Genomic DNA, 576,716 nt, shown 5'->3' on the forward strand with positions numbered 1-576,716 from the left:
TAAGATTAAAAAACAACAACAAACAAAAAAAAACCGACTGAGAAGAAAAAGTAAACACCAAAGGCAGAAAGTAACAATGGAGTACTCTCCAGGAAAAGCAATACGGTTTACCAGAGATAGGACTGGGGGAGGGGAATTCTAGACGACGCACGACGTTACAAGAGGAAGTCACGCTAAAAAACCAAAGCGAGATTCCACGGGAGGCGGGGCCAACTACGATGCGCGTGCGCAACCAGGCTCAGGTGGCCGCCGCCGCTGCGGAAGCAAAGCTACCTAGAGACGCCGCGCCGCTTGGGTGCTGGTGCGCGTGCGCGGGCGCGGGCGGAGCGGCGCCGGAGTCGTCTTCTTTACCGCCGCTGCCGCCGCCGCCACGGCCGTCTCTCCTGGATTTGAGTCTCGCGCTTTCTTCGTTCGCTCGCCGGCGGGTTCGCTCCCCTCTCGAGCCCCCGGGCAGCGAGGCTTGGGAAGGGGTTGGAGGGGGCTGCTGATAGCCGCCTTTAAGTTGTGCTCGGGGCGGCCATGTCGGCCGGCGAGGTTGAGCGCCTAGTGTCGGAGCTGAGCGGCGGGACCGGAGGGGATGAGGAGGAAGAGTGGCTCTATGGCGGTACGGAACTTCCTGTCCCTTCTCTCTCTCCCGGGTTCTCTCAGGCCTCTCCTCCGGGTCTGCCGACGGCTGGCGTCCCGGGCCCCTGACGCCGCCGCCCGGGGCCTCTCGCACAGAGCCTCGTCCGGCCTGACTCAGGCCGAGTGCGGCGTGCGCGTCCCCCGCCCCCCTCGGCCTCTGGACGCCCAGCCCACACCCCCTACGCGCTCCCACCCCGCGGCGGCCGCTCGGGGCTGGTCCGGGGGCGCGGGTCCTGGCCCGCGGTCTCTCCCTCCTACTCACTCGGGCTTCTCGGACGCCTCGCCTCCGCGCTCTTCGTCTGTTTTTTAATATCGCCTCTAAGCTGTGTTGGTGCGGCTCCTCTTGCCCCTTGACTGTAGGATGCCCTTCCTGTTGCCAGAAACAGTCATTCTGTAATAATAGCTAAATAAAGTTGATGCTGTAAAACTAACGTCTTGTTTCTTGATGGTCAGTTTGTATGGAATGCACCTGCAAGGGTACCTCCTTGTCTGAAAGTCGTGCTTTAAAATAATAATTAAGAGAGAGAGAAAGAGATGGAATACATTATGGCCCATAAAGAAAACTCTGAATGTCTCCTGTATTAAGGTGAAATTTTTCTTTTTTAAGAGACTACTCTTAACCCACATCATTGAAGTATCTCATGTCCCTAGGCTTATAGTTTTCAGTGTCATCTCATGCATATTTTTTTCACAAATAAGTTCACTACATCTTTTATGGCCCCTTTGAAAGGGACTTGTGTGACACTGATTTTTAACTTCCATCAAGTTACGGTCCCTTCTTGTTTGTTACTGATACTAATTTTGAAAGTTAATGTTTTTTCCTTGCCTAAAATGCATATTGATTCTCTTGAGAATAGTGTAGTAAAAGACCACGTTTAGGCACCGTGCAGCTCCTGGTGATGTGATTAACAAACTTTGATTTTGATAAACTTGTAAAAGACATCTTTTTTTTGGTGGCAAAATTTAGCATTAGTAATACTCTGAATTGTAAATGTTGAGGGTTTCTTTTACACAGATCTAGAAATCTTTAGTACCTTTTAAATTAAGCTTACTTTTATAGAAGTAAAGTCTGATTTTTTTTTTTTATTTTTTTATTTTTCGTAAAAGACATATCTTGTTAAGTTATTATAAGGTGATCTAACTTTGGATGTGCTTATAGGCCCATGGGACGTGCATGTGCACAGTGATTTGGCAAAGGACCTAGGTTAGTGCTTGTGATGATCACTTCAGATTTTCATAATATTGGTTTCTTAAAGAGTTTTGTTTGTTAATTTTATTTATTTATTTATGTATTTTTTTTGGTAGATGAAAATGAAGTTGAAAGGCCAGAAGAAGAAAATGCCAGGTTAGTGAAATTTCTTGTTGATGCTTATATAGATTGTGTGGTACAGTGATTTTGTAGCAGATTGTCAGAAGTATTTCATTATGATCATTGGCTCAATTACATTTTGACTCAAGGTGGGAAGACATTGAGTTCTTTTTTTTACTATTTCAGGACCTAATCTTATACCAATTTCATTTATTTGTTAATAGCCTAGGAGACAAAGTTTTTTAAGGGTTTGAAAATTTTTCACTATTAAGGAACATTGTTTTCATAAGTGATCTCGATAGTGGAATACACGGTATAACCATTTGACTACTAAGAAAATTTTTAAATAATTTTTTATATCTAGTCACTTATGATGGAGCATGATAATGTGAGAAAAACAATGTATACATGTATGTGTGACTGGGTCACCTTGCTGTACAGTAGAAAAGTGACAGAACACTGGAAACCAGCTATAAGGAAAAATAAAAATCTTTATAAAAAATTCTTTGGGTAGCTACTTTGACAATTTCTTTCTTTTTTTTTTTTTTGGTCTTTTTTTTTGTCTTTTCTAGGGCTGAACCCATGGCATATGGAGGTCCCAGGCTAGGGGTCAAATTGGAGCTACAGCTGCTGACCTACACCACAGCCACAGCAACACCAGATCCAAGCTGCATCTGCAACCTACACCACAGCTCATGGCAATGCGAGATCCTTAACCCACTGAGCAAGGCCAGGGATTGAACCCACAACTTCATGGTTCCTATTCGGATTCATTAACCACTGAGCCACGACAGGAACTCCTGCTTTTACAACTTCTTAATATTTTGGATAGAGTAATGCACTTTGGTTATTATTTCAAGGTTTGGATTTATTCAGAAGTCAGTGTGGAATTAATGAATTAAGATTGATTGCCTTTTTTAGAGTACTAGAAAAGTATGAGTATCACTTACAGAACATATATGGGGAGCCAACAACTTACTCAAAATTTCACAACAACTCATGCATACAAGTATGTCGATATGCTGACATTATTCTGACCAGATGCCTTAGTGTCTTAGAGTAGGGGAGAGGTGATTACAGAAAGAGCTTTTAAAGAATATTTGCGTTTAAAAATAGGAGGAAACACCACCTCACACTGACTAGGAATGTCTGTAATCAAAAAGACAGTAATAGGTGTTGGTGAAGATAATGGGGAAATCAGAACCCTTATATAGCACTAATGGTGGGATTGGAAAACGGTGCAGCTGTGGATAATGGTCTGAGAGTTCTTCAAAAGGTTAAATGTAGAGCTACCAGATGATCCAGGAATTTTCCTAGATATATTCTTTAGAGAAATGAGACTTGTATGTGAATGTTCATAGCAGCATCATAATAGCCAAGAAATGGAAAGATCCCAAGTGTCTATCAAATGATGAATGCACAGGTTTAAAAAAGTGGTTTATCTATGCAGTGAAATACTGTTTGGCAGTAAAAAGACACGAATGAAGTACTGATATGTGTTAGTTAGAATATGAATGAACCACGAAAACATGCTAAAACCAGTCAAAAAAGACTACATGTTGTATTTCTAATTGTACTAGATGTACAGACTAAGTAAACCCATAGAAACAGAAGCTAGTGAGTGCTGAGACTGGGCATGGCAAAATGGAGAGTGACTATATATATATAGCAGATTTCTTTTGGAGGTGATGAACATGTTCTAGAGTTATATGGTGTGATGTTTGCACTATTCTGTAAACATATTAAAAACCATTCAATTGTACACTTCAAATGAATGGATTGTGAGATATATAAATTATATCTGAACACTGTTGTCAAAGAGTGAATGGAGGAATTTCCGTTGTGGCTCAGATGGTTAAGATCCATGAGGATGTGGATTCGATCCCTGGCCTCCATCAGTGAGTTAAGGATTTGGCGTTGCTGCAAGGTGTGGTGTAGGTTGCAGACGTGCCTGGACATTGATCTGGACATTGCTGTAGCTGTGGTGTAGGTCAGCAGCTGCAGCTCCAATGCAACCCCTAGCCTGGGAAATTCCATATGCCTTGGGTGCAGCCCTTAAAAAAAAAAAAAAAAAGTGAATGGTGGGAAGAAGTAAGAAGTAGAAATTTGAAATTATTTCTTCCTTGCTTAAAAATATCTCCTATATTGGAAGATTTTTTTTTTTAACCCTTTGATATATCATCTGAAATCTTGTCACTTAGTTTTGAAGTGTATATATCCAACCCAGTTCCTAACCCTAATCTCAATTAACCACAAAGTTGGGATTTATGTAGTTTATCATTAATGAATGTAGTTAAATATTTCTTCATACCCGTTTTTCATTTGGTCAGGAAATTAATGAAAATAATCAGACACATTTTTGTGAACTAGTTTTTATTCTCTTTTCTTAGTACTAGTTCTTGGCTACTGTTGTCAAATCTTATTTTCTGGTTAAACATTCTTTAATTTTAATTCCTCAGTACACAGCTTGGTTAAATTGATTGGAGAGGAAGGCTGCACTGTTAAAATGTCTTTATATTCCTTAGTAACACTTTATTTTGAAAGCTATTAAGTTTATTTCATCCAAAGGAAAAGATCTGCCCTTAAAGTTTTGTTTTTCTTCAAAAAGCTTATAATTTTATCTTGTTTTTAGCATTTTAATGGTGATAGAGAATGAGAACTTTTAAAAGTCTCTGGGGGAAGAGAGCTCTGCTAAAGCTGTGTTCTAGTATCCAGTATGGTACATACACACTGCATTACCCTGAGTCAAGTCCTTGTCCTCAGAGGTTTCCCCACTTTCTTTGTGACTGGGCCCTCATTGAAACTGTTCTTAACCATTGCATTGTACTGTCACCAATTATCTTGTTTTATGTATCCACGTTTTGGGTAAACATACTGTTTTGTGACATAAAAAGCAAACTCAGCTTGTTTCTGAGAAATGTACTAAAGAATTATGGCTGCATATTTTTTTCCTTGGGTCAAGTAGTAGAATAGTGAAAATGGAAGAGATAAGTTTTTGGTTTTATTTGAAGATAGAAGATTATAAAATACCACTATGAGATTAAATTGATTTATATGGAAACTGCTTAATTAGCAGAAATTCAATGAAAAGAGCTTTGACCTGTATCAACATCTGGACATTTTCCCTAGAAATGCTACAAAATAATTGTGAGTTGCCTTATACTTCAGTTTATCTATAAAATGAGGTTAATGGTTAATTCCTACTATCAAAACTATAATTATTAGAAATATAAGAAAGCAATTACAGTATAGTACTATTAAGTTTTATCTCATGGTGAATGGACATATGCTTGAGTCTTAAGAGAATTAGTGTTATATATCAATTTTCTTGTAACAAGACCAATTCAAATTTTAACTGGCCTTAAAATAATTCAAAAAAATTTTAATGATTTTTATTTTTTCCATTATAGTTGGTTTACAGTGTTCTGTCATTTTTCTACTGTACAGCAAAGTGACCCAGTCACACACATCTACATTCTTTTTCTCACATTATCCTCCATCATGCTCCATCACAAGTGACTAGATACAGTTCCCAGTGCTGTACAGCAGGATCTTAGTGCTTATCCGTTCCAAAGGCAGTAGTTTGCATCTATGAACCCCAGAGTCCCAGTCCATCCCTCTCCCCCTTTGGCAGCCACAAGTGTGTTCTCCAAGTCCCTGAGTTTCTTTTCTGTGGAAAGTTTCATTTATGCTGTATATTAGATTCCATATAATATCATATCATATTTGTCTTTTCTTTTGGACTTATCTCACTTAGTATGAGAGTCTCTAGTTCCATCCATGTTGCTTCGAATGGCATTATTTTGTTCTTTTTTATGGCTGAATAGTAATCTATTGTGTATATATACCAGATCTTCTTAATCGATTCATCTCTAACAGACACTTAGGTTGTTTCCATGTCTTGTCTGTTGTGAATAGTGCTGCAGTGAACATATGTGTGCATGTGTCTTTTTCTTTTCTCTTCTTTTTTTTTTTTAGTGCCGAAAGAACTTTCTTTACTTTTGTTTTGTTTTTGAAAACAAGCTTCTTTTGTTGAGGGAAAAGAATGACATAATGGAGAAAAGTTGGTCCAGAGAGGATTTACGTTGTACATGTGTCTTTTTCAAGGAAAGTTTTGTCTGGATATATGCCCAAGAGTGGGATTGCTGGGTCATATATGTAGTTCTGTAGTTTTCTGAGGTACCTCCATACTGTTTTCCATAGTGGTTGTACCAATTTACATTCCCACCAATAGTGTAGGAGGGTTCCCTTTGTTCCACACCCCCTCCAGTATTTGTTATTTGTGGACTTTTTAATAACGGCCATTCTGACTGTTGTGAGGTGGTACCTCATAGTAGTTTTGATTTGCTTTTCTCTAATAATCAGTGATGTTGAGCATTTTTTCATGTGCTTATTGGCCATCTGTATATCTTCTTTGGAGAAATGTCTGTTCAGGCCTTTTGCCTATTTTTTAATTGCGTTGTTAGTTTTTTTGCTGTTGAGTTGTGTAAGTTGTTTGTATATTTTAGAGATTAAGCTGTTGCCAGTTGCATCCTTTGAAATTATTTTCTCCCATTCTATAGGTTGTCTTTTTTTTTTATGGTTTCCTTTGCTGTGCGAAAGCCTTGTCAGTTTAAGTCCCATTGGTTTATTTTTGCTTTTATCCCTTTTGCCTTGGGAAACAAAAAAAATTTTTTTTTTTTTGGAGTTCTCATCATGGCACAGTGGGTTAAGAATCTGACTGCATTGGCTCAGGTTACTGTGGAGGCATAGATTCATTTCACAGCCAGTGCAGTGGATTAAAAGGATCTGATGCTGCCACAACTGTGGTGTTGGTTGCAGCTGTGGCTCAGATTCAGTGCCAGGCCTGGAAACTTCCATATGCTGTGGTGCAAAAAATAAGAAAAAAAAAAGTAATTTTTATTAATGCTTCAAAATTAGTTCTGGCACTCCTTTGGGTCAAATTGGAAGCCAGTCATACATGAAGGTAAAACTTTTTATCTTACTTATTTTTTATTCAACAAAGAACATATATCCAGTAAGACTGATGAAACAGAGAACCAAGAGCATGTGTGTTTACTAGATACTGAAAGAGTTAATGTGATCAAATCACAGATCTGAGTTCCTTGGGCACCAGGTAAAAGAGGAAACTGTGTTACATAGTCCTTGGCAATTACTTTTTTTTTTCCTGTCTTTTGTCTTTTTAGTGCTGCAGCTGCGGAATATGGAGGTTCCCAGGCTAGGGGTCTAATCCAAGATGTAACTGCTGGCCTACACCACAGCCACAGCAATGCAAGATCTGAGCCGTGTCTGCATCCTACACCACAGCTCATAGCAACACTGGATCCTCAACCCACTGAGCAAGGCCAGGGATTGAACCCGCAACCTCTTGGTTCCTAGTCGGATTTGTTTCTGCTGCGCCACGACAGGAACTCCTTTTTAAAATTTTTATTTATTTACTTATTTTTTTTGTCCTTGGCATTTACTAGAGTACTTTGATATTGAATATAATTTTAGGATAAATTAGAAACAGATTATAAATTATAAACTTATTAAGGGAGTTCCCTGGTGGCTCAGTGGGTTAAGGATCTAACATTGTCACTGCTGTGGCTTGGGTCACTGCAGTGGTGTGGGTTTGTTCCCTGGCCAGGGAACTTCTACATGCTGTGGACATGGCCAAAAAAAATGTAAAAAACTCGGAGTTCCCATCGTGGCTCAGTGGTTAATGAATCTGACTAGGAACCATGAGGTTGTGGGTTCGATCCCTAGCCTTGCTCAGTGGGTTAAGGATCTGGCGTTGCTGTGAGCTGTGGTGTAGGTCACAGACTTGGCTCGGATCCCAAGTTGCTGTGACTGTGGCATAGGCTGGCGGCTGCAGCTACAATTAGATCCCTAGTCTGGGAACCTCCATATGCTGCAGGAGCAGCCCTAGAAAAGGCAAAAAGACAAAAAAAAAAAAACAAAACCCTCAAATTATATCTTATCATCAGATTGTAAATTTGCCATCATTAACATTGTGGAGGCAGTTCCATACTACTTCCAGTGTTGAATGTTCATGTTCTTTGTGAGGTGTTAGGCCCAGACAGGCAGTTTTTACCATGTCTTTGCATATCCAGTGCACAGTAACTTCAGGAAACTTCAGACATAGCTTAAAAACACTAGTATGCTCTGTACTTCAGAAAAGTAATACCAGACATGTACTTGTTTTTGTTGTTTGTAGTGCTAATCCTCCATCTGGAATTGAAGATGAAACTGCTGAAAATGGTGTACCTAAACCGGTAACAAGGCTTTGGGATCTGGTTACTTCTCTGTTTAAAATCTTTATCAGTAGTTTCCCATTCACTTGGGAAGAAAACCAAAATTTAACATGACTGGGGTATTTTGCATGATCGGGCCCCCCTCTTATAATTTCCTTTGTCATCTGGTAATATCAAAAAGGGTAACCGTGAGAAGAAGTAGTGGAAGGGGATTGCAGAGGAAATGGAGCATGTGCAAGAGCTTGATGTTAATTGCTTTCAAGGAATTGAGTGATCCTAGATCAACTAACTAGATCACAGAGAGCCTGGTTTTCAAAGCATACATTGAATCTCTCAACCCAAGTTTGTCAAGTTCTTTAGCGAATTGTTATTTTATGTAAGTGACAGTCTGACCACATGCCCGTTAAAAGTGATTTTTTTGGGGGGGGGTTAAACAAATCTTGGTCCCATGAATATTTTAATCCTGTAAAACAGAGGAGGTTGTTATTCTGCAAGCCTAACAACTTGAACTTGTATACAAAAAAGCATTTAGCCTAGTTGATCTACTTTTTGAATTTACTATTATGTGACTAGGCACAAAGCAGCCTCAAAAAAAATAAAACTTTCATAAATGGCCCCACTGGGAGTTCCCATCGTGGCGCAGTGGTTAACGAATCTGACTAGGAACCATGAGGTTTTGGGTTCGTTCCCTGCCCTTGCTCAGTGGGTTAAGGATCCGGTGTTGCCGTGAGCTGTGGTGTAGGTCACAGATGCGGCTCGGATCCCGAGTTGCTGTGGCTCTGTTGCTGTGGCTCAGGCATAGGCTGGTGGCTACAGCTCCGATTAGACCCCTACACCTAGCCTGGGAACCTCCATATGCCATGGAAGCGGTTCAAGAAAAGGCAAAAAAAAAAAAAAAAAAAAAAAAATGGCCCTACTTTTATTCATAGGAAAAAAGTGTACCCTCATTCATTTGCTTGTAGGGCCTCTTTTACGTGTAAATGATGCTGGGAATAGGTGAGCTGCTTCTTAACTATTTGGTGCTTTTAATCATGACTCGTGATTGTTTTCCTCTTTCATATTCTTTTTGTTAAAAATTCCTCAAATACTTTTAAAAAATAATTTTATTTTCTTGATATTTTAGTATACTGTCTTAGATTTTTTTGCAAGAGGGGCAGTTATAAAAGTAGCAAAAAATACATGAGGTGTTATTTACCAAAAGAATGTTGAGAAAAGGTGTTACTTCATCTTCTTAACTCTTTATCATGTAAATCATCAAAGTTGTAATTGAGTTGAAGTAGGTATTATTTTTCCCCTGTAATTAACTCAAAAAAATGCAAAACCATTAACCTTTTCAGCGATTCATATTTGTCATTGAAGTGGATTGTTGACTGTATTTTATGATTGTTTATGTTGATATAGAAAGTGACTGAGACTGAAGACGACAGTGACAGCGACAGTGATGATGATGAGGATGATGTTCATGTCACTATAGGAGACATTAAAACGGGTGCACCACAGTATGGGTAAGTTCTTTTTTTGGTCTTTTTAGGGCCTCATCTGTGGCATATGGAAGTTCTCAGGCTAGGAGTCAAATTGGAGCTGTAGCTGCTGGCCTATACCACAGCTACAGCAACATGGGATCTGAGCCACATCTGTGACCTACACCACAGCTTATAGCAACACCAATTCCTTAACCTACTGAGTGAAGCCAGGGATTGAACCTGCATCCTCATGGATACTAGTCGGGCTTGTTATTGCCAAGCCAGGACGGGAACTCTGGGGTAAGTTCTTAAGTAACAACTGTGTGCTTAAATTAAAGGTAGAGTGCCTGTATCAGACAATTAGTGATTGATTTAATTGTTCTTACACTTTTCCATCTTACCATGATATGAAAGAACTTTTGTTAAAATTTCACCAAATGAATTGCTAAGAGAGGAGGTAAAAATTCTTGTCACCAAAAAAAAATTTGTAACTGTGTGGTAGTAGCTATTAATTGAAGTTATTGTAATCACTTTGCGGTTTATACATATGTCAAATCATTATGTTGTACACTTAAAATTAACTTAGTGTTATATGTGAATTATGTTTCATGATGAAAAGGGATTTCACTATGAAAATACTTTTTTCCTGAAAATAATTAATTAGGTAAAGTTATGTAAAAGCAGCAATTTTTGATTTCTAAAATTGAAATATCTTTATAAATGAATTGAGATTCTTTAAATAGAATTAGAAAACCTTGAATTGCTGTTTACATCTACATTGTTCTTACGTTTTACTTATCCAGATCTGAGTTTAGATTTTTAATTTTTTTGTCCAATAAAAACAATATCAAAAGTATTTCTGTAGTTCCTGTCGTGGCGCAGTGGAAAAGAATACGACTAGGAACCATGACCCCTGGCCTCATTCAGTCGGTTAAGGATCCGGTGTTGCCATGAACTGTGGTGTAGGTTGCACACACGGCTGGAATCTGCTGTTGCTGTGGCTGTGGTGTAGGCCCGCAGCTGTAGCTTGGATTAGACCCCTGGCCTGGGAACCTCCATACGCTGTGGGTGCAGCCCTAAAAAGCATTAAAAAAAAAAAAAGAAAGAAAAAAGTGTGTATTTTTGCTTTTCATAGTGTATTTTTCAAGTGGTTAATTTGCCTGTAGGCTCTTTAGGCTGATAAGTTGTCTCAAGGATTATAGTCTGTAAAGCTGGATCAAGTGAATGGACTATCATGGATGCACAGAGCACATAGAAAGAATTTTACAGGAAGATCCGAAGGGAATAAAGTATAGGTTTAGATTTTGTTATGGTGGTAGATCTTTTCTATTGACGTCTTTTCTGTTTTTCAGAATGGATATATATTGTGGTGCTTGTGCATTGGAAACATAAAATTTTGTTAATTGCACTATAGTTCATTAAGTAGCTTTATTGGGAATGAAGCTGTATAAAGGAATAAGTTGCTAAAAGTCTGTAGGTGTTGAAGAGAAGATCCTAGATGTGGTATTATTTGAACTTGTGTGAATAATTCTTGAGACAAAAGGACAGATAAATTAGATGGGTGATACTATGTATATGTAGTGGAAGCATGGCTTAGAGGATCTTAAGACTAGAGGATAAGGTAGATGAGAAAGGATGCTTGAAACCACTGAAGAGATGGGAGTTAGCATGTTGTCATCATCATGGAACCTTTAAAAGGTTTATAGGCAAGTCACCACTATTTGAAAATATAAACTCTAGCAGTGGTAATTGAAATGGACTAGATAGAAATGAAGTTAACAGCTATGAAGTAATTGTCCACATGGGATGATAATCCAAACTAAGCCAGCAACAGTAATATAGGGATAGATGGAAAAATTAGATATATTTGAGTGAATAATAAGTGGATATAACATGGGTAACAGATTGGTTATAGATGGAGGGGTAGATAAAAGGTGCAGTGGTTTAGAGGTTTTTGGACAGTTCATTGTGTATATAACATTGTATTACCATGTGTAGGTAATGTGGGAGGAGTAGATTAAATTTTTTTCCCTCTCTCCTACCAGCCTATTTTTTATATATTTTTATTTAAAACATTTTTTAATTTAAAAATTTTTTTGGCTGTGCTTGCAGCATACAGAAGTTCCTGGGCCAGGGATTGACCTCGGACCATAGCAGTGAGAACACCAGATCCTTAACCACTAGCCACTAGGGAACTCCAAAAATAAATATTTTGATGTTTTTTTTTTTTTTTTTTTTTTTTTTGACTACAGTGTGCAGTGGTTTGATGTGGGGTCTCAGTTACCAGCCCAGGGTTTGAACCCTGGCCGTAGCAGGAAAAGCGCTGAATCCTAACCACTAGAGCACCAGGGAACTCCCCTTGATAAATTTATTTTGACGTTCTCTTTAGACATTAAAGTATATAGGATATAGCCCCTAGAGAAGCCTGAGACTTCATGGGGGGTTATTGGATGGTATCAGATTTACTTAAGAATGGTTTTTGATGTAGCTAAGCTTCTTTATACACAGCGAGTATGAATGTTTGGTGTCATTTAAAAAATGTTTTAAAAGGCAGAATGGGAAAGGGAAAGTAGAGACATTCATGTAATGAAGTATGATAAACCTTTTATAATATGGTTTTGATTTATCTTTTAGCAGTTCTGTAAGAGAACCATTTAAAAATAATCCTTAGTTTTTTACTTTGACTTTCAAACATCTAGGACTTTTATACATCATGTATAGATATCCCAAAGAGCTTTTGCTGTGCTAAATTTAGATTTTTTTTTTTAATTTAGATTGTTGAAATGTAAGCATTGTGGGGGAGGAACCATGTTTGTCTAGCTGCTCATTCTCTCTTTAGCTTAGCATTATATATGATGTAATGTGGATGCTCGAGCAGTTACTAAATGAATTAATTAGCCAATGAGATGAGTAAACATTTTAAGTAGAAGTAGTGCTTGACAGTAACAGTTTATTTGGGGCTACTTCATACTTCCTGTGTTTATAGCAGTGGAGCTTTATACAAGTATTTGAATATTTTGTTGAATTTATCCTTATATCTTTAAGCAGAATTACCTAGGTTTCAAATTTAATACACTGGAGACAAAAGATGAAAATTATTAGGCAGGTGAAAAGCAGTGCATTTTCACAAGTCCATTTGAATGAGTAGGAGATGAGATGAAAACAAAGCATTTAAACTGTTCTTTCACAGTCAAATTTCTGGGAAGTTTATTACAGTGGGAAATTGAGTTAGTAGCAAGTAGGTTTTTGAGTTGGAAAATTAGACTTTTAAAAAAATACTTGTTTTTATCTTTTTTTAAGCAAGGAACAGACCCTTAAAATTAGTTTAAAACATTTTCTAAAATGTTTGAACTAGTTTCAGTTTATTCAGTTAATGTTTGGGTGTATAATTTATGTTACATACAGAATATATTGCTGTTTTTACTTTAAGTTTCTCAGGATAATTTTTATTATTTTACTTTTAGGAGTTACGGCACAGCACCTGTAAATCTTAACATCAAGACAGGAGGAAGAGTTTATGGGACTACAGGTAAAATTTGTATTTGCAGTTGCATCCATAGGAATATATATCTGAATAGGTCATGAATAGGTTGTAAGCTGTTACAGCTCATTTTTAAAAAGCAGTTTTTGACCATTTTTCATGTAGTGGAGATACTTTCTGTAAAGGGCTAGGTAATCAATATTTTAGGTTGTGTGGGTCACATAGGGTTTCTGTCACGTATGTGTGGTTTTTTTGTTTGTCCTATAACCTTTGAAGAAGTAAAAAATCTTTCTTAGCTCACAGACTACAGTGATTTAGAACATGGAAGTTAGCAACTTCCTTTTGGTATAGGAATCCCTTATTGTGAGCAACAAGTCCCTAATTTCTCTATCCGTTTTAACTTACAGCTATACCATACATTTTGACCTTACTGTTTATTTATGGTAAACCTTGCCGTTTTGTTTAGGATTTTGCCGTATTTTATGCTAACAGTAGTAAAAAGGTGTCAGTGTTTTCTGTTTGTCTGTAGTATCAGCTTCTTTCCAATGTGGTTCCTTCACCATTTTGTACTTTTCTAAAGTAGGAACGAAAGTCAAAGGAGTGGATCTTGACGCACCTGGAAGCATTAATGGAGTTCCACTCTTGGAGGTTGATTTGGATTCTTTTGAAGATAAACCATGGCGAAAACCTGGTAAGATTATTATGGATTATGTCAGTTTAAAAAGATTTTTATTATAAACAGTTATTAGAAAAGTTTTTTTCAGCATCAGTTTAGAATATTATTTTTTAAATGTAATTTTTGTTGTCTTATGAATATCATAATAATGACCTGTATTAATAAATCTTACAGCCTAGCATTACGTAAGAGTAGACTTTGCACATTGTTTTATTAATGCCATTTCTAAAGGAAATAATTCTTTTTTTTTTTTTTTTTTTTTGTCTTTTTGCCTTTTCTAGGGCCGCTCCCGCGGCATATGGAAGTTCCCAGACTAGGAGGTGAATCAGAGCTGTAGTCTCTGGCCTATGCCAGAGCCACAGCAATGCAGGATCCAAGCCGCATCTGTGACCTACACCACAGCTCACGGCAATGCCGGATCCTTAACCCACTGAGCAAGGCCAAGGATCGAAGCCGAATCCTTATGGATCCTAGTCGGTTTCATTAACCGCTGAGCCACGAAGGGAACGCCCTCCATTTTTATTCTTACAGTTTAATATATATTATATGCTGCATAAAAATAGAATTGAAATATTTGCACACTAAAAGTGTGTCTTATCTTTAGGTGCTGATCTTTCTGATTATTTTAATTATGGGTTTAATGAAGATACCTGGAAAGCTTACTGTGAAAAACAAAAGAGGATACGAATGGGACTTGAAGTTATACCAGTTACCTCTACTACTAATAAAATTACGGTAATTAGTAAATATTCCAAAATACCCCAGCCTTTTCTACTGTCCCAGTTTTATTCCCTAAGTAAATCAGTTGTTCCCTATAAAGGTGGTTAAATGCTATGTGATAGTTTAAAAATTCCATTTTACCATGTTTGTTTTTTTCCCTTCCTTCCCTTTCAGAGTTTCATATTAATGATTATCTGATGTTTTTAGTTTCAAGTCACAAACTAGCCACAGCTAGTTTGTCTTTATATGGCCTACAATTAAAATTTATGTGGTATCTTAATGGGGAATATGTTATTTAACTTAGGCCGAAGACTGTACTATGGAAGTTACACCAGGTGCAGAGATCCAAGATGGCAGATTCAATCTTTTTAAGGTGAATTTTAGTAAATTATCCTTGGTTGCTCTCATTTTTTTGTTCTTGAGTCTGCTCCCATACCACTACTCAAGGGATGAGATTAAAGTGGAAATAGCTACCTTTTTTCCAATCCTTTAGCTTCCTGGTGACTTACAAATTTGCTGATTGTTGTTTTATCTCCACTTTGCAAGCATGTGAATTGTAGCCTATTATACTAACAATGCCAAGTAAAACTGTTCTTGCTATATGTTGTGATTTTTATTTTGAGTCATAATGTATGTTTGTTTGTAGGATATAAAAGTTTATGCCAACAGACTAAGCACTCATTGTAGGTCCTGCTATAATCTTTATCAGAATTCGAGACTTATTTTTCCTGATTTTCTGTTAAAAAATAGTAAGGCAGATGGCATACTGCATATTATTTGTATGACACTGAAGTCATTGGTGTAGTGTTTCTTGTAGTTTAAGATGTTTAAGAATCTTAGACATTCTTTGCGAGTCACTGTGAAAGACTCAACAGAATAGGATAAAGCTGTTGATTTTTTAAATTAATACTTAAAAGGAGTAGGTTTAGTAAGAGACTTGCAGGTTGATAAAATTACTTGGGTATCAAGTCTGACTTCTGGCTTCTCCATTCCATGTGATTACAGACTCAGTCTGAAGAATAGTAATATATTTTCATACCTGTGCAGTATACAGCAACCTACAGACTTTTCTCAAAATGTGATTGTATATTCTTCTTCTTTACCTTAATTCTTAATTCTTATATTGAGAGACACTGGGATGAAGACTGGGAGTGGCTTTTAGATTGGGTTATATACTCAGGGAACTTTTGTGGGCAGGAACTTTTCTGTGTCCCATTTGGGGCTACAGCCCTGTCCACCAAAATACTGCCTTATGCAATGCATGTGCTATATCCGCAGATGTAGCCGCTCTGCTGGACACAGTTCTGTATAGAGAATTTAATTTTAATTTACATCCTACTTTGGGTAAGTATTTGGTTCTTGTTCTGCTGTAAATATTTTGAAAGTGTGTGATGTCTTATTTTAAATGGTCATCAGGTTCTTCTTGGTGATAGCTACCTATTTAGACATTGAATATGTTGTTTTTTATGATTGCAGTGAATAGATAGGAAGTTACCTTGATTATGAAATAGTTCGTTTGCAGTGGTGCTTTTTATTTTCTTCTAACAGGAAGGAGAACTGCCTTTTTAAACGGCCAGTTTCTCTGTATTTTATCTTTTTGCAGTAAACTTCTGAAAGTAAAGAATAAAAAGAAACTCCTAGGGCCTGGTCTCGTATTGAAGGTAGCCATCATGAATGAGTTTTTTATGTACATATGGTCTATCAAAAATTATTTGGAAGTGTCTTTGATTATGTGAGAGGAGGTTGTTGTTCCATTTTGATTTATTTGATTCCGAATGAATAGGGACTTGAATTTGATGAGTATTCTCTTTTTTCTTTTTCTTTTTTTTTTTTGCCTTAATGTGCTTAAATATTGTCTGTTGGAAATACTGATTTGGGATAGGGTGTGTATGGCTCATGCTTTTTCTTTATGCGTATCGTGGTCTGTAAGCTATATTTTGTTGCTAGTGCTCAAAATCTGCCACTAATAGTATGTGGTGGTAGTGTTTGGTATTTTCAAGTTGCAGTTTGATTTACATTGAATTTCAGTTTACGACTATCCTACCCTGAACTTGCCCGATCTCATCTGATTTACACTGAGTTTCAGAAATATTTCTGTCACCTTAAATAAATTTCTGAAATATCCTTGTTCAGATTTCTGTGAGATTATTGTTTTCAAAGAACTCTGCAACTCTGGAGAATACCAAAAACATTACAAAGATGTAATTAGTTCCCAAATAAGTAAATTTAGTAGGTATTATTAAGTGCTAAAATGTATACTTTAAACAAAATGCTGTGGAAATTGGAGATATGAGAGAGTTAATTAGAAACTACTTTGGGATTAGAAATTACGTTGGATGCTATATATAGGTCCTTTCTACTTCCTTTTTTTTAAGTTAAAAGTGGGATGCAATAGTAGAGAAAAGCATATTACCATTTTAATGGAAACCTTGAGAGCATAGAGAAGCGAAATTGAAAAATATTACAGATTTAGGAAAGATTTGCCCTTTGGCTTGGACAAAGAAATTTAAGTCTTAATTGAGTAGAAGTAAATAAAAGGATTATTTCAGAAATCAGCCTTAGTGGATCAGAGAATTCTTTCTGGAGAAGAATATGTAGGGTGTGATTTAGCTTTAGACAGCCTAGGAACCAGGAGGAAGAATTGCAGGGATTACCGCCTATTAGTGATCAGGAGAGTGACACTGGCAGTAGTGTGTGGTGTGGTTGGATAAAATCCAAGGTCTTGTCCACTTAACTGCCATTTGAACCATCATTATTAGGCTTGGTGAGAAAGAAGGAAAAAAAAATATATCTGAACCAGCACTATGCTGGATGCTATGTAAAACAGAGTCTTTGTATTCAGGAAGCTCATGATCTGAGTGATGTGTACATGTGAACTAATAATCCTGGTATACTGTGACAGGTGTTATGTGGTGTATTGACAGAATGCAGTAGGGAGTTCAGAGGTGAGCATGGGTTATCCTACGTCACAGAGCCTAGAAGGATTCAAATGGGATGTAATAAATGAAAAATGGTTGAGAAGTTCTTATGTTGTGCAGCGGGTTGAGAATCCAGCGTTGTCACTGCAGCAGCTTGGGCTGCTGCTGTGGCATGTGTTTGATCCCTGGCTGGGGAATTTCCTCATGCCATAGGCGGGGCAGAAGAAAAAAGCACACACACACAAAAGAAAGACAGTTGAGTTTTCATTAGTAGGAGAGAGATGATGTATAGAACATTGTAGGCAGAGAGAGCAATGTGAACAAAACCAGATAGTGTGAAAGGTGGGTGAGAGACAGAGGAGAGAAGCCTGGAAATGGTAGAAATGGGACCATTATGAGAAAGACCTTAATCTTAAATTAGCCTGCAGACAGTAGGAGGCCATTTGAAAGTTCTTGGGTAGGAGAATAGCATGAGCAAATCTGGTTTTTAGAAAAAGAACTGGAACTGGGGTGAGCTGAAGAATGAATGTAAGACAGAAAGGGAGTCAGGGTATAAAATGAATAAGGATCCAAACTAGTACTGGTGATGGACAGAGGAATAGATTCAAGTTTAAGTTATTTTCGTATCTATTGCGAAGATGATTTTTTCATCCTTAGTCTGTTGAGAGACAAGCAACCCAACTGCATCTTTAAAATAATTTATTTTACTTTTTATTCAGTAAATTTCCAAACATATTAACAAGTAGATAGAATAATACAAATGAACCCCTGTGTGTTTATTATAGTGCCTCAGTGATTTATCAACATTTTGACATTCTTGAAATCTTTTCTTTTTGTTTTTTGTTTTTTTAGGGCCGCAGCCAGGGCATATGGAAGTTCCCAGGATAGGAGTTGAATCAGAGCCGTAGCTCCAGCCTATGCCACCAGCCACAGCAATGCAGGATCTGAACCATTCTGCCTGTGACCTACACCACAGTTCATGGTAATGCCAGATCCTTAACCCACTAAGCGAGGCCAGGACCTGAACCCGCATCCTCATGGATACCAGTTGGGTTTGTTACTGCTGAGCCACAATGGGAACTCTCTAAATAAAGGTTTTTAATTTTTTTTTTTAACAAAATGAAAGATGAGATACAATAGGTATAAAAATAAGGTCACTTGGGTGCAACAACAACCAGGTGTATGATTATATCATTTGGGGTGAGGGCAAGAGAGGAGTGACTGGTGAGACTAGGTGATATGTATGTAAGAAAAATTAACCACAACCTTCTCTCAAAATACTATGTGTGTGCACACATATATATTTTTTTTTTGTTTCCCGTATCTGTAGATGTATGTATGAGCTTAGTCACCAGTATTGTGGATTTCATAAGCATGTGTCTTGGTCTATTATCATCCATTGTACCAAGCATTCATTTGTACCTTCTTAATCTGGAACTATGTATCCTTCATCTCTGGGATATTTTCCTCTATTATTTTTTTGCTTTTTTTCTCTGCTTTCTTCTGTCTTTTGGACCTCTTATTCAAAAATTGGACCTCATGCTGGTCCTTTAATTTTCTTAGTTTTTCTTATTTCCTTTCTCTTTGTTTTCCATTATCTGTGAGATTTCTTTAACCTTAGAGTGCTCCTGTTCTCTTTTTCATTTCTGCTGTTATATTTTTGCATATCCAAGAAGATTTTTCTTCAGTATTTCTCTTACAGCATCCTGCTTCTGTTCATGCATGCAGCGATGGCAGTATTTTTTTCTCCCTCTGTCTCTAAAAAGGTCTTGATATTAATGATAGGTTGCTTCTGTGAGGTTTTCTTTTGGTGCATAGGCTGTTTTCTCCAAGTTGATTTTTTAAGTTTGTTGTTTTGGGCTTTTTGACTTTCCTCAAATATTTGTTGATCCTTAGCCATTATTAACTCACAAGAAAGTGGACCACTGAAAAGGTGAAGATGATCTGTGCATGTGGGTAGGGCTTGGCTGATTGTAGGCTTTACTGTAGGGCTAAGCTTTTTTCACAGTCTCTGATGTCAGTATCTAGGTTGTTTTGCTTTTTGTTTTTTATTTTTGTTTTTGTAATAATCTAAGTTTTCAGAGAAGATACTCTAGTATCCTGCCTAGAGGGTTTATATTTTTTACTTGGCTGATTGAAATGCTCTGGGAGCTAGAGTTGTCAATTCCTGAATCTTGCTGTGGAAATTAATATGTCTTTGATTTCTCCTTTCTGATTTAGGATTCAGATTCTTTGGTCAGCTCAGTTACTATTTTTTCATCTGCTTGCTCAGTCCTAAATTTTGTTGCCTTCACAGTCTTTATTCTTGTGGGTTGAAACAAATAATTTATGCAGTTATCTACTTTTTCTTTTTCCATCTTAACATGTGATGAATGTTTTCCTAGGTTATTAAGGTTTTTTTTGATAATTAACACTTTAAAATAGCTACATAATCCATTATTTGGGTGTTTGACAATAATTTTTTGGATATTATTTTGTAATATTAAGCTTTTTTTTTTTTTTTGTCTTTTTGCTATTTCTTGGGCCGCTCCCGCAGCATATGGAGGTTCCTAGGCTAGGGGTCGAATTGGAGCTGTAGCCGCTGACCTATGCCACTGCCACAGCAATGCAGGATCCGAGCTGTGTCTGCAACCTACACCACAGCTCACGGCACCACCGGATTGTTAACCCACTGAGCAAGGGCAGGGACCGAACCCGCAACCTCATGGTTCCTAGTCAGATTCGTTAACCACTGCGCCACGACGGGAACTCCTGTAATATTAAGCTTTTATAAGCAATGCTGTGAAGGGCAGTCGTAGGAAATTTTACAGAATGAAGGTTGGCATAATTTGTGTAAATACTTAATTTCTTAAGATTATAGACTTCAGTCAGCTTTTCTTTGCATATGTAAGATCTGAGATGAATTTGTTTTTTACATAATCAGTCACGATGGTGTTCCCTGGTGGCCTATCAATTAAGGATCTGGCATTGTTGCTGCCATGGCACGGATTTGATCTCTGGCCCAGAAACTTCGGCATGCCACATGACCCCCCCCCCCCAAAAATAGCTGTGATGTCTTACAGTCATTTCTTAAAATATTAGATCATGTGAAAAAATAATCTCATTATGTTTTGATTAAACAAATTTTGAATCTGTAATGCTGAATGCAACATCGGAAGACAAGGTGATAATGTATTAATAGGAGGGTTGCTCAAATGATGAAGTTCAGAATTGTTTAATATAATGCCTATGTTAAGAAGAAATTCAGAAAATGAACTTAGGAAACATAAGGAATTTTTACATGTTTAAAAGTGTACTGTGTCTTCCTGATACCTTTTTTTACTTTTTCCCCTTTTGTAAATACTTTTTAATTTATGCTGTCTTCTCACCCCTCCCCTTCCACTTTTCCCCACCCTTCTTTGTCCCTTCTCCCCAGTTTTTAACTGAGCGTTGGCTGTGTCAGGAAGTGTTTTAGGTTTGGGTGGAGAGTAGAGGTAACCATTATAGACCTAGACTTTGTGGTCTTAGAATTTATATGACTTAATGGAAAAGATAGGTATAACTGGATATCATGCCAAGAATTATAGTTATTAATTACCTGTCCTATGAAAGACTTCAAGAAGTGACATTTAAGCTGAGTCCCAAAGCCAATCAAATAGCAAATATATTTGAGCATTCATTGCATGCCTGGTGATGTTTTTGGGCACCTAGGATACAGATTTGGACTGGATGTCATCCTTGTCTTCAGGGATCCTATGTTATAGTGGCAGCAGACAGATAATAAACGTAAAATAAATAAGAGGACTTAAGATAATGACAGTAGTGAGAAATTCCATGAAGAAAACACAAAATGATAATATGGTAGAGATTGTAATGACTGTTTCGAGGAGACTTGTAAAGTGAAAGGAACAGCTAGTGCAAAAGCCCTCATAAAGGGGGAACTAAGAAGAAAAGAAAGGTCATAGTGACTGGGCATAGTTAAGTTGGGCAGGAATAGAGGAAAACCAAAGTTGGAGAGGTAGTCAGGGCCCATACTCTGTAAATGCTTGTAGGCCATGGTAAGTGTAGGTTTTATTCTGTTGGTATTAGAAAGCTATTGGGGAATGTTGAGCAGGGGAGAGACATGAGTTGATTTACACTTGAAACACTGCTTTGGCTGTGTACAGAAGATGGATTTTAGTGATGTAAAGTCAAAGCAGAAAGACAAGTTAATTTAGTGGAACAGTTGAGGTGTGGTTGTGGGTTTGACCTGGATTTTAGGAATGGGCATGATGATAAGTGGTTGAACTTAGTATTTATTGTCTAGATGAAGTTGACATAGAATGTTCCTATGCATTGAATAATTACTAGGTGTTTTTGTTTTCTCGAGAAACTTGGTAGATGATAGGGCCATTTACTTATATGAGGAAGACTTGGAGAGGATCAGATTGTCGGGTAGAGGGAAATCAGTAGCTTTGTTTTGGACATGCTAAGTTTGAGATGCTTATTAAACATGTGAAAAATTGGATGTAAATTATTGGTGCTCAGGGGAACAGTTGAGACCATAGTGTCAGCTCTTGAGTATTCCTGACATTCCTGGGAAGAGGAGTGCGTTTTTTTCTTCTGTGTTTTCTAATAGCATCTTTTATCCCAGCGATATTTTTTTTTCATCACACTTACTGTATTGCTCTGGTGGTTTGTGTGCCTGTCTTTTCCACAGTCTGGGATTTTGTTGTATTTCTCTCTATGGTCTCAGTTTCTGGTACATAATAGATATTTAATAAATGATGATTAAATCATATTAATTTTCCCTGCCACCATATTTTTTCAGTTTTAACTGTCAAATGTCTATCACATCTAGTTCTTGCTTTCTGTTCTCATTGTCTTAGTGCTGATCCTCATCATCCCTTATATATTTAGCACTTAAACATTAATATTTTATTTAAAATAAGTTGCACATGATTATTTGAGAGGTAGATGGTTTTTGAAATTGAATCAGTAGTTTATATACATAAGAGTCATGGTGTCTGAATTATCTTGGCTTTTGCCTCACGGGAAAGGCAATGATGCTGAATTTAGATTGAAAAGGGACAGTAGAATTTATATAGGGCGTAAGATAATAGTGATGTTATTCAAGTATAGAGCAACTTGAACTATATAAATTTATTAAATTAATGTTGATTTTAAGATAGGAGGGTGAGTATAAAAGCAAGAGTGTAAAGAATATTTTCACCAGTCTTATGGCTAGACCATATTCAAAGGATCTAATAGGAGCAGAAAAGATGAGCAAATTTGGGAGAAATTATGAAGCAGATAACTGGTTTGAAAGTGATTATAAAGAATGAGAAGAGGTACTAAAGCTTCGAGGTGTACTGAACTGGCAGGATGGTGGATCTGTTGATGGTGATGGGGAAATGGGGAAAGGTTATGGAAGTGCAGGAGCAGATTATTAATACAGCAAATCAGTCAGAATAGAAAATGGTCAAAATGTCTGAAATGGCCATTTTTCTTAGATAAGGATAGTAAACATAGAAGAGAATGAGAAAATTCCTCAGGGCCTCTCTTTAACTATGAAACACAGAGTCTTAACTAAGTATCTTGGACTGTTTATGTTGATCTGAGGAAATTTATGGAAGTCTTTAAGAGTTATAGTTTATCAGACTTTTAAGTGACATTAATGTGAACTTGTTAATAGTTGGGAACATTTTGATCCCATAATCCATCTTTGATGCCTTTCACCTAATGCTATTCTAGAATAGGTTTAATTTTATTATATGCTCAGCAATGAAACATTCTTCATATTTAATTTTGAATCAGATGTTATGGTTTTAACATTTTTACTGTATTATGTGGAGTGTTCCATTAAATTAAACAAGCTAATAACCCCTTTTTTTAAGGTACAGCAGGGAAGAACTGGAAATTCAGAGAAGGAAGCAGCACTTCCATCTACAAAAGCTGAGTTTACTTCTCCTCCTTCCTTGTTCAAGACTGGCCTCCCACCAAGCAGGTTAGTGAGACATTGATGATTCAGTTGATTGAAGGAATTGGTGTCTTTACCTCGTATTAGTGCCATATGAGGTAGAAAGGCTCTGAATGACATAACAAAAAACTGGAACATTCTACTTGGTTTTAGTACAAAATGAATTCTTTGTGAAAAACTCTTCTGGGTGTTATTTCATCTGAAAAAATTTAGGTAAGCAAGAAATGAAGGCTGATATATAATTACATGTGTGTATAAAGAGACAGCAATCTCACATTAAAGAGAGGTGTTGACAATAATGGTTTTGCTGTTTTCTATGCTTATTATTCTTCTATAAAGAATTATTGAATTCCCTAAGTCTAGATGTGCTGGCCTCAAGATGTTTTACTGATTTTAGTGAAAGAGTCATAGAAATTTCAGCCTGAGAAATGTTTGCAATTAAAACCACTTTCTTTCCTTTCTCTGGTTTGTTGTGATAATACCTAACTTTGAGTTCTACAAGATATTAATTGTAAGAGGCAAATGTGTTGGTAAATGTCTTTAACTTAAACATGACAAGTAGTTAGCCTATTACTAGGAAAATGGTAAAGGATAAGCCAGGAGTAGGGAATTTTGATGTTAGCAGTTGCATCTTGAATTAGATAAAGATGCCTTAAATCAGTTATTTTTCTGGGCGTGAAATAAGTTAATAATCTGACTATTACTAGTTCTTAGCCAGATCACTGTTCTCAGCCAGATCATTTATCTTTTATTTTAGTTAAATTTATTTTGCGTAGTTTCCTGGTTTTGTTCTGGTATTTCATACTGTATGATTGCGGGGAAACCAAACATGTAGCCTTAAGATAATGACTTTTGAAACTTTGATCTAGAATTAAATGTCATAAAGTCATCTCAGATTTTGACTGTCTCTTCTCATCTTAACAATTACTTATGGACATTTTCAAAACCAGACTTTTGCGGTTCAAATCCTGGCTTAATGTATTTACTTACTAGCTATGTGTCCTCGGGCACATTCCCTAATCTTTTTGTTCTTTCACCTCTTAATCTATAAAATACAGTAATAATGCTACATAATACCACAGGGTAGTTCTGTACATTAAATGAATTAATTTGTAGAAGGAGTTACATAATAAATATTTGATAGGTTTTTGTTATCATAATTAAAATAAATGAACTTTTAAAAATCAATAGCAGTTTTTCTGTACTTTGCCTGCTCACTTCCAACACCCCCAGCCGTCCCAGTAGGGCATTGTGCCATTTATAGCAATTTTGGCTTTTCCTGTAAGTAAAACATATGGGGAGTCACCATCAGATTTTGGGCAGAAGAATGAAATAATCTGATTTAGGTTTTTAAAGTCTCAATTTAACTACTTTATTAAGCTCAGGTTGCAGAGGGGTTGAGGGCAGTAATTGGAGACTAGTAAGTAGGAGGCTGTAACAATTATCTTGACGAGAGATAATGGTAACTTGGACCAAAGTGGTAGTGGTGCCCATGGTGAGACACCATCAGATACTGGGTACATTTCTAAAGATACATTTCTGCTCTTTTTATATGCGAGGTGGAAAAAACTATAGGAAGAATGATTTTTGAAGGGAGGAAACCAAGAGTTCCGTTTAGGGCATAATAAAATGGAGATGCTTGTTAAACATAAAAATAGAAAATGTGTATGGGGAAGTGGGTGTATGGATCTGGAGTAGAGGGGAAAGGTCCTAGCTGCAGGTGCGAATTTGGGAGTGATCAGTGTTTAGTATTTAAGTAAATCTATGAAACTAAATTAGGTTGTAAATGAAGTAAGTATTAATAGAGAAGTGGTAAGAGGACAGTCTTGGGCCACTTACTTGGAGGTCAGAAAAATAAGGGTGGACCAGTAAGACAAGACTGGTAGAGAAGAATGATGAGTGAGGTAGGAAGAAAATCCAATGTATATCCTCAAAAGAATGTGTCTCAAAGTAGGCAGAAGTTTAACTATCAAATAATACTGATTGTCCAAGAAGGAGAGGATTGAGAATGACTTTGAATCTTAAAATGGAAAGATCTTTTGGTGATTCTAAGCAGGATCATTTTCGGTGGTATAAAGTGAAGATTGAAAAAAAGACTTTCTGGAGTGGATTCAAGAGAGAATAGGGAGAGAAGAATTAGAATGAGACAATTAGAATGACCAGTTTTTTGAGTTTTTTCTTTTGAGGTGGCAGAGAAATGGGAGGGAAATGTGGGGTCAGAAGGCGGTCCCCCCTCCAATGAAAGAAATTACCGCATGTTTGTATACTTATGAGAATGAGTTACTAGAGGGAAAAATTGATGATAAGAGATGAGAAGGGTCCGTTGTTACAGCAGTGTCCTTGAGAAGCTCAGAGGGGGTGGGATTTAATAGGCAAGTGGAGGACTTAGCCTTAAGGGGGAACATGGGCAATTTACTCGTTGTAACAGGAGGGAGGCAGGATCTCATAAAGGTAGGTGAGTAGGTAAATGGTGATGGGAACAACTGAAAGTTCTCTTTCTGATTGCTTCAGTTTTTCCCAGCAACCTAGGATGTAGATTTACATGGTGAAAGCAAAGATATTGAAAGGGGTGTTGAGTGTGTGAGAGGCGAGGTGAAATTCTGAAATAATTATCTAGAGGTCATGAATGAACTAGGGAAAAGGAGCAGGATTGCTAGGCAGTTACCTGGAGGGAAGTGGGTCAAGAGAGGGTTATTTTTCAAAGTGGGAGAAATCACAGCATTTTATACGCTAATAGGAAAGAATTAGCAGAGTGAAAAATGGATAACACAGGGAGAGAGACTGTATTTCCAACTTTTTTCGAGATTAATGAGACAAGTCAGCTTGTTTGGGTTTGTTTCTCTTCCCCTTGTTGGGTGTTCATGTGTTCATGAAGAGTAGCTGGAGTTGGATTTAACTGGGATTGAAGTTACACCAGCAAATATAACAAAGGGCTAGAGGAGCAAGAAAGGTGAGAGTGTACTGGAGAGAGCGATTATAGTGATGGGTCATAGATCTAAGGAGAGATGAAAGAGAGATGGATAAGGAGTGATGAGGGGGCACTGGTAGATAAGGCTCAGTAACCAGAAGGTAAAGAAATGATTGAAAAATTAGCAGATTTATCACTACTACTAAAAAGATTGGGTAATTACCACCACAGCTTATAGATGCAGACCTAACATGTCAGTACTGTCACTTTTGCATATGGAGAATAGTACTCATTGCTCATTGGAAAAGTTTGATTTCTGGATTCATCTTCCCTTGATCAAAAAGATAATTTTTGATCACTGTGAAGTATTTCCAGAAATAAATATTTGTGTTTTATTCTTTTGTGTGTGTGTGTTTTATTCTTTATAAAGCATTTCTGTTTTAGCCTCTATATTTATGGAAAGTTGATATTTTTGAAAGTGGAATTTTATTGACTTTAGGGAGAAGATGCTAATGTCATTTAAGTCGTAATAGAGACTGCCAGCAAATATTTAGCAGTATGAGGTGTGCTATTGACTTAATCACTATTTCTATTGTTTAAAATCTTAGATTGCCTTATTAATATATAGATGGTTGTTAGTATGTTTGCACAAAACTTTTTTTTTTTGTAATTCTTTGTACCTGTAAGAATGCTGGATTTCTAAGTTTCTGTACTGCCCAGCAAATTGGTGTACTTAAGTAAAATGTTAATATTTAATATATCAGGATATTTTGTTTAATCTTTACAAGTTTTCATATAGATCAGTAAGCAGGATATTATCATTAGTACCAGAAGCTTCTGTTGTGCCACCTCTATTTATTTTTATTCTTTAATGTTTTTGACAGAAATTTGAACTTAAGAGTTGCAAGGAAAATATTAAATAAGTCTATACACTGTTTACCCAGATTCACCAATTAATAATATTTTGCCACATTTGCTTTATAGTTTCTCAAAAATGTTTTTTTTCCTGAACCATTTCAATGCTAATTGTAGACATTGTGCCCTTTTACTCTAAATACTTGAGCATATATTTCTTAAGAGCAAAGACAATTTTGCCAATTATTTGAATAATATCTTTTATGACAATTCTTTCCTCCTTGAGTTAGGATTCATTCTGGTATTATTCATTAAAATTAACTCTTATTTCTTTATTCTTCTTTTATCTGGGACAACTTCTCAAACATTTGTTGACATTGAATTTTTCAAGAGTACAGACATTGAATTTTTCAAGAGTACAATCTGGTTATTTTAAATATCATTCTTCAATCTGGGTTTTTCTGATGTTTCTGTGTTATTAGATTCAGGCTTTGCTTTGGGGGCAGGAATACTATGTAAGTAATGTTGTGTTTTTCATAGTGAATCAGCCTGTAGGTACATGATATTAGTTTGTCCCATTATTAGTAATGACAACTTTAATCACTTAGTTGTGGTGGTGTCCTTTGGGTTTCTGAAAAATTACTGTGTAAATAAGTAATCTGTGAAGAGACTGTGTAAACATCCTGTTTGAACTTACCAAGAATGTTACATCCATTGATGATTTTTGATTTAATCAGTTATTACTGTAATGACTGCAGAACAGTCGTTGTCTAACTGTTATTTCTCTTACATTTATTAGTTGGCATTCTACTTTAAAAATTAGTTTTTCCACCTCCCTCACTTATTTATGATTAGGCTCATTAATTTTGTTTGTGAGAGTGTGTGTTTGTGTGTTGCTTATAAATATGGCTTATTTGTGTATGTCATATGTAAACTATATATGTATATACATATGTATGTATATATATGTGTGTGGATGTATGTGTGTGTTACATATATATTGTAATTCATATTGATTCTTAAATTTTCCACATTTGGTCGTAGGAGCCTCTTTAACTGGTTCCTGTAACCTTTTGATATGTCCATATCTTTTTTTTTTTTTTTTTTTGAGGATTTCTTTATTTTCTGGCATTACCAGATGTTTCAGTCTTGTCTTAGATTTTTCCTGCCCCTTCTCTAGAAGCAACCATTTCTTGAAGGGACCCTGATGCTTTTAGTGGGAAATGATAACTAGAAACCATGATCTTTTCAGTAGTTATGTTCATTGCTGTGAGGTGTCACTATTTCTAGGCCTCCTCAGCTCCCAATGCTAGGAAGAAGCAAGCAATTTCAATATTTTTATAAAATTTTAATCATGCAGTCATGTTGCTTTTACTTGCAGTTTGACACCACAGGTTTTATTTACTACTTTTCCTGTTCCATATTGCATCTTCCTTTTCCTGAAGTGAGAAACTAGTTCACTTTTCATTTGCTTAATCCTGAAATATACATAAATTGATTAGAATTTTGCACTTATCATTACAAAAACCAAACCTTTTAAATAGAGTTCAAGATTTCTTTGTAATTATTCTTTTTTTTAGATTGATGATAAATAGGAAAAATATATTCAAAATTTCCTTCAGAGGAGTTCTATTGATCCTTTAAAGTGCAATTCGATCTATTGTTTTTCTTTGTATTTAGTGTTAGCATTTCTTTTCCTCTGTGCTTATTGATTTGTTTTCTGCTTATGTAGAACATTTAACATAGTTCCAAAGTCAGGGCTATCCAAAAATATACTCAGATTATTAGTCATTCTTTCCCCAGTTTTTTCACTCATGTAAGTAAAAAATTTTATTTCATCTAGTTTCTGGTTTATTCTTCCAATTTTTTTTTTTTACATGAATAAGGAGATACATAAAATATATATTATTCCTATTTCTTTGAAAGAGTGTCTCATAAGTTCTTTAAAGGATTGGCAAGAGTGTAAATAGCTGAATACCAGGGATAAAATTAACATTCTTTAGAATTTTACTTTGAACGACTTTAATTATTTTGAAATTGAATTTTTTTATGCAATATGTATTTGGTATAGGCTTTTATAAAACACATCAGAGAGTTGCTGTTAACTGGTTACACTAACAATACTTATTCCTGTTATTGAAGAATTAAGGAAACAAATAGCAAAGTTTCAAATAAGATTTTGTGAAACTGCAGAAATTAATCTTATTAATTCATAAAAGCACAGAAATTTATTTTTTAATAATATGTGTAACCTTTGGTTCTTTTTTCACTTCTGCATTTTGACGTCATACTGTCATGTTGAAAAATATTTATGAAAATATTCTAGACTTAATAAAATGTTGATAACAAACACATCTGTATTTGAATAGCAGTAGCAGTCTTAGTACCATAGCAAGTATTTCATGTGACTTGAAGATACTATAGGAACATCCTAAAGGACTTTAGAAAAAGCATGTCCAGGAAAAAAGAAACAGAACAAGGGGGGTCAGAGACAACAGTATGTAAGAAAAAACATAGAAAATTTATCTCACCAGAAACAGCACATCTTCTCAGTCTCAGACAAGTACTGCCTCCAGAAAAGCCAATTCAAGCGTTGGGAAGTGGCAGGATCGATATGGGAGGGCCGAATCACCTGATCTAAGGTAAGGCTGTTTTTAAACATTGGATACTCCTGATGTTTAGATCATCAGTGCTTTGTTTTTTTAGACAGATAATAAATTTTGAGTAGGCTATACCATATTTTTCCCCCAAGTGATACTTTTTCAGTATGGAATTGAGGATTTTTATGAATACCTTATGACTTAGGCCTTATCAACCTAATCTCTTGCCCTCATCTCTCTGGCCTTTTATAATATATTATAAATTGCATGGAAGCATGCTAATGGTTCCTTAATAAATGTTTTCCTTTCCCCTATTGCAGGTTTAATTTTCCTTTCTTACATAACCTATTCAAAAACCCCTGGGTGCTTTTTACTCTCTGTGAAATAAAATTTTAATCCTCTGAGCTAGTCTTAGGGCCTGTAAGATTGGACACCACTGAATCGTTCCAATCTTTATATCCCAACCACAGTGCGTAAACCTGCCATTCTGTTAAGTGGGTCTACCTGCAGTCCTAGGAAGTACTGTCTCCCTTATCATTGCTATGCTTTTTACTCATAATCTACTCTCCATAGAATTTTGTTTTGTGTTTTAAATCTTAACTTTGCAAACCGTATGACCTTGGATGGGTATTGTAAACTCTCTGAGCCTGTAAAATGGGAATAGTAATTTCTGACCTAAAGGATGTAATGAGAAGCAAATATGTTAGGATATGAAAATGCGTTGCCAACAGTGATCAATCTAAGAAGTTACACTTTTATTTGATTTAGAAATACAGACCAAGATACCTTGTTAATTTATCATTTGAAGTTTTAAACAAGGTGTGGAATATGGTAGTGTATTTTGTTTTTGTCATTAAAGGATTTTAAGCTTCCTTCCTGGGTAGCTCAATGCTGAATTGATGTGCTTTTAATTATTTTCACGTACAAACTTTTAAATATTTAAATTATTATCAGTTGTCTTTGATCATAGCACCTAAAAGAAAAACAAAAGGAGGAAACACGTCAACTTAGATTTTCTTTTCTTTGAGGTCTCCATTATATATCCCTAGGAGTAGTAAGATTTGTAGTCAGCTTGCTTTGATAGGATTTCTTGTTAGGAGAGAATAAGCTTATTCTCAAAAGTGGGTATTTATCTCAAAGTGAAAAATATTACTAATGTTTATGAATATCCAGATGATAAGTATAGTAATTGATGCAGATAAAATATTTGTTCTTAGGATAGTGTCAGTCGCATGTATTGTTTTAACAGGTTATAGAATGAAAATATGCATATATTACTATTATCTTAAAAGTATTCATTAACATTTTTCCATATGTATCATACAATATTGATAGATCTTATTTTTTAAAACTAAAATTCTCCTTGAAGAACTAATAGAAAATAGAGTTACTTAAATAAGGAAAGTTAGGAGTTCCCACCGTGGCGCAGCAGAAACAAATCCAGCTAGGAACCATGAGGTTGAGGGTTCGATCCCTGGCCTTGCTCAGTGGTTTAAGGATCCAGCGTTACTGTGAGCTGTGGTGCAGGTTGCAGACGTGGCTCGGATCTGGTGTTGCTGTGGCTCTGGCATAGGCCGGCAGCAACAGCTCTGATTCAACCCCTAGCCTGGGAACCTCCATATGCTACGGGTTTGGCCCTTAAAAAGGACAAAAGATAAGAAAATAAGATAAATAAGGAAAGTTAGATCTAACAAGTGTAGTGTGGAGTCTATGAGTCTATCAATGTTTAATATTTCTGTGGAACCCCAAAGTTTAATAGCTGTGCTAATGCTACTTCTGTGTAATAATTGACTTGGTAGTTATGGCACATGGTGCATAGTGTGAAGCACTTGGACTGATATTTAACTGGCCAGCAACATGGACAGACTGTTTACGGATCCCAAAAGGACCAGACAGTAGAGCTTTTATTTTCATCATGCTACTATTGATGATGAATCAGTAGCCATTTTTTGTATGAAAAGAATAACCACTTTCTTAAACTTAACAGCAGTTTCATGGCATGAGTATTGTATTTGGACATTAGGTTTGATTTTGCACTTATGTGAATTTAGTGCAAATTTCCCTAAAATTTCTAGGCCTCTGTTTCCACATTTGTAAACTGATGGGTTTGGACTGTGTTATTTGGAAGGCACTTTTAATCCTGAAATTATTTTCTGGTTAGTCCCTGGTTTACACGGAAAAGGAGATTTGAGAAATTATAGAGAACTGGCTCAAATTCATGGCTAAGTAAGAGGCAAAGCCAGGGCAAGAATCCTTGGTTTTTCTCCTTTAAATACTGCAGTTCAGGCAAGTTGACTTTCATGTGCAAAGTCATAGAAATATTTAAAATCTGTTACTTTAATGTAATTTTAAATTTTATATTTGTTTCTTTTGCTACTGTTATTTTAACATTTGAAATTCCTGCAGTTTATTTTTTTTGAAATGATATCTCATTTTTTATGGTTTTTTAAAATTATTTTTAAAGTATAGTTGGTTTATAATGTGCCTGAAATTCATTTTACTTATAATTTTTTAACTTAAAACAGTTATGCTTTTTATATGTAATAACTAAAATAGTTGATGCTAAATATAAGGAAAATACTAGTTCTTAAATGGAAAGTGATGCATCTCAATATGCCGACTTGTGTAACTCTCCCTACACTAGCACTTCTCCACTACCACCACCAAAAAAATATGTTTTGGTAACTCAGAAAACTCCCTATTCTGATTTTGTGATTAGTCTCAAGGAATGTAGGTAGTAGGAAATTTGACACTGTACTGTCAGTGTGTATCTTGTACTTTTGAAAATAAAAAAAAAAATCTATGAAAGTTACATTATCTTAACAGCATAAGCTAGAAAATGAAATTCCAACTCTTGTAATTAATATAACTGAGAAATGGAGAGTTTTTTTTTTTTTTTTTTTTTTTGAAGCATTCCGTAAGTCTCTTTGTAAAGAACAATTAAAAAACACTGGTTGAGATCTTTTTCATAAGTTACTATATTTGGAGACCCAGACTTGTTTTCTCACCTTGTTAATTTTATATGATACGGTGTTTTTTAACTCTTCAAGGTAACTATATGTATATAACAATAATATTTTATTGGTTCAGGTTTGTTTTGTACATTCGTGTTTGTAACTCCTGTAAAACCAGTTAGAAAAATGAAGTAGTTTTAATGAATACATAAAATCGAAATTGGCAATATGGTTGATTGCTATAATCCTATCCTAATGTCCAGTATATTTCTATATTTTGTTTTGATTTTATAATCTCAAATTATGCGCCTTTTAGGTGATTAGTTGCAAATACTAGGCAGTTTCGTTAAGCTTGTTTTCCACTATCCGAATACTTTTTAAGTCAGACTCCTGAAAGAGGAATAGTATAAATTTTACAGAGTCAAATCACTTTAAAATATTTACACTTGCTTGGATTTCTTATAATAAACACGAAACTTATAATATAACTGAATGTTAAGTGAACATTAATCTAAGATTAACTTCCTCATTTGTTCTTGCGCTACTTACTCTTAGGTCTTGATGAAATCATAAAATGAACAAATGTACCTGTACCTTTATAACATTTGAGCACTCCGAATGTGTGTTGCTGAACTGTGTAGCTTGTAAGATTTTATGTGATTGGATGTATGAAGACCTTTTCTTTTTAAAAATTATCTTTAGACACATCTTTTCCAAAAATCAATGATATATTTTTAAAATGTAGGAATTCCTGTCGTGACTCACTGATTAACGAACCTCACTAGTATCCATGAGGATGCAGGTTCGATCCCTGGCCTTGCTCAGTGGGTTAAGGGTCTGGCATCCTGGTGAGCTGCGGTATAGGTCACAGACAGGGCTCAGATTCCTCATTGCTGTGGCTGTGGTGTAGGCCGGCAACTACAGCGCTGATTCGATACCTAGCCTGGAAATTTCCATATACCATGGGTGTGGCCCTAAAGAGAAAAAAAAAAAAAAATGAAAAAAGTAAAAAATGCAGCTTAGCGTAAATATAGCGGGTAAAGCTTTATTCAATCCCTACACAAAAGTGAGTAAACTTGGCTGCCCTAATGAACACATTTGTGTCCTCCAGTGAGTCAAAATTTAGCATATTTCACCCTAAAGCTTTCAGGGTTTTTTCATTTGTTTCTAACATAGCTGAAAAAGTAATGTAACATTTAAAAAATTTACAACCCAGAAAATTAGCATGGAAAACATTGTTGAAGTGGAGAGGTTTTGGATCTGTTCATCCCTGAGCCTGAATATTGGTGTTGGCACTCTACTTCACAAAAGAGCCTCTTTGTGAAGCACATTTGTGAAAATGAAAATAATTGGACTTACTTTGTTATGCTTATGTACTTATGGATAAAATAATGTGTAAGCTGGGGAAGGCGCTACTACCAGGTCCCCTCTAAAGTGTGTTCTCTTTGGGTTTTTTTTTTCTTTTTTTGGTAAATATATAGTCTACCTGCATGAGCCTAGGTCTGCAAATCCTTATATAAGCCATTGGAAAGCCTTGATACAGAGGTGGAAGTTGCCTTTTGTGTGTGTGTGTGTGTGTGTGTGTGTGTGTCCGCACCCATGGCATATGGAGGTTCCCAGGCTAGGGGTGAGTCGGAGCTCTAGCTGCTGGCCTGTGCCACAACACAACCACAGCAACGTGGGATCCGAGCCTCATCTGCGACCTACACCACAACTCACAGCAACACCGGATCCTTAACCCACTGAGCAAGACTAGGGCTCGAACCTGGGTCCTCATGGATGCTAGTCAGATTCATTTCTGCTGAGCCACGATGGGAACTCCTGTTATTCTCTTTGGAGCTCTGCTCCCATTTTAGGTCTCTTTAAATGTAGTATTTTAGGAGACATTACATGTCCTGAAGACAGTTTTAAATTGTATGATTTTTATTTTGGACATAAAACATTCTACTTTTCAGGCGACAACTTCTTAATAAAAAATTCTATCCAGAAAAGTGATATATTTTCTTTTAAAACTATGTATATACTATAGGGAATATTATTCTTGTGCCTTGTGAAAGTAAAAATAAAAAGCAGGTATAGAAGCAATACTGTCAGTCCACAGAACTCATAAGATAAATGTGAAAATATGTATGTAATGAAATCCTTATCATATTTGTGAGATTTTGATAGATAAGACTTGATTGAGTAATGAGGAATTAAATATTAATTTTCATTACTTTAAATTCCTTCTAGAAGAGTATGAATATATGCAATATAAATTTCTTTGGGCTCCCGATTAGTTATAGTTCACGACTTTGGCTTTGTGTTGGAATACATGAGGAGTTACAAAAATTAATGATGTTTAGGCCTGAGAGGCTCTGATTTAAATATTTGGTCTGCACTCTGGGTATTAAAAAGCCCTCTAGGTGATTCTGATGTGTAGGTAGAATTGAGAACAACTGATTTAGAGACTGGATTCTGGCTTGGCATAAATATTAAAATCAGATGTTAACTGAGCACCTTGGAATTTGAAGTAACATGATAGATTTAGCTTTAATGAGAACTGATATTTGCATAACATTTTATAGCCTCACGGAGCTCTTTCCTATGTGTAATTCTCCCTTAATTTATATTCTCTGCCTCTTTGAAAGTCTCTTTGTTGATAACCATTTTCAAAGGTGCAAACAGATTGGTAGGTAGTATATTTGCTAAATTGGAATCTTGCACGTAATTTCCCCACTCATGTTCTTCTCTCCATCTAAAATGTTCTCCCTTGGGAGTTCCTATTGTGGCTCAGAGGGTTAAGGACCTGATGTAGTCTCTGTGAGGATGTGGATTTGATTCCTGGCCTTGCTCAGTGGGTTAAGGATATGGTGTTGCTGCAAGCTGTAGTGCAGGTCACAGATGTGACTTGGAACTGGTGTTGCTGTGGCTATGGCTTAGACCTGCAGCTGCAACTCCGATTCAGTCCCTAGCCTGGGAATTTCCACAGGCCTCAAGTGCAGCCATAAAAAGAAAAAATAAAATATCCTCCCTTCTATCCTGCATGTCTAAATCCATTCTATATGTATTTCAAGGCTCATCTCTCTCCTAAAGTAACTTAAGAGGTGTTATACCAGTTTCTGTGTACAGTTGTTATAGCCATCTATTCATCTATATGGCCTGAGTAGGATAATCATACCAAGTGTATCTGTCTTTAAGTTGAATGCGAAATAGTCACATATTAGGTTTTTTCCTAGAGATTGACCCTTGAACTATCTGCTTCTCCGTTCTTATTAGAAGCTCTGTTGTAAGAAAACTACACTCATAGATTTCAGCAAGCATGTTTTATTTTTTTAAGGATAGTGGTTTTGAACTTTCTTCGAAGCATTAAGCCCTTTGAAAATTTGCTGCAAACTATGTACTCTTGCCTGAAAAATACATGTATACACATGCATATACAGTTTAGGTTCAGGGACTTCGTGATCTCTCTGTATTGCATATATGCTAGTTAAGAACTCTTGCTCACAATCAAAAAAACAACAAACTTTCCAAAAGAATTAAATTCTTAGATTAAGCCTGACCATCAAAAGGGCAGTGTTCTCAAACCATACTATTTTGCTCCCCCGATTAAATTATTTTTATTGAATTATACACTGTTATCCAATATTAAGGAACATTTGAGGAACAAATGCACTTTTGAGGAACAAATGCACTTTTGTTTTCATTGTAGTAATATTGGAGACTTTGTTTCTATTTCAGTGTTTTTCAGTGCATGAGATTGCAGTCCATGAGTGTAATGTGAAATCAACTTGGTGATCTTAACCACTAAATATTTCTTGGTTTTATTTCTTTATTTTTCCTGTTACATTTAAATATTAATAAAATTATATTTGATTTTAATGTTTCCCTTTTTCCTTTATAGTCAGTGTAGGTTTATGTTTTGTGAAACTTTTTGTTTTTTATATTATGTACTACTGAATTGTGGTACAAAATGTATTTCTTTAAATAACTTTTATGGTTTAAAAATTTAAAAACTACTTTATCAATCTTAAGATGGACTCAAAGGATAAGTTTTTCTTTTTATTTTCATCTGTAAAATAGGAATAATAATAGTTCCTACCTCTTAGGGTTATTATGAGAGGTAAGTGTATAAAGTGCTTAGAATGGTGATTTCCTAGCACTGTAATAAGTACTTGATTAATACTATTGTAATTGCCAGAGCTAGTGCTTTGTTTTTATCTTATTACACATTAAAGACTTTTTAATTAGTTAGGGATAGTCTTTATTTTGGCTGTTAAAAAATAAGCTCAGAGATAAATTTGTGACGAAAGATTAATAACTGTCTGTCTTCCCTTTGTCCTGATTTTGTCACCATTAAGGTTTCTGTTGTATCTGTATAAGCAGCTGTCATACCCTTTCTGGAACATCAGAATCATCAAAATAAGTCATTTTAATATAATTCTATTAAAATTTCAGAGATGTTTTCATATTCATCTGTGCTAGGAGGGAAGGTAGAGGTTCTTATGAATATTCACTGCCTGTCTTAAACTGTAGATTAATGAAACTGTGGTTAGTTGCTGTCTCTTTCAGTTTTTTACTATATGATTGAGTCCAACATAGAGAAGAGAATATTGATAGCTGCATTAGCTGTCTGCCTTACCGAATAAATTTTTAAGCCCAGTTAAACCTGTGCTGTGTAGAAATTCAGGTTATAGTAGATCCTCATGGTGAAGTTGTGCTAAGTTTTTATATGTATTGAAGTAAAAAGTGGTACATCAAAAACTTTAATAATATGGTTCAGTATTGTTTTCCATAATGTGGCATCAGAATTGATGTTTTAATTATTCACCTCCATTAGCTATTAAGTGCTTTTTGTTACTTTGGTATATATGTATCTATTATAAAATATTTCTAAAAAATGATAACTTCACACTTCTGATTAAATCGATTTACATGGTAAAAATGCTTGGGCAAAAAGGTGTTACTGTTGTGGAAATAAAAGGAATTACAATTTTCTAGACTATAGCAATATACATTTGTTAAGGCTAATTTCTCATTTGTATGTTTGGCTTTAGAAACAGTATTTTGCCATTTTAAATCTTTAGTGATAGAGTAATCCATTTAAAACTGAAAAGGGTAGTCAGCCTTCTTTGACCATATTGAAGATGAACTTTAATAAATGAGTGCTCCCATGTGTCCCAGAATTTTTGAAAGCAGAAATCCTTAGAAATCCATAGTCAAAGGTTATAGAATCTTTCCCCTTTTGCTACTTTAGCAATTCAAGGAGTTTGCGATTACAAATCCAGACAAATTTGTGAGAATTTGTTGTTGACGGAAATGTTTAAGAAGATGAACAGGCGAGAATCCAGCTATTGAGATATAAAAGAATGGAAAAGAAAATAGTGGAGTAAAAATAAGGATTTTTACAATGAAGTCTAGGTAGCAAAAAATGATGAGGGAAATTCTGGACTTCGAATATACAACTTAATCTGTTGGGATATTGGAATTTGAGTTGTATGTATTTATGGGAGAGCTGATGCCATGTGCTTTGATAGGAAATTGTAGTGGTTATAGCTTTGTAATTATTTTAAGGTTTAGGAAAAAATTGGCACAGCATTTGTTTCTTGTCAAAAGTATTTGAGTTTTCTGGGAGTTCCCGTCGTGGCGCAGTGGTTAACGAATCCGACTAGGCACCATGAGGTTGTGGGTTTGATCCCTGGCCTTGCTCGGTGGGTTAAGGATCCGGCGTTGCCGTGAACTGTGGTGTAGATTGCAGACGCAGCTCGGATCCCGCGTTGCTATGGCTCTGGCATAGACAGGCGGCTACAGCTCTGATTTGACCCCTAGCCTGGGAACCTCCATATGCTGCAGGAGCGGCCCAAGAAATGGCAAAAAGACAAAAAAAAAAGGCATTTGAGTTTTTCTAATGTATGAATGTTGGGATAGTTTGCCAGCTGTACTGAAGAGTACAAAATAAGTAAAATTGCTTTTGACCTTTGAAATCATGAGGAACGTGGATCGGTGACCTAGGTATAAAATCACAAAGGCTTGAACATTTAAAAAATGTTTTAAAATTGAAGAGAACAAAAATCTTAAGTGGGAAAGATGGTAAGTAGTAATTAACTATGTAGTTGAAGACATTTCAGATGCTATTAGACTTTGTAGGGCTCTCTTTTTCATTTTTGCAAGCATAAAATTGTTTATGGGGCTTTTCAAGGTTTCCTTGAGAGAAACTGACTAATTCTTAATTCCCAAAAGTCTCAAATTTTTCAAAGGCCACTTACTTACTGGAAGGCAGCATGGCTCAAGGGAAGGAGTCTGAGGCTTTGGAATCAGAAGGACTCAGGTGGGACAGTGTTGCCATTTAATCATTACTGAGTCAGTTGGCATCACTCTGGGCTCTAGCTTATCTGTAACGAGTATATGTTAATTTTATTAAGTTAAGGGTTATTGTGGGCTTTAGGTATAAAATGTTGTCATTCAACAAATGGTAGCTACTGTTAGTAGTCATTTTAAGGAACCTAGTGGTGGTGACTGTGGAGGGATCTGTGGTACTTTAATTATTTTACTTTTTAAAGTTTTTTCTCGTTTTTTTTTGGCCGTGCTTGTGGGGCATGTAGAAGTTCCCAGACCAGGGATCAAACCTGTGTCACAGCAGCAATCCAAGCTCTTGTAGTGACAACACTAGATCCTTAACCTGTTGCACCACAGGAGAACTCTTACTTCTGTAAAGTTTTAAAGGCAAAATTGTTCAGAACTAAAATATAAATAAAGAGAAATTCATCTAATTTGCTTTCATTTTTGATTGCCTATTCCTACAAGTGATTCTGTGTCTTATTATGCATATAATATTTTTATAAAGTCCTCAACTACACTAAATGGCTTTTTTTTTTTTGGTCTTTTCTAGGGCTGCACCTGAGGCATATGGAGGTTCCCAGGCTAGGGGTCTAATCAGAACTGTAGCTGTCGGCCTACACCAGAGCCATAGCAGCACCAGCTCCGGGACACATCTGCGACCTACACCACAGCTCATAGCAGCATCAGATCCTTAACCCACTGAGCGAGGCCAGGTATCGAACCTGCAACCTCATGGTTCCTACTCGGATTCATTAACCACTGAGCCATGATGGGAACTCTCTAAATGGCTTTTAATGTTTTATTTTTAGAAATGTGACTTGATAAGAGACTTCTATTAAAGTTGCAACAGTATTTTGTGATAGACTATTTTTCCATCTACTCACAAACTTTAATTGGAAGTAGGGCTGGAAGTTCCCATTGTGGCGCAGAGGAAACGAATTCGACTAGGAACCATGAGTTTGCGGGGATCGATCCCTTGCCTCACCCAGTGGGTTGAGGATCTGGCATTGCTGTGAGCTGTGATGTAGGTCACAGACGCGGCTTGAATCCTGAGTTGCTGTGGTGTAGGTCAGCATTTGTAGCTCCGAGTTGACCCCTAGCCTGGGAAGGTCCATATGCTTCAGGTGCTGCCCTAAAAAGCAGAAAAAAAAAAAAAAAAAAAAGACAAGCAGGGCTGGCATTTAAATATTTGAATTTTTCTATCTAAAAGCAAGTTATCAGAGCTAGAAAACTGGTCCTCTTTTTATTCTGTCTAATGCTCAGAATAAATCACTAAGGAGAATACATGTTACAATTATAGTGAACAAAATTTTTTATTTCCATTTGTTTTCCATTTGCTGCCTGATTCTGTTCCACAAAGATAAATTCAATTAGAGACTATTAAAAAAAAATAGTACATTTTGGGAGTTTCCTTGTGGCTCAATGTAATAAAGATCCATTGTGGTCACTCCTGTGGCACATATTGCATTTCTGGCCCAGCAACTTCCACATACTGCCAGAGCAACCAAAAAAGAAAAATTGGATTTAAAACAATAGTACATTTTGGGAGTTCCCGTCGTGGCGCAGTGGTTAACGAATCCGACTAGGAACCATGAGGTTGCGGGTTCAGTCCCTGCCCTTGCTCAGTGGGTTAACGATCCGGCGTTGCCGTGAGCTGTGGTGTAGGTTGCAGACGCGGCTTGGATCCCGAGTTGCTGTGGCTCTGGCGTAGGCCAGTCGCTACAGCTCCAAATAGACCCCTAGCCTGGGAACCTCCATATGCCGCGGGAGCGGCCCAAAGAAACAGCAAAAAGACAAACAAAAAAACAAAACAAAACAAAACAAAAACAATAGTACATTTTGAAGAAAACCTACATAAAGACTTAAATTTTTGCATTGTGACCATTGTTTGGTGTTTTGGCCTAGCATTTTTTATTTTTTTTGGCCATGCCCATGGTGTGCGTAAGTTCTGGGTCCAGGGATCCAACCCACGCTACAGCATTGACAACACCAGATCCTTAACCTGCTTAGCCACCAGGGAACTCTGGTCCTAGCTTATTAATAAACGTCATTTTAATGATGGTGCAAAGTAAGGAAGTCTGAAGGTTTTCAATGTGTGTTGAGATCTGATTCTATTTTAAATTATTTTGTAAAGTGTTCTAGGCTTTATTTCTCACCTAATATTTGTATTCTTTTCCAAACATCTAATTAGGTAAAACTGAAGTGATTCAATTTTTATGTTACAGGAGATTACCTGGGGCAATTGATGTTATTGGTCAGACTATAACTATCAGCCGAGTAGAAGGAAGGCGACGGGCAAATGAAAACAGCAACATACAGGTTTAGTATTTTAAGTTATTACTATTTTTTAACTGAAGGATTATCTCTGTGCTCTAATTTATTCAATATACATTCATAGCACTATGCTATGTGTTAGGTGCTTTAGATACTACAAAGGGATTTAAAATATAAAATCAGTCACCATGTTGTTACAAAAGCTGTTCCATTTGGAATATGTAATAACCTTTAGATCTTTTTCAGTAATATTTCTTTTCCTTGCTATACATGTGATATATGGCCTCCTTGGACAAAAAAATATGGGAAAAGTTTAAAGAAGAAAATAAAACTTTTGATAATTCTGCCATCTAAGGAAAAGTATTCTTAACATTTGGTACATCTCTTCCTTGTCACTGAGCAAGATTGGGATTATATTTTTGTATATCTTTTTTTCCTCTCCACTTAGAATTATCATTTGCATTTTCCCATATTCTTAAAATATCAGGATAGATTTATTGTATGGCTGTGCTGTAATTTATTTTTTATTTATTTTTTGGTCTTTTTGCCTTTGCTAGGGCCGCACCTGTGGCATATGGAGGTTCCCAGGCTAGGGGTCAAATTGGAGCTGTAGCCGCCTGTCTACACCAGAGCCACAGCAACGCCAGATCCGAGCGGCCTCTGCGACCTACACCACAGCTCACGGCAATGCTGGATCCTTAACCCACTGAGCAAGGTCAGGGATCGAACCCACAACCTCATGGTTCCTTGTTGGATTCGTTAACCACTGAGGCACAATGGGAACTCCCCATAATTTATTTAATGTGACATTTCTGGGGGAAGTAGATCTCCTGTTTTTCAAGTAAAATAATGAAAGAATATGAAATATTAGTAGCTGAGATAATTCAAGTTGAACTTGAATAACTGAGACTTTGAACTATTAGCTTGACCACAGTTTTTTTCATTTTTATTTTCTTTCTTTGAAGGCTTTAAAAAATGTCCAGAGTGTTTTGATTCTTACTACCTTTAATAAATTAATCATGTAAAATGTTCTTTTTAGCATCTTTAAAGGTACATTATTTTTCAAGTGGAAGATAATCCTTTTTCTTTCCCCCACCATTATAATATCATGACTTTTAAAATCCATTTTCTATTTCAAAATATAGTTTATCAGCATAAGTCTTACAAAAATTACTGTACTAAATTTGTAGGAAAAGTTAATGAAAGGAGGGATCATATATTTAAATGATATGCTGTAGCCAGCACGGACTTGAATCTATAACATTATGCTACCTGTTTCTGTTATTTTTCCTAAACATGTTTGCACATGTTTGCTCCCTTAGGGAGCTTGTCAATTTGGGTTTCTAGGTGCCACTCTCCTGTAGGTTTGGTGCTATCCCTTTACCTGTTCTCACAGATCAGTGTTTTGTAAACACTGGTACTTTTTCAGTATAAACCCTTGATCTTAAAGTTACAAGTCTCACATGAAGAAGTTATTTATCTATTTGGCTGCCAGTTCCTGGCACCCTATTGATAACATGCCTTACAGTCGCTTACTTTGCAACCTGGTCATGACAGGCGTGGTATAATCAATATCTGTTTATGTCACCATGTTAATTTCTTAATGCTAATATCTGTGCCTGATTATTATATTGTCTTAATTTGAATGCTTTAATTTTGGGTAACAGATAATACATTTAATTTATGAAGTACTTAATTGTCTCTTTAACTTTGGGTAACAGATAATTACATTTAATTTATGAAGTACTTAATTGTCTCTTGTTTAGAATGTTTTAAAACTAATGTTAAGAATTTTATTGGTAATGATTCAGTTTTTCCTAGGCTTTTTCTTTTTTGGCCACTCTGCAACATATGGAGTTCCAGGGTCAGGGATCAGACCTGAGCTGCAGTTGCAACCTTAGCTGCAGCCGTGGCAATGCAGAATCCTTCATCCACTGTGCCAGGCCTGGGATCAAACCTGCATCCCAGCGCTCCCAAGACACTGTCAATCCCGCTGGGCCGCAGTGGGAATTCCAGTTTTTCCTAGGCTTTGAATATGAACATTTATAACAATGTGTGTGAGAGTGTATACTCGCATCAATACATATACACACATATCACACGTTACTGCTGCCCCCTCAAAGTGTGTGTATGTGAATAAAACTTACTTCTTAGATTAAATGAGATTAATTTACTGAGTTTAATCTTAGAACATTTATTCATCTTTTTAATTAACTGTGTTTTAATTTTAGGTCCTTTCTGAAAGATCTGCTACTGAAGTAGACAACAATTTTAGCAAACCACCTCCATTTTTCCCTCCAGGAGCTCCTCCCACCCACCTTCCACCTCCTCCATTTCTTCCACCTCCTCCCACTGTCAGCACTGCTCCACCTCTGATTCCACCTCCAGGTAAATAGTAAATAAGACATTTGAGTTTAAAGGAAAAATAACCCATGAATATTTTTTAAATTTTATACTTAACTATTAAAGTATATATTTGCAAATAGCATCTTCATTGACTGCACTGCATTAAAAGTAATAGAATATGAAATTTATTATTAAATCTTCAGTAGATTTACACTGAAACAGATGTGTACCGTGTCTTACTATTTCAGCGAAGAGACAATGTACTGAAATAGGGAAGAGTGGACAGATATTCAAAACTGTGATCCAAAAATAGGATAGTGATCCCCATATTAAAGTTGCTAATTGTATATACGTACATTCATATTGAATTGTAAACCATATTACTTTGTTTTGAAAAAAACTAAATATTCTTTACAATTGTGTAGGTCAAAAAAAATTACATCCCATGAAGAGATTGAAATGAAAATCTCAGTCTGGTCCTCTTCTTTCTTTTTATTCTGGTTTCCTTTTAGGAGACTGTTGCTGGGTGCCAGGTACCTGGTGTTTACTTTTATTATACAAGACAGAAAATTTTCAATTTTTATCATATTCTTAACCACTTTGGATTATTTATTCAAAACTAGGTCAGTGGCAGCAGAAAAAAATTCACAAATAGTCCCCAAATTTTATACCTTCAACCTTTTATCCCATGGCCTTTGTTATTTTATTCCCAATAAACTTTCAGTATTTATATCCCTTAACCAGTTTTTAGTGACTAATGGGATTGATTGAGATAATAATTTCTTCTTCCTGGGGAGGATGCTGGTAGTAAATGTTAAAAATTAGCTACTGGTGGTAGCCAGAACTACATGTGCTACATATATTAAAATTTGCTTTCTGTTAATAAATCAGTTTATACTTAAGAGCCATGTCCACTCACTCACTTTGCAAGAGAGCTTTGTTTTGAGAGGTGGTGGTTGTGGCTACAGTACAGAGGCAAAGAAAAAAGATCTGCATAATCCTGCCCTATAATAGTCATCCTTGGCTTCCAAAATCCAGCTGTTGCATCACCCCACAAACACAGCGCCTTTGATTTCCTTCCAAAATCTCTGCTTTCAAAAAGGTTAAGAATATTGTGAAAAGTGATTAAGACTTTAGGGAACTTGTTGTCTCAAAATTAAAGAGAAGATTGGATAAGTTCAAGTTGCTTAATCTTGAGGACATTATTTTTAAAGTTCGGTGACTTTCTTGTTTCAGTAATAAACTGCTTGTTCAAAGCACAAACCATTCAGAAGTTGTGATTGGATCTGTGATTCTTAGATTTTTAATGTGAGAATTAAATGAAAAGGGAAAGTAATGAGGACTTAGTGATTCATAAATGAGTCCCTTGTCTTATTAAAAAGATAAAATGTAGGAATAGTTAATTTTGAGCATATTTGATTTATTGAGACTAAATGATTGTGATAATAATCTTTACAATGGATTGCTTTGTAATCTTATTTAAACTTTACTGGCTTTAAAGGTGATTTAAAAGAATTTTTAAAATTTTCCAGATAGTATCATATAGCCCCAGATGGTTAATTAATACTGTATAGGAGTTCCCATTGTGGCGTAGTGGTTAACGGATCTGACTAGGAACCATGAAGTTGCAGGTTCGATCCCTGACCTTGCTCAGTGGGTTAAAGGAACCGCGTTGCTGTGGCTCTGGTGTAGGCCAGTGGCTACAGCTCCGATTAGATCCCTAGTCTGGGAACCTCCATATGCCATGGGAGCAGCTCTAGAAAAGGCAGAAGTATGACGTAATGATAAAAGAATAAATACCTCACTAGTGTAAAAATATTTAGAAGCTCTGTAGGATATTGATAGGCAATGGCATTATCTGGATGTGTGCTTTTTTTTCAAAAGGGTAAAATTAGTCCACTTCTTTGCCATGTAACTTCTGTTTGTAAGCATGATTTTTTAATGTTTAGATTACCTGTGGCATTATACTGTAGAATACCACTGGTTATTTTTCTGTTGCATGAGCTATTTGTTTAATGTTAATTTTCAACTTTTTATATTTTATTTTATTTTTTTTTAATTTTTTTTTTTTTTTTGGTCTTTTTGCTATTTCTTGGGCCGCTCCTGGCAGCATATGGAGGTTCCTAGGCTAGGGATTGAATCCAAGCAGCAGCTCTGACAACACCAGATGGTTTAACTACTGAGGCAGACCAGGGATGGAACCTGCACCTCCTCGGCAACTCAAGCGGCTGCAGTCAGATTCTTAACACACTGCGCCACAGTGGGAACTCCCCAAATTCAGATGAATTCTAATGCTGGTTTACTCAGTACCTAACTGTGTTATGTTTGCTGGGAATGGTGGTAGGGAAGCTACCAATTCATATTAAAACCAAATATTTGTATATTGAGCCTATCTGGTTTATTCCTTATTTTTACCAGGTTGTGAGCTGTTGAAGGTAGCATAGGCTGTGTATTTCCATCTGTTTCCCCACAATGCTAATCACAGATGTCATGTGTATACTTGACATTCCCTAAATATGTTAGCTAGTTGTGTTAACAACATATTTAAGTATCCATAACACTAAAGGGATTTTCACATTGGCAGTTGGTATAGTCACATGGGCACTTACTAGTCAGAATGGGCACTGGCTTCAGACAAAAGTGTGGCTGCTGTATATTAGATAAATATAAGCCTTGATTAAAGCCATGTTTTCAGTTACCATTTGCCACAGAATCACAGGATTACAGTATGTTCTGTAGAGATGGCTGTAATTTAGATCACCTCAAGAATCATAAATAACTAATGAAAGAAAGCTGCGGCTCAGTAGTCTTTTTATAAGTATTAACTTAAAAAGTCTTTGCCTTATAGAAACCTTGGGTTTCTGTTTTGTTTTCTTGAGAAATACTAAAAGGAAAATGAACACAGTATTTGGAAGATGAGTTTAAACATTTTAATGTTGCCTTTGTTAATGTTAGCTTTCAGATGCTAAAGTTTTTAAGTCTTTATGTGATAGAACAAATATAGTAATGATGTATTATACCCTTACTTTGGAGTGCTATCCAGATTTGCCTGAAACAGTCTTTTTATACCTTTTGTCTATCTTAATCATTATAATTCACTCTCAAAAATGCCCTTGCATGGAAGATAAAATTTATGGTCAGCTCTTAGAGGCTTAAAGATGTGGCACACTTCTTAAGTAGGCGGTTACTCCTTATCAATGATGTATTGATAGAGACAGCTTCATTCAAGGGATTTTTCCTGACGAAGAGTTAATAGAAAAGAAGAGAGGAGTTGCTCCCTCTCTCTCAAATACACATCTACAACATACATGAAACTTTGTCAGTAACAAAGAGGACAAAGTCCCATTTCTGGCCACAATAGGTTTGTATGAAGGGCGGGACAGGTTTTGTATTGGAGAGAACAGCAAACATATAAGGGACCTTTGGTCCTAAATTAATGTTGTGACTTTTGGGTTAGCTTTTTTAAATGGAAAAGTATTTACTGTAGCCTTTTGCCACCATGCTAACAGTAGCTTGAAAACAGACACCACTTATTCAAGATTTCCCACATTTTCAGAAGATCTGTTATCATTTTCTAGTGAACCAGAGAATAGTTTCTATTGTATTATTATTATTATTTTTTTTTTTCAGAAATGTGTTGGTGTGGTTTCATGCTTTCCCTAGAGGTAATAGAAATAATAGCTAATACTTACTGAATGCTAACTATTGAAGGCACTGTTCGGAACCCATTTCATGTATTAACTCAATTTGATTCTTGACAACATCTGAAGTAGATGTTATTCTCATTTTTCAGTTGAGGAAACAGAGGCTTAAGGAGTTTAAGTAATAGCTAGTAATAGAACCAGAATTCTAACCTAAGCAGTTTTACTCAAATGCCTATTTTATTAGCTATATTGAATTGAAGAAGTGAATTGTTATTTATGTCAAGAAAGCTGTATTATTGGGTTTATGTATGTTCACTCTAGTTGGCTTAAAAGCTTTTTTTTTCTTTTTTTAAATTTGCATACATGTTTGTGGTTAAGGAAGTTAGGGAGATTGTTAAAATAGGAATCAGATTTTTAAAAAAAAATCAGGTTAACTGAGGTTTTGCTCTTTGGCTAATTTGTGTTAAGAAGTTATGTTTACTGATTAAACCAATTGTGAAATACTTGTATATTGGAGGAAAAAATTGTAGAATTAGAAGGATTGCTATTATAGAGTAGTTGAGTGTGTGTGTGTTTTGTGGTAAGATATACATAATATTGAGCATTTTTACCACCATAAGTATACAGGGCAGTGGCATTAAATACATTCATGATGTTGTGTAAACATTACCACTATCTATATACCTAAAACTTTTTCATATTCATAATAAAAACTGCACTCATTAAACACGATACCTTTCTTCCTACCCCAGCATCTTTTGGCCTCTTTTTTTCCTCTGTCTCTGTAAATTTGCTTATTCCAGGAGCTTCATATAGTAGAGTCATGTGATATTTGTCCTTTCGTATCTGGTTTATATTTTTTTAATCAAATAATTTAATAATTGTAAATAAGCTATTTTTTAAACTATAGTCAAACTGTATTACATTTTATGGTAGATTTTAATTTAGATTTTTAAATGTTAATTTACTTTAATGTCAGGATTTCCCTTATGGTGCTGTGGGTTAATTAATTAAGGATCCGGCGTTGTCACTGCGGTGGTGTGGGTTTGATTCCTGGTCTGGAAGCTTCCATATGCCTCGAGCATGCCAAAAAATAATTTAGTGTCATATTTTATTGTCTTTTTTTTAAATAATGCAGTTTATTGAACAAGAGAAGTGAGATTCAACTTAATTCATGTTACTTTAAATCAATATTAAGGCTCATGTGATTATGTTAAGCCTTGGAAACAACTGAAATCTAGCTCATGGGTAGAATTCTACTAAGTTGAATAAGACTCTTTGCTTTACTGAAATGTAGCCTAATTAGATCACAGATGAGTTATCTCCCTACTTTTAAAGTTGGAAATAGGGTTTAGCTGTTTATCTAGATTTCAAAATATGATAAAAATTCTGCATCATTTTAGCAGAAAGTTTATCTTTCCCTAAAAGACTCTTGATAGGTACATTAGTGTCTTACTAGTTAACCATCTAATACTGTAAATTATATGAACTTAAAATTCTTGTTCATTCCTTAAATATCTTAATTTTGACTTAGTGATGCTACGTGGGGTTAGGGAGAAACACAGCTCACATCTGGAGTCTTTCTGCATTGTGCACCTCCGAGGTCAGCATTGTCTTTAGATTATTTTCCTGTTAGCTCTCTGGTTTCTAGCATAGCGACTATCAGACGTTTTAGTCACAGGATCCCTTTACTCTTAAAAATTATTGCAGACCCCCAAAAGCTTTTATTTATATGTGTTACATCTGTTTTTATTAGAAATTAAAATTGTTAAAGTAGAATAATCATTATATTTAAATTATTTTGGGGGTACATATAATAAGCCCATTACATATTAATATTAAAACAACATTTTTGTGAAAATAACTTTATTTTTCCAGAATGACAAAAAGCATTTAGTGCCAAGAGTGACCTTGTTTTACACTTTTGTAGATCTCTTTACTGTATGGCTAAGTAGAAAAAAACTGGATTCTCCTATTTGCTTCTTCATAAAATCTATTGTGATTTCATGTCATGTAGCTTCTGGAAAACTTCATTGTATGCTTGTAGAAGAATGAGCATGAAAATGGCAAATAACATCCTAGTACTTTTTATGGAAGGAGTTTTGATGTTGCAAATTCCTAGACAGGCCTTAGGGACCCTCAGGAAGCTCCAGAAACACTTTGAGAACTGCTGCTTTGGCAAAAGCTTGTCCTGTATTGGATGGATATTATCTGCACCGTTCAGGAAGTACAGTTTTATCCCTTTATTTGAGATGCAATTTTGTGACTATAGCATTTAGTAAGCTGATTTTATAGTTCCATGAAGGTTTTTGGTTTTACACAGCACATCTGCATATTAACTGATGATGCTATTTGCCGGAAAGTATGCATTTTAAAAATGTGTATTTTCCAAAAGTAATAACTTATTGAAAACTATTTCTTGAAAAATAGAACCGTCTCCATCTTTTTTCTTTTTTTTTGGGTCTTTTCTAGGGCCGCACCCGCAGCATGTGGAGGTTCCCAGGCTAGGAGACTAATCGGAACTGTAGCCACTGGCCTACACCACAGCCATAGCAACACCAGCTCTGTGATCTACACCACAGCCCACAGCAATGCTGGACCCTTAACCCACTGATCGAGGCCAGGGATCAAATCCGCAACTTCATGTTCCTAGCTGGGTTCGTTAACCACTGAGCCACAACAGGAACTCCTAACCGTCCCCATCTTCTATTTTATTGTCTTCCTATGTAAAAAACCCTAGTAGTCTATCAAATTTCCAGTAACTCAAAGTAGAGTGATGCTGATCATCTGTAATAAGCAGTATTTTTTGTATTTTTTGGCACGATTAAACAATTTAAATAAAAATTTAATAGAAATTAGGTCTTCTTTAGGATCTTTAATTTTGAATGTCTTTTTTACCCATGAATGCTTCCTTTATAACAGTTATATTTTTAATATACCATAGATACTATATTTTGTAGAATTTAGTAATGGCTTAATATTTAAATTAGTGTTTAATTAATTAAATTAAACATATTTAAATAAACATTTGTTAAATATTTAAATGTTTACTTAAATTAATATTTAATGATGAAATTAAATTAATATTTGATGATTAATGATGGTTTAATATTTGTGCTAGTCTTCCATTTTGCCATTGGATGTGAGCTTATAGAGATTAATTCCTTAAGTTATTTGTAAAAATAATTGGTATTTCTATCAGAAATTTTTTATTTGTCTAACGTAGAATTTTTGTTTTCTGTATGTTTTTAGATTATAAGAGGATTAAGAGACCGTAGTAAAAGAATAGTTTACCTATTTTATAGTTAGCATAAAATTATCTTTTTTGTCTTTTAGGTATGGAGTATGCTGATAACCATTTTTTGTTGCTTTATGTTTTGTGACTGTAGCACTTTTTAACACATTTTTCTTTGAAATTATTTCCATCCCTTTTTGCACCTTTGTAATTAGTTATTTTATTAAGAAATGAATTAACAGTAATTTATGTCATATGCTTTTTTCTTTAAAAGATAGATGGTAAATAATGTGTGTTTGTATCATATTAAAAATTTTGATACTTGGAAAAGCTATGCGATGGAAGGTCATATTTAAAGTCATTTATAAGCCTTGACATTCTGTATTCATTTTTGTGTGTGTGCAGAATTGCACAAAATTATGAGCTTGATGGCTTTAAAGTAGAAATTGTTGAGATTTAAGGGAAGTTATCAGGCTTATCTATTCCTAACATAATAGTGTTGATGAACTTTGGAATTTCCAAGTGAGAAGTAGGAAGCTTAGTTCACGTAGTTCTCCTGTGCTTTTTTCTTTCATTTGAACTTAGTAAAGATACGTAGTTATCATATGTATTAATTGGCTCTTGCTCCATAGCAAATTACTGTGGAATGCATTGGCATAAAACAACATATGTTTATCATTGAACAGTTTTTGTGGGTTAGCAATTTTGGGACAGCTTAGGTGGTCTCCTCCTTCAAGGTCTCACAGACTTTGTGATTGTTATCTCAAAAACTTGACTAAGAAAAGATTCCTGTTCATGCTCACTGATCTCTGTTGAAAAGATTCACTTCCTGTCCAAATGGCAGCTGGCTTCATCAGAGCATGAATGCTGAGTAGAGGAAACTGGCAAAATAGGAGTCACTCTTTTTTTATAACCTAGTTATGAAAGTGCCATCCCATTATTTTCGCTGTATTTTGTTTGTTAGAACTGTCCTTGTATCTAGCCCATCCTCAAGGGGAGGATATAAATACCAGAGGTATAAAAAGTTATGAATACTAGGCGGTGGGGGTCATTGGAAGCCACATCAGACTGCCTACCACATAATGCATTTTATGCAATAGGAATACATTGAAGTGAATTCATAGGCACTTTTTATTGTTTTTTTGTTTTTTTGTTTTTAATTGAGTGCAGAGCCTCTATTTTGTTTTTGCTTTTTTGCTTTTTAGGGCTGCACCTGCACCATATGGAAGTTCCCAGGCTAGGGGTTGAATTGGAGCTGCAGCTGCCGACTTACACGACAGCTACAGGAATAACTCCAGATCCGAGCTGTATCTGCGACCTATACCACAGCTCACAGCAACACCAGGTCCTTAACCCACTGAGCGAGGCCAGGGATTGAACCTGCAACCTCATGGACACTAGTTGGGTTTGTTACCATTGAGCCACAATGGGATTTCTGAGCCTCTGTTAATTTTGTGAGAATTTAAAAAATACAGTTGAATTCATTTTGCTGGTCTGTTCCTTTCTATTTTTTTGCCTCAGTTCCTTCAGTCCCTTAATAGGACTTCAGATTGCTCTCCACCCCCATGCTGTTTGTTTTACTTCAAAGTGTCACATGCTTTGTTTGTTTCAAAAAATTTGAGATGAAATTTATCTGTTTTGAATATTGAGGTACTCACCAGTGAGTGCAATTAGTGTAGAAGTTTGAATCTAATCCAGTGATTGTTAAATACGTTCTCTGGTCAGCAACATCATCATCTCCTTGTTAGGAATGCAAATTCTCTGCCTCACTCCAGACTTACTGAATCAGAAATTCTAGGGGAGGGGCCCGTCATTCTGTTGTAACAGATTGTCCAGTTCTGATGGTGGCTGAAGTTTCAAAACCTCTAATCTGTTCAGTCCCTTTAGAATTCAAATATTACTTTGCTTAAAGCTTCTGGCCAGTAGTAGAAATCTTACTTTTACTCCTATATGCAAAGCTTTCCTGTATGCAAAACAAACTTTTTTTTTCCTACTCATTTTACAGATAAAAGATACAGAAAAGAAGCACAGTACATGTCTTGTGTATTTCAGGTCTGTTGGCTGGGCAGCACTTGTGTTGGCCAGGGAAGTTGGGAGTGTTGAGAAGACAGGGAATTTTAAGATGAATTTTCTCTTCTACTATACTGTTTCTCTTTTGTTAGCAAAAGTCAAATATTAAATATTGATTTCTTTTTTAGATGAGAATTGTGATGTCTAACATTATATCACATATTAAACTTTCCTAGTTGCATTTTAAAAATACATTTGCTAATCAGAGTCAAAGAGTGGATTGTAGGGTATCATCAACTTTAAAGTTCTGTTTCAGTGAACATTTACCAATAAAGATTTACATTGAATTATTTTAGATGAAATGAGGTCTCTCACAAGAAGGGCCCTTTCTAGTTCTCATGCTAACTTTCTGGTATGTAGATATTTTAAGTGACATCTGTATCTGTCTATTTATGTATCATAATTTTTCTTTGCGTTCTTAATTCCTTGCAGTTGATTTTTAAAAAATCTGTCCTATGATACTACTGTGGCAAGATTAAAATTAAAAGCAGAATGTAATTTTACCTACCTCCAAAGCATACTTGATAGTTCAGTTGTATTTTTTTATTTTTTTGAGAAAGTTTGATAACCTAAAGTTTTTGAGGACTACATTTTGAGAGGGCCAACTAGTATTTTCTTAGTTATTTTACATGAATTCACATTGTAATTAACTGAAATGCTGTATGTTGCTCATATATTTATTTAGGTAAAGTTGCTAGGATTATAGAGTGGGTTGCGAAATTTGGTATAGTTCTTTATCACACACCCAAGAAAATAGTCATTTATTTAAATGTGAATACTAGATCATAGGTAAAGTTTAGTGGTGCTCTAAAAAAAATCTATACTCTTCTAAATAAAATCAGGTAGTAACAGATATTAAGAACATTTGATAATGCTCTGCCCTCCTTAATTTCCTGTACAGCTTGGTGTCTGAGACTGCTTGTTTGTATTGTTTGCTGGATTCTTCTAGTTTAGTAATGTAGGAAGCAGCAAGGGACTTGAGGATGGATGGGGATTACCATGAAGGGTAGCTTATTTTTGTGGATTTGTAGAGGCCTAATGATTTTTGAAACAGGATGGTGGCCTTAATATCTTTTTCAGTCTTACTGATTTTGTAAATTTAGCATATCCTTTTATTGCACGGGTGGTTAAATAAGGTGCTTGCTTCATTCTCCATTTTAAGGCTCCTTACTGAAGACCTTTTTGTGTAAATCTCTTATTCTCATAAAACATCACAAAAAATTTTAAATAAATTATTAGCATATGTTTCCATTTATAGACAAACATTTGAAAGCAATTTTTATCATTACTTTTTCCTGTGCATTTAGTTAATGAATTAGATTACTTTTCTTTTTGGGGAATAATTTTGATGTACTTTTTAAGGTCAGATTTAGTAAACCATTCTGACTTTATTGAAGTTATTTAAGATATACATTGTTTCATGAAATTTTTTTTAGCTTTTAAAATTTTCCTACTGAGAAATATCATTTTTCTTCAAATAAATAGTTATAACTTGCATGACATATAAAGTTTAAATTAGGATTTAAGGGCACATTTAGCTAATGTAAATTGAGGATTCTATACATAGTTTGTTTCTTACAGTTTACATGTGTGCACATGAGTGAAAATCACTCAAATTAGTATTTACTGACTTCTGTAGAAATAAACCACCCACATTATCTTAGTGTGCCTTGGGGTGTGTGTGTGTGTGTGTGTGTGAGAATTGGCTATCTCCCCTCTCTTCTCCAAGTTGAGGGAAATAATAACTCTTCCACACTCCTGTCAACAATAGTAAAACAACTCAAATCAACACTGGAATGTCCCTCGTAGCTTTAGTAAAGTGAGTATCCATCATCTTCAGAGTTACCTTGCATTACCTGCAGTATTTAAGAGCCCATCGATCACTTTCCTATTAAACTGTTAAAATAACACGATGATATTTTGATTATCAAACTTAGTGTTAATTTTATTGAGTTTGATATTTGTGTATGCACAAATGTGCTTTTTTTTAACTGATGTCTCACTTCGTTTGTGATTACACTAGTGTGGGAGACCTTGTTATCAAGTTGTTAGACTGGGTTATCATCAGGAAGTCTGATGTTACACTTGAATTGTTGATCCTCTGCAAGAAAAAAGAATGCTTCTTTGGAGTGAATAAGCTAGGACAATGAGGCGAAGGGTTTTATTTCAAAGTTTTCTTTGGTGATGGCATAAATACATAACAGGTTATGAAATCCAATTACTATATTAAATTTCATCACTTGTTTTTTAGGTATTCCAATAACTGTACCACCTCCAGGTAAAACTTTTTTCATGTTTTCTCCATCATTGTTAATAAACATGAAATTTCAAGCTTATAGTTAAAGGAGGGACAGTGTTGATGTGGTTAGAATATGGAGTAGGCTATTGGGATTTCAAGGTCCTATTTTCAGCTCTGCCTTTGCTTCATTCCAGTTTCGATTGAGATATTTAGTTTTTTCATACCTGTCTTACCCATTTCTGTAGAAATAGAGATTCTGAGAAAATTCTTACCATATCAAGTTATTGGAGAAAATAGAGTATAGGATATAAAATACAATTTTTATTAAAATTGTTATTTCAGACCACTGAATTTTTTTATATGATAAAGTGACTGCAAGAGAAGAAAAAGATCATGTATCTTGACTTTACCGTGGTTTCTGATTTTTTAACCCTGTTGGCATAACTCAATATCATGAGAAAATATGTTCTGTACCACACAGGTTCACAACTGGTCAGATGGTTGTTCTTAGAGCGCTGATTAAATTGTTCATTGTTGCGATAATATGATCAATAGGAGTTTTTATGTGGCCCAGTGTTGTTTTTTACATTTTTTCCAGTTTTTTTTTTTTTTTTTTTGTAGTGTGATACAGATATGATAGTGAGTGTGTTTACTGAGTTCATTATTAAAAGTCAAGAAGTATAAAGAGCATGAGAGGCGATGATGCTTGGAAGGGTGGGTCTAAAATAAAAATGAGCTTGATAAACAGAAGTAGTAGAGTTCAGATAGCATGGCATAGTACACATAGATGTGGGCTAGAGTGTCACTGATTATGTATGAATGTGGCTGAAAAAGACTTATCAGGAAAGGTCATAAAGGAATCGTTGGTGTGTCTTCATAGGTTAAAAAGAAATGTGGTTGTAAGGCTGTGTAAAATAGGATTATGGACTCTAGAACTAATGTGATAAATTGCTAAGTTTTACAATGCTAAGATGTTTAATAGAGGAGTTATGGAACCTAAAACTGGACGCAATGAAGATGAGCACGGTGAATTTAAAACAGCTTGAAGCAGGGCCAAAAATTGATTTAAATGGACTTTTGAGAAGGTTTAGGAAAACTGGGATTTATTTTGACATAGAATACTAAAAAGGAGGCTTAGTGAAAGTGTTTTGAAATACGTATTTCGATGAATTGCTTCTTGTCCTCATGCAGATCAGCGTGTGTGAATGTAGTGCGAGAGATTTACATTATATAATTTAATGCACTTCCTAATAGAGAGGGTCGTTAAAGCCTGGCAGGAAGTGGTGTCATAAGGAATTGGTATGATAAGTTGTAGAATCTTCAAGTCTTGTTGGGATGCTTTATTGCCTATCTGAATTTGAAAGTGCAGAGTAGATTAACTTTTAAGGTCCCTTGTAGCCATACTCTGTGGTATTTCATTTAGGTATTGTGAATTACTGAGAATGCAGACCTCATGATATAAAGGTGCAAATTATTTTCTCTCCAAACTAATTCAAAAACTACCCGATGTACTTTTCTTTGTAAAATAGTTCTTTAGGGCTGTGCAATTTAAAACATATTTTATGATGGATGTTCTCAGCCTTAAGCATTTATATATTTACTGTGAGATTTTATTTATAAATTACACATTTTAAGGAAATTTCTATACATCTAAAACTCAAAATACTTTTAAAAGAGGTAAATGCTATTTTATTTTCTTTTCTTCTAAAATACTTAAAGTATAACATCTCTGGTGGCAACACTACTACTGTTTTATATATGGAAAAGGTAAGGCATTGAGATTAACTTTCTCATTACTCATAAAAATGGGCTGTGTGTGGTGCTGAAAATAAGACCGGGTGTCCTGACTCCCAGTTTGTTCTCTGTGTATTAGACCAGACTGTTCATTTAAAGTTACATTGCTCCAGAAATCTGTTCATAAACTTAAGCTTCATTTTTTTTCTGTCCATTATAACATAGAGAAGCACGTCATGTCCCCAGAGAAATTTAGTGACACACAGCAACTTTGTTAAACTCTTGACATATAAATGTACATTCTGTTAACTTTTTTTTATCTTACGATTGAATGTTTCAGGTTTTCCTCCTCCACCAGGTGCTCCACCTCCATCTCTTATACCAACAATAGAAAGGTAAATCAGTATGAATACTGTAAAAATTTTTTTATCATTTATAGGCTTTTGACTGAAGAATCATGTATCTTGGTAATATTTTTAAGGATTTAATTTTATGAACAATAGTACCTGCCTTTTAATTCATAAGTCTTGATCTATATTAGTTACTTTTATGTAAGATGTTAGACCTATAGCCAGATAACAAAAACAGGACAAAGAAAACTAAATGATAGTATTTTGAGGAGTTCCCATTGTGGCTCAACAGTAACGAACCCAACTAGTATCCATTAGGATGTGGGTTTGGTCTCTGGCCTCCTTCAGTAGTTTAAGGATCCGCTGAGTGGCTTAAGGATTAAAGATGCGATGTTGCCGTCAACTGTGGTGTAGGTCACAGATACAGGCTCAAATCCCACATTGCTGCTGCTGTGGTACAGGCCAGCAGCTGCAGTTCTGATCTGACCCCTAGCCCAGGAATTTCCATGTGCTGCAGGTGCGACCCTTAAAAAGACAAAAAATAAAAAAATAATAGTATTTTGAAATATCTTGCTTTGATTTATGACACTCTTATTAAAGAAACCCCTAGCTCGAGGTTTTTTAAAAATTTGGCTATAGTCAATTTTGTGGGCCATATGAACAGATGATTAGTAATCATGAATAATGCATGTCTGTTTTAGGAATAAGTAAGGACAACTTTTATCAGGAACCACAGTAAAGAAAAGCTACCTTATTTTTTGCTACCCAGTGCAACACAGCTTCCACAAAGGAAGGTTGAATCCTTTCTGCATGGCAATAGCCTTATTTTTTGTACCTTGCATTTATGGTTTATCTTATTTGGAATGCTCTGGTAAAGAATATTTACCTCATGGATGGCAATACCATGTTTAACAACATAGGCTTTGGAATCACATGAACCTGTTTCACATTTTGACTTCAAAATTTCTCAGCTTTGTGTTTCTAGGCAAGGTTCATAACCACTCATTGAGACTTAGATTCCTTTTACTAAATGGGGTTGATAGAGTTGTGAAGATTAAAACAGCTAGTGAAAATAATATATTTTTGGCAGATAGAAGTAACTAATAAATGGTAGCTATTATTTCCTTTTAAGTGGCAAATAAACTATAAAAATATTTTTGAAAAAGTGGTTGAAAATATTTAAAAAAATTAGTGAGAATTTTATATCATTAACATCCAACCATGCCTATGATTTTCAAAAGAAATGATAAATCACAGCGAAGTGTGAATTGTGAGACCATAGGGATTTAATTTTAAGACCGTGTTTTCTTAATCAAAATGTTAAAAAGTAGTTATTTGTTGACTGTCAGTAGAGCTGAGTTTCTGGTTTTTAATCATTTAGTTCAGTTTTTTTTTTTTTTTTTTTTTTTTTTTGCTTGTTAGGGCTGTACTTGCAGCATATGGAGGTTCCAGGCTAGGGGTCGGATTGGAGCTACAGCTGCTGGTCTACACCACAGCCTCAGCAACCCTGGATCGAGCCTTGTCTGATCTACACCACAGCTCATGGCAACACTGGATCCCCAAGCCACTGAGCGAGGCCAGGGATCAAACCTGCATCCTCAAGGATACTGGGCAAATTGGTTTCCACTGCGCCAAAATGGGAACTCCAAACTCAGGTTTTTAAGTATAAATTTTAACTAAGTCTGAAATACTGTTCTTCTCAAAGTTGCTGTTATCTTGTGAGTCAGGCTGAATTGATTGGATTATTGATTGGATTATTATATGCCAACAAGCTGTCTTTTCTTTACAGGTAGATGTTTTAGTAGCTTGAGGTTAAAAAGCCTATTTCTTGAAATTAAAAAATAAAATTACTTAATTATAGCTACGGAATTATATGGTGGTTAAATAAAAGTCGTAATTCTGCCTTATAGTTTTCATTGGCACCAAACTTAAAAATTAGACTTTACTTGCAACACGTAAAAATACATTTTTCTTCTACAGTGGACATTCCTCTGGTTATGATAGTCGTTCTGCACGTGCTTTTCCATATGGCAATGGTAAGTGTCATTTTTTAATTGCCAGATTCAGTTTTAATCAGTAAAGTACTTAAATATAAAACCTCTTAAAACAAAAGAAATGTACTTGCACGGTTTAAAATACTATCTTATAGAACAATTAAAAAATATTAACTAACTACAGGAATAACTAGGTGTTACTTATATTCCAAGTTACTTAACAGAATACTTGTTATTCCTTTTATCAACTGTACGTTTAAAAACCAGGGATATTTGTACCTTGACTTTTCCTTATAAGGATTTGGGATTTGTTACTTTATTGTCCATTATCTTTCTGTTTATGACTTACAACATTCAGTTAACCTCCTCATCTTTTCCCCCTTACTGGCTTATTTTTTCTTCTAGATCATTTGGCCAAGTCATCTTTCATGTTCACTCGTGACAACTTTATCCATTCTAAGGGCTTCTGACACCACTTTCTGCTTAGACCTTTTGATATATTCATTTATTTTAAAAAAGTGCAATGCATTGAACTGGTTTCAGAGATATAGTAAATTAGGCATAGGTTTGCTTACCTTCAACAAATGTATAAGCTTCTGTCAACCAGGTGACAGAAGAGGTGTGTGTCATGGGAGCATGGTGGAGATTCTCCCACTCCAGAGGAGTGGGGTCTAGACCTGGGATTCAAATCATGTTCAAACACACGGAATGAGAGAGAGTGTGGTAGACTTTATGACCTGAAAGAAGTGTGGTGTGGCTGGATGATAGAGAATGCATGATGAACATCTAGAGATGAGACAAGAAATGGTGCAGGGTATTAGAGCCTTGCTATAGTGTTTAGACCTTATTGATAGGGCTGTGAGGAGCCCTTTAATTTTATGATGATTTGTATAATTGCTTGATTTACATTTGAAAAGGGTCTGATCTTGCTAGTTACTGTGAGGAAATTGTAGATTTGTAGGGTGGGTAGAAAGGTGGGAATGACTGAGATGCTTACCTGATTGGGAGAACCAGAGCTGTTGGGGTAATCCAGATGAAGAAATTTGTGGTCCTGTATTCAGCTGTTACTATGGAAGGTGGAGAAAATGAGTGGTTTCAAAGGCATTTGTGCAATAGAACTTACAAGTCTTGGTGAGAGATGAGATCATAAACTTTAGTTACCTTCTTCTAGGTATTTGTATCAGGGTGTTGTACTGTCTTTCAGAACCACCTTGTTCAAAGCCACACCATTCATTCGCATAAAGAGGTAGTTTTTGTTATTTGTTTCAGTGGTTATGCTACTTTTTTTTCCCCTCCCCCTCACCCCCCACCCCATGGGCTCCTAGGAAGTCATAGTCTTTGGGTTGGAATCTTGCTTCCTCCTCTCTTTTATTTGTGTGATTTTATAGGTCTTCAACCATTAAATGGAGAGCATAGTTCTTCCTCTTGGGGTGAAGTTCAGTGAGAATTCATTGAAGTATCTTCGTTCTGCCATTTAATAAATACTCAAATATTCACTCTTTAGTTTTGTGATTATCCCTACCATCTCCAACAAACTCTTTTAAGTTCCTTCCCTTTTCTGCACTGTGAGGCAATGTAGATAATTTTTAATGCATAGGCCTTGTGATTAGACAGCCTGAGTTTGGGTCCTGGGTCCATCTTCTCTTAGTAATAACTTTGGGTAAGTTAAACAACCTGAATTATTTTTCTCATCCATTAAATAAATTTTTAATATAAAATGCTCAGCACAGTGCTATGTTCTCAGTAAGCATTGTTTATTAAATTGATTAAATTTTATTTTTGCCTCTTTTGTGGCACTTGTCACTTTCTGCTTTGTCATGAAATTCCTTGTGATTCGTTTCAGTACAGATGAACATGAGGAATACCCCAGAAAGAATAAGACTTAATTCTTGAGATTACATGTACAACTTCCTTGTGGAAGATTTCATTTTAAAAAACTAGCTCTGAGAGTTCCCATCATGGCTCAGTGGAAACAAATCCAACTAGGAACCATGAGGTTGCGGGTTCAATCCTTGGCCCTTGCTCATGGCTCAGTGGAAATGAATCCAACTAGGAACCGTGAGGATGTGGGTTCAACCCCTGGCCCTTGCTCAGTGGGTTAAGGATCCAGCGTTCCCGTGAGCTGTGGTGTAGGTCGAAGATGCCACTTGGATCTGGCGTTGCTGTGACTCCGGCATAAGCTGGCAGCAACAGCTCCGATTGGACCCCAGCCTCGGAACCTCCGTATGTCGCAGGTGCGGCCCTAAAAAAGGACAAAAGACAAAAAATAAGAAACTAGCTCGTCAGTCATTTAACATTTTCGAAAAGTAATTTATGCACATTTTTAATTAAAAAGCAATAGTTTTTTGCTCACTCCTTACCATGCCCTTGGAGATCAACCTCCCCCTCTTTAATGAAAGACATTTTAAGTACTAACAATGATAAGGCATAGTGCAAGAATTAGGTAGGTAGAGGAGAGTTCTTTATCCTGGTCAAACAGAACCTTGGAAAGAAGATAAGTATAGCCTCCTCTTTGTTAGTAATTCTGTTTTACCTTTGTTTATTTTAGAATTTCGTGATTCATTCTCGAACACTGCTAAGGAACTATAGATGGAAATACTGATTTTTCCTGATGTGCATGTTAAGACTGTGCTTTATAAAGTAATACCTAGGTAATCATTGCAGGAATACTAAAGAACTTACAGGATATACTAACTAAAGAACTTTGCAGAAGTACTAAAGAACTTTTCAGTGGTTTTAGTTCTTCTCATGGTCTGCATGGCATTTCTACATAGGCTTATCAACCCACTTCTTGATTATGTAACTTTTAGATACTGTCTGTTATCTTCCTAGTATGATAGATGTATATGTTGCTCACTTGCCACCACTGCTCCTCTCCTTACCCCCGTGATGATATTATATAGGGATAATTATACTCAAGCCCCTCAAAGAAAAATGTTTCTGGCAAAAACATTGTCATTTTTTTCTTATACCTCATCAGCTGTGCAAAGTCATATCACATTTTAATTGGTTTGAAGCATGACTTTCTCTACCTCAAGAATATAAAGATACTCTTCAATTCATTTTTTTCCCCAAAAAGTTTTCAAATTTTGTTTTTCAAGTATGAGTTCTTAAACCATGTGGAATTTTTGCCTATGTTGTGAAGATGCAGTTGTCCCAGTGTTATTTGTTAAGAAGTTTACCCGTCCTTAAGGATCTCCGTTCCTCTGTATCAAGTTTCCCTGTATGTCTGGATCCATTTCTTAGCTTTCTAGAGACTATTCATTCAGCTAATTTAACTACCCCTGTGCTAATAATGCCACACTGTCTTAATTTTGAGTTTTATAGTAAATCTGATATCTGGTTTAGCAAGATCTACCTCATTCTGCTTCAAAAGTATTCTTGGTCCATTGCTCTTATGTATCTATTTTATTCTATTTCATTTTATTTTTTTCTTTTTCAGCCGCATCTGCCGCATATGGAAGTTCTGGGCTAGGGACTGAATCAGAACTGCAGCTGTGACCTACACCACAGCTGTGGCAATGCCAGATCCTTAACCTGCTGCTCAGCAGTGGGAATTCCATTGTATAACTATTTTAGAATCAACTCTTTTTTATTATGAAAAACTGTATAGAGGTTTTTAATTATCAACCAAGTTTTATTATGCTTACCATATGACAAAAACTGTTAATTCATGTAATCCTGATATCCTAATAAAGCAGACATGCTGTTATGATCCTCATTTTATGGACTAGAGAATTGAAGAACAGCCAGATTTAAATAATTTTCCTAATGTCAGACACAGTAAGTGGCAGAGTCAGGATTTGAAACCATTGCAATCTAGCTTCAGAGTCTTTTCTCTTACTGTACCATATTGTTATTACATTGATACTGTAGGTCATTTCATAAGAGTTACCCTCTCCATTTATGGAGATATTCTTTAATGTATTTCAGTTGAGTGCCGTAATTTTCTCCATAAACCCCTTGTACATTTTTAGATTTAATTAAAGGTACCTAATGTTTTTGTTGTTCTTATGAATGGTATGGTATATTCCTTTAACCTCCATGTTCTGTTTGCATTTGCTTGTATTTAAGAATAGAATTGGTTCGTGTGCTATTTATAGTAGATAAATATATTGATCAATATATGTTGACCTTGTAGCCACTTACCTCTTGAACTCTCACTGTCATTTGTCCATTAATTCTCTTCGGACAGTATCATCTGCAATTCCTTCCTTTTCAGATTCTTATTCTTCACCCACCCCCTTCGGTTTTGTTCTGGCTGGGATTTCTGTGTAATGTTGAACTACTGAAAGTGAAGTTCTTGTCTGAGGTCCCCTCTCTACCCCCCCCCTTTAAAGGAAGTGCTTTTGTAGTTATACGACTAGGTTTTTACTCCTAGGATTTTTATAAAACCCTATGTCTGAAAAAGGAAAGTCTTTTCTAGTTGTCCAGGGGCTTTTAAATTGTGAATGGATATTATGTTGAGTTTTATTAAATGCTTTCTGAGTTGATCATACTGTTTTTCTTCTCTCTTAATGTGGCAGATTTCTAAATTTTTCTAATATTAAGCCACTGTTTATTTGCTGAAATAAACCTAACTTGGTCATGATTGATTAACCTTTTTTATTTTTTAAAATAAACACTGACTTCTTTAGGATTTTGACATCTAAGTTCATAGGTAGGATTGGTCTGAAATTTTCCTTTATTTGTACAGTCCTTAACTGGTTTTGGAATTAAGACTACATAAACCACATGGGATAAGTTAGGAAACAGTCTTTTTTTCCCCATCCTCTTGAAGTTTATGTTAATATTAGAGTGGTCTGTATCATAAAAGTTAGTAAAACTCACCTGTAAAAGCCGTCTGGTCTTGTGGAAAAGTTTTAAGTTACTGATTTAATGTCTTTAATAATTATGGGACCATTCAAGATTTCTTTTTTTTTTTTTTTTTGTCTTTTTTTGTCTTTTTAGAGCCGCACCCACGGCATATGGAGTTCCAAGGCTAGGGGTCCATTTGGAGCTGTAGCCTCTGACCTACCCCACAGCCACAACAACTTGGGATCTGAGCTGAGTCTGCAGCCTATACCACAGCTCACAGAAACAGCCAGCAACCCACTGAACAATGCCAGGAGTTGAACCCGCATCCTCATAGATGCTAGTCGGGTTCATTAACTGCTGAGCCACAATGGGAACTCCTTTTTATTTTTGATTTACTTTTGTTTGGTAAATTATTTATTTTTTAAGGAATTACTCTATTTCAGCTAACTTTTTTAATGTATTGGTTTCAAGTATATAATATTCTCTACATTGTTTAATCTCTGCAACATCTGTAGTTGTATGCAGTCCCTTATTGGTTCTGCTATTTTTTATGAAGTCTCTTTTCTTCTTAATCTTGTGAGAAGATTATCATGTTTTACTAGGTCTAGCCTTTGAAAACCATCTTTTGGCTTTGTGTATTGGATGGTAGTTTTCTATTTACTTGGTTTCTAGTTTTACCTTTATTGTTCCTTTCTCTTGGATTATCTGTTTTTTTTCCATAAGTTCTTAAGTTAGAAGCTTAATTCATTCACTTTCTGTATTTTTTAATGTAGTGTTGTGGGATTCTTTGTTTTTTTTTGCCCACACCTGCGGCATATAGAAGTCTCTGGGCCAGAAATCGAATCTGAGCCACAACCTTGATCTACACCACAGCTGTGGCAACACTGGATTCTTAACCCACTGTGCTGGCTGGGGATCAAACTCAACGCCTCAGTAGTGACTCAAGCCACTGCAGAGACAATGCCAGGTCCTTAACGGCGTAGCACTTTGCCATGCAGAAACTCCGAATGTAGTGTTTTTTAACATTAATTTCCTTTCAGAGCAGTTTTTATCTCTAGATTTTCAGTAATATTACATTTTTGTTTATTTATGTTCCTTTTTTTATGTTCCGCTTTTAAATGATTTTAAATTTGTGATTTTTTTTGACTCCTGAGTATCAGAAATGTGTTTTTTAATTTGAAATATATGGAGATTATTTTCTCATAACTTTAAATTTTTACTTGTAATTTAAGTTGTATGCTGGTCAGAGAACATGATGTCTCTCATTATCCTTTGAAAGTGTGTAGTATTATTTATTTATTTATTGCTTTCTAGGGCCACACCCACAGCATATGGAGGTTCCCAGGCTAGGGGTCCAATCCGAGCTACAACTGCTGGCCTACACCACAGCCACAGCAACACAGATCCAAGCTGTGTCTGCAACCTATAGCACACCTCACGGCAACACCAGATCCTTAATCCACTGAGCAAGGCCAGGGATTGAACTTGCATCCTCATGGTTACTAGTCAGATTCCTTTCCACCGAGTCACAAGAGGAACTCCTGAAAATGTGTAGTATATTTTTATAAATGTTTTATATGGGTGAGAAGAATGAGTGTTCTCTACCTGCTCTGGGCAGTGTTCTGTTATGCCCATTAAATCAACTTTGTTAGAAGCTCAGTTCTCATATATCTGTAGTTATTTTTATTTTTGTCTGCTCAAAGTGTCAGTAATTGAGAAAGTATATTAATCTCTCATGATCATGGTGGATTTTTCTGTTTCTCCCTGTTTTAATGTACTAATTTTTACTCTCTAAAAAGGAAGGCTGCGTTGTTGAATATTTGGCATTTTAATTTGTTCTGTCTTCCTGGTCAGTTGCATCCTCTGTCTTCATTCAGATATTCATCCTTTCTTCCCTAGGGAATCCTTCCCTGGCTAATCCTTTTTGTATGACTGCTTTGTCATGAATATGTCTATTCCTAGGGAAATTGGGGGATAGTAGTAGTTTTTTTCCCTCCCAGCCTTTTACTTCAGCCGTTTTGTATCTGTTCATTTCCCTTATGTTCAGAATACAGATAGACTTTATGAATTCACTCCGTTTTATAGTCTTACGACTTTTTTGAGCTATTCAGACTTGTCTCCCTTACCCCCTTTCTTTCCAAGTCTGTTTTGAATTGACTGAGTATTTCAGGTAATATTTAAAACCTTTTCCCTGTATTGTTTGGATATAATACATTTGTGTCTAATTTTTTAGTGGTTTCTATTGAAATGTATTATTCTTATATCTGATAGAAGTTTTTTGATGAACTCTTGTTTACTACTTTTGCTTATTTTTTTGGTTATGAATGCTCTTGTTTTATTCTTATGCTTGAAATAAAATCTTAAGTACACATTTCTAGATTGGTCATTACTTTCAGCCCTTCGAAGATGTCCTAATATATGCTGGTTTACATTTTTTGAGATATTGGGAAGTTGGTGCTGTATCTAATTCTGGTTTCTGTTCACCTTGCAAAATGAAGAGTCTTTATGTGTTAGGTTTGTTTCTGGGCATTTCCTCAAACTGTGGGGAAATGTTGTTTCTCTTTTCTATTTGTTACTATATGTTATTTCTCTTTTCTATTTATGAAATAATTTTTAATCTAATGGAGTATTTTTTTGTGGAATATTTACTTTTTTTGGTCTTTTTTGTTTTTTCAGTATCCAAACTTTTGTTTTTAATTATTTTTTCTTCAGTTGCCTTTCCCCATCTTCCTGGATCTGCTCCTTCATGGCCAAGTCTTGTGGACACCAGCAAGCAGTGGGACTATTATGCAAGAAGAGAGAAAGACCGAGATAGAGACAGAGACCGAGACCGAGAACGAGATCGTGATCGGGACAGAGAGAGAGAACGCACTAGAGAGAGAGAGAGGGAGCGTGATCACAGTCCCACGCCGAGTGTTTTCAACAGGTTTGTTCATTGTGCAGGAATTTGTACACGTGTATTGATTTTAATTATTTGATACTAATACCAATTTAATATTGAAGTATAGTTAATTTACAATATTGTGTTAGTTTCAGGCTACAGCATTATGATCTGGAAGGAATATTCACTCCTTTTCAGATGCTTTCCCCATATAGGTCGCTACAGAGTACTGAGTAGATTTCCTTACACCATACAGTAGGTCTTGTTACTCTCCATTCCCTGTGTAGTGGTGTGTACACATGTATGTTATATGTACTTTGGAATTTATATTCAATGCCAGGCTGGAAAATCCAGTTCAAGTTAGGAAAATCCAGTTCAGTTAGGAGGAGTTGTTAGGTTAGCCATTTAAAAAGCATCAAGACTGTTTAATTCATAAGGACTTCCCAGTCTTCAAATTTGTTTGTTCATTTCTTCCTTTAAAGAATTTTGAAAATGTCATAACCCTTCATATATTTTTATCTTGCCATCTGAAAGTTTTCATCTTTAAACAGTTAGTAATATAGATAGAATTTCCAGTCTATTATAAATATCACAATTTAAAAATAAAATTATCATTACTTTTTTAAATATATCCAATGGATTAATAAGACTGGTTTACTAAAACCTCATTGTCTATTTTTTTTAAAAAATGAACAAACTCTCTAACATTTGGAAATTTTACATTTCTTTTTGTACTTGAATTCTTATTTCTGAGCCACTTCCCTTAAAGAATTTTATTCTAAAGTAAAATATTTTTATTCTTTTTTTTTTTTTTTTTTTTGTCTTTTTACCATTTCTCGGGCTGCTCCTGTGGCATGAGGAGGTTCCCAGGCTAGGGGTCCAATCGGAGCTGTAGCCACCGGCCTAAGCCAGAGCCACAGCAACATAGGGATCCGAGCCGCATGTGTGACCTATACTACAGCTCACTGCAACGCCGGATCCTCAACCCACTGAGCAAGGCCAGGGATTGAACCCTCAACCTCATGGTTCCTAGTTGGATTCGTTAACCACTGAGCCACGACGGGAACTCCAAAATATTTTTATTCTTGAAATATTTTATTTTATTTAAATGGCTGCACCTGCAGCATATGGAAGTTCCCAGGCTAGGGGCTGTATCAGAGCTGCAGCTGCTGGCCTACTCCACAGCCACAGTGACATTGGATCAGAGCTGCATCTGCCACCTCAGCAGCAGCTTATGGCAATGTCATTAACCCACCGAGTGAGGCCAGGGATCAAACCCACATCCTTGGGGAGAAAATATTGGGTTCCTAACCTGCTGAGCTGCAATGGGAATTCCTGAAAAAGTCTTTATAATTGATCATCCTATCAGTCTTTCCTGCATCATATCTATGTAAGTTAAAAAGTATAAAAAAACATATATATATATATATATATATATATATAAAATTCCCAGTTCTTAGAAGAGTACCAGTCACTGGATTAGGGTGCAACCAAATCCAGTTGACCTCATCTTGATGATTATAGCAGCAAAGACTCTGTTTCCAAAGTCTTTAGTTTCCTCAGTTTCTTGAACGAACACCCAGAGGGGGCTTTGCCACCATTTATCAAAGGACTGCCAGTTATATTTAACACTCTTTATTTTAATAGAGATAACTTGTCAACCTAATATGCACAGAAAGGGTTAGGGAAATTGAAATGCTATTAATTTTAATACATCTTATCCAGAATGTCTTTAAAAAATGAAACTCCTTTATGTGTGTTTGGTATTTATTCTCATGCAAACCCTGGAGCTGCAATTTTTCCCCATTCTATTTATGGAAAATAGCTACCAAATAACTTAGCTGGTAAAAGATAGCTCCTATTATTGTCAAGCCAGCCAGCCACACCCAGTATATGTGGGGGAAAAAGTCTCACTTCAGGAGTTCCTGCTGTGGCACAATGGGTTAAGAAACCAACTTCAGCAGCTCTGGTTGCTGTGGAGAGGCCTGGGTTCAGTCTCTGGCCTGTGCAGTGGGTTAGAGGGTCTAGCTTTGACACAGCTGCAGTATAGGTCATAGCCATGGCTCAGATTCCATTCAGTCCCTGGCCCAGGAACTTCCATATACCAAGGGTGCAGTAGTTTTAAAAAAAAAGTCTGACTTCATTTTTCTGTTTAGTTAAATGAGTTAATCTGTATTCCCTATCTAAGATAATATAGTCACAGAATTCACAGTAATGTGCTACCTTCCCAGTGCTGTTTTGCTTTCCCCAGAAAGACATTTTGTTTTTGTTTTTTCATTAGTTTGGGGCTAATTGTAATGACTCCCACCACACCACTCTACAGTATATCTGAAGTTAGAACATTCCAGGACACAGGCCAGAATACTCCATTTCTTACTTCATACTTTGTAACAGAAAGAGGTTTAAGAGAGAAAAACCTAATACGCTGTATAGAAGCTTTATGGTTCCTTGAATAAAATAGGTCTTAGCACCAGTATTTTAAATTAGATCTTTTTGATGCCATAATGGTTTTCAAACCCTAAGCCAATAATGAACTATAGTAAAATTAGTGAAAAGAATGTAATTCTTTTGTAAAAGTCAGGTATGTGATGGAGAAGAGGTTAGCTGGAGAAGTGGCATGTTTTACTTGCAGGTCTATCATTAGGCAGTTTAGATTTGGGAAAGAATAAATATGGAAGTTAGGGGTCTGGAAAATTGATTCCCTAAAACCTTCTGTATCATTGAAAAGAATTCATATACTGCTGGCCTATAGAATAAATTCAAAATTCTTTTTATGATCCGCAAGTCCAAAAAACCTTTTCTATTTTGACCCCAGCTCTCTCCCAAGCCGATAATACTGCATGCTGCTGCTACACTGAACTAGTTGCTCCTCTGGAAATCCCTCATAGTTTAACACGAGTTTTCTTCATGTTATTCCTCTCTTCTCTGCCTCACAAACTTTTACTCAAAGGTCCAGCTCACATTTGTCTTTGTGAGCCCTTCTGAACCTAAAGGAAAGAATTAATTATTCCTTCACATGCTCCCTAAATACTTTATGTAATTCCTTCAAAGCATGTCCTCCTTAGTAAGAGTCTTTCAGGGCATTGACTAACATCTTTGATTTCTGTAGCCTCAGCACTTCTTATAGTAATTCCTGACACATAATGAATGTGTCCGTGAATGAAATAACTTATATATAATGGAAGAAGGTGAAGACAATAGAAAACAGCCTTGAAAACTCTTGGTGAAACTACGTTAGATAGGTTTTGAAATGGATAAAAATCAACTGTTATTACTATCAAAGTATTAATTTGGGCTTTCTAATTAACATCAGTCTAGGTATTTTCACAGTGTGTAATGAAATAAGTTAGAAATAACTTTCTTAATATCATCTGTTTTTATGGATGAGGTACACAGTTTGAAGATTTTGCTGGATGAGGTGAGCAGTTCAAGATGTGAGCATATGCTTGGTTCAGATAGCGTTTGTTTTGTTAGATGTGGTTATGTGATCATAGGCATTAATAATCCAAAAAGGTCCTTAGGGATAATCCAGTCTAAATTTGGATTTGTCAGATGAGGAAATGGAAGCATAGAGAAATTAAGGCAATAGTAGAGCCATACTATCTACTGGAAATATGGTTGAGATAGTACTCAAAATCCTTCCTAGTCTTGAAAAATTCTGTTTCCTTCCATTTTCCATATTACTCTCTCTGAACTTGAGCTTTTTTTTTCTTTCTTCTTTTGAGGGTAGTGAGGAATCACATTCATCCTTTCATTCATGCATCCGATGTTTTTTGAATCCCTATTATGTACAAAGCAGAGCTGTGTACTGAGGATACAGAATTATTCATACACTCTCATTTCAGATTTAACCATATAATAATTTTCAAGGTAATTAGAATTGGTTAGATGTTTAAAACATTTCATAAAAAGAAGTGCAAGAAGAAACTCAGTAGGATTTATTAATCTTCTCCTTCCTGTAGCTCCTAATAATATGACTTATACATTGTAGGCACCTGGTAAAAAAATTTTTTTACCAAATAAGGTATGGTACACACATACAAGTGCGTGTGTGTGTGCATATAAGTGTTTGTTTCGTGTTTGTGTGGGTAGGATATGTGCTGTTAATAACTTCAGTCATATAAGTATGTGAATTCTGTTATGTTCAAGGAAATTACTTTCCAAAAAGTTGAATTGTTTCTTTATGTGGTTAAAACTAATATATTTGAGATAGTACTGGTGTCTCTGGAATGTACATGTTCACAAGGTAAGGAGCTTAATGGAAAACTTGATAGGAAAAAGACTAAAATGAATTGCTTTGCTACAGCTCACAAGTTATATTGCATAATACATTTATGAAATTCTTTGAATTCCTCCATTTCAAACACACAAATACTGCTTAATTTTTACTGAAGCTAAAAATGTTAATGTTTAAACTGCATTTGATTTTCGGGTTGCTAGCTATAGGGCATCAGGAGTAATGTTTACCTAAATCTGAGTAAAAGTTCAAGGCCAGAGAGGAGAAAAAAAGGTGAAAGAATTTTGTGTTGTTCTGAATTATCCTAGGAATAAAGTGTTCTCTGAAAAATCCAAATGAAGTGTAGGTAAAGGCCATTTTATTCTCCATACTGACATTCTAGCAATATGATATGTGTTATATGTGTTGTATTACAAATTACAGGGTCTTTGTTTTGGAAATTACAGGCCAGTTTCAACATCTGTTTTTCAGGCTGCTTAATTGTGGGCCAGAAAGAAGGCTGGTCATTCTAGGGTGTTTGAAATGAGCTCTAATGATTTCCAGGCCCAAAGAAACCTTGGTGCAGCTGCTTAACAGAGAAAGGGTCTTTATATTTCATGTATGAGACCAAATCTTCCACTATCTGTAGTAAGGATTCTATCCGATGGCTGCCCTCAGAATTTTGAAGGCCTCTAAGATAACAAGAATTGGTGTTGTGGTGAGAGGAAAAAGAGAGGGTTATAAATGAAAAATGACGTCATTGCCGTTAGTTATTTTTATGTACTAACGGCAATGAGAATCATTAAAAACAGAAGCTCATTTTCAAAGAGGGTAGTATTAATATTCATTTGTCGTGGTAGGCGCTAGTTTATTCTGCTTTAGAAACATTATCACCGAGCCAGTCACCTTTTACCAAAAGAGTTATGCCTCTGAAAAATTTAGCATTAATTTAATGCAGACAGCAAGCATGCATGTTAGCAGCTATTTATTGAATGCCTACTCTTGTTCCAAACACTTTATAAATGTTATCACCACTTCTACAACAACCCTGAAAAAGATTGTTCCCAGGTTTACAGGTGAGAAACCGAGTGCTTAGAGAGGCTAAGTAACTTAGCCTGGGTCATACACTTGTAAGTAGTGGAATCGGGATGTGCTCCTGTGCCTGCTCTGCCCGTAGTCTTCCTGCTGCTCCACACTGCCTGTCTTGGTGCATTACCTTCCACTTTTCCAATACCAAGTATATATTTATTTTTTTTAATTTTTAAATTTTTTTCTTTGCTCTTTGTAGGGCCACATCTGCAGCATATGAAGGTTCCAGGCTAGGGGTCGAAATCGGAGCGTAGCTGCCGGCCTACCCCACAGTCACATCAACTTGGGATCCAAGCTGCCTCTGTGGACTACACCACAGCTCACAGCAGTGCTGGATCCTTAACCCACTGAGCAAGATCAGGAATCGAACCTGCATCCTCATGGATGCTAGTCAGATTCATTTCCCCAAGTATATATTTATGATTCAAAAAAAATTGTGTATGTGTACACATTGCCATACATGTATTTGTGTGTGTCCATATCATATACGTATAGGAATATATTTTTAGTAATGCATTTTTGAAAATGTGTCACAAGCAGTAATAAATTGGTCGGCAGTTGACTTGGCCTTAGGTAGCCCTAGTGAATCATTGCTTTTGCTTAGAGACCACAGCCTGATTTATTTTTATTTGGTTTATACTATCATCTGATTCTGTCTCCTGCTAGTTACTCTCAGATTCCTTAACAGCTTTGTACAAATTACTGATAATTTGTATTATAGCATACATTTCTCAAAAGCAAAGCTCTTTAGCACACAGTGCTCTAAAAGATACTTGTATTCATTCTAAGAGAGTTTATTGACATTAGAATGTAGAAAATACTTCTATGCTGAGCAACAACAAAAAAGACTCAAAGGATTAAGAGAAAAATAGAATGTTTATTTTCCTGAAAGGACATGAAAGATCTAAGGAGGTGACAACTACCCTCTACGTCTAGCTATCGGTCCTAGTTTCACCGGTTCATTCTCTCTAGAATCAGAAAATGGAAGTGCAGCTTAATATGCATTTCAAATTGTTTTCACCCTACCCCTCCTCCCCACAGAAAGTATTGGGTTTTTGGGACCTCAGAATTCAAGTTTGTCCATAGGCATTTTCTGCCCCCATTTTGTGGGGGTATTGTTGAAGTTGCTTTGGTGTCGCTCTGTTCTTAATGTTCACACCTCTTCATTGGATAAAAATATATGATTGAAAAACTTAAGAATGTTCATCTAGTTTCCACTGTGTAGCCATTGTGAGCCAAATATTTTTACTCTGTTTTTAGAATCTTAACTGTGTGCCTAAAGGTTTTACAAATAATAAGAATTTTGGCTGAGGAGTTCTTGCTGTGATGTGGTGAGTTGAGAATCCAACTGCAGTGGCTTGGGTCACTGTGGAGGTGCGGGTTCTGTCCCTGGCCTGGCCCAGTGGATTAAAGGATCTGGTGTTGCTGCAGTTGCAGCTTGGATTTAGTCCCTGGAACTTCCATATGCCATGAGTGCGACCATTAAAAACAAAATTTGGTTGGAAATCTGAGATATACAAACATACTTTTAATTTTATAAAGTAAAAGAAAATGAAGCTTCTGATTAAAATTTAAATTAGTTACTGTTCCCAATTTTTGAAGAGAGATAGCATCGTTATATAAAATTTCTAATCTGTAACAACTGTGAAAGCAAAGAACAAACTTGGTCCTTTAACGTAAGTGTAATTATATATTTTGTATTACATTAGATCTAGTATTAATTTGGGACAGCATTGTTTTCCTCTCAGTTCCACAAATATTTACTTTGCTCCTATTCTGTATAAGGTGATAACAGTAGGGCTTCTGGTTTGGACTCAAATCACATGTTTTGTAGTTTGAAGTCATTCAGAATCAACAGTCCAGTCAGTAGTCAAGAAAAGTTGTTTCTATTCCAATTTCAGTGATGAAGAACGATACAGATACAGGGAGTATGCAGAAAGAGGCTATGAGCGCCACAGAGCAAGCCGGGAGAAAGAAGAACGACACAGAGAAAGACGACACAGAGAGAAAGAGGAGACCAGACACAAGTCCTCTCGAAGGTTTGCTCTTTGATAAAATAGTAGATCACTCTGAAGCCAAGAGAGAAATTGATTTGACTTCAGGAAGTAAAAGCAAACATTTCTAAATAACCATTAGAGCATATGTGTTGCTTAGTTGGAAGATATCTGTTGAAACAGTTGGTTCCTTATAGGTTTCAACAAAGATTTTGAAATCTAACAGGACTACGTTTAAAACACATAAGCCAAAATTAGCATGAAATGAAAAATAAAAGAGAATTAGATTCACTACCTTCCCTCTCTCGACACTGGGCTGGGGGATTGTATGAATCAATTTTCAATAGTCATTATTAAACAAATCAATGTTCAGTTTAATCAAAAAAAATTCAGGGCCTTGTAGTCTCAAAAAAAAATCAGTATTTTAATAGCTATTGTTTGTCTAAAATAGTTCCTGTTCTTACTTCATGCTTCAGTTTCTACTTTGTAATTAGTCTCTTAGAATAATGTATGTGGGCCTAGCAGCCCTCTTAGAGGTGCGGTGAGTAGTGTGTCAGTCTCATAATCTAAAGTACATGGGCCTTGGGGTTCTAGAATAAAGTCAGTGAAGGTGAACCTAAAATGTGAATATATAATCTCAGCTTAAAAAGTCACATAAAAAAGTTACTTCCCAAAATGTGTTTGAGAAAAAGAAGGTATTTAAAGCTCATTGTTACGCTGAGAATTTACCTAAAGAGGGTTGATTTCTGACACTACTTGTGTACTTAAACATTTTTAAGAATACACCTTCCTTTTCTCTTTAGTAATAGTAGACGTCGCCATGAAAGTGAAGAAGGAGACAGTCATAGAAGACACAAGCACAAAAAATCTAAAAGAAGCAAAGAAGGAAAAGAAGCTGGTAGTGAGCCTGCCCCTGAACAGGAAAGCACCGAAGCTACACCTGCAGAGTAAGGCAGGTCATGGCCTCTTGTGTATAGTAGTGCCAGAAATAGATACTCTAAATCTTGTTATTTTTCTGGATAATGTTTAAGAAATTTGCCTTTACTCTTGTTCTGTTAGTATGAAAAGTTAACTTTTTTCTTCCAAAATAAAAGAGTGAATTTTTCATGTTAAGTTAAAAATCTTTGTCTTGTAATATTTAAAAAACGAAAAGTAACGACTTTTGTATTGAAGAAAGTAATGTGAATGGGGCGCTCAGCAGGAAATTGAAAGCCCTGGGTTTAGCTGTGTACATACACACACACAGTCTCTGAGAAGGGTCAAGGTTCCCTCCTGGCCAGTTTTCTTGAGTTTATCCAACACCAGTCTCTTAAGAGGTTGCACTGCAAAAATGCATCAAAAGGCACCTCTCAGTCTTAAGATTAAAACTAGTCCCTCATCATCGCTGCTATGGCGCTGCTGCCGAGCATATTTGAAGAACTCATATACAGTTTTGATATCACAGCTTTTTGATAGGTTCTTAAACTGTTCTAAATTTGGGTTCATGGTGAAACTAAAAGGAGAACTTTTATATCCAAAGTAAGAGAATCTAATAGTATTTGGGTGGCCTCTGAACTAACTTGCCCCAAGTGTAGTTTCTGGCAGGCACCCGGACACAAATTTGAATTGCCTCAAGGCCATCTTTTGTGAGCAAGGGTCAAGCTGGTTTGGCCTTTCTTGACGCTTTTTCCAGGGCTCATTAGTTCAGTGTCATGTAGAGTTTTATATAGTTACTAGCTATATTGTGAATTAAAACAAATGACAAGAGCTTTAGATAAGTCATTTCCTAGTAAATCTAAGAAAATATAGTTTATATAATTCTGTGAACATTTTTAGGGATAACCCATTGGAGGTATTTGTCAGTGATGGTAACAACATGGTTTTGAAAGAATGAATACTAGGAACTTTAAGTAGTGATAACAGAAATGACCTTAGTATCACATACTAAAGACAGCTATATAATTTTTGAAAAATATTTATTTCTCATTTCATGAACATTTTCCAGCAATGCACTTTAAAAATCCTCTGTCCAGAAATTGTTTTTAAAATGTCCAGATTGTACCTTTTGCAGAGACCTTAGCATATACCAGATTGTTAATTTAACTGGGGGGATTTGAATTCAGTGGGGTCATACAGACCACATCAGCTGTTTGAGAGCTTTTTATTGAATAGAAAAATATAAACTTAAAAGTTGTAGAGTAATGAGAAATTCTCTACAGTGAATAGAAATTATTAGTAATGTTTTGTCTTGAGAATTAATATTTTCTCAAGATGTAACTGGCTTTCATTAGATCATACTTTTCCTGACATTAAAATTCACATTTTTACAATATAGCCTTCAAATACAAAAATTGACAAGATAAATACAGTGTTTCAACTTAGCTTATTTGTGATTTCCTGTTTTTCTGTGATCCATCATTGATTCTATAAAAAAGTGCCAGGCCAAGAAACAATAGTGAGAGTAATTTTTCCTTTAAGTTCTTTCAGCATCCTTGCCAAGCAAGCATGTATCATTCCTGATGTACTTCTACCATTTACAGCAAGAAGAATATCCCCACATCTAAAAAAAATAAAACAAGGTGTATGATTAACATTTTGAGCCATAGCAAAAATAATGCAGGGGTTTTTTTGGTGGTGCTAAAAGTTTTTGCTACCTGTATTTTAATTTTGTTACTTCTAATTAAGCTCCCTCCCCAACACACACACAGATTTGTCAAATTCTATCTGTTCAGCTTGTTTTAGAAAAAATGCTAAAAGAATAGAAAGTTGCTCTATGGGACCAAGAGTAACTAGTCATTTTAGAGTTCTTAGAAATTGAATGACACCATAAATGTTTTTAATTTCTTACCAAAAAAAGAAGATATAATAAATACCTGCCTTATTTCAAGTGGTACCAAGGTTTTGCACATATAAAACACAATCTTAGAATATAAGTTTTTTTTAAGTAGTCATTATTATTACCTAATTCTTCCATCATTGTATGCTGGTGTTCCTTCCACAATGGATTTGATGAAGAAAGGTTTGTTCCCATTGTATTCTTCGTAACCTCCTACAATGCAGAAGCCCAGACTTCCAGCTGTGTTTCTTCGTAATACAACATCTTTACAGTTATACAGGTACCTGAAATAGAACGTCGTAATCAATGTAAATGCAGTTAATTTAAACTTAGTAACTACTGTGATTCATCTCCCATTCCCTTTATTGGCATAGTTTTTTAAGGCTTAATAGCACTGGATAGGTCTCACTCAAAATTGTGTCATACCCTAGTCACCTTTGTGCCATTAGCTGGCTTTTTCTAATTGAACTTCTTTTTTCCTTAGCTAAACACCCTTTGAAAAGGGCAGTGGGTTCCTACTGTACAGCACAGGGAACTGTGTGCGATTGGGTTACTTTGCTGTACAATAGAAATTGAAGTAACATTGTAAATCAACTGTAATAAAAAAAATTTTTTTTAAACTATCTGAAAAAAAAATGATAGCACCTGTTCTATTTATATGTCTTTGGGAAAGAATCATTTTTGGCTTAAAGAAGATTTAATCTCAATTTATGTTAAAAAGTTGGATATGCCTAAATCTTTACTGATAAACACATTCAAGCATACTACAGATGTCATTTTTATTTACTTATGGATGTAAATAATTTTCAATGAAGACAAAAATGATTTGAATTTAATCTCAAAATTTAAACATAACCCTAATTAGTGCATTGGCTGAAGTTTTAGACTTATGAAAAATATCAGTTTATAGGTAGTTCTGTGTGTTTGATAGCATGTGGGCAGGCATAGTGAATGGAGATTGAGGTATATTTAAATATTACAAGGGTGATTCATATTGAAGGTGAAAAAACTGGCAGTAAACTGAATAGCAAGTTACAACAGGAATGGGAGAAAGACCACAGGTCTTCTATAAATAGGTAGAACCTGCTAAAATAGAAAATTAGATTGAAAAAGCTGTTCCTTTTACTATTCAGTGACAGTTGGGTCAGTGTTAACATAGGTGCAGGCTAAGTATAAAACTGTCTTTCAGTTATGACAGAGGTGTTTCAGGAGCTGAATTGGACTCGAAAATCCCCCAGTCCAGGAACTGATGTGGAAGAAAATCAGCATTTTCATGTTGGTAAAAATTAAGATAACGATTGTTTTGTTTATAAACTGTACCTTAAAATATTAACTGCTTTTTGAGAAACCAATAAAAAGTTTCTTGTGAAATGTTTTGTTAAGTGATGAGGTTGGTCATTACGTCTGTTACCCACCGTGCCAATCACTAACAGGACTTTTTTTTCCATGGCATTCCAACTCCCATTTGAAGTAAAACAAGTTGTGTGTTTGTTTGGTGGGTAACTTTAAAATGTAGTGCTAAAATTCAACTCAATTTTGTTTTGAATCTCTTGTCATAGGTCATTTATAATAATTGCTTTCACTGAAATGACAGCTGAAAAACGGTTTTCATCTAGCTGGAAGAAAATCAAAATAGGAGAGGAGGAATAGCATTGATTTTCACAATCATGCTGCATAACAAACCGGCTTGATTGTGGCAATCGTTGATACTCCTCCTCCTCTCCTATTTTGGTTATATCCTCCAGCCAGATGAAACATATTGCCACTCATGCCAATGTCTTTTCTAGGTTCCCAAAGCACCCTGTGCCTACAAAAACAATATTTTTTAATTATTAATATTAATTATAACCTATACTTCATAACTTTTAATCATTTACTATGACATGCTGTTGCTTAGAAGTGTGAGGGCTATTCCTATTGCATAGCATGTTATTTCATTCAACAGCTGCCTGCCAAGCAGGGCCATTTAAAGACCTACAGAGACACTAGATATTCTTTTGTTGCGGTGCCACTGATTTATTATAACAAACACATTCAAGTGCACTCATATCCCACATTACCTATAGGTGAGCTTGGGGCAGCTATAAAAAAGACTGTAATTTTGCTATTGAAATGACTTCACCATGAGTTACTCCTTGGATTCCCAATTTAACTCTGCCTTGTTAGCAGTCATACAGGGAGAATAATAGGGAAGGAATGGCAAACAATCCGGGGCCAGAGGTTAAGCAATGAAGAAAAATACATACTATGCTGTTGGCTACAAGGCATACCCACTGAATGACAAAAGTCAAGTCATTCACATTGCTGCAGAACTTGCTTTAGGGGAGAGAGAAAGCCCATGGTAAAACTCAAATCATAAAAGCTAAATACAGGCTTCACATCTTCTTAAGGATGGTCACCACAACTTAACTGCAGAATGATTTAAGATCCCTAAACAGACAGCCTGGTTCAAATCCCAGTCCTGCATATTAACTACCATATAACCTTGGGCAAATCAACCACTGTGCTTCAGTTTCCTGTCTTTAAAGTAGGGGTAATATTAGTACCTAGACCATAGGGTAACTTTGAGTTTTAAATGAGTGAAAAATTCTAAGCATAAAGCATAAATTCTAAGTATAAAGTTCTTAGCAGAATACCTGGCACAGAGAAAAGGTTATGTAAGTGTGAGCTACTGCTATTTTATTTCCAGATTTGAATGTGCTTGGTAGTGTCCCTTATAGTTACAATGTAAAAGTTTCTGCCTTAAAAATCCATGCTCATCTGCCTCCATTCTCTTCCTCTCCTAAATCAGAATGCTTTTAAGAATTTCAGGAAGATAAATGGTTAAATTCTTAGGCAAGAGGAGGAATGAGTTAATGTGTGTTGCTATCATACTAGTCTGGATGAGAGCATGTTTGGAAAGACTTCCAGATGTGGAGTGTGGGCCCTGAGAGCCAAGAGTGACTAAAGCAGGTCTTCAGTGTTTTCTGAATCCCCTCCAATTAAATGGCTCCTGATTATTTGTATAGCTTAGAGACCATGTCTGGATCTACTGCCCAGAGGTCACATGGGGCACCCCTGAAAGGGCTGAGGCATAGCTGCATTATCCTTAATAACCTACTTTTACTCTCTGCTACTGTTTCTTATATCTGACACCCGCTGGTCAGCACACTACTGGTACCCCCTTCATATACATTCATTCTACGTGTTGGACTGTACTTGACATCACAGTGTCCTAGAAAAGAGATTGTTTCTAGACCTGCTGCTGTTATAATTTTTCTTCATTAGTAGAGAATCTTAGGTAACTGGCTGGATTGTACTTCAGAGCAAATAGTTTTCCTCAAAATCTCTTAACCAAAAGGGAAAAAGGTTTGACAGAGCAAATATATGACTTGGAGGGAAATGTCGTCTTTGAATTAAATCTATTTGTAGCCTAAATTTCTAGCGGTTCCAGCAGGCAAGTAACTTTTGCTGAGGTATGCCAAATGGCTAGAAGCATTTAAGCCAGTGGTATTGCATCAGTCAGGGAGAACCTGGGGTCTTTGAGGTTCTATGAAGTTTGGATCAGAAATGTGAGTGGACCTCTGACCCATGAAAATGGAAGCAGGGTTATGACTGGGGAATCACATCCTGAGACTATTTGGTGGCCTGTGTCAATTGCATGATGATTAAGGACTTTGAAAAATGGCAAGGTGGCCATACTTCTAGTTTGCAAACGTCAGAGTGAACATTGTGTTTCTCCTGCTTTTAATATGACTATAAAGGCAAGTAGGAGACTTGTAAACAGGAATGCAAACTCCATATAAAAACTGAAAGCTGCCAAAGTCAAAGAGGGAAGGTGGAAGAGAGGCTGCCCGCCTGTGGACCAAGCCTGCAGGTCTTAGAGCTGCGAGGAGGACTGCTACTGTAGGTTGACGTAGGCAGGCTGGCTGTTGGCAGAACTTCCCTGGACCCAGCTAGGCAGAGAAGACAGCCATGAGTGAAGTGACAAAAGCCCAAACAGGGAGTTCCCGTTGTGGCTCAGCAGAAAAGAACCTGACTAGCATCCATGAGGACGCAGGTTCGATCCCTGGCCTTGCTCAGTGGATTAAGGATCTGGTGTTGCCATGAGCTGTGGCATAGGTTGCAGATGCGGCTGGGATCTGACATTGCTGTGGCTCTGGCTGCCAGCTGCAGCTCTGATTTGACCCTTAGCCTGGGGACCTACATATGCCACAGGTGTGGCCCTAAAAACAACAACAACAAAACACTCAAACGGGTAATCCATAGAGGAAGCATGCCTGGCAGTGCAGGAAGTAGCAGCCTCTCAGGATGGTAGGTTGGAGAAAACGTGTGCTGTGAGTGGCCTTGCAAGGCTGATCTTTGTTGGTTTGGGAGAAGCAGAGAAACATACAACCCTGTGCCATAAGGAGAAGTTTTTACCCTCTGGAAGATGGGCCCAGTTCCTTTTTTTTTTTTTAATTATAAACCTCCAGCAGATAGCCACTCCAGGAAAAATTTACCTACCGCAAAGATTAAAAGATGAACCAGCAAAGATGCATTATAAAAGGAGGAAAGTAACAGAAAAAATTAACAGAAAAATCACTTGCCAGAAAAATGCTGCCACAGAAATGAAATGCTGCTGTAGAAAAGGAAATGTATAACCAACCATATTACAGTGAATTTAAAATAGTTCTGAAACAACTGCTCTACAAAAGAGATCAAGGCAGAAATGTAAGGTTTTATTTTTTAAGAAAGACGGAAAGAGGAGACGAAGTGGAAGAGAAAAACAAATGAAACTACTAAGGAAAAGGCATACTACCAAAACCAGGAATGTGAAGGGTAGATGGAAACCAGCAAAGAACACAAAACGTTAGAAATAAACAGCTGAAAAGGATTCAAGAAAAAATAAGAGATGGGAAACAAAAAGATATCAAATAAATCCATATCTGAACTCCATGAAAAGAACCCAAATAACAGAGCATTTATCTTGACTATTGGAAAGACCAGGCCACACAGAAGGAAAGAAATGAGACAGGACCCACTTCCCCACACCACCACTCAGTGCTGGCCAGCAGGGATTCGATGCCCGCAGGGTCCCCAAAGAGGCACTTTGGTAGTTTTATAACCAGGTAACCTGCCACAGGATTGTACAGAAGGACCATGATTTCTTTAACCAGTTTCTACTAGTACTATCACTGTACCTTCCTATGAATTCTTCCTGCAGCATCGTTTGTGACAGCTGAGATGAAAGCAACCTCAGTGTCCCCTACCAACAGGACTGCTTGAATCAATTGTGGTGCCTCTCCACAGAAGAATGCTATCAGCCATAAAAAAGGATGAGGCAGCTGGATGCATACTGATAGGAAATGATACCCAAAGTATGTTGTTAGATTTAAAAAAATTATGGTACATCATCGTGTGTATGTTACCATTGTATGTGTGTGTACATATATATACATAGACTGGGGGTCAGCAAACACAGCCCGGCCCAACACCCAATTTTGTAAATATACAGCCATGCCCTTTTCTTGCTGTCCTTGGCCAAATGTGCTCCTGCATCCCTTTGTGTTTAGCCAGGGCCACCTGAAAGCAGGAGAGGTGAAACCACAGAAGGGCTTCTTTTTACCTCCCTGCAAGTTCTAAGGGCTGCCACTAGCCAACTAGGAAAAGGAGCCTTTCCTCTGCTCCAGGGTATGTGGACACAGGTTGGAATACAGCCCCCTCTCCCTGTCAGCTGAGCCTCCTGCTGCATGTACAACCCACACAACTGTGCATGGCAGCCCTACGAGCTCCTCAACACGAATGCTTAACAGTGTTTCCACATCCAGGCTTTTGACCCTGCTGAGGATTACTGTGTACATTTTCAGTTACAAAAGGGAAGAGAGAATTATTTCCAATGGGCCCACAACCAAGCCTGGGTCTCATTAAGATGCTAGTGCTGTGAATCAGCCCAAGAGAGTGAAACAGTGGTCTAAGAACTATAATTGTTTCCGCCCACACCTCCCCAAGGATGTCACATTGGGACTCACTGTGGTAATTCCAGCCACATGACCCAGGAGGGGGACCAGTCGCCGGGTGGGGCTGTGTTGTTGTGGTTGGAGTCCAGGGCTGCTGGGTTGCTGCAGTCTTCCTGGGGCTCATATTCTTTGACTTCCAAAGCCTTAAGTACCACCGAGGAGGATGTGCTTTTCAATAAAGCAACTGCCTCGCTCCGGCTGACCTCTGTTAGTTCAATCCCGTTCACATTCAACAGAATGTCACCTAGTGGCCAGAGAAACAGAAGCCGTCCTTACTTAATGAGAGTGCAAATGGGAACATTAGCTGGATAAGCAAAGGGGCAGGGACTGGCTGGGATGCTGGGATGTGGTGGGGAGAGGGGCATCTCCTTAGCCTTGTGTCCACCGGGTTCTCATATAGCAAACAGCAGTGTTCAGGTTCCAAGTCATTGGTAAATCATGTATGGGGGTTTCTAAAGCATTTCTATTGGTATTTGGCTCTTGCCTTTACATAAAAAAAAAGGGGAGGGGGGAGAAGGAAGGAAGATAAAATAGCCACATTCACTATTTAATCAAAGAAAACCTATTCCCGCCCCCCCCCCTCATTTTTAGCACCAAGGCATAGATAGCATGTGGCAAAAGCTCCCAGCACCAACACAGAGCCTGGCATTAGCAGACACCCAATAAATACGCACTGAATGAATAAACAAGAAATTCCCCATGGTGTCTGGCAGATGAGTCTGCAGCAGTTAAGAAAAATGGATCCTGGAGTTCCTGTAGTGGCTCAGCGGTCAATGAACCTATCTAGTATCCATGAGGACATGGGTTCAACTGGCATCATTCAGTGGGTTGGGGATCTGGCATTGGCATGAGCTGTGGTGTAGGTTGCAGATGCAGCTCCGATCCCACGTTGCTGTGGGTATGGTGTGGGCTGGCAGCTGCAGCTCTGATTGGAACCCTAGCCTGGGAACTTCCATATGCTGTGGGTGTGGCCCTAAGAAGACAAAAAAAAAAAAAAAAAAAAAAAAAAAGAAAAATGGGCCTGGAACTGTGTTTCTAAAGAGGTGGAAAGGTGAGGTCACATCTTTATTCATTGCAAAGGTGATGACTGCTACCATTGGTTACATCCCTACCACATGGGGACGATCATACTGTATAACCCTCTGCTGACCTTGGTTGACCTCCTTGTCATCCACCCAGGTGCTCAGGTAAAAAAGAAAAGAGAAAGTAAAATACATACCTCCCCTACATTTAATTTTTCTTTCTTTTTTCTTTTTTTCTTTTCAGTCTCTTTGTCTTTTTTTTTTTTTTTTTTGTCTTTTGTCTTTTGTTGTTGTTGTTGTTGCTATTTCTTGGGCCGCTCCCTCGGCATATGGAGGTTCCCAGGCTAGGGGTTGAATCGGAGCTGTAGCTACCGGCCTATGCCAGAGCCACAGCAACGTGGGATCCGAGCCGTGTCTGCAACCTACACCACAGCTCACGGCAACGCCGGATCGTTAACCCAATGAGCAAGGGCAGGGACCGAACCCGCAACCTCATGGTTCCCAGTCGGATTCGTTAACCACTGCGCCACGACGGGAACTCCTCAGTCTCTTTGTCTTTTTAGGGCTGCACCCACGGCATATGGAGGTTCCCAGGCTAGGGGTCCAATCGGAGCTGTAGCCACCAGCCTACACCAGAGCCACAGCAACAGCAACGTGGGATCCGAGCCATATCTGTGACCTATACCACAGCTCACGGCAACACCGGAACCTTAATCCACTGAGGGAGGCCAGGGATCAAAGACGCAACCTCCCGGTTACCAGTCGGATTCGTAACCACTGAGCAATGACAGGAACTTTTAATTTCTATTCTTTTAGCTCCCTCCTATTTTTCTGCCTCCTTTAAATATCTTTTTCACACAGAATAACCATTAGCAAGAGTGAAAGGACAGGGGGAGAAAGATGGGAAAGGCCTCATGTTTACCCAGACCCTAAAGAAGCACACAAACCCCTTAACATGCCATCCCCCCTGCTCCCTGGGCAGAGCATCTGGACTTCAGAAACTCCACACTTGAATATAGATGCTGGAAGGGCAGAACTGTCCAGCTAGCCACCCCTTCATGAGAACTGACAATAACATTAAAGATCCAAACTGAACATCTCTCCTCCCCTCGAAGTAGCTCAAGTCGCATAAGATTAAAGTGGTGAAACACTTTTCGCCAACGGGAAAGTTCCTAGCTTGATATTTTCACTTAAGGAATATACATTGACTCAAACTCTATCAAAATTATGTCTCCTATACAACCCATAAAATAAACAAGTCACGAACAGTTCATGAACAGTTTCATCACTGAATCAACTGACTGAAGAATCACTTAGAATGAATGGAATCAACTCATGCTCACCACTGTAGCAGTTTCCTACTAATTCTTGGCATAGTTTGAAGGTACACATTTTACCAGCAAGCAAGGTGGCTCATGTCAACCCAGATGAACTAAGAGGAGAGAAACCCAGTCCAGCAACTATACTCAAACCAATCAAGGTCAGTGGGTAACAAGAGTCCTGGCCAGGTCACCCTCACCTTCTCTTGTTCATTCTGAAAAGAGTTCCCTAACCCAGCAAGCTGCTAATTCCTTTTAAAACTCTGCCAGCCCAGTGCTTTGTGTCTCTTTACTCATTACCTGTTTTTATTCTTCCATCTCTGCTTATGACTCCTCCGGGCTCAACACTGATGACATAGATTGGCAAATCCCACTCCCTGTGCGATGCTCCCCCTGCGACGGTCATGCCGAGGGATTCGCTGGGTTCTTTTCGGACACTTACCACCTTCTCGTGACAAGTGACCCCAGGATGGAGGGGCTGAGGGCACAGACAGAAAAACAAACATAGCGCATTTGCTCACAAGCAGGTTTGCATTTCCTACGTACAAAAATTACCAAGATTGCATAAATATATGATGGTGGTTCTCAGTCTCATGGGGGGAAGAGATGCACAGAGAATCCTTATGTGGTCCCCACCCTCAAGAGTTACACTGTCCCAAATTCCATGGGCTGACTGAGAGAAAATTCACATTTCAAATGGGACCAGTCAGAAGCAGAAAGAGGAAGGGGTTGGAGACCACTGGAGAAATATCTAAGTGACTCATTTATTCCCGATAGAGTGAGTCAACATTTCATAAAATTCTTGTCATTCATGAATACCAGGATTTTTTCCTAAGTTTAAAAAAAAATTTCAATGAAGTAGTTTAACATAGGGAGGTAATCAATTATAGAAGTCCTTAAAGAAAAATAATGTATTTCATAGATACTATACACTAAAAACTCAACCAAGATCTTGGTTTTTCCCTAATTGGAACTTGACTCTTACTTCAGCAGTTCTAAATCATGTGCAAGTTATAGCCTTTCATTTTACTACATAAAAACATCATATATACGCTGTAGAGTACACATCATGGACCAACTTTTGAAGAGCAAATTAAGAGGATTGTGAGTATGATTCAACCACACCAGACTAAAAACATCAAAACCACCTGCAACATTATCTTGAAGCAATTAAAGTAGATCAAGGGTATTGCTTATCAATGAATACATAGCAATACATATTTTTCTAAAAAGTTATTCTCCTTCCCGCTTGGGCAATGACTTATGAGGCTAAGTGGGCATGTGCACTGCAAATAAATATGTGTAACACTTGATCAAACCTCAAAGAAGTCTAGGGCTCAATATATAACTTCAGGGTTTTTGTTTTTGTTTTGCTTTTTTAGGGCCGCACCCATGGCATATGGAGGTTCCCAGGCTAGGGGTCGAATCAGAGCTGCAGCTGCAGGCCTACATCACAGCTGCAGCAATGCAGGATCTGAGCCACATCTTCGACCTACACCACAGCTCATGGCAACGCTGGATCCTTAACCCACTGAGCAAGGCCAGGGATCAAAGCTGCATCCTCATGGATGCTAGTTGGATTCATTACTGCTGAGCTACAATGGGAACTCCAAATATAGCTTCAGTTCTATCTAGAGAAAGAACATTAAAAAAAAATCTGACACAAAAATAATCAAGCTACAGAACAAAGTATAAGTATACTTCCTTTTGTATGAAAAAGGGAGGGAAATAAGAATTTGTATTAGTATTTACATTTTCATAAAGACACTATGAAAAAAAGGTGGTTTCATGGGGGTGAAGGTAGAAGTTGAATAGCTGAGGGATGGGTAAGAGACTCAGGCTATACTTTCCACTTTTTGAACCCTGTGAATATATTATCTATTCAGCAAATTGAATTAATTATAATTAAACTTCTGTAAATTTGATGGCTGACATCATATAGAACTAATACTTGCATGCACAGATTCACTTTCTTTTCTTTTCTTTTTTCGCCTCTTATGTCCACATCCACACATATGGAGGTTCCCAGGCTAGGGGTTCGAGTTGGAGCTACAGCTGCTGGCCTATACCACAGCCACAGCAACGTAGGATCCAAGCTGTGTCTGCAACCTACACCACAGCTCATGGCAACCCTGGATCCTTAACCCACTGAGCGAGGCCAGGGGTGGAACCCTCGTCCTCGTGGCTCCTAGTTAGTCTGTTAACCACTGAGCCATGAAGGGAACCCCCAGATTCGATTTTTTTTTGTGGCCACACCCATGGCATGCAGAAGTTCCTGGGCCAGGGATCAAACCTAAAGCCACAGCAACGACAATACCAAATCCTTAACCACTAGGCCACCAGGGAACTCCCAAAATCAATTTTTTTTTTTTGTCTTTTTTGTGGCATATGGAGGTTTCCAGGCTAAGGGTTGAATCAGAGCTACTACAGCTGCCAGCCTATGCCACAGCCACAGCAACATGGGATCTGAGCTGCGTCTGCGACCTACACCACAGCTCACGGCAATGCCAGGTTCTTAACCCACTGAGTGAGGCCAGGGATCGAACCCGTGTCCTCATGGATACTAGTCGGGATTGTTAACCATTGAGCCATGATGGGAACTCCCAGAATCAATTTTTAATGCTTATATTATGAACTAAGATAAGCCTAGGATTTTTATGCATTTGTTATTTTGTGGTTTCCTATGGACTTAAATAACCTGTATCTGTTTTAAAGGCATTGTTATAGACAGTAACGTCCTATGACTGTACCCTTAGCCCTGAACATAGCATTTAACACACTGAGGATGGTAAGTACTTGTTTGTCAAATAAAACGGATGGAGAAATTGTAAATTGCCACATACTGTTTTGATAGTAACAGAATAATAACTCGGAAATTAAGAATAATTATAGCAAGGTATATGTTACAATCAGTACTTTTGAGATCTGAGTTGTGTTTACATAAGCCTTAGAAATTTGTACTGAGTTTTTGGGAGATTTTGCTATTTTGTTTTGTTTTATTTTGTTGGCCATACTTATGGCATATGGATGTTCCTGGGCCAGGGATGGAATCTGAACCACAGCTATGACCCACGCCATGCTGTGGCAATGCCAGATCCTTTTAACCCACTGTGCCAGGCTGGGTTTGAACCCTTGCTGCCACAGAGACAATGTCAGATCTTGACCTGCTCCACCACAGTGGGAATTCCTAAAACTTAGAACTGTGAAGTGCTCTGTAGAGACTGGTTATCAGAGGAAGGTTGGGGCTTTCTTCAGGGGAAAGTTTCAAGGCAAGACAAAGAAGTAACAGAATGGACAGAGTTGTGTTGGTGTTCTAGCTGAGGCCAAGGAGCAGATTTGGAGCAGATCTCAAGACCCCCCCTTAGTATGTGACTTGTCCTTTCTAAAAAGCAGGATGGATCTAGATTCAGGATGTCTCTCCCTTTAACCACAAATAACTCTCACAAGATCCCACCTTAGAAATACAAGCAATTCTGTAATTGCTTGGCAAAACTCTTAACCCAGAAACTCCTACGGGCTGCTGGGCTGCCCTGCTGCTTCAGCTCACTCCTGGGGATATTCATAAAGCATTTACTCCTGGTCCTCACAAAGAATGGCTTAACTCCATTATTTCCAGGTATTGTAGGGGTAGGTGGTCAATCTCTCATGGTGATGTCTTAAACACAGTATGGAATGTTCTGGAAAACAAGGTCATCTTTTTCATATAAACACACCCACACCCACATGCTTTATCTCTTCTTGAATAGTTGCCTAGTACGTCATCATATGAATATGTCATATCCACCATTAATGACCATTTGAGTTTTTTAGTCTTTTGCAAAATTAAACAGTGTCACTGTGAACATCCTTAGACACACATAGCTTATGCACTTGTGCAAATATTTCTTTAGCTCAATGTCCCAGAAGTATAGCTGCTAAACCAAGAGCTTTTGATAGACATTGATAAATTACCTTTAAAACAGCTCCATCGTTGATAATTTCACCAACTCATTGTGGAAATGCTCATTTCCCACAATTCTGCCAATCCTGGGTTTAACTATAATGTTTATCCAGGTGAAAAAATTCCAATAATTTAATTGCCTTTCTAGTAGAAAGTTTGGACATCGTTTATCATTATTTGGGTTTCTAATAGTAATGAGTACATGAAATTTTTAAACACTGCAATCACTCAAGCTCCTTCTGACTTCATCTATGAAATGGGTAAGAATGCCCACATTCTACAAACCTCTGGCTTAAAAAAAGTGCATTTAAATGGAAGATATGACTTTTATCTGTGAATAATTTGGTTAAAAATATGTTACCAAATTCAGAGTTCCCGTCATGGTGCAGTGGTTAACGAACCCGACTAGCATCCATGAGGATGTGGGTTTGATCCCTGGCCTTGGTCAGTGGGTTAAGGATCCAAGTTGCTGTGAGCTGTGGTGTAGGTCGCAGACGTGGCTTGGATGCTCTCGTGTAGGCTGGTGACTACAGCTCCGAATGGACCCCAAGCTGGGAACCTTCATATGCCACAGGTGCAGCCCTAAAAAGACAAAAAGACAAAAATAATATGTTACCAAATTCATTTGAAAATAGCAAAATTACATAGCTTGTGAAATATTCCAGAAGTTACACTGGCTTCTCTCCTGCCACTCCCGTTAATAGGAATTACTGGTGAGGCTTTAATATTTTGTTATGAATAAATATTGCTTGAATAATTAATCAACCATATACTCCTTTAGGAAAAGGACAGAAATTATTTGTTTTCTACCTCAGTGTAACAAGCCAGGCAAACCAAGGCTCATCATTAAAAAAAAAAAATCTGATTGGAGTTCCCATTGTGGCTCAGCAGGTTAAGAACCCAATTAGTATCCATGAAGATATGTGTGGGTTCTATCCCTGGCCTCACTCAGTGGCTTGGGAATCTGTCATTGCCATGAGCTGTGGTGTAGGTCACAGATGTGGCTCAGATCCTATGTTGCTGTGACCGCAGTGTAGGCTGGCAGCTACAGCTCCCATTTGGCCCCTAGACTGGAAACTTCCATAAGCCACAGGTGCAGCCCTAAAAATAAAAAAAAATATGTATTATGGAATATCTGCTTCGGATTTTATTTTTTTTCTTTTTACAGCCACACCTATGGCATACAGAAGTTCCCAGCTAGGGGTTGAATCGGAGCTGCCGCTGCTGGCCTACACCACAGCCACAGCAACGCCAGATCTGAGCTGCAGCCATGACCTATGCCACAGTTTGTAGCAATGCTGGATCTCTAACCCAGTGAGCAAAGCCAGGGAAGGCACCTGTGTCCTTAGGGACACTACGTCGGGTTCTTAACCTGGTGAGCCACAACAGGAATTCCTGCTTTGGATTTTTAAAATAAAACATTTTAGACAGATGATAAAAGCATAAAGATGAGGACAATGGCCTACTGTGAACCTTGGAACCCAGCATCAGAAATATATGTTCTTGGAGTTCCCGTAGTGGCGCAGTGGTTAACAAATCCGACTAGGAACCATGAGGTTGCCAGTTCAATCCCTGGCCTTGCTCAGTGGGTCAGGGATCCAGCATTGCCGTGAGCTGTGGTGTAGGTCGCAGATGCGGCTCAGATCCTACATTGCTGTGGCTGTGGTGTTGGCCAGCGGCTACAGCTCCAATTGGACCCCTAGCCTGGGAACCTCCATATGCCACAGGAGCGGCCCTAGAAAAGGCAAAAAGACAAAAAAAAGAAAAAGAAAAAGAAAAAGAAACATATGTTCTTTGTGGAGCTGTGGTCCCTCTACAACCTTCATCTGGTCATGTTCCCTTTCCTCTCCACAGAGGTAACCACACTCCTATATTTGATGTATCATTCTTGACCTCTCCAACTGGCTTAAAAATGTCTCTGTCTCACAAATCTTGGTTTGCCCTCTTTAGTATTTCTTTGACTCATTTAAGCTCCTAGTTTCAAAAAGTCATGTTTCCTAAATAAAACAAAACTTTCATAGAAAACAAGAAAACAAAATAAGCAAATGTCTACATGTCTTAGTTGAATTTTAAATATGCCACTGCATGTATGTTTGTGAGGGCATTTCAGAAGGAAGCTAGAATTATAAATTAAAATGAAAATAATTACAATTTCCCAATAGGCCACTCTGTTATATATGTTTTCCCAGGAACTGGACGCAGGCCAGAAGGTTGCAGCAAAAATTCGATCAGCTCACCCTGGCTGTTTCCATGATTCATGATGGTTAGGTCATGATTATAAAACCACGGTGCTGATGGAAGCTGCATTCTTTGTGGTTTAATGAACCAGAATATAATATGGTGTAGTTAATTCAACTCTAATTAGATTAAAACTTTAATTAATGAAATAAGCTAATTTTCCATCAATAAATATCATTAGTTTAATTTAAACACTCTAATGGTATTTATTAGCAAAAAGACACCAGGGAGTCCTTATCCATAAAAGGTTTTACCAGGAGGTACTTGGTTTATCTAGATTGCTGATTGTAAATAAATCAGGAATTTATGGATTTATGGGGCATGGCTGGCTGGAGAAAGGAGAGGGGGTGTAGCCTTGCAGCTGTGTAGTTAACAGCATATAAAACAGAGATAGTTCAAAATAAAAATACTTAGTACTATTTCTGCTTACTTTGCTGGAAAACTCAAACTCGTGAGTTATTCCAAATAAACATAGCCTGATGGGGAATGTAGGCATTCCTTAATCTGTGTTACAGGAAGAATGGGCTGTCTCTAAGAGTTTGGTTACAAGGAATTTAATGACACCAGGTCCTAGTAGAAATGACAGCTAGAAACTCACTGCCATTATAATAGGATGCCAAGCCCAGGATGTAGGACTCTGAATTTAGACTAAGCAAAGCTTGTGTTGCTTAGATACCATCTAAATGGAAAAATCATAGTATTGCCTCTAATAAAAGCCATAGACAGAAGTACATATTGAGCTGAGTCACCTCATTTAAAGACAGGCTACAGACACGGAAACAACCTAAATGTCCATCGACAGAGGCATGGATAAAGAAGATGTGGTACATATACACAATGGAATATTACTCAGCCATTAAAAGGAAAGAAATAACGACATTTGCAGCAACATGAATGGACCTAGAAATTATCATGCTAAGTGAAGTTAGTCAGACAGTGAGACACCAACATCATATGCTATCACTTACAAGTGGAATCATAAAAAAGGACACAATGAACTTTGCAGGACAGATATTGACTCACAAACTGAAAAACTTATGGTTTCCAAAGGAGACAGGTCGGGGGAGCGGGGGGAATGGGCTGGGGGTTTGGGATGGAAATGCTATAAAATTGGGTTGTGATGATTGTTGTACACCTATAAATGGGATAAAATTCATTGAGTAATTTTAAAAAAAGATGGGCTACATGTTGCTGGTCTGAAGGAGGCATTTCACCTAGAGATGCATTCAGCTTCATCATCTTTGGTGTTTTAAGATTTTTCTGGAATTTAATGCCATAAGGACATGTGCTCCCCGGTTTGTCCCAATCGCCACCACTCCCTAATGTTACATGAACTTCATGTGTTTTTATTATCTTCCTGGGTCCCTCTTGTAAAAATAACACACTGAAATAGCTGGAGAAGCATTACTATAATTTTCAAGCAGACTGGGAACTTCAAAAGCCAGAAAGCAAGCAAGCCCCTTGTTTCATTTCCAAATGAATGGAAACAGTCCTTAAACAAAATGACTGTTTGGAAAAACACGACATCCATTTGGCTTAGACTAGAAACGAGGTCCCCATATGAGGTCTGGTTTCAAGATCAGGTTTCAAAACTCTCCCGCACCTTCCTCTCTCCTGTTAGGATAGGAGACACCTGTTATCTCACCAGGTCTCAAAGATGGGATTTGGGGCTTTTCGTTTCACAAGACAAGTCAAAGGGTGTTTAGGTGATGAAGTCCAGAGATGACACTTAGAAAGGTTCAAGTGTACAGCCTTCCCACAAAACGGCTCCCTACAGGAGCGATGGAAACACGCTGGCTGGGCCTCACCTTGGGAGTGTTGCTCCTGTCCCCCGGCCCTGGGGACTGGCTGCCGTTGCTGCTCCAGCTCGCCTCCTGAAAGATGTCAGGACCCTGCTGCTGAGCCTGGCGGGACACGACGAGATGAACGCGCCTTTCACTGGCCTGAGTGACAAGACACAGGCGTTAGCCTCTCTGCGCTTCCACCCCAATCATCCAAAACCAGGGACTTACCATGATGTGAGTTTGGTTCTACCCTTTTTATGGGGAAAGAAAAAATGATTTCTAGAATTTTTTTCATGGGTGAGCCCACTGTAAAAACATGTTTTTAGCCAGGCTGGTGGCACGTGGAAGCTCCTAGGCCAAGGATCAAATCCATACCATAGCAGCGACCACAGCGCTGCACTGACAATGCTGGATCCCTCACTGCACCACAAGAGACTCCGCCACTCAGTAATCTGGCAAGAACTTGAGTTATTTCCTTTATCCTTGAATCAGGTAATGAACATCGCTTCAAGGGGAACACTAGGGGAGGTTTGAGTTGGTCAACACTCAAGGCGCTGCTGGACATTGTTAACTGGGATTAAATGAATGGCTCTATTGCACGCGAGCCATGTCTAAAGACTTTCCAGCTAGAACAGAGCGTACCGTGTCGAGTAGCAGCCCAATCCAAATCCCAGACCAAAGGTCAACAATGGGAACAAGAAATGGACTTGGTGGCAGCAGCACCACCACTGCAGGAACAGGAATCCTGTTCCTGTTCAAACGTTCAGGCATTGGAAAGGACGAGCACTTTGGAAATCTGAGGATGACGGCAGGTTACAATGCAGCCTGATTAAAGGTCTTTGCCTTGATCCTTTTTTCCTTTTTTCATGTGACAATCACTAACTCTTTTTTCTTCTCTCTTTTTAGGACCACATATGGAAGTTCCCAGGCCAGGGGTTGAATTGGAACTGCAGCTGCCAGTCTATACCACAGCCACAGCAACGCGGGATCTGAGCCGTGCCTGCGACCTACACCACAGCTCATGGCAACACTGGATTCTTAACCCACTGAGTGAGGTCAGGGATTGAACCTGCATCCTCGTGGATACTAGTTGGGTTCTTAACCACTAAGCCACGACAGGTACTCCAACAATCACTAATTCCGATGACGAGTGCTCTTTGTGATGCACCCTAACACGTGGACAGAGCACTTCAAATAGCAAATGCATTTTTATTAGGAAGGGTCATTTTCACACTGTAACTTTACCAATTGCTTTTCTGCCGCACATGAGTTGTGCTTGTGTCTGAGAGTGTGGGTCATTATTTCAGAACGGCTGACTCCTGAGATTCCAGATCTGCGGTCCAGATCATCTAGACCTTGGACCTTTGAAACATATACAACAAGACCCTGCAATGGCCCAGGCTGAAGTGGCCCGCTGACTTCCCTGTCACCTTAATACAAGCTGACTGTGGCTGAGACATGGCTAGATTTGATTAGATGTCAGGAAAAACTAGACATGGGGCAAGGAATAAGGTCTAAGTGGTCTCTTCCACCGCCTGTCCTCTGACCACTCAGCACCACAGCACAAAGGGACAGCAGCCTGCCTGCCCTCCTCCCGCAGGGGCCTGGTGATCAGACAGTGGACAAGTCAGGTCATCAGAGGGGGCCACGGACGGTTCCGCTGAGCTCAGACAATGGAGTGGTGATATTCACTTCCTGCCTCTTTGCAGCTTCCTTCCCACCTAACTTACTCCCAACACCTAGGAACTGGGACCTTGTTTTAAAACCTTAAGCAGTGAGAACCCCATCAATGATATCAGATCCGCTCAGCTATTCAACTCCAACCTTCATGACTTTCCATGCTCAGGCTAATAAACAGCTCTCCTCAGGGCTCTCCTACTTAGCGGTCTTTGGCTGAGTGGTTGTGAATTAGATGAACGCTGAAAAACAGCCGCTAAGGTGAAGGATCTAGTGTAATTACCACGGTGGATGGTGCGCCAGGAGAGTCGACCCATTTCGCGTACATGTAGAAAACCCTACAAAGAAAGCTCAAGTCCTTCACTCGCTCTCCTTCCCTAAAGCCTGGTCATCATGTCTGCTACCCAGTCATCACTGATCATCCTCTGTCCATCTGCCTCTCCTAGATTCTCCAGTGGTTCCCATCCTACATAAAGCCTGTGTCAGAACAAGATAAGACTAACAAGCCCAGGAAACAATGAAGTCAGCTGACATGAAGAGCAAAGCGAGTAGCCAACAAAACTCCATTCTTGGAAGAGGATTTTGTAATAATGCTTTCTTTCTACTGTAAGCCTCATGTATCCAAATGAGGTTATCTCTGGGAACTTTCTGAAGCAAAAAATGACTAAAAGATAAGAAGTGGCAAGCATTCAAGCCAAAACGTCAATTGCTGAGCCCAACTGGGCTCCTTATCTTCAGGGAAACTCCGACGTTTCAAAGGATCTCACTGGCGGGTGTGTGTCCAGATCTGTGTGCCGTACCACGTTCATCTTGGACCAGCTGCAGCCACAGGCCTAAGCACCTCATAAGAACTACGAACATCTGAGACTTACATATTGAATCAACTTGCTAGGCAAAACCCCAAATGCCAAAGAGGAGCCTGTCAAAGTTATTGAATTCACATTTTCTAGCACGAATTTCTCACTGGATTTTCAAATGCCGACTTTGGCAGGAATAACACTCCCAATAAATAATCCCGGTATCAATTTACTTGGAAAGAAATTCCCTGCAAGGCTGGATCCCTGGCTCTTACCAGTCACCTTATAAACTGCTCTCAGGGAGACTCTTTATTTGATGCTTTTCCTCTCCTAGTGTTTGAAGTAGAAGGTGGAAAATAAGCTAATGTGCTTATTCTGGCTCGAACTCTCAGGACCAGCTGGGTTCAGTGTCGAGAAACAGCCCTTAGCACCGGATAGCCTTTCTTTCCACCGGTGTGAATCTGGTGTGAATGTGGAGTGAGGGTGAGCAGGGGGCTAGGGGTGGGGCTGTCACAGAAAGACTGAATGAAGGAGAAAACGGCAGACTTTTTTAGTCCATACCCACATGATCTGTACCAGGAAGTTGGGGCAGCAGATCTGTTATTTAAATAACACTCAAAGAAGAAGGTAACACAGCCTCTCTCTTGCATCTCTTGGGATGTTATGAATTGGGCCAAGGGATGGTTGAACAATTGGACTCAAGCAGCAAACCGGGCTAGAGGTTGATCATTTTTACTTGCCGTTTCCTTTCCTCTCTTCTCTTTTCTCCCTTAAACATCATAATTTTTTTTTTCCTTTTTCTTTTTTGCTTTTTAGGCCACACTTGTGGCATATGGACGTTCTCAGGCTAGAAGTCAATCAGAGCCGCAGCTGCCAGCCTATGCCACAGTCAGAGCACCTCAGGATCCAAGGAGCATCCGTGACCTACACCATAGCTCGCAGTAATGCCAGATCCTTAACCTGCTGAGTGAGGCCAGGGATCAAACCCACATCCCTCCTGGACGCTAGCTGAGTTCGTAACCTGCTGAACCACAATGGGAACTCCCCTACATCCTAAATTTTGATCCGAGCAAATTCTGGACATGGTGGTCACAAGTTGCATAGCCTGATTGCTGTATCGTATGCTTTCTCGTCCAAGAGCCCAAGTGTTACCTCTTCCCCCTCCTTTCTTGGGTTAAGGGGAAGGGATTCTGATGGCCTCTATGTTCTCCCCTGTGGATCTTCGCTTACTGGAAGGCTTCTCCACAAACATTCTATCCCCGTGGCTGACAGGTGCCTGCTCCGGACCAGCCACTTCACTAAGAGCCTTAGGGACATGGTTCTGCCCGCATGAAGCTTGTCCATCAGGGACAGTCAGAAGCAAGTGCCAGAAAATAGATATGGGTAACACACAGAAGACTCTCCTGAGGTGGGACCAATTACTTCTAGCTGAAAAAATAGGAAAAACCTAATATTCAGAGAAAATCAGAAGGTTAAAACTGAGTAGCATGGAAAAGCTTGTTTTTGTTTTGTTTTGTTTTTGTCTTTTGAGCGCTGCAGTCAGATTTGTTTCCGCTGAGCCACAATGGGAACTCCTGATTTTCTTTTGTTTAGTGACTTTTTCTCTACTCTTTTGAGATGTGACTCAAAACTGCAAATAATGTTTATATGATGGGAGTAAGCAGAGGCCTCAGAAGGGAACTATAGTCTGGCAGCCTCATTTTGAGTTAGCCCGTTTTAAAATACACAAAATCTGTAAATTGCTTTGGGTAGTACTGCCATTTTAACAACACAGTGGACTACTACTCAGCCATAAAAAGAACAAAACAATGCCAGTTGCAGCAACATGGATGTAACTAGAAATTATCATACTAAATGAAGTAAGTCAGAAAGAGAAAGATAAATACCATATGATGTCACTTATATGTGGAATATAAACTATGGCACAAATGAACCTATTTACAAAACAGAAACAGACTCACAAAGAGAGCAGACTTGTGGTTGCCAAGGGTTGGGGAGAGGGAATGGGATGGACGAGGAAATCAGGGTTAGCAGATGCAAACTTTTACATTCAGAAGGGAGAAACAACAATCTCCTGGGATAGATCATGATGGAAAATAATATAAAAAAGAATGCATATGTGTGTGTGTGAATCACTTTGCTGTACAGCGGAAATTGGCACATTGTAAGTCAATTATAATAAATTGGACTGCAATAAAAAACTAATACAATCCCATCTCTTATGCCTGGAAGGAGGAATCCGCAAGTACCCTGCTGTGATGTCTCATGGAGCCAGCATCTTCCAGCGTGTTCAGCTTGGAGACGGCTCTTTTCTCTATAAAAATCCATTGTAGTTGATAAGAACTGCTTGTATTGTCAGGATACAACATGGACTAGAAACTTCCCAGAGCAGAGAGATGGAAATCAAAGATGCCAAGGGGCCAGAAGAGGCATTTTACACAGCTGTGCCTTGGAGCAGAGGGGGTTTTTGTATTAACTAAGCATTGCAGGGGTCCACACAGTGGCTGGTTGGCCAGTGATAACTAGGGTAGAGAAAGCGTGGCTAAGTACCTATACTTCGAGGTATGACCTTGTCAAAGGCTGCACCTATTCATTTGCAAAGGAAGACTGGAGTTGAACCAAATACATTCTAGCATTTACTGCTTTTAGCGTGTATGCTTAAATAAAACATTTGGTAAAACTGTAATTCATGTGACTTCAGTGAGTCATTGCATTGCTCATATGAGCTTCATAAAGTTTCAAGTTAAGAGTTACCACACTGTGCCCCCTGAATGCTGCTTCTACACAAACACCTAAAACAAATGACTCCAACCTGACGGCTGCAGCTGCCCAGAGCAGGCAGACTATGCACACACCCCATTTATGACACAGTATAGCCCCATTTGACTGAGGGGCCCCTCTCATTACAGAGATAAGAACTGTAGTTGGATTTATAATAATATAAGCTGTTTATAGAATTTGTCTCTACTAAGCAAAAAAAAAAAAAAAAAAAAAAAAAAAGAAAAAGGAGTTCCTGTTGTGATGCAGTGAAAACGAATCTGACTAGGAACCATGAGGTTGCAGGTTCAATCCCTGGCCTCGCTCAGTGGGTTAAGGATCTGGCATTGCTGTGAGCTATGGTGTAGGCCGGCAGCTGTAGCTCTGATTCGACTCCTAGCCTGGGACCCTCCATATGTTGAGGGTGAGGGCCTTAAAAAAAAAGAATTTGTCTCTAATTAGCACTCTACCCATTTATCATTTATATAAGAGGTCTTTATGTCTTTTCTTTTTTTTATAATGATTTTTATTTTTTCTACTATAGCTGGTTTACAGTGCTCTGTCATTCTGTCATTTTACTACTGTACAGCAAAGTGACCCAATCACACATATATTCACATTCTTTTTCTCACATTATCCTCCATCATACTCGATCATAAGTGACTATACAGTAGGATCTCATCGCTTATCCATTCCAAGTGCAATAGTTTGCATCTATTAACCCCAGATTCCCAGTCCATCCCACTCCCTCCCCCTTGGCAACCACCTTTTTTTCCTCCCGCCCCCCTCTGTTTAGGGCCACACCCTTGACATATGGAAGCTCTCAGGCTAGGGATTCAAATCAGAGCTGCAGGCTGCCGGCGTACACCACAGCCACAGCAACACGGGATTCAAGTCATATCTGCAAACTACGTTTGCCAGATCCTTAACCCACTGAGTGAGGCAAGGGGTTGAACCTGAGTCCTCAGGGATAATAAGTGAGGTTCTTAACCTGCTGAGCCACATGGGACTCCTTGACAATTTCTTTTAAAAACTCATCCTGCATCTAAATTCCCTGCTGTTTTCTTTCCCAAGGATCCCAGAGTGAGGCAGTCTAGTTCTTACTATGGGGATGGTTCTTCCCGCACTTTGGGGGTTGCCCAAAGTGCTTCCCTTCCAGCTGTGGCTCAAGGGTCATTTTCAGTTTGCCCACCTCGTGCTCACCAAGTCTGGGAACTGGAGTATAGCTAGGAAGTCACAGATAAGGAAGAGAGGCTGGCTACCATCTACTCCCTCATTGCCTCTTAGCCCATGTTTCAATCCCCTCCCCCCAAATCCTTGCCATATTGTCACCCAGCTCATGCTTCAGTGCCCCCAGTGACAGTGAACTCACTGTGTCCCAAGGCAGGGCAGGCCATTTCTCAACAGCACTAATTAGCCAGTCTGTCCTTAAGCTGAGTTTCAATTTGCCTTTCTCTCACTGTGCCCCTTGGTTCTAACCATGCCCTCTCAGGCAACCCCAAATCAATTTCCACGTGACAACCCTACTTAAAAATAACTCTCATTGTCCTCCTTAGCTTGTCTCCTTTCCAGGTCAAATATTCCTAGTTTCTTCAATATTTAATGGGTTCACGTCACCTCAAAAACTTGAATTCTGGATTTGCTCTAATAAAGTTGAGTAAGCCATGCATATGAGAATTGAACCTGGAAGACAAATCCTGGTCTAACCAACAGAGAAGTTTGGATGTTCCAACTGTACCCATGACCTCACAATGGAGTTCCCGTTTTGCCATTTCACATGGGCAGAGGATCTGTCTCTGCTACAGAGCCGAGAACTCCATGGATGTCTGTCTTCACGACGGATGATTAATTGAAGATGACAGGGAGGGTCCCAAGACACCACTGTGGAAACACATCACAGCAGTGCCACCCAGCTCCGAGATCACGTGTGCCACAGACCCCCATGTGACAATACAGACAATGGGAGGCATCAGAGCCAGGTTACAGGCTGATATGAGAGAAAAAGAACAGAGTCAGCAGGCATTCCTGTCGTCATGGCAACACACTTGTACAGAGAGGCACAGAATCAAAGCCCCTGCCTAAAACTCCTCCCAGTGAGCAAGAGAAATTCCGAGAACCAGAAATAGCTCTCACTGAGCAATAAACTGGGAGCTGCTCTTCCCTAGAAAAGGAGCTTGGTGAAAGAAACCTGGTGTGTGTCGATTTGATCGCCACTGAAACTTCAGTACTTGCATACATATGCCTGGCACAATAGAAAAGAATCATGAATATCTTCTGCTGGAGAGGCAGCAGCTACTTTAGTGAGCTAAGGGCAACCAGAGTCTGGCCAAGGAAAAAGCAAATTAAGGCGGCTTTGAGGAGAAACGGTGAATAGGGCGCTAGAATCGAAACACGTAGGTAAGATTAGAGACTGCAATTTGATCCTTTTTTCCTCTAGACAATAGCTCCATGTACATCTTTAGGTTCCCAGAAGCAGATCTTTTAAGTGCTAAGAAATGAACAATGATAGTCTGACTTATGCAGGGTTATACAGACAACAGGGACCAAGGTCAAAATAAGAACTCTAAATTCTTAGAGTTCCCGTTGTGGCTCAGTGGTAATGAACCCAGCTAGCATCCATGAAAACGTGGGTTCCATCCCTAGCCTCACTCATTGGGTTAAGGATCTGGTGTTGCGGTGAGTTGGGATGTAGGTTGCAGACACGGCTTGGATCCCGAGTGGCTGTGGCTCTGATGTAGGCTGGCAGCTACAGTTCCAATTGGACCCCTAGCCTGGGAACCTCCATATGCTGCAGGTGCGGCCCGAAAAAGAAAAAACAAACAAACAAAAGAATTTAGTTCTTAAGTCAGCAGAATAACCTAAGTCCTCAAATACCATTTTTTCATGGTACCTGAAAGTTACTTGGATTGATTCTGTTCCATGGTAAAAAAAACAAAACAAAACAAGACAAAATCATATGGGGGGGGGAATGCATGTGGGATATACAAGTTGAAAAAGGGTAGTGAAGTTTCAAGATCCCTGATATTTGCAGTGTAGCTGCTAATGAGACTGACTCATAAAACTCCCAAGTTGACAAAACTGAAGTTTTGCAAGTCATACTTTAATCCTGAAAGCATGGAATTTGGAGCCCTATAGGAAAGTCATTTGGACTCTAAGGATTCAGCTCAAGAAGAATGGCTTAAAGTCTATGTATTGTTTGGTCTTAACATGCCTTAAATTTACTACAATACCACATTAGGAAAATTTGCTTAAATAAGGATTTGACTTTATATTCGTGGTGCTGATGTAAGAAAACCGCATCGAACTGTCAGGTCTTATTTCATTGGCAATTCTTACTGGCTCCAGGGGATGAGAGTCCTACCCCAGATCTCCTGAGCTGGAATTAGGTATTTAGAACAAATGTAGGTAACGTAACTAGTCCATCATTTAATTTTTGGCTCTGTCTAAAGGTCTATCGCATTCTTTTTAGAAGTCCGAAGAACCTAGCTGTCAGTTGTTCTTTGGTGAAATAACTTCTCATTTAAAGATTAACTCGTGTGAGAGGAAAAAAAAATTACCCTGGCCGATATTAAAGAAAACCCATTTTATCACGACCTCTGCAAAAGGCTTTGAATTATTTCAACTTCTGCATCAAGTCTGGGAAGCTGGCTACCAAAAAAAAAAAAAAAAAAAAAAAAAGCACGAGAGATGCTCAATTTTGAAATCCATCACTACGTTCATTTATTAACTGTATATAGTTGAACTCCTAAATATGAATTCAATGATCCCAGAATTGCAGGTAGAAAAGATTATCTCAAAATAGGCATGAGTCTCAGCAGAAATCATTCTCATACTGAACACTGGGTAGCTACATGCTGAACCTAAGGGTTTGGGATATTGAGATGTCTTTTTCCCTCCAAGCTCTCAAATTTTTCGCCCAGTATTTCTTTTCTCTTTTTTGCTGTGTGTGGGTGGGTGGGTGGGTGGGTACAGCATGGCACATGGAGTTCCAAGGCCAAGGATCAGATCTGAGCCACAGCTGCAACCCATGCTACAGCTGCAGCAATGCCGAACCAAGCCAGGGATTGAACCTGCGTCCTAGCACCCCAGAGACGCCTTCGATCCCCTTGTGCCACAGCGGAAACTCCTGGCCCATATTTCTATGTCCTATTATTTTAGGTATGACACCAGCAAAGTCCAACACAGCTGTCTCTTTCACACAGAGATTCTAGTTATGGTGATCAAAAAACTTAAATCGATGATTGAGAAAAATAAAGTTGTACTAAGTTGCTAAATAAGGCAACTGCCCCATATTTGAGATGTCTGTCTCTTCTTAGGGTTCCTCTCTGAGGACAACTCTCCAATTGTCTAACTCAGAGGTCTGGCCACTTAGGGCTGCTGCTGAGTAAGCCAAGGTTAGGGCTCCACTTATGTAAAGTTGGTCAAATTTAAAACGGTTGTGGCTTCTCTATAATAACTTTTCCCTGAAGTAATGTAGCAAAAGGCAGAATGCGTGGTACTGTGGGAGAAAACAGGACCGAAAGGGCACGTTGTCTGGGAATTTCTTCGTAAGGCAAATATGATTCATGGAGTGGACACCAAGGCCAGAGCCGGCAAGGACTGGTTGGAAATTTGAGTCTCAACCTTTGAGAGGTATTTCGTTTAATCCCCCCAGCCTGGTGTGTGTTACAAGTATCTCATAAATAAAATCCACGCTTGAAGTTGCCTCACTGAGGTTCCGCAGCCTTCCACTTTTTCCATTTCTTTCCCAATCAGCTTTGCCCAAGCTCCCCCCACCACCCCGCCACCTCCAGGCCTCCTCCTCCTCCCCTGCCTATAAAGCCTATTGGCTTTGTTGGGTAAGCAGAAGAATCTTCCAGGAAATCCCGCTGTTAGGCAAGATTTTATTTCCTAAATTAACTTTCTCAGGGAAAACATTTTTTCCTCTTCTGTTCCTAATCTATAAACTTAGAATGCTGTGTGTAATCAAAACCCACATGTAATCAAAATTTTTCCAAATGACATTGAGTAAGGGAGTTTTTCTTTTGCCTGTGTTGAAGGATGGTTGGCGGATTGTCTCTAGAAAGTGAGCTGCTCTGACTGACCTGCAGAGGGAGCTGACGAGTGTACTGTGGGAGGAAAAAAAGCAATGGTCTCCTAAAAGTCTGGTTTTTAGAGAGAAAAGTCATGCTTAGAGTACTGTTCCTTCCTGAAGAAAAAAAGATTCTTCATTTTCCATGGGTTAATGTTTTCATAAACATCATCTCTTTCTTAGTCCATTGGCACACACAGACGAGCCCACTTGCTCAATGCTCATGTGACTGTACCTGGGAGAGATGGGGCTGGATACCAAGCTCTACAAGGCCAGGGCTGTGTCACTCTTGTTCACTAGTGTACTTCATACCTCCTGGCACATAGAAGGACCAATACCTGGACAACTCAAGGGGACAACAAAGTAGAGGTTCTATCTTGGGGACTAATAACGGAAAAGTAGATTTGGTGCTAATTTTTGGTAAATGGCTTGACACTGAGGGGAATGGATGAAGAAGAGGTGGTACATATATACAATGGAATATTACTCAGCCGTAAAAAAGAAGGAAATAATGCCATTTGCAGCAACATAAATGGACTTAGAAATTATCATACTAAGTGAAGTTAGACAGACAAAGATAAACATCAGAAGATATCACTTATATGTGGAATAAAAAAAAAGATACAAATGAACCTACTTTCAGAACAGAAACATTCTCACAAACTTTGAAAATCTTATGGTCACCAAAGGGGCCAGGTGGGGGAGGGGAGGGATGGACTGGGATTGGTATATGCTCACTGAGGTGTGTGGGATGATTGGCCAAAGGGGACCTGGTGTATAACACAGAACACTCTACCCAATATTCTGTGATCATCTATGTGGCAAAAGAATCTGAAAGAGAATGGATGTGTGTACATGTATAACTGAATGATCTCATTGCACAGCAGAAATGATCACATTATAAATCTACATGTATAACTGAATCACTTTTTTATGCCTTAAGAATTCATTTTTTATTTTTTTATAATGATTTTTATTTTTTCCATTATAGCTGGTTTACAGTGTTCTGTCAATTTTCTACTGCACAGCAAGGTGATCCAGTTACACATACATATACACATTATCATGCTCCATCATAAATCACCATAGTTCCCAAATTACTTTTTTTGGACAGCAGAAATTATTACTGCATTGTAAATCAACTGTACTTCAATAAAACTTTAAAAATGAAAAAAAAAGAGATTAAAAAATTCCTGAGATGGAATTAATGTGTGAATTATATGTTACACATAATTATATATTACAATCTATAAATATATATTTTGTAGTCTATAAACCAGTATATATTATATATAACCACATTTTAAATAATTTGACTCCATTCAAATATTTATTATTTGTGTATTATTGCTAGGTATTTCACTCACTGCTTGAGATGCAATATTCTACTATACTATCTTATGTTAGTTAGACTGGCAGATAATAATAACTTGTTGGTAGAAGAAAAATAAAGATTAGAAGATATGGAGTTGCTGGTGGAAGATACTACTTTAAGTGGGATTGTCAGTGAAGGTGTCTCTGAGAAGGTGGCATTTGAGAGGAGACCTGAGTAAAGTGTGGCAGTGATGCAGACATTCGGAAGAGTCTTCCCATCAGAGGGACAGCGAGAACATCAGCCTTGAGTTGAGAAAATTCTTAAAATGTTTGAGCAGTAGCAAGAAGGTAGTGGGACTGAGCCTGGTTAAGCGAGGGAGAGAATATCAGAAATTCTCCCCTTTGCTTAAGACATGAGGTTGGAAGGAGAACCAAAGACCAGATTAGCATTGCTTGGCAGGCCCTGTAAGGACTTGGGATTTTTTTTTTTTTTGGTTTTTTGAGGGCCACACCCACGGCATATGGAAATTCCTAGGCTAGGAGTCCAATCCGAGCTGTAGCCACTGGCCTATGTCACAGCCACAGCCACTGTGGATCCGAGCCGCATCTGCAACCTACACTGCAGCTCACGGCAATGCTGGATCCTTACCCTCCTTACCCACGGAGCAAGGCCAGGGATGGAACCTGTGTCCTCGTGGATCCTAGTCAAGTTCATTACCACTGAGACAAGTCGGGAACTCCAAGGACTTGGAATTGTAACCTGAGTGTCTTGGGAAGACTTGGAGGGCTGAGAGCAAGAAGGTGAGATGGTGGGACTGACATTGCTGTGTGGCGAGCAGAGTGGGGATCGAGTGTGGAAGCAGGGAGTCCAGTTAAGAGGCTCTTGCTGTGGCCCAGACCAAAGCTGATGGAAGTCAGGGAGGGGATGTGGAAGCGAGTTGAAGACTCTTTTTGGTCCAAGTAATGGTGCCATTTCCAGAGATGGGGAAAGACTGAGGGAAGAGCAGATCTGCCAAGGGATGGAGTGGGGAGAAGCCAAGGGTTCACTTTTGGACATTAAATCTGAGATGCCTTTTAGACATCTGCATGGGGATACCAAGTGAGCAGTTGGATATATAAGTGTGGCAATCAGAGAAGCTGGGCCCGCGCATGTGAACTTGGAAATAGATGGCATAAACTCCAGAAAGGAAATGCCTCTTCTAACTCTGGTTCTGTTCTTCACCTGCTCCACAAGGCATGACCTCAGGCCTCATAAGGCAGATGGATGTTCATCAGGTTGAGAATCACCTTGGAACTGAGATACCATCAAAAGCCTCAGCTCAGGGGCCAAAGCACCATGTGTGCTTCCCATCCTGGCAGGTGGAAGCAGCAAGGTAAGTCCTTTTGCACCCTCTGTCTCAGGCTTCCCACATCTAAAATAACAGTACTTTCATTCGCTACTTGGTTCCCCTCAAAAAAAGACAGATAAGACACTACACACAGGAGTTTCCATTGCGGCGCAGCGGAAACGAATCCGACTAGGAACCATGAGGTTGCAGGTTCAATCCCTGGCCTTGCTCAGTGGGCTAAGGATCCAGCACTGCCGTGAGCTGTGGTGTAGGTCAAAGATGTGGCTCGGATCTGGCCTTGCTGTGCCTGTGGTGTTGGTCGGCAGCTATAACTCTGATTAGACCCCTAGCCTGAGAACCTCCATATGCCATGGGTGAGGCCCTAAAAAAACAAATAAAAAGCAAAAAATAAAAATAAAAAAAGATACTACACACGATGGTGAAAAGAGTTGCCAATACCTGGAAGAACATCATGACTGGGACCCAAGTGTAGAGAGATATTTTTGTACTTAGCTCATCAAGTCCTTGATGGCAGCCTCTGTCTTCTAACATCCTTCACTGAACTTGGTACAAAGTCCAGTCAACCACTGCTACTGACGCTTGGTCTATACTTGAAATATTAATACTTTCATCACTAAGTAGAAGCTGACATGATGTGCCGGATAAGTGCGAACGCATCTTAAGACAAGGCCTCTAACCTTACCCCTCTCCTATCAGCTCTCCACTGCCTCTAGAGAGATCTTTCTAGAAAATCATGTCACTTTCTTTCAAACACTTCCAATAATACCTCATGGCCTTGGGGATAAAGTCTGAGCTCCTTAGCCTGGCTTATAAAACTCCACATGATGTGGGCGTCTCCTACCACTCCTGCCTTATCTATTGCCACTTCTAAAGACAATGGTGCCATTTGCAGGAACATGGATGGACCTAGAGATTCTCTTACTAAGTGAAGTAAATTAGACAGAGAAAGACAAATACCATATAATATCACTTACAGGTGGCATCTAACATATGACACAAATGAACTTATCTATGAAACAGAAACAGACTCATAGTGAACAGACTCGTGCTGCTGTATGGCACTGGGAACTATGTCTGGTCACTTATGATGGAGCATGATGATCTGAGAAAAAAATATACAATGTATGTGTGACGGGATCACCTCGCTGTTCAGTAGAAAATTGACAGGAGTTCCTGTGGTGGAGCAGCGGAAACGAATCTGACTAGGAACCATGCAGTTGCGGGTTTGATTCCTGGCCTTGCTCAGTGGGTTAAGCATCCAGTGTTGCTGTGAGCTGTGGTATAGGTCGAAGACACGGCTCAGATCCTGTGGCTGTGGCTGTGGTGGCTCTGGTTAGACTCTTAGCTTGGGAACCTCCATATGCTGCAGGTGCAGTCCTAAAAAGACCAAAAAAAAAAAAAAAGACCAAAAAAGAAAAATTGACATAAACTGTAAATCAGCTATAATGGAAAAAATTAAAAATCATTATGAAAAATAAAATAAAGTTAAAAAAAAAAAGAGAACACACTTATGGTTGCCAAGGGGGGTGGGGTGGGGAAAGATGGATTGGGAATTTGGGATCAGCAGATGCAAAATATTATATATATAGACTGGAAAACAACAAGGTCCTAGTATATAGCACAGGGAACTATATTCAACATCCTGAGATAAACCATAACAGAAAAGAGTATATGAATCACACATATATATAAATGAATGAATCACATTGCTATACTGCACAAATTAACACATTGTAAATCAACTATATTTCAATAATAAAATAAAATGTAGCCCAACTGGAATTTTGGGGAAATATTTTTCTGTGTTGTATCTCCTTAGAATGACCCTCTCCACATTATCCACCTAGAGAACTTCTGACCTCTCAACATCCCTGTTGAAGATTTTTCTCCTCTGTGAATGATTTTTAGACCCCCACCCAAGGAAAAAAAAAATCTCTCCTTTGTCTGCACCAGCGCTATACTTAATTTCTCCATCACGCATCATCACGCCACACAGCAGTTATTTAGAAAAAGTCACCTCTTCTACTAGATGGTGGGCTCCTTTGGGAGAGCAGCCTAAGAGGTTATCACCCCTCTGTTCTCTGCACTTAACCCAGGGCTAGGCAAGCAGCAAAAACAGAATACATTTTGGCTAAATGAAGTGGATAAATGGAACAGAATATAAGAGTCCAGGACAAAGCCTGTCCCTCTAGGGATAAAACTGGCAGCTCAGTGAATGTTAGACAACCTCATGGTGACCCAGTCAGAGTCAACAAGATGCATGCTGGCACTTGGTAGCAATCACATCCATCAGGAGAGTGAATTAATTTGAACCAAGTTCAGGTTATTGTGAACTTGCCTGAGTAATAATCATTTGTAATGCCTCTTTTATGGCGGGCTTCTCTAGCTTCATATTTGAGTTCCCTTGGGCTTTCCAAGGGGTCTGGGCTTAGCCATGAAGATGAGGCTCAGGCTTGGCCAACCTTAGTCCACAAGATGCCTGGAGGGTGCCACCACACAGCTTCTTATGGGAATTAGTACAACTAGATGCCTTGGATGTGTCCAGAATGTGTCTGAGTGACCCCTGGGTCTGCGACTACCATACTGGGTACAAGGATGACACAACCCGGCCAGCCTTGAGTGATCTTAACCTGGTGAGCTTGCAACACAGAGCCCAGTGTATTTACCTGCAGTCAGACTGGATGTCTGGCAACACCAATGTAATAATGGCCATGACCCTGAGAGACCCATTTGCTGGAGTAATGTTCTTACCTGACCCTTCACCCTTGACTCCTTGAAAGGGAGTCACCCTATGTCACATGGGGCAGTAACCAGGTAGATGGGGCAGGGTGATGAGCATTCCTGCTCATGCTGGCAGTTTCCCACCGGGACTTTGGAACCCCGAGGAACCCACCTGAATCAGATGCGCGGCGCTTTCCGGGCTGCCGTACCGAAGATCATGTCCATTGATGGCCAATACCCGATCGTTCTCCTCCAGCTGACCGTGGCGGTCCGCTACACCACCATCCAGCACGTTGAAAATGAACACCCCAGGCTCATCCACCCTGCGCACCAGTTTTATGCCAAGCTGCTCGTCGGGGCTGCTTTTGTTGAGGATCACATGGAAACTGTCATCCCGGGGCCCGTAGGTGTCCAGGGGCGGCGTGTCATTCCTACTCCGGAACTTCTGCTCCCGCAGCACTGTCAGGCGCAGCACATGGCACGGCTGCCGCAGGAGGCGCAGGGCGTAGCTGTGACGCACGTTGCTGATGTCCATCCCATTGACCTGCCGGAAGGGGCCCTCAGAATCTGGAGTGACCGAGCCATCAGCACCACCCCCTGCAACCCTGCCTAAAAGGCCAGCCCACAGATCACCAGGGCCCTTCCTGAAGGACCGCTCTGCTGTCACCTTAACCTCTGTCCAAACGTCCAGATAACCCCCATCATCCCACAGGGTTCCTAACTCCGTTTTCCTTGGGTGTTACCTGCACACCTTTTCAAATCTCTCAGTAGACACCATCTTTCTTCAGCCCTGTCCCTACACAGGCCCTCACATTTATTTATACAGTCCTAACTCTCATTTCTGGTGCTGGCTAAACTGACGTTTTCATCTAGAGGGGGCAAGAAAAAGGAAAAAGTGGGAAAAGGCAAAAGAAGGAAAGAAAAAGTCCCATTGACCTCCAATAATTATATTAAACTTGCTGTTCAATTCCAACTGAGTTGACATTTTTTTTTTCCAAATATCTCCAAAGGACTTTTTCCTCCCTGGGTCACGCGTACTGGAACTTCGCCACCCCGCTACTCTGTGTGTGTGTGTGTGTGTGTGTGTGTGTGTGTATTGGAGGGTGGATGTGTGTGTACATGAATACATTTGTATTGGCAAGTGTGTGAATGTGTATGAAAGGTCGTAATCTGTGTGTGTGTGTATGTGTGTGTGTGCGTGTGTGCACGCCCATGGGGGGGATGTGTGTGTACATGTATTGGCAAACGTGCAATGAGTGTGAAAAGGTGTGACTGTGTGCATGTGCCTGTGTGAAGTCTCAAAGTACTCGCCTCCAAGGTCTTTTGCTCATGTTCTCGACAGAAGAAAACAGCTCTGCGCTATTTCAAACACTGATGTGAATGGAAACTTCTAGACTCTTTTACTGAAAGTCTGGATCACACTCTCTTAAGCTACTTAAATGTCCGTCAGCTTGGCCCTCTCAGTTGTCCTTCACTAAGGACCTGCAGGGCTGATGCTGCGAGAGGCTTTCGGGTTTGAATTACTCCAAGCAGGCTCAGCCTGAGGGCTTCAGCTCCCAGTGGTGGTTGAGGCTTGGGGAGAAAATTTCCCAGCAGCACTGCACTCTGTGCTTACGGGAGGAGGCCCTACAGAAGAGAAACAACCTTCTTGGATTTCTGTGGTTTGGTAAGATTTCTTGTCCTTGCGGCCAACTGAGCCTTGGAGGGGGATTTTCATGGGCCATCCTGCTGCTGCATCTCCAGGGCTGGAGGGAGGCTCCCGTGCGCACAGACAAAGCTCCCCCCTTTGTCCAGGCACAGGTGAGCTCTCCTCCCCTTCCTCCTGTGTCTGGCTTGTTTCCCCCCTCACACTCAGACCACGAGAAAATCAGGGTCGCCTGCAAAACCGTCCTGGCTGCTCTTTTGCCGGCAAGCGCCAGTGGAAGGCCATAGGGATCACGATGTTTTCATTATGCGAGCCTCCCCCACAGCAGAGTTTCCATAGAACTGGGAGGAAGCCATGCAGAGTGTCGCTGCTTGAACGCTGACGGTCCCTTGTGGTGAATGGGCCCTGCCTCGAACTCCACCTCGGAGGCCAGCGGGACTATCAGTGTTTCTCCAACGACCACTTGAAATTCTTTCTCCTCTTAGTCCAAAGAATAAGAATTGCTTTGCCAGAGGAACAGCTCATGCTGTGTCAGGAGCTGGCCCCTCAGTAACCCTGAAGGGATGGATGAAACTGTCATCTGAGTATCAGACAGGAAATATATGACCAAGTGAGGGGGATTTCTTATCACTCTTGGCACACATTGGACTTCTGTCTGATAAACAGCTCTTCCTCTATCCTTTCTCTTCTTCTGAAAATTCCTCCTTCACATCCTCCCCTCCACCAAGTCTCAGGGAATAGTAAGGCGTTCTGTTCCCCCCTCCACCTGTCTCCTCTGGAAGGTCTGTGGGTTGGCAGGGATCGCTTGGGGTCTTGGGTTTTTTTTGTGTTTTTTTTTTGTTTTGTTTTGTTTTCATAAAGAGACATCAAGTTATAGGAAATTTATTTTAGAAGGGTGTGTGAATGTGAGGGATTAGATAAAATGCAAAATGTTCCATTAATATGCCCTAAAAAATTTTTTTTTGTCTTTTTCGGGCTGTACCCATGGCACATGGAGCTGTAGCCGCCAGCTTATGCCACAGCCACAGCAATATCAGATCCGAGCCATATCTGCAACCGACATCACAGCTCATGGCCACACCAGATCCTTGACCCACTGAGTGAGGCCAGGATTTGAACCCACGTCCTCGTGGATCCTGGTCGGGTTTGTTTCCTCTGAGCCATGATGCGAACTCCCCTAAAAACAACTGAAGAAGATCTATGCTCCAGTTTTATATTGTTTTATGTTGTTGCTACTTAAAGTAGGAGGAAGTGGTGGGGGGAAGAGGAGGAGGAGGAGACGAAGGAAGAGATAAGGAGGGGGAGGAGAGATAAGGGAGGGGAGACAGGAGAAGGGAGATGGAGGAAGACAGACAAAATGATACAGAGACAGTACTTATACAGAGAGAGAAGGAGAGAGCAAAAGAACAAGAAGGACAGAAGGGCAAAGACTGATCTCAAATCACAAATCTTGTAAGAAGAGTCATATAACATAATAACTATGGAAAGTGACGGTTCCACATTTAATGAGTGTGTTACCCATCCATCCATTCAACCATCCATTCAACCATCCGTCCGTCCATCCATCCATCCATCTTCTCTAAAGTGACTTTTATTAAGAAGGCTCCAAAGCCATGGTCTCTACCTTTAGGATGATGTCTCCTGGCAGTAGCCGGCCGTCTCTGGCAATCACCCCATCACGATAAATGTGCTGGATAATGATATGGACCAGGGGGGTTTCGCTGCCTCCCACCAGCCTAATGGAGAGGTTTTCATTGGGATCCACGCGATTGATCTTGATGCTGGTAATTTCACCATCTGGAATCAGGTGATACAACCTTGGAAAGACTAAAATGGACAGAGACAGTGTTTATTTAAGACACCCACCCAACGGACATTTCCAGCCACTCTTCTCCTTGCCAAGCTTTGGTTGCAGCCAAACTAAACTATTCTTCGTTCCTCGTACATGTTTTCCATCTTCCTGCCTCTGTGCCAGCATAAGTTTCTCTGCCTGGAATGTTTTCCATTCTAGGCCTCAACCCAATTTTTCCTTCAAGGCCTGCATGAAATGATCCCTTCCAGTTAAACTCTACCCAGATCCCTCTTTTCCCTATTCTCTCTAAATGCCCCAGTTCCCATAAAGCTTTCTCTCTATTTCCCATGGCACCGAGCCTCTGTTATTATTCACACTCATTTCCCATACCCCCTCCTCACTGGACTCCAAGATCCTTAAGGACATAATTCCTTAAGGACATAGTTCCCGGGCCAGGAGTTGAATCAGAGCTGCAGCTGCTGGCCTACACCACAGCAACACCAGATCCAAGCCATGTCTGTGACCTCCATCATGACTCACGGCAATGCTGGGTCCTTAACCCATTGAGTGAGGCCAGGGATTGAACCCTCATCCTCATGGATACCAGTTGGGTTCCCAACCCCATGAGCTGTGACGGGGACCCCATTAAGGACATAATTTTGGTTCTGTGGTTCTATGCACAGACCTCTGTGTACAGGAGACTTCAGTGGATATTCACTGAGTGAAGAGGAATGACTGAATGGTCATACATTCATTATGGAATGGACCACAGTTTGATCACTTTCTTATCAAGGGGGCAAACAGAACAAGCCTGTACTTCTGCTCTCTTGGGGTCATTTTGAAGATTTCCTTCTAGGAGGCCCTACTTTTCAGGTCTAGGGCATCTCCAGTCCTCCCTCCTTGCTGGACCCTGTTGTTGGCACAGGGAAGTCATGATCAAGGTAAGAGGGACATGCCTAGTTGGTGTCATCAAGAGGTTTGTCCCTGACTCACCTGCATCACTGAATCCAGAGGCAAAGGGAGATTCAGATCTGGGCTGGTGCTTTCAAACTTCACCTGTTCTCTGAGGACTCATCTTTCTCCATAAAATCTTTCAAGGCCTGCCTGCCCGCATCCCATTAGGCTTTTCTAGCTGTGCCATTTGACAGTGACAGTAAACCCTTTATTTCACAAGTGAGGATGTGTGAAATCAGAGAGGGGAAGTGACACGACCGGCTGGCTGCAGATAGGTGGTCCTCAGAGCCAGGTCAGAACCCAGGGCTCTGAGGACCCCCTACCCGGGTACTCTCCCTCAGATTCCCTGGGAGGCAGGAATTCAGAGCTAGCAACAGTCCCACAGGGGGCCTGCCCTATAGACCCAGAAGCCAGCAGCACCCACTGGCACCATTGTCCACCTTGGCTGGAATAGAATGTACTGAGGGGACACCAGGAAATGCAGGCCAGCTCCTCCCCAGTTGCTTGAGGCTCGTGTTTGGATGCTGAGGGCAGAGACGGGTCTGTCACCAGGAGCTGCTGACAGCTGCCTTTGCCCTAAGATTCTCCCGTAATTATGTCATCTGGAAAGATCACATAACTGCGGGCCTGGTTCTACAGAAAACACTCTTTGTGACTATTTTCAAAACCCATGACCCTGGTTCCATTTTCCCTAATGAACCATGAGTTCATTAACAAGCACTCAACTCTCTAGGAACAACACAGAATTAAAATAATTTCAATTATGCTGTACAGTGGAAAATTGACAGAACCCTGTAAACCAGCTATCATGGAAAAAAAATCATTATATGTGTAAAAAAAATCAGTCAATCAATCAATCAAATTATTTCGAAGTATGGTAGAACATGATAAACAAAGGAATTTAGCAGCCAAAGGAGGCCTGAGACCTTGTAAATGTGGGTCCTTCACCCCCACTGGGATTCAATTTCATGTAAGCAATTGGGCTTTGCTGTAAGGCTGTGGGCAGCCACCTTCATCTGTGAGCTCCTGGTGCTAATAGCAGCTTGGCTGATCGAGTTCAATTAACATTTAAACTGCTTTGATTACATTAAGTAAGCTCTATCCACAAGTATTTGTTGGAGCAGGAATGGTAACAAGGGAATGGAAATTCTTTAAAAAAATCATTCTGAGCAAGGAACGATTTGGAAATAATCATCAAAGCTGATTGTCTGGCTCTCCTCCCCCTACTCCCGCCACTACTCTTTCTTCCTATAGATTTACCAAAACCATGCTGCCAAATCTAAACCCATCAAGGATGTTTGATTTGATTTTGCTAAGGACATACCCAGTCACATGTGGAAATGTTAATTAGCCACACCAATGAGACCACAGTGACCTTGGAGAGTTAAAGTAATTTTTAATCTGCCAACCTGGGGCTGGTCTGGAAAGAGAGTTGTTCAATACTGTGTTCTTACCTAAGGACTAAGGGATATAATATTATTAGCCACTGAGTGTTTATTATAGGCTGACCACTGAACTAAGAAATTTTTTTGGCCACGCCCACAGCACAGGGACATTCCTGAGCCAGAGACCAAACCCGAGCCACAGCACCAACCCAAGCCGCTGCAGTGACAACACCAGATCCTTAACCCACCGTGCCATAAGAGAACTCCTAGCTAAGCAATCCGAATGTGTAGTTTTGTTGAGTCTTCACAACAACTCTTTGAACTAGAGTTGTTTATTATCCCTGTATGTTTAGACAATGAAATACTAAAGCTTAGAGAAGTAGTAGAGTAACCCGGCCAGGTCACACAGCTGATAAGGAGTGAAGGCAGTCTCTTTACCAATATGAAAAGAATGGTAAACCATGCCACGGGAGTTCACCAGACTAACTGCAAGGTTACTAAGCGATAAGACCCTAAGTCTATTTCTGAAATATTTGTTGTCTCACAAATCCTATAAAAACATTATTACCAGCATCACTAAGTCTTAACACCTCACCCTGTTGTGGAATAATAGCTTCTTGGAGCACCCACGGAGACCCAGTCTCTTCCACTCGAAGCCCCCTGCACACATAATATGGCTTCCATCTTCATCTTGATGCAGCATAGCTTCAATCCTGCTATAACTCTAAGCAAAGGCTCTCAGGTGTATTTACTGCCCCCAGTCAAGACTCCTAACTGGCATCCAGGACCCTGTTAATCTGGCTTGCGCCTCATCTCCCACTACTTTCCAACACACAGTTGGACATCGCAATGCCCATCTAGATCATAAACCGATCCTTAAACACAGATAACACTGTCTTGCTGGGAAGTGATGTTCCTCTCTCTATGGCTGCCACTGTCATTTATTTATATCTTATTCTTGGTATTTTATTTACTTTTAGTCTTGAACAAACCCCTTGAAGTCAGTAACTAGTTTTTATAATCATTGTATAAAAGTACAGAGCCTAAATATATAAACAGCGCAAACAACTCAATATCAAAAAAACCCCAAACCACCTGATCAGAAAATGGGTAGAAGACATGAATAGGTGTTTTTCCAAAGAAGATATACAGATGGCCAACAGGTACATGAAAAGATGCTCAACATTGCTAATCACCTCATACCTGTCAGAATGGTTATTGTTAAAAAGTCTTCAAATAACAAATGTTGGTGAGGATGTGGCAAAAAGGGAAGACTGGTACACATTTTATGGGCATAGAAATTGATGCAGCCACTACAGAAAACAGATTCTTCAAATAACTAAAAATAGAACTACCATGTGATCCAGCAATTCTGCTCTTGGGTATATATCCTTAGAAAATGAAAACGTTCATATGAAAAGATACACACACCCCAATGTTCATTGCAGCACTATTTACCAAGATAGCTAAATTATGGAAGCAACCTAAGTATCTATCAGCAGACGGAAGGATAAAGATGTGGTATGTACATATAAAATGGAATACTACTCAGCCATAAAAAGAATGAAATTCTGCCATTTGCCACAATGTAGATGGACCTGAAATAAGTCACACAGAAAAAGACAAATACTGTTATGTTATCACTTACATGTGGAATCTAAAAAACACAACAAACAAAACAGAAGCAGTTTCACAGATACAGAGATCAAAGTAGTGGTTATCAGTGGGGAGAGGGAAAGGGGAGAGACACACAGAGGAAGAGAATTAAGAGGTATAAATATTATGTAGGAAATAAATAAGCTATAAGAATATATTACATGGCACAAGGACCATAGCCCTTATTTTATAATAACTTTAAATGGAGTATAATCTATAAAAAAATTGAATCACTTTGTTGTACATCTGAAACTAATATAATATTGTAAATCAATTATACTTCAATTAAAAAAGGTGTAACATCTAGGTCAATGCCCAATACATAGTAATCAATATTATTTTATTTTTTTGGACAGCCCACAGCATATGGCGTTCCTGGGCCAGGGATCAGATACAAGCCACAGTTGTGACCTGAGCTGCAGCTGTGGCAACACCAGATCCTTAACCCACTATCCTGGGCTGGAGACTGAACCTGCATCCCAGCACTCCCAACACAACTGCCAGTCCTGCTGCACCACAGTGGGAACTCCAGTAATCTTTTATTTTAAAAGTTTCTGCAATAAACATGCAAATCCATCTTATTCAGACTGGAGAAAACTTTATATAGACTGGAACTAAGGAGCCTTTAATAAGAGGGGAAGACTGGCAGAGAGGAAATTATAATCCTTTTCTTCATTGCAGAAACATTCAGGGAAAACTATAGTGTGCCAGATATTGTGCTTGACATTGAGAATACAAAGACACGGATTAAGAATCCCTGCCCTGATTGATCACAGTTGCAGTGAAGGTGACACTGCTATGACAGACATATAGGCACTTTGAGAACATAATGGAAAGGGGACTAAGTCAGGGAGGGCTTCCAGGAGGAGGCAAATATGCTAAGCTAGGAGAGAGGAATTAGGATGCCAGCTGAAGGAGAGTGGAGTACAAGATGGATAACAACATGGAAGTAAGAGAAAGACACTGTACTTATAAGATCAGAATAAATTCAGAGTAGTTAGAGCATATGGGGTGTGTGTACCGGGTGAGAAAGGATAAGCAGGGGTCTTACAAGACTGCCCACGATTCTCTGAGGGTACGACCAAGACAGTGGTTTGGGATGTACTTCCCAAGCTTGAAGGAGAGGAGGGCACTTAATCCAGTGGATAAATGTGTGGGCTCTGAAGCCAGAGAACCCAAGTGAAATCCTATTTTACCAGCCATTTTCTAGCTGGGTTACTTTGGGCTAGTTACCCAATCTCTCTCAGTCTCAGTTTCTTCTTCTGTAAAATGAGAATCATGAAACCTATCCCTCAGCATTGTGACTTCTACATGACTTAGAATTGAGCTTTCCTGCATGCCAGGTAGTGCTTTTTTGGTTTTGTTTTGTTTTTTAGGGCAGTATCTGAAAGTTCCCAGGCTAGGGGTTGAATTGGAGCTACAGCTGCCAGCCACAGCCACAGCAACATAGGATCCCAGCTGCACCTGCGACCTACACCACAGCTCATGACAAAGCCACATCCTTAACCCACTGAGCAAGACCAAGGGACTGAACCTGCATCCTCATGGATCTTGGGTTTGCCACCACTGAGCCACGATGGGAACTCATTTTTTTTTTTTTTTTTTTTTAGCTTTTATTCTTACTGCAGTTAAATTCTAATACAAGATGAAAAGAAAGGACAAGACTGGTATTTTTTCAGCTCCATTTATATTAGGGAAAACACATAAGATCGAAGATCCAATGACTTCCTTTCATGGTCTCTAGAGCCACATCACCTGGATTCCAAGTTTAGAAAGGCAATTTGGACAAGCTAAGTAACCTCCTGGTGCCTCAGCTTCCTCATCTGTGAAACAGGGATAATAATAGTAGCTACCTCACAGGGTTGTTGTGAGGATTAAACGAGCTAATGCATGGAAAACACTCAGAACCACACACACACATGATTGTAATAAGAATAAATACTTATAGGAGTTCCCGTCGTGGCACAGCGGAAATGAATCCGACTAGGAACCATGAGGTGGCAGGTTTGATCCCTGCCCTTGCTCAGTGGGTTAAGGATCTGGCATTGCCATGAGCCATGATGTAGGTCACAGACGTGGCTCAGATCCCGCGTTGCTGTGGCTCCGGCGTAGGCTGGCAGCTACAGCTCCAATTATACCCTTAGCCTGGGAAACTCCATATGCCGCGGGTGCCACCCTAAAAAAAAGGCAAAAGACAAAATAAATAAGTAAATACTTATATAGCATTTACTATGTGCCAGGTACTGTTCTAATGCTTTTTGCTCAACTATATTACTCTTTTACGTGCACTAAACTAGCATGAGGATTCCAGAAACTTTTCCCTTGATCTATGTAAAAAGAGATCAATAATTTCTGTCTTATGCAAAAAGTAGGATCAATCAAAGCAAACAATATTTATGCCCTCGGGAAGAGAGGTGTCATAGGGAGCACATGGTGGTCTGATTGCCACAATTCAGCCCGAGGTCACTCTGGAAGCCCAGCCCAGCCCACCCCCGCCCCGCCTCTCTGGGAGGCCACTTACTGTCAGGGGCGGTGGTGTTTTCAGAATCCTCTCTGCCCTGGTCGGATTGGTTGGCAACTGTACTTCCACTCTTTGTCCTTCGAAGAACACTCAAAGCTCGGTTTATTTTTTTAAAAGATCTGCTTCTGATGGTGGATCGCTCAAAGGGCCGTGCTGAGGATGGGACAGAGAAGGGAGGGAGAGAAGCTATGCGTTCCTAGAAGCCCTCTTTTAGTGGCTGGTGAGACACATACAATAGAACGCGAACAGCAACTACTTCTAGGTGGTGGATGATAGACTTGGCTTATCTGTATCTTCTCTGTTTTCTACAGTGAAATACAGATGCCTGGTGTAAAAACCTTGTCTTTTTTCCCCAGGCTGCTTGGACCTGTAAGGGCACTTTTCTCTGCATGGACGGGAAGGTACGACACCGACACTGCAGGAGTGATGAATCATGAGGTCTAGCTTCAGCCCCTTTCACCACGTCAGATTACACACATTTTTAATGATCTGAGATCCTCGCGGTTTCATTTCACTTTGGAGAATTGGACGTGGGGTTGCTGCCAAAACTACCAGAATGCTTTCCCCTTAAAAAAACATTTCTAGAACTTTCCACAGTGACTATTCCCCAGGGGGCAATCCTGAGGTAAAGGAGTCCATTCCCGGACAATCACCCCTTTGACTCACCCCGCGTTCGGTTGCTCCGGCCAGAGTCCAGGGGCCCCGTGGCTGGCTGACCGTCCTCCGCTGTGGACACGTAGGCAGGGTTGTCTAGGCCAGGCTCGTCTGTCATTAAGGAGATGGTGGCAGCTGCAGAAGCCTCTGGGGAGAGCGCTGTGGCCGTGAGGCTGGCACAGCCGTCGGGACAGCCATCCTGGGAGCGCCTCTTCCTGTCTTTGGTGAGGCCGTAGTGGGAGGCACCTTTACAGCTGTCACAAAACCAGCAGGAGGTCAGAGGCGGCTTTGCGCATGGTTCAACCAGGGCTCCTCAAGAACATATGCTTGAATGACCCTTGGAAATGGATTTGCTCACCCCCGACCCCCTCCCTTTTCACATGGGGGTAAGTCAATGTACACTTGCCAACCAAATGAATGAAAAACTTGAGAACAGTTTTAAAACTGTTGCATGCTCTTCAAGTCCCCTCTACACTGGCCCCCCGGAATGCAAATTATGAGAGTTGTCCTGGGGTCTACAAGACTAGGGCTAGAAGCTGGAAGTCTTCAACTATTTGGCCATGGTACTCCTTCTTGCTGGTGTTTATTTTGACCATGAAAGTCCTTAGTCACCCTTTTCAGTCCTTTCTTTTGGACTTACTTCCCTAACCACTGAACATAAATACAAAAACTCCACCAGATTCCATATTTAACTGTCCACAGAAAAGGAAGTGCCCTCACTGCAAAGCCACAGGAGTCTGCTCAGCATTGCATTCTCTAGAGGCAGCCTTCCTGGGCTCCATTCTCTCCCTCTGGGCTGGTCTCAGAGTGGCCAGGACCAAAGACCACATGTGGTCCCCATGCATGAAAAAATGGTCATGTCTTCTAACATTGGAAGTAAAACACTACTTATGGTCTTTAAAAAAAAAGATTGTCTATATCCATTCATCATCCACCATAAAGAGTAAGCCTATTGACCATCCACTGTAAAGAGTAAGCCTAAGTGTCTGAGCTGATCTAGGTCCATATTTTGCTAGGAATTCACTTCCGTTGCCGCTGGGCAAATGGTCTCAGCTCTTAGGTAGTGTTTTGATCAGAAAATGGCGAGGACTTAACCCTCTCATTGCATTGTGGGGAGGAAGTAGCCACAGACGGCCACTCCAGCTTCCCAGTGGTTAGCATCCGCCCAGCCGGCTGACATCAAGTGGGTGAGTCCCTCTACGAAGTGGCCACTTGCACATAATGGACGCTAAGTTATAAATTATTTTTATCATCTCATTACAGAAAACTTTATACGGTTGCGATATTTTATATAACCCCTTGAGAGACTATTTGGAGTGATAAAATAAATGGAACCCATTATAAATGGAACCAAAGATTCAGATTTCAATGCAATCTGAAATTGGTACACACGTGATTTATATGTGGCCCACAGAACCATAGAGCTGCTGGATAGAAGGACCTCTTATCTGGATGGTAACACTTGTTCTGCAATTTGCCTAGTTGTGTATTCTGGGACAATTTTTTTGGCTTTTTTTTGGGGGGTGGTGAACACCTATGGCATATGGAAGTTCTCAGGCTAGGGGTCGAATCAGAGCTGCAGATTTTGGTGCACACCACAGTCACAGCAACACAGGATCCAAGCTGCATCTGCAACCTATGCTACAGTTCACGGCAACACCAGATCCTTAACCCACTGAGGGAGGCCAGGGGTTGAACCTGTGTCTTCATGAATACTAGTCAGGTTCTTAACCTGCTGAGCTACAATAGGAACTCACATCTGAGACAACTTTTTAACCTGGTTCAGCTTTCTTGCTACCTTTTTTTTTTTTTAAATTTATTTATTTCCCCAATACAGTTTTTTTTCTACTGTACAGCATGGTGACCCAGTTACACATACATGTACACATTCTATTTTCTCACAGTATCGTGCTCCATCATAAGTGATTAGACATAGTTCCCAGCGCTACATAGCAGGATCTCATTGCTAATCCATTCCAAAGGCAGGAGTTTGCATCTAGTTACCCAAGCTCCCCATCCACCCTACTCCCTCCCTCTCGGCAACCACAGTCTATTCTCCAAGTCCATGATTTTCTTTTCTGTGGAAAGGTTCATTTGTGCTGTGTATTAGATTCCAGATATGTGATATCATATGGTATTTGTCTTTCTCTTTCTGACTTACTTCACTCAGTATGAGAGTCTCTAGTCCCATTCATGTTGCTGCAAATGGCATTATTTTGTTCTTTTTATGGCTGAGTAGTATTTCATTGTGTATATATACCACATCTTCATAATCCAATCATCTGTATATGGACATTTGGGTTGTTTCCATGTCTTGGCTGTTGTGAATAGGGCTGTCTTGCCTTCTTTTATTATTATTAATTTTTTCTTTTTTGGTTACCCCATGACATATGGAGTTCCCAGGCCAGGGATGGATCTGAGCCTCTGTTTCGACTCATGTTTTGGCTGTAGCAATGCCAGATCCTTTAACTCACTGTGCCAGGCCGGGGATCAAACCTGTGTGCTGGCGATGCAGAGACACTGCCAACCCCATTGTGCCAAAGCAGAAACTCCCTAGTTCACCTTTCTAATCTGCGCATACCTCTTGGGTTGCTGTGAAGTCTGGTGGTTGTTAAGTCATATCAGGGGCTAGTACTGTGCCAAGTAAGTTCCTAACAGGCTGTAGCTACTTCCGTAATTCAGATGTTCTAAGATGCCTGTTTTTTCACATTTTAACATCTGAAATTAAGATGCATGGGTGATTGATGGAGTCTTCAGGCTTCAGTTGCCAAGCTGCTGTCATGACACAGATGCCACTGTCTGAGAGTGGCAAACATGGTCACAGATGTCCATCTTGTCCCTTCCACTGAGTCGTGTCCACTCTTGATACTATGCCATTGAGTTTAATTGCTGTTAAATGTCTTAGAAAAGACTACATCACGATTTGGCCTTGGAATGAAAAGTTACTGTATATATAGCAAGTCTCGGAAACAGAGCAACAGCATGTAAATTTGATTTCGGTGATGTAAATATTTGTCATTAGAAGGAGAACAGCCATTTCCTATTTTCTTGCAGAGAGACAAGCAAATGTTTTATTTGTGTAGAAAGAAAGATACCCCCGAGGAGATGAAAAGTGGTGTCACATCTTGTTATAGAGATCATTAGAAAGAGTTGGCCTCTTTCATGCCAAACAACACAACTAGAGGGCAGGAGAGGTCACCAAATTTATCTGAACCGATTTCAAAGTCTGATCTGACACCCATCCAGACATCACAGGAACAGCTTTAAAGGTGTTTGGGGATGGTTTAACCAATAGCAGTTTTTAAAAATTATCTTTTGCTGGCACATAAAATATGATGCTTCTGGTAATGAACGGTGCCTTGGATTTGATGAAATGTGGTTTTAATATTAGTAGTAAAGGACTCTGATTATACAGCCTTAATATCCTTCTCTTATAGAAGATGAAACAGGCCTCCAGCTTCTAACGCTAGTCTTTCCTTCCCCGAAAAAGTACAAGCTCCCTGCTTGACTTGGTGAGCTATTACTGTTCTGATTAGCTACTTTGGCTTTGAATTGTTCTGCTTAAAAAGAGTAAAGTGGTTGATATGAGAAACACAAAAATTGGAAGAAACACTGTGTAATGGAAAGAAATAAAAGCCAGTGTGTATTTGAGTGGCTCCAAAGTCATAAATACATGAGTGGAACACTTCTATGTAAGCCAGGGGTATCAGGTTCGCCATTCATGGGAAGGGAAGTTCCTAGACTATTCACTGGACTGGGACCAGTCTTTCATTTCTTGTGGCAGCAAGGCCCTTGACCCTGTACCCTGCCAGAGCAGGAAATGAATTTTCCAATTGGACGAATGGCTGGCCAAGGCACAAGCCATGGCTTTCTATGGGGACATAGCATATCCCAGTGGAAAAAAGTAGCATCTTATTCAGCTGCCACATCTGTGAGAAGTTATAAGATAGCTGAACATCTCCAAATCCCAAAACTTTACCATTGCTGTTTCACGTCCTCGGGCTTCCAAAGTCATATTTCAGTTCAGGAAAGGAAAAACCTCATAAAATGGATAAGTAGCCTGCTCTTTGGCCTCATGTCACAGATTTCCATAAAATAGCTGGATATGAGAGTAGAGAGTCTAGATTTAAATATTCAGACTCATAAGCCTTTGGTAAAGAAGGCTCTACTAACTCATGCTTGTGCAATGCTTCTTGTTTCAGCTTTTTGGCTTAGCTTGAACTGAGGTATAGGGTGATCTATGAAGGTAGCAGCTTGTACTCACTAATTATCTCTTTTGTGTTGACTAATACTGGGGCCTCTTGATTTACAGACACAACATGGGGGAGAAATGGAAAAGAGCTGATTAGCCTTGGCCAGGACAGCAACATACACTGAACCCTGGGTTGTGTTCAAAGCAAGCAGGATTTATTCTCCCTTTAGTTATCCTGAGCACTAAGTACTCTCAGGTGGTGATGGGTGACGGCCATGAACTTGAAGGATGAACACAAGGAACGTGGAAAACCATTTTTCAACCACTTTGGATATGCCATCTGTTCCAAGCATCTCTGAAAAACGGTTTTTTTAATAACAGAGTCGAGATCCCAAGCTTCTATATCAAAGTGAGCAGAGGCAAATCTGTCTTAATATAAGAATGCTGACACTGGGTACGCCATGGAATTTTTGTCTTTTTGAAAGAAAGAGGGAGAAAGTAAATGAACCTCCTTCTTGCAGAATTCCTGAGTTCATGAGTTCACGACTAAGGGGGTTGACCTGAAGCAGGAAGGACCACAAGCATACTTTACAGAGGCTCTGACAGGATATTTCTCTGCTGAGCTCAGCCAACTGGGTGGCACAACCTGGTTTGCAGGGGAGAGCTCCCTTCTGATGATAGAAAGATAAAAGTTGTCCATGAGAAGTCAAGCATCAATACCCTCATAATAACAGTCTGGGTAACTACACAAGCTGCCTTTGATCCTTCTAACTTCCCTCACATTCTTTCTTTCGTGGTTCACTTCTGAATTAGGTAAACATTGAGTCTGCTCTCATATTGAGTTCATTAATTGCCCAGTCTGCTCTTACTTGAAACCAGGGCTTGCAAACTCATATGCTAATCAGGCTGAGTGGGGGTGGTAATGAGCAGTGCTGGTCCATTTTAAGGCTGCAGCAACTCTTACAGAACTTTGCAGATTGTTGCCTCAAGAAGACCAGCCCAAGAGCAATTAGTCAAGAAATAAAAGTTGTCCATATTGGAGAGGAGAACTAGAACTGCTACTCTTTGCAATGACATGATAACACATAGAGAAAACTTCAAAGGTTCCACACACACACACAAATCTGTTAGAACTAATAAATTCAGAAAAGTTGCAAGATACAAAAATCAATACATAAATATTTGTTGCATTTCTATACACTAATAAAGAATTACCAGAAAGAGAAATTAATAATCCCATTCACAATTGCATGAAAAAGAATAAAATACCCAGGGATAAATTTAATCAAGGAAATGAAAGATCTGTAAGCTAAAAACTATAAGACATTGATGAAAGAAATTGATCATGATGTAAATAAATGGAAAAATACTGTGTGCTCATGGATTGAAAAAATACTGGTAAAATGTCCATACTACCCAAAGCTATCTACAGGGTCAGTGTAATCTCTATCAAAGTTCCATTAGCATTTTTTCACAGAAATAGAACAAAACAATCCTAAAATCTGTATGGAGCCACAAAAGACTCCAAATAGACAAAGCAATATTAAGAAAAGAAGAACAAAGCTGCATCATGCTCCTTAGCTTCAATCTATATTACAAAGTTACACTCATCAAAACAGTACGGTACTGGTGAATGAACAAGATATAGATAGGTGGAAACAATAGGGAGTTGAGAAATAGACCTACGCATATGTGGTCAATTAACTTATGATAAAGGAGCCAATAATACACAATTGGAAAAGGACAGTCTCTTCAATACATGGTGCTGAGAAAACTGGACAAACAGATGCAAAAGAATGAAACTGGACCACTATCTTACATTACACACAAAACAATGAAACTGGACTGCTAATCTTACGTTAAACACAAAAATCCTTAATCAAATAGATTAAAGACTTGAAATGTATAACCTGAAACCACATATCTCCTAAAAGAAAACAGCTCCTTGACATTTGCTTTTGGTGTCAAATTCAAACAATCATCACCAAAACCAAAAAAGACAAAGTAAACAAATGGCACTACATCAAACTAAAAATCTTCTGCGCAGTAAAGAAAACCATCAACAAAATGAAAAGGCAACCTACTGAATGGGAGAAAATATTTGCAAATCATATACCTGATGGGGGTTAATATCCAAGATATATGAAGAATCGTAAGTCTTTTCACACAAATTTTATAATTACGTATGATAACAGATGTTAACTAGATTTATTTTAGTGATCATTTTGCAATACATAAAAATTACAACTCAAACTATAAACTTGAAACTAGTGTGATGCCAATTATATCTCAATGAAAAAAAATAACTGATTTGTGGTTACCAGAGGTAGGGAATAGGAGGAAAGGGAAAGAAGGCAATCAGAAAGTATACTTTTTTTTTGGCTTTTTTAGGGTCACACCCATGAAATATGGAAGTTCCCAGGCTAGCAGTTGAATTGGAACTACAGCCACAGCAATGCCAGATCTGAGCTGGGTCTGCAACCTACACCACAGCTCACCACAATGCTGATTCCTAACTCACTGAGCGAGGCCTAGGATTGAACCCACATCCTCATGGATCCTAGTCGAGTTTGCTATCCCTGAGCCAGGATGGGAACTCCCCATGCTTCTCGTTATAAGATAACTAAGTACAAGAGATGTAATGTACATCATGGTAAATACAATCAACACTGCTGTGTACATACTGCTGTATGGTATACAGCAGAAGTTTTTAAGAGCAAATCCTAAGAATTCTCAACCTAAGAAAAAAACCTACTTTTCTAGTTCTTTAATTTTGTATCTATATGAGCTGATGGGTACTTGCTAAATTTTCTGTGGTCATCATTTCATGATGTATGTTCAATTGTTATACCGTACACCTTAAACTAATAAAGAACCTTATGTCAACTGAATTTCAATGAAGCTTAGGGGGAAAAAAAAAATAAGAGGGGTCCAGTGTTTTAGAATGAGCAATCTGGAAGCTGAAATACAGTTTTTACTGTGAAATTACTTGATTTTAAAAGTTGGCAACAAATTCAAAACGTTTAAGACCATTGCGTGGGCCAAACAAAACACATCTGTGGGCCAGATCCATCTCAAGGGATGACAAATTTCGGCCTTTGGGAATGAAAAAAACCTTGTCAGTGTGGGTAGTTCAGACCCATTTCTCTTTTCAGTCCTCTGGAAGCAATACTACGCTCCTCCCACTCTCCCACCAAGCTCCCTCCCTCCCCACGGGGTGCATAGCTGGGGAGGGGGAAGATAGCACGTGCCTACGCAGGGGAGACGGCCCCAAACCAGGCTCCCCTTCCAAAATTTGCCGAAGCTTCATTTCTGATGAAGAAATGCGTCCGAGAAGGAGAGAGCATCCCAACTGTACGTCACACACTGGAGAGCCCATCACTTGCAGGAAAAGATTATATAACAGGAAAGGGGAGCCAGTCAACCCAAACGGGTGCATTCACTCTTTCAGGCATCACAGAATTGATTTACATGATTCAGAGAATCAAGACCGGGGCTCTGAAGGAAAGTGCATTTCCCTGCTAGCTGGGTCTTAGGCTTCATTTGCTCCCCTAAATAGGATAAGGGACTCTGAAACTTTGCTCAAAGGAAGTTCCCTGGGGCCAAGCTGGGAGCCCAGTCTCTGCTGGAGATCGGCAGGCTCTCCATCCTTGACCTCAGACAGGGCAACTGGGAGACAGGTCATTGGGAGCTCAGGAGCCCACAGTTTTCTCCAACTCAGAGAAAGTCTATGCCAGGGTGCTGGCGACCCTGGAGCCTGTTGGGTGAGTCTCGGTCACGTGTGCCTGGCTCCCGACTCCATCTCCGGGGGCCCCCACCCTGGCCCTCCTGACATCACACCTGCCAGGGCTTTGCAAACACACACTAGCCCATCTCCCGGCTCCCTGTCTTTCAACTGCTCCTTCCCATTCAATTCGCCCTAACCACAACCACACCAACACAATTTCTTTTTGCTCAAAAAATTCCCATGGAAATATTTCCCACTGCTTACAAGGTCAAGTCCCAACTCCCCAGGCTAGCATCCCAGGTCATCCCTGAGCCATATCCATCATGGCCCCAGCACAGGGTCTGACAATTAGAAGGGGGCTGAGAAGAGGCCAGCTTACATCTGCTGACATATTATGTACTGTGCCTTATGCTTTACACAAGTGGGTTTCTTGTGGTTCCAGCTGCCATGTCATTTAAACCACCTTTTGTAGGCAAGTGTATGGAAACAAAGCTTTCTTCCCTTTCTAGCTGTCAGAGTGAAACTGGGATCTGAATCCAGGCTGTGGGGTTCCATGGTCTCTCATTTCCCATTGCCTGGACTCCAGTCCGGAGCCCCCTCGGCACTCCAGACTCCTGGATCAAGCTGCTCACCCCACATCTTCATTCCCAAGTCCAACAGGCATCTCAGACCTGACACATCCAAACACCCCAACCCTCCTGCCAAATCAGCTCTTCCCACCTCTTCCTTGATTTATTAAATAGCACCTTACAACCTTCCTGTTGTTCATCCCCGATTCCTTTCTGTCTCTCAACACTTCCAATCCAAGCAAGCAAGACATATCCAGAATCCAGCTACCTGTCTCATTTCCATGGCCACCGCCCTGGTCCAAGCCACCACCATCAAAACCTGGCTTATTACAACAGCCTCCTGAGAGGTTTTCCTGCCTCTCACTCATGCCCCCTTCCCTATTCTTAACACAGCAGCATCATGATCCTTTTTTTTAGGGCTGTACCTGCTGCATATACAGGTTCCCAGGCTAGGGGTTGAATTGGAGCTGCAGCTGCTGGCCTACACCACAGCCACAGCAATGCCAGATCCAAGCCGCATCTGTGACCTACACCAAAACTCATGGCAACGCCAGATCCTTAACCCATTGATCGAGGCCAAGGACCGAACCTGCATCCTCATGGATCCTAGTGGGGTTCATTAACTGCTAAGCCATGAAGGGAACTCCAGCATGATCGTATAAAAATGGCTCTCCATATTACTAAGACCCAAGTTTCTCCCAATGGCCCGCCAGGTCCTGTATCCTGTCCCCATGACTCTGCCTTCATCTTCATCCTTTGCTTATCTGGCCTCCGGCTGTCCTCACATGTGTCCAGTACACTCCTGTTTTGGGGGCCTTGCGTTCTTCTTTTGCTCCCGTCTGAACACTGGCTCCAGATCCTCACACCTGGTCTGTGCCCTCATCTCCATCAAGTCTGCGATTAAAGCCCACCTTCCCTGAGCACTCTCTTTAAACCACAGCTTTTTTCTTGGCCGTGCATCCCCCCCACCTTCTGCTTATGTTTTCTCTATAGAGTGTAAGCTCCAAAGTGTGTATATGTGGTGGGTGGGTGGGGGAGTCTAGTTCCATAGTTAAGCCAATAGAACCAAACATTGAAAGGTTTATCCCTTTTGGATCAAAAGGGCTTCATCATATCGGTGCTTGAGAAAGAGTGAGCTCATGGGTTCCTCCTGGCCAACTGTCAAGACACATGTCAAGCTCTGCCTCATCTGCCTGCTTGGCTCTGGGCACGCTTGCTCTGTGGGGCTAGAAGGGAGTGGGGCAAAGGGACAAAGTCTAGTCCACCCAGTGCCATTCAGAGGGTCCATATTCCATCTAGATTTCCTAGGGCAGGCACTCCGCAAACATTCTAAATGAATTGAACTGAGCAGAAATCCCCCTCTGGGGGTTCTGTCTATTGAAATTATTTAACAGGGAATTGACAATTCACCCACACAGTCCCGTGAACTTGTAACTGTGGTTGGTTGTGATACTGATGTCAGGCTCCCTTTCCCCCTCAGCAAGCTCATGGCTTCCCCGCACTTGGACTTGAGTTGAGAAAAATGAGAAGAAAGAGGGGAAAGCGACCTTTTTTTTTTTGTCTTTTTGTCTTTTTGCTATTTTTTGGGCTGCTCCCACGGCATATGGAGGTTCCCAGGCTAGGTGTCAAATCGGAGCTGTAGCTGCCAGCCTGCGCCATAGCCACAGCAACGCCAGATCCGAGCCGCATCTGCGACCTACACCACAGCTCACAGCAACGCCAGATCCTTAACCCACTGAGCAAGGGCGGGGAGCGAACCCGCAACCTCATGGTTCCTAGTTGGATTCGTTAACCACTGTGCCACGACGGGAACTCCTTTTTTCCCCAAAGACTTCTTTCCCTTTCACGTACTTCTCTGAGAACTTTACTTGGATTTTATTGAATCTAGATTTTAAAACTCTTAGGTATATAGAAGGAATCAAGAGTTAACACATACTGGAGCTCCTGTCATGGCTCAGTGGTTAACGAATCTGACTAGGAACCATGAGGTTGCGGGTTCGGTCCCTGGCCTTGCTCAGTGGGTTAAGGATCCGGCGTTGCTGTGAGCTGTGGTATGGGTCACAGACACGGCTTGGATCCTGTGTTGTTGTGGCTCTGGCGTAGAATGGCGGCTATAGCTCCGATTTGACCCCTAGCCTGGGAACCTCCATATGCAGCAGGTGCAGCCCTAGAGAAAGGCAAAAAGACCAAACAAACAAACAAACAAACAAACAAAAAAAGGAGTTACCACATACCTTCTTTTGATGGCTACAACAGGGTGGGTGATTTTTTTTTTTTTTTTTTTAGTCTTTTTTAGGGTTGTACCTGAGGCATATGGAAGTTCCCAGGGTAGGGGTCAAATCCGAGCTGTGGCTGCCAGGCTACACCACAGCCAGAGCAATGCCAGATCCTTAACCCACTGAATGAGGCCAGGGATCGAACCTGCATCCTCATGGATACTATGTCAAATTCTTAACCTGCTGAGCCACAGCGGGAACTCCTACTTGCTTCCCTTTTAAATCCTATCAAAAGGATTTAGTTTTGATAAATCCTTTTCAAAAGGATGTAGTTTCCATGAGAGTAAAACTCCAGTGTGTCTTGCTCACCACTAAATCCTCAGTGCTGCAAACAGCACTCACAGACACGGCATCAGCCATGTATCAGAGCAGCCGGAGAGATGCTGGGAGCAGTTATGTTTCTTCCCCACTCCTTTGATTAGATGCTTTCTGTTTATACTCTTAATTGTTCTGGGCGAGATATATTTTCATTGTTACAGGCTGCCTTCATTCAGACTGTGCTTTTTAAATCTGTGATAATATTTCATGACCATTTAAAAAATTATCCTTTTTGTTATTATTATTTTTAAATAGTTATTTCCCCAATACAGTTTTTTTTCCTCCTGTACAGCATGGTGAGCCAGTTACACATACATGTATGTACACATTCTATTTTTGCACATTATCATGCTCCATCATAAGTGACTAGACATAGTTCCCTGTGCTACACAGCAGGATCTCATTGCTAATCCATTCCAAAGGCAATAGTTTGTATCTATTAACTCCAAGCTCCCAATCTATCCCACTCCCTCCCCTTCCCTCTTGGCAACCACAAGTCTATTCTCCAAGTCCATGATTTTCTTTTCTGTGGAAAGGTTCATTGGTGCCTTATATTAGATTCCAGATATAAGTGATATCTGTTCGTTGCAGCTCTATTCACAGTAGCCAAGACATGGAAACAACCCAAATGTCCATCGACAAATGATTGGATTAGGAAGATGCGGTATATATACACAATGGAATACTCCTCAGCCATAAAAACAATGAAATAATGCCATTGGCAGCAACATGGAGACTCTCATACTGAGTGAAGTAAGTCAGAAAGACAAATTCATGACTATTTTAATGTAAAACACAGAACTCTTCATTATGCTTAAGATAAAAATAAATGCATCAGTCACCATCTTCCAAAACAGTCCCATCTGAGCTCCCTGAGCCCACTGTCAAGAGGCACACACCCTTGCTACTTAAGTCTGATCATTTTTCTTGGGAAAGACTCAAATAACAGTAATACAACTTCTACTAATACTCCTCCTTTCAAGCAGCCCGGTCCTAAGCAAGGAAACTCTTTTGGGAATTTTCTGAGTTCAGATTGGTTAATTATAGTCTCTATTTCACTCACTATGTCTGCAGTTTCTTACCTAATCTCCCTTTGGCTTAAGAATATTAGCTATAGAGTTCCCATTGTGGATCAGTGGTAATGAACCTAACTAGTATCCATGAGGATGTGGGTTTGATCCCTGGCCCCACTCAGTGGGTTAAGGATCTGGTGTTGCTATGAGCTGTGGTGTAGGCCAGTAGTGGCAGTTCTGATTCGACCCCTAGACTGGAAACTTCCATATGCCTCAGGTGCCCCCCCAAAAAAAAAAGACAAAAAAGAAGAATATTAGGTAAAGTCATTCTTCCTGTTTGGATTACTTTTTCTCCTTTAAGTTAAAATCCATGTTCCCTGGGATCAGCTCACATGGCTACTCACAAAGCTTCCAGAAGCCATACATGGAAAAAAGTCATTAGCACTTCTGTGTCCTCTCATGGGTGAAGCAAATGTTAATAAGTAAAAGAGGTCACCAGCTGGGCAGGCGCCCTCGACTTGGAGTTGGCTGAGACCCTGACTCTGAACGTGAACCTGAAAGGCCCTCACTCATCAGAACCAAGGGACTTCTTGCACCATCACCAACCTCGCGCTCCTTCCTCTCATTAGCCCTTTTTTCTGCCTCCAAGCCCCAGCAACTCCAACCGCCCCTGCCTCCCTTGTTAATGAATCCCAGAAAAGAAAATTAAAAACAAACTGGAAAGCGACATGCAAATGTAGGCCAAACTTTGGGCATCCGGCATGCCAGTCTCTTGGGAGGGGGCAAGGTGCTCTTATGGTGGAAACTTGTCTGCACACAAATGGTGCAGTGATAACGAAGCCAGCACATGTGACACGATTTATCAAAGATGCTGATGTGCTCCTTTGAGATTGATGACCCTGTGCCGTCCAAGCATGAGAAATAGCTAGCCAGCACCTGCACAGCAGGAAAAGGAGATACTCTTTTCCCTAATGTTAATAGCTCTCCTTTTCTATTTTTTTCTGTTAGTTTGCAGAGTTACGTCTGTCAGACAACCTGTGGCTTCATCTTTTTATCCTTCAAATCTTGGCTCACATGTTAATAATAACTAATAATTACAGCCAACTCTTAAAGTACATTAACTGTGGACCAGGCACTATTCTATGTGCTTTATGAGTATTAATTCATTTCAGTTCTCACATCACCCCAGTGAGGAAGATCCGTGTCACTACTGCTGATAAGCAATTGAGGCACAGAAAGATTGAGTAACTTTCCCAAGGTCACACAGCTGGTAGGGGTGGAGATTTGAACCCAAAGCTGACATTTAGTTGAGGCGTGTCCCTCAGGACTGTAACATACCAGGCACTCTGGTGGCTGATGATTTGTTATTTTTTTTTCTGGCTGTGCACATGGTATGCGGAAGTTCCTAGGCGAGGGATCGCACCCACGCACAACAGCGATCTGAGCCATTGAAGTGACAGCACTAGATCCTTAAACCACTGGACCACAGGAGAACTCCCTGATGGCTGATGGTTTGGAGGTGATCACAAGATAGGAGGTAGGGAAAAGGCAAGGAAAATTAGAAGATTATTTATAATGATATGCTTTTAACTACAGCTATTGTTCGCACCTGAGTGGCTGCTATGAGAAATACAGGCAGCATGAGCTAGCAAGTGTGGCCTGTTCTAATCAAGTTGGCATCTTCAGGTCTGCAGTTGACAGGCATGAGCTTCAAGCTGCCTGTGCCTTGGCTTCTGCCCTGTCAACAGGGCCATTTGTCAGCAGAGCATGCTTCGTGGGTCAGTGGTGGAAGGAGGCAGCTGCAGCGTTCCCCATGTGCCCTCAGGCTTGCTCTCTCCCTTCCAGTTTTCCTCTCCAAACATAACCTAATGATCTCTGAGAATGGCTGTGGCCCCAAGCATCCTAAGAAGTGGATGTTTAAAATAATTGCTGTCTGTGGGTGGGTGGGTAACTTCTTGTGATTTACTTATTCCTCCTCTAGAGGGAGCTCTTTAGTCCAGGCATTCCGATACACAGCATTTGTGATGGAAACAATTTATCAGAAGAGGCAGGTGTCTCCATCCCATGCCAGCTAGGAATACATCATCTTCTGTCCAGTTTGATGACAAGTCATAACAGTAACCACCTGAGCTGCTATTTGTTCCATGTTTGGTCTTTATCACCAGGCAGAGTAGCAGGGCTTTGCCAATCAAACTGCTCCAACTGGGTTGTATTATCCCCATTTTATAGATGGGGAAGATGAGGCCCAGAGAGATTAAGTCGTTTACCCAAGATGACACAGCACTCAGACAAAGGAGCTAAAAGGGAAACAGAACTCTGTCTGAAACTTTGTTGCTGATTTAAATTGCTGTGTTTAAGGGTTATTTTAGTCCTTAACATGGGTCAGGCAGTTCTAAGCATGTAATTATCATGCCCACTTTGCAGATGTGAAAACAGAACACAAAGGTTCACTTGCCCAGGGTCATACAGCACCTAGGGTGACTGGCCATCCCAGCTTATCATGCATGGACTGGGCTCTTGACATGTGCGACTTTTCAGTTTTAAACCCAGGTCAGTCCCAGGCAGACTAGGACAAGCTAGTCACCTTAGAAGGGGCAGAAACAGGGTTTAAAGTCAAAGATTTGGGGCGTTCCCGTCGTGGCGCAGTGGTTAACGAATCCGACTAGGAACCATGAGGTTGAGGGTTCAATCCCTGGCCTTGCTCAGTGGGTTAAGGATCCAGCATTGCCATGAGCTGTGGTGTAGGTCACAGACGTAGCTTGGATCCCGAGTTGCTGTGGCTGTGGCGTAGGCTGGCGGCTACAGCTCCAATTAGACCCCTAGCCTGGGAACCTCCATAGGCCATGGGAAGCGGCCCTAGAAAAAGGCAAAAAGACAAAATAAAGTCAAAGTCTTTACTTCAGATATATGCTCTTCACGTGGTCTTCTGTGACATCTTTTTCCTTTTCATACATTTTGTCCAAAGAGTTAACAGAAACAAAAGTGAGTGAGGTGGGAGCTTTTGGGGTTTCAGGTGCCTCCCGTGCACGCCCACGTGATCCCCTCTCAGCAGGGCCTCCACAGGCCACCCTCCAAACTGCTGCTTCAGCTCAGCCTTGCAGCAGCCCTGGCGGACCCAGAACACAGGCAACTGCGGGGCTCCTCGGCCACTAGAAGACTCCGTTGTTCAGTTAGGAAGACCCATGCTGATAGCCAGGACTGCCTGACAAATACCAGGGCTGCTCCCTGGGGGGACGCTGAGAATTCCAAAGCCCAAACCAGATGTGAAGTTGACAGTGGTTAATGATGGTCGAGGGCTCGGCCATAGTCCACATGCCAGGTCAGTTCCTCACGGAGATGTCACAGTAGTTTATCCATCCTGAGGGTCTCTGGCATCTTTGGGGTCACGGGGTTGTTTTCCTGGACGCTTTGAGGGAGGGAGAGCAGAGAATTCCCATGCCACAGATGACTGGAGGTTTCTGTTGACTGTCCATGGATTGGGGTGTGTGTGTGTGTGTGTGTGTGTGTGTATGTGTGTGTGTGTGTGTTAGGGAGGAGATCCTCTTTCTTTTTGGCTTACATTTGTGGTCCTGGCAATTCTTGGTTCCATTCAGAATTACCATCTTCATTTTTATTTTTTCTATTATAGTTGATTTACAATGTTCTATCACTTTCTGTTGTACAGCAAAGTGACCCAGTCATACACACACACATATATACACACATTCTTACTCTCCTATACACACATTCTTTTTTTTTTTTTTGGTCTTTTTGTCATTTCTAGGGCTGCTCCTGTGGCATATGGAGGTTCCCAGGCTAGGAGTCTAATTAGAGCTGAAGCCGTTGGTCTACGCCACAGCTACAGCAATGCCAGATCCGAGCCGCATCTGCAACCTACACCATAGCTCTCGGCAATGCCAGATCCTTAACCCACTGAGCAAGGCCAGGGATTGAACCTGAAACCTCATGGTTCCTAGTCGGATTCGTTTACCACTGAGCCATGATGGGAACTCCTATATACATATTCTTACTCTCACATTATACTCCATCATATACCATCATAGTCATACACACATGTATATATATTCTTACTCTCTCTATATACACACACTTTTTTTTTTTTGGTCTTTTTGCTATTTCTTTGGGCTGCTCCCGTGGCATATGGAGGTTCCCAGGCGAGGAGTCCAATCGGAGCTGTAGCCACTGGCCTACGCCAGAGCCACAGCAACGTGGGATCCGAGCGCGTCTGCAACCTACACCACAGCTCACGGCAATGCCGGATCCTTAACCCACTGAGCAAGAGCAGGGACCGAACCTGCAACCTCGTGGTTCCTAGTCGGATTCATCAACCACTGTGCCACGACGGGAACTCCCCTACACACACATTCTTACTCTCACATTATGCCATCACAAGTGACTAGATATAATTCCCTGTGCTCTACAGCTGGCATCTTAACTTTTAAAACATTTAGAAATGACCATTGTCCAGCTTCTCATTCTCGGGAACCTGGGCTGTGGACAGGATTGACTAGGAAAGGTTTTGAGGGGAGTGGGAAAGGGTGGGTGTCAGGGCGGGGAGGGTTCCTGAATATCTAAACTGGGTGCCCGGTGAGGTCTTCCAACCGCAATGAAGGCAGCCTAGGTTCCCAGCCACCTAGGATAGGTCTCTGTGGGTCTCGGATTTCTGTGATGTCTGCCCGACCCCGGGGGGCTGTTCAGAGGTGACAGCTTGGCATGGAGATGGGGGCAGGGTGGGAAAAGGTAGCAGGCAATTTGAGTGGAAATCATTCCCAGATGACATTTTAGGGCATTTTCTTCTTTCCTCTGAGCGCCCTCCATTCCAGTCCTTGGGATACCTATGAAATATTCCAGTTTTTCCAAGTGCTTTCTGGGCTGGGGGTCCAGAGCCGACTCGATTACTGAGAACGTGTGTTCTTCCTCCCTCTGTGTTTGTGAATGTGTCAGGAGAAGATACTTAGCTCTTTTGTGCCAAATCTTTTGGCACGAAACAAACCAAAATCCTATTTTCCCAGCCAGCTTCTATCTGCTGCTGCTGCTATACTGAAACAACCTTATTCCTGTGAGTCGTATTTCACTGCCCCCAAATGCTGCTATGCACACACGGGAGGAAGCAGAGGCAAGAAATGCTGGCTCTCTTATTTACCTGTCCAATAAATGAACTCCTCTCTCTCCCTCTCTCTGGCCAGGCCCACCTTTGATTGCTTTGGCAGGGGGCAGTCTCTGTAGGTGACCAGGTTTTCACAGTCGAGCACGTTTTGCAAACTGTCCCTTGTCACACACACTGACCCACCTCCACCACAGGCCTGTTCCCTGGATTTGTTTGAACAGGGGCCACTCCAACTCGTTTTATCCAAGGTCTGCCTCTCATCTCACTTGCTCCACTGAAGCATCACAGGAATCTCTCTCCTCTCCCAACTCATCCCTTCCTTCCACAAATATCTGAGTGGCCACCGAATGGAGGCCCAAGGCTAGATGCTCCTAAGATTCTGTCTTCTGGTCATTAACCATCTGGCACAGAAACAAGACAGGCAGACGAACCAACACAGTCTGAACCACACCTGCTTACCCCCAGGACTCATTATGTGCTGATAGACCTTAGTTACGTCTCTTTGATTAGACTGAAAACCCTCTGAGACCAAGTCTTTTGTAGCCTCCACCAAACATACATGGTTGAGGGCATGATGGGTATTCATGATATACTTCTTTTTTTGTTCCTTTCATGGAAGCTCCTGGGCCAGGGGTCAAATCGGAACTGCAGCCCCAGGCCTACACCACAGTCACAGCAACACCAGATCCACCTAAGACCTATGCTGCACCTTGTGGCAACACCAGATCCTTAACCCACTAAGCAAGGCCAGGGATCAAACTGACTGCCTGGGTTCTTAACCCTCTGAGCCACAATGGGAAGTCCCTTCATGAATACTTCTTAGTCTTATTAGACACATAAAATTTTTTTGTGTGTCTTTTTTTATCTTTTTCTAGGGCTGCAGCTGCGGCATGTGGAGGTTCCCAGGCTAGGGGTCTAACTGGAGGTGTAGCCATTGGCCTACACCACAGCCACAGCAACTGGGGATCCGAGCCGTGTCTGTGACCTACACCACAGCTCACGGCAACGCCAGATCCTTAACCCACTGAGCAGGGCCAGGGATCGAACCTAAAAACTCATGGTTACTAGTCAGATTTGTTAACCACTGAGCCATGATGGGAACTCCAAATTTTTATTTTATCTTTAAAATTTCAAAAGCAATAGAGATTCAGGGAAGAAATTTATGAAAATATAGAAAAAGAAAATAAAAATCCATAACTCTACCCCCCCCCAAATTCCTGCTGATCTCTTAGTGTTGATACTTCTAATCTCTTTTAATGCATGGACCCACATAGACATATAGGTTTGTGTTTTTTCATAAGTGAACTTAGTGAAATGCACATTTTTAAGGCATTTGAGATATACTAGTAAATAACTCTGTTATCGGTGTATCAACATGTTTGTTCCTCAATCCAGTGGTTCTTAACCTTGGCTAAACAATAGAATCACCGGGAAAGATTTTAAAAATCCAGCCTGTAAGGTACTTGAGACCAATTAAATGAGAATCTCTGGGGGTGGATCTCCCAAACATCAGTGTTTTTGTAAAGCTCCCCAGGTGATCTCAATGGGTAGTCACGGTTGAGAACCACTAGCCCAGTCCTTTCCGTCTCACCGATTATGCTAATTGATTGAGTTACAGAATCTGTTTAGAACTGACTGCCCACCAGACATCTCTTGCTGTGTGAATTCTTGAACTCATTCATTATCATGGTTGGTGTCTGAGTGACCAGCTGTCCTGGCTTCCAAGGGTACTGCCGAATTACTCCCTCACTCCTCGCTGAAGGCTGTGCTGGGAACCATCTCTGGAGGTAAAGTCTGGGGTAGTAGGGACTGGGGGAGAAGCTCCTGCAGGGAAAGAGCTGGCATAGGGTTTCTTTCCCTGCTACAGAATCATTTGGATTTGGAAAATGAGAGGATTAGGTCTCACTGCCATCTCCTTCCTGGAGACTGTCCACTTAGCATTGACCTTCCATAGTATGTGTGTGTGTGTGGGGGGGGGGGTGGTTGAGGGCAGATGACAACGTGCTGCACAAATTAGTGTTTCAGCTGAAATGCAATTATTTGGATATATATATATGTGTATATATATATATATAATTTTTTTAAAGGGTTGCATGTGTGACATATGGAGATTTCTAGGCTAGGGGTCAAATCAGAGTTGCATTGCTGGCCTATGCCACAGCAATGCCATCCGAGCCACGTCTGCAACCTGCACCACAGCTCATGGCAACGCTGGATCCTTAACCCACTGAGTGAGGCCAGGGATCGAACCTGCATTCTCATGGATATTAATTGGGTTCTTAACCTTCTGGATTCTTATAGTTCTTTTTCTGCACAATTAGATGATATAGTCAAGCAAATAACCCATCAAGGGATGGCCAATATCATCACAAAATAGTCCCCAGATTCACATATAGCTCAAAGGGTAAATTGAAGGGCCACCTCAATAAACATGGTGATGGAGTTTTATGGCTTAAAATAAGCCACACTCATTTTTTCCCCATTATCCTAATTGCTTAAAACCTTTTAATTGAACTATTGCATTCTCTTTCGGCTCTTTTTTTTTTTTTTTTTTTTTTTTTTTTTTTTTTTTTTTTGGCTATGCCCATAGCATGTGGGCCAGGGATTGAACCTGAACCACAACAGCAACCCAAGCAACAGCAGTGACAATGCCAGGTCCTTAACCCACTAAGCCACCAGGAAACTCCCAGCTCTAACTTGTGTAAGGCTAAAGTAATAAATCCCTGCTAGGTACGATCCTGAATGCTTGCTATACAGTAGGCTCTCAATAAATGACTGTTAAGTGATAAGGCAGGAATATTTTAATAATTCGAGTCTTGATTCCAAAGACCTATGCAAGAATATCACCCGATTCCTGGTTTGATACTCTCATTTAAGAACTGAAATAACTAATGATCCCCCAACCTGTTCATTATTCATTTATTTCCACACCTTCTCTTTAAAAAATCTTCTCAGGTGATTCTATGGTTCATCCAAGGTTAAGAAATACACACACAGCTTACAAAACTGAGGTGGGTGGGTCAATGTCTTAAGGTCCTACTTACCCTCCATGTGTTCTCTCTTTTTTTTTTTTTTTCTGTCTTTTGTCCTTTTAGGGCCACACCCGCTCACATGGAGATTCCCAGGCTAGGGGTGGAATTGGAGCTGTTGCTGCCAGCCTACGCCAGTGTCACAGCAATGCCAGATCTGAGCCGCATCTGCAAGCTACACCACAGCTCATGGCAATACTGGGTTCTTAACCCACTGAGCGAGGCCAGGGAATCAAACCCACAACCTCACGGTTCCTAGTCGGATTTGTTTCCACTGAGCCATGACAGGAACTCTGCCCACTATGTGTTCTTAATGATTTTCGATAAGCAGAGTTTAGGGTTTGCATTGTGTTAAAAGCTCTGCCTGTACCACCACCCTTCAACACTTCAGTATCTAGTTTTGACCCCGATGGCCCTGACCGAATCCTAGACACAGCTTTAGCCGTGACTTTCTATCACTTGTGGGCTCTGAGGTTGCCTTTTTGGTTCAAATCCATTTGATTCACTTTCCTTTTACTTCTCTAGGAATTCAACATTCCCTAGGGAAGGGAGAACAATGAGAGGGAACAGAAAAAAAAAAACCAAAGCAAAACCTAAATTTTGGCCGCTTGCCAACCATCTAATTTATCACTCGACCTGTTCATGACGAAAATCTATCATCGGAGAACTTTGCTAAAATCAATGGGGGTCAAACATTTTAATCTGTCCACTTACTCCAGAGGGAGCAAACAGAGTCCCCAGATTTATTAAGGCAACGTGGATTGCCAATTGAGCTTTCACCCATCAGTCAACACTGGGAACCGGAGACGGAAAAGGAAGGCTGAAAAGGATTATCACAGACCACAGGGACTCAGGTCTCTCTGTGATGGAATTTGGTGCCCACAGCCTTGGGCTCTGAACTCTGAGATATTTTAAACCTTTATTACGAGGTAAGGCATTTCGTCTGTTATGAGTTGTTTATCACAACGGAAATGAGCAGATCTCCAGCTAGATTAAGCAATAGTACCATACAGAAATCTTTCAAGACCAACCTTATGGTTCCAAGGCCATTAAGACCATTCTTATGTTCCTAAGAATAAGGAAGAAGAATAAGGAAGACTCAGTAAAGGATTGCTATAGTGAAAGAATATGATATTTTGATCTTTGAAAATCATTCTCTTAAGCTGTATAATGAGATTTCAAATATGAATATGCACAGCTCATGTAAAATCAGAAGGTGGAAGGAAACCATGGATTTTCTGATTCCTGGGTGAATTGGAAGTACAGTTTTGGTCTCTTCAAATGAGGACAGTCCTAGATACACTGCAGAAATCACTCTGGATTCAGATAGTTTCAAACCCGAAGTAATTAGCAGCTCTCAGTACTTGGCCAATTGTCCTGAAATACCCTCCGAGGACTCCATGTCTTCTGTTCCCCCGTCCACCTGCCAGCCTGTCAGTGACTCAGGATTTGCGTAATTACAGTAGAAGATTTAATTACAATATTGAAAACTGATTTTCAGAAGATAATTTTTTCTATTAACTTAATTGTCATCTGGCTGGTCAGCCTATTCTTAAATTGACCATCAATTGGATTACATAAAACTGACACTTTTGGAAAGGGTTTTTGTTCTCCCAGAAAACCAGATTTGGCTCACTAATGCCTGCTCTCTTAATGTGAGTAGTCTTGAGGTGTTTGGGGACGATAGAGTTTGATAAGAAACATTTCAATGGTTTAAATTAAAGTGAATTCTTCCCCACAGCCATGTTTGAAAATTATAAAAGTAAGAGGAGTTCCTGTTGTGGCTCAGTGGTTAACGAATCTGACTAGGAATGATGAGGTTGCGGGTTCGATCCCTGGCTTCGCTCAGTGGGTTAAGGATCTGGCGTTGCCGTAAGCTGTGGTGTAGGTTGCAGGCACGGCTCGGATATGGCGTTGCTGTGGCTCTGGCATAGGCAGGCAGCTCTGGTGTAGGCAGGCAGCTATGGTTCCGATTGGACCCCCTAGCCTGGGAACCTCCATATGCTGTGGGGGTGCGGCCCTAGAAAAAGACAAAAAGACAAAAACAAAAAGAAAAGTATAGTCAAGAAGCATTTCATTGGACCTTGATAGGACTCTGGTCATTATCCTTTTGAAACTGTGGTGATTTGAAGAGGTAGTGATAGAGAGTGAGGATGCGTGTCCCAGGGGTAACCAAAGAACAGATTGGAGGTAGCAGCGGAGGTAGCATTTGGGGCGGGCATTTATTGAGTCTTGTGCTACTCTTTCATACGTGTGGTATCTTTCACATATACTGCTCACCGCCCAATCTGGGGACGGACCTACATATTCTTGCTTTTCCATTTTACAGATGGGGAAACAGATTCAGAAACCCTATGTCATTCACCCAAGATCACATAAGATTATCCAGATGATTTTCCTGGAAGCCATTCAGTTCCAACACCACTGGTCAATGGCAGACCGAGAAATGAAGAACAAGTCCCTATGTGATTTCAAGCCCGTATCTTTCTACCAGTAAACGTTACCTCCCAAGACTAATCCAATTCCTATAAAGTTCATTGTACTTCTGAGGCGACTACAAGGTTTAGGGGAAACTAACATAGTTGGCAGTTCGGACCCTGTGCTTAAGTGCCAAATGAGGGCTCAAGGGGCCAGTACCCAGTGAGTTGCTACACTTGCCAAGCCAAGTGCCAACAGAGGTTCATCTGCCAAGAGGAAGGGACCCTTTCCTTGCAATAAAACAAAACAAAATGCTCTGTCCATTTGCCTGGGGGTGGTGTGGTGGGGGAGTGGGTTCTTTATCTAATTCACACTGATTTGAAAGAGTCTCATGTGGAGGGAATCTTACAGTGTACAGGTGGGAATTTGCGCTTGACTTGGGAGCTTCCAGAAAGCTCTCACGTGTAGCGCAGACAGCAGGCATCTACATTTTCTAGGCCTCTGCAGCCATAGTGATTTCACATACTTCATATGCTCTCAAGATTCCCAGAGATGCTCAGTGTGAGCTCTGAGCCGCCTTTGCTACAGATTAAAATAAATAAATAAATAAAAGTGCTGCCATTTGCCCAAAATCATAGAGCTGGTAAATCAGGAGGATTCAAAACATTGTTCTTAACTCCTTACTTCTATTTTTTTTTTTCTTTCAGTTCTATGCTTTCAGCCTAGCTTACCTAGCGAACCACTCACAAAGATGCTTGGTTTCCTGCCTGCAACTCCAGCTCTATTTTTTTTTTTTTTTTTGGTCTTTTTCTAGGGCTGCACCCTCAGCATATGGAAGTTCCTAGGCTAGGGGTCTAATTGGAGCTGTAGCTGCTGGCCTACACCACAGCCACAGCAATGCCAGATCCAAGCCGCATCTGTGACCTATACCATAGTTCACGGCAACGTCAGATCCTTAACCTGCTGAGCGAGGCCAGGGATGGAACCTGCAACCACATGGTTCCTAGTCGGATTCGTTAACCACTGAGCCAGACAGGAACTCTCTCCAGCTCTATTTTGATCTCAGCAAATCTCAGAAATATGTTTTCCCCTCAGTCCACAAAGTCGACCAGTTATCACCAGCCAAAAAAAAGACAGAACTGTCAGTCAGTCTGGGGACTGGAAATAGCCTGTGCTTAAGATTTCCTTTCTTTTTCCCCTTTTTATAGCCACACTCATGGCATAGAGAAGTTCTCCAGCCATGGATGGAATTTGAGCCACATCTATGACCTATGCCACAGCTGCGTCAATGCTGGATCCTTAACCCAATGTGCCACAGCGGGAACTCCACCAAATGTTTAAGGTAGAGACTCCATCGATCACAGAAGGTTCTTGGATCAAGTAGGTGGTAGTCAATGCTATTAATCTGTGGCTGAAACAGCGCCTCCCTTTCAGGGAGAGTATTCTGAAGTCCAGGAACGGGGTGTGCCTGGGGGAATAAGCTGGCAAGCTGGACTGATTGTTAAAATAATGAGGCTCTTTGTTAGCTCAGTCACATTTTTAGGAAATACCACCTGATCAGTGCTAGCTGGTACCCTGTTATTTAATAAAATGGGCTAAGGAGCAATTTGCAAATTGGACTTTGCAAATTGCCAATATCTATCTAACTACTGTTTAATCAAAATAATCTCTTGGTTATAGGTATTCAATTTTTAAGAACACAGGGCCATTTGTGTGGAAGCTGCCTAATAGAAAAACATTAGAGCATGTTTTGATACTTTTTAGAAAAGAAAAACAATGTAATAAAGGTTCCAGGATAATTTAAGTCACATCCAACAAGACATCCCTTCCATGAGGATGATATGAACAAACAAAAAAACTTAATTACTGGACACGTTCCTAAGTGTCCATCCCCATTTATATTGAAAACTCATTTGGGGAATTTATAACTTGATGTAAAATGATGTAAAATGATGAAGACTGGTTACTATGTAAGTGAGACCGAATAGCTACTTCCAAACTTTCCCCATATTGCTGAATTCTCATGTCTGAATTACCAACCAAACAGCCCACCAATGCCTGGCATCAAGTGGGGAAATCAACAAGGGTAACTTCATATCACAATGACAATTTTTGGAAGAAGAAATCGAAAAGCCTAATGAAGACTGTTGGCCAAGCTGCTGGTAAAGATACAGGACAAATTAATGCACAACCTTTCATGGTCTCAGTGATGGGAGGCTCTCCCTCCAGCAGCCGAACAGCCACAATCTTGATGCCTTTCCATCTTCTCTAGTGTCTGCTTACTTAGCCTCTCCTAGGCTTTCTCAGGGTAAAATGTTTCTCTTTTCTTTTGAAACTCTGTAGCATCTGGCACTTGACAGCTGTGAATTCATCAGTTTCTTCAGTTAAATCGAATCTTAATGGCAGAGTGTCTTTAAAATCTTTATATCCTCAGCAGCTGGTTCCATGGCAGGCTCAATGTTTGTAGAATGAATTAAAATACAGAGCAAATCCCTTTTTGTAAAGTAATAGAAAATGAAGCCTAAATGAGGGGTAGTAGATGCATGGATTAGAATCCAAATACATGCTGGGTCAAATAAAGTTTCGGACCCCCCCACAAAAAAACCCCCCAAGAAAAACAAAAATAAAAAAACCAACCCAAACTTGTGTTTATAGACATTAGTTGCAACTAAAATATATTGCTAGGAATTTAGAAATTCAGCTCAATAGTCTCAGCACCAAGGTCAGCTTCACCACTGCATCTTTATAAACTGAAATAAAACCATATCCATTCACCCAAATTATATTTCTACATATTCAATGAAGTAGCTGATTTCCAGGTTCACCAAACAAATAAGCTATTTTTCTAAGTCATGGGCTGTTTAATTATCCATTGTAACTAACTCATCTGTTTTAGGGATTTACTCAACGTAAGTGTTTTTCTAATTTGATGGGGTACTCACAAGGGCTTTAAAATCCTTGAAAGGGGTTCTCCACGACTCCCTGCACCTAGAATCAGGGACCAGTATCACACCCAGTCTGGGTCCTCAGCCCTAGGGCATCCTCTGGCTGCATGTTGCAGGCACACACCCCTCCAGGCCCCCTTGGACCCTATCCTTGTGCCTAGAATATGCTTTGCCACCTCTGTACATTCCCAGTGCCTTTCTCTTCTTCCTCTCTGTCGCCATCACTCACTCAGGCTTGAATTCTGACTCCTCATTGGATCAATGGTAATACCAACACCCACAGATCCACAGGAGAGGGTATCTGGGGTAGCAGCGAAAGGGGTTGCAGCAGGGAAGGGGGACCCTGGAGCTGTGGATTCTGAAGACAAAGACTCTGTGAAAGCTTCCCCTCAATGACAGATTCAGATCTTAAGCGAGGGAGTTTAATCCCATTACGCGGACAAGTTGCCGCCAGTGGTTAGAGGATGATGGTCTAATAGAGCCTATTTTCTCTTTCATTCATTTATTCATCCCTTAAAACTATTAGGTTTGCTCCTACTATGTGCTAGTTCCTTTGAATAAAGTTTTATGCCTTCCAGGCTTACCTAAACTTAGTACCCATGGTCAACTGTCTTTTTAATGTCTTCTAAAATGCCTTGTAACAATGCAAAAGTTGTTGTCTCTCCCTTTGTGTTTTCCCCTTGTGTCCTTGTTTCCCCTTAGAGAATGGCTCCTCCATTTGAAGGGACGTCAATCAATCAGGTAGGTTTACTTAGGGATGATATTCAAAATATTTAAAAAGCTAGTGTGAAGCTCACTTCCTCCCATAGACACACTGAAACCACAGCTACAATGTGGAACAATTTCCTATGGAAAAAAGACTGAGAACTAGCTGAGTGACTCAGGCACATGCAGCAAGGGAGCAGGAAACCACACTACAGCAGGAAAGAGAGGCTGACACACAAACTCTCCATAAACCCTATCCTTGGCACAGGAGGGAACTCAAAACCTGCAGCTTCTCCCTGAAAACCCTACATTAGGCATCCCATCTTTTTTTTTTCTTTTTAGGGCCACACCTATGGCATATGGAAGTTCCCAGGCTAGGGGTAGAATCGGAGTGACAGCTGCCAGCCTATGCTATAGCCACAACAATGCCACATCCAAGCTGTGTCTGCAATCTACGCTGCAGCTTGTGGCAACACCAGATCCTCAGCCCGCAGAGCGAGGCCAGGGATCAATCCTGCATCTTCATGGATACTAGTTGGGTTCTTAACCTGCTGAGCCACCACGGGAACTCCAGGCACCCCATCTTTTAAGACCTGCATCTGAAAGATGAGCTCTCCAAACACTAAGCTTTGAAAACCAGCAGGAAGCATGTGCCTGAGACCCACGAGGCTGTGGCAAACTGAGAATGACTCTAAGAGGGCTCTCAGGCTTGGAATCACTCACCCCAGGGCACCACACAGAAGCAGCCTTTGGAAAAGTACCCAGACTTTCTAGGAAAGATGTTCATTTTCTAACCTTTAAGTTCAGCCTGAAGGGCAGAGGCTCGCTGGGATACCCTCCAGGGATGGATACTGGAGGGTGTCATCCTCACGCAGTTCCACCACCTTGCTAAAGGCTGTAGGTTCCATCATTTTCTGCTGGGTACCATCATTAGGCTCCTCTTTGCCACACTCAAGAGTACTGGTATCACCTGGAGGGGAGCTTCTATATATGCAGCTGGTGCCTGGGTTTCCATGGCTTCTGCTCAGGGGACATCCCTTGACTGGCTGGCTCTGAAGGTCAGGAGAACTTGCCTTCCTGAGTCTCACGGGATTGTAGCAATTGGATGGACAGTTCTTGGCAGGCCACCACCCCAAGGCACTGTACAGACCACAGGCTGAAACACACCTTCAGTCTTTCTGAGAAAGAAGCCTATTCGCTTGCTCAGGAACTTTGGTTGAGGTACAACACACGTCTAGGAGTTACATAGGTGCACTCAGGAGATGGAAGCCAGAGGATGTGGTGTTTGCACTTTCCATCTTCCTTGCCAGTTCGCCAATATCCCCTGGAGAGGAGCTTATTCTCTGGTCTAGTACCCTGATTTGGGGGGCAGCTACCAGGGCACACTTCCACATGGTCTGGCTCTGGTGGCCCACAAGGCTTATGCTTGCAGGTCCCATAGAACGGTAGCCAATGGAGAAAAAGTTCTTAAACAGATACCACCCTCAGGGCGCAGCAAGAGCCACAGACCCAGGGGTTCATTCTTTCCTGAGAGAGGACTATAATCATCCTAGCTGCAGCCTGAGGGGCAGACATCTAATTAAACACATATCTTAGGCTGAAACCTGGGAGGACAAGCACTGTCTCCATGCTCTCCCTCCCCCAGGGCACTGCACAGACAGCAGACTAAAACACAGCCCCAGCCTTTCTGTGAAAGACGCATATTTGCCAGTCCTGGAGCTTTAGTCTGAGGGGCAGGCTTCAGGTTTGGCATATACCTAGGAGCCTCTGGAGGTGCTCTTAGGGAAATTAGGCTGAGGGAATGCATTTTTGCATTCTGCTTCTGTCTTGCCATAGCTCGCTGGCATCTCCCAGGAGCTTATACACTCATTTGGAGTCTAGCTTTTTGCAACTGCACCTAGGGGACCCCTCCAGGTCATTTGGCTTTGGTGGTCAGGAAGTGTATACACTTGCATATGTGTATATTTGTATATGCGTATATATATATTTTAAAATATATTTTTATGTATAATTTTTTTTTCTTTTTGGCCACATCTGCAGCATATGGAAGTTCCCAGGACAGGGATCAAATCCAAGTCACAGCTATGGCAATGCCAGATCCTTAACCCACTCCACCAGGCTGGGGATCAAACATTCACTGCTGCAGACACAGCACCAGATCCTTGACCTCCTGTGCCATAGTGGGAACTCCCAGGACTGTATACATTTGCCTACTTTGACAGCATACCTTAATAGCTGCTGCCTGAGATCTGGCATCCAATCAGGCTGAATCAAAGTGCTGACTAAGATCCTTCTCTTTGAAACACTGACATTTCTTGGCACACCCTCAACAACTGGGAGCTATCAAAAATAAAATAAGCTGCTTGGACAATCACAAAGGTTTGAGAGATAACCAAGAGCTAGGGCAAGATTGAATGAGAAGGTTCATCTCCTACAGGAGGCCACTCCTTCAAGACTGGGAGAGGTGGCTGTTTCAGCTAATCTTAGAAACCAGCATAGAGTCAAACAAAAAGAAGAAACAAAGGACTATGTTCCAAATGAAAGAACAAGATAAAATCTCAGAAAAAACTTTAATGGAGATTAATAAATTTACCTGATAGAGAATTCAAATTCATGGTCATATAGATGCTCACTGAATTTGGGAGAAGAATGGATGAAAACAGTGAGAATTTCAACAAAGAGAGAGATAATATAAGAAAGTACTAAACAGACATCACAGAGCAGAAGAGTATAACTAAACTAAAAAACTAAAACCAAAATAAAAAACCCAGTACTAGAGGGTTTCCACAGTAGACTAGATAGAACAAAAGAAAGAATCAGTGAACCTAAAGACAAGCAGTGGAACAAACCCAATAAGAGCAGCAAAAAGGAAAAAGAGTGACGAAAAGAAGATAGATTAGGGACTTATGCGACAATATCAAGCAGACTAACGGAAGGAGAAGAGAGCGAGAAAGAGGAAGAAACATATTTGAAGAGATAATGAGATAATGGCTGAAAACTTCCCTAATCTTGGGAAGGAAAGAGACATCCATATCCAGGAAGCCCAGGGAGTTCCAAATAAGACCTATACCAAGGCGACTTATAATTAAAATGCCAAAAGTTAAAGATAAGGAGAGAGTCTTAACAGTAGTAAGAGAAAAACCTACTGTTATATACAAGGAAATCCTCATTAAGACCATCAGGAGATGTTTTAGCAGAAATATTTAATGAAGGGAGTAGCACAATATATTCAAATTGCTAAAAGAAAAAAAAAATCAAAGAATAGTCTATCCAGTAAGGTTATCATTCAGAATTAAAAAAGTGATGAGGAGTTTTCCAGACAAGCAAAAGCTAAAGGAGTTATTAAAGTTCATTGCTATAAAAGCCTTACAGGAAATATTAAGAGGATTTATCTAAATTAAAAAGGAAATGTGTTAATTAATAACAGAAATATATGAAATTATAAATCTCACTGATAAAGGTAAATATGCAGTATGGATAGATTAATCACTTGAAAACTAGTATAAAGGTTAACACAAAAAAGTAGTAAAATAATTATAGGTACCAGTATTAGTTAAGGAATATACAAGATAAAAAGATATTAACCCATCAAAAACTTAAAGAGTGAGGGGAAGGGGAAGAGTAAAATGTAGAACTCTAGAATGTGTTCAAACTTCAGTTGTTATCAACTTAAAATAGATTGTTATAAATATAGGCTGTTATATGTAAGTCTCATGGTAACCATAAAGCAAAAACATGTAGTAGATACTCAAAAGATAATGAGAAAGAAATCTAAGCTTTCCACTAAAGAAAGTCCTCAAACCACAAATGAAGAGAGTAAGAGAAAAAAAGGGGAGTTAACTATAAAACAGCTAGAAAACAATTAACAAAAGGGCAATAAGTACGTACCTATCAATAATTACTCTAAATGTAAAGGGATCCAGTACTCCAATCAAAAGACAGAGTGGTTGAATGGATAAAAAACTAAGACTCATCTACATTTTCTTATAAGAGACCCATGTCAAATGTAAGGACACACAGAGACTGAAAGTGAAAGGATGGAAACAAATTTTCCAAGCAAATGGAAACCAATAGAAAGCCGGGGTAGCTATACTTAAATCAGACAAAATAGACAATAAAACAAATACTGCATAAATGACAAGAAGGGTATTACATAATGATAAAGGCGTCAATCCAACAAAGGGATATAATGTTTGTAAATATCTAAGCACCCAAATTGAGCACCTAAATACATAAAGCAAACAGTAATAAACCTAAAGGAAGCAATGCAATATACAGTAGGAAACTTTGGTACCACACTAAGATCAATGGAGGACTCATCTAGACAGAAAATAAATAAGGAAAAATTGCCCTTATACAACATGTTAGACCAGATAAGTTTAGATATATACAGAACTTTCCATCCAAAAGCAATAGAATACACATTCTTCTCAAGCGCACATGGAACATTCTTCATGAGAAGTCATTTACTAGGGTCACAAAACAAGTCTTAGTAAATTTAAGATTGGATACATATTAAGCACCTTTTCTGACCACAATGGTATGAAATTACAAATCAATTATGGGAAGGAAACTGAATGTGTGGATATTCAAATTCACAAATATGTGGCAATTAAACAACATGCCACTGAACAACCACTGGATCAAAGAAGAAAGCAAAAGAGAACTAAAAAATTACTTTGAAACAAATGAAAATGGAAGTACAGCATACCACAACTTATGTAATGCAGCAAAAGTAGTTTTGTGAGGGAAGTTCATAGCAATCAATACCTACCCTCAAAAAACAAAAAAATCTCATGGAGTTCCCACTGTGGCTCAGTGGTAAGGAATTCAACTAGTATCCATAAGGATGTGGGTTCAATCCCTGGCCTCACTCAGTGGGTTAAGGATCCAATATTTCTTGCTGTGAGCTGTGGTGTAGAGTCTTGCATCCTGGGTTGCTAGGGCTGTGGCGTAGGCTGGCAGCTGAAGCTCTGATTCAACCCCTGGCCTGGGAACTTCCATATGCTGGATGTGCTGCTCCCCCACAAAAAGCAAAACAAATCTCAAACAAACAACTTCTGTCAAGGAACCAAAAAAAAAAAAAAAAAAAAAATGAAGCCAAAATTAGTAGAAGGAAGGAAATAGTAAAGATCATAGTGGAAATAAGTCAAAAGAGACTAAAAAGATAATAGAAAAGATGAAACTAAGAGCTGGTTCTTTGCAAAGATAAAAAAATTGACAAATTTTTAGCCAGACTCAACAACAACAACAAAAAAAGAGGTGACATTAAACTGACACTGCAGAAATACAAAGGGTCATAAGACTACTATAGATAATTATATGGCAATGAACTGGACAATCTAGAAGAAATGGATAAATTTCCAGAAACATAAACCTAATAAGACTGAATCGATAATAAATTAAAAGTCTGAGTAGACCAATTAATAGTAAGGAGATAAAATCAGTAATCAAAAATCTTCCCCCAAAATAAAGTCCAGGACTAGATAGCCTCACTAGTGAATTCTACCAAACATTCAAGAATGAACAGTATTTCTTCTCAAACTCTTCCCAAAAGTAGAAGAGGAGGGAATACTTCAAACCTCACTTTACAAACCCAACATTACTCTGAAACCAAAATCAGACAAGGATACCACAAAGTAAGAAAGTTACAGGCCAATATCCCCGATGAACATAAATGCAAAAATCCTTAATGTATTAGCAAACTGAATTCAATAATACATTAAAATAATTATTTACTATGATCAATTGGGATAGATCAACCAAAGATGAAAGGGTGGTTCAGCACCTGCAAGTCAATGTGACACACCACATTAACAAAGTGATGGATAAAAATCACATGATCATCTCAAAAGATGCGGAGAAAGCATTTGACAAAATTCAACATCCATTTATGATTAAAAAAAAAAATCTCTCAACAAAAGTGGGTATAGAGGGAATATACCTCAACATAGTAAAAGGGCACATATGACAAACTCACAGCTGACTTTATACTCAATGATTAAAAGCTGAAAGTTTTTCCTTTAAGATCAGGAACATACATGCAAGGATGCACACTCTCACCACTTTCATTCAGCACAGTACTGCAAGTCCTAACCAGATCAAGTAGACAGGAAAAATAAAGGAAATCCAAATCAGAAGAAGTAAAACTATGGCTATCTGAAGATGATGTGATATATATATCACACCCTAAAGACTACCAAATAAACTCATTAGAACAAATTAGGATACAGAATAAAAATAAAAAGCCAATATACAAAAATTGTTGCTTTGTGGCACAGTGGAAACGAATCTGACTAGGAACCATGAGGTTGCAGGTTCCATCCCTGGCCTCCCTCAGTGGGTTAAGGATCCAGCATTGCCATGAGCTGTGGCATAGGCTGGCAGTTGTAGCTCTGATTAGACCCCTAGCCTGGGAACATCCATATGCTGTGGGTGCAGCCCTAAAAAAACAAAAACAAAACAAAACAACAACAAAAACCCCATCATGCTAAGTAAAAGAAGCCAGTCAAAAAGACTACATATTGTATTTCTAATTGTATTAGATGTACAGACTAAGTAAACCCATAGAAACAGAAGCTAGTGAGTGGCTGCTGAGACTGGGGATGGCAAAATGGAGAGTGACTATATATATACCAGATTTCTTTTGGAGGTGATGAAAATGTTCTGGAATTAGATAGTCATGATAGTTGCACTATCCTGTGAACAGTAAAAACCATTCAGTTGTACACTTCGAATGAGTGGATTGTGAGATATATGAATTATATCTGAACACTGTTGTCAGAGTGAATGGAAGAATTTCTGTCATGGCTCAGAGGGTAAGACATGACTAGTATCCATAAGGATGTGAGTTTGATCCCTGCTCTTGCTCAGTGGGTTGAGGATCTGGTGTTGCTGTGGACTGTGCTGTAGGTTGCAGATACGGCTCAGATCGTGCGTTGCTATGGCTATGGCGTAGGCTGGCATCTGTAGCTCAGATAGGACCCCTAGCCTGGGAACCTCCATGTGCCACTGGTGTGGCCCTAAACAAACAAACAAACAAACAAACCCAAAAAACAAACAAAGCAAAACAAAAAACCAGCAAAACTTAGGCAATGAACTGACACTATCTAGGAAATAGGGGTGGATTGTGTCAGCTCCTGAAACAGAACAGAATCTGCCCAGGGTTGGGGAGGAAGAAACACTTATTTCTTCCAAGCTTCTATCTTCTCCCTGGTCCAGAGATACAGAGAGGTTATCCCAACTGAAAAATGGATAATTTGGGCTCTGATTTTTGAGGCAAGCAAGTTACTGGAATCACATTCACACATTTCCACATTCCTAGAGGGATTGGGATTCCCAGGAAACAAGAGAACAGAGAGCAAAGGGAGAAGGACGACTTGTGCGGAGCCAATGAAACAGAACAAAACATTGTTCACTTGCATTTGTAATTAGAGAAACAACACTGAGATAGTATTTTCATGCATCAGATTGGCCTTGATAATATCCAATGCACATCAAAGTGTTTAAAGTGAAGCTCTTTGATACAAGATTAGAATAGGAGTGTAAGTTTTTAGAAAGCAACCTAGCATATCTATTGTATCTTAAAAAAAAAATCTACTCTAAATAAGTAATTCTGCATCCAAGACTTCCATCTAAAAAATTAGGGATTTATATTAAAGAATGTGCATCACAGATTACATAAGATAGTTAAAATTTGAAGATTTAAGTATATGTCTAAGCAAATGTCCCTAAAGAATAGTTCAATTACGACATGCCAAAAGAGTCCCAGGCAGCCAGTGAAAAACGTTTAGTTGAGGTATTTCTGGATAAAAGTACATAATGTGTGGAATTTATTTTAAAGTATTACAGCAAAAAAAGAGGGGACAAGGGATGAAATAAAATGACAAAATGTCAATAATTGTTAAAACGGAGAGATGTATACATAGAGGTTCACTATACTATTCTCCCTACTTTTGCATATGTTTGAGAAACTCTACCCTACAAAGTTGAAATCATAGCTGTAAAGAATAGAAAATGAAACAGAAACATGATTCAATTATGAATGTGAAATATTATGAATTATGTAACATTAAATAAATGTAAGAAAATTGCATAAACACCTATATACACATATTCATAGATTCTAACCTTTTATTTATTTTATTTTTTATTTTTTATTTTTTTTTGCTATTTCTTGGGCCGCTCCTGCGGCATATGGAGGTTCCCAGGCTAGGGGTCTAATCGGAGCCATAGCCACCAGCCTACACCAGAGCCACAGCGACGCAGGATCCGAGCCGCGTCTGCAACCTACACCACAGCTCACGGCAACGCCGGATCGTTAACCCACTGAGCAAGGGCAGGGACCGAACCCGCAACCTCATGGTTCCTAGTCGGATTCGTTAACCACTGTGCCACAATGGGAACTCCGATTCTAACCTTTTAAAATGTATATAAATATAATACAGTATATATATTTTAAAAGGTTAGAAACTATGTGAATATATATATTTAAAAATACACAGTATAAGCTTAATTTCAGTCAAGTCTTTTTTTTTTTTTTTCTTTCCTCTATGCATAGTTTAGAGCATAGGCTGACCGGTAGAAAATTATAATGGAACCACATAGGGGAGTTCCTGTCGTGGTGCAGTGGAAACGAATCTGACTAGGAACCATGAGGTTGCAGGTTCCATCCCTGGCCTCACTCAGGGGGTTAAGGATCCGGCGTTGCTGTGAGCTGTGGTGTAGGTCACAGACGCAGCTTGGATCCGCTGTGGCTGTGGCATAGGCTGGCAGCTGTAGCTCCTATTCAACCCTTAGCCTGGGAACTCCCATATGCCTTGGGTGCAGCCCTAAAAAAAGAAAAAAGAAAAAAAGAAAAATGGGTAATTTAAAATTTTCTAGTCACCATATTATATAAAGCAAAATTTAAAAAATCAAGTAAAATTTTAATACTTTAAGCCAGTATACAATGATTAATTTCAACATCTAATGAATAGAAGAATTATGAGATATTCACAAATTTTTTATATGAAATCCTTGAAATCAACTGTTTTGTGTTCACCACTTATCTGGACTCGGAAGGGCCACATTTTGAGTGCCTGGTTGCCGTGGGAGGCTCGTGGCTCCTGTAAGAGCAGTACAGAGCCAGACCTCTTATTACCCTCTCCCTTCATACTGGACTCCTGGGCAGTGTACCTGCACATCACCAAAATCAGCTAGAACAATGATGCTCTGACCCCTAGCCGATACTCTTCAAGTACACCTGCCCTATCAGACAAGGACGTGGAGTCCTGCGGGCCCATGTATTTGGCCAGGCAGAAGCCCAGCTTCCCTTCCTCTCTCATTTCTTAGTCTTTCTCCCTCAATCTCCTGCCAGAATCCTGGCATGAAATGATTATCCAAGGCCTCTAAGGAATCTCTTGTTCATGTTCTTACTTTCTGTCTCTGTTACTCTTTCTCTCTTTTGCACAAAAACATGCATATGCATGTGTGCCATATGGACTGAGTTGCATCCCCCAGATTCATGTTTAAGTCCTAACCCCCAGTACCTCAATATGACTATTGGGAGACAGTCCTTTATGTTTCTTTTTAGGGCTGCACCTGTGGCAGATGGAAGTTCCTGGGCGAAGGGTTGAATCGGAGCTGCAGCTGCTGGCCTATACCACAGCCACAGCAACATGGGATCTGGGCTGCATCTGCAACTTACACCACAGCTCATGGCAATACCAGATCTTTAACCCACTGGGTGAGGCCGGGGATCAAACATGCATCCTTGGAGATAGGTCTTTAGTGAGGAAATTGAGGTGAAATGAGGTCATTAGAGTGGGCTCTAATTTGGCTGGTGTCCTCAGGGACAGTCAGGACCCAGAAAGCTGGAAAGGAGGACCATGGGAAGCCAATGGAGGAGGTGGCATCTACGAGCCAAGGAGAGAAGCCTAGAGCAGATCCTTTTCTCCTGGACTTCAGAGGAAACCCACCCTGCCGACCCCCTCATCACAGACTCCTGCCCTCCGATTTGTGAGCAACTCAAACTGCTGTAGTTTCAGCCCCACAGCCTGTGACACGCTGTTACAGTAGCACAAGCAACCTAATACACGCTACATACAACTTCAGCCTTCTCTTTCTTCTCATCGGTTAAGTTTAACTGGCATTGGCTAAGAACTTTTCTCTACTTTTGTCTAGTGAGGAAGTGCTGTGGACATGAGGTAGGGAATGAATGCTTTATGGGCAACAGAATTCTGAGATTTGCAGGAGATGGGGTCAGCAGTTAAGAGATGCCACCTGTTCTTCTTCTGCACCCGCTTGCTGTGTTCTCCTAAGCAAACCGCTTGATTTTCCAGGGTCTCTGTCTTCTCATCTGTGAAGACCTGAATTGGATCATCTCGATTGCCCCAAATAATCTTAACATTCTGCAGCTCAGCCTGGCTCAGACACAAGTCCGTCTCCTACTCTACACCCACAGCTTCCTGGATGAGGCACACAGAAACAGACAGTGGTTAGGACAATATTTGGTTTTCAAAAATGTGTTTAGTATAAATTATTTTAGCTTGAAGCCGGTTGTTTGCTTTTGCCTGCTCTGACGCTTCCCTGCCTTGTAAACATATAAGCTTGGGGAGAGGGTAAAGGGAGGTGAATGAACTTGCCATCCCTGTGTAAACTGCGAATGAGGATTAAACACGAGAGGGAGATGCCCCGGATTTGTGATCCGTTTAAACACGATTTGTGCACTTCATGTTTCTTGACGTGAGACCACAATGAAGGCTTGGCGTTCTGAGAGGGATCTTAGGGTAAGACCTTCCAGATGAGGGTGGTGTTGCTTTTTGTCTTGTCACATCGTCATCCCGGTGATGCATTTATTTCTGTGCCTAGAGGGATGCTGAGGGATGCGGTGGTCTCTTTGAGGACTGGGAACCACCCTCTGCCTCCGTTACTCTGTTTGCTGGAAAGGAGTTAAAGGCCTCTGGTGTTATTATCAGAAATATCCAAGCCATGAGCCTGACCCCCAAGCACCTATTCTGGTCTTCCAGGGAGAAGCACATAAGGCAACGTTAGTTCTAAATATAACTGCAGTGGCTTACATTCTTCAAAAAGGCTGGCCCAAGGACACACACACCATCGGTATATTCAGTCTCCTATGTGAGAAAGCACCTGTTGACCCAAGCCTACCACAGCCACAAGCTTCAAGGAAACCCACAGACTAGAAACCCTTGTGCTGTCAAATTGCAACCAGGCTTATTTTAAACAAAACGTTCACTTTGGGTAAGGATCTTTGCACAAAGCCTTTCCCTGGGTTTTTTGGGGTTTTTTTTTTTGTTTTGTTTTTTTTGGCTGCCCCGTGGCATATGGAGTTCCCTGGCCAGGGATCAGATCCGAGCTGCAGTTGTGACCTAAGTCGCAGGTGCAGCAATGCAGGATCCTTAACCCACTGTGCTGGGCTGGGGATCAAACCTGCATTGCAGCTCTCTAGAGACACCACCGATCCCATTGTGCTACGGTGGGAACTCTAAGCTTTCCCTGTTGAATGGATTAGCTCTCCCAAGAGCACGGCACTTAGATAGTCCCCAGAGGAAATGCTTCTCGTGCCAGTTGGAAAACAACATCCCCAATATGACTGTTTGGAGAGGAAGTTCCAACCACGGGAGACAGACTAAACAATGGAATTCCTGAAAGCATCCAAGCCATTCACCCTAGACCAAGGCGTCACATTCAACTTTGCTGATGCCCAGCTCATGCTGGACCGCAGGCCGATGGGGCTCCGCACAGGCTGCCTCACCTGTCCAGGAATTCTGGTCCAGCCTCCCCTCAGGGAAGGCTCCAGGCTGCTTCCAGGGGTTGCTATTAAGCATCATCTGCTCTAAATATTCCCCCTGCCTGGAAGCCAGCCACCCTGATTCCCCTTTCTCCCTTTTGGGCTTAAAGATTCCATCAGGGGAGCTTGTTAGTGTTTTCCTGGGTTATACCTCAATGGCAGGGACTTTCCTTCCAAAAGGGCACTGTTATGAAGCACATAGGCGCCCTGGATACAGAGGGGTCCCCTCACTAGCACAGGGGGCCACTCGCTAGCACAGGGCAGAATACTGTTTATTCAGTTAATTGCCTTCCGGGCAGCACAGTTGGCCTGGCCTGCAAAGGGAGGAACTGGGCTTTACTTTTAAGACATGGTAATTCTCTAGGTGACCAAGGAAGCAAGGGCTGGAGGACATGGGCTGCTCAAAGGGATGAAGAGGTCTAATAAGGTGCACACAGCAATGGGATAAGCTTGTTAAACAGAGAATTCCCTTAGGAATTAGACTCCCTAAGACAATAGCTTTTTTTGTTTGTTTTTTTCCCTTTTTTAGGGCCGCTTCCTGCAGCATATGGAGGTTCCCAGGCTAGGAGTCAAATTGGAGCTGTAGCCACGGCCTACAGCTGAGCAAGGCCAGGGCTTGAACCCTCAACCTCAGGGTTCCTAGTCGGATTCATTAACTACTGCGCCATGATGGGAACTCACCAATAGTTTTTTTTTTTTTTTAAGGGCTGCACCCGAGGCATGTGAAAGTTCCCAGGCTAGGGATCGAATTGGAGCTGTAGCTGCCGGCACACACCATAGCCACAGTGACGTGGGATCCGAGCCACATCTGTGACCCACACCACAGCTCATGGCAACACTGGATCCTTAACCCACTGACCAGGGATCAAACCTGCATTCTCAGATCCATGGAGGGCTTTTAATAGGACTTATGGGACCATGGGCATAAGTGAGCTTAAGGTCCACCAACCCCACACAAAAAAGCAAGGGCCTTTCAGCCCCACTGCCAATTTATTTTCCCATTGTTACAGTTTTCTTGGCTTAATTGATTCTTCTGGGGAGTTTGCAGGACCTCTTCTCTGGTGCACTATGCTTCTGGGGAAGGCCTTATTTTCAACTGCAGGTCGTAAGTGGATCATTGGGAGTTCCCATTGTGGTGCAGTGGAAATGAATCTTGACTAGTATCCATGAGGACACAGGTTTGATCCCTGGCCTTGCTCAGCGGGTTAAGGATCTGGCGTTGCCATGAGCTGTGGTGTAGATTGCAGACATGGCTTGGATCCCATGTTGCTGTGGCTGTGGTATAGGCCGGCAGCTGCAGCTCCAATTGTCCAGTGTCCTAGCTGGGAACTTCCATGTGCCCTAAAAACAAGAACAAAAACAAACAAACAAAAAAGTGGATCATGGAAGAACATGCGTTATTTCCGGGCCTTGCATTTTGGTTACTTGATGTGCCACAGAAGGCTAAGGATGAGAAGACTTCTGTGAGAAGCCTAAGATGAGAAGAAACATCTCAACTGTTTTCCAGTGCTCAAGAGTACCATATCGCGGGGAGTTCCTGTCGTGGCGCAGTGGTTAACGAATCTGACTAGGAACCATGAGGTTGCGGGTTCGGTCCCTGCCTTGCTCAGTGGGTTAACGATCCGGCGTTGCTGTGAGCTGTGGTGTAGGTTGCAGACGTGGCTCGGATCCAGCGTTGCTGTGGCTCTGGCATAGGCTGGTGGCTAGAGCTCCAATTCGACCCCTAGCCTGGGAACCTCCATATGCCGCGGGAGCGGCCCAAGATATAGCAAAAAGACAAAAAAAAAAAAAAAAAGTACCATATCAGGAGTCAAATGATCTGTGTTCTACTTTTTCCTCTCTCATCTCAGCAGCCAAGCTGCTATCTCTGTGGGCCCTGGTGTTCTTGCCCATGGCAATGCTGGACCTGACTTGCTGCACTGCTGTAAGGATCATTGAGGGAATGTCTGAGACAGGAGTTTTTAAAAAATTAAAGTGGAAAGACGTCATCGTGCTTGCAGGTGGAAGAAAAGAAACCAGTAGCGTTAACCTGTTGAGCACAGAAATGTTTTTTTATAAAGTCAGGGAGCTGATGGAAGATGTTGATCGTTTTCGTGGATAATTATGACTCCTCATAGCTATAAAGAATCAGAAGAGAAACAGAAGCAGGATTTTCTTTCTACATCATAATTTAAATGTTCAGACACTTAAAAAAAGGAACACAAAAGATATATTCAAAGTCATAGGAGACCCATTAATATTGCCACTTCCATCACACACTATTAGGCTCTGTAGACCCCATAAACAATGGAAACCAGGCTTTGCTGTTTTGATTGCTTAAGGCATGATGCTTTCTCTCCTTTCTGCAAATTCAACTGCAATTGTTGTCTTTCTCCTAAAAGTGTTATTATTTCCATGACATAAGACCTGCGTCTCCATGTGGCCACAAGTGGAATCTCTCCCCTCCCTATAGAAGAGCAAACCATTTTCCTCTGTGTATCCCTAGGGGCACATGGAAGATCAATCCAATAAAACAAACTGGCTCATGACATGGTAATGACTGAATGTTGTTATTCGTTTTACCCATTCTATTCTATGAGCGAACACTTTCAAATAGCATCTTGTGTGGGGGAGGGATAACCTAGGAGTTTGGGATTAAAATATACACTCTGCTATCTATAAAACAGATAACCAACAAAAACCTGCTGTATAGCACAGGGAACTATGCTCAACATCTTGCAATAACCTGTAATGGAAAGGAATCTAAAAGAAAAAATATATATATTCATATACATACATATTTATAAAGAGAACAAATATTATTATATATAAAACTGAATCACTTTGCTGTACACCCGAAACACAATATTGTAAATCAACTGTATTTCAATAAAAATTTAAAAAATACAGCACGTTAATGTTCTCAAAGGTAAACATTATCGACTGTAAAAAAACATGTTCTCTTGATATCGATTAGAATGCAATGAGGGAAGCCAGGGGCATAGATAGGAGTTGGCTCAATGGTCAGCCCACATCCCTGAGTCGGCTCCCCTATCCGAGGACTGTATGGACACCAAGTACGTCTCAGTCAATCCCCCCTTCAGCCACATCTCTCCTCTTTCATTTCCTGTTTCTCATTCATCTATTGGCTCTGCTCAGGAGCATGTGGGACTGGGAGTCTCTTTATTCTACATTTGGTGTAGCACCTGGTAACTGTTGATAAAATCACCATCATTCCCATTTTGCAGAAAGGGGAACCTCAAATATTGGAGTAGTAGACTTAGTCAAGGCCAATGCTTCTGAGAGGTTTTCAGGGATGGCAGTAGTGTAAGTTGGGTGGGTCAATCACTTAACCCTGAACTGAAGTCTTTCCACTTGCTTTTAGTAAGCATTTAATACCCTAGAACTATCTTACTATAGTTTTATTAGTTACTCCACATAACAGGGTAGCATGGCTTTCCTAATTTTTTTTTTTTTTTGGGCTATCCCAATTGAACCAAGAGGAAATATGTAGAGAATAACCAAGGCCATTTCTACACAAACACAATGCCATCTGTTTGTGAATATACCTCCTATTGTCTCACATTCACGTCAAACTCTCATGAGAATCTCATGGGAACTGCAGTTAAACTGAAGCCACCCATCACCCAGTGAAGATGAAGAGATTCTCACTGCACTTCTCAGGAAATTTTGTAAGATGATTCTAACAAAAGAGATCCAGCCCCTGAGGGTGTCCCCCGGGAGGCTCTTGCGTTGGTAGACAAGGACCAAATGGCCACTGTAAAGCATCTAGAAATGTTCCTGAATAGAGTATTTCCTAGACCACAAGCAAGTCTTGACCTAAAACCATTTCCACCTTTTCTTCCACCTTTGTCCTAGAACACAGACTGTTCTGTAATCGTGCCTTATAAAAACTCGTTTAGCAGTCCTGATTTACCAGCTCCGGATTAGATCTCAGGCCACAACAAACATGCCTGGTCCAGTGCTTCTGTTCCCACGTCACTTCTTTACAGAAAATTTTAGATACTGATGCGACACAGCTTCCTTGAATGAATGTTTTAAATGCCTCTCAAGAGCCCTTGATTGCACTGAGGAAGAACAAAATGTTCATGAGAAATCACTCCCTTGTTTTTCTATAATTAGCTGGTTCTCTTCCTCTTCCTTGATTCCCCGCCTAATGATGCATTGGCTTGGCTGAACACCACCACTGAAGATGGGGGAGATTACATGTATTACACTATGATGCAAATATTAGTATCAGGGTGGAATTTCTGCTCCAACACCAGCATCGTGATTTTCACTGCTGGTAGTAAATTTTAAGTATTGCTGACATGATTTGAGCAGCATTCACTTCCTAATTATTTAGGAAAATCTACTTTTTTATTTATTGCTTTATTTCTAGGCTGAGTCAGGCATTGACACACTGCTAGTGAAAAGACTCACCTCTAGGTCTGTTCTCTTTGCATTTTAGGGTAGTAGTTGGAAAGGTACACCAGCTTTCCTATTAAAATGGATTTGCCTTAAACCATGTGAAAAAGATACACATTTAAAGGCAGCCAACTTGCGTGAACCCTTGGCACTTTTTATGCAAACACCCAGCAAATTAAAAAGGAATTATGAGCATGCCTATAAATGTTTCAAAATGGTAAACAACACCCTTGAAGTCCTGTGTGTACAATAGCCTTAGCTCCACCCTTCCTTAATTGAATGCATTTTTTTAATCTGAGGGCCAATTTCTAACCCTACGTGCAGTCTGGGTTCCTGGGTGGAGAAGGGAGGGAGGCCGTAGTGTCGCTATCAGTGGGTAGCCAGATGCTGCTGGCTCTTTGGACAGCATTGATTAGTTTTATTCCTTTTATAGCTGTGCACGTGCACACACAGTGAGAAGTTACAAAGGACTGGGATAGAGCCACATCTCAGGCTCCATCAGTATCCTCTCACACTCTGTCTCCCCATTAACTCAATTTTTTTTTGGTCTTTTGTCTTTTTAGGGCTGCACCCATGGCATATGGAGGTTCCCAAGCCAGCGGTCGAATTGGAGGTATAGCTGCTGGCCTATGTCACAGCCAGAGCAACGTGAGATCCGAGCTGTGTCTGTGACCTACACCACAGCTCACGGCAATGCCGGATCTTTAACCCATTGATCGAGGCCAGGGATTGAATCCACATCCTCACAGTGGATAATAGTCGGGTTTGTTAACCACTGATCCATGGTAAAACTCCTCAAAGTCAATTCTGTACCCAACACCAAGCTCTGCCATCAGACTCACGAGACTCAGTGATGCCTGAGCCCCTCAGAGGTGGGAAGTCCCTAGAACTTTCCTTTGCACTGCTTGCCTATCTGCTAAGAGTCCTACCAAACCACACTCTGTCACACAGCCAAGGAAGAGAAGGTCCTTGTAACTGAAAATGGAAAGAGCTTTCAATGAGTAGCATTCCTTCCTTATAAAAATACCCAATCTGGTCCATCTAGTTCCTTCTTTTCAGGTGATGATATGGGGAAGTCAGTGACACAGGTGATCCGAGACACCTGAAAAGAAGTAGTATCCATGAGGACGTGGGTTCAATCTGTGGCCTTGCCCAGCAGGTTAAGGATCTGGTATTGCTGTGACTGTGGTGTAGGTGGCAGACATGGCTGGGATCTGACATTGTGGCTGTGGTGTAGGCTGGCAGCTGCAGATCTGATTCAACCCCTAGCCTGGGAACCTCCATATGCTACAGGTGTGGCCCTAAAAAAAGACAAAAAAATCTAAAAATAGAGCTATCATATGTCCAGCAATTCCATCCTGGGCATATATCCAGAGAAAACTATAATTCAAAAAGATACATGCACCCCTATGTTCATACTATTGTGAACAGTGCTGCTAAAACATGAAAAAAACCTAAATGTCCATCAACAGATGAATGGATAAAGAAAATGTGGTAGGTATATACAATGGAATACTATGCAGCCATAAAAAGAATTAAACAAGGCCATTATTACATCATTTATAGCAACATGGATGGACTTTGAGACAATCATACTAAGTGAGACAAGTCAGACAGAGACAAATATCACATATCTCTTATACGTAGAATCTAAAATATGACACAAGTGAACTTATTTGTAAAACAAAGAGACTTACAGACATAAAGAGCAGAATTGCGGTTGCCAAGGGGGAAGGATGGATTGGGAGTTTGGGGATTAGCAGATGCAAACTATTATATACAGAATGGATAAACAACGAGGTACTATTGTATAGCACAGGGAATTACATTCAATATCCTGTGATAGACGGGAATGGAAAAGATTACAAAAAAAGAGTGTATATATGTGTGTGTGTGTCTGTGTAACTGAATCACTTTGCTGTACAGCAGAAACTAACATAATATTTCAAATCAACTATACATCAATAAAAAAACCAAACCCACAATCACAAAAACACACTCACAAGCCCAGCGCCCAGAACAGAGAGGAAGGGAGAGTGAGGAATACACAGGGGCCTCAGGATGGGTGTCTAATGGCTCCTGGGACTGGGACACTATGCTATCAGCTGTATCTGCACCATTTTCTCCTCGACTGGCCACAAATCCCCTATGTTGGGTGGGACCTCATCTTCAAGCCAAAGAGCCAGGATTGGCAGTGACAGAAAAATACCTTGGGCAGCACTGTCTTTTGCTACAAGGAACAGCGCCTCCTTAAGTTCTGCTGCACTGGGGCTCCTACCAACCCCAGGTAAAATGCCAGGGAGAGACACATAATTGGAGATGCGGTATGAGATCACAACCCCTGTGCTTCCTTTCCGAATAGATCAGGGTTCATCTCTGGAGACCCACCAAATGGCAGTTCAGGTCCAGTTAATCTGAGTAGGTCTTACATTTTATTTATTTTTTTGCTTTTTTAGGGCCACATCTGTAGCATATGGAAGTTCCCAGGCTAGGGGTCGAATCAGAGCTGCAGCTGCCGGCCTACATCACAGCCCCAGCAACGTGGGATGTGAGTCATGTCTGTGACGCACACCGCAAGCTCATGGCAGCACCAGACCCCCAACCCGCTGAACGAGGCCAGGGATTGAACCTGTACCTTCATGGATACTAGTCAGATTCATTTCCTTTGCGCCACCACAGAAACTCTAAGTCTGACATTTTAGAAAAGTCAGTCCACTGGCTTGCTCTGCCGGATAGCTTACGCCTAGTATCATGGCATGTGTTTGGTTAAAGGTTCGTCCCCATGCAGCCTGCGTCTTTCTTGATTCATCTGTGATTCAAAAACTGTGATTGAAAGAGCTTTCAAACTTGCAGGTGTGCAGCTCCCTGGGGACACGACCCACAAGTTCACAAAGCAGGCATCATTAGCATCTAGCCCATGATTTTCACATGTCCAGGAACGGCAGAACATGAACACATTGGAAGAAGGGCCCTTTTGGGGTAGAAAGGGAGAGAGAGGGAAAAAAAAAGGCAACTGCAGACCCTCAGCAGGGACAACGTGTTCTGCAACTTCTGGAACTAATCAGAGGGAGTAAAGCCAAACAGCCCATTGACACTCGTGCAGTGTCATCTGGCCAAGTCCCACAGAGCTGCTTGGTTGAAGGAGATCCAGAAAGACGACGAAATCAACTTGGTCCCACTGAAAGTGGAGTCAGTTCCAAGGGCTTAATCTGTTTCAATTTTTTTCTACTCTAAATATGGTAGATTTCCTGACTATAATCAGATCAGCCATGTAGCCATCCTGCTCCATCAAAGGAGCTCTGGTGCTTTACAGAAACCGCACAGTTAAGGGCTCCCTCTGGTATGGATGGGGCCACAGGGGCTCTGTGCCAAGCGAAGCTGCCTGAGGCTAGATCTGGATGAGGGAGTTGTCCACTGTCTCCTTCCCAGAAGGTCCCCAGCTATATTTCCTACCCTTCTGGTCATCAAGCAGAGTCTGAAGAAGTGGGGACATTATCTTACCTCCTGTCCATAAAAAGATGGATATAGATATTTTACCCATTGAGTTATGTCTGGGCTGATAAAATGCTTTTGTTCCCTAGTTCGTCCCTTTTTTAAAAAAAATTTTTTATCTTTTTGTATTTTCCAGGGCTGCACCTGTGGCAAATGGAGGTTCCCAGGCTAGGAGTCTAATCAGAACTGTAGCCACTGGCCTATGCCAGAGCCATAGCTATGCAGGATCTGAGCCACGTCTGTGACCTGTACCACAGGTCATGGCAATGCTGGATCCTTAACCCACTGATCGTGGCCAGGGATCGAACCTGCAACCTCATGGTTCCTAGTCCAATTTATTAACCACTGAGCCACGACAGAAACTCCTAGTTCCTCCTTTTAAAATCGCCTGTTGGAGTTCTCCTTGTGGTTCAGTGGTGATGAACCTGACTAGTATCCATAAAGATGTGGGTTCAATCCCTGGCCTCTGTCAGTGGGTTGAGGATCTGGAGTTGCTGCGAGCTAAGGTATAGGTCACAGACTCAGCTCAGATCCCCATTGCTGTGGCTGTGGTGCAGGCTGGTAGCTGCAGCTCTAATTCCACCCCCAGCCTGGGAACTTCCATATGCCATGAGTGAGGGCCTAAAAAGACAAAAAAATAAAGAAAAATGACTTGTTTACTATTATATATAGGAATGGATAATAAACAAGTTCCTACTGTATAGCACAGGGAACTGTATTCAATATCTTGAGATAAGTCATAACGGAAAAGAATATATATGTCTAACTGAGACACTTGGCTACACAGCAGAAATTAACACAACATTGTTAATCAACTACAAAAAAATTTTTGAAAAATGCCTTTAAGCATGAGATTTTAGAACTTGAGTAGTATTTTAGAACTTTTGACCTTTTTCGTCGAGCAGCAGGAGCATAATCGGTGTAAGCATTCTCATATTTGCAGAGAATGAGTCAGCTCAAACTTGTTTGGTTTAACCCCTGCTCTGATCCCTTTGGAGTGTATGTGTACATAAGCCTTTAAATACCAGGACTTCAGATACCTGAAACCAATGTTATCAAAGACTGTGTTTGCTGCCTGGCTTAAGATTAAATGTGCATTCAGAGAATGATGACAACAGCTTCTCGTAAGCTGCAGGGGAGTCCACCACAGCGAGGCTGCGCGCTCTTTTTCTATCAGCTCTAGTGAGTGTTAATTTCTTCTGTCCTCCCATGGGTCATCCATGACACAGGTTGAGTTGGCCGTGTGGTTAAGATGAGAAATCTAGTATCTTGAGTTACTCTAGTTCTTTTTGCTGTCTACCAATCAGTACCAAATCCAATGCCATTGAAGAAAATAAAACGACCCTGCAACTCTACTGTTCTCACAGCTCTAAGTGCCCACGGGGCTTCACTTAAAGGTACTCTGATACCAACCACCAAGTCAAGGGCCTCACCAGCTTGTAAATCTTGTGAGGAAGAAGGGTTATTGCATCAGAAACAGAGCTTTTCTGTTGGAGTCGTCACTGGCAAAGAGAAGTTACAGATTTAAGTGTCCTCGTTTATTGGGGTCAAACATTTGTCTTGAGTGATATAAGGGCATTGGAGTAGATTCTAAAAATAACTGGCAGGAATGCGTTCTATGACTTCAGGATTCTCCAGTGGGTGGGTGGAGGTAACAACTGAGTCAGGACACAGAATAAACTTTGAGCAAAATATTCTCTAAAATCCTGTTGACTTGGCAAAGTCACATTCAAAAATAGAGGTTGGGTTGACTAAAATGATTTCTCTGAGGAAAAGAGTGAAAAATGTGTGCCAAACTATTCGCCTAGTGGAAACTTCTCTACACTTTGGGAAATGAAACTGAAGTGGTTTCTAAGAAGCTGATCAGCATATTCCATTTTTAAAAAATGTATACTTCATAATTCTTTAATTCCAGTCTCTAACCATTTATATCAAATGGAACAAGCATACATCTATTCAGAAATATCAGAAAGATGTTAGAAACTCTTAAGATCACCAAACAGTCCTGAATACTTAAGAACAACACGATGCCCAGACAGTGGACGTTGTTAAGCCCAACAGAGAAAAATACACATGAGTTGAAACAGAAGGACTTAGCAATAGTTTTAAAAATCTGTAAGCTCACCCCGAGTCATAAACACATAGGCCAAGAGGCCTGAAGGAACGCAGAGTTAAGTTTTTAAAAGAAGCAAACACTGAAATAAAAATGTTAACACATGAAATGCTAAACTCCCTTTAAAAAAAACTTTCTAAGTATACATGAAAATTGGAAGAATTAAGCTCATGCAGATAGGTTTGGACAAGAAAAAAAAATAGGTACAGGAATATTTGGCAAACACACACACACATAAATCAGCTGCTCCAGGTGACAGACACCCCTGGGGAATAAAAGAATTTGACTAATATGCTTACTGAACAATGGTGCCGTAAAGATGGATAATTATTTCTGAAAAATTACCTTGCACACAGGGGGAATGTCAGAAGATTGGAAAAAGACCAACAGCATGTGATGGTGATAGAGAAAGAAAACAGAAGGAAGGTGTAGTGAAAAGTTAGTGGATGATATATGCCATTGTTGGTTTTAAAACATCATAGTATTAATATTAGGGAAGCAAAAGTTAAAAGGTTCAGAACACCAGGATTGAATGAACAAAGGACAATCCGTATTTATATGACAGTAGAGGAGTTTATCTCGAGAACTTAAACGCACTTCTTGTTAGAGTTAAGAATGGGAAGGGATGGGAGGCAGGACAGTGAGCAGAACATGTCATGTCTTGGGAAAGATGTTATTTTCACTACTCATCTGAAGATTCGAAGCGGGGCTGAAAAGAGCCAGAAATCTCAAACAAACATGGTACTAAGCTCAGGCATGGGGAGGTGTTTCAGAAGGTATTTTAGCCATCTCCCATCACATCACTCTCAATTAATACCCTGATGGATGACCCACGGACAGGGTGTCACAAGATTGATGGATGACACTCGGGGGGCAGAGCCATGGAAGATGTGAGAGACAGGAGGAAGAAAAAATAAATAAAATAGGATAGACGCAGACATATCTGCAATCAGAGAGAGAATCCACTGCAAACCTAGGTATGAAAAGACTGGAGAAATTTAGGAAATGACACAATCGAGGGATGAGGAGATTAAACATGAATTCACACCAAGCAAGAAGTGGGGGTGATATGGCGAGGGAGGTCATGGGTGTTTTGAGATTCCACTGAAAACTATGTTCAGAACACGTGACCCAGAGTGAGGTTCAGCAAAGCAGAAATCCTTTCCTACTGTCCCCACCAAGCCCCGCCTCCTGGTCCTGTTAAGGAATAATCCAGCAAAGGGGAAAGCGGAAGTTGCAGGAAGCTGCATTCACCCAGCCTGCCCAGTTGCTGGCTCCTTTTCCGAGGGTCTTTCTGACTCCTGCCAGGAACCCTGTGCTGTAGGACTCATCATTCCCATTTCACAGATGAGACAACAGAGGCCAAAAAAGGCCACATAAGAGACTGAGTGCTAGAAGGTACCAGGTCTAGGGTTTGCAAACAGCACAGTTTGCAAAGTCCATGCTCATCTCAGCACCAGACACCCTCACGGCTCCCTCTCACTACCTTCTGGTTGTTGATCAAATGCCACTTTCTTTATATAAGAGAGGTCTTCTTACATCAATAAGGCAGGGTAAGAAGATGCTGTTTTATTTCCATTTGATATACTAGGTCTTTGCTTGCTTACTGCATTCTCCCTGGAATATGTTTATTGTAGAATCTTCAGAGACTAGAACATCTGGACTAGACATTTCATAGGTCCTCAAATATTTGTTACCAATTATGCTCTTATAAGAATGAACACTGTATTTTTGTAACCTAAATTCACACTAATTCATTTCCCAATGGCTGCCTAGTTTGAATTTTTTTTTTTTTTAAATCACACTTAACAAAGCAAAACGCTGAACAGAGAATACAAACATCTGAGAAGTTGGGAAAGATCTTGATGGATTTTTCCAGAATATGAATTTATATCTACAGGACAAAGCAGTCCTTTTCTGTAAAGTGCTGTTTTTATGAATAGAAACTCTCTGCCTTTGTTAAATGCTAAAGAATTTGAAGGAGAATTGAATCACTAGACTCCTTTGAGGTCCCCATGTTTGATCCAGCTTCGTCAACCATGCCAGGAAAGTAAGAGGAGATGGATGCATGTGTAAAGAAACCAAGTGAAAAGTGGAAAAGAAAAAAAAAATCAGTTCATTGCCTTGATATATATATTTTTTTAATTTAAAATTTTGCTTTTTATGGCTGTACCCACGGCATATGAAGTTTCCAGGCTAGGGGTCGAATTAGAGCTAGAGCTGGCAGCCTACACCACAGCCACAGCAACAAGGGATCCAAGGCATGTCTGTGACCCTCACCACAGCTTGCAGCAATGCCAGATCCTTGACCCACTGAGTGAGGCCAGGGATCGAACCTTCATCCTCATGGATACTAGTCAGGTTCATTTCCGCTTCTCGGCATAACAGGAAGTTCCCTTCAATGCTTTCTTTACTGATACCAAGTAACCCAGTGGGGGATTTAAAAGACCATAAAGAATAGCAACAACAACAACAAAAAAAACCCAAACTGACCACTCTTCCCACAGAATAACCTAAGTTGTCTAGTTCTTTTGTAGTTAAAGAAACAATGCCTCAGTTACAGAGAACACTTTTCTTTAGCCTCCTCTAGCCTTCCCGGTCCTGTATTTGTGCCCTGGACACCATTCCTGTCTAGTTGCCATTTGGACTTAGAAATTCTCTGAAACTGACTATAAGTGTTCGGGGGCTTTTCATGGAGAATTGGCACCTCTCGGGGCTCTAGTTATTCTTTTGTGATATTAAAAGGAATTATAATTTCTGAATCTGAGGCGATCAAAAGAGGGGTACCTCCTCAGAAGCGCCTTCCGTTATCAGACATCGACACCATCACATGGGTATCTTTTTAAGGAGAAAAATAAGCAAGGAGTGAAGAAAAGATGATGGCTGGCAGAGTAGCAAATATGGAAGCATAAAAAGCCCTAACATTGGTCATGAATGCCCAGGGGCCAGGCAGGGTACCCGGGTGGCATTTGCTCTCAGTCCTGGCTCGCTCCATGAGGCTGATCTTGGAAGTTGGAGCAGCTGCCCCCAAGACCTCGTAAGGGGTAGGTCCAGGGTCTGTCTGGCTCTCTGGAGCTCACACTTATGACCATAAAGGGACACAGTCTGCATGTCCCTGATGTCACTTCAGACCTTCCAGGGTTTGTCTCATGGGGCAATGAGGGAGGAGGGGGCTGCTACTTTTGATGGTGTCCAGATGTTTTCCTACAAAAACTGCAGCGGCATCTTAGAGGGAAGGGCTGCTCCAGATGTATTGGGAACTGAAAGCCTTTGATCCTCTTTAATCTATCATCAATTAGCTCTTGAAGCCAAAAAACATTTTTGGCTGACCACTTGAAAGAATATCTTTGGGACCACTTGTGGTCTGCCCTCTTATGCCTAATTCAATGGAAAAAATAGATGTAGAGGCTAGAAAGCTCTGTCTTTGGCATAATTTTAACTGGCCAGGAAAATCTACCCAAATATTTCACCGAGAAAAAGTTTCACCTATACAAGTCTACTTTTCGGGTTTGGAATTCATCTCAGTCCCTCAACCTGGCTCTAGTGAATCATAAAGGTCTGGAACACCCTGAGACACAGCCCAGCAATACCATCTCCATGGCAACAAAGGGAAGTGCACTGGAAAAAAAAAAGTCCTCATCCTAGAATCAGGATGCCTGCACGGCAGGCTGGCTGGATCATCCAGGGGAGTGTCTTTAACCTCAATGAAGCTGAGTGTTCTCATCAGATGGGGATTCACTGCAGTTCTATGAGGTTCAAATGAGATCGTTTTTCTCTCACCACCATGGCTAATGTTTATACCGTGCTTATAGTGTTCTAAGTGCTTCATGGGTGTATTTAATTCTTACCCCATGAGGTAGGTACTATCATTAAGAACTGATTCAAGGATGAGGAACTTGAGGTCCAGCTGAGATGAATTAATCATCCAAGGTTACACAACTGGGTAAGTGATACACCAGAACTTGAACTCAGATCTGCGTGACTTCAGAGGCCATGGTTTTAATCACTACAAGCTGAAGCTTATTGCTGCTTCATGATTAGGCTCTGCCCTGCCTCTTGGCTGCCATCCTTTGCATATGAAATCCCTGGAATTATATGAAAATCCTTGGAATGCCATTTTCCAATATAAAGCTTTATTATTGTCAAATGGCCCCACGTTGCACTGGTAGAAAATTGATCAAGGAGGCCCCCTGATAGCCTTCTCTGAGCATGCCCAGATGTGTCGTATACCCTCAGAGGGCACTCACTTCCTTAAAGATGATGTGTGTGTGGTCACCTGCATCATCGTATCACATCTATGCCACTGCTTTGCCCACAGCTATTAGTATATAACTTCAACAACTCCAGTTATATTGTTTCCTGAGGACACACTGAAATAATGATTGCATTGGCATCATTGCTCCCCAAACATCATGACTTGTTCTGGGTCATGTAGCTTGTTACCAGCAGGACAGGGTCATTGGGGTGAATTACTCTGCCTCAGTTTTTTCTCCAATCAAATGGGCCAATTGGGCTGCATCATCTCCACTGACCCCTTTGGCTCTAAGAAGCAATGGTCTTGGACCACAGATTCCACCAGCCAAGAAACATGATGGATCTGCAAATTAGGGAAGGGGGAGGTGGGTAGGAAAGAGGAAAAAGAGAAAGGACATAGGAGCTGCACTGTCGAGGTAACAAGACAAGGAGCTGAGTGGTAAGGAATGGCTCCAGGGAGGAAACATGGGAAGCAGCCTGAAGAGAAGAACTTACACGTGGAAGTGGAATTGTGTGGGAGGTGGAGCCTCGACCACGACAGGTGGCATAGCTCCAGGTTTCACTTGGGAATGCCAGTCAGCCCTTTCTCAGCTCAGGTAAGTCACTTACCTACCTCCTCAGTGAGGGAGGAAGAAACGAGGAAAGGTATGGTTTCAACAACTCCATTTTCTTGATCTCAGCCCATCCCCGTTCACCATGGATAGACTTCAGTTATTATCAAGTTTCTTTAAATCAAAGGCTCCACTCATTGTAAATGCACCACTATTTTATAGGAGTTAGAAAAAAAGGCACTGCCCATTATCTTTGTACAGTGCCATTAATAAGAGGCAACCTACTCTCATATTAAGAGATATCTTAAAAGTGATGCAATGTTCTTACAACTACTTCTATTACAAGTAAAAAAATTCATAATTTAAGAGTTTGCTACATATAGGAGAACTGTATTAAAGGCTTTGTATAGTTGCATTAATACTCACAACAATCTGTGATATAGGTGTTACTATATCCACATTTATAGGTTAGAAAAGCTCAGAGGCGCTAAGTAACTTGCCCAAGGTTGCCCAGCTGGCAGAGACTGAACAAGAACCTGAGTCAACCTGACTCTAGAGTGTGTGCCTTCAATCACCAGGTTGTCTTACTTCCAACCTTCCGGGGGTGGGCCACTTGATTACCGGCCTCAGGTGGACAAAGGGACTTATTCATGGTCCCTGTCTCTCCCTCTCTTCCTCTTCCAGGTAGAACTGCTGTGAAGAAGTGGGGGTGGGAGGAGCTACAGATACTCCCTGGGTTTAAGGGCTTCAGGAATACTGAAGCCCGTAGCTCTGGATATGCATGAGTTAAACACAGAGGCAGGCTTTGGAAGGGCCCTAAGAGTTCCCAGAGCCGCTCCTATAGGGAAATAAAAGAGAATGAGAATGGCAAGGCGGGGGGCACACAGACACACAGCTGGTACTTCAGTGCTCATGCAGGAAGGGAGGTAACTGCAAGACTGATGTTTTACTTCAAGGTATGCGTGAGCCTTTCCAAGATCCTCAGCAGGGACCTAGCAAGTATGAATTCATGATTGTGTCTTTTCAAAAAAAAAAAAAAAAAAAAAAAAAAAGGACTCTTCAAATTCTGAATGCTTCAGGTTTCACCACTCTTGACCCCCACTGGACCCACTCTTGATGGGGGTAGAAGAACTGAACAAAGTGGAACCCACATGGGGCATGAAAAGGAAGGGATGATGGTCAAAAAAGGGGAAAATAACTAAGAGAAGAGATGCCTTGTTCTTTGGTCCGCAAGTTTTTTTTGGCTTGTACGAATGGGCCATTTCCTGCCTGATTCCTTCCAAGGCCAATCCCATGGACTGGCATTGGGAAATTTCTTCTGTTTAATGATGGGGTTGTGCTCTGATGCCAAGCAGCCCCAAGAGCCTGTTCCCCCATGGTGGTCTCCAAAGTGATGACACCCTGAGGAACGTGGGAGACTGTACTTGAACTCTCATGTAGAATGTCCTGATCCTTTAACAACATTTGCGTATGTCTGACAATGGATATAATGTAGTGATAGACATGTATAATGTATAATAGATAATTATGCATATGACAGGCATATGAACAAGTCTATGGATGTAGGTCTGTGATGGAAAAAGTCAAGAGAAAAAAATTAAGATTATCACCTTTCGGAGAAGATATTTATCCATTCTATTTAAGTTTTCCCCCTTAAAGCTTCTGGGTGACAAGGTCCTCAAAAAACACCCACTTTGGTTAAACTTGGTTATATGCACCTGATGGTTTAGTGTTTGGGATCTTGCCTTCTTTACATTTCCCTTGACTGGATTATTATATAATTATTATATAATTGCTGTGTTTTTCCTTTTCAGCTACTAACCCAGAGTTTGGAATTTGCTAAAGCTGTATTCCCCAGAATTTGCCTCAAGAACCCCTTTGTTTCAATGGAGTATGGAGAGGGGTTGGGGTGGGTCTGGTAGTGAACTTGAGGTAGGGCAGCCAGTGGCAATGCGTAAACTTTATTTTGCTCTTGATTCAAACAAACTATAAAAGTTAGGAGGACACGGAAAATCTGAACTGACTGGATACTTGACACTAAAGGATTATGGTTGTTTTGGATGTGATCTTTAGTGTTAATGGTTACATTTCTTAAGAGTCTTTATCCTTTAGAGATAAATACTAAAGCATTTGCAGAGGAAGTATAAGGTTTGAGATTTGCCTCAAAACAATTCAAGAAGGATATAGATGAAAAAAGAGATGCTGAATCATTAATTATTGGAGACGGGTACTAGGGTACATGGAGGTTCCTTATACTCTTGCATTAAGATTTTCATTACAAAAAGAAAAGAAAAATCAACAAAATATGAAACAATTAATGAGGCCTGATGTAAAACAAAAAAAATAACCACTTTGCTTTTCATCTTGACATAGTCAGGTGACCCAAAGACAGACAGACACAATTTGCCAAGCATTGAAGTGGTACCTTGAAGCCCCCAGGCTTTGCATTTTAGACCAGAAAGCAAATGGTTTGGGACGAGAGTTGCTTTTATGCTGGCAAAAGAGAACTTGCTAATTCCAAGGAGAAAAAAAGAAGAAAAGACAAGACCATTAAATAGGATCACTGTGCTCTTTGCACAAAGAGTCATTACAAAGCCCCATTTTGATGAGTTAAGTATAATGAATCAGGAACATGCGGCTTCAATTTCCTTCCAGATACACAAAGTTTGTAGATTTAAGGGAAAATGCCCTATTAGATATGTGCTGAGCTGCAGTGCTTCAAAAGACATTGAGAGTCACTGAACCCAGATGGACCCTGGCTTTTCTCCCCCAAACTGGACCTTATTCCTCTCCACGGGAATAGGATTTCTCCAGCTCACACCCCTTCCTCTGTAAACTCTACCTCTTTCAGTCTACATCCTAATCTGAACTCAACTTCAGATTCTCAAAACATAGGGCAAGAGAAATCCAAAGATCAGAAGATTTTTTTTTTCCCCTTTTCAATTCTGATGAAAAGGAAACAATTTCTTTGAGACTCAACTTGGAAAGCGTTTCCTGGCAAACCCATAGAGGTCACCCTGTTGGTTTAAACTTGAAGAGTGTTGGAGTAGTTAACACAGTGCAAATGGAGTGAGGAAGAAAAGGAGGCTGAGGTAAGCCCACTGTACTCCTGTCCCTCAATCGTCTTCCTCCTCATTCATCCCAGGAAGGGCCCAACAGCAACAATCTAGACACGTCTTGTGTGGATCTCCATTTAGTCCAAAGCCTTTGAAAAAGATGCTCCCCTAGGCTGTGTAGTTCATGGCCAAGTCTGGCTAAAGCCAGCAGGGAAAGGGCTGGTCTGCTTCGTGACCTTCCTCTAGCTGGAGAAGTTGGACCAGAGCCTCACGCAAAACCAAGGCAACCCATCTTCTCACTTGAAAGCCCAAGGTGCCCAGCTAGGTGTGATTGAAAGCCCTTTGGCCTGTGAACCCCAGTGAAAACAGTGGGGTTTGTCAGAGGTTTGCAGCTTGATTTAAGGAAGTTCTGCTAGGGAAGTGGTGGGTGGTTGGGTTCCTTGGACTTGAGACACGTGGTGGGTGTTCTTGTGTGTCTGACTCTGAGCCTGACCCCGCTTCCCAGAAGGATGCACACAGGGCTGCCTTATAACTCCTGCTGCTCTTGGCACTTTCTAGAGACATCCCTCCACAGCCTTAAATGATTCAAGTTGCGAAACTGCAGTTGCTCATTTTAATTTCCCAAGCATAAAACTCCAGGGGGAATAAACTCTGGGTTGGAGCTACTATCTCTACAGGGGTCAGAGAAGAGAGGGTAATTTTCCTCTCCAGATACTGGCATGGATATGGTTCCTAGTGATGCCAGTTCCAAACCAAGAGTATTGGAGTGTAAGCTAGAAAGAGAGCCAGCATCTCCTGACTTCCTGAGAATCCACACAGCTATAGCAGTAGCACTATTTTAGGGACTGTCATCCTCCAGTGACCCTTAAGACATCAAATGATATCTTATTGATAACTGCATCTCTACAACGAAGGACTATTATCTACTTTGAAGAGTAGGGCTCAAACTTACTGTACACCTACTCAAAACGCATTCAGACTTTACGCCATGGGCGTGAAAACAGCATCCACTGGAATATAACACAAAATGAGAAGTATTTTTAGGAACTAGAAATTTGAAAGTTTGGGGGAAATATGACAAAACCTTCAATTATCTGTAAATGGCTTTTGAGAGTTGGGGGTGTAATATAAAAATGCATCTCACCACCCCACCAAACCCTCAGGATTTTCCCTGGGATTCTTGCTAAACGAACTGTTTAAAGAAATGTACAAAAGCTGCAGGAGATCACTGCCCAGAGCAGCGACCAGCTCAGTTATTCATGCCCGGTGCTGCTTTCTGCAAAAGCTTGCATCCTCATGAGCAGAGTCACATTTGCTTCCACAGGAACCAAACCAGGCGCTTCTTGATCACACTTCACGAGGTTTAGAATTACCCAAGACAGGAGGTGCATGCATTACATTTAGTTCAACGTAACCCCGTGCTGTGCAGAAGCCCGGTATACAGAAATAAACCTCTCTCAAAAAGCTCTGCCTAAGGACTTACCAGGCAGAAGAGATGAACAAGAAAGCTGCTGCCAACAACACACAGCAGAGGAGACCAGGAGTGGAGGGATGCTTTCCCACAGTGGAAGTCAGGTGTCGACAAGTGAGCTGGAGCTAAGGGCTCTTAAATAGTAGTGCCCATGAACTCCCAGCATCACTTGGGGAGCTTGTTAAGCATTAAAAGAGGATGGGCCCCATAAGAATCACCTGAGAAACTTGTTAAGAATGAAACTAGTTTGAGCCCTGGCCCAGGAACTTCTGCACGCCATGGGCATGGCCAAAAAAAAAAAAAAAAAAAAAAAGAATGAAAACAGGATGGGCTCCATAGGAATCACCTGGGGAACTTAAGACTGAAAATGAGGCCCCCCGCCCAAGATTTGTGTTTTAGTGAATGAATTTAGAGTCCATGCATCCGAATTTTCAAAAATCCAGTCCTTGGGTCTTACATGGGTGGTCCTCGGAACCCATGATACTCCAAGGACTTTATCTATTTAGTCTTGTCACGCCTGGTGCTATAAAGAAGTCCAGAAAGATGAGAAAGCTGGATACGTGCTCATGCCTGTGGGACTCAGAGTCTATTTTCTAAATTTGCTTTGGGGTCTAGGAAATTCAGAAAGTGAGTTTGTGGGAGTCCGGGGGTGAGGGCTTCTAAAGAAAGCATTGCCCTTGATCCTTTTGGCATGCTCTGTGTAGACCCCAAGACTTACCCATCCCCTAACCTACGGGTTGGGATACTGTTATACCAAATATTCCAGATTTTAGGCTTCTTCTGTGGAATTCACTCTCTTCTGGGTCATGGCAACTGGTGCCAATGGAAATGTTTAAAGAAGAAACTGCCCAGGGTCATAAACTGTTGGCCTTCAAGGCAACACCAGGCAGGCAGAAGTGCTCTGCTGAACTGGACAAGGTGTTTTTGTTTTATTTTAGGTTAAACTGAATTTAGACATTATACACACATATGTACGCATATTTTCTCAGTAGTTGGCCAGAGGCTCCATCTCTTCCTGTGGTCTTATACCAGAATGATTTACCTATTTATTTATTTACTTTATTTTTTATTTTTTTTAAATTTTTTTGTCTTTTTAGGGCTGCACCTGAGACATGTGGAGGTTCCCAGGCTAGGGGTCTAATCAGAGCTGTTGCTGCCGGCTTACGCCATAGCCACAACAACGCCAGATCCGAGCCATGTCTGCAACCTACACCACAGGGCACAGCAACTAGTTTTCCAGTCCAATATCCAGTTTTCCAGCTTGGCCCTGAAGGAACAGGATCCAGACTGAGAGAAACCTTGGATTGGAAAGGGAAATCCAGGAGGACTTCCATGGCTGGAAGCTCAGGGACACAGGGCAAGCATCACCCAATGTGGGGACTCCAAAGCTCAAAGGTAGTAGGAGGAATCCTGGCTTCCCAGGGCTTTACAGTGAGTCCACGGGTCCTTCGAGATCCCAGCAGCCCATGGAAGCAAGAGAAGGGACTTCATCTCACACCCCAGGGCCCTGCTCCCAAGAATGCTGAGCAGACCCATCAGTGCCATTCACTGCTCTCAACTGTCTTCCAAAGCTCTGCTGACAACCACAGCCACTTCCCAACCTTCATGCCAGTGCCACCACCCCTGCCTTGAAAGGCTTCTTCTGTTCATCTCTGATTCTGCCTAAATTCCTCCCTATTCAAGATCCAGCTCAAATCCCCAACTTCTCCAGAAGCTTTCCTGATCAGTTTCACCAGAAGGCACAATCTCTGCCTCCTTGCAACTGATCACTTGCTTTACTGTTTAAAGACCTGCCCCTTATACCTTGGATGACTGTTTATATTTCTTATCTGTATTAATTTTATCTTCTCAATTAGATCCTCGCCTTAAGAGTGGGTGCTGTGATTAATTTGTAACTGCCCGTATTTCTTCCAGCACCTGCTATAGTACCTGAAATGTGTCATTAATTCTCTGATTAGTCCATTATCACCAGCAGCATCAGGTAAGAGGTAATCAGGTAATTATAAGGTCCCGCTCTTATAAAGCATCCCCAGCAATTGGAATATTTCCAGAAAGTTCTGTCAAGTCAGTATGGGAACAGTGTCCCAGCAATTCCCTGGCATCATGCTTCCTGGATTGCTTCACATTTGGGATAGAATGGCCTGCTTGTGTTCACTCAGTTCTTCAACAGACAAGTTGCCTGGAAGAGTAACTTCCAGCTGGAAGTCAGCATGAAGAGCATTCCTTCAATTAGGGAATAAAATGGAAAGTCACTCAATGGAAAGGCCCCTCATTAGCCTCTGTCATGAATGGTGGACCCCAAAAGGCATGTCACTCAGAGCCTGTGAATGTGACCCTATTAGGATAAAGAGTCTTACAGATGCAATTAAGCTAAGGACCTCAAGATGAGATCATCCAGATTATCCAGGTGGGCCCTTAATCCCATGACAAGTGTCCTTGTAAGAAGAAGAAAAGGCATAGAATTGGAGAGCATATGTAGGGGGACGCCATGTGAAGACAGGCAGGGATGGCGTGATGTGGCCCCAAGCCAAGGAATGCCCGGAGCCACCAGAAGCTGGAAGAGACAAGGAAGGATTCTCCTTGAGAGACTTCACGGAGCATGGCCCTGTTAACCCTTTGATTTCAAGCTTCTAGCCTCCAGAACCCTGAGAGAATACATTTGTGTTGTTTTAAGCCACCAAATATATGTAATTTGTTACAGCAGTCCTGGGAAACTAATAGCAACAAAAAAGCTAGTGGGGGTAGAGGGGGGCGGCCAGGGACAGAAGCTTTGGCACTAGATTTCAGAGATACCAACTTCAGCATCCATCAAGAGAGGAAGGGGTCTTTTCACAAGTCCAATTAATTCTGTTGTTGTATATGTTTCTAGAAAAGCTTCCCCAATGTCATTATCACCACAGAGATGCTCCCTATGCAGACTTAAGCCAGATACTTTCTCTATGGACCTTCTCATTCAACGTGGACTGGGGTTACACTCCAATGAGGTAGGACCAGGAAGTCCTGAAATGAACAACCTGCCTCCAAGGACCCAGTGATTCGTTCTTTTCTCTACTTCTTGAGCATTTATTGAGCATCTACTGTGCTGGACAAATTGGTTAGCCTGGCTAACTCTAATAGATGGTTATCACCACTGATCTGAACACATGGGGATCTCTATCTAAATCTGAGCAACCAAGCTTTTCTTGCCTGTGCTCTTTGGACTCTATTTGTTTGAGTCCCTCTTTTCATTTGCCCCCTGACTCTAATTTACACAGAAACCAACTCTTGCTATTTTTACCTGTCTGGTAAGTAAGGAGAACTAGATTTTTGTAAACACTCCAAAAACAACGGAGGCCCCACACAGCAGCACTTTTCTTCTGATTGCTAGAAGCTGTTCACATCAGTCTGCAATCTTCTTTCACAGCTTACTAACCAAAAGAGCCGGAAAAACCTCCCTGGAAAGGTTGGTAACATGAGCCGTTTGCTCTTATAAAATGGACGTAGGTCATGGAGGAAAATGTCTTTTTTTTCTAGAGATGCATAGTGAGATATTGAGAGGTGAAACATTATGAGGACTCTGATTTACTCCAAACCTCTTCTGTAAAAATTAAAATAAATGAGGCAAAGTGGCAGAATGTTAGTCATTAAATCTAGTTGATAGGAATCTGGGTGTTCATGGCGCGGTTCTTTCTGCATTCGTGTATAAAAATTATCAAAAATAAAAACACAATGATGGATGTATATTTTTTACACATAGGGTCATCTTGCCCCTGTACTAAGATGCTCTGTGTTTTCAGGTATGAACACTGATTGTCTCAAAAAGGGAGGCTATCTGCTCATAATTAGAAACACCAGCTAGAGATGGCACATCTATGCATGCAGCCTCTGTTCTGAACTATTCTTGGGTTCTATTTATGGAAGGAAGAGAAGACACATCTATTGAAAAAAAGCAGAGTACCAAAAAAAGAGAAAGCAGTGTTGGCACAGAAGCAGGGGGAAAAAAATGCCTTGTTGGGAAAGCACTGCCTCAGTAAGACGGTGTTTTTTTGTTAAGTCACAGGCAGCTGAGCACACTGCTCGAAATTGCTGGCAGGGTGTTTTGTCCAAGTGCATCTAGTGTGTGTGGAATTTATTCCTCTAAACAGACAAACCAGCCAAGGAGGGCACTCAGGTCCCACCCCCCAACATACCGGACACACAGACACAGGCAGGCATGAGGACAGGGGGACTCACAGTTCTGAGTACAGGAAGTGCAAGTTGCCCACATTTTCAATGTAGCTGGCAGGGCTGAGCCAAGGCAGGACCAGCAACAGAAGCGCCTTCATTTTCCGATCAGGGTGCAGCTTTTTTCCCCCGGCCACCTTCTCTCTGTCAGCTGCAGGGACCCAGCCCAGCCCACCCCTTTAAACAACCCTTGCCATGTCCCTGCAATTCCGTAGATCATAGAGAATCAGACTGAGAGCCCGTAGCTGGACCCAGGCTGATAAATCATGGGCTGGTGAGAGGTTTGTGCGCTCTGATTCTCAGAGGAGGAGATGGGAGCATGGAAGGAGCCACCATGGTTGGCGAGAGGGCTTAGGCTGAGAGCGAGCAGGAGGCTGATGCCTGGGGAAGGGACCTGCCCCTCCTGCAGGATGCCGACTGGTTCGCGGGAAGCAGCTGGTACGTTTACATCACTGGCCGGGAGCAGATGGGCTGGAAGCTAATCTGCGTTGGAAGAGGGCAGGAACATGGCACGTTCGGAGCCCACCTTGTAAATAAGCAACGACTCAGAAGCTGTCCCCCAGCCTGCTGGAGGAAGACAGGTGAAATTAGCATCTTTGGAACACAGCCTGAGGAGCTGAGCTCACAGTGAGTCTGCAGGTATTGCAACACAGGAATGTTAATAAAAATCAACTCCACCTCTTACGTGTATATTTTAAATATGCACTTAAGATATTTCACCTGTCACCGTCCCGACTGCACTGACAGAGGGAAGGGAAGTGATGGCTTCCTCGCTCATTCTGAAAACTGTCCGTTTATGAGAATAGGCTGTGTCATTCTGAGACCAACAAAGAGTCTTGAGAGACAGACATAACGTTCTGTCCAAACAGTGTCTAGAGGCTCCTGATCAGTAAGGACAAAAGTCACTCCCTCCTTTCAGCTCCCCTGGGTAACTGGATGTGGCTCTGACACTAGCGGTATGGTTCTGGGCATTTCATTGAAGTCTCAGTCATCTCATCTTTGAAATGGATCTAATAATGCCTTATTTGCCTAGTTCCGCAGAGGTTGGACCCCATCACCTCTTCTGGCTTTGAGATCTATGATTCTAGACTGTGCTACCTAAGGTAACACTAGGATGTCTTTCCATGCGTAAACTCTGGGATGCCATGGAAGTCCCAGGAATCCTCTCCTTCTAGCTCAGATTTAAGACGATTAAAATCCATTTTGCTAACCAAAGGCCTAAGTCTTAATAGAAAGGGCGGAAATTACGTTAATGACCACCAAGCAATTACAGCAAACTCTACGTCACAGGAAGAAGACCAGAGATAAATCTGCAGGATGACACCAACTGCCATAAACCCTGCAGTGAGTAGGAAATTGTCAGCAGAGTTTTGCATGCACCTGAGGCAGGGTGCAAAAGACTTTAACTCACAGTAGACCCCAAGGATACATAGATTTAACTTGCACATTTAAGATCTGAGATAAGCAACCTAAGCAACCAAGATAAAACATGGCCTCTATTAATTTATAATTTTTGAGCCCTAATTTGAATTCCATTCCCTTTAAGTCTAGTATGCAAGCGTGAGTCAGAGCTGGTGAAGAAGCTCTTCCTTTTCAATAAAGGAAGTTGGATTTGGAATTCAGGTGGGCATTTCATTGAACCCTAGCTCTGCCATGAATGAGCTGTGTGCCACTGGGCAGGTTGCTTAACCTCTCTGAACTTCCACATCCTCTTCTGTTAAGGAAAGACAATAATGGTATACTTAACTCAATGTTGTTATGAAGGTGGAATGAGATAATTTCTGTAAGAACAAAGGACTCAATGAGTGTTAACTATTGCTATAAACGTTGTTACTGATAGCCACTAATAATAGCGGATGAGCCTAGCTGGCAACTCAGCATCTATCTCTAAGAGGCTTTGCTATTCTTATCCTGGCCTTTCTTTCCTCCTTCACTATTACGGTTACAGTCTTTTCCTGAATAATGAAGTTTCACAGAGTCCTGGGACATACTCTTCCTGAAAGTCCAGGATCTACTGTACAGAGCATAACTCACAAGCAACACTGTATAACATAGAGGCTGTGGGCTTCAGGGGGTGCTGGGTTGTATTTCTCATAATCTTGGGCATGTCAGATTGCTTCTCCAAGTCTCTAGGAAAAAGAAAGGATGTCTGCCTTTCACCTCCTTGCATTTCAAAAGGATAAGATGCATCAGTGGATATGAATGCAATATAAAAATGAAGGTATTTTTGTTGTTGTTGCTTATGTGGCTCTTACAAAGACTGCTGGTCTCCTACCTGATATCTAATCTCCTCTCCTTCCTTTTAACAGCACCCAGGTTTTGTTCATGGTGGTGATGCACTTTGCCTCTCCCACCCCACAGGTGGGCAGCCAAGTAACACAATCCTGGCCAATGAGGTATAAGAAGAAACTACTGGGGGAGGCAGCCCAGAAAGCTCTTTAAAGGGAAGAGTCTTTGTTTGCATGTTGTATTTTACCCTTCCTGCTTGGTTCTTTCTGCCTGGAATTTGGATATGATGCTGGAGTTTGAACAGCCATCTTGAAGCCATGAGGTTATCAACTTGAGGATAAATGCTAATCTGAAGAGCAGAAGAAGCCTGGATTCCTGATGGCATCATGGTGACATCATAGGGTTGTGAATTTTCTTCCCCCAGACTTTGTGTTGAATGAGAAAGAGAAAACTTCTACATAGTTAAACCAATATAACTTGAATTTTCTATTACCTGCCACCAGATGTAATCCTAACTAACGCAATCCTTCGGGGATAAAAATCCTGACTTCAAATGGTCCCAGATTGCTGTGTAGCTTCCTTGCCAGTAAACAGCCCTAACTCTGATCCTTGCCCCGGGTTCTCCCTGTCTGAGTCTTATTTATCCTTAAATATCATCTCAGATATAACCAATCATCTCCTGTTTTCTTGTCTCTTTTCTCTTCACTCAATAGGGAACTCCTTGAGAGCAGGAGTTCTACTCATCTTGTTCTTCACTATATCCTTACCACAGTGCCTGGAACACAGCAGATGCTCAATAAATATTAGGGTTTGTTTTTTTGTGTGTGTACATTTTTTTTTTGGTCTTTTTGGGACTGTACCTGTGGTTTATGGAGGTTCCCAGGCTAAGGATTGAATTGGAGCTGAAGCTGCGAGCTTACGCCACAGCCACAGCAATGTGGGATCTGAGCCGAGCCTGCAACCTACACCACAGCCCATGGCAATGCCTGATCCTTAACGCACTGAGTAAGGCCAGTGATGGAACCCAAGTCCTCATGGATACTAGTCAGGTTCATTAACCACTGAACCATGATGGGAATTCCCAATATTTGTTGAATGAAGGAGAATTCAACTCAGGCAAAGAGTCCATTTCGGGGACCAAACTTTCTTGATCTGAGGCAGATTAGCCAAAAAGGACTTCATACTTTATGAGAGTGATGTCAGGGGTCGAGGAGGTATACAGATGGATAACAAATGTTCAGGAAGAAAGAGAAAAGGATGATTTCTGGGAATGGGTGCCCAGGAGAATGTGCTTTCTTTAAAGGATCGCTTGGAACATAAACTGATGGACACGCAATGGTTCTCTCAAAAAGTAATGCAGAAATATTGCCTCATCTCTTCCATGCCTGGGAGTGCTAAAAGGATAGTTCTCAGCAAGGTAGGGCCAGGAGAAAGCTGGGTTCAGGGCTGGAAAGTCACACAGAGGACTGTGTCAAGAAGTTAGAGTGCAGATGCGGAATGAGGCTGAAATGACCAAAAAAGACTTGTCACCTACCCACCTTTCCATAGGATAATGCTCCCATAGACCTTCATTCTGGCAATAAAATCTTCCCTGCTCTGTAGACAGCTAGCTGAGCCTGTGTTGCATGGAATACATTACAGAAAAGGGCCCCAGAGAGAGGAAAACTTCCAGGACATTGGGTTTAAAGTTCATCAAGACAATAACCCTAGAGAGAGCCTTCAGTCAGGTGTGCCAATGGCATCACATTTTCTTTCAGGGTCGTTTTCAAAACCCTGAACAATGATCTCTTTATTCCTGCTAGTAAACACAGAAGGAGGGTCAGCTGTATTTTCTCCCGTTTTTATTCTCTTCCATGAGAGAATAAAACTCAACAGCAAAGCGGCTTGTCCCATGAAACACCTCCGTGTGTCTGTGTGTGTGTTGTCAACGTCTCTCTTTCACCTTTAAAAGGTCACTTCCTCAGAGGCAGAAATCATGACCTGTACAGATTTTTTTCTTTCATTCTGAGCCTGACCTGTGGTGGATCCTTGATACATATTTTACATACAGATGATGATATTGCAAAATGAAGATGTAGTTGCCCTTATTTTATTTATTTATTTTTTAAGGGTGGCACCCGTAGCATATGGAAATTTCCAGGCTAGGGATTGAGTTGGAGTCGCAGCTGCTGGCCTTCGCCACAGCCACAGCAATGCCAGATCCAAGCCTCACCTGTGACCTATGCTACAGCTCATGGCAATGTCAGATCCTTAACCCACTGAGCAAGGCCAGGGATTGAACCTACATCCTCATGGATACTTGTCAGGTTCTTAACCAGCTGAACCACAATGGGAACTCCCAAGGTGCAATCTTGAGACTAAGCTAATTCCCACTCAGGATCAAGGAAGGAAAAACTTGAACTCCACACTGCTCCAGCTTCAACTCTCTCACTGCTGGCCTGGGTCAAGAGGGATGCATCGAATTGGCCTTCTGCTACACCTGCCCCCCATGCCCACTGGCAACATTCCTTGCTCAGGAAGGCTGTCATTCCCATTCAACGAGCCCATCACACTTGGGGGGGGGCCATTTTGACAGTAGATGCTTGTGACAGAAGTCCACAGCATCTAAGACGGCAGAAGTCAACCGAATTACCCAAAAGATTCCAAACAGTAGCTCACATGCTCAGACTTATTCCCACAGAAGAACTCTCTAGTCTGAAGTTGGAAATAGTCATCCAAGTTGCTGCTGGTCCAGCCAGTCACACACACCCATGGTTGGGCCTAAATGTTTTATTTAAGGATTTACATTCAACCCAGGGTCTGAAGTAGTCAGATAACAATGTTTACAAATGACACAGATTCTGCAGAAAACAAGCAACATCCCTGACTCAAGTCTACTGTTATTATCAGCCTAATCCTATGGACACCATGAAGTGCGACCTAGAAAGTATTTCTGGAACACATGTTCTTTGCTAAAGGAACAATGGGAGCACCCTAAATATGATTCATTTCTGCACAAGCTTAGGATTCAAGGAACCAACTGCAATAAATTCCCAATGTGTTGGTGGAGATACCTACAATCCAAGTTTCCTATCAAGCCCAGGACTGTTGGCTCTCTGGGACCTTCTGGAAAGGAGTTGGGGGTGTTCAGTCCACATGAATCTCATGGTGGTTCTGAATCAGCATTACAGCTAAGTTCTCTATCTAGATAGGTTCTAGCCCGACTAGTTTCATTAAAGTGCCATCAGCCGAAGAATACTTTTTAACATATTCCATTAAAAATACTGAAACCAAGGAGCTCCCCTCATGGCTCAGTGGTAATGAACCCGGCTAGTATCCATGAGGATGTGGGTTCCATCCCTGGCCTCACTCAGTGGGTTAAGGATCTGGTGTTGCCGTGAGCTGTGGTGTAGGTCACAAACAAGGCTCGGATCTGGTGGTGCTGTGGCTGTGGTACAGACTGGTAGCTGCAGCTCCGATTCTACCCTTAGCCTGGGAACTTCCATATGCCACAGGTATGACCCTAAATAAATAAATAAATAAATAAAATACTGAAACCAAGCATGCAAAATTTATAAATAAATCTATCTTCTAGTACAAATGTATGACAATACTCCCACACAAAGCAGCCACCAACCTGGAGGCCTCATACAGGAATGTAAGGAAAACACTTGCCTCCTGGAAATCTCTGAGTTTTCCTAGTTTAAGAGACTCCAAAAGTAGTAACTTCTTCCTCTTAACATTTGTTCTTTTTTTTTTTTTTTTTCTTAGGGACTTAAAGGCATATGGATGTTCCCAGGCTAGGGGTCAAATGGGAGTTGCAGCTGCTGGCCTACACCACAGTCACAGCAATGGGGGGGATCCGAGCCTCGTCTGCGACCAATGCCAGATTCTAGATCCACTGAGCGAGGCCAGGGATCAAACGACCCACATCCTCATGCATACTAGTTGGGTCCATAACCTGCTGAGCCACAACGGAAACTCCTAACATCTCTTCTAAGGGGAGGAAGAGGCAGTTCGTCTATGGGCCCAGTCACAGGCCCATGGCCCAAGAGGGCTCTGGAGTCAGGTTCTTAATCCTGGCCAGTAAAATGCCCAGGGGGTGGGAGGAAGGGAAGTGTATATTAAGCATTTGATGACTAACAAATACAACCTATTTTTGGAAATGTTGGTTTCAACCTACTTAGGAAGCTGAGGTGTGGAGAGAGTCAGAGCAGGTGAGGAGGCCCAGCACCTCTGCACAGGGGGCTGCGCTGGCGCCTGTGAAGGACTGAGGCCGCAGCTCACAGAGGTGATTTCAATTAGCTTTGGGCTCCTTCCTCACCACTGTCTTCAAAGGTGCATCTTGTTATCAGCTGATTGTTCATCAGGCTTTTTCCCCAGGCTTCCAGGAGGTGTGTGGGTCACCCAGCCTGCGTGGGCAGGGAAATGAAATTCCCACTTTGGTCAGCTGAGGTGCCCTTGTGTCATCTCTCTTCTAGAGACCCCAAAGCCCCCTACTACCTCTTCCTGGACCTTCCCGGTACCACTTCTCTTCCCACCTTACTCTCAGACCTACATGCTTGTGTGTGTGTGTGTGTGTGAGAGAGAGAGAGAGAGTGAGAGTGGTGTGTCTACACCTACAGCATGGAGGAGTTCCCAGGCCAGGGATCAAATGCATGTCACAGCAGTGACAACCGCTGGGTCCTTAACCCACTGAGCCACCAGTAAACTCCCATGTGCTATCTTATCCCAATGTTTAGGGTTATGCTTGGCTCCCAATGGGTTCCTGATGAGGGGATGAGGAGGCACTTCTGTGTTTTCACTTTCTCTCCAGAGAGTGCTTCTATGGCTTTCCTGGGCTCTGTCCTCTCTAGCCTTCCCTGCAAGTCCCAGGGGTGGGCAGAACAATGACCTTCCCCCTTCAAAGATAGCCACCTCCTAATCCTCAGAATCTGTGACTACACTGCCTCACACGGAAAAAGGGATTTTGCAGATGTGACTCAGTTAAATCTCAAGATGAGGAAAGGAGGCTGAATTATCCAGGTGGATGCACGGAGTGGATCCCGATGTAATCTCAAATGTCCTTCTATGAGAAAGGCCAGAGGGCTAGAGCCATAGAAAGAGGTGTGATGATGAAAGGAGAGGAGAGAGAAGAAGGAAGGAAGGGAAAGGAGAGAGTCTGGGCTGTTGGCTTTGAAGATGGAGAAAGAGGCCATAAGCCAAGGAAGGTGGGGGACCCCTGGAAGCTGGAACAGTAAGGAAAGGGATTCTCCCCTGGAACCAAAAGGAACTAGCCTCCCAACACCTTGATGTTAGCAAGACCTGTGCTGGACTTTGTACCCTCAGAACTGTAAGGTTACACACTTGCGTTGTCTTGAGCCTCTAAGTTTGTGATCATATGTGACAGCAGCAAGAGGAAATGAACACAGCTCCCAAGCACAGATGTACTGATGCCAAACTCTGGGCACATGGGAATGTGGCGGGTGGGGTGGCCAGGGCCTCTCCTCCTCCATGTGCTCCTCCGCTACCTACCCAGGGTGGCCCCAGACTTGGCCCTGGCTCCCTCAAGCACCTGTCAGCATCTACCTCACCTCTGACCCTAGACCAACTCCCCTCCAGACGACGCCTCTCCTGCCTGGTTAAACTTGCAGCAAAGGTCACAGAGGGACTCCCTTATCCCTTCTCCTCTGGCCACACTTCCTCCTGGGCAATCGGAGAGAAGGCGCGTCCAAGAAGGCGCGTCCCAGTTTACAATGCCAACAATAACAGAAGGTCAGAGGCAGCCCACAAACCTGATTAGATGCATTTAGCCCAACATCTTGGGGAGAAAAATGAGTTCACTGATGAAATTATCATGGAAAACATGTGCAAAGCATTACCCCAGGCCACTGCTTCGGATGCAAACTTCCATGTTAGAGAATCTACATGTCCCAAAAGACAAAGACTCAAATTCATGGCTTAAGGAATGTGACCTTTAGAAAAAGCACCTGTACCCGCCTCTGGCCCTCACCATGACAGAAAGCAAGATAAACACCAACTTCCAAATTTCCTCTTACAAAATAACGGTATTACCATTCATGCTTTATTAAACACATTAAATGCTCTAAGACAGTACCTCCCGTGCCCAAGACCCAGGCTGCCTCAGAGGCCATCCACGCAAGGAATGCTTGGGAACTTGACAATGTGAGTGGACACAACAGGAGGTGGACAGGCGGGATGGGTGATGTTAGGCACCAACAGGAGTGGTCAGACTTGTTCTGCTATCAGTGTGTAGATGCTGGCTGAAAAATCTGCAGAACGAATTGCTTGAAGGAAAATGTTTTCTAAATAGTTTCTCCCTTTTATTTTATTATTATTATTGCTTTTTTTAGGGCCACAGGTGCAGCATATGGAAGTTCCCAGGCTAGGGGTCGAATCAGAGCTGTAGCCAAAGGTCTACAGCACAGCCACAGCAATGCTGGATCCAAGCCCTGTCTTTGACCTACACCACAGCTCAGGGCAACGCTGGATCCTTAACCCACTGAGCGAGGCCAGGAATCGAGTCCGCATCCTCCTGGATACTAGGATCGTCACCACTGAGCCACAAAAGGGACTTCCTAAATTTCTCCCTTTTAAAACTTAGTTGAAAATACCATACCTCAAAGGATGGTTGGGCTTTTCCCAAAGGTTTCCTGTGCAGAGGCAATTCTAACAATCATGGGCCAAATTAGGAGACATGCTTTTCTTACATAAAAAGACAGGCAATGCCTACTAGGAAATCTTTTAGGGGACTGTAAGCCCCAGAGAAAGCTTCTTGTCATTTTTTTCAGTATCTTTCACAATTTGAATGCACACAAAGGAAATAAGCTAGTCACAAAGGACAGACACCAGCAATGTTTCTTATATGAGGTTTGTAGAGCAATCAAATTCATAGAGACAGAAAGTAGAATGGTGGTTATCAGTGCTGGAGAGGAGGGAATGGAAAGTTATGCATTTTGCTGTTGTTTTTCTACTTAGGGCTACACCTGCAAGCAAATGGAGGTTCCCCGGCCAGGGGTTGAGTCAGAGCTGTAGCTGCTGGCTTACACCACAGCCACAGCAACCCCACATCCTATCTGCATCTGACTTACACCACAGCTCATGGCAATGCTGGATCCTTAACCCACTGAGGGAGGCCAGGGTTGGAATCCGCATCCTCATGGATACTATTTGGGTTCATAACCTGCTGTGCCACAGTGGGAACTCATTTTTTTTTTTAATGGATGTGAAGTTTTAGTTCTGAAAAATGAAAAAAGTTCTGGAGATGGATGCTAGTGATGGATGCACAACAAAATGAATGTACTCAATGTCATTGAACTGTACACTTAAAATTCTAACATGGTAAATTTTATGTTATGTCTATTTTATAGAAAAAACCAGCCTATAAGCACAAGCGTACACTCACATCCCACAATTTTACCACGTGCTCTTTCCTCATATGGAACCACAGCCGTGAACACCTAAAACGTTTCTTATTTTGAATGAATACTGTCTCTGGTTGCAAAGCAGAAGGCAGAGAAAGGACCATCTCTGAGCGCACCTGGGCCTCGGAAGGCCCCGCCCTTTCAGCCACCATGAGGGCGGGGCTTCTCAGGATTGGCCGAGGAGGAGCCCCTCCCTACCTTGTTTGAAAGTGATGCTCCAGGTCACAGCGCTGCAGCACCTCCTCACAGTGCTCGGTGAATGGGCAGGTCACCAGCAGCTTGTTGAGGAGCTTGTTGACCAGGATGCTGGATTTCTTGCAGTGCTGCAAGACCACAGGCTTGCGGTCCACGGGGCAGAAGTCCTTCTCCACCAGGAAGTTGGTGAGGCAGACTGTGCAGTACGTGTGTCCACAGGGAGTGTCCAGAGGGTCCAGCAGTGCCTGCAGGCAGATGTGGCAAATGAGGTCATCGTCCACCTCTTCTGGGTAAGTGTAGAAGTGGTTTTCCTCGGGGGAGTGGGCTTGGCCACACACCACACATAGGGGTGCAGGGCTGAGGTCCGGTTCATCAGCGGGGTCTGACAGGTTCATGGTCAGCTGGGCAGCAGGGCAGGGCAGGAGCACAGGAAACCAACCCCGGGGATACAGTATTTCCTCTGGAGCAAATCAAGATCTTCTTGGTGCCATCCACAAACCTGAAAGAGAGCAAGACTGCTCACTGAAGATGCTATCATGGACGTGAGGCAATGCGGCTAGTGGACAGAACTGAGCTGAGCTGTGCCCCAGGTAGGCCAGGGTGAGTGCCCATGAGCTGTGCCCCAGGGAGGCCAGGGTGAGTGCCCACGAGGGTGACTGAGGTGACCTGGGGCCAGCGGCTTTGCCTCCTTAGGCCTCAGTTTAACCACCTATTCCAGTGGGAATAATATTTACCATTAACATCCTCCTGTTGGTGCGATGAAAATCATTTGGGTAAAATCTGCGATGTGCCCAGAAATCTGCCTTCTGAAATGTAAATTGTTAATCCAATAGACCAATGATCTATAAAATTCTCTGTCAGGAGTTCCCATCATGGAGCAGCAGAAATGCATCTGACTGGGAACCACGAGGTTGAGGTTTTGATCCCTGGTCTTGCTCAGTGGGTTAAGGATCCAGTGTTGCCGTGAACTATGGTGTAGGTTGCAGATGTGGCTCGAATCTGGTGTTGCTGTGGCTGTGGTGCAGGCCAACATCTGTAGCTGCGATTGGACCCCTGGCCTGGAAACCTCCATATGCCATGGGTGCGGCCCTAAAAAGCAAAAAAAAAAAAAAAAAAAAATATATATATATATATACACACACATATATATATATACACATACACACACACATATATGCACACACATACATATATACATAAATGTACATACATATATATATATATAAAATACACACACACACATATATATAATATGTTCTTTGTCAGATCAGGACAAGAAGAAGAAACAGTAAATGCTCTGATGGCTTTCTCTGATTCTTGCCCCAACTTTTCTCCAAAACTCAGAAAATATGGGACCTCAGAATCTTCAACTAAATCATCTGAGGAACTAGGAGCAGTTGAGGCTGTTGTAATTTATGGTGATGAAAGCACTGTTTTCTGCTGTGTGCCTTGCATTTATTCTAGTCATTAGTGATGAAGTAGGTTCTGGAGCCACATGGCCTGGGCCATTCCTACCACCACTGTGGGCCAATGATTGAGGCCTTTGTTTCCATAGCTAAAATGAGGGTAATAATAGTGACCTCATGGGGTTGTTGTGAGTATTAAATGAGATATGAGACATAAAGCTTTTATAATTATGCCTGGAATATAGTAAGGGCTTTCTAACTATTAACTATTCTTACATGCATTGGCCACTGAAGTCATTCTATCTCCAGTCAAGCTTAATTGGCCTGTAAACTGAAAGTTATAATTCTTATAAGGAGTCTTTTTGCTTCGTTCTAATAGTATTCTTTTTTTTTTTTTTTTTTTTTTTTTCCTAGGGCCACACCATGGCATATGGAAGTTTCCAAGCTAGGGGTCAAATCAGAGCTACAGCTGCTGACCTACGCCACAGCCACAGCAACATGGGATCCAAGCTGCACCTGGGACCTACACCACAGCTTGTGGCAATGCTGGATCCCCGACCCACTAAGTAAGGCTAGGGATCAAACCCGAATCCTCATGGATCCCAGTCGGATTCATTTCCACTGAGCCACAGTGGGAACTCTTAGTAGGCTTCTTTCATTCAATTATACGTATGTTTATTCAAACTGGTAAAATTCTATCACACTGTGTACCTCCCTTTGGTATAGGAGTTTAAGATGGAGTTTTTAACATGCCCAGTTAACATGTAGGAAGTCTTCTGGATGATCAATCAATAAACATTTTTTTTGGCCTTCAGTTGTTTTTCTTAATGAGCTGCAGGAGAGTGAAGTTAGAAAAAATGATAATCATAAACTTTGTTTTCAATAAACATTTTCTGAGCACCAACAATGAGTGAGGAAGTGAGCTGACTGTGGAGGAGCCCTTGAAGAGAGCTTAAAAGGACATGTCTGCCCTCTTGGAGTTCCCAGTCTAGGGGAAGTAGACATGAACTCAATAATGAGAAGCCCAGGTAAGCTGTGCAAACAGAGGTCAGCCCTAGGAGACTCTGGGTCAACACTTATGACAATTAAGAATTCTGAAGTAGGAGTTCCCATTGTGACTCAGCGGTAATGAACTCGACCAATATCCATGAGGATGTGGGTTCAATCCCTAGCTTTGCTCAGTGGGTTAAGCATCTGACGTTGCTGTGGTTGTGGTGTAAGCTGGCAGCTGCAGCTCTGATTCATCCCCTAGCCTTGGAACTCCATATGCTGCAGGTGCGACCCTAAAAATAAAAATAAAATAAAATGAAAAAATAAAATAAAATAAAATAAAATAATTCCCCAGTACCCCAGCTCCCAACTCAACTGTCTTCTTTTCTGAAAGTAAATAAATGAAAAACCTAACAGGAAACTAGCCACGTTTGGAAAGAACACAGCAGTCATAAACTGCGTTACAGTTTTTTCTTTTCCAAATAATGTCCGAGGTTGTTTGTACAAACATAGCTTTATCTCAAAAAGAAAATACATTGGCTTCAAACTTTCACTGAGTCAGCTTCGTGTTTACATTTCTGTACTGCACTAATATGCCTGGAAGAACGCTCTAGTCAAGAGGTTGAAGTAAAAAGCCCCGAATGTGAAAACATTTAGAAATCACAGCATTTTATTTAGCTTCAAAAGAGACCACAGGAGGCTAAGGTAGAGCGTGCAGAAGTGGGTGAAGTTGTTTCTAGTCACATTTCAGGGAAACCTACACGGCCAGTGGGTATTTATCTTCGAAGCTGATAGAAGGTACTGGAACTACACAGGAAATGCTTTTAAGTGGCATGAAGACCAGTTCAAAAATAAAGATACAAATGGAATTGGGCCACCCAAAAAATTATCATCTACCATAGGAAAATAAGTTCACAAGTGCACCTAGTTTGAACTAAAGCTCTAGAGCTGTAGAATTCTAAAAGTTGCGTCAAAGTCTCCCCTATATTTTGGTCCTGTCTATTCTCGTTGTGCTGCTTGGAGATGAATAAGAATGCAGGTGATAACTCTGGTTGGACGACTGAAAAAATGATGTCACATTTCTGGGCCATTCCCTTATTGGTGAAAAGGTGATGTTGGACCAAATTTTTGGTTTTCACACTGTGCTCTGGAAGGTGTATCAGATGCCTCAGGCTCATCCAGGGAAAGGGGTGAGGGCTAGTGGGGTGTGTCCACTTTTCCACCCCATGTGGACCCAGCTCCACCTTTATCTCATACATCAGCCTCCGCATCATATTCTGTTCAAAGAGCTGTGGCTTAAGGGGAAAAGAAAAAAAAAAAAAAAGCAAACCACCAAACTAGATGCTGTAAGGTGCCTTTCAGAAATAAAGTCCTATGGTTCTATGCTGATAAAGTGGAGGTGTTTTATTTTGGGGTGATTGGCTTTGGGAAAAGTTTTTTTTTTTTTTTTTTTTTTTTTTTTTTTTCCCTAACAGCTCTTTGCGCATTTACCATGTGCCAGGCACTATGCTGGGGTCTTAACAGATGTTACTGAATCCTTACAAATCCCCAGGGATTTCGCTTTGGCTTTTTAATTAACAGATGAGGAAACTGAAGTACAGCAGGTAACTCACCAGCTGCATTAGAAAAAGAAACAAATCAAAGAATTAAAACAAAAAAAAATGAAAAAAAAAAAAGAAAAGAAAAAGAAACAAATCAGCAGAGGCCCATGTCTTACTGCTTTTTACCATTTTGCTACTTTTCTCCCGGTATCTTTCTTGATGATGACCAGTCCGAATCCCAATATAAAATAACCAAATATAAGAGCCCCAGGAAATTAGAATTAGAATTAAAAATCTCTTTAGGCACCACTGCAAGTGGGTTTTCCCAAAATCTCTGAATAAAAAGATTCTTTAGGAGTTCCCGTCATGACTCAGTGGTTAACAAATCCAACTAGGAACCATGAGGTTGTGGGTTCGATCCCTGGCCTTGCTCAGTGGGTTGAGGATCTGGCATTGCCATGAGCTGTGGTGTAGGTCTCAGACGTGGCTTGGATCCCAAGTTGTTGTAGCTCTGGCGTAGGCTGGCGGCTACAGCTCCAATTAGACCCCTAGCCTGGGAACCTCCATATGCCTCAGGTGCGGCCCTGGAAAAGGCAAAAAAAAAAAAAAAAAAAAAAAAAAAGATTCTTTAAATTTACTGAGTATAAAATGCCCAAGACAAGATGAGCGGGTTGGGGCAAGCAGAAATGGCAAGTTTTTAAGAAGCTTCAATGCCAATTTGTTTTCCTTTTCATTCTTTTTATCTGAGAGCAACTTGAATTCCCTGGCACTTACCCATGTGAGTAAACCAGATTCTTCATATACTATTCATGTTAAACACTGCTGTATGTATTTCCCAACCTGGCTTTAGGCTGAATAAATCCTATATAAATAGACATAGATTATGAGAGAATTAGCTGAAAAGGCAGTTGGGGATGTAAAAAGAGAACTAGGTAGACTGTAAAAAATATGATTAATGTTATTTACCTGACATTTCTTTTCTTTTCTTTCTTTCTTTCTTTTCTTTCTTTCTTTCTTTCTTTCTTTCTTTCTTTCTTTCTTTCTTTCTTTCTTTCTTTCTTTCTTTCTTTCTTCCTTCCTTCCTTCCTTCCTTCCTTCCTTCCTTCCTTCCTTCCTTCCTTTCTTTCTTTCTTATTTATTTTTTTTAGGGTGGCATATGGAAGTTCCCAGCCTAGGGGTTGAATTGGCGCTGCAGCTGCTGGCCCACATCACAGCCATAGCAACACCAGATCTGAGCTGCATCTGCAACAGGCAACATTGGATCCTTAACCCACTGAGTGAGGCCAGGGATCGAACCCTCATCCTCATGGATACTAGTCAGGTTCTTAATCCACTGAGCCACAACAGCAACTCCTACCTGACGTTTCTTATTTCCAGTTTACATCTTATAAACATGTATGATGTATTGTGTGTTCAGACATGTGTGTGCGTTGCTGATGAACTGAGAAGAAACGATCAAAAAAATCATTAAGGCTTAAAAGGTAAACTCGTTTCTCCCTTAAAGGTGAGTGAGAGGGCCTGGCAGCTTTGAGTCCATCCGCATTCCTCAGCATGTGAGCCATCGTCAGCACTGTGGCCTGACTCGGGGAAGGAGAAGCAGCAGGATGGCTTTTTGGCAGTTTGGAGGGAGAAGGAGCAGGAAGTAGATTCCCTCCCTGGGTGTGCAGGGAGGGTGTGGGTGGAAGCCTCGCTCTTCCTTGATACAAGGCTACTGCTGCTTGGGAAACCATCCTTCTTCCTTCTTCTCTGAGTTGGGAGGTGGGGGGGGGGGAGCAGAGAAGCCAAAAGAGATTTTGAGAGAGATGCATAGTCCACCAGTGTCATGCCAGGAGGTGCCAGGAAAAATAAGTCTCCATCTCTTTTTGTCCTCTATCCCTGCTACCTTTCCCACTAGTTTCTCTTGCTTAAAATCTGTCCTGAGACAGATCCTTTTTTTTTTTTTTTGTCTTTTCAGGGCCACTCCTGGGGCATATGGAGGTTCCCAGGCTAGGGGTCCAATCTGAGATGTAGCCGCTAGCCTACGGCAGAGCCACAGCAATGCTGGATCCAAGCCCCATCTTCGACCTACACCACAACTCACGGCAACATGGGATCCTTAATCCACTGAGCAAGGCCAGGGATCGAACCTGCCACCTCATGGTTCCTAGTGGGATTCGTTTCTGCTGAGCCACAACGGGAACTCCTGAGACAGATTCTTTTTGTCTTTTTTTGGGGGGGGCTGCATCTGCAGCATATGGAGCTTCCCACGCTAGGGGTCGAATCAGAGCCGCTGCTGCCGGCCTACACCACAGCCACAGCAACACCAGATCCGAGCTGTGTTGTGACCTACACTATAGCTCATGGCAATGCCAGATCCTTAACCCACTGAGTGAAGCCAGGGATCGAACTCACATCTTCATGGATACTGGTTGGGTTTGTTACCACTGAGCTATGACAAGTTCTTCCAGAATCTAACTTTAGAGCTCTAAATATTCACGGCTGACCACAAAGATACATTTCTGAGCAAAACTGAGTCGCGCTATCTGCAACCTAGAGGGTCATTAGAGGTTCTATGTACAGTGTTACCTGCACTGGAAAATTCAATAGACTGAAGACTTAATACCCTTAAGAACTGCCCTCGGGAGGGAGATTAAGAGATACAAACTTCCAGCTACAAAACGAATGAGTCGGGAAGAAATGGACAGTGTGGGAAATATAGTCAATAATGTAATATCTTCATGTGGTAATGTAACTAGATTTGTCATAGTGATCATTTTGTATAGAAATATCAGGTTACTCTGTAGTGCAACAGGAACTAACATGGTATTGAAGGTCAATTATACATCAACAAACAAACTCATAGAAAAATAGGTCTGATGTGTGGTTACTAGAGTGGGGGAGGGGAACTGGTAAAAGTGGTCAAAAGACATAAACTTACAGTTATAAAGATAAATAAGTACTAGGGATTTAATGTATACAATGGATAATATAATCAACACTGCTGTATGTTATATGAAAATTTAGGGATAATTCCTAAGGGTTCTCATCACAAGGAAAAAATCCTTTTTTCTTTTATTTTGTATCTCTATGAGATGATGGATGGTCACTAAACTTACTGCGGTAATCATTTCATGATGTGTGTCAAATTATTATGCTGTATACCTGAAACTTATACAGTGCTGTATGTCAATTGTATCTCAATAAAAAATGAAAAAAGCACACCCTAAAAAAGAGCAGCCTTAGGGATATAGGCTATTTGGAAGGAGAAAAAAGTTTCCATGAGATAACCTGCCAGAACAATGGGGTCTCTGATGGCTATTTTCCCACTAATTTTCTTTTAAATGCACATTGGTGTTACAAAAAATGGTTATCTAATATAGTGAAAATAACCCACATACTACACTGGACAGGTGATGGATCAACATATCCCCTGGCATGTTACACTGATAATTTCATATTTTCCTCCTACTGAAAAGACAAGACGTGGCTCTAAAGCATCTCTTGAATGAGTTGCATGAGTCATAGTTTTCCAACAATAGGAATGGGACCTCATAATATTAAAAAGAATCTATTCTTGAAGTCAAATGGTGCCGTAATCTTGACAAACATGAAACATGGTAGCCATAGACCCTTTGGGTTGAAAGGAAGACTTGAGATATGGTCCTTAAGTGAAAAAGGACTTTACTACTTTATAAAATCATTCTGCTTTTGGATAGCTCTAACCTATTAGTGAGGGAATGTCAATATATTGACCAAAAATTTGTCTCCCTAGAACTCACCCACCCTCTCCATGGGTGCCATTTTGAATGTGTCAAATTCCTTAAATCCTTCAATTATTTAAAAACAGTTCCCAAGTCCTCTCCTAGGTTCAGCAGCTTTTGGTGCATCCAACATTCCTTCAGGTTTCCAAACTCCAAGAGCCTGACCAGGCTCTTCTGCAAACTTCCCAATTTATCAGTGTCCTTCCTAAAATATATGGATAGCATAAAGTTCAGGTCTCCGGGACAGAGCCAAGTGGGAGTAACCAATTTCTTCCAGATTCAAATATTGCATCTTTTCTTTTCTTCTCTTCTTTTCTTTTCTTTTTTCTTTCTTTCATTCGTTCTACCCTCCCTCCCTCCTTCGTGGTCTCAGTAGCAACTACTCTGCAGCTGCAGCAACACTGGATCCTTTAATCCATTGTGCTGGGCTAGGAGTCGAACCTCCACAGAGAACTGAGCCACTGCAGTCAGACTCCTAACCCACTGTGCCACAGTGGGAACTCCTGCATCTGCTTCCTTGGTAGCAATACACACCTCAGCTATTACTGCAGTCCTGCCAAGGCTGAGCAGGGTTCACTGCCCTGAGGCCTGGAGGAAGCTATTAGCAATTCTTGGCCACAGAGTGGAAAAAAAAATACCAAGGGTAATAAAGTAAAGTAGGGGCTTTTAAAAGTAAGGGCTGGGAACACAGTTTAGAAAATGCAAAGATTTTTAGTGGCAATAGGCATACTTATATAAATAGAAAGAAGTCTTCAATGACTAAACAGTTCCAGCACTGGAATTTTTAGTGCTGAATATGGTCCTGAGAACGAATGGTATTTGAGGAATTTGGGGGCTCTCCCCATTGTTGTTTGTAAGCATTCCTTTTTTTAGGGCCACACCCGAGGCATATGGAGGTTGCCAGGCTAGGGGTCAAATTAGAGCTGCAGCTGCCGGCCTATGCCTCAGCCACAACAACTTGGGATCCAAGCCTCGTCTGTGACCTACACCACAGCTCACGAAAACACTGGATCCTTAACCCACTGAGCGAGGCCAGGGATCGAACCCACATCCTCATGGATACTAGTTGGGTTCATTTCTGCTGCGCACAATGGGAACTCCTGTAAGCATTCCTTTATTGTGATGACTCTTGTTCTAAAATGTCCGGACATACATAACTCAAGAGAAAGAGACACCATTCAAACAAATGGTAAATCTGAGATCATTTTTCCCATCCAGAGCGTAAACATTGGTGAGCTGTCATTGGAAGCCACTGATAAATGGAAAAATTAAAAGTGTGACAGGCCAAGGTCAGCTGATGGAGGGGAGGGCAATGGGATAAACAAGGAGTCCTGCAGCTCCAGGTCCTCTTCACCCACTTCCTGCCCACCTGTTTAAAAAATAAATAAATAAAAGCTGCACAAGCCCTTGAGAAGGAAAATGCATGAGGAGGTTTTTACCAGTCAGTCACCTTGAACCACTAGGATTCCCCTCTCATCTGCCTGAAAGCATGGCTTATGGAAAATTCCTACGTAGCCTACGACAATCACAGTCAGAAAAAATCCACTGAAAACATTCCTAAATAACAGAAACAGTATCCCACCAGTGCTGTGTTGCAGCCTAAGGCAAAAGGAAATGTGAGACCTGACATACATGTATTTTTTAATGGTCAGTTTTCCCTCCAGGTTATTAAGGTAGTTGAAAAAAAAATGTGGGAAATGTGAAAAATATGTACATGAAATGTGCAACATTACTTTAAGTGTAAATATTTGATAATATTTAAGTTTAAATATTTTACTTATAGTAAAAACAGGTTTTTTTTTTCTTCCTAGTTTCCCTTTCCTGACTTGAAAGGAAGCAAACCCAACAATACTGTTTTAAAAGCTACCTCTTTGGTTGCCTGATTCTCAACTGAGGAAATTACCATGTTTGACAATTTCATTTGACTAAGTGATAATCTTAAACAATTTTTTTTTGGCGTTTTGGGGACTGTACCTGCAACATATGGAAGTTCCCAGGCTAGGGGTCAAATTAGAGCTGTAGCTGCCAGTCTACACCACAGCCATAGCAACGCCAGGTCTGAGCCACATCTGTGACCTACACCGCATCTTGTGGCAACGCTGGGGCCTTAACCCACTGAGTGAGGCCAGGAATCGAACCTGAATCCTCATGGATAGTAGCTGGGTTGGTTACCACTGAGCCACAACAGGAACTCCCATTAAATGATTTTTAAATTTTAAATAACTTTAGTTACTGATTCTATCTTTATTTAAATTCTGGTCTTTTGTTCATCATGGATTTTTTTACCTTAATTTTAAAAAAATAATACATTAAAATATTACTATCATGATTACTAAGGTTTTTTGGTGCCCCCTTAAAGTGTGTACCCAAAGGCAAGGACCTTGTTTGCCTCACCTGCTCATGGCTTTGTCACTGTTATTTTTAGAAGCCCAGGAAGAGAGGGCGGAGTATCAGGCTTATGGTTAGGAGCCTGCTCTGTTCCCAACCACCTCTGTGGATCTCAGCCTTTTCCTTGCACCTGCCCTGGTCCCCAGCCAAGTGCAACAGCAAAAGCGAAGAATTACACAGGTGCACCACTAAATTTTAACCAAGGTCTAAATTGACTGTTGCTCTAGCTGATCATTATACATGATAGAGGCACCAGATCTGCAGAAGGGTTCATGAGGTAAGAGGAAGAACTTGCTTCCAATGAGAGGGAAAGAGTGTAAAGCCGTGTCCCTCACATGATCACAACGTGATTGGATCCTGAAAGGGCTTTGTTTTGTACAAACAAAGGAGAGCCCCGACAAGTGATTTAAACAGTTCTTTTTAGTAAGGACACTGAGTGGAGTGTGGCTATACAAACAGCATGAGGCTCTGCTTGAGTGTAGTCAGCTTGCTTCGTAATTTTTGCTGACATTTAATATTTGAGATCTTTTCATCCCTTCATCGAAGCTTCGTGGTTTACAGTGTATCTCAAACATATATAAAGACTAAGAGTTGCTTCGTCTTTTACCTTCAAGAAACTGACCTTAAGGTTTTTCGGTTGCTAATGATGCTTTGAAATTTGGATATAGCTACATACAGCAGAATTTGGATATAGCTACATAGGGCTGCAGAGACGGTTTCAAACTGGCCACTGAGGCCATGCTTCAGTGCAGAGATCAGTCAGACTCAGGACCATCCTCCAGAACCATGAAGGCCAGAAATACACCCACAGAGGAATAGGTTGGAGCAGTGTCAATAAATTTTTCACACCAGCGGCCTCATCTCTTTAAAATGATTATCCCATGGGTATGTTTGTCTAATCATCCTGGCTCTGGCTTCACCTCCTAAATTAGATCACTGGAGGAAAAGTAACTGCCAAAGTTGGGACAAACTCTATCTTCCTTTATTAAACAAAGTACATTTATGATTACATTTTAAATTACAGATAAATTGGAGGTATCAAAGTGCCATCAGGATTTCCCGTAGTGACCTAGTGGTAATGAACCCTACGAGTATCCATGAGCACGTGGGTTAGATCCCTGGCCTCGCTCTGTGCGTTAAGGATCTGGTATTTCTGTGAGCTGTGGTGTAGGTTGCAGATGCAGCTCAGATCTTGTATTGCTGTGGTGGTGGTGTAGCTCTGATCAACCCCTAAGCTGGGAACTTCCATATGCCATGGGTGCAGCCCTAAAAAGATGCCCCCCCACCAAATGTGCCATCAATTTTTGACAAATACTAACTGTGAACAAGGTACACGAGAGGACAGACAAATGTTCTATGGGCTATTCCTTAGCTTATAGACACATATATAATAGGGAGAAATTAATTTCTCTAGTGACCTGAGTGCAAATAGTCACACATGGGATAAAACTTGTCTTCAAACCAAGAGCCTTGGCTAGAAGTGGAGGCAGAGGTGCCATATGCCTTACAGAGGAAAGGGAGAGGGCACAGAGGGAGGGCAGGTGTTCATGGGCTGCTGCAAAGGTCAGGGTTAGCTCTGCTCCTACTCAATTTCTAAATCAATGGTCTCCAAAAGGGCATAAGCAATTCATTCATGAAGTCTGTGAATGACAATAGCCTGCATGATGTTGCCAGCACTAGAAAAGACAAAAAAAGGTATAAATGGTCTTTAAAGAGGTCAAAGTATGGTCAGGAAGTTAAAGGAGAATTGAACTAAAAGGAGACAATGTAATACATGGAGAATTAATAACTGAGAACATAGATATTTAGAGAGTGGGAAAAACAAGGGAAGTGTTAAGTGAAAAAATTTCTAAGTGCCAAGCCAATTGAATGCAAGTTTTAGACATCAGCGATGGTCTTTCACAAGCCTGTTCAAGAGGTGAAAGATTTTATTGCCCTTCCCCTGGGGTGTCACGGCACCATTTTCAAACTTGGGTTTGTTTGTAAGAACTCTGGCCCAGAAAAGATGTCCTTCTGTTTCCTGGTCTACCAACACAGTGAAATGGAGCTGAACCCCTGCCAACAACAAAAATGAAGCACATGCACCAGTATGTTCATTGCAGCACTATTCACAATAGCCAAAACATGGAAACAACCTAAATGTCCATTGACAGATGAACGGATCAAGAAGAGGTGGTATATATACCCAATGGAATACTACTCAGCCATAATAGAGAACAAAATAATGCCATTTGCAGCAACATGGATGGAATAAGAGACTCTCATACTAAGTGAAGTAAGTCAGAAAGAGAAAGACAAATACCATATGATATCACTTATATCTGGAATCTAATATACAGCACAAATGAACCTTTCCCCAGAAAAGAAAATCATGAACATGGAGAAGAGACTTGTGAATGCCAAGGCGGTGGGGAGGGAATGGACAGGGAGTTTGGGGTTGGTAGATGCAAACTATTGGAGGAAAAGGAGCAAGAGAGCAGTGTAATGAGGCCCACAACAGCCAAGGGAAGTTCATGGAACAGATGGTCCTTGGAGAGGATCATGAAAGATAAATGGGATCTGGACAAGTGGGAAGAAACCAGGTGGGAGGAAGAACCTGAGCAAACACATCCATCAAGGAAGAAGAAAACATCCACCGGTGTCAGGTGGTCCCATATGGATGACCTGCATTTGAGGTTTAAAAATTACTTAAAAGTCATAGGATTTTGAGTTAGGTAAGAATCTTAGATTTTCACCAACTGAAGGAATCCTCTTTGCAGCAACCTGGAGAGATGACCCACCAGCTCTGGCTGGAAACACCTTCAGTGACGGGGAGCGCATCAAGTTGCTAAGAGCTGAATGCTTCCCTCTAGTTAGTATGGCCTTTAGCCCTTGCTCTGCCCTTCAGTGTAACAGAAATCACATTCATGCCCTCAAAACATGACAGCTCTCCTCCACCCCCTGGCATAAAGACTGGGTTGTGGTTTTTAGATTATCTTTCCATCTCTGGTTCTTCCAGTTGCCTTCCTGGCAGTCCAGGTGGTGCCAAAGGGTCCACCCAGGATGGCCTCCAGCTGTTTAGGTTCCTTTGAAAACATGGCATCTATGGAGCTCCCATCATGGTGCAGCAGAAGTGAATCCGACTAGGAACCATGATATGGCAGGTTCGATCCCTGGCCTTGCTCAGTGGGTGAGCTGTGATGTAGGTCTCAGATTCGGCTCGGATCTGGCATTGCTGTGGCTGTGGTGTAGGCCAGAAGCTGTAGCTCTGATTTGACCTCTAGCCTGGGGACTTTCATATGCTGGGGTGAGGCCTAAAAAGTAGGAAAGAAAAGAAAATATGGCACCTGGAAAGAAAACTTATCCAGTTGTGGTCTGGGCTCAGGGTTCAGTGGACGAATCACTTCCTTAAACAGGATACAACTTGCCTATTGAAGTGACTCCAAATGACCTTTCCTGATTTGCTTTTGTAGGTAAATCACGCTATTGACTGAAAAAACTCAGTAGGTCTTTAGAATAGAAAACATGTAACTGGAGTTCCCGTTGGGGCTCAGTGGGTTGAGAACCTAACTAGTACACATGAGGATGCGTGTTTGATCCCTGGCCTCGCTCAGTGGGTTAAGGATCTGGTGTTGCCATGAGCTGTGGTATAGGTCACAGACTGGCTTGGATCCTTTGTTGCTGTGGCTGTGGTGTAGGCCAGAAGCTATAATTCCTATTCGACCTCTAGCCTGAGACCTTCCCTATGCCACAGGTGTGGCCTTAAAACAATAAAACCAAAAAAGCAAAAAATCCTGTAACTATTGTACTTTGAACATGGGAATAAATCATGGTAGTGGTGAAGGCTGCCAATTCTAATTCTCCTTGCCTGTATTTTGCCCAATATTTCAGCTTCCAAGAGGACTAGGAATTTCCCTATAAGCAGTGGGAGGGGCCTATGTGTAGGAATATCCCCTCAAAAGATAGGGCCACTCCCAGAACCTGTGAACATGACCTTTTCAGAAAAATGGTCTTTGATGATGTGAGTTAAAGATCTTGAGATGTAATCATCTTGGATTATCTGATTTACCCTAAATCCAATGACAAGGGTCCTATTAAGAGACAGAAGAAGGAGTTCCTGTCATGGCGCAGTGGTTAATGAATCTGACTAGGAACCATGAGGTTTCGAGTTCGATCCCTGGCCTTGCTCAGTGGGTTAACGATCTGGTGTTGCTGTGAGCTGTGGTGTAGGTTGCAGATGCGGCTCGGATCCTGCATTGCCGTGGCTCTGGTGTAGGCCGGCAGCAACAGTTCCGATTGGACCCCTAGCCTGGGAACCTCCATATGCCGCAGGAGCAGCTCTAGAAAAGGCAAAAAGACAAAAAAAAAAAAAAAAAAAAAAAAAAAAAAGACAGAAGAAGACACAGATACAGAGTTGGTGATGTGAAGACAGAAACAGATTGGAGTGATTGATGCAGCCATGAGCCTGGAGCGCCTGGAGGCTCTAGAAGCTGGAAGAGGCAAAAGAGGATTCTTTCCTGGAGCCTCCAAAGGAAGCCAGGCTCTGCCAACACCCTGGTTTCAAACTTTTGGCCCACAGAACTGTGAGGGAAGAAGTGTGTGTTGTTTTAGGCTGCCAGGTTGTTGGTAATTTGTTAGAGCAGCACCAGGAAATGAATAGAGAGGCTCTGTATTGCCAGGCACATCCCCCCAGGAATGGGCTACACATTGGCCATGACTCACTTCAACGCGTCTCAACATGGTGTAGGGACAATAGGTTGAGTGGCAACCACTTAGATGGCTACATACTTAGGGACAGCAGTTCTGCCCTAGTATAAAAGCATCATAATTTTCTTTTAATCCATTGCTAAGTTAGAACACAGATGTCTTCAGAGATGATGCTTAAACCAAATTTCCTAGGGCCCCCGGGGCGGGGAAAGACTACAGGTAGAATCACTGAGTTCATGTGTGTTGGAGAAGACATAAAACAAACATAATGATCATACTTAATGAGGAGTTTGAAAATATAGGTGACTCATGAATTAAGGTGAGGAGGCCAGAGCCTAAACATGCAGCAAACTAGTCAAAGAAGGCCATGTGACTGACAGAAGCAGTCATAAGCAAGTTATGTAAATCCTCTCGGCAGATAGCAATGACATATTTAGACCTCCCCATCACGTGTGTGCTGCTGCCACGCACTGTACCAAGAGGCTATTAAAGAAAATTCTTGGAGGGTTTCCACTCTGCTATTGGGGAAGTCTTTTATGTCCTTGTGACGAATGCATCAAACACAAGAAGCAACGAAGAGTCACTGGAGAATAATGGTGGAAGTTAAGTCCACACGTTTCAAGTCACCTATTAGTGACGCAAAGAAATGTTCCTGCTTAATTGGGACAGGGCCTGACCACTGTCAGAAGTATATTGTCAATCCACCAGGTCAAGGAGCGAGGCTGCCTACAATAGGAGGAAAAATTCTGTTAGAAGGGCAGATACCGAAGGGCAGGGGCGAAGCGAACAGGAATAAAACGATGATCACAGAAACCACAAATCTCAAAGTTGGAGATTTGGTCTCCCCTCTGCCTGAATTTCAGGAATCCCTTCTATTTCTTCCTTTTTAGAATATAATATAAAACAGGATAAATTATTACTATTTAATGAGTGGTTCACTAAGTACAAGATAGTATGCTGGGTACGTTATGTTTATTTTCTCATTTCATCTTTAGAATGATCCTTAGAGATAGGTGATATAATCTTTATTTTGCAGATGAGCAGTACATGTTGAGAAGTACACAAGTCTTCTCATTCATTCATTCGTTCATCATTCAGTCAGTCAGTCAGTCAATCAGCAAACATGTACCAGGGATTAAATTTACCAGAAAATATCACCTTCAATGACAGGGAACTCAGTGCCCCAAATGACAACCTATTGGATTTTTGGAAAACTCTAGTTCTTAGAAAGTTCTTCCTAATACTGATCTGAAATCTGTCTCTGGGTAACCAAGCCATAGGTCACTGTGGTGTCCCCATGTCCCCTTAGAACAAAATGAGATAGAGTCAATGGTGAATGTAAGAAGTTTACAGGGAGAAACCAACATTTTCTGCTTCTGATTTCAGCTTAGGGCAGTTTTAGCGCTTTGCAATTTATATGGCCTTCCTGTAAACCTCCATTCTTTGGAGATAATAGATGGTTAAATCCTCTGAACCCAGAAAGAGGGAGGTAGCCTTCCTTCCAAAGGGTTTTGAAAAGCTCTCAATACTTTGGAGGCCCTATCAGAGGACCATAAATTTGCCACCCACATAAAAGCGAGTCTGTGTGATGCCAGCGCACACACATCAGGAGTTGCTATGTACCATCAGGAAGTCCTTGGATGCTGAGGCAGTGAGGAGGCCACATTTCAGAGCCTCCCTCATAGGTGGCCTCTTGTAGCATCTTACAGAATGGTTTTTTAAGTAGTCAGAATCCTTGCAGGCCCAAGTTTCTTCACTTGAAGGGAAGAATTCAAATTTAAAAAGGAGACCCTGGGAGCCAGGAAGCCAGGAATCACTCCTCAGGGAAAACCCACTGTTTATTTACATCACAGAATCCTACCGCCCACAGTTCTGCAAAGGACCAGGCCTTTCCACTGGCAGCTCCTCTACCCTGGAACTCCAAGATAAACAAGATATTAGGGTGAGGGAGGGCTGGGCTGGGAGTTTGGGGTCAGTTGATGCAAAGTATTACACATAGGATGCATAAACAACAAGGTCCCACTGTACAGCCCAGGGAACTATATTCAATATTCTGAGATAAACCATAACAGAAAAGAATATCAAAAAGAAAGTATATTTATATATGTATAACTGAATTACTTAGCTGTACAGCAGAAATTAACACATTATAAATCAACTGTTTCAATTTAAAAAAATACACCAAGTCAAAATAAAATGCCACAAGATGATTTTTGTTACCAAGTTTTCCTTCTAAGCTTTTGGGAGCCTTTTAGGAAATCTGATTTTTTTTTTTTCCTTTCTTTTTTTAGGGCTGCACCCACAGCATATGGAAGTTCCCAGGGTCTGGGTTGAATTGGAGCTGCATCTGTTGGCCTATACCTCAGCCACAGCAATGTGGGATCTGAACCACGTCTGCGAACTACACTGCAGCTCACGGCAATGCTGGATCCTTAACCCACTGAGCAAGACCAGGGATTGAACCTGTGTCCTCATGGATACTAGTCTGATTTGTTTCTGCTGCACCACAATGGGAACTCCAGGAAATCTGTTTTGCTCGGAGAGTTTTTGGTCAACTCATACTATTTCTGCCATTATTATATCCAAACTGTAGCCTAATCTAAGAAGTCTAGCTGCATCCGATAATCATTGTTTCCTATAATAATACTTGATTTAACATTTATTGAGCACTTACTATATACCAGGCACTATACATGAAACCATTTCAGTTATTCCTCACAGCGGCACTGGGTTTGGTAAGTTTTCTGTTTTCCAGATGATGAAACTGAGGCAAAAGAGATGTTATGTTACTTATGTAGCTAAATAATTACGTGGCAGAACTGGGTCTCAAACCCAGGTCTGACAGATTCTACCCCCTATGCCTTCTTCTCAAGAAAATTATACTAATAAAAGCTGATGTTGTACCAGGGACTCTCCTAAGCACTGTACACATTTCAACTCCTTTCAGCTTCATCATAAGCCTATTTTACAGCCGAGGTAGAGTCAGGTTAAATAATCCATCCCAGGTCATGTGGCTGGTATAAGGTGGAGCTGGGATTTTTATTTGTTTGTTTGTTTGTTTTTCTTTTTAGGGCCACACCTGCAGCATATGGAAGTTCCCAGGCTAGGGGTTCAATCAGAGCTGCAGCTGCTGGCCTACACCACAGCCACAGCAATGCCAGATCCAAGCCAAATGTGTGCCCTACGCCACAGCTTGTGGCAATGCCAGCTCCTTAACCCACTGAGCAAGGCCAGGGATCCAAACTGCATTCTCATAGACACTGTGTTGGGTTCTTCACCTGCTGAGCCATAATAGGAAGCCCCTGAAGCTGGGTTTTGAACCCGGGGAGTCTTGTGCAGAGATCAGACCACTGTTCTCACACTGTCACGTTGTACTACCTTTAGTGCAATAACTAAGGCTAATATTTCCTAGTGAAGCATTGCCTACTTCCCTGCAGTCAACCTGCACTACTCACCTAGGGGTGCAGCCCACCCCGCCTCTGTTAAGGGGCCCTGGGGGTAAGAAATACACCATGTTAGCATCCCCTTTGGGGGGAAAGCTAAACATAGAAATAGGTGGGGAAGTTGAGGTGCTTCCCCAGGCTCCCCTAAGCAACACATCAGTTGCTTTAAGATTATGAGCCCCTGGCCTCCATCCACTAGGCTGTTACCTTGCTCTTGAATGATGAAAAGGTGCTTTAATCTTTTCGGGATGGGGTGAGATCTGAAGAAGATGCCAGGGTCCTGGGAACATGCCTGCTCTCAGAACGTGCCTGGTTCAAGGTCATTGTAGGGCATAGGAGAGTCCATTAGGGACAATCACAGCCAAAAGACCCACGAACGTGCCTGCTCTCAGACAATGGCTCAAGGTCATCATAGGGCATAGGACAGCCCATCAGGGGACAATCACAGCCAAAGGACCCATGAGTCCCCCTTCCTTAGGCCAGGGCCAGCTCTAAGCCACCTGCTTCCTCCTCCTTCTGGGGCCATGGCCCTGCAGCGTAGCAGTGAAGGCTGGAGGAGACCAAGGAGACAGCACAGCTGAAAGCAGAGTGGGCCGCCCACCAAGTTAGATTACAGCAAATGACAAGAGGACTTCCCCCAAAGGCCTGCAGAGGACCGCCTTTTGTGGGTCTGTTGTGAGATGAGAGCCTTGAGAAGGGGGAGGGCAGGAGTAACAGCAGTGGCCAGATGCTCCTAAATCCAGACCCATCTGTCCGGCCCATTCAGAGACATAGGTTAAGCCTTCTCCTGCCTCCTGCTGGTTTCCTTTCTCTGAACTGTGGACATTGGTGTTAATTACTTACCATTAATAACCGGAACTAGAACTCATAGGGTTCCTAATAATTGCAACCACATAAGACCTTTTTTTTTCTTTTTCTTCTTCTTTTTTTTTTTTTGTCTTTTTGTCTTTTTACCATTTTTTTGGGCCGCTCCCACGGCATATGGAGGTTCCCAGGCTAGGGGTGGAATCGGAGCTGGAGCGGCCAGCCTATGCCAGAGCCACAACAACGCGGGATCCGAACCACATCTGCAACCTACATACACCCCAGCTCACGGCAATGCTGGATTCTTAACCCACTGAGCAAGGCCAGGGATCGAACCTGCAACCTTGTGGTTCCTAGTCAGATTCGTTAACCACTGCACCACGACGGGAACTCCAAGAACTTTTGTCTTGATAGGGTCAGACCACTACCTCCTCCAAGCAATCCAGGAAAATGCATTCAAGAAGGATGAATCTAGCTCTGATTTGTACTCACTGAGCACCAGGCACTGGTCACTCAACTCTCTCTACATGCTGCCTCATGTACTTTTCAGGACCAATTTACATTGTTGGGATTATTATCACCTATTTTACGGATGAAGAAAACAGAGGGTCAGAGAAGTAACGCAAGGAAGGATGTAAAAAAATGGAAGAGACTATAATCTTCCATTTTTGTAAAATTTGTAATCAGACTTTTTTGCCACCCAACCAAGGCATGGAGTTATTACAACAGGAAGGAAACCGCTATGGGTAATTTAACCCCTTTGGACAAAACTTGTGTACCCATTATCCAAGAGATCAACTGCATTCCGGGTTCCCTGACTCTGAATTCCAGTCTGTAATTTTTCCCCTTTCTTACATTCTTCATTACATAATGTCCACAGCTTTGTTCCTTTAATAACCAGGGACCCTGATATATAGTGATGAAATAATTTTTTAAAAAAAATTGAAGTGTAGTTGATTTACAATGTTGTATTAGGTTCAAGTATACAGCAAAGTGATTCATATATATATATATAAATAATTCAGATATATATAAATAATTTTTAAGATTCATTTCCCTTATAGTATATTACAAAGTACTGAGTATAGTTCCCTGTGCTCTAAGTAGGTCCTAGTTGATTACCTATTTTATGTATAGTAGCGTGCATGTGTTAATCCCGAACTCCTCATTAATCCCTCCACCTTTCCCTTTTGGTAACAATGTTTTTTTTCTTTTTTTTTTTAGGGCTGCACCTGCAGCATATAGAACAGGTTGGGGTCGAACTGGAGCTACAGCTGCCAGCCTATGCCACAGCCACAGCAATGCCAGATCTGAGCCACATCTGCGACCTACACCACAGCCCACGGCAACGTTGGATCCTTAACCCCCTGAGCAGGGCGAGGGATTAAACCCGCGTCCTCATGGATACTAGTTGTGTTTGTTACTGCTGAGCCATGACAGGAACTCCCCGTAGGTTTGATTTCTATGTCTATGAGTCTATTTCTGTTTTGTAAAGAAGTTCATTTGTACCATGAAATGATTGGTTTCCCTATCCATTAACTACTCTGCAAAGAACTAATGAACCATGGTCGGACCCGAGGGAAAGCAGTCTTGTGGAGAAGCTGGTGACTTTAAAGACATAATTTTATCCAAAAGACTCAGGAGTTGAGAGATGTTTTTCTCTTCCCCTGCTGACAAGGCTCTGAATCCAGTGAGCACAGCAGTGAGGGACAAGCAGCAGCCACCACTTAAACAGAGGGCTCAAGGGACAAGGACAGACTCAAAGGTCATTTCAAGAGCAACGTCAGCCTCTGAGGAGGAGGAGAAACCAGCAGCAAGTGCAGGGCAGAGGCTGAGGGAGAAGGAACAGTCTGAGAGCTCGTTTCAATGTATGCTTTTGGAGAACGGATGAGTACTTTGAATTTCTGGGTGGATAAAGATGAATATTCATGGGAATAGGAATAGTCCTAACAGATGACCCCCTGGCTCACTGAAATCTCAGAAAAATAGTCCACGAAGGAATCCAGAATGAAATGCCACCCCCTATTTTGACTTTTTTTTTTAAATTTTTCTCCCCCCATTTTCCAGCTCATCCCAGTAGGGAAAAAGAGGTTTGGAGATGGTTTCATTTCTTCTAACGACCCTATTGAGTGCAGAGTGGGGCACTGCGCTGTCAAGAACAGAAGCAGGAACAGGCTGTATGGTCAGGATTATGAAAACGAAAATGGTTCCTAGAGCTAAAATTACTTGAAAAAGAAACGTCTTGGCAAAGCAATGGCCTTGGCATATTTGCTGTGAAAAGAAATAGAAAGAGGAAAAAAATGGAAGCCTTCAGAAAAACTACACATCAGCCCTGAACTTATATTCTTGTCAACATTGAGGAAAGAATCTTTAACCGAAGGGCAGCAGGCAGTCAAGCCGGGTCTGAATGTAAACAATTCTAATCCAGACTGCAAAGTGGTTTGACAAAGAGTGTTTGACCAAGAGTCTTCAACAAAGAACAAAGGAAACGGTAGACTTTTTTATGGAAGAAAGAGGGAGGAATGCTGGAGTGGAAGGCTTCTCAGGAAGGGCCACAGAATTTACCGGTTGGAGCAACTGATTTTTCAGGAAAAAAAAAAAAGAATTTAAGGTTGTCTCACAGATTTAGATCAAAATTGCCTGTGGCGAGACAAAGGCAGAAAGTAAGGCAAAATAAAGCAAATAAGCACCTCTGAATTCAGGTGGCCTCCCAACCCCTGTTACACCCGGGCTGAACAGGTTTTAAGTTGCTTCCAAAAAAAGTCTCCCCTCCACTTCATTTCAGGGGTTAAAACAGTAATAATCAGTTCAACTTCCCAGACAAGCAGAGGCTGGATTAATGATTAAAAGAAACAAAAAAGGACTCAATATCTGGCTTAGGAGAAATTTCCTGGGCAACCAAATGTCAAAGGCATCTCCTTCTTCTCAAAAGGGCTTTTCTCTCTGGGACAAACACCCCAGGCTTGTATTTTTTCACTCAAATCCCTAGTTCAGATCTGTCAGGGGCCAGTGGTCTAAAGGCCCACAGAGAAAAATGGAGGGTTTCAGCTCACCTTTTTAAGTGTTGCCTACGGCTCTCAAAGCAGCACCAGCCCTGCAGTTCTCACACCTTGTGGGTGAATCCAGCAGCTCCCTGGGCCAACCGAGCAGTGATCAGCGTCCACCTCAGAGTACAGGTGCCTAGAGGAAGGAGGAGGGCATTGGTCGGTGGAGAGCAGGAAATGTGTGACATCACGGGAGCCTCCGCAGGTAAAACATTGCTGGGACCTTAGCTATTGAGACAGTCAGTTGGTCCCGCCCACCTGTCATTTACCTGAATACCTGCGAGCAGGTAGGTGGCGTCTCCGCAGGGACAAATGAATCAGTTAGAGCAATTTGCCCAGTGGAATTTACTTTCTTTGCTGAGCACAGCACGTGTCCAGCCCTGTGGACCGATCTGAATTTACATCCCTGGTTGCTTCCCCAGCCCCCTCCTCCCACCCCCTCCTATTAGCTGCCTACAAGTGAGTTAAAAAGAAAGTTTATTTTTTTTCATTTTAAAACTTTATTTTAAAATTGAAGGGTTTTATTAATTTCAGGTGTACAACAGGTGGTTCAATATTTTTATAGATTATGTTCCGTTTAAAGTTATTACAAAATAATGGCTGTATTTCCCTGTGCTTCCCCCCTCCCCCCTTTTTTTTACTGCACCTGTGACAGGTAGAGGTTCCCGGGCCAGGGATCCAATCCAAGCCACAGCTGTGGCAATGCCAGATTCTTAGTTCACTGCATCACGGCAGGGACTCCTGTACAATGTATCTTTGTTTCTTATTTATTTAAAAAAATTTTTTTTTGTCTTTTTGCCTTTTCTAGGGCCACTCCCGCAGCATATGGAGGTTCCCAGGCTAGGGATCTAATCAGAGCTGTAGCCACCGGCCTACGCCACAGTCACAGCAACAGGATCCAAGCTGTGTCTGTGACCTAGACCACAGCTCATGGCAATGCCGGATTCTTAACCCACTGAACAAGGCCAGGGATTGAACCCTCAACCTCATGGTCTCTAGTCGGATTCATTAACCACTGAGCCACAATGGGAACTCCTGTTGCTTATTTATTATATCCATAGTTGTTTGTATCTCTTAGGCCCTTATCCCTATCTTGCCCCTCCCGCCTTCCCTCTCCCCACTGGTAACCACTAGTTTGTTTTCTATGAGTCTGTTTCTGTTTTGTTACATTCATTTATTTTTTAGATTCCATAGACGTGATAACATAGGAAGTTTAAATACAAAGGCACAGTCATTTAACGAGCATAAAGAGGAAGTATGTGAAGATTGACTGGAAAATATTTGGGATTAATCCCCAAGTGCCTCTCTGATGGCATCCGTTTGAATTCCAGGGGTTGTTTCAATACAATAAATGAGAGGTGACATTTCAAATTCATTTAAAAAAAATCTAAATCGGATGCTTGTCAGTAGTTTCAGAGACAAATTTTCAAATATGTTTCCCCACCCCCTCCCAGCGTTTCATCTCATATTCAGGAGTCTGAAACTTCAGTCACTTCTGGCTCGCTGGCCAGGCAGTTAGAGTCACATGGCAGTTACAGCTCACTGTCGGCCTGCAATTAGGAGCAATTTAAATGATTCAGATTTGGATGATAGTACAGTAATAAGGTGGCATTGTTGGCTGGTTAGAGCCAGGAAGGAGGAGTCAGCCTTATTTCTGTCCCAAGCGTGGTGTGTGACCCTGGATAGGTCATTGTGTTGCTTCAGCTCTTCCAGCAGGAAAAGACTGCAACGCTACAACTCAGCCAGCAACGCAGCGGCAGCTGGGAGCGATTACAACTGACTGTTAAACCCTTTGGCATCTTTCAGAGGATTGTAAACAGCTCCCATCATGGTATGTAAATGCCATGTATATTTCTGTGGCCCTGGTCCAGCATCTCTGTACAATTTATTCAGTCTTTGGAATGGGCTACCTGGGGAAGTTGTGGGTTCTGCCTCCCAGGAGGATGGCCTGCTTGCCCAGAGAGATAGACTCTAGTTTTCTCCCTTGAAGAAAGAAAAAATGTTGACATTCTGATTTTTCCCCCAGTCTGTCTCCCTCTTCTCTTGATACTGGAAATACTATGGAGCCACACATTCTAACACTATTCTTCTTCAGAGGCATTTGGATTGGCTGGTTGGTTGGCGTTTTTTTTTGGCTGGGGGGGAGGGGTGGTGGAAGAAGGATAACAGGAAGGGGGAGGGGAGGAGGAGGAGGAGAGGAAGGTGTGGATTCCTTTTTCTTGGCCTTGACATTGACTGGGTGCCCGGCGTCATTGGATACCTTGTAAAACAACCAGGGAAGGAAGGACGAGAAATTCTAGTCAAGGGCTTGGGTGCAGAGCAAGCTCTGGAAACTTCACTTACAAAAGAGCTGGCTCTTCTTCTCAGTGCTTCCAGACTAGATGGCCTTCCCCACTTGGGAACAGGGTGCACTTTATTGAGAACTGGAAACTTAAAAAAATTCCTTAGGCATTCCCATTGTGGCCGAGCAGGCTAAAAATCTGACTAGTATCCATGAACATGCTAGTTCGATCCCTGGCCTTGCTCAGTGGGTTAAGGATCCAGCATTGCCATGAGCTGTGGTATAGGTCGTAGATGTGGCTCAGATCTGGCGTTGCTGTGGCTCTGGCGTAGGCCTCAGCTGCAGCTCCAATCTGACCCCTAGCCTGGAAACTTCCAGATGCCACAGGTGCAGCCCTAAAAGGAAAAAAAATTCTCCATTCACATTTTTATTATTATTTTTGTCTGATAGAAACTATGGTAGGCATTACCCCTGTGGCACAGTGGGTTAAGAATCCGACTCGGAGGCTCAGGCTCAGGTCGCTGCGGAGGGGCAGGTTCCATCCCAGGACTGGTCCGGTGGGTTGGGTGGTAGGGGTGGCTTCTCATTTACTCTCAGACCAAAAAAGACAAAGGCAGCAAAACCTTTTCCTCGCCTGTGTTTCAGGAATAAGTACCACCCACCAGTTTGATATGCAATTGAGAAACATCTGCTAAACAAAGGCTTCTCTGGGGCTGGACTGGGTGTCTCCTGGGACAGGAGGAGGGGCCAGACTGGGTGTCCCCTGGGACAGGAGGAGGGGCCAAGTGAGCCGCCAGCCCGCTGAATCATCTAGAAGACCTGCCTACATTTGTCCTGGCAGCCTGCCTTCTGTGTGTGCCAGTCAACTCTGAAGGGCACCTGGTCCCACCTGGCAGGAGGATCACAGACTTAGGGAGGGTGGAGGGGGAACACGGTTTCTGGGAAAAGAACTCACAAGAAATGACAGTGCAGAAAGTGTTATCGAAAGCCCTTGAGGTTATGGGGCTTCACTTGATATGTTCACTGCCACACAGCCTTCTGCTCCTGTGGTTGGATGAATAAAAACTGAGAACAAAAATTGAACCAGGAATGGAGCTCACTCCCAGGAATACAGTGTAACAGAACAGAAAAAACTAGATGTGTTCCACACAATAGGCCATTTGACTTGATACTCCTGGATTTAGAATAATCTTTACAAGTTTAAAAGATCAATATGGGCTTCATTATTCCACTAAGGTTGTTGCATTATTATGGAAACAGTATTTCTAAAGGACTGGTGAAAAGATATATGTAATACCCATAAAAACTACCATTGAATAAGTGCTTAGCTGGTATTACCTAGGGTTATAAGGCCCTTTTTTTTTCTTTAGGGCCACACCCTTGGCATAGGTAAGTTCCCAGCCTAGGGGGCAAATCAGAGCTGTAGCTTCTAGCCTACACCACAGCCATAGCCACAGCAACTCAGGATCCTTAACTCACCGAGTGAGGCCAGGGATCGAACCTGAGTCCTCATGGATAATAGTCAGGTTCATTACTGCTGAGCCACAAGGGGAGCTCCTATAAGCACTTTTGACCCCAACCCTGTAAGCTGTTACTCTTTTTGCATATATGGCTGGAAAACCAAGCTCAGAAAGACTGAGTACTTACACGAAGATAGCACAGCCAGCAGGTGGTGGGGTCAGAGCAGTTTCAACAACTGGGAAAAAAAGGGGAAAAGCTTCTGATTTCATGCTCTTTGGGCAACTTCCTGGATTCTAATCAAACGTCTTACCTATCCTCTTTTCAGAAGGAAGTGCCTCGGAGAAGAAGCCCTGGGAAGTGTAGCTTCTGGGAAGGACTGTCTCCAATTGCAAATGAATTTGTAATCTGGTTTATGTACTGAGTATGTAGTTAAGTTACGAATACATATGGATGCATTTATACATACATTTGAGAAAATACACCAGGAAATCCATCATCCCTGGATGCATCCTTGAAATCATCTTTTGGGGATCTGTCAAACCAACCACAAGAAGGGAAGGCCAAAGTGATCAGTTGTAGCTCGGTATGACATCTTTAATGGCTATTTCTCTCTTTAACTTTAACAGTCTATCCCTATAAAATCTGCAGAGTTTATCCAATGGGCCATAAGAACAGATCCACATGCAACTGGATAATGAGATAATGTAAAATTAAATTCCAGTACAACCATTGCCGAGTTAGATGGTTTAGACCACGGTTGGCAAATATTAGACCCACACTACTCTGTTCCCTCCTCCTATATCGCTCTCACTGTCATTGCTAGAAGGCCGTGGCACCCTTGAGCTCAGAGATAACCTTGGAATCTTCAAGATACAAGTCCAAGCACAATAGCAATTTCTATCTCTGGTTTGCGGGTAAGAGGGAGGGATAATCAGGAAAGGAAATGATGGGTGTTAGGTGGTGTCATAAGGCAAGATTTCATGGAGAATGGAACATGAATTGGACCTTGAAGCATTTGGAGAGGGAGTTGAGAAGGGCTGACAAATCCAGGCAGGACAGCAGGTGGAGGCAGGGATGATCACAGCGCATGTGTGTGTTGGAGAGAAACTGTGTAGTGGAGGAGGAGGGGAAAGACAAGGTAATGAAATGTTCATCCTGCTGGGGTGAAGAGGACCCACCCTCTGCTCCATTTAGATGGGTAAGGAGGCAATAGACTGTAGAAAGCCTCAAGGGCTGACTTCTCAGGTCCTCACTTACTGCGGGCTACTTCTGCCATGATGATCGAACAGTGGGAGGAAGGAAGGAAGAAAAGGAGGGAAAGAAAGAGGGAGGGAAGGAAGGAAGAAAGGAAAGGAGGGAAAGAAAAATGGAGGGAGGAAGGAAGAAAAAGAAGAAAGAGGGAAAAAAGGAAGGAAGAAGATAAGAAAGAAGAGAAAAGAAAGAACTGAAGAAAAAAGAGAGGAAGAAAGAAAAGAAAGAAAAAAGGAAAGAAAAATGAGAGAGGGAAAGAGGGAGGGTGGGAGTGAGAGAGGAAGAAAGAGAAAGAAATTCGGCATCTTTGGCATGAGCAATTTATTAAGAGTGACAAAATTTTCAGTGTTGGGCTAAACTTCCAGGATATGTCATTTCAGCTACCATGTGATCATCTTACTCTTTGGAAGCAAGCCTCCTTTGCAGTCAGCATATCCTGTAAACTTTGTTCTTTGTGACAGGTGGAACACATTAGAAAGCTCTCTGAACTCAAGGTTGGTCCTATCCTAGTTAGCCAGCCAGTTCACTTGGGCTTTTTGATTCGTCTGGATTCTTTTATGTTTCTTGACAGGGAAATCTATGGGAGGAAAGGAGGCCTGTTGTCAAAGCTCTTTCCTTCTAGATCGCCACAGTGAAGGCTGGCATTCTCAAGGATTCTTCTTGGCAATGAACTGCGGCTAAGACTGTATACCTCAAGATTCATCAGAATTGCTTTGACCCTGTGTGCTTCCTCTTTTTTTTTTAATTGCATATTTGTAGCGTTGTCTAAGATGACTGAATGCCACAACAAAAGGGAACATAGTCTATCTGATTTTAATAAAAGGCCTCTCTCTGGATGACATGGTTTTGCCTTGTGAGAGGGAATTGCCATACACGTGCCATTGTGTTGGCCTCAGTTGCTTTTTTTTTAAAGTAGCTTAGCTCCAAATCTTTTATTTGGTAATTATAAGTACTTAGCATGATGCAAGTAAGCAGCACCCAGAGGGCAATTATGGAAAAGAACAGTAATATTCAGCTGATGGGATAGATACCACGTGGTCTGTGTATGTGGAAGATATTGCTCTCTCTCACAGGGTTACAACTATTGTGTTGTCTGCTTTGCAGATGAGCTTCTGGGATGGACCTGTGGTTTGGGAACAGACACTTCTCTGCTCCCAAACACTTCTCTGTCCTGATAGACAGTACATCTATCATTGACAATGACATACGTTTTGGGAAGGTTTCCTATGCAGATCTGTGGCCAGCACACTTCTCTTTGACAGAAAAAAAACACAGACTTCACAGATGCCATCTCTGTAACTGTCACAAGACCTATATTCCACAGCTGTGAATATCTTCATGTTTCTATGACTCCATCTTTGGATGAACCAGGTGGGTTATTCAATTTTTTTGGTCATGGTTGTTGCCATTTTGAAGGTTGTCATCTCTTTGTTTCTTTCTTGGTTCCATCATCTATAGTTACTCGAATTGAGCCAATACCATAAGTCAAAGGTGTAAAAATGTCTCTTCTCCTGTTAACTTGTGGGGATCCCTCCACGTCCTTGACCTTCTCAAGTCTAAGGACATTTACCTCCACTCCTCTTAAGCTGCCCATTCTCAGGGCCACCCCTTGGACCTTCTTATCATCCAAAAACTTTCCACGCCATAAAAAGCTGAGGGAGTTCCCTCGTGGCTCAGTGGTTAACGAACCCACCTAGGATCCATGAGGATGCGGGTGGGTTCGATCCCTGGCCTTGCTCAGTGAGTTAAGAATCCGGCGTTGCTGTGACTGTGGTGTAGGTCACAGACATGGCTCAGGTCCCTCATTGCTGTGGCTGTGGTGTAGGCCAGCAACTACAGCTCTGATTTGACCCCTAACCTGGGAACCTCCATATGCCATGGGTGTGGCCCTAATAAGAAAAAAGAAAAGAAGAAAAAAAAAATCTGAGAAGGCTACTCTGTTCTATGTCTTTTAACCATTCAGATTTTTCACTCTCCTACTCAAAGTATGCCTTCTTCTCTGAATGGACTGTGAACCCTGGTTCTTGACCCCTAGAGGCTGCCCGAGAATATTGCTCCCTAGAGTTTTCATTTCAAGCCTATCAGGCCCAGATCCCACTTCCTTACCCACATCTTCAACTTCCTAATGGTCTGGAGGATCCAGAGCACCAGCCTCCTCCCTTCCTATAAGCACGAGGGTTGGTGCTGCCATCTCTGTTAAGCTCTGCAGTGCCAGCTGCCTCTGTCACTCTCCTCGGCAATGGCAACCCTGGTCCATGCCTCTCCTTTCCACGACCATCCCACCTTCAGTTCCTTTGCTTTGCTGTGCACGCCAGGCCTTTCATGATTGGCCTCTGCCTGCCCAGCAAACCTCATCAACATCTCCGCATCCTTTTCCTCCACAGAATATCAGCACCCCCCCCCAAGTCCCTATGCCCTAGTAACACCGTGTTAGAGGGGACAGTTTCCCCACACCCCAATTTCCATGGGAAAGTGGTTTCCAAAGAAAACTCTGATTGTCTTCAGCCCTCACACACTCTGCCCCTGCAAGTCCCTCCCTGGAAAAATGATAAAGAACAAGGGGCAAGCTCGGCTTTGTTCTTCCCCTGTCTTGGAAGTGAGCCCCAGTTTTCCTCTGCTGCTCCATGTGCTGAGCGACCCCAGGCGGACTTCTTCTTCTTCTTCTTCTTTTTTTTTTTTTTTTTTTTTTGTCTTTTTGCCTTTTCTTGAGCTGCTCCCGCGGCATGTGGAGGTTCCCAGGCTAGGGGTCTAATCAGAGATGTAGCCGCTGGCCTACACCACAGTCACAGTAACGTGGAATCCAAGCCGTGTCTGCAACCTATACCACGGCTCATGGCAACGCTGGATCCTGAACCCACTGAGCAAGGCCAGGGATCGAACCCGAAACCTCATGGTTCCTAGTCGGATTCGTTAACCACTGAGCCACGACAGGAACTCCCCCAGGAGGACTTCTGTTTGAAAAGTTGCCATGTCTAGATCTGCCTGAGCTGGGTGCCTTCAAGCTTTGTTTTCCCTTGTTCTAGGTCTGGTCCTCCAAATTAGCTATTACCATCTTTTTTTCTTTTTGTTTTTTAGGGCCGCGCCCGTGCACAGGGAAGTTCCCAGGCTAGGGGTTAAATCGGAGCTACAGCTGCTGGCCTACACCACAGCCACAGCAATGCCAGATCCAAGTTGCATCTTCGACCTACACCACAGCTCATGGCAACCCTGGATCCTCAACCCACTGAGCGAGGCCAGGGATCGAATTCATATCCTCATGGATGCTAGTTGGGTTTGTTACCACTGAACCACGATGGAAACTCCTAGCTACTACCATTTAAAGAGTGATATTCTGGCTTCCATAATTACCCTTTTGAATTTTTCTCCAATCATCCCCAACTCAGGTGGGAAAGACAGGCACTGTTTATTCCTCTTGGATACTCAATAGAAAACCTGGCTGTGGTCCCCATAATGACCTGTCTCTCCCTGCTAGGCTCCTACCCATCTGGCACCATTCTATTGACCATCGCCAAGATTGACGTCATGCCCCTTTATATATTCTCTTACAGAGTCCTGGTAGGAACCCCATGAGCTCACAGATAAGGAAACCGAGTCTCTGAGCGAGAAACTTGTGCAACATGTCCAGTGGGTTACAGGCATCCCTGAGACTAAGATATTTCCCTCCCTCAGCCTAGGAAACTCTTACTCCACCTTCGAGGCTCAGCTCAAATGCCACTTCCTTTACAGAACCTCCCCCGACTTCCCCAAGCAGTGCTGCTTACACTCCCTATCCCAGCAGTTAGGTATTGACTGTGATTTTTTTTTTTTTTTCCAGGGTCACACCCACGGCATATGGAAGTTCCCAGGCTAGGGGCTGACTTAGAGCTACAGCTGCTGGCCTACGCCAGAGCCACAGCAACACTGGATCCCAGCCACGTCTTCGACTCACAGCTCACCGCAATGTCAGATCCTTAACCCACCGAGCAAGGCCAGGGATTGAACCGGCATCCTTGTGGATCCTAGTCAGGTTCGTTAACCGCTGAGCCACGAAGGGAACTCCTTGACTGTGAGTTTTTAAAAGACAGTCCGCTCTCTAGACAGCCAGCTAGGGAAATCGACTTTTCATAGACCTTCAGGAGTCAGCCCAGTGACTTCAGTAAACATTAGTTCAGGGAATTAAGATGACAATAAGATAAAGGGAGAAGGAAGGAAGGGGGAATTCCACTGTTAGGTTCAATTTGGAAATATCTCTTCCTATTCCCAGGAGTCTAGGCATATAGATGTGGAGAAGGGAACTAACTTTATTACATTTAATTTTCACAGCAGTGCTACAATCCAGACATTCATTATTCTTTTGCTCACTTATTCCAAAAATGTATGAAATACTGTTAATGTGCTAGTCATTGTCAAGGCTAAGAATCTATTTTCAGGAACTCATCATCCATGGACAAGCAGAGTTAAAGACCAGGGATTAAAGCACAAGGTAGAAATTGCCAGGTACTCACGGAGATGCAGGAAAAAGGAAGGTTTGCTCATTTCATCTCATTTAAAGCCTTCAAGTTGTTAAAACGTCCTGCTTTTGTTGGCCCAGCTAGTAGATGACAGAGCTAATACTGTGGGGCAGGTCCACTTACTTTAGAGCCCGTTAATCGTCCCAGGCTCCACATGACCTGGCCTTGGTCCTTGGCTAAGAAGGGGGCCTTCAGGAATAGGGACCCACGGGATTCTAGATGCTGTGTGTGTCACCCCAGACAACCTGAGGCCCCTTACACCTTTACAACTTTCTACTCACTGCAGACGTGGTCTCAGAGTTTCATGCCCCCAATCAGGATTGGCTGGTACCTGGGAGGAACTGGAAAGAGAACTGTGTTCTCAAGGGACAGTAACATCTATCTACATCTATATCTATCTATATATAAATTCATTGAAGTACAGTTGGTTTACAATGCTCTGTTAATTTCTGCCGTGACATATGTATATATACACACACACATGTATTTATATTCTTTCCCACTATGGTTTTTTACAGGATATTGAACAGAGTTCCTTGTGCTATACAATAGAGCCATCCTATACATACTGGCTTGAATCTGCTAATCCCAAATTCCCAGCCCCTCCCTTCCTCGAGCCCCTCCCCTTCAGCAACCACAAGTCTGTTCTTGATGTCTATGAGCTGTTTGTTTTGTAGATGTTGATTTGTGTCATATTTTAGATTCCACATATAAGTGATATCATGTCATATATGTCTTCCTCTGGTTTACTTCACTTAGTATGAGAATCTCCAAGTTCCTCCATGTTGCTGCAAATGGCGTTATTTCATTCTATTTTATGGCTGAGCAATAGTCCGTTGTATAGATGTACCACATCTTCCTTCTTCCTCTGTTGATGGACATTCCTCCCCCCAAACACCTTATGCTTTTTTAGTGTTGTATAATTTAAATCCCATTTAATTCTATTTTTTGTATATTCAGTTCTTGGTGCAAATGACCAAGTGACTGCTTCCTTCACAAACCCTCCATATGCCCGCTGTCTTGAAAGAGGTCTAATAGGGTACTCTGTCTTGGCCTAAGAGTCCAACTTCAGATTTTTCCCCAAGAAAGCTGAAAATTCATAATAACTAGTAACACAGTAACTTGTGGACACACACAGACAAGTGTCCCACTAAGGCATGGAGTGGAAAAGGCAAAAGCAGGAGGGGAATTGGGTTTCTGGTCCCCTCGGGGGTAATAAGCACAGAAGAAGCCAACTTTCTAGGTGGGGAAGTGTTTTCCTTCCCAATGAACTTTTGCTTCCATCCAAGTAAAGGCAGGTCCTCAAAAACAGGGATCATTGCCAAGAAGCCCATAACTTCCATTCTCCTAAGTCAAAGAATATAAGAAAGTGGATACAGATACCAGGTAAACCACTCACCATTAATGTGGAGATAGCTCTTGGTCTGATTCTAACAGTCTCAGCAAAAGGAATTCCGTTTGGTTTCTCTGGAATCATTAGCAGACGAAGATGCTTCTTCTCACCCTGGTCAGTGAACCTGGATGGCTGCCTCTCTTTTTAGCCTCCCTCAGAGCTGAATTCCTCTAGGTACCTGCCACTGATCCACCATGAGGTGCCTGGAGTAAACAAGAGTGCTTCCCAGTGGCTGTGGAGCCACAACCTGGTGGGAGCAGTGGATATGGGCTCTGGGGATGGGGAAGAAGGCATTGCCATGACCAGTCCTGGTAACTCTGGTCCTAGGAGCAGCCTGCTCCTCCCAGTGTCAGCCTGAAAGCTGCACTTCTAGTCGAAGTTAGATTGGCACAGAGTAATGACTACTTTCCCCTCCCACTCTCCTTCACCAGTTATGAGAACGTGGGGCTATCACCATCATGAATCTTTCCCAGAGCCCTCCATTACTGATGGCTCAGCTAATCCTGTACCAGAAATGTTGACTTCAGCTGAAGCCACGGGGCCAAAGTACAGGTGGGACAGCAGGAACTCATTCTTGTTGCGGTCTGAGAAGATGCCTGCATTTTATTACCAAATCCATTCAGCTCAGTTCAATGAACATTGATGGAGAGTCAAGAGCCAGGAGCAGTGTAATTAACCAGCCCGGGTAATTGAGGCCCCAGACTTCCAAGTTTCCAGTTTGCTCTGTCTTAATTTGAGGCACTGTCACTATCCGTGCTGGCCATCAGCCTCAGGTGGCTGGGCTGGTCCTTCCAGTTCAGCCTGTCCCCCTGAAGTGGCGTGGTCCAGGTGGCAAGGGAGAGGCTGCCCTACCAGTCCTCTCTCCTACTTTCTCTAAGTTGCCCCAGGACATGGATGGGAAGTGCAGCTTTGACAGGTCGTGCTGCACGTGTACACCCACTGCCACGTTGGGTGACTCTCACTAAAGTGTCTCCCCAGGGTGGCCAGTCCTTCTAGATGATTTGGCTGCACCTGGATCAACACTGATCATGTTCCATCCACCCACCCATACACTCGCAGCTGTGACTGTGGAGTGTGTGTGTGGCAACAAGCCAGGGCTACCGCTGGATACCTATCCTTCAATGTCACGTAGCTATTGGGTTTTGGCATCAGGGACAGCAGTTGCGCTGGGCACGTCCCCCTCATCTCTGCCCCTAGGGGATGCTGCACACACCAACTCCTTTGAACGTGAAGTTGGGAGAAGATCTGTGAGGTTCATGGTCTACCCTCCCCACCCACCCCCGTCTTAAGGTGGCATCTTTTCTGGAATAAAGGAACCAGGACCCACAGGCCAGGGGTCACCAACAGGACAGTTCCAGGTGACAGTCACCTCAAAGCCAAATGCTCAAATCTGATTGCCATTATTTGTAAGAGATTTCCCTCTTACAAATCTCCCCATGTGGTAGAATCTGTGTACCACCCACTCTCCTCACCCCTGCTTAAGTGGCTGATGTCCTTAGCACCGTCCTCCCCTGGAAGTGAGCACATGACACTTCATAAGAAAGCAAACATGGATCCCCCCTGGAAAGCCTTAGAATTCTGCTGGTGTGATGGAAAGAAGCACGGAATGAGAAAGAGTAACCAGGGTCCGACAGTGCGTGTGCCCAAAGAAACAGAAATGAAGTTACCCTCTGTGGGGACACAAGGATGATCTGAATATAACATGTGGGCTCTGCTGTCTGTGATGGGGGGTGCGTCATGGGGGGGGGGTCTGGATCTTGTGAAAAACAGATGCCAGGATGAGATCAAACACATAAGTACTGGGAGTTCCTGTTGTATCTCAGTGGGTTACGAACCCAACTAGTATCTACGGGGATGAAGGTTCGATCCTTGGCCTCGCTCAGTGGTTAAGGTCCTGGCATTGCCATGAGCTGTAGTGTAGGTCGAAGACATGGCTCGGATCTGGCCTTGCCGTGACTGTGGTATAGGGCAGCAGCTGCAGTTCTGATTCGACCCCTAGCCTGGGAACCTCCATATGCCATGGGTGCAGCCCTAAAAAAGCAATTGAAACAACAACAACAGCAAAAATCTAAACCATGTAAGGACTTAATTAGGAAGAGAGCTGTGTGAGCAGCAGTGGGACAGGAACTGAGAAAGGTTGGGAAAGCACATGGAAAAGCTTCATCTTGTCTTTGTTGAATGAATGAATGAATGAACAAAGTATAGTTTAGAAAAGGAAGGAGAAAAGGAACATTTGGGTACAAAATGATGTTAATCAGTAGACTTGCTCTTATGTTATAGGCAGATGAGATGTTCTCCTGGAATCCACCATGGGGCTGTACTGGGTGTTTACGCCTGACATCTGAGTGCTCAGGTCTATTCTGATTGATTGATGCCTGTGCAGTACTGATTGTTAAATATTCTGAAAATCATCCCTAGATACACGGATTAACAAATTGCCTGGAATATTTGGTGATGGTTTCACAAATGCAAAATAATTTATTTCTGATGGCCATTCCATGGTAATACATACATTAACATCATATATATTAACAATTCTTATTGTGGTGGAGACGAAACAAGGGGAGCCGCCCAAACCCATCTGTTGTTCTGTGAATCTGATGGAAGATGATGCATTAAATTGAAGCGATGTCCCTGCCAAGTTTCTAATGAGCTGTTGATTTTTTCTCTACTCTCCCTAAGAAAGAATGTATGCTACTCACCCCCACCCCCACTACCCCACTGAAAATGTACCAGTAACTAATGCGGGTGGACTTCTTCCTGTTCTCTGTCACAAGCACAGGACGTCATCCTTAAATCAGAAACTGCTTGAAGAAAAAATAAACTGAGACCGAATGAAATGTGACTTTTCATTAAAGTTTTTATCCTCACAACATGCTGAAGGAATGGAGATATCTGGGGCAAATGGATGAAATGTCTAGACTTAAAAGTCAGGTGGACTGGAAGCAGAACTGGCAGAGCCCATTGGGAGGTGGGAGCATGGCGACAGGGAGAAGCAAAAGAAAGGAACTCAAGAAGCCCCAGAGATGGTACTAAGGACTTGGAACTCATGGTGGTGGTGGTGGTATTGAGGTTCAAATCTAATTATATCTCCAAAGGGGGTGTAAGGGGTGATATCCGGTATCTGGGGTGTACTTAGACTAGCTGGATTTTTTTTTTTTTTTGCTGGTTTTTTTTTTGTTTGTTTTTTTTTCGTCTTTTTAGGGCTGCACCCATGGTATATGGGAGTTTCCAGGCTAGTGGTCAAATCGGAGCTGCAGCTGCCAGCCTACACCACAGCCACAGCAACTCGGGGTCCGAGCCCCATCTACAACCTACACACAGCTCATGGCAATGCTGGATCCTTAACCCACTGAGCAAGGCCAGGACTCAAACCCATGTCCTCATGGATACTAGTCAGGTTCATTACCACTGAACCATGATGGGAACTCCTGGATTCGTTGTTTCTTATAACCAGAAATGAATTTTGAATATCAGTCCAAAGTCAGAGATCAATGCCTCTGTCTTTCCATATACTCCCAAGACTGAAAATCTGTGCTCATGTCTGGGATGGGACTGAACCTCTTGGATGGGGATGAGAGGTCACAGGTCACCTCTTCCAAGAAAAGAGAGATTCAGGAGCAGGAAACTGGGAAAGATGATGCTCTGGATGTATGGAGTTCTGAGCGAAGTGACATGCTTTCTAATGTGCATTAAACTCCCCTTCTTGATTAATGGAGCAGCTCCTCTTCTGGCATAGGGCACAACCTCTCTTTCTCTCAGGGTTCTAGTCGTTGCTTCTCTCCTGCATGGCAATGGCTTCAGCCACCCACTGGAACACACACTGTCACCAACCCTGAGTCTGCACTGTCTCTCTGCTCACCTTTGGGAATGGCCTCTTTTTGCAAACTGTTTTCAATGACCGGATTTGACAATGGCAGCTGTTTCCTGCCCAGACTGATACAGTTGCCCGAAGTCACATATAGCTCTCTTCTTTCCTTTGTATAATGTCTGCAGAAAAAAAAAAAATAGCTAAAAATCCCTGCCTTCTTTTGTGGTAGGCAAAGACAGAAATGAGCTTAGGGCTGGGCAGCTGAAAACTCAAGGAATTTAGACTGGGGCTACCCCTCCTCAGAGATTGATTGAAATTGTGAAAATTAGGAAAAAGAAAAAGTGTAAAAAATAAATCAAACTAATCATAAAAAAATTGGAGTGAAGAAATAGAATTAAATATATCCACAATCATACTAAATGAAGCACAATGGCAGTTCTTCTACACTCCATCAAAATGGTGCACCCTCACCCAAGTCACCAATGACGCCCTGTTGCCAGATCTATGATGATTGTCAGTCCTAATCTACTACTTTCCCTTTTACTCCATTCCAGCCACTCTGGCTTCTTTGTTTTTCCACACACACAGAAAGCATACCTCCACCCTACAACTTGGTGTTGGCTGTTCTTCCTGCTTGAATATGCTTCCTTCGTATATCCACATGGCTGGCTCCCTCCCTCCTTTGACTCAAAGTCACCTTCTCAACAGAGCCTATCCTGACCACTCTGTTTATAACTGCAACCTCCCTGCTCTTGTACTCCCAACCCTATATACTCCGCTCAACTTTCACTGTTTTCCACATCATTTATCATTTCTAATATTTTATGTTAATTGCTTATTTATTATGTGTACTATTTATTGTCTGTCTCCTCCCATAAAATTTCTCGAGATCAGGGATCTTCATTTTATACACCAATTGCTCAAAATACGATCCAAGACATAGTAGGTGCTCAATAAATATTTGCTGAATAGATAAATAGCAGAGACTTTCAAACACAAAATTTAACTAAATGCTGTCAATGCAATGAAACAAGGGCAGGAAAAGAGACAAGTGCAAAAATATAAAGTAGAATTCTGAAGTAGAATTTGAATATCAGCAAAGGTAACATTTAAGTTTAAAATCATTAAACAGGATTTTTTTTTAAAAAAGAATATTCTATTATAAGAGACCTTTATTTAATAAGGAAAAGATAACAGTCATAATCCACTTTGCTTCAAACACACCAAAGTATGCATCAAACATTAAACATCTAACTATAAACCAAACACTTTTAGAAATATAACAACAACTTGATTTTTACAAAATACAATCCTGGTGGATAACTTTGGGATGTCATTAGAATGACCTTGGAAATGTGCACACAAAATCAGACAAGACAGAAGAGACAAGCAAAATTAATGGGAGGTAATTTAATGATCTCTAAGAGTTGTCAAAAGGATCTAAAAATAATTGAGAATAGAATCAAATAATAAAAAAATGAATAGACTGTAAACAAGTGCTAAAACAACTTCTCTCTCTTAACAACTCCTGGTTGGTTGGCATACTCATCAGAGAATTAAGGGAAAATCCAGGCTCACTGTAAGACTTGGAGTTCCCAGTAGCTTTGCATAGCGAAATTTTCCAGGCTAGCTAATGGGCTGTGACTAGAACTTGTAAAGCATAACTTCTCCCATATTCTAGTAGGAAAGAGTCAGAGACCACCCAGATACAAAGGGATGGAAGAGTAGCTTCTACCTCATCATGGGATGTGTCAAATTCATACGGAAGAGCAGATAGGATGAGAATTGTGGTGTGGTTGCCATTTTGGAAAGTACAATCTACTACATCAGATACTTGGAACACTTCAAAAGAAATTTTAATATGTTATCTTTATAATTTACAGTGCAGTTAAACATGTTTAATTAAATACATTAAATTATAAAACTATCCTAAGAAGGGACTTTTTTTTTTTTTTTTTTTTTTTTGTCTTTTTAGCTGTTTCTTGGGCCGCTCCCGCAGCATATGGAGGTTCCCAGGCTAGGGGTCCAATCGGAGGTGTAGCCACTGGCCTACGCCAGAGCAGAGCCACAGCAACGCGGGATCCGAGCCGCATCTGCAACCTACACCACGGCTCACGGCAAAGCCGGATCGTTAACCCACTGAGCAAGGGCAGGGACCAAACCTGCAACCTTATGGTTCCTAGTCGGATTTGTTAACCACTGCGCCACGACAGGAACTCCAAGAAGGGACTATTTTTTGCTAGGTTTATAAGTGAAATAATAATGTTTGTAAGTTAAACTTAAAATTTAGGTAAGTGGCTTCCTCTTAGAATATTAAAAAATCAGAGAGAACATCACTCACACCCTAAGAAAAAGTAGAATGATCTATACAATCATAACTCTTCTGGCATCCATTAGAGAGTAGAGGTTGTAGGGCAACCAACTAGCCTGAAATCGAAGAGAAAATAGGAACCTCCAAGGGAAAAATAGGAGTTCTAGCTAATTTGAAGTAGAGCAGGGGAAGAAGACAGATCCACCATAAAAGCAGCTAAGAAAAATTCCTCTAAATTTCTAAAGTCAAGTTTGAATATCATGAGAGTATAGAAATGCTAGAAGTCACAGAAAAAAGTGCTCTTACCCACTCACAGGCTCTTTTCCACAGACCTCATGAAAAATACTGGGCAGAGTAGAAGGTGGGAGAAAGCCTTCCTCATGGTTCAGGCCTATGGAAGGAAGATAGGAAAGATCAGACTGACTTCTCATCAGAAACTAACAAAGCCTGTCTATGGAGGGACATCTTTAAGGTGCTGGAAGGGAAAAACTGTCAACCCCAAATTCAATACCCAGTGGCAGAGTCTTTCAAATATGAAGGGAAATTGAGACTTTTCAGATAAACAAAGAACGAGATCATTTATTACTAATAGATATGAACTACAGGAAATCTTTTTCTTTTTCTTTTTCTTTTTGGTCTTTTTAGGGCTTCACCCTCAGCATATGGAAGTTCCCAGGCTAGTGGTTGAATCAGAGCTGCAGTCACTGGCTTACACCACAGCCACAGCAATGCCAGATTTGAGGCATGTCTGTAAACTACACTGCTGCTCATGGCAATGCCAGATCCTTAATCCACTGAGCAAGGCCAGGGATCGAACATGCATCCTCATGGATACTAGTTGGGTTCTTCACTGCTGAGCCACAGTGAAAACTCCTGAACTACAGGAAATCTTAAACGGATTTCTTTAGGCAGAAGGAATATGATATGAAAGAGAAACTAAGATTTACACAAAAATTGTAAAAATGAATAGACTGTGGAACTCAGAACACTAAACATTATTTTGGGAGCACATCTATAATCCAGTCTGATTACACAGGCTACTTAATTTACCTGAACTTCCCTGAAGGAAATCTAGCCTTCTAAAGTATAATAAGAATGGTGATTTATATACTATTTTGGGGGAAAAGTTAACTTAGGAAGAAAGAGATTGAGACGTTTATTAAAGGGCAAGTAAATTTTAATTTGTGTGGTCAAAAGTAAAAAATAAGTAATGAAGATAAGACAAATTCAAGGAAGTAAAATAAACACTGAAAAATCTAAAGAGTAAAAGGATTACATTTTAAAATCTATCATGTTAAAAATTTAAAACTTAAAAGAAAATAGTTCCAAATATTCATGAGATGAGGGTTTGATCCCTGGCCTCGCTCAGTGGGTTAAGGATCTAGCGATGCTGTGAGCTGTGGTGTAGGTCACAGATGTGGTCAGATCCCACATTGCTGTGGCTGTGGTGTACGCTGGCGGCTACAGCTTCAATTTGACCCCTAGCCTGTACTTCCACATGACACAGGTGTGGCCCTAAAAAAAGAAAGAAAGAAAGAAAGAAAGAAAATGGTTCCAGGAGCTCTCTGTGGCACAGTGGGTTAGGATCTGGTGTTGTCACTGCAGTGGCTCAGGTTGCTGCTGTGGCATGGGTTTGATCCCCGGGCCAGGAAATTCCACATGCTCTGGGGATGGCCAAAAGAAGAAAAAAGGAAAGGAAAATGGTTCCAGGATAATATTTTGACACAAAAGCCATCCTCAAAAACACCAAAAAACATATATTAACCCAAGATATCTCTTTGGACTGTATTTGACCATTCTGTAGAAAGAAAGACAAGGACATAGATGAACTGACTAATTCTTTTTTTTATGTAACTATTAATTATATTTGGTATGTGCTGATTTTTCTTCTAAGTACTTTATGAATATTTAAAAATTTAATCCTCACAAGGACCCTATGAGGTAGATACTATTATTACTTACTTACAAATGTGGTCAAGGTCACGTGGTAAATTCAAGTTTTGAAAAGAGACAAATTTTCCCTGAAGTCTTTGCTTTTAACCTCTGTGCCACTCTACTTCCCAACACAATAACTGAAAAAAACCTACATTTCAGATATAGAGAATTTTCATTACTTTTATATATCTGAAGAACATTTATAAAGACTGATTATGTAGCTGTCTACAAAGAAAATGTTAGCAAATTCAAAAAATAAATATTTTGTAGGTTATATAATCTGATCCTAATGCAATGAATAAGAAAAAAAATTAAAAGATGACCAAAAATTGTCTGCTTGAAAATTAAGAAAAACTTAGAAAATATTTGGCTCAAAGGAGAAATCAAAAGGGAAGTTACTGTGTGAGAGATGCAAATGGGCAGGCAAGGAGGTTCTGTCACTTGATTTTTGTTTGTTTGTTTTGGATACATCAGCAGTACGTGAAAGTTCCTGGGCCGGGGATCAAACCCACACCAACACCACAACACCAGATCCTTACCTGTTGTGTCACAAGGGAACTCATTATTATTATTTTTCTTGAAAGCTATAAAAAGGAAAACTTTATAACATTCCGTAAGACACTGTGAAATCGCACCAGAAAAATATTATAGCCAAAAGACCTTTCTTGTGAAAGAATGAAGATGAGAAGAAACCAAATCTACATTAAGAAGTTAGAAAAAGAACAATAAAGAGGAGTTCCCATTGTGGCTCAGCAGAAATGAATCTGACTAGGAATCATGAGGTTGAGGGCTAGATCCCTGGCCTCACTCAGTGGGTTAAGGATCCTGCATTGCTGGGAGCTGTGGTGTAGGTCACAGATGTGGCTTGGATCTGGCATTGCTGTGGCTGTGGTGTAGGCCAGCAGCTGTAGCTTTGATTAGACGCCTAGCCTGGGAACCTCCATATGCAGCGGATGCTGCCCTGAAAAGACAAAAGACAAAAAAAAAAAAAGAAAGAAAGAAAGAAAGAAAGAACAATAAAGTGATAAAATAAAAGCTTAACAATGAAATAGAAAGGAAAAAAGTAGAATAGATAAATAAATTTTAAATATTGTTATATTAAAATCTATACATTTGATAGACAATTTTTGAAAAGGATAAAAAGAAAAATTATGAAAGATCCAGAAGTAGGAAGAACAGATATTAAAATGACTAAAAGTAGTAAAAAAGAATATAATATTAAACTTTATGGCAACAAATTTAAAAACTGGAAAAAACATTGGAAAACAAGAGGAAAAATGATCAATTTTTGCAGATGATATGAGTGTAAACCTAGAAAGCCCAAAGGAATCTGGTAAAAATCTCCTAGAATTAAGAAGAGAATTTTAAAGTAGATGAATCCAAAAATATGCACACACAAAAAATCATTATCTTTTCTTTACTCTAGCAATAAGAATAGGAATGGAAAAAAATCATTTAAAATAATGAAGAGGAAACCTCTATGGAATATTTTGAAATAGATATAACAAAAAGGAAATAAGAAAATCATCCTAAAATATGTAAAAGTAGAAATGAAGAAGTGGAAAGACATGCCATATACTTGGATGAGAAGACTCAATGCCATAAAAATATTAAGCTCCCTCAAATCGTGTATATATTTCACTAAAACTCACAACAAGGTGGGTATTTTGGTGTGTTTGCTTTTGGCAATTGGATAAAGTGATCTTAAAATTTCTAGAAATAAACCAAACAATGAAGAAAAGGTAAGTAATTTTAGAAAAATAAAGATGAGGCAGACTTCCTCATCCATTATTAGAATGCTCTATAAAGCCATTATATGCAAATAAGTACCTTATTTTATCCCTATTTTATTGCACAAGGATATAGTACAAATATATGAGTAAAAAATAAGGATAAAGCAAAACTCTTGCCAGAAAATCTCATAGATTAAATGTACTATATTGTGCAGGAAAACTTTCCCGATCAAAACTGAGAAGTCAAAAGCTATTAGAGAAAAGATAGGCATATTTAACTATAACAATTATCTCCTTAAAGACAAACATAACACAAAAATATCATTGTCATAGTAGGTTTTCAGAAATATATCTATAACATATGTAACATTTAATTTTTATAATATGTGAATATTTATTATAAATTTACAAAAGAAACAAGAACAAACCAGTAGGAAAATGGGCAAAGTATATCAATGGGTAGTTTATAGAAAAACAATCCAAGTGACCAAGAAATATGGAGAGATCCTCAAATTCACCAAAAGTGGGGGGAAGGCAAATTAACAATGAGATGTAATTTTACACATGCTAGATTATCTAAAATTTAAAAGATCTGTAACACCTCTTGTTGGCAGCGTTATAGGAAAGGGATCACTTTCATGGATGGAATTAGAAATGCTACAGCCTCTTGGGGAAGCAGTACAATGATAGTCACTAAAATTTAAAATACACTCTTCAGGCCAGCAATCTTTTTCCTGGGAAACTGTCCAATAGAAATAAAGTCACCAGAACATAAGGATTCATATAAAGTGTTTTTTTGGAAGGAGGGAGTTGTTCTGAGGTTCTCTTGCAAATTGTCTGTGAAAGCTACGATGTGTTTCCAGTAATAGGGGAGCGGCTGAATAAACTACGGCGTAGACATAGGATGTAGTGACACAGCCGTTAAGGGGAATGGCATAGAGCTGGCGAATTGACAGGAAGAATTTCAAGAGGCGTTATTGATGGAGTAAAGCACAAGCAGAAAAAAAGAAAGGGGGGTGGGTATGTGGTTCTATTTTTGGAGAACAAACGATGATCAGAAAGCACCTGTGTGTGTGTTGTGTGCATCTTTATATGATTATATAGCCATGAGTAAAAATAGGAAAGATACCTATTAGATTATTAATATGGGTTATCTGGGTAGGTTGGGTAGGTTGGGAATTGATATGTTTGTAAGAGAAGAGGAGGCACCATGTCTATAAAAGGAACACCATTCAAAATGGCTATCATTAACAAGTCAACAAATAATAAATGTTGGAAAGGCTGTGGAGAAAAGAGTACTCTCCTCCAGTGTTGGTGGGAATGTAAACTGGTACAACCACTATGGAAAAAAGTATGGAGGTACCTCAGAAACTTAAATATAGAACCACCATACGACCCGGCAATCCCATTCCTGGGCATGTATCCAGACAAAACTTTCCCTGAAAGATACATACACCCTTATGTTCATTACAGCACTATTCACAATAGCCAAGACATGGAAACAACCTAAATGTCCATCAACAGATGAATGGATTAATGGATTAACAAGATGGGGTACATATACACAATGGAATATTACTCAGCCATTAAAATAATGCCATTTGAAGCATCATGGATGGAACTAGAGACTCTCATACTACGTGAAGTAAGTCAGAAAGAGAAAGACAAATACCATATGATATTACTTATATCTGGAATTTAATATATGGCACAAATGAACCTATCTACAGACAAGAAACAAAGTCATGGACATAGAGAACAGACTTGTGGTTGCTGAGGGGGATGGGGAGGGAGTAGGATGAACTGGAAGTTTGGGGTTAGTAGATGCAAACTATTGCATTTGGAGTGGATAAGCAATGAGATTCTGCTGTATAGCACAGGGAACTCTGTCTTGTCACTTGTGATGCAACATGATGGAGGATAATATGAGAAAAAGAATGTATGTATATACAAAATATATAAAGACTGCACTGAAAAAAAAAGAATGTGTGTATATGTGTATGACTGGGACAATTTGCTGTACAGCAGAAATTAATAGAATATTGTAAATCAATCATAATTTTTAAAAGGAAAAAAAAGGAAGCAAACAAAAAGACAGCCCACAAAGGACCACACAGGTACCTATATTTAAATCAATTACATACAGGAATTTTTGAAAATGGATGAATGTGTATTGCTCAGGCACATTGGTCAATTTAAGGGAAACCGTCTCCCAGATAACATCTTCCTTTCTAGGGAAATGTGCTATTTTCAGGCGTACCCCCGCACTAACACATTCTCTAGGAAAGAATTTGTGATTGTGGGAGTCCCATTCTTAATTCTAAGACTTCCTCTTCCATGGCATAGTGTTTCAAGTGTTTTATTGCAGAAATAGCACTCAGAAAGGCTTTGGCATCCTTTGGGGTTTCGACCTCTGTTCCTTCTTGTCCATCCTTCCTTCCGTGAAATGACTCCCTGGTTAACCTTTCTAAGTAAAGCAAATCACCCCATTTTGGGCAGATCTCTAGGTGTGTGGGGCCAACGTTTTTCCCTCCCCACACCCCACAACAGGGAAGCCAGAAGGTGAAGGTACCTGGAGAATGCCCAATTGCTCTTTAGATCATAGGTCTTAGAACTTTAAAGTTGTCTAAATTGTGAACTTCAGGATCAAACAGGAGGTAAAAGACACAGAAGCCAAGAAAACTAACTCAAGATACCATTAGTCAGCCCATGCTGTTGACTGCCCCCTCAGTGTTTACAGAATGTTTACTGGTTTTACATTCCATGTTCACATCTGTCTGCCTCCCTCCGCCTCCTCATGGTGGAGCAATTTCCTTCACTTCAAAGGATGCTCCAGGTGCAGGGAGGACCCTAGGGGTGTGGTCCCACCTCAGAATCTGGCTCCTCTTCTTAAGGAACCATGTCTTCTCTTCCTCTCATCCCAAGTTGACTTTGGGAGCTATTCCTAAATTTGTTCATCTGCTTTGGAACCCAGAGAGTGAGAAGGAAATGTAGATTTTTTTTTCCTCAAGCCATTGACCCTAACTTTGTCATGACACTTTGAACTGATTAATGGCAAAAATGAGGTGGGGGGGGAGGTTAAGCATACATGTCACTGAGGAGAAAATGACACAATTTAAAGGGAGGGAGGTGAATAGGCTGTGGGAGATTAGTTCTAAGCCATTAACTTTTGGTTTGGTGTGTTATAGAGAAGTAGTTAATGATGCCATGTCCAATGCATCTTGCCACGTTATATGCTTCTCCCAACAAGAATTAGGGACTATTTCTCCTCCTCTGTGGATCTGCCTGCACTGGCTTTGGGTTAGGGTGGGAGTTCCAGAGCCAAGGCATCGAGAGGCCTTGCGGTTTCTACTCTTACCCTCCTGGAGTCCCGAGCTGGCCATGCTGTAAAGAAGCTCAGGCTGGCCTGCTGGTGAATGAGAGGCTTTCGGGAGAGAACCGAGGCTCTTAGCAGACATGGGAGTGGGGCCATCTTGGATTTCCAGCTGAAGGCAGCCTTACAAGTGATCTCAGGCAAAACCCACAGATAAATAGCTCAGCCAACCCCCAGAATTATGAGAAATACCAATAAATGGTTTTTGGTATAGTCACTGAGTTTTGAGGTGGGTTCCTCCTACAGCCATAGCTAATTAATACAGAGGCTTGGGCATTTGAGAATCTATCTTTTTTCTTTTCTAGTGTTTCAAGCATAATGAGGTTCCACTTAAATTTTTTTTCCCTCGAAATCTGGGAAAACACAATCTCTACATGGACACAAATAATTCCTAAGTACCATGTGCTTAAAAGTTCCTAGCAAAAGATAGAAGATTGCAAAGGTAGACACTACATTTTCTGTCTTCTCTTCAGTATCCTATACCCAGGACAGCACCGTATGGCTGGTGGGAGGTCAGCATATGTTGACCAAATTGTCTCTGGGGACACCTGTTGCTGCTTTCATCTCATTTTCTCAGTCCTCGCATGTGTCACAAAACAAATGGGAACTTGTAGTTGTTTGGGCTCTTACCTCGTGTTCCCTTCTTGCCTCACTTGAGCACATAGAAAGCTCTCAAAGATCCCAGCCTGGAAGAAGAGAATCTCTCTCCAGTTGGTGAAGGAACTGCTCATCATTGGTCAGGTGCACCGATTCGAGTAATATTAATGGCAGGAGCAGCAGCTAATGTATACTGATCCCTTATCAATATGCCAGTTAGCACACTATTCACTTTACCTGATTTAACTCATTCAGTTAATTGGTTATTTATCATTTCCATAAGGCAATTAAGGCACAGATGGGCTAATTTGCCTGCCCAAGCTAGCACGGTTCCAAGGCAGAGTCTTAGCTCTGAGCAAATGCTCTGGCTCTTTGTGGCTAATTGTATAGTTACAACTGAAAGTTTTAAACAAAGGGACATGAAGCGCAGTCATTATAAAAGTTAACTCACAAGAGATCACCTATAAATTATAATCTCGCAAGCTTTTAATTATCACTGTACTTCTTATTAGTCAAGAAACAAGTATTACTGAGAGGGTAACATGTTTTTGCCTATATACAGAATGCCACAAAGCATGTAGACGAATACAAAAAAATAACAACACAATATAAGAGTTCTGGCTCTAAAGCTATTTACACTATTTCGAAGAGATCAGACTTATATGATGCAATGGCCAAAGAAGAAGACAAGATACAATTAAAAAAACAGCAAAAGATTTGAGAGACCTCACCTCTTACAGAGAAGAATCTGAGTCATATTTCAAATCTCTCTTTCTCCTCGAAGCCAAACCACAGCTTTCCTTTTGGGATGTCACAGCACTAAAAGATGGTTCGATAGGCCAGACTAACCTGTGTAGCAACTAGAATAATCTCCAGAAAAAAAATTTACTTTGGGATTTAAGATGATCAAAACTGATTACTTTTCAAGAGGCTTAGAAACCCAAAGCTGTAAACACAGCTGGAGAAACACTTGAATGTGGGTCCATAAAAACTCCAGTGAATAATCCATCCTTCTGCCTCATGACGTGGACACTACACTGCATACATGAGCCTATGGGGAAGCAGTAAATATTTTTATTCAACCTTGTTGGTGGAGAGAAAGGAAAAATGTATAGAGACATGCCCACCCACATCTTTGATGTAATGTAAATATCTTTCTTGTTTTATTGAAGTACAGGCTAAAGGATTACATTCCGCCCAGCCACTAAATTGTAACCCAGGGACATTATAACCAAGCTTGCAAACATTGGGTTTATCATCATACCAATAGAACTATTTTTATTGCATGAAAAATAGCTGTTCTGCTATTTTTTTTTTTTTTTGAACCATGGTTAATAGAACTGGGGCCAATTTTTACTGTATAGAGTAATTTTGATTTATCAAGACCTTCTGCCCCTGGAAAGATAGACATCTATGTATTAACAATGATTTTCTCTGACAGTACAATTAGGGGTGTTGGTTATTTACCTCTTTCTGCTTTTTGTTGTTTTTGAAATTTTTCAAAACAGCGTGTGTCATTTATATGAAAGACATTATGATTCTTAAAATGCAATCAACTTACTTAACTTCCTTATGGAAAGACATTCCTATACCATTTAAATAATTTGCCCTTAACTACTTGCCTGCCAAATACATCCTTGTCTTCAGCTCATTTGAAAATGATTTTCTCTTCCAAGCAAAGTTTTATAATCAATTTTCACTGATACCTAGAAATTTACTTTTATCAAGGCTAAGAAAACTTTGACCCAGGATTAAGCCTTGGAAAGAAATCACTGTGAGGAGGAAAGAAATTATGCCTTAAAAATTTCTTTTTCAGATGACTGGCTGTGTAGTTCATTAGCAAGAGACACAAAAAGTACTTTCTAAAATAATAATGCTCCAGAACCTTGTTCTTTGAGATAACAAGGCTCTGTTTTTGCAGGTGGCCTTCTACTCAAAGAACAAAAACTGGAAGCATCCATTGAATTGCCCTGTTTACATGTGTTGAGTCATGCTAATGGGACAGAGCTAATCAAGCTTTGGGTACAAAGCCCTTTATGTGAGGGAAAAGGACCTGTTTCAGATTCACTAACCCCAGATGCAAACACTTTCATGAGTCTCTACAAAGACTTGAACCTTCTGAGGAAGATCTCAGAGGGACAGAATAGAAGGATCATGTGAGCCACCTACAGAATTATAGATTTTCTAGTGGCCACATTTTTTTAAAGTAAAAGTAAACAGATAAGTTAATTTTAACATTATGTTCCACTTAACTAAATATATCCAAAAGAATATCATTTCAATATTAAAAATGTATTCAGATAATGTATATTCTTTTTTTTTCTTTTTGGGGTTGCACTTGTGGCATGTGGAAGTTCCCAGGCTATGGGTTGAATTGGAGCTACAGCTGTCAACCTACACCACAGCCACAGCAGTGTTGGATCTTTAACCCACTGTGCGACGCCAGGAATCGAACCCACATTCTCATGGATACCATCCAGGTTCGTTTCCACTGAACCACAACAGGAACTCTCAGATAATGCACATTCTTTTTTTATCGGTCTTTGATTCCAGTGTGTATTTTACGCTTACAGCACAGCTCACTGGCCACATTTAGATGGCTCAAGAGTCACATGTGGCTAGTGGCTAAGCTATGGGACAGGGCAACACTAAGATAAACATGTTATTCTCACCAAGTAGAATTATAAGGTCTACATTTTTTTTTTACATTGAGATATAATTCACACACTGAAATCCATCCTTTGAAGCATACAATTCAGTGGTTTTGAGTATCTTCACAAGACTATGCATTACCATTAATTCCAGAACATTTTCATCATCCCCTAAAGAAATCCCATACCATTATCCATCACTCCCACTCCCTTCCTCCCCAAGCCCTGACAACCACTAATCTGTGTTCTGTCTCTATGGACATTTATATATAAATGGACTCCTACAATATGGGGCTTTTTGTATCAGACTTCTTATACTTAGCATAATGGTTTCAAGTTTTATCCATGTGGCAGCATGTAATCTGTATGTCACCCCTTTTCAGAGTTGAATGCTATTCCACTATTAAACTATTCATCACCCGATGGGACTTGGGGTTCTTTTCACATTTTGGCTACTATGAGCAATGTGGTTATGAACATATATGTGAGGATACATACTTTTAATTCTCTTGGGTAGATACCTAGCAATAGAATTGCTGGGTCAAATGGTATCCCTCTGTTTAACTTTTTTTTTTCCCAGCTGCATCCGTAGCATGTGGAAGTTACTGGTCCAGGCATCAAACCTGAGCCGTAGCAGAAACAATGCCACATTCTTAACCATCAGGCCACCAGGGAACTCCTCTATGTTTAACTTCTTAAGCAACTGCCAAACTGTTTTCCAAAATGATTGCACCGTCTTATCTACCCACCAGCAATGTCTGAAGGTTCCCATTTCTCCAACACTGGTTACTGTCTGTCTTTTTTATTATAGCCATTCCAGGGGGTGTGACGTGTAAATCTCTTTAACAAATGTGGGGTCAGCTGGAGTTTCACAGGTTAAAAAATATAAACTGTGCTTACAAAAGTGCAGCAAGGGCTATGATATTCCTAATGATTTCAAAGAGTATAGATTAAGGTCCCATTTGCAGCTTTGTCAAAAAGCTGCTTTATTTTCTCTATGCCATCCGCGAGGTGAGTTCCTTTAGCAATAGTAACTAATGCTTTTCTGCATTTCCCCAGTGTTTTTCTCTTATTGTGTTTGTTTGTTTGTTTTGGCTGTGCCTGCGGCATGCAGAAGTTCTGGGGCCGGGGACTGAACCCACACCATAGCAGCAACCCCATTGACAGCAGCGACAATACAGGATCCTCAACCCACCGAGCCACTGGGGAACACTCCAAGTGTTTTATGTGTATTAGCTCTTTGAACCCTCAGATTGGCCCTAGGTGCTATAATTACCATCTTCATTTTATGGATGAGCACTCTGAGGTCTGGCAAGGTTAAGTAATTTGCCCAAGATCCTGCAGCTTAGGGTTCATGCTTTTAAGCCCTCAACATACTTTATCTTATTTGTTAACACTGCTTAGCAGGTAGTACTCAGTGGTCTCCCCTAGACCAGTGGTTCTCAAAGTGTGCTCCCAAGACCAGCCACATCTGTGAGCACATTAGAAGTGCAAGCTCTCAGGCTCTACCCAGACTGACTGCATCGCAAATTCTGAGGGTGGGATCCAGCAACTTCTGTCCTAACAAGCCCTCCATCACTCTGATGCATGCCAGTATTTGTATTTGTTTTATTTTATTTTACTTGATTTTATTTTTTGTCTTTTGTAGGGCCACACTTATGGCATATGGAAGTTCCCAGGCCAGGGGTCAAATTGGAGCTGCAGCTGCCAGCCGACACCACACCCAGAGCAATGCCAGATCCAAGCCTTGTCTGCGACCTACACCACAGCTCATGGCAATGCCAGATCCTCAACTTACTGAGCGAGGCCAGGGATTGAACCCACGTCCTCATGGATATTAGTCTGATTCGTTACCACAGAGCCACAGTGGGAACTCCCAGCATGCCAGTATTTGAAAACCACACATCTAGAGCAAGAACATCCTAGGATCACAGTTTATGGACAAACCCCTATGGGAAAGATACAGTGGGAGGTGCATCCAGTCTGAGGATTCAGTGCTGAAAAGGACATGATGTCCTCCCAGTGCTTAAAGTCAAGTGAATTTGATGAATGGGTGACTCGCCATTACCTTATAGTACAACTGGCTCTAAAGTAACGCATGCACATGATGCTCCCCCTAGGGAAGGATGGGAAAGCATCCTGGAGGAAAAGCCTTCTGGCTTCCAATAAACTTAAAAAGCCAACATCATTTTCAGGTTATTCCAGTGTATTTGTTACTCCTGTTACTTTCTAAGGAGAATCCAAATTCTATAGCATGGACTTCAAAACACTTTATGAACTGGCTCCTATCTCTATCCTCACCTCTTCTCCCCTGCAGCTCCTTCTACTCAAAGTGGGGCCCACAGGGCATGCCCTCATCACCGAGGACCTCTGAAAGGCAGAATATCACACCTCATTCCTGACCTACCGAATCGGAATCTGCACTTGAGCAGGAACCTCAGGGGGTTTGCCTGCATATTGAAGTTTCCCCAGGGAAGGAGCTAGCCATTCTCCCAAACTGCTAGATTATATCCCCTATGTGGTACCCTTTGCCCGGATCGCCCTCCCCCACCACTGGCTCCTCTGACCCCCAGAGAAGTTGGACATCCTTTCATAACAGCACCCAGACAGCAGACTGTTCATTTACCCAATTTGTCCTCAGTACTGGATTGTGAGCTTCTCAAGGGCAGGGAAATCGGCTTATTTTTCTCTGTAATTTGCAGGGATTTGGGACCGACTTGCCTCCTTGCTCAGTCACCGCTCATTTGGTGAACAACGTGGGAATAAAGACAATGTGCAAAATACCCAATGCAGACGCCACATCCTGGGTGCACTTTACCTCAGGACTTAGCCTCCCCTCTGTCACAGTCACCCAGTTCTGGTCATTTGTCTGGTTCATTGGCGCCAGAGAGAACCAGACAGAAAGTTAGGACAGCGGGAGATCGGGAAGTGGCTCGGGGTTAGTAAAAAGAAAGTCTTGGGAGTTCCTGTTATGGCTCAGTGGTTAATGAACCCATCTATGAGGATGCAGGTTCGATTCCTGGCCTCACTCAGTGGGTTAAGGGTCCACTATTGCTGTGGCTGTAGCATAGGCCAGCAGCAATAGCTCTGATTTGACCCCTAACCTGGGAACTTCCACATGCTGCAGGTGCAGCCCTAAAAAGACAAAAAACAAAAAATAGCAACAACAACAACAACAACAAAAAAGTCTAGTTTCTACTTTAGAAAAGATTGCACTATGACTTTTTATTGTATTTTGATTTTCCAAATCCCAACATCAAAAGATGGAGGAGGGGACCTGACAGAAGGCAAGCATGGGGTTGAGAGTGGGGTTCTGCATACAGAGCCCATTTGGGGTAATTTCATCCTTTCATTTCACATCCTTGGGTTTGTCCCCCACCCCACCCTGGATCAAACACTAAAATTCTAATATTGGACAGATGTTAATGTAATCTAAGGTAGGCAACTTTGGGAAATTAAGGTTTTATTTGAACAGACCTCTGAATCAGTTTCCGAAAGCTCTTTTGGAAACAAGTGACACGAAGTTCTATGCTTCCTCTGTTTCCCTGGACATTTTTACAAACATGGTTTATTGTATTTTTATTTTTTTATGAGAAGGAAACCCTTGAATGGAACCGGCTTCAGAAAGATGTGGACACGTCGTACAGCAGGAAGAGCAGGTTCTGAGCAGGAAGGCTGGTATTTGCAATTAATCCAACTTTGTTCTGAGTGATTCAGTTCTTTAGAAAACCCACTGAGGTCTCAATGAGTGCGTCGATTGGAAAATCCTGACAATTTCCAAGATGCTAGCTTTGCATGTTAATGCCCCGGTGTCGCGAGAGGGAACAGTGAAGCACTGTTGGCCCACAGTGGGCAGCTCTCACACATGGGGACCGTCAACCTGGCCAGCTTGGAGAGACGAGAGCTCCCCTTGTGTCTCCATCACTCCCCCACTCGAGGGCTGGCAAGGGACCATTATCTCTATCCTGACATCTGAAGAGGGAATCTGAATGCCAGGAAGGAAGTTTTCCAAATCGGTATAAAAACAAAATCCTCTTATTACCACAGGATACAGTAAAGAAAACAAAGACGGAAGCTCATGAGAGGGAAAAGGTTTTTAAGCATAAATGAGCAATTTCTGAGAAAACCAGATACCCCTCATGCAGCGCAGTGACTTGTATTTGCTGGGAAAAACCAGCATGGGGGAGAGAGGAGAGGATGAGGGGAGGATACATATGTGGCCAGAAGGATAGCTCACTGTTGTCTGTGTCACAGGACTTTAAAATCTTAGGTAACTGGAAGTCAGTGGCAGTTCCTTCACCACCATGTTATTTCTGTTAGAACTAAGGTGATTCTTCTTCTTTTTTTTTTTTAACTTTTTAGTGCCATATCCGTGGCATATGGAAGTTTCCAGGCTAGAGGTCCCATCGGAGCCACAGCTGCCGGCATACACTACAGCCACAGCAATGCCAGATCTGAACTTCATCTGCAACCTACACCACAGTTCATGGCAACATCAGGGCCTCAACCCACTGAGTGAGGCCAGGGATCAAACCTGCACCCTCATGGATCCTAGTCAGATTTGTTTCCACTGCGCCACAGTGGGAACCCCCAGTAATTGTTCTCTGGGAGGGGAATTTTCATGAGTTTTGCCCAGAAGTGAATATGGTTGTAGAAGAAAGGGGGAAGCAGCTTGTCCTGTCAGTGCTCAGAGATGAAGGAAACACTGTGTGGTGGCATTTCATCATTTTAATAACATATCCTAGCTCGGGGCTTTCCAAGAGATTTCCACATGGTGTCCTGATGTCAATTCAGGATCCTTCATCCCAGACCGAGCCTGTGATGCTGCACACCTTGGGTGGCTAGAACACATCTGAGTTGGCCACTGTGATTTCTCGGTGGAAGTGAGGGTTATCTTCACCTCAGGTACACCAGAGGATGGGAGGGGAAGGAAGATCTGACTCCTTATAACATGAATGGAGATGACTCCAGGGCCACTCTTCTCCAAACTGTATGTGTTTCTCAGGTATGTGTCAAGAGTACTGTGACTAGGAGTTCCCGTCATGGCTCAGTGGTTAATGAACCCAACTAGCATCCATGAAGACAAGGGTTTGATCCCTGGCCCTGCTCAGTGGGTTAAGGATCCGGCGTTGCCATGAACTGTGGTGTAGGTTGCAGACGTGGCTCGGATCCCGCATTGCTGTGGCTGTGGTGTAGTCTGGCATCCGTAGCTCTGATTTGACCCCTAGCCTGGGGGAACCTCCATATGCCGCAGGTGCAGCCCTAAAAAGACAAAAAGACCAAAAAAAAAAAAGTGACTAAATCGTAGGAAGAGGGTTATGCTGGAATCAAATATCATGTCAACCCACTGAATTCTCAACTGAAGGAACCCAGATGTGTTTTATTTCTGCTAGAGCTACAGAGAATGTGTAACTATCCAGAGATTTATGTGTAGACCTCCTGCAGTCCTTACACAAACAGCCCCATGAGTAGGTCTGCTACTGTTCCCATTTTACAAGAGAGGGAACTGAAGCTTAGAAGAGTTTAACAACTTGCCCAAGGTGGCTTGGCTAATGAGGGGCAGAACCAGCATCTAGAGCCAGGTCTGTTTGCACCGGAACTTCAAGTTCTAGGTTTTTAACTTTTAGGTTAAATGGAAATCTGGCATTGAAAGATCTAGCTATAGGTAGTTACTCCACAAAGGAATATAGGTTTTCTTGATTTCCAGGTTACTTGTGTTCTTAAAGCTGGCCTTTCTACCTGCCTTTGAGAATTGTGCTCTCAATTTCTCCCTTTCTTGAGCATATCAGGCCCTTCTTCTTCTTTTTTTTTTTTTTTTTTTTTGCTTTTTAGGGCTGAATCTGTGGCATATGGAGGTTCCTAGGCTAGGGGTCTAATCAGAGCTGCAGCTGTCAGCCTACACCATAGCCACAGCAACACCAGATACAAGCCTCGTCTTCGACCTACACCACAGCTCACAGAAACACCAGATCCTTAACCCACTGAGCAAGGCAAGGGATTAAACATGCATCCTCATGGATGCTAGTTGAGTTCATTACTACTGAGCCATGACGGGAACTCCCAGGCCCTCCTTCTTACTGACTGTTTCTTTTCAACACAGTCATGCTCTGGTTTCTTTTATGTTCATTGTTCTTTACTTGACTCTTTTGTATCTTTCAATAAACACCCTATCCCTCTCCTCTCCTAAACAAGAAGGCTCCTCTGATTCGACTCTATGGCCCTCACCGGTCTCCCTTTCACTCTGCTGAAGTTGCATCTTCATGGTCCTTTGTGATCTCTAACTGCTGATCCCAAAGGTCTTTCCTGGTTGCCCTTCACCTTGACCTTTCTGCAGCGTTTGGCCCTGCCAACGCCCACTGCTTGGAATGCTGCATGGGCACATTAGACACACAAAAATTTATTATTTATTTATTTTTAATTTTTTTTATTTCCCCAATACATTATTTTCTTTCTACTGTTCAGCATGGTGACCCAGTTACACACACATGTTTACATTCTTTTTTCTCACATTATCATGCTTCATCATAAGTGACTAGACATAGTTCCCAGTGCTATACAGCAGGATCTCATTGCTAACCCATTCCAAAGGCAATAGTGTGCATCTATTAACCCCAAGCTTCCCATCCATCCCACCCCCTTCCCCTCCCCCTCCCCCTTGGCAACCACAAGTCTGTCCATATGACCCAGCAATCCCTTTCTTGGGCATATATCCAGACAAATCTTTCCTTAAAAAAGACACATGCACTTGCATGTTCATTGCAGCACTATTCATAATATCCAAGACATGGAAACAACCCAAATGTCCATTGACAGATGCCTGGATTAGGAAGATGTGGTAAATATACACAATGGAACACTACTCAGCCATAAAAAAGAACAAAATAATGCCATTTGCAGCAACATGGATAGAACTAGAGACTAACATACTGAGCAAAGTAAGTCAAAAAGAGAAAGACAAATACTATACAGTGTCACATATCTGGAATCTAATATATGGCACACATGAACCTTTCCACGAAAAGAAAATCATGGACTTGGAGAATAGGCAAAAATTTATTAAGTGATTCATTAAATAAAATATTCAAATGTTTTCTATAAATATAATGGACATATGGCTAAAGATCAGAAAACAAATTTTACATATAAACAGCCTTCTGCATTTTAAAAGAATTCATAAGGAAATGATTCTCATTAAGGTAACTGCCTAAGATTGAAGTGACAGACATCTTTTGCAAAGTAAGGAATACATTCAGTTGTTTTTAAAAAGATTTATAGGAGTTCCTGTCATGGCTCAGTGGTTAATGAATCCGACTAGGAACCATGAAGTTGCAGGTTCAATCCCTGGCCTTTCTGAGTGGGTTGGGGATCCAGCATTGCCTTGAGCTGTGGTGTAGGTTGCAGACGTGGCTTGGATCCCGCATTGCTGTGGCTCTGGCTTAGGCCGGAGGCTATAGCTCTGATTAGACCCCAAGCCTGGGAACCTCCATATGCCGAGGGTATCACTTATATCTGGTATCTACTATACAGCACAAATGAACCTTTCCACAGAAGAAAATCATGGACTTGGAGAATAGACTTGTGGTTGCCTGGGGGGAGGGGGAGGGAGTGGGATGGATTGGGAGTTTGGGGTTAATGGATGCCAACTATTGGATTAATAATGAGATCCTTCTGTGTAGCACTGAGAACTATGTCTAGATTCTTACAACAAAGCATGATAATGGGAGAAAAAAGTGTATATACATATATGTGTAACTGGGTCCCCATGCTGTACAGAGGGAAAAAAAAAATGTGTTGGGGAAATAATGATTAAAAAAAAAAAAGAATGTAGAGTCCCTAGAAATGGAAATGTTTACGTGGAGGCAAAATCTTCAAGATATTAATCATGTATGGCTTTACATAAAGAAATAATATCATGGTCTGAGTAAATAATGTCGAAATAAAAAAAATAAATGATATTATATGCTAAAAATAAAATGTAGTAATAATGTAAAAAAAGATTTATATATTTCTGGTTAATATATTTTTAAGTTGTAGGCATATGTTACATAAAACTCAAAATGGACCATTTGCATGGTGACTGGAGTTAACAATACTGTGTTGTATATTTGAAAGTTGCTAAGAGAGTAGATCTTAAAAGTTCTCATCATGAGAAAAATAATTCTGTAAATATGTGGTAATCATTTTGCAGTATATACACATTTCAAATCATGTTGTACACCTAAAACTAATACAGTGTTATATGTCAATTACATCTTATTTTTTAGAAAGAATAATTGACTTAAATGCAAGAGCAAAAGCTAAAACTCTTAGAAGAAAACATGAGTCAGTCTTCACAAATCAAAGATTGAATTAGGCAATTGTTTGTTAGATATAACACATAAGAAAAAACAACAAAAGAATACATAAATTGGTCTTCATAAAAATTAAAACTTTTTGTACTTCAAAGGGTACCATCAAGAAAGTAAAAAGAGGAGTTCCTGTCGTGGCTCAGCGGAAACAAATCTGACTAGCATCCATGAGGACGCAGGTTCAATCCCTGGCCTCAATCACTGGGTTAAGGATCTGGCATTGCTGTGAGCTGTGGTGTAGGTTGCAGACTCGACTTGGATCTCTGTTGCTGTGGCTCTGGTGTAGGCTGGCAGTTACAGCTCCAATTCGACCCCTACCTGGGAACCTCCATATGCTGCAGGTATGACCCTAAAAAGACAAAAGACAAAAAGAGAAAAGTGAAAAGAGAACGCACAGAATGTGGGAAACTATTTGAAAATCATATATCATATAAAAAACCTGTCTTTGGAATATATAAAGAACTCTCCAGGCTCACCTCAAGTTCTGTGTTTGAGCAATAAAGTAGAAACAACAAAAAAGTATATAAAGAACTCTTACAACTCAACAACAAAAAGACAAAGGAGCCAGTTAAGAAATGGGCAAATGATCTGAATAGATATTTCTCCAAAGAAGATATACAAATAGTCAGTAAATCCATGAAAAGAAACTCAACATCCTGAGTTATTAGGAAACTACAAATCAGAAACATGAGATACCACTTCACACACATTGGCATGACTAAAATAAAAAAAGACAACAGAGACCTGCTATAGAGCACAGGGAACTCTGCCCAATATTCTGTGATAATCTATATGGGAAAAGAATTTGAAAAAAAATGGATGTGCATACACGTATAACTGAATGACTTTGCTGTACAGCAGAAATTATTACAACATTGTAAATCAACTACACTTTAATAAAACTTTTTAAAAAAGGAAAAAAAAGACAATACAAATGTTGACCTACAATGAGGTATCATTTACACCCATGAGGATGGTTATTATGTTAAAAAAAAGAAAAAGAAAATAATGACAGGCCAGGATGTGTAAAAATTAGAACTCTTGTGCATTGCTGATGAGACTGTCAAACTGTGAAGCTATTGTGGAAAATAGTAGTTCCTCAGAACAAACAAACAAATATAGATTAAACATTGGGGAGTTCCTGTTGTGGCTCAGCAGGAACAAGCCTGGCCAGTAACCATGAGGATGTGGGTTCAATCCCTGGACTCGCTCAGTGGGCTAAGGATCCGGCATTGCCCTGAGGTGAGGTGTAGGTCACAGACGTGGCTAGGATCCCATGTTGCTGTGGCTGTGGTGTTAGGCCAGCAACTGTAGCTCCCATTCGACCCCTAGCTTGGGAACGTCTATGTGTCCAACCTGCTGCCCTAAAAAGCCAAAAAAAAAAAAAAAAAAAAACCCAAAAAACCTCAACTATCATATGATCCAGCAATTTCATTTCTGGCTATGTATCCAAAAGAATTGAAAGAAAGGACTCAAACAGATATTTGCAAACCCACATTTAGAGCAGCAACAGCCAAAAGGTTGAAGCAACCTGAGTATCCATCAACAGATGAATGGATAAACAAAACAGGGTATATACATGAGATGGACTATTATACAGCCTTAAAAAGGAAGGACTTTTTTTTGTCTTTTGTCTTTTTAGGGCCGTACCTTCGGCATATGGAGATTCCCAGGCTAGGGGTCTAATCAGAGCTGTTGCTACCAACTTACACCAGAGCCACAGCAACACCAGATCTGAGCCTGTCTGTGACCTACACCACAGCTCACGGCAACGCTGGATCCTTAATCCACTGAGGGAGGCCAGGGATCTAACCTGCAACCTCATGGTTCTTAGTTGGATTCATTTCTGCTGTGCCACAAAGGAAATTCCACGAAGGATATTTTGACATAGGCTATGACGTAGATAAACCTTGAAGACATATTGCTAAGTGAAATAAGCCAGGCATCTAAAAACTACAACAAACTACTGAATATAAAAAGAAGCCAATTCACAGATAACAGAGAACAAACTAGTGGTTACCAGGGTGGTAGGGGGGCGCATGGGGGTTGGGGGAGTGGGAGGTACAAACTATTGTGTGTAAGATACGCTCTGAGGATGTATTTACAACATGGGGGTTATAGCCAATATCTTATCATAACTGCAAGTGGAAAAGTGACCTTTAAAAATTGTATGAAATATAAATTTGTTAAAAAATTTAAGAATAAAAAATTAAAATATTAAAAAAAAATTCAGTGCTCTTAGCTGACCCAGAACCTCCTTTTTTTTTTTTTTTTTGGTCTTTTTAGGGCCGCACCTGCAGTGTATGGAGGTTCCCAAGCTAGGGGTCTAATTGGCGCTGCAGCCACTGGCCTATGCCAGAGCCATAGCAACACCAGATCCGAGCCACATCTGCGACCCACACCACAGCTTATGGCAGCACTGGATCCTTAACCCACTGAGCGAGGTCAGGGATTGAACCCTCAACCTCATGGTTCCTAGTCGGATTCATTTTCGATGCACCACAACAGGAACTCCTTACCCAGAACCTCTTAAAGCCTCCACTGCCATTGCTGCCTCTCTGAAGGGTCTGGAAGTGTCTTTAAGGAGTCTGCACCCATCCACTCCTGCCCCAGTAGCCAGTCCTCCTGCTCTTGCCTTGGAAGGATTCCAGCACGGCGGCTCAATGGGAGAGCTCAGCTCTGGGTCAAGAGGACCTGGTATTTACCTAATTCTGACTTCACGGGGCTCTCAGGGAAACTGCATTTAGGAAGCAACCAAAATAAGACCATCGGTGTCAGTTCACGACCCTCCAACTTGAAGATGTTTTTCTTTAGTGCCCCGTCACCGTTTCAAGATGGAGTGATAATTAACTTACTAGGAACAGAAGCATCTCCAGGATTTCCATTAGGCAAAACTTGGAGGCAGCCTAGTGGTTGGACGATGAGGCAGGTACAGACTTCTTGAAGCTAAGTCCACATGGCAAGCATGCAGGTTTAGACTGTTGGTTTGGGTGGATGAGGGGCCTCCATGAGATGGGAGGGGAGGGGTGGTCCCCTCCTCCTTGCCTCCAGACACCCACACACAAAACAGGACTGGAAGCTACAAGACTTCCAGAATAATGGCTATAAGGTTCTCGCCACCAAGGAACAGACCGAGCTCATGCTGCCTCGAGTAAAGGAGCAGAGTTTTGGTGCTAAGACCTCTGGCTCCTTCTGGCCTGTGTTGGCCCATCATTTCAGGTACCAAAGTGTGGCTTCACTCCCAACCTGGAAAGGCAGAGTTGTAATAGATGCAGTGTGCCTTCCAGACGGCTTATCTGCACACAGACCAAAGCCCAGCCCAAGCGTGCAAACCAGAAGCAAAGCCCTTTGCAACAGAACTCCATCGGAGGTCACGGACAGGTTCAGACCTGGGAGATGGGAAAAAAGACACCTGCTCTCCAAGTCTGACCAATCTTCAGGGTGATCAGGGTGGTTGTGGTTCGTCTGTACCTCCTCCCAGCAGATCTCAGCTGGTCAACACTCAGGCCAACACCTCTGGCTGGCTGGACTCTTGTTTTGTTTTCCATTACACACACACACTTTGGTCTAGTTTGTTTGTTTGTTTTGCTTTTTAGAGGCATGAATGGCATACGGAAATTCCTAGGCTAGGGGTCTAATCAGAGCTGTAGTGGCTGGCTTGCACCACAGCCACAGCAATGCAAGATCTGAGCTGCAACCTATACCACAGGTCACGGCAACGCCAGATACTACACACACTGAGCCAGGATGCTCGAATCTGCCTCCTTATGGATATTAATCCAATTCGTTTCTGCTGTGCCACAACGGGAACTCTCTGGTCTGGTTTTTTAAATGAATGATACCATTTTGAAAAAAGATTAAAAAAAAGAATCCTCTCTGTGTATTCACAAGAAAGCCTACAAAGCTATTTTTCTCATTATTACAAAACACTGTTCCAGTGAAAAGCCAAAATCTGCACAATGTACCAATACTGATATTTTTCCTACTATGTTTCATTGGTTGAGGGGGAACACACCTTCAATAATCTTTGGAAATATGAATCTTTTCCCATAAAAAATAATTCCTTGGTTAGAAAAAGAAGGATAATAACACTGTGTGGGTTTTCTCTTTACCTGAGCTCGATCATTTTGCAAGCGCTCTTGCTTAAAACACAGGCTTTTAAATTAATAGCAAGGTATCAAAACATCTTGTCACTCAGGACAGGATGCTCACACAATTGATCCTCATTATTTGTGGATTCTTCTTGTTTTTATAATCCCAACACAGCCATTCATCCATGGACACACTCAGACACCGCTGCTTCTTTCATCTGCTCTCATACTGTAAACAAGTGTTCTTTTCATGTTCTATTTCATGACACTTTTTTTTGTTTTTTGGCATTTTTGTGCTTTTCACTGGTGATTGCAAACTACTCAATATGGTCCCAAGCAGAGTGCCGAAGCACACTCTTAAGTACAACGGGCTGTGATGTGCCTTGCAGAGGACATAGGTGTGTTAGATAAGCTTTGTTCAGGCTTGAGTTATGGTGCCGTTGGTTATGAGTTCCATGTTAATGAATCAATAATACACACAGAATAAGGTATCTGTAGGAGTTCCTGTCATGGTGCAGCAGAAACGAATCTGACTAGGAACCATGAGATTGCGGGTTCGACCCCTGGCCTCACTCAGTGGGTGAAGGATCTGGTGTTGCCGTGAGCTGTGGTGTAGGTCGAAGATGTGGCTTGGATCCAACAGCTCCAGTTAGACCCCTAGCCTGGGAACCTCCATATGCCTCGGGTGCAGCCCTAAAAAGACAAAAAAAAAAAAAGGTGTCTGTAAACAGAAATACACATAAAACAAATTGATATATTGATTGATTGCTGAGAATGTGTTCAGAAGCTTGCAGGAAGCTAAATCTATTTCTCCTAGGAGCAGGGTTCAGTATTTGCTAATTCAGTGTTCGAAGTGACTTCATTTTTTTTCCTTTTGAGACTGCACCTGCAATATATGGAAATTCCTGGGCCAGGGATTGAATCAGAGCTGAGACTGAGGCCTACACCACAGCCATGGCAACACCAGATCTGTACCGCATCTGTAACGTATGCCGCAACCTGAGGCAATGCTGGATCCATAATCCACTGAGCAAGGTCAGGTCTTGAACATACATCCTCACAGAGACAACATCGGGTCTTTAACCCTCTGAGCCACAATGGGAACTCCTGCAGTGACGTTAAAGATTAGAGCTACTGGGAATACAGAGAATCAACTGTGTCAGCTTTTAGAAGTGTGAAATGTGAATCAGGACAGGGCATGAGCCCACAGGGGCGGGTCAGGGCCCACCTGGCTGCAGAGGGCAGTTCGAGCAAGCCCGTCCAGGTGAGCCAATGAGGGAAACTAAATGAGAACTTTTCAGGAGGGCCGTTTGAACTAGATGCATAGAGCGTACCCTAGGGATTGGGTCAAAGTGGAGGGTGTGTGTGTGTGTGTGTGTGTGTGTGTGTGTGTGTGTGTGTGTGTGAGATGGGGAAAGAGTGTGGGCAGAGAGCCCTGAATACGAGGGATGCAGCCACTTCAGAAGAATTTCTGTACCCAATGGCTGTTTTTTTATAGGATCTGTATACCCAGTGGGGATGAAGGCTCAGGAGTCAGATGAGATAATACAGGAGTCTGAACTGTCTTAATTGGGTAAATTAACTCTGGGTTTAATCTCAGGTATAATAATTCCCTTCTCCTCCTGCATTTTTGGGAAGCTCCTCCTTTCAGACCTCCAAGAGAAAACACTAATAGAAATTCCTGCTGTGGCTCAGTGGAAACGAATCTGACTAGTAGCCATGAGGATGCAGGTTCAATCCCTGGCCTTGCTGAATGGGTTAAGGATCCAGTGTTGCCGTGAGCTGTGGTGTAGGTAGCAGACACGGCTTGGATTCCATGTTGCTGTGACTGTGGTGTAGGCCGGCAGCTGTAGCTCCAGTTTGACCCCTAGACTGGGAACCTCCATATGCCAAGGGTGTGGCCCTAACAAACAAACAAACAAACAACAAAAAACACCAACAGAGGAGTTACCGCTGGTGTCTGGGGAGTGCTGGATTCAGGTTTGATCCTGGGCCTGGCACCGTGGGTTAAGAATATGGCATTGCCACAGCTGCAGCTTAGGTCACAACTGCAGCTCAGATCTGATCCCTGGCCTGGGAACTCCATGTGCTGCAGGGTGGCCAAAAAAGAAAAAGAAGAAAAACATTAGCAGAAAGCTTTCCAACAGGAAGACCTGAAGAAACACAAAGATCTGTGAAAATCTAGTTTTACTTTAGACTTGATAGGAAATGTTATCAAAACGGGCTGTTAGCTGCCAAAATGAAAGTGAAGGCTTTTCTTTCACCTCTGCTGCTACTGTCCACAAAGACCTCTTTTCTTTTCATTAGACCTCTGATGCCAACACGGTGCCAAACCTCCCCGTTCTGGCATGCTTCCTCATGCCACAATTCAAACCCCGCCCTGATGCATCTGGTGAGCTTTAAAAACCCCTGATGTTGGACCCCCCACTTCAAACCAATCAAATCAGAACTTCTGGGAGAAGGGACCAGAGTGTGGGTATATTTTCGATGCCCCAGTGATTTTCTATATGGGCCCCAAGTGACCGAGGTAGGCCTGGGACAGTGATTTGCAATCCTGGCTGCAATGAAATCGCTCTGGGACTTAAATCTTAGGTGAATTGATTCAGAACTCCTTGGAGGTAGAGAAAGCCTGGGCATTGGTATATATATTTTTTAAAATCCTTGAGATGCCTTGGCTATGTGAGATGCTACAGTTATCCTGTATTTGACATTTTAAAATAAAATCTGCTGGAGAAAAGCAAGGAAGGAAGAGTGGAGAAAGAGTTGATGCTAAATAGGAAAGTGGAAAAATAATTGAGACTGGCCATTGGGTATCTTCAAAGATCCTAGTTCTTTTTTTTGGGGGGGGGGTGTTTTTAGTACTGCACCTGTGGCATGTGGAAGTTCCCAGCTAGGGACTGAATTGCTGAATTGGAACTACAGCTGCTGGCCTATGCCACAGGCACAGCCATGCAGGATCTGAGCCACAAATGGGACCTGCACCACAGCTCTTGGCAACGACAGATCCTTAACCCACTAAGCAAGGCCAGGGATGGAACCCACATCCTCATGGATACTAGTTGGTTTCGTAACCCGCTGAGCCGTAATAGGAACTCCAAATCCATTGAGTCTTGACCTGGGAAGGGAGGCGGGTGGACCACTGAGGGAAGCAGGTAGTTTGGGGGGCAGATCTGGGGTTACATTATCACAGATGAGGTGCCCTGGTGAGGTCTGCTACTGGCAGTTTGGCTGCTGCAGTGGCCAGATCTTTGGGACTGATATCAGGACTCAGAGCAGGTCTTCAGTGACCACTGACACAGTGGTTCCTCTTCTTCAGGGCCCCCGTCTCTCAAACAGTAAGAGGTGGTAGCAGAGTGCAGAGTGGATGCTTGCTCGTGTCTTGCACAGATCGCCTTTACTGGGCTGGTGCATTGATCCTCTAGTTGCTAAGAGCTGGCTGCTAGTGGCTTACAGATGCCTCCTTTTCCCAGAGAGCTGCCTTCTGCTAAATAGTCACTCCCCTGAGATGTCACACCCCCATTTCTCTCCATCCTGGCCAGGAGAGACAGCCCACAGACAATGACTGAGTAGCAGGGGAGCTGAAGTCTGACTCCCTTGCCTCAGGATGGGACCAATTGCAGGGCAATCTGTGTGCTCTGTCACATCAAGGTAAAGCTAGAGTAATTGCAGCCAAATCCTTGCTTACAATTCTCCTGCCCTCACTCATCTGACTTCCCTCACTCCCCTTCTTCTTCTTCCTTAAGAAATCCTTTGCACAAGAATCCTTGTCTCGGGCTCTGCTTCTAGATAACCCATCTTAAGCAGTGATCAGAAAGTATGAGTGATGGTGAGGGTGGGGCAGGAAGAATAGGAACTTGGGAGTCAGAGAGGTCCAGGTTCAGCCCCAATGCCATCACTTTTTTTTTTCCTTTATCTTTTTAGGGCCACACCAGAGGCATATGGAGGTTCCCAGGCTAGGGGTTGAATGGGAGCTGTAGTGGCTGGCCCACACCACAGCCACAGCAATGCAGGATCCAAGCCACATCTGTGATCTACACCACAGTTCACGGCAACGTCGGATCCTCAACCCACTGAGAGAGGCCAGGGATGGAACCCATGTCCTCATGGATGCTAGTCAGGCTCGTTAACCACTGAGCCATGATGGAAATGCCCCCAATGTCATCACTTCTTAGTTGCATGAGTCCATCAAGTTCCTTGGATGCTGTGATCCTCTGTTTCCTTCTCTGTGCAATGCAGGAGGGCCCCACATCGCTTGAAAGGGTGTTGTGATGATGACATTAAAAGCAACAAGAGGATGAATGTGAATGTGCGCGCGCATAGCAGGGATCTGGTTATGTCAGCTTCCCTTGCCTCCTGAGACTTCCCTGCCACCTCCCTCCAAACCTAGTTCTCTGCTATTCTCTTTGGTCCCCCTACCCTCTGGGGACCAAAGATTGTCTTAGTCTTTCCATTCTCTTTCTTCTCTTTTACATATTCCTTTTACTATTTCCATTTCCCAGGGTTTCTCATCTCTCTCTCTCTCTCTCTTTTTTTTTTTAGGGCTGCACTCGAAGCATCTGGAAGTTCTCAGGCTAGGGGTTGAATTGGAGCTGTAGCTGCCAGCCTACACCATGGCCACACCAACGCCGGATCCAAGCCACATCTGTGACTTACACCACAGCTCACGGTAACACTGGATCCTTAACCCACTGAGCGAGGCCAGGGCTCGAACCTGCATCCTCATGGATACTAATCAGGTTCGTTACCACTGAGCCATGACAGGAATGCCCTCATCTCATTTTTGTAGTGCTTTTTATTTCCTCCAGCCATGGTAAACTAAGAAAGACACATAGTAATACCCAGAAATACAAATCCTCATTCTTTGGGCCATGACCAGAGAAGCCGCAATGAGCTTATCAGTTTTTGCCAGTCGAGCAGAATTAGGTTGGATTTGGTTTTATAAACAGGACTCAGAGGGCTGGTTTGTGGCTTTTTTCTGAGGCAGTGTTTTTCCGGGTTTTTTTTGTTTGTTTGTTTGTTTGTTTGTTTTGTCTTTTGTCTTTTTAGGGCTACATCCACGGCATATGGAGGTTCCCAGGCTAAGAGTCGAATTGGAGCTATAGCTGCTGGCCTACACCACAGCCACAGCAACACCAGATCTGAGCCGTGTCTGTGACCTGCACACACAGCACGGCAATACCGGATCCTTAACCCACTGAGCAAGGCCAGGGATTGAACCCGCAACCTCATGGTTCCTAGTCGGATTCGTTAACCACTGTGCCATGACGGGAACTCCTGATCATGGTGTCTTATTGTCCAAGCAACTCACCCCACCCCCGCAGGAAGGGTGGGCATGTGCCCCAGCCTCGGCTAACCATAGTCCACTTCCCTCTGGTCAGAGGCATTGATCCGAGGGGTGGCTGGTTCATCAAGTCAATCAGAATCCTTCTCCAGCATTTTAGAATGAGAGGGAGAAGGGTGGTACCCTCCACTTTTTGGAAGACAAGTAATGAGATGAGGTCTGCCATCCATCTTCCTGCCACAGGTGTGGGGGTGGATAGGATGCTACCAGTACTCTCAGAGGCAGAAGAGATGTGGGAGGCCAGATATGGAGAGAGAAGCGAATGCTGACATCATTGGAGCCAGATCCCCTGCTCTGGACCTCTTAGTTTTGGAGCCAGTGAAATGTCTCTTTCTTTCCATTGACTTGAGGTTATGTCACATAACTCATGACACAGCTGACAAGAATCGAAGTTACAAAATATAACTTCCATTTAGATAGATGTTCTCCTTTCTCAAGTGTCTTATATTTGAAAATACATGTGATTAGAACAGAATGAGTCCATTCCATGTTAACACACTGCAATTGCAACTGACCCTGGAAGAACACGAGTTTGAACAGTGTGGCTCCACTTTCATGCCATTTTCGTCAATAGTAAATACAGTGCTACCCAACCAGACATTGGTTGACTCTGTGAAGGTGCATTGAATATAAGGAGGAACTGTGGATACTGAGGCTGACTATAAGTTATATGTGGATCTTCAACTTCAGTTAGGATCAGTGCCCCAACCCCTACATTTTGAAGGGTCAACTGTATTTCAATACTGTTATAAAGAATTAGAACCAATATCTTAGTGTAAGTGATATATGATTTAATGTAAAAAAAGTCTATTGGGAAGTAGGGACACAATTTGATCAATATTCTAAAACCCAGCCATCTTTTTTTTTTTTTTTGTCGTTTTGCCTTTTTCTGGGGCTGCTCCCATGGCATATGGAGATTCCCAGGCTAGGGGTCTAATTGGAGCCGTAGCCACCAGCCTACGCCAGAGCCACAGCAACGAGGGATCTGAGCCGCGTCTGCAACCAACACCACAGCTCACAGCAACGCCAGATCCTTAACCCACTGAGCAAGGCCAGGGATTGAACCCGCAACTTCATGGTTCCCAGTTGGATTCGTTAACCACTGCGCCATGATGGGAACACCCCCGGCCATCTTATAATGGGAATTTTGTACGTATTCCAACATAGAATGTTTTAGGGCATCATGAGCTTGGGAAGATTGTAACACAGTGAACCCTTGCCTTATCCTTTTTCACTGCTGCATGTCTAGGTGGGTGCAGATTTTAGGGCTCCTAGCCAGAGGTGTACTCTGTTCTGAACAAAGAACAATCGAGAGATGGAAAAAGACGCAGTCATCGTTTTGAATCTTGGGTCTCCTGTGTTCCAGCCTCGTATTTTTACCATTGGGAGTGTTGTGTCTATTGAATTCAAGTTTACATTTCTCACATCTGTTTTGCAAGCACATGCACGTATATAAAAGCACATCTAGTCCTAACTGCGAGGGGGAAGATATTTAAGGCTGTAAATATTTACGGTGTGTACATAAAACAGCAGTGTGGGCTGATGTGGCCAATGAAAGGGAATTAGAACACTGGGCCCCACTTCTGGCTCCACTGCTAATTCCTGTGTGACCCTGGGAAGGTCAATTAAAATCTGTGTTCTTGCACTGCATTTAAGAAAAGGGGATGCTAATCTTTGAGCCAGTTCTCCAAAAGTATTAAGCTTGGAGGATAATACCTGCTATTCAGAATGGAAATCTTGCCCTTTTGTTTTAAGGGCAAGAATGGGGGACAAAAGGGATGTATCCTTGCCAGGCTTGAGGGAAAACAAAATTGTCTCAAAACAATTAGCAAGCACCTGCTTCTATGCATCACTGTGGTAAGAAGACGTGAATGAAATAGCCAGGTCTGCAATTCCCCTCAAAGAAGGTGGTAGGAAAGTGGATGGCAGAGCAAAGGTAACCACATCTTGGGGACACTGGTCGGCTGTTTTGCCCTTTAGAATAGAATAAGCAGGGCTTTGAGACAGGACTTGGGTGTTAAGATGAATTTTTTTTTCTGCTTTTTAGGGCCATACCTGCAGCATATGGATGTTCCCAGGCTAGGGGTTGAGTGGGAGCTGCAGCTGCTGGGCTACACTGCAGCCATAGCAACATGGGATCCAAGTTGCATCTTCGACCTGCACCCCAGCTCACACCAACACTGGATCCTTAACCCACTGAGCAAGGCCAGGGATCGAACCTGCATCCTCACAGATACTAGTTGAGTTTGTAATCTGTTGAACCAGAATGGGAACTCCTGATTCTGTTCTTTACTCTTTTGACCTCCACAAATCATTTCCCCTTCGAGTGCCAGATTTTGATAATGGAAACATGGAAAGGCTGATGCTCACATTCAAGTGTGTTGAACAGTTATACACAAACTCCTAACAAAACAGCCTTTAAAAATGGCTCAATGTGGAATTCCCGTCATGGCGCAGCGGAAATGAATCCGACTAGGAACCATGAGGTTGCAGGTTGATCCCTGGCCTCACTCAGTGGGCTAAGGAACCGGCGTTGCCGTGAGCTGTGGTGTAGGTCGGCAGCAACAGCTCCAATTTGACCCCTAGCCTGGGAACCTCCATATGCCGCCGGTGTGGCCCTAAAAAGACAAAAGACAAAAAAAATAAAAATAAAAATAAATAAAAATGGCTCAGTGAATCCTGGTTTTCTACTCTCTTCCATTTATATTCACTTTGGTAGTAATTGGCAATAGGACAGAAGACACAGCAACCTCCATATTTTGCTCACAGGGAGCAAACCCTCAGCAGGCATTCAGCCCTATACACGCAATTAGCCGATCCTACCATATGTCCCTATTTAGACAATCCAGAGAAATGTCTTGGATTTATATTGTTTCTTTATATCAAGGAACAAACAAACATGTATAAGGAAACATGGCCAAGCTCTGTAGTTTAAAACATCTGTTTGATGTGAAGGTGTTCTTTCTTCCTTTTTGCTTTTTTTTTTTTTAAGGTGTGGCACATGGAAGGTCCCAGGCTAGGGACTGAATCGGAGCTGTATCCTCTGGCTTACACCACAGCAACACCATATCCGAGCTCCGTCTGCTACCTACACCACAGCTCACTGCAATGCTGGATCCTTAACTCACTGAGCGAGGCCAGGGATAGAACCTGCATCCTTGTGGATACTAGTCAGGTTCATTACCACTGAGCCACAATGGGAACTCCCACATGAAGGTGTTCTAAACTTTTTCTTATACCCAGGCGATAGGTAACCTTCCCCCTGCCTCCAATAGAGCAATTAAAATAATACTCTGGATGACCTATGTGGAAGTACCTTGGGTTGTATTAACAATTTAGGATGAAATTATTTCCTCAACTGTTTCACATTCTTTTTACTACAGAGACAACAGAACATATGCAAAAGCAGTTTTATGAGAAGAAATCCAATTTCCCTAGCAAAGAATCTCACAGTTCGAGTCAGAGAATCCCAGTCATCATCAGGTCACATGCGGCCTCACAGTTCATTGTCATAGGAACAGAAGAAGGACCACTTTGGCCCCCAAGGAACTTGTGTTTTGCTTTTTCCAAAGCCGTAGTCCTAACTCTTTTGGGACTCTATTTCCAATGATGAAAACACTTCCTGACCCTCTAAACTAATCTGTTTTACTAACCATTGCATGAAAAATATAGAGTCATAGGGAACCGTGGTGCAACTTTCATGAACTCTCCCAGGAAACTGCAAAAGTAAAAGACTGATCGTTTCAGGGGCAAGAAAATACTCCCAGTTATGATAATAATTCCTTAATTTGCAAGTGCTTTGCACCGTACTGGTCCTTTCACACACTATTTATCTTTTCACAACAACCATGAAACTGTAGCCTTGCCCAGTCTCAAGATTCCACGAGGTAGGTACCATTATTCCTGTATTTCATTATTTCCAAGATGCCAAAGTGTGGAATATGCACCTTTATTTTATATACCACCCAGAGAGAAAGCAGCACGCTGCCAGTGAAAACACAACACACTATCAACTGTAAAACAAAAAGACCACACAGTTTCAAATATGTTAAAATGGGAGAGAATGAGTGTCTTCGAATGGAAGAATTCTGGACCTCCCCTTTCACAGATGAGGAAATGTGTGCCTTCAAGGTCAGGCTGCTGCTGGAGACAGAAGCCTGGAGCATCACTCAGATCCAGACCTTCTGACCTCCAACCAAGCAGACTCCACTCAAACAGACCTACACTTTTGAAGATGATCTTAAAGGCAAGATAGAGGGTTCCCACCAACTTTTCCTGAAACCACTACTTCAGAAGCAAATGATTTGTCATGATGGGAGGCAGCCATCATGGTAGCATTTTAGCGAAAAGCAACAAATGATTTTCAAAGGGAAATACGAATGGCCACCCAGGAGTTCCCATCGTGGCTTAGTGGACATGAATCTGACTGGCATCCACAAGGATGCAGGTTCGATCCCTGGCCTCGATCAGTGGGTTCAGGATCCGGCATTGCTCTGAGCTGTGGTGCAGCTTGCAGACTCAAGTCAGGTCTCTCGTTGCTGTGGCTGTGCTGTAGGCCAGCAGCTATAGCTCCAGTTTGACCCCTAGCCTGGGAACGTCCATATGCCACGGTGCGGCCTTAAAAGACAAAAAAAAAAAAAAAAAAAAAAAAAAAAAAGGCCACACAACTCCTGTCTTCACAATATACTGTCTTAACACAACAGTCAATCCTTATTACTCATGGATCCCATATTTGTAAATTTTCTTACTCAGTAAAATTTGTCACCCCAAATCTATACTCATGGCACTTTCACAGTCATTTGCAGAGCAGGGAAATATTGGGGCTGCCTGATACACATGTTCCCAGCTGAGGTCACACAAGGCAAATACCTTCTTGCTTCAGCTCTCATACTCTGAACAAGTATCCCTTTCACGGTGTATTTAGTGCCATATTCTTTTTTTGGCATTATTTTTGTGCATTTTTTTCTTTTCTTTGTATTTTTAGGGCTGCACCCGAGGTATATGAAGGTTCCCAGGCTAGGGGTTGAATCAGAGCTGTAGCTGCTGACCTACACCACAGCTCACAGCAATGCCAGATGGTTAACCCACTGAGCGAGGCCAGGGAATGAACCTGTGTCCTCATGGATGCTAGTTAGATTTGTTTCCGCTGAGCCACGATGGGAACTCCTATTTGTGCATTCTTTACATTTTGTGCTTGTTGGTGGTGACTTTACTGTTTAAAATAGCTCTCAAATGTGGTGCTGCCTAGTGGTTCTCTGTGAAAGAAGCCTGTGACATGCTTTAGAGAGAAAATGGATGTTAGACAAATTCATCCAGACACAGGTGACTGTGCTGCTGACTCTGAGTTCAATGTTAATAAATAAACAATACATATTAAATAAAGGGTCTCTATACAGAAACACATAAAACAAGGTTATGCTTCATCAGTTGATAAAACTGCTGTAACTAGAGGCACACTGGAACCTAACTCTATTTCTCTTGGGAGTATTCATTATTCAGTAATGAGAATGGATGGGTTTGGAATTTTACTTAATTAATTAATTTGTCTTTTTAGGGCCGCACCTGTAGCACATGTAAGTTTCCAGGCTAGTGGCTGAATTGGAGCTACAGCTGCTGGCCAACGCCACAGCAAAACCAGATCCAAGCCACATCTACGACTATACTGCAGCTCACAGCAACGCTGGATCCTTAACCCACTGAGCAAGGCTAGGGATAGAACCCACATCCTCAAGGATACCAGTTGGTGTGCGAACCTGCTGGGCCCCAGCAGAACTCCTGGTTTTGGATTTTAAAATGTCAAAAGGACTATGCTAACTTACCAGTTATTTCATATCTTGCAGAGAAGTCTAGTCAAAGGAATAATAATAATGACAATAATAATATATGAATGTGTACACATACATAGATTAAATAGACCAAAAAAAAAAAATGTTTGCCCAGTGACAAGATCTAGAAGGAAACACAGAGCCACAGTATGACAGTGGTGATGGGAATATAGTTTCTAACATTCTTTTGTTAATGTATCTAGTTTTTGGTACTCCATTGGAGGTTTAGGAATTAGAAAACAAGCCAGGCTATTGGGAAACGGAGGAAGGAGCCCCTGATAGAGGGCAGCAGCCGTGGCAAAACAGCCCAGAGAGTCCACCAACCCACCGGGAAATGGCTCTTCTGCAGAGGTGTCTCCTCTGGGATGCCTCTTTGGCTGTAGAACAAGCCGACTTGATTACAAAGTAAGCACAGAGCTTTGCATAAGCTTCTGCACCCACCTTTTTAGCCATCTCTTGAAAAAGTCAGTACAAGAAACATGAGGAGCTCCCACTGTGGTGCAGTGGGTTAAGCACCCGAGTGGTGCACCCTGGGTTGCTGTGGAGGCTCAGGTTTGATTCCTGGCCCAGCCCAGTGAGTGGCCATAAAATTAAAAAAAAAAAAAAAAAAAAGAAATATGAAAAGGGTGTCTGTGGTCTGAGTGTGTTTCTGCTGAGGATAGACCATTAGGAAGCACATTAAACACACGCTTATTTGCTAACAATAAGGGGCATGAATGATTTGTTTTAAGCCTTGATGTGACATTGATGACAAAGAGCCACCAGTTACAGAGGGAGCAGCCTGCATCCCTAACCCTGAAAAACAAGTCAGCTCAGGAGGAACTGCTCTCAGCGGGGGAACAACTGAGGAGGTGGTGGCATTATAGAAACACTGCGCTTCGCTGGTTTGCAAAAGAAAGCTCCCCGCACAACAGAGGAAATGGAGGGACTCAGAGGCGGTTTGTTTCCTTGTGGCCAGTGACTGCTTTTCCACAAAATGTGCATTGGTTAATTCTCACAGGAGTATTTCCAATGAAGGGAGGGTTTCAGGTTGGACTCACATGAGCTGCTTTTATTTGGACAGGCTTTGTTTCCTCTAGTCTGGTCGGCATTTCTTCCGGGACTTTCCTCAATCCCTGGCGGGGGCTGAGGCCCAGCCCTTGTTCGAGGATGAAAAGGTATTGGAAGGCTGGCTGCTTTAATTGGAGCTTGCACCTGCAGACCCCAGCCCCGGAGGCGGCTCGGCTCTGCGGCTGCTGCTCTGTGTGTGTGTGTGTGTGTGTGTGTGTGTGTGTGCATCTGATTTCCTCAATGAACACTGGGACATTGCACAGTGTTTTTGGCCTGAACTTGCTGGAGGGGATCCAAGCCACACAGCCACTTTCTCTGCTCTGGTGGGGAGAGACCCTCTTTTCTAAGAAAGAGGGATTTTTAGCCCTGCAAGTCTATCCAGTGTATTGTGATCTAATCTCTTCTGGCCCCAAGAGGACTTACCCGGATAAAAGATGCCCTTCGGGGAGCACGAGAAGGTGTCACAGCAGGGGCTTTCATGCACCCAGAAGCTGCTGCATCTTTTATGAGTTTCTCACACTTGACTCCAGTAACACGATCCAGGCAGCACTCAAGAGCGATAGCTACGGCCTCTGTGGGGGAAATGGAGAGACAGCCTGAGTGGATTTAGTCAATGACTAGGCCTCCAAACCTCTCCCAGTGCCATCCTACTGCACATATTTAAAGTGTACCATCTGGGAGGTCTCGTCGTGGCTCAGGAGTTAAAGAACTTGACTAGTATCCATGAGGACGCAGGTTCGATCCCTGGCCTTGCTCAGTGGATTAAGGATCTGGTGTTGCCATGAGCTGTGGTGTAGGTTGCAGATGCAACTCAGATCCTGAATGGCTATGGCTGTGGTATAGGCCAGCAGCTATAGCTCCGATTTGACCCCTAGCCTAGGAACCTCCATATGCCCTGGGTACGACCTTAAAAAGACAAAAAGAAAAAAAATAAATAAAGTCTGCCATCTGATTGATTTTGGCTTCCAGATATGCCCGCGAAATCATTACCACTGTCAACAGAAAAAAAAGGCACAACCTAAAAACTGAGAATTGTTTTATACAGTAGACAAAACAGAGGATTTAAGGTAGGAAGATGGCCTCTCCAATAGCTCTGAAGAGGTAAGGGAGAAGCTGGAATATATAGGAGTTTTGCAACAAAAACCAGGTAGTTGGAACATCAAAAGATTACTGTTAATGTGGTGCTTGGGGTTAATATATGCAGACTATTGCCTTTGGAATGGAGTAGCAATGAGCTCCTGCTGTGTAGCACTGAGAACTCTGTCTAGATACTTACTCAGAGCATGATAATGTGAGAAAAAAGTATGTATACATGTATGTGTAACTGGGTCACCATGCTGTACAGTGGAAAATTGACAGAACACTGCAAACCAGCTGTAATGGAAAAAAATAAAAATCGTTATTAAAAAAAAGAAAGAAAGAAAGAAAACCTGACCCCTCAAGTTAAGGAATTGAGCGCTTTTCTTTGGGAAGATGCTGGGGTCTGGATTCATTGAAATCATTCCTTTGATATGCACCTTAGCTGCCTGGGGCCAGTATCCTGCTCTTCTCCATCCTGAGTTCCCTCCGGGTGCAGGGTTGAGGGCTGCTGCAGTGGCTGCTGGCTCCAGGGCCACGACATCCTTTGCTTACTGATATGGCAGGTGACACTCTTCTCCACACCATGATCGAGATAATTAACACATCCATCACCAAAATTTCCTTCTGTCCCTTGGCAATCCCTCTGCTTACTCCTCCCTCCACCCCCGTATGCCCAGGCAGCCACCACTCTGCTTTCTATAACCACTGATCTTGCATTTTCTTCTTCTTTTTTTTTTTTGTCTTTTGTCCTTTTAGGGCCGTACCCACCGCATATGGAGGTTCCCAGGCTAGGGGTCTAATCAGAGCTATAGCTGCCGGCCAATGCCACAGCCACAGCAATGCCAGATCCCGGCCGTGTCTGTGACCTACACCTCAGCTCTTGGCAATGCCGGATCCTTAAGCCACTGAGCAAGGCCAGGGATCAAACCCGCAACCTCATGGTTCCTAGTCCTACTCGTTTCCGCTGCGCCATGATGGGAACTCCTGCTCTTGCATTTTCTAGACTCCTACATTAATGGAATCAGACATCATGTTCTTTTTCATTTGGCTTTGTTCACTCAGCGTCATACTTTTGAGACTCATTCATATTGTATGTACTGAGAGTTTGTTCCTTTTTACTGAGCAGTATTCCCTTGTATGGAGGTACCATGGGTTGTCTATTCATCCACCTGTTGGTGACCATTTGGGTTGTTTCTAGTTGTGGTGATGACACATAAAGCTGTTATGAATGTACGTGTTCAAGTCTTTGTATGGATATAAGCTTTCATTTCTTGGTAAATACTGAAGAGGGCAGTGGCTGGGTCCTATGGCAGGTATATGTTCAACTTTTTATGAAGCTGCCACACTGTTGTCCAAAGCGGTTGTACCATCTTTTTTTTTTTTTTTCTACCATCAATTCCATTTCCAACATTTGGTGTGGTCCTTCTTTTTAGGTTTAGCCATTCTAATACGTATGTAATGATGTCTCTCCTGCTGGCTTTAATTTGCTTTTCCTTAATGACTAATGACGTTGAACAGCTTTTCCATGTGTTTATTTGTTGTCTGTATGTTTTCTTTTGGAAAAGTGACTGTCCAAATCTTTTGGTCACTTCTTAAGTTGGATTGCCTTTTTTCTCATGATGGAGTTTTGAGAGGTCATTATATATTCTCCCAGGGATATTTTTAATTTTAAGAATTATACGGGAATGAAGACATTGCATATGTCGTTTCCATGGAATTTTCAGCACTGATCTGAGCAGGTGGGGGACAATTTGGGGGACCAGGGCCTTCTAGCTCCTAGAGATCATTTTCCCTACATGCCTTGCTCTGCCTTATAAGGATGAAAGCAGGCCATGCTGGAAGTCAAGAGAGGTCTGGGCCATGCCCACTTTTTGAGTTTTTTTTTGAGATATTAAAAACAAAAGGGATTCTAAAAATAGACATATGCAAAGTGTGATATATTTTAAATGATATATGTATTGAACAAAGCAGTGCTTTTGACCATATGCAAAAATACAGCATGTAAGAAACATTGTCATGAGAGCAATTTTTTTTTTTTTTTGGCCACCCCGCAGCACATGGAGTTCCCAGGGCCACAGATCAGATCTGAGCCACAGTTGCCACCTATGCACAGCTATATCAACGCCCACCGTGTCGGGTTAGGGATCGAATCTACATCTTGGCGTTGCAGAGACACTGCTGATCCCATTCTGCCACAGCAGGAACTCCAATGATAGCAAATGTTTAAATTTGAGGTCCAGTGTGAGGCCTGAGACAGGGCCCAGGTCCACTGGCCACCTTGGGAAAAGCCATGAGAGACCAGTGCCATCTTGGACACTTCTCATACCCTGTACAGCCCAAATCACATCTGGTATGATTACTCTTTAGCCAATTATGTCTGGGGTCAAATGAATGCCACAGAGATAGCTATGGAAGAAACAACCATTTCCTATAGAGACACAGATTTCCTCTCAGGGGGACAGTGGGAAGGTTAATCAGGGCCTTTTGGAGGAACCCTTTGCTCCACCCCCTGCAAGCCTATGGGACCCTAGACTTCCTTTGGGTGGTCAGAGTCTTGGCCTTTTCCATTTAGTTTGAGATCAGAATGTACAGTGACCATAAGAGGGGTTGCTTCGCCTGAAGTATTCCTGGAGGTCTCCCAGCCACACCCACGGAAGCTCCCGCCCTCTGGGCAACTTCACCATCACCTCTGTGTATCTTTGCTCTCCTTTCACCTCCCATTGCAGCCAGTGCAGTGGTTCTGTATGGGGCCAGGGCTTTTGGCAAAGACACTATTGATTGTCAAAACTTGGGAGATGTTACTGGTACTTGGTGGGCAGACACCATGGGTACCGATAAATATCCTACAAGACAGCACCCACGACCAAGAATCATCCAGCCCTATATGCCAGTGTTGGCGAAGTTGGGAAACCTTGATCTTGCTGATTCAATCAGCAGTCAATCAGAAGCAACACAGAATATGACTGATACAGATTTTGACATAGCAGTTCTTTGTCCATCAAGCAGGCAAGTGCTACAGTGAGGACGAAAAGAGTTGCTCAGGGAGCTTGAGGGGTTGTGAAGGATGGGCTGCCCAAGACCTCTTGACCTCTCACCACCTTCCTCTTACCCTTCCTATTAAGAGCTTGGCCATGTAACAGACATAATTTCTTTCTTTTTAAATGATTTTTATTTTTTTCCGTTATATCTGGTTTATAGCATTCTGTCAATTTTCCACTGTACGGCAAAGTGATGCAGTCACACACACATATATACATTCTTTTTCTCACACTATCCTCCATCATGCTCCATCATAAATGACTAGATATAAACACAAAATCAATATAAGAGATCTATGGGATAATACAAAGTGGGCCAATCCACCCATAATAGGAATTCCAGTAGGAGAAGAAAAAGAAAAGGGGATTCAAAATATATTTGAAGAAATGATGTCTAAAAGTGTTCCAAATCTAAAGAAAACAGATGTCAAGATACAGGAAGCACAGAGGGCCCCAAACAAGTTGAACTCAAACAGGCCCACACCAAGACATATCATAATAAAAATGGCAAAAGTTAAAGACCCACTTTCAAACCCAGTCCTGCTGCTTGGTGACTTTGGGCAAGTGACCTAACCTCTTTAAAATTCAGTTTTTCCACCTTAGAAATGGGAAATGACCATTATACTTTTCAGAATCATGAGAACTAAACAAGGTAAGCCAAGTCACAGAGTTTGAGGGTATCTGGCACAGGAGAAGAACTTAGTGACTGACTATTACTCCATGAATTGAGCACCTACTGAATACAAAGCACCTTTCCAGGAGTTTCCTAGCCACTCAGTGCCAGTTGATAACAAATTTTTATTATCTACAAAGTGTTTACTTTAAAAGTCTTAATAATGATAACCCTTGCTCTTCAAAGCCTAATGGGTGTGTTGAATGCACTGTTTTGAACCTGACTTTAGTGAGAGGAGAAATGAATGAAAAGTGACTTAAGACAATGCAGTCTACACTGAGGCATTTAGGCATGTGTAGATATAAATGTATATATTTGTTTACAGTCCGTGGAAAGCAATTTCCACAATGAAGTCTCTCAGAAAACACAGCACTAGCTGCGACTCTGGTAGCAAATCCTTGGGAAGTCTTGGGCTGTCCCATTCCAGGATGGAGCGGGATCCCATGTCAAGTGACTCAGATAACATCTCAGTTGGGGTCAGTTACTTGGGCACCAGAAGGGCCTCACTGCCAGATGGCCAAGCGGAGACTGTGAGGCTCATGCCAGACTGAGCTCAAGGTGTTTCTGTAAGGTCATTGTTGCAAACCCAGAGAACCAGTTCTGTGAGGTTGGTGCAAAGGGGATATTTAGTCAGAGGAACAGAGAGGTGTGGTAATGGAGTGGAAGAGGTCTGGGGGAGGATTACAACCAGCACAGTCCAAATGCTCTTCTCAGTTTTCAAAAGAGCGAGGAAGAAGTAAGGTTTGGCCCTGGCCCTCAGACAATGCCTCAGTTCTTGCCAAGTACAGGAGAGTGAGCCCACAAAATCACCAGTGAGCCGAGAGATAATCTAGGTGACAAGGACCCAGCCAGGCAGCACCCCCGCCAAAAAATTAGGGCAGAACATTTTGTTTAACTATATTTCTCCCTGTTTTCTCATGGGGCAGGAGATACATTTAAAAACATAGAGGAGTTCTCATTGTGGCTCAGTGGTAATGAACCCAACTAGTACCCATGAGGATCCAGGTTTGATTCCTGGCTTTGCTCAGTAGGTTAAAGATCCTGCATTCCTGTGAGCTGTAGTGTAGGTTGCAGACGTGACTTGGATCTAGCATTGCTATGGCTGTGGTGTTGGCAGGCAGCTGCAGCTCCCATTCAACCTCTAGCCTGGAAACTTCTATATGCTGCAGGTGCAGCCCTAAAAAGACACACAAAAAACATAGATATGCTCTGTACTTGGTTACACCATGGAGCTCACACAAAGTTAGAATCCTGTGGGCTCCTTCAGCAAGGGCACTCGTAGAAAGCTTTGGGCACTGGAGCCAGGAGACCACTCCCTAGGAACATTCTAGAAGACAGGCTAGATTTCCCAGCATTTGGTCACCAGCCTAAGAGCATGGCAGAGTCTTTTTGGGCAAGGGGTGAAGGAATAGATTTCCTTCCTTCAGATAGTCTGTTCTCAGCATTAAGGAGTCAATGTGTGTAACCACTGGTGTTTCCCCACTGGGCTAGTCCAGAAAAGGAAAGATATTTACTCACTTAAAGTAAAAGGGCCACAAGAATTGCCTTTTTGTTGTGAGCCACATAGGAGAATAGTATGGAGCTACCTTAGAAAACTATACATAGAACTACCATATGACCCAGCAATCCCACTCTTGGGCATATATCTGGACAAAACTTTCCTTAAAAAAAGACACATGCACCCACATGTTCATTGTAGCACTATTCACAATAGCCAAGACATGGAAACAACTCAAATGTCCATCAACAGATGATTGGATTAGGAAGATGTGGTATATATACACAATGGAATACTACTCAGCCATAAAAAGGAACGACATAATGCCATTTGCAGCAACATGGATGGAACTAGACTCTCATACTGAATGAAGTAAATCAGAAAGAAAAAGACAAATACTGTACAGTATCACTTATATCTGGAATCTAATATATAGCACAAACGAAACTTTCCACAGAAAAGAAAATCATGGACTTGGAGAAAATAAACTTGTGGTTGCCCTGGAGGGAGAGGGAGTGGGATGGATTGGCAGCTTGGGGTTAATAGATGCAAACTATTTGGAATGGATTAGCCATGAGATCCTGCTGTGTAGCACTAGGAACTATGTCTAGTCACTTATGATGGAGCATGATAATGTGTGAAAATAGAATGTGTACATGTATGTGTAACTGGGTCACCTTGCTGTACAGTAGAAAACAAATTATATTGGGGAAATAACAATTTAAAAAAAAAGAATTGCCTTTTTGTAACAGAAGTGTCACAAAGAACTCTAAATGCTAATCTTCACTTTCCCTCTGTCTCAGGAGTCAAGGAAAGATAGATTTGTACAAGGCAGAGAGTGTGATTAAGAGGTATTCTGTCCAATCTCACCCTCTATGAATTGAGATCAGCAGGAGTGTGGCATGATCTTGACTATCATAAAACAGCTTTCACCGAGTTCAGATTAGAAGAGGCATACCCTCACCCCTTGTCTATGGACACTAGAAAAAAGAAAAGAAAAGATATGCACACTGTAGTAGGTGGAATGACTGGCCAATGGGGACGGGCTGTATAGCACAGGGAACTCTACCTGATATTCTGTGATCACCTATGTGGGAAAAGACTCTGAAAGAGAATGGATGTGTGTACATGTATAACTGAATCACCACATTGTACAGCAGAAATGATCACATTATAAATCAACTATACTTCAATTAAAACTTAAAAAAAAAGGTGGGGTTCCCATTGTGGCTCAGTGGGATGAGAACCTGACCAGTATCCATGAGTACGTGGGTTTGATCCCTGGCCTCACTCAGTGGGTTAAGGATCCAGCATTGCCATGAGCTGTGGTGTAGGTCTCATGTATGGCTCGGATCTGGTGGTGCTGTGGCTGTGGCTCAGGCCAGTAACTGCAGCTCTGATTCAACACCTAGCCTGGGAACCTCCATATGCTGCAGATGTGGCCGTAAAACAAAACAAAACAAAAAACAGGCAATTTTGCATTGCCTGTGCTTATGTTAGTTCTCAATAAAGGGGTTTTGAGTAACATGACTGAATCAGTGGGAAACACCATACTTCTCTCATGTGTTGATGTGGATGTTGATCACTGCATCAGAGTTCCCTTATAAAGCCTGATATGGTCAATGTGTACTCCAAGTTTAGGCAAGGAAAGCTTTATACCTATGAAGGAATGGCTTTCTTTAGTCCTTTCTGAAAATGAGAATAATGTCATTGGCTATATCTCCCTTTTGCTCTGGTTGCCAGGAAGCTCAGGGTTAAATCTTATGCCCAACTGTATCAATGAGGAAGGCTCTTGTGACATCTATATTTGATTTTTACTTCCTCTGGTCTTGTCATATTATCATTATTATTATTATTTTAGGACCACATTTGTCGCATATGGAAGTTCCCAGGCTAGGGGCTGAATCTGAGCTCTAGCTGCCGGCCTACACCACAGCCACAGCAATGCCAGATCATTAACCCACTGAGAGAGGTCAGGGATTGAACCTGCAACTTCATGGTTCCTAGTTGGATTAATTTCCGCTGCTCCACAACAGGAACTCCCCTAATCTTATTTACATTCCCCTGTGCCTTTTTTCCCTCTATTTCTTCTCCACTTTATTCCATCATTTTAGTTTGTGAGGAGGACCCTGTTCCTATGTAAAGTCTTGATTATATTTCCCATCATTGTATTGCAAAGTTTACAACCTGAGATGCCTTTAATTTTTTTTTGTCTTTTTAGGGCCTCACCTGCAGCATATGGAGGTTCCCAGGCTAGGGGTTGAATTGGAGATGGCGGTGCATGCCTACACCACAGCCACAGCAACGCCAGATCTGAGCCACACTGCGACCTACACCACAGCTTATAGCAACGCTGGGTCCTTAACCCACTGAGCGAGGCCAGGGTTAGAACCTGCATCCTCATGGATGCTAGTCAGATTCGTTTCCACTGAGCCACGAGATGGGAACTCCTGAGATGCCTTTAAATGCCAGGCAGATAGCTGTAAATGACTGACGTGAGTGGGGTAATAGGGCACGGTGTAGACTGTGGCAAAGGGAAAGAGGTCTTTCCTGGCCATTCATTTCAAATAGCATCATTGCCGTCCCCCCTGTGAATCTCTATCCTCTAACCCTCTTATTCATAGCATTTATCATTTTCTGTAAGTATCTTTTTATCTGTTTACTCTCTTTCACCTCTACTCTATCCCCAGCACCCAGAACAGTGCCTCGCACAGAACTGTCACCCAATCCACATCTGCTGAGTGGGTGAATTAATGAATGAATGTAGGACCAGTGTGGCCAGATTTTCTTATATTTTAACCAAATTTGAAATTTTGATTTTATATGAAATCTTCTGATTTATTTATTTATTTATTTTCTCTTTAGGGCTGCACCTGGGGCATAAGGAACTTCCTAGGCTAGGAGTCAAATTGGAGCTGCAGCTGCCAGCCACAGCTACCCCAGATCCAAGCTGCATCTGTGACCTATGCTGCAGTTTGTGGCAATGCCAGATTATCAACCCACTGAGAGAGGCCGGGGATGGAACCCGTATCCTAATGGACATTGTTTCGGGTTCTTAACCCTCTGAGCCACAATGGGACTCCTGAAATACCCTGATTTCTAGATGTTGATAGTAAATACAAAAAAAAAAAAAAAATTAAAAACTACGCGTTGGCCAGAAATAGGCCCTGTTAGTGTGTGACCACTGTTCAATTTTGTATTTTCAGGTGTAGCCACCACGGTTTCTTGTGGAACGAAGGAGAAGATAAAGAATTTTATTTTATTTTATTTTTGGTCTTTTTGCCATTTCTAGGGCTGCTCCCGCTGCATATATAGGTTCCCAGGCTAGGGGTCTAATTGGAGCTATAGCTGCTGGCCTACACCAGAGCCATAGCAACGCGGGATCCAAGCCGCATCTGCAACCTACACTACAGCTCGTAGCAATGCCGGATCCTTAACCCACTGAGCAAGGCCAGGGGTCAAACCCGCAACCTCATGGTTCCTAGTCGGATTCGTTAACCACTGCACCACGACGGGAGCTCCCAAAATAAATAATTTTAAACCTTCATCTGTTTTATGGTTTATAAAGTACCATCACTGTTCTAGTATTTTGTTATTGTTCTAAATTCGCACATGAGGAAATTCAAGCTCCGATGAGATGAAGTGAACCTGTGAGCTTAGACGTGGAGGAAGCTGTGACAGGCGGGGCCACCCTGGGGTCAGGTCGGAGCCAGCCTCCTGGTCAGGTATTCAGGAAGAAAGGAGGAAGAGCCCTTCTTGCTCCAGTTCCTCTCCTCTTCCTGTCCCAGAACCAGGGGTTCAGTGGATGTGGCCTGAAGTTCAGAGTCAGGCTCATGATGGGTCTGTTTCTCCACCTACTAGGGCAGGAGACCATTAGTGTGGACATCTCTCAACATCCTCTTATGCATATACGTATAGCTTGGCTCTCCTGCCACTTAAAAACCACAAGCTTGGAGTTCCCGTCGTGGTGCAGTGGTTAACGAATCCGACTAGGAACCATGAGGTTGCGGGTTCGATCCCTGCCTTTGCTCAGTGGGTTAAGGATCCGGCGTTGCCGTGAGCTGTGGTGTAAGTCGCAGATGCGGCTAGGATCCCGAGTTGCTGTGGCTCTGGCGTAGGCTGGCAGCTACAGCTCCGATTAGACCCCTAGCCTGGGAACCTCCATATGCCACGGGAGCGGCCCAAGAAATGGCAAAAAGACCAAAAAAAAAAAAAAAAAAAAAATGCAAGTTTAGGAGTTCCTGTTGTGGCTCAGCTGAAACGAATCCAACTAGGAACCATGAGGTTGTGGGTTTGATCCCTGGCCTCGTTCAGCGGGTTAAAGATCCAGCATTGCCAGGAGCTGTGGTGTAGATTGCAGATGTGCCTCGGATCTGGCATTGCTGTGGCTCTGGTGTAGGCCGGCAGCTGTAGCTCCAATTAGACCCCTAGCCTGGGAACCTCCATATGTTGCGGGTGTGGCCCTAAAAAAGCAAAAAGAAAAGCAAGGAAAAGAAAGAAAGAAAAGTATCTTTTAAGACACTTCCATGCCTGACTGTCCTGTCTAAAATCTCATGTTCTGAGCAGAAACAAAAGGGCTCCATGCCTGTAAACCAGTTATAATGGAAAAAATTAAAAAAAAAAAAAAAGAACTGCAAACTGAAAATAAAACACAACTGAATAACCACACATCTGGCACAGTGCCTCTTTCACATCTATATCTTTGATATCATACTGATCTTATTGGTTTTAGGAGGCAATCGCCTATGTCACTGGTAGGGTTGTAGGGTCTCAATGATTTAGCAGAGAATACCTTATCTAGTTCTCAAGAGCTTGCCCAAGTTCTGACCAAGACTTGTTTTCTTATGTATTTACTTTTTCAGAGAAGACTTCTATAATGAAATTTTGGTATTGAAATTTAGGTCTCCAATTTTTTTTTTTTTTTTTTTTGTCTTTTTAGAGTTGCACATGCAGCATATGGAAGTTCTGGGGCTAGGGGTTGAATCGGAGCTGTAGCTGCTGCCCTACACCACAGCCACAGCAACTCGGGATCCAAGCCATGACCATGACCTGCAACACAGCTCATGGCCATGCTGGATCCTTAAGCCACTGAGCAAGGCTGGGGATTGAACCTGCATCCTCATGGATACCAGTTGGGTTCTGAACCTGCTGAGCCACAAAAGGAACTCCTATATCACCCATTTTAAAATTAGGTTGTTTTCACTGTTGAGTTGTAGAAGTGCTTTATATATTCTGCGCATTAACCCTTTATAGGAGATACGGTTTGCAAATATTTTTTTCATTCCATGCCTTGTCACTCTGTTGATTGTGTCTTTTGATTCACAGACTTTTTTTTTTTTTTTTTTTTTTTTAGGGCTGCACCTGTGGCATAAGGAGGTTCCCAGACTAGGGGTCAAATCAGAGCTACAGTTGCCAGCCTACGCCACAGCCACAGCAACGCCAGATCCCAGCTGTGTCTGTGACCTACACCACAGCTCATGGCAACACCAGATCCTTAACCCACTGAACAAGGCCAGGGATTGAACCCACAACCTCATGGTTCCTAGTCAGATTCGTTTCCACCGCGCCATTGACGGGAACTCCTGATTCACAGAAGTTTTTGGTTATGATGCACCACTGGCATTTCTGACCTTCCAGTTTTGGTCCCCTGGCTCTCAGAGGGTGTGGACCATAGAGCAGGGAGGACTGCCTCATGACTCCATCGACAATGGGCTGACAGGCCACTGCTGACCGGCTGCCAGCTCCTGTTCAAGCACTTTTAGGACAGTTTCAAAAACCTCCTCACTCTCCACCCTTCCACCTCCCCAACACACTCAGGGTGTAGAATTACTTCAGCAATAATTGAATTTCAAGATGGTCGTCCTTCAGCTCTGGGGTGACCTTGGTTGGCACTGGATTTGTCAGAGCAATCGTGACATGGCTATTGGCCTGGACCTGCGTGAGTGTGGACAGTGGCCGGTCCGAACACGTCTCAGTGAAAGAGAAACAGAGAGAAGAGAGGCGGTCTCCATAGCATGTCTCCTCTGTGACATTGGGACCGTGAGAGGTCGGAACAATGAAAACATCATGTAGCCTCCCAACCCCCCGATATGTTAAAAGAAAAGCAACAATAAGCCATAAAGTGAGCCTACAGAAGGGCAACAAAGTTCTGATTTTTCTCCAAATAACAGCTTCAGAATTGCTTTGGAAATTCCAGATCTATTCTTTAAAATGTATTTTTTACAATTTTACAGTGATTTTTATTTTTTCCATTATATTATTCGCTGGTTTACAGTGTTCGGTCAATTTTTTTTTTTTAATTTTTGAATTGTTAGGTAAAACAACTAATTTAATCACTGTTATTAACTCCACAACGTAAGTACACTTATAACCTCCAGTTTCATCATTAAGGAAATGAAGGCCCAGAGCTGTCACTTGCCTGCGATCACATAACTAGTGAGTGGCAGAGACAGGATTTGAACTCAGAAAGCTAGGTTTCAGAGTCTCTTGTCCTAAAGTCTAAAATCCAGCCATTTGAGCCTGGCACCTGTGACCCACCTCTGCCAGCCTGCACCTGCCTTTCAGCCCCTCCCCTTGCCTTGGGCCCTTCCACTCACCTCTCCCTTTGCCCACCTTCCGTCCTGGCTCATTCATCTGCCCCCCGAACAGTGTTCCCCTCGGGCATCTCCCCTCCACCCACCCAGTCTGGATGAGGCGCCCTTCCATGGCAGGCTGTTCGGACAGCTCATGCTGCACTTTGTGGCACAGAATCCTAAGTATCTGACTCTTGCCTGCCTCTCACCATAAACTGAGACTTCCCTGAGGATAGAGACCAAGGTTTTAAATCTCTCTGTCCCAGAGTTCCCATTGTGGCTCAGTGGTTAATGAATCCAAGTAGGAACCATGAGGTTGCCGGTTCGATCCCTGGCCTTGCTCAGTGGGTTACGGATCCGGCGTTGCTGTGAGCTGTGGCGTAGGTCAGAGACATGGCTTGGATCCCAAGTGGCTGTGGTACAGGCCAGTGGCTAGAGCTCTGATTCGACCCCTAGCCTGGGTACCTCCATATTCTTCAGGTGCAGCCCTAGAAAAAGACTAAATAAATAAATAATAAATAAATCTCTCTGTCCCAACCTAGCCAAGTCCCTGGTTCGTAGTCAGTGCTCAGTACCTGGTTTTGAGTAAACAAATGAGGCGGAGCCCAGACTAGACCTTAGACTAGAAAGAGCAGCAGTGATTGCCCAAATGGTAGTTTCCACCCTGGAAAGGCTGGTGGTACCCGGGGCGGACAGGGAGCAGCCCCCGTCCATAGAGACTGAACCAGTGGTGAATGGAATGCATTCAGGGTGTGAACCTGACACCTTCAGGCATGGTCCTGGGTACATGTGCCTGATTCATAAGGAAGAGTCTGCTCCCACAAATCAAAGGCAGTGACAACACTTGTACACCCCCAAATGGTTGTCATCGGTCACAGAGTGACTGTTGGGTTTTTCAAAAATGTCAAAATCAAAATCCTATGAAATTAGATTGTTATGATCATTATACAACTACAGATGTGATAAATTTATATGAGCAAGGAAAAAAAGTCAAAATTGAATGAATGGGTTTTTTTTTTTTACCTTCTCTTCTTTTCCTAAATAATTTAGTCCTTTGATCCATTATATGGGGCCAGGTAAGGTAGCCATGTGGGGGATGGAAGCAGTATGGTGGCCCAGATCAAATCAGGAGATGAATGGCCTAGAAAGGACGGCTGCCTGGCACAGGACCAGAGCCTGGATGGGCAAAGGAAGGGATTCCTCTGAGGGGCAGCCTGGGTTTAGCTGAATCCATGTGGGCTGAGGAGGTGCCTGTGTAGGGAAGGGGGCAGTGGTCATGATAGCAGCTGGTCACATTCAGGGGATTGATCAGATAAGCAGGTGTGTTAAGGCTGATGGGAACCAGGCTCCACAAGTGTTAGAGAAGGAGCTTACAATATGGAGAGGGAGAAAGTGAGGATGCACCCTGTGGGGTTGGACTGGAACTGGCAGCACCAGAGTGAACTGATGGTTTTAAATAAAACTGATCATCTACAGAAATAAATATAAATGAATACACACACACACACACACACACACACACACCCTAGCTCTGCCCACTGAGAGAGTCAGGGAACAGCAATACCTGAAGTAGCAGTCTGAATTTGGATTCTAAATAATTCCCCACTAAATAGAATCAGAGCTCCTTGATTTTTTGGGGGAGGGGGGGTACACCTGCAGTATATGGAAGTTCCCAGGCTAGGGGTGGAATTGGAGCTGCAGCTGCCAACCTACATCACAGCCACAGCAATACCAGGTCCGAGCCGCGGCTGTGACCTACACCATAGCTCATGGCAACACCTGATCCTTAATCCACTGAGAGAGCCAGGCATCAAACCCGCATCTTCATGGATCCTACTTGGTTTATTACTGCTGAGCCACAGCGGGAACTCCAGAGATCCTTGATTTCTAAGGCTGGAACCTCACATTGTACCAGGAAGTAAGGAAGTGCTTCAACAATGATGACATCATGCCCAAAGGGCACATTGACAGTTTCATTGAGAATGAGATATTTCTATAATTTCAAGGTCCTTCTCTCTAGGACACTTGTTAATGAAAAAGAAAAGGAAGAAGAGTAACTTCCCAATGGAGAACCCTGGAGGGGTTTTATTTAATCATTTATTTAATGATCAGTTTTATTTAATCAAGTGATCTCAGCGGAATTTAAAATCGTCTGTCGCCTGATAGGATGTACTAAGTAGAACACAGCATCACTTCTGTGATATTCTTGCCTAAGTTGTAGAAATGGAATCTAAGTGTAAGGAAATGCAGACAAACCAAAGTGAGGAACCTTCTGCAGAACAGCTAAGCCTCTAATTTTAACAAGTGTCCGGGTCATGAGGGTGGAGGAAGTATGGAGGGAGGGCACCATACTGGAGCAAAGACATGTGACCACGAAAAGCAATGCCTGATGCTACAACGCTCTTTTGCTAAAAGGCAACTTGCAAAAACCTGAACTGGTCTGAGGCGCCAGTGACAACAGATGCAAACTTTCTGGGGTCGGAGGATTAGATAATAGCAACATAGCAACATTAACTTCCTGATTTTGTGGTTGTGTTAGAGGATGTCCTTGTTTATGGGAGATGCACACTGAAGTACTTGGGGAAAAGGAGGAACTTTTTTGACAGCTCATTCTCAAAGGGATCAGGAAAAAGACAATACAGAATTCTTTGCCCAGGACTGTACATGCAACTTTTCTATAAGTTTGAGATAAATATATCTTCGTCTATTCTATATCCATATCTGTATCTACATCTACATTTGGGTGGATAAAGCGGGAGTGGTTGCCTAGGGGCAAAGTCAGGGTATATCTGCCATATGTCAGTTCTCGGCTAAAGTGCTAGAAATGTGCATTCTCACTCCACTCATTTAGTAAAGAATGGACAGTTTCCCAAAAAACTAGAAAGAGAGAACACAGTATCTCTAGGGCTGGTCATGCCAGCCACTTGGCTTATCTGATAATGGGCTCATCTGCCAGAACTAAGAAAGTGGGGACATGGAGGCCCCTTTGTCCTCCCAGGAAGTCTGTGGGATAACTAAGGGCCAGTTCGTCTATTCATCTGGCACATGATTTGTGTTGAGGATCCTATGTTCCTTGGAAGCTTGGTCTAAAGTTCTAGTAACAACCACCATTGCCTATGGGGTACCTTCTAAAGGTCCAAAACTGGCTGGGAGAGGTGTTTCATGTGTTCTTTTTTTTTTCTTCTTTTTTTGCTTTTTTTAGGGCTGCACCTGTGGCATATGGAGGTTCCCAGGCTAGGGGTTGAATTGGAGCTACAGCTGCCAGCCTACACCACAGCCAAAGCAATGCGGGATCCGAGCCACATCTGCGACCTACATCACAGCTCATGGCAAAGCCAGGACCTTAACCCACCGAGCAAGGCCAGGGATCAAACCCACAGCCTCATGGTTCCTAGTCAGATTCATTACCACTGAGCCACAATGGGAAGGAACTCCATGTCTTTTTTTTGTGATGATCACAGTGGGTCTCCATGTTAAGTACTGTCCATGTCAAGTACTGTCCCCATCTTCTAGTTGAGTGAAAAGGCTTGGAAAGGCTTAGAAACAAACTCATTGTTATGGGCTGGATGATGTCCCTTCAAGTTTATATTCTAAAGCCCCACTGTATCTCAAAAAGTGGCTGGATTTGGAGATGAGGCATTGAAAGTGGTGAGTAAATCAAAAAGGGGTCCCTAGGGTGAACCCTAATCCAACCTGATTGATGCCCTTCCCAGAAGAAATTTGGACATGCAGAGAGACACCAGGGTGCAGGTGCAAAGAGGGATGACCACGTGAGACACAGTAAGAAGGGGGCCCTCTGCAAGCCCGGCAGAGTGGCCTAACCCTGATGTTGGACTTAGAGCCTCCAGAACTTTAGAAAGTACATTTCTGTTGGTGAAGCCACCCAGGCTGTGGTCCTTTGTTATGCAGCCTGGCAGACTAACACAGTCATACCACGCATCTGGTGGGGCTGAAGTTGCTATTCAAAATCAAGTCAGTATATTATAGGAAATTAAACATTTATATAAATACTCAGAAATATATTTTAAAAAAATCAAATCAGTATAGCTTTGATGCAAGCCACCTTACTACAACAGGGCTTCTGCCATGAAACCTCTCCTCCGACCCTCTCCCTTCAACAGACCGCCCAGGACACTCAACCAAGTATCCTTAACCGATCCCTCCTCTGTGACCTCACAGCACTTAGCACACTGCCTATAGTGGGTTACACACAACTAACCCATAATATTGTGGTCCAGTTGAGGGTAGGGCTCCTCTCCCATGGAGCCAGGTACATGGCAGTTAAATAGTTAGTATGAACTGAGCACTTGGGTGCCAGCAAAGATTTCACATGCATCATCGCATTGACATCTTAAGACAACCCCATGAAATAGGCATCACCACTGTTCCCACTTTACGTGTCAGAAGACTGAGGTCACAGGGGTTATCTGAGTCACCCCAGGACACAGCTACTAGGCGGTAGAACCAAGAGTCATATCCAGATGGTCTACCTTCCCAGTCTGCTCAGTACCCCCTCTGCTCCTCCGCTGCCAGTCTTGCTGTAAATGCTCACTCCCTCCCTACCTGGGGCGGCCAGGGGACAGGGGGAGGGGTGCGCTGATCTGCATTGCTCTCCCTCAATATAAGTCTGCACGTCACGCTAAGCCTGGTGTAAGGCTCCCCTCCCATGGAAAGCCTTCTCATAAACAAACTCCTCTCCCAGCTCCCACTCCTTCAGCACCACCTGGGCATCCAGTCTGCCCTGCGCCCTGACACGTGACCCAGAGTTGGGCACATGGGCCAGCGCTGATCAACATCTGTTGAACTGGAGTCAATGCCTATGGAGAGAAGCAGACAGGGATATACAATGCGGTGGCGTATTGGACTAGACCCCGTGACTCTCTGTTTCTGGATTGTCCAGGGGAGTTCCTTGCTCCGGTTCCATCCTCTCATCAGATCGTGTGCTGGGAATGTGGCAGAGAATGGAGCCTGGTATTTGGTTTAGAGAGGAGAGTCACTAGTCTGCTGAAAAGAGGCGGAGCGGCAATGAGATGGACTGTCTCACCTCCTACCTGCTGCTGGGCAAGTCCACTGCTCTGGGCCTCAGTTGCTCTGTAGGTGAAAGTGCAGTGATGATGCCTATTTCTACTGCCGAAATGGGATAAAATGCGTGAATGTATTTTGAGTATTGATGACGAATAATGTCACAGAAACCCAATCATTATTAGTGGGATTACTTATGATTTACTGACTTGCTTGGCCAGTAAAAAAAAAAAATTTACATATGTATATATGTAGTTTTTATTTTTGAAAATAAAAGAAGAGGTGTCGTGAAGAATGCAGAAAAAAAATAAATCAAGCCTAAAGAGAGCAAATATCCTGAGGCCTTTCTAGAGTGTTTTGGAAAAGACAGACCTAGATATCTCTAGGTTCTCAACATCTTGGGTGTGTGTGTGTCTGTGTGTGTGTATGCATGTGTTTGCGTGCAGTGCAGTGGGGGTGAGGGTGGAGGCTGGGCTGGGATAGTCTGGGGCAAAGTTTTCTCCAATTGTCTGATGCCACCCTCTGGAGGAAGAAGGCCTCTTACCTTTGCTGTGCTGTGAATCAGTTTCCAGCCAGGTAAGACCTCTTGGTACAGTCCATTTGGGAGCTAAGTTTTTCTGACTCAGCAGTAGCCCAGAAAAATACTCTTCCTCTTTCCTGTGGCCTGTCTTCCAGACACGCATGAGAACCACCCCGCTTTGCAGTTCATCAGCTCATCCCAGGCCCCGTCTGCAGGCTTTGCACAGAGCTGATCCATCAACCAGGGGAGAGAGGCCCCCGCAGAACAGCCACCCAGGAGCATCGGTAACAAGTCTGCTCTGGTTTGCATGGGGCCGAGGCCCCCTCCAACTTCCTCCTGCTCTCGCCAAAGCCAGGATCCTTTTGTTCACCTTTAGAGCTGCCAAATCAGACCTACCGCACCCCTGGATGTTGTTTTCCTGCAGGCAATGGGAAAATGAGCTTGGAACCAGGGAAGGGAAATCAACAAGGAAATAAACACAGGGTCACTGCCCCTCCAGGTCAGCACCAGGCTGGGACATCATCATGCTAGGACCACTTCCTGAACAGGCGGGAGCTGGCCACTGCCTGGACGGGTCTCAGAATCCTGGGCATCTTTTCATTTTTAAGTCTGCGAAGAAGCGTGCCTCTAGCTCAGAAGCATGAAATCTATCTCAGACAAATCAAGCAGTCCTGACTCGCTCCGATGCCTTGCCAAATCTTTCAAAGATTTTCCATAGGCAGCATCTCTCGTAACGGAACACTGGCAAATGTTTTTAGACAAAGAAAAAGAGGGAGCGAGTTCATGGCTGACACTAGCTAAGACTTTTAACGATATAGATAAGACATTTAAAGATACCCTCTAAAGATACAGGATTATCGTTTCAATAAGGATTTCTTCTACCTACTCTTCCAGGTCACGGTCATCAGCAGCGGCACTGTCTTTGCTTGCTTACTTCACTTATGGAGACTTTACTGTCAGCTGGGTCCTGGGCTAACGACCTCCCCTGCATTATTTCATTTAATCCTTGACATAAGCGTATAGTTCTCATCCCCATTTTGTGGATGAAGAAACTGAGGATTAGCAAGATTAAGTCACTCCTGCCAAGTCACCCAGCTGGTTAAAAATGTAGAAATTGCCTTTCTGGAAGGGTGTTCTTCTAAGCCCTGTTTTTCCCGCCTGTTGGCTTAGGTACTTCTGTGGTCTGACAGCTCCGGTGGTGGCCAAAGAAACTCTTCGATCTGGGAATGGAATTCTAAACAGAACCACAGATCATCAGCTAGCTAAGCGGTCTTGCCCTGGAGTTATGAATCGGTGCTACCTTTCGGTAACTTGCACACAGAACACACCTAGCCCAGGGACCCCTGCCTCTTGCTAATCCACGGGGGCACTGCTGGCTGCTGTCACCTGGCTGTCCACCGTGATTCTTTTTTTTTTTGTCTTTTTGCCATTTCTAGGACTGCTCCTATGGCATATGGAGGTTCCCAGGCTAGGGGTCTAATCGGAGCTATAGCCTCTGGCCTACACCACAGCCACAGCAACATAGGATCTGAGCCGTGTCTGCAACCTACACCACAGCTCATGGCAACGCCGGATCCTTAACCCACTGAGTGAGGCCAGGGATAGAACCCGCAACCTTGAGGTTCCTAGTCGGATTCATTAACCACTGAGCCACGATGGGAACTCCTCCACTCTGATTCTGATCTACCTGTAAGGAAGTGCCCTATAAATTTCGTGGCTTTCGTGTGTGCTTCAGCCTGATCACAAGTTCATCTTTTTAACTTAGAAGCCTAACAGTTAGGAGCTTCTTTTCATAAGTCATCCATAAGCTGAGCGATTCTATCTCAGCCTGGAAACGTCTGCTGGATGCAAAGAAATCGGCAAGTGTATTTTCAGTCTCAGGTCTACTGCAGCTTTTTTTTTTTTTTTTTTTTTTTTTTTTTTTTTTTTTTTTAAGTATGAGCACTGGCCTCCTCTTTACTTCCAATTGTTAGCATGGAGCTCCTGTGCAGTTACCCAGGCAGCTGGCCTCTGGGGTCAAAAGAAAGTAAAACCTGTATTTATTTATTTATATTTATTTATTTATTATTAGGGCTGCACGTGTGGCATATGGAAATTCCCAGCGTAGAGGTTGAATTGGAGTGACGGCTGCCAGCCTACAACACAGCCACAGCAACACAGGATCCGAGCCATGTCTGAGACCTACACCACAGCTCACGGCAATGCCGGATCCTTAACCCACTGCATGAGGCCAGGGATCAAACACGCATCCTCATGGATACTAGTCAGGTTCCTTACCACTGAGCCACAAAGGGCACTGTGTAAAACCTTTAATTAGGAGACAAGGAGATGCCTCCCCGCGAGGTCCAAGTTGTCCTTCTCTGCAAATACAAGACTTCTGACATCAGGGCAGCTGCTAGGCCTTGGGACGCTTGCATTTAGTTGGTGGAGTTGTGGGTCCTTTGCTCCGGGGCCACATAAGCCTTTAACCTTGAGGTTGGTCAGCTCTTCTTTCTCAACAGAGATGAAAGATTTATTTACCAGATTTATGGCAATTAAAAAAAAAAAAAAGGTTGGCGCGAGGTCGGGGATTTCGTTTGGATGTCATTTCATTTTTCTTTCTCAGGGGTTTACAATGAAACACAGTGTCCAGAGATGTTTATAGACACTGGTCTAGGAGTTCTTTGATGAGGAATGGCAATTTATAACCACCAAATGGGCCTTTCAACCTTATCATATGAAACAAAAACCAAAATGTTGGAAAGGAGAGGATGTCATGAAGGCTTTCGGGTTCCTCATCTGCTTCACAGCTTGGCACCGCCAGGGCCTAAAGACCGCTGCTTTGGGGACTGTCAAAAGCCTTTGGAGGTTTCCATTCGGTAAGGTAAGAAAGGTGAGGAATGGATTTTGTCTCCTTCCTCTCCTTTGAGCATCTGGATCCGTACCGATTGCATCGGTTCCAAGAGCTGAGTCCACATGCTGGGACTGACAAGAAACACACAAACCTCCCCAATTTTTTTTTTTTTTTTCTGCATGGTCATGTAACCAAGGCAGCTGACTGTTTAAAAGTGGAAACAGAGAGAAGTCATGGATGACAAACAGGACGTATTCATTTAGTTTTACAAATGTGCCCTTTCCAAAGCCAGAATTACTCACTCCCTGGCAGCTCATGGTGGCGGGGGGAGGACCTGGGTCAGCTCAAACGCCATGGCTTTAGGATGTCCTTTCCACGTGGGGGTGGGATGTTCCAGATAAGGCAGAAATGTCAGATGCAATGAAAATCCTTATGGATTTTAATCATCACGGGAAAGCAAACAACTTCGACAGGCGAGGAAAAGTGGCCCGTTTTTAGAGTGTCCCAGAAAAGTCCTCCCAGGCCTAGCTATATATGCAGCGACAAATGTCCTCATTTTGGGTGTATTGTGAAGGAGGGATATGAAATCTGAGCTATGTCACATGCCAGAGGAGCTATTTCAGCCTTCTGTAATAAAGCAATCAGAACCTGAGCTAGCTTTCGTTCCAGCTCGTTTTGACTCTTATAGGATGCAAAGGGTGAACATGGGTTTATCAAAATAGGAGGTAGAAAATGATGGCCTTTGACCATGATGGATGGGTGGCTTTCCTTTTTTCTCCTCTAAGCACACAGTTGATAGTGTGCCCACAAACGGGAGAGTCAGTGGGAAGTCCAGAGTTCCACGCTGAGGCTTTTTTTTTTTTTCTTTTTTCTTTTCTTTTTTTTGGCTTTTTTGTCTTTTTTGCTTTTTCTAGGGCTGCTCCCTCAGCATATGGAGGTTCCCAGGCTAGGGGTCGAATCGGAGCTGTAGCCACCAGCCTATGCCAGAGCCACAGCAACGCGGGATCTGAGCCGCATCTGCAACCTACACCACAGCTCACAGCAACGCTGAATCCTTAACCCACTGAACAAGGCCAGGGATTGAACCCACAACCTTGAGGTTCCTGGTCGGATTCATTAACCACTGCACCATGACAGGAACTCCTATTTTTTTTCTTTTTAAGGCCACACCTGCAGCATAGGGAAGTTCCCAGGCTAGGGATCCAATTGGAGCTACAACTGCCTGGCAACCTGAGATCCCAGCCGCATCTGCAACCTACTTCGCAGATTATGGCAACCCCGGATTCTTAACCCACTGAGCGAGGCCAGGGATCAAACCTGCATCCTCATGGATACTGGCTGGGTTCTTAACTTACTGAGCCACAACAGGAACCCCATGAGGCTTTAAATACCATCTCTGTGCCAGCAGTTTCCATATTTGTCTCTGGTTCCAACTTCTCTTCTGAGACTCTGACCACATTCTCAGAGTCTCACCACCATCTCCAACTCTGCCCACCACAGCCAACTGGTCCCCTCTTCCTACCCCTCTTCCTGTTTCCCTCTCAGCCAATGGTCCTTTCGGCTACCCAAGTGCTCCAGCTTGACCCTCTTGTCCCACGTCCAATCCATGACAACTCCTGTCAACTCCACCTCCAACATATATATCAACTGCAACCACTGCTTCTGTTTCCACTACCACCACAGCCCACCCCTCCAACAGCTCCACCTGGATGACCAAGTCATCGCCTAAATTGTTTCCAGCTGCCCTTCTTGCCCCGAGTCCTGCTACCAAATCTGTCCTTTGCATCCCATCCAGACTAGACTTTTTATTTTATTTTATCTTGACCAAGCCTGTGGCACCTGGAGGTTCCTGGGCCAGGGGTTGAACCTGTGCCACAGCAGCCACCTAAGCCACTGCAGTCACAATGCCAGATCCTTAACAGGCTGTGTCACAAGGGAACTCCCAGACTAGATTTTTTATTTTATTTTTTAAAGTTTTATTGCAGTATAATGGATTTACCAAGTTTCTGCTGTACCACACAAAGCATGCTATTCAGTTACACATGTACATACATCCATTCTTTTTTCAGAGTCTTTTCCCACATAGATTATCACAGCATATTGGGTAGAGGTCCCTGTGCTATGCAGCAGGTCCCCATTGGCCAGTCGTCCCACATACCCCAATGTGCATATACCAATCCTAGACCCCCAGGCCATCCCTGCCCCCCTTGTCCCCTTTGGTGACCATAAGTATGCTCTCAAACCAGACTCGACTTTTAAAAAAATTAATTCAGGAGTTCCCGTCATGGCTCAGTGGTTAGCAAACCCAACTACCACCCATGAAGACGAGAGTTCAATCCCTGGCCTTGCTCAGTGGGTTAAGGATGCATTGTTGCCGTGAGCTGTGGTGTAGGTCGCAGATTCGGCTCGGATCCTGCATTGCTGTGGCTGTGGCATAGACCGGTGGCTACAGCTCCAATTGGACCCCTAGCCTGGGAACCTCCATACACCGCGAGTGCATCCCTAAAAAGACAAAAAGACCAAAAAAACAAAATAAATTAATTTAAAAAATTAAAAATAAATTTAAAAAAATTAAAAATAAAAAAAGTAATTCCGATTATGCCATGAGCCTCCCTAAAAGCCTCAAGCTTTCCAGGGCAATAAGGAGGAAATATAAAATCCCTGACTTGGCCTGTAAGGCTTTGGCATAATTTGATTCCTGTTCACCTCTCCAACGTTACCTCGGCGACCCTCGCTTTCTGTCAGTTTCTCAAACACTCAAAGCTTTTCTCCATCTCATGGTTTTGCTATTCCTGGACTGGCTTGTCCTGACCTCCATCCACCCGCCCCCACCCCCATCCTCATTCACCTTCCCTGCCAAAAGCAGCACACAATCTCCCTCTTCCCTGCCTAACTCTCATCTTCCAGGTCTCAGTTCAAATGGTATTTCCTAGAGACACATCCCCTCCACACCCATTTCCTCTGTTCGTTCGTTCTTTCTTTCTTTTTCTTTCTCTTTCTCTCTTTCTCTCTTTTTCTTTCTTTCTTTCTTTCTCTCTTTCTCTCTTTCTCTCTTTCTCTCTTTCTCTTTCTTTCTTTCTTTCTTTCTTTCTTTCTTTCTTTCTTTCTTCCTTCTTTCTTTTTTTCTTTCTGTCTTTTTAGGGCCCACGGCATATGGACGTTCCCAGGCTAGGGGTCTGCTGGTCTACACCACAGTTATGGCAGCTGCTGGTCTACACCACAGTCACGGCAACGTGGGATCCTTAACCCACTGAGCGAGGCCAGGGGTTTGAACCCACATCCTCACGGACACTAGTCAGGGCTACAACAGAAACTCCTTCTTTGTAGTACCTGATGAGACTGTAAGTATATTATTTATTTGCCTATGTGCTTCATATATAATGTACATAGTTTACCCTCCTATACCTACCCCTCCGTCTAGAATTAGGTTTCATTCCATGAAAGCAGGACCCGTGTCTATTGTCTTCACAATTACACGTCTAGAGCCTGGTACCTAACAGGTTCCATTTTTTTTTTTTCCAGCCAAATAAAGCACGAGTAATTGAAGGAGAATTTTTTTTCCGCTCTCAATTCAGCTCACTTAAGGAAGAGTTTCTTCAATAGCTGTTGAAAGGGGCTTACTTGTTCTTGTTCAGACGCAGATATAGTTTTCCCTGTGGAGATGTAGAGAATTAGCAAATAACTGTGGTCTTCCAGAATCTGGCTAAATTCTCCCTCCAAGGAATTGCTTGCTATTGCTTCAGGGCTGATGTCCCACAGTCCAGGGAAAGGTGGGGTAGGGGTGTGGTAAGAAGCAGGGGCAGATGGGTGCAGACCCAGGACGAATGTATTCGTGACTTTCCCTGTTAGGTGCATTTTGTTTTGTTTTAAGATTTGCTTATTCTGGACATTTCTTTTATTTATTTATTTATTTATTTTTGTCTTTTTAGGGCCACACCGTGGCATATGCAAGTTCCCACAGCTGCCAGCCTACACCACAGCCACAGCAACGCCAGATCCAAGCTGTATCTGCAACCTATACCACAGCTCATGGCAACGGTGGATCCTTAACCCACTGAGCAAGGCCAGGAATTGAACCCGCATCCTCATGAATACTAGCTGGATTCGTTTACTGCTGCACCACAACAGGAACTCCTGCCTGTTAGGTTTTGTAATTTGTTCCCCATGAAAACAACAGGGCAGAGCAGAAACTGTACTGTTACAAAAAAAAAAAAAAAACAACAACAAAAAAAAACTGGGGGGCCAGCTTTGGAAAACCAAACACCACTTAGATTTGCAATATCAGTTTATGGAGAAAAATGTGTTCCAAATTCCAACAACCAACATCCCCCCCAGCCCCAAAATGAAGAAACAAACCTCTCAGAACAAAAATTCTTCCTAAGTGGGAATGGCCCACATTGTGTTTCATATGAGTTTTCAAATATAGACACACCCTCTCCGGCCTCTCATCTTACATCCCATCCCAGTGAGGATGGTGTTGGGAAGGGCCAGGAGATGGTTGATTTACACAGGGCTTGTACTAGTTGTGATGAGGCGATGAGGAAAAGATTTATTTTCCTGTTTGTATTTCAGAAGGAACGTCCATCTCATTCCCCAGGAAGGAGCAATCTGGAACCGCACACTGCCGACTACCACCCCTGCTCCCCTCTTGCTGCTCCCAAGAAGACGGGTAATGACCAATCTGATTGGTAAGACAGAGATCAGGTCCTTCCCTGGGCCCTGAGTTCTGGGCTGCTGCATTAAAAAGCAATGGACCTGGGAGTTCCCGTCGTGGCTCAGCAGCAGCAAATTCTAATAGTATCCATGAGGACGCGGGTTCAATCCCTGGCCTTGCTCAGTGGGTTGAGGATCTAATGTTGTGTGGGTCCCAGATGCATCTCGGATCTGGCATTGCTATGGCTGTGGTGTAGGCCAGAGGCTGCAGCTCTGATTCGAACCCTAGCCTGGAAACATCCATATGCCAAGGGTGCGGCGCTAAGAAGACAAAAAAAAAAAAAAAAAAAAAAAAAAAAGCATTGGCCTTTTTCCCTTTGCCTCTTTTTTTTCCTTTAAAAGCATTTTTTAAAACTGAAGTATAGTTGATGTACAACATTTCAGGTTATACAACAAAATGATTCAGTTATATATATACACACACACGTATATGTATATGCATATATACATACATATACTTATATGGGGTGTGTGTATTCTTTTTCAGATCCTTTTCCATTATAGGTTATTACATGATATCGACTCTAGTTCCCTGTCCCTTTGTCTCTTGGATTTTGTCTGGCGAGCTCAGATAAAGGGAGGGCAGGCCTATGAAGCCTGTCTCCCTGTTACAGGCAGGCCGTGTGGGGACGGTGGGCCAGCTGACACAGGCCTCTGCTTTCTTGCTTCCACTTTCGTCCCTCTCACTGGCTGGAGGAATCAGACTTTTGTGGGTCTCATAGTTCAGGGAAGACGACGGCAGGAAGCTCTGCATCGCTGTCAATCTAGCTCCTCCGAAGGCAGATGCTATATTAAGATCCCCCTTGCTCAGCCAGAAGGTTGAGCAACCCTTCCCGCTAACCTCAGTAACTCATGTTTTAACTTGTTTCTTTTATAAACAACTTTTCTCTACTTATGTATAAAAGGCACGTGAAAATAAATCTCACACTGGAATTAGAAAGTGTGTAAATCAGGTGTTTGCCTTGTCTCTAAAACCAGCGTCAAAATGAAATCTTTCTACATCCTAGATTTTTCAACAAAACCCAGGAAAGCTCCTTTTTGAATTTTATATTAAGCAGCTTTGCTCTTGAGTCAGCCCAAACAAAGGCACACAGCCATGCATTCTATCTCTGTACCTAGGATTTCTTTTCTTTCTTTCTTTTTCTTTTTTTTCTTTTTTTCTTTTTTTTATTTTTTTTTTGTCTTTTTAGGGCCACACCTGCGGCATATGGAGGTTCCCAGGCTAGGGGTCCAATTGGAGCTACAGTTGCCAGCCTATACCACAGCCACAGCAACATGGGATTCTAGCCACGTCTGCGACCTACACCACAGCTCACAGCAATGCTGGATCCTTAACCCCCTGATCCCACTGAGGCCAGGGGTTGAACCTGCATCCTCATGGATACCAGTTGGGTTTGTTATCACTGAGCCACGACAGGAACTCCGTAGGATTTCTGCTCTACACTTTTGTCATCCGTGTAATAATAGTTTTGCAATGCTTTGCTCACAACGAAGTATCATATTGTTGAAGGGAACAGGCCTAGAAGGATATAGGGGCTTGCTCAAAACCACAGTGAGCCCTGGAGCTGGGCCTGTGAGTCGGATATCCAGCTCTCAAACCTGCATACTGGAAATTCCAAATTACTTGGCAGTGGCTTCTAATTGGTCCTTGGCAAAATGATTTGAAATCCCTGGGAAAAGGCTGTCTTTTTCATATTTATACCCATTAGGTGCCCTGGATCACTATCTTGAAGGGGATTTGGGGAAAGAGTGTGGCCAAGAGGGTACATAAGAGGAGCTTTTAACATCAAGAAAAAACCTAATTTTCTTTGCAATGTCTCTTATGTTTTCAATCGGAGTAGAAAGAATACATAGACTTAAACTCTTCCACTAAGTCACAAATATTAGAAATTCTGAGCAATCTGGTTATGACCCCCAGGGGTCAGGAAGATGTCATCTTTACACATATATTTCTTCAGTCCATGCTTTTATGAAAGTTAGGGATATTTCTCTTTGAGGTGAAACTGTGTCTTTCAGGGCTCTGTGAAATCCTCTAAGACTAAATACTGAACATTCTGGAACCATCATAGAGAAGGGGACTGAACTTGAATCTCTTAGGCAAAGACATATAGTCTCCTCTAGAACTGTGAGTCTAGCCCTGAGCATACTTGTCAATACTTGATAAATAATTAATAAACAGCAATAATAAATGCTACGAATGAAAATAACAATGTGAGGGCCACTCAGATTTCTTGCAACCCAGAAAGGAACTGGTGGAGTGATTTCAGACTGCAGAAAAAAAATCCCAAGATCCCATGACACTTGTCTCTATTTTCAGGGGACAAAAGGCTTTAGATTCCTCATTCTGATTAATTGACCGGGTCGGTTGATTTTTGAAACCACACTGCAATGAAAAAGCCATTGGAAAACACAGAGGAGCATTCTGTCTTACATGTGGAGTTCTCTAAACTGGTTCAGACAGCTGGACCCCATTTTGTGTTTGGTTTTTTTTTTTCAAACAGACTCTCAGTGTCCTAAACTCGATCCAGCTGTAGGTGCTAACTGCCTCTCAGTGACGAGGTTGGGAAAGTCTCATTCAAAAGGGAACCGGATGCTGAAATTTCATTGCAGTTGCCTTATTTCTGTAGCTTCAACGCTGTCCTCGATCGCAAAGTTCATCTCGGCACACTGAGCCTGTGCTCACATTCTAGGGGCATGTGTTACAGTTACTAGAGCTGAAATTCCAAGGCATTTGTACCAGATGGCCTCTACAGACACGTCAACGGATTTGGACTTTCTTCTCCAGCCAGGTTGCTCATATCCATGTGTACATACAAATGCTTTGAAATATCAAATTATTTTTTAATTCTTTTTTTTAAATGTCCACACTGGTGGCATATGGAAGTTCCCCGGCTGGGGGTCCAATTAGAGCTGCAGCTGCAGGCCTATGCCATGGCCATGGCAACACCAGTTCCAAGCTGCATCTGCGACCTATGCTGCAGGTTGCAGCAACACTGGATCCTTAATCCACTGAGGGAGGCCACGAATCGAACCTGCATCCTCACAGAGACAATGTCAGGTCCTTAACCCATGGAGCCACAAAGGGAACTCCTTGAATTATTTTTTCAGTAAAGAATTATAGAAGTAAAACATTCTTAGTAAAAAACCATAAGCAAATATGAAGAAAAAAGAGGCTTCAACTAAAAAGTATGTTTGCCTGCCCCTTAGTGCCCAATAACAAGAACGATAACCAGAACAATAACACACACATACATACACACCCTTATTTCCAGTCTCTAGGGAAATCATTAGGTGGATAGACAGACAATATTTATTTGTGTGTATACACACACTTATACAGGTCACAAATTATTTGCATCTTTTACTCATTGTCTAATATTGTATAACAAATCACTAAATTTTAGTGGCTTAAAATAACACTAACCTGTGTGTGCATAAGTGAATCACTTTGCTGTAGAGCAAAAATGATCACAACATGGTAAATAAACTATACTTCAGTAAGACTTTAAAAAAATAGGAAAAAAAAAACTACTTTCTATCTCTCAGTTTCTATGGACCAGGAATTAGGGAATGGCTTGGCTGAGTGGTTCTGGGGGCCTGGGGGACCCTCACGAGGCTGTAGGCCCATGCTGGCTGGGGCTGAAGTCATTTGAAGATGTGACTGGGATGGAGGATCTGCCAGCATGGTGGCTCACTCCCACTGCTGACATATTAGTGCCAGCTGCTCACAGGAGGCCTCATTTCCTCTTCATGTGGGCCTCTTTGGGCTGCTTAAATTTCCACATGAAATGCATCTGACTTCCCCCGTTGGGAGAGGTCCAAGAAAACAAGGTGGAAGGTGCAAGACTTGGCATGCTCTAGCCTCAGAAGTGCAACGGCTGTGGATCACGCAGTTGGTCCAGGTTCAGTAAGGGAGGGACTCTACAAGGGCATGGATCCCAGGAAGTGAGGACGATTGGGGACATTTTGGATGATGGCTCTGAGACAGAAACTCCCATGAAGAGGCAGCATCTATTTCTCTACTCTTTGGTTCTGGTCTAGCCTAGCAACTTGCTTTGACCGATAGAAATTGGGAGAAAGAAAATTGTTTCCTGAGACAAGCTACCAGGTTTCTTTTTTGCAGTCTCACCCTCTATGTGAGCAGCCTGGACAGCCTCCTTGAGGATGAGAGAAAGGCCAGGTAGAGGGACCAATCTCAGTCTTTTCTGCCAAGGCCTCAGATATCTGCGTGAGCCCAGTCAGCACCACATACGGCAAAGACAAGCTGTCTGAGCTGAGCCCAACTCAAATCACCAGATCACAGAATCATCAATAAATAGTGCTGTTTGAAGGCACTAAAGCCTTTAGGATGGTTTGTTTCACAACAGTAGAAAATGAACACAATATGACAAACGATGGGCTATATTTTGAGATTTTTAAACTCAACAATATATTGAGGCATCCTTTCATGTCAATCCAAAAAGATCTTGGTCATGTCTTAAGAAAAGTTCCAGGGAGTTCCCGTTGTGGCTCAGTGGTAAAGAGCCCAACTAGTATCCATGAGGATGCGAGTTCAATCCCTGGCCTCCCTCAGTGGGTTAAGGATCTGGCATTGCTGTGAGCTGCAGTGTAGGTCACAGACATAGCTTGGATCTGGTGTTGCTGTGGCTGTGGCGTAGGCTGGCAGCTACAGCTCTGACTCAACCCCTAGCCGGGGAACTGCCATATGCCACAGCTACATCCCTAATAAATAAATAAATAAATAAATGAATAAATAAATAAATAAAGTTCCAATATGGAAATCTCACACTATGCAAATGCCGTAGTTATTTAACATATTTACAATTAACAGACATTTAGGTTGCTAAAATTTTTTTTTGCTAATGAAAGCAATGCTTTATGAGCTTTATTTCTTGCTTATATTCATAGAAGTGGAATTGCTAGGTCAAGGGAATTGTGCACTTAAATATTTGATGCGTCAGATTGCATTGCAGAAACGTTGTGCCAATTTCCATCCCACTTAACAGTGGATCAAATTTTAAAGGAAAATCCTAATAGCTACTTTATGTCCTCTTCCTGAATTTGTCCTTGTTTGAAGCCAGGGGATTGGGAAACAGAGCTAAAATGAGGTTTAGGACTGTGTGAAACTAGAACTAGCTTTCAGCTGTAGCAAGAACAGACCAAGGAGTCAGACATAAAAGCAATGGGAAAGAGGAAGAGATGGAATCTTGGAGAAGGTTGGCACCTCCCATAAAACCCAAAGACACTTTTCCTACCTCTGAGAGCTTTTTTGGAAATAAGTATAATAGACAAGGCTGCCAACTAAAACCTTTTAAAAATACATGACAATATTAAGCATTAAATCTGAGGAATTATAGATAGCCATTGTGGTTAGAGTCCTATAAAAATTTAACATTACAGCAACTTCAATCCAGCTTGTCAGTCAAATTTGCAGCCAGAGCATTTAGATAAAGCCCAGGCCCCAGGAGACCCACTGTCATTCTAGATATGATAATAAGCATGATGCCTAAGAGATAGCATGTGGCAAGTACTATAAAGGGCTTTAAATGTATCATTGAATTTACTTTACATAGCAGAGGAAGAAACTATGGCACAGAGTAAAGGAGGAACTTGCTCACATTAACAGTAGAGCAGTTGGCATTCTCATTAATTTGAGCCCAGAGGCTCTGATCAATTTCTGGGTGGTTGACTTGTTGGCTGCCATTCTTCTTTCCTGCAAGAGGCTAGAAGTGCATTTGCTTTCTAGCCTCCCTTGTGGTTAGAACACACGACCCAGTCTTGCTCGGCCAACGGGACCTTAGAGGAAGTGGCTAGGGGACGGACTTCTGGGGAAGGACTTCCTCCTAATAAAAGAATGTCTGGAAAGAAATCTCTGTCTCAATGGCCAAAAAGCACACAGAAAAATGCTCAACATCACTAATTATTAGAGAAATGCAAATCAAAACTACTATGAGATATCACCTCACACCAGTCAAAATGGACATCATCAAAAATTCTACAAACAATAAATGCTAGAGGGGATATGGAGAAAAAAAACCCCTCCTACAAATTGGTGCAACTGCTATGGAGAATATTATGGAGGTTCCTTAAAACACTAAATATAGAAACTACCATACGTCCTAGCAATCCTACTCCTGGGCATATATGCAGAGAGACCATAATTTGAAAAAATACAGGTACTCCATATATGCAGCACTGTTTACAATAGCCAAGACATGGAAGCAACCTAAATGTCCACTGATAGAGGAATGGATAAAGAAGATATTATGGCTGGAATATTACTCAGCCATAAAAAAGAAGGATATAAGGCCATTTGCAGCAATGGACCTAGAGATTATCACACTGAATGAAGTCAGAGAAAGACAAACATCATATTAGATTATTTTGAGTGCAATCTAATAAGAAATGATACCAAAAAAACTTATTTACAAAACAGAAACTGACTCACAGATTTCAAAATCAAACTTATGATTACCAACCAAAGGGGAAACTGGTGCATAGTGGGATGGGGGAATAAACTGGGAGGATGGAATTAACACATACACACTATTATATATACAATAGATAACTAACAAGGCCCTACTGTATAGCACAGGGAGGTCTATTCAATGTTCTGTAATAACCTACATGGGGAAAAAAAGAATGAATATATACATATATGTATAACTGATTCACTAAGCTGTACACCTGAAACTAATACAACATTGTAAATCAACTACACTCCAATAAAATAAAAAAAAAAGAAATCTCTGTCTCTGTCTTTCTCATCTCTCTCTCTCCCTTCTAGATGTTGTGGGGTATAAATGTGTTACCTAGAATGTGGCAGCCTTTTTGCATCTATCCTGCCAATCTTGAAAATGGCAGACTGGAGATAGGAAAAGAGTTTCTATATTTAATGATGCTGCTGATCTGCTGTCCTTGCCTGCCTACCTCTCAAATTCATTTTTGTGAGGTTAATAAATTCCTTTCTGTTGAAAACTACTTTTAATAGAAGTATTCTGTTGCTTGTTGCTGAAAGCCACCTAACTAAAACATGACTACATTTTGCTGCCTCCCAGAAAATTTAATAATTGTACCCTAGGTATTTTGAAATTGCATTTTATTTTATATTTTCGGAATTTTTTTAAGAGTTGGTTTACAATGTTATGTCAATTTCTGCTGTACAGCATAGTGACCCAGTCATACGTGTACATACATTCTTTTGCCCATACTATCGTCCATCATGTTCTAAGATTGGATATAGTTCCCTGTACTGTAGAGTAGAACCCCAATGCTTATCCATTCTAAATGTAATAGTTTGCATCTACCAACCTCAAACTCCCCATCTATTCCACTCTTCTCCCCTGCCCTCCCCTTGAAATTGTATTTTAAACTGAACTAAGACATCTTGAAAGGAGAATCCAGAGAACAAATTCCATAAGCAATCATGAAACTCCTACTTGATTCTACTCTTTGCTATAAACATAGGGAAGGTTATCAATGACAAGTTTCAACATATTAAAAGGACTCTTATTAGAGACAAGTACAAAGGGAAAAAGCAAATTCATTTTTCAAAAATTAAAAAATATTTTTTCCTTCTTATGGCCGCACCTGTGGCATATGGAAGTTCCCGGGGCGAGGAGTCAAATCAGAGCTGCAGCTGCTGTCCTATGCCACAGCCACAGCAACGCCAGATCCGAGCCATGTCTGTGACCTATGCTGCAGCTCACAGCAATGCCGGATCCTTAACCCACTGAGTGAGGCCCGGGATCAAACCAACATTCTCACGGACACGATGTCAGGTTCTTAACTCACTGAGCCACAATGGGAACTCCTCAGATTCATTTTAAAGTGATGGAAACCCTGGTTTTAAAAAGCACCTTCCAACATAACTGGCTGTGCAAAGGCCTGGTACTAATTGTTAAAGTAAGAGGGAATCAGAAATATTAATTGGAACGGTCCCCACTATGGACCAGGAAAATTGTATTCTGCCCTGTCTTTACCACGACTGGTTTTCAAAATTGTATAAAATTATTCAGCAAAAAAATGGGCATCTACAGTTTGAAAGTTTCAAAATTCAAAATGGCTCCAGTTTCTACTAGTCTCCCCTGGAGAATGGAATCCTCATCCTCTGATGTTCCAAGCCAGGATATCCTTTAAGGAAATGAAATCGTAAAAGCATTTTTGAAGAACAAAAAAGGTTTTGCTTCAGATAATACTGCCTTCCATGGTCACCTTACTGCAGGTCCATCAGTGTAAGAGTAGTACTGGCACATTGCATACCATTTGGCAAGTCGCCAATACCTGACCCAGGGATTGTTGAGGTGGAGTGGGGTTTAGAATGGATAGTGATGTGTAACTTGGTGCCCTGAGTCTTATTGCAGCCACAGGGCTGTGGTTTTGTCCTGCTAACCTCTGAGCTCTCAGTATCTCCTTAGGAAGAGAGGCCAATGGGAAATACAGAGCAGATGTTTCTTGAACCAGTGTGGTGAGGTGGAGCTCGGAGGTATATGGGGTGGACTGTGGTGGCCATGGAGGTGCAGATGCCTGGTGTCCACTGGCTCTCTCCAGTTCAAGTGTTGAAGTCCTACACCCTAGTAAGTCAGGATGTGACCATCTTTAGAGATAGGGTCTTTGCAGTGGTAACTGAGTTAAAATGAGGTCATTATCCAATATGGGCCCTCCTTCAATGACTAGAGTCCTTATTAAAAGGGAAACGTGGACACAGAAACACACAGAGGGAGACCACGTGAAGGCACAGGGTGACAATGGCCACTATAAGCCAAGGAGAGGGGCCAACCACAGACCCTCCCCTCGTGGCTCTCAGAGGAAATCAACAATGATGACACCTTGATCTGGGATGTCCAGCCTTTAGAACCAGGAGGATATAAATCTCTGTTGTGTCAATTTTTTAAAAAAGCTTCTTGGGGAGACGGGATTAAGATGGTGGAATAGAAGGACTGGAGCTCAACTTCTCTCCTAAAAACAACAAAATTCACAACTAAAGACTGAGCAATGTCCACCCAAATGGACTGGAAACCATAAAAAAGATACCCTACTCCTGAAGAAAAAGAGGAGGCCACATCAAGAGGTAAGAGGGGCGATTTCATGATATAAACAACCCCATACCTCCTGGGTGGGAAGCTCCACAGACTGGAAACTAACTGGTTCACAGAGACTCACCTACAGGAGTGAGAGTTCTGAGCCACACATAAAACCCTCACGTGTGGGGATCTGGCACAGGGAGAAAGAGCCCCGGAGCATCTGGCATTGAAGGCCAGTGGGGCTTGTGCGCAAGAGCTCTAAGGGACTGGGGGAAACGGAGACCCCATTCTTAAAAGGCGCACACAGACTTTCACGTGCACTGAGTCCCAGGGCAAAGCAAAGTCTCCAAGGGAATCTGGGTCAAACCTGACCGTAGTTCTAGGAGGACATCCTGGGAAAACAGGGGTGAATGTGGCTTGTTGTGAGGGAAGGACATTGAAAGCAAAGCTCTCGGGAATATTCAGCAGCATGCCTTTCTCTGGAGGTGGCCATTTTGGGAAAATGGCCACCCGCTGAGAATCCCCAGGGCAAACAACAACCCAGGTGGGATCACAGCCCCACCCCTCAGTAAACAGGCTACCTAAAGACCACTCAGGCACACAGCTGCCTCTAATCCCATCCAGAGACTAAGCCCCACCCACCAGAGGGATTAGAATTGGCTCCTCCTACCAGGGGGCAGGCATCAGCCCCTCCCATCAGGAAGCCTACAGCAAGCCCCCATACTGACTTCACCCACAGGGGGGCAGACATCAGAAGTAAGAGAGGCTACAACTCCATTATCTGTAAGAAGGTCACCACACCAAAAACCTATAAAAATGAAAAGACAGAGAACTATAACTCAGATGAGGGAGAAAGAAAAAAACCCCAGAAAAACAGCTAAGCCATGAGGAGATTCTCAGCCTCCAGGAAAAAGACTTTAGACTGTTGATGCTGGAAGATGCAAGACATTGGAAATAAACTGGAGGCAAAGATGGACAACTTACAGGAAACACTGACCAAAGAGATATAAAACTTAAGCAAGAAGAGATGCAAAATACAATAACTGAAATAAAAAAATTCACTAGAAGCAGCTAACAGCAGAATACAGGAGGCAGAAGAACAAATAAGTGAGGTGGAGGACAGATTAGTGGAAATGACGGATGCAGAACAAAAAAGAGAAAAAAGATTGGAAACAAATGAAGAGAGTCTCAAAGAACTCTGAGACAATGTGAAACCACCAACATCCGTGTTATAGGGGTGCCAGAAGGAGAAGAGTGAGCGAAGGAGACTGAAAAAATATTCCAAGAGATAACAGCCGAAAACTTCCCTAACATGGGGAAGGAATCACTCACTCAAATCCAGGAAGCACAACGAGTACCATACAAAATAAACCCAAGGAGGAATGCCCCGAGACACATACTAATCAAAATGACCAAAATTAAAGACAAAGAGAAAATCTTGAAAGCAGCTAGGGAAAAGAAACAAATAACATACAAGGGAATCCTGATAAGGCTATCGGCAGATTTCTCAACAGAAACTCTGCAGGCCAGAAGGGAGTGGCATGATATACTCAACGTGATGAAAGGAAAAAAACCTCCAACCAAGATTACTCTACCCAGCAAGGCTCTCGTTCAGATTTGAAGGAGAAATCAAAACCTTCTCAGATAAGCAAAAGCTGAGAGAATTCAGCAACACTAAACCAGCCTTACAACAAATACTAAAGGAACTTCTATAGGCAGAAAAGAACAAGAGAAGAAGGAAAGGAAAAAGAGCAGCAAAAACAAATCCAAAGTAATTAATAAAATGGCAATAAGAACATACATATCAATAATTGCCTTAAACGTGAATGGACTAAACACCCCAACCAAAAGACACAGACTGGCTGAATGGATACAAAAACAAGACCCATATATATGCTGTCTTCAAGAGACCCACTTCACTTCTAGGGACACATACAAATTGAAAGTGAGAGGATGGAAGAAAATATTTCATGCAAACAGGGAATCAAAAGAAAGCTGGAGTAGCAATACTCATATCAGACAAAATAGACTTTAAAATGAAGAATATTTTCAGGGACAAAGAAGGATATTACATAATGATCAAAGGATCAATCCAAGAAGATGTTATAACAATTTTAAATATCTATGCACCCAACACAGGTTCACCACAATATATAAGGCAACTGCTAACAACCTTAAAAGGAGAAATCGACAATAACACAATCATAGTGGGGGACTTTAACACCCCACTTACAGCAATGGACAGATCAACCAGACAGAAAATCAACAAGGAAACACAGGCTCTGAATGAAGCATTAAACCAGATGGACTTAATAGATATTTATAGGACATTTCATCCAAAAGCAACAGAATAAACATTCTTCTTAAGTGCACATGGAACGTTCTCTAAGATTGACCATATCCTGGGCTACAAATCGAACCTCAGTAACTTTAAGAAAACTGAAATCATATCAAGCATCTTTTCCGACCACAATGCTATACAACTGGAAATCAACAAGAAAAAAACTGCAAAAAACACAAACACGTGGAGACTCAACAACATGCTACTAAATAACCAATGGATCACTGAAGAAATCAAAGAGGAAATTAAAAAATACCTAGCAGCAAATGACAACGAAGATATGACACTCCAAAACCTATGGGATGCAGCAAAAGCCGTTCTAAGAGGAAAGTTTATAGCAATACAAGCCCACCTCAGGAAACAAGAAAAAGACCAAATAAACAAGCTGACTTTACATCTAAAGCAGCTTGAGAGAGAACAGACAAGACCTAAAGGTAGTACAAGGAAAGAAATCATAAAGATCAGAGCAGAAATCAATGAAATAGAAACAAAGAAAACCATAGAAAAGATCAATGAAACGAAAAGCTCATTCTTTGAAAAGATCAACAAAATTGATAAACCCCTAGCCAGACTTATCAAGCAAAAAAGAGAGAGGACTCAAATCAATAAAATTAGAAATGAAAAAGGATAAGTAACAACAGACACCACAGAAATACAAAGGATCATAAGAGACTACTATATGCAACTATATGCCAATAAAATGGAAAACCTAGAAGAAATGGACAAATTCTTAGAAAAGTACAATCTTCCACGACTAAACCAAGATGAAATAGAAAAGATTAATGGACCCATCACAAGAACTGAAATTGAAACTGTGATTAAAAAACTTCCAACAAACAAAAGTCCAGGACCAGGTAGCTGCACAGGCGAATTCCATCAAACATTTAGAGAAGAACTAACACATATCCTTCTGAAACTATTTCAAAAAATTGCAGAGGAAGGGATACTCCCAAACTCATTCTATGAGGCTACCGTCACCCTGGTACCAAAACCAGACAAAGACTCCACAAAAAAAAGAAAACTACAGGCCAATATCACTGATGAACATCGATGCAAAAATCCTCAACAAAATACTAGCAAACCGCATCCAACAATACATTAAAAGGATTGTACATCATGATCAAGTGGGATTTATCCCAGGGATGCAAGTGTTCTGCAATATCCGCAAATCCATCAGTGTGATACACCACATTAACAAACTGAAGAATAAAAACCATATGATCCTCTCAATAGATGAAGAAAAAGCCTTTGACAAAATCCAACACCCATTTCTGATAAAAACCCTTCAGAAAGTGGGCATAACGGGAGCCTACCTCAACATGATAAAGGCCATATATGACAAAACCACAGCAAACATCATTCTCAATGGTGAAAAGCTGAAAGAATTCCCGCTGAGATCAGGAATAAGACAAGGAGGTCCGCTCTCACCACTACTCTTCAACATAGTTCTGGAAGTCCTAGCTACAGCAATCAGAGAAGTAAAAGAAATAAAAGGAATCCAATTGGAAAGGAAGAAGTAAAACTATCGCTATTTGCAGATGACATGATACTATACCTAGAGAATCCTAAAGACTCTACCAGAAAACTGTTAGAGCTTATCCATGAATTTGGCAAAGTTGCAGGATACAAAATCAATACCCAGAAATCGATAGCGTTTCTATATACTAACAATGAAAAAGCAGAAAAGGAAATTAGGGAAGCAATCCCGCTTACCATCGCATCCAAAAGAATAAAATACCTAGGAGTAAACCTACCTAAAGAAACAAAAAGATCTGTACTCTGAAAACTACAAGCCACTGATGAAAGAAATCAAAGATGACACAAATAGATGGAAAGATATACCTTGCTTGTGGATTGGAAGAGTTAATATTATCAAAATGACTATACTACCTAAGGCAATCTACAGATTCAATGCAATCCCTATCAAATGACCAAGGACATTTTTCACAGAACTTGAACAAAATATTTTAAAGTTGGTTTGAAAGCACAAAAGACCCAGAAGAGCCAAAGACATCCTGAAAAAGAAAAATGGAGCTGGAGGAATCAGGCTCCCAGACTTCAGACTATACTACAAAGCAACAGTCGTCAAAACTGCATGGTACTGGCACAAAGACAGACATATAGATCAGTGGAACAGGATAGAAAGCCCAGAATTAAACCCATGCACTTACAGACAACTAATCTATGACAAAGGAAGCAAGACTATACAATGGAGAAAGGACAGCTTGTTCAATAAGTGGTGCTGGGAAAACTGGACAGCCACAACCACACGGAAAAGAATGAAATTAGAACACTCCCTAACACCTTACACAAAAATAAACTCCAAATGGATTAAAGACCTAGATATAAGACCAGACACTATCAAACTCCTAGAGGAAAACATAGGCCAAACACTCTCTGACATAAACGACAGCAACATCTTCTCAGATCCACCTATCACATATTGACAATAAAAAGAAAAATAAACAAATGGGACCTACTCAAACTTCAAAGTTTCTGCACAGCAAAGGAAACCCTAAACAACACAAAAAGACAACCCACAGAATGGGAGAAAATCTTTGCAAGTGAATCAACTGACAAGGGATTAATCTCCAAAATTTATAAACAACTTCTGCAGCTCCATACCAAAAAAACAAACAACCCCATCCAAAAATGGGCAGAAGATCTAAACAGACAATTCCAAAGAAGACATACAGATGGCCAAGAAACACATGAAAAGATGTTCAACATCACTCATTATTAGAGAAATGCAAATCAAAACCACTCTGAGGTACCACCTTACACCAGCCAGAATGGCCATCATCCAAAAGTCTACAAACAATAAGTGCTGGAGAGGGTGTGGAGAAAAAGGAACCCTCATACACTGTTGGTGGGATTTTAAATTGGTGCAACCACGTGGAAAGCAGTATGGAGATTCCTCGGAAAACAAAACATAGAACTCCCATTTGATCCAGCAATCCCACTCCTGGGCATCTATCCAGAGAAAAACCACGACTCGCAAAGACACATGTACTCCAATGTTCATTGCGGCACTCTTTTCAATAGCCAAGAGGTGGAAACAACGTAAATGTTCACTGACAGAGGAATGGATCAAGAAGATGTGGTACATATACACAATGGAATATTACTCAGCCATTAAAAGGAATGAAATACCAGCATTTTTAGCAATACAGATGGACCTAGAAATTATCATGCTAAGTGAAGTCAGCCATACAATGAGACACCACCATCAAATGCTTTCACTGACATGTGGAATCTGAAAAAAGGACAGACTGAACTTCTTTGCAGAACAGATGCTGACTCACAGACATTGAAAAACTTATGGTCTCTGGAGGAGGCAGTTTGGGGGTGGGGGGATGTGCTTGGGCTGTGGGATCGAAATCCTGTGAAATCAGATTGTTATGATAATTATACAACTACAGATGTGATAAATTCATTTGAGTAATAAAAAAATGAAAAAAAAATAAAAAAGCTTCTTGTTGAGGAATTGTACAATAAACAATATTATTTTAGCAAAAAAAAAAAAAAAAATCTCTGTTGTGTCAGCCCCTGGGCCATGCTATTTGTTACAGTAGCCATAGTAGACTGATACAAGGTGCCAGCCAGATGTCCATCAAGAGAACCTGCCATGGGGAAGCAAGGCTCCCCACTGTCAGATCCATGACTGCATTCACTCCTCAGCCATGCTGCCCCCTGCTACTTCCTGCTGATGACCAAGAAGGAGGGCATTGGAGCTGGGCTTTCCTGCTCCTCAAATGGGCTGCCTTTGCTCAAGGACCCTCATCAGACTGGCAGAGACTTTCTCAGAGCTGTGCTGTAGGCTAAATCTCTTCTTTCCAACCCTCCTTCCATGTAGCTCTTCTTTCACAGGTTTCACACTTTACTTGTGCTGTCTAAGGCTCTTTTTACCTTCTCCAGAAACCTCCCCATTTACTCTTCATTGATTATATACACATAGTACATATAGAGAGACATATTTTACATACATAAAGATATATCATAGAACTATATCCTGTCTGGCTATCTATCATCTGTCTATCTATTTTCAATCATCTCAAGTCTATTTACAGTTAAATAAGTTTAAAGTTTTTCTTTCCTGCTGTATAACACAGAGAACTATATCCAATCACTTGTGATGGACCATGATGGAGGATAATGTGAGAAAAAGAATGTATGTATATGTGTCACAGGGTCATTTTGCTGTACAGCAGAAATTGACAAAACATTGTAAATCAACTACCATATACGTTTTTACGGAAAGAAAAAAAGTTTCCCGACTAAGTATACATGGAACATGGTAATTCATTAAAAGCCAAATGCAAACAGAAGTGGACACATACTCGAGAAAACATGTCAGAATATCATTTTCTGAGCTTTGTAACTCCATGGATTTCCTTTAAATAAGAAAAGGAAGTGGATAGCTTGACCATGAGAATGGTAAAACCTATGAGCCTGTTGGTAGAAGTCGGTATTAGGAACTCAGAGGCAAGAGAATGGGCCGGCGAAACCTTTCAGGGTGGAATATTTCCATTTCTATTTAACCAGATTGACAAGGAGCAAATTCAGCATCTCTGTGAATATAAACCTTAAATAAGACACCCCTAAACAATTACCCTAAATAAGCCTTGAATGCAAGTTAGGATTTATCAAGAACTCAAATCTCTGCTCATAGAGCATTCAGGGTGATGGAGCCTTATGCTAATTTTAGAACTGCAGAGCCCAGGACACCAAGCCAACCACAGTCACGCAGGAATCCTGGGTAAACAATGCCAAGCCAGCTACTTTGGGCCAAGCCAAATGTACCACAGGCGAAAACAAACAAGATTTCCTCCCAAACATTTGTTTATTATCATTTACAATCTCTGTCCTTAGAGAAGAAAAATGAGATCGGCTAGAATTTTGGATCCATGTGTTGGCATATTCATTTTTATGTCTCTTTATTAGTTTTCTCACATTAAAAGCTGAAGCATCCTTATGGAAGAAAAAGATCTCAATGACCCAGAGGTAGATGAAGGAACAAGTAAAAGTCCCTCAGCATCTCCTCTCCCCACCTCCCTTCATTCTCTTTTTATTCCGTGGTCCTCTTGTCCCATTTGTAGAGGAGCAGCCCCAACTCTGAGTCCCCCTGTTTGTTACTGGTGTGCCCTCTCCTAAACATTTTCCTGTGCACGTGAAAAGAAAATATTTGAGAAGAAAAATTCATTGCTTGTTTTTTTGAGGTAAGCGCTACTTTTTGTTACCACCCTGGTCCATTTCAGAAAGATGAAAGGCCGGAGAAGGTCAAGTTCAGGAACTTCCTGTTTTGTGTTGCATTCTCTGAAGGAGACTCCCATACCTAACCTAATTAACATAAATTTACATAGCCACCTGGGGCGGGTGGCTACTAGTGGCATGCACAGGTCTGAGAAAGTAATCTTCTTTCTCAGATTCTTCAAAAATGGAAAGAATGTGACCCCAGCCTCCTGCTCCCTCTACCTGGGTCTCCGTTTCAGGGAGCCAGCCCTGGTCCATTATAAAACTTGGACTCGGATGACAACAACCTTAGATACAGATGATGAATTAAAAGCACCACACTCATTGGAGGTCAGGATAGAGAGAATGGGGTTGGTCCATAGTTGCTGTTTCCTTTTGAGATATAAAGTAAAATAGGACCTGTCTATAACCATGGATTAGGAAATCGATGGAGTCTGTTTCAGTGTCTTTATGAGGACAAGCACATAAGCAAATCCTGTTAGATGTTCACATGTTTTTTGCTAAGAGGCCTGTGAAGAAGAAAATCCCCAGCGAGACCTAGTTCCCCAGGCCAAGATTTAATTGGCCTCACTCTCAAATATTCAGGGGGATTTTGATTCTTGTCTACTTTGATTCTGGTCTATTTCCTGGTACTCACTGTGGAGGAGGCATCACCTCTCTTTTTGAATTCCGATTTAGGAAAAGCTCGCTCATTTTCCCTCTTTGTTTTGTGCCTAATCATGCCGCTTAATCATAATTGGCTGTAAAGTGCTTCCTTTGCCCTAAGGCTCAGTGAGAAAAGAGCTGGAAAGTTTGAAAGTGAAGCTACATGAGGTCAAGAAATATCAGACAGCCTATTCTCTGCACCAGAAAGGGTATGATGTGAGATTGGAATAACACAGACCGAAACTCAAACTCAAAACTGGGTATGTACCTTATTTTCTTCTATCTCTTCTCAAAGTGTTTGTGTGACCAGAGGATATTATTTATTTTATTTTATTTTACTTTGCTTTTTTAGGGCCACACACACAGCATATGGAGGTTCCCAGGCCAGGGGCTGAATCAGAGCTACAGCTGTCGGCCTACGCCAGAGCCACAGCAACGCCAGATCTGAGCTGGATCCTCAATCCACTGAGCGAGGCCAGGAATAGGACCCGCAACCTCATGGTTCCTAGTGGGATTTGTTTCTGCTGCTCCACGACAGGAACTGCAATTTTATTTATTTTTTCTTTTTTGCTCTCCCCTGAGGCATATGGAAATTCCCAGGCCAGGGATCGAACCTGCACCACCACAGAGAAAACTCAAGATCCTTAACCCACTGCACCACAGCAGGAATGCCTGGATGATGTTATTTTACACACAGGGTCATTCTGAACCGTCCAAGCATTCTTGAGGCAGCAACCACATTGGACGCTATTGGCTGCATGTAGTGGTTTCATTGTTTCCCAAATGATGGTGAAATATGAAAGGGAAAAAAAATCTTTTTTCTGATTAAAAAATAATTCTGGCTCATTATTTTTTTATTGTTATTTCCTCAACACAATTTTTTTCCCACTGTACAGCATGGGGACCCAGTTACACATACATGTATACATACTTTTTTCTCCCATTATCATGCTCCATTGTAAGAATCTAGACATAGTTCCCAGTGCTACAGAGCAGGATCTCATTGTAAATCCATTCCAAAAGCAATAGTTGGCATCCGTTAACCCCAAGCTCCCAATCCATCCCACTCCCTCCCCCTTCCCCTGGGCAACCACAAGTCTATTCTCCAAGTCCATGATTTTCTTTTCTGTGGAAAGGTTCATTTGTGCTGTATATTAGATTCCAGATATAAGTGCTATCCTATGGTATTTGTCTTTCTCTTTCTGACTTACTTTATTTTTAAAAGTACAGAAAGTAGAAAGAAGAAATTAAAAAGCACCAAGTCTTTCCACTCTTATTACAATAAAAAATATATATTTTTTACTTTTTTTTTTTTTTTTTTTTTTTTTTTTTTTTTTTTTAGGGCTGCACTTGCAGCATATTGGAAGGGTCCAGGCCAGTGGTCGAATTGGAGCTGTAGCTGCCGGGCTACACCACAGCCACAGCAACACATGATCCGAGCTACATCTATGACTTAACACTACAGCTCACGGCAACTCAGGATCCTTAATCCACTGAGCAAGGTCAGGGATTGAACCATATCCTCATGGGTTTGTTAACCACTGAGCCCTGAAGGGAACTCCCATATTTTTTTATGAATATGATTTTGGACATTTTTTTCTGCATGTACGCATAAAGTTATAACTCCATTCTCAGGCCTGTAATATCAGGAAAGTTATGAAGGCAGCAATCAGATGGGTCGAGAAGATGGTTTGAAATGTTTCCTTTCCCCTGGAACCCATTTCAAGCCAGAGCCATCCCAGGTGGGAACCTGGCCCGAGCATCTCATCTGGTCAACCTTTCCCTTCTCCCCATTCCCACATAATTCCCACAGTCTTTTCTCACCCTGGCTTATTCCCCAGAGGCCAGGGGCTTACCCTGCCTCATCCTGAGAGAGCTCCTCTTCCTGTGCAGGAAGGGACATGAGCCTTTGATCTGCCTGGAGAGATCTGCTGTGCAGGCCAGCACTCAACATCAAGTTCATCTTGATGGCCAAAGCCCCTGTCCACCTGAGTGCCTCCACCCCATGCTCTTGCACCATTCTTTGCTGGAAAGCTGTACCAAGAAGAGGGGAGTGTGACTTATTCTAGCACTTAAGGATAAGAAGGGACATCAATCAATTTGCATTCCATCGCAATCTTTTGGCAACTAGGCCAGATTCCCGCCCAGGAATTCCCCTCATTAAGCCTGGACGTTTTTATCTGTAAAATGGGGACAGGAATATTCCCTTCACAGGGCTGTTGGCAAGATAGAATGAGACACATGGAGCAATTTAAATAAGGCCAACAGTCAGACAGACCCCTAGCTATCTGGCTCATTGCTCTCCAAGAATCCCTACAAAGTATCAGTGCCCTGATAGTTCAGGATTTGGACCTTAGCTCTGCATGTTCAGAATTTGGATTTTTAGTTCATCTAGATAGGGGCCTTGGGTGGGAGAGGCTATTTGCATAACTTTTTTTTTTTTTTTTCCTTTTTGGCCTCCCCATGGCATGTGGCGTTCCTGGGCCAGGGATTAGATCTGAGCTGCAGTTGTGACCTATGCTGCAGCAATGTGGGATGCTTTAATCCACTGTGCTTGGCTGGGGATCAAACCTGTATCCTGGTGTTGCAGAGATGTTGCCAATCCTAAACACTGGGTTTGGTGTTTTTTTGTTTGTTTCGTTTCTTTTCTTTTCTTTCTTTTTTGTTTTTTCAGTCAAATTCTCACAGAGTAATCTAAGTTCTTTGGGAGATGATGCAATTTACATGACATACTGAAAAGTGAAGCTTGGCTTTAAAAAGGTGCCATAATGTTCCATATGCTTTCTTTCATCTTCCCAATCAAAGCATTAATCCCAATGAGATTAGGAAATGGGAAAACTCAGCAGGTTATTTTTCTAAACAGCTTCATGACCCTGGAGGCAAGTTGTTTATTCTTTGGCCCTCTGTTTCCTCTTTTGGAAAGTGAGCAGGCATCTCCAAGGTGCTTTCCAGACCTCAGAAAGCAGGTCTATATGTCTCGATACTACAGGCTCTGGAACGGCATTGGTGCAAAGACTGCACTCAATAAATACTTGTTGATTGAAATGGGGCCAAAGTGACAGAATGCCCTTTGAGAAAGCTCTTCCATGAGTGCCAGGACAAAGTGTTCCCACAAAAGCCTGGAAGAGTAAAAGACCCATGGAGGCTTTCGGGAAAACTTATAGCAACACAGGAGAGTCCCCTAAAGCAGCACTTGGCCTGATGACCGTAGGAGAAATAGCAGGAAATTGCACAATTTTGGAGGAACCAGATTAAAAATGCTAACGGAAGGAGACATTCCACTTTGAAGAGACCTGAGGCAGGAGGCCAGAGGGTTTTCTTGCTCAGAGTGAAACAATGTAGAAAGTCAATTGGCTCTAAATGTCTTTTCCCCCCACAAAAGTTCTGTTCTTATTGGAGACATTTAAAAATAGGACAAAGGGTTATCACTCCCACCAACAGATAAAGTGCACTAATGTTTCCATCTCAGTTCCTTGACCCTCCGTTGTCCCCTAATGACCCTCACATTGCTAATTGCGTCATCTCCCGTAATTTATCTCCTCCTCCTCAAAGGGAAAGAGGGCTTTGGGTGTGATAATGCTTCCAAGCCTCCAGTGGATATTTGTAAAAAGTCCTCCGTTCTAAGGACGCACCAGGCTCCTCCCGGGTTGTACTGAGTGGAACCAACACTCTGGAGGGGAAACAGAGGGCTACAGAAGGAAATAGAGAGAGAAGGGATAAAAATGGAGATAGCTGTATAGTTATACCAGACCACAAAGCCTTTCCAACTATGGCTAAGACTGCTGGTCGCCCCCATTCTGAATAGAAATTTAAGCCAGGCTTACATTTAGGTCTTTAATTGATTTTGAGTTTATTTGTGTATGGTGTTAGAGAATTTTTTTTTTTTTTTATCCTCTGTCTTTTTAGGGCCACACTTGAGGCACATGGAGGTTCTAATCGGAGCTGTTGCTGCCAGCCTACACCAGAGCCACAGCAACGCCAGACCCAGGGCGTGTCTGCAACCTACACCACAGCTCACAGCAATGAGGGATCCTTAACCCACTGGGCAAGGCCAGGGATCGAACCCGCAACCTATGGTTCCTAGTCAGATTCATTTCTGTTGTGCCATGACAGGAACTCCAGAATGTTCTAATTTCATTCTTTTACATGTAGCTGTCCAGTTTTCCCAGCAGCACTTGCTGAGGAGAGTATCTTTCCTTCACTGCATGTTTTTGCCTTCTTTGTTACAGATTAGTTGACAATAGGTGCTTGGGTTTATGTCTGAGCTTTTATCCTGTTCCACTGATGTATGTGTCTGTTTCTGTGCCAGTACCGTACTGCTAATAGCTTTGTAGTATAGTCTGAAATCAGGAAGACTGATTCCTTGAGTTCCATTATTCTTTTTCAATATTGCTTTGGCTATTCAGGGTCCTTTGTGTTTCCATACAAATTTTAAAATATGATCCAGCAATCCTACTCCTGAGCAGATATCCAGACAAAACATTCATTCAAAAAGACATGCACCCCTATGTTCATTGCAGCACTATTCACAATAGCCAAGACATGGAAAGAACCTAAATATCCATTGATAGATGAATGGATTAATATGAGGTACATATTTGCAATGGAATACCACTCAGCCATAAAAAGGAATAAAATAATACATTTGCAGCAACATGGATGCAACTGGAGATTCTCATACTAACTGAAGTAAGTCAGAAAGAGAAAAACAAATACTACATGATATCACTTACATGTGGAATCTAAAATATGGCCCAAATGATCCTATCTATAAAACAGAAACAGATCATGGACATGGAGAACAGACTTGTGGTTACCAGTGGGGAAGAGGGAGGGAATGGACAGGGAATTTGGGGTTGGTAGATGCAAACTATTGCTTTAGAATGGATAAACAATGAAGTCCTACTGTAGAGCACAGGGAACTATATCCAATCTCTTGGGTTAAAACATGATGTAAGATTGTATGAAAAAAGAATGTGTGTATATATATATGTGTGTGTGTGTGTGTATGTATGTATGTATGTATGTATGTATGTATGTATGGGTCACTTTGCTATAGAGCAGAAATTGAAGGATCATTGTAAATCAACCATAATAAAATTTTTTTTAAAAAAGAAATCTAAGCCAGGCACATGGACATGCCACTAAAGAATCTATTTCCCGCCCTGCATTGCAGTTAAGTGTGATCATGTGATTAGGATCTGGCCAGTGGAATTGGAGTGGAAGTGATGTGTTTAAATTTCTCTCTATGCCCTTAAAGGGAGGACTTGTGCCCTTTCTTTTTTTTCTTCTCTGCTTTCTGGTTGGGATGAGGCTTTTGCGGTAGGAGCTAGAGCAACTATTTTGGGCCATGTTATGGATGAATTGTATCCCCCCCAAATTCATATGTTGAAGCCCTAATGTGACTGTATTTGAAGAAAAGGCTTTCAAGGAGGTAACTGAGGTTAAATTACCTCAATTTAACCATAGGATCATAGGGATGGAACCCTAATCCAATAGGGCTAGTGCCCTTATAAGAAAAGGAGTATGCATACACAGACACAGAGAAAAAAATATTCATGTGAGGACACAGAGAAAAGGTGGTAATTGTCCATTTCTTGTTCTTAGGGAATAAGCTTCAGCTTCCATGACCTTCTCTGAGTTTCCTTGGGACAGAGTCCTGGTTCTTTCTCAAGGAATACACATAACAGTATCTTAGAGCTTTTCTATAGAACTAAAACCCCCAACAACTGGAAGAACTACTTGATGAAGCAATCTTCATTCAGAGAAGAAGGAGGACCACCAGAACAAGTCCTGGGGCCACTAAACACCAGCTTTGAAAGACGATACAAGTTATCCTCTACCCTGATCCTTATCTAGGGCCCAATTTTTCACTCCTCAAAGTATAAAACAACCTTTTTTTTTTTTTTTTTTTTTTGGTCCTTTTAGGGCTGAATCCACAGCATATGGCGTTTCCCAGGCTAGGGGTCAAATCAGAGCTATAGCCTCCAGCTTATGCCACAGCCACAGCAAAGCCAGATGTGAGCTTCATCTGTGACCTATACCACAACTCACGGCAGTGCCGGATACTTAACTTACTGAGTGAGGCCAGGGATTGAACCTGCGTCCTCATGGATAGTAGCTTTGTTTCTGCTGAGCCATGACAGGAACTACGAAAACCACCTCCTAATCTCTTCCATAGGGGGCACAGTCTTTAAGGCATTAGCCTTCTGTGGCCTCCTTTGCCTGGCAAAGCAATAAAGCTATATTTTTCTCTTTCATGCTCTCCACCCCCCAAAAAAGGTGGTAAATGGCAAGTAAGAAAGAGAGGCCTCAGCAGAAACCAACCCAACCAGCACCTTGATCTTGGACTTCCAGCCCCCAGAACTGTGAGAAAATAAATTCAGTTGTTTGAGCCCCCAGACTATGGTATTTTGTTATGGCAGCCCAAACAGACTAATATAGGCCATGAAACAAAAGTCATGTGCTGAGGATGACAAGACAGAAAGATTAGGAAAAGCCTAGGTTCATGGTAGTTGTGAAGCTGCCATACCAGCCCTGGATCACCTTTCTGATTTTCTATGTAGGAAAATACAAACCTCTGTGAAAGCACTGTTATTTGGGGGCCTTTACTAAAACATCAAAGCCTGTATCCAAACCACTATAGCAACCCTCCCAGGTAAAGAAGGATTAGTGGTCAAAGTGAAACATTCCTATGCTCTATGTTTGTAGTTAGTTATACTGTTTACATTAACTGTATGGTAATGTCAGTTAATAATTCATCCACAGTAAAGAAATCATTTCAAACATATCTTTTTGGTTCTCTTGTTGTTGTTTTTTTGTGTCTTGCAACCTGATTAAGATCCCTAATTGAATACAGGCAGAAAACAAGTACTGAACCAAGATGATCTCAACTAAATATATGTTCTCCAAACTGCTATACTATAGATGTTCTGATGCATTTTTTTTTGAGAGTTAGGTTTTATTTGGGGCTAAATTAGGACTTATGCCCGGGAGACACATCTCAGGTAGCCCTGAGAAAATTGCTCTCTTCTGGTGCATTTTTGTAGCTACCCTATTCTGCCATTTTCCATTAGATAGAAAAGAAGATGGCACCAAGGATTAAGAATGGCCCCAGGAAAAGAGACATGTACCCACAGTGTCTGTGATACCTAAACATATGTGATAACTCTGACTTGTAGGCTTGTAGGCACCCTCAAGAAATGAAGCAGAAGTGAAAATAATGATCTAAAACTGTTATCACCAGAAATATCACAAAAAGAATTTATTATTATGGAAGGGATTTATATGGAGACCCTAAATTCATTATACTGGTTGGTTATCATTGTTTAAAAAAAAAATCTCAGAGTTTAAATCAATTCCTCTCTTTGCTTAGACTACATAGACATGGGCTCTAAAAGTATCCCCTAAACTCTCTTAAAAGCAACAAAGTTAGTAGTTAGTAATAACTTTGCAGAGTTGATAGAAGGGATATGTTGAGATAATTTGTTTTGGTGTATGGAAACCTCTCCTATATCATGATTCTGAAGAACAGCTTGGCGGCCTGTGACATATTTATAGAGTGCACATGTGTGTATATACAATACACTTACAGACTCTGTACGCTATTTGTCTTCCACCTCTCAAAAGTCCTCTTCGGAACTGAGGCTACCTCTGCGTTTGCTTATTTCCTGTGACATTTGCTATTTCTCTGCATCTGGCCTAGTCTTTTTCCTCTTAGTTTACAATAACCATCCCACCCGTTAAGGATATATGGACAGCCACCCCCCAACCCCCCACCAAATGTTAATACTGCTCTTCAAGGGTATGACATGGTTTTTATGCTGAGTATTTTAAAGATTCACAAAACCAAGTATAAACTTTTAACTTGTCAATCTTACAGTGTGAGAACTTGACCTCTGATATATGGGCTGTCTCTGATCCTTCCATCTACAATAAGTTCCATCTCTTTAGCTTTTAAAAAAACATACGGTTATTAAGCATCCATTAAGTGCCAGATGTCACATTACCTTCTTTTGCGTACAGCCTCAGTGATGCTCATAGAGAAGACTCTGTTGATATTGTCTGTCTTGATGTCACGTGCTCCCTTCTTGCTTGCTTACAGAACCTAGATGCTGTTTGCAGAGGAAATGGACCTCCCAGATAAATACTTGCTTTCCCACTTTCCTTGCTGCTAATGGTGACCATGTGACTAGTTGGCCAATGCATGTAAATAGAAGTATACTGATGGAGAGGGGTGGTAATGGCATCTGCCTTCCTGATTAAGGGAACAAAGACAGCTGGGGACAAAGACAGCTGGCACTACCCCAACTTCTTCTGTCTTCTTCCTTCCTGAAATTTATATGCAATGGCTGGAGCTGTAGCAACCGTCTTGCAATGGTGAAGATGTCAACACTAACATCACTGAGCTACTGAACCTATGTTAGCAACTGTCCTCTTCTAGAGTTCATATTATGTGAGAAAAAAAACTGAAAAACTCCTTGTTTAAGCCACTGTATCCAAATTTTCAGTTATTTGTAGTAATGTAATTCTGATCAATACAACTCACAATGATACTGAGGTTGGTTTTAATTCTGTTCAGTCTGGGGTTTTCTCCTTCTTTTCTTCACTTTTATTGCAGTGTCAGTCCATTTGTTTCTCCTCTCACCTCTGTTTATCCAGATCTCTTTCCCGTCCAAGGCTTCTGCTTGATTTCATTTCTTTTTTGAGTTTTTACCTCCATGTCTGTGTATTCCTGGAGTCTCCTGAGGCTTGTTCTTCTATTGTATGATGAGCCCTGACTCGGTCCAGGGAAAACAGTGAGGTGACTTTGGTGTCATTGTGGTCATCCCTTCTTACATTACCCTAAGGTTATGGAAGATAACAACATAGTTTGCCTTAGATATTTGAAAACTATCTTGTAAAGAATAGTGATTTCCTTGCCCTATAATTGTTCTGGCAAAGTTGCTGCTGGTTGCCTACATCATAATCATATCTTCATTCTTCTTTGCCAGCAGAGCCTTGATATTTTTCAGTTTACTGAAGAACTGTTCATGCCTACAGAATGAAGCCCCACGCCCACTCACAGGAATGACCTCTAAATAGTCAAAGAATCATCCTACTCTCACTATTCCTTGCTTGTGAATACTCAATTCCTTATCTGTTCATGCATGCAGTTCAACTTTTTTTTTTTTACTAATTCCTTTATCATAGTTATCATAGTTATTTTATAGACACTGTGTAATAATTCCAGCATCTATGAGTTGGTTCTGTTGGTTTTTTTCTCTCTTAACACTGTGTCTCATAGCAATGGAGAACAGACTGGTGGTTGCCAGAAGCAGGGGGTATAATTCGGGAAGGGGGAAGGCGGCCAAAAGGTACAAAGTTTCAAATGGAAGATTAATAATTCCTGGGTATGTAATATACAGCCTGGTGACTACAGTTAATAATACTCTACTGTATATTGGAAAGTTGTTGAGAGAGATCTTAGAGGTTCTCATCACACACACCCAAAATTGTGAGGTAATAGATGATAACTAAATTTATGGTGGTAAACATTTTATAATATATATACATATCAAATCATTATGTCCTATACCTTAAATTTATACAGTGTTATGTGTCAATCATATCTCAATAAAGCTAAGGAAAATAAAACTAAAAAAATCCACAATAAGTCTTTTTCTCCTTTGTTTTTCTTCCTGCCTGCCTGCCTTCCTTCATTTTTTAGGGCTGCACTCGCAGCATAGGGAAGTTGCCAGGCTAAGGGTTGAATCAGAGCGCAGCTGCAGGCCTACACCACAGCCATGGCAACACTGGGTCTGAGCTGCATCTGTGACCTACACCGCAGCTTGAGGCAACGCCAGATCCTTAACCCACTGAGTGAGGCTAGGAATTGAACCTGCATCCTCATGGACACTATGTTGGGTTCTTAACACACTGAGCCACAACAGGAATTCCTCCCCCTTTAATATAGATAGATATAGATAGAGATAGAGATAGAGATAGAGATAGAGATAGAGATAGAGATAGAGATAGATATCAATCGATATCAATCGATATTGATTGATATCTATCTACCTCATTTTTCATTAACTGCCAGGCAGTGTGTTTGAAGAACAGTGGTAATAAACGATATTCACTCTCAGAAATGGGCATGCCTCTTCTTCTGTGAGGCCATTAGTGTGGGGGAGCTGAGCTACATTGGGGTGTTCCTGGTGTCGTCAGTACCTGCAGGGCAGCAGACATTTCAAATTCCTCTTGTGACACTGTCTACCCTTCTGCTCATGAGAGGCCTCAGACACCAGGGTCACTTTTTCTGCGTGTCTGCTCCACCCTCAGGTTTCAGCAGTCCCTGTACACAGTGACCATAGAGGGTTCTCCTTCCCTCTTCCTACCTCTCTTCCTACAATGGATCACTGGTGCTTCCTGCTAGGCTCCTGATCAGAGGGCAGGAGGGGTTTCTCAATTCTCTTGGTCCAGCCTCAATTTTGGGCAGGGAATATGCATTTGGCCTTGCAGGTAGGGCCTCCCTGAACTTCTGCTCCTCCCCTACCCACCCTCATGGTAGCAAAACTGTCCCATATTTGTGTGCACTCCTGGACAGGAGGGTCAGTCCTGTCCCTGCCCCAGCAGGAGCAGGCCTCTGCTTTGTATTGGTGCAAGATCTGGGAACCAGGTTTTCTTGTCCCTTCTGTAGGGAAGATGGTTTTTGCTTTCATCCTTTCCCTGGAAACAGTGCATCTTTGCCTGCCTGCTTCCTGGTGGGCAGGTAGGAGGCTTTTATGTCCCTCACCCAAAGCTTTTCCCTCTACCCCTCTCCAAGGAGCTCTGGAGGTGAGATGTTTGTCTTTCCCTTAGCGGCATAAGGCTTTTGCTTCGAATGATGGAAAAGTTGGGGAAGCATGCCATGGTTTCTACCTACTTCCAATGGTGTTTAATCATCTCCTACACGCCTGGGATACCAAGAGGTGCTAACTCTGGTCCTCTGCCCTGTCCCCCCATCCTTGTGAACAACTGTTGGAGGCTCACAGAGAAGAGCTTTGAAGTGAAAACTCCTCTTGTATGTACAGCTCTCAGTTTTCCTACTATTGGTACACTACCCATGTGAGGGCTTTAGGAATTTGCTAAAATTCTAGCTTGTTTCTTCTGATTCACTTCCATGGCAGCCACCACTTCTCTCTGTGTTCTGCCAAAAGTGGATCAGGCCATGTGTCTCATTTCTCCTAGGAGAATCTTGGCACTTTTAAAAATTCCATTTCTTTGGGTGCCTTGAGACCTCAGCTCTCTGATGGACTTGAAAAGTTATGATTTTATACATGATTCAGATTTTTCTCATTGTTATTATGGAAGCAGTGTACTCTTGAGGTTTTCTACATTCTAAGTAGAAACGGAACTTTGAGAAATTTTATCAGTTTTAAATTTCAAATCTATCCCAAATCTGACCATGTTTCCCCATCTTTTTCCCCCCTATTTATTTATTTATTTTACCTTTTTGGGGCCACAGCTATGGCATATGGATGTTCCCAGGCTAGGGGTCAAATTGGAGCTGCAGCCACAGGCACAGCAATGTGGGATCTGAGCCATATCTGTGACTACACCACAGCTCACAGCAACGCTGGATCCTTAACCCACCAAGCAAGGCCAGAGATCAAACTTAAGTCCTCATGTGTGCTAGTCACATTCATTTCCACTGAGCCACGACAGGAACTCCTCCCCATCTTTTTATTTTATTTTACATTTTTAGGGCCACATTTGAGGCATATGGGAGTTCCCATGCTAGGGGTTGAATCAGAGCTGTGGCTGCCAGCCTACACCACAAACACAACAATGCTGATCGGAGCAGCCTCTGTGACCTACACCACAGCTCACAGCAATGTCAGACCCCCAACTCACTGAGTGAGGCCAGGGATCGAACCTGCATTCTCGTGAATACTAGTCAGATTCACTTCTACTGCACCATGATGGGCGCTCCCCTTTCCCATCTTTGCTGCTTCCATTCTGGCCTTGATTTTTACCATCTCTTGCTCATATTATTACAAAAGCCTTCTAACAGGAATCCCTGCTTTTACTCTTGTTTTTCATGCAGTCTTTTCTCAACATGTCAGCCGGAGTGATCCTTTAAAAACACAAATCAGATCATGACACTTTCCTGCTCAATACTCTCCAAAGGTTCCCCACCTAAATCAAAATCAAAGTCCTTTAAATGCCCTCCAAGGCTTCACATGGTCTATCCTCATTTCCTAATGCTCACTCTGCTCCAGTCACTCTGCTCCAGTCACTTTGCCTGCTTGCTGTATCCTGAACATGTCAGGCATGTTCTAACATTAAGACTTTGCAATGGTTGTTCCTGCTTCCTAGATCTCCCTTCCCCTAGATCTCTTCGTGATCATGCCTTCATCTCCTACAAGTCTATGTTTGAATGACTACCCTGAAAAACTATTTCAATTGCTGCCCACCCCCTCCCCAATACATCACTTATTTTACTCTAATTTACAGGTTTTTTCCATATCATATTTACCACTTTCTATCATACTCTGTAATTTACTTGTTTATTGTCTTTTTATTTATTTTCTCTCTCAGCTGGATTGTAAACTCCAAAAGTAAAGAATTTTTTTATCTTTTTTGGTTTTTGATGCATCCTAGAACCATGCTTGAAACATAGTAGATGCTCACTGAAATATCTGTTGAATAAACGGATTTGTAGCAGGCTTTTTTGTGGATTGAATTATTGGAGGCAATCACCACATGGACACGTAGACTGCTTCCAATAGATGGATATCTAAGCAGATGACTAACTGTTGATGTTGCATATCACAAGATCTAGAACACAATACAGTGTGCAAAAACAAAATGCATATGCACAAGAGTACATTATTGATTTTGCAAATGCAATGTAAACACAAAGACACACACATATTAAACATGTTAGAGTGGGTGGCAATGTGGAAGGGAGATAAAAGGTAAGAAGTAAAGAAGAGAGAAAAATGAAAAGGAAAATAATGAAAGGGACGTCCCAAGGACCGATTATAATAATGCAATGACGAATGTCAATTAATTTAACCCTAGAAATATGAGGCTAAAAAAAAAAAAAAAAAAGGCACGAGAGCACTTTTGCTAACTCAAATTGCTCTTCCTCTCCATGAATTAGAGGGAAGAGACAGGGTTTACTGTGATCTCACTCTTCAAGTGGAGAACATGCAGTTTAGGTTGGGTAAATGATACAGGAGTTTAGCCTGAGAAGACCTTAGTCTCCAGTGCTCTGTGCTGAATTCAGGGGTGTGATGCCTCTTGCCTGTAAGGGACTGACAGTACAGCAAACGTGCAGCTGATTCAGTCAGCTCTGGAACTGGGTTCCTCACATTCTTTAGCTTTACCCAAGACTGATAGGTTTTCTGTCCCTAGCATTCACTATTTCTCTCCTTCTTATACCTCCTACCAATAAAATGTTTCCAGTTCAAAGACATATTCTCATCTAAATTTCTTTTTGCTGCTTACAAACAATAATAGGGTTTGAGGAGTTCCCGTCGTGGCGCAGTGGTTAATGAATCTGACTAGGAACGATGAGGTTGCGGGTTCAATCCCTGCCCTTGCTCAGTGGGTTAAGGATTCGGCATTGCTGAGAGCTGTGGTGTAGGTTGCAGACGTGGCCCTGATCCCGCGTTGCTGTGGCTCTGGCATAGGCTGGTGGCTACAGCTACGATTCGGCCCCTAGCCTGGGAATCTCCATATGCCACAGGAGTGGCCCAAGAAATAGCAAAAAAAAAAAGACAAAAAAAAAAAAAATAGGGTTTGAGAGTTTTGAAGGTCCCTACCTACATAAAACAATGAACAACTGAGTAAAACGAATCCCAAAGAGGCCAGTCATAAAAGGCATGCAACGGAAAGGGCTCAGTCCCGTGTGGTTCATATAATCTGGAGTTTTCCTGGAACAGAGTTTCACATTTCTCTGAACAGGAGACACATAAGCATTTATTATGAAACTCTCCCCTTCTGACCTTTGTTTCAAATAACACCAAGCAAGTTCTTATCTTGTCCAACTCTTCGGGATGTTGGTATTTTGCATTATTATTTTTTTTAAATATCTGCAAGTCTAGAGGAAATCATCTACCCCCTTCCATGAAGAGATACACTGAGGAGAGGTGGTTAGAGAAATAAAGCAAACCTCTGCTGTTTAGGAAATGACAGCATGGCTGGGGCTGTATCATCTTTGTGTCAGGGTCATTCAAGGCAGGCTCAGTGGGAGATGGGTCTGTGCTCTGACAAAGAAACAACCAGAAAGATCGCAAGTGAGCTCTGAGAAGAGATTGGAAAACAGGTTAGGATTGAATCAAAGGCCTTTGCCCGTGAAGCTGGCCAAGGGAAATGCAACCCATTTGCAGAGAACGAATTGAAAGGTCTCCAACATTTCTTCTCCCTCGTGTGGTGCTTACAAAGCAAGTCTTCCTGAGGTTTTCAGAATAAATGAGCCAGGAACATATGGATTGTATTTTCATAGAAACTCAGATGTCTTCCACAACGAAGTGGAAAACTGCTCTGAAAATACACACCAGAGGTTACCCTCGGTCTGTCAACCGTCCAAACGTATTTTAAGCTATTTCGCTGATCTTAAAAATCAAGGAAATTTATAGAGAGGACTATGTTCTGAACTCTAACAATAAATAATAATAAATGGTAGGTTGTCAACCCTCCTAGGTGATTTTCCGGGACTGAGCACGGCTGGCCAAGGCTGGAGCCCGGCACTGGGAAGGATTTCTAGGAAATGTAGGTTATTGCTGCTTCTTCCTGCTCTCGTGACCCTACTCCCTTCTCTTGTTCTCCAGAAAGGGTGAAGGGGTGCAATTTACAACAGAGGAAGGGTTCCTGAAGAAAGGACAGGTCACTGGTTCACTTAAAACTCTTTCTTCGTGAATTGATTTATCCATACAAGTATTTATTGAACACTTGGTATGTACCAAGCACTTCTCCCAGTGCTGGTCGAGCCCCCGTTCTCTGTGCTATGAGCTGTGTTGGTTTTCTAGGTCTGGCATAACACAGTACCACAGACTGGGTGATTGATTGATTGATTGACTGATTGATTGATTGATTGTCTTTTTGCCTTTTTCTAGGGCTGCTCCCCGCAGCATGTGGAGATTCCCAGGCTAGAGGTCTAATCAGAGCTGTAGCCACCGGCCTAGGCCAGAGCCACAGCAACACAGGATCCGAGCCGCGTCTGTAACCTACACCACAGCTCACGGCAACGCCAGATCCTTAACCCACTGAGCAAGGCCAGGGATGGAACTCGCACCCTCATTGTTCCTAGTCGGATTCGTTAACCACTGAGTCACAAGGGGAACTCAAGACTGGGTGATTTAAATGACAAAATGAATTGTCTCAGGGTTCTGGAAGCTACAAGTCCGAGATCAAGGTGTTGGCAAGGTCGGCTCCTTCTGCGGGCTGAGAGAACCTGTTCCTTGTGTCTCACCTGGCTCCTCATGGTTTTCTGGTGATCTTTGATGTTCTTTGATTTATGAACATTACCCTGATGGCTTCATCTTTTTAAAAATTGTTATGTTTGTATCTTATTTTTTATTGAAGTATAGTTGATTTATAATATTTCACATGTACCACAAAGTGACTCAGCTTATATGTGTGTGTGTGTGTGTAAATATATATATTCTTTTTCAGATCCTTTTCCATTATAGGTTATTACAAGATACTGAGTAGTTCCCTGTGCTATACAGTAGGTCCTTGATGTTTATCTATCTCACACATAGTATTAATACATGTATTAATCCCAAATTCCTAATTTATCCCTCCCCCTTCTTTCCTCTTTGGTAACCATAAGTTTGTTTTCTATGTCTGTGAGTCTATTTCTGTTTTGTAAATAAGTTCATTTGTATAATTTTCTGAGATTCTACAAATAAGTGATATCATAAAATATTTGTCTTTGACTTATTTCACTTAGTATGATCATCTCTGGGTACATTCATGCTGCTGCAAATGGCTGAATAATATTCCATTACACACACATCTCTTTTATCCATTCATCTTTTGATGGACATTTTAGCCAGTCTGACATTATTTAGTCCATGTCTTGGCTATTGTGAAGAGTGCTGCTATGAACACTGGGGTACATGTATCTTTTCTTGATCCTTCCTTCATCTCTAAATGCCATTCTCCCTGCATGTATGTCTGTCTCCAAATCTCCCCTTTTTATAAGGACATCAGTGGGTTAGAGTCCATTTTTATGGCTTCATTTTAAACTTGATTACCTCAAATTGACAAGCTTTTGCACAGCAAAGGAAACCAAAAAGAAAACAAAAAGACAATTTACAGAATGGGAGAAAATACTTCCAAATGATGCAACTGACAAGGGCTTCATCTCTAAACTATACAAACAGCTTATACAACTCAACAGCAAAAAAGCCAACAACCCAAAGGAAAAATGGGCAAAAGACTTGAATAGACATTTCTCTAAAGAAGATAAACAGATGGCCAACAAGAGCAGGAAAAAATGCTCAACATCCCTGATTATTAAAGAAATGCAAATCAAAACTATTATGAGATACCACCTCACACAAGTCAGAATGGCCATCATTAATAAGTCCACAAATAACAAATGCCAGAGGGGTGTGGAATAAAAGGAACCTTCCTACACTGTTGGTGGGAATGTAAGTTGGTACAACCACTATGGAGGTACCTTAGAAAACTATGCATAGAACTACCATATGACCCAGCAATCCCACTCTTGGGTATATATCCAGACAAAACTTTCCTTAAAAAAGACACATGCATCCGCATGTTCATTACAGCTCTATTCATAATAGCCAAGACATGGAAACACCCCAAATGTCCATTAACAGATGACTGGATTAGGAAGATGAGGTATAACTACACAATGGAATACTCCTCAGCCATAAAAAGAACAAAATAATGCCATTTGCAGCAACAGAGATGGAACTAGAGACTCTCATACTGAGTGAAGTTAGTCAGAAAGAGAAAGACAAATACCATATGATATTACTTATATCTGGAATCTAATATATGGCACAAATGAACCTTTTCACAGAAAAGAAAATCATGGACTTGGAGAATAGACTTGTGGTTGCCAAGGGGGAAGGGGAGGTAGCAGGATGGATTGGGAACTTGGGGTTAAAAGATGCAGACTATTGCCTTTGGAATGGATTCAAAATGAGATCTGCATTGGGAACCATACCTAGTCACTTTTGAAAAAAGAATGTATACATGTATGTGTAACTGGGTTACCTTGCTGTACAGTAGAAAATTGACAGAACCCTGTAAACCAGCTATAATGGAAAAAATAAAAGTCACTATAAATGAAAAAAATAAATTTAAATTAAATTAAACTTAATTTAAAAAATAAACTTGACTACTTCTCTAAAGACCCTTTCTGCAACTCAGGTCACATTCTGACGTACTGGAGGTTAGAACCGCAATCTATGAATGCAGTTTGGATGGGGGACAATTTAATCTTTAACATGGACTAATATCAGACTGACTGCCTGTATCTCTTTTATCCATACTCCCTTCTGGCTACAGAGGTATAACTCCTTTGCGCACCCTGCTCTCCCAAAACTTGGATCAAGACAGGAAGTAAAAAATCTCTCTAGGAGGTGCATTTGGACCTAGCAATCAATTTAATAGTTTCCTCAAAAGATGATGATGAAGAATTTTCCTCCCAATTTGATTCAGGAAACTAATGGGTTATATGGAATGCCCATTTCTGTTCTAAGACAGGAGGCAGAAGCACACAGCTGGGCGGCAGTATTGCCTCAAAGTCTTGGGCTAACATCATTATTTTGCATTAAGTAAAATATGATTTGAATGTCATTCTCTTTGTCTCTAATCATAAATCATTATAAATCAGTTTGGGCAGTGACTTTAAAAATACTATTATGTTACCTAAGGGAAAGAAAACTATTCTAAACTATTATTTTTAGATTTCTTCAGCCAGGATTAAGCATTTATACTATACTCATAGATTCAGGAATTTTGAGTTGATGTCTTTAGAAATCAACTCATTCAACCTTTACATTGAACTAAGGAATCTAACGTTTTAGTAAGGAGAGAAGTTTATTCAAGGTCACGGCCATGCTAACATTTGCCATGTGCCCGTTGTGTGCTAAGCATCTTCCACGGACATCTGGTTTCTTCTCCTGGCATGGATGCGGTGGAGCTGAGCTGAGGAGTAGACTTCAGAGCCAGACTTGTAACCGCTGCACGATTATTGCTTAGTGGCAGAGCTGGGGTTTGCAGCCAGGCCTCCTGAAAGCAGTCTAGTGTTTTTCCACCATCGGCCCCACTTCCTCTGCTGCCTTGCTCTATCACACTCTGCATGCAACTGCTAGAACAATCTCTGAAAAGTGCAACCCTAATCATAACATTTTTTCTTCTACTTACATCTCTGCATCCTCTTGCCTACCAAGAGGTGGCATAAATTCCTCACCTGTATATTGAAAGCCTGTGACAAACATTTTCAGTCTTGTTTCTTAGTTCCCTTGTGGGCACTACTAAAGTCTTCAAACCAAACTTGGCTATAGAGACGCTTCTCGAAAAGACGCCTGACTCTCCTGTCCCTGACTGGGCTGTTTGTTTGCCTGGACTGCCCCTCCCGTCTTGTCTTGCATTAGAGTAGTCTAACATCTACGTACTTTTTCTTGTTCTTCTAACAAACATCACTTCCTGGATCTGAGATTGCTGGCTGCCTGTCAGTATCCATTCCCCCTTCTTCTTTTAGAAAGAGAGGTTCTGGGATTTAACTATGTGCCTATTCTAGGCATGTAGATCTGTGGTAGGAAGGCCAGCCCTAGCTTCGCTCATGACTGTGTGGCCACATGATTAGTTTTGGCCAAGGGTCTGTGAGCAGAAGCCAGTGTGCCATGATGGTCACACTTGAGAGGACATGGGGACTTCCTTCTCCTTCTCTCTTACTGCGTGAAACACAGATCCAGTAGATGTGGGTGGGGCATGATGCCATCTTCAATGGTGCAGGAAAGGCAACGTCACAGTGATGCCATAGCCAAGAATCTAAAGGGTAGGGGGTATAAATTAGGAGTCTGGGGTTAACATATACACACTCCTGAATATAAAATAGATAACCAACAAAGAACCCACTGTATAGCACAGGGAACTATACCCAGTATCTTGTAATAACCTATAAAGGAAAAGAATCTGAAAAAGAATACACACACACATACCCACACATGTATATATAATTGGATCACCTTGCTACACACCTGAAACAAACGCAACATTGAAAATTAACTATTCTTCAATTTAAAAATATTAAATAAATAAAAGGAGCCACAATGTAGCTAGCATATCAGTCTATGGTTGCCTATGCTCAAACCACTATGTGAGAGAGAAAAATATTGCCATCTTGTTTAAACCACTGTTTGTTTTTTGGTTTTTTAAAGATTTTTAAATTTTTTCCATTATACTTGTTTTGCAGTGTTTTATCAATTTTCTACTGTAGGGCAAAGTGACCCAATCACACACATATATATGTTCTTTTTTTTTTTTTTCACTTTATCCTCCATCACGTTCCATCACAAGTGACTAGATGTAGTTCTCTGTGCTTTACAGCAGGATCCCACTGCTTATCTACTCCAAATAAAACAGTTTGCATCTATTTTTTGTAATTCTTGGTTCTTTGTTATAGCAGACCCACCTATATCTTGATGAAGGCCATTCTTTTTTTTTTTTTCTTCTTCTTTTTAGGGCTGTACCCGGGGCCTATGGAAGTTCAGGGTCGAATTAGAGCAGCTTCTGCTAGCCTACACCATAGCCACAGCAATGCTGGATCCTTAACCCACTGAGTGAAATCATGGATCAAACCCACATCCTCATGGATACTAATCATGTTCTTATTCTGCTGAGCCACAATAGGAACTCCCTGATGAAAGCATTCTTGCTTCTTCCTCCAGCAGCCCTTGGTGTTCTTCCTAGGACATTTCCTCCATTTACCACTAGCAGAGAAAACATGGGGTTTTAAGGTAGATAACTCCAGCTTTGAATTCTATCTAGCTCCATCACTTAGCTGGGTGACTCAGGGTTAGTGACTTAGCCTCTCTGAGCATCAGTCTCTTTACGTGTAAATCTGGAGGCAGTGATACATGGAGTAACTTTCCACTATTCTGAGCTGCCTCTCCAGGGAGATTTTCATCAGGCTGTGAGGACCCTGTGAGTCACTCTTCTCCACTATAAGAAAACACCAACCACAGAAACCAAAACGTTCACATCTGCTCCCCAGGCACCCTCTCCCACAAAGTACACTGGAAACGCTGACATGTTCTCCAGCTCTCCCTTGGTTACCAGCTGGGCAGAGTATCACCCTTCTGTTGTAGACATAAGGCTATGATTCAACCCTTCCTCTGTCCAGCTCTTTGCATAAAGAGATTGTTATAATTCCAAGTTCACAGTTCATTGTTCACACACCCACTGATGCTTAGAGTTATAAGGCACTTGAAGGTCACATGGTCGAGTCTTCTCCATGAAATCAACAGGGTCCCGTGAGGACCACACTCCTCCACGGACAGTCGCACCAATGGTCATCTTGCCTCTGCCGAATGATCTCCCCTTGCCCTGTGGCAGCTTGCTCTGTTTCTCAACAGCACACTCCTAATAAAGCTTTTTTCAGTATGTGTATCCTCTCCCATTTCTGAAAGGCTCATCATTTAGGAATTTTTACTCCTCACACAGGATGGTATCATTCAGCAGACATGCCCCCTAGAAAGCTAATCTAATTCCTTATATGCATCCTCAACCGTGTCCATTTGGAAGACACTTAACTACAATTCTTCTTCCTCTACTATCTCGCATATGGCTAGAGTTTTCCAAATGTTTTTGATCAAGCACTTCTGTCAGTAAGTAATGTTTGAGCATGCATCTCCCACAATATATTTATTTCTTACACAATAAGATATATACTACTGTGTTATCATACTATAAGTAAGACACAAACACAGATATTAAAGAAGATAAGACACATATAACTGGAAGTTAAAAATTTTCAACCTGCATACCAAAGGACCACCTTATACATCCCTAGGCTCTACCTCTCTCCCTTTGGAAACTTTAAACTATACATGATGATTTTCCTCTCAGCATACGAGTTCTGTATGAGGGCAGGGATTCTGTCTCTTGTTGGCTGCTCTATCCCAGGGTTTTGAACAGCATCTGGCGCATAGGACACACTCAGTAAATGGCTGCTGAATCAGCAAGTGATTCCAAAACCTTTATTTAGTGCATCAACACCTCATTCCCAACTGTCTACCTGGCAGTTTTACCTGCATTTCCATAGGTATTGTGTGTGTGTGTGTGTGTGTGTGTGTTTAGGGCTGCACCCAAGGCATATGGAGGTTCCAAGGCTAGGGGTCAAATCAGAGCTACAGCTGCTGGCCTACACCACAGCACCTGTGACCTCCACCACAGCTCATGGCAATGCCAGATCCTTAACCCACTGAGCAAGGCCAGGGATTGAACCTGCGTCCTCATGGAGGCTAGTCAGATTCATTTCCTCTGAGCTATGACAGGAACTCCCATCCATAGGCATTTTAAACCCAACACATGCCAAGCTGAGCTCTTCATCTTCCTAACACATAACATCTCCCTCCACCAAAGCATCATCTTTTTTATTTCCTTCCTACTTCATACCTGCTGGAGTTGAACACAACCAGCCCGACTGACCTCACTTTATCATGAGACCGTATTATCTGGCCCCAAGAAAATAGGAAATTCTGACATTTGTGAGGACATGGATGGATCTTGCAGGCATGAGGCTAACTGAAATAAATTAGAGAAGGAAAATACTATATGATCTCACATATATGTGGAATCCAAAGAAAGCCAAACTCAGAGAGTAGAGCTATAGAGAAACAGGGGTGGCAAGACTATTAAAACTTGTGATTATCTCCTGGCTCCTAATTTTGTACTCTCAGCAACGTGTGGAAGCTGATCAGAAATGGAAAAAGAATGGGAAGATACACAGAGCTATGTGACCATGGAATAACACTCTCATCTTTCTTTTTGAAAAAGGGAAACCAAAATATATCCATTTTAAGCTGCTCTTCCTCATAGTTGTCTTATTGCATTATCCACTTAATTTATCATCCATGCTGACGATAAAAGCTTTTGGAAGTAATTTGGAGCTGCCCGATTTGCATGTCACATCATAAAAAGTTTCATTTAAAAAAAAAAATAAGAGACGGGGGGTGGGGGAGGGAGAGAAAGGGAGAGGTGGCTGGGAATGGGGAGGATGGGGAGATGTTGGTCAAAGGATACAAACTCATAAGGTGCACACTTTCTGGGGATCTTCCTGTAGCACAGTGGTTACAGTCAACAACTCTGTATTATATGCTTGAAAGTTGCTAAGAGAGTAGCTCTTAAATGCTCTTGCCACAAACAACAAATGGTAATGATGTATCATGATGGAGGTGTTAACTAAGTCTACTACTGTGGTAATCATTTCACAAGTGTATCAAATCAACACGTTGTACACCTTAAGCTTATACGATGTTATGTCAGTTAAATTTTAGTAAGGCTAGAAAAAAACTGAGGGACCCTATATCTCTTAGGTGAGTATGGACCACTGCCTGGGAATCCTGATTATTGCTACCTAGCTTGTTTTCCTGATACTGTGGCTACTCTTCATACTTCCCCACCCCATCACCTGCTTCTCCAAATTCTACCAGCCCTTCTACTGCCTCACTCTCAGTTGAATATTTTCCTGAGAAAGTAAGACCAACTGGAGCAGACTCCTCCTAGTAGGACCAAGTACCTGTCCCTCCATGTCCCACAGCTCCTCCTTTCACAACAGGCGGGGTCATACCTTTTCCAAAGACCAACCCTTCCACCGCGCACTGCATCCCATTCTCCTGCTTAGTCAAGGGTTTGACTCCTATGATTCACTCCTTTCTTCTGTATCACCAGATTTCTCTTCTCTATTGGCTAATCCCCATCTGTATGTAAACACACTGTGAAAACAAGACAGGATAAAGTCCCCTTGACCTCTTGTCCCATCCAGCTCTCACGTCATCTCTCTATCCTCTTTTAAAGCAAAAGATTTTGAACAGGTCATTGATGTGCCTGCTTTCTTTCTTCCTTCCTTCCTCCCTTCCTCCCTTCCTCTCTCCCTCTCCCCCTTCCTCTCCCTTCCCTCCCTTTCTCCCCTCCCTTCCCCTCCTCCTCCCTCCCTTTCTCTCTCTCTCTTTCTTTCTTCCTTTGATTTTTAGGGCTGCAGATGTGGCATATGGAAATTCCCAGGCTAGGGGTCTAATCAGAGCTGCAGCCACCAGCCTGCACCACAGCCACAACAACGTGGGATCCAAACCGTGTCTTCGACCTACCCCACAGCTCACAGCAACTCCATATCCTTAACCCACTGAGCAAGACCAAGGATGGAACCCACATCCTCATGGATACTGAGGATTCACTTCCACTGCGCCACAACGGGAACTCCCTCTTCACTTTCTCACCTCCCAGTCTTCTTGTGTTTTATGACCACCACCTTGCCAAAACAGCTCTTGTCAAGGTTAACAATCATCTCCATATTGTCACATCCAGTGGTCAATTCTCAGGTCTCATGTTACTAGACTTCTAAGCAGCATCTGGCATAAAAGTTCACTCCTTCCTTCTGGAAACAATTTCTTTGCTTGACATTTGGGACACGACCCGCTCAAATTTCTTTCACCAGCATCTCCTTCTCTGTCTCTTTGACTGCTCCTCCTTCTGCACTCAACTACTATTATCTTGAGTGAAAAAGACTCAGTCCTGGACCACCTTCTCTTTCCTATCTGTGTTCCGCTCCCTGGTGATCTCATTCAATCTCATGACAGCAAACTCCTTCATGTTTTTATCTCTACCCAAACCTTCCCTAAGAGCTCTGGACTTGTCTAGCTGTCTTCCCCTATTTCCTCTTAGATGCTTAATAGGATTTACAAGTGGAATACATCTGAAGCAAAACCTTTGATTCCCTCCTCCATTGCTTTAAAACCCATTCCTCCTCAACACTCCTCAAACTTGGTAAAGAACACCAACCGTCACCTGTTTTCTTGGTGAAGAACCTAGGAGTGATTCTTAATGCCTGTTTTCCCCACACTCAATCCATCAGCAAGTCCTGATTTTTCTATCCTCAAAAAGATAAAAAATCAGTCTACTTCTCAACACTCTCACTGCTACCACCCAAGTCTCAGCTGCCATTTTCATTTGCATGGACTACTGCTTTCATTCTTGCATCTTTGAAATTAATTCTCCACTCCACAACCAGAATGTTTTAAAAACAACAACAAAAACATAAATCAAATGATGTCTCTCCCTTGCTCAAACCCAACCAGTGCCTCCTCATACATGTTCAATATAATCTGCACTCACTGACACAGTGGACAAAGCTACAAGAATTCAGCCCCTGCTTAACCTCCATTACCCTGTGACTTAACTTACTGAGCTCTGGCCATACTGACCTTCTCATTTTTGATCCACTAAGTCCCTCCTTTGCTTTAGTCACATGTTTTTTATGCCCACTATTCCCCCTGCCTGTCTGTCTTTCCCTCCAGATCTTCACATGGCTTTCCTGTGCTCTAGTATCACCTCCTCAGAGAATCATTCCTTGACTTCTACAAAAAATAAACACTATGCTCCATCTTTTTTTGTGTGTGGGGGAAGGGAATGTATATTCTTTTAAAAAATTTTTATTATAGTTGATTTACAATGTTCTGTCAATTTCTGCTGAACAGCAAAGTGACCCAGTCATACATATACATACATTCTTTTTTCATATTATCCTCCAACATGTTCCATCACAAGTGATTAGACACAGTTCCCTGTGCTATATATATAGCAGGATCTCATTACTTATCTGCTTCAAATGCATCCACTAACCCCAAACTCCCAGTGCATCCTACTCCCTCCCTCTCCCCCTGGGCAACCACAGGTCTATTCCCATGTCCATGAATTTGTTTCTTTTCTGTAGATAGGCTCATTTGTGCCATGTATTAGATTCCAGATATAAGTGATATCATATGGTATTTGTCTTTCTCTTTCTGACTTACTTCACTTAGTGTGAAAGAATAAACACTGTGCTCCATCTTTTTACCATGCTTTGTTTTTTGTCATAAGGTTTATCACAATCTGAAATTCTATCATCTTTGTATATTTATTTATAGCATCTTCTACATGAGCTTTTTTCTGTTTTGTTTAGAGTCCTATTCCTACTGCCTAGATTATTTCCTGATACATAGTAGGTTCTTAGTTAATATTTGTTGGGTAAATTTACATATTTACCTCAATTATCCAAAATACACTTGAGAGTAGTCATTCTGGCCTTTTTATGCTCAAACCAGTCCCCTCTCCATCCCTCATCATGGGATCATCAAGTCCTTTAGAGTCTGCTACCCAATATTTCTTAAATTCCTCCTCTTTGGACACCCAGTCACTCTGCAGAGCTTTGCCATTTTTGCCATCTTCCTGCTGAAGCAAACCCTGAAGCTGGTCTTTCTAGCTTCCCCCTTCCCCAATTCTTTCCCTACAGAACTTTGTAGAGAGGTCTTCTTAAAACAGAAATCCCATCATGTCCCTCTTCTATTTCACAGCCTTCAATAGCTCCCCATCACCTGAAGAAGGAAGTCAAAACTCCTTGGCTGGGCACGGGATGGAGTTGGTGCACATTTCCAACTCCATTTCATGCATCCCATGCTCCTATTGTACTCAAATTCTTTGCAGTTCCCAAACAGGCACATTCTTCCTCTTACTCCATTCTCTCTCCTTGAGTACTTTTTCCTTTTTCTTTACCTAGCTGCTTGCTACTTATCCTTTCATATTAAGCCCAAAGTCACCTCTTTGTGTCAGCCTTCCTAGTGTCTTTTTTTTTTTTTTGACTTTTTAGGGCCTCACCTGTGGCATATGGAAGCTCCCAGGTTACAGGTAAAATCAGAGCTGCAGCTGCCGGCCTATGCTACGGCCACAGCCAAGCCAGATCTGAGACGCATCTGCAACCTACACTGTAGCTCACAGCAATGCCAGATCTTTAACCCACTGAGCAAGGGCAGGGACTGAACCTGAATTCTCATGGATACTACCCAGGCTCATTACTGCTGAGCCACAACGGGAACTCCCATCCTTTTTTGTTTCTATAAGCAGATAGGTTTTTCCCTCTGTGCTCTAAAAGAACCATACCTGTGTATAATTTTATGCTTCTTTTACATCATTGTCTCATTTAGCCACTTATTTATTCAAATAATCAATTCTGATTGAGCAATCAAATTGAGAATTTATTTTTTTGAATAAATAAGTGGCTAAATGAGCATATGCTAAGCATATGCTAAGCACTATGCTAGCCACTAGAGATACAGTCAGGTATAAAATAGACAAAAATATTTACTCTCAAGAAGTAGAGGGAGACAATGAAAGGAAATAAGTAAAAACCACTAAAATATATACACTAAAATAGAGAAGATGGTAAACACAACAGAATAAAGTCATCCCAGGAGGAGGCACGTGGAGGCTCAGAGGGGGAGCCGCAGTATTGAGTAGAGCACTCAGGGAAGCATCATGGAAGTGACATTTGAGTAAAGACCTGAAGAAGGTGAGGGTGAGCCAGGTGGACCTGGGTGGACGAGCATCCTTGACCTCCGGGGTAGCAAGCGGACAGCCATGAATGTAGGCATGAGCTTGGCCTGCTTTAGAAAGTTCAGAATTCAGGGAGTTCCTATCATGGCACAGTGGAAATGAATCCGACTGGGAACCATGAGGTTGCAGGTTCAATCCCTGGCCTTGCTCAGTGGGTTAAGGATCTTGCATTGCCGTGAGATGTGATGTAGGTCGCAGACGTGATTGGACCCCTGGCCTAGGAACCTCCAAATGCCATGGGTGTGGCCCCCCCCCAAAAAGGACAAAAGACAAAAAAAAAAGGAAAGAAAGAAAGAAGGAAAGAAAGAAAGTTAGTTCAGAATTCTTTGGAGCACAGCCAGTAATGGGAACAGAAGCAGGAGAATAGGAGCGCCCAGCAGTAGAGGAATCAAGTGACATGTGTTTGGACAGGATCTCTCTGTCTCATGCATGGAGAGCAGAGGACAAGGGCGGATGCAAAAAGACCACTTAGGAGGCTTCTGCAACCCTCCAAGCAAAATGCTATAGTGTCTGAGGCCAGGATGGTTGTTCCCATTAGCCTGCGAGTGACTTGAGAGCCGGGATGAAATCCCACCTAGGTTTGAATCCCCAGCTGCCAGCGCAGAGCCCAACACTGACCACAGCAGTCACCCAAGGGCATTGAATAAACAAATGAACCAAATTGTCCAATCAGGAAAGCAGAGCAGCCCTGTTTGTTTTTCTAGGGCCAGATTTTGCAGGATTTTGTTTCCAGTGGGTAGGCTTTGTTTTCTCTTTTTCCTGATTGAATGGCCTGTGGGCCACATTCTGAGGACAGCGTGGGTGTTTGCATGGGGGCCGACATGACCGAAATCTGATTGTGAAATTGTTTTTTAAATTACCTTTGGACATAAATATGCTTTTAAAAAAAGTTAAAACTGCACGTTCTTCCAAGGCAGGCAGCCTAAGGTAATCCAGCACCCCGCCCCCAAGACCCCAGGTGCATCTTAGAATACAGTTCAGACTTGTCAGGCCTCTGACTGTCAAAACTAAATCTTCCTGGTTCTTACTTAAAGATCTAAAAGACATGCTGTTGTTGTTGTTTGTCTTTTTTAGGGCCTCAACCGTGGCATATGGAGCTTCCCAGGCTAGGGGTCCAATTGGAGCTATAGCCATGAGCCTACACCACAGTCACAGCAACTTGGGATCGGAGCTGCATCTGTGACCTATACCACAGCTCATAGCAATGTCAGATCCTTAACCCACTGAGAGAGGCCAGGGATTGAACCTGCGTCCTCATAGATACAAGGTGGATTTATTAACCACTGAGGCATGATGAGAACTGCTAAAATGCATTTAAAAAAAAGACTCCAAAACAGCATTTGGATAAAATAAGTTAGAAGAATTAGTAAATATGTGAATTAATTTTTTGAAGGAAAGGAAATACCCAGGGGAGATATGTGAGGGACTAGTAGTAGGTAGCTCACTAAACTCACCGTCAAATTGGGGAGTTAGATGGCTTCCCGGGATGCTAAGGCTTTAAGGAGATAATGTACCAAAGATGCCCTGCACCAGGCTGATCACAGAACCTGTCCCCATACAGACCAAAGGTACAGAATAGAGAACGCAGAAATAAACCCTGACACCTATGGTCAATTAATCTTTGACAGGGAGGCCAGAACATAAAATGGGAAAAAGACAGTCTATTCAACAAGAATTTCTGGGAAACCTGGACAGCTGCATGCAAATCAATGAAACTAGAACACACCCTCACACCATGCACAATGGCTTAAAGACTTAAATATAAGACAAGACACCATCAAACTCCTGGAAGAGAACACAGACAAAACATTCTCTGACATCAATCTCATGAATATTTTCTCAGGTCAGTCTCCCAAAGCAACAGAAATAAAAGCGAAAAGAAACCAAATGGGCCCTAATCAAACTGACAAGCTTTTGCACAGAAACCAAAAAGAAAACAAAAAGACAACTTTCAGAATGGGAGAAAATACTTCCAAATGATGCAACTAACAAGGGCTTCATCTCTAGAATATACAAGCAACTTATACAACTCAATAGCAAAAAAGCCAACAACCTAAAGGAAAAATGGGCAAAAGACCTGAATAGACATTTCTCCAAGGAAGATATACAGATGGCCAACAAGAACAGGAAAAAATGCTCAACATCCCTGATTATTAAAGAAATGCAAATCAAAACTACCATGAGATACCACCTCACACCAGTCAGAATGGCCGTCATTAATAAGTCCACAAATAACAAATGCCAGAGGGGGTGTGGAGTAAAGGGAACCCTCCTGCACTGTTGGTGGGAATGTAAGTTGGTACAACCACTATGGAGAACAGTATGGAGGTACCTTAGAAAACTATGCATAGAACTACCATATGACCCAGCAATCCCACTCTTGGGTATATACCCAGACAAAACTTTCCTTAAAAAATACACATGCACCTGCTTGTTTATTGCAGCAATATTCACAATAGCCAAGACATGGAAACAACCCAAATGTCCATCAACAGATGATTGGATTAAGAAGATGTGGTATATATACGCAATGGAATACTCCTCAGCCATAAAAAGAACAAAATAATGCCATTTGCAGCAACATGGATAGAACTAGAGACTCTCATACTAAGTGAAGTAAGTCAGAAAGAGAAAGACAAATACCGTACGATATCACTCATATCTGGTATCTCATATACAGCACAGATGAACATTTTCACATAAAGGAAAATCATGGACTTGGAGAATCGACTTGTGGGGGGAGGGGGAGGGAGTGGGAGGGATCCAGAGCTTGAGGTTAACTTAATGGATGCAAACTGTTGCTCTTGGAATGGATTAACAATGAGATCCTGCTGTGCAGCACTGAGAACTACGTCTAGTACAACGTAGCACGACAATGGGAGAAAAAAGTATGTATACATGAATGTGTAACTGGGTCCCCATGCTGTACAGCCGGGGGTGGGGGGGGAAGTGTGTTGGGGAAATAACAATAAAAAAAAAAAAAAAGAACATCTGTCCCACCCTGCCTGTTCCTTTAACATTGCCCCTGCTGTTGGGGGCAGAAAGTTCCATCCACCAGACCTCCATAAACCACAAGATCCCTTTTCTGATCTGACAACAAGCAGGCCTCCCATATTCTGTGGGCTCCTTCTTCAATATGATATCAAAATTAAAAATGATTTTTCCTTGCTCAGTGGGTTAAGGATCTGGTATTGCTGTGGCTGTGGTGTAGGCCAGTGGCTATTACTCCTATTTGACCCCTAGCCAGGGAACCTCCATATGCTGAGAGTGCGGCCCTAAAAAGACAAAAAAAAAAAAAATATTTTTGATAGAGCTTTAAATGGTGTAACATTTTATTTTTCATTTCAAGCAAGATGGGATCGATATTTATTTAGGTTTGTTTTTGTTTTTTGTCTTTTTGCCTTTTCCAGGGCCGCTTCCTGACGCTCTCTCCCTAAGGATGCGGATTTGATTCCTGGCCTTATTCATTGTGGGTTAAGTTTGGCATAGGTTGTAGGTGGGGCTTGGATCCCATGTTGCAGTGACTGTGGTGTAGGCTGGCAGCTGCAGTTCCGATTGGACCCCTGGCCTGGGAACTACCATATGCCATAGGTACAGCCATAAAAAGAGAAAAAAACAAAACCCTTTTTCACCCCAAATGTTAATTTCTTTCCTTCCATTTTAAAAGAAATGAAAACCTTTTTGTGAGCCTTAAAAGCATCGTGGGCCCCTCAGGTGTGCCTCTGGGTGAGTGGCTGAGAGAGAGGGAGCGGGGGCAGGGGGTGGCCTGCAGCTGCTAATCAAGGGGTCCCCAGCGCCTGACCCACCCATCCCCTCTAGAAGGCTGGCAGGGGGAGGGACAACAGGAGATTTGTCCCCTGAAACCAAAGGAAAATAAAGAGGCAGCCTGAGCCTGTGTCAGTAGGCGTTAGTTAGTTAATGTGAACCAGAGCCGAGGCTTGTCTAATGAGGAAGTGAACTTGGGGCTCACATACCCAGGCCTGGTGTAAGCCCTGCCTCAGGGGGTCAGGAATGAATGCCTGCAGCCCTTCCAGACCGCCTAGGAAGCCACCCACCCCCTTCCCAACCTTGGGGGCCTCAGGTCACAGCTCCTGAGGGCCAACTGCAATGATGGGCAAAGCAAACCCAAAAGCTGAGACTGCCTTTGGGGACAGGTGATTCCTGGACCACTGGGGAATAGTGAAAAGAGGTGAACTGACCACTAGACCGTCTAAAGCTGCTTTCCTGCAGGATCGGGCTTCTCCCAGCATCTCTAGGGACCTTCATGAATTAGCACTCCAGTGGGGGACAATATGGACAGAAGCTTCTGGAACTGGCTAACTAACCTTCCTTTCAACATCCCTCCCCAAAGGTCTCTAGGTGTCTCTTCTTTCCCTGGAGGATAAGTCCTGGTGACTCGTTAACATTCTTCTTAACCAGATTCTTTTCCCAGTAGCCAGGGGATAGAATAGTGAGGAAATACTGAAAGTAGGTTGTTCTACTAACACCTCATCTTGCCTTATAATTTCCATTCCTTCATTTATTATCCATTTATTTTGTCTTTTTTTTTTTTCTTAGGGCTGCACCCGTAACATATGGAGGTTCCCAGGCTAGGGGTCCAATCAGAGCTGTAGCTGCTGGCCTACACCACAGCCACAGCAATGCCATATATGAGTTGCGTCTGCAACCTACACCATAGCTCACAGCAATGCTGGATCCTTGGATCCTTAACACACTGAGTGAGGTCAGGGATCAAACCTACCTCCTCATGGATACTAGTCAGATTCATTTCTGCTGAGCCACGATGGAAACTCCTCTTATCAGTTTACAAACAGCAGGCATGACCCCCATCCATTCAGTCATGCAACAAATATTTATTGAGGCTCTACTACGTACCAGGCACTGTCTAGGCACTTGAAATGTATCAGGGAACAAAATAAAGACCCCTACCCTTGTGGAGCTGATATTCTAGAAGGGGAAAACAGAAACAATTGCATAACACTGAACTTTATCATCTCTAAGACGGCAATGATACGAGCTGTACCATTATTCTACGTGCCATGAAAAAAAGAAAGAACACTAATAACTGCTGTCAATTATAAAAAGAAAATCCTGATTTCATGTATGTTAAAGTGCAGAAGAAAAACTGCAACTTAGAATTGAGCATATGGTAGATAAATTATATAGTGTATTCACTGATTATGAGGAACGAAAGAGGAGCAGGCAAAGGGAGTTTGGGAGGAAGAGTGGTGACATTGAACAGACTTGAAGGAGATAGGGCTGTTAAATTTTTTATATGACTTTATTTTTTATAGCCCTTTTAGGCTTACAATAAAATTGAGAGAAAGGTACAGAAATGTCCCATATGCCCCTGCTGCCCCCACATACACATAGGCTCCCCCACTGTCAACATCATTCATCAGAGTGGTCCCTGTGTCCCCGGATGAACCTGCAGCAAGACATCGTAATCACCCAGAGTCCACTGTTGTCCTCAGGGATCACTCTTAGTGCTGTATTGTCTATAGGTTTGGACAATTATGTAATGATGAGTATTATTTATCATTATAATATCATACAGAGTGATTTCATGGCTCTAAAAGTCCCCTGTGCTCTGCCTATTCTTTCCTTCTTTCCATCCCACCCCCCACAACCACTGGTCTACTGTCTCCAAGGTGCCTTCTCCAGAGTGTTATATAGTTGGAATCAGAGAAGATGTAGCCTTTTCAGGTGGTATTCTTTCACTTAGTAGCATGCATTTAAGCTTGCATCCTGTCTTTTCCTGGTTTGTCAGCTCATTTCCTTTCTTCCTTCCTTTCTTCCTTCCTTCCTTCCTTCTTTCTTTCCTTCTTTCTTTGCTTTTTAGGGCTGCACGCATGGCATATGGAGGTTCCCAGGCTAGGTATTGAATCAGAGCAGCAGCTGCCTGCCTACACCACAGCCACAGCAACACTGGCAACACCGGATCCGAGCCATGTCTGCGACCTACACCACAGCTCACGGCAACACCAGATTCTTAACCCACTGAGCGAAGCCAGGGATCGAACCGCATCCACATGGATTCTAGTTGGATTCATTTCTAATGCACCACGAAGGGAACTCCCAGCTCATTTCTTTTTAATGCTGAATAATAACCCATAGACTTTCCTTTTAAACAGCTTTGTTGAGGTATAATTTACATACCATAAAATTAAATGATTTTAGTAAATTAACCGTTAGGCAAATATTACCATAATCCAGATTTAGAATGTTTCTTTTTCTTTCCTTTTTTGTTGGGATAGGAGCACTTCACAGAAGAGCTACCCCCTTAATAGTTTTCATATGTGCACAGCAGATCTCTAGAATTGAAACTTTATACCGGTTGAACAGCAATTTCCAATTTCCACCTCTCCTCAGCCCCTGGAAACCACCATTGTAATTTCTGTTTCTGTGAATGGAATCATGCAGGATTTGTCCTTCTGTGACTGGTTTATTTCACTTAGCCTAGTATCCTCCAGGTTTATCCATTCTGTTGCACATTGTAGGACTGACTTATTTTTTGAGGCTGAATAGTATTCCATTGTAGGTATATACCACATTTTCTTTACCCATTCATCCATCAATGGACATTAAGGTTGTTTTCACATTTTGGCTATTGTCAACATGCTGAAATGAACATGGGAATGCAAATACCTCTTCTAGAGCTTGACTGAAATTCTTTTGGATAAATAAATACCTAGAAATGGGATTGCTAGATCATACGGTAGTTTTACTTTTATTTTTTTCGGGACCCTCCATACTTCCTCCGTAGCAGCTGCACTATTTTCCATTCCCACCAACAGGAATTCCAATTTCTCCACATTCTTACAAACACTTTACTTTTTAAAAATAGATCATCATGGAACTAGACGTGAGAAGATATCTCATTATGATTTTGATGTGCGCTTCCCTGATGATGAGTGATGTTGAGCATCTTTTTAGGTGCCAGTTGGCATAGCGACTATTTACTGAACAACCATGAGCTCCATGAAGGTAGAGGTCTTTGTGTTTACCTCTCTGTCCTCACTGTTAAAGAGTCTGACACATGGTAGGTACTCAACATATATTTTTTGAATGAATAAAGTACCATGTGCCAAGGACATTGCAGATATTGTTTCCAAATTCTTATCAAATCAGAATCAGCCACCCCTATTTGATGAATAAGAAAGCTAAGATTTGGAAGAAGTTACTAATTGTTCAAGATCACATACATAGCTGGGCAGAGGGAAGATGTAGGACCCCAAACCCGGGTATCTCTGATGTCAATGCACAGGCCCTTCCTCTATACGTCACTGGCTTCTTGGCTTCGAGCCATTTTAATATCCTTCTAGTACAAAAAACCAACGGCAAACTGGAACTCAGGCAAGCAAGACCTCTGGATAAAAACCAGACTCACAGAAACCAGAATGAATCTCCGAGAATAGGATACCCTGAGAAATACTGTGATTTGAGGAGTTCTAAGCTGATGGGCTTGCCATCTTAGATCTTGAGTCCTAGCTGCCTTCGCTTTAAAATAATTGTTTGATTGAGTGAATTAAAAGCCTCCATCTCAAAAAAGATGATTATTATAAAAACTCTTTCTCCTCTTAAACGGTTTAGCCCAAACTGATGGGACAAGTGTTAAAAATAAACTTACTTTGATACTTTACAAAGCGAGAGACCAAATGATGATGGGTGTAGAATCTACCACTATTTTTCTCAGACTTAGTAAGATATCCAAGGTACAGGAAAACATCTTGGGTGAAACCTGTTAAGCTAATGTTGGCTTAATTCAAAATTACACCTAATTTGCTTTTTCCTTGGGCCACTGGGTACCCTATTGTTCTTTGTAAAAACAACAGAAAGTTCAAATTCAAAGTCAGTTTCTCCCCTAAGAAAACCATCACATTAACAAGGCTCTTCTTTTTTGTTGTTGTTTTTTTCTTTTTTTTTTTTTTTTGTTTTTTTCTTTTTTTCTTTTTGAGGGCCGCACCCAAGGCATATGGAGATTCCCAGGCTAGGGGTCTAATCAGAGCTGTTGCCACTGGCCTACACCACAGCCATTGCAATGACAGATCCTAGCTGTGTCTGCGACCTACACCACAGCTCATGGCAACGCCAGATCCTTAACCCACTGAGTGAGGCCAGGGATTGAACCTGCAACCTCATGGTTCCTAGTCAGATTTTTTTCTGCTGTGCCATGACGGGAACTCCAACGAGGCTCTTCTAAAAACCCCTTGTGCTATGAGCAGGGGTCTCCATCAATTCAGAGTGGGAAGATTGTCAGTGGTTAGGCAAGGTCCCCAAAGACTTGAAATTTTGCTTTCAATGGGAGGGGCTAGTTAAACTTGATCTGAATGAACCAGCCTTTGGAGCAGTGGAGGCAGGGGTGAGAATGCCAAGCTTTAAAGGTCTTTGTCATTTTGTTCATGGGAATACCCAGAATGGATCCTGTGTACAAGTAACCATTCTTGTTTCTTGCAGCAGCGTATACCATTGCATGACTTTACTTGTGCAATGTTTATCTATCCATTTTTGTGCCGATGGATGAGTCGCTTTCAGATTTGAAGCATTATAAGTGATGTAGTAGCTATTGCCAGGGACCAGAGGAAGAGCAAGTGGAGTTAATGTTAAAGACTGACCTGTGTTCACCCAAGTTCATATGTTAAAGCCCTCGCCTCCAAAATGACTATATTTGGAGACAGAGCCTTTATACAATTAAGGTTACATGAGTTCATAAGTGTGGGGCCCCAATCTGATAGGATTAGTGTACTTATTAAGAGAGACACCAGAGAGCTCTCCCTTTTTCTCTCTCCCTCTTCCCCTCTCTCCTGGTGCACAAAAAGGTTGTATGAACGCATGATGAGGAGGTGGCCATCTGCCAGCCAGGAAAAGAGCCCCCTCCATAACCCAACCATGCTGGCACCCTATCTCAGACTTCTAGGCTCCAGAACTGTGAGAGATTGGTTCTCTGTTGTTTACACTGTGCAGTCTGTACTATTTTGTTATGGCAGCTACAGCGGACTAAGATGGGGAGATTGGGCATGAGCAAGGTACTGACCAGACAAAGGAAATTTTCAGTGAGTGAAGGAAATATTCTGTATCTTGATCTGACTAGCAGTTACGTGGGTAGATACAGAGCTAAACAGATTTTGCAAACTGTCCATTTAAGATGTGCATATTTTTATGGATGTACATTTTACTTAAACTTAAAAAAGTCTTTCTGGAGTTCCCATTGTGGCACAGTGGAAACAAAGCCAACTAGTGACCATGAGGTTGTGGGTTTGATCCCCGGCCTCACTCAGTGGGAGAGTTAAGGATCTGGTGCTGCCATGAGCTACGGTGTAGTTTGAAGATGAGGCTCGGATCCCTAGTTGCTGTGGCTCTGGCAGAGGCCGGCGGCTATAGCTCCAATTTGACCCCTAGCCTGGGAACCTCTATATGCTGCAGGTGCGGTCCCTAAAAAAGCAAATAAATAAATATATGTCTTTCTTACTCCTACCCTTCCCAATTGCTGTATTCAGGCTGCTGTAACAAAACACCTTAGACCTGGTGGCTAATAAACAACAGGCAGTTATTTCTCACAGTTCTGGAGGCTGGAAGTCTGAGATCATAGAATTAGTATAAATGTTCTGGGTTGCAGATCTCTTGAGTGGAATCCTCATGTGGTGAAGGGAGGGATCTCTCTGGAGTCCCTCTATCAGGGCACTAATCCCATTCACGAGCGCTTCACCCCCATGATGTCATCACCTTCCAAAGGCCCCACCTCCTAAATACCATCTCTTTGGGAGTCAGGATTTCCACATATGAATTTTAGAGGGACACAAACCTTTAGATCTCAGCACCAAGGGGATCTGTGTTTCAAAAAGATACGAAAATAGTCCTAGTGCTTTGGAGCAAGGCTGGTGGGAGGGAAATTGACATGTATTATTTATGTCTGATGGATTTATATGCATTTTTGCATGTAATAAATAACTGAGGGGATTATGCAACTTGCCCTAGATGGCGGCAGTACCAAATGGCAGAGCTGGATTTGGGCCCAGGCTGGGTTGCCCTGGGCCCTACCCCTTTCCCTCAGCACCAGCTCTGAGAGTGAACATGTTCAGCCAAGTTCATGTGCAGGAAGGATACCCTGAAGCATCTGAGGCTACAGAGTGGGCAGAAGCCTGGGGTCAGGAGGCCGACTATGGGGCATGGAGCCTGAGTCCCCCCACTTCCCCACCACCCCTCGGCCGAGGGACACCCAGCCTGCGCTACCCTGAAGAAAGGGAGCTGAGCAAGGGTGACAGGAAAGAGCAAGCAGTGCAGACCAGCAGCTCCAGGAGGGGAGCTGCACCACCCTCTGGGCAGCCGGGCCAAGAACAACAGGAAGCTCCTGCCACACCCCTGCTCGCTGCAGCCCTGGCCTGGAAACTGGGGTCATTTTTCTCCAAAGGGCCTTCTGCAGATGTTACATAAACAAAACCTCCATTGACTCCAGCCTGGGCCTGGCCTAAAATAGCTCACGGGCTGTCCCCCGACCCTGCAGTTTCTCTACCATCCCTCAAGATCCCCCGTGAGGGTGAGCTGCCTTCCCCATGACCTCATGTGCGGACTTCACCCTAAAGCATCCCCTAGAGGGTTCCCAGGGCAGCAAAAGGAGGGGTCCTTCTGTTTCCCCTGGCCAGCCTCCCCCAGTGCTCTAAGGTCATGGATGACGACTGGGCCAAGAACACATCTCTCTCCCCAGCGAGGCAGGAAGCAAGTTCCAAGAGACAGCTGGGTTGGGTGGCTGCACATTGGCCCGGTCTCTCTCTGTCTCTCTCTCCCGCCTTTGTAGGATGGAGTTTGAGTGAGATCCCAAGAGCAGTACTCCAGATAAGAGCGTGAGGTTTCTGACAGAGAAACGCAAATATAAGTAAGATAACTTATATGTGGAATGTAATTTAAAATGATACAAAAGAACTTATTTACAAAATAGAAAGAGACTCACAGGCTTTGAAATCAAATTTATGGTTACCAAAGGGAAAACATGAGGGGATTATAAATTATGAAGTTGGACTTAACATAGATACACTATTGTATATAAAATAGATAACTAACAAGGACCTGCTGTATAGCACAGGGAACTGCACTCAATCCTCTGTAATAACCTATATGGGAAAAGAATCTGAAGAGAGTGGATATATGTATATGTATGGCTGATTCACTTTGCTGTACACCCAAAACTAACATAATATTGTAAGTTAACTATCCTCCAGTACAATTAAAACAAACAAACAAACAAAAAAAAGAGCATGAGGTTTCCTTGCCAGGGTTTCCTTTTTTTTTTTTTTTTTTTTTTTTTTTCCAACAACATATGGGAGTTCCCAGGCTAGGGGTAGGATTGGAGCTACAGCTACCAGTCTACACCACAGCCACAGCAACACCAGATTGAGCGTGTCTGTGATCTACACCACAGCCCACGGCAACACCTGATCCTTAACCCAATAAGCGGAGCCAGGCATTGAACTGAGTCCTCATGGATACTCGTCGGGTTCATTACCACTGAGCCACTACGGGAACTCCTTCTTGTCAGGGATTCATCTTGAGCTTGCTTTAGTGACTGACCCCTCTGCTCCTAACTCTTTCTCTGAGCTCCTGTAAGCTCCCTGACCCTGTTTACTCTTCTTCCTTTTGCAGCAAACCCTTCCATCGGTGCACATCTGGGGATTCCCGGGGCTGTGACACAGCGTGGGGTCACCCTCAGCTTCACCACCCCAGCACAGGCCCCTGAGTACATATTACGATCTTGTCCCCCAGCCACCTGCGCTGGCCTAGAATCCTAACTCATAAAGAAAACAAAACGACATATGCGATTTTTAAAAGTATCTGTTAAATACTTAAGGTGTGCCTGATACTAGGCTAAGCATTTTATGCTCTTTTATTTTATTTCTGATTGAACAGTCCTACAAAACAGGCTCAGTGATCATCTCTAGATTACACCCAGCATAAACAGCAGTTTAGAAATATTATAGGACCTGTCAAAGATGTGGCAGAAGTGGAATATGGACACAAGCCTGTTGGGTTAGTCTTCATGTCTTACCCGCTGCCCCACACATCCCAGAAAACAGTAGGAGTTTATAGCATCTCTTTTCTACAGTCTTCCTCATTCAACATTCAAGCTACTGTACCTATTATCGTTATAATTAAACATATTACATGGATCAGTTAAGTACCCAACCAGTATTTATTGAGTATGTTACCTTCTCTGGGCAAGACACTATCTGAGTCTATACAGGCCAAAAAAAAAAAAAGTGTGATGTATAGTATTTGAATATTTAGCTTACAGTTTACTAACAGTTGTACTCAGGTTGGGAGCGGGTCTTGCGTTTCCCAGATTGGAGATACCCCAAACAGGTCTCTGCCAGCCAGGAACCCCAGATCTCTGGCCAGGAACCCCAGGTCTGCCAGCCTGGAGGAAGGAGATCCAGGAGGGAACCCCACAGGATCTACAGGAAAAGTCCACACTCAGGCCAAAGGGCCAGGGCCACACCAGGAAGATCAAGCCAGGGGCTGATGCAACCTGGGAAACCCTGGCATTCCAAAGAATTTCAGATTCAGATGCTCCTTACTCTGGCATCCTCTGGGAATCTGGCTGGTCCCAGGGTTTCTCTAGGATAACCCCCTGGCCAGAAGCCACTGTGCCCTTATACTGAGTCAAAGCCTTAGTTTATATCTAGAAAAAAGCCCTACCTCTCTGGGTTCCCAGTTTTGTTCTTTATTCATGTTATTCATCCTTCCTGCCATCCATCCCAGAAATGTTTCTTGAGCATCTACTATGTTCTAGTCCCAGGGAGACAGAGATGCACTTAAAAAGTGATGCATATGACATAACCAATAGAATTAACATCACTGTACGATATACACAACATTTGTTAAGAGAGTAAATCCTAAGAGTACTCATCACAAGAAAACAGTTCTTTCTTTTTCTTCTTTTTTGTATCTATATGAGATGATAGATGTTCACTAAACCTGTGGTAATCATTTCATGACATATGGAAGTCAAATCATTATGCTGTATACCTTAAACTTACACAGTGCTCTATGTCAATTAAATATCAACAAAACTATAAGAAAAAAAGGAAGAAGAAACAAAATATCATCAGCTGCTGAACCCAATAACAAATTCTGGTATGTCCATACAAAGGAATATTACTCAGTAAGCAAAAGGAATTCAATATTCATATATACAATAATATGGATGAACCTTAAAAACCAGCTAAATCTCACCCCAAGGAGAAAATATCTTTCTCCTTCCTTTGTATTGCATTATATGAGATGGCTAATGTTATCTAAACCTAGCATAGCGATCATTTCACCATCCATGTCATTTACATCCATGATGTAAGGTACGTCATGCTCTGTACCTTAAATGTATGCAATGATAGCCACCAATTATTTCTCAATAAAACTGGAAGCAGGAGTTCCCATTGTGGCACAGTGGAAATTAATCTGACTAGGAACCATGAGGTTGGAGGTTCGATCCCTGGCCTTGCTCAGTGGGTTCAGGATCCAGTGCTGCCGTGAGCTGTGTAGGTTGCAGACACACCTCGGATCTGGATCTGGTGTTGCTGTGGCTGTTGGCGTAGACCAGTGGCTACAACTCTGATTGGACCCCTAGCCTGGGAACCTCCATATGCCATGGGTGCAGCCCAAAAAGACAAAAAAACAAACACACAAAAAAATAATGCAGGGCAACCTTGCCTTCCAGGAGCTCAAGCTCTGATGCAGGAGGTAGAAAAGAGAAAAAGGGGTGTGTAGAATACAAAGAGCAGCAGAGGATGTCATCACAGGCCACGAAATCTCAGGGTGGACCTCTGACCTGGTCTTCATGGGGGGGTGGGGTGCTGGCGGTGTGTATGAGTGCCCCCACCTGTACCCTCAAGGGGGAGGGGAGGACATACAGGGGCTTCCAAAGGAGACTGTTGGGCACACTTACTTCCTTCTCTGGATGCTTCCCTCCCTGTGGACACCTCCACTAGAGCACCACTCCTGGCCTCCTGCCACCCTTTGTGCATCTCCCCAGGGAGGGGTGGGGGAGGGATGATTTGTCTAATCAGTGAGTCCTGGGAGAGGGAACTGAGAGTAATGCAGGCATCTCCCTGGTGGGAATCATTCCTTCTGCTCCCTAGTGCTGTAAACTTTTTAGAGGCAGGCTTTTGCCAGGAAGGTACCACTCTTAACCATCCCAGCAAAGGTCTGAGAAGTATATTCAGCACAGGAGGAAAGACTGGGGAGTCGTGTGGAGAATACAAATATATTGTATATTATATATATTATATGTTATATAATATATGTTATATATATAGTGTATATGTGTATATATATATACATTGTGTATATATTGTATATAGGTAAATATTGTATATATGTTTATATATGTATATATTATATATACATATATATAGTGTGTGTGTGTGTGTGTGTGTGTGTGTGTGTGTGTGTGTATATATATATATATATATATATATTATATTGCTTTTATATTGCTTTTTAGGGCTTCACCTATGGCATATGGAAATTCCCAGGCTAGGGGCTGAATCCGAGCTAAAGCTGCTGGCCTACACCAGAGCCACAGCAACATCAAGTCCTTAACCTGCTCAAGCCCAGGGGTCCAACCCACATCCTCATGGAACCTGCTGAGCCACAACGGGAACTCCCGGATACTATATTTGAAGCCACACTCACCAACCCAGCTTTTATCAGCACTGTCATTTTGATCTCCGTGTGCCTCACTGGGCTCCCCCAAGCCCCCATGTACGAGATGCTGACCTGGAGTCTGGGCAGCCGTGCAGACTGGCAGCTGGGGTGGCACACCCCTCTGGCTGGACAGAGGGTGATCCTCCCTTTGCATGCACTGAGCCCTGCAGAGACAGGAGACACATGGTCAGGGACTTTGCCGCATGCCCTGCTTAAGAGCTTCCTGTTACAGGATGAAAGAAGCAAATCTGGACTGTCTTTTTTTAAGAGCTTGTAGCAGTTGGACAAAGGTCACGAACAGCCTTTGGTCCAAGCCTGGAACTCCCACTGAGGTCCCACATCAGACTCTTGGGGGAGCAGCCTACCTTCCTCTCGGTCTGCCTTTATTTTGAAAGGGCCCCTGGTGCTCATGTGCTCTGGCTCGCTTTTCTGGAACACCTTTGCCCTGTTGTTTCTTGTGCTTGTTGACTTCCTGTGGAGCTAAATGTGGGATCATATTTGTTCCTAGAAGAAAATGCCGTAACCATATTAACCCGTACTTCTTGCAAGGCCCATTGGGATGACTGCCCCCTTTTGTCAGATGACATTTTACTGAGATGCAAAGGGGGACCCAAGGTGGCAGATTGCCCAAAAAAGCACTGGCAAAACTCCAGCGGGTCCCGCTTATACAGCTTTTCGTGTTCTCACATCAGACAATGCCCTTTCCTCCTTGATTCCATCAGCTGGTTCCTCATCTGGTACAAGTTGGTTCCTTCCTCTCAGGTTTTGACACCAAAAGCTTCCGAGTGACTAACAGGCCAGTAGAGGGAGCTGTGTTAAACAGTTTCCCTAAGTTGAATGTAAAATACTTGAAATTAGCCAAACAGGTGGGCCCGTGTATTCTTTGCAAGCTCCATTTATCAGCGGGTGGTTACCTAGTCAAAAGCTCCAAATCAGGGAAACACTTTGGCAAGCTGTTATCTTGGGGTTTGTGGGCTGCCCTAGATTGTGCATCTTGCTTCCATCAGCAAAGCTTGGTTTTGGCTCAAAACGAGAGTTGCCACAATTCCACAGGCTTGTAGATCCCAGAGGTAGAGCCTGGCTCCAGGGAAGTGAGAGAGATGGGCGATTCTGCTGACCTTGCATACCGGACAGGGCTGCTCATGTCTCCAGAGATAGATTCTGTGCCAGGGGAACCTATGACTTAGGGGGTTGGTTAGCGACTGGCTTTGAGGGCAGTGGCTGGGAAGGAGATGCAGTAATAGGAGAATCTTGGAGAAACATTTGGAACCAGTGCTCACCTAACCCATGAGCTCTTGTGGGGCCTCAGACTGGGCTAAATTCAAGTCCTGGGCAGGCCTTGGTAAAGAATTTTATTGAAGAGGAGTTCCTGTCATGGCACAGTGGAAACAAACCCGACTAGGAACCATGAGCTTGCAGGTTCAATCCCTGGCCTCACTCAACGGGTTAAAGATCCAGTGTTGCCGTGAGTTGTGGTATAGGTTGCAGACACGGCTCGGATCTGGCATTGCTGTGGCTGTGGTGTAGGCCAGCAGCTACAGCTCCGATTAGACCCCTAGCCTGGGAACCTCCATATGCCACAGGTGCAGCCCTAAAAAAGACAGAAAAATGCAACAAAAAAAATTATTGAAGAAACCTCTGTGACCAAGACCATGATGAAATTGGAAAATATCAAGCAAAAGCAACGGGTGTGTATATGATATAAGAACAGGAATTACCAAAATTGATTGCAGGGCATGAAAGATGACAACGGCAGAGACAGAAAAGCTGGCAAAACTAACACCTTTCAAGACCCACCATTGCTCTTTTTTTTTTTTTCTTTTTTTCTTTTTTAGGGCTGCACTTGCGGCATATGGAGGTTCCTAGGCTAGGGGTCTAATTGGAGCTATAGCTGCCGGCCTATGTCACAGCCACAGGAACGCAGGATCTGAGGCACATCTGCAACCTATACCACAGCTCATGGCATTGCTGGATCCTTAACCCACTGAGCATGGCCAGGCATCAAACACACAACCTCAGGGTTCCTAGTCAGATTTGTTTCCACTGTGCCGCGATGAGAACTCTGCTCCCAGTATTTTTAACAAGCAAACCTTTTGGGAAATAGGAGGAAATAAGATGATACATGGGGAGACGCGACCTTGTGGATCAGTTTGCTAGGGCTGTTGTAACAAAATCCCACAGAGTGAGCGGTTTAAAAAAAACCAGAATGTATTTATTGCCTCCAGATCTGGAGCCTGGAAGTCTAAGATTAAGGAGCTGGCAGGCTGGGTCTCCTCTGAGGCCTCTCAACTCGGCTTACAGGTGGTCACCCTCCAGCTGCCTCTCCCTACAGTTATGCACTGGCACCCTGGTCTACTTCTCTTCTCATAAGGACACCAGTCATGTTGGATTAGGACATACTAACACACTAATTTTTTTTTTTTTTGGCTTTTTAGGGCCACATGCATGGCATATGGAAGTTCCCAGGCTAGGGGTCAAATCAGAGCTGCAGCTGCCAGCCTACACCACAGCCACAGCAACTTGGGATCCAAGCTGCATCTGCAACCTACACCACAGCGCAAGGTAACACCAGATCCTTAACCCACTGAGAGAGGCCAGGAATCAAACTCATGTCCTCATGGATACTAGTCAGGTGTGTTACCACTGAGCCATGATGGGAACTCCAACACCCTCATTTAAACTAATTGCCTCTTTAAAGAACTTACAATGACATTCTGAGATACTGGGGGGTTGGGACTTCAAGGCATGAATTTTAGGGTGGAACACAGTTTAGTCCCTATAAACATGAGTGTCTATGACAAAGAAATTGTACTGATTAATATAAGCAATGTTAGGTTTATTTTATTGGAGTGTAGTTGATTTACAATGTTGTAATTTCTGCTGAACAGCAAATGATTCAGTTATACATATGTATATATACACACACATTCTTTTTATATTTTTTCCATTATGGTTTATCATGGGATATTGAATAGAGTTCCCTGAGCTATGCAGAGGGAACTTGTTGCTTATCCTGTCTAAATATAATAGTTTGCATCTGCTAACCCCAACTCCCAATCCATCCTTCCTCAATCCTCCCCTCCCGCCCCCCACCCCCACCCCCACCCCAGCAACCACAAATCTGTCCTCTTCTCTTTATCTGTGACACTATTTCTGTTTTGTCAATATGTTCATTTGTGTCATATTTTAGATTCCACATATAAGTGACATCATACAATATTTGAATCTCTCTTTCTGACTTACTACACTTAGTGTGAAAATCTCTAGGTCCATCCACGTTGTTGCCAATGGTATTTTTTATGGCTGAATTTGGATTTATGTGATTTATTCCATTGTGCATATGTACCACATCTTTTTTATCTATTCATGTATCAATGAACATTTAGGTTGCTTCTATGCCTCAGTTACTATAAATAGTGATGCTATGAGCATTGAGGGACATGTATCTTTTTAAATTATAGTTTTGTCTGGATATATGCCCAGGAGTAGAATTGCTAGATCATATGGCAACTCTATTTTTAGTTTTCTGTGGAACCTCTGTATTATTTTCCATAGTGGCTACACCAACTACTAAATAATGCTAGTTGTTAAAACATATAAATCCTAAAATTTTAGAGTGTAACACATTAAAAAATTGTTTTCAGTCACATAAAAGTCTGTTTTAGTCAGTCAGATGCTGTGGGGTGGCTGGACAAAAGCCAGCCATTTAGGGAGCTAGCAACCTCCTTCAACCTATGCAAAGGACACTTTGGATGAAGATAGATGGAAAGTATGGAGAAGATACACAGTTCTCAGTGGCCTGGACCCAGAAGTGACATGTCACTTCCATTCCACCGGTAGGAGCTAGCCTTACATGCCCACCTGGGGTTGAAAGGGCCTGGGAAATGTGGTTTGTGTTTAAGCCCAGGACAGGAAGCGGGTTGCGTGACCATCCAGTCAGCCTTTGCCACAGGAATGAAGCAAGCCAGACTCAAGTGTAAAGATGGGCCAATTGTTTTAAGGACTGGTGACCAGGTACTAGCAAGAGAGTTCCAGCAAGCATACTGAGGATAAAGGCAGGAAGGGATCCCTGAGGGTCCCAAAGCCAAGATGAACCTTGGCCTTGAGGGGTGCTTCCCAACCTTACTCATATCCTGGCACACAGAGAAAATGATCATTTTTATACTGCATGTGAGATGATGAGCAAGGCTATTCAAGGCCAGAGGTGAGAGTTCAAGAGGCTCTACCAGCTCCAGGGGGCCACCTGGCCACTGCGAAGGCTGAGGACCAAATACTGGTAATCTGTCTACAACGTAGTCACATGCTACAGCTCAGGGGGAAAGTTGTGGTCTAGAGAACAAAGCAAGAGACAGACCAGATGTGTACTCTGTGAAGACCAAAATCTACTGCAGCCATCAGGGGCTAAAACCCACAAGAGGGGAATCAGGGCTGTAAAAACCTGGGGAGGCAGAATTACCCTGAAGGTTCTACAGGATGATGAAGTGCTAGGACCACTGACTCTCCCTGCATCTGGAAGCCACATTCAAGGTGGGAGAGTCCCTCCTGGTGAGCGGGACTATCAGTTATATTTGTAGCAACTTTTCCTCCTCTCTCCTGAAGTAATGAACTGGATGAAGGAGAATAACAAAAGAAACCCAGACATGAATAGTAATACCCACCAGAAAATACAATGAGGACTATGGAACAGAATAAAGCCTAGAAATAAGTCCAAACATATATGGTCAATTAATTTATAACAAAAGAGCCTAGAATATATAATAGAAAAAGGATAGTCTCCTCCTTAAATGTTGTTGGATAGACTGGACAGCCACATGCAAAATAATGAAACTGGACTTCTAATTTATACCATACACAAAACTCAACTCAAAAAAGATTAAAGAGTTGGAACATAAGACCTGAAACCATAAAACTCCTAGAAAAAAACATAGAGGGTAAGTCTTTGACATCTGTTTGGCAATGACTTTTTGGATTTGACACCAAAAACAAAGGAAACAAAAGTAAAAATAAACAAGTGGGATGACATCAAACAAAACACTTGTGCATAGCAAAGGAAACCATCAACAGAGTGAAAAGGCAACTATTGAATGGGAGAAAATGTTTGCAAATCATCTGTCTGATAAGGGGTTAATATCCAAAATATGTAAAGAACTCCAACAACCAATAGCATAAAAACAATCCAATTTTAAAATAGTCAGAGGGGAGTTCCTATATGGCTTAGTGGGTTAAGGATCCGGCATTGTCATTGCAGTGGCTCAGGTTTACTGCCGCAGTTTCAATCCCTGGCCCAGGAACTTCCACATGGTGTAGGTACAGCCAGAAAAAAAAAAAGTCAGAGGGACTAAGTAGACATTTTTCTAAAGAAGACAGACAGACGGCCAATAGGTACATGAAGAGGTGCTCAACATCACTAATCTGGGAAATACAAGTCAAAACTATAAATTGCCACCTCACACCTGTTGGAGTGGCTATTGACAAAAAGACAGGAGACAGTAAGTGTTGGCAAAGATGTGGAGAAAAGGAAACCCATGGGAATGTAAACTGGTGCAGCCACTATGGAAAACAGTATGGAGCGTCTTCAAAAAAAAAATTCAAAATATAATTACCATATAAATCCAGCCATTCCAACCCTTGGTATATATTTTAAGGAAATTAAAATGGGATATTGAAGAGATACCTACACTTCCATGTTCATTGCAACACTATTTATAACAGCCAAGACCTGGAAACTACTTGTACAACTTGTGTCCATTGATGGATGAATGGATAAAGAAGACATGGTATCTATATATATAGCGGAATATTATGTGGTTGTGAAAAACAAAGCAAGCTTGCCATTTGTGGTTCAATCTTGAGGGCATTATGCTAAGTTAAATGAGCCAGACAGAGAAAGATAAATACTCCATGGTATCCTTTCTATGTGGAACCAAAAAATAAAAAAATAAAATAAAACAGGTCAAACACAGAGAGTACCACAGAGGTTGCCAGAGGCTGGGGGAGAGGTTGGTAAAAGGGTATAAAGTTTCAGCTATAAGATGCACAGGATCTGAAGATCTAATGTAAAACATAGTGACTACAGTTCTATAGCTGGTAATACTGTATTGTATAATTGAATTTTGCTAACAGTAGAGCTCAAATGTTCTCCAAGAAAAAGAATAAATAGGTAAAGTGTTAGCTATGGGGAGAGTCCTTTCACAATGTATATCACATCATCATAATGTACAATTAAATATCTTACAATTTGTTGATTATACCTTAATAAAGCTGAAATTTGAAAAAAGGAAAGCACAAAGACAGAGAAGAAAACAGAATATTGGTTCCCGAACATTGAACATAGGTTCAATGTTAAAAAAATTTTGTACATGCTGTCTTTGGTTTGGCTTAAATCAATTCCACTTTCAATGAAAAAATATTTAGCTTCATCTATTAAAATAAAAAGAAAAAACAACTCAGGAGTCCTCATAATGGCTCAGCAGAAATGAATCTGACTAGCATCCATGAGGACGCAAGTTTAATCGCTGGCCTCACTCAGTGGGTTAAGGATCTGACGTTGCTGTGGCTATGGTATAGGCTGGCAGCTGCAGCTCGGATTTAGCTCCTAGCCTGGGAACCTCCATATGCCATGGGTGCAGCCCCCAAAAGACAAAAAAAAAACCCTCATCTTACAAATTATGGAAAAAATGAAGGTAGATAACATCACGGCAGAAAGGCTGGAGGTCAATTAAAAAGCTCATATGTTTTTAATGGACTCTCCACTGAAGGTAATAAGTCTGCATCCTCACGGTTGTCAGAGAACCTTCGCAGTGTTATCAACCCTGGACCTCTTAGATTACAAATGCCAGGTAGCACCTACAAATAATTAACAACATACTTGGAGGTTAGATGGTGGTTTTGCCCAAAACCCAGCTCTTTCATAGAAATTATTCTTGCTTCCCAACAAAGTCATGAAAAATAGAGAAATCTTGTATTACAATCTTTAAAGCAAACAAATAGCTTTCAGGATAATATTCAAATCCTTTGTCATTTCCTTTCTCCATTTTCACCAAATATGGGAAGATTTAACCACACAGGAAGAAGTTGGTGGATTTGGACAGTTGTTGAATTTTCTTATTTGAATCTATTCATATTAAACACAAGCTGTTGTTTTATTAGCAAGTAAAGGATAAACATAAGTTATGCTGGGTAGAATACAGAAGAGAAATAAATCCTTAGCCCAGAGATCTAGAACAAATGATGGATTCCAACAGAAACTCGAGGAGAAAAGGATTTCCTAAGCCTGGATCAGACCGAACCATCCACCTATGGAACCCATGATGCCCACAAAAATGCAGCCTCAAAGACTCACTGATTCTTGAGGTCTGTGTACCACTGGAAGTGCATGAGATGCTTTTAGGAGGTGTAAAGGGGGGGAGAGTGGGATGGACTGGGAGTTTGGGATTGGTAGATGCAAACTACTGCATTTGGAGTGGATAAGCAATGAGATCCTGATGTATAGCACAACTATATCTAGTTGATTGTGATGGAATGTGATGGAGGATAATGTGAGAAAAAAAATGTATATATGTATATGTATGACTGAGTCACTTTGCTGTGCAGAAGAAATTCACAGAACATTGTAAATCAACTATAATACAAAAAATAAAAATCTTTTTAAAAAGATGGACAATTTAATTTCACCCCTAATGTATTCATATTAATGTATGGTAGAGCAAATATATCCTGCACAATTAAACCAATAATATTACCCAGAATGAAAGGAGAGTAAAATTTTAAATTATAAGGGAGGCCATTAAGAAATATTAAGTATAATCAACTAAACTTCAATAAAAATTTTTTAAAAACCCCACAGGATATCTTGATTAAAAAAACAAACAAACAAAAAAAAAACAAATGTTTGGGGAAAAAAACCAACAACAAATGTGTAAAAGAATGGAAACAAACATATCAGATCCTGTATTGTCAGAGAGTTGTGGGCAATTCTTCCTTCTGTTCATTAAAAAGTCTTGCCTAAAAATTTTTTTTTAAATCACAGTTAAGCCTCATTATTCATGGATTCTGAATTTGTGAATGTGCCTACTTGCTAAAATTTATTTGTGACCCCAAAGCCCGTACTTACTGTGCTCCCATGGCCACTTGCAAACGTGCAGATGGACAAAAACTTGGGGTAGCGGATGTGAAAGTTCTCAGCTGAGACCAGACAAGGTGATGGACGTGCTGCCTTCCTTTCAGGGCTCTCATGCTATAACAAGTGTCCCTTTCAAGATCTACTTAGTGCCACATTTCGGCGCTCCCTGTGGGGGATTCTCCTCTTTAAAATGCCCCCTGGTCACGGTTCTGAAGCTGGTCTGGGGAGCACCAGAAGGCTCTGATGAGCCTTACAGAGAAAAGGAGAAAACATGTGTGTTACATAGCCTTTGCTGGGGCCTGAATCATAGTGCTGTTGATGATGAGGTCAACGTTCATGAATCAATAGCATATATTTTTAAAGATGTCTTTAAAAAGGAAAACACATCAAACAAGGTCACATAGTGATCTTCCCATGCCTGAATCATAGTGCTGTTGATGATGAGGTCAACGTTCATGAATCAATAGCATATATTTTTAAAGATGTCTTTAAAAAGGAAAACACATCAAACAAGGTCACATAGTGATCTTCCCATGACAAAGTGGTGCTCAGAGGCTCACAGGAACCTAACCCCTGTGTTTCCCCAGGAGCAATGTTTGCCCATTTGCTGATTCAGTGCTAACTGACTGTGAACTGTGGGAGACTCTGGAGAGACACCATCCTCTAAGGAAGCCCTGACTGCCCAGCTGCAGGGAGTATGCAGATCCTCTAGGCTCCGCCCCAACAGCAGAGAGCCCCGCCCCCTGCCTGAGGTCCTGCCCCTCCCCAGCTCCCCACTCAGCTGAGGCTTTGTCAGCTGGTGTTGCACTTGGCTTCTCTCTGATCTCAGTCCTGCTCCCTCCCTGGTGCCTTCACAGGTGCTGATCCCTAGTAAATGACTTAGAGCCCAACCTTCACTTCAGCTTCAGTTTCTGAAGAACCCAACCTGCTCAGGTGGTTCACAAATTCAGCAAAGTATATGTTATAGAACCAAACGGGTCCACTTGCCCAGGCACAGTAAAGCCAAAATACTGGTGCCCGGTTATGGTGAAGGAAAGTGCAGGGTTTACTGAAGTGCCCAGCAAAGAGTCCAGGTAGCTGGTGCTTAAAAGACCTGAACTCCTGGAAGTCTTTCAGGAAAAGGTTTTTAAAAACAAGGTGAGAGAGGGGGGTTGTGGGGCACGTGATCAGTTTGTGGACTTTCTTCTGATTGGTGGGTGGTGAGGTAACTGGGAATTAATATCATCAACCTTCTGGTTCCAATCGGTCTGGAGTCTGCAGGCTTGTGGGCAGCATGCAGTTAATGGCTTCCACCTGGTGGGGGTTTCAGTAGCTACAAAACATGGCTCAGAATATTATCCATAGCCCTTGAGGAGGAACTAAAGGTCCTTGGTGTTGTTTAAAGGCTAAACTATTATGGCCTTTTTGACTGTTGTCTGTTCCTGCATTTTCTCACTTCTCTGAGAAAATTTATTATTTGGAACTTGGAGAAGGCCTAGGAGGCTAAAATTTTTCTATGAACAAGAGGCTAGGGGTCAAATTTAAAAATAAATATTAAAAAAAAAATAAGTTGAATCTCATCCCCAGATTCTTAGGTTGAGCCTTGCTATGGGTCATAGCAATGTGATGGGCAAGACGACTCTTAGGTTTCTCCAGGATTCAAGAAGATGAACTTGTGCTGGGGAATAATCTGATTTATTAGCTCACCAACTGGAGACCCAAACAGGAGACGCAAACAGGAATGTTAGTGGCATTCCAAGCTTCAACCAGACACCCCAAGCTATTTGTCCGTGTGGGATGCTGGAAGCTCTGGGGTCATTTTCCTCAAAGTTTTTGGGATTCCTGGGGCCTTAGATTTCCAGCCATCATTCATTGATACTCAGCTGGCTGCCTGCCTATGTTGTGTTTCACAGACCCATTCTACCCAGGCCAGGCCTGAGGAAACTGCCTTAACTCTCAAGCATCTTTGCAATAGACATTTTCCTGTTTAAAAGAAGAGACTGGGAAAGGCCACAAAATCAGAATTCATCTCTAAGAATCCTGGAGCCTGGAGATTAAGACCACCATCTTCAGGGTCACGTGGATCTAGATTGAAATCCCACTTTATTGCTTATTGGCTGTCTGACCCTGGATAAGTTATCAACTTCTCTCTAAGCCCCAATTTCTTATCTGTAAAATGGATATAGTACTATATGCCTCATCCCACTGTTGTGAGAATGAAGTGAGATTATGCATGTCCAGCACTTCAATGTGGAGAGGCTCTTGATATCAGAAGACTTTGGAAGAGAAAGTGAACATATCATCAAAAACTCTCATCTAGAATCTTAACAACATTTAGTTAAAGAGGCCAGACACGAAAGATCACATGCTGCCACTGATAAAATATGTATGTCAAGAACAGGCAAATCTATAGAGAAAGTCATTTAGAAGGTTGAGAGAATGGGGGCTGACTGCTAGTGGGTATGGCTTTTCTTTTCAGGGTAATAAAAATGTTAAGAAATAGAGAATGGTGATGATTGTAGGAATTTGTGAATATACTAAAAACCACTGAATTGTATTCTTTAGAAGGATGAATTTTCTTTTCTTTTCCTCTTTTCTTTTCTTTTTAGAGCTGCACCTGTGGCATATGGAAGTTTCCAGGCTAGGGGTCAAATCAGAGCTGCAACTGCCACTCTACACCGTAGCCACAGCAACACAGGATCCAAGCCATATCTGTGACCTAGGCCACAGTTTGCAGCAATGCTGGATCCTTAACTACAGAGGGAGGACAAGGATAGAACCCTCATCCTCATGGATACTAGGCAGATTCTTTACCTGCTGAGCCACAACAGGAACTCCAGGATAAATTTCTATATGAAAATTACATCTAAAAAAATAAATTAAAAAAAAGGAACATCTATTATGAACTAAAACCACAGATTTTGAAGCTAACTTGTTTCATGGCTTTCCAGGTCTTCAGCACTGGAATTTAAATGATCCTTCTCATTGGAAGACTGTGTCACTTTCAAGATGAATCATTTGTTCTATGATGATAAAAATATAATATAAATATCAACTCACTGCAACTTTGGCATGTACGGGAATTAGGAGTACAAAGCTCTCTTGTCATTTCACAAGAGGCTTCTAGGCAGCCTGAATTCATGGGCAAGAAGAACCTACTGCCCCTTAGTGCAGGGGACGGTGCTCTGCACCTCGGCTCATCTGGGAGATGTTCCGGGTGGTAAATGAGATGTTTTCTTTCCATCAGGTATGGGAAAACGGAGGCCAGAAACGGAAATGAAAGTCTATTGGATTAACTGTGAATATTTTGGTGTATCATAGCCATGGGTTCTAACTGAAGGGGTCTGTGTGTGTGTGTGTGTGTGTGTGTGTGTGTGTGTGTGTGTGTGTGTGTTGAAGGGGGCGGGCAGAGTCGGGAGTAACTGCCAAAAGGAAAAAAGGGGAAGAGTTTTGGATGAGTCAGTGCCCATTGCAAAACTAGAGTGGATTAATTTTGGAATTTCATTGAGCACATTCAATGCTTCCAAAATATAATTTAAAAAATATGCAGTTCTCAAGTTCACGTGTCAGACAGGATTGTCAGCGCTGCTCAGACAATTTCTTCCAGCGTGAGTAAGGTTACAAGATTTTGATAAAAATTATTTCTTCACTGTTTGGAATGTCTGAATGGATTTGTGGTCTTTCATTTTGCTTTGAAACATGATTGAATATGCTTTAAAAATCAAAGACCTCTGTCTCATTTCTGAATTTCTTCCAGACTCATAGCTGGTTAACATTATATGTGCCATGCTGATTTTTTTTTAATTTTTTGGTCCAATAATGTCAACGGAAATTCTTTCAAGAAAAAAAAAGGCTTATAAAAGAGAAGGAATCATTTATACACTGCATTAAGACATCAAGAAATTTATGAAAATCTTGATCAGGAAGATTAAATTTAAAAAACTCTTTGCTGAACTATTACATTTAGAATGGACAAGCAATGGGGTCCTACTGTATAGCCCAGGGAACTATGTCCAGTCTCTGGGGTTAGAACATGGTAGAAGATAGTATGAAAAAAAGAATGTGTGTGTGTGTGTGTGTGTGTGTGTGTGTGTGTGTGTGTGTGTGTGTGTGTGTGTGTATGACTGGGTCACTTTGCTGTACAGCAGAAACTGAAGGAACGCTGTAAATCAGCTATACTTTAATAATTAAAAAAAAAAAACACCTCTTTGGAATTCCTGACATTGGAATTTCATTTATTCTTCACAAAGCCCAGTGAGGTCTTTGTGATCCTGTCCATCTTCTAGATGAGGGAACTGAAGATCTGAGTGGTAAAATAAATGAGACTAAAGTCTTATATCATGGACAAGGTTTGTCCAAAATTTGAACTAAATCACACTAGGTCCATACCAAGAAACATGACTTGTGGACGTGCAGTCCTGAAACTGGGTTAATAATACTGTTTCCAGAATCTGCCATCACTTTGTTTCCACATCCTTAGAGATGGCCTGCCTTTTGCAGCCTGGTAAACTTCTTCTAAGGCCTTCCACGCATAAGTGAGGTAATTACTCAAATCAGAAACCTGCAAGTTAATAAAGGAGCTCGCTTCTCAACCAGCACACCGAGAAATCAATTTCCTTGAGATCCGTCTTCTCCCACTCTAAGTCTGTTACTATTTCAGAAGTTCACCATTTCATCGCATTACTTATAAGAGCCTCCTGACTGCCTTCTCTCTGACTCCAGGCTTGCCCTTCCCATCCATGCTCCCCAAGGATGTTTTTACTCCCAAGAGTAATTTTTCAAAAGATCTGAATCCTTTCCTGTTCATCCCCTACTAGAAAACATTCATTCTCTTTCATTGCTTCAGGATGAAGTTCAAGGTTCGTGATATTCCTTATAATGACCTTATTGTTTTGGCTTTATGTCTCCAGCTTCATTTACTATACAAAACTCCCTGGCTCAGGATTAAGTTTGATTACAAGTGATAGAAAATTAAAAATAACAGTGGTATAACCTATCGGAAGCTCACCTTCCCTCTTCCTATATCACAGGTATGTTCTTCTGAGTCTCCAAAATTCAAGTCCCTCTTCTCTCAGTGTTTGTTTCCCTCATCGTATGCTTTCACGCCATGGGCCAAGGTGGCTGCTTGAGATTCAGCTGTCAGATCCACATCTTAGCCCACAGGAAGGAGGAGGGACCCAAGAAAGTCTTACTCTTCCCCTGATGGTCCCTTCTAGGAAGCTCCGCTGAGGAACCTTCATGTAGGTTCCATGCAGCTTTGTTACATGGCCACATTCGCTACAGAGAAATTGGGAAATCCCATCACTGTTTTTGTTGGTCATCTCACCAGCAAAAACTGGGGGACAAAGAGTAAACTCTGGTACCTTCTGGCTTTGACTCTCAACTATTTGCAGCAGCCTCTGCACAAACTGTTCTTTCTGCCCTTGGCGTGCATCTCACCTGTACCTCCCTCAGAGCACAGATAATGTGTGGATTTTCTCACGTGCCTCTCCATTAGTCAGGGAATTCCTTGAGGTATGGATGACCATCTGTCACTCAAGCCCTAGGTTTCTGGTTTTGCTCTTGTTTTTTCTTTATAGATCATTCTATTTAGCTTAAATGCAGAAATACCTATAGGTGTTCCCGTTGTGACGCAGCAGAAACGAATCTGACTAGGAACCATGAGGTTGAGGGTTTGATCCCTGGCCTCACTCAGTGGGTTAAGGATCCGGCATTGCTGTGAAGTGTGGTGTAGGTCACAGACGCGGCTGGGATCTGGCATGGGTCAGCAACTACAGCTCCGATTGGATCCCTAGCCTGGGAACCTCCATATACCATGGGTGTGGCCCTAAAATGACAAAAAAAAAAAAAAGAAGAAAAAGAAACACCCATAGATGTCTGAGAATGTGGACATAGCTCATAATTCTGCACAAGAAGCATGCATTGCAAGAGTAGTCCAACTGCTGATACAGAGGCCTCTTGGAGGAGGTGATTTTTAGATGAGAACAGAATTAGGAGAAGGAACCAGTCATGCAACCATCAGAGGCAAGAGCCTTGCAGAAAGAGGGTTCCACTAGGACAAAGGTTTTGTTTTTTTTTTTGTTTTTTGTTTTTTGTTTTGTCTTTTTGCTATTTCTTGGGCCGCTCTGGCGGCATATGGAGGTTCCCAGGCTAGGGGTTGAATCGGAGCTGTAGTTGCCAGACTACACCAGGGCCACAGCAATGCAGGATCCAAGCTGAGTCTGTGACCTACACCACAGCTCACGGCAACGCCGGGTCCTTAACCCACTGAGCAAGGCCAGGGCTCGAACCCACAACCTCATGGTTCCTAGTCAGATGCGTTAACCACTGAGCCACGACGGGAACTCCCCTTGTGTCTTTTTTTTCTTTTCTTTTCTTTTTTTCTTTCTAGGGCTGTACCCGCAGCATATGAAAGTTCCCAGGCTAGGGATCCAACTGGAGCCACAGCTACCCGCCTGCACCACATCCACAGCTACATGGGATCTGAGCCACATCTGCCAACTACACCACAGCTTGCAGAAATGCCAGATCCTTAACCCACTGAGCAATGCCAGGGATTGAATCTGCATCCTCATGGATGCTAGTTGGGTTCTTAATCCACTGAGCCACAGTGGGAACTCCTGACAAAGTCTTCAAGTTGAGGCAGGAAGGGACTTGGCATTTTCAAGGACAAGAGGAAGCAGTGCAGCTGGAGAGCTGTACCTGAGACGGAGGAGACGTGGCTTTGGGAAGGATGGAAGGAACAGACCACAGGCCCTGTGAAGGAGGCTATGCATGGGGAATTATAAGCCTGGGCTCTGGAACAGGCAGCGTGGATACCCATGGTTCTACCACTTACTAACTGGAAGACCTTGCGTAAGTTAATTTGTCTCTCTGTGCCTTGGTTTTCCCATCTGTAATGTGATTAAATAGTACTTTTATAGAGTATTTACTTATTTATTTATTTATTTAGTCTTTTTAGGGCCGCACCTGCAGCATATGGAAGTTCCCAGGCTAGGGCTTTAATTGGAGCTGCAGCTGCCAACTTATTTGATTCCAGTGAGTTAACATGTATCAGCAATGCCTGAAGCTCGCATGCACTCCATGGTCCTTTCCGCCTACACCTTGCCCTTCCCAATGTGTGTCCAGCTTCATGCCACTCCTGAATTTCCAATACTTTCTACCTGCCCGCAAGCTCCTGTCACCTGGCCTGCTCTCTGCACGCATTCTTGATGAGGATGGACAGCATACAACAGAAGACTCAGTATGCGGCAGGTTAAGTGGAAGACACTTATTTTTCTTCCAAGTAGAAATCCTGAGATCAGCAGGTGCTCTGTGGATATTAGGGACCCTGGTCCTTCCATCTTTTCTATCATCTTTGACTCTGGCTTCAGATAGTTGCTGGAGTTACAACCATCCTCATGTCCACCTTCCAGAAAGGAGAGGTAGAAGAGGAAAAGGACAAAAAGGCATACTCCTTCTTATTTTTGAAATTTTTTTTTTTTGTCTTTTGCCTTTTTTAGGGCCATACCCATGGCCTATGGAGGTTCTTAGGCTAGGGGTTTAATTGGAGCTGCACCTCCTGGCCTACACCACAGCCACAGCAATGCTGGATCCGAGCTGCGTCTGCAACCTACACCACAGCTCATGGCAATGCCAGATCCTTAACCCACTGAGCGAGGCCAGGGGTTGAACTCACATCCTCATGGATACCAGTCGAGTTTGTTAACTGCTGAGCCATGATGGGAACTCTGGCATACTCCTTTTTAGAACTATCCCTGGAGCCCTAGCCAACAACCTGCTGTCAGTTCCTTGGCCAGAATTATTCACCTGGCCACACTCAACAGGAAGAAAGGCTGGCACACGCAAGGGGTTCAATTCTAAGACAGAATCCTGTTGGGAGGAGTTCCCGTTGTGGCCCAGCAGAAATAAATTCAACCTGTATCCATGAGGTTCGATCCCTGGCCTTGATTAGTGGGTTAAGTAAGGATCTGGCATTGCTGTGAGCTGTGATGTAGGTGGCAGACGTGGCTTGGATTTGGCGTTAGGCCGGCAGCTTGCAGCTCCGATTTGACCCCTAGCCTGGGAACTTCCATATGCTGCACATGTGGCCCTAAAAAGCAAAAAAATAAAATAAAAAATAAAGAATCCTGTTGGGATACACCTACCTTCTTTCTCATTGTCCAGCTTTTAATCCAGACTCATTCTTTCTCTCTTAGCTACTTCTTGTGGGCTCTCTGCCTAAAGGTTCCCACCTTCGCCCATTTTACACATGAGCAGACTTCACGGATGTTAAGGGGCTTCGGTCTCACAAGCTGAATCCAGCCGACAGTCATTGTTTGAGTGACTTTCACGGTATTTTGAAAAATCAATGAATTGAGTCACTTAAGATTCAACAAGCCAAACATCTGATTAAAATCTCGTGTTTCTCTCTTTTGATAACAGAGGCTCCCAGCCCACAGCCTGAACGGCAATGATTAGCTGCAGTTGAGTCATCACTCCATGCTCTGGATAGAGTTTGGGATTTCCAGTTTGCCCCAATCCCTACCTACTCATCCTCTTGCCTCACACCCATACCGATTCCCTAATTTATATTCCTGAGCATCCTTCAGAAGCATCTGAGATTACAGGTCTCTCTCTCTCTCTCTTTTTTCTTTCTTTTTTTTTTTTTTTTTTTTTTTTTTGGTTTTTAGGGCCATATGGAGGTTCCCAGGCTAGGGGTCAAATCAGAGCTACAGCTGCTGGTCTACACCACAGCCACAGCAATGCCGGATCCTTAACCCACTGAGCGAGGCCAGGGATCGAACCTGCGCCTGCATGGATACTAGTCGGGTTTGTTAACTGCTGCTTCTTGAAGGGCACTCCCAAGATCTTTGAGACTTCCAACTGGAAACGTCAAGTAAGAGGTTAGAGCTTCGAAAAACTTTCTGGGCTGAGGATATAAATTTGAAAAGCATCAGAATTATTAGTTGTTGAAACCCCAGAAATGATTATGGTTGTGGGATGCTGAGGGAGATAGTATGGCATAGAAGAAGAGGACAGGACTCATAGCCAAGTCTTGGGAAGCAGACACTTAATAGCCAGGAAGAAGGTGAGCCTGCAAAAGAGATGGGGAGCAAATGTTCACAGACCTAGGAGCACACTGGGTAAGGATTGTATTGGAAACCAAGGAAGCAAGCGTCTCAAGGTGGAAGGAGTGAGAAGCTGGTGAGAGGCTAAGAAAGATGGGAACTGAAAAGCACTCCTTCTTGTAGCATCGTGTGTGTCATGGTGAGCTCTGAAGGAGCCGTCTGGAAGACCGCAGGGCCTGGTAGGAGAAAGCCCCACTGGAGAGTGTTGGTGTGGAAATGCGGAAAAGGAGACAGCTGTGGTACCCTAGGCCAACACTGGCTAAGCGATGGGGATATTAAGGTTATCCCTGGTGAAAATACCTACTGGATTTAGTAGTATGGAGGTCATGGGTGTTCTTAGAGAGAGGCAGCCTTTCTTGGAGGGAGCGGTATTAGCTATTAGCGGTATTGGAAGAGAAGGTAGGGGAGTTGAGGATGGGAAGAGAAGGAACAGGAGACTGTGAAAATGATGTGGCCTCATAATGAAAACTGACTCCTCTCTCCTTTGTCTTCGTACCTTCACCTGCATAAATGCTTAACGGGAGCCTCGTTCATCCCTCTGCCTCCCCCAGTGAATGGATCGACAGATGGTAGCAAGGAAGAGGAGATACAACAGATGAAGAAATGCTTTAGCCTTTTTCTGTATCCCTCAGACAGCTGGAGAATCAGGGTTTTGTTCTGTTTTGTTTTGATATAAACCATACCTCCTGTATTGGGTTTCCTCATTTGTGTGTGTGTGTGTGTTTAAATGATTCTAATGTCAAACCCGAGACCTACTGCTGATGTAGTGTTCAAAAGAATCTCCCCCATAGGCCAGGGATGGCCCTGTGTGGTTTCGAAGAAGGAGGAGGAGTTCAAAAAGCAAAGGAGACACTGTCACCCATAAAGAGAAAACGAATTCACTGTGCAGCCCATGAGGGTGAGCCCCGCAGCTGGGCTTCAGGGTTCCATCCATCAGGAGTGAGACAGAGAGACAGCTCTCAAACCTTCCCACCTACATTAGGGGACAGGGATTCAGCTCACATAGACGGTGATGAAAATATAAAAAAGAAAACGTTTAACAACTGGATTTTTTTGGGGGGTGGATCAAAGTCATTTAACCTAATCTCTAATAATCAAGTACTCAACCCTTCTTTCAAAATTCCGTTCAACTTTAGGCCACTAGATATTTATGGCAAAAGGGGGGGAGGTGGAATATTTAACTGATTGTCTGGGTTTTAGCTAGGCCGAGAAAGTTAATTCCTTTGCTCCTCTTGACAAATAACTGTCCAACAACAATATAAGGTGAGCCGCAAATGTAATTAAAATTTTTCCATTAGCTATGTTAAAAAATTAAAAAGAAACAGGTGAGATTATTTTCAGAGGTTTTTTTTTTATCCTAACATATCCAAAATATTATTATTTAAATGCATAATCAGGAGATCCTGTCATGGCTCAGCGGAAATGAATCTGACTGGTATCCATGAGGACGCAGGTTCAATCCCTGGCCTTGATTAGTGGGCTAAGGATCCAGCGTTGCCATGAGCTGTGGTATTGGTTGCAGACGAGGCTTGGATACTGCATTGCTCTGGCTGTGGCATAGGCCGGCAGCTGCAGCTCTGATTCAACCCCTAGCCTGGGAACCTCCATATGCTGTGAGTGCAGCCCTAAAAAGACAAAGAAAGAAAGAATTGATATGTAAATGTATTAACGCGATAGTTTCCATACTTTAGTTCATCCTACGTCTTTGAAACCTGGAATGTATTTTATGCTTACAGCACATCCAATCCACATCTATTGAGACGCATTTCAAGTGCTTTATAACTCAGGTGGCTAGTGGCTACCCTATTGGAAAATGTAAATTCTCTCAACAACCATTCAAGAATCACATATAGAGAAAACCCATCTAATCGGAGAATAGGGAACTCATATTTACAGAGCACCTATTATGCGATAGCCACTGGGCGGACAATTTTACTTCTGTCACGTCATTTGCTCATTCATCACCAGAAATCTGCTGTGTAGACATCATTATCTTGTCTCTATGAGTGGGGCCTGAGGGATTAAATTATGCTTCACTAAGAAGCGTCAAAGTCAGGTTTTAAACTCAAGACTGTCCCTTTTATTAAACACACAAATCGTTGGCAACATAAATAATTGATAAAATCCCCCAGTCCTGGAGTTCCTGACGTGGCTCAGCAGTTAATGAATCTGACCAGTATCCATGAGAATGCAGGTTCGATCCCCGTCCTTGATCAGTGGGTTAAGGACCTGGCATTCCTGTGAGCTGTGGTGTAAGTCACAGACACAGCTTGGATTCCTGCATTGCTGTGACTGTGGTGTAGGCTGGCAGCTACAGCTCCGATTGGACTCCTAGCCTGGGAACCTCCCTATGTTGCGGGTGTGGCCCTAAAAAGACCAAAAAAAAAAAAAAAATCCCCCAGTCCTTGATGCAGATCAAGACGTTCACTCAAGACACATGTTCACAGAAGAACAGCTGTAAGGCTACCATATATTAAACACTCCAGAGACTAACAAGGAAGGAAAGGGACACCTCATCAAATCCCAGTTCTTATTAAATAGTAGATGTTAACCCCTCTGAGAGCAAATTTTATGGTGCAACTCCCTTGCATAATAGGCCTGACAGAGGAAAAAAAGTGCACAAAATTACTTGGTTCTGACCCACCTCAACATGCTCTGCCCGCCTCACTTTCTCTCACAGAAATTCCTGACTCCCTTTGGGCACCCCCTGTTCCCTCTGGATGGAAGCTTCTCCCTTCCGCTCTCTGAGCAATCACCTCTTTCTCATCCTTCAAGGCCTGGCTCAAGGATCACTTCCTACAGGAAGCCCTCCCTGATGCCCTAGGCAAAGTGGATCATTTTGCCCTTCAGGCATTCCCAGCATCTTTGTGTTGGAGCCCTTATTACACGTCTGATCCTAAAATCTGTTTCCCTCAGAGCGTGAGATTGCGGAGCAAGGAGAGTACCTTATCAAATACTCGCTAAGTAAGTAAATGTCTAACTCAGATATCAGCTAGGGTCACCCAGGCCCTTAAATACTAGATAAAATTGATCCAAGTCCCCATTCCATAGATTAAGGAAACCCAAAGCATCTCTCAAGGATTCTCCACATTCAGGGAGACGTTCTTATAGACGTATAGTTAATCCAGCTTTCACGGCCTGCCTTTATCAAAATTTGCTCTGCTCCATGCCTCAGAGCTAGTTCTATAATTCAGCACTGGCATCTCACTCTGTATAACATTACAGCTTCTTCTTTGACTCTCCCAACCCCAGAAGCAGCCAGGAAAACAAGGCATTTTTCCGGAGTTCCCATTGTGGCTCAGCAGGTTAAGAACCCGACATAGTGTCCATAAGGATGCAGATTCAATCCCTGGCCTCACTCAGTGGGTTAAGGATCAGGTGTTGATGCCAACTGCTCCATAGGTCACAGATGCAACTTGGATCCAGTGTTGTCATAGGCCAGCAGCTGCAGGTCCGACTCAACCTGAGCCCAGGAACTTCCATATGCCACAGGTGTGGCCCTACAAAGAAAAACAAAACCAAAAAACCGAGACATTTTCCTAAACACCAAGTGATAACAGGGAGGGTGAGTACAACTGAAACACTGGGTACAACTGAGCAAACAATTCAAAATCATTCATTCGATCTTTTTGCAAACCTGTTACCCTGCTCCCTCTGCTACATTCCTAGCTCTCGAAAACTTCCCAGCTCCTCTCTCTCCAATCCTTTTTCTGCCACCCACCCTGCTTTTCCCCTTCATTTTTTTTCAAACTCAACATTCCTTGGAGTTCCCGTTGTAGCGCAATGGTTAATGAATCTGAGTGGGAACCATGAGGTTGTGGGCTCAATCCCTGGCCTTGCTCAGTGGGTTAAGGATCCAGCGTTGCCGTGAGCTATGGTGTAGGCTGCAGACGCAGCTCGGATCCTGAGTTGTTGTGGCTCTGGCGTAGGCTACAGCTCCAATTAGACCCCTAGCCTGGGAACCTCCATATGCCATGGGAGCAGCCCTAGAAAAGGCAAAAAGACAAAAAAAAAAAAAAAAAAAAAAATTCCTTTCATTTTCTCATCATTCTTTTTCATTTTCTGCATCTTTCTGCTTGGGCTCCTCCAAATACCTGTGGGCTGGGGATTCTTCAGCCCTAACACTTACCAAGGTATTTTTCCAGGCAAAGACAATTTACCAGTCTTAAGAAAAATCTCAGCCAGCAGTCACTGTAACAATAGCTTCACCTTCTGTCTAGAGCAGGGGCCAGCAAACTGTGTTTTGGAAAGGTCCAGATGGCAAATAGTTTAAGCTCTGCGGGCCCTAGGATTTCTGCCACAACGATTCAATTCTCCCATGATGGCACTAAAAACAGCTGATGTGAAAATGAATGACTATGGCTATGTTCCAATAAAACCTCATTTATGAAATTGGGTGGTGGAGGAGGCAGGCTTGGCCCCTGGATGGTGGTGACTGACCCCTGTCCTAGAGAAGGAACAAACAACCACTCCCTTAAAGACTTTCCAGTCAAGTCAGGGGAAATCGTGCAAAAACATGAAGATCACTCATTTTTAAGAAGTAGTAAGTGGTGAGGTCTAGAGGAGTAGATTCAGGTCCTCCACGCTGACATTTGCATGGAAATTTCTTAATGCAATCTTGGAGGAAGCATTAGTAATTTTGGGTGGTGGTAGGGGAAAGAGCTCTTTTCAGATCTTTAAGCTCATTTGCTAGGAGGGCGGTGGTCACCAAGCACAGGCGGCAACAATCTGTAGGCCAAATCCTGCCTGCCACCTACTTTTGCAAAGAAAGTTTTATTGGAACACTGTTCCATTTACATATGGTCTATGGCTGCTTTTGCTCTTCATGGCAGAGTTGAGTCATTTCAACAGACGGTATGTAGTCCACAAAGCCAAAAATATTTACTGTCTAGCTGCCCCCCCTTTTATTTTTTTGCTTTTTAGGGCTAAACCTGTGGCATATGGTGGTTCCCAGGCTAGGGGTCAAACTGGAGCCACAGCCACCAGCCTATATCACAGTCACAGCAACCATGCCAGATCAGAGCCATGTCTGCAAACTATACCACAGCTCACGGCAATGCCGGATCCTTAACCCACTGAGCGAGGCCAGGGATCAACTCGAATCCTCATGGATCCTAGTCGGGTTTGTTAACTGCTGAGCCACGAAGGGAACTCCATGTCTAGCCCTTTCTAGAAAAAGTTTGCTGACTCCCTGATCCAGGACATGGGCAATGTGGGGTGAAGAAGAGAAAAGATTTTGGAGCCTAACAATCTTGATCCAAGCAGTGGGCCCATCTCTTTCTCAGTGTAGCCTTGGACTAGTTAACGTCACCTCTGAGGCTACTTTTCTCATTTAAAAAAACAGGGTTAGTGTATATTTCTCTAAGCCTTGTAATGTTTCAATGAGACAACAGATAAAACACTCACGGTGGTGCTGGACACGCACAATAATTCTATTTTCTTCTCTCTTTCCCTCCACTTAACAACTGATTGTAAAAGTGATGCATTCCTCTGGTTTTCAGTAATTCTGGAACAAACGTGTCAGCTGTTTAGCTAATACTAAAGGCAGACTATTACACACAAACAATGTAGAAATTCTCTTAAATGAGTTTCAAGGACTCAGCTCTACTTACTTGCATGATGCTCTTTTGTTTATAAGTGGCAGAAAGCCAGGGAAAAGTGGCTTTTTTAAAAAAGGATATTTATCGGTTCACATAACTAAAAAAATGCCTGGGTTGGATCTTTGTATATGGTGGGTCTAGACACTCAAACCATGTCATGGGGATTCTGCGTTCTTTGTTCTCCTCCTGGCAAGGCCTTCCTTTGGCAGTTTCATTCTTGGGCAGGTTCTCCCCACCCGGTGGCAAATGCTCAAATAGCTCACACAGGAGTCCATGAATGATAGCCCTGGGGACAAAACCCACCTGAAGCCTGTGAGCGAAGGACTTTTTTTCCCCCCGCATTTTAAAAGATTGGGGGAAACAATGCGAAGAAGGCTATGTGACAGTCATAAACACGTGGCTGACAAAGCTGAAAATAATTATTATCTGGCCCTTTACAGAAAGGGTTGGCTGGAGTTCCCATTGTGGTGCATCAGAAATGAATCTGACTAGGAACCATGAGGTTGCGGGTTTGATCCCTGGCCTCGCTCAGTGGGTTAAGTTTCTGGTGTTGCCGTGAGTTGTGGTGTAGGTCACAGACGTAGCTCGGATCTGGTGTTGCTGTGGCTCTGGCGTAGGCCAGCAGCAATAGCTCCGATTAGACCCCTAGCCTGGGAACCTCCATATGCTGTGGGTGCAGCCCTAAAAAAAGACCAAAAAAAAAGTGGGGGGGGTGGCTGAAGACAGGGCAGCTCCGGGACAAATAAAAGGGATTATTCTTGTCCATTGTTTGCAGTGAAAAGCCCGACACTGCCTTCCTGGGACAGCTTGGTTCCCTGTACAGTATTCTGGAAATGTTTTTCATTTCCATGTGTCTCAGATGTCAGAGGGAGCTGGAACAAGGGCTCCCCTGATTCAGCAGCCCTTGAGTTTGCAACCTTGCTCCCTTCTCAAAGTTCTATTTAGCACCATCTGCTTAGTCTTTTCGATGGCTTCTTTTTTCCCATTTCTTTACCTTTTTAGTGCCTCACCTGCAGCATATGGAAGTGCCCAGGTGAGGGGTCGAATCAGATCTGCAGCTGCCAGCCTACACCACAGACACAGCAACACAGGATCCAAGGCTCATCTGCGACCTACACCACAGCTCATGGTAATGCCAGAATCCTTAACCCACTGAGCAAGGCCAGGGATTGAACTCGAATCCTCATGGATACTAGTCAGGTTCATTAACACTGAGCCAGGACGGACACTCCTCTCCTTCCTTCTTTCTTACCTTTAATCTCTTTACATGTTCTTATTCCATAGTCCCTATGTGATGTTTGGTTTGGGAGAGATTTATTCTTCTGTTGCTAGCCCTGCTGGCCTTGGCTCATGTGTTTGGAGTTTTTAAAAATTTTGGATTGTGAATTCATTTCACATAGGGTTTGATCCACGGGGATCCGGGAGCTCCATGTTTGGGGCTGTCTCTCTAGGAAGACTTCACCCCTGCTTTTGCCGGGAACTTGGTTGCATCTAAAAACCATCTCCATGCTAATGTAATAGCCAGAGGTCCCTAGCGCCACGTAGGGAGTTCACGGTTGAACCCCAAAGCTCGTGAGGGCAGACCTGAGGTTTCATATTCCCCCCCCGCCCCCCACTCAGAGCTCACTCCAAGGCATGCAACCTTGCCTGTCATTTCTCTTGGTCTTTGGGGGGCCTTTTTTCTCTTTACCCTTTCACTAAGGGGAGCAGCTCTATAATATCGTGTTTTCCTTCTGTCCCAGACTAACCACTAAATCCTGAGCTCCTTGGTCTCTGAGATCGTCAAATACCCCCAGGTAGCCCCAGCTTTAGTTTGCAGATTGTACTCTGGTTTTCAGTTTCCATTTCATTTTTGGTCCCTGGGATTTCCTTTTTTTCTCTTTTGAGCCCTGTCTGACATTTAAAGGGATGCTAGTTCCATTTCATACCAGATGTCTCCTAGCAGGAGGCCTCCATGAAATGCAATCCACCATGCTGCCGGAAATAGAATACCTATTAGGCCCCCGAGACCCTGTGTAAGACTCTGCCAGCATCACGTGCCACCTGCAGGCATCGTCCTCTGCCACTTTTTTCTTTTCATTTTTTAAAAATCTGATTGAAGTATAGGTGATTAACAATGCTGTCTTAGGTTCAGGTGTACAGCAAAGTGACTCAGTTATACATTTACAGATATCCATCCTTTTTTTTTAGACTTTTTTTTCCCACCCCCGCACAGGTTGTCACAGAATATTGGTAGAGTTCCCTATGCTGTACAGGAGGTCCCCATTGACCATGTATTCCACACACAATAGTGTCCTTGGTCACTAGACCAGGGGATAACGATGTTCACAAATGTTCACTAGAGAGGATCCTTTTATTATTCTGATTAATTTTTTTTTTTTTTTTTTGCCTTTTGGGGCTGATCCTGCTGCATATGGAAGTTTCCAGGCTAGGGGTCAAATCAGAGCTGCAGTCGCCAACCTCCACCACAGCCACAGCAATGCCAGATCTGAGCCACATCTGTGACCTACACTGCAGTTCAGAAACACTGGATCCTTAACCCACAGAGTGAGACCAGGGATTGAACCCACATCCTCATGGATGCTAGTCAGGTTCTTAACCGGCTGAGCCACAGTAGGAACTCCCGGGAGGATGCTTTGAGGGAGTTGCCAGGAGAGCACGGCAGAGGCTGCTGATAAAGCATTTTCCACATAGGTCCTCTTGTCCACGTAGGGCTATTCTGGTCCATTGTGGGTCCTCCCTGCACTCACGTAGGGTGGCAGCACCATGGGGTGGGGGTTCTGAGTACAATTTGACTCAGTTCAAATTCAAGTTCTTCCACTTCCAAGACAAGTAATCTTGGGCGAATCACTTAACCTCACAGCACATTCATTTCCCAACATGTAAAATAGAAGAAGATAGAACCAAACCCCAGGAGCTGCTGAGAGCCTTCGAGGAGGCAATGCACGCAAAGGGCCAGGCACAGAGGGTCTCTCCATCGAGGCGAGCATTCTCTAGTTGAAGGGAAAGGCCCTGGGCTGGGGAGGAGAGCTGCCTTCTTTCTCTAAATTTTCACACACCAGCTCAGGGATGAAGGGACAGCTCATAAGAGTCGTCCTGCCCCTTCCCAGAAGTAAAAACTGGAAGGAGGGTGACAAAAAAGCCTGAGGTCATCACCTTTATAACTGAAGAAGATTTTTGACCCAGTCCTCAGGGAAAAATAATAATAATAATAAGGTTCTTTAAAAAAAAAAAAGTCCATTTGGAAATGTAGAATTGGGTGAGGATTACCTAAAGTTTGCATGCATTGACCTAAAAATGAAACTCCACTATAATAAACCGTAATGGAAAAGAATAGGAAAAAGAATATATATATATATATTTGCTATACAGAAGAAACAGACAACATTGTATGTCAACTATATTTCGATTTAAAAAAATAAAAATAAAAGTAATAATACAACTCCACAGAAGGGTCACAAGGGTTTCTCAAGCTCAGAGATGTCAGCCTTTTTGAGGGAGGCTGTGGGAAGAATCAGCAAATCTGGGACATCCAGCTGGTGGTGGTGGGGGGAGATGGGGGATATGGGGGGAGGGGAGGGTGGGGGTGATGTAGGGTGGGGAAGAGGAGGGGATGGATGAGTGGGTGGGGGAGGGGATGGGATGGATGAGTGGGTGGGGGGGAGGGGATGGATGAGTGGGTGGGGGAGGGGAGGGGGGAGTGGATGGGGGAGGGGAGGGGGGAGTGGATGGGGGAGAGTGGGGGAGGCAGGGGAGAGTGGGTGGGGAAAGTGGGTGGGGAGGATGGGGGGTGGAGGTGGGGATGTGAGACCCCGCTGGTAGTCAGGGGTCTCTTAACCTTCACCAACTTGGATGTCTACTCCACTCTCCACCCACCCCTTATCTAATTCCTAAGTGCAGTGTGGAAGGGCCACAGAAATTCCTTAGGAACATTTACTTTCCGAAGGGGAACAAAAGACCATCAGAAGCGCCTAAATATTTTCAAGGGAAATTTGGGCTGATGCAAAATTTTAAAATAAATAAATAAATAAATAAAAATAAACATCGGTAAAATTTAAATGCATTTCTGTTACAGATGAAAATCAGCCTTGTTGCAAAGATGCTTTGGAAATGTCTCTAAAACATTTGGCTACAAGAACAGTTATCTGTCCAAAAAATATTTCCAAATGGCTCGTTGGGCACTGCCTGGCAGGAGTGTGTACATTAGGAAGTGGTCCTCAGGCTGTTTCCTCCGGAGAAGTGGTTTGAACCACTGGGAAATGTGTTTCTCACTCAGCAAGTGCTGATTCAGCAGCCTGGGAGGCAGAGAGAGGTGATAATGGCCAGATTATCAGGAGCACTCTTTCTATTTTGTTTTTTAAGGTTGCCACCATTCGTAGGAGCAACGATCTATGAGCCTTTAACAAAATTGTGGCGGATTCAGTTAAATTCAGATTTTTTTTTTACAGTTAAAATCTTTTTTTTTTTTTTTCCTGCTGTATGTTTTGGGGCCACAAGTAGAAGATAGTTCACATACATTATTTTGATCAATGTTATTCTTATATAAAACTTTTAATTGCTTTTCTTTATATGTGTGTGTGTGTATATATGTATATATTTCGTTGCTTTTCTGTTAATATATCTCATACATCGTGACAACTTCCGGTGATGCCTGTTTTGCCACCTGCTGAGCACAGCAGAACTAGGATCTCTAGGCTGAGGTTGAGAAAAGTATATTTTGCCTTAATACACAGAGATAGTTACTAATTCAGAGAGCTGTCCTTTCTCTGAATATACTTGGCATTGCTAAGTAGTGAGTTCCCAGCACAAAGAGCTAGAAAAGCCATTATCAGGAAATGTTGGAGGAGGATTTTTGAGTTGGGTATGGGATTAAAACACAAGATCCTAGATGTATTCCAACTTTAAGATCCTGTGATTTCCTCTTTTAAAAATAATATGTGCCTAGCACCGCAAAGCGTTAAATGGATCTCACATAAACTCGCTGGTTTTTTTAAATAATAGAGATCACTTCTTTCTGACTTTATAATCACCATAGTGAATATAGACTTTAGAAGAAAGATGTCAGAATGAAAAAAAAAATAGAGATTCTCCTCCCTCGACATTTAGTATATGAACAAAAATAATGAAAACCAACAAGAAAAGGAAATCGGCAGTAGAAGCAAATAAGGAAGTGGGTACTGTTTGTAATGTGCCAGTGATGTCATGCGCTTCAAAGAGACAAGAAAAGAAAGGGGAGCTTTTAGAGGAGGACAGGTTCTAATCCTTTGCTCACCCTGGAAGCCCTGAATTATCAAAAATCTTGAGTATTTTCATCAAAAGCTCCAAATCTGGTCAGAAGCAAACTAGCTGGGCATATTGGGTTATAGAACAGGTTAATAGGAATATGAATTCAACATTCTGGACCGCAAAGGGAAAAGATTAAAGCAAGAGAAGTATCTTTTAAAAAATGGAGATTTCGGAGTTCCCCTCATCGCTCGGCAGTTAAGGAACCCGACTAGGATCCATGAAGAAGTGGGTTTGATCCCCGGCCTCGTTCAGTGGGCTAAGGATCCTGTGTTGCAGTGAGATGTGGTGTAGGTCTCAGATGAGGCATCTGGCTTTGCTGTGGCTGTGGTGTAGGCTGGCAGCTGCAGCTCCAATTTGACCCCTAGCCTGGGAACCACCATATGCTGCGGGTACAGCCCCAAAAAGCAAAAATAAATAAATAAATAAAAATAATTTTTTAAAATGGAGATTACAGCTCTATAGAAACAAATTAAATACCTAAACAACATTATTATGGGACTAATAAAGAAATAAATGTAGCAAAAAACCTGAACAGACACAGCTCAAGATAAAATTATAGACAGAAAAGAATGCTTGAGATAAACAGAATGAATGCATGTGAAAAGCACAAAGCAACTGGAGTCTTTTTGTTGTTCTTAAAAGTAGAGAATCCATAAATAGGACAGACTAAATATGCAAAGATGTAAAAGAAGAAAATTGCTTGGACACCTGAAGAAATGAACTTGCAGATTGAAAGAGCACAGTAGGGAGTTCCCATCATGGCACAGTGGAAATGAATCTGACTAGAAACCATGAGGTTGTGGGTTGGATCCCTAGCCTTGCTCAGTGGGTTAAGGATCCAGCGTTGCCGTGAGCTGTGGTGTAGGCTGGCAGCTACAGCTCCAATTGGACCCCTAGCCTGGGAACCTCCATATGCAGCAGGATCAGCCCTAAAAAGACAAAAAAAAAAAAAAGAAAGAAAGAAAGAAAGAAAGAGCACAGTGGGACCCAGAAAAGCAGATACTGAATGATCAAACCTGAAGCATAGTCTCTTTAACTTATTGAATATCAAGGGCTTAGAGAAAGAAAAAAAAAGCCTTTGGCATACTGACAAAAAGTAAGGGAACTCCATTAGGATTGGTCTCTAATTTTGATAATCAATCTTTAAGATGATTTCTAGTATAAAAGCCACCGACAAATATCCTGACACATGAAGGAACTCAGAGAAGTCATACCCATGGGTCTTTGTTGAAAAAACTCTTTGGGAATGAAACTCAGAGTTTCATTAGAGATGAGGTAAACTAAAGCATGGGAAGAAGAGAAAGGCTGAGATAAAAAGGACTTATCATGAACATATAATTCACTTGAAGACCAAACTGATGATAGTCAACACTTATGGGAGTCATGTTTCCACAGCAGATTGGGAACATCACAAACTATGATTTTATAAAAACAGCACTGGGAGGTGAGGCACTGGGAGATGGGAGGAAGTACATGACTAAAGCTTGACTCATCTTTCACATCCATAAGTCATTCAATACTGTCTAAAATTGAAACCTGTCCTTAAAAAAAATAATGACTCCAACATCTTAACATTTTTCATCATTTCTTTTCTCAACTTTATTTTCCCAAGGGGGAATTTTAAGGAAATAATAACCCTTGTGGTAGAAGGACATTTAACTAAAGGCCAGCAATTCCTTCAGTTTCACTTTAGTTTTACTTTTCTAATGTTAAATTCAAGTGATATTAAATCTACGGTTTTATTTAAAAATGGCATGTGCAATATGCTCATATTTCTGTAAAAATATTTCTTCCTCTCTAGGTCCGTCTCTTCCGGTCTCTTTTTAGCACCTCTCGCCCTCTCCTCTCTTCTCCATTTCAAATAAATGGGACCTTAATTTTCTAGCTTTTAAAATGCATTCACCAGGCTCGCTATAGCAGGTTTCCCTCTCTCCCTCTGGATTTGGTGTGGGAAGGTGCAAAGCCTGGAGCAGCTGCAGCCACTTTTACCACAAGAGAAACCAGGCTGAGGGTCACGCCCCCACACACAAAGGATAGAGTCACAGAGAAATGAAGCTGGACCATTACGGCAGGCAACACATTTCCAAATGTGTTAAACAATCTGAATCACATTTTATATATTTTTTTGGAGCTTAAAACATTGTAATTGACACATCTGCTTAGAAAGATATGAAACATCATTCACCAATGATAGTCCTTTGGGGTTATTATAAAAAAATGTACATTTCTGCATTGCTTAAATACTTCATAATGAGCATGTTTCATTTTTACAAATATAGAATTGCTGTTGCTCTTGAGTATTAAATTGTTAAACATAAAAGCCATATGTATTAAATGTAAAAAAGTTCTAAACAATTTCTCTACCAAGAGCCCCAAATAGAATTAGGGAGAATGAATATTCTCTGGTCAGAAAATATAATTAAAAAATGATTTTAGAAGCTGTTAACATCTTTATCATGCTAAGCAATATTATTTAATTCTCACAGCACATCTATGAAGCTGACGACATTATTGTCTCTATTTTATAGAGAAAGAATTACCTTTTCCATCTTTCTGTGATTGCCTGAAATTCCTTTGAGAGAAGACAAAGTCTTCAATAACACGGTTAAACATCAAAGGTTTATGAAAGACATGTGATGGAGAATATTAACCGGTACATGTGAGTAATGTTACTCAAAACATAAAAGGAGGTAGCAGATCTTTTCCAGGTATGGTAGGCATGGGGAAGATTTGAAAGTCCCCAGGCTTTTAGAAATTGGAGGTGGTTGGGCTTTCTCAATTTTGTAAAAAGGAAGTCTCAGATCTCATGCTCACCTAAAATTGGACCTCGGGCATTTTTTTTAAAAAATTGTTACTATAATTGATTTACAGTGTCCAGTCAATTTCTGCTGTACAGCAAACTGACCCAGTTATACATATATGTACATTCTTTTTCTCACATTATCCTCCATCGTGTTCCATCACAAGTGATTAGATATCGTTCCCTGTGCTATACAGCAGGATCTCATTGCTTTTCCAAATGCAATAGTTTGCATCTATTAATCCCAAATTCCCAATCCATCCCTTTTCCTCATCCTCCTCCTCCCCCTTGGCAACCATAAGTCTGTTCTCCATGTCCCTGAGTTTGTTTCTTTTCTGTAGATAGGTTCATTTGTGCCATGTATTAGATTCCAGATATAAGTGATACCACATGGTATTTGTCTTTCTCTTTCTGACTGACTCCACTTAGTATGAGAGTCTCTAGTTCCATCCATGTTGCTCCAAATGGCATTTTTGTTCTTCTTTATGGATGAGTAGTATTCCGTTGTGTATATGCACCACATCTTCTTAATCCATTCATATGTCAATGGACGTTTAAGTTGTTTCCATGTCTTGGCTATTGTGAATAGTGCTGCAATAAACACAGGGGTGCATGTATTTTTTTCAATGAAAGTTTTGTCCTTGGACATTTTTTAACAATCTACCTTATTTAATGTTGTTTCTCCAGCACACACCACAGTCCTGTGTATGGTGGGTGGTCCATGAATCCTTGAAGAATGAAAGAAAACAGAGAGAGAAAGGAAGAAGCTGAGAAGGAAGGTGGGTGGGAGGAATTATTTTCAGCTTCACTTCTGATCCACCCACCTGTACTTTTATCCAAGTTGACAGTGCCTTTAAAGGTATGAGTAAGTCTTCCTCTCTCCCTTTTTTCTCTTCCTCATGGTAGAAAGACACATGATGCCATGAGCTCCAATAGCCATCTTGGATCATGAGGGCACAAAAGGGAAGTTACATTTTGAGGATGACAAAATAGCAAGGTATAATCCTAGCTGAGTCACTAGCATAGCCTGGACTGCCTCCCAGACTCCTACATGGGGAGGAACTTAATACCATCTTATTTATGTTGTTATATCTTGGGGCCTATTAGAAACAGCAACCCAATCCTTGACTAGTATTATTAGTCAAGAATGGACACGTTCTAAAAAAAACATAGTTACCGGGATGGTAAATCATTGACATTTCCTTAATTCAGTTCTTCATTTTATTTTAATATTAGATTTCTAAGAACTCAGTGAGTTTCAGGGAACTTATTAGGTCATGTGATTAAAAACTCCAGGGGATGTAGGGCCCCAGGTACAGTTAAATCCAAAGGTTAGATGATATCTGTAGAATTCAATCTTTCTTTCTTTCTCTTGGTTCAGCTTTTCTCTCTATTGAGTTGATTGCCAGGCAGAACTTCTCTATGAGGTGAAGGCTGAAGCACCTGGCTTACAGAATCCTTAGAGACAGAAGTTACAGTGGTGGGGGTCAGTGTTGGGGAGCCAGATATCTTATCTACAGAGTTGCCACAAAATCCTCAAGGTTCACTCTCATTGGACTTTCATTAGATCATGTGCCCATCTCTGAACCAATCACTCTGACCCATGGTTCAGGCCTGGGACATGTGTCCACCCCTGGAGCTGGGGATAATTCAGCTCTACCTGAGCCAGGTACACTGAGAGGGGGAACAGTGAGGTTCTCCAAAGAAAGCTCCAGGTGCTCTTATCAGCAAGAAAAGCATGAACGCAGGTAGGCAACAAGCGTGGATGTCTACTGTAATTTATTCCTTGATTTAACAAATATTTATTGAAGTGCCAAGAACGTGCCTGGGTTGGAGTTCCCTTCCTGGTGCAGCGGAAATGAATCCAACTAGAATCCATGAGGATTCGGGTTCAATCCCTGGCCTTGTTCAGAGGGGTGGGGATCCAGCGCTGCCCTGAGTTGTGGCATAGGCCAGCAGCTGATCCAACCCCTAGCCTGGAAACTTCCATTTCCATATGCCTCAGCTGCAGCCCTAAAAAGCAAAAAAAAAAAAAAAAAAAAAAAAGAATCTGGCTTTGTCCTAGGCAATGGACATGCAGACTAAAGAAAGAGATAAAAACCCCTGCTCTCCCAGAAGAGTCCTCATATTCAAGAATGATGAAGCGATTTCTCACATCCTCTTAAAAAAGCTTATGTGTACCTTCTTCTGGGAATGTTGCCAAGCTCACCAGGGGCTCCAGAATAATCTTTAGGTCTACAAAGAAGCAACTGGGGCTTCTAAATCATAGACCAGGGGTGTGCAAAGGCTGGGTGGAGTTTTCCTTCTGAAGATGAGAGGAGCTGTGAAAATGGAAATATCCCAACACTTTTTAAGTGGAGTCGAGGCATTTTCAGGTGATGTCATCTTATCCCGGAGAGCCCAAGGATTATTAATATATATATATTTTTTTTTACCCTCTCATCCTAATCTTGCAGCAGAGTTTAAAGAGCTGGAAGAAATATGAGTCTGACATGTGGGCACCAATTAGGTTTTTATAGGTCGTGGAAATAAAATACTGACTTCTACAGTTGTTTCGAGTGAAAATTGCAAAGTAATTTGTCTCCTGGAGAAGAGTGGAAGCACTTGCTGTGCAGTTTTACACACTGTCCCCCTCCAAGCCAGACTGTTGTCTCAACAAATTCATTTTCAATAGCAGTAGGACATATGCTTATGATTTTAGACATGGAGGCACTTGAGATAAGGTGGAATTTGTCCCTGGCAAATGAGCTCCAGGGAAGTCGTTTCCTGGCCCCATATTTCAAGATAGGTTGGTTAGCCTCCAAAAAGGGCCCGAATCAACAGAATTGATTCAGGGCTTCATGCAAGCTTCTGACACAGGCACGGACCATATTTTAAATGACACATGAACATTCTCTTGCACCCTGTCTCTTCGGCGCTGGCCCTCTTCTGCCCCCACCCAGCTGCCACAATATGGCAAATACAGCCAGCCATAAGGCTTTTATTTATTTAAACAAATATCTGGTGAAGAAAGAAAATGAAAATAATCAAATTTTGGTGGTGTTACAGGGGGTGAGGGAGGAGGAGGATTGAGAAAAGATCAGCAGTGAATTTCTCTCTCTCCTCCAATAGTCACTGGGGTGTTTGGGGTGATCTGTTCCCTCCTCACCAAAAGCAAAACAAAGGGGCAGCCTTCATAGCCATGAAGAAAGTGCCTGCCTTTTTGGGCTTTTTGGTTTTTGTTTTTTTGGTTTCTTTTTACGGCCTCACCTGTGACATATAGAAGTTCCTCGGCTAGGGGTGGAATTGGAGCTGCAACTGCTGGCCTACACCACAGCCACAGCAATGCCAGATCAGAGCCGCGTCTGAGGCCTACACCACAGCTATGGCAATGCTGGATCCTTAGCCCACTGAGCGAGGCCAGAGATCGAACCTGCATGCTCATGGATACTAGTGGGGTTGTTAACCCGCTGAGTCACAATGGGACTGCCTTTTGACTCAACTTCTTAAAACCAAAGTATCTTTTATAAATTTGCTTACAAGTGAGTTTCTCTCTCTGAGTCTCAGTTTTCCTCATCTGTGAAATGAGATTACTAACACATAGCTCCTAGAGTACAGTCCTAGGTGAAGCACCAAGCAGGCTGGCAGGCGGAGAGGGAGTGCTTAGTGCAAGGTAATCTCACACACACACACACACACACACACACACACACGCACACGCGCGCGCGCACGCTCGCACACATGTATGCACACACGCATGCATGCATGCATGCAACGTCATATTTATGGAGTCGTCTATGGCACATTTAGAGGGTTGGCAGTAAAGCCTGCAACTCCAGCCTTTTCTCATACAGGTGCCCCCCCCCACAACTGCAAAGTCTCAAGACTTGACTCAGGAGCGACCTGGGTGTTTGAGTGACAGGACTGTTTAGAGAGACCACTTCAGACCTAGACAGGGTCTCCTTGATGGCTGAAGCCTCTGTTTTCCAGCCCCCCCGAAGGCCATTTAGATAACAGAGGCAAGTCTGAGATGAGAAACGACTGATAGCAGCCCCGAAATAGCGCAAGTTAGAGGTGGAATAAAGGCCTCTGCTGCCCATCAGTGTCAGCGCCACCTCCGGGTGAAAGATGCTGGGAGCTTCCCGTATAAGGCAGGAGCCTGGGCTCTGGGAGACTAGGGCGGGGTCTGGAAAACTGCTGAACTGGGAAAAGTCATGGTTCAGCCCATCGGTATGACACAGACCCTGGAGGAGACTTCCCTACTGAACTCTTCCCTTCTTCCCCAAATAAACCAAGGCTCGGAGTTCCCGTCGTGGTTCAGTGGTTAACGAATCCAACTAGGAACCATGAGGTTGCGGGTTCCATCCCTGGCCTCGCTCAGTGGGTTAAGGATCCGGCGTTGCCAGGAGCTGTGGTGTAGGTCACAGATGTGTCTCTGATCCAGTATTGCTGTGGCTGTGGTATAGGCCAGCAGCTACAGCTCTGATTAGACCCCTAGCCTGGGAACCTCCATACACTGCAGGTGTGGCCCTAAAAAGACAGGAAAAGAAAAAAAAAAAGAAAGAAAGAAAAAACCAAGGCTCGCTGAGGTTGAGATCATCTCCTCAAATGGAGGCAAAACTTAAGAAGGAGAACTTGGGTCTCCTGCCTTGCAAACTCCCCAGTGCCTTGTTTCCTGGGATAGCACAGCCGGGTGGGAGCTTGAGAGTGCTTATTCTGGGCAACATCCAGGATGCAGAGCAAGAAAGGCTCTGAGAAGCAGGAAAGCACCAAAACCACCAAAGAAAAAAGAGAAAGGAAGGTTTTTTGGTTTTTTTTTGTTTGTTTGTTTTTTGTTTTTTTTTTAAGGTGGAGGAGTAAGAAGAAGAGAAAGTGATTTTTCAAATTGACACATGCTCCCCAAAATGAGAACCGTATAAAATAAAAAATAAAAATCTCAAGAACAGCCTCCCTCATTCCACTGCCCAGAGGTAAAAACTGTTCATTTTTAGTGTGCCTCATCAGTGGACAAATAAAAAAGTATATACATATAAATGTATAGAAAAAGTCAGAAAGACACGCTAATTTTCTATACATTTATATGTATATACTTTTTTGTTTGCCCACAGATGATAGAATAAACATCATTCAGCAATTACTCTTTTTACTTATTACTGTGCTCTGTATGTCTTTTCTTTGCATCAAGGCTTCTCAATCTACTTTGTTGTTTTACGTGGCCCTACAGTGACATCCTATCCATGAAAAGTGATTTATTTCATGAGTTCTCTAATGATGGGCATTCAGGTTGTTTCCAGCATATACACATATATACTTTTGTCTTTTGTCTTTTTAGGGCCGCACCCGCGGCATGTGGAGGTTCCCAGGCTAGGGGTCGAATCAGAGCTATAGCTGCCAGCCTGCACCACAGCCACAGCAACGCCAGATCCTTAACCCACTGAGCAAGGCCAGGGATCAAACCCACACCCTCATGGTTCCTAGGCGGATTTGTTTCCGCTGTGCCATGACAGGAACTCTGAAAAATATATATTTATTATTCCAAAATGTATATTAATAAGTTACAAAATTGAATTATTTTAAGTATGATGCAGGGCCTCAGCTTCTTCTTTCTCCTTTTCTCCTTTTTCCATTCTCTCTCCTTTTTCTCTCTCTCTTTCCTCCCGGATCACTAGCCTATTGTCTCAACCAATTTGATCCATCGATTTGTTCTTTGACCACTTATATAAAATAGCACTATTTCCATAAATCAAACTACTACTTTTCATACTTTGGTTTTTTGCTGGGTTCTAATTTACTTCCACTGATCGTTCTGTTCATTTATGTACCAGCATCATTCTTTTTCAAATGCTGTAGCTTTACTCTACTTAAAAGAGACACATGCACCCGCATGTTCATTGCAGCACTATTCACAATAGCCAGGACATGGAAACAATCCAAATGTCCATCGACAGAGGATTGGATTCGGAAGATGTGGTATATATACACGATGGAATACTACTCAGCCATAAAAAAGGATGACATCATGCCATTTGCAGCAACATGGATGGAACTAGAGAATCTCATACTGAGTGAAATGAGCCAGAAAGACAAAGACAAATACCATATGATATCACTTATAACTGGAATCTAATATCCAGCACAAATGAACATCTCCTCAGAAAAGAAAAGCATGGACTTGGAGAAGAGACTTGTGGTTGCCTGATGAGAGGGGGAGGGAGTGGGAGGGATCGGGAGCTTGGGCTTATCAGTCACAACCTAGAATAGATTTACAAGGAGATCCCGCTGAATAGCATTGAGAACTATGTCTAGATACTCATGTTGCAACAGAAGAAATGGTGGGGGAAAAACTGTAATTGTAATGTATACATGTAAGGATAACCTGACCCCCTTGCTGTACAGCGGGAAAATAAAAAAATAAAATTTAAAAAAAAAAAAAAAAAAAAAAAAAAAGAAAAAGAATGTACATGTATAAGTATGACTGGGTCACGTTGCTGTAATGGCAGAAATTGGCACAACTTGTTAAATCAACTATATTCTAATAAAAATTAAAATTAAAAAAAAAAATGCTGTAGCTTTATAATACATCGTTAGTTTCTATGAAGGCTAATCTCCCCATAACTCTTTCATAAAATAAAGTTTTCTTTTCTTAAAAAAAAAAACCTTTGATTATGCCCCAAAGAAAAGACATAGTATTATATTTTACAAAATCCTCTACCATACAGAGTCTTCGGGTTTTAGGTATCAGCAAAAACCTACAATGTATACATGCTAGTTCCTCCTAGGTCTTGATAAGTTCCAGACCCCTGGGCATGCTGAGATTTGACCCTGTTATTGTTGTAAGGGCAACAAGGTGGGCGTTGAGGAGAATAAGCCCCCCCTTGCAAGGCTTCTATACTGGGTGATGTCACCACAGGGCTTTCAATCAAAGGGAGGCTTGTCCCCTCAGACACAGGCAGACCAACTATTTCTACAAGCAAGGGAGGCTCAAAAGGACTTGGGGGTGCTAGAGGGTCAGTTCCAACATAATGTTCCCCTTCCAGGTTTCAGCATCTCATTCTTTTCCAATCAATGCCCTGATTTTTAAATGAGAAACTTGGTTGGGCTGTGAATGTAACTGATATTCTACAACCCTCCCCATTATATTTTGTTTTCATTTTAACAATATGAACCCACAGCTATAATATATAAGAGATCCTTTGAGGGCTGCCATGGGAACTTTCTGGTTCTCAGATCATGATGTGAATTGAGGATGAAAGGACCTTAGCTTGTCATTCGCTTCCTGGAGATGCCCAAGCGCCCTCAAGAGAATCCATCCAACACCACCATCCTTGCTTTGGTTCACACATCATCATGACCACTTGAGCCTGATTAACTGTGAAGCCACCAGATGCCATGGATTATGAGAATCCATTTCCCATTGGCAAGGAGCTGATTACTGCATTCAAGCCCACAGAGAGGGAGGAAGGGAGAGAGACTGATGACGAGGAATTGGCTCATGGGATTATGGAGCCAAGTGCCATGATGGTCTCCAAACCAGAGACCCAGGAGAGCAGTGAGGCAGGAAAAAGAAGCTCAAATTCCTCCTTCCTCCATCTTCTGTTCTAGTCAAGTCTTCAACAAGTTAGGTGCTGCCCAGCCACATCCAGGAGAGCCATCTGCTAAACAGAGGCCAACCATTTAAATGCCAAGCGCATCCAGAAACACCCTCACCAACACACCCAGAAATAATGTTTAATCTGGGCACCCACCGCCCAGGCAAGCTGACATAGAAGGTCACACCCTGTCAGCCTGGTGCTTGATCTTCTGTCTCTCTCCACATATGGGCATCTGAAATCTACAATGTCAGCATCTCTGCTGCTCAGATTCATGATTCCATTGCCAGGGAAGCTTCTGAAATAAATGACCTCTGTGTGGGGGAAAAAAGCCAGAATAAAAGAATATACATCTAAACAGGGAGACCAGCCTAACCAGAGAAGGAGATTAGGTGACAGTCTGTTTTCTTGAGATTGTTAAAAGGACTTTGAGCTGAAGTCATAATGGCCCTGGAACAGCATGTGTGGGATGATGAGCATGAAATGTTCCCTCTGTTCCTATGATGAGCAGATGTATTAGCTAAGATTTTATAGCAAAATCTAAGACATCAACGAAAGGATTATGCCTATTCTACGGATAAATCCGCGCCTACCCCAAATACAGTGGATCTCAAAATGTGACCCCAGACCATCCGGGTCAACCTCACCAGAGAATTTATTAGAAATGAAAATTCTTTGTGGTTGCCAAAGGGGAGGGGGAGGGAGTGGGATGGACTGGGAATCTGGAGTTAATAGAGGCAGACCATTGCCTTTGGAATGGATAAGCAATGAGATCCTGCTGGATAGCCCTGGGAACTATACCTAGTCACTTGTGATCGAGCATGATGGAGGATAATGTGAGAAAAAGAATGTATATATGTATGTGTGACTGGGTTACTTTACAGTGGAAAATTGACAGAACACTGTAAACCAACTATAATGGAAAAAATTAAAATCATTAAAAAAAAAAAGAAATGCAAATTCTCAGACCCCACCTGAGACTTACTAAATCAGAGACTCTGGCTGTGGGCTGCAGCAATGATCAGAAGTCTAACGAGCCTCCAGGGGATCAGATGCATCTTAGTATTTGCGAATCACAGATTTATGCAGACCTGAATTCAAGTCCTGGCTTCTCCACTTGTAATCAGTGTGACTTTTGGCAAGACTTTTCATCTAAGCTTCAGCATTCTCATCTGTGTCAGCTAAACTTTGATGGCAGCTGAGAGGATTGTTAGGGGAATTAAATAATGAACTAAGTGTATGGAGCTTGGGAAAGAGCCTGTCACAGTGCATTCAAAAATCGGCTTTGGGAGTAACCATCATTTAGAGCTCTAATGAAGATTAAAAGGGACTATGGGAGTTCCCGTTGTGGCTCAGCAGGAACCCAACCAGGATCCATGAGGATGCGGGTTTGATCCCTGGCCTCACTCAGTGGGTTAAGAATCCCGCGTTGCTGTGAGCTGTGGTGTAGGGTGCAGATGTGGCTCAGATCTGGCGTGGCTCTGGCATAGGCCAGCAGTACAGCTCTGATTTGACCCCTCGCCTGGGAACCTCCATAGGCCACGGGTGCTGTCCTAAAAAGACAAAATACATACATACATACATAAAAGAGACCATGTTTTTACAATTTAGTAAACACCAGGCACATAAAAATAAATAGTAGGGGCCCAATTATGCCAGCTAATAGCAGTACTGGCCGTGGTAGAAGCAGTGATATAACACTTAACACCTTCATGGCATTAATCTTGAACTGGGCGTGTTGGTGAGCCCTGTACATACTATATTTTAATACTTGAAACAACTTTATTCAGCATCATTATCACCACTTTGGAAACGAGGACATCCCGGTATAGAAGGGTTGAGGTTCTCCATCAAGATTATGTAACTAGGAGTTCCTGTCATGGCGCAGTGGTTAACAAATCCTACTAGGAACCATGAGGTTGCGGGTTCGATCCCTGGCCTTGCTCAGTGGGTCAAGGATTCGGCGTTGCCGTGAGCTGTATGTTGCAGATGCGGCTCAGGTCCCACGTTGCTGTGGCTCTGGTGTAGGTCGGTGGCTATAGCTCCGATTAGACCCCTAGCCTGGGAACCTCCATATGCCAAGGGGGCAGCCCAAGAAGTGGCAAAAAGACAAAAAAAAGATTATGTAACTATTAAGTGATGAACAAAGATCCACAACCTTGTCTACTTCCAGAGTCTGGGTGCTCAAGTCCTGATCTGGGAAAATGGGGAAGAAATGCTGAGAGAGGGAGGGGGCAGGAGAAGGAGAGGAGGACAGATGTGAGAGGGAAGGGCTGGGGAGATGGAGGGGAGAGGGAAGATACCATTTTATATCCATTCCATTTTCTGAAAATGGAATCCATCTTCTTGCACAATTTGCAGCCAAAGAAATGATGAATAGTGTTGCCTCCAGCCTGAGGTTTCAAAGAAGGGAAGAAAAATGTTCAGCAGGGGCCCCCAGGGGCAGGGACTTGGCCAGCTCTGGGGTTACACCTTTTTCACTGGTAATGATCTGGGAAACGGGAAAAACATTACCTGTCAGGGTCACTGGAGCTGGTGCAATTGGGAAGAGCCCCACAGGACCCACAAAAGGATCTAATAGAGAGAATTCAGAAAGCCTGGCCCACTTGGGCCAAGATAGCTGTAGTAAAATAATCCCAATTGGACTCATGGGGGGAAGAGGCAGGGGAAAGGCAGGTGAGGCACAGGTCCTTTTAGCCCACTGTCCTGGGACAGAAAAGCCAATGGTCCCCCAAAGAACCAAGGCCACAGTAGGAGGAAACTGGAGAGGCAGTGCCCTAAAAGTGGAGAAGGAAGCCCCTCCCCTCCATCCCTTGTTGCCTGGAAGGGCACACCTGGAAGGTGGCCTTTTGTGGTTGCAGTGAGACTTCAAAGATAACTCCAGTTTCTAAAGATACACAGGGAAGAGCAACCTCAAAAGACTGAGAAAAGGAAGAAAGGCCTTCTTAGACGTGAGAAGTCCAATTAGGTTGGTCGTGATTGGAGGGCAGTGTGATTGCTTTGCTAGAATGTGAAAAGGAGAGTTTCAATTCAGTTAATCTGGTATTTATTACATGCCTACTATGAGCTAATTACCACTGCTTGTTAAGTAGGTTCTGGGGGCACAGAGACAAAGGAAACCCAGTCCTGCCTTGAGAAGTTTCCAGTTTAATGTCAGAGGAGACTTGTAAATGGGTAATTTCATACAGTGTTAAAAGGGGCCATGAAAAGGATATGCTGAGAATACCAAGTAGGGGTATATAACTCAGTCCAGGTCTAGAAGGGAGTAGGTATCAGGGAAGACTTTCTGGAGGAGATAGTTCTTGAGTTGAATCTTAAAAGATCAGGAATATATCTGGAAGGATGACTTTGGCTGATGTAACAAAAAAAAAAAAAAAACTGCCTCATGTGATAAGGAAACTTTAATACCACATAATGTAGAGTCTAGAAACCATTCAGGTGAGTTAAATCAATAGCTGAATAATGTTATCAAAGACCCAGTTTCTCCCCAAGTCTCCCTTTCTCCCTCCTCAATGTGCTGGCTGTGTTCCCAAATCACCATCCTTCATGGTGACAAGAAGGCTGCAGAAATTCTGGACATCACATGTGGACATATCCACGTCAAAAAGAAGGAAGAGTCCTTCTCTTCCTTTGAAAGGAGTAAATCCTTCACAGAAGCCTCCCCTACAGATGCCCCCTCACATCTCATTGTCCAGAAAGGCTGTTTATCCTCACACCTAATCTATTTCCTATGGGGGGGGAAATGGATTAAAAAACCATCATGATTAACTTAGACCATAGGGGATCCACCACCCAGGAGAAGAGCAGTTACTTAAACAAAGGCAAAAAGGGCCCTGATTATGGAGGGTGTTGCATGAACTTCATTTAGCAGGGCAGATGTTTACAACAACGCCCTTTGCCCTCTAACAGCTTTATTCAGGTATAATTGACATATATAAATTTTCCGCATATTTAGAATATACAATTTGATACAGTTTGACACATGTATGCATTTGTGAAAGATCACTACAATCAACATAATGAATATAAGCAGCCCCTCCCTTGGAGTTCCCGTAGTGGTGCAGTGGAAACGAATCCCGACTAGGAACCATGAGGTTATGGGTTCGATCCCTGGTCTTGCTCAGTGGGTTAAGGATCTGCCGTTGCCGTGAGCTGTGGTGTAGGTTGCATATGTGGCTTGGATCTGGTGTTGCTGTGGCTGTGGTGTAGACCAGCGGCTACAGCTCCGATTAGACCCCTAGCCTGGGAACCTCCATATGCTGTGGGTGCGGCCCTAAAAAGCAAAAAATAAAATAAAATAAAATAAGCAGCCCCCCTAAAGGTTGTCTCCTGGCCTTTTGTAAACCCCCTTCAGGCCCCTTCCTACCCACCCTTTGCCCCGAGGCAACCACTGACCGACTTTCCATCCCTATAGATTAGAACAGGTTTGCTAGAATTTTAGACTTTTCATAATTTTCAATCATCATGCAAAGTGTAGTCTTTTTTTTTTTTCTGGTTGCTTTCAATCAGGAAAATTATTTAGAAATTTGCCCATGATTGTGAGTGTCTCAAATGTCCATTCCTTTTTATTTTCCACTGTGCTTGCCTGTAGACATCTGTGCCCTCAGGAATACTCGGTATGCTGGCCCCAACCACTAAGGCTTTTGTTGGAGACCCTCTGTACCATCTCCCCCAAAACCACCACCAAACAGCCCTCCTTCCCTGCCCCAAATCCGTGCAGGACCAAAGAAACAGTTTTCTTTCTAACCTAAACTGAGTGAGATTAATGAACTGGGGTCTGAGATTAATTTGCTGCATTTCTTAACAGTAAAAGTGAGGGCCTGGAGTTCCCATTGTGGCTCAGCGGTTACTGAACCTGACTAGCATCCATAAGGATGTGGGTTCGATCCCTGGCCTTGCCCAGTGAGTTAAGGCTCCAGCATTGCCGTGAGCTGTGGTGTAGGTCACAGACATGGCCAAGATCTGGTGTTGCTGTGGCTATGGTGTAGGCCAGCGGTTACAGCTCCAATTAGACCCTCCAGCCTGGAAACCTCCATATGTCATGGTTGCAGTCCTTAAAAAAAAAAAAAAAAAAAAAAAAGTGAGGGCTGTTTCCATCAATGTTATCCCCAACTGTTTTGCCTCCCAAGGGCTGTCTGAGACCTTCTGCCTGCACAGGCCTTTGCAAACAATCATCTGGCTCTTGGGCAAAGCAGGCTTTATTAACTCATGATCTGAGGCATTATTAATTTATGACCTCGCTTTGTGTAGTGACTTGTCTTAAAAAAGGCCACAATTAATTACATCTCTCTGCTCCAAGACTCCTGATTTAACTTCTTTTCTGTTTTTACACCGACGCACGCGTTTGCATCTAGGAAAACTCCCATCGGTTTTATACATGTTCCAAAAGTGGAGCAAAATCAATTTCAGAGGAACTACTCTCCTCTAAATAGGAAAGATTATGCCCAAGTTTTATGTATGCAGATACAGTCTTTCCTCAAGCAGGATTAGAAATATGCCCCCAGGGTAACACACGTTAACCAGCCACTCAAACTAAATCAGTAAATAGGCTGATCCAGTTTTCCAGTTCCAGCTGACTGATGAACACAAACTAAACAAAAGCTTGAAAGCTAGAGCACAAAGTGGGAACTGACTGTTCTTCTGCTTTTACATTTTCTCCTCTCGTTTACTAACTTGGGGCAGAAAAACCAGTGAGGTCTACTCGGATTTCTATCCTAAATGAGTTTTTAAGTTGTATATTCTTCAAACTGGCTCTGGCTAGATCAATGATGAATCTTGAGATGATGCAAATTAGCAAAAGCAAAAGTTGTGCTGATGGAATAGTTGCTACCGCCTGGTAATTGGATCCAAGAATCTCACTGTTAGGCTACAAGTGCATTTACTCTTTTTACGAGTCCTTTTTTTCAGGTTCACCCTCGGGAGGCTAGAAGCCCAGGAGTTTCAATGTTTGGGCTTCATTTCTCACTGAAATCCTGGTTGTACAGTGGGGTGGGCTGAATTATATCCCCCCCCCATTTCATACACTGAAGCAAACCCCAATACTTCAGAATGTGACTGTCTTTGGAACTAGGGTCTTTTGGGTTTTTTGGTTTTTTTTTTTGGCTGCCCCAAGGCATAAGGAGTTCCCAGGCCAGGGATCAGATCTGAGCTGTGACCAAGCTGCAGCTGCAGCTGCAGCAACGCCAGATCCTTAACCCACTGTGTTGAGCCAGGGATCCAACCTGCATCTCGGTTCTCTCAAGAGGCTGCCAATCCCATTGCACCATGGCAGGAACCCCTGAGACTAGCGTCTTTACAGAGGTAATTGAGTTAAGCTGAGGTCTTTAGGATGGGCCCCAATCCAACATGACTGGTGTCCTTATAGAAAGAGGAAATTGGACACAGATGGGGGCAGAAGAAAGACCATGTGAAGACACAGGGAGAAGAGGGTCATCTACAAGCCAAAGAGAGAGGCCTCGGAAGAAAGTAACCCTGCTGACACCTTGACCATGGACTTCCAGCCTCAAGAACTGTGAGACAAGTGCATGTTATTTTATTTTACTTTTCGGCGGCCCTGCGGCCAATTGAATTCCTACGCCAGAGATCAGATCCAAGCTGCAGTTGTGACCTATGATGCTGCTGCAGCTACAGCAAAACTGGATCCTTTAACCCACTGTGGCAGGCTAGGGATCAAACCTGCGTCCTGGTGCTACAGAGACGCTGCCGATCACCTTGTGCCACAGCGAGAACTCTTTATTTTTAACATTAAAAAAATCACCAAGGCAGTATTTCCTCACAGAGTGCTTTGCTTTAGTTTAGGACATCTGAAGATGTTCAGATGTTTCACACACTTTGGACAGATTGTTCCCAAAGTGTCAAAGAAACGAATAATGAAGTAAGATGACGGCACACAGCTTACGGGGTTGCAATTTCGCATATACGCCCAGAAAGAGAGATGTTGCCCTCGAGATAACCCTCGACTCATAAACTGAGAACTGCGAAAAGCCGAATGGTCAAAAAAGGTCTGAAAAAATACCAGAGCAGGGAAAGGTCACTGGCCCCAAACAAACCAGATGCCCCCAAACATTGATCAGACCTATGCCTCCCTTATGGCCAGAGTGAACTCTCTTTGCCTTTCTGTGCTATGTTAAGATTATCATTTTAAAACCATTGGTCATTTAAAATATGACCATAGAGTCTGGCCCCAAATCCACTCACCTATTTGGCTCTAACGCTCAATGACTTCAGTATCACAGTGATTTTATGTTTACAAAAGTTTTAGAGACGCATTCATATGGCTCAAAACAGAATGCTCTGACCTGTGAGACTTGCCCTTAATTTGACCTTGTCTCCAAGAACCTTACTGGAGACAATAGGAAAACCTCAAATATTCGGACTAATTGCATGGTGGGGGAGGACAGAAACCAGATGAAGTTAGTGGAAAGTCTGAGTAAGAAAAGATTATAAGAACTACCATCCTGTTTTTTCCCCAAGTTATATTCAAAATCAAAGTGTTGTTAGTAAGAGAACAATGGACAGATACCCCCAATACTAGTTCTCACACTGGTGCCAGTCAGGGGTCTGGGCCCTGTTTTCACTGGTTTGAAGCAAAAAGAGAAAAGCAAGAATTGTGCAGTGATTTATTCATGGAGTTAAATTTATTCTTTTACATTCTGAGATTATTTAATTCTTGGTGTTTTGATTTTTAAGCTGTTCTTTCAAGAAATGATGACAAAATAGGTTTTCTTTTTTAAAAAACGGTTCATTTAGCAAAGCAAAAACTTGACACCTCTTTGTCTGAATCTCAAATATTTAAAAAATTTTATTCGTCTATAAAATCTAGAAATGTTGGCCTTAGCGTCTTAGTGTCTTTAGAGAACTACCTTTTTTTTTTTTTTTTGGCCATGCCTGTGGCATCCAGAAGTTCCTGGGCCAGGGATTAAACCCACACCACAGCAGTGACAATGCCAGATCCTTAACTGCGAGGCTACCAAGGGACTACTGAGACCTACCCTTCGTAATGAACAAGTAGCAGGTTGGTAAATATCTGGATATCAATATCTTTCTCCATAGTAGAGAGTAGTGTTTAAGAGCCTGGGCTTATTAAAAAGAATGAAATAATGACATTTGCAGAAACATGGATGGACCCAGATTGTCATACTAAGGGAAATAAGTCAGAAAGAGAAAGACAGATACCATATGATATCACTTATACATGGAATCTAAAATATGACACAAATCAACACATCTGCAAAACAAAAACAAACTCACAAATATAGAGAACAGACTTGTGGTTGCCAAATGGGGTGGGGGGATAGGAGAGGGAAGCTTGGGGAGTTTGGGATTAGTAGAGGCAAACTATTGTACATAGAATGGATAAGCAACAAAGTCCTAGTGTATAGTTCACGGAATTACATTCAATATCCTGTGATAAACCATCATGAAAAAGAAAATGTAAAAGACTCTATATGTATAACTCAGACACATTGCTGTATGGCAGAAATGAATACAACTCCATAAAACTTTTTTGAAGTAAATCAACTACTTCCACAAAACATTTTTTAAAAAAGAGCCTGGGGGAGTTCCCGTCGTGGCTCAGTGGTTAATGAATCCGATTAGGTACCATGAGGTTTTGGGTTCGATCCCTGGCCTCGCTCAGTAGGTTAAGGATCCAGAGTTGCTGTGAGCTGTGGTGCAGGTTGCAGACGTGGCTCGGATCCCAAATTGCTATGGCGGTGGCTATGGCCAGCGGCTACAGCTCTGATTAGACCGCTAGCCTGGGAACCTCCATATGCCACTGGTGCGGCCCTGGAAAAGACAAAAAGACAGAAAAAAAAAAAAAAAAAAGAGCCTGGGCTTTGCAATCAGTCAGACCTCAATTCCAACCTTGGTTTGTAACCACTTACGGCCGTAAGACACTGGGCAAGTCATGTGACATCCCTAGAACTCTGTGTCCTCATCTGTAAACTGAGGATGATAAGAGCACTGCATCTGTTTCTCACAGTTAATGGGAGAAATAAATGAGAAAGTGAATGGGAAGGAATTAGCACACCGTAAATGCTCAACGAATGCATCTGTTATTATTACTGACATTATTAATAAATAAGCGACAGCTTGAAACACATATTTTTAGCAAGTGTTTGGATTGCAGGCTCTATATGTTACACACTTGCCAGGCAAACCCCATCTTCTGGATGTTTCCAAAGTGAATTGTTTTGGCCCCTCTTACGTGAGCCCAGCTTCCAAATTATAGCATATAAAACATTGACACTTTTTTTTCCCTGATCCTCCTCCTTCCAAGAACAGAGGGAGAACATCCCCTCTGCTACCCCCCCATCCCCCAACTTGGATTCCCAGGTACCGAATGCCTTGGCTGCCATGCTGCCTTATGACAACCCTCGTCTCTCAGGTTCCACAGAGACACCAGGACAACAGAAGACAGACAGTGGTGGCTGCCTCTGGGCTCCCATTACAGCCACACACAGACTCTTAAGAGAACTTAAAGACAGCGTCTGTCTGACCTTATCATTTTATCCACAAGGCGACACTGGTTGAAGCTGTCGAAGTGACATAGCCGAAAAGTTAGGGAGGAAGAGTCAGGGACGATATATGTTCAGTCATTATTTCTTTCTCTCTGAATAACAGGACACCGTATGACCATAACTTGCTTCAAGGGGCTAAGGCACTCTGCACGTGTATGTACCTGGCCATCACCAAACATGGAGGCAGTTAACTTGAGGGTCTAGCTGAATTTTGTCAAGCAATCAGCATCACCTACCATGCTGAGCCCCTCCCTGTCCCTCTTCTGGCATCGCTCTCCTCCTACCAAACATCCAATGCCCTCCTATCGTTCTAGTCCAGCCACCTGTGATATTTTCTTATAGCACCTTGTACTTCTGCTTCCCAGATCTCATCACAATCCAGTTTTACTTCTCCCCTTCCAGACGTTAAACCCTCAGAGGAGCTTGGTCTGGTTTTGCTCAGCATTGCATCCTAGCTTTTGGCATAATGCCTAGAACATCACAGGCCTCCAATAAATATCTGTTAAATGGATAGAGGGATGGAGGGATGGAGGGATGAAGGACCCAGACTAATATCATCCCATGGAATTCTAGGGTTAGGATTCCTCACTACTTGCTGTCCCATCACCATGCATTGCTCTTGTGTTTACATCTCCTTGCTCTCTCTGTCTTTTTTAATTTATTAGACACATCTGAAAAAATGTGCATTTTGTTTGGTTTTTTTTTTTTTTTTTTTTGGCTATGCCCATGGCATGCAGAAATTCCTGGGCCAGGAACTGAACCCACACCAAGCTCTAACCAGAGCCACAGCAGTAACAATGTCAGATTCTTAACCTGCTGGCCCACAAGGGAACTCTAATACATGTGCATTTGTCAAAACAAAATGCCTGAGGGGTAACACTAATAGTGAAACTCCAGGCCTTGGGGACCTGGCCAAGAGTAAAAGATGGAGTCAGAAGTCACTTTGGTAAACTCTCAATTCAGCAAGTCTAGTAAAGAATTTACTCAAGTCAGAGCTCCCAATGTGGTGCAGCAGTTAATCAATCTGACTGGTATCCATGAGGACGGGTTCGATCTCTGGCCTTGCTCGGTGGGTTAAGGATCCGGTGTTGCTGTGAGCTGTGGTGTAGGTGGCAGATGCGGCTCAGATCCTGCACTGCCGTGGCTGTGGTGTAGGCCGCAAGCTGTTGCTCTGATTTGACCCCTAGCCTAGGAAATTTCACATGCCATGGGTGTGGCCCTAAAAAAGACAAACTACAGAAAGAATTTACTCAAGTCAATCAGGGAGTTGGTATAGGGTATAGTGAATTGTTACCAGCTTGGACCTGGACTGACTGTACCACTTGGTGGCTGTGTGACCTTGGGCACATGACTTAACTTCTCTGTACTTCAATTTTCTGCTCCGTAAAACTAAGAGGATCTTATACAACAATACTATTATGAGAATTAAATAGGATATTCTATCAGAATAGTATTTGTCCTGACTAATAAACATCAGCTATTATTTTCTGAGAACTCATGCCTTGTTTTTCCATTCTAATTAACATTACTGAGTGGATCATGTGTTCCTTGATCAGATTTCAGTATCTGTCTCAAAATCCAAGCCCCAAAGTTGACTTGCCACCATTGAGAAGGTTCACAGGACTTTGTCTCTGCTTGTAGACCTGTGCAAAGCAGCATTCTAGGTGGCCCTGGCGGATAAGGTAACGCATGCCTATGGCTTGGCGACTCTAAAGGTAAATCTCCATTTGGACGTGCAGATTCTGGAAAGCATGCTTTTTGGAAAAGTCAGCTGGACAAAGAAGATGGGCTTTGCATAGCTGAGAGCAGGTCTTGAGAGCCCAGAGGTAGCAGACGAGGACACACAGACCCTGTGTTCTTTCCAGGGTTGGGATGTGGAGGCCTGTTCCCAAGGCAACAGCAGCATCGCTCCTCTGTCTGATGGCCCCGGGTCACAGGCGACCCGTACTTTTGGCCTCTCCCCCTGCTGATAAGCCCCTCTCAGGGCCTCTTGGTAACATTCCCATTGCAGTGTGTTTACCTTTACGACAAAAGCACATCACATTATTAATGGAGGCTCAGGGTGAATGAGCAGCTGCTGTTTCTCACTTTGCTTCACAGGCTTCAGGAGCCTCCATTAAACTCCTTGAACAGCAGTGTCCAGGGGGCCTCGGCTCACACACCACCCGCCCCATCCCCCACATTCTTGTTTATGAGGAAAGTGGAGGAAAACGGAGAGCAGCCAAAAAAGGTGAAATGCGAGGAACCAGACACTGCTGCTTGGATTAGAAGCTATAAGAAACACCAGAATGACCTCGTCCCCCTTTCACTGAAGCCTGGCTCCGGGGAATCCTAGAGAGAGAGAGAGACCTTGTCATAAACCGGTGGGCTGGCAAATCAGGGAAAATGTGGCCACAGCCCAAATTTCCAGGAACAATTATCTCAGACCTTTTACAAAAAAGGCTCTGTGTGACATGAGCCAGTGACAAAAAGATACATACTGTGCGGCTCTACTTATGTGAGGTACAGAGCACGGTCAAAAATCACAGGGACAGGAGTTCCCATCATGGCGCAGTGGTTAACGAAACCGACTAGGAACCATGAGGTTGCGGGTTCGATTCCTGCCCTTGCTCAGTGGGTTAAGGATCCGGTGTTGCCGTGAGCTGTGGTGCAGGTCACAGACATGGCTCGGATCCCGAGTTGCTGTGGCTCTGGCGTAGGCTGGCAGCTCCAGCTCCGATTAGACCCCTAGCCTCGGAACCTCCATGTGCCACAGAAGCAGCTCAAGAAATGGCAAAAAGACAAAAAAAAAAAAAAAAAAAAAAAAAAAAACAAGAAAGAAAGAAAAAAAAAATCACAGGGACAGAAAGAAGGAAAGGGGGATGGCTGGGGGCTGGAGGCTGGGGATAGAGAGGAGGTAAGGAGTTATTGTTTAACGGGTTCCAGTGTTACAGAATGCAAAGTGTTCTGGAGTTGGAGGGGAGTGATGGTTGCGCGATATTATGCATTTATGTGTATTTCCTACAATTAAATATAGACACACAGGAATTCCCACTGTGGCTCAGCAGTATCAAACCCAGCTAGTATCCATGAAGATGCGGGTTTGATCCCTGGCCTCGCTTAGTGGGTTAAGAATCCAGCATTGCTTCGAGCTGTGGTGTAGTTTGCAGATGCAGCTCCAATCTGGCATTGCCGTAGCTGTGGTGTAGGCTGGCAGCGACAGCTCTGATTTGACCCCTAGCTGCAGGTGAGGCCCTAAAAAGAATATATAAATATATATATATATATATATATATATATGTATGATTATATATTTGTATTTATTTAATATATAGAAAACATATATATATATATATATATATCAGAATACATATATTCTCCTTGGAGAACAACTTGTATTAATTCAGAATCATGGGCATGCTTGTGTAGAAGTGGCTTCTCTTCTAAGCTGTTTGAAAACACATGCCCAGGAGTTCCCATCATGGCTCAGTGATAACAAACCTGACTAGTATCCATGAGGATATGGGTTTGATCCCTGGCCTCGCTCAGTGGGTTAAGAATCCGGCATTGCCGTGAGCTGTGGTGCAGGTTGCAGACATGGCTCAGATCTGGCATTGCTGTGGCTGTGGTGTAGGCCGACAGCCGTGGCTCTGATTCGACCCCTCACCTAGGAACTTCCATATTCCACGGGTGCAACCCCCAAAAAAAATGCATGCCCAACTTCACTTTGACTGGGACAGGCTTGAAGAAAGAGAACGTTATAGTAGCTCTGGGGAAGGAAGGTTCAGGCAAACCTTGTGGAGTTAGCCTGTTGCCAAAGTGCAGAGAAAGCAAAGTTGGTCTTTCCCTCATCTCCCATTTCATGTATTTTCCCAAATTTCATTTGGCTTTTGTGCTCTCCTCTGACTTTCTTTCATCACAGAGCAAGATTTGCCACCTGTACTTTGGTCCTTGCACCCAGTAGACACTTGGTAAATATTAGTTGAATGACTAAATGATTTCCCCCTGATAGTACTGATTATTTGTAAAATCCGCTTACTCTTTCCTAACCTCCTTCATGTCCCTTACCTCCATTTCTCCTCAAAACATCTGTCTCAGGTTTGCCACCATTGGGAAACCGGCATGAGGGGCATTAATGTTGCCCTTCATCAGGTGAGGAAGATCAGGATGTGCTTGGTCAAGTTCGGACGGACAGTATTTGGAGACGTAGGCTTAGCCTCAGAGCTCCTGGCTGGCTTCTCAATGCCCTTCAGCCAGGATGCTTCACTGTCAGGAGAAGAGCTGACATGTACCAAACATTTACTAGGTGCCTGGCACCACACAACGAGCCTAATGTGTGTTATCTTCTCTCATCCCACCATAACCCTCCAGGTAGACATTATTGCTAGCCTCATTTCACAGAGGAGGAAAATGGGGTCCTGGGTGGGGTGGGATGGTGAAGTAAAGAGAGGGAAAGTCACAGAGCAAATAAATGATGCAGCCAGGCTGTGACCTCAAGCTCTCCGGCTTAAATCCATGCACTTAACCACCATCAAATTACCATCTTAAGACAAAAGTGAGGTTATATTGCCCTGCAATGAAGCAAAACCAGAGAAAGAGGGAGTATTTAAGCAAAAGGATGGCTCCCCTAAAGAGGACTCTCAGATATTTGGGGACCAAAGGAAGCATATGAGAGTGAATAGGGTCCTGGAAACATCTCCATCCCAGAGCCCCAGTCTTTGAAATCTATTCCATTGGAATAGATTTTGTAGGAAAACTCTCAGATGCATTCTGGTTTAAAGGGGAATTCTAGAATGTTGCCCCCATTTTAACTGATCCTGGCTAATCTTTCTAGTTGCCCAAGGGAATTTTCTTGAGTACGGAGTCTATTTTTAGTCTCGGGTCCAGTAGATTTTACTAGTTATATCTGAGTCGTGTCTCTGATCTTTTGATTCTGTTTCAATTATGATAGAGAGGATAATATTGATCTTTTGATCCTATTGTCCTCTCTAATGAAACTACAGTGCATAGTAGGACTTACCTAAAACTAAATGGAATAACAATCTCACGATGAGTTTTAAAGAATCGCAATTACTTTCCTTCATAATATGGTAGGTATAATGCTTATTATTATTAAAAATAATATGAGTATTATTAAAATAATAACATTTTTAATATTATTAATATCCACTTTGGAGTGGATATCATTTAATGGAATAACAGTCTCATGATGAGTTTTTAAAGAATCACAATTACTTTCCTTCATAAAATGATAGGTATAATGCTTACTATTATTAAAAATATTATTATTATTAAATTATTTAAATTGTTTAAATTATTAAATTATATTATTTTTAATAATATTATTACAATAATAATATTTTAAATATTATTAATATCCACTTTGGAGTGGATACCATTTAATATTTAAGAAGAAGGAAGAAGAATATTTCCTGTATGTGTCATACTTTTAAGGTAACTTTTACTTTTAAGCAGGAGTTTTAACTGTCATACTTTTAAGGTAACAAATGAAAGAAACTCCCATAAATAATAAAGCGACTGGTTCACATAACCAGGAAATTCAGAAATCAAGGGGGCCTGAGAATCCTTTAAGACTCAAATGCTGTCAACTGCTCCCTCTCACCTTCTTTGTCCCCACTGTTGGTCTCTGCTTTTCTTAATATCTGGATTTCAGTTCCTCCCTTGATGATTGAACCTCTGCCAAGAAGAGGAATATGGCCTCATACAGCTTCAAGCACAATCATGCCTGATGAAAATGTCCAGAGGAAACAGAGAGAGGTTCTCTCTGAGCATATACACTCTAAGGAAGGACTCTGATTGGTTCTTGTTTGGTCACATGCTTAATGCTGGGCCAGTCACTGAGGCTGCAGAGAGGTTGAGTTTAACCAGGTATGGAACACATGTTCACTTCTGTGGTCAAGGGGTGAGTGCTGTGATTACCAGCACTTCTAGAATCTCCAGGAGAGGAAGCAGGCATAGTTCCCCAGAGAGCACTGAAAACCACAAGTAGACACCGGCCAGTGTCATCCAGGCCATGAAATGCACTCAAGGTCAACTCCCATCTAGCCTTAATCATTTGAGCTAAATAGGAGATTTGCATTAGAAACAGAACAAAGACTGTTATATTTGGAATGGATGGGCAATGGAATCCTACTGGACAGCAGAGGGAACTGTGTGTGATTGGGTCACTTTGTTGCACAACAGAACTTGATGCAACATTGTAACTATACTTTAATAATAATAAAATTAAAAAAAAAAAGAAATCAAACACCTGGGAATACACCTGACCAAGGAGGTAAAAGACTTCATGCCGAGAACTCGAAAACATTAATCAAGGAAATTAAAGGGGATTCAAAGAAATGGCAAGATAGCCCATGTTCCTGGGTTGGAAAAATTAACATTGTAAAAATGGCCATACTATACAAAGCAATCTACATATTCAATGCAATCCCTATCAAATTACCCAGGACATTTTTCAAATGTCAATCCAAAAATTTATATGGAACCACAAAAGACCCAGAATTGCCAAAGCAATTCTGAGGAACAAAAACCAAGCAGGAGGCATAACTCTCCAAGACTTCAGGAAATATTACAAAGCCACAGTCATCAAGACAGTATGGTACTGGTACCAAAACAGACATACAGACCAATGGAACAGAATAGAGAACCCAGAAATAAACCCAGACACCTATGGTCAATTAATCTTTGACAAAGAGGCAAGAACATAAAACGTAAAAAAAGACAGTCTTTTCAGCAAGTATTGCTGGGAAACCTGGACAGCTGCATGCAAATCAATGAAACTAGAACACATCCTCACATCATGCACCAAAATAAACTCAAAATGGCTGAAAGACTTAAATATAAGACAAGACACCATCAAACTCCAGGAAGAGAACATAGGCAAAACAGTCTCTGACATCAACCTTACAAATGTTTTCTCAGGTCAGTCTCCCAAAGCAACAGAAATAAAAGCAAAAAGAAACCAATGGGACCTAGTCAAATTAACAAGCTCTTGCACAGCAAAGAAAACCAAAAAGAAAACAAAAAGACAACTTACAGAATGGGAGAAAATACTTTCAAGTGATGCAATGGACAAGGGCTTAATCTCTAAAATATACAAGCAACTTATACAACTCAACAGTAAAAAAGCCAACAGCCCGTTTGAAAAATGGGTAAAGAGCTGATTAGACATTTCTCCAAGGAAGATATACAGATGGCCAACAAGCACATGAAAAAATGCTCAACATCCCTGATTATTAGAGAAATGCAAATCAAAACTACCATGAGGTACTACTTCACACCAGCCAGAATGGCTATCATTACTAAGTCCACAAATAACAAGTGCTGGAGGGGTTGTGGAGAAAAGGGAACCCTCCTGCACTGTTGGTGGGAATATAACTGGTACAACTGCTATGGAGAACAGTATGGAGGTACCTTAGAAAACTATACAGTTTAGTATGACCATATGACCCAGCAACCCCACTCTTGGGCATATATCCAGACAAAACTTTCCTTAAAAAAGACGCATGTTGATGGCAGCACTATTCATAATAGTCAAGACATGGAAACAACCCAAATGTCCATCAACAGATGATTGGTTTAGGAAGATGTGGTATACATACACAATGGAATACTACTCAGCCATAAAAAAGAATGACATAATGCCATTTGCAGCAACATGGATGGAACTAAAGACTCTCATCCTGAGTGAAGTAAGTCAGAAAGAGAAAGACCATTACCATATGATATCACTTATATCTGTAATCTAATATATGGCACAAATGAACCTTTTCACATAAAAGAAAATCATAAACTTGGAAAATAGACTTGTGGTTGCCAAGGGGAAGGGGGGAGGGAATGGGATGGATTGGGAACTTGGGGTTAATAGATGCAGACTATTGCCTTTGGAATGGATTCGAAATGAGATCCTGCTGTGTAGCATTGGGAACTATGTCTAGTCACTTATGATGGAGTATGATAATGTGAGAAAAAAGAATGTATACATGTACGTATAACTGGGTCACCATACTGTACAGTAGAAAAAAAAAAGTATTGGGGAAATTACAATTTAAAAAAATAAATTAATAAAAAAATAACAATTAAAAAATAAAAAATAAATAAAATAAATTAGCATTCTATGGGATGACAGACATAAAAAAAAAGAAATAGAACAAGAAGTTTATTATGTTCCAGAACCTACTCTCCCAATGATACACACAAACAAGTCACATACCTATACACACAAACACCCACTGAGTGCATACAATACACCAGAAAGACACACAGTGTTGTGTTTAGTAAAGCATAGACTCTATTGCTTATCAAATGTTTGACTTGGGAGGAGTTATTGTTTTTCTTTTTTCCTTGTCTTTAATGGGAATAATCGTATTCCTTACCTTCGAGGGTTATCAGGAGGATAAATTTGTTAATAGATATAAAGCAATAGGTAGAGTCCCTGCCTGGCTCATAGTAAAAGCTATCTAGGGGTTTGTTGGTTTCGCCATTAGTATTAATATTAGTATCAGTATTATGTGACCTGGGGCAGGTTGCCTTGCACCTCTGTGCTTCAGACTGACTCTCTGTAAACTGGGACTGGTACACCTATTTCACAGTGTGACGTTTAGGTAAAAGCAATACATACAGGAGTTCCCATTGTGGCTCATGGTTAACGAACCCAACTAGGATCCATGAGGACACGAGTTTGATTCCTGGCCTCACTCATGGGTTAGGGATCTGGCATTGCCATGAGCTGTGGTGTAGGTTGCAGACACAGCTTGGATGTGGAATTGCTGTGGCTGTGGTCGCAGCTGGCAGCTATAGCTCCAATTAGACCCCTAGCCTGGGAACCTCCATATGCCACAGGTGTGGCCCTAAAAAAGACAAACAAAACAAACAAACAACAAAAAAAAAACAACCACACACAGAGCATCAGCATGTTGCAAACCAACAAGCTTGGCTATCATCAAAGGGGAAAGATCTTTGCTGTACAACTCCTGCCCCATTCATGGGCCCTGACCATGGAGACGGAACCGAGACCCCATCGGGGAGACAGCCCTGCTGCTGATTCCTTTCCAGTGAGTGTAATCTCATGCTACTCTAGAATATTCAGTCACCACGAGAACCCCTTTGGTGGCTCCCCATCTACAGTTTTAGGGTTTGATCTAAGACAATGGGCAACACTACTGTGCTTTTGATAGTGAAAGAGAAAAGGCAATTTCTCACCGTTTAAATGATGGTCAACTCTTCTATTTTCCTGCTTCATGCTTCCTGTTCCAATCCATAGAGGCTTGTTGGAAATTTTAGCCTTAAAAATGACCAATAAATATTGCCTAAGTCACAGGCCTCGAGAACCAGGGAGAAGTTAACCATATGATAGCAATTAAGGTGGTGCCTGAGCTAAGGCTGAAAATGTGAAAGGCTGAGAGTGGATTCCCAGCAGTCTTGTCTTAAATAATTTCTGGTGGAACTTTATCACTTTGCCTTCCTTCTGATGGCAAGTTACCCCTAAATCTTGAAACAAGAAACAGGATCTTGTTTTAAGTTCTCTTAGGTTCTGAAAGCAGGTAAAATAGTAGTTGGATAAAATGTGACACTTTAGAAAGTTGTGCCCTGGCCAACATTATTTCCTTATGGAGTTTTTTTGCTTGTTTGTTTTTGTTTTGTTTTGGTTTGGTTTTTCTGTTTTTTAACTTAAACATGTATTTATTAGTTATAATACGAGGCAGTACATTGGACTCTCAGTATTGGAAATGGGGATGTTGGGTATAGAGTTTTGCTTTATTCTTGCCCAACAGGTTTATTGAGGTATAACTGACATTTAATAAACTATACACATTTAATGTGTCAACTTTGATAGGTTCTGAAACCATCACTACAATCAAGAAAAAGAACATGGAAACCATCCCCAGAAATTCCTAGAGTTCGGAGGTCTCTTTCCCCTTCCTCTAAAGTGAGTCTGATTTTTCTTTTTTTTTTTTTTTTTTTACTTCGAGGGGTGTTTAAAGAACCTCCTATCCAGTGCCTTCACCCTGTGGGTTAATAAGAACAGCTTTTTTTTTTGCTTTTTAGGGCTGCACCCCTGGCATTATGGAGGTTCCCAGGCCAGGGGTCCAAGGGGACAGCTGCCAGCCAGCCACAGCCACAGCCACACCAGATCCAAGCCACATCTGCGACCCACACCACAACTCACAGCAATTCAGATCCACAATCCACTGAACAAGTCCAGGGATCGAACCCTCAACCCCATGGTTCCCAGTCGGATTCATTTCTGCTGGGCCACGACAGGAACTCTGGGTCTGATTTTTCTAAGGTGAAGAAAAGCACAGAGCTCCACTGTGGTGTTGGGGAGGACCCAGTGTTGCTATGCTGTGGTTAAGTCACAGCTGGGGCTCGGATTCCATTCTCCCCCAAGAATTTCCATCTGCATCAGAAGCAACCAAAAAAGAAAAAAAAAAAAAAAAAAAAAAAAAAAAAGGAAAGCACCATCTATTTATTTATAATCCAAAGCCAAGATTTTTTTTTTCCTTTTTTTGTCTTTCTAGGGCTGTACCTGCGGCATATAGAGGTTCCCAGTCTAGGGGTCTGATTGGAGCTGTGGTCGCCAGCCTACACCAGAGCTATAGCAACACAGGATCCGAACTGCATCTGCAACCTACACCACAGCTCACGGCAACGCCAGATCCTTAACCCACTGAGCAAATCCAGGGATCAAACCTGCATCCTCATGGTTCCTAGTCAGATTCGTTAACCACTGAGCCATGACGGGAACTCCAAAGCCAAGATTTTTAATATAGCCAGGGAACTTAGGCAGAGAAGCTGGGAGCGGAGTGACAACTCCGTTATAAAACTGACTTTCAGAACTGTAAGAGGTACTAATGACCCCGTTACACAGACATGCCGCTTTCCTAGCTGCAGGTCTGCTCACTCTGAAAAAGGCTTTGGGGGCACAAGTGTCCTTCAGGGATTTCTAAACACGCCATAAACTAGACTCATCCAACCCAATGGGGCTCTCTGAGGTCTTATTATAAACAAATGGGTAGAAAGTATTGACTCTTTTTGGGGTCACTTAGAAAGACACCAGTGACATGGATGGTCGTGTGAAGACATAGCCCCTTGATTTCAGAAGCAGATTTCAACCCAATAGACCCAGGCTTTTCAGATAAAGGATAAAGCTTAAGACATATTCCTAGAAACCAAACTAAAAGAGTTTTTAAAAAAAAAAAAAGGAGTTCCCGTTGTGGCTCAGCCATTAATAAACCCAACTAGTTTCCAGAAATGTGGGTTCGATCCCTAGCCTTCTCTGTGGGTTAAGGATCCAGGGCTGCCATGAGCTGTGGTGTAGGTCCCAGACACAGCTTAGATCTGGTGTTGCTGTGGCTGCGGTGTAGGCTGGCAGCTACAGCTCCAATTCTACCCCTAGCCTCAGAACCTCCATATGCCATGGGTGTTGGCCCTACAAAGACAAAAAAAAAAAAAAAAAAAAAAAAAAAAAAAAAAAAAAAGATAAGACCAAAGGAAACATTCATCCTCCTCTGAGTCACCATAGCTTCTGAGCTGAGATTCCTTGTGAAAGGCTGAAGAATTATGAAATGTTTTGGCGGGACAGGAGGAAGGCATGTTTACCAGATTGTCTTGCAATGTGTCGTGCAGGAAATTATCCATCAGGTGGGAGAGGATAAGCCTGCAATTCTGTCCAGATGAGGCACGGGCCGAGCAAGGAAGGGTCTGTGCTGAAAAGTGAAACAAAACCAAATGAAATCCAACGAGACAAGAGGAGGTTAGAGCGAGGGGTTGGGAAGGAAATGAGCACTGGAAAACAGGTCAGCTCTGTACACTCCTGGACCTTAGAAAGATTGCTGTTATTCCATCTCAGAGCTCTGATTCACATCTCTTAAATTCCTTAGAAGTCCAGGCCTAGGGGGAGGGGCAAAGGGAACATCTATTGTTCCCGGGGGTGGGGGGGGTGCATATTGTAAGCAATTGTTGAAATGGATTCAATATGACCGAATCTAAATAAACACACTGCTTTATCAGTTAGAGATGAAAGGGTCTGGCCAGTTCTGAGCCTCTTTCCCTGAAAAGCACAGAGAGTCCAAAAGGGAATCTTATCAGGGGGTTTTAGAATCCAGAAGGTGATATGAAGTAGCAGTCTCATTGAAACAAAGATAGGATCTGGGGACAAATTGAGTGGATTTGAATTCCCCTTTGCCTTTCCTTCCCTTTTTCTTTTTCTCTTGTAAAAGTTGATAAATATCTGGGTGCAATGACAGTAGAGAATTCAAGAAATACTATATTTCAAAACTAAAAGGAGGGAGTTCCCATCGTGGCTCAGTGGTTAACGAATCCGACTAGGAACCACGAGTTTTCGGGTTCGATCCCTGGCCTCACTCAGTGGGTTAAGGGTCCGGCGTTGCTGTGAGCTGTGGTGTAGGTCACAGATGTGGCTCGGATCCTGCATTGCTGTGGCTCTGGTGCAGGCCAGAGGCTACAGCTCCGATTAGATCCCTAGCCTGGGAACCTCTATATGCCTCGGGACTGGCCCTAGAAAAGACAAAAAAATAAATAAATAAAAAATAAAAATAAAAATAAAGGGAAAACCTGTCTCGGAGTCCTCCATGAAAAGTCCCCTTTTTCCTCCTTCATGTTGGCATAGTGGGCAAGCCTTCACTAAGCCTCAGAATCACTTGCCTGGGCATGAAGAGCAAAGAAAGACAAATATCATATCAGATCACTTAGATGTGGACTCTAATAAAAATGATATAAAAGAACTTGCTTATGAAACAGAAACAAACTCACAGATTTTGAAATCAAACTTATGGTGACCATAGGGGAAACCTTTTGGGGAGGGGCATAAGTTAGGAGAGTGGGATTAATTAACCCATGCACACTACTATATACAAACTAGATGACTAACTAGGACCTACTGTATGGCACACGGAAGTCTACTCAATGTTCTGTAATAACCTATGTGGGAAAAAAGAATGGATCTGTATATGTATAACTGAGTCACTTTGCTGTACACCCGAAATGAATATAACATGTTAAGTCAACTATACTCCAATAAAACAAAAAAAGAAAGAAAGCCTCTTGTGTGGTCCAAGCTCACTTATCATTGCCTTGGGGTCTCTCCCAACCCCAGGGGAGCTGGGCACGGAAACGCATCATGAAATCAGGAGCCTCTCTGAGCAGGGCAGATGAGTATTTCAGTCCTGTCTTCCTAAGAGATTTGCAGGAACAGCCTAGAAAGAAGGCAGAAGTATCTGTCCCTCTCTGAGCAGGAAGGAGGATGCCTAAAGAAAAGACTCTGTTTGGGAGTTCCCGTCATGGCTCAGTGGTTAACGAATCTGACTAGGAACCATGAGGTTGTGGGTTTGATCCCTGGCCTTGCCCAGTGGTTTGAGGATCTGGTGTTGCCCTGAGCTTGGGCGTAGGCTGCAGATGCGGCTCAGATCCTGCATTGCTGTGGCTCTGGTATGGGCCAGCAGCTACAACTCCGATTGGACCCCTAGCCTGGGAACCTCCATATGCCGCGGGAGTGGCCCAAGAAATGGCAAAAAAAAAAAAAAAAAAAAGAAGGGACCCTGTTCAACTGAGCTGTTCACCATTCCTTAGTCTTTTCTTTCTTTTTTCAGGTTACAATTTTCATTTGTGTTCATTTAAGATAAATGAGGTACTGCCTCACAACTAGTCAGAATGGCCATCATTAACTAGGCAACAAATAACAAATGGAGAGGGTGTGGAGAAAAGGGAACCCTCATGCACTGTTGGTGGGCATGTAAATTGGTACAACTGCTATGGAAAACAGAATGGAGGTTCCTCAGAAAACTAAACATAGAACTACCATATGACCCAGCAATCCCACTCCTGGGCATATATCCAGACAAAACTTTCAGTGAAAAAGATACATGCACTCCATGTTCATCACAGCACTATTTACAGTAGCCAAGACATGGAAACAACCTAAATGTCCATCAACAGATGACTGGATTAAGAAGATGTGGTGTATATATATACAATGGAATACTACTCAGCCATAAAAAAGAACAAAATAATGCCATTTGCAGCAACATGGATGGAACTAGAGACTCATACTAAGTGAAGTAAGTCAGAAAGAGAAAGACAAATACCAAATAATAGCACTTAATATCCAGAATCTAATATATAGCACAAATAAAACTTTCCACCTTCCTCCAAAGGAAACTCATGGACTTGGAGGACAGACTTGTGGTTGCTAAGGGGGAGGAGGTGGGAGTGGGATGGACTGGGAATCTGGGGTTAATAAATTCAAACTATTGCCTTTGGAATGGATAAGCAATGAGATCCTGCTATATAGCACTGGGAATTATATCTAGTCACTTATGATGGAGGATAATGTGAGAAAAAAATATATATATGTATGTGTGACTGAGTCACTTTGCTGTATTGTAGAAAATTGACAGAACACTGTAAACCAACTATAATGGAAAAAAATTAAAATCATTTTAAAAAAAAGAAGATGTGGTACATACTCAACGGAATACTACTGAGCCATAAAAAATAAACTAATGCCATTTGGAGCAACATGGATGGAACTAGAGATGCTCATACTAAGTGAAGCAAGCCATAAACAAAAAGACCAATACCATATGATATCACTTATTTGTGGAATCTAAAGTATGGCACAGCTGATCCTATCTACAAAACAAAACAGATCACAGCCAAGGAGAGCAGACTTGTGGTTTCCAGGGTGGGAGGGGGGAGAGAGGGGAATGGATGAGCAGTTTGGGGATTTTAGAAGCAAACTCTTATATTTGGGCCCTTCTGTACAGCACAGGGAGCTGTGTGTGTCTGGATCACTTTGCCGAACAAAAGAAATATAAGAAATGTTGTAAATCAAGTATAGTTTAATAAAAAAAAAATTTTTAAGATAAATGAGAAAGTACAAATGGGCCAAAGAGACGAAAACCACTGTTTCACCTTTTCTTAAATAGACTTCTGAAGCTTTCTGTAGAAAACCAAATGCAAGATAACACTAACTTCTTTTTCCATAATTTACTTGTTTCTCCCACTTAACAACACATGCAACGAACATATCATCATCATCTGTGTAACTAATTCTCCTGCATTGGACAGCCTGATTGTTTTCAGTATTTTGTTATTATGAACAACCTGTTGCCCTAAATCTTTGCAAATTCGTTATTTCCTTGGGATAAGTCCCTAGAGGTTTGAAGTCAAAACTGTGCCTATTTTGAGGCTTCTTTGAAGGACTGTGTCCAAACTGCAACCTTCCCAGCATCTACCTTCCACATCACCCCCACCTACTCTGCCCATGGCTAACTCTGGGTAGCATCACTCTTTTCTTCTGTTAATCTTACTGTTAATCTTATTGTGTAAAAGTGTTTTTTTAATTTTCATTTTTTTAAATTACTAGTAAAATGAATTATTTTTCATATCTGTATTGTCCATTTGTTTTTCTTTCATTAACTCACTATTCATGCCCTTACCCCATTTTTGTGTGTGTGTGGTATCTTTGGTTTTGGTATCAGGGTGATGGTGGCCTCGTAGAATGAATTTTGTAGCATTCCTTCCTCTGCAATTTTTTGGAATAGTTTCTGAAGGATAGGTAATAGCTCTTCTCTAAATGTTTGGTAGAATTTGCCCTATGATGCCATCTGGTCCTGGACTTTTGTTTGTCGGAAGTTTTTTAATCATAGTTTCAATTTCAGTACTTAGATTTGTCCGTTTGTCTTGTCCATTTCATCCTGGTTTAGTCTTGGAAGATTGGTCCATTTCTTCTAGGTTGTCCATTTTATTGGCATATAGTTGCCTGTAGTTGTCTCTTATGAGCCTTTGTACTTCTTTTTTTTTTTTTTCCCACCGTACAGCAAGGGGATCAAGTTATTCTTACATGTATACATTGCAATTACATTATTTTCCCCACCCTTTGTTCTGTTGCAACATGAGTATCTAGACATAGTTCTCAATGCTACTCAGCAGGATCTCCTTGTAAATCTATTCTAAGTTGTGTCTGATAAGCCCAAGCTCCCAATCCCTCCCACTCAAGCAGTCACAAGTCTTTTCTCCAAGTCCATGATTTTCTTTTCTGAGGAGATGTTCATTTGTGCTGGATATTAGATTCCAGTTATAAGTGATATCATATGGTATTTGTCTTTGTCTTTCTGGCTCATTTCACTCAGGATGAGAGTCTCTAGTTCCATCCATGTTGCTGCAAATGGCATTATGTCGTTCTTTTTTATGGCTAAGTAGTATTCCATTGTGTATATATACCACCTCTTCCGAATCCAATCATCTGTCGATGGACATTTGGGTTGTTTCCATGTCCTGGCTATTGTGAATAGTGCTGCAGTGAACATGCGGGTGCATGTGTCTCTTTTAAGTAAAGTTTTGTCCAGATATACGCCCAAGAGTGGGATTGCGGGGTCATATGGAAGTTCTATGTATAGATTTCTAAGGTATCTCCAAACTGTTCTCCATAGTGGCTGTACCAGTTTACATTCCCACCAACAGTGTAGGAGGGCTCCCTTTTCTCCACAACCCCTCCAGCACTTGTTATTTGTGGACTTATTAATGATGGCCATTCTGACTGGTGTGAGGTGGTATCTCATGGTAGTTTTGATTTGCATTTCTCTTATAATCAGCGATGTTGAGCATTTTTTCATGTGTTTGTTGGCCATCTATATATCTTCCTTGGAGAAATGTCTATTCAGGTCTTTTGCCCATTTTTCCATTGATTGATTGGCTTTTTTGCTGTTGGGTTGTATAAGTTGTTTATATATTCTAGAGATTAAGCCCTTGTTGGTTGCATCATTTGAAACTATTTTCTCCCATTCTGAAAGTTGTCTTTTTGTTTTCTTTTTGGTTTCCTTTGCTGTGCAAAAGCTTTTCAGTTTGATTAGGTCCCATGGGTTTATTTTTGCTCTAATTTCTGTTGCCTTGGGAGACTGACCTGAGAGCCTTTGTATTTCTTTGATGTCTGTTGTAACTTCTCCTTTTCCATCTCTAATTTTATTGATTTGAGTCCCCTCTCTTTCCTTACCCCATTTTCCTATTGTGGTATGATATTCAGCCTTTTCTTCATGAAACCCTTAAGACGTAAAAGATAATCTTTATCATCTTGTAGTATGTTACATATTTCTTTAAAGTTTTTCATTGGCCCTTTAACTTTAGTAGTGTTTTGTCGTATAGTTAAGCTTTTTTTCAGATCTTTAAAAAAAAAAAAAAAAAAAAAGGTTTCTGCCTTGGAATCATACTTAAAAGTTCTCCATTTTTCTCTGCTCTTTGAGCAGAGATGGTGGCTTTTAGACAATGCCTCATTAAACCTCCATGGCTATTCTTTACGCATTTTTAAACAAACAAACAAAAAAAAACCCAGAAGCAATGAATAGAAGCAGTGAGACTTAAATTACAGTGGAATAAAATCTTATATGTTTTTGCTTACTAGATTTGCCTTGCTTTTGCTAATTTATCACAGAGCATAGAAAGTCCAGTAAAGCCCCTCAATAGACAATGATGCCCAAAGGCATGCTGCTTCTTCACTTGAATGATTCAGTGTTTCCTAGAGCCTTACTCAGGACCCAAAAGTAATCAACCCATGGGGGGAGGGGGCGGGGAAAGGTGGGGGAGTCCTCTACTCGGTATCACCATCTCAAAGCTGCAGAAACAATGGGCTTCTCTGAATTCCATGGGGGCACATGAGCTTTGCACATGGGAAATTCATTTTACCTAAAGGGGATTATTTTCTACAACAGGGTAAGAGCCAGCAGGAAAACCTCACAAATATTATCTAGAAATTCACTCTGTTATTTCACACAAGTCTCAACATCTAGAGTACATCTCAGTTTTGTGCCCATTCTCTTTTTTAGGTTTGATGGAACTTTGGTTTTCTTTAAGGATTCTTACTGCACCCGCTCTCCAGATATATAATCTGAGTATGGATTGCTCCCAGAGACTATAGATTTAGGAGATGTAGCCAGTCAGAGCACTTCATTCCCCTCGGCTACAGTGATTGGCTCAGGTATGGGCACATGACACAAGCTAGACCAATAAAATTCAATTCCAATATTTTCATTGATAGTTTTAGGAAAGGCTTCTCACTAGGGAGGCTGGGTGTTGGTCCCCTCTTGCTGGATCATGGGAGAAACCTGTCTGAATGAAACTTGCTCAGAGGAAAGTGGAAATAGAAAGTGGCTGAGTGCTGACTACCACAATAAGCCCCTAGATTGACCCATGACTGAAATTGGTATCCCTCTAACCTGTTTCCTGAGCCATTAAACTCTTTTTTTTGCTTAAGTCCATGTGAGATGAGATTTTTGTCATCTGAGCACTTCTGAAAATGCCAACTTCTTAATAGCTCTAGACACCTTGGCAATAAAGCCAAGTGTAAAAGAAAATTATCTGGGAGTCTGGGTTGTAGTCCTACTTCCACTAACTACTTTCAAATCCTTGGGCTAGTGGCTTTATCTGCATGGGCTCACTTTTCTCATTTAAAAGAGGTTGTTGGAAGAAACTCTAAATGTCTCTTCTAGGGCCATAAGTCTTGGCTCTGTGATAACATTGTGTCAACACTTCAAGTTAATCTGAAGTTCTGTCTCCAACTGCCACCTCCACATCCAGTGACAAATGACACTGATTTATTTTAAAAGTTGAAAACCATGCTATAAGTACCACATATGCTTTAAGGGACTAGCAGATAGACCAAGACTATCTCTAAAACATTGTTAGGATGTAGATTCCTCCAGAACTGCGTTAATGAAGGGAGTAATATACTAATACGCTATCGTAACGACTGTATAGATTGGTAATAAATATTTTGCTTTTAAAAGGTCTACTGCTCCAGTCTTGCTGAGCTAAAGTAAACTAAGATCCCAGTATGTTAACAGATGACACAAGTGCTCAGAAGTGATGCTCTCTGCTCCAAGTAGAAAAACCGAGAAAACTAGAAGAGAATCCTAAATCACCTTAGTCATATCTCCACGGTTTACTTTGGTGAATTAGCAACGCTCAGAACTTCAGGCACAGTCGTGGAGTGATCTTTCAGAAAAACAAATGGAATCTTCTGTATTCCAAGCTTCCAGTGGTTCCCCAGTGCCTTCAGGACTAAGTTCAAAACTTTGGTGTGGGAGTTCCTTTCATGGCTCAGCGGTTAACAAACCTGACTAGGATCCGTGAGGATGCAGGTTTGATCCCTGGCCTCGCTCAGTGGGTTAAGGATCTGGCATTGCCATGAGTTGTGGTGTAGGTCGCAGACACAGCTCAGATGCCCGAGTTGCTGTAGGTGTGGTGTAGGCCAGCGGCTACAGGTCTGATTTGACCTCTAGCCTGGGACCTTCCATATGCAGCAGGAGTGGCTGTAAAATAGCAAAAACAAACAAAACAAAACAAAAAACCTTGGTGTGCTATATAAGCCCTTTGTAGTGTGATCCTTGCTTTTCACTCCATGTTGCAGCAACATCACCTGCCATTCCTCTTTAGGTACCTAACCTAAATACATTAATGCATGTAAAACACTTGGCATGCTTCCTGGCATTTAGTAAATGCTTATAAATGTTGGCTATCAGAGTTCCTGTGGTGGGGCAGCAGAAATGAACCCAACTAGTATTCCTGAGGATGTGGGTTTGATCCCTGGCCTTGCTCAATGGGTCAAGGATCCGACATAGCCATGAACTGTGATGTAGGTGGCAAATGGGGCTTGGATCCCGCATTGCTGTGGCTGTGGAACTTCCATATGCCACAGGTGAGGCCCTAAAAAGCAAATAAAGCTAAACAAATAAATAAATAAATATTGTCTGTCATTATTGCACATTAGTGAAACTCACATTTTCCTGAAGATGCATCATGGTCCTGAGCCTGCTTGCCCTGAGTCCAACCTCACCCTCCCTTTGCTCTGTTTTTATCCACCATGGCTGACCCCTGCAGGCTGCAGTGCTTCTCATAGCCAGCTGGTTAGGTTAGGCCAGTGGGAGGCTCTAGTGAAATAGTGGAGGATAGGAAAAAGGGAGAAGCCATGGTACTTCTCTCATTGCTGCCTCAGTGGCTTCTGCAGCAGGGACTATGTCTTTTCTGTAGTTCCAGTTCCTATCAAAGAGGCCCACAGTGGTTTCAGCTTCCAGTCCCTTCATTTCCCCTCTAGCAGAGGTGATGGTGGCTTCCTGCTGATGCCATTTTCTGTACTGCACATGCAATCCCATGATGATGCACTCTCAGCATCTCTCTCTACTATGCAGCCAAGCCCCTGCCTTGCATTCCCTCTGCTGCAAATACGTGAAGAGGTGTCTGTTTTCCTGGAGGGACCCAGACTGATTCCCATCACCTACCCTCGCACCACAGGCCTTTGCTTATTTTTACCTTCGCCTCCTCATCCCCCAGCCAACTCTTCCTTTTAAGCCTTTGTTCTACTATCACCTCCTCTTTGATACTTTCCCAGTTTTCTATCCACGTCTTCCTGAAAATGAACTGGATTTCGCACTTCTATCACATCTCTCTCATAAGAAGTGGTTTATTCTTGGAAACCACTACAGACTTAATTTCTTTTTTGTTGCCTTTTTTTGCCTTTTTTTGTATTTTCTAGGGCCACACTTGTGGCATATGGAGATTCCCAGCCTAGGGGTCTAATCAGAGCTGTAGCCGCTGGCCACAGCCACTGCCACAGCAATGCAGGATCCAAGCCGTGTCTGCGACCTACACCACAACTCAAGGCAACACCAGATCCTTAACCCACTGAGCGAGGCCAGGGATTGAATCCATGTCCTCATGAATACTCATTGGGTTCTTTACCATTGAGACACTGTGGGAACTCCTGTCATTCCAAATTTTGTTGAACACGTTTAGAATTTGATTTTTTCTTTTTGCAATTTTGGATAAAGAAAAACTTGATCTATCACACTTTCTCTTTTGATCAGAGAGGAATCCACATACCTTCCAGGCTCAATTTAATTCATCTTCAGCCTGCTCCTTTTCTTCTCTGTGAAGTTTTATCCGTTAGAACCTGGCCCAGTGGCAAGCATCTTCATGAGCCAGTTTTCTACCAAGTGCAGATGGGAGTCTCCCGGCCCGGGGGACCACATCTATGATCTCTTTTGATCATCCAGGATGTTTCTTTGTTGTTGTCAGAATCCATACTATTAGCCCTGTCTTCTGCTGCTTGGAATGAAAAGTTATGGGACGAGGAGGACCTATCAACAGGAGTGAATGATTGATGAAATGGAGTTTTAGCATTTTAACTTCTGAGCATCGTGCAGGGTTGGATGGCTAAGAAATGATAGCATTTCTGAAGAGTGGGATGAAAGCCATATTGAAACACAGATGTTAGTCTGGTTCTCACTTGCTCTTCACTAGCGGCTGCAAACTCCGAAGCAGGCTGGCTTCAGGCAGAAGCAGGCAGTGCTGGGATCTGACTCTGTCTTCCAGGTCTGCTTTATGTCCTTCAGCCACTTCGTCCCTTCACTAAATCCTTTCTCTTGGTGGCCATCACCACCATCTCCTCCTCTCTTAACAGAGGGAGAGAGGACAGGAATCTCCTTTCTCTCTTAGCTGCATCCCAAAGCCTCCTTTAGGCAGATGGGTATTCTAAGCAGAAAACTGCTTCCTCTAGCAGGAGTTGGCAAATCATGGCCCTTGGGCCAAATCCAGTCTCCGTAGTCCTCTCAACTTCCAAATTAAAAAAGCCAAAAAGATGAATCTGTGAGAGACCACGTGTAGCCAACAAAGCCTAGCATATTTACTCTCTGGCCCTCAACAGTTTGCTGACCCCTCTAGATTCCAGAGGAGCAAAGCCTTTAGCTGTGGAATTGCAGGCATGAATAAGGGACGGAGGAATTTTGTGGTGTGAGTCTTGGGCCAGTTCTGTTTAAAACAAACAAACAAACAAAAGAGATGCAAAGAGAAGTCTCTGAAAGATTAGGATTGAACAACTTGTCTACCGGAAACGGATGCACTGTTGATAGACTTCTGTCCCTGGAAAAAGCTGAGTGCCTTAATTATCATGGATTCTACTGAAAAGGAAACACTAGGTGTTTCTGCTCATTGTACACACCTACTGGGCTCCAGATACTGCCCAGGCACTTTCCATGCATTTATCCCTCTTAATTCTCACAACAACTCTAAGAGGAAGGTGAAGTTACTAGCCCCAGGTTGTGGCTGAGTAAAACAAATCTTGCATCAAATTGGTCCAGGATACACCACAGGTTGGAGGAAGCACCTGGACTCAAATTTCACGACTGACACCTGCACGTAGCTACACACCTATGTTGCTTTCCATTTCTTTCTTTTCTTTTCTTTTTTTTTTTTTTTTTTTTTTTTTTTTTTTTTTTTTTTTGGTCTTTTTAGGGCTGCACCTAAGACACATGAAAGTTCCCAGGCTAGGAGTCAAATCAGTCCTGCAGCTGCCAGTCTATACCACAGCCACAGCCAGAGCAATGAGGGATCCGAGCCGCCTCTGCAATCTACACCACAGCTCATGGCAATGCTGGATCCTTAACCCACTGAGTGAGGCCAGCGATTTAAACCACATCCTCATGGATGCTAGTCAGGTTCATTACCACTGAGCCATGATGGGAACTCCACTTTCCATTTCTGACAAATGTAGTGCGACAGGTCTTCCTTCCACAGCCCGTTGGAAGGTTCTTGATTCTTGAGCGTGCTTCCCCATGCTTCTCTGCCCTTCTGTTCCCCATCCTCCGGCCCTGTCCTCTCCAGCCTACTTCCTGTCCTAACCTTGGCCCTGGCGTGGGGGAGGAGGGAGGTACAGGCAGCACGGTCATTCAGCTGTATTACGCAACCGTGTAATACATCCCAGTCCTTCAGGAAGTTGGACCAACTGGAATATGTGTTTAGATTTCTAAACTCGGAGACATTTCAGAGCAGAGAGGATCAGGCTGTGTCCTCCAGATGGGTACAAATGGTTTTACTCCTCTGTGTACGTAGGGTTGCAGCTGCCTCTGGAATACAGCTGTTTACAGAGTCTGTGCAGAGGAGTATGTGGGGAATGTCAATGTCGCGGGCCTGCTTCTTTCTCCCCCAGAAGGCAGAGCCGACTGGACTGCAACTTTCTGATATGAAATCATGCCCATTTAGTTCAAGAAGAATTTATTTTCTTTCTTCCTTTCTTCTTCCCTCTCTTTTCTTTTCTTTCTGTCTTTGTCTTTTTAGGGCCACACCCGCAGTATATGGAGTTTCCCAGGCTAGGGGTCAAATGAGAGCTGCAGCTGCTGGCTCATGCCACAGCCATAGCAACGCCAGATCTGAGCTGCATCTGTGATCTGCACTGCACCTTGCAGCAACGCTGGATCGTTAACCCACTGAACAAGGCCAGAGATCGAATCTGCATCCTTATGGATACTAGAGTTTGTTAATGCTGAACCATGATGGGAACTCCTTTTTTTAATTTTTTTAAAAAAAAAATTATTACAGTTGATTTACAATATTCTGTCATTTTCTGCTGTATAGAAAGTAAGCCAGTTATACATAGAGCCAACTTGTGTATTCTGTCACAAGTGATTGGCTATAGTTCCCTGTGGATTCGAGAAGATTGTATTAAAGAGTTGCAGAGGGTTCAAGGCTCCCACACTGCACAATGCAAGCCTGGGTGCAGGGTGCCAGTGGGTCTGTATTAGTTTACTATGGTTACCATGATGAATTACCACGAACTGGATTGCTGCGAAAAACAGAAACGTATTCTCTTATGGTTCTGGAGAGAAACATAGAAGCCCCAAATCAAGGTGTCAACAGGGCCACACTCCCTCTGGAGGCTCTAGGGAACAGTCTGTTCTCAGCCTCTTCCAGCTTCTGGTGGCTGATGGCTTTTCTTGACTCATGCCTGCATCACCCAGATCTCTGCCTCTGTTCATATCAGCTCCTCCTCTTCTGTTTGTCTTTTGTGTGTCTCTTATAAGGACACTCGTCACTGAATTTAGAACCCATTCAGATAATCCAAGGTGAGTGCCTCATCTTAAGAGCCTTAACTTAATTACAGCTGCAAAGTGTTCTTTGTCCAAATAAGGTAACATTCACAGGCTCTGGAGATTAGGATATGGACATATCCTTTTGAGGTCATCCACCATTCAGCCCACTGCAGGTGTTTACCAACGTAAGAGAGAGAAAAAAAGAGAGGCAAAGGCATGGAAGAAACCAATTGCCTACCCAGGGATTCCAACATCAGTCCAGCCAGCTCTAGCCCTACCTCATTTTTTTTTTTTTTTTTTTGGTCTTCTTGTCTTTTGTCTGTTGTTGTTGTTGTTGTTGCTATTTCTTGGGCCGCTCCCGCAGCATATGGAGGTTCCCAGGCTAGGGGTTGAATCGGAGCTGTGGCCACCGGCCTACGCCAGAGCCACAGCAACGCGGGATCTGAGCCGCGTCTGCACCCTACACCACAGCTCACGGCAACACTGGATCGTTAACCCACTGAGCAAGGGCAGGGACCGAACCCGCAACCTCATGGTTCCTAGTCAGATTCGTTAACCACTGTGCCACGACGGGAACACCCTACCTCATTTTTTTTAGTGATAGAGAAAGGTATCCATTCCAGTTTGTAATTAGTGGTGAGTATTATTAGCACAAGATTTTGGAAGGTGTTTATGTTTACCATGTAATGAGAGTTAAAAGAGAGACAGCTTGAGACTATTATACTGCTCTCTCATTACCTGAGACACTTCTGCTCCTTATCTCTTCATCCAGCCTTAGTTCAAGGCTTCCATCCTTAGATGACCACATGGTTCAATCAGGCTGCTGAAGCTCCAGCCATCACATCTACAGGCAGGAAGAAGAAGAAAGGTTAAGAAGGGTAAAGCAGCGTGTGCTTTCTGTGTTAGCTTGCTTAAAGGGCTTCATGGAGGGTACACCTGAGTGCTTCTATTTCATTGGTCAGAGCAGGAGAACCCATAGCTGCAAGGAAAGCCAAGAAAATGGTGTGTGTGTGTGTGTTTAATCTAGGCACACTGCTATATTGAATAAAACGAAGGGTCATTTACTAAGGAAGAGGGGGAGAAGGGGTACGGGGTGGGAAACTAGGGCTCTCAACCATGGGGGCCTTGTAAGTCATGCTAGTCTTAGTGCTCCTGTGGCAGAGGCAGAGAACACTGTCACCTCCTTTAACTTGTAATAATAATAAAAGTACCTAATATTTCCTGAGCACTTCCCATGCGTCCGGCACTGGGCTTGGTAGAAACCAAGGTTCATTAAACCTTACAACAACCCTTTAAGACTGGACCTACGATAGTGTTCCCATTTACAGGTGAGGCAACTGAGGCTCAGAGTGGCCAAGTCATTGGACAAGGGTCACGTGGCTGGAAAGTGGTAAAGCCGGTATTTGAACCAGATATGCCTGTGCCATAGCCCAGGCTCACAATGGCTGCCCCAGATGGTCAGGCTGCTGGGAGACCTGGAGGAGGCTGGAGGGGAGGACGTAGGTCACCCAATAGCAGTAGGACTGTGGGCACACGGCCAAGGATTGCCTTGTCCTTCTTTTTGCACCATTAACTAGATGTGCGGTATTGACTTGGCAACAATCTGTATTATATGTTACTACTCCTTTAAAAATATTAATCTTCCTACCTTCTACTTAGCCCACAGCATCCTATATTTATATATAGAATTATATATGAATTATGTAGATAGATAGATAAGATAGGTAGATGGATGGATGGATGGATGGATGGATGGATGGATGGATAGATCGATTGATCACTCGATCGATCGATAGATAGATAGATGTGCTTGACCCATTATCCCGTGTTCATCTATGTGGGAAAAGAATCTGAGAGAGAAAGGATATGTGTATGTGTATGCCTGAGTGACGTTGTTGTACAGCAGAAATTATCACAACATTGTAAATCAACTATTCTTCAATAAAACTTAAGGGGAAAAAAAAACCACTTGGGTTACTCTTTGCTGCTTGCTGCTCATTGACACGTGGGGTGGCAGGCAGACTCTGCCAGACATAGAGAACCCAGCCCATGACACCTCTGCTCCTTCTCTGGGCCCGAACATTCTCTTTTCCCACCTCCAAGCCTTTGCACCTACCAGCTCTCTTTTCTGGAATGCCTTGGTCTCTGTCTCTGTCTCCATCTCTCTCTCTTCTAAATTTAAGCTGCTTCCTCTAAGACCCCAGATCAAGTGTCCTTCTCAGACTGCCCTCACTAACAGCTCTCTCCTCTCCTGTTCCCTCCCCTGTCCCTTTCTCTCTCCTGACACCTGTCAATTCTCAGCATCTGTTTTCCATACCACACGCTCAGCTGGGAGTTGTCTTTAGGCTCACATCAGGATGTGCATATTTTAAGCCATCCATCTTTTAAATTTTTGGAGACTATGTCAGGTTCTTAACCCACTGAACCACAGTGGGAACTCCCAGTGCTGCAAGTTCTTCAACCACTAAAGACCAGTGCTGTATCTCATGCTTTTTATGTCCCAACTCCCCCAACATCCACCCCTTCATGCCCCTTTGTTCCATAGCCCATAATGCAGTCACAATCCCTTACAGCACTGGCTCCACGAGTTCCACACCCACTGAAGGGCTCTCACGCACTCTTGCAGGTTGCATCCTGTGTTCATGTGATGATCCTGTTTATTTGGCCAAGATATGGAGCAAAAGGAAAGGGAAGTGGTCCCATCAGGCAGAAACAGGTGCACCGTGTCTTGAAGGAGTATCTCCTTTGCTCCCGGGGTCCCTCACAATGCACAGCTGCTGGCAGCTATTTGCAGATGGGGCTCTCTGCCAGAGCTGAGAGAAGAACCCAGGCCTGGCTCGGCCATTAGCCTTTTAGTCAGGAAGGGCTTACACCAACAACCAGGTACTTGCATCTCCTGGGCTATATAGAATCATCGAGCTCTCTTGGATCTGATCTGGACTCAGCATCCGTGAGACCACATCCTCATTGGTGGGGAGAAGGCTGGGCCAGAGACCCCAGCTGGACATCTCTGCTCCAACTCTCTGCATCCCTGATGGCCCGGTTTCCTGAACTTGCCCAGGTGGATGAGATATCTGAGTCTCATTGTCATCTAGAAAAAGGACTCCACTCAAGAGGAATACAAGGTGCCTTAGGGAGGACCAAGCACAGCTTCCCTGCTCTTGTGATGCTGCCTGGGAGAGGCCAGGCTCTCTGCCCGTGGCAGGCTCCCCACCTCTCCCTCCATTTGCTTTGTGCCCCAGGGCTTCCAAACCAACTTTACCAACTGGTATCAGGAGGGGCAGCTCTTTGTTGTGGGTACACTGTGAACCCAAACATTCATAGTGGCATCAGCTCCATTGCCAATGGGTGCCTGCATTTGACAAATTGGGCAAATCCCAAGTCCCATTCATCAATCTTTTTTTTTTTTCTTTTTTATGTGGCATATGGAAGTTCCTGGGTCAGGGGTTGAACAGAGCTGCAGCTGCCAGTCTACGCCACAGCCACAGCAACACCAGATCCGAGCCTCATCTGCGATCTATACCACAGCTCACAGCAATGCCGGATCCTTTGAGCCTCTTTCCTGGCATGGAGACTATGTCAGATTCTTAACCCACTGAGCCACAATGGGAACTCCCTGTGTTGCAAATTCTTTAACCACACCCTCGTTGATGGACATCTGAGTTTCCGATTTAAGGATATTCCGAGTACAGCTGCTGTGAATATTCTTGTCTGAGTCTTTGATCTCCCCTCGTGTCCTTCCCCGTCACTTCTCTCCTTGACTTTCCAATCCCTTCCCTTCCCATTTCTTCACCTCGGCCTGCACAGATGGCCAGAACTCTGAGCCCATCTAACTTACAGGGAAAAAAAAAAAAGATCCGGAGTTCCTGTTGTGGTACAGTGGAAACAAATCTGACTAATAACTATGAGGTTGCAGGTTCGACCCCTGGCCTCGCTCAGTGGGTTAAGGATCCTGCATTGCTGTGGCTGTCGTGTAGGCTGGCAACTGTAGCTCCAATTAGACCCCTAGCCTCCATATGCCACAGAGGGTGGCCCCCTCTCCCCCAAAAATAAAGTCCTTCTTCCTGGAGTTCCCACTGTGGTGCAGTGGGTTAAGAAACTGACTGCAGTGGCTTGGGTAGCTGCAGAGGCGAAGGTTTGGTTCCTGGCTCCACGCAGTTGTTAAAAGATCTGGCATTGCTGACATTGCATTATGGATCCAGCTGCAGCTCAGATCAATCCCTGGCCCAGGAATTTCCATATGCCACAGGTACAGCCATTACAAAGAAAAAGTCCTTCTCCCAACCAGAGTCCACGGATTTACCACTCTTCCTGTCTCCTTCCTATGTTCCCCAGATTTCCTCCTGGAAGTACAGCCGACCCCTGTGTCTCCATGTCTGCAGCGCCCACTCAGGGCACAACATCCCTGGTGAGGGTCCTGACTTTCCTCCTTCTCCTGGTCTCTCTTCCCCTCACGTTCACACACGCAGGCACATCTCCCCTGGAGCGTGTGGGAAAATGGTACCTAGGATGCTCTTTGGTGTCCCATCTCCCGGTCCGCAGACCCAATCCCACCCTCCCAGACAGACTTCTATCAGCAACATGACCTCCCACGTTCCCTTAGCCTGGAGGACTCCCCACTCCTCCGCACCCCTGCTGTTTGTCATTTGAGCCTCTTTCATGGCATTTACTGCTGTCTGCTTTGCAGGACTGTTATTTGGGAGTACGGCCCATTACCTGCCTGGGGCTGGAGTCTCTGGGTGTATGATCTGCATCTGAGTCATCTCTGATTTGTCCCAACCCCCAGTACTGTGGCTGGCCCTGATAAGGCTTATTATTAAATGAATAATATGAGTCATTGATTATTCATTATTACTAAATTATTAAGTGGTTTATTATTAAATGACTTGCTATGTGTACCCGTATGTTATGAAGATGTGACCCCTGAAACATATCTGAAAAGTTTAAACCTTTTAAAGAACAAGATGAGGAAATCCTGTGTGTGTGTCTCTGTGTGTGTGTGTGTGTGTCTGTGTCTGTGTGTCTGTGTGTCTGTGTGATTGTCAGAGCTGTCAGGTTAGGGTGGCCTTGAGTTGGTGAGCTCATCAGTGCCTATGTGTGTGGGGGCCGTGTGGGACCACTCGGTCCAGGCAAGGGCAGACTGTTCTGGAATATTCAGGTGGTTTCAAAAATCTTTTAGCCCTGAGTCAGCCCCATAGAGGACTGGAATACTCAGAAAAGAGCAGAAGACAGAAAGGTTCACAGGCATTTCACAGACCTCCGTGGTTGCCTGCAGCTAACTCAGCCTCGCAGAATTTCTTTGTGATGCCTCGTGCTCTATTTTTGATCCCAATATTTTCATCCCTTTGTGACAGCTGGTTTTTCTATTTGATGTCTGTCTGTGTGCAGCAGGGTGTGATCAAAGGAACAACTTTATCCTCCAGTTTTCCTCTGAGTCTTGAAATGCCACCAATCTAAGTAAACCCATGATTTACTAAAAGTTAGGTGGCTGTGACATCATTTTTGGATGCCACACACTTAAGCTGTTCACCATAGAATAAGCCTGTAGGACTCTGCCCACCAGCCCGGGACACGATGCCCTGACGGGGAACACAGCCTCCTTTGTCACACGCAGGCCTAGGCCTTTTCGTTCCCTCCATGGGCTTCTCCTTTCCAATGAAACCACCAAAAGGGCAGCATTCTCAGTGGTCCAGGACTAACATTCCAGAAGACATGCTCCTTCAATGACTTCTTAGTGTCCTATTTAAATTCAGCAATAGTATTTCTCTGGAGGTCAGAATATAAACTTTAGTTTTTAATCCTCTAGGGGGAAAAGAAAAGACGGCAAAACTTGCTTGAGAGGCAGACTCCAAGATGAGCCTTATCGTTAAGAATCACTGCCCTGGAGTTGCCGTCGTGGCACAGTGGTTAACGAATCTGACTAGGAACCATGAGGTTGCTGGTTTGATCCCTGCCCTTGCTCAGTGGGTTAAGGATCCAGCGTTGCCGTGAGCTGGGGTGTAGGTTGCAGATGCGGCTCAGATCCTGCGTTGCTGTGGCTCTGGTGTAGGCTGGCGGCTATAGCTCTGATTAGACCTGGGAACCTCCATATGCGGCCCTGGAAAAGGCAAAAAGACCAAAAAAAAAAAAAAAAAAAAAAAAAAGAATCACTGACCTTTCTGGGATTAAAAGAAAAGTTGATTGGCTTTTTGAAAATACGCAGACTTGTTTTTTAGAGCAGTTTTAAGCCCATAGCAAAGTTTAGTGGAAAATACAGAGTTACTGTGTACCCCTGCCCACCCCCCACAAATGGCCCCATTATCAACACCCCCCCCACCAGAGGGGTTCATTTGTTACAACTGATGAACCTTCATGATACATTATAATCACCCAAAGTTCATTGTTTAAATTAGGTTTCACTCTTGATGGTGCACATTGCGTAGGCTTTTGACAAATGTGTAATGGCACATATCCACTATTATAGGATCATACAGAGGCATTTTACTGCCCTAAAAATTCTCTGCTTTCTACCTAGTCATGCCTCCCTCCTCAGCCTCTGGCAACCACCGATCGTTTGGCTGTCTCTATAGTTTTGCATTTCCCAGAATGTCATACACTTCAAATCATACAGTATGTAGGCTTTCCAGGCTGGCTTCTTTCACTTAGCAACATGCAGTTAAGATTATTACATATCTTTTGTTGTTGGAGAGCTTATGTCTTTTTAATGCTGAGTAATATTTCACGGGTGTAGCACTGTTTATCCATTCACCTATCCAGCAACATCCTGGTTGCTTCAAAGTATTGGCAATTATGACTAAAGCTGCTACAAAAACCTGCATTCAGATGTCTGTGTAGACAAGTTTTCAACTCAATTGAGTAAATCAACATTTTTTTTTTTGTCTTTTTAGGGCCACACTGCAGCACAGGGAGGTCCCCAAGCCAGAGTCGAATGGGAGCTATAGCCACTGGCCTGCACCACAGCCACAGCAACGTGGGAGCTGAGCCTCATCTGGGACCCACACCACAGCTCATGGCAACACCAAATCCTTAACCCACTGAGCAAGGCCAGGGATCGAACCCACATCCTCATGGATCCTAGTCAGGCTCATTAACCACTGAGCCACGACGGGAAGGCCGATGATTATTTTTTTGAAACAAACTTGACAGCCATCATTTCTGACTCCCCATATGCACAAAGCTTCACCACCTTTTGAGGGATTGTATATTCTGTAGAGGATGGTTTTATGTGCCATAGGGGAAGATTCAGAGAAGAACAGGTATTTCTGTCCTTATTTCAAGGTATAAAAGGGAAGGTCAATATATTGATATATAAACTCACAAACATGGCAGCATGTAATATGTGCTAGAGAAAAATTCTACATCAGAGAAGTGGAAGTTAAAATCTAAATAATTAAATACAGCTATAACAACAGAGAGATAAAAAATATGGAAAGATGGAAGTTAGTACCTATTTCCTTAATATTTGTATTTACACTGTAAAGCAAATGCAGTTGATTTGCATCCGTGCACCTTTTTCAGTGTGTCTCCCTCCCTTCAGGCTCCTCATTGCAGTGGGGACACAGGGTTAGTCCCCAAGCAGCACGGACAGAGGGTAGAGATGGCCAGATGTACCACTTCACATGGTACAGGTCATCCATAACTGTTCACATTTATTCATTCAACAAACACTTGTTAGCACCACTCTGTGTCAGGCATGGTCTAGGTACTTTGAACATATCAGGGAACAAATCAGATAAAAACTATCTCTGACCTCACGTTTCACATTTCTCATTAGACAGTAATTGTAGGTTTGTTGGCATCACCCCCTTCCAAATACACCATGAGTGGCTAGAAGTTAGGGATGAGATTATAGCTTATTTATTTTGATTTTTCCATCACCTTTCATCACATGTGTGGCACACAGAAGATGTTCAGTGCTGGCTTGTACATAGAGAGAGAAGCCTACAGGACAAAATGTTCAAAATGATGTGTCCAGCTGCCTGACATCTGGGCATATTTTAGCTTAATGCTTCACATCCACTGTAATAAAACCTGGCTTCTCTACTGCCATCAACCTAAAAAGGATGCCAACTCCATGATTATCAACCATAGAATTACCTGGAAAGTTTAAAAAACAAAACAAACCACCTCATTCCCAGTGCCCATTCCCAGACCAACCAAGTCAAAACATCACATATTTTTTAAAGCTCCCTGGTGATGTTAACGTGCGGCCAGGATTGAAAACCACAGGAGAGGCTAAGATGTTTGAAGGAGAGTCAACTGTGAAGAACTAGTAGATATTACTTCTGGTGGTCAGCAGAGCTACTTGAGCTCTTGGCTTCTCTTTCCTTTTTTTCCTACATATAAATGGCATCCATTTACGCAGGTCCATCCCTTATAGAATGACACTGATGTAGGAAAAGTCCAGAGCCAGTATTTGATAGATAAGATTATTTAGGGAGTTCCCGTCGGGGCTCAGCGGAAATGACTCTGACTAGCATCCATGAGGATACAGGTTTGATCCCTGGCCTTGCTCAGTGGTTGAGGATCCGGCATTGCCCTGAGCTGTGGTGTAGGTCGCAGACGTGGCTCAGATCCTGAGTTGTGTGGCTGTGGCATAAGCCAGTGGCTACAGCTCCAATTCGACCTCTAGCCTGGGAACTTCCACATGTCACACATACGACCCTAAAAAGCAAAAAAAGAAAAGAAAAAAAAAACAAGAAAGAAAGAAAGAAAGAAAGAAAGAAAGAAAGAAAGAAAGAAAGAAAGAAAGAAAGAAAGAAAGAAAGGAAGGAAGAAAGAAAAAAGAAAGAAAGAAAATAAGAAAGAAAGAAAATAAGAAAGAAAGAAAGAAAATAAGAAAGAAGGAAAGAAAGAAAGGGTTATTCACTTTAGACACTCGGTATAACCCTGAAAGCTACATGGAAGTGGAAACTGTGCAAGCAAGGACTTTGTTCTGTTTGCTTTGTGCCCCCAGAGCCTAGTACCAGGTCTTGGGGCTGCTTGTTACAGCACGGAGCTCAGCCTGATTAATCCACTCCTTGAACCTTCTGTGAAGCCTTTCCCAATTCTCGCAGGAATAAATGAAACCCACCAAGAAAGTACCGTTAGGATCCACCATTCCCAGAGACGGGATAAAAGGCTGTGACCCAGATGGCAGTCACTGGCCAGGACAGCTCTTACTGGAGCTTCTTTTGACTGCCTGGCACTAGTGGCTGGCAGTGCAGGTGAGCTCCTGCAGGCTGGCAGCAGAAGCAAATCTAACAGCCTTGCCACTCCTGGGAGGCTGATCTCACACCAGCTACTGCCAGAGAGGAAATGGGGACTTTCTGGATGGCCCTACTTAATGCAAAGAGATTTAAAATCGGGTCTATTTTAAATGGACCATCTGGTATACATTCACATACTAAAAAGGGATAAATACCAAATCATCTCTCGTCCTCCTCAGAAACATCAAAGTCATAGTCGTAGTCTTTTCTTCCACCCCTAGATAATGTAAATACCAAAGCAAACATCTTTTGTTCTCCTTCCTCAGGAATGTACAGACCAGGAGGCCTCCTTGTAAATCTGGGGAAAAAAAGCACTTTTTACAGGATACCTGGAAAAACTATTTTCCTAAGTCCACCACTCTGTTTTCTTGTAACCGCTTGCTTAGTTAACACTCACTGGAAATTAAATCCGATAACATAACTCTAAGATGCAACTGGCAAGTACTTTGGAATTCACTGGTATTTGGGCTTGGGATGGGTTTTCCACAGCCTGTTTCTCCACCCCATAGTAAACAGGACATACCTCTTTTTGAAAACTCAACCATGGGGAAAAATAAGGGACAGGAATGTGTTGGGCAATCAGGAGGTTATTTTGTTGTTTGACCTCCATTAAGAAATGTTTGCCACTGTTGGTGTTTTTCCCCTGGGGCCTCATCTCTTGAAATCGAGAAGAAACTCAGCTCTTGAAGACAGTCAGAGAGAAATCAGATGGCATCTTATTCTATTTCGGAAAGACCAGAATCCTTTCCACTTTGTACATCAGCCTGGCTCCAAATACTGAGGTTACATCTTAAGTGTCTCCGGGGGACACAGTTGTCCTACCAGGTACCATCCTTTCTATTTTCATTTCAAGTACTTTCTATAATCCCTATAATGGGGAAGGTCAAATAAGGAATGCATCCTTCTGTTCCTAGTAGGACAGGATGAAATTATTCCCCAAATGTTCACAAGCTGATCCACAAGCTTCAGAGGCAAAGGAAATTCTGTTCTTCCCCTAGCCTGAAGGGATCACGCCGAACTGTAGGCCCTTAGGAGATACAAGAATGCCTCCATAACAGCCCAGAATCCATTGATATCTCCCAATATATCTCAAGTAAATGCGAAGCTCTTCCAAATGAACCCAAGAGACATTTCAAAGTGGCCTTTGGATAGACTATAATAGCCAGTAGTAAAAAGCTTTAGAAAAGAGGCAGGGTTATCTCGGATTTATAAGTCTTGCAAATATTTATGCAAGGTGCTAAAAAGTAGCATCTCTCCTTCTTAAAATTATTGGCCAAAGTGGGCTTATGCTTTTACTCTGTAAGTAAATATTGCTGCAACATCCTAAACAGATTTATTAGGCCTGTCACCAACAGCCAAATATTTATGTAAGCTCCAAGGGTTGAAAAGGTAATTCAAGGAGACCGTTTTAACCACGGCATTGTAAATGTTTAAGGTAACATCCTGTCTCTTTGAAACCGTCCCACCTAGCCATATCATCATATTTATAATGAAAAGACAACTTGTTCAAAGTGATGCATTATTTCCTGCTGTCCGGTGTGAGGCTTTTGTCCTTTTATCACAGCCAAGCAGAAAAAGAGGAATGATTTCAGAGAGATCATTCTACGCAATACCTGGAAGAGGCCACTGCTAATGATACTAGTGGGAGCTGGGAGAGAGAAAATGTCACTGTTGGAGCAGATGTAAACACAGGCAGGCCTCAGAGATAATAAGGATTTGGTTCCAGACCGTCACAATAAAGCGATTATCTCAATAAGGCGTGTCACACAAATTCTTTCATTTCCCAGTGCATATAAAAGTTATGTTTGCACTAGACTAAGCAAGCAAGAGCAATATGTCTAAAAAACAATGTACATACCTTAATTTAAAAATACTTGCTGTACAGTGGGAAAATAAAAAAAAAAATACTGTATTGATGAAAATGGTAACCATCACCTAACAACACAAGGTTGCCACAAACCTTCAACTTGTAAAAAACACAGTATGTGAGAAGTGCAATAAAGAAAAGCATTGATGAAATGAGTTATGCCATGAAGAGGAAATAGATTTTAAAAATGCAATTCAACACGCTAAGAATACACAGATATATTATCTGGTTGTATTCATTTTTTAATCAATCTATTTTGCTTTAAGAATGTGACAATAACAACTAAAACGATTTGGTCCCAAGTCTGGTCTGATTACCAGAATAATCTGTGTGTGTGTGTGTGTGTGTGTGTGTGTGTGTGTGTGTGTGTGTGTGTGTGTGTGTGTGTGTGTGACTAGCTAAATCTGGGCTTTGCTAAGCTCTGACCAGTCTCATTTGCTTGTGGTCCTGCTGGCCTCAATATCAGACTGCGATATATCCTTTAGGAGTCTTTCAGTTGCAAGTGAAAGAAACCAAACTCAATTAGCCTAAACAACATAGGGCACACATTGCCTGACACAATGGAAAAGTCCAGGAGAAACACCTTCAGGCACAGCTGGATTCAGGTGCTCAGAGTTGGTGCTAAAAATCCTTTGCTCTGCTTTCCTTTGTATTGGCTTCATTCTCAGGCAGGCTTTAGGTTTGTGGAAGCCAAAATGAGTACCAGTAGCTCCAGGCATTTTTTTTCCTATGAGCTTAGCATACTACAGACAGAGATTTAGTCCGGGCTGGGATACTCAGCTCTTCACAACAATCGTTATGATTTTATGTACCTTCTATTGGAACCAGGCGTAGCCTATGGGGGTAGAGTCAGCTGTGATGGGACCACTATAGATTGAAAGAGGGAAAAGTGCTATTACTGGAAAAAAACTGAGTGAAGTAGCAAAAGATGGATTTTGCTGAATGAGCAAAAAATGATGGATCTAGAGACCAGAAGCCCACTGCAAAACTGGTTGTTGGTGACACGGCCAAGAAATTAAGAGGATGGGGGAGATCAAAAAAATAATTAAATTGTAGAGAAATTTACTGAATATTCATCACTAAGAATTTCACCAGTTCTTTGCTCATATTTGCTAGCATTCCAGTGCTGATAAACCTAATGGGTAGTTAAGAATTAAAGAGAGCTTATGTCAAATACGTGCCCAGAGGTGCTTATAAAAATGTAGAACCCTGGATTCCAGACCTCCTTCTCATGCTATGTGGGAATAGGATATCTGCATTTTCACACACTCTCTAGGAAAATTTTAATAAACTGGCTGACATGATAAAATCTGGGGATTTTAGACCAAGGGGTATATGTTTTCATTTAATTCCTTTTGCTATCTGCTCTGCACCGGGTTAGTTGACATCTTGATACCACATGCACCAGAAACAAGGGCCCCAGGTTCTGACTAGAGTATAGATGGAGTATTCTAGATAATAGGATTAGTAGGGTAAATTGAATTATCAGCCCCAATTCTTTACCTCCAGAGTCACGCCCTTACCTTAACAGAGAAAACTTTCCCACTTCCTGCATTTGAGTTTGCTCGTGTATCTTGCTTTGGCCAGTAGAATGTGGATGAATGGCACAGCTCTATATCTGGGCCTTAAGAGACCTTAAGGTTTTCACTTGTCTTTTTTACTTTTGCCAAAGCCCTGAGAGGAGCTTCCCCTGAGTAGTTGCTGCCTTTCCTTCTGGGCCCTAAGTGAACAAGTTTGGAGCAGAGAAGTCCAAAGAAGTCCAGCTGGACCCACAGCTTGAAGTACAGCCTTCTAGACATGCCTAACCTACATCAGCCAAGCTCCCTGACTGAATCATGAGAACAAGCAATTGTAGTTTAAAATCACTGAGCATGGGGTGGTTTCTTACACAGCACTGTGCAGTAACAGAACTAACCAATACAATCAGGGACTGTAAATATCTTTGGGGGATTGATTTCATTTGTTTGGGGTGGACCTCCCCCGCCTGAATCAAGGAAAGCAATTTAGAGCATCAGCATTAGTCATTTCACCAGGAGGGATTTTTCTGGGTGAGAGGTGGCCCTAGCTTCCTAAGAATCCAGAAGAGATGAAGGTGAAACTTGCCCATGCCATTATGGTATACAGCAAATATCAAGGGCACTTCCCACACACCCAGTGCTGGGTGGAGACTGAGATGTGTAACGTAGATCCAGCGCTGCAGAAAAGCTATGATCCACTGCAGGACCAAACCTGGGATGCTGGTGCTGAGACCACCCCCATGACACTCTGTAGACACAGGACTCAGACCTAGCAAATCAGAGCATTTCATTCCCCTTGGCTACTGTGATTGGTCCAAGGATGGGCACATGACCCAAGCAAGACCAATAAAACTCAATTCCTCGCTGTTCATTGATACTATTAGGAAAGAGTTCTTTTCACTAAGGATGCTGAGCAGAGAGGTCATGAGCCTGAAATTTGGTCTCCTCCTTGTCCCATCAGGGGAAGAGGCTTCCTGAATGAAATTCCATCTGCACAGACTCAGACTGGCCAGATTTCACTCCAGGCACACTGCGGAGAGATAAGGCCTTTAAAGTGAAACAGTTCTCTCCAATTCTCCCCACCATTCTAATACTGACACCCAACAAGACTCCATCACCCAAGTTTGCCCGCCCCTGGAGCTGAGTAGATTGACTTGGAGTGTGTGACCGTGAGAAGTCCTTCCTTACTAGTGGTTCCCAGAGTTTCAGGAGGGCAAAGCCGAAAGCTCACTTGATTAGTAGCTATAATCAAAATCTCTTTCCTTCCTGATGCCTCTATTCTTACTTTCTGGTGGAAACCATCACTCAGGACCAACTATGCAATTTGCAGGGCTCAGTGCAAAATGACTATTCAGAGCCCATTCAACATTTACTAAGAATTTCAAGACAGTGACCACAGGACCTTAAACCAGGTGTGAACTCTTCCGAGAGGAGGGCCCATGGTGACGGTACAGGTCTCAGGTCTCGCACACAGGAAACCAGCGAGCCCTGCTGCCACCTGGAGGGAAGCTCAGACAGCTGATGCCCACATGTGTTAGAGGAAGTGAGAGCCAAGGCTCTGAACTGGGATAAAACCAGAAGGTGACATCCATTCAACATTCATGGTCCCAATCACCTCCATCCAAACTGCCCATCAGGCAAAGCGGGTGATTCCAGTGAGGACCAACCTCATGGGGAACTCAGTCGCTTCCTCCGGCCCAGCCCACTCCCAGGGCTGAAGGATAGGAGCAGACAGAGCAGTGACTGGGAACCCTTCTGCAATGCCAGCAACCCCCCCCCCACCTCCAACTGGGTCTTTCCCCACAATTGTTCTGAAAATATTTGTCTGCAAGCCCCCCAGAGTGCTTCAAATGCAATTCTGACTTGCCCGTGGGTTTGAGTGACGGCAGCTTCATGGCAAAGTCTGCATACAAGGAGAACCCTGTTTTCATGGCCACACGTGGGGTCCTGTACAGGACTCAGGTCAGCATGGAAACACTGGAGCCAGACTCCACCAACAGGACCTGGCAACTCCAGGGGCTCCACGCACAGCAACTGCTCAGCACGTGCAGACATTTGGCAAACAGACCCTCCTTTGAAGTCCAGGCAACACTGGGCAAACTTTCCTGCCTGGGAACATGTGGCTGTCACTGGGAGGAAGGATAGTGTGAGGACCCCATCTCCCCTCCCCCCCAAAGTTTAGGAGTTGACCCTTCTTTTCCTACAGTGTGAGAGCTTCTGCTGTCCATGCAGTGCTCAAAGGCTGACCATCTTTTAAAAAAAATCTTCAGGAGTTCCCATTGTGGCTCAGCAGAAACGAACCCTACTAGTATCCATGAGGACATGGGTTCAATCCCTGGCCTTGCTCAGGAGATTAAGGATCTGGTGTTGCTGTGAGCTGTGGTGTAGGTTGCAGACATGGCTCAGATCTGGTGTTGCTGTGGCTCTGGCATAAGCTGGCAGCAACAGCTCCAATTTGACCCCTAGCCTGGGAACCTCCATATGCCATGGATGTGGCTCTAAAAAAAGACAAAAGCCAAAAAAAAAAAAAACTTCAGGACAATGCTCAAGGCCAAGGTGAAAGTGTCCACTCTGTGTGCTCCTGATTTCCCTTGCAGGAAATAACACAGGGGATGATGTGGTTATGGGTGGAGAGAGTCTAAATCTGGTTCTCAAAGTGGGATCTCCAGACCAGTAGCATCAGTATCCTGGTAACCGGTTAGACATGCAAATCTCAGACCCCCATTCACTCCAGATCTGCTACATCAGAAGCCCTGAAGGCAGGAACCAGTCATCATTGGCAAGCCCTCCGGCTGATTCTGATGCACTGCTTGTGTCTCAATAACAGACCCTCACTGCCTGAAACCATCAAACCACACATTTGCAACAGTAAGCATTTTAAGGGCAATCACTGTGCTAATAACCAACATTAATTCAACATTTCTATTTGCCAGGTACTTCGCTACAGGCTTCTGCATGCATGACTACCTTTATAAGCCACATCGTTTTGGTGGCTGGTTATAGCAACCTGACTGACCTAAGACAATCAGGGATCCCTAAAATAATGCTGCCAGGTCTTTACGGGGTACGGTTGGGAGGTAGTATATTATTCAAGGTCAGCAGCTGTATCTGATTGACCCACCACACATGGCAACTATGCTGGCTCTGGGCATCTTTGACCAAGCAAGCTGATACAGAACCACCGTCCAGTGTGACACAATGGAAAATTGGCCATAATTGAAGTGTGCAAGCATCCTTAGCTTATAAAGACAGCTGATATTATGATGGAGGATAATGTGAGAAGAATATGTGTGTGTGTGTGTGTGTGTACATATATATACATATATATATATGTATATATACATATAGGAATGGGTCACTTTGCTGTACGGAAGTTGACAAAAAACTATAAATCAACTATAATGGGAAAAATAGAAATTTTGAAAAAAAGGACAGCTGACATTTTGATAGAGGATAATGTGAGAAAAAGAATGTATATATATATTATATAAAACACATTATACATTATATATTATACATTATACATTATATATTATATGTTGTGAGCCACACAGGAAGTCCATTGTATTATATATATATGATTGGGTCACTTTGCTGTACAGTAGAAGTTGACAGAAAACTGTAAATCAACTATAATGGAAAAATTAAAAATCTCTTTTTTTTTTTTTGTCTTTTTGCCTTTTCTTGGGCTGCTCCAGTGGCATATGGAGGTTTCCAGGCTAGGGGTCTAATCAGAGTTGTAGATGCCAGCCTACGCCAGAGCCACAGCAACGTGGGATCCAAGCCGCATCTGCGACCTACACCACAGCTCACAGCAACGCCGGATCCTCAACCCACTGAGCAAGGCCTGGAATCGAACCCGCAACCTCATGGTTCTTAGTCGGATTCGTTAACCACTGAGCCACGACGGGAACTCCTAAAAATCTTAAAAAAAGAAAAAAAAAAAAGACAGCTGACATTTATGGTTCTCTGCTGTGTGCCAGACCCTGCTCTGAAGACGTCACAGATTATTAGCCTAACTGAACAGCAGAGGAGATGGGAACGTCTATCGGTTACTGCATATTGTGTTTGTGATAGACTATCCACCTGGTAGCCAATGGTACCAGAACCCAAACTCAGGCAGTCTGGCTCTAGAGCATGGGCCTTAACCACAGCTCTACCTCCCCTTGAATATGACCTGAAATGGAGTTTGGCTGCAGAGAGAAATGTGTCCTGAGTGCCCTCCACCACCACCTCCTTCAGCCATAAACAGACACCACACCTAAAAAGAGTCACAAGTTCACCTGGCTTGGCCCTCAGCTGCAACTTCGAGACGATGTTATTATCATGAGACGAAATATATTACCAAGGCTCTTAGGTTGAAAAAAAACGAAAAAAAACTTAACCAATAGATGGTGGCTGAATTAACCAGCATTTGTTACATGTGTGTGGGTTTGGTGGGAGTTGGGTGGACCCCGAATCAGAAGAAGCCGGGGTGGGGGTGGGGGTGTCTTAGTTGGACCTCCTCACTGGGCTCTGTTTGTACACCCCCCCGGGCTGGGGTGACAGCTCTGTGGGGGCCTTTCCCTGCCACTACCACGCAGAATTCCTGGGGCCTGGCACGCTGCTTGTTTGCTGGTGGTTGTGCTAACAGCTGGTCTGGTCCAGCGGGCAGCTGGGAGGACTCTCCTATACACCTCCAGTTCCGCCCCTGGCCCCATGCCGATGGGTACAAGATTGCTGCCAACGGAAGTTCCCGCTCAGCGGTAAGGAGCCCGGCTGGTATCCATGAGGCTGCGGTTAGATCCCTGGCCTCACTCAGCGGGTTAAGGATCCAGTGTTGCCATGAGCTGTGGTGTAGGTCGCAGACACGGCTTGGATCCCGCGTTGCTGTGGCTGTGGTGTAGGCAGGTAGCTGTAGCTCAGATTCCACCCCTAGCCTGGGAACTTCCAAATGCCGCAAATGCAGCCATAAAGAGAGAGAGAGAGAGAAAGATTGCTGCCAACATCCCATCTGACACCCTCCCTGAGCAAGAAGGGCTTTAGGGAAATGGCCCTTGGGAATCTGTCAGAGTTATAGGGACCCTTGCAGAGAGGAAGGTCAGAAATGAAGCGAAGATCCAACTCAGCAGCATTTGTGGGGAGGGCATGTGAATGTGGTCTTCCTCTTGCTCAGCATGAATGAATGGTGGGTGGGGACTCCATAGAGGGTACTTCAGGCAACCCACAATCTATGTGTCCCGAGATGTGGGGAAACTGGTATTCTCACCTGATGTGGGGGTAGAGTAGCGTCATGCCTGGGAAAGGTCAGAGCTTGCCGGGTCTGGGATGGGGAGGGAGAAGATGCACTCTGCTTCCCAAGCCAAGTGAGGGCCCTGAGGATGCGAGCTGGTGGCGGGTCATCGCTGAAGGAACTGTGCGCAAGAGATCCTTCCGGAGGGATGAGGCAGAGAACCAATCAGAAGCCAGAGACTGGGGGGGGGGGTTAAAGGCAGCCAATCAGAGCAGAGGTAGCTTCAAAGGAACCGCAGATATGAAGTTCTCAGTGGCTGGGGACCCAAGGAAGAGCAAGCGAGGGGCACGCAGCCTGCAGAGGGCCCTGATGCTAAATAGCAGTGACAACTTTGCCTTTGTCCTCTAATTCACCCAACCTCCTGCCCCCACCTACCCTGACCCTTCAGAGCAAAATAACACCTCGAAGGGAGGAGAAAATGACTGTATCCTCCTCGTCCACTGCAGGCCCCTCTCTTGAGGCAGTTCGGAGCTAGAGGATCAGGGAACCTTCTCATTGGGTGAGAGCTCAGTGTCTATAAATATTGGATGAGGGTGGGCTCCTAATATTTGAAATTGCCCAACTAAGCTATGAGATCTGCCTGAGATTTTACCCAATGGGGGGGTGAAGAAGAATTCAATCAGAGTATCGGATGGGAAATGGTGAGGAAGGAAAAAGTTGCTTTCTAGTTAGAATTTTGATGTTCAATTCATTCCTTTATACATATTCATATATTATACACAGATACACACATTTCTCTTTGCATATATATGCATAAGTATAAGGATGTCCCAAAAAGGCAGACTGGTGCTCTATGATTCAAAGTGAACACAGTTTGGTTTTTTTTTTTTTTTTTTTTCGTTTTAGGGCCACACCTGCAGCCTATGGAAGTTCCTTGGCCCGGGGTTATATAGGAGTTGCAGCTGCCAGCCTACACCACAGCCACAGCAATGCTGCATCAGAGACGCATCTGTGATCTACACTGCAGCCTGTGGCAATGCCGGATCCTTAACCCACTGAGCAAGGCAGGGATCAAACCTGAACCATCATGGACACGATGAGGGATTCTCAACCCACTGAGCCACAATGGGAGTTCCAAATGCAGTATTATGAAAGGAGTGATGGGAGTATCGTAGGAGAAAGTCAAGTCAACAAAGGGTGAGGCAAATGCCAAGGATATGTCTTGGATCCTTGGAAAGAAAGCATGGCCTTATGTCAAGAATTTGTCACTGACAATTCAACACATGACAAGTACACAGAGGATGATGGGAAGAGGCTGGTATTTGGGAACAGCTACCCAGACTGAAAATTCACTGTGGTCAATGCAGGGTCAAGTGTCAATTTTATAACAGAGGATCCATTATTTCATTTTTTTTAGTAGGCATTTTGTGGGTACCCACAATGTGCTTGGAACCATCAGGATATATGAGTAGTCTTTTTAAATTTTATTTATTTATTTACTTATTTATCCATCTGTTTATTTATGGCTGAGCCCATGCCATGTGGGATTTCCCAGGCCAGGGACTGAACCCATGCCACAATAGCAACCTGAGCCACAGCAGTGACAATGCCAGGTCCTTAACCACTGAGCTACCAGAAAACTCCTATGAATAATCTTTTACAGAAATAATTATTTCCATCACCTAAGGGGAATTTCTTTCACTCTTGACTCATAAAATACAATCAGGTTGCCCTCTCTTAAAAGACACTATCCTTCACAGAATAGTTATTTTGTATTGGCATAGAACCTGAATTTTCTAATAGAATCTCTCCTTTGATAAGGCAGAAAGGTGTGTTTAATGAGGTAAAACCAGTGTGATTTTGTACAGAGGAGAGCAGAGTAGCAGATCTGCTCTGGGTGGTGGGCTGTCTTTTGCTTTGGTACTTAGGGATTACCTTAGAGAAATTTTAGAATCTAGCTCTAAAATACTCTACACATTTCATTATTTTTTTAAGGGCCACACGTGCAGCATATGTAAGTTCCCAGGCTAGGGACTGAATTGGAGCTGCAGCTACCAGTCTATACCGCAGCCCCAGCAAAGGCAGATCCGAGCCATGTCTGCAACCTACATCACAGCTCACAGCAATGCTGGATCCTTAATCCGTGCAGCGAGGCCAGGGATTGAACCCACATCCTCATGGATACTAGTCAGGCTCGTTTATGCTGCACCACAACAGAAACTCCCAAGATGAAACTTTTTTTTTTTTGTCTTTTTGCCATTTCTTGGGCCACTCCCACGGCATATGGAGGTTCCCAGGCTAGGGGGTCTAACTGGAGCTGTAGCCACCAGCCCACACCAGAGCGACAGCAATGCAGGATCCGAGCGTGTCTGTGACCTACACCACAGCTCACGGCAATGCCAGGTCCTTAACCCACTGAGCAAGGCCAGAGATCAAACCCTCATGGTTCCTGGTTGGATTCGTTAACCACTGAGCCACGAAGGGAACTCCCCAAGATGAAATATTTTTGATTGAACATACTAAGAAAGGAAAACCTGTTGATTAAACAATGTCTCAGACTTAGCAATAATGCTAAACCATATGTATTATTTAAAGTAGAAACTAACAATCCAGAGTACAGAGCCTTAAATAAAATAAGTTTATTTGTCTCCATGCAAAAGTCCAGAGTGAAGCAAGTGGTCTTGGGAATAGATGGTTCCACTCCGTGAGCTCACCATGTACCAGGCTTGGTATCTCTACTCTCATTAACACATGGCTCCCATTTCTGTATCTAAGAATGCTGCTCCAACGCCACTGTCCCCATTTCTCATCAGTTAGGGATGCCCCTATGTTGCACACATCCCTTCCTTTCACAGTCCCTTGATCCAAATGGTGTCACAAGCCACAAGCAAGGCTGGATGCTAAGGTCTGTTGCCAGTACCCACACACCCAGTGAAACACAGGAGGTTCTGTTACTAAATAAAACATGAGAGAATGGATACAGGAAGTGGGTGGGGGGGAGACAGATTTCTCTCATGGACAGAAATCTTCTCCATGACTCAGTAATTACTAGAAAGAAATTAAGCCTATAATCTCATGGAACAAATATTTATTGGGTGCTTTCTGTGTGACAGTATTCTATTTTGCCATAGAGATAAACTTCCAAGAAAAAAAAAAAAAAAAGGCTTTGTTAGTGTGATAACTTCTTTCTTTTTTCTTTTTTCTTTTTTTTTTTTTTTTTTTGGCCATGCCCTAGGCATGCAGAAGTTCCCAGGCTAGGGATTAAACCTGAGCCACAGCAGTGTCCTGAGCCGCTGCAGTGACAACACCAGATCCTTAACCCACTGCACCCCAAGAGAACGCCTCTGTGATTCCTTTAAGAGGAAAATATTGGAGATGGGATTAAGATGGCGGAATAGAAGGACTGGAGCTCAACTGCTCTCCTAAAAACTACAAAATTCACAACTAAAGCCTAAACAATCTTCAACCAAATGGACCGGAAACCCTAAAAAAGATATCCTACTCTAGAAGACAAAGAGGAGACCACGTCAAGAGGTAGAAGGGGTGATTATGTGATATAAGCAACCCCATACCTCCCATGTGGGAAGCCCCACAGACTGGAAACTAACTCGTTCACAGAGACTCACCTACAGGAGTGAGAGTTCTGAGCTCCACATCAAACTCCCATGCATGGGGATCTGGCACTGGGAGAAAGAGCCCCTGGAGCATCTGGCATTGAAAGCCAATGGGGCTTGTGTGCAGGAGCTCCACGGGACTGGGAGAAATGGAGACCCCATTCTTAAAAGGTACACACAGACTTTCACGTGCACTGGGTCCCAGGGCAAAGCAAAATCTCCATAAGAATCTGGGTCAAATCAGAATGCAGTTCTTGGAAGACCTCCTCAGAAAACAGGGGTGAATGTGGCTTGTTGTGAGGGAAGGACATTGGAAGCAAAGCTCTCGAGAATATTCAGCAGCATTCCTTTCTCTGGAGGTGGCCATTTTGGGAAAATCTGGCCCCACTGTCAGTCAGCTGAGAAGCCCCAGGGCAAACAACAATCCAGGTGAGATCACAGCCCCACCCCTCAGTAAACAGGCTGCCTAAAGACCCCTAGGGCAGACAGCTGCTTCTAATCCCATCCAGAGACAAAGCCCCACCCACCAGAGGGATAGGAATCAGCTCCACCTACCAGTGGGCAGGCACCAGACCCTCCCATCAGGAAGCCTACAGTAAGCGCCCATACTGACTTCAGCCACAAGAGGGGCAGACACCAGAAGTAAGAGAGGCTACAACTCTATTACGTGTAAAAAGGTCACCACACCAAAAACCTATAAAAATGAAAAGACAGAGAACTATTACTCAGATGAGGGAGAAAGAGAAAACCCTAGAAAATCAGCCAAGTGATAAGGAGATTCTCAGCCTCTAGGAAAAATACTTTAGACTATTGATGCTGAAAAATAATCCAAGACATTGGAAATAAACTGGAGACAAAGATGGATAATTTACAGGAACACTGAGCAAAGAGATACAAGATATAAAACTTAAGCAAGAAGAGATGCAAAATACAATAACTGAAATAAAAAATTTGCTAGAAGCATCTAACAGCAGAATACAGGAGGCAGAAGAATGAATAATTGAGGTGGAGGACAGATTAGTGGAAATTACGAAAGTGGAACAGAAAAGAGAAAAAAGATTGAAAAACAAATGAAGAGAGTCTCAGAGAGCTCTGGGACAAGGTTAAACACACCAACATCCATATTATAGGAGTGTCAGAAGGAGAAGAGAGAGAGAAAGGGACAGAAAAAATATTCCAAGAGATAATAGCCGAAAACTCCCCTAACATGGGAAAGGAACCACTTGCTCAAATCCAGGAAGCGCAATGAGTACCATATAAAATAAACCCAGGAGGAATACCCTGAGACACATACTAATCAAACTGACCAAAATTAAATACAAAGAGAAAATATTGAAAGCAGCTAGGGAAAAGAAACAAATAACATACAAGGGAACCCTGATAAGGTTATCAGCAGATTTTTCAGCAGAAACTCTGCAGGCCAGAAGGGAGTGGCATGATACACTTAATGTGATGAAAGGAAAAGACCTCCAACCAAGATGACTTTACCCAGCAAGGCTCTCATTTAGATTTGAAGGAGAAATCCAAAGCTTCACAGATAAGCAAAAGCTAAGAGAATTCAGCAACACTAAACCAGGCTTACAACAAATACTAAAGGAACTTCTCTAGGCAGGAAAGACAGCAACAGGAAACAAAAATACCACAAATGACAAGGCTCACCAGTAAAGGTGTATATACAGTAAAGACACGAAATCATCCATGCACAATTATACCACCAAAATCAGAAATCATGAGAAGAAGTGGGTACAAATGCAGGACACTGGAGATGAACTTGCAATTAAGAGACCAACAACTTAAAACAATCTCTTAAACATATAGACTCATATCAAAACTTCAGAGTAACTGTAAACCAAAAATCTACAATTGATACACAAACAAATATGAAAAACTCCTATTCAAATCTTCTGCCCATTTTTTTCTTCATGTTGTTCTTTTGATTTTGAGTTGTATGAGCTGTTGATGAATTTTGAGCATTGAACCATTATAGTTTATATCATTTGCAAATTTTTTCTCCCAGTCAGTAGATTGTCTTCTCATTTCATTGCTGGTTTCCTTTGCTATGCAAAAGCTATTAAATTTAATTAGGTCTCTTTTGGTGTGTTCAGACAGATGCAAAAAGATGTTGCTGTGATTTATGTCATTCTATTATTTATGTCACGCTGTTCTGCCTATGTTCACTTCAAGGAGTTTTGAGGTTTCCAATCCCTAAGACTTTAATCCATTTTGAGTTTATTTTTGTATATGCTATGAGGGAATGTTCTAATTTCATTCTTCTATATGTGGCAATTCAGTCTTCCTAGCACCACTTATTGAAGAGACTCTTTTCTTCACTCTACATTCTCAACTCCTTTGTCATAGATTGACTACTAGTGTGTGGATTTATTTCTGGACTCTGTTGTTACCTTGATCTGTGTATCTTTGTGCAAATACCACAGTTTTGATTATAGTAGCTTTGTTATATAGCCTGAAGTCTGGAAGCATAACTCCAGTCTGTTCTACCTCAAAATTGTTTTGGGGTCTTTTATGTTTCCATAAAAATTTAAAAATTATTTGTTCTAGTTCTTGAAAAATGTTATTGGCATTTTGATAGGTATTGCACTGAATCTGTAGACTGCCTTGGGTAGTATGGTCATTTTAACACTATTTTTGCAAACCATGAACACAATATCTTTTCATCTGTTTAAAGATGACACAAATTTTTATCAGTGTCTTAGTTTTCTGACTACAGATTTTTTTGGCTCATTAGGTTTATTCCTAGGTATGTTCTTTTTGATGTAATGGTGAATGGCACTGTTTCCTTAACTTCTTTCTGATACTTTGTCATTCATGTATAGAGATATAACAGATCTTGTATCCCACAACTTTACCAAATTTATCAGGATCTAGTAAAGTTTTTTTTTGGTAGCATCTTGGGGATTCTCTATAGCATTATGTCATCTGCAAACAGTGACAGTTTTACTTCTTTCCTTTTCAATTTGTGTTATTTCTCTTGAATGATAGCTGTGGCTAGAATTTTGTTGAATAAAATATCATGTTGAATGGAAAAAAAGAGGAAAATATTGACTTATGTTAACTAAATTCACAGATGGGGCCATTCCTGACATATTCATTTCTTTGTGGGAAATCACAGTGGAGACAAACCCATTGTCCCCTCACCTGGTGTCAATTTTTAATTCAACTGACACCACGTGAGAGGAGAATGGGTTTGTCTTCACTGTGATTTGAACACTCCACTGTGTTTTGAACACTCACAGATGATAGGATCCTGGATGAGCTCGTGGTGATGTGAAGAGTTGGCATAGTATTCACCAGGTGCTGGAAACCAAGGAAAAGGAACGTCAGGACTGCAGGTGGAGGCTTTTGCTCTGTGTCTTCCTCTCATTTTTGTACTCCTCATTTAGTCCTAACCCCAAAGCCGTTCTTTAAAATTGCCCTTTAGAAGAAGAGAGCGCCCTGGGTCAGGAGGCAGAAGCCCTGGGGTTTGTAATGGCTCTGCCTCTAAACAGTTGTGTGACCCTGAAGAAATAACAGATGGAGCCTAGGTTTGTGGTTCATGAATTCCTCCAGCAAACACACCTCTGTGGCTTGCCATGCAGGCTCTGTGCTAGGTCTATGGAGGTGACTTCCATCTCTCCCCTTGGAGTCTTCCTGCTGCTCTATGTATCCAGCCTCTGCGGGCCACAGATATGGCTATAATCTCATCACACGCAGAGAGAAAGCAAACGTGGGCTCTGTTGCTTGTGGCAGAGGCTGCTAACTGTCCTCCAGTGTGCATTCTCCTGTACTTTCATTGGAATAGAATCTTTGGTTTTCACTTGGGTTCAAGGCTGCCCTTTCTATCCTCCTCAGTGGCTAAGGGCAGCCACGCCACAAAGTTCTGACCAGTGGGATGTGAGTGCAGCGATGTGTGCAACTTCCGAATTGCACCCTGAAAAATAAGAAGCACGCCTTCCCATTCCTTTCTCCTCCTCCTGCTGGCCGGGATGTGAGCCTGGTGGTGCGCCATCCTGTGCCATGTGGATGGGAAGGATGGCAGAGAAACAAGATGAAGCAGCCAGTCCCCTGTGTGAATTGTATTATTTCTCTAACAATAATCCATCCTAGACTTTAATACCTTAGGCATCAAACACTGAGGATCTCATAGTTCCTCTGGGTCAGAGATCTGGGCGTGGTTTTGCCAGATCTCCTGATTCAGAGTCTCTCCCTAGAATGCAAACAAGGTGTTGTCCAGGGCTACTGGATCTCAGAGCTCAGCTGAGGTGGGATCCCCATCCAGCTCACTCATGTGGCTCTTGGCAGCCATTGGGTCCCAGCTGGCTGGTCCCTGTGACCTCGCTACGTGGCTACATGGGTCTTTCCAACGGGGCAGCTCAGAACATGGCAGCTGGCTTCCCCCAGAGCAAGAGAGAGGGAGACAGAGAGAGAGTGCCAGCAAGGTGGAAGGCAGTCCTTGCAATGGAGACCTCACAGAGGCAACATCCCATTACCTCTGCCATGCACTGTCAGAAGGGAGTCACTGGGTCCAGCCTGTACTCAAAGGGATGTGATTACACCAGAGCATAAAGACCAGGAGGAGAGGGTCTCTGGGATGTACTGTAGAGGCTGCCTCCCCTGATCCCGACACCACAGGGTTGCCTTCTCGTTGTTACTGGTCTGCTTATGCTATAAGCATTAGGGGAAGTAATATAAGCGCTCATCTTCTTTAAAGCAGGACTGGCATTTAGGTAGCCACACCTTTATTCTAATGGATATGACTGAATTTGCCTTATTCTGGGAAACGAAAACCCAGTTAGTGAAGACCCTGCAGTAGACATATTCTGGAATAACTACCTGACTAAATTCTCTGCTCAGAAAATGTCCCCCCTTCAGGAACTCCCACAATGGAATTGGCAGTGTCTCTGCAGCACCAGGACGCAGGTTCGAGCCCTGGCCCAGCTCAGTGGGTTAAAGGAACACAGCTGCGGCGTAGGTTGGAACTGCGGTTCGGATCTGAACCATGGCCTGGGAACTCCATATGGGGCAAGGGGGCATAAAAGGAAAAAAAAAGAAAAAGAAAGAAAATTTCCCTCTTTGTCTACTTTCACCCCCTTTCTCCTTCCTGTGAACTTCTGTGGCCATTTTTGTAATAAATAATTCTGGAGTTCCCGTAGTGGCGCAGCAGAAACAAACCCGACTAGGAACCATGAGGTTTCGGGTTTGATCCCTGGCCTCACCCAGTGCGTTAAGGATCCGGCGTTGCCATGAGCTGTGGTGTAGGTTGCAGATGAGGCTCGGATCTGGCATTGCTGTGGCTATGGTGTAGGCCAGTGCCTGCAGCTCTGATTCGACCCCTAGCCTGGGAACCTCCATGTACTGCAGGTGCCGCCCTAAAAAGACAAGAAAATAACAAATAAAAATAAATAAATAACTAGTTCTGATCATCCTGGTCTTCATCTCATTAAAGAAAAGTTAAACAGCTGAACCAAGGTGGGCCAGCGCTAGCCCACAGGCCTTTTAGAATTGGGATCCAGAGACCCTGGTCAATGCCCTGGAGAACTGGGCATCCCATGGGCTAAAGCTGGGTCTGCACGCACCTGGGAGAGTGAGAGGGCGAAGGAGGAGGCAGAAGTACAGAGAAAGGCCTCAGGGTGAGCTCTGTTCATGGCTTCCCCATCCAGGTGCTGCTGAAGCCCGGCTCTCCCCCCAACCCAGGTGTGTGACAAACCTCTCTATCATTCCACAGACATGCCCTCGCTGTCCCCTCATCGTTTTTCTACTTTCATTTAAACCAGTCTGAGGCTCTTTGGGTCTTTGAAATTAAACAGTACCTAGCTAAGAAGGGCCCTTTTATTCTGAGAGTTTTCAACACCTAACCTCAGCATCATCTCAACCAGCCTAGGACATCCTTGCGCCCCCTACTACACCTCCTCCCTGACAAAAACAATGAGGTCTTGTTGGACAATGCTGGGGTGGGGTCAACAGGGAGGACTCTGTACTGACACGTATCTCTACTTCGTTGGAGGTCAGAAGATGTTTTAGTGTGGGGGGAAGAGTGATACACCAATGGGGACACACCCACTAGGTGACAAAGGACTAGACTCCAAAATCAAAGGACCAAAGAGATCATCTTAACTTTTTTTTTTTTTCTTTTTTGGCTGCCCCTCGGCATATGTAGTTCCCAGGCCAGGGATCAGATCCAAGTCACAGTTTCAATCTAAGCCATAGCTACGGCAATGCCAGATCCTTAACCCACTCTGCCAGGCCAGGGATCGAACCTGCATCCCAGAGGTCCCAAGATGCTGCGGATCCCATTTTGCTGTAGCGGGAATGCTTCACCTTAACCTTCTGTGCACTTGCATGCTGCTTGTCTAGACCCAAACCAAGTTACCCTGCATCCTCGTTACTGTTACTGAGACGTTAGAGAGAGGCCCCAGCTCTGTGTTTGCCCCCACACACTTTCCTAGTGAGGCTCTGCCCCAGTTCATGTTGGGGTCCCTAACTGCACCCTAAGAGGCAGCCTCTGCTCTGAGACAGCATCTCTCTCTCTCCCCGCAGCCCCTCTACGTGCTCCTCTCTGTCTGACTTGTTTACTGCGGAATCCAGCCAGGGTGCTGGAGATGGGCTGTATTTCTTTGGTGGAATTCTGCACGCCCCTTCCTGAGTCACACTCTGCATTCCTTTGATGCTTCCTCCGAGCTGAAGGGTCACTTTGCAGCACAGCTATTGGCAGCACAGCCCCTGGAGGGCTTGCACCAACCTTGTCCTAGCAGCTGACCTCTCATGTGGATGGAGGCAAAGTGGGATGTGGTAAACAGGAAGGCAGCAAACCCTGCTTGGCCTGGAGAGCAGGAAACATCAGCCATCACACTCAGCCCCCGGCCCGGAGCACAACCTTCTGAGCTTGCAATGCCTCCCAGGCCTGTTCGAAGATTGTTCTAGCAGCTTGGGATTGTCAATGCAGCTGGAAGAATTTGTCCTAAGATGCCACCTCAAGAATTTCATGGTTTCTGAGTCTGGTGTGATAGATGGATAAACAGATGGATGAAAGGAGAAGGGGAGTCCATGCGAGCAGAGAGGGAGGAGCCGACCCCTCCCACCTTATGCCAAACTACTACTGACTCAACCCCAGCCTGTGCTCCCAACATCCCTCACTCGGCGCTATTTCTCTATTTCTATGATCTCTAACCTGCTATACTCTTATCATCTGCTTTTCCATTCTAAGACATAAGCTCCACAAGGGCAGGGATCTTTGTACCCTCGTAGCTCTAATGAACCTGCACAGGGGCTGGTACACAGCAGGTCCTCAACAAATCTTGAGTGAATGAATGAATGAATGAATGGGAAAATGGAGAAATGAATTTCCCTAGGGATACTTTTAACAACATTCTTGCCTTGGGAATGGAAAAGCAATGAGATCCTGCGGTATAGCCCTGGGACCTATATCTAGTCACTTATGATGGAGCATGCTAATGGAGAAAAAAGAATGTATATATGTATGTATGACTGGGTCACCTTGCTGTACAGTAGAAAACTGACAGCACACTAAATCAGCCAGGACGGAAAAAATAAAAGTCATTTTAAAAACACACAAAAAACAACACTTACTACATGCCTTTTACTATTCTCCTGTTTTCCAAACTAGAAATGCCTTCTCCCATCCCTCCCAGTTATAATCTCCTTCATTTTCCGCGGGCCACCTCCAGGGCCATTTCTGCAATATGGCTATGTGGTTAAGAACCAGACTTTCAGAGTTCAAATCCCTATTCTACTTCTTGTTCAAGGTGTAAACTTGACTAGATTACTTCACATCTATAAGCCCTAGTTTCCTTATCTAACAGGATTACTGCAAAGATGAAATAATAAGGTGTCTGAAATATGCTTAATTAGCACACCTATGCTGCTGCTTCCTCTCTGGGTACCATCTCTTCCTCCTTTGAACATCCATTATATTAAACTGAGCCTCTTAAAAACTTGTCACATTTTCTCTGATATCCTCCTTATCTTTATACCTAAGGTACTTTCCTTAACAGAAGGATCCTTTTTCAACAGGCACATGAAAAGATACTCAATAACACTGATCATCAGGAAAAAAACACATCAAAACCACAGTGAGACAATACCTCACACCTATCAGAATGGCCACCATCAAAAAGACCACAAATAACAAATGTTGGCAAGGATGTGGAGAAAAGGGAACCCTCGTACACTGTTGGTGGGGATGCAAATTGGTGCAACCACTATGAAAAACACTATGGTAGTTTTCTACTAAAAATAGAACTACTATATGAAATAGCAATTCCACTCAGGTATATATCTGAAAAATACAAAAACACTAATTCACTGGGGATACATGCACCCCAATGTTCACAGCAGCATCATTTAGAATTGCCAAGATATGGAAGCAACCTAAGTGTCCATCAACAGATGTATGTATAAAGATGATGAATTCATATACAATGAAATACTACTTGGCCATAAAAAAGCATGTAATTTTGCCATTTACAGCAACATGGATGGACTTGCGGGGCATTATGCCAAGTGAAATAATTCAAACAAAGAAAGACCAATACTGTTTGATATCACCTATATGTGGAATCAAAAAAATACAACTAGTGAATATAACAAAAAAGAAGCTGACTGGGAGTTTCTATCGTGGCTCAGTGGTAATGAAACCTACAAGTATCCCTGAGGATGCAGGTTTGATTCCTGGCCCTACTCATTGGGTTAAGGATCCGGTGTTGCCATGAGCTGTGGTGTAGGTCAAAGACATGGCTCAGATCTAGCATTGCTATGGCTGTGCCGAGTTGCAGCTCCACTTTGACCGATAACCTGGGAACTTCCATACGCCATGGGCAGTGCCGCCCTAAAAAGACAAAACAAACAAACAAAAAACAAATACACAAACAAAAGCATTTACCCAACCCAGGCATTTTATATCATGAGCTGCAACTTCATACAAGTTTTTGAGTGAGAGCCCATGAGGAGGAATCAGCCATCTCTTGTGAATCAGAAGCCCCCAGTTCAAAGGGAGCTGGTGCAAGAGCAGAAGTCAGGCCCAGACCTGAGTCGGCCAAGCTTTGGCTTCTGAAGAAAAGGACCTGCCCCTTGCTGTTACCGGGATCTCTGGAAAGTCACTCGTGATAAACACTGGCGTTTCTCTGCAATCTGGCTTTCATCCCTTCAAAGGTTCCTGAACTGGGGGCAATTAACAGAACTGAGGAAGCCAAGAAAATGCAGTGTGAATATAAACAGCCTGACAGGACGTCTATACAGCAGCAATCGGACAGAGCCCCCCTCCCCCTCCCCCAGTGGCGGAGGCAGGGGTTGGGGGGGAAGAGATTGTGAAAGCAAGACGCCCATCTTTTTTCTTCCTTCTGAGATGAACTTCTTCTATCTGCTCTGTGAGCTCCTGCTTGAGTTTCTGGGAAGGATGAGTGATGGGCGGGGGACAGGGGAATTACAGGGGAGCAGCAGAGGGAGGAAGCCGCCCCGCTCCCACTCAGGACCACCAGAGCTCTTATATAGGAAACAGAAGGGAAGAAGTCACAGTCTAAGGGTTTTTTTTTTTTTTTCCAGCTTTATTGAGGTATAACTGACACTCTCCAGCCCCCAGTAACCACCTTCCTACTCTTTGCTTCTATGAGTTTGACAATTTTAGATTTCATATTTATGTGGAATCACGCAGTATTTGCCTTTCAGTGTCTGGCTTATTTCATTTACCATAATGTCCTCCAGGTTCATCTCTGCTGTTGCAAAGAGCAGGATTTCTCCCTTTATTTTTTTAAAGCTGCAAAATATTCATATGTATGTACATAATATATTTGAATGTATTTATATACATGAATATTTCTCAGCTTTAAAAAAAATAAAGGGGGAAATCCTGCTCTTTGCAACAGCATGGATGAAACTGGAGGACATTATTTATATTATAATATGTATATGTGAAGTGGCAATATTTATCCATTCGTCCAATGACATTTAGGTTGTTTCCATGTTTCCACATCTTGGCTACTGTCAATAATGTTGCCTTGAACATGCGAACATAGATTAACATGTCAGAGAAATGCCAGCAAAGCCACAAGCAGATACCATCTCACATCCAGAAGGATGGCTGTCATCAGAAAGACAAAAAATAACAAGTGTTGGCAACGCTATGGGGAAAGGGAACCCTCCTGCACACTTGGAGGAAATGGAAATTGATACTTTTAAAAGCTGCATGAGCCAACCTGAGTTCCCTGTTCTATCCATGGTCAAGATTCAATCATTAGAAGCTTGATCCTCAAGGAGTTTCCCATTGTGGCGCACCAGGAACAAACCCAACTAGTATCCACGAGGATGCGGGTTCGATCCCTGGTCTTGCTCAGTGGGTTAAGGATCTGGCATTGCCATGAGCTGTGGTGTAGGTCACAGGCATGGCTCAGATCTGGCATTTCTGTAGCTGTGGTGTAGGCCAGCAGCTGTAGCTCTGACTCGATCCCTAGCATGGGAACTGCCATGTGCGGCAGGTGTGGCCCTAAAAAAAAGAAAAGAAAAGAAAAAAAACTCAATCCTCAATATCTTTCCCTGAATGCCGGGCCTCCTGAGGTTTGCTTTATTCCTTCTGAAATGGGAATAAATTTAATATCGACCTCACTGGGATTGTCCTTAGGAACAATAAAGAAATGCGCACAGGAGTTCCCATTGTGGCGCAGTGGTAACGAATCCAACTAGGAGCCATGAAGTTGTGGGTTCGGTCCCTGGCCTTGCTCAGTGGGTTAAGGATCCGGTGTTGCCGTGAGCTGTGGTGCCGGTTGCAGACGTGGCTCAGATCCCACGTTGCTGTGGCTCTGGCATAAGCCAGCAGCTACGGCTCCAATTAGACCCCTAGCCTGGGAACCTCCATATGATGCAGGAGCGGCCCTAGAAAAGGCAAAAAAAAAAAAAAAAAAGAAAGAAATGTGCACAATTGCAGGCTGCCAAACGCCCTCAATGAAGGGCAGTTCCTCTAATTATTATTCAAAGATGAAACCTATGTTCCGTAGTGGGAGAGGAAGGGGCCCTCATGGCAGAGAAGGGAGAAGCACTGATTTGCAGGCTCTGAGTAAAATGAGTGACTTGAGGCCAGGTATCGGGCTTCCGATTTGAAAAGACAATTACAGCTTCCTAAAGTTTGATTGAAATGTAGTTGCTTTACAAGGTTGTGATCATTTCAGCTGTACAGCACAGATTCAGTTCTACGTGTACACATGTTCATTCTTTTTAGATTCTTCTCCCATATAGATTATCACAGAATATTGGGTAGAGGTCTCCACGCTATAAGGCAGATCCCTGTTGGCCAGTCATTCCACGTACCTCGGTGGGCATATGCCAATCCCTGACCCCCAGTCCACCCCTCCCCTCCCTCCCCTCACGCATCCCCTTTGGTAGCCATACGAGTTTGTTTTCAAAGTCTGTGCATCTGTTTCTGTTCTGCACATAAGGATGGAATCCTTTTCTTAGATTCCACATGTAAGTGATGTTCTGTGATGTTTATCTTTCTCGGACTTCACTTCGTACAATCATATCTAGGCCCATCCGTGTGGCTGCAAGTAGCATCATTCCATTCCTTTTAGCAGGGGTGATGGTTCCCTGTGTTGATTGTGGAGCCATATACACATGTCAAGATGCTATCAAATTCTGATAAAATAGATACGTTCCATGAGTGCCATTTATTGCATTTCAAGTGTACCTCAATAAAGCGGTTAAAAATGAAAATAGTTCACATATAGAACAGCAACAAAAATAATGATTTTTAGGCAGATGGTTATAAGTGGATGGGCATTCTCATAGACGAAAACTCAGTACAAACGACACTTCACACATGGAAATTCCTTGCAGTTTTCTTTTTTCTTTTTTTTTCTTTTCTTTCTTTCTTTTTTTTTTTTTTTTTTTTTTTTGCATTTTGCCTTTTGCCTTTTCTAGAGCCGCTCCTGCAGCATATGGAGGTTCCCAGGCTAGGAGTCGAATAGGAGCTATAGCTGCCAGCCTATGCCAGAGCCACGGCAACACAGGATCTGAGCCGCATCTGCGACCTACACCACAGCTCACAGCAACACCGGATGCTTAACCCACTGAGCAAGGCCAGGGATCGAACCCGCAACCTCATGGTTCCTAGTTGGATTCATTAACCACTGAGCCACGAAGGGAACTCCTGCAGTTTTCTTAAGACCCCTCCAGATCCTGCATCTTTAAGGCCCAACTCAAGTTGCACCTTCTCTCAGAAGCCTTCACAGGCCACTCTACCCCATAATAATTGAACCCACCTATGAAAGTTGGAACCCATACACACTCTAATTTCTCAAATAGTGCCTGTGACTTTTCATATGCTATTTATTTATTTATTTATTTATTTATTTATTTATTTTTAGGGCTGCACCTGTGGCATATGAAGATTCCCAGGCTAGGGGTTGAATCAGAGCTGTAGCTGCTGGCCTACACCACAGCCACAGCAACACAGAAATCTGAGCCACATCTGCGACCTACACCACAGCTCACGGCAACACCGGATCCTTATCCCATTAAGCAAGGGCAGGGATCAAACCTGCATCCTCATGGATGCTAGTCAGCTTTATTCACCACTGAGCCAGGACAGGAACTCCCAGCTCTGTTATTAAAATCAACACTTGGAGTTCCTGTCATGGCACAGTGGTTAACGAATCCGACTAGGAACCATGAGGTTGCGGGTACAATCCCTGACCTTGCTCAGTGGGTTAACGATCCAGCGTTGCAGTGACCTGTGGTGTGGGTTGCAGACATGGCTTGGATCCCGAATTGCTGTGGCTCTGGCATAGGCCGGCGGCTACAGCTCCAATTAGACCCCTATCCTGGGAACCTCCATATGCTGCGGGTAGCGGCCCTAGAAAAGACAAAAAAATAAATAAAAAATAAAATCAACACTTAACTTCATATGTGTCTCTGACAATGTTAAGCTTTTGAAGGATAGGAGATACACCTTTTGTGTCTTTGAGGTACAGTGCTTGATAAACTTCTTTATTAAAAGATAAAATTTAAGTGTTCTATATCCAAGGCTTGACTCTGATCACCATGAACTCTAAGGAATGATCCTCGGTCTTCTACCAGATAGGAACTTTATGGTTTCAAATATTACTTGCCTAAATAAACCATCAGCTACACTTTGACTATTTATCATTTGTTTTCATATGAGGAGTCTGTTTTAACTCTATTGGCTATATTCATCCAAAATGGCTTTGCAGGGAGTTCCCATTGAGGCACAGCAGAAAGGAACCTGATTAGTATCCATGAGGATGTGGGTTGGATCCCTGGCCTCAATCACGGGGTTAAGGATTGGGTGTTGCCCTGATCTTCGGGGTAGTCTGGCAGCTGCAGCTCCTATTCACCCCTAGCCTGGGAACTTCCATATGCCACAGGTGCAGCCCTAAAATTCAAAAAAAAAAAAAAAAAAAAAAAAGAGGGGGCTTTTCATACAAAATTAATGATTCTCAGACTTGAAAACAATCTCCCCCCCCCCCCAAAAAAAAGCCTAGTTTAATTGCAGCCGAGTTTCAAAGACTTGTTCCAGCCCCATCCGCACATGCGCAGCACAGTTCTAAACTAAGGTCCAGGAATGCAGGGTGTGAGGGAGGAGCCCCCCAGTGACGTTCAAGTGGCAGCCCTGATCCTATTCCATTATCCTAAGCCCTTTCCTTTTCTGTTTGTTTGTTTTGAGCTCTCCTGCACGTCTAATGGAGTCAGATGTCACATCTCCCAGAAAAGGAATGACATTTATAACCCCCTCCTGCTCCCTCCAAGGAGGGGTTATCTTGCAATTTCCCCCATCAGCGCTCACTGGGATCTCAGGCCATCTCTAAGCCTGGTAGCCTCAGAGTCGGCTCCAAGGCTGGTGGTTGCAGCAGCCAGGGAGCCTCAGCGCTGAGCATCAGGTCCTCGGCTGAGAGTTAGCAGGACAGCTCTAAGTAGCCTCTTCCTGTCTCAGAGGGTTGCTGGCAAGTTTCTGAAAACCTGCAGCTTATTTATGTCTTTAATGCTGGGCTCCTCGCCACCACTGCTCATTTCAGGACTAGATGTAGCTGTGTTTACTATTAGGCCAATCCTCCAACCCCCGCCGCCGTATGAATGAGGAAGGATGGCCCCCTTCGTGTTCTGTGCCTGCCTGCCCAGGAGGCGAAGTCACTGGGGGTGCCACAGCGGCCAGGAGGGGTTTGTGTCTCTGGTGTCTGATGGAAGACAGAGAGCAGATTTTTGAGTAGGAGCTGAAAATACGGGACTATTTAGGAGGAAATGCTTTTTCCCTAAAACATATTTTATGGTTCTGTTTTTCCTATAAATAATAGTTGATGGCTGCATTAATTGTTGACTTAGCATTTCCTAAACTGGGACCCATTGTGTCAATAGATATTTCTTTAAAAAAAAAATGTAGATGGAAGTTTCTGTGATCAAAAAAGTTGGGGAAATGGGGCGGGGGAGTGATGGACTGGGAGTTTGGGGTTAGTAGATGCAAACGATTACATTTAAAATGAATGAGCAATGAGGTCCTCCTGTGCAGCACAGGGAATTGTGTCCAGTCTCTTGGACAGAATATGATGGGGATGATGTGAGATAAAGAATGCATATATATGTATGACGGGATCCCTTTGCTGTACAGCAAAAATTGGCACAACATTGTAACGATAATAAATTAAAAAAAAAAAAAGTTGGGAGTTCTCGTCATGGCGCAGTGGCTAACGAATCCGACTAGGAACCATGAGGTTGCGGGTTCGGTCCCTGCCCTTGCTCAGTGGGTTAACGATCCGGCGTTGCCGTGAGCTGTGGTGTAGGTCGCAGATGTGGCTCAGATTCTGCATTGCTGTGGCTCTGGCGTAGGCCGGTGGCTACAGCTCCGATTGACCCCTAGCCTGGGAACCTCCATATGCCACGGGAGCGGCCCAAGAAATGGCAAAAAGACAAAAAAAAAAGTTGGGGAAATAAAGATCTGGAGAATAAAGGCTCTAGGACCAACCATAGGAAGTGGTGAGAAAGGTTACAGCAGCCATATGAAGAGTGGTGTCCCAGGCAGGCTTGATGAAAACCAGGCAGAGAGGAGGTGTGTTCCATGCAAAAGGGATCAACAAATAATAAAATGAAGATGCTCACAGACAAAAGAGAGAACTCTGGCTCGGAGAGTTGGGTGAGGATTCATTTTACTGGTGTAATTCCAGGAAAGGTTTCTCCCTTCTCCTTGCTTTCAGAAGAGCCATTACAAGCAGTCTGTTTCACCCTGCTGTTTGCTTCTCCGAGAGCTCACAGTTGCACACACATAGACATGTGTACACACACACATGTGTACACACACATATGCTCACACTTTTCCTTGCTCGCAGAGCCTTGATTTCCGTCTAGGTGCCTTGCCCTCATGTGGTCAAGAAAAGGACCCCCTCCTCCTGATCGCAGAAGATGATTATCAATTGGTTAGTTTAAGCCGATTATAGCAATTTCTTCCTCCTTGCCATGGACTGGTTTGGGCATGAGCACATAACCCAAGTCTGACAAATGGAAGCTACACAGGGGTCCTTTCAGAACTGCTGGAAAGACTTTTTCTCCACGATAAGAAGAGACAGACACATAGAAAGAAACACTCCTCTTCTTTGCTGAGTGTGGACTCTCCACATGATGCATCAGGAATGACTGCAAGCATCACGCAGCTTGGCAGGGGTTGGGGAGACGGTTGTAGACCTTTGGGGAAGGGGAGAAGAGGAGGATGTAAAGATCTGGATCCTTGAGGATCTAATCAAGTGGTGGAAATCGACCCTGGAGCCACTGTACCTCTGGACTTGGTATTAACTGCAAAGTCAAGTCCATTCTGCTTAGGCCACTTGTAGTTGAGTCTTTGGTTCCTTGCAGCTAGATGTTTCATGGTAAGAGCTTTTCCCCTGATGGTACACCTCTAACCATGTGACCCATTAGGCTACTAACTTAATTCCCTGGCCAGACTCTTCATGTAGCCCCATCACAGTGTAAAGTTTGATCTTCCAGGCTGCCCCTGGCCAAAGTCCTCTTCCACATACCCCACTGCCCCTCCTTTGGGGGTGTCCTGGCTCCCACCCTCACAAAATCCAGTCACTATGGTTAACCTCATATCTACTGATGGCTCAGAGCATAGGTTTCAGGGTCAAACAGAACTAAGTTTTAATCCTGGCTGTACCATATGTTCATTGCAGTCCTCATAAAAGGAATTCAACTTCTCCGATCCTTAGCCTCCTCGGCTGTAGAAGAGGAAAAATACCTCATTTGATAGGCCTATTTTAAGAATTATATGAGGTGATAATGAAAAGAGTCTAAGAGTACCTTACATGCAGTCAGTGGTCTGTAAGTCACACTCTTAACAATGTGAATAATTATTTTTAATTAAAATTGATAATTGTTGTGGATTGACTGAGGCTACCTGATTCAGATTGGATCATTCAAAGGGCAATAGGGCATTGTTGTCCCCGAATGCAGTATGGCAGCAAGGAGAGGTAATCACAGGTAATTAAAGGTCATAACAGGGCACCTTACCTTATAATTCAGTATTTTACTAAATATATTTAGATGTTTGTTTACTTCCCCCAAGAATCTTTTGAACATTAGTATCATTCCCACTTTACTAAAGCAACTGAGGTTAAGAGAACCTAAGTGTGGGCCTTGGCTCACACAACTGATGGTTGAAATCTAAATCTTCACAAACTCCAAAATAATATGCTTTTCCCACCACAATGCCCTATGCATTCACATCCATCCAGCCGCTGTAGTTGATTGCTCTCAGTTCCTAAAGGGTTGTCATTGGCTTCTGATACATCCTAGATAGGTTGGCTGCTTTCTGTTTAGAAACTTGCATGTTCACATCCCTTAAAAGCATTCAGGGTCTGAGTGTCTCTGTGTTGGGGGAGAAGAGAATCATGGCAAACAGCCCAGATTCTAGCATCCTCTACAGAGGGCTGCGTTTGCTGCTGTGCTTTGTCTAAGCAGCTCCTGTGTTTGGCAATAATTTGTGTGTCCACACCACTTCTTAGCCTTTCTTTGTTTACCAGGGGGTGAGATTCTGATAAGATGTCTCTAATGAGGCTTATGTGACTAGCAGGGACGTGTGCCGCTAAAACTGTTTACCAAGTACTGAGTGTCAACAGGGGCCACTGGGTGGCTGTCAAAAGATGCTCATCCAAACAGAGGACAGAAAAAGAAAGAGAGAGAGAGAGAGAGAGAGAGGAAAATGTCTATCTTTGGAAAATAGGGATGGGTTAGAAACTAGAGAAGGCAATCTTCTGGAAATTCAATGTCACAGAAACAGCTTAGTTTAAGGGCTTGGGAATGTGGATTAAAGCCCATTTTTACCTGTATTCTTGTAGAGGACCATCTAAATTGCTCTCTCCCATGAACCAACCATGCTTTTTGAGCCTCTTTTATTATCTTCCTACTTTTCTAGGGCCTCTGCCACAGTCAGCCCCATGTAGGCACTGAAACATGAAAAGCTAAGCTTCTTGGGGTAGTCCGTTGTGTTTTGCAGTATTTAAATAGAGACTTGAAGCAATTGCGGCCAGGGATCTTTAGAAGAGAGGCTCTAGTTTGGAGCGGGATTGTACTGAATTACCATTTGAACACTTTCCAGTGGCAAGATTTAGCTGTGTAAGCCTTGGTTGTTCTTCTCATGTTCTGTGTGTCTGGGTAGCAGACCCTTGGTATATCTTTGGGGTTCATCCTACTTTTGTAAAGTTCAGAGTAAGAGTATGACCTCTGAGATGTATTATTTTTTAGAGGTGTTCTTAGTCTGGGTTGGGATTTCACTAGAGGTGAGAATCTGAGTACCAGTCATTTATTCAGGGGGTAACTGTGGGAAGCATTGGTAGGAAAATAAAGAAGTGGGACAGGAAAGGGAAGGAAGCCAATGCAGGGTGCATTTTAGAGCCAGTTACCAGGGTGGGCAGCTGGAATTCACTCTTGCTGGGGTGCTCTGGGCGGTAGTGTAGGACATGCCTTTAGTTATCTCAACTGAAGGATTAGGAAGTTGGGAAATTTCCCTAATAATATCCCTGATCTGCCCCTGACTCAATGTTGACTCCCAAGGATCTTAACTCTGGTATTGCTTTTTAGCCTTCCCTATGAATGAGCAAGATTGATCCTGCAATCAAGCTTGCAGGTAGAAAGTCTTCAGGAATAGAGCTTAACTGTTAACCGCAAGCAGCCTTTGATGTGTAGAGGTGAATGTCAATGCAAGGGCAAAGTGCTGACAGTGTGTACTAGATTATTGTCTTTGTGGCTTTCAACATTGTGTGTGTGTGTGCGTCTTTTTAGGGCCCCACCTGTGGCATATGGAAGTTCCCAGGCTAGGGGTCCAATCAGACCTACAGCTGCTGGCCTACACCACAGCCATAGCAATGCCAGATCGAGCCACATCTGTGACCCACACTGCATCTCACGGCAACGCCAGATCCTTAACCCACTGAGTGAGGCCAGGAATAGAACCCATGACCTCATAGATACTAATCAGGTTCGTTACTGCTGAGCCACAAGGGGAACGCAGGTTCTCAACTTTTGAAATTTCTTTCTCCTGATTCCAGGCACTGGTCTTTTTCATGACCTTTGGGAGTTGGGAAGGGGAAGATGAAAGGGAGGAATAGCTCTGTCTTCCACCACCACATCTTTTTCTGATGCTGCTGCTCTATTCGGCTCCTTGACATTGGAGCACCACTTAGAAGCATATGACGGAACTGCATCTCTTATAAGTGTTGATGGATGAAGATAAATGATGCATTTGAATTAGTGAAATGTTAACATGGAGAGTTGAATGTGCTGTTTTAAAAATGCCATAGAATCTCTGAATGGATTATTGCTTCTTTAACACCTTGGAACAACCCTTTGTTGTCCTCTGTATGTGTTTTTCCTCAACAAAGTAAGCTCCTTGAGGATCTAGTACAATGCTGAGTGTACAATCTTGCATAAATATTTAGCAAAAGATTCATTGTTATTATGTACCCGATATGAAGTACGTACTAGGATGGAGGCTTGGACTATGAAGACAGTCCTTACACATGAAGGACTCAACACAGTTAAAATGAGTAATAAGGGGCTGACAGAAATTTCAGGGAAAATTTATTTCCCCTGACAGAAAGATTACAAGATCCTGTTGGGGATTTCAACTAAAGACGTTGGATAGAACATGTAGCCTAATGTCTAATCCCTCCTGAAGTTCCACTAAAATAATGGTAAAAGGATGAAAAGAAAAAGGCATAAATACGTAAAAACAAAGAATTCCAGAGCAACAAGATTTTGCAAGTTGGAAACCAGATGCATGAGTAATTACTGATTATCTCAAGAAAGATAAATCTTAAATGAGGGAAGTAGGGACACAATTTAGTGTGAAGAACCCCTAAGTCTTAAGAATTGGAGGCATTCATAGAAAGTGGGGGAAAGGTGAGGCTACAAGAGGTGGTATTGAATGAAATTCTGTTCAAGAAGCATGTAGACCCTTCATATTCCTTCCCTACTATGGAGCCACATGACAGACTCTCCCCAACCTCACACCCAGAAGAACAAAGAGGGCTGGTCTTTGGAAAAGATAAATCACAGTCTCTGGACTGGAGAACGCCAGCCACAGCTGAGGGTGGAGATGGCGTAATAAAAATAGTAGGATTAAATGAATGTTTACTGAACATTGGAACTCAAACATTCATCTCCCCCACTTCACTCCCCAAACCCTGTAAATCAGATTTATATCCTCCATGCAGATTAGCAGAGCCTTCTCTCTGGAATCTGATCAACTCACAAGACCCAAAGATCTTAGGGTTTCCTAGAAAATGGCTCCTCTAGATACAAACCCTACCTTGACGCTCACAGTCCATAACCACACTGACTTGGAGTTTCCAATAAGCTTTTGAGTGTCCCACTCATATTTAAAATATGAGCATTTAGCCAGGTCAGACATATTCGAGGAAATTTTCAATTATAAAAGATTAGGGACAAAACCCATAAACAGAAGAAGATAACTTGGAGGTAGAGAAAAACTGAAGACAACTTAATATCTTTGGGGAAAGAAGATATTGCAACCATGAAACAGACACAGGAGGCTATTTAAATAAAGAATACTCAGAGCAAAACAGTATGGAGGTTCCTTAAAAAAATAAAAATAGAGCTACCATATGATCCTTCAATCCCATTCCTGGGCATGTATCCAGAGAAAACCATAATTTGAAAAGATACATGCACCTCACTGTTCACTGAAGCACTATTTATAACTGTGAAGACAGGGAAGCAACCTAAATGTCCATTGACAGAGGATTGGACAAAGAACGTTGTACATTGTACATTGTGTATATGCACAATGGAATATTACTCAGCCACAAAAAAGAGAATGAAATGGAGTTCCTGCCATGGCACAGTGGGTTAAGAATCTAACTGCTACAGCTTGGGTTGCTGCAGAGGTGCGGGTTTGATCCCTGGCTATTTTCAGCATCATGGATGGACCTAGAGATTATCATACAAAGCAAAGTAAGCCAGCCAGAGAAAGACGAACGTCATATGATATTGCTTATATGTGGAATCTTTATATAAAAAATGATACAAATGAACTTATATGCAAAACAGAAATAGACACACAGACATAGAAAACAAATTTATCGTTACCAAAGGGGAAAGGGAAGGGGGATAAATGAAGAGATTGGGATTAACATATACATACCACTATATATAAAATAGATAGCCAACAAGGGCCTACAGTGTAGGACAGGGCTGGGAAAAGAGTCTGACCACAAAATATATATCTGAATCCCTTTGCCATACACCTGAAACTAATAAAACACTGTAATCAACTATACATCAATTTTTAAAAAGGGAAAAAAATAAATAACACTCAGAGCAAAGAAGAGGTCTCACAAAAGAAGATGGCACACAAAAATAAACTCAAGACGGCTTAAAGACTTAAACAGAAGACATGACACCATAAAACCTCTAGATGAAAGAGAGGCAAAATATTCTCTGACACAAACCATACAAATGTTCCTAGGTCAGTTTCCCCAGGCAATAGAAATGAAAACAAAAATAAACAAATGGGACCTAATCAAACTTGCAAGCTTTCGCACAGCAAAGGAAACCATGAAACAAACAAAAAAGAAAAAAACCTACGGAATGGGAGAAAATAGTTGCAAATGATGCAACAAACAAGGGCTTAATCTCCAAAATATACAAACAACTCAAACAACTCAACAACAACAACAGCAAAATAACCCAATTGAAAAATAGGCAGAAGACCTAAACAGACATTTCTCCAAAGAAGACGGATAGATGATCAGTATAGATATGAAAAAATGTTCACCATCGCTAATAATTAGAGAAATGCAAATCAAAACTACAATGAAGTACCACCTCACACTAGTCAGAATGGCTATCATTAATATGTCTACAAATAACAAATGCTGGAGAGAGTGTGGAGAAAAGGGAACCCTCCTACACTGTTGGTGGGAACGCAATTTGGTACAACCACTATGGAAAACAGTATGGAGGTTCCTCAGAAAACTAAATGTAGAACTACCTTATGCAAGTTCCCATTGTGGCTCAGAGGTAATGAACCCAACTAGTATCCATGAGAATGCAAGTTCGATCCCTGGCCTCACTCAGTGGGTTAAGGATCCAACATTGCCATGAGCTGTGGTGTATGTCTCAGACACAGCTCAGATCTGGCATTGCTGTGGCTTTGGCGCAGGCCAGCAGCTACAGCTCCAATTTGACACCTAACCTGGGAACCTCCATATGCCACAAGTGAGGCCCTAAAAAGCAAAAAAAATTAAAAATTAAAAAAAAGAACTACCATATGATCCAGCAATCCCACTCCTAGGCATATATCTGGACAAAACTATAGTTCAAAAAGATACATGCACTTGTATGTTTATTGCAGCAATATTCACAATAGCCAAGACATAGAAACTATCTAAATGTCCATCGACAGATAAAGGGATTAAGATGTGGTATATACACACAATGGAACACTACTCAGCCACACAAAAAAACAAAATAATGCCATTTGCAGCAATACAAATACAACTAGAGATTATCATAAGTGAAGTGAGTCAAAAAAGAAAAGCAAAGTATGATACCACTTATATGTGGAATCTAAGATATGGCACAAAAGAACATATTGACAAAACAGAAACAGACTCACGGATGCAGAGAACAGATTTGTGGTTGTCAAGGGGAAGGTGGAAAGGAGTGGGATGGACTTGAAGTCTGGGGTTAGTAGATGCAAACTATTACGTTTAGAATGGATAAGCAATGAAGTCCTAGTGCATAGCATGGAGAACTATATCCAATCTCTTGGGAAGGATCATGATGGAAGATAAAATAAGAAAAGGAATGTGTGTGTGTGTGTGTGTGTGTGTATATATATATATGTATGGGTCACTTTGCTGTACAGCAGAAATTGGCACAACATTTTAAATCAACTATTTTAATTAAAAAAAAAAACTTCAGTGGAAATGAATCTGACTAGGAATCATGAGGTTGTGGGTTTGATCCCTGGCCTCACTCAGCGGGTTAAGGATCCGGTGTTGCTATGAGCTGTGGTGTAGGTTGCAGATGCAGCTCAGATCCCATGTTGCTGTGGCTCTGGCGGAGGCTGGCAGCAACAGCTCCTATTAGACCCCTAGCCTGGGAACCTCCATATGCTGCGGGTGTGTCCCTAAAAAAACAGACAAAAGACAAAAACAAATAAATAAATAAATAAATACATAAATACATAAATAAATAAATAAAACTAAAAATTTCAAAAATAAGTCAGCAGAAATTTAAAAGCAAAAGGAAGGTAAAAAGACAAAGAAAAAGCTAAATGAAAATGAGAAGGAAGAAGGGAGAGGATAGATAACATATCAGAGAACCATTCCAGAATCTCCAACATCTGAATAAAAGAGTTCCAGGGCAGATGATGTTATCAACAAAACAACTGAAGAAAATTTCCCAGAGCTCAACTGTATGAGTTTCCAGAGCAAAAGATCGCCATTGTGACCTTCAGAACACGTGTCTAGAAGACATGGCTGATGCCTCATCCAGATCCCCTATATGGGGTCAGCACATCCAACTATTGGCCACTCAGCCCCCTTCTCCAGAAAACTCAGACAGGGGGCGCTGTGTCTCCTAGGAGGTTCCACCTGCTATACCAACTCCTGCAGAGGACACCTCACACCCATGACTGATGAGAAGGTTTGAAAAGTCAAGAGCCTGGTCCCAAAAGGACGACTGACTCTGGTACAATCTGTGCTCCACAGCAGTGCTGGGTATCAGGCCAAAACTAGCTTCCAGCTGAAACCACATCCTTAGCTCTTCCCCAGACCTATCCTCCTTCCTTTATTAACCTTATCCTGAGATTGATTCCGCAATCATCACATGCCCTCAGAACCGTGTCTCCATCTCAGTTTCTAGGAAACCCAACATAAGGATAGGAGCCAAAGACAGGATTCTAAAAGCTTCCAGTAGAAAACAGCAAGCATTATACAATGTCTCAAGAATCAAAATGGCGTCAGCTTTCTCAACACTGGAAGACAATGAGCAATTCCATAAAAATTCTGAGGGAAGATGATTTCCAACATAGGGTTGGATGTTGAGTGTACAGGATAAATGAAGGGGAAGAGGAAGTCAAAAGACTTTGGATTTTCAGATGCCAAGGTCTCAAAAAATGTCTACGTCCTTTGCATTCTTTCTCAGAGCTGCTTCAACAAAACAAGGAAGTAAACCCAGGAAGAGGCAGGCATGGAATGCAGGAAATACCCAATGGACACAAGGGGTGGAGAGGATGTCCAGGAAAATGATGAAAGGAGGAATTCCTGTCATGGTGCCGCAGAAACGAATCCGACTAGGAACCATGAGGTTGCAGGTTCAATCCCTGGCCTTGCTTAGTGGGTTAAGGATCTGGCGTTGCCGTGAGCTATGGGGGTAGGTCGCAGACTCGGCTTGGATCTGATGTTGCTGTGGCTGTGGTATAGGTCAGCAGCTATAGCTTTGATTTGACCCACAGCCTGGGAACCTCCATATGCTGCAGGTGCAGCCCTGAAATGCAAAAAAATAAAAGAAAAAGAAAAAAGAAAAAAAGAAAAGAAAATGATGAAAGATCCCAGGATGACACCTGTGACCAGGCCCATAAGGCAGGCTCCTGAAGGGACTACTTCAGAGCACATTAATAGACTTTCTGGAGTTCCCATCGTGGCTCAGCAGTAATGAACCCAACTAGTAACCATGCAAATGTGGGTGCGATTCCTGTCCTCGCTCAGTGGGTTAAGTTACACCATAGCTGATGGCCATGAGCTATGACGTTGGTTGCAGACACAGCTTGGATCCTGCATGGCTGTGGCTGTGGCATAGGCCAGCAGCTGCAGCTCCAATTCAACCCCTAGCCTGGGAACTTCCATATGCTGCAGGTGCAGCCATAAAAAGGGGAAAAAAAATACATTTTCTAATGTATGTGAAGATACTGAAAGAGTTACAGAACTGAGGGAAGAGTTTAGGAACACAGTGGTAACAACTGCATAGAAAACTAAGCAGATGTAAAAACAAAACCATTACTAACTTTCAGACGACATAAGTCTGTGCTGGGAAAGCAATCATAGATGACTCAGGTATAAACAGAGTTTACAAAGTCAAGTGCTACATATCAATATAACCAAAATTAGGAAAGATGGGACAAAAAAGTCTGTGTGTGGCAGAGTTGGGGGTGGGGGAAAGAGATAAATCCTCATCTTCCACAGGTGGCAGTCAAAGAGATGCTTCACCTGAAACATCAAGATGTTGCAGTCAAATCATGTTTGGGACATAAAGACAAAAAGCATAAGAAAGGGCAAAAGGGTTGAAGGAGGGGGCTTTGGGGGGAGTGGTAAATGGAGGGGAGAGGCTGCTATGGTTTCTGAACGTTTTGTGGATGCATTTGATCCTTTAAATAATATACTCTATAACTTTAATCTTTGTTCTTTGTAGGGCCACACCCATGGCATATGGAAGTTCCCAGGCTAGGGGTCTAATTGGAGCTGCAGCTGAGGTCTACAACACAGTCACGGCAATCCCAGATCCAAGCCACATCTGTGACCTATGCTGCAGCTCATGGCAACACCGGCTCCTTAACCCTGAGTGAGGCTAGGGATAGAACCCGCATTCTCAAGGACACGATGTCAGATTCTTAACCCAGTGAGCCACAACAGGAACTCCTGATTTTTAAAACTACATTAAAAATGAAAATGCCGGAGTTCCCAACGTGGCTCAGCAGAAAGGAATCTGACTAGCATCCCTGAGGATGTAGGTTCGATCCCTGGCCTTGCTCAGTGGGTTAAGGATCCAGCATTGCCATGAGCTGTGGTGTAGGCGGCAGATTTGGCTCAGATCCTGAGTTGCTGTGACTGTGGCGTAGGCCGGCAGCTACAGCTCTGATTTGACTCCTAGCATGGGAACCTGCATATGCTGTGGGTGTGGCCCTAAAAAGACAAAAAATAAAATAAAATATGAAAATTCTTTCAGAGACTGATGCCAGGGGACACAAACTAGATTGTTGGATGAAATGTTGTGAGGAGGGCAGTTTTGATCAGTTGCTGGTGTGGTACCCAGGTTGAGGACCTGGCATGGCGCCTTAGGTCAAGGGACCTAAGATGCTGAGAGAACAAGCTGACTCTGGCCCAAAGGGTGGAAGCAGAGTGAAGTAAAGGGCGTAAGAACATCCTGACCCCACGGTCGGAGCTAGAGCCTCCTGATTGGGAGGAAACTGTTAAGAGGCCATCATATTAGGGGCTTCAGCAACTTGTGAACTCCCTTTGGGGTCGCACTAAAAAGAAAGTCAAATCAGAGGTCCCGGGTTGCTTATTTTCAAAACAACAGCCCACACCCCCTTCAAAGTCCCCTCGGCTCATTGGGGAAGCCTTCATAATGGTTTTCGCGCAAGCTCACAAAGCTGCTTGCTCCAGTCAACACGCCTAGGCCACTGTGGTCTTCCTTTCTGGCCCGTCACACAGGAGCCCAGGTTTTCTGGAGGCTCATCCTGTCACCGAGTCTCACTCAGCACTAAATTCAGAGGCCGTGGTCCTGTGCGCTCTTGCATTGATTAGATGCCAGGATACACTTGACCAGATACCCAGGATGAGGCTGGTTGTCATGGTAATAGCTTGGAAGGGAGCTGAAAGTAAAGCCTGGATGCAAATCTCAAGCCTGACTTTTGGAGACACCTTTCCTGTTTTCCCAAGGATGGCCAAGGAAGTTATCCCAAAGGGAATAAATGTGAGAGACCCATGGGGGACCTTGTTCATGTCTAGTGGGGCATCCTTCAGAAATATTCAGGAGAGGAAGAACACTGCCTAGCTGACCAATATAGATTCTCATTTTATAGAAGACCCTTGGCTAAACATCTATAGCTCTCTGTCTGTATACATTAATTCATTAATAATCAAGGGAAAATCCATTGGATTAATGAGAGGAATTACCGGAAGATTCACTTAAGTGGTAAATTCCTCTATTTCTTTATAAAATGAATCACCTTACCTAAGAGCACTGGACACACCTAATTTGAGTCTGTAAAGGCAAGGAAACCAAGTCACAGACAGGCTCACAGCTACTGTTTCCCAAGGGCCTGGCCAGACCTTCTCTGCCCTGCTTCTTAGAGAACTGAGTTCCTCTTTTACCTGAGTAAAAGCCCAGACTCAGAGAGGTTAAGCCACACACCCAAGCCACACAGCAAGTAAATAGCAAGTCTACACATCCCAAGGCTGCATATCTTTTGGCTCAAATTATCTGCCCCTCAAAATGAGGCAACCACCTTTACAAAGATGTAAAGTAGAATTTATTCCCACATATTCCTAAACCTATTATCATACTTTTTTGGTTTTGTTTTTGTTTTTTGTTTTTTTTTTTGCTTTTTGCTTTTTAGGGCCGCACCTGCGGCATATAGAGGTTCCCCGGCTAGGGGTCCAATTAGAGCCGAAGCCACCAGCCTATATTAGAACCACAGCAACACAGGATCCAAGCCGCATCTGCAACCTACTCCACAGCTCACAGCAATGCCAGATCCTTGACCCACTGAGCGAGGCCAGGGATCAAACCACAAACTCATAGTTTCTGGTCAGATTTGTTTCTGCTGCGCCACAATGGGAACTCCCTATTATCATACTTCTTGTGGGAGTCTGACAGTCATGGCTTACTCTATTCAGACATCGGATGCTGATATAAACCAGCAGCCCCAGACCTCGGCCTGCCCTAGAATCTCCTACCAAAAGGAGAGAGTGCTTGGGCAGGCAGAAGCAGAAACAACAGAAAACAATGAACCCAACTGGCTGCCTGGCTTTCTGCACAAAGAGCAGATGAAGAGCATGGTTGGGGAGTTTCAACGTGACCTCTATGGCCAGGGCAGCTCATCAAGATTGAAGGCCCATGGATGCCACAGCCAATATTCAATTACCAAGTGATATCTGAGAAGTTCCATGTCTTTTCCCACCATCTCTCTGCAAACCTCCTAGTCTCCTCCGCTCACATTTAGATGTCTCCTCCCTGACAGCAGGCCTGTCTCACTTCTCATCACCCTAATCTGATGACAGCTCAAAGATGTCAAACACCTTCCCTTCCTTTCAGTCCAAGTTACTTTCATATCACGCCACTTAAATACCCCTCTCCTGGTCAGGCCAGCCCTGAGACTCCACAGAGAAGGGGATCTGCACTTTGTTCAACCACCAAACAGGTTCAGAAGAGTTTCTAGAAGAGACACTAACTGTAATGTGGGAGCCCTGGAACCACCCATGAGCCCTGTCTTAAAATCATATAAGAAATAGTCCTGAGCTCCCATTGTGGCTCGGCAGTAATGAACCCAATGAGTGTCCATGAGGACATGGGTTCAATCCTGGCCCCGCTCAGTGGATTAATGATCCAGCCTTGCCATGAGCTGTGGCATAGGTAGGTCACCGATGAAGCTCAGATCTGGCGTTGCTTTGGCTGTGATGTAGGCCAGCAGCTGCAGCTCCAATTTAAGCCCTAGCCCAGGAGCTTCCATAGGCTGTGAGTGTGGCCCTAAAAGAACAAAAGAAAAAAAAAAAAAAGAATTAGTCCCGAGAAAGCCCTTTCCTCCCTACCTTCAGACTGAGTTCTGTTAGAAAGAGTAAGAGAAAATAGTAAGACATCACATGAATGAGGAAATGAGAGACAACTGTTTCTGGACCCACAGAGAGATGCATATTCATGAGGCTGGGGAGTTCTTAGGGCAATCACCCCCTCTTATCAAAACAAAACACTGGAGTTCCCGTCGTGGCGCAGTGGTTAATGAATCCGACTAGAAACCATGAGGTGGCGGCTTCGATCCCTGCCCTTGCTCAGTGGGTTAAGGATCCGGTGTTGCCGTGAGCCGTGGTGTAGGTTGCAGACGCGGCTCAGATCCCGTGTTGCTGTGGCTCTGGCATAGGCTGGCGGCTACAGCTCCAATTCGACCCCTAGCCTGGGAACCTCCATATGCCACGGGAGCGGCCCAAAGAAATAGCAAAAAGACAAAAACAGCAACAACACCAAAAAAACCACAGACCCTCTAAGGTTTAGCCCTGAAAGCAAAAGCCCCAGAAAGGGAAGGTGAAATGACCTACTAGTGCCGCTAAGTCCAGTGTCAAGGTTAGAATTCATGTTCTAGAATCTGATGTATTTAAATTCCAATCCCAACTCCTTTACTTCAGAACTAGGTAGGGTTATTAGGAAAATCTCAGTCCCTTGAGCCTCAAATTTATCATTAGGAAAATCAGTTAACCACATCCCCACGAGCTAGTGCATGTAGTGTTATGTGCAGTGTCAGCACACAGCAAGTAGTCCCCAGATACCAACTGGCCTTATTAGGAAGGGGTCATCCTCTCCTTAGGGTCTGGTCACTGTCACTGATGCCACCTCCACAGTAGTTCCCAGGAAGGTGGTAATTCTCCCTCCTTTAGTGATTTTAGTGGGCTTTTCCCATGAATGTGTGTGTGTGTGTGTGTGTGTGTGTGTGTGTTATGTGTGTGTGTGTGTGTGTATGAATATGTGTATATGTACATGTGTGTGTATAGATTTACAAAGTTGTAATCTACAAAATAGTAGAGCTAAGATTTGAATTTGTATATGATTCCAGAGCCATAATGAAGAAGACTCCAAGATAGTATGTCCAAAGTACCTAAATGCCAACCACACAAAAAGGAGAGAGGGAATTTCCCACTGTGGTTCAGTATCCTGACTAACCTGATTAACCTGGCTAGCATCCATGAGGTTGTGGGTTCAATCCCTGGCCTCGCTCAGTAGGTTAAGGATCCGGCATTGCTGTGAGCTGTGGTGTAGGTTGCGGATCCGGCTTGGATCAAGTGTTGCTGTGGCTGTGGCTGTGGTGTAGGCCGGCAGCTACAGCTCTGATTCAACCCTGAGCCTGGGAACTTCCATATGCCACACATGAGGCCCTAAAAAGCAAAAACAAATAAATAAATAATAAAATAAAATTCCATGTCAACATCCTAGCTCTCCTAGTTACGTTAGACATTCTGGGACTACAGAGACTACGACCACCAACACGAACAGAAATAGTTAACCTGAATTACATTACTGTCCTTCACCTTAACTACCCATCTGTGATGGTTAATTTTCTTTTCTTTTCTCTTCTTTTTGGTCATGCCTATGGCATGCCGAAATTCCCAGGCCAGGGATCAGACCCAAGCCACAGCACTTGGGTCTGTGACAATGCTGAATCCTTAACCAGTAAGCCTCCAGGAGAACTTGGGATGGTTAATTTCTATGTCAGCCTGAGTGGGTCACAGGGGAACCCAGATATTTGGTCAAATGTCATTTAGAGCTGTTTCTGTGAAGGTTTTCCAGATGAGATTAATATTTGAGTCAGCTGACCAGGTAGAACGGATGGCCCTCCCCAGGGCGCACGGGCATCGTCCAATCCTTTGAGGCTCCGAAGTGAACAAAACAGTGGAGGAAGGGAGGCTGTGCTCTCTGCCCACCTCCTTGAGCTGAGGCCTGGGTCTTCATCTGCTCTGGGACCGGAACATACACATGAGCCACAGGCTTGTGGACCCAAACTGGAACTATGGAAGGAAGGAAGGAAGGAAGGAAGGAAGGAAGGAAGGAAGGAAGGAAGGAAGGAAGGAAGGAGTGCATGTATCTTTTTGCATGACCATTTTGTCCAGTGCTCCTGGGTCTCCAACTTGCAGACCCCAGATTGTTAAGACATCACAGCCTCCATAATCACATGAACCAACTCCTTATAATAAATCTCACATATGTGTGTTTGTGCACACACACATACAAACCTTCCATTTGCTCTTTATTTTTTAATTGATTTACAATGTTGTGCCAATTTCTACTGTACAGCAAAGTGACCCAGTCATACATGTATATACATTCTCTTTCTTATATTATCTTCCATCATGGTCTATTCCAAGAGACTGGATATCGTTCCCTGGGCTGTACAGTAGGACCTCATCACTTGTCCATTCTAAATGTAATAGTTTGCATGTACTAACCCCAACTCTCTGTCCATCCCACTCCCTCCCCCTCTCCCCCTTGGCAGCCAAAAGCCTGTTCTCTATGTCTGTGAGTCTGTTTCTGTTTTGTAGATAGGTTCATTTGTGCCATATTTTAGATTCCACATCTAAGTGATATCATATGGTATTTGTTTTTTTCTTTCTGACTCACTTCACTTAGTATGTGAATCTCTAGTTGCATCCATATTGCTACAAATGGCATTATTTTGTTCTTTTATGCTTTTATGGCCAAGTAGTATTCCACTGTGTATATGGAACACTTTTTTTTTTTTTTTTTTTTTTTTTTTTTGCTTTTTAGGGCCATACCTGTGGCATATGGAAGTTCCCAGGCTAGGGATCAAATCAGAGCTACAGATGCTGGCCTATGACACAACCATAGCCACAGCAATGGGGGATCCGAGCTGTGTCTGCCACCTACACCACAGCTCACGGCAATGCTGGATTCCCCCACCCAATGAGTGAGGCCAGAGATCGAACCCTCATCCTCATGGATACTAGTTAGATTCATTTCCACAGAGCCATGACAGAAACTCCATGTACTACATCTTCTCAATCCATGGATATTTAGGTTGTTTCCATGTCTTAGCTATTGTGAATAGTGCTGCAACGAACATAGGGGTGCATGTATCTTTTTGCATGACCATTTTGTCCAGATAGATGCCCAGGAGTGGGATTGCTGAATCACATGGTAGTTCCATATTTAGTTTTCCGAGGAGCCTCCATACTGTTTTCCATAGTGGTTGTATCAGTTTACATTCCCACCAGCAGAGTTGGTTCTTTCTCTGGAGAACCCTGATGAATACACCACCTGATCTTTAACTCGCCTAAAAGCAGAAACTATGTCCTTTACTAAGCCCATCTCTTTGAAGCCTGAAGAACACACAGACTTATTTTATTTACTGCCTTTTATGGACTACTGTGATAAAATGATAGTTACAAATAGTATCATAGAGTGGTTAAACATTAAAGATGTTATCCGATGAATCAAAATCAAATCCAAGAGGGAGTTCTCTTGGGGCATAGCAGGTTAAGGATCAGTGTTGTCATTGCAGCAACTTGGGTTGCTGCTGTGGTATGGGTTTGATCCCTAGCCTGGGAACTTCCATATGCCACAGGTTCGGCCCTAAAACAACAACAAAAAAGAAAGAAGGAAAGAAGGAAAGAAGGAAGGAAGGAAGGAAGGAAGGAAGGATGGAAGGAAGGAAGGAAGGAAGGAAGGAAGGAAGGAAAGAGAGAGAGAGGGAAAGAAAGAAAGAAAGAAAGAAAGAAAGAAAGAAAGAAAGAAAGAAAGAAAGAAAGAAAGAAAGAAAGAAAGAAAGAAAGAAAGAAAGAAAGAAAGAAAACTATAGGAACAAAAGACAGATTAGAGAATGCCAGGGGCTAGGGACTTGGGGAGGGGATTGTCTACAAAAAGAACATTTAGGGGTGAAGAAAATATGTTATATGTTGACTGAGGTGAAACATTTGCCAAAACTATATCTAAAAATGATGAATTTTACAAATACAACTGTTAACTGACAATATCCAATTCTGGCCGGGTTTCAAAGAGTCTAGTATTCTCATAGAGTAAAATTGGTGATGTAAATTGGAATGACTCTTTTGGAAATCATTCCTGAAATATGTATGAAGAGTCATAAAATGTTTACTCCTTGACCTAGAAATACCATTTATGGGAATCCATGCCAAGAAAATTCTGCAAGATGTTTGAACAATCATGTTCATAGAATAATTTATCATCAATTATTAATAATTTTAAACCATTAGAGAAACTCAATCTCCAATAGTGGAGGAATGGCTCACTGAAATATTAGGGAAAATTTTATGGTGGTATTTTACAATAATTAGAATGGTTGTGATAAAATTACAGAGCCACACATACACATGAAAGTATGTATAGGATGTAACATTACTAAAGAGAGCCAAGTACAAACTTACGTGTGCATTCTAGAAAGACAGGAAGTATAGTGGTGGAGAACATAGATTCCAGAGCCAAACTGGCTAGGTTCACATCCCACCTCTGCAACCCACCAGCTGTGACCTTTGGTAGCTTGTTTGACCTCTCTGATGCTCAATTTCCTACTTTTTTTTTTTTTTTTTTTTGTCTTTTTAAAGCTGCACCCAGGGCATATGGGAGTTCCCAGGCTAGGGGTTGAATTGGAACTGCAACTTCCAGCCGATACCACGGCCACAGCAACACCAGATCCAAGTCATGTCTGTGACCTACACCACAGCTCAAGGTAACACCAGATCCTTAACCCACTGAGCAAGGCCAGGGATCACAACTGCATCCTCATGGATGCTAGTCAGATTTGTTTCCGCTGAGCCACAGTGGGAACACTAATTTCCTCCTTTGTAACATAGGAAAAATAATAATAGCTTCCTTGTAGGTTTTTTCCATGGGTTAAATGAGTTACTATCACATACAGCTCTTAACCTAAACTACCTGGCACAGAGTAAGCACTTTATGTAAATGTTTGCTATGCTGTTTTTAATCTCTGCAAATGTAAAAGGGCTGGACAAAAATACCCTACAGTATTATTCTGGTATATGTGGTTATGGAATGATTCCATTCGGATAATTAAGACTGTGGGAACTTTTGTCTATTTTTTCCATTTTTGCATTTTAAAAAACCATTTTGATTTTTAAAGGCTTGCGTAGGAGTTCCTGTTGTGGCTCAGCAGAAACAAATCTGACTAGCATCCATGAGGACACAGGTTTGATCCCTGGCCTCGCTCTGTGGATTAAGCTGTAGGTCGCAGACATGGCTTGGATCTGGCATTGCTGTGGCTGTGGTATGGGCCAGCAACTACAGCTCTGATCCCCACCCCCCAGCCCAGGAACCTCCATATGCTGTAGGTGCAGCCCTAAAAAGCAAAAAAAAAAAAAGAAGGCTTGCAGATTTACATTCACACTTCATTAGATGGATATTTTCTCTGGTCTCTCTTTTCAGGGGGAGGGGCTTGCTTGTTAATGGATTTGCAAGGGATGGTGTGACTAAAGAACTAAAGGGAAACATACACCAATGATCCATGGAAATCCCATTGAAAGAGACACTCTAAAAAATAGGAACGATCACAAAATGGTTTGAAGGCACTCAGTACTCATGTCTTCAATTAGAAGGTGCTTGATTTCCAATAGCAGGAAGATGACGAGTTAAGTTGCAAAGTAGCTACCCAAAGGAATACTGTCGACAATTTAAATTATGATTGCAAAGATTATATTATCATATGTGCACACATGGAATCATGTAGGAACAGAAGTGCCTAGGAAAGAAAGCTAGGGAGTTCCCATTGTGGTTCAACAGTAAAAAACCTGATTAATATTTGTGAGGACTCAGGTTTGATCCCTGGCCTTGCTCAGTGGGTTAAGGATCCAGGTTGCCATGAGCTGTGGTGTAGGTTTCAGACACAGCTCAGACCTGGCATTGCTATGGCTGTGGTGTTAGGCTGGCAGCTACAGCTCCGATTTGACCCCTAGTCTCGGAACGTCCATATGCCACAGGTGTGCCCTAAAAAGAAAAAAAAAAAAAAGGCTAAATATTTCTGTTTTCAGACAAACTTAAGACGCATGGACTTCTCTCTCTTGGGTTCGCACACTCCTCAGTTTCTTAGTGTTTCTTATTCTGGGGTTGGAAGTGGGTAGGGTCTTCCACAGCAGCCAACACGGTGGCTCTGCATTGTCTCCGTAGAGCTGGCTTCCACATAAGGTATATGCGGAGTGGGCACAGGGAAGGACAGTCTCCACCTCAGTGCCTTCCGCATGTGTGTTCCGGGCAGCGCTGTGAGCCAAACCTGGACTCGAGATGAATCTGGGGAAATTTATGCTGACACATGGTTCCACATCTGGAAACACTGAGGGTCAGTCATGATTCCTCGCATTGTGGTCATTCTCTTCTCCAGCAAAACTTCAACTTACCTACCTTGCAGGCAAGCACTCTTCCTTCCAGACGCCCAGGGCCTTCCAGCAACCGATTTTCCAAAAACTGAATGGGTTTTTGTTCAGGCCACAAAGTGAAATTTTCCAGTGTTTTCAACTGGAAAAATCCAGACCTCTGTAGATCTGCTACCTCTTAGGTTCTGGTCAGAGGAGGCACATTTTAGATAATACTCCCTAGATGAAATAGATCATTTGTCTTTTTTTTTTTTTTTTTTTTTTGCCATTTCTAGGGCTGCACCGCGGCATATGGAGGTTCCCAGGCTAGGGATCCAATTGGAGCTGCAGCCGCCGGCCTACACCATAACCACAGCAATGCAGGATCCGAGCCACGTCTGCGACCTTCACCACAGCTCACAGCAACACAGGATCCTTAACCCAATGAGCCAGGCCAGGGATCGAACCCGAAACCTCATGGTCCCTAGTCAGATTTGTCAACCACTGAGCCATGACAGGAACTCCTGAAATAGATAATTTGAAAAATTTTTTTCTTCCAAGACTTTGCGTGCCTTTTCCAAACCAGTTAAACCTGACGATTTACATCTTGTATCTTAGACCTTGCTGAGAGGGAAATGTGAAAAGAAAAAAAAATGCAAATGTTCGTAAAGTTAAAGACGAATGGAAAATAGAAGTAAGTTAAAGGAAGTTTTTACCACGATTTTACATAAAAGAAAAGGGTCTGCTGAAGGAAACAGAAGTGCCTACTTCACAATTTAAAGAGGACTGTCTGTATATTTTGTCCTGTCTTTGGCTTCCCAGCTTGTATAATTTGTCTTTCAGCAGAGGGGGGGAAAAATTCATTGTTTATTTATGGCTTGACCTAGATGGGAGAAAGCGAATTTGGTGGGAAGATTTTTAACATCATGAAGAACTTTGTCAATCAATAAACTGCTCTTCAAAAGTGCAGTCCAATCTGTCCAATACCTCTCTCCTCTTATTTTTCAATGTCATAATTATTTATACGGCCAGTTGCAGGCTCAGCTGTGCTAAAACCATTTCTCGGAGGGCCCTCAGCTATTATCCTAAGCACAGTAATGCTCTATTAATCCTCTGCAAGATGTTCATTCATGTGGATCTGACCCAGCTCTGTGTGTGTGTGTGTGTGTGTGTTGGTGTGTGTGTGTGTGTTGGTGTGTGTGTGTGTGTTGGTGTGTGTGTGTGTGTGTGCGTAGTGGCCAGGGTTCCTCTTAATCTGGGTTTTCCTGGAACATCTTAGTGTATAATACGGCCGAGCCCTCTAAGAGACCCTAGGAGAGCACGCGGTGATCCTCTTCATTACTCTGTGCCAGTAAGCGGGTCCTGACACCACAGGGGACACAAGACCCCCCAGCCACCCCCTGCCCACCCAAATGGGAAGCCGGTGGGGTTTTGATGCACCATGGCCACGGAAATGAGACCACCCCTGAGAAAAGCTCAGGCAGGTTGTACGGGGTCAAGAGAGCCTCATCAGATACAGCCATCCAGACCTCATGTTCTTTGACACGGTAGGGGTCAGGAAAGCTTTGAAAATCTGCTTTGGCCCGTGGTGCATCTGACGTTAGGCAAACAGACACACTATAAAGCTGAATATCTGACCTGGTACCCTAATGAGCGTTTCCTTAGCCCTGGAGTGGTCCTTCAAAGATGCAACCTAACAGAGAGCTTAAAACCATGGACTCTGGAGCCTGCCTGCCTGCCTGGAATTGGACCCTGCACTGCCACTTATGAGCTGGGGAACCTTGGGCAAGTTACTTAGCCTCTCTGTTTATCTTTCTGTAAAAGGGAGTATCAGCAAGACCCTCCTTTGCACAGTGCTTAAACCTATACCTGGTCAGAGCCATATCCCTGCATGCTGAATAAAGTGAACAGATTTGCAGAAACAATTTCATTCCTAGTGCCCCCTATCTTTATCCAGGGATTCGGTTTGATTTAAAAGCAGTCGTAGGAGTTTTTCTTGCTTGTCCCAGATCTTTTATCTTTGACTTTCAAATTAAATGTATTTTGGTGGGGACAACCTGGACGTTGGAAGCAGAGCATCGAACAGAGATAATGCGTTCATTACGTAAAGAATCTGGGATAAAATATGAATTCAACACTCAACTGTAAGGACCCAAGAGACTTTCTTAACTTCTCTGAACTCAATTTATTTATTAGCAAATTGGGAATAAGATGAACCTCTTAGGGTTATGAAAGGAATACAAGTTATTGTGGAAAGTACTTGGCACATAATCTGATGGGGGGAAAAATAGTTCTCTTCTAGATAAGATCCAGCCTTTATCTTTTTGATTTAGCTTCTCCTGCCTTTAACCAGCTCTCTTACAATTTTTGAAAGCCTGGTCAAGGACTCATGATAGATCTGAGAGTGACCTTCTCATGTAAGCAGTTGAAACTTTTTATTCTTTGGGTATTATATTATTAATATTTTTCTTAAATCATGTGTTTATCTGTTCATTTAAGCTGAATCATGCTTCTAATGATACCGGTAAGATCCAAAGAGCTGGTGAAAATTAGATGGATTGATAAGAATTATTTTGAGAAAGTACATTTCAGGACACTCCTCCAGATCTGGTTTGTGGCTCTTTAAGATCTTTCAGCAAATGTGTCCTAGGAATTCTCTTACACTTTTCTTGTTTTCAAAGCTTCAAGTCCTTAGGCAGACGTTGCCCAGAGCTGCTTGCTTTTTCAACATGCATTTTTTTTTTTGAAAGGTGAGATTTTAAAGAGATAGTTTTCTGTACCTTATTTTCTTTTTCTTTTCTTTTTTTTTTTTTCCTTTGGTCTTTTAAGGACCTCTCCTGCGACATATGGAGGTTCCCAAGCGAGGGGTCCAACCAGAGCTACAGCTGCCAGCCTACACACCACAGCCACAACAACACCAGATCTGAGCCACATCTGCAACCTACACCACAGATCACGGCAGCGCCAGATCCTTAACCCACTAAGCAAGGTCAGGAATCGAACCCGCATCCTCATGGATACTAGTAGGGTTCGTTAACTGCTGAGCCACGACAGGAACACCTCTGTATCTTATTTTCAAGTAAGAATTAAGACGTGTCAAAATTACCCAAGATTTTCATCTGTCCAACATTTGTCTCACATATGTTCTTTCTTAACAAAGGTTTTTTTTTTTTTCTCTCCAACGTCAAGTTTAAGACCCCCAACCCTCTAAAATATTGAGCAAGATACTCTCTGTGGGGTTTGCTGACGCAGGGGCGCCTGTGTTTGTTTTTGCAAAGTGAGCTGCAATCCCCCAGGTCCTGTTACTTCACTCTCTGAATGTTTCCCTGGAGAATTCAGCAAATGGACACACTGTCTCTCCAGGAGAGAAGAATCCAACAGCCCTTAGTCTGTTTGCCACTCTGTGCTGCCTTCAGAGACACTTATGCAAATCACAAGCTTGGGGGCGGGGCTAGGATCCCCTTCTCCCCCGCCCCGCTCCCAGGAGCTCTGAGCCTCAGAGACACCATGTCCTTTCTCCAAACAGCTTACCATCAGCCCTGTGCTTCCCTGTGCTCCTCGAAAAAGTAAAACAGTTTCTGTGGTCAGGCGGGCTAGGAGAATCTTAAGAAAACTGTTTAAAATATACTGCAAATCGTGCTCCTTTCTGAGTCACAGTGCACGTTAGCATATTCAATTTCTTAGGAAGGAATTTTAACTTCATCTCATGCAAACTAAAATTGTTTAACCTGGAACTCTCTTTTTCAAAATTATCTCATGAAAACCTAAGCACTTAGGGTTCCATGGAAGATACCCTGAGAAAGAGTTTTAGGAGTTCCCGTCGTGGCGCAGTGGTTAACGAATCCGACTAGGAACCATGAGGTTGCGGGTTCGGTCCCTGCCCTTGCTCAGTGGGTTAACGATCCGGCGTTGCAGTGAGCTGTGGTGTAGGTTGCAGACGCGGCTCGGATCCTGCGTTGCTGTGGCTCTGGTGTAGGCCGGTGGCTACAGCTCCTATTGGACCCCTAGACTGGGAACCTCCATATGCCACGGGAGCGGCCCAAAGAAATAGCAAAAAAGACAAAAAAAAAAAAAAAAAAAAAAAAAAAAAAAGAGTTTTACATTAAAAATGCACGTGTGAAATTAGGAGTTTACAGTTAACAGAGACACAGTACTGTATATAAAACAGATAAAAAATAAGGACCCACTGTATAGCACAGGGAACTATATTCAATATCTTGTAATAACCTATAATGGAAAAGAATCTGAAAAAGAATATTATATAACTGATTCACTTTAATATACACCTGAAACTAACATGACATTTTAAGTCAACTATACTCCAATTTAAAAAAAATTTAAAGGAGTTCCCGTCATGGCTCAGTGGTTAACGAATCCTACTAGGAATCATGAGGTTGTGGGTTCGATCCCTGGCCTTGCTCAGTGGGTTAAGGACCTGGTGTTGCCATGAGCTGTGGTGTAGGTTGCAGACTCAGCTCGGATCCAGAGTTACTGTGACTCTGGCGTAGGCCAGCAGCTGTAGCTTCTATTAGACCCCTAGCCTGCGAACCTCCATATGTGGTGGGTGTGGCCCTGGAAAAGGCAAAAAGACAAAAAATAAATAAATAAAAATTAAAAAAATAAAAAATATTCGAAGGCGTTCCCATCATGGCTCAGCGGTTAGTAAACCCAACTAGCATCCATGAGGATGTGGGTTCAATCACTGGCCTCACTCACTGGGTTAAGGATCTGGCGTTGCCGTGACCTGTAGTGTAGGTCGCAGACGTGGCTCAGATCCCACATTGCTGTGGCTGAGGTCCAGGCTGGTGGCTACAGCTGCAATTCGACCCCTGGCCTGGGAACCTCTATATGCTGTGGATGTGGCTCTAAAAGACAAAAAGATCAAAAAAAAATTTTTAAACACTGAAAATTTGAAATAATTAACCCAGCACACACACACAAATATTTTCTCTACAATAGGTCATTCTAACTAAGAATAATTTTTAAAATAAAAAATGCACACACGACTCCAAAAGTCAGCTGGTGTCAGGCAAATGTGCTGGGATATGGCCCATGGTACCCATTTTCCCCTCTTCATTACAACCCCTTTCATCTCCCTGGTGCTGTCATGGAGAATCCTACTCCCTTTATGCCTTGTGCCATGACGGCTCAAGAATGAGTTGTGCAACAATAGAATATCATGTAGCCTTATGATAGTGACATTCATCCACTGTGACAACACAGATGAACCTGGAGGACATTAGGTAGTGAAATAAGCAAGTCATCTACTGGTGTGATTTCCCTTCTATAAAGTATCTAAAATAGTCAGGCTCAGAGTTCCCACTGTGGCTCAGCGGGTTAAGAACTGTACCAGTATCCATGAGGATGCAGGTTCAATTACCAGCCTTGCTGAGTGGGTTAAGGATCTGGAGTTGCCACAAGCTTGGGGTAGGTTGCAGATGCGACTCGGATCCGGTGTTGCTGTGGCTGTGGCATAGGCTGGCGGCTGCAGCTCTGATTTGACCCCTTGCCTGGGAACTTCCATACGCAACTTGTAGGGCCCTGGGAAAAAAAAAAAAGGCAATCAATAAATAAATTAGTTAATTAAAATAAGAGTCAGACTCATAGACCCACAGGGTAGAATGTTGTTGCTGGGGGCAACCTGAGGGGAAATGAAGAGCTGCTGTTCAATGGGTTCAAAGTTTCAGTTGCTCAGGTTGAGTAAGTTCTAGAGATCTGCTGGGCAACATTGTGCTTGTAGGTAACAATACCACATTGCGCACTTCAAATTTTGTTAAGAAGGTAGATCTCATGTTAAGCATTCTTATAACAATAACAACAAGCAAGCAAAAAGCCAACGAAGAAGAGCATCGGATATGTCTATTATCTTGATTGTGGTGATGGTTTCATGGGTGTGTATATATGACCAAACTCCTCACATGATAAATATTAAATATGTGCTATTATTTGGATATCAATGATACCCCAACAAAGCTCTTTTGAAAAAAGAGTGCTGGTTGTCTTTTTATTTTGTTTATGGTTTCCTTTGCTGTGCAAAAGCTTTTAAGTTTAATTAGGTCCCGTTTGTCTATTTTTGTTTTTATATCCATTACTGTAGGAGATGGATCCAAAAAGGTATTGCTGTGATTTATGTCAAAGGGTGTTCTGCCTATGTTTTCCCCTAGGAGTTTTATAGTATCTGGCCTTGTATTTAGGTTTTTAATCCATTTTGATTTTATTTTTGTATGTGGTGTTAGAGAATGTTCCAATGTCTTAGTTTTACATACAGCTGTTCAGTTTTCGCAGCACCACTTATTGAAGAGATTATTTTTTTTCCATTCTATATTCTTGCCTCCTTTGTTATAGATTGACTGTTGGTACATGGATTTATTTCTGGACTTTCAATCTTGTTCCATTGATCCCTATTTCTGTTTTTTTGTGCCAGTGTCATACTGTTTTAATGACTATAGCTTTGTAGTATAGTCTGGAGTCAGGGAGCCTGATTCCTCCAGCTTTGTTTTTCTTTCTCAAGATTGCTTAGGCTATTTGAGCTCTTTATGTTTCCATACAAATTTTAAATTTTTTTTCTTTTCTTTTTTTTCATCTTTTGTCCTTTTAGGGCTGCACCTGTGGCATATGGAGGTTCCCAGGCTAGGGGTCCAATCAGAGCTGTAGCCACCAGCCTACACCACAGACACAGCAATGCCAGATCTGAGCCACGTCTAAAACCTACACCACAGCTCATGGCAACACCAGATCCTTAACCCACTAAGCGAGGCCAGGGATTGAACCTGCAATCTCATGGTTCCTAGTCAAATTCGTTTCTGCTGTGCCATGACAGGAACTCCAAATTTAAAAATTTTTTGTTCTAGTTCTGTGAAAAATGCCATGATAACTTCATAGGGATTGTGTTGACTCTGTAGATTTTCTTGGGTAGTATAGTCATTTTGACAATATTGATTCTTCCAATCCAAGAACAGAGTACATCCTTCCATGTGTTTGTGTCACCTTCAATTTCTTTCATCAGCATCTTAGAGTTTTTGGAGTTTTTGCCTCCTTAGGTAGATTTATTCCAAGGTATTTTATTCTTTTTGATGCAAAAGCAAATGGGATTGTTCCCTTAATTTCTCTTTCTGCTCTTTCATTGTTTGTGTATAGAAATATAATAGACTTCTGTGTACTAATTTTGTATACTGAAACTTTACCAAATTCATTGATTATCTCTAGTAGTTTTCAGGTACCATCTTTTCGGTTTTCTATGTATAGTATCATGTCATCTGCAAAGAGTAACAGATTTACATATTCTTTCCCAATTTGGGTTCCTTTTATTTCTTTTTCTTCTCTGATTGCTGTGGCTAGGACTTCCAGATCTATATTGATTAAAAGTGGTGAGGGCAGACATCTCTGTCTTGTTCATGATTCTTAGAGGAAAATGCTTTCAGCTTTTTACCATTGAGTATAATTTTAGCTGTGGATTTGCTATATATGGCCTTTATTGTGTTGAGGTAGAATCCCTCTATGCCCACTTTCTAGAGAGTTTTTTATCACAAATGGATGTTCAATTTTATCAAAAGCTTTTTCTGCATCTATTGCAATGGTCATATGGTTTTATTCTTCAATTTGCTAATGTGATGTATCACACTGATTGATTTGTGGATACTGAATCCTTACATCCCTGGGATAAATCCTACTTGATCAAGGTGTATGATCTCCTTAATGTATTGCTGGAGTCAGTTTGCTAGCATTTTGTTGAAGTTTTTTGCATTTATGCTTATCAGTGATATTGGTCTGTAATATTTGTAAACAGTGTGACCAAGAAGGGATTAATCTCCAAAATATACAAATAGCTCATATAGCTCAATATCAAAAAAAAACCCCACAAATAACCCAATCAAAAAAAGAAATGGGCAGATCAAAATAGAGCTTTCTCCAAAAAAGGCATACAGATGGCCAAAAGGCACATGAAAAGAAGCTCAATGTTACTAAGTATTAGAGAAAAGCAAACCAAAACTACAATGAGGCATTACCTCACCTTGGTCAAAATGGCTCTCATCAAAAAGTCTTCAAAATGCTGGAGAGGGTGTAGAGAAAAGGGAACCCTCTTACACTGTTGGTGGGAATGTAACCTGGTACAACAACTACAGAGAACAGTATGGAGGAGTCTTAAAAACTGAAATATAGAGTTACCGTATGATCCTACAATCCTACTCTTGGGCATATAGCCAGAGAAAACCATAATTTAAAAAGATACATGTACCTCAATGTTAATAGCAGCACTATTTACAATAGCCAAGACATGGAAGCAATCTAAGTGTCCACTGACAGATGAATAAATAAAGATGTGGTACATATATACAATGGAATACTATTCGGCCATAAAAAAGAATGAAATAATGCCATTTGCTGCAATCTGAGTGGACCTAGAAATTATCATACTAAGTGAAGAAAGTCAGAAAAAGACAAAGATCATATGTTATCACTTATCACCAAAATCTTTAAAATGCTACAAATGGAATCTTAAAGAAATGATACAAATGAACTTATTTACAAAAGAGAAATAGACTCGCAGACACGGAAAACAAATTTGTGATTACCAAGGGAATAGAGGAAGGGATAAATTAGGAGTTTGGGATTAACATATACACTCTACTACATATAAAACAGATAAACAAGGAGTCACTATATAGCACAGGGAACTACACTGACTATCTTGTAATAACCTATAATGGAAGAGAATATAAATATAAATATATTTTTATAAATATAAAACAATCATTTGGCTATATACTTGAAACCAGCACAACATTGTAAATCAACTATATTTCAATAAAAAAATAAGAAAAGAGTACACACCCAGGTGAGTAGGAGAAGATATGTGCGCATGCTCACATATATGCTTATTCATGTGGTCACATTCCAAAATCTGTTGGATGGTTTAGGATTGCCTACCCCTGTGCAGTATTTACTCCTCATCTCCACCTTGTTAGCACAGATAAATTTTTTTTTTGCTTTTTAGGGCCACATCTGTAGCATATGGAGGTTCCCAGGCTAGGGGTCGAATCAGAGCTACAGCTGTCTGCCTATGCCACAGTCACTACCATGCAGGATCTGAGCCATGTCTGCAACCTACACCACAACTCACAGCAATGCCAGATTCTTAACCCACTAAGCAAGACCAGGAATTGAACCTACATCCTCATGGATGCTAGTAGGATTCATTTCTACTGATTCGCATAGGAACACCAGCACAGATCACTTAGAGTGGGTTAGATGCCTAGAAAGAATATCTGTGGGGAAATGGGACAAAATTGGCCCATGGCAGAGGCTGGAAGAAAGACATTCCAGCAGCCCCGTCCTGAGGACCTGTAAGCCCAGAGCTCTCCTGCTGACACTGCCACCTCCAGCTCCCCATTCTGTGCATCTGACGAGGCTAACTTGGCTCTACCTCCCTCTTTCTTACTCCTCTGCAGAAACAGGAATTGTGCAGCAATTGAATTAAGAAGTCAAGCTATTTTTAGGCTTGTTCAATAACTCTCCTCTCTCATGAAATAAAGTCCAGCCTCTTTAAAAATATTCCACAAGGCTCAGCAAGCTCCAACTCCTGTGCTCACTCACATTTCAAAATTTCCTGCCTCACATATTCAAATTTAGTCATTTGCTACTTTCTTGCAATTCCTCCAATTTACTCTAAGATCCCCTCTATTTACAACTCTCTGGCACATTCCCTTCCCTCACCAAATTTCCCTGACCAGGGACCCTGACCCCAGCCCTAGGCTTAGCTCCTTCCCCCTCATCTCTTATGTCACAGTCTAGACATCACTTCTTCCAAGAAGCCTTCCCCGACCCTTCCACAAAGCTGGGTTGGCTGACCCTTCTCTGGCCTCCCTTAGCAAATAGACTACCCATCTCACAGCGTTCCCTACACTTCCCTGTGACTGAGTCTCTGTATTGATCCATTTCCCCCACCACCACCACCAACCCCCCCATGGGGCTATAAACTCCACGGGGGCTGAAGCTCTCTGCATTGCTCTGCACCATATCCCCAGGGTTGTCTTAGAGCCTTCCCAGGGCAGTTGCTCAGAAAATACCTGGTGAATGAAAGGATTCGCCACTGGATCAATCTCAGCCTTGTCGCAAAGTGCAGCGGTAAGATTCCATTGCCAGATTCCCAAATCACAAATTCTCCTTCCTGAATCTCTCAGATGAATGGCATAATACAATTCAGAGACCAGCTCTCTGAAGTTATCTTCCTCAAACATTTAGGAAGTATGGGTCAGGAGTTCCCGTTGTAGCTCAGCAGGTTAAGAACCCAACTAGTTAGTAGGTTCTATTCCTGGCATTGCTCAATGGGTTTAAAGATGTGGCATTGCTGCGAGCTACGGTATAGGCTGCAAACGAGGATCGGATCTGGCGTTGCTGTGGTTGTAGCATAGACAGGCAGATGCAGCTCTGATTTGACCCCTAGCCTGGGAACTTCCATGTGTCACAGGTGTGGCCCTAAAAAGAGGGAAAAAAAATTTTTAAATAGAAGGGGTGGAGGGCTCCCTCTCACCAACAAAAATCAAGTACAACCTCATATTGCCGGCCCTTCTATAGTTGAGTCAGCCAGTTGGGATTATGCTTTCTCCTATCAGACTTCCTAAATAGATCATGAGATTCAAAACTGTTTAATGGGGCCTATACTCAGCCTTCCGAGAAAACCTGCTTCCCGTTTTCATGACAAAGCTTATGTGCTCCACGGCCCTGAGCATCTGCTTATATTTTTTTTGTCTCGTGGCGTAATAAAAGACAGACACACAGAGTCACACACAGGCTCAACAACACCGTTATTCTTCACTGTTCTTATGCAAACTGAACTGCCAAATTCATATTCTAATAGGATGACAAGAAACTATTTCCCTAACGCAATCATGAATCAGGCTGTGTCAGACAGGACTGTTCCCCGCAACGCCCTTCCTGGTTGGAAAGCAAAACGTGTAAGCTGGATGGTTTCAGAGAAACAAATTGCTTCTGGCTGCAGAATGAGATGACTGTAGAGCTGACCAAGAAAAACATAAAAACACACAAAAACACTCCTATTACTTCAAATTAGGACGCCTACATTCCTGGGGCCAGATAGCAAAACTATTTTACCCCCTTAAGACATGATGCTAGAGTTAGTCAGACATTTCCAGGATTTGCGCTCCATGGAAAAATTGGTTGACCCCATTTGCTGAAAACTGTTCTAAGAGGGGTTTGAGGGGTTTGTTGTAAGCATATCCACTGAAGAATAAAGCTTCTGAATGCCATTAAGGGGAGGTTCTCTCCACAATCCTGGCCACCACTTCAATGACTGGAATTGTACAAAGAATTTTAAGGCTGTGGGGGGTGGCTCAGAAAGGGGATCGTAAAATGTCTCTCCACCCAATGGCTAGAGTGGGATCCATGACCATATGCTTTGCCTCTTTCAATTCTCTGGGGTGTCCAAACTGGCAAGGTAATCCACTTTTTCCATACTATTGACTGCCCAGAGTCAAAGCTCATTCTTTGCTCTCTCTACCACTGATGTGTAACACAAATTAAGGGGTGTCAAAAAATGTAGTGGGTAACTTGAAGGAAACGCTGGCAGCTGCTGAAAGAGATAAACCCGAAAAGGTCTTCAACTTAATACAACAGAAGTTTGTAAAGGCCAGCGGGTAGGGGTGGGTGATAGGGAGGCTCCATGCAGTCATTCAGGGACCCAGGTTGATGGAGGCTCTACCATCAATATGTCTTCCAAAGTCCCCCTAGGCATTGACCTCCAATCAGCTTACAGATGAAGAGAGAAGATGGAAGACCACGTGAGGTTTCTACGGGCCAGAACTAGAAGTGGCATAAAGCACTAATACCCACAGAACTTGGGCACTTAGCCTCGTGTAACTACACAGAAAGCTGGACAAGGGATCTTTCCAGCTGTGGGCTCAGGAAGTGGAGGAAACTCATGGTTTGGTGAACACAAACCATTCTCTGCCACTGTCCAACATTTAAGTCACCAAATATCCATCTCACTTTTCCTCTCACATCAACAACAAATAGTTTTCCTCCACATTGAGACAACCCAAAGCCCCATCAAATCACTGCAATGTCCAGGACCTCCAGAGGATGCAGACTCCTCTCTGTTGTCTAGCAATCACATCCAGGTGTGATCCAACCCCCTGGGATCAAAATATCTCACACATGCTCACATAAAACTACACAGTGGGGAGTAGAGACAGAGTAACCACAATGAAAACTTCTCCTCACAAAAAAAATCATGAGGAATACACAGCATAAATATGCCATAGTAATGATGAAATTTCACTGGACAGATATATAAAAATCTCTGTTCTGAAGACAGAATAGTTATCTTGATTAGACCCTGATTTTCCTCCCTATGAGCATATTAGACAGAGGTCTATTATTCTCCATAATTCATGGCTCCATCCTCTGGGACATTCTTCCATGTTCGTCATGACCTCATTGGCTGTATCTGAAGTGAGCATTAGAAAAAATGCCCTTTAAGGAATTTCCCAGCCATGAAAACTTGTCCCTGCATGTACAAATTGTAGGGCCCAAATACTGTTATTATTTATTTATTCATCTTTTTAGGGCTGGACCCATGCCATATGGAAGTTCCCAGGCTAGATGTCAAATCAGAGCTGTAGCTGCCAGCCTACACCACAACAACAGCAACGCCAGATCCAAGCCACGTCTGTGACCTATACCACAGCTCACAGCAATGCCAGATCCTTAACCCACCGAGCAAGGCCAGGGATTGAACCCATGTCCTCATGGATCCTGGTTGGGTTCATTACAGCTGAAACACAACAGGAATTCCCCAAATATTATTTTTAAAATGGGGAAAGGAAAGGCTTTTCTCAAGTAGGAAAAATGCTTTTTCAGTCCAGTTTCATGGTTCTTTATTGATATTTCTTTGGTAATAAAATTTCCTTAAAAATACAGTATGTTTCTTATCTGTCTGCTTCCTGTCAACTTCAAGTGTCAGTTCTGAGATATAATTCTAAAGCCTGATACATTTCTTTGTTCTCTTGCCCTCATGATTCTCTCTTGACTTAATGGCAACCAACTTCAGGCCATCTGGCTTATATAGAAAACCCATATAATGTGATCTTTGCTATAAACCTGCAACCATAACAAGCCATTGTTGTTTAAAAGACTTCTCCGTCTTATTTCCTACTATTTGGGGTTGTGAAACAGATGGCCTTTTAAACCTTTCAGTACCCAAATATCTAGACTCCTTATATCCCTTTTTATTTATTCTTTCAAATCATCAAATCTTTGTCCAAACTCATCTCTTTCTTCTAATAATACATCCAGCCACAAACAGCACACACTATTAACATTCTATCTTCCAAAATTTTCCCATGAAGTTATAGAATCTGTCTTCCTGCCACATGAGCTCAAGTACAGCTTTGATAAATGTGTTTGCCACTGCAAGATTTGAGTCACTATATTCCAACCTACAATATCACTGCCTGCCATCTGACTACTAAAACAATGTCACTTGATTTAATTAGAATATTTAGTCCTCTTATATTTAGTGCAGTTAATGATATACTAGAGTTTTTATTGACCATCCTACCATTTATTTTATATGTAACCCATATTTCTTTTTCTCTCTTTTCCTGACTTTTTTTTTGATGAATCATATCTTTCATTACTCCTTCTCTTATGCACATTTTACTACTCATTTAATGTTAAAATATATTTCCTATACTATGAACAATTATATGCCAACAAATTTGACAACCTAGAAGAAATAGACGGCTTTCTAGAGACTTAGAGCCCACAAAACTGAATCAAGAAGAAATAGATCAACTGAACAGACCCATCACTAGAAATGAAATTGAATATATAATAAAAACACTCCCTACAAACGAAAGTCCAGGCCCAGATGGCTTCACAAGTGAATTCTACCAAACATATGAAGAGGAACTTATACCCATCCTCCTTAAACTTTTCCAAAAGGTTGAAGAATAAGGAACACTCCCAGACATTCTATGATGCCACCATCACCCTAATGCCAAAACCAGACAAAGATACTACCAAAAAAGAAAATTATAGACCAACGTCTTTGATGAATATAGATGCAAAAATTCTCAAAAATTCTAGCCAACCAAATCCAACAACATATAAAAAAGATCATACACCATGACCTAGTGGGATTCATCCCAGGTTCACAATAATGGTTCAACATACACAAATCAATCAACATCAAATACCACATTAACAAAAGTCAAAAACCACATTATCATCTCAATAGATGCAGAAAAAGCATTTGACAAGGCCCAACATCCATTCATGATAAAAATTCTTACCAAAGTACATAGAGGGAATATACCTTAACATAATAAAAGCTATTTATGACAAACCCATAGCAAATATAATACTCAGTGGAGAAAAGCTGAAAGCCTGCCCACTAAATCTGGAACAAGACAAAGATGCCCACTCTCACCACTGTTATTCAACATAGTACTGGAAGTCCTAGCCACAGCAATCAGACAAACAAAAGAAATAAAAGGTATCCAAATTGGAAGAGAAGAGGTAAAATTGTCACTGTTTGCAGATGACATGATACTATCTACAGAAAACCCTAAGGACTCAACACAAAAATAAATTTTTTGAGCAATGAATTCAGCAAAGTAGCAGGATACAAGATTAACATTTAGAAATTGGTTGTATTTCTATATTCTAACAATGAAATATTAGAAAAGGAATACAAAAACACAATACCTTTTAAAATAGCACCCTGAAAATTAAATACCTGGGAATAAACCTGACCAAGGAGGTGATAGACTTACATGCTGAGAACCATAAAACATTAATCAAGGAAATTAAAGAGAATTCAAAGAAATGGAAAGATAGTCCAGCTCCAGGGTTGGGAAAATTAATATCATAAAAATGGCTATATTACCCAAAGCAATCTACAGATTCAATGCAATCTCCTATCAAATTACCCATGACATTTTTCACAGAACTAGAACAAACAATCCAAAAATTTATATGGAACCACAAAATTGCCAGAATTGCCAAAGCAATCCTGAGGGACAAGCAGGAGGCATAACTCTCCCAGACTTCAGGCAATATTACAAAGCCACAGTCACCAAGACATTGTGGGTACTGGTACCAAAACAGACTTGCAGACCAATGGAACAGAATAGAGACTCCAGAAATAAACCCAGACACCTATAGTCATTTAGTCTTTGACAAAAGAGGCAAGAATATAAAACAGGAAAAAGACAGTCTTTTCAGTAAATAGTGCTGGGAAAACTGGACAGCTGCATGTAAATCAATGAAACTAGAACACACCCTCACACTACACACAAAAAGAAACTCAAAGTGGCTTAAAGACAACACACCATCAGACTCCTAGAAGAGATCATAGGTAAAAAAAATTCTCGGACATTAACTTATAATGTTTTCTTAGGTCAGTCTCCCAAGGCAACAGAAATAAAAGCAAAAATAAACCAATTTGAGCTAATCAAACTGAAAATCTTTTGCACAGAAAAGGAAATCATTTAAAAAAAAAAAAAAAAGACAACCTACGAATGGGAGAAAATAATGTCCAAAGATGCAACTGACAAGGGCTTCATCTCTAAACTATACAAACAACTTATACAACTCAACAGCAAAAAAGCCAACAGCCCATTTGAAAAATGGGCAAAGAAACTGAATAGACATTTCTCCAAAGAAGATATAGAGATGGCCAACAAGCACATGAAAACATGCTCAACATCCCTGATTATTAGAGAAATACAAATCAAAACTACTATGAGGTACCACTTCACACCAGTCAGAATGGCCATCATTAATAAGTCTACAAATAACAAGTGCTGGAGAGGGTGTGGAGAAAAGGGAACCCTCTGCACAATTGGTGGGAATGTAAATTGGTACAACCACTATGGAAAACAGTATGAAGGTATCTTAGAAAACTATACATAGAACCACCATATGAACCAGCAATCCCACTCTTGGGCATATATCCGGACAAAACTTTCCTTAAAAAAGACACATGTCCCCACATGTTCACTGCAGTACTAATCACAGTAGCCAAGACATGGAAACAATCTAAATGTCCATCAACAGATGACTGGACTAAGAAGATGTGGTATATATACACAATGGAATATGACTCGGTCACAAAAAAGAACAAAATAATGCCATTTGCAGCAACATGGATGGAACTAGAGACTCTCATACTAAGGGAAGTAAGTCAGAAAGAGAAAGGCAAGTAACATATGATTTCACTTATATCTGGAATCTTATATATGGCACAAATGAACCTTTCTACAGAAAAGAAACTCATGGACATGGAGAACAGATTTATGGTTGCCAAGAGGGAGAGGGAGGGAGTGGGAGGAGCTGGGAATCTGGGGTTAATAGATGCAGACTATCGCCTTTGGAATGGATAAGCAATGGGATCCTGGTGTATAGCACTGGGAACTATGTCTGGTCACTTGTGATGGAGCACAATAATGTAAGAAAAAAGAATGTATACATGTATGTATACTAGGTCACCTTGTTCTGCAGTAGAAAATTGACAGAACACTGTAAATGAACTATAATGGAAAAAATAAAAATCATTATAAAAAATAGAACCATATCTATGATCTGCTTTATTTCTTTGTGTTTATTCTTGTCATCTTCTCTTTTGCCACGACTGATAATTTTTCTGAATGCATGAAGAACATTGCATACCAAAGGGGCTCCGGATGTAGTAACTTCTTTCAAAGATTTTGAACCCTACCTTCCACTAGATCAATAAATGTGTGTTATGTCAAAGCTCTGTTGTAGCTCTTGTAATTTCAATGTATTTCTTGTTTTCCCCTGACATTTAGGGTTTTAAACTGAGAGCCTGGTATATTCTCCACCATGGCAGAAACTAAATACTAACCTTTGCCTTGCAAGTTTGCCAAAGTTCTGCTCTGATTTTCAAAGTTCTCATCCTAGGCCTGTGGCCTCCCAGTCAGTACAGCCCCAAATTATGCAAAAGTCCTATGGGGAAAAGCTGGCCACATGCTCGAGGCCTTCAATTCTCTTCTAAAAGGTAGAATCCTCTTCAGGTATAAACCTGAGATTCTTAGCCTTCAACTCTAGGCCAGAATTGTCATATGTTCCTAGGGCAGAAGTCAGTTCCATTCTATGAAGCCACCTCTCTCTGGAGTCCTATAGTTCTCGTCACTTCATCAGCTCTCTATGCCTTCAAATTCCTCAAGAGATCTTGATTAAAATGGAGATTCTCAGGCCATGCTCCCAAAAGATTCTTAAAATGTAGGGTTGGTGGGCAAGGTCAAGAAATATGCCAGGTGATTGGATGCAGCTAGACTAGGGACTACATGTTCAAAAATACTGACACAGATCCTTGCCGGTTATTATCTAATGGTACCATCTCTGTTTGGGAATTGACTTTGTACTTCTGTAATTATTGCTGTGAATTCAGATGCTACTCTTGACACCAGAGCACCTTCTAACACCATCCCCAGGAGACATCCCAGGAAGGGGTCTAACACAATGAGCCAGCAGCTGCCCCAGACACCAGAGTCTTGAACCACCCAACACAGAGCATGCTACTGCTTTCCTTGCTTATCCAGTTGCTGTCCCCCTACCTCTGCAGCCAGAAATCTCACATGATGCCTGCCACTTTATGCAAGCCCATGGACACTCTCTTCCTTTGACAGATGGATGTCAACAAACTCTCAACATGGCCTTTCTTCTCCCACTAGTGGCAGGAAAAAAAAATCCTTAAATGAGGCCCCAGTGGAATTTATCCATGAACTCTCAACTGTTTCTCAATGTAGGAGTTTATCTATGACATAGAACAAAGCTTTAGTACTAGAATATTTTTTTCTACTCCTGGAGTTTTACTTTAAGTCTCTCCTATGGGTGTCACTGGGAAATGAAGCCCAACCATTCGCATAAACTTAAGCCCCATTGGTAGGAAAGAACTGAATGCACACTAGACTTCTGACTGAGTGAAATAACAAAATACTTTTACCTGCCTGTTACTTGCAGCCAAAAGCATTCTAACTCATGCAAATTTATGGGCATTCTAACTCATGCAAATTCTAACTCATGACAGCATAGCAGCCATGATGGAAAACAAGGTCCTGGAGGCACATACCCAAATGTACAGAGCTCTTTCTAGTTAGGAAATAATGTGGGAAAAATAATCAGGAGTTGGGTGATTTCGTTAGTGTGGACCTGTTTCCAAATGGACTAACCTGTCCTGGCATCTAAGTGAGGTCTCATGGCTATAGACAGGATGGCTTGTAACATACATCAAACTGTACTAAGCACCATTGCCTCCAGATTCCCATCCTGTAGGTGATGGCCTGGGAAGACCCACAGGAGGAACTGCACGCTACGGAAGGCAAACAGAATGTCTGCTAGAAGTCAAGTGTTTGAGGCCACATGTGTCTCGTTATATGGGTCATGACTCATTAGGCCAACTGCTGCTCCCCCATGCTTCATTTTTTCCACAGGAGAATAGAGAAATACCAGCCGGAGAGCTGCTGGAGAATATCCCAACAACCCCTTTTTTGAGCTTTTTCTTTCTTCTCTTGAATCGCTTCCTTCTTAGCCAGGATGCATTTCTGGTTTGCTCAAAATCAAATTTTCCCTGCAGTGAGATGGTTCTTGGTGCTTCCTGAATTTGCACCTCAGAAAGGGTTTGCCATCAGTATCCTCAAAGAATTCTTTAAAACTCCAAAACCCAGGCTGCTTTTGAACATTATTGACCTGTGGGGGGTGGGTCTTGAGGGATAAAGTACAACAGAACGTTTTTCTAAAGCGTTGATTTGAATGATTTAGCTTCCATACCAACTAGGGACTGCCAGAAGGATTTTACTGAGTGGAAGGCTTAGATTCATGTCCACCATAAGATCACCACTACCATCTGGTACATATTTTTTAATGTGCCAGGCAGTATGCTAAGCTGTTTACTTGCGCTCTCTCTGATAAACATCACAAGGACCCTCTCAGGGTGGTTGTGGTGTTTCCATTTCACAGATGAAAACATCGAGCTTCAAAGAATTCTGATGAAATAACTTGCCTCAAACATGCATCAAGCGGCCTGGGAATAAATGAAACAAGAGCTCAAGCGTAGTATAAACGGTAAGGGATACATAGCACCTTTTGGGCGGATCAGTGAAAAGAGACTGTGCCCCAATTCAACTTTAGGTTCTTTTGCTGTGAGGGAGCCCAGGCCAGTTTTTCCAGATCGCCCGTCTTTCAAGAGAAAGCAGAAATCCAAATTTTTATGTGAAATTGAAATCTCATTGTTCAATGTTGGCAGCTATTAAAAAGTTTTTCAGCTCTCTGCAGCCAAACAAAATACAGCTGTGGGCTGGATTCAGGCCGCCTGTTTGCAAACTCGGTCTTCTGTCCTGGGCAATTGGGGATCATTTGGGGTTCTTTTGTTCTCTTAAAGAAACACGGCTCCTTCAACCAGAGGCCAGAGTACTTTAAATTATCATTAATGGTTCAGTACTGAGGCAGAGCTATTACCCGCCTACCCACCCTCCCTTAGAAATACCAGTATTTGGAGTTCTTGTCGTGGCTTAGCGATTAACGAACCTGACTAGCATCCATGAGGACACGGGTTCGATCCCTGGCCTCACTCAGTGAGTTAAGGATCTGCTGTTGCCGTGACTGGTGGTGTAGGTCGCAGACGTGGCTCAGATACAGCGTTGCTGTGGCTGTGGCAGCTATAGCTCCGACTGGACCCCTAGCCTGGGAACCTCCATAGGCCATGAATGCAGCCCTAAAAAGACAAAAAGACAAAACTAAAAATAAATACCAGTATCCATGACATGACTCCTGGGAAACTCCCCATGTAATTTGTGCAATCATTTCCCTGTGTGGCTTGAGGGATCTGCGTTGACATAGGGGTACCCAAGAAGAAGGAAATACAAGAAAAAAAAAAAGGAAAAACAAACACCCAGACAAAGACCTTGGAGCGCCCTGCTGAGCGCTGCTCACCCCCATCTCTGGCCCCTGTCTGTTTGCCCCATTCAGACCCCCGAAGCCCGACGTCCAGAGCCTCAAACAGCATCCTTCATTTCTGATTCCTCTCCTCCAAGAAGATAAGGACGACCCAAGGCCTCTCGGTGTGTTTTACATCAAAGGCCACTGAAGGGTCCTGACAGGCTGGATGTCAGGGCTGCAAATAAACCATTAATCACGCTGCCATTTCATGGACATACTTTTCCCGGAGGGCACGAACTTTCTCCAGGTCACTAATATAAACCACATCTTCCCTGAGCCAATGGGGGAGGTGGTGGGGGTGTCAGAGCACAGAGAGCAGGCTCTGTCATTGACACACCATTACTCTCCTCTTAACCCCACAGGTCATGGCCCAGTGGATTGTAAATGGTCAATTAAAAAGGAGATGCTTGAAATGAATTAAACAAATGAAGTCACAGCTTCGGGGAACACATATACCCTGGGGAAACCACTTCCAACCTTCCAAAACTCCCCACCTTTAGATCAAGTACCAAGAGAAAGGTCACGGTGACATAACAGGACATGATTTTGCCACTGACCCAGAGCAACGTGCCTTTGGCAGACCCCCTGAGTCTGAGTTTCAAGAAGCAGAGCCAGGGGAAAAGCATGAAATGTCTCCTCAGAAATGAGTCTCCTTTGCATGATGAAGCTAGGACCACCCAACCCACGGTTCTAACTTGGCCGATGTGCCCACCCAAAGCCAAGTCTCCAGGGCAGATGGGTTCACTTGCTAAGCTTCTCTAACAGGCAGATGCTGCTCTCAGCACAGTGAAAACACAGGTGTAGGAGTTCCCACTGTGGCACAGCAGAAACAAATCCAACTAGTATCCATGAGGATGCTGGTTCGATCCCTGGCCTCGCTCAGTGGGTTAAGGATCTGGCATTGCCGTGAGCTGTGGTGTAGGTCACAAATGCGGCTTGGATCTACATTACTGTGGCTGTAGCATAGGCTGACAGCTGTAGCTCCGATTCAACCCCTAGCCTGGTAACTTCCATATGCCTCTGGTGTGGCCCTAAAAAGAAACAAACAAACAAACATACAAACACAGGCGGGGTCCCTATTCTCCTGGCATTGACCTTGTCCTTGGGGCAAGCAGCCGGTGAACAGACCAGATCCACTTAGACAAAGCTATAAAGAACATAAAACAGGAAGGTGGCATCAACAATGATGGCTATTTTTGTTTGAGTGGAAAGAGGTGAGCTTTCATTCACCCTGCAACTAAACAAGCTAGTAGGCACGAGGGTGGGGGTTTACCAAAGAAACAGTAGGAGTGATGATTCTGTTTAAAGGACCTTTCATGCAGTTGGAGAGATATGTAGGTAAGAGTCTAGAAAAAATCATGACCCTGTAGAACCTACATCCAAATCAGAGAGCCCGAAGCGTGAGGCACAAGCCACAAGGCAGTGATCAGGACACAGGATAGCAAAGAAGGACAGGTTTCTCATGAAGCTGAGTCTTAGCAGCTGGGAATAAGTCATGTATCTGTGTTATATGGGGAGAGGGTGTGGAAGGTCTTAGGTCCTTAACCCTGGGCCACTGGGCTCTGGTCAGGATTTGGTCCCAGGCAGAAATTCCCAAGTTGAGCTGTCAGGCAGAGGAGGTAACGAAGTACCAGGGGGAGACCAATCAAAGCATGTCTCATCCATACCATCTTCTATTTCCAATACAATGTACAAACTGTTTGGAGATATTTCTCCTCCTGCCTAAAAAAATGGGGATTTTCAAATATTCATTCCGTAAACCCATCTTAACTGGACGTGGTTGATGATTAGAAGTTGAAAAAAGAGGTATTTTATAGGTAAGGAATTATATCTTAAAGAGTTATACATAGATTTCATTTTACGTAAATCAAGTATTGACTAAACACTATTTTAAAAATGAAGTATTAAGGAGATATATGGCATTTGGGGGAAAAAGTGAAGACTATATTTATTAGCAAGCTGGCACCTATATAATATAATAGGGATGGACACTACTCAAGAATGTAATTGAAGAGCATTTTATCAACAGAATTTGAGTTTGCAAAGCATGGAGCATCACCACCATAATTTTTTGAGGTGAGAAATTTGGATCTGTGTATGTAAAATGTATCTTCTGAATATTTTTTCCTTTCTGTTAGTTGGGTGTTTATAATTTAGTCTTGAAAATGTTGATAATTTGGTTCTTGTAAATCAAAATTTAAAAACTCAACTTGATTTCCCGTTGCAGCTTACTGGTTAACGAATCCAACTAGGAACCATGAGGTTGCGGGCTCAATCCCTGGCCTCACTCAATGGGTTAAGGATCTGGCGTTGCCGTGAGCTGTGGTTTAGGTCACAGACCAGGCTGTGGTGTAGGTCACAGACCAGGCTCAGATCCCATGTTGCCGTGGCTCAGGTATAGGCCAGCGGCTACAGCTCCAATCAACCCCTAGCCTGGGAACCTCCGTGTGCCTCGGGTGCAGCCCTAAAAAAGACAAAAAGACCAAAAAAAAAAAAAAAAATCAACTTGAACTCTGTAATCCAAAACTATTGTTTTTGCAATAGTGTTCTTTGTATTCTCTTCATTTTATCTTAGCAAAAGCCTATTTTTCGCTCAAGATCTAGCCAAAATATTTTCTATTCTGTTTTTCCATAATATTGAGCTTTGTTACAACACTGTAATATTTCACATCTCACTGTTTAAAAAAAAAAAAAAAAAAAAAAAAAGCAAAGTACCAGGCTGAGGTCAGATTTGGAAGGAAAGGCAGAAAGAGACACAACACTATCCTGGCCCCCAAAGCACTGCCGGACCCCCCTCGGGGGGCCTTCTTCTCCTCACCCTCACTGCAGACACACTGGGCCCTCGTCCACACTCACCTGGGCTCTGTTGGACCACAGGGACTTTGCGTTCACCACTTCCTCTGCTTACAAAGTGTCTCTTTCACACACACACACACACACACACACACACACACACACACCCATGTCTTGCTCCTTCTTGTCAACGATGTCTTGGCCCAATTATCTCCCCTGCAAGGCTGTTACTGATCTGCACCCCAGCCCCCACCAATCCCAACTCATCCCCTCGCCCGGAGACATTCTCTCCAGAGCACTTTCCTATCTGGCATCTTCTATTCCTTTTTCTGTTTCCTTGGCTGTGTCTGCTTCCCGCCTCTAGAAAATCAGTTTGGTCTGAGCAGGAAGCTGTGTGCGTTGCTCACGACCCCCTTCCCCACTGACCAGGGAGCTGAAATGCCCCCCTGGTACAGATCGAGAGCTGAATAGACGCCTATTCTGCCCTGAGCATCATGCTCAGCTCCTTCTGCGACAATGTAACATCATGGGACATCACACGTCATCCTCTCGGCAATGCTACGTGGCCAGGGTTGTCACGCTCATTTTACAGACAAGGAAACCCAGGCTCAGAGAAGCTACCTGACTTCCTCAGCATCACGTGGCCCGTAAGCAGTCACAGAAGCCAACCCTGGAGTCTCCAGCCTTTTCTACATCACTACTTTTCTTCCAAGGGGAAAACAGGAAGCGAAACCAGGAATATCAGGTTAAGATGAGGAACCCAGATGACAATTAAGAACCCAGGCAAGCCAGCCCAGTCGTCAAGTGAAAACCGGGAATCCTGGGGGTCAAGACCAGTGAAGGTAAGGATGGCCTCCCAGCCCACATGCATCAGCTGGAACCGCACACGAGCCACCCAGCTACCTACGCCTCTGAACACAGTACAGTGGGCTTGGTGCCACCCAGTGCCACTTGCTCCCCCAGAGCTCCAACAATCAGGATAAGCAAGGGGTGGGAGGCACGTTTAACAGTCTGGATCTTTGGGGCATGATGCCCTGCCTCAAAGTTCAAGAAACAGAATGGAAATTGTATGCGATAAGTACCCCTGTAAAGCAAGACTGACCTGGGCTGGCCTAACCCAAATATCCAGAAAAGGACAAGCAAATAAACCCCACCACTGGCAGAATCCCCCCACCCCTCGGTGGAAATGGCTCTTGAGAAAGACTCTGGATGTGGCTAAGTTCCACCAATGAGCAGTGATATGATCAGTTGGCTTGTCTGCCGAGGTGAAGGGGGGGCCGGGAGGCCCCAGGTGCTCCGTGTTTCCTTCCCCTGCTGCAGAGTTCCTGGCTTCCCTCTCAATTTGCTGCCAAGAATTGATACAGCCAGCCCAGACCATCGCATCCAGGCTTTGGTCCAACCACCTGCATTGCACAAAAAAGAGTGTACCTCAGCCCTCCGTATCTGCGGATTCAGCATCCGCAGATTCGGCATCCGCAGATTCCACCAACTCAATCTGCTAAACCAACTCCCTTGACTCGAACAGGAAGTGGCCAATAGCTACCATGCCCTGAGTGTGGATTATGTGCTTGGTTTGCGAGGCAGTGTATATTATCCTAACCCATACGCATCATTATTATTATTTCCATTTTACAGATGAGGAAACCGGGTCTCAAAGAGGTAAAAAAAGTAGTAAAGGATAAAGCCAGGAGTAAAACTCAGATCCATGATTCCACAGCCAGGGCTCTGTCTTCCACACCAATAGTTCCCAGACACCAGTCCACCCACAACACAGCTTTTATCGATTTGTGACAAAATGAGAAAAACAAGGACAATACCATAATTTCCTCAATTCTACATCATCTTTAATAAAAACAAGGATTGTTTAATAACTGATCAGGGGAAGAAAAAACGCTGTAGTAAATGCACATTTTGATTACAGAAATGAAGCTATGTGGTGTCCAATAAAGAATTAATGAGAATTAGAATTAATCCAGAACATGGCATAAGATTCTCTCGTAGCTTAAGAACGGTGCATTTATTCTGAGTTGGTGTCATTCCTAGTTTTGCACATTTAACTTTTTCTTTTATAAAATCAGAGGATAGCAGATAATGGTTGCTTTGAAAAAATCCTTAGTTGGAAAAATAAGAACTGATAGTCCTCTTTTACGATTTGGCTTGTACTATTAGCAAATTCAGTGTTTTCAGAACCAAGGCATCACACACCACGGTGTCCCACCCTCAGTGACAGAGGCCACAGACTGGGGGCTCCTGAGTCAAATTCAGCCCATAGAGTATTTTGGTTTGGATCACTGTGGACTTTAAAATTCTGCATTCACAGACGATATTTCCAACAGGAGAATTTATGTAAAAATCTGGATTTCTGGCCTCTTTTCATAGTGCCAGGTGATCTGACTGCCTTGGGCCTCTGTCCCCTCTGGAATGGGGAGCTGAGTGGTTGTGACCCCCATTGGACAGACGTGCTGTCCACTTGCTCCTGTGTCCCTGCCCCCTGTTGTACCGCATCTGGGTGGATCACAGCGGTCACGGCCTCGGGTATCCATGCCTCTTGGCACCGTGCCCTTTCATTGTCATCTTCAGGCTCCCATGACTCAGGTTGCCCACATGACTCACTGTGGTCAATGGGATCCTGGCAAATGCAAGCACAAGCAGAAGCTGAACAGTGCCTGCACGCGCGGCAGCTTATCGCCTCTGGCTGCTGAGAATCCCGAGGCCACCATGTGAACAAACCGAGCTAGCCTGCGGGAGGGGCCGTGAGGAGGCAAAGCCAGCCTTCTGGCAAGTAACCCAGGCTTACCCCAGACAGGGAGGCTATGCTAGACATCCAGCCCCAGCTGAGGTGTCAACTGACCCCAGCCACATGCGTGAGCCTGGGAGAGACCAGAGGGAGAAACACCAAGCCGAGCCCTACCCAGGTTCTACCATCAAGTCACAGTTGCCTTCAGCCACTAAATGTTGAGTGCTTTTGTTATGCTAACTGATGACTGGCCTCGGCCACACTCACCTTAACACCTAGATCATGAAAGCCCTTGAGTCTGTGACTCCTACCTCATGAGAGCAAAGACACTTTCCACATACGTATGTGTACACACACATGCACACCCACACACACATGCATTTATAGCCACCTGATGATTAAATGAGAGCAGGGAATTTTTTTTTTTTCTTTTTAGGGCCACACCTGCAGCATATGGAGATTCCCCGGCTAGGGGTCAAACTGGAGCTGCAGCTGCCATCCTGCACCGCAGCCCCAGCAATGCCAGATCCAAGCTGTGTCTGAGACCTACACCACAGCTCATGGCAACACCAGATCCTTAACCCACCGAGAGAGGCCAGGGATTGAACCTACATCCTCATGGGTACTAGTCAGGTGTCTTACCGCTGAGCCACAACGGGAACTCCAAAGGTAGGGAATTTAAATTGTTTACTGGCAGCCCCCAGAGCAGCAGCTGGCCTAGATCTGGCCCTTCATAAATATCTCTTGAAGGAATAAATGAATTCACAGATGTTTCCCCCTAAGTAACTTAATTTAAGGGGTGGCCTAGAGGTGGTCCCACCCCCAGGCCCTTGGCACCAGCGGAATCCCCAAGATAACCTCCAGGTAGAGTTAGGGATCACCCAGCACCCATCCAGACACACTGCTGTGTCTGCGAAACTAGTTTTGGAAAATCAGCACATGTGAACCGACTCAATGGGGATTGAGGTTTGACAGCGCTGATAATCACAACCTATCTGTCATGTGTGCTTCGCCTTCCGCAGGCGTTGACAGAGCTCTAAATGGCAAAAGGACTCTCCTGAGAAGGCTAAGGGAGATACGAAGTAGCTGCGGGTGTCAGCTGAAGAACAGCCACCATGAGGCCTGGGTCCCGCTCACTTACCGAGTGAATTGTGACTGTTATTTTTCAAGGGATTGAGAAAAAAAAAAAAAGGAATGCCTTGTGAACAAAGCAGTACTCTGAACACACAGCCGTGAATGCACATCACCCTTACTGTTCAGCAGAGGAAGCTGCCTCCCATTTTCTACAGTTTTCTTACTCCTTTTGTGTCCTTTCTCAAAAATAAGAGGATGTTTAATAAATTAATCAACAATGCCATTCTGGGGAGAACCATAGCAAACCTGGAAACCATAACATGTGGAGAAACGGGCAGTAGCTCAGAATTGCAAACCACAAGTCCTAAATTTTAGAGCAATTGGAGTTCCCGCTGTGGCTCAGTGGGTGAAGAACCTGACTCATCTCCATGAGGATGCAGTCTCAATCCCTGGCCTCATTCGGTGGGTTAAGGATCTGTGGTATTACTGTGAGCTGTGGTGCAGGTTGCAGATGTGCAGACATGGCTCAGATCCCATGTTGCTGTGGCTGTGGTGTAGGCTGGCAGCTGCAGTTCCGATTCAACCCCTAGCCTGGGAACTTCCATATGTTGCAGGTGCAGCCCTTAAAAAAAAAAAAATCTAAATTTTAAGGCGATTGTCTGCTTTTTAATTACTTCATGACTGAACCAGCCAGTCTGTCTAAACCGGAGTTTGCACATCCACATGGTGGAATTTATATGTGCTCTGCCGATCTCCTAGGGGTTTTGAGAAGATTAAATGTGATGACATAAGTGAAAATGTCATTCAAACATTCCCTCCCATAAAGGCACTCTGAGCCCACTGGAAGTATTGCATAGCAGGTGCTGGAGCACCAGCCCAGCATCATCAAGGGAGGAAACAGCAGCATCAGGACCAGATCAACAGGTGGAATCTGAAGCAGACAGATGTGGGGCTGGCAGGGTGTCAAGACTTTCAACAAGACCAGGACACAGAGCTACCAGGGGTCAGCCGTCGAGGGCTCTGGGCATGGAGAGGACAGTGGCTAGGGTGGCCTGCCCAGCGCCTGGTCCTGCTTCCCGGCTTTCCTCTGAGAGCTCTCCCTTCCCCCACTGCATGCACCACGCCCCCTACCCCAAAGCTTTTCCTGTGGCCGGACCCATTCCAATTAGAGCCTTTGCCAGGAAGAGAAGTCTTCACCGGAACAACACAAGGATGGGGAAAACTTGGAGTGAATATATTCCTTAAAGAGCACCTTAAAAGACTGTGCATGGGTCCTGTCACCCAGATCTCCAAGTCTACCTTCTTTCCAGTCCTTTCTGAGGCCTAACTGGTCAAATAAGTCAACTCTTCCTTGAGTCTGTGAACCACCCAGAAGCCTTCCAATATTTTCTCTTTTTCTTTTTTTCTTCCTTAAGTTAACCTGAGTTTGGTTTTGCTGCTTATACACAAACCAGCAAATGCAAACGATGCAGGCACCTACCTAAGGGCTAGGTTCACGGACAGGGCCAGGCGTCTTGCACTCCTTCCTGCTCTTGGTGGTGTTGGCCTCCCCATGCTGGCTTGCCCTGCTTGCTTCTGTGAGTTTCCTGACACAGTCTGAGAAAATCGTTGGCCCTCTCTTTGAAATACAGAGTTACAGAGAGAGGGGCATAAGGCGGATCCCAGGCTTAAAGCCAAGCTGCTGCCAGAATCGAAGAACAGAGGGCTGAGCAGTGCCACTCCCTCAAAACCCGTGCAGGCCAAAATGTCATTAGCACGTCGTGGCTAACTTGACACTCCACAACCTCCAGAGACTCTGAGGAATGCTACAGTGAGAGAAATGAAGCCACATGGAGTGTGTGTCTCAGGAGCCCAAAGCTTTGTTCTTCCTCCAGGGACAGTGTGACCTTGGAAAAGTTACTTAACCTCTCTGTTCCATTTTCAGCCCCTCTTAAAATGGAAATGACTGCTGTATACCACTGGGTACAATATCTAGTCACTTGTGACGGAGCATGATGGAGGATAATGTGAAAAAAGAATGTATATGTGTGTGACTGGGTCACGTTTGCTGTACAGTAGAAAAATGACAGAACACTGTAAACCAACTATAACGAAAAAATAAAAATCATTTAAGAAAAAGAAAAAAGAAAAAATGGAAATGACAACAATACATATGCCTTTGTCCTGGAGCTGTTATGAAGACAGAATAGTTTGGTATTTGTGATATACCTAGAATCATGCTGGGCACATAGCAAGGACCATATAAGGGTCTGTTAAAATATATAATCCATGTTTCCCCTAAGAAAAAAGTTGGGAACCTTAGGAGGTTTAGCCTGGAGAGGCAGTCTTTTGAAAAAGACAAGAAGGGAGTTCCCATCGTGGTGCAGTGGAAACAAATCCGACTAGGAACCATGAGGTTGCGGGTTCGATCCCGGGCCTCACTCAGTGGGTTAAGGATCTGGCATTGCCGTGAGCTGTGGTGCAGGTCGCAGACTCGGCTCGAATCCAGCATTGCTGTGGCTCTGGCGTAGGCCGGCAACTGTAGCTCTGATTCGACCCCTAGCCTGGGAACCTCTATATGCCGCAGGTGTGGCCCTAAAAAGACAAAAAAAAAAAGGAAAAGAAAAGAAAGAGACAAGAAAAACCTCTCAATAACAAATGTGAACTCTGCCAAGCTAACCGGATTCCTCTGGACACAAAGAGGATCAAAAGAAATCAGCAAACAGGGCCCTGGTGTTGTAGTTGTATGGGGTCAGTTCTATCAATTGACCCTTATTTATTTTGTTTAAGAAGAGGAGGATAAGGCTCCCCCAAGGGTAATGAGGCTTTGGCCTTGTGGTCCTTGCAGTGACAAGCTATCTTAAAACACAAAGGACAGCCCCACCCCCTTAGGTCTGGGAGCCCCTTGTGCATCGCCTGGTAGAGTCAGGCGTAGCCCAGAGCACTATCCTTCCCTCTTTACCATCTCAGCTACTCTCTTCCCTTCTCCCCCATAGTGGGACACCCTTTTCTCTTGGCGATGGGCACACAGGTGGCGATGTGGGGAGCTGCCGCCCAGCTGCGGGGGAGCCTCCCTGGCCCATGGTTATTGCCTCCTTTTCCAAGGAGCCCAGGCTCCAGCCATCAGTCAAGGGGGAAAAGTCCCTGCCAGGTCAGCCTCTCTGGCCTCTTGTTGGCACACTCTAGCCCTCTGCTTAATGAAGATGGCTTGCGGCACAAGAGCCAGAGAAAGGGAATAAAAAGCGGGAATGTCAATGGGGAGCTGAGAAGCTAGAAGTGCTCTTGGCATCAGCTCCACCTTCACCGTTCCTATTTAGCTGGAGGAATTTGTGGTTCAGCCTGTCAGCAGGTACTTCTGGCCTCTCCATCTGATGCTTTTCCCTGCCCCACTTGCTGAAAGATGCTCAGGCAGAGAATTTTTCACTCTGCTGACTCAGATGCTGCAGCGGGGGCTCTGCTGCAGGACTATCAGAGGGTGTCCCATCACTCCCCCTCTGTCCACACTCTGCTGTCTCCACTGTGTGTCTCCACACTCCGCTGTCTCCACTCCCCACCGAGTCCACTGTCTCTAGGACCATCCAATTCCCTGGCACTCGTGAGCCTCCCTGGCCATGGCTTGCACACTCCTGTCAGCCTCCAATGACCCCCATATTCCTCTCCCCAAATGTCTTCCATTTGCTCTCCATTCCCGGCCAAGGCGCATTCCCCAGTCTTTGGGAGGGTTGTTTTAAGAGCTTCATAGACCCTAAGCATTCTTACTAGTGGAGGCCCCACCCCACATCAAAGCAGACATCCTAAACTGCCTCCCCATCCATCACTGAATTGAATTTCCATCTAATAACAGATGAATCGAGTTGCATATGACTGACATATGATGACTTTTTATAGATATTTAATTAAAGATTTTTTTTTTTTTTGTCTTTGCCATTTCTTGGGCTGCTCCGCGGCATATGGAGGTTCCCAGGCTAGGGGTCGAATTAGAACTGTAGCCCCTGACCTACGCCAGAGCCACAGCAACAGTCAGATTCGTTAACCACTGCACCACTACGGGAACTCCTAATTAAAGATTTTAATTACAGTTTTGCAGCCTTCTTTTTATTCTTTAGAAGCAGAATTTTTTTTTTCAAAGTCAAACATATTTTGGCGTTTCCGTCGTGGCGCAGTGGTTGGCAAATCCGACTAGGAACCATGAGGTGGTGGGTTCGATCCCTGCCCTTGCTCAGTGGGTTAATGATCCGGCATTGCCGTGAGCTGTGGTGTCGGTTGCAGACGTTGCTCAGATCGGCTCGGATCCCGCGTTGCTGTGGCTCTGGCGTAGGCTGGCGGCTACAGCTCCGATTGGACCCCTAGCCTAGCATCCTTCATGTGCCGCAGGGCGGCCCAAGAAATGGCAAAAAGACCACAAAAAAAAAAAAAATCAAACACATTTTTCAGGCCGAAAAAAATCTCATAGGCCCTAGATATTATGACCATGGTGGATTAAATGGTCCTCTGCTTCCACCAAGGGCAGTGGCTAGAAAGACATCCAATCTCCTGCAGTTTGGGAAACTAAGCAGTGCATTTGGAATTGATCAATTTGGGCTTACCATAGGATTTTGCTGATCTTAGGGTAAGGAAAACTGTATAGGAAACATAATACAAATAATGAGGTAAAGATTACCCATCTGATTTTGTTAACATCATCATAGATTATCATCAATCTTAATAGCTACTCCTTATAAGTGTTTACTGCTTACTAGAGATTTGGTATGTATCATTTCAGCTTAAAACTTTACACACTAGGAGTTCCCATTGTGGCATAGCTGCGAGAGAATCTGACTAATATCCATGAGGATGTAGGTTTGATCCCTGGCCTTGTTCGGTGGGTTAAAGGATCCAGAGTTTCCATGAGCTGGGGTGTAGCTCACAGACATGGCTCAGATCTGGTGTTGCTGTGGCTATGGTGTAGGCTGGCAGCTGCAGCTCTGATTCGACCCCTAGCCTAAGAACTTTCATACACTGCAAGTGCGGTCCTGAAAAGACCAAAAAAATTCACACAAATATTATCTATATTTTACTAATGAAACAAATAAGACGGAAAGGCACAAATGAACTTGACCCTTGGTCCAGCTAACTTCATAGCACATATCTTCTGCCTCACCATGGTGTCTGGTACTATCTTTTCTTTTCTTGCTTTTTTTTTAGGGCCACACCTGCAGCATATGGAAGTTCCCAGGCTAGGGGTCAAATCAGAGCTGTAGCTGCCAGCCTACACCACAGCTCATGGCAATGCCGATCCTTAACCCATTGAGCAAGACCAGGGATCAAACCTGCGACCTCGTGGATACTAGTTGGGTCCATTACTGCTGAGCCACAATGGGAACTATGACCTGGTATTTTCTTGTACTAATTAAAATCATCAGACGAGGCAGACCCATATGTACCTGTGATGATTAATTTTGTGTGTCAATTTGACAGGGCCATGAAGTGCTCAGATATTTAGCCAAACATTATTCTGAATACATCTGTGGGAGTGTTTTGGATAAGATTAACATGTAAACCAATAAACTGACTAGAGCAGATTGCCCTCCCTAATGTGGTGGGCCTCTTCCAATCAGGTGAAGGCCTAGATAGGATAAAAGGGCTGACTATCTTATCAAATAAAAGGGAATTCCTCTTGCCTGATGACCCTCAACCTGAGACACTGGTTGATTTTGGCCTTTGGACTTGAACTGAAACATTGCCCCTTTTTGGGTCTGGAGCTTCTTGGCTTTCAGACTAGAACTTATACCATTGGTTCTGCTCGTTACCAGGGCTTCAAACCTAGACTAAAACTGCATATGCACTCTCTTTGCCCTCCAGCTTGCCAATTACTGACCTTGGGATTTGTTATCCCCCATAATTGCATGAGCCAATTCTTTTTAATAAATCTCTTTATTATGGCTTCTCTTTCTCTGAAGAATCCTGACTAATATGGTACCCCAAGATTTTAGTCTCTGCTCAAGACACATTCCACTGTAGGACTCATGCAAACACCCTATGTCAGGAAGCAGTGTGTGGAGGACAAGGTTACCAACAGTTTTTCTCCTTTCAGGGGAAAAAAAAAAAAATGAGGCATTTTACATTTTTATGTAAAAAAAAAAAAAAAAGAGAGAGAGAGATACCCAACCCAAATTTTAGCTGGCAGAATTAGAATAAGACTTTCTACCTAATCCAGCAGAAGTGTGAAAAAAACAAGGTAGCAAGGGGTAGGGGAGGAGGTAATTGTGTCTCTTACTAGGAGTTTGGGGATGCTTTTGAGACCTACTGCCTTTATATTTGCTGTGAAGAGAATAGGCTCATACTGGAAATTACAGCCAGGGCAAACTACCCTTACTGAGCAGGATTCCTCTGCAGACATCCTTAACTACTTCCAAACTTCATCATCAAAATCAGATATAATATATGTGTGATAATTAGGTAATAGATGACTTGCATTCCAACTGACTGACATACTATTGCTTTGTGTTAAGTATGTAGCTAAATATATTTAATTGTGCTACTTTCAGTTCTTCTAGTCAAACAGGACAGCTACATAGAAAACCTATCTCTGTGTGTATATAATGCAGAGGCCTGGCCTTGGCAATGTCATACTTTATCTTAGAAATAGCAAATGCCGACAGGCACATGAAAGATTGCTAACACATTGCCAATTATTAAAGAAATGCAAATCAAAAGTACAATGAGGTATCACCTCACACTAGTCAGAATGGCCATCATCAAAAAGTCTACAAATAACAAATGCTAGAGAGGGTGTGGAGAAAAGGGAACCCTCTTACACTGTTGGTGAGAATGTAAATTGGTGCAGCCACTATGGAGAGGAGTATGAAAGATGCTTCAAAAAAAAAAAATAGAGCTACCATATGATCCTGCAATCCCACTCCTGGGCATATATTCCCAGACAAAAATGATACAGAAAAGACAAAAACTCTAATTTTAAAAGAAAATTACACCCCAGTATTCACAGCAGCGCAATTCATAATAACCAAGACATTGGAGCAACGTAAATGCCCATTAACAAAAAATGGATAAAGAAGACGTAGTGCATATGCACATTGGAATATTACTTGGTCATAAAAAAAAAGAATGAAATAATGCCATTTGCAGTGACATGAATGGACCTAGAGATTATCATACTAAGTGAAGTAAGATAAAGACAAATATCATATGATATCATTTATTTGTAGAATTAAAAAATGATGCAAATGAACTTATTTACAAAACAAAAACAGACCCACAGACATAAAAAACACACATAAGGCTTCCAAAGGGAAAAGGGGGGAGGAATAAATTAGGAATTTGGAATTAATAGATATGAACACTACTATATTAAAAAGTAGATAAACAAAAAGCATCTGCTGTGTAGCAGAGGGAATTATATTCAATATCTTGTAATAACCTATAATGGAAAAGAATCTGAAAAAATGTATATATAATGCATATAGTCAATTATATTTTCTATACATATAAAATAGATTCAATTATATATACAACTGAATCACTCTGCTGTACACCTGAAACATTATAAATCAGCTATACTTTAATTAGGAAAAAAAGGTGAAAAAAACGAGCTATTATAAACTGGAAGGAAAAAAAAAGAAATAGGACATGTCAGAGCCCCCTTTACCACCTGGGTGGAGGAGAAAGCAGTGCTGTATGACCCACAGGAGAGAGAGGATTCTACTCCCCACTCCCCACTCAGAGCTCTGCTTTAGCATCCAAGGTGGTAGAGGTTGGTCTAGTGACCAGGATTATGCTCCTAGTGCTTCCACACTGAGACAAAAATACTAAAGGCAAAGAAAAAAGGCAGCTTGCCCACAATCATCTAGGTGGTGCTGATGGTGATGAGAAGGAGGGGGAGGATGGTTTTACCCACTCCTGCTACTTGTATACGCCTGTACTCTCCCTACCCTTCACCCCAATCCTATGAAGCACAGGTAATTCTCTTCCTCTGATGGTTGAGGAAAATGAAGACGAGAAGCATTGGTTAATTTCTTCTCGTGGTTGAAAGGAGATTTGAACCCCTATGTACTGAATTCCAGTCGTCATGCCTCCCATTTGGACACATCCCTGTTGGATATTGTTCTTTTCTTCCCCCCATTTATTAAAATAAATGAGATGGCTAAGCCTGTCTGACTGACTGGCCAGCACCCATCCCTTCTGCCATGGAATTGTGGATTACGTGATCCCAGAGTTCCCAGTCAGTGGAGAAGCATTTTTTTTTTTTAGACGCTTTTGTTTTTGTCTCCAATGGTCATGGCAGTTACCCCGGGCTGACATAATGCAGCTCTCATTGGTTTAATTGTCAGGGAGCCTTAAAATTACCCTCTGCTCCTCTCCAAGGCCGTGTTTCATGGCCTTCAAATTGAAGACGGGGCTGCTCTTAACTCCTACTCACGTCTTTCCAGCACTGGCTGCACCATTCCTGGCTGGGGAAGGCTATGTTTTAAAACATACTTTTGCCTTCTGTCTCTGTCTTGTCCTGTCTGATCAGGCCAAGCTGTGGCCACAGTTGTGTATAATTAGTTCACTTCACTCGCTGTCTCTTGTGTTTATGGTTCCCTGCCCAATCCCAAGTGACAAATGGCCATCCAAAGCCATGGGTTTGACCCCAGATGACCCCGTATTTGATGGCCTTCATCGCACTGCACGGGTCAGCACTCAGAGACTCCCGTAGCTCTTGCTCAGCTGGTAATTGATTTCCATGTGACTTCATGGGCCAGTTGGCAGAACTGGGCCATTGGGCAGCTTGACAGCACAGGCGGGAGGCGGCTTAGGGCAGCCCCCATTTGAGAGCAGGTCACCAGAATATTCACTTCAAAGGAACCTTTACTGAAGGGACCTTGCATCACCCACCCAAGACCAGGAAGGAAAAATGTTTACTAAGTTTTCAAATCCCAAGGTTCCCAGTCTTCTCCTGAAAGCAGAAAGTCAATGAGCAATTCCCAAGTAACAGAACAGGAGCTTCCCAGTTCTCTTTTCAACCTTTTATTTGGCTTCTGTGCTCTCTGGTGCCAATCAACTGTCAACAAATGAGGAAGAGTGTCTAGGTCACACTTCTGTTTTCCATCTGTTTATTTATGCATCATTAATACCTTCACTTTAAGAGTTGTTAATGTATCAGGACAATGTTTGTTCAAGTTCAGTAAAGTGCAGTGAAGAGGGAAGAGTCCTAGATAAGAAGTTGGAGGGCCTGGATCTTAAATCCAACTCTGCTTCTCACTGGATGTGTGCCTCTGCCATCACTTCACCTCTGGCTTCAGTTTTTTCATTTGTGAAAGAAGGAGAAGGAGAAAGAGGAGGATAAAATAAAATAGAATGACAGGAGTTCCCGTCATGGCTCAGGGGTTAACAAATCCGACTAGGAACCATGAGGTTGCGGGTTCGATCCCTAGCCTCACTCGGTGGGTTAAGGATCTGGCATTGCCTTGAGCTGTGGTGTAGGTCACAGATGCGATTCGGATCCTGCAATTCTGTGGCTCTGGTGTAGGCCAGCAGCTACAGCTCCGATTAGACCCCTAGCCTGGGAATCTCTACATGCCATGGGTGCGGCCCTAGAAAAGACAGAAAGGCCAAAACAAAACAAAAAAAGGAACAAGAGATGAAGGGGATGGAAGGAAAGGAGGGAGGGAACTAGGAAGGAAGAAAAAGGAGAGAGAAAGCAGTTGTACCAAATAAATGATTTCAAAATTCCTCTCCAGCTTCCTGCTTTGTGTATTTCAAGGCTATGTAATTGGGTGAATAAACATTTTAAATTGTTATATCCTCTTGGTGAATTTAGTCCTTTATCATTATGAAGTGGCTTTATCACTGGAAATATTCTTTGCCCTAAAATCCACTACTAATTTAATGATTTCAGCTTTCTTTTGTTGTTTTTTTCCTTTTTTGTCTGCACCCACAACATATGGAAGTTCCCAGGCCAGGAATCAAACCCTTACTGCTGCAGTGACAAAGCCAGATTCTTTTTTTTTTTTTTTTTTTTTTTTTTGTCTTTTTGTTGTTGTTGTTGTTGTTGTTGTTGCTATTTCTTGGGCCGCTCCCGCGGCATATGGAGGTTCCCAGGCTAGGGGTTGAATCGGAGCTGTAGCCACCAGCCTACGCCAGAGCCACAGCAACGCAGGATCCGAGCCGCGTCTGCAACCTACACCACAGCTCACGGCAATGCCGGATCGTTAACCCACTGAGCAAGGGCAGGGACCGAACCCGCAACCTCATGGTTCCTAGTCGGATTCGTTAACCACTGCGCCACGATGGGAACTCCAAAGCCAGATTCTTAAGTCACTGTGCCACAAGTGAATGCCAACTCCAGTTTTCTTTTGATATGTGTTAACATGGTATACATTTTTCTATTTTTTTTAATATTTTTCACCTATTCATGCTGCATATTTAAAGTACTTTTTTTTTTTTTTTTTTTTTTTGTCTTTTTGCCATTTCTTGGGCCACTCCCATGGCATATGGAGGTTCCAAGGCTAGGGGTCTAATCAGAGCTGTAGCCACTGGCCTATTCCAGAGCCACAGCAATGCAGGATCCGAGCCGCATCGGCAACCTATACCACAGCTCAGGGCAACACCGGATCCTTAACCCACTGAGCAATGCCAGGGTTCGAACCTGCAACCTCATGGTTCCTAGTCTGATTCATTAACCACTGAGCCACAACAGGAACTCCTAAAGTACATTTTTTGTAGGCGGTATATAGTTGGGTCTTTTTCCCCCTTGGCCTTCTAGTTGGGGCACTTAAACCATTTACATTTCATGTGATTATTGATATGGTTGGATTTAAATCAGCCATCCTATCTGCCCTTTGTTTCATTTTTGCTCCCGTTTTTAACTTTTTTTGGATTGATTCCATTTCATCTTTTCAGCTATAACTCTTTTTTGTGCTATTGTAATTGTTGTATTAGAGGCTATACTTACATCATCAATTTATCATCGTCTACCTTCAAGGAATATTATTCCACTTCACGTATGGTATAAAAACCTTACAATAGTAGACTTTTTTTTTTTTTTTTGCCTTTTACTAGCTGCTTCCCATGGCCTATGGAGGTTCCCAGGCTAGGGGTCTAATCCAAGCTGTAGTCACCAGCCTATGCCACAGCCACAGCAATGCCAGATTCGAGCAGTATCTGCAACCTACACCACAGCTCACAGTAATGCCAGATCCTTAACCCACTATGCAAGGCCAGGGATCGAACCCGCAACCTCATGGTTCCTAGTCGGATTCATTAACCACTGTACCACAAGGGGAACTCTGGCAATAGTATACTTTCATTTCTCCCTTCCTAACCTTTATACTCTTATTGTTATTCATGATGCTTTTACTTATGTTATAACCCCAAGTTACATTGTTATTTTTTAAGCCATCATTTTTTAAAGAGATTTAAATAAGAAAAAAAAAATCTCTCTATATTTACCTATGTAGTTACCATTACCAATTCTCTTCATTCTTTTGTGCATATCCTTTTTCTACCTGGTACCATTTTCCTTCTGCCGAAAGGACTTCCTTTAGCATTTCTTGTAGTGTCCCGTGTGCCACTTGTAAATGCCTTTTCTTTTGTACTTCTCAGAAATGCTATCTGCTATCATTCTTACATATTTGCCTTAGTACATAAAGTCTCTTTTTTCTCTGGCTTTTAAAATTTTTTTTTCTTTAACACTCATTTTGAATAATTTTATTATGATGTTATTTCATCTAGTTTTCTTCATGTTCTTGTGTTTGAGGTTAACTGGGCTTAGATCTGTGGGCTGATAGTTTTCATCAAATTTGGGAAATTTTCTGCATTATTTTTTCAAATATCTTTTCTCTTTCCCCTCTCTCTTTCGAGGGACTCCAATTACATATATATCAGGCTGCTTGAGTTTTCCAAAAGACCATTAATGCTTATTTCATTTTTAAAAATTATTTTATCTTTCAGTGTTTCATTGTATATAGTTTCTATTATGACTTCAGGTTCACAAATGTTTTCTTCTGCAACATCTAATCTGCTGTTAATCCCCCCTTAACTTAATCTTTTTTTAATTTTTATTTTTTGCTGTGCCCATGGCATACAGCAGTTCTGGGGCCAGGGATCAAACCCATGCCATGCCAGCAACCCAACCCACAGCTGTGATAATGCCAGATCCTTAACCAACTGAGACACCAGAGAACTCCTGTATTTTTATCTGGCATTGTACTTTTCATCTCTAAATGTTCTATTTGGGTCTTTTGTGCCATCCATGTCTTTACTTAACTTTCGAACATATGTTCTAATTATAATTACTATCTTAATATACTTGATTGTTTATTCTAACATCTTTGTCAGTTCTGGGTCAGTTGCAATTGACTGATTTCTTTCTCCCCATTATGGGTAGTATGTTTCTGCTTTTTGGCATGGCTAATAATTTTTGTTTGTTTGGCAGTCATTGCAAATGTTATATTGTTGGGTGCTGAATATTTTTACACTCCTATAAATGGCTTGAGCCTTTTTTCTGGAGCACAGTAAGTCAAAAGGAAAAAGTTTGACCTTTGGGGATCTTGCTTTAAAAGTTGTTAACTAGGGGCGAGGGTGTTCATTCTAGAATTAACTGTTTCCCACTGTGAAGACAAGACTCTTCTGTGTTCTAAAGAACTCACAAAGCTCAAAAGTAAGAAAACAACCCAATTTTAAAAAGAGAAAAACCTTGAACCATTGAACGGACACTTTATATATTTGGCAAAAAGACAGATAAGTGTGCCCAAATTCATTAGTTATTAGGGAAAAAGCAAATTAAAATCCAACGAGATGCCATTACACGCCTATTAAAATGGCTAAAATTTTTTTCAAGCTGATGATATCAAGTGTTGGTGAGGATGAGGCAGAATAGAGACTCTCTTGCACTGCTGGCAGGGATATAAAATGGTACAACCACTTTGCAAAACAGTTTGGCAGCCTCCTAAAATTTTAACCAAACATCTACCAAATGATCCAGCCAGTCCATTCCTAAGTTATTACTCAACAGAAATGAAGGACAGCATATGTTCCACAAAGTGAATGTTCACAGCAGTTTCACTTCTAACAGTCCCAAAAGGGAAACCACTCAATGCCCATCAACAAGTGAATAAACAACCTGTGGTTAGCTGTGCAATGAAATACTACTCAGCAATAAAAAGGGTGTACTCTACAACTTAAATGGATTTCAAAAGAGTTATGCTGAGTGATAGAAACCAGACAAAATAAGAGTCCACACTGTATGATTTCATTTATATCATATTCAAGAATATGCAAACAGCTCTACTGTAGAAGAAAAGAGGTCTATGTTTCCTTGAGAGCCTGAAGGTAGGAGTGATCTGGAGGAGAAAGGAGAAAAGGGAAGGAATTGCAAAGGAGCACAAGGAAACTTTCAGTGGGAGGTGATGGATATGTTCTTTATCTTGAGTGTAATGATGACTTTATGGGTGTATACCTACCTGGAAGTTACCAAATTGTATACTTTAAATATGTGGAGTTTACCCTATTTCAATTATATTCCAATAAAGCTGTCCAAAACACAAGAGCTAACTTAAAGTAGGCACCCACAGGCCAATTTTAGGACAATCTGTGCATGAAAAGAAAGAATAATGGCAATGGATAGAATAAGAAAAAAAGAAATCCATGGGTCCACAGTGACACCAAAAAAGAAAGAGAGAGAAAATGAGAAGTAGGAGGAAACAGACATGATAGGACTCTACTTTACAAAAGAATGCCAGCCAACGAATGTGGAGGGAATAATAAAATGAGAAAATCATATTTATCAACTCCCAGTTTAATAATGGATTCAGGTAAGGATGAACAATAGATGACAAAATATTGGGTATAGGTAGCTCTATAAATATTGGCCTTCTCATCAAGATACAAATAAAGTATACTTGACATATGCTGTTTTTAAAAGCAGAGAAGCAGAAGTTCCCATCATGGCTCAGTGGAAACAAATCTGACTAGTATCCATGAGGATGCTGTCTTCATTCATTCACTCACTCCTTAATTCATTTCAAAGGGTGTTATCCAGCTCTCACCATATACCAGTCACCCTGTTAACGTTCTGATGAGCAAATAAGGACCATGTCCTTTCTCTCTTGGTACCTACAGTCTAATTCAGCCATGAATCAAGTAATCATATTCATGAATCGATAGTGACAAACAAATGTTTGAGAGCAATTAAAACAGAGCTGTCCTTGCCTGACACGTCCCTGGGACCTGACTGATTCCGTATATCCAGATGACTTCCAGCTGTCAACATTCGTATCTCCTCCCCTGACGCCCCAGCAGTCTTTATCCCAAGATTTTCAGGGTTTGTTGGATGCACACCTATTATTAGGATTAACTGGTGGGGTCGGGGTCATTATGTCCCACATAATGATTTTTCCAGCTCCCTGCAATTGATCTCTATGTGCCCAAGGTTCATAGCTTTCTCCTTTTTAAATCACTTTACTAGAAATCTTCCTAAGGTAATGTGTACATCTCTGCTTTTATTTTATTTTATTTTATCTTATTTTATGTTATTTTATCTTATCTTATCTTATTTTATTTTATTTTATTGTCTTTTTAGGGCCACATCCATGGCATATGGAAGTTCCCAAGCTAGGGGTCAAATAAGAGCTATAGCCACTGGCCTATGCCACAGCCACAGCAATGTGGGATCTGGGGTGTGTCTGTGACCTACAGCACAGCTCATGGCAATGCCAGATCCTGGCCCACTAAGCAAAGCCAGGGATCAAACCCGCATCCTCATGAATACGAGTCAGATTCTTTTCCACGGAGCCACAACATGAACTCCCCGGATTTGTAGTTAATTCCATTTTAACTGGATGGCCCTGCGTTCAAGCTAGTTATTGGCTGCCTTCTAAGAGCCATGAGGGCGGAAAGCTGGCCTGTTCTGGTCATTGACTTAAGTCACAACCCCTAGAACATAGTCTGGCACACTATATGCCTTCAATAAACATTTGCAGAACTAACAACTTAGCATGGCTATCTCTATCGGGCTATAAATTTGTGAGGGCAAAGACAACATTTGACAAGTTCCCATCGTGGCTCAGTGGAAATGAATCTGACCAGCATCCATGAGGATGCAGATTCGATCCCAGGCCTCGCTCAGTGGGTTAAAGACCCCGCACTGCCATGAGCTGCCGTGAAGTTTGCAGATGCGGCTCAGATCCCACGGTGCTATGGCTGTGGTATAGGCCAGAGGCTACAGCTCCGATTCGACCCCTAGCCTGGGAACCTCCATATGTCACAAGAGTGGTCCAAAAAAAAAAAAAAGGACAGGAATTCCCATCATGGCTCAGTGCTTAATGAATCCAACTAGGAACCATGAAGTTGCAGGTTCGATCCCTGGCCTTGCATAGTGGGTTAAGGATCCAGCGTTTCCATGGCTGTGGTGTAGGCTGGCAGCTACAACTCCAATTAGACCCCTAGCCTGGAAACCTCCATATGCTACAGATGCAGCCCTAGAAAAAGACAAAAAAAAAAAAAGAAAGAAAGAAAGAAAGAAAAGAAAAGAAAAGAAAGGGACAATACATAAATAAAGATAACAAATAAATAAATAAGACAAGCTTTGAAATCCCTCCAGTGACAAGCACAGAGCCCTTCACATAGAAGGAGCTCAATAAACAATTATAAAAAGGAACAAACGAATGAATGACAAAAGGTGAATCCGAGCCATACTTTCTTACCAAACTGGGTGAAGACCGCCCACACCCCAAGGAGAGGCAGCTCAGAGAAGGGGGCCGTGGAAAGGGCTGTTGAGAGAAGGCACTGGCAGCAGTGTGGACAGAAGGCCCAGCTGGTAGGGGTCTGCCTACAGGCAGAGGAGTAGACCCCTGAGGGCCCTACCTGCTGGGGTCCCTTCCTCTCTGCCGCCCCTAGTGCTGGGTGCCTTCTGACTCTGCCAGGAAAGTGCCACCCACGAACTCCCATCTCCCCTCCAGAGAATGTCCATGGTCAGTGTTTCCTACTCGGCGGCCAAGTTGACTGAGTCCTTGGCCAACGGGCTCCCCGAGGAGGGCTCTGTGGAGTCCGGCAAGCAGTGGGGGTCACCTTCACTTAGCCTGTGAGCGGAAATGGTCCAGAAGAAAAAGACCACCATCCAGAAAGTCATCAACAGCCCCAGGATTCTCCATGGAGCTTTGGATCTCAAAGTGGGGGTTTCAGTAAAGCGCCAACCAAACTAAAAAAAAAATTAAACAAATAAAATAAAGCAGAGGACTCCAAGCTCACCTTTCTGCTAATAAGCTTATAATTTAAGGGAGTATTACGCTCTGAAATGGGGCCTTGTCTGAGAGAATCACAGAATTGCACTGTTTATATGCCCTGTAATTTGTTTTGGACGCAGTGTAGCCTGCCACTGCATTCCAAATCTCATTAGAGCAAATGCTGCCAGAACAAGAAACTTCTGTCTACAATCAGAGATACAGACAAAGGCTCACTCATTTAAGATACACTGGCAACAACTAAAGGCTAGTATGGTGAAAGCTCTTTTTACCTAGAGTTTATAGACTCAGCCAAGCTCTTAAGTTCAGAGCTTCCAACCAAAAGAAAAGAAAACCCACCTGCACCCCTGTGGGAGAGCCCTGACAGACCAAGAAAAACTATAGTTGGATTCAGGCTGCATCGGAGTTGATCACGAAGCCATCCAAAGAGAGCAGTGGTTACCATCCCATCAGATCATTGAAAAGGAAAAAAAAAAAAGAAGCCTTATCTCCTTGCTACCCAAAGGAAGTCTTAAACCAGCAGTAAGACCTGAGAATTTTTAGCAATGAGTATCTTTGTGACTTTGGATTAAACAATGGTTTCTTTGATATAATACCAATTAGCACAAGCTACAAAAGGAAATGTTGATTATCTCATCATCAAATTTATGCTTCGAAGGACAGTATCAAGACAGTGAAAAGATAGCCTCCAAAATGAGAGAAAATACTTGCAAATCATATCTGATAAAGATCTAATATCTGGAATATATAAAGATCACTTAAATTCAACAAGAAAAGGATAATCAATTTTTTAAATGTGCAAAGCATTTAAATAGACATTTCCCTAAAAAAGACATACAAAGGACCAACTAAGCGTGTGAAAATATACGCAACATCAGTAGTCACTAGGGAAATGCAAATCAAAGTCACAATAAAATGCCATTTTATACCCACTGGGATGGCTGTAATGAAAAAGAAAATCAGACGGTAACAAAAGCTAAAAAGGATGTGGAGAAAGTCAAATGCTCATACGTTGCTGGTGGGGATGGAAAATGGTGCAGCTACTTTATATACTAGTTTGGGAATTCCTCAGAAAGGTAAATACAGAGTTACCACAGGGCCCAGCAATTCCACTTCTGGGTATGTATATCCACCAGAATTGAAAAAATACACACACACACAAACTTGTCCACAAAGATTCACATCAGCATTATTCAAAATAGCCAGAAAGTGGAAACAATCCATTTGTCCACTCGTTGGATAAACAAAATATGGAATGCCCATGCAATGGAATCAGTCATCAAAAAGAATGAAGTACTCCGAGTACCTTTATGGCGCAGCAGGTTAAGGATCTGGTGTTGTGACTGCAGTGGCCTGGGTCGCTGCTGTAGCATGGGTTCAATCCCTGGCCTGGGAACCTCCACATGCCACATGCACGGCCAGGAAAAAAAAAAAAAAAAAAATGAAGTACTGATACACAATAACAGTGCAAGAACCTTGAAAACATTATGTTAGTGAAAGGAGCCTAACACAAAAGGAAGCATGTTGGACTATTCAATTTGTATGAAATGCCCAAGACAGGCAAATCCATAGACAGAAAGTAGCTTAGGAGTTCCTGTCATGGCTCAGCAGTTAACAAACCTGATTAGCATCCATGAGGACATGGGTTCGATCCCTGGCTTGGCTGAGTAGGTTAAGGATCGGGCGTAGCGGTGAGCTGTGGTATAGGTCACAGATGCAGCTCGGATCATGTGTTGCTGTGGCTCTGGTGTAGGCTGGCAGCTACAGCTCTGATTCGACCTCCAGCCTGGGAACCTCTGTATGACTCAGGTGCAGCCCTAAAGAAACAAAAAAGACAAAAAAGAAAAGAAAAGAGGAGTTCCCGTCGTGGCGCAGTGGTTAACGAATCCGACTAGGAACCATGAGGTTGCGGGTTCGATCCCTGCCCTTGCTCAGTGGGTTAACGATCCGGCGTTGCCGTGAGCTGTGGTGTAGGTTGCAGACACGGCTCGGATCCTGCGTTGCTGTGGCTCTGGTGTAGGCCGGTGGCTACAGCTCCGATTCAACCCCTAGCCTGGGAACCTCCATATGCCGCGGGAGCGGCCCAAGAAATAGCAACAACAACAACAACAACAAAAAAAGACAAAAGACAAAAAAAAAAAAAAAAAGGAAAGAAAGAAAGAAAAGAAAGAAGAGAAAAGAAAAGGAAAGAAAAGAAAAATAAAGTAGTTTAGAGTGGCTGCCAATGGGTACAAGGTCTCTTTTTGGAGTGATTCTGGAATTAGATGGTGGTGATAGTTGCATATCTTGTGGATATACTGAAAATCACTGATTGCTACCCCCTTTTTTTTTTCTTTTTTTAGGGCCGCACCTGCAGCATATGGAAGTTTCCAGGCTAGAGGTCGAATCAGAGCTACAACTGCAGGCCTATGCCACAGCCACAATTATGGATCCAAGCTAGATCTGAGCCACATCTGCAACCTATGCCACAGCTTGTGGCAACACCAGATCCTTAACCCACTCAGGGAGGCCAGGGATTAAACCTGCATCCTCACAGAAACTATGTCAGGTTCTTAACCCACAGACCCACAGTGGGAACTCCTGAATGCTACACTTTAAATGTTGAATTACATTATTTTATGTAATTATCCCAGTGATCCTAAAAGATAGGAATTCATTCGGCAAATAGTTACGAAGCACCTGTCAACTACATACTTGACTCAGATGTGAAATTGCAGTCCAGGCGTTTTAGTCAGTTCAGGCTGCTATAATGGAATACTATAGACCAATGGTATTATAAATAGCAAATTGGAGTTCCCATTGCAGCTCAGCAGTAATGAACCTAACTAGTATCCAAGAGGAAGTGGGTTTGATCCCTGCCCTTGCTCAGTGGGTTAAGGATCCAGTGTTGCCATGAGCTGTGGTGTAGATTGCAGATGCAGCTCTGATCCCTCGTTGCTATGGCTATGGTGTAGACCAGCAGGTACAGCTTCAATTTTACCCCTAGCCTGAGAACCTCCATATGCCACAGGTTCAGCCCTAAAAAAAAAAAAAAAAAAAAAAAAAAAAAAGCATAAAATAACAATTTCTCACAATTTTGGAGGCTGAGAAGTCCAAGACCAAGGCACGCGTGTTTGGTGGTTGGTGAATGCCCACTTCCTGCTCCCTAGACACAGACAGCAGTCTCCTTGCTGTGCCCTCATGTGGTGGAAGGGGCGAGGGGGCTCTGTGGAGCTAAACCCTTCATGAGGGGTCCACCCTCCCAAAGGTCCCACCTCCTAATACCCTCACGTTCAGGATTAAGATTTCAAGTAGGGATTTTTGAGGGACGCAAACATTCAGTCCACAGCCCCGGGGAAGTTAAGAGACCTGCCCACACTCACAGAGCATGTGAGCAGACAAGCCCAGGGTGACTCTGGAATCTTGGCTCTGTCTGTCACCTTCTGTGGGCTCCCTTCAGAAGGATACAACCTAAGAGGAGGAGGGTTTTTTTATTTGTTTTTTCAACTGCAGAATAGGGTTTTTTTGTTTTGTTTTGTTTTGTTTTTGCTTTTTTAGGGCAGCACTCGCAGCATGTAGAAGTTCGCAGGCTAGGGGTCAAATCGGAACTGTAGCTGCCAGCCTACACCACAGCCACTCAGGATCCGAGCCATGTCTGCAACCTACACCGCAGCTCACGGCAACTGCGGATCCTTAACCCACTGAGCGAGGCCAAGGATCAAACCCTCAACCTGATGATTCCTAGTCGATTCGTTTCCACTGCGCCAGGATAGGAACTCCCTGAATAGTTTTGTTAAATTACCAAGGCTCAATTGCAAAACTGTTGTTAAATAGCAAACGAGATTATCATACAGAAAGAGCTATACAACTAGACTAAGTATATAAAGTGCTTAAGTTTCCAGAATATCACATGCGGGTCACTGTAGTTTCCACACCCCCAACTGGGTACAGGTGTGTGCAGGGAGGCGGCCTGGGGATGCCCAGCAAGGATATTTGGGGTGACCCTGTGCACCCGTGCACAGCCCTAGAGGAGGTGGGTACACAGGGGGAGGGCCAGCTGGGTGTTTGCTGTGATCACACTCCAGCTTTCAGCGCATGTAACCCCTCCAGGGACACAAAGCTGAGCCTGCAGGCTTCTCCGTGAGCCTGGCAGATGTCTGTGTTCTAGAAGTTCTGCCGTTCATGAATAGGATGGCAGCAGCTCCCATGGTCAGTGCTGGCCTCAGCTGCCAGGATGCACGGAGCTTGTTACTCAGTCTGCTCCCCCCTCAGCCTCCAAAGCAGAGCCTCGAATCCTCACCTAAGCGCCTCCCTCCGCACCCACCCCCTACCCCGGTTGGTCTGCGTCTTTTCTTGGAGACTTATGCTTTAAGGCTGCTGAATGCAGAAGCAAAAATTTAAACCGAACTCAAAATGACTGAGAACAAGTTGCTTCAATTAGCCATTGTCTCAGGTCCCCACAGAACCCCCACCCTCAACGCCAGATCCCCTCAAACGGCCAGCCGGCCAGCCAGCCATTCTCCCTGCCCGTTTCCAAAAGCCTGAAACACAAAGCCCCTCCTGGGCTCTAGTTCTTGCCATTATTCAAACACAAGCGATGTTTAAATAAGCACTGGTCGCCTATATTCAGATTTCAAAGTGGGCTTCACCCCATCCAGATGTTCTTGCTTATGTGACTGTCTTCTTTCAGAGAAACACTGCGGAGAAGCCAGCCTCTGGGGCACTTTTCTGTAACGCACCACTCGGCTGTTCTCTCTCCCAACCCCCCCCGCCCCCAAAAGACTGTTTTTGATGTAAAACACTAGTTCATTTCAGAACTGTGGCTTTTCTCCTTGCTAACCTTTCTGCTCACGCACCCTACCCAGCCAGAAGGCTCTGTCCTAATGGAATTGCTGGAACCACTTACTCTCCATTAAGATGCTAACCTGTTTGAGAGGGAAGGGGAGAGAGAGATAACCGAATGAGTAAATGGACTCAGCGAGAATGAGAGATTGCGAAGATGTCAGTGTGTGTGCGTGTGTGTGTGTGTGCGTGCGCACGCTGGGGAGAGTGGTAAGCAGAGAGGAGGCGGGAAGATTAGAATCGTATTTTGGGTGCATTTCACAAAACAAGGAACCACCAGTCTAGCTGCTTGATTAAATCATAGTCACATTCGGTCTAATTTAATCCTGACATTAAGAGTTTTGGGCAGGGAGTTCCCGTCGTGGTGCAGTGGAAACGAATCCAACTAGGGACCACGAGGTTAGTGGTTCGATCCCTGGCCTCACTCAGTGGGTTAAGGATCCAGCATTGCTGTGAGCTGCGGTGTAGTTTGAAGATGCTGCTTGGATTTGGCGTTGCTGTGGCTGTGGTGTGGGTCAGCAGCAACAGCTCCGATTAGACCCCTAGCCTGGGAACCTCCATATGTTGCTGGTGCATCCCTAAAAGGACAAGAGACTGAAAAAAAAAAAATGAGGAGCGGGAGTTCCCACTGTGGTGCAGTGGTAATGAACCCTACTAGCATCCATGAGTATGATGTTCAAATCCTGTCCTCGCTCAGTGGGTTAAGGGTCTGGCATTGCCATGACCTGTGGTGTAGGCTGCAGGCACAGTTTGGACCCTGCAGCTCTGCTTCGACCCCTATCCTGGGAACTTCCATATGCGGCAGATGCAGCCATAAAAAGAAAAAAAAATAGCTATGAGTTGGCACCAGGATTGGAAGCGGATGTGACATGGATCTATGTATGAATCTCTCTTTTTTTTTAAGTGTGTTATTATGATTAGATCAACTTGGGCTTTTACAGAAATGAAAATTTTCAAGTAAACACTAATCAACTTACTACCTTAAGGTAGTGACTCTTTTGATGTCCTTTGTCCTTTTCACACAGTGCTGAGAGAGCTGGATGCTCTCTCTGGTCTGATTCTAGAACACAGTCAGGCCTGGGACAGGAGATGGCGGGGGAGTTGTCAGATGGAAAACTCACTGAGTCAAACCACCTGGGCTCGTAGCCTGGCTTCATCCCAGACCAGGCTTTACCATTGGGCCAAATCACATCCCTTCTGTGGGTACAAGCTTTCTCTTCTCTAAAGGGAGTATAACACGCCTGATTTGAGGGGAGGATTAGTGGTAACATAAAAGACATGGTTATTTTTATAATCTGCAATTTCCCCTGGTTCCTGTTTAATTGAGGCATACAGATCCTGTGCTTTCTTTCCTTGTGTCACCTGGCCATGCTGTTCAATGCACGTTTGTATGTTTGAGTAGAATTCTTGCATCATAGATCCCCCAGAGCTAAAATTAATTTTCTTTTTAAAGTCATAGAAGGGGAGTTCCTGTCGTGGCGCAGTGGTTAACGAATCTGACTAGGAACCATGAGGTTGCGGGTTCAGTCCCTGCCTTTGCTCAGTGGGTTAACGATCCGGCATTGCCGTGAGCTGTGGTGTAGGTTGCAGACGCGGTTCGGATCCCGAGTTGCTGTGGCTCTGGCGTAGGCTGGTGGCTACAGCTCCGATTGGATCCCTGGCCTGGGAACCTCCATATGCCGCGGGAGCGGCCCAAGAAATAGCAAAAAAGACAAAAAATAAAAAAAAATAAAAATAAAGTCATAGAAGGCACAGTCATTGCTCTGACAGGGAGCAGCTGCATAAAAGAATAATGGAGGCAACAATGACATTGATGTTTCTTCTTTTGTGTGTGTGTGTGCCACACACTTAGCATATGGAAGTTCCCGGGCTAGGGATCGAATTGGAGCTGTAGCTGCCAGCCTACACCACAGCCACAGCAATGTGGATCCAAGCCACATCTGCAACATACACCACAGCTCACGGCAACGCCAGATCCTTAACACATGGAATGGGTCCAAGGGTCAAACCCAAAATCTCATGGGTACGAGTTGGGTTAATGACTGCTGAGCCACATTAGGAACTCCAACAATGACATTTCTTAATGCTTTGAACTAAGCAATCTTGTCACCTTAGAACAGAATTTCCCAACTACTGACACTATGGCCAGATCCTCCCTTGTCGTGGGAGAAGGATGTGGGGCTATACTCCTGGCCTCGCCCTGCTAGATGCCAGCAGCTACCACTCCACCCACTCTACTTGCGATGTGACCCAAAATATCTCCAGATGTTGCCAGATATCTGCTATGGGGTAAAATCCCCACTCCACCCCTATCGCCCCCATTGAGAACCATGAGCTTAGAGTGTTTAATATTCACAACAAGCAGGTGAGGCTGGTGTCCCCATCCTAGAAGTGAAGAGGCTGAGCATCCAAGCAGCTAAGTGGGGGAACCAGACCTCCCTGGGCCCACCCTACCTACAAGGCTGAAGAAGAGAAGCTTGGACCATCTCCAGGCTTATCTGTAGAAGCCGGGGTAGGGGGACAAGCAAGATGTGCATTCAGGAAAGGGGACAAGGGCTTCCAATGTCACTGCCTTCCCATATCCACCATGGAGGCAGACTTTTCCTGCCCAGCCTGGGGCAGCCGTGAAGCAGGAGGAACCGTGATAAGAGAGCACTTCAAGGAGAGAGTCAGTGGAGTTCCTGTCATGGCGTAGTGGTTAACAAATCTGACTAGGAACCATGAGGTTGCGGGTTCGATCCCTGGTCTTGCTCAGTGGGTTAAGGATCCAGCATTGCCGTGAGCTGTGGTATAGGTCACAGACGCGGCTTGGATCCAGTGTTGCTGTGGCTCTGGTGTAGACAGGCAGCTACAGCTCCAATTCAAACCCTAGCCTGGGAACCTCCATATGCCACGGTAAGTGACCCTAGAAAAAGGCAAAAAATAAAACAAAAAACAAAAAAAAAAAGGAGGGAGTTAGTGACTGAGTTGACTGCTGCTCATTAACTGATGTCAGGAACTTGAGCTCAGAGATCTGGCCAGTGAAGAGGTGCTGGGTGACCCTGAAAAGTCAGTCAGGTTTCTAACTATTTATATTAATATACTATGAAGACCATGCTTATGCTACTATTTTTTTTTAGATTAAAAAAATGCATAGGAAGGCCCAGTTTATCCCCATTAAAAAGCATTTCTAGTCCTAATTATGGCATAAAATAAAGCAGCCCCTGGAGTTTCTGTTGTGGCCTCAGGGGGTTAAGGACCCTGGGTAGTCATCTCTGCGAGGATGCAGGTTCGATCCCTGGCCTCACTCAATGGATTAAGGATCTCGTGTTGCCACCAGCTGCCATGTAGTTCCCAGATGCGGGTTGGATCCGGTGCTGCCATGACTGTGGCGTAGGCTCAGCTGCAACTCTGATTCAACCCCTGGCCCGGGAACTTCCATCTGCCACAGAAGTGACCATAATAATAATAATAATAATAATGTGACCATAATAATAATAATAAATATAATAATAACCATAATAAAATAGTAATAATAAAAAAGCAACAAAGCAGCATCTTATGACAAATGTTTTGCCAAAGAGGATGGTGGATTCTGGGCCCTCTTCTTTCGGAACAAGTTTGAGATCCTGGGAACAGTGACTTGGAGACAGATATTTGCCTGAGGGAACAACTGGTCTCTGCTTCCCACTCAAAAAGGAGCACAGCCACCACTCTCAAGGCGCCAGACCCAAACCAGGATGTGAAGGCCTAACATAAACCAGTGGCCCTGCGACAGCTGCCAGTACGGAGGGTTCAAAGGCACAACTGCCCTGGAAAAATCCAAGTGTGAGACGGCCGAGGCCCACTTTGCATCATTGAAAGGGGTGAACTGTGTCCTCGAGCCAGTTGCAAAACACACCATAAAGGTAAAAATGTTCGTTTTTACCTTATTAAATTGTGAGGTAACTTCCTTTCTGATTGCATGATTAAACTTGAATCGCAGCGACTTTATGAGATTTGTGCTACAAACTGTCCCTTGTAATAAACGGTGACATAAAATGAGCTTAGGGGGAAAATGGCTCCAGAAAAACCATTGACCTTGGATCCCGGCAGATACTCCCTGGAACACAGAGTCCACCCACTCAACATTTGTTACCATTACAATCAGTTCCTTCTAAGACTCCCAAATGACTCCTGGGAACAGCAGTCAACTGCCTTTGGGTGTTTTTTATGTTCTTTTTCGTTCTTTCTTTCTTTTTCTTTCTCTTCATTCCATCCTTCCTTGCTTTCTCTTCCTTCCTTCTTTTCTTTCCTTCCTCCCTCCCTCCCCCTTTCTTTCTTTTTCTCTCACCAAATTTTTTTTTTTTTGGTCTTTTTTAGGGCCACACTCACGGCATATGGAGGTTCCCAGGCTAGGGGTCCATTCAGCCACAGCAACACCAGATCCAAGCCACATCTGCCACCTACACCACAGCTCACGGCCAATGCCAGATTGTTAACCCACTGAGCGAGGCCAGGGATCGAACCCACAACCTCATGGTTTCAAGTCGGATTTGTTTGCGCTGTGCCATGACGAGAACTCTAGTCACCAAATTTTTTACTCTGAAAATCCCTGTTCCCACTAACAACTGAAAAGGAGTGATCTTTCTCAGGGAAAGAAATACAATGTTCAAAAAGACTTTTCTTCTGCTGCTGTCACTTGACCAACTCTGCTTCCAGCTGCAGTAGGCAGGCAGCAGCAGATAACCCGGAGGAGCCAGCTCCCCAGAATTTCTGTTCATTTTCCGACTGTCTCTCCATCATCACCCTCCTGCCACCAAAGAACAGCCCGACTCATCCATCCCCTGGTTTGTTTCCAACACTGTCAGAGTGGTGTAGAGTTTATGGCATGCCTTGGCAAACGGGGTTTCCCACATGTCAGGAGACCTAAGCCACTTTCTTGGATGGAGGTTGCCAGCAGACTCAAAGGGAAGAGAGACCAAAAGCAAGTTATAAAAATTATGGAACCGTTAAAACATGTATACTGAGCAAATTATTACATTTAAAGGTATATCCACAAATGATATGCTGGGTAACAACTGCATCTCATTGATTGTATATGCACATAGATGTGTGTTTAATCTTTTAAAAATCTAACTTTCAGACCATTTGTGAATGTGAAGCCAAAGGGCCTCCTTGCTTCTTCATCCCATCCCATTCCTCTACCTATCCCAGCGCAGCTCACATCTATAGGACCACTGCTCTTTGCAATAAGCCTGAAGGCGGAGGAAGAAAGTATTTCCCACTTGACAAAGAAGGGCATGAAAGCCCAGAAGGTTGAGTAAGTTTCCTAAGATTGCAAAGCCGAGTGGTGAGCAAGGAATCGAACCTAGGTGTTTTGGTACCCTCAAATCAGAGTTCTTCCCATCATCTTCCAAAATGCTTTCCCCAAATAATGAGAACTCACTATGGTTCTCATCTTTAGAAAGATGCAGATAGCACCCAGTAACCCATAATTAAAGAGTAAACATATGGGAGTTCCCGTTGTGGCTCAGCAGTAACAAACCCAACTAGTATCCATGAGGACGCAGGTTCAATCCCTGGCCTCACTCAGTGGGTTAAGGATTCGGCATTGCCATGAGCTGTGGTGTAGGTTGCAGACGCAGCTCTGATCTGGCATTGCTGTGGCTGTGGAGCGGATCAACAGCTGTAGCTCCTACTGGACCCCTAGCCTGGGAACTTCCTTAGGCTGCAGGTGCAGCCCTAAAAAGAGAAAAAAAAAAAAAAAAAAAAGGAGTAAATGTATGTACACTGCAAATTCAAATGGGGGTGGAGGAGGCAGACAGACAGTCTCAGCCCCAGGATGGCAGCTCCCCCACGGCTAGAAATCTGTCCGTTCTGTACTTCATAAACTTGGTATTGTGGTGTCTCCCAGACCATGTGAGCTCAGGAAGAGTTCATTCATCCAGCCAACAGTTATAGTGTGGATCACATACTGGGTGCTGGGCAGCAGGCTGGGGACTGAGGTGACTCAGGAATTCTCTCTTGACTTCCAGGCACCCAAGCCTTATGGAAAATTCAGAAGGTACCCACAGGATACATGGAGTCATCAGGCAATGATTTAAAAAGAAATCCAACAATATAATAAGGTTAAACATTCAACGATAGAAACTATTTGAATAAGAATCATCCAGAAGATGAACTTCAATGCAAACATTTGTAGAATCGTAAGTCTTTTTTAAAAAGTTGAGACAGTGGAGAAAAGGGAACCCTTCTGTACTGTTGGTGGGAATGTAAGCTGGTGCAACCACTATAGAGAACAGTATGGAGGTACCTTAGAAAACCATACATAGAACTACCATATGACTCAGCAATCCCACTCTTGGGCATATATCCAGACAAAACTTTCCTTAAAAAAAGATACATGTACCCACATGTTCATTGTAGCACTATTCACAATAGCCAAGACATGGGAACAACTCAAATGTCCATCAACAGATGATTGGATTAGGAAGATGTGGTATATAACACACAATGGAATACTCCTCAGCCATAAAAAAGAACGACATAATGCCATTTGCAGCAACATGGATAGAACTAGAGACTCTCATCCTGAGTGAAGTAAGTCAGAAAGAGAAAGACAAATACCATATGATATCACTTATATCTGGAATCTAATATATGGCACAAATGAACCTTTCCACAGAAAAGAAAATCATGGATTTGGAGAATAGATTTGTGGTTCCCAAGGGGGAGGGAGAGGGCTGGATGGGGAGCTTGGGGTTAATAGATGCAAACTATTGCCTTTGGAATGGATTAACAGTGAGATCCTGCTGTGTAGCACTGGGAACTATGTCTAGTCACTTATGATGGAGCATGATAATGTGAGAAAATAGAATGTATCTGTGTATGTGTAACTGGGTCACCGCGATATACAGCAGAAAAAAAAATTGTATTGGGGAAATAATTTTTTAAAAATTTCTTTTAAAAGTTGAGATATAGTTGCATACAACATTATATTAGTTTCAGGTGCATAACCTAATAATTCAATATTTGTATATATTGCAAAATGATCTACACCGTAAGTCTAGTTAACATCCAACACCACACACAGTTACACATTTTTTTTCCTGTGGTGAGAATTTGTAAGATCTGCTCTCTTAGCAACTTTCAAATATACAATACAGCTTAATAACTATAGTCACCATCCTGTACAATACATCTCTAGGTCTCATATATTTTATCACTTTAAGTTTGTACCTTTTGGTCCCCTTTACCCATTGGCCCACCTTCCTCCTCCCCAACAATTGTAAGTTTTTTTTGTTGTTTGGGGTTTTTTTTTTCCTTTCTTTCTTGGGGCTGAACCCTCGTATATGGAGATTCACAGGTTAGAAGTCTAATTGGAGCTACAGCTGCCCACCTACACCTATGCCACAGCAGTGCAGGATCCAAGCAGTGTCTGCAACCTACACCACAGCTCACAGCAATGCCAGATCCTTAACCCACTGAACAAGTCCAGGGATCAAACCTGCAACCTCATGGTTCCTAATCGATTCTTATCTGCTGTGCCACAACGGGAACTCCAACAATTGTAAGCTTGTATTTAAAAGATGAGCCCAAGTATTTTTAAATGAATAACACCTGTTTAAAATGGAACATAGCCTCTGCTCTCTATCCACATCTAAAATAGAGACAACCTAAATACAGAAGGAAGTACACCACAATATCAGCAAACATTGTCTCTGTGTGGTGGGATTATACATTACTTTAACAGGCTTCTATCAAGTTCTTTGAACTTACCTGTGCTTTCCAACTGAAAAAAAAAAAAAAAAAAAGTGTTCAACTCTCGTAATGAGACCCAAAAAAGATCATTTTGGCTATAGCTACAAAGAATATCACAATCACAGAGGAATGCTTATTTTGTCCAGCAAAAAAAAGAATCAGTAAGGAAATTATGTAAACAGTATGCTCTCTATTTCATACATTAAAATAAAAACAAAGGCATTCCCATTGCGATTCAAACCTAACTAGTATCCATGTGGACGTGGGTTAGATCCCTGGCCTAGTGGGTTAAGGATCCAGCATTGCCATGAGCTGTGGTGTAGATTGCAAACTCGACTCAGATCCTTCATTGCTGTGGCTGTGGTGTAGGCCAGCAACTACAGCTCTAATTCGACTTCCATTTGCTGTGGGTGAGGCCCTAAAAAATAAAATAAAATAAAATAAAACAAAACAAAACAAAATAAAATAGTAAGGGAAAAAATCTTGAAGGACTGGAAGGCAATATACTAAAATGAGACAGATGTTGTCTTTGGAGAGTAATATTTTTATTTCTATTTCTCATCCATTATTTTCAGGTTTTCTACAAGAAGCATGAATTGCTTCCATGGTGTTAGAAATGAAACAGTAGGTGATTAAGCAGAAACGACCCTGAACTACAGGACTGAGGAAAAGGTTAGTGCATATGTTTGTGTTTCCAGGAAGTGGAAGAGGCCACTCAAGAGGGGGAGTGTTTTGGACTCTGACTCCCACAGACAGTGGATTTCTTTTTTCCCCCAAAAAGAGGTTGAAATACCGTCCCTGATACCAGAGCCCACCAAAAATGCTATTTTAAAATTATCTTGGCAGAGGCCGAGTGGCCTAAGAATGCAATGATCCAGAATGAGTCAGCCACAGCAGAGAGACAGCTGAAGCAACACAGCCATCCTTAGTCAACAGCTCCAGCAAAAAGACGGCCTTTAGCAGAGCGTGGTGAGGCAAAGCATACCTTCCAAAGAAAACACTGCTTGAAACGCGGTTCTGGAAGACTGCAGTCTCAAAAATGTAAATGAAAGCCCAGGAACGTTCTACAATGAGTTTAAAACCATGACATTAGATCGAGGTATTCTATGGAAGTTCCCATCGTGGCTCAGTGGTTAACCAATCCAACTAGGAACCATGAGGTTGTGGGTTCGATCCCTGGCCTTGCTCGGTGGGTTCAGGATCCCACGTTGCTGTGGCTGTGGCGTAGGCCAGTGGCTACAGCTCCAATTAGACCCCTAGCTTGGAAACCTATATATGCTAGGGAGCGGCCCTAGAAAAGGCAAAAAGACTAAATAAATAAATAAATAAATAAATAAATAAATCGATCGATCGATCAAGGCATCCTGATGTTACTCTATGGCCTAAGACAAGACATGATCACAGCAACACCAGCTCCTTAGCCCACTGATGGAGGCCAGGGATCAAACCTGCATCCTCATGGATCCTAGTTATATTTGTCTCCACTGAGCCGCCAGGGGAACTCCCCAGGTTTGTCTGATTCTTGAGCCCATGTTCTTCAGAGATACTTCCACGTAACACATAGCTAGTATTATGTGGCCATGCAAGCAAAGATGTGACCCACTGACTGAGTGGGGAAAAGATTTTCTCATCCCATCATTAAATTCAATGCTTTATAGGCAGTATGTTAATGCTTCACTAATAGCCACCTATCTTTCCAAAAGCTAGTATGGGCAGAAGGCTGAACACAGGACACCGTTGTATGTGTGTGTTTCAGTAGCTTATTCAGGTCAAACAAATAAGCAATGGACTAGAATGCTGTCTCCAAATCCTGTTTCCCCCTTACTGAATTTTCTTTCAAAAAAATTCCATTTCTCTAACCATTCCATTAAAAACAATTTTTTTTGGCTTTGCATTATTGGCATCACCAGAAAGATTAAAAATTGAAGAGAAGTGAGAATAAGAAATCCCACGGTTTGCTTCATTGAAGTGAAAACACAAAGTTACCCAGGACTTCGACAGGTGTCTCAGATAGCAAGCAATTCCTCATAAAGAGAGACATCTGGAGCCAGCCGGGAACGAATGATCACTGAGAAACAGAGCCCCACCCACCCAGGAAAATCTCCTTCATCCGCCCTAAGCATCCAGGACAAATCTCAGTGGACCTCACTGTCCCTTCAGTTTCCCGGACTAAGAACTGCCATGAAAACTTCTTACAGGAGTTCCCGTTGTGGTGCAGCAGAAACGAATCCCACTAGTATCCATAAGGACGTGGGTTCGATCCCTGGCCTCTCTCGGTGGGTTAAGGATCTGGCACTGCCGTGAGCTGTGGTGTAGGTTATAGACATGGTTCGAATCCCACAGAGCTATGGCTGTGCTGTAGACCTGCAGCTGTAGCTCTGCGTTGACCCCTAGCCTGGGAATCTCCATATGCCATGGGTACAATTCTTTATATTTCTGTTATCTTGGTGATTCTATCACACGGTGACAAAATAAAATTGACCTCTGTGATGAAACAAAAAAAATTATAAAACTATATTTCAAAGCTGGAAAGACATTTATACTTTTTTTTTCTATCTTTTTTTACTTTTTAGGGCCACACCTCCAGCATATGGAGGTTCCAGGCTAGGGATCTAACTGGAACTATAGCCACCGGCCTATGCCACAGCCACAGCAAGGCCAGATCTGAGCCATGTCTGTGACCTACACCACAGCACACGGCAATGCTGGATCCTTGACCCACTGAGTGAGGCCAGGGATCGAACCCACAACCTCATGGTTCCTAGTCAGTTTCATTTCCACTGCACGATGGGAACTCCCTGGAAAGACATTTAAATGGTCATCTCAATACCGCATCACCCATATGAATATCAAAAAACTGAAACTGACAAAGATACAGGAACACACTTGCTCACAGTCTGTTGGCAGGAACTTGCATTGTTGCTCAATTTTGGAACTGAGTCTGATAGTATCTTTTAAAATTAAAAGCATACATTTTCTTTCATCCAACATTTCCAGTTCTGGAAATCCATTTGGCAGAAATAATCCTACCCAGTATAAAAGGATATATGTGTAACATTCATACTATGGAGGATTAAACATCCATGTAAAAAGACTTAGATCCACGTCTTTTTTTTTTTTTTTTTTTTTTTTTTGGTCTTTTTAGGGCTGCACCATGGCATATAGAAGTTTCCAGGCTAGGACGTCGAATCAGAGCTGTAGCTTCCAGCCTACACCACAGCCACAGCAATGCAGGATCCAAGCCACAATCACGACCTACACCACAGCTCATGGCAATGCCAGATCCTTAACCCACTGAGCAAGGCCAGGGATCAAACCCACGTCCTCACAGATACTAGTCAGATTTGTTAACCACTGAGCCACAACAGGAACTCCAGATCTACATCTTTTGACCTAAAGAAATGTCTATAGGAGTTCCCTGGTGGCTCAGGGGGCTAAGGGCCTCACATTGTCACTGCTGTGGCTCTGGTTACCACTGTGGGGCAGATGGGTTCCCTGGCCCAAGAACTTCCACACACTGTGGATGCAGACAAAAAAAAGAAATGTCCACAATGCATTTATTAGATGAGAAAAACAAGAAGGGGAAAAGAGATTTAGTCTGAAGAGGGGAGGGAGAGAGAAACAAAGCGGGAAAAGACTAGGCAAAATGAAAATTTGAGAAAAATGTTACACTCTGAAGCCAGATTGTAGACTAGGTAATAGAAAATATGTCCTTAATTTCCTCACACGTCAAGGGATACAGTAATAGTACCTGTCTCAGGGGTTATTGTGAGAACTAAATGAATTAATGCATGTAAAGGCCTTAGGACAGAGCCTGGGCTTAGGACTAGCAGTAAATGAGGGGTTTTGTTATTTTAAAATTCTGTCTACAATATCATTACAAAGATGCACATATTGGAGTTCCTGCTGTGGCTTAGCGGCAACCAACCCAACCTGTATCTGTGAGGATGTGGGTTTGATCCCTGGCCCCACGCAGTGGGCTCAAGATCCAGTGCTGCCGTGAGCTGTGCTGTAGACTGGCAGCTACAGCTCCTGGGAAATTCCATATGCCGTGGGTGTGGCCCTAAAAAGACCCCACCCCCCAAAAAGATGCATATATTACATTGCATAAAAATGTACATGATAGGAGATATCATGGACACATGAAGCGTTGCTTTGATTACATGATGGGGTTGTCAGCTATCTGTGACTGGAGTTGTTTAATGTTGCTTTTGCCACAATGGTGGGGGTGGGGAGAGTGTTTTCATTTCTAAGTTTCCTTACTTGAAGGCAGAACTACACTCCTCCATTAAGGCAAAGGGGTACATTTTCCTACGTGATTTTTTTTTTTTTTGTCTTTTTTTTTCAGGGCTGCACCCACAGCATATGCATGTTCCCAGGCTAGGGGTCAAATCAGAGCTGCAGCTGCCAGCCTACACCAGAGCTACAACCTATACCATAGCTCACGGCAACGCCAGATCCTTAGCCCACTGAAGGAGGCCAGGGATTGAACCCGCCTCCTCATGGATACTGGTCAGATTAGTTACCACTGAGCCACAATGGGAACCCTAAGCGATTTTTTATAACCATTTCTATTCACCAGAATCAAATAACTGCCTTCAGTGTTGTATTTCCAAAGATGAAACCATAGTAAAATGCTTGACTACAGCAACCATCAGTTTAGAATCTTACATGGAAACACTTTTTTTTTTTTCTTTTTAGGGCCATACCTGTGGCCTCTGGAAATTACGAGGCTAGGGATTTAATCAGAGCTGTAGCCACCAGCCTGCTCCACAGTCACAGCAACAGAGGATCCAAGCCTCGTCTTTGACATACACCACAGATCACGACAACGCCAGATCCTTAACCCACTGAACAAGGCCAAGGATCGAACCCACATCCTCATGGATACTAGTCGGATTCATTTCCACTGAGCCATGTTGGGAACTCCTAGAAACACTTCTTATGACAAAGGATTTTTGAAAGCTCTTGCAAAAAAGCATATGAGTTAAATCACACTTAGTTGTGCTTTTCATAAATAAATGACTTTTATTGAAAAGAATTAACTTTTATGAAATCAGAACAGTGCTGGACAGCCAAGACAAAGAATGACCATCTGTCTGTGCAAATTCTCCCTGGAGCTCACAACCTCTCGTTTCAGTGGAAACACACAGGGCTACACACTTTTCATAAATCTCAATACATTGGAGGACACCCTTCGACTTTATCTATTTTAAACGGGTGGCCACATTCCGCTGGCTATGGCCCCCATCTCTCCAGAGACCAGCCGAGAACATAAAACTTTGGAAAAGAGCCTGGCAGATGCCAAGTCTCAAGAAGGATCATTTCCTGAGGCTTGTGTGTCAGTTCCTATTAACATCAATCACTGTCTCCATTGCAGTCGGGAGTCCAAACCCTCCAATCCTCTCGCAGAGGATCCTTCAAATTTGAAAGAGCTCAAGGCACTAAAGAGTTAAGAGCATTTTCTTTGCTGGTGGAAGAATCGGCTCTAGAACCAGAAAGGTTAAATTATAAATCTTTGGCAACCCAGTTCTCCCTACGTCATTTTCCTCTGGGACCAGATGAGAAACAGCTGGAGGTTTGGAGAGAAAAACCACTGGAAAAACTCACGTTGGTTAACAACACTTTTCCCACATCTTCACAAGGCCGAGTCCTTGTCATTCTAGTCTCAGCAAATTGTCACCATCCCAGATTCTCTTCCTTCCTTCCTTCTTCCTTTCTTTCTTTCTTTCTTTCTTTCTTTCTTTCTTTCTTTCTTTCTTTCTTTCTTTCTTTCCTATCTTTTTAGGGCTGCCCCCATGGCCTATGGAGGTTCCCAGGCTAGGGGTCAAATTGGAGCTGCAGCCACCGGACACAGCCACAGCCACAGCAGATGTGAGCCACGTCTGAAACCTACACCACCGCTCACGGCAACACCGGATCCTTAACCCACTGAGTGGGGCCAGGGATCCAACCTGCGTCCTCATGGATACTAGTTGAGTTCTTAACTCGCTGAGCCATAAGGGGAACCCCCCAGAGTCTCTTTATCTGACACCCAACTCCACACTTTCCTCTTGAAGGTATCACCCTCTTTCTTTATGGCACTCCTCACTGTGGGGAATTATCGTATTTATTTGTGTACTGTCACTCTTGTTTGGCTTTTCCCTGCAGGGTCCCCGATGCCTGAAACACTGTTGGCACATAGTAGATGCTCAACATTGAACTCTTTATTGAGTGAATTGAATATGAATGAACAACTATAGTGGTTTTCTACTTCTGTTTTCCTTCTAATTTTTCTTTAATGAGCATGGATTTCGCTTATCATAATCATGACAATATTCATTTTCTTAAAGAAAACATCAGCCTATCTGAAATCCAACTCCGTTTTAAATACTTAAGAAACTGAATTAGTGTAGGTTCTGGAAGATGGGGGGTTTGTCTTACTCATTTCTGTATCCTCAGCACCCAACACAGAGCCTGGCACAGAGTGGGCATTCAATGAATAGATGACTGTGCAGGGTTATGTGCCAATGCTATGCTAGCCACTTTCCTATTCATGATCCAGCTCATCTAATTTTCACAACAGTCCCATGAAGTTGGGTTGTAATCCCCATTTTACAGATGAAAAAAAATGAGGCTTAATAACTTCCAGTTTAAAAACTTGCTAGTAGGAGGCAAAGCTAGTGATTGAATCCAGGTCTGGGAAGCCCCCTAATTGCCACACCTTCCAGTCTCCCAAATGTCCGTAATACAAAGTCACTCAGCAAAAGTTTTCTCTTGTAGGAGGGGCAGTAATGCAATGGTATTTTTTCCCCTGTAATCTACATGCTCTAATTTTAGCCAGATTGCCCTTATATTCAGGACAGGCCCAGAGCAAGGGTTCAATGAATACTCATTGATTGGTTGGTTGGTTGATTGGTTGGTTGGTTGGTGGTTGGCTGGTTGGCTGATTGGCTAGTTGATTGGCTGGTTGGGAGAGCTTCTCTGAGGACCATTAAAGAAAGTAAGGCCAACAGTCTGTGGCCTTATGGGGTGGACACCCTTGGCACTGTTGAATCAGAGACCCAGCAGCCTACCTCTGAGACATCCCAAAAGCCTTTCCCTGAAGGTGACAACAGAGCATCCTACATATTAGGACTTCTACCTAACATTAGTAATCCCCAAAGGAGCTCCAGACCTTGGATGGATTGACACCCTGACCTGCTGGGGAGAGAACAGGGAGGAAAGGGACAGAGGAACACTGGAATCTGGGGTGAAAACTCCCTCTCTCCCACCTCTATTTCCACTGTTATACTAAGGACTATACTTTCAGATCAGACTCCAAAAGTCCGTGGCCTTTGCCTGGACCCAAGATAAGATCAATGTGTGGGAGGAAGGGGATGGTTAATCAACTTCTTTCTTTGATGCCTGTGAAACCTACAGGTTTGCTCTCCTTCAAAACGGCATCTCATTTGAAGTGTGGAGACGCATCGTTCCACCACCTGTTTTCTCTGCAGGTCTGAGCTGGAAGGGATCGTAGCTATTTTACTTCATCGCTGCAGAGCCAGCTCTGCCCCAATGCCTGGGCACATGGGAGCCATGCACCATTACTTTTCATTTAAGCATTTGATACCTGCATTCATTGAATGCAGATCAACAGCCCACTATTTGCAATTCCAAACTCAAAAAAACTCTGAAAACCATAAGATTTTCTATCAGCTGACAGCAAGCTCCTTTGACAGGGGCCCTGGACCTGAACAGACAGACATGAGGCTCTTTAAAGTCTTTGTTAATCTCCCTTAACTTATGTAATAGTCATATATTCCATGCCTTTCCCTGCAGGTCAGTAAATGTGTCTGATGACACAATGCTGCCCCAGATCCTTGGGGCTGTTACAAAACCTAGTGGGACGGACCCCTGGACCTTTCTAAGATGCAAAACCTGAATTCTCAAAACACTTGGACCCCACTGGTTTCAGAGAAGGGATCTGGGATGTGCATCTGCTTAGATGTGTATCATGCATTGTCACAGGGACTAAGACTAAATACCATGGTGGGTGGAGTAAAACCAAGGTCCTTGCTCACATGCAGTTTGCTTCCCAGCTAGCCAGGCAATACCACTGAAGCCCATAGACCAGATCATTTCTGAAGAGCTACGTGTTCTGGAAAAACTCCTCAAGAGAATGGGACAGAGATGTAGCAGAGAACTGCTTACTAAGGAGACAAAAACGATGAGAAGGAAGCAGTCATAAGATCTGATCAGGCACCAATACGGATTCATTCTTAGAAGAGGGACCAAGAGGTAATGCCTGATCCTACCTCAGGACCTTTGCATTTGCTCTGTCTTCTGCCAGGATGAAGCAAGTCCCTTAACTCTCTTGAGGCTCAGTTTTCTCACCAGTGCTTTGCTCAGGTGACACCTGTCTATAAAGTGGCAAGGTGGGCACAAGAGTCAGGGCTGTATGATTGAAAGTCACATTTGCAGCTGAGAAGGAAAACACCCATCCCAAGAGGTGGAAGTTCCACCAGGTGGAAGTTCTCTGTGAACCAGAATGTACCACAATAGCTGATATGACCGCAATAGCTGATATGCCATCTCCTCTCCTGGCAGTACAGTCTCAGACCCAGGCAGCCTCTCCCTGAGCCAGGCATGTGAGCCACTCCACAGATAGCTGGACCTGGCCTATGTGTCTGCCGAGTCTCTCCATCCATCTCCTGCACTCCTTCTGCAGGGGCTTGAGTCTCCATAGATAAATGAACATGACAAGGACACCCGACCCCCAGAACCTTCAGCATTGTTCTTGCAGCCACAGTGATGGGTGATGCTGATGCAAATACTCCTTCCTGGGAACTTCCAACTCAGCCCAGACCAGTCCTCCCCAGCCAAAGGGGTTGTTGTTTGAGTGTCCACTTTTAAATTGTTTTGTCGTCATTACTGCTGGTATTGTTGCCTTTCCCCTTTGTCTTCTTGCTTTAGGGAAGGTAGGGGCTGCTCCAGGCGCCATGCTTCTGTCTGGAACGAATGCACCTTTGTTGTGGACAAGCTCTGAGTGGCGGCCTGCCGTGAGCCCAGTGATAAAAATGGGTGAAGGACAGGCAGGATGCAGAAGAGCATGACCAATCACCAAGGGGAGGTTTATGGGCTCGTCCATTTTATTGTGCCATAACCTCCTTCTTTTCAGCTTTAGATGTCAGCAGCTGCTGCCATACTGAATGGCTGATGAGTGGAAGAGACGGCCATGGATCCCACAGCCACGTTTCCCGACCCCCCCAGACGGGGATGGGACACCTCCCTTGGCCAGCTTCTTGAACCCGAGTGAACAAATCAGAGAACATCGGGTGAGTCTGGACAGCAATAGCCAGGAGGAGTTGCCAGTTTCCTCTTGGCTGAGTTGGACGTTGTGTCCCCCATTTCAAAGGGCTGTTCCTCTGACTAAGGGAAGAAAGGATTTATAGACGTGAATGGGGAGTTCCCGTTGTGGCTCAGCAATAACAAACCCGACTGGTATCCATGAGGATGTGAGTTCGATCCCTGACGCTCTTTAGTGGGTTAAGGATCTACAAGTGCCGTGTAGGTCACAGTCACGATTGCTGTGGCTGTGGCGCTGGCTGGCAGCTGCAGCTTCAATTCAATCCCTAGCCTGGGACCCTCCATATGCCACAGGTGCGGCCCTAAAAAAAAACAAACAAACAAACAAACAAAAAAGCTCCTCCTTTATCTTCTGTAATTTCGCATCAGCCTCTGCCAGGGTAGAAACCATATTCTAAATTATCGCAGCATCTTCACTCTCTTTAATAACACCTCTAAAAATGAACACACTTTCCTGTGCACCTAGAAAGGACCTGTCAAGGTCTCTTTCATGCTTCCATTCAGGCTTCCCTGATATTTTCAGTACTTTCACGCTGCTGAGTCTAAAAACGTCCTTTCAGGAAGAACTCTACAGTTTACATGATATTTTCATATGCATCGTCTTCTGGAAGGTTCTGAAAAATAAATTCCTAACATCCTTGTAAAGACCTTGCCGCCTTAGTTCACAAAATAGTCACGGAGTCCTCCCTTGAAATGACTGCATTTCCCACACTTTTTCTGTCTTTGTTGACTTAAGTTCAAAGTCAAGCTGGCAAATCTGTTTTGTCAGATGGGAAGCTGGCTGCTCCTGGTTCAGAAAGGCTCTGTGCATAGCTCACTGCGTTCCCCCCACTAACCAGAAGAATCTGCTGTGTTCCCCAGAAGGTAGCAGCGTCATGCTTTATTTATTTAACGCTACCATGGCTTAAGCCAGTCTGCAGAAAATGTCCTAGAACACGGGGACCTCAGGGCTAAGAGGGATTCCTGGACTAGATCTATATCAGCCCATTCCACATTCCCGTGGAAAAGCTAACTGAACAGTCGTTACACTTTATAGGTGCCTACTTGCCCTTTATTCTTTTAGACAATGTGTACATCCAGTGCCAGCACAGAGCAGTCCCTGGCAGCCCAGCCCTATGGTTTTGGTGAAACGGCGGCAGTTGCAGGGGAAATACGGTAACTCACCGGGCTCCACCCGCACTTCCGGGAAGAGCCCTGGATACAACCCTTGAACGCTACCAGGCAGAGAGGCAGCCCTGTGGCATCCTCGCCCTGCTGGGGCCGCTGGTGATTGAAATGTGTTCAAACTGTGGTCAGAGAAGAAGCGTTGGGAGGAAAAGAAGAGAAGGAAGTCTTTCATCACGACGCCTGCTCTTCTCTTGATTATTTCCTGGGACAGTTTGTCCAACACCAGTCCGTTACCCAAATGAGCGGAAATAACACTCTTTAGTTTCCGTTTCCGGTTTCCTTCATGAACTTACACTGTCACCTGGCTTTTCTCCTAATCTTCCCCCCACAGCTCACCTCTGTTGCCAAATGGTCAGAAAGTTCTCTGATGAGTAAAATGTCATGTAAATGCAAACAATTAATATTCAGTATTTCATTCATGGTCCCAATAAAGAAACTTACAAGGATATTATTTTTTTTAATCCCCTTAGCTTTTGACACAAATGTACATTTTCTTGTTGATAAATGGACATCTCCTTCCCTCTAGTATAGCTGTATTGGACTCAAGGACTAAGGATTCCTATTTCCTAAAGAAAGCATATAAACTCAACGTGACTTTTCTCTTAGGTAGCACCCATTTCAATGATGTGCACGGGGACTCTAGAATTTTCTGTAATTTGTTCTGCTTTCCTCATTGGATAATAATTTTTCATAATGAAATCTTTTGGTGTCAGTATTTCCAAAAGATTGCAACACATTGACAGTTCCTTACCAGGCTGCTGTGGGGCTCTATGCAATTAAGTCAGTAAAGACCTGAGTTTCCGATTCCATCTCCGTATATCTGGATGGAAGCCCTCTTGTAGAGGAAGCATTCTGATCACCACCCAGCTGAGAAGTCCCCGCTTGTAATCTGGCTGATTCTAGACACCTGGGCATAGGCCAATGCAAATGCTTCCTCAAAGGCTTTTAGCAGAAAGAAAAACAACTAAACAGATCTGTTTCCTGACTTTGTGCTTTGATGGATATTTTCTGAGTCTTGAACATACTTTACCCCTGATAATTTAGAGATCTACTGTTGGTGAGAGGATACCATGGATAAGAAGAGTCCTGATGTTCCTTTTGTAAGGATAACACCCCTGGCTTGATGAGACAGGACTTGGCAAGAGCATCTTTGCAGGGCTTTTCAAAGAGTTATGGGATTAGGGAAGGTTCCCTGGGACCCATTCCCTACTGCTCCATTCGTGCTGATAATGACTTGATCTCATCATTTTTTCCAAATGACCTGACACAGCACAAGTTCCCTTCGGAGCAGAATGGAGCTGAAGGTCTGTCTCCAGAACTGTCCTGGGAAAGGAAGGACCCAAAGCTGCAGGAACTCGGGCTAAAATTTAAGAACAGAGTGATTCAGTTTGCAGACCACAAACTTGATTTCCTAGAATTTGAAGCCCCAATGAAGTCTCCCCTTTCCCATCAGAACACATCTTTCCTAGGCGCCTTGATGCCTGATTGCATACACAGCAGGTGCACGGACACAGAAGATGATTAATTGATGCACAGAAGCCTCAACAATATGACGTTTAAAGCTTTCAAACCAAATGAAGTGAATTTTTTTTTTCTTTTTAGGGCTGCAAGTGTGGCATATGGAAGTTCCCAGGCTAGGGGTCTAATTGGAGCTGCAGCTGTGCTACAGCCACAGCCACAGCCACAGCAATGCCAGATCCAAGCCTCATCTGTGACCTACACCACAGCTCATGGCAACACCAGATCCTTAACTCACTGAGCGAGGCCAGGGATTGAACCCACACCCTCATGGATACCAGTCGGGTTCTTAACTCACTGAAACACAAGAACTCCCCAAATGAAGTAATTTGCATTCAGGCACAGAGCCAAGAGGGCTCTAACCTGTCCTCATAAGCTCAGGGCCCCCCAGCACCTCTTCTTCCCTCCCCCCGATCTGTGTACCCCGAAGCCCCTCCAAACATAGGCTCACAAGAAAGAAGTCACTACAAATCGTGATTCAGGTCAACCACTCAAAGAGGGCATATAAATTTTTAATTTCCACATAGGCCTTTTAAAAATGTATAAGTCATTCCAAAAACAGAAAGGCCCTTCCCTGCCAGCACTGCTTTGGTCAGTTCAAGTGCTCTGGCAATTTATTCTGTCCACAAAGTCTCTTCCTTCCTATCTCCCAAGACAGTTACAAGAGCTTCATAACCGAATTATTTGAGAAGTTCTCAAGCTACTCAGACGAAACCATCTCTCCCAAGCAAAGGGTTACCCAGTGGGTAGGGAACCTTGGTCCGTTCCTGCTGACACATTGCTTTCTGCCCGGGTTTTATCTTTTGCTCCCTAGTAATCCAAACGGAGCAGAGAAACTGCCAACAACAGATCCTCTTTTCTGCCTTACACCCGCATTTGAGGGGCAGCACGGAACAACCATCATTAAATGGTTTGGGGTGCAAAGCGGTGGCCCTGGGTAAGCTAAACTGTTTGGGACACCAAAATAAAGATGTCCCAGGTTGCTAAAACAGGGTCACACAGGGAACAATTAAAACGGAATTACACACCAAGGTTGACTGAGCCTTACGCACATTCATCCGGAAGAAGCGGCACAAACCCTGGGCGGACGAAAGAGGGCAGTGTTCGCTGCGTCTTTCATTCCAGCTCTTGGCTCTTATCGAAATGCAACTGAGCCAAGAGAAAACTATGCCCAGCATTTCATAACACAGGAAGTGGGGAAGTAGATTAGATATTAGGCTCTGCAGTCACCACAAAATAAGCAGTGCGTTTGTAAAAGTCACTCTTTTCCCCGCGCTGTGAAAGCCTGACCCATGGAGAAATTAGGGGTTCTTTTTTTTTTTTCCTTTTAAATTAAGATGGACTAAACCTCTCAAAGAAAATAAAGGAAGGTGTCATCTTTTTCAAACTCTAACGACGCACAAAGGCTCATTGAGTTCACACCCTTCCTCGTGCAGATGGAGACCAGGTCTGTAGGTTTATCAGTTGCTTCTCTTTGTGCTCAGATTGTATTATCAGCATATGGGGAAAGGGACTCAGATTTTCCTCTCAGGCCAGACTTAGAGAATTTTCAGTCATTTCAAAATAAGATCCACATGCGCCCTGCACATTCAAAAATTAGGTCCTGGCAAGGTTATCCTGTCTCCTGCCTGGGATGTCACCATATTGGGTGGGGCTAGATGCACATTTAGGAGAGGAGTTTCCATGAACGTGTCATTTTACCCAATAAAGGATTACAACCTGAGCATTCAAAAATGCACATCTGGGGAGTTCCCGTTGTGGCTCAGCGGGTTACAAGCCCAACTAGTATCTATGAGGACACAGGTTCCATCCCTGGCTTCACTGAGCGGGTTAAGGATCCGGCGTTGCCTCGAGATGCAGGGTAGGTTGCAGGTGTGGCTTGGATCCCGTGTTGCTGTGGCTGTGGTGTAGGCCGGCTGCTGCAGCTTCGATTCACCCACTAACCTGGGAGCTTCCATAGGCTGCAGGTGCAGCCATAAAAAGCAAACAACAAACAAAGAAACAAAGCACATTTTCCCAACATATCAAGCTATTTTTAACTATATATATATTTTTAACTATATATATAGGTATGTCTGTATGTATATACACATACATATACTGTCTTCTTTTGACAGGGGAGTATTTGTTAATTCCAGATTGATCCCCACATTTTGTTCATATTTTTGAGCTCCTGACATGTGTAAGGTTGTGTGTTGGACACACAAAGGTGAAAAGGACACTCTTCTAGCTTTTCAAAGACTAAGCATCCAGTAAGAAGAAGCAGACAAGGCCGTAAGTAACCATGATACAAGGCAGAATTGAATTCACCAGGAAGAAAAATACAAACAAATGGCAAAAGGAGAGGGTGTATTCATTTGGAGCAGAGGGCCAAAGGGAAACATCATAAAAGAAAAAGCCTTTGCACTGAGCCCTGAAGAGCAGGCAGGTTTCCAAAGGCAGATGGATGGTGGATGCTCAGACAAGAGGATGCCAGGCATCCTCTGAGCTAAGGCAAGGATGCAGAAGAGAGTGGGGTCCTTCCTGAGCAGCCAATGGCCTCATTGCTTATAATTGGAGGAGGAGGAGATAAAAGAGGCTGGAGGAGTTCCCATCATGGCTCAGTGGTTAACGAATCCGACTAGGAACCATGAGGTTGCGGGTTCGATCCCTGGACCCGCTCAGCGGGTTAAGGATCCAGCAGTGCTGTGAGCTGTGGGGTAGGTCGCAGATGAGGCTTGGGTCTGGTGTTGCTATGGCTGTGGTGTAGCTCCAATTGGACCTCTAGCCTGGGAACCTCCACATACCATGGGTGCAGCCCTAAAAAGAAAAAAAGAGAGAGACTGGAAAATGCTAGCTAAAGCCACACTCTGGAGAAATCCAGCATCAGGCCAGTGCACTTGATGCCAAAAGGCAATAATAGGAAACCATTGGAGGTTTGATCATGACTGGAGCTAATTTTAGAAAAATTAGTTTGACATGGAGAAGTGGAGCAGATTCAAAGGGGTAGCAGAAAGTGAACAGACCAGTATTTTGCACTAGTATTGCAAAAACAGATGGGATGAAATGCTGCGGCGGCCAGCACAAACGGAGAGAAGGGGACAGTGGTGGTGTTAGTGGCATTGCAGCCAAGTACGTGTTGAAAGGGAAAGGCAGGGACAGAATGAATTTGGGGCAAAAGTATCATTAATAGACGCACAAGGGGAGGGTGAAGAAACTGATTTGAGGAAGAAGATCAGGGTTTGGGAGTTCCTGTTGTGGCTCAGCGGGAACAAACCTGACTAGTATCCATGAGGATGCGGGTTCAGTCCCTGGCCTCGCTCATGGGTTAAGGATCCAGCGTTGCCCCTCTCTGTGGTATAAGTCGCAAATGTGGCTCAGATCTGGCATGGCTATGTCTGTGGCATAGACTGGCAGCTGCAGCTCCAATTCAATTCCTAGCCCAGGAACTTTCCTGCCTTCACTCAGTGGGTTAAGGATCTGGCATTGCCGTGAGCTATGGTGTAGGTCATAGAGGCGGCTCAGATCTGGTGTGGCTGGATCTGTGAATGTGGTTGTGGCTGTGGCTGTGGCCGGCAGCTGCAGCTTTGATTCGACCCCTAGCCTGGGAAGCTCCATACACCACAGGTGCAGCCCTAAAAAAAAAAAAAAGAAGAAGAAGATCAGGGTTTGGGCTTGAGTGTGTTGACCTGAGGACTCCTGCAAAATATCAATATTGATATGTCCAAGGGATGGCTGAAAACCAAGATGGGTGCTCAGAGACACGTCAAAAGAAAGGCACATTCCAATTGAAGCAAACCTAGGTGATGCCTGAAGAAGGCTATTCTAGAAGAATCCACCATCTTGACACCCCAAACCATAGTCTTACAGTCCTTTCTCAGGGAATGTTGTGTTTCTGGATCTCTTTTGGTTTCTGTTTGTCTTGACATTGGTATACAGTATCTTAAGAAACCCTTTATAAAAGAGTTAATGGGAGTTCCTGTCATGGCTCAGTGGTTAACAAATCCAACCAGGAACCATGAGGTTGCTGGTTCGATCCCTGGCCTCACTCAGTGGGTTAGGGATCCAGCATTGCCGTGAGCTGTGGTGTAGGTCGCAGACACAGCTTGGATGCTGAGTGGCTGTGGCTGTGGCATAGGCCGGCGGCTACAGCTCTGATTAGACCCCTAGCCTGGGAACCTCTATATGCCACGGGTGCAGCCCTAGAAAAGACAAAAAAAAAAAAAGAGAGAAAGAGAGAGAAAGAGTTAATGCAACATCACATAAATTAGTTCTGGAAAAAGGGAAGGATATTCTTATTTGCTCTATTTACAAAATGGTTATTCATATAGCAAATGCTTTATCATTGAATCCCCTTAAAGGGCTTTGAAGACATTTTTAAAATATAATCTGGCTTATATATAATCCAGGCAAAGCTTCATTTAAAACCAAGGTTTTTTTATTTTATGTGAACATGGGATTTTATTTTATTTTTTAGGTGCATCTATGCAGAGATTCTAGGGCCAAGGATCACACTCAAGGCACAGCAATGACCAATGCCAAAGAAGTGACAATGCCAGACCCTTACTGCTGGGCCAACAGGAAACTCTGGAAGATATGTTCCAATACTTCAGACATCCTTGCTGCTTCATTGCTGAGGCAAATTAAATGAAGATGGGGCATTGGGAGGCAGTATGGTATAATGGAAAGATCTGGAATCAGGTTTAGATCTGGCTTTGCCCCTTTCTAGTCTTGTGAGCACAAACCCAGGAAAATAGAATGTTGTGCCCAAAGCAATGGTGGCTATTATACAAGGCAATTCACATGCAATTGGTTTGCACAGTTCCTGGCCCAGAGTAGCCACTTAATGAAGAGCTAAGGCTTTCCTGCATAGTCCAGTTGGAAACATCTCTTGTCCCCAAACAAGTGTCTCCCCACTGCCTCCTTCCCTTTGCTGCTATCCCATCCTTGTGGAATGACACAGGACATGCCATTTCCCCCAGGCCATGATTCTGTTTTCAGAGCTTTGCTCTCTTGTAGGTACTTTTGGTTTTCAGGTTTGTTTGTTTGTTTGTTTGTTTTTGCTTTTTAGGGCCATACCCGCGGCATATGGAAGTTCCCAGGCTAGGGGTCCAATCGGAGCTACAGCTGCTGGCCTACGCCACAGCCACAGCAAAGGGGGGATCTGAGCCTTGTCTGTGATCTAAACCACAGCTCACAGCAGCGCTGGATCCTTAACCTGCTGAGTGAGGCCAGGGATTGAACCTGCATCCTCATGGATATCAGTTGGGTTCGTAACCTGCTGAGCCACAATGGGAACTCTCAGGTTTTTAGTTTTTTACCAATAACATGGGAACACAGGTCCTGCCCTTAACTAGACCTGAAGCAGAGGCATTACCTCTAGGAGTTCAAAACTCCAAATGGCACCAGACCCTTCTCCCCGAATCCCACGACCAGATGAAGGGGGCTGTCCTGGATCCTTATTCTCTTGGCCTCCATGAAAGAGTCAGATACTCCTCAAAATCATGACCTCAAAATCATTACCAACCTGCACTGTACTATTCTGGGTCCCGTTACATGTGTTTTCATGCACTGTATATTTTTTTTTTTTACTTTTTAGGGCCACACCCACGGCATATGGATGTTACCAGGCTAGGGGTCAAACCAGAGCTACAGCTGTCGGCCACAGCCACAGCAATGCCAGATCTGAGCCACGTCTGCAACCTACACCACAGCTCACAGCAACGCCAGCTCCTTAACACACTGAGCGAAGCCAGGGATCGAACATGCATCTTCATGGATGCTAATCAGATTCATTTCCGCTAAGCCATGACAGGAACTCCATGAACTGCATTTTCATTGACCCCCTTAACCCCCGCAATGGTTGTGAGAAATTAATAAGGCACAGACTAAGGGGATTCATGCTCCACTTTGCTGCTCACTAGCTGTGTGGCCTGGGACTGTCACTTACCCTCTCTGTGCCTCAGCGCCACCTCTGCAAAGGAGAGCTAACGGAAGTATTTGCTGTACATCCATTATCATGGAGCTTAAGGAATATACCTGTGAACACAGCAAGTACATGCTCTAGAAGCGCAGTTACCCACTCTCCCAGGGAGAAAAACGAGGCTCAAAAAGATCAGACACCAGCTCCATATTACATGCCTTCAATGACAAAGCAGGAGCTTAAGCCCAGATTTCTGGAAAAACACAACCACACGTAATTTGATAGAGAGAAAGCAAAATAAAGGGTGCTTTCTTGGGTCTCTTTTATTGAGAATTTCTCTGTTGGAGCTTCACTCATTCCTCTCCTTCCCTTCCTGCACCCGTCAAAGAGATAAAGGTCAGGTGTTGCAGAAAAGTTGTGTGTATTGGGATCTGACTAAGGTTTACCGCTCTCACACCCCTGAGCCAGTCGGTTCTGCAGGGGTTCACTCAACTTCAATCAAATCCTCTGATAACCATTTGCATGCATCTGTTTAGCAAATACTAATTGAGTCAGCATCCCATTAGGCACTAGATGAAAAAGACACAGCCCCATCCCATTGGGGGATGGCCAGGAGCATCACTGTTTACCAGAAGCAGCTGAGTTATCAAAGGATATTATGGAATGTTCTCCTCTTTAAAAATAGGATGGTTTCTTAAGCAGCTGCCTGTCTGGCTGACTTATCTGGAAGGCAAGGGAGCAAAGACCTACGAGAGATTCCTATCAAGCTGGGGGAGGCCCATGCGTTGCAATTTGACCAAGGGCTCAGAGCAGAGCTGAGCAGCCCCCTCCCCCTTCCCTGCGATGCCTCCTGGGAAGACAACACATAACAAGGGGGCAGGGAGGGGTGTGCCTGCCTACACAATCCAAGCTTCCTTATACTGTGCTTCCAAAGGGGGCCACAATCTGCTATGAGAGAGTTCCAGAAAAGTCTCAGCCAGGTTTGTGACTGCTCAGGGGTGGACCAGGCTGTCAGCCCCCAGACGGGTACCTGGAGGCTAATGCTATCAAGAGGCCATGTCCTCATCCTTTACAAAAGCCTCTATCTAGTGTCCCTGCTTCCATCTTTGCCCCCTACTGTCTAGTCTTTGTTTTTTTCTTTTATGATGCAACCACATTACTATGAGAACTGATAGGGTACTCAATATTTTTATACTCACAATTTATTCATTTACTCTTTTAAAGTTCTTGACATGATCAGAGCTGCCTGCTAAACACAGTCATTTATCTAGGGTATTATAGACTTATAGGAGCTAAATGATCAGGATATGCAATGTGTGCATAGTCAGCAGTATTAGATAATGGTTTATGGCTTTATTATCCAACTTTAAAATTTTTTGCCAGTCTGATGGGTGAGAACTAACCACTCATCATGGTTTTCTTTTGTATGTCTAGGATTAATAATGAGGTCAGATATCTTTTTATGTTTATTTTTTTAAGAATTCTTTTTTTTCTTTTTGGTCTTTTTTGTCTTTTTAGGGCCACCCCCAGAGGCATACAGAGGTTCCCAGGCTAGGGGTCCAATGGGAGCCATAGCCTCCAGCCTACGCCACAGAACATGGGATCCGAGCCGTGTTTTCCACCTCCACCACAGCTCAGGGCAACACCGGATCCTAAACCCACTGAGCGAGGCCAGGGATCGAACCTACGTCCTCATGGATGCTAGTCGGGTTCGCTAACCACTGAGCCACAACGGGAACTCCATATTTTTTTTAAGAATTCTAACTCAGCCATGCATGTATGTATTTTCGGACTGCAGGATCGATTCCTCTTATTTATTAAACTTGCTGCCTTATCGCTCTGCTTTCAAACTCCCTGGGGAATCCACATTTGCAGATGTACTCAGCACCCAGCACATGCCAGACCTGACGGTGTCTCTACCAAGTCCTTGACCTCACTGCTTCTGCGCTACAAGACTCGCATTGCTCAAATGGAAGTTGGTTGTTTCCAAGGTATTTCACTGAAAGGTTTGCTTTCTAGGGCTTTTTCCTTTATTTGCCTTCTCACTGATATTTTGCCGCCTTTTCCCCTTTCTATTCCTTCTCCGCTTCCCACTTAGCCATTGCCTCCTGACAAATCTGGCTCAAGAGTGAAACATACTCATGTGGGTAGGATGTTTAGGCTGTGGCACACAGGCAAAGCGGGGCACTAAGACAACTATCTTTTTTTTTTTTTTTTTTTTTTTTTTTACCTTTTCATTCCCTTCCTTCATTTCCCCCACCCCCAACCCATGGTATATGGCAACTGGCGATCTATTCTGTATCTATGAGCTTGGTTTTATATATATAGTAGATTCCACATAGAAGAGAAATCATACAAATCATACAGGTTTTGTCCTTCCCTGATTTAGTTCACGTAGCATAATGCGTTGTTTCTGGATTTTTTTTTTTTTTTTTTTTTTTTTTTTTTTTTTTAGGGCCACACTCATGGCATATGGAGGTTCCCAGGCTAGGGGTCAAATCGGAGCTATAGCCACCGGCCTACGCCACAGCCACAGCAACATGGGATCTGAGCCACGTCTGCAACCTACACCACAGCTCACGGCAACACCGGATCCTTAACCCACTGAGCAAGGCCAGTATCGAACCTGCAACCTCATGGTTCCTAGTCAGATTCATTTCTGCTGTACCACAACAGGAACTCCGCCTTTTCAATTTTTTAAAGTTGTATTGAAGAAGAGTTGATTTCCAGTGTTGTGATCATTTCTGCTGTACAACATAGTGATTCAGTTATACATATACCCATGTCGATTCTTTTTCAAATTCTTTTCTCATATAGATTATCACAGAATATTGGGTAGAGTTCCCTGTGCTCCACAGCAGGTCCCCCACTGGCCAGTCATTCCATATACCACAATGTGCATAGGCCAATACCAAAGTCCTGGTCCATCCTTCTCCCTACCACCTGTCCCCTTTGGTAACCATAAGTTTGTATTCAAAGCCTGTGTGTCTGTTTCTGTTCTGCAAATAAGGTTGTTGGTATTCTTTTTTTTTTTTTAGATTCCACATGTAAGTGATATCATATGATGTTTGTTTTTCACTGCCTAACTTCACTTAATATGATAATCTCTAGGTCCAACCATGTTGCTGCAAATGGCAATACTTCCTTCTTTTTTATGGCTGAGTAATGTTCCATTTATATATGTACCATATCTTCTTTATCCATTCCTCTGTCAATGGACATTTAGGTGCTTCCATGTCTTGCCTACTGTAAATAGCACTGCAATGAAAATTGGGATGCTTGCTATCTTTCTGAATTATGGTTTTCTCCAGATAGATGCCCAGGAGTGGGATTGCTGAGTCATATGGTAGTTCTATTTTTTCACTTGTTGAGGAAGATCCATATGATTTTCCATAATGTTTGTACCAATTTACATTCCCACCAACAGTGTAAGAGAGTTCTTCTTTCTCCACGCCCTCTCCAGCATTTATTGTTGGTAAGACTTTTTGATCATGGCCATTCTGGCTGGTGTCAGGTGGTACCTCATAGTAGTTTTGATTTGCATTTCTCTAATGATTTGCAATGCTGAGCATCTTTCATGTGTGTTTTAATTTCACTTAGCATAATGCCTTTGATGTTCATCCATGTTGTTGCAAAGGGCAAGATTTCATTCTTTTTCATAGCTGAGTAATATTCCATTATATATACACACCTATATATATGTATATATATAATATCCAGTATATTATATTACAACTTCTTTATCCATTCATCAATGGACACTTATGTTGTTTCTATATCTTGGCTATTGTGAATAATGCTACAATAAACATAGAATGCATATATCTCTTCAGGTTAGTGTTCTCTTTTTCTTTGGATAAATATCCCAAAGTGGAATTGTTGGATCATATGGAAGTTCTATTTTTAATTTTTTGAGGAATCTCCACACTGTTCTCCGTAGTAGCTGCACCAATTTACATTCCTACCAACAGTGCATAAGTGTTCCCTTTTCTCCATATCCTCACCAACACTTATTTTTATTTCCTGTCTTTTTGACAGCCATTCTGATAGGAGTGAGGTAATATCTTACTGTGGTTTTGAATTGCATTTCTCTGATGATTAATGATGTTGACCATCTTTGCATATACCAACTGGCCATCTGTGTGTCTTCTTTGGAAAAGTATTTATTTAGATATTCTGCCCATTTTAAAAATCATATTGTTTATGGTTTTGCAGTTTAATCTGGTCTTATCACAGTCTCCAAAGAACAAGTCAGATTATGTCATTCCTCTGCCTCAAATCACCTAATCTTTTGTGGAACAAGCCATAGTAATTAAAAAGATTGTTACTAGCTTACCACTCATTCCTTCCTCCAGGCAGACACAAGAGTCTTGCATTAGGGCACAAGCTTATAGAGTTCAGAGAACCTTGTGCAGTGAACAACCTGTACAGCAGTACCATGCAGTGCTGCTTACAGTCCACTTGGCTACATGACCTCTCACTTCATCTCTTCATCCCCTCACCCTCTCTGGTCCAAGTGTACCTAAAGTTCTTTGAATACCTTAAGTATACTTCTGCCTCAGGACCTTTGCTCTTACTGTCCCCACTGTCTGGGATTCTCATCTCCTAGATATTCTTTACCTTGCTCCCTCACTTTGTTCCAGGCTCTGCTCTAATGTCAGCTTTCAGTGGGGTCTTCACCCACCTCTGTATGTATGTATGTATATATGTATGTATGTATGTATTTATTATTGTCTTTTTAGGGCTGCACCCGCAGCATATGGAAGGTCCAAGGCTAGGGGTCGAATCAGAGCTACAGCTGCCAGCCTACACCACAGCCACAGCAAAGTCCAGTCCAAGCTGTGTCTGCAACCTACACCACAGCTCACAGCAACACCGGATCCTTAACCCACTGAGCCAGGCCAGGGATCGAACCTGCATCCTCATGGATACCAATCAGGTTCATTAGCCACAATGTGTACTCCCACCCACCTCTGTACTTAAGCTGGGATATGACTTTCCCCAGCACCCCATATTCCTCACCCCTGTTTTATATTCTCCATAGCACATCACTATCTAGCATATTCTATCACAGTATTATTTATTTATTTTACTGTCTGCTTCTCCACACTGGAATACAAGTTGCCTTACAGCCAGGAATTTCTACTGTTGTTCATAGCTCTATCCCCAGCACCTGGTAGGATCTCCTACTGTCATCCTGAAGATGAGCCCAACAACCAAGAAAACCTCACTCCTGACTCCTGCCCAGCAGTGCCATCTTTTTCTTTGAGTACCAAACACAACTGTGTGAATGCTGCTTGGCCAGAGGAGGGATGGAATCTGCTGCTCGTCCAAGGGGCAGGCTTGGGGCCGAGGCTGGCATTTCCCCAGTGAGGTTCTGGGCCCAGAAAAGCTGTATATCTGGCCAGGAGTCCACCAGGAAGCCTGGCATGGACTAGGTGCTCAGTGGAATAATTCAGTGGCCACATGCTCCTGTTGCTGAACTGAGCTGTTGACCACACAACCAATAAAAGGGTTCTCTCTGCAGCCTGGCATCAGAAGGCCTGGTTTCAAGTTCCCAGTCTGCGTCTCACTCATTGGTTTTTGTTGGTTGGTTGGTTGGTTGGTTTGTTTTGTTGCTTTTTAGGGCTACATCCAAAGCATATGGAAGTTTGCTTTGACCCAAGCTAAGGGTCAAATCGGAGCTACAGTGACTGGCCTACACCACAACCACAGAAATGCCAGATCCAAGCTGCATCTGCAACCTACACTGATGCTTAGGGCAATGCCAGATCCTTAACCCACTGAGCAAGGCCAGGGACTGAAACCACATCCTCATGGGTACTAGTCAGATTCATTATAGCTGAGCCACAAGGGGAACTCCCTCACTCATTGCTTTTTGCCATTCACTTAACCTAAGTATCCGTTCTCCCATCAGTATAATGGAAGTCATAGTGCATAACTGCTGGCACAATAAGATTGCTGTGAGGCTCAAATGAAGTAATGGATATGTGAACAGAAATGCTGGCTCCTCCCTCAATAGCCAATCTCCACTTCTTCCACCAAAATATACTTATGAGCTGGGTGCAGCCTTCTTCCTCATAAAAGACTACACTTCCCAGCCTCCCTAGCAGCTAGAAGGGGTCATGTGACTTAATCATGGCCAATGGGATATGAGCAGAAGTAATAATGGCAATGTCAAGGTCCTCCCCTTAGAGGGATGTGACCTCTTGCTCTTTCCCTTTCCTGAGCATTGGAAGCAGAAAAGGTGATGAACCATCTCAGACCATGCAAAGGAAGGCACAAACTGGGCTCTTGAACTGGCTGGTATACTCCAAGCCAGTATACCAGTTTCGACTTGTGCATGAGAGGGAAATAATTTTTAAATCACTTATTTTGGATATATCATCACTCCCAAATGATACAAAGAGCATTTATTGAGTATCTATTGTGTGCCAGGCAAATATTAGGTACTGAGATAGATGCAAAAAAAAAGAGTTCCTTCCTCTAGAGAACCAGAGGGGAAGAGGTGGCACATGCAAGTCTTTACAATGTAAGGTAGTGTGAGTTCTAATGAGGGACAGGTGGGGTGCTAGGGGACCCCAGAGGAAAGGGCAGATGCTGTGTAAGCTCTCCCACTCACTCTACTTTCATTTATCCATGTGTTTATTAAACATCTATTATGGGCTAGTCACTGCTCTAGATTTTGGAAGCACAATAGTGGACAGACAAGGTCCCAGCTCTCGAGTAGTTTACATGCCTTATAAACAAATCCTTTTGGGGGGACAAGGGATAAATGAGCAGGTTGGGATTAACATATACACACTACTGTGTATAAAATAGAAACTAACAAGGACCAACTGTATAGCACAGGGAAACCTATTTAAGATTCTATAATGATCTATATGGGAAAAGAATCTGAAAAAGAATGGAGATATATAGATAGATATATAGATATATATACACACACACACTAACATATATATGTATACATATAACTGAATTGCTTTTCTGTACACCTGAAATTAACACATTATAAATCAACTCTACTCCAATAACATTTTCAAAAAGATGAAAAATAAAACAATAAATAAATCCTTTTAAAACCTAAAAAATAAGGCGTTCACATCGTGGCTCAGAGGAAATTAATCTAATATCCATGAGGACGCAGGTTTGATCCCTGGCCTCACTCAGTAGGTTAAGGATCCGGCGTTGCCGTGAGCTGTGGTATAGGTCGAAGATGTGGCTTGGATCCCGAGTTGCTGTAGCTGTGGTGTAGGCTGGCAGCTACAGCTCTGATTTGACCCCTAGCCTGGGAACCTCCATATGCTGTGGGTGTGGCCCTAAAAAGCAAAAAAAAAAAAAAAAACCTAAAAAATAAGATAACTTTTAAGAGAGTTAGGTGCTGTAGAAACCATAAAACAGGATATTTAATAGGGTGTAACAGACTTGTTGAGGAAAGGTGTCTACTTTCGATTGGGTGGTTTTGGAAAACCTAGTGACATTTAAGCTGGACCCAGAAACTGGGAGCAGAGCACTTGGGGCAGAGGACAAAGGCAAGCACAGATGCAACTGCCGAGCATGAAGGTCAGCGTGGCTGGAGTGACTGAGTGGGCAGGCAGACGTCTGCCTGGCCAGACACGGACCTGTCAGCCACAGTAATGAGCTTGAACTTTCCCTGAGGTCAGAAGCCATGATAGGTCTTTAAGAAGGGGGAGTGGCACAATCAATTCGTGTTTTAAACTGACCCTTCTGGCTGCTCTGTGGGGACACCACAGCAGCATGCCAGGTCGGAGAGCTGGTGACTTAGATGAGGCTGGCAGCAGTGGGGCAGAGAAGCGACCACAGATTCAGGATCTGTTTGGGAAGCAGGGTTGGCAAAACCTGCTGATAGAAGGGACAAAACTGTGTGAGAATGAGAATAAGGAGTTCCCGTGACAGCACAGTGGTTAACGAATCCGACTAGGAACCACAAGTTTGCGGGTTCGATCCCTGGTCCACTCAGCAGGTTAAGGATCCGGCATTGCCGTGAACTGTGGTGTAGGTTGCAGATGCGTCTCAGATTTGGTGTTGCTGTGGCTGTGGCGTAGGCTGGAAGCTGCGGCTCTGATTCAACCCTTTGCCTGGGAATTTCCATATGCCATGGGTGCAGCCCTAAAAAGACCAATAAATTTAAAAAACAGTGAGTTCCCATCCTGGCTCAGTGGTTAACGAACCCAACTAGCATCCATGAGGATTCAGATTAGATCCCTGGCCTCACTCAGTGGGTTAAGGATCCTGCGTTGCTGTGAGCTGTGGTGTAGGTCTCAGATGTGGCTCAGATCCCATGTTGCTGTGGCTGAGGTGTAGGCCAGCAGCTGCAGCTCCAATTTGACCCCCAGCCTGGGAACCTAATATGCCATGAGTACAGCCCTAAAAAGACAAACGACAATAATAATAACAATAATAAATTTTTTAAAAAATACTAGTTTCTTATCAGATGATTGATTTGCAAAGATTTTCTCCCATTCCATGGGTTATCATTTCACCTTCTCAATAGTGTCCCTTGTGTTAACAAAGTTTTTAATTTTGATGAAGTCCAGTTAATCTGTATTTACCTTACTTTTCATTATTTTTATGATTATTAAAGTATAGTTGATTTACAATCTTTCGTCAACTTCGGTTGTACAGCAAAATGACCCAGACACACACATTTCCCTGTGCTGTACAGTAGGATCCCATGGCCCATCCATCTCAAATATAACAGTTTGCATCCCCAAAACCCCCAAAATGTCCATCCATTCCACACCCTCCTGTTTCCCCCCTCGGAACGCCAAGTCTGCTTTCCTTGGCCATGATCTGTTTCTGGTTTTTCAGATAGGATCATCTGTTCCATATTTTGGATTCCACAAATAAGTGATATCATATGGTATTTGTCTTTCTCTTTCTGACTTACTTCACTTAGTATGAGTCTCTAGTTCCATCGATGTTGCTGCAAATGGCATTAGTCTTTTTATGGCTGAGTAATATTCCATTGTGTATATGTACCACATCTTCTTAATCCAGGCATCTGTTGGTGGACATTTAGCTTGTTTCCATGTCTTGGCTACTGTGAAGAGTGCTGCAATGAACATAGGGGTGCACATATCTTTTTCAAGGGAAGTTTTGTCCAGATATATGCCCAGCTGTGGGATTGCTAGATCATATGGTATTTTCTGAGGTACTTCTGTACTGTTTTCCATAGTGGTTGTACCAATTTACAGCAACAGTGGTATATGAACTTTGCCGAGGGGGCAAAAAGAGGGACACAAACTAAATTAGTGACTGCCAAGAGATAGTGGAGAGTAGGGGAAGTAGAATATATGTGCTTTCTTTAGGTGGGTGATGAAAATAGTCTGGAATTGGATAGTGGTGATGATTGTATAACACTGTGAATGTACTGAGAATCACTGCATTGTATGCTTTAAAAAGATCTTATTTTTAAAAAAGATTAAATTGGTGAATTTATGTTATGTGAGTTTTGAATCAGTTAGATTTTTTTAAAAGTGGAGTTCCCATCATGTCCAGCAGGAACGAACCCAACTGGTATCCATGAGGATGTGGGTTCGATCCCTGGGCTTGCTCAGTGGTTTAAGGGTCACACCATTGCCATGAGCTGTGGTGAGGTTGCAGATGCAGCTCGGATCCCATGTTGCTGTGGCTCTGGCGTAGGCCAGCAGCTACAGATCCAATTCAACCCCTAGCCTGGGAACCTCCATATGCCGTGGGTGCGGCCCTAAAAAGACAAAAAAAAAAAAAAAAAAAATCAATAAAAAAAAGGACTGGCTTGCCTCCAAAGGAGCTGGAGAGCCTCTGAAGGGCTTGGCCTCTCCTCACCCCAAGCTCTGCCATCCATCGGCATCCAACAGCAAGGTCCTTATCACGTGACCCTACACCCTCCTGCTCCCATTGCCTCTCAGACTTCCCCCAGCGGGGCTCCTACTAGCTCACTGGTGGCCACCCTGCCCTTGCTTGACATTTCCAGCCCTGCCCCTGCCTGAGGACCTGTGTCACTGCCATCCTCGCAGCACAACCTGCTTGTCCCCTAGACACTCACCTACCTCTCCTCCTGCACCTCCTTCAAATCTTTGGCCAGAAGTCACCTTCTCAAGGAAATCAATGCTGGCCACATCACTCTTTTGAAAATTGTACATCTTGGAGTTCCCTTTGTGGTGCAATAGAAATGAATCTGACTAGGAACCATGAGGTTTCAGGTTCGATCCCTGGCCTCGCCCAGTTACCTCTGAGCCACGATGGGAACTCCCCAGACTGACATCTTTTGCATTTATTTACATATTCCCCATTCCCTCCCACTTGAATATAAGCTTCCTGAGGACAAGGGGTTTGCCTGCTTTGATCACTGCTCTATCCCCAGAGATTAGAATGATGCCTGGCACACAGTAGGGACTCAAAAAAATATATGCCAAGTCAATTAAAGAACACTATATTTTTTTATAAGGGAATTATTGTTTCACCATAGATGTGTTTTTCTTGGAAAGTCAGGAAGAGGAAATGTCCAGGTCCTATCCTGGATTAATGACTAGTTGCCCAGGTAAACCAGGTCAATGGGTCATTTCTACTACCAACCACCCCATTTTATAGTTGAGAAGCCCCTCCAAATGCAGTGGGTGCAGCATTTTGGTTCAATTCCTGGCCTCGCTCAGTGGGTTGAGGATCTGGCGTTGCCGTGAACTGTGGTGTAGGTCACAGATGTGGCTTGGATCCCGTGTTGCTGTGGCTCTAGCAGAGGCCAGCAGCTACAGCTCTGATTCAACCCCTAGCATGGGAACCTCCACATGCCGTGGGTATGGCCCTAAAAAGACAAAAAAAAAAAAAAAAAAAAAATTAAGTAAATTAAAAAAAAAAAAAAAAAGGACTGGCTTGCTTCCAAAGGATTGAAGGGATTGAAGACAAAAAAAAAAAAAAAGTGTAATGCATAAAGGCAATGGAATATCATTCAGCCATAAAGCAGAATGAAATCATGATACTGTTACAACATGGACAAACCTCCAAAACAAGCTGAAAGAAGCCAGACACGCAAGGTCACATAGCGTATGATTCCATGGGTAGGAAATGCCCCTAAGCCCACAGAGACAGAAAGCAAATTGGATGGAGGTGGCCAAGGGCTGGGAAGTCTGACTTTAATGAGTAGCTTTCCAGGTAAACCAGACAATGGGTCATTTCGACACCCCCCCCATTGTACAGCTGAGAAGACTGAGGCTTAGTGAGATTCTCATTTTTCCAGTCCCTTAAAAATACTAGGCATTCCTAGTATTGGTAGCACTTCATTTTGGGTGAGGAAAGTGTTTCTGAAATAGATCGAGCTGGTGGTTATACAGCATTATAAACGCACTAAATGGTTACTTTTAAGCTACCTGAATTTCACTGCCATTTTTTTTTTTTTTTTTTTGTAAGAAAGCTCATGCATAAATTTGTTCATGTCGTCACAAAAACCCTACCAATTAGGAGTTCCCATTGTGGCTCATCGGAAACGAATCCGACTAGTATCCATGAGGACACAGGTTCAATCCCTGGCCTTGCTCAGCGGGATAAAGATCTGGAGTGGCTGTGAGCCGTGATGTAGGTCATAGATGCAGCTTGGATCCCGAGTTGCTGTGGCTGTGGTGTAGGCCAGCAGCTACAGCTCCAATTCGACCTCTATCTAGCCTGGGAACTTCCATATGCCGAGGGTGCAACCCTAAAAAGACAACAACAAAAAAAACATACAAAAAAAAACCCTACCATTTGGGTACTAATGCTATTATTTCCATGAGAAAATTGAATCTCGAGAGGGAAGGGGGTCTGGTTAAGGTCACACAGATGTTAGACTTGAAGCCAGGGTCTGGGTGAGTCTAAAGCCTTGGCTCAGAGTCAGGTGTGGACCCTGGGAGAGCCGAGTGCTGGCCGGGATAGTGGCAGAGGCAGGGTGAAAGCAGAAGGGCCCTGGAGGGGGGCATCTGTTTAGGGTCCCAACTAGCACCAGCTAAATTCTGGGTCTTGAACCTCTTGGTTCCTGCTGATTCTGCCCCGTGGTCTGCCAGTGCTGGCCGGATTCTCTGTGTTCCTTTGAACTCCCTGCATTAGGGAACAGCTGCTAAGGGTTGGGGTGGAGGGATGGGCTGGGGTCAAATGAGGATTTAGAGGACTATCACAGAATGCTAGACCAAAGGCCCTAATCTCCGTCTCTCTCCTTTCCTTAAAATGTCTTCAGGAGTTCCTGTCGTGCTGCAGCAGAAACAAATCCGACTAGGAACCATGAGGTTGCGGATTCGATCCCTGGCCTCACTCAGTGGGTTAAGGATCTGGCATTGCCATGAGCTGTGGTGTAGGTCACAGATTCGGCTCGGATCCTGCATTGGTGTGGTTGTGGTGTAGGCTGGCAGCCACAGCTCCAATTCGACCTCTAGGCTGGAAACCTCCATATTCTGCAAGTGCAGCCCTGAAAAAAAAGACCAAAAAAAGGCAAAAAAAAAAAAAAAGTCTTCTGTCATAGCGTTTGAATGATATGAACATCAACATATCTTGAAAGAAGGGCATATTTTAGGGAGTTCTGTCTCAGAAGATTTGAATAGGGTGTAATTCAGCTGGTGGGGAGGAGCGGAGGTGGCTGGTGGGCAGGGAGAGACGAGGGATGGAAGAAAGGGGAACAGAAAGGGGAACAGAATGACACAGGAACGGGGCTAATGAGTCCAACCTTGAAAAGGCTCACAGCTTAGTGAGCACCAGAGACCAGCTCCAGGGGGGAAGCTCCTAAAACAGCCCCTTTGACAGTTCCCGCACTTTTTTTTTTTTTTTTTTTTTTTTTTTTTTTTTTTGTCTTTTCTGAGCAAGGCCAGGGATCAAACCCACAACCTCATGGTTCCTAGTCGGATTCATTAACCACTGAGCCACTACGGGAACTCGAGTTCTTGCACTTTTTGAGCTTCTTCTGTTTGTTTCCCCTTCAAAGCTTGTTAGCACCTCCATATGGGGGGACTTCAGCCACCTTAGGAGAGTGACCAGGCCTTGCTCCAGGGGGCCAACCCTCAGCCTGGCTTCTCTTTTTATAGCCATGGGGGTGAGTAGGGCAGAGAATGTAGAAGAAGATCCCCATAGATGATTTTGCTTTTTTAGAGTTGCACGTGGCACATGGAAAGTTCTCAGGCTGGGGGTTGAGTCCGAGCTGCAGCTACTGGACTACGGCCACAGCCACAGCAACTCAGGATCTGAGCTGCATCTGTTAAGAGGCCTTGCAGGAGGCAAAGAGTCTCCATTTACATTCCAAGCAGCCCAAGGCATCAATGTCCCCAAATGGTATTGATCTCCTTCTGGACTCCAGGGCAGCCAGGATGGACTCTCAGTCAAGAGCCACCACTTTTTTTTTTTTTTTTTTTTTTTTTCTTTTTAGGGCCGAACCTGCTGCATATGGAGGTTCCCAGGCTAGGGGTCGAATTGGAGCTGTAGTTGCTGTCCTACACCACAGCCACAGCAACACAGAATCTGAGGTGTGTCTGCAGCCTACACCACAGCTCACATCAACACCGGATCCTTAACCCACTGAGGGAGGCCAGGGATCGAACCTGCCTCCTCATGGATACTGGTCAGATTCATTACTGCTGAGCCACAACAGGAACTCCAAGAGCTGCCATTCTGGTGCCAACCCTGGTGCCCCCATGTTTGCACCAGGAAAGGACCAACACGATATTTCTGGCTGAGTCAGCTGGGTCACTCCCCGGAACACACTCATTCACACCAAGGAAGAGGAGGCTGGGAGATTTGAATATGCAAATTTGTCCGGTCCCCAATCAGCTTAATTAAGAGGTTGTGGGCAAAGAGCTGACAGGCCAGAGGGACTGTCTGCAAATTCATCAGCTGCCCGGGTCCTCTTGGCTAGCTCAGGCCATGGTGGTGTTTCTATTGGTTTTGAAACACTAAGAATTAATTTAATAAGTTCCTAGAGTCACATCTGGGGGGAAATTATATTCAGCTGTATGAGATAAAGACTATTGCATCGGCATTTGCTTCAGACAGCCCCTGTGCTTTTTCTTTTGAAGGGTTTCTCTGGTGCCTGATGTTTTAAATATAGTATTAAAATACAAGAGTGACATAGTTCTGGGGGGAAAAAAAAGATGAAAAGAATTGAAATTAAATGGAATGCCAACAGATGTGCACGGAAGAAAATAAAACGGGGAACGTGGACAAGTAGATAATAAATGAGGAAATGGTCCTTGAGATGCTGTTAATATCTGCAGGAAGTTTTCCCTTCAAGTTTCAAGTGACCTATGCATGCACTGTAGTTAGTGGTTAAAGGTTCAGGCTTTGCAGGCGGAACATCTGGATGCAAAGCTTTACTCTGCCACTGAGGAGCTGTGTGACTTAGGGAAGTAGCTGACCTCTCTGTGTCTCAGTGTTCTCCCCAGTGGGTGGGGTACACAGCCAACAGAGGGCTGCATTGCCTTTCCATTGCTTGCAAAACATAAAAAATAATAATAATAGCCAAGGAAGTCTTTCTATACAGAAAGGTGGTTTTTCCCCTTGAAAAGCCTCAAGTACCTACCTCGGGGTGTCTTTTCAGCTGTTCAATATAGACGGAGCACTCGCTGCCAGGAGCTTCAAACACATTTGGGCTAAAATACATCTATCCAAGGAGTTGTTCTAATCTCTTCAGAGAGTTTACATGGTGGTTGCTTTCTAGAGAGTTGCACTTTTTTTTTTTTTTTTTTTTTTTTGTCTTTTGTCTTTTGTCCTTTTAGGGCTGCACCTGCCGCATATGGAGGTTCCCAGGCTAGGGGTCTAATCAGAGCTGTAGCTGCCAGCCTACACCACAGCTCACAGCAACGCCAGATCCTTAACCCACTGAGCAAGGTCAGGGATCGAACCTGCAACCTCACGGTTCCCAGTCGGATTCGTTTCCACTGCGACGCGACGGGAACTCCAAGACAGGTGCACTTTTCATTCCCAAAACTGCCCCAGAAAAGTCTGCAGAGAGTTTCAGGGAAGATGATAGCCTTAAGAAGGCTTCAGGTGGCCTGCTGTTAGTTAGCCAGCCCCAGCGGGAAGGCGCCAGCCTAAAGCCTAATAGTAATAACAGTAGCTGTGACTCCTACTCTTTTTGAGGGCTCTACTTCAGGCCATCGTGCTGGGTATCTTCTCCACAAACCTCTTATCTTATCAGCTCCAGGAGGCAGATGCTATTAGCCCCATCTGACAGACGAGGAAATGGGCCTGGCATTGCTGACTGTCGCTGCGTGCCTGAACCTGGTTCGAGCCAGACCCATCTGGCTCCAGAGCCAGCATTCCTGGCAGTCCCTGGGATGTCCAACCAGCTCTTGGCCCCTTTCCCCCTCATGCCGGAGACCGAAAGCAATCATTTCAGGAACTCGTCATCTGCCAGAAACTTCTTTCTAAGATGTACTATAAATCTCAATGACTATAATTTCTCTCTCTCCCTGCCTGTTGGACAATCCCCGCCCCCACGGTGAGATCATAGGTGTTGATGTCAACCCAGAGGCTCTCAACCAGGGGAGTTTTGCCCCTGCCCCGGGGATACTGACAGCATCTGGAGATGTTTGGGGAGACACAACTGAGGGAGGAGGGGGCACCCAGGGGACAGGGACCAGAGAGGCTGTGAGGCTTCCTCCAACACAGAGCACAGCCCCCCACAACCAAGAACTACCTGGCACAAACAGTGCCAAGGCTGAGAAACCCTGAAAATGGAACTTTTCCTTTTTTTTTTTTTTTTTTTTTTTTTTTTGGCTTTTTAGGGCCTCACCCAGGGCATACAGAGGTTTCCAGGCTAGACATCAAATCCAAGCTATAGCTGCTGGTCTACAGCCCAAACAGTCAGAGCAATGCCAGATTCAAGCCACATCTGCGAACTACATCACGGCTCACAGCAACACCAGGTCTTTAACCCACTAAGCGAGGTCAGGGATCAAACCTGCAACCTCATGGTTCCTAGTCAGATTTGTTTCTGCTGCGCCACAATGGGAACTCCTCCTAAAAATGGAACTCTTGATTTCTCTGCCCCAAACCCACTCCGCCTCTCTGTAAAAGGCACCATCCCTCACAAGCCTCTCAGACCCCAAACCAAAGCGTTTGCCTTCATCTGTCTCCTTTTCTCATTCCTTTTATCACAGAAATTTTAGCCGTCACTGTTAGGAAAGGAGTTAATTCCCTGAAGTTCAACTCCTATTTCAACCTTCATGATTGTTCCATTAATTTATTAAAATACCTGTTCATTTAATTACCAAATGATTATGGGGAGACCATCGAGTGCCCAACCACCAGGTCAGCTCTCCCTGAAGCTTGTAAAGTCTCCTATCTGTAAACTTGCACACAAATAGTTCAGCCCTGATGGGCAACGCACTTCAAGGTGTTTAAGAGATTTTACAAAAACACCAAACAAAGAAAAGTTTAAAGACAAAAGTCTAATGGTATGATGTGAAAAGAAAGCCAGTCAAAGAGAATTAGAGACGGATCAATGCCAGATTTTTTTTTTTTTTTTTTTTTTTTTAGGGCTGTAGGTGTGGCATATGGAGGTTCCAAGGCTAGGGGTCAAATAGGAGCTGTAGCCACCAGCCTACACCACAGCCACAGCAACACCAGAACTGAGCCGCATCTGCAACCTACACCACAGCTCAGGGCAATGTCAGATCCTTAACCCACTGAGCGGGGCCAGGGATCGAACCTGCGTCCTCACAGATACTAGTCGGGTTGGTTTCTGCTGAGCCACAACAGGAACTCCCAATACCAGCTATTTATTGTGAGTCTGTGTCCACTCAGGCAGTGAGGGGTGTTGGAGCCTGCCTCCATCCTTGTCTTTGGGTTAATTACCGTATATACATAACAGAATGTGCAGGGTGGAAGAGAGATTTTATTTAAACAAAACTTCCAGAAATTAAGTCCTAGGGAGGGCAGCCTGCCCCTGACCTCTCAGAAGGACTTCACCTCTCCCAAAGATGCCCCCACTGTTCAAATCTGCAGAGAAGCCCCCATCTGGCACAAAGGTCATGTCATTGAAAGGAAGCCTTGGGAGTTAGAGATGCAGCTTCTTTTTCTGAGGAAGGCATGGAGCCGTCTCATCCTGCACCTCACCTACTGAGCTTTGCTGCTCCCAGAAACCCACTGGGATTTTAAGCTCCTTTAAGCGGCCACCCCAAAAAGGAAACACATATAGGCTTGGGGCCACTTGACAGGTCATCCCAGGAAATGAGTCAGGCAGAGTTCCTCTTTCCAGCCCCAGAGGATTGGTGCCCATGGTGCCAAGATGGCTACAGCAAGCGAGTCCCCATCCATCCCCAGATCTGAAGATGCTGAGCAGGCTGTCCCCAGGCCAGCATCAAACCAGGCTTTGCAGACCCCTGTGATCCCACCCCAGGGGTGAGCTTGGTCTAGGACAGGCTAAAGGTTTTCCTTCCACAGTGTAGATACAGAGTCATAGATTCAAATTCCAGGTTATGTCACCTTGGGCAAGTCACACAACCTCATGAGCTTCATTTTCCTCACAGTAAAATGTGGAATGTGGATTTTAATACCTACCTTGAAGTTCTTTTTTTTTTTTTTTTTTTTTTGCGCCACACTCACAGCATATGGAACTTCCCAGGCTAGGGGTCAAACCAGAGCTGCAGCTGCCAGCCTACATCACAGCCACAGTAATGCCAGATCCAAGCTGAATCTGAGTACTACATCACAGCTCATGGCAACGCTGGGTCCTCACCCCATTAAGCAGCGCCAGGGATCGAACCTGCAACCTCATGGATACTAGTCGGATTCATTACCGCTGAGCCACAATGGGAGCACCTACTTTGGAGTTCTCGTCAGGATTAAATGGATTAATTACCTACAAGTAAAGCACTTACAGTGGAACCTTCTATGAGTATTGTGTATCATTTCATTATCATTATTATTATTATAGCTTTTAGCACAGAGCCCAGCACATAACAATCAATATTAACCATGACAACTTAGGCTTAGGGTAGACCTGAACATCTCAGGCCATCTTGTAAAACCCTGAGATGCTGGGATTCATCCACAGTTTGCATACAGTCAAGAAAGAAAGAAACACGGGGAAAAAAACAAAAACCCCTATTTCGCAGGGAGTAATAAACATTTATTCGGCACCGCCTACTGGCCAGGTACCATTTGAGGCACTGAAGACAAAGGTGAATTAAAGAAAGTTCCTGCATGGAGTTCCCCTCATGGTGCAGTGGTTAATGAATCCGACTAGGAACCAGGAGGTTGCCGGTTCGATCCCTGGCCCCCTCAGTAGGTTAGGGACCCAGCATTGCTGTGACCTGTGGTGTAGGCCGCCAGCGCGGCTCAGATCCAGCATTGCTGTGGCTCGGGCACAGGCTGGCAGCTGTAGCTCTGATTAGACCCCTAGCCTGGGAACCTCCACATGCCCTGGGTACAGCCCTAGAAAAGACCAAAAAAAAAAGGAAAAAAGAAAGCTCCTGCTTTCCTAGTGGTTTTCAGGATTTGCAGGGTCACTCACAGCCTCCGAAAATTTAACTAATTGCATCGACGCTTTAATGATGAGACAAAGTCCTCCTGGTTCTTGGTAGTATCTTCCTCTGACTCTGGTTACATCATCAAATAGCTCAATCACCATGATACCCAGGCGGTCAACCAAGCGTGAATTGTGAACTTCATCTGGCTTGACCCCCCCCAACACGCACCTTCCCCGGGGGTGGGTGGTTATCTAGTCCCAAGCCCAGGCTTTGATAAAGACGGGGAGCGCGCTAGACCTGCAGAGGATCACAGTTAGATTTCGACAGGATGAGTAGAAAGATAAGAGCTCTGCTCTGTGCTCCTTGTTTGTTTTTTGAAGAGACGTGCCCAAGATAGCTGGAGAGAGACACGTGACAGGGGATCTCTAACTTCTTTTTTATTATAAAATTCAGTTTTTATCTCGCCAACTCCAAACATGCCCCCTGCGACCGTCATCTCTGGAATTTAACCCCTTCCTGCCTGTGGACCTCGCTCAGCATCACTTTTCCAACCACCTCTGGCAGCACCAGGCTGAGAGAAGACAGGCATCCCCTTGGCCACTTGTGCTGAACCAGCTTGTTCAAGTTGAAGATGGAACACAAGCTGGCAGACATGCTCTGTTTTTTTTTTGTTTGTTTGTTTGTTTGTTTTTATAAACAGCCGCACTTGCGCAAATGGAAGTTCCCAGGCTAGGGATCGAGTCAGAGCTACAGCTGCCAGCCTACACCATAGCCACAGCAACACCAGATCCGAGCTGTATCTGAGATCTTGGCCACAGCTCACGGCGATGCCGGATCCTTAACCCACTGAGCAAGGCCAGGGATTGTAATCGCATCCTCGTGGATACCAGCTGGATTCATTCCCACTGGCCAACTCCTGGCCAGCATGCTCTGAACCGTCTCGCCTGACCCTCCAGGCCCGTCACAACCTGCTGCCACCCTAGTCTGTCTCCAAGCCCATGCCACCCTCCCCTTACCCACCCTAGGCCTTCATCCCTCCTCACCTTTGTTCCCTCTACTGGAAAAGCCCTGCCCCTTTCTTCAACCTTTAGTATCTGCTGATCTTTCCAGACCAAACTGGATCCTTATCCTTTTCTTTCTTTTTTTTTTTTTTTTAGGGCTGCACTCACGGCATATGGAGGTCCCCAGGCTAGGGGTCGAATCAGAGCTAAAGCTGCCAGCCTACATCATAGCCACAGCAACCTGGGATCTGAGCTGTGTCTGTGACCTACACCACAGCTCACAGCAATGCCAAATCCTTAATCCACCGAGCGAGGCCAGGGATCAAAACCGCAACCTCATGGATCCTAGTCGGGTTCGTTAACCACTGAACCACGAAGGGAATTCCTACTCGTCCTTTTCTTGAGGCACTCCATTCAACGTCTATACTTCCCTCTCCCCAGGGGCCCAGGGCACAGTCCCCCCAGTCTGTTCCTCCCTGAAGTTCCTGGAGGGCTGGAGATGGGCTTGATTTTTGAATGTTCTAGTACCTGGGAGGCTCTGATAAATGTGGAATGAATGGGCAACTGACTGAATAAATAAATGACACCATTCTCAATTTGCTAACAAAAGTGACTCTTCTATAGAGTCACAGAAAGACATTAAGGATCATTTTTCCCAGCCGAGTCCTACTTCTTACTAGCTGTGTGGCCTTGGGTAAGTGACTTAACCTCTCTGTGTCTCAGTGTCTTCATCTGTGAAAACCCAACAGAATGATAGGATGACCATGAGCATCAAATGCTAGTGTAGATAAGATACTTCAAGCCGTGCCTGGCACAGAGCCCGTGTTCAGTGAAGGTCAGAGTTTATCACTGTCACTGCAGTGACACCATGGACGCCTGGCCCAGAGGTCCACCCATCCTGTCCCACCCCCACTCCGTCTCCACTGCAGCAAGGTTGGCTGTAAACAGCCTCACCCGCCCCCCTTCTTTAGAGGTTTGCCCTCAGAGGGTGCCCCTCTGGCTCCCCGGCGCCCCCGTGCGGCGGACAGTCATCGCCTGGCTGACGTGGGCTACAAAGGCCGGCCTTGTCCCCATGGTAGGACAGCCTGTGCTCCCAAGTTCCGTGGGAGCAGGCTGAGCTGGAAGCCATCTGCGCATGCTCATCTCCTCACCCCCTTCTCTGAGGCCACTCCCCCCGCCGCCCGCCCCGAACTCCCTTAAACAAGGATCTCCATCCCAGGCTCTGATTCTAGGGACCCAGAGCCTCACGATTCGTCACCACCATTGCCCCCAAAGAGGTGGCGACAGACGCCGAGTGGTGGCCTGACAGGTCCACCGCCCAGGTTAGGAACAGAACCAGTCGGAATGACTGTCGCGCAATGACCGAGAATTAGACACTTTAGAGGAGCCCAGGCTTCTGAACCTCCAAGGAGTCTGTTAAGAAACAACTGAATGAATGAACTAACAATCAGCTAGAAAAACAAGAAAAAGCCTGCGGTACCTGAGGTCGATGCGGAAAGTCTCGGGCTGTGGGGCGGTGAGGAAGGACAGACCGCCTCGGGTGAAGCCAGGGATCCTGGGATGAGAGCTCAGGGGTCCAGGCCCATAGGAGCCCTTTCCGGCCGGCACAGCAGGTAGGGGTGGAAACTGGGGGCCAGTCCACAGCCCTGCATTGGCCTTGTCCTTACTGCCCATCCCACCTCTGCAGACGTGCTTCCCCACCACCGCTCTCTGGAGCTCATGAGCCCTCGCCGAGCACGTGCCCCTGCGTGCCCAGCCCAGCTGGAAATCATCTCTGCTTAAGGATCCCCGTGGCAGCTACCCAACCTATCACACTTGACCTTGAGGTCGTGGAGGGCAGGACTGAGGCCGTGGATCTTTGGCCTACCCCACAGGGGAACTGAAATCACAGGCACTGGCTGTGGGGCAGCTGTGACGGGGGGATCATTACTGTGCTTTTCTTGTGCATAAAGGCAGGAAGCAAGCCTGGACCGTCCTGTCACAGCTGCTGTAACTGATGCAGCTAAAAATCAAATCCAAGTCCAAGCTGAAATACACTAGGGAAAGGAAAATAGCCTCCAGGTGAGGCATTTCAAGTCATTTGATGTAATTCAGTGATGATAGAAATAGGGGCTGATGGGAAAGCTCAGCAAGGCCTGGTGTAGTTCTTTTTTAGGGCCACATCCAAGGCATATGGAAGTTCCCAGGCTAGGGATTTAAAATCTGACCTACAGGTGCTGTTTACACTACCGCCACAGCAACACAGGATCCAAGCCGCATCTGCGATCTATACCACAGCTCATGGCAACGCCAGATTCTCAACCCACTGATCAAGGCCAGGGATCAAATCCATGTCCTCATGGATACTAACTGGGTTCGTTCCAGCTGAGCCATGACAGGAACTCCTAAAATTACTTTTATAATTGGTATTTTTCATGTGTTTAATAACCACCCGAATTTCTGATTTGGTGAACTGACTGTTATATAACATTCTTTTAGAAAAATGAGCTTCTCAGAGTTCCCATTGTGGCTCAGTGGGTTAAGAACCCAACTAGTATCCATGGGATGTGGGTTCAATCCCTGGCGTTGCTCATTGGGTTAAGGATCTGGTGTTGCTACAAGCTGCACAGTAGTTCACAGATGCAGCTTGGATGTAGCATTGCCATGGCCGTGGTATAGGACAGTGGCTGGGGCTCCAATTCGACCCCTAGCCCAGGAATTTCCATATGCCACAGGTGCAGCCCTAAAAAGAAAAAAGAAAAATCAGCTTCTCATTGATTTCTTGGAGTTCTATATACATAATGGACCTTAAATCCTTTGTCATGTATGTTGCAAATATTCTTCCTCAATTGGATTATTTTGCAACTTTCTTTATGGGTAGTTTTTCTTGAACAGAAATTTAAATTTTTATGTTATCAAATTTCATCTATCTTTGGTGGGGTTTGGTTTTATATCATGCTACAAACATTTCTTATTCATATATCAATAGGTCAGTCCAGAGTTTTGATTTACAGGGAATGATTCTAGACTATGTGGAGCATTATACTGCATTTGGTGTGGGGGAACATATAAATACTGCTGTGAGCCAAGTTGTTTTTAAACTCTTGTAATTACAATTTAATACAGGACCAAATAATAAAAAATATTACATAGAAACGAGAATGCCAAAGAACTACGTTAAATTAAAAGCTATCTGGGGTTCCCGTTGTGGCTCAGGAGAAATGAATCTGACTAGCATCCATGAGAACGCAGGTTCGAACCCTGGCCTCACTCAGTGGGTCAAGGATCTGGCATTGCTGTGGCTGGAGCGTCGGCTGGCAGCTGATAGCTCGGATTTGACCCCTAGCCTGGGAGATTGTATATGCCACAGGTGTAGCCCTAAAAAAAAAAAAAAAAAAAAAAAAAAAAAAAAAAAAAAAAAGATTAAAAAAAATTAAAAGCTATCTAATGAATTGTGTCAAAACAGGTATTGTTCTAATTACAGAAGAAATATATGTTTATTATAATTAGAGGAAGGAACTCCCCAATAACACAAGGAACAAAAGCTTCCCACAAAATTGCATTCCCCCAAATAACCACAGTTTACATTTCACTATTTTGCTTTTTTTTTTTTTTTCCTAAAAGCCTTGTGCACTTAGAAATTTTTTTAAACACAACTGGGTTCATAGTCTTCTGGTACAAGCTTTTGTTACTCAATATCGGATTGTGAATTTTCGAGGGCTGAGAAACTATTCTGTACTCCCTTACACAGCCCGTGATGGATTAATCCAGGAGTATTTGATTCCTAAGGAGAGCCTTTTAAGATAATAAAGATATACACACCCACCCAAACAATCTGTCCTGGCCCAATCTCTTCATCCCTTAATCTTTTATTATCTCATCCTTTTTTCTTTTCTTTCCTTTCCTTTTTTTTTTTTTTTTTCCCCAGCTCCTCTTGTACGTAATTGTGGAGCTGTGTAATACTGGGAAAATACATTCTTTTTTTCCCTGTTTCCCCAGGCTGTCGTTAAGGACCACGCACGTAAGCCACACTTCTGGGTGCTGTTGCAATGGAATGCAGCGGCAAGCGCTTACTTGTGCTCCTCCGAGCTTTGTGTAAACCCTGTTTTCTCCTGGACATCATCTCCGTGCATTTCAGAGAGGGTCTTCTGTTTCCGATGATCTCTAGCTTCTCAGGAGTGTCTCCTGATACGTTGGTTCTGAATTTCAGAACAGCCACAGCCACCCTCCGGTTTCTACCAAATCTAAGATTGTTCCGTGAGTCAGAATAGCCAGATCAGTGGAAGTGTGCATGGCGGTCAGTGGAACCACAGATAATGCAGCTAGAGGGCGCTCACGACCTCACAATTCTAAGGAATCACGCCATCTGAAAGAGGTTTTCCCCTTGGTACCTAAACAGAAGTTTAGCAACATGGATGGAACCAGAGATTCTCATACTAAGTGAAGTCAGTCAGAAGGAGAAAGACAAATACCATATGATATCACTTATATCTGGAATCTAATATACGGCTCACATGAACCTATCTACAGAAAAGAAACAAACTAATGGACGTGGAGAATTGTGGTTGCCAAGGGAGAGGGAGAGGGTTTGGATTGACTTGGAGTTTAGGGTTAGCAGATGCAAACTATTGGGTGTGGAGTGGATAAGCAATGAGATCCTGCTGTATAGCACAGGGAACTGTATCTGATCACTTGTGATGGAACATGATGGAGGATAATGTGAAAAAAATAATGTATATATGTGTATAATTGGGTCGCTTTGCTGTACAGCAGAAATTGACAGGAGTTACCGTCGTGGTGCAGTGGTTAACAAATCCAACTAGGAACCATGAGGTTGCGGGTTCGATCCCTGGCCTTGCTTAGTGGGTTAAGGATCCGACGTTGCAGTGAACTGTGGTGTAGGTTGAAGACGCGGCTTGGATCTTGAGTTGCTGTGGCTCCGGCGTAGGCCAGTGGCTACAGCTTCGATTAGACCCCTAGCCTGGGAACCTCCATATGCCACAGGAAGCAGCCCTAGAAAAGGCAAAAAGACAAAAAAAAAAAAAAAAAAAAAAAAAAAAAAGAAAAAGAAAAAAATTGACAGAACATTGTAAATCAACTATAATAAAAAAAGTTAATAAAAAATAATTAAATTGTTTTAATTAAAAAAAAGAAGCAGCTTACAATCTTTGGGGAAGGGAGAGTGATATACTTGGTCACATAAAATAACTGATAAGAAATTGTAATACATTCATTTTCCAAATAAAACCATCGTAGGATGAGTACAGCATGGCAGGTACTGCTCTAAGCCCTAAATGCTTCTCTCAGCACCCCTAAGAGACAGGTGCACAGAATAGTCAAACCCTCTCCTTCCAGGTAAGGCACTAAGAGATTTAGTAGTTTTCCCAAGATCACAGGGGCAGAGGTGAAAGTCAAACCCATGCAGCGAGCTCCAAAGTCCACACTGAGTCATCATGAATTGGCTTAAAAAACAAAAAGGCATTTGAGGGTGAGGGTGGACATCAAATTAACATTAATTATATTCCTGGAGAGTGAGAAGCATTAGGCAACGACATTATTTACATTCTGCACAAAGCTCTGCATTGTTGAAAATTATTTCCCAAACATAAACAATTATGGGTATCTTTAATATTCAACAACTTTAATAAGAATAATAGAAAAGAGTCTAAGAGATTGCTCAGCTGTGGTCAAGGGCAGATTCAAGTTACGTGGGTCATGAAGCTTATGCATGGTAGGAGGAAAGGGTTCTTTAAGAAAAAGAATTGGAAGCGGGAAGACAAAATTAGGTATGAAAGGAAAATACATTTTGATTGAAAAAAAGAAATCACAACAAATTACAAAATTTTAGAAAGTGACAAATACAGAAAACAAAACCATGAAAAATTACATAGTATACCTCTATTATACTTTTTCCTATTTTTTTGGTTGTATACTTTTTGTATGATCATCTCTGCAAATGACAATAATTCTGTAATATCACTGTCATGGAGAGAAGAGAAAGCAATTCAAATGCATTTTAGAATGCCATTATATGGGATTGAGCTACATAATTGTTTAATCAAATTACTCTTAAACTGTGTACAATAACTTATACATGAATATGCATGAGAGTTTTGTCACAAGAACACTTAGGTTGCTTTGCTGTGATTTTAGTGCTTTTGAATGCCTTTTTTATTTTTTTTCCTGGAATTGCCAGGCTTCATCAGGAGGTGTCTCATATGCTGAGACTGGTCCGTGGGAATCAGTTGGGATCGCCATCAGTTTTTATGTTGGGAGGCATAAAAATGCAACTTGGCAGCATAAAAATGCTACTTCACAGTTTATAATATTGCTACAGTTTTGTACCCTATCCACACAAGTACTCTGGTCAATTCTATTCTGAGTTGATTCTCAATTCGCTTTTTCTAATTTTATGGCCACACCCACAACATGTGGAAGTTCCCAGGCCAGGAGTTGAATCCCAGCCGCATCTTTGACCTACACCACAGCTATGGCAACACTGGATGTTTAACCCACTGCACCAGCCAGGGGATTGAACCCTTATCACCAAAGTGACCAGAGCCACTGCAGTCAGATTCTTAACCTACTGTGCCATGACAGGAATTCCTGATTCTCATTTTATTTTATTTTTTGTTTTTTTAGGGCTGCACCAGTAGCATATGAAGTTTCCCAGGCTAGGGGTAGAATTGGAGCTAACAGCTGCAGGCCTACACCACAGCCACAGAAACACAGGATCCAAACCGCTTTTGCAACTACACCACAGCTCCCGGCAACGCCGGATCCTTAACCCACTGAGCCAGGCCAGGGATCAAAGCTGAAGGTAATTTCTGTCTTGAGCGGACGTCAATCAGAACCAAATATTCCATTTATAATTTTGTACCTCTAAGGATTAAAGAACATTCCCGGAGTTCCTGTCGTGACGCAGTGGTTAACGAATCCGACTAGGAACCATGAGGTTGCGGGTTCGGTCCCTGCCCTTGCTCAGTGGGTTAAGGATCCAGCGTTGCCGTGAGCTGTAGTGTAGGTTGCAGACGCGGCTCGGATCCCGCCTTGCTGTGGCTCTGGCGTAGGCCGGAAGCTACAGCTCCGATTCGACCCGACCCCTAGCCTGGGAACCTCCATACGCCGCAGGAGTGGCCCAAGAAATAGCAAAAAGACCAAAAAAAAAAAAAAATTTCCCCAGTCTA

At 42.6% G+C, this 576,716-nt stretch overlaps 2 protein-coding genes across 46 annotated transcripts; one reads left to right on the plus strand and one right to left on the minus strand.

Moving 5' to 3' along the window:
* Nucleotides 228–78,049, plus strand: FIP1L1 (factor interacting with PAPOLA and CPSF1). 33 transcript variants are annotated; one of them, XM_021101229.1, is made up of 19 exons: nt 250–604; nt 1,784–1,828; nt 1,930–1,969; nt 8,133–8,190; nt 9,571–9,674; nt 13,097–13,161; nt 13,697–13,804; nt 14,394–14,524; nt 14,814–14,882; nt 23,283–23,392; nt 29,663–29,770; nt 41,226–41,319; nt 43,506–43,662; nt 54,821–54,847; nt 56,883–56,937; nt 58,873–58,928; nt 66,396–66,609; nt 73,771–73,908; nt 74,667–78,049. In XM_021101229.1, the coding sequence occupies exons 1-19, from the start codon at nt 520–522 to the stop codon at nt 74,812–74,814; spliced, it is 1,812 nt and encodes a 603-aa protein (XP_020956888.1). In that variant the 5' UTR covers nt 250–519; the 3' UTR covers nt 74,815–78,049. The 33 variants fall into 33 exon arrangements, with proteins under 33 accessions (XP_020956910.1, XP_020956900.1, XP_020956903.1 ...); XM_021101227.1 differs by having other exon boundaries at nt 283–604; nt 13,694–13,804; nt 74,667–77,936; XM_021101230.1 differs by having other exon boundaries at nt 283–604; nt 13,694–13,804; nt 23,289–23,392; nt 74,667–77,936.
* LNX1 (ligand of numb-protein X 1) lies at nt 75,802–316,066 on the minus strand. Of its 13 annotated transcripts, none has more exons than XM_021101221.1 (15): nt 315,921–316,066; nt 265,124–265,272; nt 230,063–230,147; nt 227,497–227,624; nt 212,768–212,894; nt 190,720–191,215; nt 119,265–119,506; nt 118,599–118,751; nt 111,915–112,117; nt 108,818–109,189; nt 92,984–93,118; nt 85,298–85,475; nt 82,669–82,900; nt 76,804–76,962; nt 75,802–76,402 (listed from the first exon to the last, which is right to left on the minus strand). In XM_021101221.1, exons 6-15 carry the CDS (start codon nt 191,109–191,111, stop codon nt 76,267–76,269), a joined length of 2,202 nt encoding a protein of 733 aa, XP_020956880.1. In that variant the 5' UTR covers nt 191,112–191,215; nt 212,768–212,894; nt 227,497–227,624; nt 230,063–230,147; nt 265,124–265,272; nt 315,921–316,066; the 3' UTR covers nt 75,802–76,266. The 13 variants fall into 13 exon arrangements, with proteins under 13 accessions (XP_020956880.1, XP_020956872.1, XP_020956878.1 ...); XM_021101213.1 differs by lacking the exon at nt 315,921–316,066 and adding an exon at nt 283,128–283,499 and having other exon boundaries at nt 108,818–109,204; XM_021101219.1 differs by lacking the exon at nt 315,921–316,066 and adding an exon at nt 283,128–283,495.

The sequence above is a fragment of the Sus scrofa genome, chromosome 8 (assembly GCF_000003025.6).
Source record: "Sus scrofa isolate TJ Tabasco breed Duroc chromosome 8, Sscrofa11.1, whole genome shotgun sequence".
NCBI lineage: Eukaryota > Metazoa > Chordata > Mammalia > Artiodactyla > Suidae > Sus > Sus scrofa.

Excerpts from the sequence above, each read along its gene's own strand:
- FIP1L1 (XM_021101227.1), top strand. The coding sequence starts at position 520 with ATGTCGGCCGGCGAGGTTGAGCGCCTAGTGTCGGAGCTGAGCGGCGGG. Across the intron at positions 605-1,783 it reads GGAAGAGTGGCTCTATGGCG|GCCCATGGGACGTGCATGTG; the intron begins GTACGGAACTTC and ends ATGTGCTTATAG. Across the intron at positions 13,162-13,693 it reads AAGAGTTTATGGGACTACAG|TAGGAACGAAAGTCAAAGGA; the intron begins GTAAAATTTGTA and ends ACTTTTCTAAAG.
- LNX1 (XM_021101215.1), bottom strand. The coding sequence starts at position 191,111 with ATGAACCTGTCAGACCCCGCTGATGAACCGGACCTCAGCCCTGCACCC. Across the intron at positions 118,752-119,264 it reads CCGGAGCAACCGAACGCGGG|CACGGCCCTTTGAGCGATCC; the intron begins GTGAGTCAAAGG and ends TCCCATCCTCAG. Across the intron at positions 76,403-76,803 it reads TACAATGATGGAAGAATTAG|ATGTGGGGATATTCTTCTTG; the intron begins GTAATAATAATG and ends TATTTTTTTTAG.